The following is a 406,668-nucleotide window of genomic DNA, read 5'->3' on the forward strand; positions in this document are numbered from 1 at the left end:
GTATATGTTTTCTCTGCCTTCATGCTGGAATGGTTGTGTGAATACCAATAGACGTAATCAGACCCATCACTTGGGAGACAGCTAATTAGTCACAGATGGGGGCTAAGCTCAACTCCCTTAAAGGGCCACCCAACACTGGAAAAAAGTCCGCCCACGCAGTTTACAGAACCTAAAAAAGTAGCTTAATTTTAAAATGCACCGAACACCACAACACTTAGTGAAATTGATGCAGCACCAGTGAAAAATGGCTGCCTTTTGGGGTTTTTTAAAATATGTCTGACTTCAGGCACCCAAGTTTGAAAGTGTTGCCTGAAAGCACCGCCACGTACCCTACAAAAGGAAAAATTCAGCAGTGAGAACACTGAATGCTGCTTCTTTCAACTGAAGGCAATCAGTCAGTCTCTCCATTCCATTCACTTTCATGATATTAGAGTTCAAAAAAAGGAGACGTATAAGACTGAGGAAATTTATTTATTTTTTGTCTATGAACAGTATGACATATAATTATAGACAAGGTTTGATACACAGGAAAACCCTTTTGTCAACTTTTTTTTTTTTTTTTTTGCTAAATGAAAGAGCACAATAATCTTTACACATTCATATTGTTGTTTTCTTTACAATACACAGCTTTCTCAGGTTGAAGCAAACTGTAAGGACATATTGGGTACTGGTATATTACAGCTACTTACATCATTTAAGAACAGCAAATGGAGAAAAATAAGTTATTTAAATACTGATTTCATATACAGAAAGTGCAACATTGTTAGTTGTTACATAATTTGCTTGACAGTTTTGTTTCCCCAGAGGGTGTCAATTAAGGATGACAGTATCTTGGACCAAAAGTATTATTTATTCTAAAAATAATACAGTACAACTGTACAGCCGTGACTTGGTGAATTGACCTCTATTGCTGCTCTTAGGGAGAATGACCTGGCTGAATAATATAATACTTAATGCCTTTGATCACATTCCCATGCTCCCAGTCTCATCCAAGAGCACAGGGCCAGGGACATGGAGTATATCCTAGCTACTCAGATGGTAATACATGGGCATTAATAGGCGCTTACAATTGTAATGTTGCTTGTTAATATTTTGGGAATACTTCTTCCCTTACTAAATAGCTTTTCAAGTTAGAATTGCACACAGTGGACACAGAGCAGTACTTGTCTGAGCAGAGCAGATTAGGATTTCATCAGCAGGCTTCTTTTGTGCTTAGCCAATGAGCTAACTTTTGCTTGGAGTGTTGCACTTCAAAAGGAAATGGTAAAGAATAGGATATTGTTGTTACACCAGGCAATCCCCAACCTGTCCACTGGACTGCACTGAAACCAGCAGGAGAAGCTCACACTGAGCAGTGTAAGGCTTTTCTAAGATCAAAATATATGCTAAAAATATAACTCAAAAGAAGGCTGAATGGCAGACTTTAAAAACCAGATCAAAGAGCAATATTAACAACAAAAATCTCAAGGAATCCAAGTCAGAATGGCCTCCTCATGGCAAAGTCGTGATAGGGGTGTTTTGATTTCTCCATGCTATTCAATCATTCAAAAGGCATAGGAATTACAATGAGTGTTTGGGACATGGAGAGCTTCAGAAATCCAGATTGTTTCCTTCTCTGCTGTGACCCTCCCTCTGTTATTAATCAGGTTGGGGAAAAAATGAACGGGAGGGATTTTTAAAATTATATGACTTCCTTTTTCCGTGATGAGTGGAAGTTGCTTTCCTTTTGTATCAGACGATGCTTCATACTCAAATTCTGCATAGTAAGCAGTCCCTTACCCTTCTGAGCTGCTAAAGGGTATTCTGCAGTCTGCTTACTTTTAATCAATGGTGACCCCAGCTATCAGTGGATATCTCAGCACTCCTTCCAGCTACTGCTTTCTATAGGCTTCCCTTTAAGCCTTAGAGCGGGATGACAGACAAATCATTGCTATAACAACCAAGGCCCATACTATAAACACTTTGTTCTTTTGTAAGAGTTTAGCCACCTGCGCAAAACATTCAGTTATGTCACACATTCCCTGATGCTGTCACACTAGAGCTTACTAGTTCTCCAGTTCCCCAGAGAAAAGCACTAATAAGGTTTTAGACAAAATCCAGAGGAGCTCTAGATTCAGAACCATTTCAGATGATATGAGGAAGTGAATTAGTTATGCTATACACATTGGGGTCTTTAATTCTGATGGCAGAATTTAGGGCAGAGGTGATAAAAATAACAGAGGCTGGTGACAACTGCAATTAGGTAAATAAAACTGACACCTAATATTACACTCAGAGCTAGATTATCACCATAGGTAAAATTTACAGCGTACCTGACTTAGGGTAGGCAATAATAATAGTGCATTCTCAGCACTTCATTCATCAATCTGAATGCACTTTATCAGGATAAGTAAGCATCATTATCCTCATTTTATGAGTGGAATACTTGAGTTTCAGAGAGGGGAAGTGACTTGCCTGAATTCACCTGGCAAGCTAGTGGCAGGGCTGGTAATAGAAACAGATTTCTAGGCCTGTGCTCAGATCACTAGACTATGTCTTTCAATTCACCTGCCAAAGGAAAGCCTACCCTGTCTACAATGAAGAGTTTCCACTACTGTAAGTTAAAGAAAAATACATAGGATATAGACACCAAAGAAAAAGTCTAGTTAATGCTATTCATGGTGATCTGTATTTGGTATATAAAATGAGTGCCCATGTACAAAAATAAAATCTGTTAGTATCCACAGCGGAGATTTTACAGTGGGTTAGACAGAAAATAGGATCATTATTTTATGGACAAAAAATGGTTTGTCCAGCATTTCAGAACGACACTTTCTTCTGAAGAGAAGATATTTCAAACACTCGATACTGGGGGACATCAAGTTTTGTAAAATTACAGCATAATTCATAAGACTCTAAGTTTTTCCCCCCCAGGCAGTGAAATTACTGCTCTGATACTTTCTATGGGACACAGTTTACTTCTTCGGTGCATTTTATTTCCCCAGGGCAACCTTTCATTTGAAGAAACCAATGTTTTGAATTGATATGGTCAGGATACCAAGTCAAAGCTGCAGTATAATGATTGACAGTATAACACAGTACATAAACATATGATTAAAATGAAAAGCAGTTACATATATACAAGGCAAGATAACTTTGAACATTTTAATAACAGCAGCAAATGCAGACCGCTGCGAACAGTTAGCCTGACAATGGAAATTCTGCATTTGCAAAAGCACCTCTACAAACAAGATGTTACGAGACAATCTATAGAAGTTACTTTAACTGAAAATCACCCTAAGTGCCATGGAACGATGACAGGATGAAGCAAGGTTGGATACAGATAAGTGAACACTAGATAACTGCTGACAAGCTGATTTTAAGGCAAATAAAAAAGCTGGTTGCGAGAAAGCAGTTACAACAATGACCCCAATTCTATACACAAAAGAAGTTTTGGACTCTGTTAGGTTAGTTGTACTGGAACAACCAAAATGGTCAATATTGTAAACTAATTCCAATCCATTATTCTGGCCTAGCTAAAGGGTCTATGGTCTACAGGAACTATACCAAGCAACAGAGAGGATGACAAAAAAGGGTATGTATTTAGCATTTGATTGCTAAAACAAACAAAACAAGCAAATAAAAAACCCAAGATTTGCTAAACAGCTTTTGCCAGTGAGCTGCACCTTGGCTTGTACGTGGCTTTCAGGGCTGTCTCTAGGTAACTGGGACCCAGCTTTACAGAGGGCCTTCTATTCATAGAGACCTTGCAACAGAAACAGGGCTGACAGCAGGTGTAGCTGTCACAAACTTGTGGAGAGTGTGCAAGGGTCCCTTTAGCTCAATGGTCACATGGGGTGCTGTCTAACCACAGGCTAGCCCTGTGCACTTTCAGAACTAAAAATACGTTGTTGTTGAAGACTAAGGAAGTACCACACTTCTGTTACCTGGCGGTTGCTTCTTTTCTCCTTTAGTTGCCAAAGACAGAAAAAAGGAAGATCCTCTGAGGAGTTTATTTGCCTATCCTGGGATCCACTTGCTTGATCCCATTTGCTGTGTGGAGAAAATAGGGCAAAACTGGTGCGGTAAGAAGCAGCGGGGTCTCAGGAGGTGCCACATTCCAGAGCATGTTAAATCGCCTCTGGATTGAGGGGTTTGAAGAGTCTTGCTGCTGCCAGGAGCTTGCTTATGTGCCTCTCCTCTGTGATGCCAGCTTCTTGAAGGCAAGTTTGTGACAGAGAAGGCACTTTGCTCAGCGTGTTGAATCCTGCTTCTGTGAGTGAGCTAGAATACATAGGCAGGCCAACAGAAACCAGCCAGTCAGTTATAGATTTGATATGTCCTGGGGATACAGGTTTTCGGCAGATTTCAGTGAGCCCTCCGCTCGGAATCTGGATAGAGAAAGAGAAAAAAAATGTAACCTTTTGACTGTTTAGTTTACTCTCAATCTTCCTCTGCACCGCCCAGGCGGTAAGAATTTGATAGTTTTAGAAAAAGGATGTTTCAGATCTTGATAGCTATTTCTCCTGTGTGTGTGTTAGGCGATGAGAAAGTCATTTGCTGACCACCCATTCTGCTCTTTTTAACTGGTTCCCAATATGCTGTTAGTAGCTGGTCGTAGAAATATAGGGTTGGAAGAGACCTTGAGAAGTCTGTCCCCTCAATCTGAGGTAAGACCAAGTATATCTAGACCATTTCTGACATGTTTGTTTAATCTGTTCTTAAGAACCTCCAGTGACAGGGATTCCAGAACCTCCCTTGGAAGCCTGTTCCAGAACTTAACTATGCCTATAGTTAAAAAAGTTTTCCTTTCTAAACTAAATCTCCCTTGCTGCAGATTAAACCCATTACTTCTTGTCCTACCTTCAGCAGGTATGGGGAACATTGATCCCCTGTCTTTTTGTAACTGCCCTTAACATATTTGAAGACTTAACAGGTCCCCGCTTAGTCTTCTTTTCTCAAGACTAAACATGCCCAGTATTTTTTTTTTAACCTTTCCTCTTACGTCAGGTTTTCTAAACCTTTTATTATATTTGTTGCTCTCATCAGAGATGCCCAAGACAGAATGGGCAGGGCGACGCAACTCCATTCTCAATAGTAGAAGTGGTTCCCCTCCAGCACAGAGGGAGGAAGGGGTGAGGGGTGGTATGCCGTGCTGCTACCTGTGCTGTGTCTCTGCGAACATAGACAGGATTTCAGTCTCCCGGGCGATGAATCCAGTACTTTCACCATCATTCAATTAACTATGTATTTATAAGCAAAGAACGTGGTAGACAGAGACACTCACTGCCATGCGGTGCTGCTTCCTCAACTGCTTCACCCGGATTTGGTCCATGTTTGTAGCAACATCCTTTTCAGGCTGCTCTAGGTCTTCAGAGTATCTCTGCACCAAAGCTTCAGGAATCCCACAGCGACCATGCTGCAAATTGCCATCCAGACACGCGGGAGGAAGGAAGAGGGAAAGAAAAAAAACCCAGAAGCAATAAAAATCAACAAAAGGTTTCTCTACAAACATCAAACACAACTTGACAAGGGGAGCTTTAGATTTCTCTGAGAGTTACAAAGAATGGGGTTTCATTTAGCTTTCACAATACCTACAGTGGGGCGTTTGGGACACTGGTCCATAAAGCCTTTACCATTATACATCCTCAAAGGGTGAAATTCTGGCTCTACTGAAGTTAAGAGCAAAAATCCCCTGGACTTCAAACAAGGCCACATTTTATCCAAAGTCTCTCTCTGCCATCAAATAGTTCCACCAGTGAAATCTGCCTCTGACAAGTTGTAGGGCAGCACACATTTTGCCATTCAGAAATTTTACTAGATATTTTGTTATTCTTTGGCTTAGTCAGAAAACGACTGTCATCACGGCTGGAGAAAATTGATCTGATCACTATGGATTTTCTGGTTCTTGACTTGTACAATTTGGAAGATGTCTGACAGCTTTAGGGGTCCTCTGGAGATAATGGTCAGAGTTAGTGTTGCATTAGGAACATAGGAATTGTCAGACCAGTGGTTCATCTAGTCCAGTATCCTGTTTCCAACAATGAGTCAAATAGGCAATTCTGGGGTAGTCTATGCCAAGGAACATTTCTTCCTAACCCCCATTAGAAGTTGGCTTTTGCCCTTATGCAGAATATACTGTATACCTTCCCAAAACCTTTGGTGGTTTTTTGACCTCTTTACAATTATATTTCTATTCTACACATAAACAGATTCATATGCACTTCCCTCCAGTTTGGGGACTGATATTCCAGTCAATAAGAGATCCCTCCTCATCCCTAGCCATTATACCAGAGAAGTAGTAACTTCATACGGGCTTTCAGATGCATCACTGAATCATTTAAACAACAGGGTAGCAATAATACTTTCATAAATTACCTTTAATATCCAGTGCAAATTACAGCAGCTCTGAGAATGGGGGGTGGGGAGGAGAAGATGGAGAGGAGGCAGGAAGTCATCTATGTCCCTCCCCCTGAGTGCATTGGGTAGAAGGTGAGGCATACTTGAGGATATGATCCTGTGTGTGGAATCTAGTTTACACTAAGCTAGATGTGGCTGTTCAATATTAATATTATTTGTATTAAGGTAGCTTCTTGGAGCTGCAATCCTGGGCCAGGCCCCATTGTGTTAGGTGTGATACAAACGTAACAAAAAGATAGTCCCTGCTCCAATGAGTTTAGTCCTCGAGATGTTATCCATATCTCTGGTAGGACTCACATGTCTCATCAACTCTCTTCCCTGCCTGACACACAGTAAGGCAGAGTGCAAACACAGTCTGTGTAGGACAAACTCTGCTCCATTTCAGCCCCGCACTAGGCAAGAGTGGAGTGGGAAACACATCTTCCCTCCCAGCAGCCAGGAACATGTGGAGGGAATGGGAGATGAAACTGTCTTTTCATCATACCCTTTCATTGCATCAATTCATGCAGCTGCTGCACTACGATGACAAAGTGCTGTCACATATCAGTGGAGTATCAAAGCACTATCGCAAGATTAGGGTCTGTCCCTGCAACTGCCACAGTTAGACGCACTTAGGGTGGCACATCGTTGCCTTACATCATTAAAACACAAAGCATTTAATCGGATTGACTTTCACCATTTATTCTCTTTGTATCCTTGTTGCACTTCATCCAGCATGAACAATGAACCTCAACTGATCAGTTTCCCCGCTCAAAATCAGCACTCATTTGAAGTGTGTGTATCCAGGTATTTCTCCCAAACTTTTGTTCCCTTAAAGGGTACTTGCAAGGTTTTTGGTCAGAAAAAAGTGGACATCAAAGCAAGCTGACTAATAGCTAATGCCTGTTGCTGGTTATGTAATTAATGGTAAGTCTGCAACACTGGGTGATTAAGCTGGCTCCACCCACTCCTCAAAGTGAGATGAGGTCCTGATTTTCAAAGGAGCTCAGTTCTCATTTAGGCACCTATTTACAGGTGAGATTTTCCCAAAGTGCTCAGCACCCAGCAGCTCCCACTGCTACGCGTATGGCTCCATTTTCAATAGCTCAGCACATTGGGTGCTGAACCCTTCTACAAATTCCAGTGAGGGTCTCTGAACCCACCTTAGTTCTGAGAAGCATCACTGGTGTGAGAAAGGAAGAACAAAATAAATGGGCAGACCTGTGCTGTCTTTCAAAGGAATGGCTATGGCGTAATCAGGGTCAGCCTGGATCCCAAACTCATGCCCAGATTCCCATTTCCAGGAGTTGCCTCCTCGTTAAACCCTCTTGCTGAAGAGCAGAGAGGTATGTGGTTCTATTCTCTCTCAAACCGTATAGTTGGAGAAGACAAACCCAGGTTGGAAGTAGCAGTGCTTGCAGGAAATGCAGAGTTCAAAGTAGGGTGACCAGACGTCCTGATAAATCGGGACCGTCCCGATATTTAGGTGTTTGTCGGGATGCATCGGTTGGGACGCACTCTGGTGTTTTGGGTTTTTTTTTTGCTCCGCCGGTGACTCCCCTCCCCCATGTGTCCTGATATTTTCTTCCTCTCATCTGGTCACCCTAGTTCAAAGCAGCAAGGCCCCAAACAGCTATTTACTTTACTGGTATTGAAAGGCTGCCTTTGGGTGTGAGGCCTGATATACACAGAACGGACTGTCAGAGTAACAACAGGGCGCCTGAAAGATATTTCCATCTTTTCCAATGATTTATAGAGGACAAATAATGCACCAGACTCAATGAAAAGTGAGCTGTTATAAAGACCAGAGTTAAAATGTTGAGACATTAGCCCCTTCTCACCTTGTCTGAATATGGTTCCTCTGTGAGATCAATCTCTTCAGACTGTAACTTGTTTTCTATCAACATTTCCAGATCCAGTCCTCTAGCACAAGAGACTTTCCTGGCTAAAGCAGGGCCTAGCTTTACCACATGTTGCTGAATGCTAGCAGTCTCAGAAAGCTCAGCTAGCCAAGGGGGCAGTGTGCTTGGTGGGGTACTGGGCTGCTCAGAAGAGGGCCTACAGGCAGGTACTACACGGCAATCAATGGGGCTGGATGGACTGGCCCTTTTTACTGGCAAACATGGTGCATCTGGACTTGAAAGGGCTCCACTTAGGGTCAGAGGGGGATGATATAGTCCATTAGAAAGGCGTTCTCGGCTTTTTTTGGCAGGGACTGGTGGTGGCTGTGAAGGATTTTTTGACTGAATTCTTGCCTCGCTCATGCCCTTTTGCTCAGCTTTCAGACCTTCCTTGAGGACTGGAGAGTTATCAGCCCTTTCAAGGTCATGACTGCTTTTATGATGATTTTCCAGAGGTGTCCTTGTTACGTTGTGTGTAACTGAAGTAGGCTGAGCCTCCCAGCGTTTAAGCAGGTACTGAGTAGGAGTCCCACATGAAGTCTCTGTTACTGAGCAGTCCGATTTCCTAGCTTTTCCCTTCTGAGAATCAGCAGTTCCTTTACTTTGCTTAGGTAGAGTCTCTTCTGCCCTCATGCCACCCACAGGAGCCTTAGGCTTCAGGATGGACCCAGTTGTCTTTTTTGCTACATCCAGTGCATCCTGAGGGAAAGAATCTACTTTCTTACTAGTGTTCGGTAGGTCAGTGCTGGATTCTCCTTGGAGGTCATCCAGTGAATGAGATCTTGGCCACTTGGCCACATTCTGGGTGCCGTCCAGAGTCTCACAGCTCCGGCAGACAGCTGCTGGTAAACTTCTGCGGTTCTTCTTCAAACCTGTGATGCTTGAAGGCTTGATGCAGCTCTTGGGAGCATGATGAAAACAACTCAACCGGATTTCCTTCTTTCCTTGCTGGAGAGCTTCTATCGATTTAGTCAAAGGCAGAGTTGGATAACTTGGCAGTTGGTTTCTGTTAAAGCAGTGCTCACTGGCTGACTTTGTGGGCAACAGACAGGTCCTCCGAGTCTTGCCTAAGAACAAAAGACATTACAAATCATTGGAGGAGAAATGTACAAAAGAAGCACTGCCAGGAACCTGCATCACCACTAAATGCCTTTGAAACGCAAAGATTCTTCATTGGTAACTGAAGACATGTCTATGTCTTGTCCCGTTTTTCTGGTGTCTCTGCCTATGCTGCACTTCAGTACAGTTCTGCCCAGACTCATTTGAGAGCTTCTAGTTTGACTTATAAGAGCTGCTTAATATCCCTAAATAGTGAGATAAATTTAAGATAAATTCTAGTCTTTACCCAAATTTGCAAAGATGACATGGTCCAGCTGGCTTAATACAACTTTTCTTGGTGTAGCTACAGCCTATACATTATGGTAACAGATTTGACCCCTACAGAGAAATAACTTATAAAATCAGACAGTTTTTGCATGTTTGTGGCTACATTAGGTCAATAATTATTTGGTTTCTAATTATGCTTGAGAACTCACTCTTGAAGAATGGATTTTTATCCCTTAATGTTGTATTTCTTTTGAGATAATGTTTATTAACTAGAATTATGACAGACCTGCCATCCTATTATTTCACGGTTTAAATGTGCAGTGACCTATTTACAAAGGGAAACCGTGAGGCAGTTTGAATTGTTCTGGGAGTGCTATTGGACTAGCCTCTTTCCAGGGCTGTGTTTAGCAGTTGAAGAATTTTATCAGAGAAATGTGTCTTATATTATGAAAGGGAGAAGTGTTTCAAATGGACTAACCTTAGCATTAGTCTTAAATCGGAATGTCCTACTTGAGTGGAAAGACCAGGTGGTATCCTAGTATTTTATGTTTACTGTTTGAGACCTGATCATTTTATAAGAGCATGTTTTGCATTTTCCATAACAGACATGGCTCATGGATTGGTTGATGGAGATGACAAGAAGCTCTGTAGATCTTACTAAGAGATGCAGCCTCTTTTTTTAAAGTTGTTTTTTTAAAAATAAGGCTAGGAGCACAGTAAAATGTAGGGCAGTTAATGAATGATTGTTTGGATCATTTTAGATATCCTGAACTGGTGATTTTTACTACTTAGAAAAACAGAAAAGCCCACGTACATAATAGACTGTGTATATCTATCACCCTATAAACATACATTCAATCTTTTGGGTGCTGTACAGACTTTCCAGAGACTGGATCCAGAAGGCCATTAAAAACCTCCCATTATGAAAGCAAAATGTTCCACATTCAGCTCCAGTCCAGAACCCAAAACCTTCCCACAAATTATGTTTCCAGCAGGTCCCCCATATCTGGGCTAGATGAGATTGGGTGGTCTTTCAAAAGGTTGAAGACCCAGTCATTGTGAACTCTAAGTCTCCTGTTTAAACAAGGTGTCTGAAGTGTATCAGCTGGTTGCCTCTATGGTAAAAATCATACAAAGGGGGAAATCGAGTCTCTAAGGTATTCAAGACCCATATCTATTTAAGTCTTTTCAGAATCAACATCTTGAGATCCAGGGCAAATCAAGACACACAATAGTAATGGGAAATACTGCTTGGTTAGGAGGCTGCTGCATTCTGCACTTTCCAAATGGGTTTAAGGTGTATCTTTATCTAGAGTTACCCTAGTCCAATTGGAAATGATCAAAGCATGCATAACAGTCTTTTTTCCTGTTAAATGGTAAAAAAACTTTGAACTAAATCCTACAGTCCTTACAGCAAAACTGCCAATGGTGTCTGTGTGAGTTTTGTCCAAGACAGGGTGACATTATCAGCCATTGGGTGAGCAAACGGGAAAACGCACACTACAAAAGAAACAAATATCAAAGCCACGATGAGCAAGACACCCAACTGGTATAAATTGGCATAGCAACATGGACTTAGTGGAGTGCTGCAAATTTACACCAACCAAGCCTCTGGCCCTATATCTTCAGCCCTCATGGGTATTTTTTTAATCTTTGTGCTAAATTAGTACAAAATACATAATATGTGTTTCTTTTTTTCTCCAGATGGAACTTGGCAAATCAGCAACTTGGGGTCTTTTTTACTCTGCCCATTCACTATTTGTTATGGGGCAGCTCCCTTTTATGGGGAGTTAGGGCTGTCTGCCCATAACTGCCTTGGAAAGGCTCCCCCTGGGGAGCAACTGACTCCCCCAAGTGGTTGATTAGTAAACAAGCACCTGGATCTAATAAAGGACACCCAACCTCAGTTAGAGGGGAGTTGCAAAAGGAGACAGGAAGCTCCCAGGAGACACCTGAGCGGGGAGCCTAGAGGGCTTGCTCTTTGGGGAACCCACCAGAATGGGGAGCCCATCAGAGGTGATCCAAGAGAGGGGAGCCTCCTAGACAGAGAGCTGCAGTCAGCAGGCATCTCCTGGTCTCAATCAGACACTGTCTAGAAGCCCAGCCTGGCCAGGATCACCTGCTGTCCCAAGAGAAGAGTTGCAATGGACAGACGTCTCTGGACCCCTAACTCCAAAGAAGGATCTTACTCGGTAGGGGCAAAGAGCCTAACAGCAGGGGCAGAGCCTGGAACTGAGAGAACCCTGGGGGAGGAGCCAGAGTGGAAGTGAGCACTGGAGTCAGGTGGGGGAACACATGGACAAAGAATGACAGTCACCCAGCTGAGAGGTTGAGGTGAAAGTTTTGTTCATGGTCTGCATTAGCTTTTCTGTTAATAAGAGAGACCCTGCACTGGGGTGGGTGGGGGCAGGCTCTTTGGCATCTAACAGTCTCTATGGACTTGTTGCAACCCTGTGTGAAGGGGAAAAAAATCAAATAAGATCCCACCTTCAACACCATGCCCACTTGTGAGGTGGTGCACCAGCTCAGCCTGGAATGAGGACACTATTAAAAAAAAACAAAACTATTTAATCGACTAACCCAAATATCAAATAAGGAGAGTAGAGACTAGTTGTTCCCATCCTTGCTGTGTTTGATCAGCTGTCCAGTCTCAAGAATAGCTACCTCATCATGTCCCAAGGATTGCTTGCTGGTTTAAAGTGTTTCTACTCCAAAAAATAATTCTGTGAGAATGACATTGTGGGCGTCCTGGTTTATTGTTCCTCAGTGGCTTCCATATGAAAATTGCTCAGTTTACAGTTAAAAGTTGGATTTTTCAAACCTCCAGTCCTGCAGGCTCAGTCTTAGATCTGACTGTCAGGCTGGGTTCTTTCTCTCTCATACTTCATGGTCAGTAATATAAATTCCGCAGACCAAACTGTGCCCTCCAGTTACATTTGTGCAATACCATTCATTAGCCTTCACTGGGTGCCTGCATTAGCACAGGACAGACTGAGGGCTCAATCCTGCAAAGTGCTGAGCATGCGGGCCCCAATCTGCAAAACACTTATGCAAATCCTTAATGTTAATTTCCCTGGATCTACTCACTTTCAGGATCGAGCCTTTGCACAGTGGAGTTGCACTGCTGGTGTGTGATTAGCAAAGAACCAAGCCTGACTTTCAGATCCCAGGAAGCAATATCAAGGATGACAGATTAACTTGCTATATTTGTGCAAGACACAAATTTGATTTGGGGTCACTGCCTTTATGCCCTTAATGCCTTTTTAGAGTGAATCTTCACACTGAACACCCACTTTCAACCTTACCTATCTTTCAGTTATTTGCAAGGAGTCTTTTTAGGCCTGGATGTTGCTTTGTCAAGGGGCATAATGAAAGGCAACTAGACTGGTCATCGCATCTTGATTAGGCCAAACTCAATTGAAATAATATAAGCCAGAGGTTTTATGCAAAGTTTTTGTATATTTTTGTCAGAGTTGCACTGCACAACTAACAAGGGCAAAAATCAATCAAATTTTCTTGACTGAAAAGTGCAGGGACAGATCTTGATTTATTTTTCATGGATGAGAGATGCAAGGTCATTCTCAAATGATGCTTAGGCTTTTGATCAGAATGGTGAAGTCCCCTCAAAGCAGGTAGCAACCCAGAGTGACAGCACATACTGTATAGTTCCTTTCTGAGTGAGCAGGACACCTTAATATTTTTAAAAGCAGAACTGAATTTTCTAATGTCAGTGCAGGTGCAAAACCTGATGTTTGAAAGCTGTTTCACAATCTAGAGAAAAACCAATTTCATCTAAATGGCACCAGAGTCAGTGGTATTAGCCAACTAATTGCTACCTAAAAGGAGGCTACATTCAGAGATTTTAGAATTGAGTTTCATTCAGATTTAAAGTGTACTACTTTTAAGCGATGGATGATTCCTTTCAATACAACTTGCATTCTGAGCATTCTGGAAGATACTAAGACTTCTGAATAATGCATAGCGATTGCTTTGGATCTGAATCCTAATACATTTCATGTGCCTGCTTAATGGCAGGACACCATGTCTCCAAAAATCCACAAGCGCAAAGAAACAATTCATTTAATCTAAGAGGAAAATTTGCTTCTTACACTCTCTCGCCTGCGCCTCATCAGGCAACTTACAAAACATGGCATCGTTTCAGGAAGTTGCAACATTTCAGTAGAAATGCAGGAAACCTCCCTCCAAAACGGGACTTATTTCAATGTTACCTCACAAGGGCTGCTCCATCTGTTTCTGAAAGTGTGTCAGAAAATGATGTACTCCTCATTCAGTGCCTGTACCTCCGTGTCAGCATGTTGGAATCTAGCCTTTCATCCAGGGGTGGGGAAAGGAATGTGCTTTTCTCTTTAGTTTTTTATCTGCCTGTATGTTTACAGCTCCGATTGTAATTCATTTTACTGTCTAGGCTTGCTGTGAAGTTTACACATCAAAACCCATACAACTTCTTTTGGTTCTGAAGTATTGTCTAGCCAGTGACTTGTTTTTACTACTACAACACAACCTGGTCCCTGCACCCTTGTTCCTTCCTTCAAAGAAAAATGGTACACGATTACTGCAGAAGTTAGTCCTTGCAGGTGCAGATGCGTTAAAGGGTATTTATTAACTTCACTTTGTTAGCAGTTAGGAAGAATACACTGGTGAGCATGACTGAGCAAAGAGAATGGAGAAGGGAAAGCAAGGGGCAGAATGGCAAGGAAAACAGAAGAGAAAGAACAAAAGTTTCAAATGTATGTAGCATCAGATTCTTAAGCTGTTCTGCACGGGCAGACCCTAGCATTCCTACGGAACAACTTGCAGGAGACGGACCCAGTTGCTAACAGGAATAAAACCTGGTCTAGAGGGAGTTTGCCCATGAAGAAAATAACCCAACACAAAACTATTCAATGTATTAATTAATAAAATGGCACTTAGCTTCAAAATTGTTTTAAGAAATATCCCCAAATGGTGCACTTCTCTGAGAAGAGTAGCATCAGAGTCATTACTTGGATGGAAGACCATGGGCTAGACTGTGATCTGTTACAATCGGGTAAATCAGGAGGAACTCCTATGGAGCTATTATATTCCTCCTAATTTACACCAGCTTTTCAGAATCTAGCCCAACATTTGCCAGTATTGTCGCATTTTTAAAGTTCAAAGTGAGTGTGTAGCCAGTGATTTCTAAATTGACCATTTTTAGGGTCAATATTGTTAGTATTAATTCATTCTTATGAGCCTTGTTGTTATTAAGCAGCCTGACACCTTTCATAACCCTTTTCAGTGCTATCGATTGGCAGCATCATCTCTGTACTGTTGGGCTAAATGTGTTCAGAAAGATTTAGGTATCTGGGAAAACTGCAGTGAGTGATACAGGTAGTCTTTAGATGTTGCCCTTGCTCCTACTGTATGGTAGAGTCTGGAAGCTTTATGTATGTTTCCATTTTAGGGGACTAATCTGAGGCTGTAAACTCAGGCTATAGGACTACTTTACACAGGCCAATTCCCCTTCTAGATTGCGGTTCAGTATTTCCTGTTTGGGACAGCAGTGCCCAGGCTCCCTGTGCTACTTCCTGGAATTAGAACATAAATGAGTCTTTGACTCTATATCTTCTTCCTCAAAAAGAAGTACCCAGAAAGCTGTATGTACCAGGAAGAATGTCAGAGGGTAGACGTGCAATGGTATCTGGGGGGAAATTTTTTTTTTGGGGGGGGGAGGGGGGAGGCTACAGCAGCAGATTTTCAATCCTTCTCTAATCTTTATTTTGAGGAAAATCACCCTGCAGAGGCGAATACTCAAAACCACACAGAACAGGGTGAGTTAAGGATGGCCTGTCTGCCCTAACTCCAGATTTCATTAATTTTACTTTGGCTTTGTTTTCTGTGGTTACATTTCCTTGGGTTTTTACATTTTTACTGACACAACAAAGATGTGATGGTTGGCACAACAAACAGTCATGGCTTCTTCTCTCGTCAATGACCGTGTCAACCGGTATAAATACAGAATTAAACAAAGTGACATGGCTACCTGCCCATGTCATTTCTTCTTGTGTTTACTTAGAGAGGAAGGATGATCCAGTGGTTAGGGTTCCAGCCTGGGATTTAGGAGATCTGAGTTTAAGTCCCTGCTCCACCACATTCTTTCTGTGTGACCACAGGCAAGACACTTAATATCTCTGTGGCTCAGATCCCCATTTTATAGATGGGGGAAACAGTATTTCTCCACTTCATAGAGGTGCTATAAAGATAAATACATTAAAAAGTGTGAGGTGCTCAGATGCTTCTGTCATGGGGGTCTGCTGTACAAGTACCTAAAACAGACAAACAATTCTGCACCTACTGATATAGTATGTAGCAAACAGGGGTTTGTGTTCAAATTGTAATAGATTCTCTGAAAAGTTGGAATTGATGTCAGGAGGATTGATATCCGCCCATAACAGGCGTCTGTTCTTGTCATTAGAAAAAATAACTATCCCCCATCTGAGAACCTGTTTCCTTCTCAGAATGCATTTCCCCTCGCTGTGAGAAAAGCAGATGATGGTCTGGTTGTTCATTATGTGCTTGTACTGGGCTGCTGGTTATCCTCACTTTAACGGAAAAGAGCCAAGTGAAGAATGTATTTTGGAAACAAGAAGCATATAAACAATGATGGTCTGTGGACTTTGCAAAGAACACGGGACACTCTTCAGACCAACCAACTTTGACAGAAAACTTTCACCACAAGGAGAATGAATCCAGTACAAATGTTACACACGGAACAGTTTCTCAAAGCAAGCACTGAATGCACTAGTATGTAGAAATGGTATAAAAGTGCAGCAAGTCAAAGTTGAACAGCAATACAAAGCATTAGTGATCTCAGTTCTGGAAAGCTTAAATAGAAATATTAGTTTAAACATAAAAGCAAGCATTCGGAAAGCAGGCAGGCAATGACAATTGTTTTGCAAAGATTTTATTAAACTAAAGAAAACGTACAGGCAGCAATTTAACCCTAATGCTAAAGCCTTCATTAGGAGACCTCTTATGAATATAAGGGAAAGAAAATCAAATATAGGCTATGTAATTTTTACGTTTTTTTAGAAACATATGTAAAGTAATATTCATTTTTCTTTCTTTAGCACAATATACAGATTTCAGTCACATTTGAAATACAGTCATCAAAAGCACCCACCTCTGCAAGGGAATTAAATCAGAGAGGTCGAGCTGCTTTGGTCAAGTGACAATAACGATGTAGTGCAGGAGGCTCAAGTTCAGGAGATAATTCTGATCTCTTGCTCTCTGAGGCCTGTGGAGTTTAGTGCATTAGGGAGTTGATGCACTTGGGTTCCTAGCATATGGTGATTTGTGTTCCCTACATGAGTATCTTCAACTGGCACATTAACAGAGGAGACACTGACTCAGGGAAAGACCTTCTACTCTCCACCCCCTCAACAGCTGGAAGAAGGAGCTGCAGCCACAGCTACCTAAAAGGGGGAATAGGGTCTTTTGAACCGCATTCTTGGTTTCCCATTTGCACCGGCCATTGGTGATAAAGCCCGGCAGATGGAGGCAGAACCAGAACTCGGATGTCTGGAGTGACATCACCAAACTCAATTGATCAAAAGCAATTTAACAGATAACAATTTTACATCTTTTTATACAACAACCCTCATTCATACAACTGTTTGTCTTCTTCTAAACATGGGACTGTAGCTTCCACTGAGCTCTGCCTTGCCATTCAGACACCATCTCCCAGCGTCACAAGCCAGGATAACTGGGAGTCTACATAGTAGGTGGTTCTTGCTCTCCCATCTTGCCCACATTTGGATTCAATTGACTTGCTGAGGTTCATGCAAAAGCTTTAACATCTCAACAGGCCCCTTTGATGGCAGGAGGATGCAACATGCATCTAGAGCAAACACACAAAACCACTGCCCAAAATAGAGAACATTCATTTCCAAAGGTTGTTTTTTTTGTTAAGGCTGTGAATAAGTCCTCCAAAGCCCCAGTGAGAAATGAAGGGAGTTCCCCATTGCCAATACTCCCTTAACAAGAACTATGAATATGAGAACCAGTCTCAAGACTACAACAGGAGATGGAGCAGGAGGAAGACGGGGTGAGGAGGGGGAAGGAGGCGGCCTGGTTTTCTCAGAACACAAACTCCAGATCATCTGCTTTTCTTTTGTAATCCTACGTCCTCTGTCAGTGCTAGAAAGCAGCAACACCAACAATAACAAAAATCAATGGCTCAGGAAAAGAGAGAGAGCGAGGATGAGGGAGTGAGAAAGCCAAGTATGAAGCAGCTCCGCTTTTAGCTGGAGCATGGAAGCAGAAAGGATGCAAAAGTCATCTGCACACACAGGCTGGGCATGTCAGTGATTCTTTTTGTTCTCATTACCATTCTCCAGGTTTTCACTGCTTTCATAGCAGCCAGAATCCCGGGGGGAGCATCTGCTCAGTCCCTGGCCTTCTATGAGAAGTTTCTCCTGAGACCCCGACTGGTCGCTGTTACCTGGAGGAGGTGAGAGCGCACAATGAAAAAAAGGCCATTACACACGGAATCTGGTGCAAGTTCTTGGGCTAACCACTTCCTCTCCTCCCCAAACACTTACTAGCACCCACTGCATCAGCCCAGATATCTGAGCATTCGGAGGGGATAAGGCTCTGTGGAAAGTAATCACAATGGGGAATAATCACCCGAGAATGACAGGCTGGATCTGGACCCAGTATCACAGCTGCCCAGAGCTGTGAGTACTGGGGTTTATGGGGCTGTGAGAACTAGGGTTTATGACTCTGCACTGGGAACAAGGAGGGAGGCTGCTAGCTAGTTAAGTGGGGAGGTGGTCGCTCTATGTGGTTTGCAGAGAGCGGCAGAAGAGGGCACCGGAAGGGTTTGTTGGGGGAAAGTTCACTGGCGCCGAAGGTGACCAGGAGCACCCAAGACTCACCACTGGATGGGAACTTTGCTCAGGACTCCTGAACTCTATGTGTAGACACATTGCTCGGTGTCTGCCCTTTCAGCCTGTGCTACCACTGGGCCTGTGGGGCCTTGGTTTGGATGCAACCCTGTTCTACTGCTCCCCCTATATTTCCCCTTGTTGTTTTTCTCCTCTCATCCCTCTGTAAATAAATATTTCCCTTTCTTATATCCATTGTACTTTTCCTGTGGGTGGATATTCACTCTGGGGGGTTTGGAACAGATGCCCCTGGGGTAGAAGGGGTTTTTCCTGCTGCATTCCTGTGCGTGCCTTCTCTTGGCCAGAGCTGCCTGCAGAGCAGACTCCATCTTGGCCACGAGGACGCTAAAATTACAAGTGTGAGAAGTGACATGAATAAAAGGAAGTGCAGCAGGGACTTGTTTAATGGGATAGTGTCAAAAGCCTTTGATCAAATAGCTGACCTATCCTGCAGAGGGAAGCCAGGGGAAGGATCAGATGGAATTACTAGTAATTCTTCCCCATGATGGGGCAGAGAGCAAGTGGGAAACTAGTGGTAAGAATTCCTTCCTCCCTGGCTCTGTGACTATGCCCAGCACTCCCAGCAGGGGGAATCAGGCTGTGTGCTGGAATCGAGGAATTAGTCCTTAGAGTTTGGTCAAACTGTTTTGTACAGAAACTAAATTCAGGACTGCAGAAATCAAACCACCAATTGCCTGATGCACAGCTGCCGTTTATGTTGTGTTGTGTTATGTTCTTCAACAAAAGCCAGAAACTGCTAGTCTGATGCCTATTCTCAGAGCATGAAAAAAATGTAATTATGGAGCAGACACAGAAGCTGCTGCTCACACAGGCTCCAGCTGTCTCTTTCCCACTCCACTTCTTGTCCACCCCCATCACACGCAAGAGGAATTCATTCCCTCCAACCCCCCCTCCAAATAATGCCATACATTTTTAAGCCAAACTGGAAGGTCACTATAAAAAACTATTACTGCAAAAAAAAGTGAACATACTAAATCAATCTTGTAAACAATGTGGTACAAATCATATTAGGTGACAAAAATACCCCAAACCAGAAAGGAAAAGAGCCTAAAGTTTGTAATTTGAATTTATTCCTGGGGAATGACAGAAAAGTTAAGGATGGCTCTGTGAAGAACGTATAATGTAGACTAATTGCAAACGGTACAAGGAGAGGTCAGAGGAGAAGGGAGAAATTGCATCGTTTGTGAAAGTGTAAACCTACAGCACAAATCTCTTAGCAACAGTATTGGACCCACTGGCTGTGTTAGCAACACTTGATTTCCAGATGAATGAGCCACATATTGTACTATGACTAGAACCCTGACTATTCAAGCTTAGCTGATGTATTTTTTCTCTTAAAAGTCACACACACACACACACACACACACACACACACAGGACAGAAGATTTTACAGGAAAATAAATAACGGTGGTGGAGTGCAATGCAAATGTAAAACCATCTGCAATTCCTTAGAAGCCTAGTTATTTAACATACGTACCACAGAAATGCCTAGATTACATTAGACAATATCTACAGACTCCCTCAACTAGTTTCCTCTCCCAGAAGTGGTCAAAAGAGCCCTCAGCAGGGCACTGGTAAAAGCCAAAACCCACTTACTATCATATTCCTGTAAAAGCTCCACAGCTGTGAGGAGAACAGCTCTGTGCTCTGGGTCTCGGATATTCAGCTCATCCAAATCTTCCTCCTCCAGCAGTTTGAAAGTGTCCAGATCTTCATAACCATTGAATAGAAAAGTGGGCATGTGCTCCTGTGTGTGGAAAACAGGAAACTAGTGAGTTGTACAACAAGGCAAAAGATCTACCACCGGAAAACAAAGGAAAGTTCAACCAATCCATGCCTATCTAGGCCGTTTCTTCTTTAGCTTTATCTTCCTAACAGATTATTATTTATTACTAGGAAACAACTGTAATACAAAGAAAAGACCCCCCATCCACCCTATTTACTGTAAACGCAGGGCCTTTGTTACTCAGGGCATAGGAGGGGCATAACAATGTACATCCACAGACTATACCAGTTCCTCTTTCTTACAGTGGGATAGGTCGTTTAGAAGGCTTAGTTTGTACTAACAGGCTCTGTTTTGATATACCAGTTTTCTTGAACTGCTGTAAATTCACAGTGTCAATTACAATGCCCTCAATATGCCATGGCATGCACCTATTCATAGAATATTAGGGTTGGAGGAGATCATCTAGTCCAATCCTCTGCTCAAAGCAGGACCAATCCCCAGACAGATTTTTACCCCAGTTCCCTAAATGGCCCCCTCATGAATTGAACTCACAACCCTGGGTTTAGCAGGCTAATGCTCAAACCTCTATTATGGCAGATTCTTTCTGCAACAATATTCTCAATGGGTAATATTTTCAAAAGTGCTTAAGTCCCATTTTCAAAAGTGAATTAGGCACTTGGGTTTCTTTCCAAGAGACACAGGCTGCTAAGGATATGTCTACACTGAGATTAAAAACCTGTGGCTGGTCCGTGCCAGCTGGCGCAGCTGTTTGATTGTGGTGCTGACATTCAGGGTTGGGCAGGAGCCTGAGCTCTAAGACCCTGTAAGGTGGGAGGGTCCAAGAGCTTGGCCTGAATGTCTGCACCACAAATAAACAGACCCTTAGCCTGAGCCCCGTGAGCCCAAGTCAGGTGGCACGGACCAGCCACAGGTTTTTAACTGCAGTGGAGAAGTACCCAAAGTGCCTCAGTCATGATCCTCGTGTTTCTTTTTCTTGAACCTCTAAGATTTTGAGACCAGAATTTTTAAATTGGGCTTAAATTATTGAGCTAAGAGAAAATATAATGGACACACTTGTTGCGTAAGGAAAGAAGAGATTACACCGCACTTTTGCATTTTGCACAGCAATACATCACTGTCACGGTGCTTTCAATGGCTTTCAGCGGGCAGTTCCATAGCTTCATACATTCATTGAAGAGAAACGGTTGCGTAGGCATAAGCCTTGGAAGGAATTTACACATGGGCTTTTTTTTTTTTTTAAACTGCTTTAAATTCAGGCTTTTAAAAGAATTAAAAGTTCATTTTTTTAAAGAGTGCTTTTGTAACCCCCACACTGCGTGGCATCTAGTGGCACCGAGACCATTTAGAGAGAGTTAAATGAGTCTGCTCTACAGCCTTAGCTAAGGGCCCGTTGGCTTTTAGCTCACGCGGTAGAGGCTCATGCAGCGCCAGAGGCCCCAGGTTTGATCCCGCCTGCCGACGACCGAGGTCTGTTGGGGTTACACTTTAAACAAAGCATTCCAATAATAGGAGAAATCACTGAAGCTGTAGGCATCTGTGTTTGAATTTTATTCCCTCTACTCTGCAGTTCCCTTAACTATGAATTAACAGAACAACCTATTTTGACACTGCAAGAAAAAAAATAAAACAGAGGGAATTTTTCACTACTGCTAAAAAAGAATCAGTAGTTTAGCAAATGCAAACAACCATATAATAAAGAAATTATAGGACTGCAGAGTATATAAATACTGTCCTAACCATTGGCACAACCACCTTCCTAAACCTTCAGTGCCACACCTGCTGTTGGATTTAGAATCCAATCTCCTAAAACAGCATGCTACGTAGATGCACAACATATCACATCTTTTCAGTAACAGAGTAATAGGAAGAATAAACTACAGGCATAGCAGTTTATCTCCAACGTGTCTGACCTTGAGCTTCCTGGAACAGGGCCTATCAACTTCCTTATTAAAAGAAACAGTAACCTAATGTCCTTGGATATATGCTAGGTTTTTTGTTGTTGTACTCGATCTCACTGCCAATCTCTGGAATGAATTAGGATCCTGGCATGTATGTAACTGAACCCTTCAGCAGTCCATTACACTGGATGTTACTTGTTCTATACATCAGCTACATCCCCTCCGTAAATTAAGAGCCAATTCTGCTTCTGTTACATAAATGGTGAAAGTTCCAGTGGGTGCAGGATTAGGACCTTACTGTGTAGCCCTTAAAAACTTAATTAACTCAACAGCACGCCCCCTTCCCATAGCAAAATTGTATCAAGAGAGAGAATGGGAACTAACCTTTAAATTGATACGATCAAGGAGATCCTCGACAGACTTGGGCTGAGGTGGTCTTCCTTTCCGTCGTCTCCTTGTGGGCCGCTTTGGCTTCTCTTCCTCCTCATTTAACACGTCCACATAGATAAATTTGAAAGTGCCCACTTTATTGTTCAACAGGCCCATCCAAGTGCCCATGGGAGGTTTGCTGATTATATCAATGATATCACCTTTCTGAAGGCCCAACAAGAAAGAATGGGACAGTTATGCACATAATTCCTATCAATATTCAGGCAAACTCACTATCCTCACTCTGTTTTTTCCATTTACACAGAATCTGAAGACCTCAGGGGGATTTGCAAACATGAATCAATCACATACACTTGTGAGGTGTGTATTATTACACCCATTTTAAGAGGGGGAAAGAGGCAAACAGAGACTAAGGCTATGTCTACATTAAAAAAGCTGCAGTGGCACAGCTGTAGTTGCGCTGCTGTAGTGCTTCAGTGCAGACACTTACTATAGCAACGGAAAGGGTTCTTCCATCACCGTAGTTAATCCACTTCCCCGAGATGCAGTAGCTAGGTCAACAGAATCATTTTTCCATCAACCTATTGTTGTCTACACCAGGGGTTAGGTCAGTATAGCTACATCTCTCAGGTGTGTGGATTTTCACACCCCAACTTGTAGCTATGCTGATGTAAGTTTTCAGTGTAGACCAGCCCTAAGTGACTTGTCCAAGATCATACAGCAAGTTAGTCACAGATCCTGGAATAGTTCCCAGGAGTTCACACTTACACCAGCAGTTCTCAGTTATCTATGGATCGTTGCTGGTGCTCTCCACTGTCTTGCTTTTTAACATGGTCAGCAGCTGAGAGCATCTTCCTTGTGAATGTACTGCAGTCTGTGTGTTTCAGGAACCAGAGTCAAGCCAGTGATATGAAGTTTAAACCACAATTCTCTTTATTAGTTACATGACAAGATGGCTCCTACAGACTCTGAGCACACAGATCCTGAGTGTGACTGCATTATGTGAGTGACCGCTTATAATGGGAGGCATTCTGGTGATTATTCATGACTAACTCTAAAGAGACAGTACCACAAGATACTACTACTCTGTGTCTATCTGCAGTTGCTGTTTCAGCTCTGTGGGACTGTTCGTAGCTAGTGCAAATTAGAATAGACTCTGTTCTAGTTCGGTGCAGGTGGACTAGCTCTGGCAGTGTAGGTGGCCACCTAGACATAGGGCACCCAGTGTTGGAAGTGTGCAAAAGTGAACTTTATACTATCTTTGCAGCCCTTTCCCCACAAGGCTTGTCCTTGCTAGCAGCCACAGATCTGGCTCAGAATATTTACTTTATCAGGAATTAACAACCCTGGCCTGATTCTGCTGAGTTCTTCTGCTTGCCCGTTGCTAGAAAAAAATCTCTCTGAAAATAGATTTTTCAAATCCGTGTAGAGTGAGAGTGAATATACCACATATATTTTCAGTTCCACAGTAGTTAACTCCCCCACTCCCTTCACACATACCTCTGCACTCCCTTCTTTGCCTGCCTCTCTGGTATTTTAAAGCATGTTTGCTTGGATTTTGGAAAATACTAAGAACTACTCACCTATATTTTATCACCCAAACAACTCCTAAGAGCACATTGCAATACCAGAGACAGGTAATGGGAATGCAGGGAGCACAACCTCAGCTAAATAAGGGACTAAGTATTATTAACCTTCCTCAGGCTAAGCTCTTACTGATTTTTCAGTGGGAGTTTTGCCTGAGTAGCATACGTCATTTGATCCAAGAAGAAAACTGGTACCTTAAGTTTCAGGGAGTCAGTATCATAAGGGCTGGGTGTAAAATCAGTGTGAACCCTGGCTCGTCCACAAAAAGGTCCCCTATAGGGAGGCTCTTCATCATCACCATCTTCAGACTTGACACTCTCCCGGTTGCTGGCTGAGGAATCTGTCGTGCTCACTGTCTGACCACCTGTGCGTGGGAACCAGAGTAACAGCTTACAAAAAATATGTTTGTGAGAAGGGCTCAGCAACACCAATTCATTTCTGCCACTGTCAGAGATGAGAGGCAAACATGAAAATGCTAGTAAGAACTTCATTTTATTTACTGTGGAAATCTCTGTGCCCTGCAACAACAACAACAACAAAATTATGTAATTATAATTGAACTTACTCATTGAGCTCTGACCACTTAAGGAGCTCCTCAGGCTTTCTACTGAACCACCAGCTTTCAGTTTGGGCTTATCCAGAGAATCAGTCTCTGGCTGTGGTGACTGCGGAGAACCTGGCATTACATCAGGGCTGGAGTCCTGAAAGAGATTTAAACCCATTTCAGATTGGCAGATTCCCATGGAAGATGGCAGGTACTGCTTGCATGTATCTTAAGGGGAAAACTTAGTACATATTCTACTACATGTTACCAGCAAGGTCAGAAGTCATTATGATTTATTTATTGTTTGCATTATGGTAAGGTCTAGGGGATGCAACGGAAATCGGGGCCCCACTGTGCTAGGCTCTGTATAAACACATAATAGGAGACAGTCCCTACCCCAGGCAACTTACAATCTGAACAGACAAGACAAAAAAAAAAGGTGAAAGAAAGGGGGCATTATCCCCATTTTATAGATGGGGAAACAGACATTAAATAACTTGCCCAAGGTCACACAAAGTCTGTGGCAGAGCTGGGAATGGAAACTCCTGAATCTCGGTCCAGTGCCTTAATCACAAAACCATCCTTCCAAGTTCATTTGTTTGCGTGCTCTCTCTCTCTCTCTCTCTCTGTTGTATTACAATTTAGGCAACCATTTTGGATAGTACTTTTAAAATCCCAAACTAAACTTTTACTTTATGCATTGTTAGGTGTTTAAAAACCCAGCAGAGAAAGTTTATCCTTCACACAAAACTCCCAGTTTAGAGATGAAAAATTAAGACACTAAATATTTTTAGTGAGAACGTTTGACAAGCAGTTAAAAGCCCATAGCAACTTTCCCAATCAGGCATTTGCATAATATAAGCAAAAATAAGTAGCACCATGTAAATCAAACAGAAATGACAAGATGGGTGAGGTAATATGAAGAAGAGCTCTATGGAGCTTGATAGCTTGTCTCTTTCACCAATAGAGTTGGTCCAGTAAAAGATATTATCTCACCCATCTCGTCTTGCTAATATTCTGGGACCAATAGAGATACAACAAGACTGCAGACAGACACAAAAATGGAAATTTTAAACTTCTTGCAACAAATTACTGCCATTTTTTTTTGTGTACATGAAGGAGAAAACAATTAACTAGAAAATGCAACCTAGGCACAAAGAAATTATAAACAAAAGCAAAGATGCTTAGACACACATTTCTGTGTTCATTCCTTCATGCATTATAGACAATCCAAAAACATCTTATCCATTTTGAAAAATTGTGACAGCCTATCGGAAGAATGGCTAAAGCAATCATTTCCATTTCTGGTAGCTATTTGCAGGCAGAGCAGCATTTGTGTGTTTTTGAACACATGCTGGCAGCACAGAGGCACTTAACTTGAGAAACGATGCCACAAAGATAGATGGTACAACATTTAAAAAAAACAAACAAAAACAAAAACCAACCCTGCTGATATATAGAATAGTTTGCATTTTCACAGACGTGTGGTCACGAAACCATCTGAATGAAACCTATTATTTACATGCTGCAGAATCATCAGGAAATATCTCCCCAGCATATGACTCTACTGGTCAAGCGAATCTCCAGAGAAAGCAAAAGAGCAGAAGCAGATTACTAACCCAATGTGCACACAGTTTTTCAGATTTATCTCATTCCTAAGTAGAATATCCAAAGGGTTGTTTGGCCCAAACATCTTATCTTTAAAGTTCCATAATACAGGAGGAAATGTGATGTTCGTTGCAGCTTATTATTTCTTAATTGAATTGCCCATTTGAAATGAACAATTAAAAAAAAAGTATCATCAGCATAGATCCGATTTATGAACCAACGTGGCTGTGTACATACTTAGGAAGGGGATTCCACCTGTGAGCCACACCGCACATGATTGAGGATGACACCACATGAAAACCACATTCTGTGTTTTTAAAAATTTAGTGATAGAACAACTCAGTTTGTCATTATTTTGAATATGATTTCGTTATTTTAAAAAATATATTAATTATTATTATTACCATTTATATGATGGTAGTGCCTCAAGGCCTCATCCGGGTTGGGCCCCATTGTGCTGGGCACTGTTCTAATGTAACTCACTGGTGAGTGTGCATTACAAGGCCCCCTTTCCCCTCCGCGATTCGCAAAGAGTATGAGTTGGTACAGTCCCAGCTAACCCGCTGTGTCTCTTTAGCTCAGGCTTTTAGCTCTGGAGGTTACCTTGTGTGTCAGCCAAGACTTCGGCTGCCACACAAACAGAACAAACAACAGTCCATGCCCCAAAGAGTTTACAATCGAAAATGAAAGTTCTGGGCTAGCAGCATGGGCTTGAGCAAGGCAGCCATGTCTGTGCGTGAAGTGATGGACGATATCCATTACAGGGATGACCAATGAAATAACTCTGTTCAGCAGTATTGGTTCTGCAGCTCCACCTGTCACCTTAAACCTTACCATTGCTTTCTTCTGGGGCATGTGCGGCCTAACACTCATCCCTTCTCTTTAACAGCATCAGGTAGCCCATTCTCAGGGAGTTCAAAAGGCACTAGGTGGGAAGACTGCCAGGCAGAGCTACTTCCTCCTAAAGTAAACCCATGCTATAGTTTATTGGGATGAGACACACAGCAACGTGCTCTTCTCCAGCCTATAAAGCACAAGGGAGAAAGAGGGCAAAAAACCTACCCCAAATCTCCCTTTCTTGATGTTTCTTTCTAATAAGTTTTCAAGAAAAATTATTACAAAATTGTATTGGCTAGCTGTTAAATTCCTCTCCAGAGTCTGCAAGAATTAAATGAGTGTGATAGTTGGTCACTCTATTCTGGTGCTGCAGGTCCAAATTTACCAGGGCAGTTAAAATTATGACTTGATAGATATCACTTGCATTAGCCTGGGATCAGTCTGCTTTAGGGAAGAGAAATATGGATCACTTCATTTGGGGGCAAAAATCCACAATTATCATTATTAATTTGAACTGTAATTGCACCTAAAAGTCCCAGCCCCACTGTACTAGGCACTGCACAAACATATACCAAAGAGACGGTTCCTGCCCTGAAGAGATATACCTATCTCATATTTAGAACCGGACCCTCAACAGCAATGCTGAGAACTGTTCGGTGAATGACAAGAGGAAAATAACAGCTGGAAGTATGTAGCCAAACTGTCCCAAGAGGTCTCACCAGAGGATTCCTGATAAATGGATACTATGATGGTATATTTGTTCCTGTCCACCAGATAGCATGCTCCAGCTTTCCGACACTGCAAGGATATGCTAATTTGCTGCTGATTATTAAATGGCCACTAGAGGGTAATATTTATTAGAGAAAATTTTGCTTTCCCAGCTGTTTTGTAGGCAATTACTTACACATTTCAGGTAGAAAGACTGATTTATTTTCTTTTAGTTCATTAGATGCTTTGACAATCCACCAAACCAAAGAACATGAAGTCTGCCAAAAGAGATTTTCTCGGAGAGAGATTTACTTTGGCCAGAGTAAATTCAAAGCACTGCTTTACAACTGCATGCACTTATGGTTGCTTTTAAGAATGAACTGTACAAATCTGTGATGAAGCAATGATAGAAATAGATATATGAGGTGTATCTATTTTCATAGGCTGCTGCAGAGGGACCGCGAATAATAATAAAATAATAATATTAAATAATATATGGAGATATATCTATCTCATAGAACTGGAAGGGACCCCGAAAAGTCATTGAGTCCAGCCCCCTGCCTTCACTAGCATAACCAAATACTGATTTTACCCCAGATCCCTAAGTGGCCCCCCTCAAGGACTGAACTCACAACCCTGGGTTTAGCAGGCTAATGCTCAAACCACTGAGCTATCCCTCACCCCAAAGGACAGAGGTTAGATCTGCATAGGGAAGGGGAGATGTATATGTTGCATTCTATAGGGAGTTCAGTTTAGAGTGTCAGATGCATTTTAATTTTAGTTTTTTGAACTTGTATAAGGAGCCAGTGCTCTTTTTATCACTGTAGAAATCCAAAGAAATAATAAATAAAATGATAGAGGTGGAATACGACACAGGGTGTGTAAAATTGTCAGCCATCTCCCTCTGTTGAACAGTCACCTAGAAGGAGATCTGAGATTGCATTGTCATGATTAGGTTTCTATAAAAGACATTTCAAAGTGAGGGGTTTTAGAAGAACACAGGAATTGCTGTATCACACAGTCATACAGAAAAATGTCTTCCTGACCTCGATGGGCCTTTGGGAGATACCTTGAAGCATGAGGATCAATATCCCCTATAGTTTTTATCCTAGCAAGTATAGTCCATTCTGAGCATTACATACCTGCTCTGACAGAGAGCTGCTATATTTTTTAGACATCCTTTTCTTCATGGTTTCTTTTACAGACTTCACCTTTTTGCCAAGAGATATACGGGAGGCAGAAGGCGACTTGATCACTTCTTTATAAATGAAATCTCCTTCTTTGCCCTGCAAAATAAACTAATGCAATTAGAGACTTGATCTGCATGCATTAGTCTCGTATACCGTATCTTTCTCACTGCTGGTGAAAAGGGAAAGCATAACATCTAGATTTCAGTTTCCCAGATCAAAAGGTAATGTGAACAAAACATTGCAAACTAGTTTAAAGATACTAGCTAAAAGATATACATCATGTGCTTATCAACTAAGTGTAAGGAAGAAAATCACGGTGTACCGATTTCTCTAGTCCCAAGGAAACTAATTCCTCCTCATTATCAGATATGCTGGCAATAAGTTGTTTTATTACTTAGATTTGATCTAAGCTACTTGATATAAAAGAATTGGCAGACACCAAGGCTAAAATAGTAAAAGTTGTTCTTGAGGGTGAAAAATAGTACAGTGAGCTGATCAATATTCATAATATACCGTATATACTCGTTCATAAGCTGAATTTTTTTAGTAAAAAAGGGAAGCACCAGAGAAGGGGGTCGGCTTATGAACGGGTATAGAGAGGGAGAGGTGGGAACAGCCCCTCCCCCCAACAGAGGGAGCAAGGAGAGGCAGCAGAGCCAAAAGGGAAGAGGCAGGACCAGACTCTCTCCGCTTCTAGACACGCTGCTCTCCCCCCAGCCTCCGAAGCAGCTGCAGCCTGTAAATGGCAGTGGGTGACAGGCTGGGTGAGAGTTCTTGGGGGGCTGTGGGGTGGGGGCTGTGGAAAAGTTGGGAATGTTGGAGGGGTTGTGAGGTTGGGGGCGGAGATGTTGGGGACTGCTGTAGATGGGGCTGAGGGGTTGGGGCCGCAGTGAGTGGGATGTGTGTGGGGGCTGTCATGAAAAGTGGGGCTGGTAGAGCATTGTTGGGGTATATGTGGAGTAGGAGGGGCATTCAGGGGTCTGAGTGGGGTAGGGAGGAGGGGCATTCAGGGGGTCTATGTGAGGTGGGGAGCCCAATTGTCATAGTCACAGGGCCCCCAAATTCTTTAATCTGGGTCCAGTGCTTCATCTATAAAATGCACACAAAAATGTTTTAGGCCTTCACTCATTGGTGTCTGTGAAAGGCTTTGAGATATCTGGATGGAAGTCACTATAGAAGTGCCTGTTGTTACTGAAGTTGACAGTCCTCCCCCCAGCCTCTTGATGCTATTTTTGGTATAAAAAAAATAAACTGTCAAATGTATTACTTTGATCCAAAAGTTGCTGTTTTGAAGTCTGCAACCAAAAGGAATACCGTATATACTCCATCATAAGATGGTTTGTTTATAAGCCAATCCTCCCCCCTCCCCGCCCCAAGATGGATAAGTAAAAATGGAAAAATTTTATGATTCGTTCATAAGCTGACCCTATAATTCAGGGGTCAGCAAACTTTGGCTTCCGGGCCATCAGGATAAGCTGCTGCAGGCTGAGATGGTTTGTTTACCTCGAGCAGCCACAGGCATGGCGGTAAACCTAAGTAAACAAAGTGTCCCGGCGCGCCAGCTGCTTACCCTGACAGGCCGGGACAGCAACTGGTGGGGAAATTTTTTTGCGGGTGGGGAGAAGCTGGGAACAGGGGAGTAACCTGTGACCACCCCACACATGACCCCAGCCTTAGCCCGGGACCCCCACACTCTCCCCATCCCATCCCTTCCCACCTTATCTAGATAGGGCCAGGGGAGGATGTCTCTGGCCTGGCCGCAGCCTGCTCCGGCGGGCCAGACCGGGCAGCGTGGCCGCAGCCTGCTCCGGCGGGCTGGGTCGGGCGGTGCAGCCACAGCCTGCTCTGAGGGGTGGGACCGAGCGGCACGGCTGCAGCCTGGTTATTTCCAGATGCCCCTCCAGCTCAGTGCTCTGCTCCCATTTCAGGCTAGGGTGGCTCCTCCCAACTCCAGCCACCCTGCAATGCTCAGGTTTGGTCCAGCCATCCCTCACAGAAGGTGGCTGGGCAAAACTGGAGGAAGTGGCATTGTGAACTGCCTCGCTGGGTTGCCGCACAACTCAGTTTTGTTTTGTTTTGTTTTCCTGTGGTTGGGGCTCCCCCCTAAGATGGGGCCGTGTGCAAATGCACTGAAGGCACATTGGTTAATCCAGAGTGGTCATCGTTGTTTTCTTCTTGTGTCCTGGTCACAAACTAGATGTTTTTCCATCTGTGGTGAAGCACAGATATCACTCAACTTGCTTGAGGTGATGCAGTAAGTTAATGACTTAGCTAGGAATAGAACAGAGATCTGACCCCTAGTCCTGTGCTGCAACCACTTAATCACACTACGTCTCACGTACAGCATATAAATAAACACACACAGTATATGACTGTCACAAAGCTGAGAAACCAATGCAATTGGTGGTTAAAAAAATTGTGCTCTCTGGGCTGCTTACTTGGATCCCAAAACTGCTATTATAGAACTAGACTACATTTAACTCTACCAAGGAGCATTTCATAGTACCATACATGAGGAGCCTCCTGCTATTTCAGATCCAGCCCTTCCTATCTCGTACTCACCGTTTGGTCAGAGTTGTTGTTGTTTCCAACGTGCAGTGAACGATTTGTCAAGTCAAATCCTCCAAAGCTACAGGTTCTCTGTGGAAAGGACAGTATAATACAGAAACAATCACATTACAAACAATTAACTCACTCAAGCATCTTCCCCCATTTGGAGAACATCACTGAAAACACAAATGTGTTGAAAAGATGGAAATGGAAAAAAGGATGAGAAATTGAGAAAACTGTCCACTCATTTTATGCAGTAAGCCTTCCAACTTTCTGACAACCTCATTCCAGCCTCCTCTCCTATACTAGTCCAAAGTAGTATCCGTATAGTCAGGGGCCTCAATCCTGTGAGGTGATGAGTGAGCACCTCCTGGGAGTAGCTGAACACCCTCAACTTCCACTGAAATCAACGGATGAGCTAATCACTTTGCATAATCAAGCCCTGGGGGTGGAAGGGAACATAACCCCAGTCCACCTGTCCAAAAGGGATATGCCACCAGAGGTTTTATTCTTCAAAAGCAATGACTCCAGTTTAGGCATCTTTCACTACCTCCTTGGTGGTACAAAGCAGCTTTATCACCCACTGGGAGAGAAAGTAGGTCATATTTATAATGGCACGATTAGTCCAGTGGAGTGACTCATTCACTGCTCCTCAGACCTGGCCAAAAACTCTGATACTGTTGATGATAATCTCCCTGCCTAAAAACATCAGCACTATGACACCAGTTCCCACCCAAGAGCACAAAGCCACAGAGCGACCAGTCATACTAAGTAAAGCCACACTTCCACAGCAAGAAACAAAGTGTTCAGCTCTGGCTGACGGGCCTGTTCTAAAGCTCTTGTATCAGTTGGAAGAGGACTAGCTTCTTTGAACTCAGTGGGAATACAACTACTGCCTTTCAATACGAGAAGGTCAAACTGTTAACACAGTTTCCCCGCCTCAAAAATTGGGGCACAGTACTGTAGTGACCTTGCTCTGTTCCAATGACTGTGTTTTTAGATTCTTTTCACTGACAATAACCACATGAGACATCCCAGGGAAACAAAGATGCAGCAATCAGTATTTATTTGTATCAATGGTGGGGTTCGGTAGTTGATTTACAGACAGGTAGTTCTCTGTTTTAAGTGACCTCTTTATAGAAGACATAAAGGGATGGGGAAATACCTGAAGAAAATTTCTGTGCATTTTTACGGCTTGATCCAACACATAATGAAATCAATTGAGAGATTTCTAGTGACATCAGTGGCATTAGATCAGGTTCTTAATTCTTCAGATTTGCCTAACTAACATCCACAAGTGGTTGATAGGCCTGAAGATAGGTAACACCTATCAGCTGAGAGCTACTCAATGAAAAGTCTGGAGACTGTGATTTGTGGGAACAAGACCCACAAATTACAGCGCCCAATGAACAATAACATTAATTGGTCCTTTCAGAACAAACCTTTGTTCTACCGCATTCCTTTCTAATCAGGTGGGGTGGGACAAAGCAGAACAACAAACATGGGGATGAAGAAAGTTGCATGACCTTGAACCTGTCAAAGTTGGCTATGGGTAAAGCAGCAGGTGTCTCTTGAAAGCTATCAGCTTTCTCTCCCTGCACATTCAGTGGCACTTAAAGAAGCTGGCCACAAGAGCAGGGCTACAGGCTCAGACATAAGCCCAGAGGGCCAAGCCTTTGCTCCTCTGCTCGCATGGCACTCAGATGCAAGAACATGTGAGATCCCACTTCATGGAACCTCCTTTAACAAACACTCCTACTCCAAGCAGCCCACAGCCTTCTGCAGAGTTGGGAGGAGGAAGAGGGAACTGCAAACAAGAGAGCAACATCTACAACACACAAGAAAAACAAAGAGAAGAGAAAAGAGACAAGCAGAAAAAAAAGAGCAAAGAAAAAAGGGAGAGTGAGCAGAAAGAATATGGACAGGAAAAGAGGTGACAGCAACTGTACTGAGGCATTGTGAGAGGCCACCTAGGGAGAGGTGTGTGAAAAAGGTTGAGAACAAATGACTTAGTCATACTGGTCAAGATGAACTCACAACCTAGCCTCGAGAACGGTTTTCAAGCACTGTTTATAAAAAGTGATACGCTAGCCACACCAGCAAACACCACCATTAAGATCTATGTTTTATACAAAGCACTTTTTAACCCGGGGTGGGAAAACTATGGCCCGAGGGCTGGATCTGGTCCGCGAGCCTTTTTAAGCCGGCCCATGAGCTCCTGCTGGGGAGTGGGGTCTGGGGCTTGCCCTGCTCCAGCGTTTCAGCCAGGGTGCTGGGTCGGGGGTGCTCCACGCATAGGAGCCAGAGAAGGGACATGTCACTGTTTCTAGGAGCTGCTTGAGGTAAGCATCGGTCAGAGCCTGCACCCCTGAGCCTGCATCCCCACAGCCCAACCCTCTTCCCCAGCCCTGATCCCCCTCCCGCTCTCCAAACCCTTCAATCCGAGCCCGGAGCACCCTCCCGCACCCCAAACTCCTCATCCCCAGCCCCATCGCAGAGCCTGCACCCCTTCTTACACCTCTCCTCCAGCCCTGATCCCCCTCCCACCCTCCGAACCCCTTGGTCCCAGCCCAGATCACCCTCCTACACCCCAAACGCCTCATCCCCAGCCCCACCCTAGAGCCCTCGCCCCCTCCCGCAACCCAACCCCAATTTTGTGAGCATTCATGGCCCGCCATACAATTTCTATTCCTCAATGTGGCCCTCAGGCTTTAAACTTTGCCCATTCCTGTTTTAACCACATAACTAGGACCTTCCGTGCCAGGCACATTCTAACTAATACCACCTTGCACAGATAACCTAACGCTGAAGAGAGGACAGTGGAACAAAACTTAAGGAATTGTTCTCAACCAATGTCTTTTAAGCTAGCCAGAGTAGTTCTTGTAGCAATCTTCTCAGAGAAGAAAGTCCTTGTAAATCTGTAACCTTTACTGTGCCCTTTCATAGCACTTTGATCATTTCTGGTAAAACTGTACCAAACAAAAAGTCTGTGGATGAAAAGAGGGATATTCAATGGAATGGTCATGCAATCAAAACTCCGCAACATATTAGGATATTGGGAGGAATGAAAAACTGATGTGATTCAAAAGTTTCAAGCATGCCCAGGTCACTGAAACAAATATAAATGACAAAAACAAATGGCAAGACAAGACTGTGACCACTTCCACTGAATACAAGGGCATTACAATTTCCCTGAGGTTGCAGCAAGCATTACAATTTTAGGAAGAAGGATTGGAGGTGCTTGAAGGTCATGAGAATCTTATCAGGTTTCTGCTGTTTTAAAAAGAAGTTTCTTTAAAGCTAATTGATTAGAAAGTCCACTCCAAAAATAAAAAAGAAAAGAAAAAGAAAGAAGTGCTCTCCTTTTCTTCTCTAATTTTATCTATGTGAACAAGCTAATGAGTTCCATAATGAGACTTCCAAACTGAGACAACTCACATGTTTTTAAATGATTAAACAGCTTCCCTTTGGAGATGGCATCTGTATTTACAAGAAGAGAACATCAAAGGGCATTTCTAATGCATAATTGTGGTACTTAGTTAGAAGATATGAGGAACTAGTGGATCTTGTCAGTCTGCATATGCCCTACAAGTATTCAACCTGCAGAGGGGTGTTTCAGGTATCTGGTACAATCAACTGAAATGTCATTACATAAAATAATATTATTCGAGAACACTATTTCTGGAAGTAGCATGACAGTATCAGTGATGGGTCAGCTAGTCTACACAGAAGCACTAATGGAATAGTCAGGAGAAACTGTTAATTGTACTGGGTCAAAATAAAGTATTACCACAGTGGCCATCAACCAAATGCAAGTGTAACACATGCCTGCTGGGTGTGGTGCTTTGTTCCCCTCTGGTGGCACCTCGACCATCTAGAGATTAATGACACTGCTACAATCTTAGCTAAAAGCCATGTCAGGTTAGGAAGAGTGGGGCACTTGGGGCTGCTAGTAGGGTCTTAGACTGGGGTTCAGAAGGTCTAGTAGGAGGATAGACTGGTGTGTGGGCTCAGGAGCTAGTAGGGTGACAGCATTGAGCTGGGGGCTGCAGAGCCACGTGGGGATGGGGGATGCAGGGCCACATGGGGACAGGGGTAGATGTGTCCTCAAAAAACCTGTTCCATGCTTCTCCCTCCCACGCCCAACAGCCCTCCAGGTTCACTCCCAGACTCCTTCCCTCTCTCTCAGCTCCTCCATTATCCCTGACTCCCCCAAGCCTTTGCACTGCTTCTGAGGGCTGCAGGAAATAAGCTGCTGTATTGTAGTTTAAATCAGTGGTTCTCAACCTTTCCACACTATTGTATCTCTTTCAGGAGTCTGATTTGTCTTGTGTGCCCCCAAGTTTCACCACTCAAAAACTACTTGCTTACAAGATCAGACACAAAAATACAAAAGTGTCACAGCACACTATTACTGAAATATTGCTTACTTTCTTATTTTTACCATATAATTATAAATCAATTGGAATAGAAATATTGTACTTACATTTTCACGTATAGTATATAGAGCAGTAAAAAGTCATTTCTGTATAAAATTTTAGTTTGTACTGACTTCATTAGTGCTTTTTATGTAGCCTATTGTAAAACTAGGCAAATATCTAGATGAGTTGATGTACCCCCTGGAAGACCTCTGAGTACCGCCAGGGGTACATGTACCCCTGGTTGAGAACCACCGGTTTAAATAAATTATTACTCAAAGTTCTGTGTTAATAAACCTGGTAAGGAATCTATTTATCAAAAAAATTACCCAAATCTTTTTTTCGTCTGTACTGTTACAAACATACTTGTTGACAGGTATTTTGAAATAAATTACCAAGATAATTGAAACTGGCATGATTATATTGTGTTATTCTGACAAATAAAATACGCAGTATTTTAAAATATCATGCACAGAATTTTTAATTTTTTGGCACAGTATTTCTCCAGGAGTAATACAGTAAGCTTCAGAGATCCCAGGTTCCATCCTGCCCGCCAACGACACGGGTCTGTCGGTGTTACAAGTGGGAGCTCGTCTGGGATATCAACTGGGAAGTCTCTGAAGCTTGGTATGCACTTCCTCAGCTAGGGGACGTATGTAACCCAGGCCTGCTTGGTGTGGTGCTCTGCCCCCTCTAGTGGCACCTAGCCCAGCTAGAGATTGATGAGTCTGCTACACCCTTAGCTATGAGCTATATGCCTTTTAGCTCATGCAGTAGAGGCTCATCACTAAGCTTCAGAGGTCCCAGGTTCGATCCCACCCACCAGTGACCAGGGCCCGTTGGTGTTACACAAGTCTGAACACCAACCAAGGGTCAAGCTACTACTGGTGATTGACAATTAGTTGGAGAGATCAAGGATGTGACTATGTAGCTCTCACATCGAGAGCAAACCACATCCTAAAAAATTAAGCTTATGTGGAGGCCTCCTAAAGATATTCTAAAATCTAAAATTTGTGAGAAACAGTATTTTCTCTGTAATGTCTTGTTAAATATCTCGTTAAATTTTCTGGGTATAGACATTATCAATCACCCTTCCCTTCAATCTAAGTAGGGGAAAAATCTGCATTGTCAGGACAGCAGACTAGATGGCATAACACTTGGGACTCTGGCCAGTCCTGATGCCAAGTTTCCAGTGGATTCAAACGGCTGGTAGTGGGAACTGTGGCAAATACAGGCTTTTGTGACCAGGAAGAAGAGGGACTAGGTTGGAATCCTGAGTAGAGCTTAACCTACCAGATCTCCTACTATACAGGAACATCGACTCCTCTGCTGGCTACCCTTCTCTCTTCCCTGTATCCCAACTTCCCAGGTCTCACCTCCATCGCATGCTAGGGAGCAGGAGCAGCAGCCAGGGGCAGTGCAGAAGTGACCCAGAGAGGTTCTATGCTGGAGAGAGAAGCTGGGAAGGAAAGCAGGCATGTAGATAACAAAGCCCTCTACCTCTCTGAGTGCTGTGTATGTGGGGAGGAAGGCTACAGAGCTGGAGTGCACTATGTTAGCAATTGAGAGGAAAACTGAGGGGGATGAGAGCAGGACGGATGACAGAAGGAAACAAGCAGATTTTACTCTGTCTTCCATCCATCTGAAAGATTTCCTACAATATTTCCTTTTAAAGAATGCTGAACTGGTTTCTGAAACAGCAGAATTTTTTTTCACATTGCTTCTCTTTTCACCAAAATCTCAATTTCTGAATTAGAACAGGTTAAAAGAAGCTTTTTGTGGTAAAATTTGCTCTTTCCCATTGAGTCACTCCATGCATATGGGAACCACAAACTTGGCAATGCTCTTCTTTCTATACTGAAAGGGATTATACCAATTTCTTCACTGGGGACTAGAACGGCCCCTGTCCCCACAGCTCAGTTTTGCATTTAACAACTTCTATTGGCAAATGAGAGGGGGAAAAACACTGTACTAAAGTTTACAGGTTGGGATAGAAAGCAGAAACAATGCTGACTGCAACCTCACAGGAACTGGAAGGCCACCTTCATGATAGCTCTTTGACTCACAGACTTTTGGTGGATTCTCAAGAGAACCCTTTTAGTACAACGGTCCACTGTGGCGGCCCACTTCCGTTTGGCCTCCTCATCCTCATCCAGCAGGCATCTCCGCAGGTCCTGCTTGTCTGCCTTGCTCAGGGTCCTGTCAGTGACGGGACGCACCAGCTGCGATAGGTTGAGGTGACTGTACAGGCTTCTCTCCACCACGTAGGTGATATTGAACTCACTGACAGAGGTGCGCCCTCGAAGCCTTCTGTTTGGGAAACCACAACCTCCTCCCCCTTTGGCTTTGTGCCGGAGCAATTGTAGGTCACAAGTTGCAGGGGATGCTCCTTTCCTGGCAGGACGCTGGCAGAGAAAAGCTCTGGAACAGGAATAGTTAGTATCCATTTTCTTCAATCGGATCTGCTTCCTGACACTCTGAACCTCCTCCAAGGACACCAGGAGATGGTGCTTGTGCCTGTTGCTGTCATAAAAGCAAATACTTTCAGTACTTACCCCATGGCTCAGGGAGCCAAGGCCCTTCTTCATCTCCCCCTCTGTCAAAGAGCGGCAAACCTTCTGGGTCTTCTCCTCTTCTGGGTAAGAAAAAAATGTCCCCAGCTTCTTCGGGGGCTTAATAAGGCCACGGCTATCAGTTTTGCTGAAGGTCTTAACCAGCTTCCTATTAGCACCCCAAGTATCTAGGCTGCTGGATGAAGGAGAAGTGGTGAATGAGTCCGAGTCATCCTCAGGCTGCTTTTCAGAAGAGCCATCTAAGTAGAATTGCTTCTTGTGAACTCCAGAGTAAAGTGCCGATCTGTCATCCAGTACAGGAGAGCTGTCGAGTGAGTGCTCGTCCACACCTACAGGGGACAAAAGCAGCAAAACATAAGTCATCTTTCACACTTCTTGTCTAATTTACTTATACACTAATGAGTCTTCCCCTGGAGGTTGTGCTCTGGCCAATCATTTCATTAAATTAAGACAACAACAAAATACAGATACTTTTTAAAACAGAGAAAATATTCCTGACTACTGTGATTCACAGTAGCCGATAACATTTTTGTTGGACAGACTTGCAGCAAATTTTCCCACTTCCATAAGCAAAGCAAGAATTCTTGGGTAACTTAAATAAGAAGCAGCCTTAAAGAATATTTTAAAAGGACATTATCAAGACCTTTTCAGTATTTTAAACATCATTCTTTACTTCCAAGTGGTGTCAGTAATGAACCTTTAAAAAGCTGAAATCAAGATGCTTCTTCCCAGAAGATATTTTTTCGTCAATGAGCGCACACACTGTTTTATGATATTAATTAGAAATAATAATAGTAATAAAACTACTCTGCATGTATACAGTGTTTTTTCATTCACTGTATACAAACCTCACAGAGCTATAATGAAGGCGCAGATTGTATTTTCTTTCATTTACAGATGAGATAGATGAAGAACAGAGAAGTTAAGTGGCTTGCCCAAGCAAGCCAGTGGCAGAGGTGAGACCAGAACCCAGGTGTCCTAATACATCACTTATATGCAGACTATGCTCCTCCTGTTGTTTTTTTTTATTGTCACTCTGGGTGCTGAGATGTTGGCAATGGGCCAAATTCTGCTGTTCTTAAATGAGCAACATTCCCATTGAATTCTAAAAGAAGTTTGCTCAGTTGAGGACTGCAGATTTTGATGCATTGATATTTACATATTTATTTAAAGAAAATAAGGGCACAGAAGCACTGAGTGTGGAGGGAATCTTATCAGAAGTTGCATGTATTTTGCAAACACAGTAAAATCACAGGAGTCTTCCCCACGTCTTTCTTACAAAGCACATTGCAGGAAAGTCTTGAAAGAAATGTGTACACCCACAGGGCCTTCCATACCATTCTGTTGGGTCCTAGAGCTCAGCTACCAGCAATGCAATGAGATCATTATGGGCAAGAAATGCATTCAAGATACTCAAGAGCAAATAATACAGCAAACATTCCCACTTGGTTTCAGATTTCCAATAGCCAGTACTGCTACAAGCCAACGGTATTTCTCTCTAAGGTATGGAGCTGAGCCCAAGGATCATACTGAAAGGCTAGAGCTTCCTGGGGGTGGCCCCAAGTTCTATTTAACATTATGTTCACTTAACGCATTTGTGACAGAAAGGGAGTGGGTCAAATTGTGGGTGTACCAACCTCAGCATCCCTTTAAAAAATATGCTTTCAGCAGCTCTCCATATTTTAGGTGGAAAAAATGATTTTTCAAACTGAAATATTATTTTAAAATGACGGCTAGAACAAAGATACAGGAATGGGACCTGGGCTGCTTTTGGGATTAGTGGAGGCAAATAATACACTTAAAACATAATTCCTTTTCACGTGTAAGGGTTTTAGAGAACATTTTCTTCAGATTTTTCTACTGAGCATCTTTTAAGCCAGATGCTGAGTTAGGGACAAATGCCAAAAAATAGTACACATATGTGACAGTTCTGCCCCATATATTAGCTAGTGCATGTATGTAGGTGATTCACACAGCTGTATGTGTTCCCAAGTGCTCACAGAACTGTCTTATACAGATTGAATTAATTTTTAGTGAGTTGTAAAACTCTTTTTTAAAAGTAAACCGGAGTTTTATCCATCCCCATTATAACTCAAGGGGTTTTCACAGTGTTACAGCAGGGATGAATTTGGACCACTGATTTCAATTATGGGGTTGGTAAACTATCCTAATAATAGTGAATACATTCCAACGTGCACACAACACTGCAGGTCTAGCCTCAGCCTATACGAGGTTGTAAATTCAGAGTTGAGGCTTCCTGTTTCATCTTCTGTACATTCTGTTGGCAAGAGACATCTGCTGCACATATATTAATTGAAACCTCAGCCTCTCTTCTGTGAAGGTACAGCCAAATAAATTAAGGAATGGTTATGTGCCAGATTTGACACCCTTTAACTCTGCATTTTCTGGATCTGATTAAGAGTCTTAACATCACTTGCACTGAACTGTTCAGTGGTTCAATTACTTTTTTTTCTTTTCCCAGTGTAAAAGAATAATAGTTCTCATGGGAGTGAATAAGTGTTGACAAATTACACTGGCTTATTGAGTAAATATGTATTTAAACAGCTTGCAAAATATGCATTGTGTGTCACAGGCCACAACAGATGTTGTATGGAGTCAGTCCATAGTATAGAGCAGCGGTGACCAAACTTATGGACACGCTGAGCAACATATGACAATCTTCAGAAGTTCGAGAGCTGGCGTTCACCTGCTGGGGGTTGGGGCTTCAGACCTGCTCCTGCTGAAGCCCCAAGCCCTGGAAGGCATGCCACGCGGGGCTGAAGCCCTGAGACCGCCCTCCCTGCTGGGCAAAAGCTCCTACCCCACCACCCCTGCTGTAAGGCAGAGGACCCGAGCTCCCACCCACTTCAATCTGGTAGGTGGAGAATGGGGAAGGAAGGGGGGTTGTGGGGAGCTCTGCCAGCCCCACTTTAACTATAAAAGAGCTGCATGTAGCTCACAAGCCACGGTTTGGCCATGCTTGGTATAATGACACTAACATATATGATTTTTTAAAATGCTATGGAGAAAAAGATAGCAGAGAATTAGCAAGCATCAGTGACTCAGCGACTAAAAAATTAAGATAAAATACCGATAGATTCAGTAAGCATCAAATTCTATTGCCCAGTCAAATCTACATTTAACAGGATGAAGGAGTCTGTGTGAAAAGCATGGGAAGCTGCATCTGGAAATGCAGTGAACACCGCTCTTTTCTTCAGAAACAACAGAAACAGGTGGGAAATTTTGGCAAAATTACCTGTGGGGAGCTCCCTGACGTGGGCATAGGGAATTTCTATGGGAAATTTTACTTAAGAACGTAAGATTGGCCATACTGGGTCAGACCAGTGGTCCAACTAGCCCAGTATCCTGTCTTCTGACAGCAGCCAGTGCCAAATGCTTCAGAGGGAATGAACAGAACAGGGTAATTTTGAGTGATCCATCCCGTCCATCCAGTCACACAGCTTCTGGCAGTTGGAGGTTTAGCAGTTGCGTTCTTGACCATCTTGTTTAACAGACATTGATGGACCTATCCTCCATGAAGATATTGATTTTTTGGGGGGCCCAGTTATGCTTTTGGCCTTTGCAATATCCCATGGCAATGAGTTCCAAAGGTTGATTTTGCATTATGTGAAGAAGTACTTCCTTTTGTTTGTTTTAAACCATCTGTCTATTCATTTTGTTAGGTGACCCCTAGCTCTTGTGTTACGTGCAGGAGTAAGTAACACTTCCTTATTCACTTTCTCCACATCAGTTAAGATTTTATAGACCTCTCTCATATCTCCCCCTTAGTCGTCTCTTTTCTAAAATCTGAACAATCCTAGTCTTCTTAAATCTCTTCGTATGAAAACTGTTCCATACCCCTAATCCTTTTTGTTGCCTCTCTCTGCACCTTTTCCAGTTCAAATATATCTTTTCTGAGATGGGGCAAACACAACTACATGCAGTATTCAAAGTGTGGGTGTGCCATGGATTTATATAGTGGCATGATATTTTTTGTTTTATTATCTATCCCTTTCCTAAAGATTCCTAATGTTCTCTTAGCTTTTTTTATTGCTTCCGCACATTGAGTGGATGTTTTCAGAGAACTATCCACAATGACACCAAGATCTCTTTCTTGAGTGGTAACAGCTAATTTAGACCCCACCATTTTGTATGTACAGCTGAGATTATTTTTTCCAGTGTGCATTACTTTACACGTATCGACACTGAATTTAATCTGCCATTTTGTCACCCAGTTTAGTGAGACTCCTTTGAAACTCTTCACAGTCAGCTTTGGATTTATGAATAATTCTGTAGAGTCTGTAAATTTAGCCACCTCACTGTTCACCCCCTTTTCCAGATCACTTATTAATATGTTGAGCAGTACAGGTTCCCAGTACAGATCCTATGGTAACTGAGTCTACTCATACACTTTAATGAGTAGTGGCACATGAGCCAGCAAACAGAGCTGTAAACAGGGGCATTTGAGTGGGAGTTCTGTTGGAGGAGAAAGCAGGAGGCAAGACCCTGTTCTTTAGTGGCAGTCAGTGACATTGTTGTGGGTGATGTGTGTTTTTTCTGATTTCTGTTCAGTTTGCAGAGGCTGTTAGGGGGCAGTATGATCTGAGAGGAGCAAAGTCCTGATTAGGGAATGGGGCTTCTCTGATTAGGGGGCCTATAAAGACAATCAAGCAACCAGCTAGTGGCACAGGAGACTGCAAACTGAGCTGTAAACAGGGGCGTATGAGTGGGAGTTTGTGGGAGCGGTGTGTCTGGTGTTCTGGTATTGTTTGGGTTTTTGTATTTGTATGTTTGTTTGTTTGTTGTTTTTCTTTTTCCTTGACAGGACTTGAGGTGGGAAGTCTATGCCAGACAGAGGCAGAAGTGGGAGTGAACCAAGCAATGAAAGACAATGAAGATGACCAGATTCAGAAGCTGCAGGATTTACGTGATCCTAGAGTGGGTACCTGGAAAGAGTTTCGTTTGTATGAAGTGCTGCTTGATAGAGTAGTTGGAAGAGAAGATCCGAGGGTTGGAGATGAAGGTGGAAAATACAGTTGATTTCAAAGGGGATTCGAGCAGATGAGGGAGGGAAGGTAAGAGGAGGCTGAAGGGAAAAGTCAAGACTCAGATGTGAACTGGCCTGAAGAGCTCTGAGGGGAGACTGCTGGGTGAGGAAAGTGGCCAATGGAAGCATGAGACTACAAGAACTAGGCAAAGGAAAAATAATGGGCTAGTGAGGGATAAACAGAGCCCAGGAACAGGTTTGCTGAGTTGGACAATGTTAAAGGCGAACAGCAGGCCGTAACTGAAGGAGGGAGGGCAAGGAAGAAGAGAAGAGCGGACAGTCTTATGGGAAGAGTCAGTGGAGCTACCCGGAGTTCAGAGCCCCAAGAGAATACAGGATGACTTCCAGAAGATTGCAAGGGAGAATAAAAGACAAGAGGACTTGCAGACAGAAAGAACTAGAGGAAGGCTGGAGAATGACACCATCACAAGGAAAGACAGGTCTATGTGATTGGTAACTCCCTACTAAGAAGAGCAGACAGGGCTGTCACCAGAGCTGATCCAGAAAACATAAAGGGTGTGCTGTCTGCCGGAAACTAAGATACGGGATGTGGACCTGAGGCTGAAGAGGATCCTGATGGGAATAGGAAAGAATCCACTGATTGTCCTTCATGTGGGAACAAATAACACCGCTAGATTCTCACTGGAACGTATCAAGGGAGACTATGCCAGGCTGGGGAAGATGCTTAAGGAAATGGAGGCTCAGGTGATCTTCAGTGGGATTCTAGCAGACAGACAAGATTATGGTGATCAATAGATAGCTCAGGCAGTGGTGTTTTGGGATGTTTGACCACTGGGAGGCATTCATGGGCAGAGGACAGTTCGCATGGGATGGACTCCACCAAAATAGGGAGGGAAATAGACTTCTGGGATGGAGATTGATACAAATAAAATACAGATAAAGAGCTTTAAATAAGGAAATAGGGGGAGATGGTTGGGAGATGCTCATGAAGTCTCCACATTTGATTCTAACATTGAGCGGGAGGAAAATCAAATAAGAAAGGGTACAGCAATGGAGACAGGAACAGCAGTGGGTAGGAGAATGGACATTAAGAGGAAAGATAGTGCTGATACCAACAAAGCTAGAAGTCAGGTAGGTGATACTGGCAGTAGAAAGACTGTACCCAATCAATTGAGGAATGTGGGCAAAGCTAACCAGCAACAATTAAGATGTTTGTACACCAATGCAAGGAGCCCGAGTAACAGAATGGAGGAACTAGAACTACTTGTACAGGAAGTGAAACCAGATATTATAGGGATAATAGAAACATGATGGAATAATAGTCATGATTGGAGTGCAGGTATTGAAGGGCATGTGCTGTTCAGAAAAGACAAAAATAAAGGTAAAGGTGGTGAAGTAGCATTGTATATTAATGATGAGTTAGACTGTAAAGTAATTAGAAGTGATGGAATGGATAAGACAATCTGTTTTGCACCAAAATCACTTTTTGGGGAAAAAGCTACTACAGGTTCCCCTGACATAGTGCTTGGGGTATGCTACAGATCTCCAGGATCTGATAAGGATATGGATAGAGACCTATTTAATGAAATAATTACTATTAGGAATTGTATGATTATGGGAGACTAACTTCCCTGATATAGACTGGAGGACACGTGCTACTAATAATAGTAGGGCCCAGATTTTCCTGGATGTGAAAGCTGACAGATTTCTTCACCAAATAGTCACTGAACCAACAAGAGGTGATGCCATTTTAGATTTGGTATTGGTGAGGAGTGATGACCTCATGTAAAAACTGATTGTAGGGGACAATCTTGGTTGGAGTGATCATGAGCTAATTCAGTGTAAACTAAATGAAAGGATAAACAAAAATAGATCTGCAACTAGGGCCCTTGATTTCAAAAGGGCAAAAACTTTACAAAATTAAGGGAATTAGTTAGGAAAGTGGACCAGACTGGAGAACTCAAGAATCTGAACATGGAGGACGTTTGGAAGTACTTTAAATCAAAGTTGCAGAAACAATCTGAAGCATGCATCCCAAGAAAGCGGAAAAAATTCATAGGGAAAGGTTGCAGAGCAAGTATTTCAAACAGGTGATTAACTGAAAGCCTACCAGGAATGGAAGATGGGTTGGATCAGCAAGGAAAGCCACCTCTTGGAGGTCAGAAAAATGTAGAGATAAAGTGAGAACTGCCAAAATCCAAGCAGAGCTGGACCTTCAGGAAATTAAAACCAATATTAAAAGGTTCTATAGCCAAATAAATAAAAAGAAAACAAGGAAAGAAGAAATGGGACCTCTAAAGAGGATATTTGAGAATGGGGTAGAGATTAAAGATAATCTAGGCATGGCCCAACACCTAAACAAATACTTTGCCTCCATTTTTAATTAGGCTAATGAAGAGCTTAGGGAGAGTGGCAGGCTGGCTAATGGGAGCAAGGATATTGAAAACAGAAATTACCACATCCAAGGTGGAAGTCAAACTCAAACAGTTTAATGGGACTAAATTGGGGGGGACACGGATAATCTCCATCCAAGAATATTAAAGGAACTGGCACATGAAATTGCAATCCAATAGCAAGGATTTTTAATGACTCTGTAAACTTGGCAGTCATACGCTATGACTGGAGAATTGTTAATACAGTAAAAGCTGATTTATTGGGCATGTTGGGGGGTGCCAATAAGTGAAAAATGCCGGTTAACTAAGAGGGAGGGAGTTTGGGTGTGGGAGGGAGTGCAAGGATGGGGGTTGGGGTGCAGGGTCTGGGAGGGAGTTTGGGTGCTGGAGGGGTGCTGGATCTAGGGACCGCTCACCTCGGGTGGCTCCCTGCAAGCGGCGATCTGTCCTGGCTGCTCCTAGGCGGAGGCGTGGCAGGCAACTCTGTGCGCTGCCCCCGCCCTACCCTGCCCTCAGCTCTGGCTCCACAGCTCCCATTGGCTGGGAACCGCAGACTGTGGGTGTAGGCAGCATGCAGAGCTGTCTACCACACCTCTGCCTTGGAGCAGCCAGGATAGATCGCCACTTGCGGGGAGCTGCCCGAGGTGAGCCGCCCCTGGATCTGGCACCCCACACCCCAAGCCCCTTCCCGCACCCAAATTCCATCTCAGAGCCCTCGCTCTGCACCCCCTCACATGCCCCAACCCCCTGCCAGCCCCACACCAACCAAACTATAAACTGGACTTTCCAGGAAGATCAGAAATGCTGGTTTATAAAGTTTTCCGGTTGGTGAAGTGCTAGTTGGTAAAACAGCTTTTACTGTATATTTTTAAATAAGGAGAAAAAAATGATCTGGGAAACTAAAGGCCTGTTAGTTTGACCTCAATTGTATGAAAGGTCTTGGAACAAATTTTGAAAGAGAAATTAGTTAAGGACAGAGAGGTAAATGATAACTGGGATAAAATACTACATGGTTTTACAAAAGGTAGATCATGCCAGATTAACTTGATCTCCTTTGAGGAGATAACTGATTTTTAGACAATCTACCTGGATTTCAGTAAGGCATTTGATACAGTTCCAGATGGGAAATTATTAGTTAAATTGGAGAAGATGGGGATTAATATGAGAATTGAAAAGTGAATAAGGAATTGGTTAAAAAGGAGACTACAATGGGTCATACTGAAAGATGAACTGTCAAGCTGGAAGGCGGTTACTAGTGGAGTTCCTCATGAACTGATCTTGGGACCAATCTTAATTAACATTTTTATTAATGGGAGTGTGCTAATAAACTTTGCAGATGGAGGAGGACTGGAATATCATACAAGAAGATCTGGATGACTGAGAATTTGAGGAATAAATGGGATGAAATTTAATAGTGTTAAGTGCATGACTTGCACTTAGGTACTATCAGCAAGAATTTTTGCTATAAGTTGAAGACTTATCAGTTGGAAGTGACAGAAGAAGAGGAAGACCTGGGTGTATTGGTTGATTCCAATATGACTATGCGCTGCCAATGTGATGTGGCCATGAAAAAGGCTAATGCAGTCCTAGAATGCATCAAGTGAGGCATTACCAGTAGAGATAAGGAGGTGCTAGTACCATTATTATGGTGAGACCTCATCTGGAATACTTTGTGCAGTTCTGGTCTCCCATGTTTAAGAAAGTTTAATTTAAACTGGAACAGTGCTGAGGAATGGAAAACCTTCCTAATGAGAGGAGATTCAAAGAGCTTGGCTTGTTTAGTCTAACCAAAAGAAGGCTGAGGGGAGCTATGACTGCTCTCTATTAATATATCATAGGGATAAATACCAGGGAGGAAGAGGAATTATTTAAATTAAGTGCCATTGTGGGCGTAAGAACAAATGGATGACAAGTTTAGTCTTGAAATTAGATGAAGGTTTCTAACCATCAGAGGAGTGAAGTTTTAGAACAGCCTTCCAAAGGGAGCAGTGGGGGCAAAAAATCTGACTGGCTTTAAGACTGAGCTTGATAGGTTTATGGAGGGGATGGTATGAGGAAACTGCCTACAGTGGCATCTCCAATAACCAGTGATGGGATGCTAGATGGGGTGGGCTCTGAGTTACTACAGAGAATTCTTTCCCAGGTGTCTGGCTGGTAGGTCTTGTTCATGTGCTCAGGGTCTAACTGATCATCATATTTGGGGTCAGGAAGGAATTTTCCCTTGGGTCAGGACTGACAGAGACCCTGGTTTGTTTGTCTTTTTACTTTCCTCTGCAGCATGGGGCACGGGTGACTTGCAGGGTTAAACTAGTGTAAATGGTGGTTTCTCTGTAACCTGATTTGAGGACTTCAGTAACTCAGCCAGAGGTTACGGGTCTATTGCAGTGTGGGTAAGGTTCTGTGGCCTGCGATGTGTGGGAGGTCAGACTAGATGAACATGATGGTCCCTTTCTGGCCTTAAAGTCTAGGAGTCATTAAATACTGATTAGCTTGTTAAGATCAATAGCTTTTGCTGGACCAAACTGATAGTAAACCAAAAAAAAAAAAGTTTTAGTAGCCTGGTCAGCCGTGCTAACCAGAGCCGCCAGGGTCCCTTTTTGACTGGGCATTCCAGTTGAAAACTGGATGCCTGGCAACCCTATTCTTTCTGCAGTTTCCCCTCAAAGGCCACATGGTGGGGGGATGGCAGAGAGGCAACACCTGGGTCATAGTTTACCCAGAACGTGTGGAGGTCACCCCTGCATAATTTTGGGTCTCTGGAGTACTTGGGGGAAGGAGTAGCCATAGATGGGCCTCCTTCCTCCCAGTGCAGCAGTCCTGGGAGAAATCCACCACCTTGGGGCATTCACTCAGGGGTTGTGCCTTCACTGCAGAATAAACTTGGGCTGTTACTCTGGTGTTGCCCCAACCCCCTCCCATTCACACACAAAACCATCTCACCCCAAGGTTAGTGGTGCTTTCAACCCAGGCTAGCTGGCTTGTATGGGGCTAGAGGCTAAAACCTAAATGAGGCCTTCACTCAGGCTGGTAACCCGCCTACTTTGCAGTGAGGATATAGGCTAAATTATTCAAGTGCTGACAGTTCTCCAGCGCCTTCATACTTCCATCTATGTCCAGGAGGACAGACAAGTTCTATAATTCACTAAGAAAGAACCATAGAGCAGCTCAGTTTACTGCAGCACAAAGAATAATGGGAATGACCCTACAAGTCCTAGCGACACACATAGGTGAGCACAGCACCAGTAACTTGGGTATGGCATTGCAGTGTTGCTGCTCACATACAGGCTAGGCTAACTCCAGTGCTCAGACCCAGGTACTGATCACCCAAGTTAACTGCAGTGTAGACATATCGACAGGGTGAGCACTTCTGCACCTCTCCCTAGGCTCTCTCTACACCAGCAGCATGGCTTTTGCATGCTGTAACTGTTTGCCTACATGTTTTCCACCAGGATCATAGAAGGCACAGAGATGGAGTTAGTGCAGCAAGAATGTGTGATAGAAATTCTCTGGCCTTGCCAAAGAATGATACCATGTAGAACAGTTCCACCTTCACCAACCAGGCACTCCCCTTCCAAATCCTTAGAGCTGCAATTGGGGAATGTTCTTGCAAAGGTGTCTCCAAAGGCTTGGAGAAAGAGAACCAAGTCAGGGTGGCTCTGCTCCGCTGCTTGTGACATAATAGGGGCACAAATGTCATGGAATTTCTGCTACCTTTCATTCTTTCCACAAAATACAACAGAGGGGATGAAAATAAAGCCAAGTTCTAACCTCCAGATAAAAGGACTCTCCAATATTGCAATTGGAGTGCTAACAGACCTTCAGCTGTAGCAGTTACTACCTCCCAAACAGCCACATTGCTCTTCTTAAAGTCTTAAAACAGCTGGGATAACTCAATCTTTATAGAAAACACCACCCAATTTCACAGAGCTACAAGTTTATGGCAACGAGTACAATCATTCTTATTACCCCTCACCCAGAAGGCTCCCCGCCCCCAACCTTCTCTATTCAACACAGAAACACCCGTTCAGTTTAATTGAGAATAACTGTATGCACTTTGCTTTTACCTTCTGTGCTGGGTTTTTTCATTTCTTCCACCCTAATTAGTTTCTTTCTGACTCTGCGAGTAGAGTTAACCAGCTTGTGCAACCTCTTAAACTTCACCGACTCCTCTGTTTCATCATCCGATTGTTCTCTTGACTGGCAAAGAAACAAAGGGAATGTTAATAAAGTAATTGTTCCATAGCTTGCTCCTTGAAGTCAAGTTAACCCAACCCAGCTGCTGCTCTGTGTCAAAGCAGCTCTGTAACTGGCATTATATTCTCCACCCAGGTCAGAGAGAAGCATTGAAATTATTGACAGATTTCAAAGTGCATAACATACCATTTTGACTTCTAATTCTGTGCAACGTGAGGTCCTAAAAGCACTGAAATACATTGCTACCCTTGTCTTCCTTTCCATGCATTGTGTAATAACTACTTTCACGTCCTCTTTCAATGCATTGCAGGCAGGGCTCTTCTTACCATACCAGTTACGCTCCTGTGGTTTGGGTCAGGCACTGGTTTGTCTGGCCTGTCGGAACTTGCCATTTAAAGCTGGTAATAAACAGCCTCTCCAAACTGAAACTCTATCATTGACTTTTTCCAGTCTTCCCAGAAAATCAAAACCAGCAGTACAAGAAGGGGACGGGAAGGAAGATACTTCATCCTCTGTCTCGTTCATTAGTTACACGCCGCCACAGCTACAAAATCCTCTTTCTCCTCCTCCCCCTATCCCACACTCTTTTTGAAGGCTCTCAAGGCTAGGCTTAGGATGGACACAGCATTCCTCCAACAAAGACCAAGGGAAAACTCTGACCTTTTCAGATATACAGTATAGTCCATATTCCCCAGCATCCCGTTTCATTTTGCGTCTGATCCATTATGCTCAGTTCCAGCTGTTTTCCCTCAAGTATCAAACATTACAGAGGCAAATAAAAATTCACTCGCTCCAGCAGCAGACACACAACAAGCTGAAACAATTTATTCCTTGTGGACGAAATGAGGGTTCCAATTTTTGAGACAGATCCAACGTTCAATATGCTACTTCCTCTGTTTTAATCTATTTAGAATGTAAAAAGGGGAAGAGGGGGGAGGAAGGCACTCCAGCTCTTACAGTACAGGACTAGCACTGTATGCAGTGCATTCCAGCAAACACTGCCCATTCCAGCTGGAGTGCAGCACAAATTGTATACCTTTGTCTTTGTGTACACCCCAGCCAATTCATCACATTCTAAGGTCCAGCTCAAAAATCTTAATGCATCTTCCTCTCAATGAACTTTAGGTCATCTGAGCTTCTATGTCAGACTGCATTATTTTCTTCTCATGAAAAAAAAAACCACCCTGTTTTTACCTCTAACTGTGAGCCTATTTAAAGGCTGGCAAAATAGGAGAGCTTATAGGCTTTAAAAATATACATAAAGGTCAGAATGGAATAACAATATAAACCACAGGACAGGATGTCAAACGGCAAACACACTGGGGTATATTTTCAAAGTCCAAAATGGCACTGAGATGCCGCTTATTGAAAGTCAATGGGAATTAGGTACAGCTTTGAAAATATATCCCTCACAGGGCCAAATTTTCTGCTGGTGCAATTCCTTTGAAGCCAGTGGAGTTGTGCCAGCAGAGCATTTGACCCACATTCCTCAATTTACTTGATTAAAACAAAATTCACATTATTCTAAAATAAAAAGGACTAAATGGTCTGCTGGACGGATGCAGTATGGCAATTCCAATGTTGCTAAACACAAAGAATCTGAAAGACCCAGTGAGTGCATTTATCATAGGGACCAACATAGTATGTAATTAGTTACCCAGAGTGAAAGATTATTATTTTAACATAACGAAGTAGGATAGCAGCAGACTGATTTAAAGAAAGATACATCATAGAATCATAGAAGATTAGGGTTGGAAGAGACCTCAGGAGGTCATCTAGTCCAATCCCCTGCTCAAAGCAAGACCAACACCAACTAAATCATCCCAGCCAGGGTTTTGCCAAACCAGGACTTAAAAACCTCTAAGGATGGAGAGTCCACCACCTCCTTAGGTAACCCATTCGAGTGCTTCACCACCCTCTTAGTGAAATAGTGTTTCCTAATATCCAACCTAGACCTCCCCCACTGCAACTTGAGACCATTGCTCCTTGTTCTGTTATCTGCCACCACTGAGAACAGCCGAGCTCCATCCTCTTTGGAACCCTTCAGGTAGTTGAAGGCTGCTATCAAATTCCCCCTCACTCTTCTCTTCTGCAGACTAAATAAGCCCTGTTCCCTCAGTCTCTTCTCATAAGTCATATGCCCCAGCCCCCAAATCATTTTCGTTGCCTTCCGCTGGACTCCCTCCAATTTGTCCACATCCCTTCTGTAGTGGGGGGACCAAAAATGGACACAGTACTCTAGGTGTGCCCTCACCAGTGCCGAATAGAGGGGAATAACTACAGACTGGTCAGACTCACTTCAGTCCCCGGCAAACTTGTGGAGCAGGTCCTTAAGGAATCCATTTTGAAGCACTTGGAGGAGAGGAAGGTTATCAGGAACAGTCAACATGGATTCACCAAGGGCAAATCATGCCTGACCAACCTGATTGCCTTCTATGACGAGATAACTGGCTCTGTGGATATGGGGAAAGCGGTGGATGTGATATATCTTGACTTTAGCAAAGCTTTTGATACGGTCTCCCACAGTATTCTTGCCAGCAAGCAGGGCCGGCTCCAGGCACCAGCAAAGGAAGCAGGTGCCTGGGGTGGCCAATAGAAAGCGGCGTCACTCCGTCCGTTATTGGGGTGGCATGTCTGTGGTCTGTGGCGGCAATTCAGCGGCAGCTCAATCACTCCGCCTCAGAATTCGGCGGTGGGCCCTTCACTCTCTCTCCTCCTCTTCGGCGGCACTTCGGTGGCAGCTCAATTGGGTTTTTCTTTTTTTTCTTTTCTTTCGCTGCTTGGGGCGGCAAAAAAGCTGGAGCCAGCCCTGCCAGCAAGTTAAAGAAGTATGGATTGGATGAATGGACTATAATATGGATAGAAAGCTGGCTAGATTGTCGGGCTCAACGGGTAGTGATCAACGGCTCAATGTCTAGTTGGCAGCCGGTATCAAGCGGAGAGCCCCAGGAGTCGGTCCTGGGGCCGGTTTTGTTCAACATTTTTATTAATGATCTGGATGATGGGATGAATTGCACCATCAGCAAGTTTGCAGATGACCCTAAGCTGCGGGGAGAGGTAGATAGCTGGAGGGTAGGGATAGGGTCCAGAGTGATCTAGACAAATTGGAGGATTGGGCCATAAGAAATCTGATGAGGTTCAACAAGGACAAGTGCAGAGTCCTGCACTTAGGAAGGAAGAATCCCGTGCACCACTACAGGCTGGGGACCAACTGCCTAAGCAGCATTTCTGCAGAAAAGGACCTGGGGATTACAAGAAGCTGGATATGAGTCAGCAGTGTGCCCTTGTTGTCAAGAAGGCCAGCAGCATATTGGGCTGTATTAGTAGGAGCATTGCCAGCAGATTGAGGGATATTTGTTTGATTAAAAGCAACAGCAGAGTCTGACCAGCAGAACTTTCCTACCAAGCAGGAGAGTGTGTGGCACAGAATATATATCTATATTTTTTTTTGTAGGGGAGAAAGACTTAATATCTTATAGATTAGGCCTTACGCATCTGTCATTACAAGTGGTAGTCACAAGAGCTGGTCTGGATTTTTTTCAGTTAACTTTTTTGTTGGAAAATGCTGATTCTTTGAAACAAATTGTTTATGGAAAAGGATTGGGTTTGACAGATTTTCCATTTTGAAAGCAATTTTGAAAAAAGTTTTGAAATTATTGAAACAGGACATTTTGGTGTTTTCTGAACAAAAAGTTCCATTTTTTGGTTTGAAATGGCTTTTCATTTTGAAATGTAAATTCATTTATAATTTAAAAATGTGAAAAAAATAAAAAAGGTCAAAATTGGAACCAAATGTGTCAAAATGATCAAAACAAAATGTTTTGATTGATCTTATCCTCTTATTTTTTCTTTTTTTTTGGTTCACAAAATTTTTCAACATTTCAACTTTTCATCCCAATTTAGGATGGGAAAAAATGTTCCAAGTCTCAAAATTTCTCACAGGCTGGGAAAACCATTTCCCACCCAGCTCTAGCAACCGTTCTCCTGTAGGCTTTTTCAATGCTGCTTGCTATCAAAGTTGCTATCAAAATCTTCTTAAGTCTTTCAACGTATTGTAACAATACAAAAGTACAGGCATAATCTCTGGCTATTCAGGGGAGACCTTTGCTAGGGCTGGCTCCAGGCACCAGCGTAGCAAGCAGGTGCCTGGGGTGGCCGATGCAGAGGGGGGCGGCACGTCCGGCCATTCGGCGGCAATTCGGCGGCGGGGCCGTCACTCCCTCTCGGAGCGAAGGACCTGCCGCCGTAGAATGAAGCAGCAGTAGAACTGCTGCCGCTTGCGATTGCGGCTTTTTTTTTTTTTGCTGCTTGGGGCGGCAAAAACGCTAGAGCCGGCCCTGACCTTTGCAAAGTGTTGCCCTGAGGTGGAACAATTTTATAGGTGACGAAGGAAATCTACGTTACAATCAATGGCTTCCTGCAGGGGAAAGGTCCCACAGCAATCAAGGCTAGCAATCAGAAAGGGCACTTTATAGCAGTCAACATGGTAGGTGTCCCACTCAGAGGTCAGAGAGCGCTTACAGTGCAGTGAGTCTATAAACGTTTTATTGCTACACATATAAGGCTATCCTATTACACTAAATTTCACCACAGTTAACCCTTTCTGTACAGCAAATAGAAGCATCTAATATGCATAATACCCTGACTCTTAAGTAGCCTTATTAAGAGACCTTCCTGAATATTTGAAAGGGAAACCAAATGGATTTACAGTACTGTAAATAGGAACAACCTAATTTCCATCCTTGCTGCTTCAAATTTTTTCCATCCAAAAGCCCATATGGCTCAACTTTTAATTATTTTGGCTAATGCTGTATGTAGTAATTCTGTGGTGAATGCTTAAGTGTTTCATTTCTAGTTTCCATGGCAACATTACATCAGATTGCAGACAGCTGGCTCCACAGTTTTAAACCATAACAAATTGACCAAGCCAATACAAAAAATGATACATGCTTTAAAGAGACAGTGCGCCATTCTGCTGCCAGTGGAACAGAGCAAAGCCTATGGGGCCTATTTGGCACTTATGCTTGGGCGGAGTCTCCTTTCCCAGCTTCTTTTGGAACAAGTGCATCTTTGACACATCTGCAATGTTCTAATAGTGAAGAAATTGGGCCAGTTGGAGAACTCTATTGGAGAACACAACCACACGAAGGGCTACAGGGAAACTGGAATTAAATTAACAGCATCTGTAAATACCAAGGACTGCATACAGAGAACTGCAACAATCATGTATTGAATGACTGGAAAAGTATAACTCCAAGCTGTAGCTGCAGCCTCAGCTCTCTCTCTGAGAGCAAGTGTGACCATAAGACTGAAAATGTTCTTGAAACCCTAACTGTGCCACCACCTTTGCCGTGCTCTATGCCCAGAATGTCCTCCTTGATTCTGTACCTCACACAACCTCCCCTTCGTCCTTCAATAGCTATTCTCAAAAACCATATTTTCCCACAATCCCTTAAACCAAAATTAGAACAATTTTAAAAGTAATTGTTTAAAAAAAAGTAATCCAGGGACTAAAATAAGCACTGCAGCCCCATAACTTACTGTCCTCCATCCCACTTGCCTCCTCCCCATTTGACTTTTTTATGCTGTCAACATAAGTTCTTTGGGGCAAAGATATGTACCTTGTTCTAGATCTATGAAACACTATCCAGTCCATTTTAGGTGGAATATAAATAATAATAGTGAACAATCCTAACTTCCCTGCTTGAATTAGAGCTTTATAAAGCGTGTTCACATTTATGAGGGTATATGGAATTATTGGACTAATATAAAACAGAAATAGCTAACACTCTGCAGGGAAATTTTTGGGATCACTTCAGGGTTTCAGAGGCATTCTTTGTAAAACACATAATGTATGATTGCTTGCTAGCCCACTCCTAATAAAATAGAAGTATTTAAGAAATATCAGGGCCATGTCCAGATAAATCCAGCTTACTTGATTTATCTGCTTCAGCTCTGTAAACAAAAACATACATGATGTTTTACTCAAGCTGTATGAAGCCATTTGGAAAGATATCAAACTTCTGAAATTAATTTCATGCCCTAGTAATAGTTTATTCCTGCACTGAACCAGAAAATCTCCCAACAAATCTCCAAATTTGAGTCCAAATTGCAATTGTGTTGGGACAGTCAGACAATTCTTGAGGGGCAGAATGGGGCAAATACACAAGTTCTATGTACGATGTGCCCCATAATTAACCACTTATTAATCATTCCAGAACTCCGAGCCTATGTCAAATCAAACAGATTTGCTTCTTGCGTTGGGAGACGTGGTTACATGTGTCCCTTTTCCCTTTCTCTCTGAAACAAGCTTTACGCCCGCCAAAAATATAATCATTTTACTATCGGGGCAGGGAAAAACAGCCTCCCCCCCCCCCCCCCAAGAAGCCTGACTCTAGTCGGGGACTGGAAAATAGAACAGAAGAGAGTACAGAGTCCCAGGGAAAGAAAAAGAGGAGACAAGAAAAGCTCAGCATGTTATGCGGTGCCTAAGAATAACCACAAAAGCCTTTTCTCTCTCTGAGACAGGAGGCACATCCTCTCCGTATCATCCACACACTTAATGACTTACCGGCTTCGGCATTTATAGGCCTACAGCTCAGTTCCAAATAATTCCCCCAAGTGCTCAACTCCTGCTCTGTCAGCTTTGTAACCCTAAAATTTAGGATTAGGCACTTCTTCTTAAGTACTATATTCGATTAGTATCCTGTGCACAAGACACCTCTTCACCAGAGTTACATTATCAGTCATCACACTGGCTCCGACTCCACTGGTTAATATGTAAAGACGAAAAAAAGCATGTTGCTGGACTCAATTAGCTGCTTTCTGCTCACTGACTGATTCCCCCAGTTACTTGCTAGCTGCCTAGCTTGCAAGAAAGGCATAAGTCATCAGCTCTAAGCAAATCTTCTATTCACCACAAGGAAAAAAGGGAGTGTTGTACATGGCAAACAATCCCTGTTTTCACTGACGAAGGCTTGCTGACCTCTTGCTGGCCTCCAGTTCCTTAATTACTGTCTATGGAATTTCAGTGAAAGAAAAAAAACATACAGAGAATCTGTGCAAAGCCAGGATGAGAACTGACCCTCAAACACTACTGCTAGAGTGGAGACTGTCTCTCTCGGAAATACATCTAAAACCTTTTACCAGGTTGGGGTTTGGGTTTTTTTATTCTTTTGACAAAAAGCCCCCAGAGAGATCCCCACTGAAAAATAACCCTTGCCTGAACGTTATTCTTGAAATTATAGAATCTAATGTTTTAATAATCATTAAGTGGGAATTCAAATGTTCTTCCCTCACCCGAGTGCCATTTAAGTTCTCTCCCAAATCTTACTGACCAAAATCTCAGTTTAGCTCAGGTTATCATGATGCTGCTTCGCCAGGCACTAGAACGTGCACATGAAAAGTGAGCTCTCTCCCTGTTTCTCCCAAGGCTGGGCTCAAATCTCTTGCCTCATGCCTGATCTCCACCTTTACTGGGAGATAATCTGAGGGCTTGTCCACACGGAGACATAGTGTACAGCAAACTGGGTGTAAATCTACAGCGCACCAGCCTGCACATACTACCACGCCACATGGACCCCATTACTGCCCACTAAAAGTTCCGTAGGGCACTTTGACTTATTGCTGTTTCAAGCAGCAGAGCAGTACCGAGAATCTGGCCCTTTTGGTGTGTGCAACATGTTGTTCTTTCATGACCCATCTAGCCATCTGGATACTTTTTTACTTTCTCCATCTTAGTACCAATGTCTATAAAGCCAAACCTGTGCAAAGCAGGGCCCTTTCAGATCCATAGAAATCATGTGAACCTTTTTCTGGTTTCGATTTGATGAGTTTCATACCCTCTGAGTTTTGCTTTTCACTTGAACCCCAAAAATCCAAGTAAAACTCAGCTGAAACTTCTGAGCTTTGGGAGAAACTGCTGAGTTTTCTCAGATTTCCATGAGACACTGGCCAGATTCACTTGAAATTTGTCTAGGGTTACCATACGTCCGGATTTCCCCGGACATGTCCGGCTTTTTGGTGCTCAAATCCCCGTCCAGGGGGGAATTGCCAAAAAAACGGTCATGTCCGGGGAAACAGAGAGGCAGCATAAGTCAGGGTCCGCCCGGCCCTAGCAGGACCCGCCAGGTCCGCAGCGCAGTCCAGCCGCTCGGCTACATTGTAGCGAGCTCGGGAGGGGGAAGGAGAAGGGTGCAGCCACAGAAGGCGGCGGAGGAGCCGCTGCTGCCCCCGGAGGCCGGGCGGACTGTGCGCTCCAGCAGAGCCTGCAGGACCACGGGGAGGCCGGGCCCAGCCAGCGGCTTGGGCTTCCCTCACGGGCCGGGACTCCCCGGCCACTGGGGGACCCTTTCTGCGGCCCGTCGCCCTGCGTGGCAGGAAGAAGGCTGCGGCGTGGGGCAGGAGTGCGGCGTGTGCCGGGGCTGCAGAGACCCGTGCTGCCCCGGTCGCCGCTGAGCATCCGAAGCCCCCACCAGGCAGAGGCTGCTGGGTGAGCGGGGGAGCAGGGCAGGCGGGGGGGGGTGCAGAGGCTGCAGGGTGAGGAGGAGCAGGGGAGGCAGGGGCATAGAGGCTGCAGGGGTAGGGGGGCGCAGCGGCAGGGCAGGCGGGGAGCGCAGAGGCTGCAGGGATGGGGGGTGCAGGGGCTCCAGGGCCAGTGGGGAGCAGGGGGCACAGAGGCTGCAGGAGCCGGGGGGAGGGCTGCAAGGGCTGCAGGGCGAGTAGGGAGCAGGGAAGCACTTAGCAACCCCCAACCAAGATCAAAGCGGGAGGGAGGAGGGGGAATGTGGGGTCCTCAGCGGAGGGGGCAGAGTTGGGGCAGAGACTTTGGGGAAGGGGTTGGAATGGGGGTGGGGTTGGGGTGGGGGTCGGGGGCAGGGAAGGGGCAGAGTTGGGGCGGGGCCGGGGGGGCCAGGGCCCCATGGAGTGTCCTCTTTTTTAAATGTTTGAATATGGTAACCCTAAATTTGTCCCATATTCAAGCATGGGCAAAGCTGGCCCAAGTTTTGGGCTTGCAACTTCAGTTTTGCCTGGTTTCAGGTTTCATTAAGAACATTTCACAAAGCTAATCACAGCACAGGCTATGTATATAACATTGTGTAGAGTTTGGATGTGCTAATATGGACCATACTGTAAGGTTAGAAGAAAATTACTCCCGTCTTTACAAAAATTATAAGGGGTCAAAAATGTGTTTGCCACTTAGCAAAAGAAACCGTATAAATTAAACATATTGTGCAAATTATCCCTAGCATTAAAATTCAGTAACACCAGAACTGAATTTGGACCAGTATTACTTCTGAAGAAATCAAAGGAGTTCACCAATGGCTCGTCAGATGAGAGACACATTACACATTAGCTGGCGATGACATTGCCTGCTGAAATTAGTGGGAAATGTGTGTCATATTTCTGTAGAAATAAAAAAAAAAATGTAATTCTCCTAGGAGGTCTGTCTATTCTGGAACAGTTGCTGAGGCAAGTTTCAAAATGTTAACTATTTGCAGGTTTTCAGTTAAAATAACTTTTTAGGACACATCTTTGACTGCTCCATTCGTGAGCCAGATACTGCGACAATTCCCCCTGTTGAATAATACCTTAGACTAGGTAATTAGTCTAATTAATTTTAATGGGATGACATGCATAGTAATGTACCACTCAGAATGAGTAAGAGTGGCAGAATCAACATCTATTTAATGTCTGTTGCAGTAAAATTCCTCCCTCATTCTCCCTCAAGGTCTAGTACATTTTTCATCAGCCCAAATAATACTGTATGTGAAACAGTGTTTCTAGCAATGGTACGGTCTTAGCAGCCTTTTGCGTGACATGTTTTGGCAGGGCTGAGGTGGTCTGGGGAGACCGCCATTCTTTGGAATATACTGTACTAAAAATCAGGGCTTTGGAGCTGAGCTCGGAGCTGGAGCGCGGAGCAGCTCCATAGCAGTGGAGCTCCAGGTTTTTGCCTGGAGCTGGAGCAGAGTCGGAGCACAGCTCCAAAGCCCTACTAAAAATGAATGGAGCTTAACATCACCATCCATGAGTACCAGTTTCTTGGACTAGAATAAAAACCTTGAGTGAAAACAGTGAAGTGATTAAATGTAGTTAAATTCATGTCAAAGATGGGTCAGAATAACAGAGGCCCCTTTAAGGCCTTGTCTACATAGGCAGTGGTATGTAGGGTACAGGCACTACACATGTGGCTACATGTCACAGTGGAAAGCAGGTGGTGTCCACACTGTGGCGTGAAGCTATACATGGCAATGAAAGGCTCTGGCACGGGGCGGAAAGGAGGGGAGAAGCAGCAGGTAAAGAGTCTGATAGCTCCCCTCTGCTGGGGCCTTTCCCCATTGCAGGGAGTTGTCAGAACCTTTCCCTGCTGCCTTTCCCCTACCAGAGCCTTCCCCCATGGTGGGAAAAGGCTCCATCAGCAGGACATTACACTGCTAAAAATAGCAGTGTAGATGGGGGAGGCACTACTTGGGTGCATAGAGAGCCATGTAGGGTACATACCCTAAGATTCTGGCATGTCTTTATTTGCCTAAGTAGTGCCTCACCTCTACACTGCTACTTATACCCATGCTGGGGGGAATCAGGGCTGACTCCAGGCACCAGCCGAGCAAGCTCGTGCTTGGGGCGGCAGATTCTATGGGGCAGCATTCCGCCCAATCCTAGGGCGGCACAGCCGCTTTTTGGGGTTTTTGTTTGTTTGTTTGTTTGCTGATCTGGCTGCCCTGTAGGGGGCGACGGCGCAGAGGAGGGGAGCGCCCTGCTGGGAGTGGGCTGTGCACTCCGTCTGCCCCAGTCGGTGCCAGATCTATAGCAAGCCTGGCAGGGCAGCCCGCGTCCTTCCCTCCCTGCCGACCGGAGCGGAGCCCTTCCGGCAGGCGGCGTGGCAGTTGGGACCGTGTGGCGAGCGCCCCGCTGAAGTCCTGGCCGCCCCCCTTCTCTCTCTTCCCCTGCTGCCTCCCCCTCCGCTAACCGGGACACATCTGCAGCGCAGGGAGTCCCCCTACACCCTGGCTCCAGTTGTGCCGCAGGTTTTTTTTTTTTTTGCTTGGGGAGGCAAAAAAGCCAGAGCCGGCCCTGGGGGGAATGCTGTATATCAACTCTACAAGCTGCTGTAAGATTTGTGCAGAACACACATACCCCTAATGAGGGGTGAAATAATTTAAATTCTGTTATTACAATATTTTTACAACAGTAAAATGATTAAAGGCACCATCATAAGCAAAATGAAGGAAACGCCAATCCCAGGGGAGGCAAGTGGCAATCAACTTGAGCTCAATTAAGATTCTCTGTTGTACCATAGGTAAAGATTATTCAGCACGGGCCTGCCAAGTGGGGGAATGAAACACATGGATTTTGAAACTCTTGATTCCTGAGCTGAGCAAGACTTTGTTCCAGAAGTAACATGCTTAGTCTTCAAAGGGACAGCGTGGGGAGAGGGAAACCACATTACATTTACAGCATCTCCTGCTGGCTGATTCATACATGGAGGATGGCATATTCCATAGAAAGAACTGTTAACCAGCTGAATAGAAAGTAGGGGAATTAGGCAGCTGCCAGATGGGGAAAAGTATAGAAAGAACAAGGTAACATGTTAGCCCGGAGGAGGAAATATTAATGAAGCCTCCCCCTCCATATAACAGCCTAATATCTTGTAGTAAATTAAGACAGCATGCCCTTGTCCACATGATCAGAACTGTGCTGGCTACCACTATGTTTAAATACAGTTGTTGCCTGAAGGCTTCTAAGCCTTTTTATTTTTAGCAATATTAACAGGGATGTTTTTCTTAGACTTCTTACAAATTAATTATATAGGGCCAAATTCAGCACTAGCGTAAGCATGTACAATTCCTGTTGAAAGTCAATGGGAGTTTTGCTGGGCTACCCATCAGCTGAGATCCCTCATAGTCAATAGTTTAGCATAAGCTGGTTGTTAGAAAATAAGAATTCCTTGTAACAATCGTCAGGGAAACACTAGAGCCCTACAAGCCACAATGGTGATTAAACCTACAAACAGCGAGACAGTTTCTGATCACAGCATGGAGATGGCCCCCATGGTGATCTGTAATGGCAAAAAAACTGATTAAGTTTTATTTTTAACCCTACACCCAAATAGGCATCTCTTGTACGTTTTAGAAATGCTCTGGAAAATTTCAGACTGAAAGGGAAAAAATAACAGTTTTTAAAAGCCAAGTATTAACAAATCTTTGACTAACTCCTGCTATATCATCACCACCACACAGTACTCATACAACTTTTAAACACTGAATTGCTCACTGGAACCTAAAATGCTGATTTGTGTTTCTCTTGTTAATGTTCCCGTAGGTTACTACACCCGTGGGGCAATAAAGTTGGCCATATGTTTGGGGAAAGGTCAGGTCTTTTGTTATGCTGTAGTTCTTTAGCCAACCTCACTAGGACCTAATTGTGAGCTGCTGAGCCTGTGATGTCAGTGGGAGATGAGGGCATTCAGCACCTTATAGGATGAGGTCCTATGTTCTACATGTAACCTGGGAATTCAGTGCTATGACTATAAAGCTAGTCTTGACAATTACGGATTCTTTCTTTGTTATAACTATTTCTAAGCATTGCCAATATTATAAGGAGGTGCAGAGACATTAAATCACATCAGTGCATGCTGGAACTGATAAACCTGTGTTGAAACAGGACTAAATACAGTACAGTGTAAAAACAAAAAGCTCTTCATTCATCCAAAAGCATGCTCAGCAACCAGCTTCCTTCCACTACTTCAAAGATCATGCAAGCCCTTGAGGGACCATAAGCGCCTCAAGAAACAGTACAACACACACATCCACTTCCACCCTCCAGCTTTTCATGGAGAAAAACTTCTTGCATAAACTTAGAAGTCTCCATTTGTTAGAGACAAAGATATGCTAGTTCTAATGCCTGAAAGTTCATACTCTCTAGGACGAAATAATTTTTCAAAAATGTTAAAGCTATCAATCTATATATAGTCAGTATCACCTTGTACACTGTAGTGACTGAAATAATCACAAATGATAAATATTCCTCATATTCTCTCCTTGGCTAATGATAAATACAGATTGTGAAATTCACTGGCTTTTAATTTACTTCCAATTAGTTCAACTGACTATATTACAACATAAAGAGCTGGGCTTTTTTCCTGGTTACTATAATATAGAGTCTCAGATTATTAGCAATAACAACTTGAACAACTGGTTGAAGGTTTCAGGAATCCATCTGTAACAAGACTAAAATCAGTAGAGATTTTTAAAGAATTGCTACATTTGGAAAGTATCAGCAGCCTTAATCATTACAATTCTGTTACATAGTGCAGCATTACAGATTTACTGTAATTTTTCTTAGATTTTGGGACAGAATTGGTTTTAAAGAAATTATACTGGAATGTTTCAACTTCTTTATATTTTATCAACCAATATAATAGTAACTGTAATGCTAAGAACCAATTCTAACAGTAGACTTTTATTTAACCATGTTTTATTCCCAACAGTTTTATAAAAGGGGGGCAGGTGCATGCATAATTCCTGATTTAACATTTTAGAACCTCTTTAAATAGTTATTTAATTATAAATTGGACAAAGGTACATAGGAATTGCCATAGTGGATCAGCCCTGTGGTTCAACTAGTTCAGTATCCTGTCTCTGGCTGTGGCCAGATGCAAAAATCAATGCTTCACATTCTTTTAAATCTTAGGCCCATTAAGCTATGTAGTAAAATGAAACCCGTCCTTTGTGAAAAATTATAAAGAATGAAAACAGTAAAAGCACCTTTGGTACTCACTGGAACTATTTTCTGTGGGGACTCTATTTCCTCTTATTAAGAAATGTATTAGCATAAGATGGATAACAGCAGAAATCAAGTAGGAAGCTTTTCTAAGCAATGGCCTTACAGTAGATGGTGATTTGCATTATATACCTCAGGAGTTAGTCCCGATCTGCTGACATGTTTTACAAAGAAAATAAGTGGGTGGGTTAATTTAGTGCTGGTGAAAGGTGCTGAGTTGACAGCCCTGGAGAGTGAAGTCCTCTGTTTATTCAAAGGGCAGGTACAACCGGGATAGCGGTAGTGCTTGTTTCCCCACCGATAACGTGGCTTCACTCCTGGCAGGAATGAAGGAGCAGTTCATTTTCTAGGCCTGTTCATTCCTTGCTCTCTTTGCTGAGACTGACGAGGGCACCAAGCAGTATGGGAAGCTACAGGAGCACGGCATGGTTAAAAGAGGAACTCTCTTCAAACGAAACCATATAATACCATTTTGAGTCTGTGCTAGCAAATCAGATTTCTGGATAGCAGCCAGCTCTTTCTTGATCAAAGTTGAAACAAAGTACAAACAATTCAGCCAATGATAATTATGACTTAATTTAACTTATACCTAAAGAAAATGTCAGTGATGTTTATTAGTGGTCTCTGGCCTAGTGGGTATATTGTGGTGGGCACACTTTCTGTCATAATACTCTCTCCCTAAAACCCACACAAAACAAACAAAAAAAGAACAGATCATGACAACTGGTACCAGTTAGCAGTCTCAGTAGAGGTGCATGGAGAGGGAATTATGCCATCTCATCTTACTGATGATGGTTCTTTCAAGTAAGGGTTGAGGTACATTTGTAGAGCAGGGTAGGGAGCTATGCACGGCTATCTCCATGCTGTACTCCCACTTTGGATGAGCAGAAGATTTCAGTCTCCAGATTTATGAAATAGGCCAGTATCTTTGCAGAGCACAGAAGTCACATCAGTTAGCATAAAAAAGAAAGCAATGTGGTCGTGAAACCTTCCCTTTTCTTCCCCAGACTTTCCAACTCCTAGGAGAGGACAAATAAGCACTTATATAAAATCCAGAGAGGGTCTTGTTTGTAATCTGCACCTGCTTTATGTCTTAACACTTGGCAAGAGGCAGTGAGAGCATGTCTAGAGAGTTAATGAGACCAGCCTTTATTCCAGAAGAGACATGAAATCAAAATATTAAGATATATTTAAGTAAAATAATTAGAAATTCTACACTCTAGGTGCCCTATCTAACCAAAAAGACAGCAACTATTCCCATAGAGCAGGGATATTGGCTTCCTATACAAGTGAGTAATAGATATACTTCCTGAAAAACAAACTGGTCATGGAGTAATGAGATTAAAAGGTAAACTGCACAAACCTGGCAGAGAACCAAGTCAGCTACTGGCTTAGCAAATTTTAAAAAACAAACAACCTTACTATTAACAACGTGGAAACAACAGAAGGCAGCCTCTCTTCAGACACAAGAGAGATGACACTCCTGCCCTTTGCTGATTGATGATACCCTATTTGGGAAAGCAAACAAGACAGAAGGTCCTCTCATGGATCAGGAACTGGTTAAAAGACCGGAAACAAAGGGTATGAATAAATGGTCAGTTTTCACAATGGAGAGAGGCAAATAGCAGTGTTCTCCAGGGGTCTGTACTGTTCAACATATTCATACATGATCTGGAAAAAGAGAGAAACAGTGAGGTGGCAAAATTTGTAGATGATAACTATCTTGAGTAATTTTCTAAGTCCAAAGCAGACTGAGAAGAGTTACAAAGGGATCTCACAAAACTCGGTGACTGGGCAACAAAATGGAAGATGGAATGCAATGTTGATAAATGCAAAGTAATGCACAATGGAAAACATAATTCCAAGTATCCAAACAAAATGATGGGGTCTAAATTTGCTGTTACCACCCAAGAAAAATCTTGGAGTCATTGTGGGTAGTTCTTTGAAAACATCCACTCAATGTGCAGCAGCAGTCAAAAATGCTAACAGAATGTTAGGACCATTAAGAAAAGGTTAGATAATAAGACAGAAAATATCATAATGCCACTATACAAATCCATAGTATGCCATCTCAGTTCTAGTCACCCCATCTCAGAAAAGCTTTATTAGAATTGGAAAAAGTACAGAGAAGGGCAACAAAAATGATTAAGGGTATGGAACAGCTTCCATATGAGGAGAGACTAAAAAGACTGGAACTGTTCATCTTGGAAAAGAGACGACTAAGATGTCTTTTTTGAACAGAGTTTAAAAAAAGAATTAGATAAGTTCCTGGAGGATAGGCTCATCAATGGCTATCAGCCAAGATGGTCACGGATGCAATCCCATGCTCTGGGTGTCCCTAGCCTCTGATTGCCAGAATCTGGGAGTGGATGACAGGGGATGGATTACTCAATGATTGTCAGTTCTGTTCATTTCCTCTGAAGAACCTGGCACTGGCTACTGTTGAAGACAGGATACTGGGCTAGATGGACCATTGGTCTGACCCAGTATGGCTGTTCTTCTGTTCAATTACAACCTATATTCATGGGGACCACACCCCGAAAGAAATATTTCCCAAAGCCCCTCTTCTGACCTTTGAACAAACCCCCAACCTCACCAACCTCGTTGTCAGAAGGAAGCTCCCCCCACAGGCCAGGACATACCAGCTCAAAGTGGCACCACACCCTGCGAGAACAATAGATGCACAACCTGAAGACATCTCTCCACTGATGATCAATACCCCCCCAACACATCTTTCAAGATTCCTGGGTCCTAAACATGACTAACACAACATGTGGTGTACCCCATTCAGTGCATCAAATGCCCCAACAACAACTTTGTGGGTGAAATCAGACAATCTGTATGCTCTCGAATGAACTCACAAAGAACAATGACAAAAACCAAAACCGTTCTATTACCTGCAGGTGAACACTTTTCACAAAGTGATTACTCCATATTTGACCTCTCAATCCTCATCCTCAAAGGAAATCTGCACAACACTTTCAAAAGCCTGGGAACTTAAATTCAAAACTTTGCTAGACACTAAAAACCATAGACTCAACAGAAACACTGGTTTTATGGTTCATTACAACAAGTTGTAACATACACTAGTTTCTACTAACCCTTAATTGCCCATTTTGTTTTCAGTGGTCTCCTGTAGCATGTGGGAACCCCTTATGTTTAACCATCTGTCCCAACTTATATTTAGTTCAGACACTCTGGTTACCTTCCCCAGACCTGTAGAAGAGCTATGTGAAGCTTGAAAGCTTGTACCTTCCACAAATGGAAGTTGGTCCAGTAACATCTATTATCTCGCCTACCTTGTCTCTCTCAGTTTGTTGTTAGGCAATTGCAAATGATATGGGCTGGGAGGAAAAAGAAAATCAATAATCAACCAACCAATTTTTGTTTAAGCCTTCAAATCTCTCTCTGTAGCACTGCTCCTCTAGTTCTGTGTTGCAAGGCAAAACTAACTTCAAAGTCTGTAGTGCTGTAACTCAGAGCTTCCATCCCTCTAGGTCTCCCTCCAACATCCTCCCTCCACTCAGGATCTCCCATCTTAGTTTCCTGGAACTCTCTCCTAATTCTACCTTTATCTCAAGATGCTTGGATGCCTTCCGTGGGGAGCACTCCTACCCAGACATACCAACAATGGAATACTCTTCAGGAGATTGCCCACCACTCTGCCCCAGGCAGCTACCAGTGGATCATCATCTTCCCTAGAGGGTAAGGAGGGTGAGGGGACCCAAGAACAGGCAACAGGGTCTCTTCAGGCCCCATTAAAAATGTAGTAAAATGAAAAAAATCCCTCATTACTCAGCTCAGTAAACCATTAACGTGGGGGGTTGTGGGGCAGGGCACTTTCCTAATGCAGCTACATGGGCAGACAACTGACTCCCTGCCTGAGCACACACTGCCCGTTTGTTCTTATTTTTCCACGCTTTGCATGATATGAGGGGTGGCCAACCTGAGCCTGAGAAGGAGCCAGAATTTACCAATGTACATTGCCAAAGAGCCACAGTAATACGTCAGCAGCCCCCACCATCAATCCCTCCTCCCCCGCTCCCAGCACCTCCCACCCACCAGCAGCCCCACCAATCAGCACCTCCCCCTCCATGCCTGCACCTCCCTATCAGCTGTTTCGTGGCACGCAGGAAGCTCTGGGGGAGAAGGGGAAGGAGCGAGGGCATGGCAGGCTCAGGGGAAGGGGCGGGAAGGTGTGGAGCGGGGCCAGGTCCTGTGGCAAAGCCAGGGGTTGAGCAGTGAGCACTCCCTGGCACATTGGAAAGATGGCGCCTGTAGCTCCAGCCCAGGATTGGTGTCTATACAAGGAGCCACATACTAACTTCTGAAGACCCACATGTGGCTCCGGAGCTACAGGTTGGCCACCCCTGCTTGTGCAGCATAGGGGCCTTAGTGAAGCCACTTAAGAGCATCCCCAACAGGGGATTTAAGGAGCAGGTACATTTTTCCTCAAACATTTGGGAAAGAGTAGGAGGGACTAGGGAAACAACATTGCGATCTGCTTCTCTCTCACACCTCTTGCCACATATGCCAAGTCTCTCCCACTGCCATATGATGACAAATAGCACTGGGGAGGATGTTCTCCGCCAGGCAAGTTGATTGGCAATTGGACCCACACTAGCACGATGCATGCATGAATTGTCAGTGAAAAACCATATGTGTTCTTCTCAGCTATTAATATCTGCAGAAGCTTCTGTGTGTAGCTGCATGTTAGAGCAAGAAGGTGCTTTTTGGCACAGAGTCACTTTTCTGATCATAACCACACTTGAAAGAAACATGCTTCCCTGCAAGAAAGAGCACTTGCCTGGCTCAGAGTCCCTTGGAATTCAAGGGAAACAACAGACTTTTGAAGATACAAATACACACACGCTATCCTTCATATCCATAGTTTCCCTGGTTCATTTAATGAAACAGCAAAGCTGAAAGAACCATGCTCTTTCATCTCCTTTTTTCTACTATCCACATTAAATGGTGACTTAAAGGGACAACTTGAAACGTCTCACTTTTACCCAACTGAAGTAAATTCCTTAACTGCATGGGGCATCTACCTGCAAAATTTCTGAATAGATTGTCCTGTTTCCTGCCTTTTGGTGTGTCAAAGACGTACACCAAAACCAGAGAAATCACATACACACACAGCAGGGGTCTCTAAATTCTAATGCACAAGCCCCTGATACCCTCCTACCAGACTCCAAGTGCTCTCCAGACCAGTGTTAAAATGTGGGGAGCAGGCGATGCTCTCTTGGCCCCATATTCAGAACAGCAGCAGCTCTATGTCTGTGTTATTATTAACCATCCTAATGCAGGATGTGGTGAAAGAGCATAAATGTGAATTTCTCCAGAGCAGTACATGGGAGAGATGAAACTGATCATCAGCAAAGCAGAGACCTGTCCATACACAAAGGGCTGTCAAATACAGTGAAAAACTAAAAATATTGGAGGAAACTCTTATTTTCTCTACTTTCTTTCACTTTTAGGATCCCATGGCTCAGTCACAGTGCTAGTGGGTACAAAATGTTCAGATGGAAATTTGATCATCTAAGTTCACAGAGTCCCATTAAAAACTGCTCAGTAACACTTTGGCTCAGAGATTTAATAGAAAAAGGCCAACTAAATCTGCAGATCCATGGAGTTTTAATAAAAACCAGAAATTCCAATTTCAGTGACTCACTAAGAATCATATCCTGAGGTTTCATCCCTGTTGTGAAAAGTTAGGGCTTTTTAAAGAAGGATTCTAATATATTAAAAATTCCTCTGCTTGATGGTCTATGTTAAATGAGTTTGGTGGAATCAGTTTAGTCCCTAGTAGATCAGAGTCCAAATCAAAAAAACATCACCACAAAAGCAATCAGTTGTCATCCTAATAGGCATTGAATGAGCATGGAAACTGAACTGAAGGTGCTCCTTCTAGATCAGAACAGAGGCCCATTGGCAAAGCAGTCTGGAGAAGCATGCATCACTGCTGTCTACTCTACTTCTGCATAGAAAACTTGTCTCCAGACCTATCAATCTGACATTTTTCACTCTGGTGTTCTTTACTTGATTTTCCCAACTTGCAATCTCTTTCACATTTGACGCTGATCACAACCCCATGCCTTTGACCTCATTTTACCCTAGTTTCTTTTTGGCCGATGAAAGGGGTGGCCTCATTGAAATGTAGGGCTGGAAGAGATCTCAAGAGGTCATCTAGTTCAGCCCCCTGCACTGAGGCAGGACCAAGTAAACCACCTCCAGTGACAGGAATTTCACAACCTCCCTTGGTAGCCTATCCAGTATTTAACTAAAACTCATTAAAGAGCCTGATTGGTGCCTTTCACTAGCACTGCATTCACTTGGGGGAGGGGGGGAATTAAAGAATGGGCAAAAATCTTCAGAGGCGTTTTGAAATGGGCTACATGGGCCCACACAGAACTTAGCAGGAAGATGGTTAAAACCTACCAATGACACACAGAGCTGTAGCAGATGTCTCTGCTCTCAACGTAGAGAAAGACAATGAATCCAGTTTTGGGGGAAAGTTGCTAGGTCACTCCATTAGGGAGAAAACATTGGGACTATCATAGTCAAGTTGTACCTTCAAAGGAATGTCCGACCCCAGTGACTTCTCCGAAGGAACACCCAGTGTTGAAGGATCTAAGAAGGGAGAGCTTTTGGAATTGAGACCCCTGCTGAGTTTGGATCAAAGGAAAAGGGAGTTTCTGAGACAGCTATGTTATGGACGATGTATGTGACTGCCACAAACCTCAATAAAAACCAATTCAGACTTTGTTATATGAGCGCTGTAAGTATAGTCTGCCAGCCACAGAGCCTGGAAGGGACAGTTTTACTTTTGTTCAGAATTTATGTTATCTTATAGGAAGCTTATATTTTGGGGTCTGGGAATAAGAGACCCAAAAGAGACATTTAAACCCATGGCCTTGCTTAATTTGACTCGTTGTCCAGGGACACAGAGCCAGCTAATCTAACTCATATTTCCTACTATAAATGGTAACATTTCAGCCTCTTTCACCCTCTTGAGATGCCACAAGGCAAGAATGACTGTTAATAACCCTTCTATTGGAGCTATGCCTGGGGAATAAAAAGGAAGGGAGAGGTGGAAATATACCTCCATCTGATATACTGACTTACTTGCTCTGTAAATACAAAGCAAAGAAATATCAAGATAGACTTCCTCAGCTGGACACAAAACCGGCTTGGAAGATGATCTACCAGAAACATAGAGCAATTTGCCCCACAGTTTTCAGATAAATTTGCCATACCAGGGAGAGAACAAGGATTATCATTCCCCTGATCCCATCTAGTTGAAGATGAGAATCTTTCAGTTTTTAGAATACTTAAAAGCAAATATTGCTCTAGTAAAAATATTTTTACGTAAGAACATCATGGTCATATTGGGTCAGACCCATGGTCCATCTAGCCAAAGATCCTGTCTTGTGACAGTGACTAATGCCAGATGCTTCAGAGGGAACGAACAGAACAGGCAATCAAGCTATTCATCCACTCCGAGGGTCTGGCAAACAGAGGCTAGTGACCATCTTGGCTAATCCTCCATGAATTTGCCTAGTTCTTTTTCGAACCTTGTTATAGTTTTGGCAACAAGTTTCACAGGTTGACTGTGCATTCTGTGAAGGAGTACTTCCTTTTGTTTGTTTTAAACCTGCTGCCTATTAATTTAATTGCGTCACCCCTGGTTCTTGTGTTATGTGAAGGAATAAACAACGCTTCCTTATTCTTCACTTTCTCCACACCAGTTAAGATTTTTATAAACCTCTATCATATTCTCTTCTGGTCATCTCTTTTCCAAAATGAAAAGTCCCAGTCTTAGAATCATAGAATATCAGGGTTGGAAGGGACCTCAGGAGGTCATCTAGTCCAACCCCCTGCTCAAAGCAGGACCAATCCCCAACTAAATCATCCCAGCCAGGGCTTTGTCAAGCCTAACCTTAAAAACCTCTAAGAAAGGAGATTCCACCACTTCCCTAGGTAACCCATTCCAGTGCTTCACCACCCTCCTAGTGAAAAAGTTCTTCCTAATATCCAACCTAAACCTCCCCCACTGCAACTTAAGACCATTACTCCTTGTTCTGTCATCTGCTACCACTGAGAACAATCTAGATCCATCCTCTTTGGAACCCCCTTTTAGGTAGTTGAAAGCAGCTATCAAATCCCTCTCATTCTTCTCTTCTGCAGACTAAATAATCCCAGTTCCCTCAGCATAAGTCATGTGCTCCAGCCCTGGAATCATTTTTGTTGCCATCCGCTGGACTCTTTCCAATTTTTCTACACCCTTCTTGTAGTGTGGGGCCCAAAACTGGACACACTACTCCAGATGAGGCCTCACCAATGCCGAATAGAGGGGAATGATCATGTCCCTCCATCTGCTGGCAATGCTCCTACTTATACAGCCCAAAATGCCATTAGCCTTCTTGGCAACAAGGGCACATTGTTGACTCATATCCAGTTTCTCATCCACTGTAACCCCTAGGACCTTTTCGGCAGGTCCTTCTTTATCTCTTTTAATATAGAAGCTGTTCCATACCACTAATCTTTTTTGTTGCCCTTCTCTCTACCTTTTCCAATTCTAACTTTTTTTTTTTTGAGATGAGGTGACAAGAACTGTACACAGTATTCAAGGTGTGGGCATACCATGGATTTATACAAAGGCATTATGATATTTTATGTCTTCTTATCTTTCCCTTTCCTAATGGTTCCTAATATTCTGTTAGCTTTTTTGACTGTTGCTACACAATAGTTCAAAACTATTCACAATGACTCCAAGATCTTTTTCTTGAGTGGTAACAGCTAATTTAGACCCCATCATTTTGTTTGGATACTTGGAATTATGTTTTCCAATGTGCATTACTTTGCATTTATCAACATTGAATCTCATCTGCCATTTTGTTACCCAGTCACCCAGTTTAGTGAGATCAGTTTGAACTCTTCACAGTCTGCTTTAGACTTAACTATCTTGAGTAATTTTGTATCATCTGCAAAGGGTTTACCCCTTTTCCCATATCATTTATGAATATGTTGAACGGCACTGATTCCACAGACTCCTGTCGGACACCACTATTTTCTTCTCTCCATTCTGAAAACTGACCATTTATTCCTACCTTTGATTTGTCTTTTAACCAGTTATTGATCCATGAAAGGACATTCCTTGTTATCCCATGGCTGCTTACTTTGCTTAAGAGCCTTTTGTGAGGGACCTAGACTTTCAGAAAGCCTTTGACAAAGTACACTGTATAAACCAAAACATCCTTGTCCACAAATATGTTGACACCCTGTAGCAGGGTGATCACCCCGATCATGCCTTGAAGGGCTTAAAACAGCTCTGGAGAGGGCTACAGCTGGGAAAAGAAAGGCTGATTGGGGGAAGCAGCCACAGGTAGGGCCTCGCCCCAGTCAGGCCACAGCTGGCCCTATAAGAGGGCTGAGGGCGGTGAAGACCAAGGCCTCAGAAGGGAGAGGGTCTGGGGCAGACAGGCCCCAGAGCAGAAGGGGAATCTACGCGAGGGTGAGAAGGCCATGATGGAGACCCAGACAGGGAGGGAGACCCACATGGGAGCCGAGCAGGCTACAGTGCACCCAAACCCTTCAAGAGGGAAGTAGGTTGTTCCAGACAGTGGAGAGCCTGCGGCAGCAGCAGGATTCCCTGTGAGCCCAGCTGCGAGGGAAGCTGGGGCAATAGGGAGCCCCCCCCCGCCGTCAGCTTTCTTAAAGAGGGAGGGTGTGTAGCGGGGTGGTCACCTAAAAAGAATGGCTCAGGTGTGGGAATCTCCCTCACATTCTTTTCAGTGAAGACAAGCAAAGAATTCATTTAGTTTGCCTGCAATGGCCTTGTCTTCCTTGAGTGCTCCTTTAACATCTCAATTGTCCAATGGCCTCACTGATTGTTTAGCAGGCTTCCTGCTTCTTGATGTTTGTTTTTGAGTCTTTGGCTAGTTGCTCTTCAAATTCTTTTTCACCAGCCTAATTATACTTTTGCACTCTACTTGCCAGAGTTTACGCTCCTTTCTATTTTTATCAGTAGGATTTAACTTCCAATGTTTAAAGGATGCTTTTTTGCCTCTAACCACTCCTTTTACTTTGTTTTTCAGCCATGATGGCATTTTTTTGGCCCTCTTACTATTTTTTTTTATTTGGGGTATACATTTCATTTTAACCTGTGTTACAGTGTTTTTAAACAGTTTCCATGCTACTTACAGGCATTTCACTTTTGGACTATATCTTTTAATTTCTGTTTAACTAGCTTCCCCATTTTTGTGTTCCCCTTTTTTAAATCTCCAAATAAGAAGACACAGCATTTCTCTGAGCAACTAACAATGAGAAGCCAACCTCCCACTGTGTTTACTAAAAGATTCCATTCATGGTTTTAAAAAAGTCTCAAGGGTCTATGATTTAATTATGTGGGATACAAAGAGTTTGAATAGGACTGCCAAATGTGTTTGGGCATACGATTTATCTATGAACTTTCAATTAGATAAACAGATGGGAGTAGACAACTCTACAAAAATGATGATTTCTTCCTTCCAAATATTAATTTACTCAATATTGTGTGACACAGGCTATCTGATGTCCATACAAACAAGGAAAGTCATTATCTACATAACTCAGATGTAAAAAAAAAAAAAAAAAAAAAAGGCAGGAAAACTCTTTTAGTGTTTATGGGTCTGGCATAAATTGCAAACATTCTGGGCTGGAAGTTAGCAAATGGATGGTTGGAGCTGTTTGAATGGAAAACAGTGGGGACTCAGGTCATAGCCAGATCCTCAGCTAGTGTAAATCAGCGAGCTCTATGGAAGTCTATGGAACTAGACTGATTCACATCAGTTGAGGAGGTTGACTTTGTTTGATAAAGAGGTCCTATTGCCTAAGAAGGTTCTAAACAATTTTTCTCTATAGCAGGTGGGTATTTTGCCTATGTAGTGTTTGTTTTGAATGGTAAGTGATGAAGAGCTGGATGCAAAAAAAGAAGATATTTAGAGAGTTATTTTCAATCCTTGCTTAAGACTTTGGACATTGAGGATTTTCAATCAATACTGAAGACCTCCTGATGGTGAGATGACAGAAGCATTGTATCCCATGACACAAAAAGACGATGTTGAATAAATCATTCTGGTGAGTTGGGCTATTTTTGGATATCAATAAAAGGTTTTGTAGCGTTAGGGTAGTGATATAATAGAGACAGGTACTCACATTACAATTGGATGACCCGTCAAATGTTGGGTACGAGCCATCAGGCCAATCTGTAGAGTCTATGATGCCTGACTGCCTGTGCTGGGCCTCATATTCCTTCAGCTGAAATGAAAGAACAAAGAAATGTTATATTTCTGATGGATACTGAACTATGAGATCTGCATAAACCCAATGTTCAGCAACAAAAATAGTCACTTTTAGTTTCTGTTCATACTGTTGTAAAGATGGGAAAAACAGAACTTCTGCAGTGCATTTCTCGTTTTTAATCCTCTAATTACATTAGAATGGAAAAAAAGTTTTGAGGTAATGACACTAATCAAAACGAGGAAGTGATCTGGAAACACTGTATATTTTAACTAATGAATTGTGGCTCCCAAGATGCAAATTACACATTCCTTGTTAAAGAAACACTTTGCACTGCATAGGTTAACTCAAGGTAGTCTTTGTACCTCCCTTACAAAGAAAGTGATCTAGGGATGGAAGTCTGAGATTCAGCTCTTTTAAATTTAAAACTAATGATTATCTTTATGGTTTTATAATAAAAAGTATAATACACAGAAAAGAACCAACTCCTAATGGGTCAAATTGTCAAGGAGGACACTGAAGTTGGACACAAGCATTTTGCTTGCATCTATTGTGCTTGCAACATGAGAATGGTCCCCTAGCACATTTGGAAGTTGCATATTTCAGTAACTATTTGTGTGCACAAGTGTGGCATTTGCAGACACAATGGATGCATATAAGCATGTAGCCATCAAAATTCAGGTTTGAAAATTAGGTCCCAAACATTCTCAGTTCCTGGTTTACATTTCTGATTAAAGCCCATTGACATCAGTGGAAAGACTGTCATTGACTTGAAGGGGTTTTGGATCAAGACCTAAATTTGTTAAGGGAAACAAGATAAAATCACTGATGTACATTTTATTGATAGTAATTCAGGCCACTAGAGGGAAGAAGTGCAACTACAAGCATAATGCATATTACACTTTATTATTACACACAAAAAACAATGCAAAGGTAAAGAATTAATTGCAGAGAAAATGAGAAATTTCTTAGTGTTAAGGTTACACTAGGAATCGTAATGTTTTTTATTATATGATTTCATACATGTTAGCGAATGGGGCATACTATTCACCAAACAACATACAATATAAAAGAGAAGGTAGCGGAGGTAATATCTTTTACTGGACCAACTTCTGCTGGTGAAAAAGTGACAAGCGTTGGAGCTTCACAGAGCTCTTTTTAAGGTCTGGGGAAGGTAACCAGAGTGTCGAGGCTATGTCTACTCTACAAAGTTATGTCGACCTATGTTACGTCAACATACAGCTGCTGCCGTTAGTATATCACCGGTGGGTGTGAATACTTGGCTCATTGTGTTGGTGGTGCGTGTACTCCCCAGGAGTGCTTGTATTGATGCAGAGTGCAGTGCACCATGGGTAGGTATCCCACTGTGCAACTCACCACCATCCAGCCTTTTGGGAAGTTTTTGCAATGCCTGATGGGAGCAATCAGTGCACTGGATGAGGTACACCACATGCTGTGATAGGCATGTGTAAGACCCATTGTGTTGCAGGGGATATTGATCATCATAGCAGTGGAGAGATGTCTGTAGCTTTTGCATCAGTGGTTATGGCAGGTTCCAGTGCACCCTTGTATTTATCTGTGACACTCTGGGTACCATTCCCAGACCTGAAGAAGAGCTCTATGTAAGCTCAAAACCTTGTGTCTCTCTCACTAACAGAAGTTGATCCAATAACAGATATTACCTCACCTACCTTGTCTCTCTAATGTCCTGGGATTAACATGGCTACAACACTGCATACATACAATATAAAATAAAGGATCTTCATCTTTTTTGCCACTCTAACTCAAGGAAGTATGTGTAAATAAACAGAATGTAAATGAGCACCATTTTATGCTTAAACTCCACCTTTTTCCATAACCTAAGCTGCACATACATAATACTTGGTGTTACAGTATGTATGTTGTGTGATCACGTATTTGCACAAAGGGACAATGTTATTGCTGTGGCTATCTGAACACTGAATTTCTTGGCTCTTATGCAAATGTCAACCTTAGTACATACTAACTAACATATATATTATATTTATTGGGATTTTACATCTTAAAAAAATAAATCGCAAAGGAAAGTTCATGTGAGCCAGTGCGTTTTGTGAAAAAAAGCATCTGTCTTAATTTTAACGGCAAGTCCCCCAAAATGGCTGAACAGATTTTCATGAAACTTGAACAAAACAAATCATCTTTTGTCTAAGAACAAAAATGGAAAATTCCTGCTCTAGGAGACATACCCATGCTAGCTCTGATTGAGCTGGCACACTAAAAATAGAGCAGAGCCCAGTGGCTAGCCCCTCTCGCTGTCATGCTGCCCTGGCTATACTCTATTTTTATGGGCTATCTGGATCAGAGCTGGTGCAGGTATGTCTTCCTGAGCTGGGAATTACACTCCCAGATCAAAGTGTATGCGTAGCCCTGAGCAGCATGACAACAGCTAATGAATAAGCACATTCTAGCAAGAACAGATAAAAACTGCAAAGCCTGACATGGACAATGTGCAATACAGAAAGGTACGGTGGTGAGGGAACATCAGATGAAATCTTATGCTTAGTTGTGAGGAATCAATTGAAGCAAGATGTAAGATGGCTATTTACAGTGCTAGCCTGAATGTGGTATTAAAAACTAACCAACACTGGGCTTGGTCAGTACGCAGATGGGGGAACTTCAACAGGAAAAGGGCTTGCAGAAATGTGCGCTGAACAGGTGCAGGCTGTCCTCTGACATAGATAACAAGCTCCCTTAGCTCAGACAGCCTGAATGCTTTTGAAATATTCTGACTTCATGTGAGTGATACTTGGAATATATTTATTTAAAGATGCACTGATACATCTACTCTGTCTCCATTTAGCATATGATAAAACTATTTGTTTTATTATTTTATAAAACACTGCAGAGTCTATATTATTATTTATACATTGCTATGAATGCACAGAGTCCCTCACAGGCAAATAAAATTCAAGATATCCCTGGCACAAGGGAATCACAATTTGCTGGTGTATCTACACTACAAGCGCTACAGTGGCACAGCTGCAGCTATGCTGTAGTGTAGACACTTGTCAGTGATGGAAGATGTTTTTTCTTTCACCGTAGTAAATCCACCCCCTCAACAGGCAGAGCTAGATCTATGGAAGTTTTAGGTGTAGGTCAGACCTGAATTTGACACTACACAATGAGAAAGGATAGTGAATGATGTGGCTGTGATGGAAGTTAGGATAAGGAAAACAATGATGACTCAATTACTTGCAGTCACGTGATTAGCTTTCATCACATGCATCAAGGGTCTACCCTCTTTAGGGGTTACACAGAATTGTTTTATGATGTTCAGTAAGACTTCAGAGTCCAAACTATTCATCATATTTTCCTTCTCTTAATGGGCACAGTCATAAACCCAAACCTTTGAATGTCTCAGACTGGTGCATTTTACAGCCTGGGGTATTTTTCTGAAGTTAGTGAAATTGACTGTGCTATGCATGCTTGGCATTTAGTATTGTAACTGATATCTCTGCCTAATTCTTTTCCAAACATGACTAAGGCACTGGTCCTCATTCAGAACTACATATATGTTGGGCTTGAAAGCATAAGAAATTTTGTATCAAAAAGGATACTTGTTTCTTGAACAAAGTTAGAAGTGTTTGAAAATAAGCGTTTAGTTTGAAAGTGCAACCTCAGCCTTTACTGTGGAGTCAGCCTCGTGACCTTATGATAAAGTGCCAGCACTATCAGACTCCTCAGAGATACTATGGACCACCACTTTGTTCTTTGCACAACACTCCACTATTCAGAAAAACACCCTGCTAGGGCCAACAGATAACAGGATACAGGGCATCCTCCCCAGAGGAAACTGGGATAGAACGAATCATGGGTAACTATATGCATCTCATACCCTAGCAAGTGCTTCCTCAATGGTGATCATCTTCTCTTTCACCATCATCATCAGCTGGATCCGTTCCTCATCGCTCATTGTGATCTCACTTGCCACATAACCAACATCCTCTCCTGAAGAAGAAAGGAAGAGATGCAACACACATATAAAACGACTCAGCACCGAAAGGCAAGTGTTTGGAAACAAGCATTGGCGATACTGCTTCAGTTCTAGAACCCAGTTCCCAACTGGGTCAGGCTAGACTGGATGAACCCTCCCCATACGCCACAATTTGATCTGTGTAGGGGAAAACTGCGGTTGTCACAACTTTGTGACTGATACTGTATCAGGCAGAGGGACGCAGCATAACAACACAGCGATGTACATGCAGGTTGCCAGTTTTGTTCCACTGGAAAATACAGGAAAGAGGGCAGCCTTATTCCTCCACAGTGATGGAGATCGGTGCCCCTCGCCTACAATAAACGTCCTACTGTGTGTGCTGAAATCAGCAGAGTTTGGTAAGAAGAAAGCAGATGCAGCCAAAATCATAATGTGTATAGGTGTATACATACCACTGATTGGGATCACATTTGAAAGTGGCCAGAGCAGTAAAGGGAGCAACCTGCCTTGATAAGTCACTTCTAAAGACATTTTTTTACATCCTAATCAGAGTCCTGTCATCTTTAACAAACTTTCACCACATTCACTGTGCCTGTTCAGCGGTTTGGGGAGGCATCTACCTGCAACAGAGTGATCCAACCAGGAGAGAGTGCGTTTGCAAGCACCTTCCCGCTCTCCACGTTTGCGCTACAGCATCACTGCACCTGTGTGACTCTACGACAGTACAGAGCTACGCTCAGTGTCCACTTGGAGCAGAACTGGGGAAGGAGCCCCGATAACCTAACTGGTGGATTCATCTTATGTGTTTTCATTTGCAGGCAAATACTTTCATCCCTTTTTCTGCTTGCAAACGGGCACTATGCAGACCCATGCTGAGCTCAGCCTTAAAGCAAATTGGAGAAGATACTGCAGAGCCAAAGCAGGGTGGAGTCTCTTGCTAACTATTCCTTAAACAAACATGTCTGCCATAAGAATAAATCATAGCAAGTGTAGCCAATAAATACAAAGTATCTTTAGCCCTCCTAGTTACGTGCCAGATGCAACCTAGCTTAAACGTACAGCTTTTTTCAACCCAGCTTCAATTGAAAATCTCTCTCTCTATTTGCAATGGTAGAAACATTCTGAGCCTCCAAATTGTGACTTGCCACAACCTCCCTCAAATCAGCTGGGTTAGGCCAAAGTGAGCAAATAAGAGATCAAGAAGCATCAAAGCACAGCCTTTTGGCAAAAAAAAGGGGATCAGATGTTATATTTGAAGACATGCCTTTCCCATTCCCCAGGATTTCACACTGATATTTTCATATTATTCTAGGGCATCTAGACATACATCTTCCACTAACAGAGCACTCTTATCTCCCATTGACTTTAACAGGCCACCCAGAACCTTGCAGGATTGAGGCCTAACAGAATACAGCGGATAACTCATCCTTTGAATGCAGCTAAAGCAGGGGTGGGCAAACTACGGCCCATGAGCCATTTTAAGCCGGCCCACGAGCCGGGTCTGGGGCTTGCACTGCTCCAGCTGGGGCGCAGGGTTGGGGGCTGCACTATGCGGCTCCCGGAAGCTGCGGCATGGCCCCGCTCCAGCTCCTATGCACTCCAATGGCCACCTCTGGTGTTCCAAGGGGAGCTGCAGGGGTGGGGCCTGTGGACGGGGCAGGGTGCAGAGCCACCTGGCTGCACCTCTGCATAGGAGCCGGACGGGGGGGACATGCTGCTGTTTCCGGGAGCCGTTTGAGTAAGTGCCACTTGGAGCCTAAGCCTCTCCCCATGCCCCAACCCCCTGTCCCAGCCCTGATCCCTCTCCTGCCCTCTGAACCCCTCAATCCCAGACTACAGCACCCTCCTGCACCCCAAACCTCTCATTCCCCAGCCCCACCCCAGAGCCCGCACCCCCAGCCGGAGCCTGCACTCCTCATTTCTGGCCCCATCCCGGAGCTCCCACCCCCAACCAGAGCCCTTACCTCCTCCCGCAGCCCAACCTCCAATTTTGTGAGCATTCATGGCCCACCATACAATTTCCATATCCAGATGTGGCCCTCAGGCCAAAAAGTTTGCCCACCCCTGAGCTAAAGTCACAATGGACCACATCTGATCATATTTATCTAGCATATTAGACCTACATAGATCCCTATTTGCCAAGTTACTATAATGTTTTAGTTTCTGTTTTGTGATTCTTGTTTCTTAGACTTTAAGGAGCTACAGAGACTCATTTTTAGTGCAGTGCGTCACTGTGTCTGTAAAGGTTTTACCTTTCGAAGTCTGTCTCATTATTCCTTTCTGATTCTTTCGGAAATTCTGCCAAAAATACTTATTCTTCTTTTTCCAGTCCGCTTTCCCTTAAGAAAAATGTACAGGACAGGAACGTTAATACGAAAATTAGATTTTCCTCTTTGAAAACTTCAGCATGTAACTTTACCAAGAAAGAAAAATTTCCCAATTTTTCTCATTTTCTGAATTTGATCTGTACAAGAATTGTGCTAATCTAGCTATCTAAAACAAACGTACGTTCTTTGGCATCAAAGATGGTTGTGGAGGATTGAGATAAGTTACCAAGAGGCATTTTTTGAATTATAAAACACAGACCCTTTTGTGTTCTTGTTGACATTTTAACTGTTCATGTTAAGCCTTGCTGTATTTTTGCAGCATTTTGTTTCTTATTCTCTTTAGTTAAGGCACAATTATTTTAGACTAAACCCCAACTCAGATAAGGAATGTTATTTTATTATATATTCCCTTTGCTGATCTGCATGAGAAATGCTATGAGACCATTAACTACATCTGTGACTCCTGCCATTTATTTGTGTTCTAGTTTTCTCAGTTTAAATCAGGTGCAGGTAGCCTTAGAAGGAATAAAAACCAAATACCCTCAGCAAAAACCTCAGGATTTTATAACTCTAGCTAATGAGTACCAGAGCTAGTTCCAGGAGCTAAGTACGAGAGGGCAGTCTGAAAAATAAACTTTGAAATACAAATACACCATTTAAAAACAACACAAAGTATCTCAAAAATTAAGGGAGAGAGGCTGGCAAATTATGCCTAATGATTTGAAAGTTAGTGTGGGAGGTGGCTTGAACAAGGCAAATAGACAAACCAACAATGATCTAACATTCTAGGATTTGCAACTCATGAGTTGCATATTTACAAAATGACAATATTAGCTGGACTGGATCTGTCTGCCACTTGTAGATGCTGCACCTCATTTTCAAAGGTGTACCCTCCGCGCCCGCCCCCCCCCCCCCCTTCCACAAACTTCAGTTAGGATTGTCGGTATTCAGCTCTTCAGATAATCTCACCCAACATACACAAAACTTAAAGAGATGTAAGAATTAAACAGAGGGAAACATGAAATGAAACATACTGACCTACAGAGCTTTCTTCAGAACTTGATTTATGAAGGGAAAGCCTAGAACACAAAAGAGAAATGGACTAATTATTGCAGAGTTCTCACATCTCCTGGGAGCTATCTGATTACAGTAAATTGTGGTTTCAAGCAAATGCATCAGCAAATGTTTTCCCTTCTTTTTCTTCTAAATGTAGCTATTTACAAACAGCCTCTCAGCTCTAATCGCAGTATTTTGACCACATGAACTCAGTTCCTCTCTGAAAACCTTGAAACAAGTTTTTTGACCAAGACAGACAAATATAGATTCAGACTCATAGACTCTAAGGTCAGAAGGGACCATTATGATCATCTAGTCTGACCTCCTGCATGATGCGGGCCACAAAAGCTGACCCACCCACTCCAGGAATAATTCTCTCCCTTGACTCAGCTGTTGAAGTCCCCAAATCATGATTTAAAGACTTCAAATCGCTGAGAATCCTCCAGCAAGCGACCCCTGCCCCATGCTGCGGAGGAAGGCGAAAAACCTCCAGGGCCTCTGCCAATCTACCCTGGAGGAAAATTCCTTCCCGACACCAAATATGGCGATCAGCTGAACCCGAGCATGCGGGCAAGATTCTCTAGCCAGATCCTCTGGAAAAAGTTCTCTGTAGTAACTTTTAATATCCCATCATTGACCATTGTTACTAATTACCAGCGATGGCACATTATTGAACTATTGACTAAAATCACTTTATCCCATCAAACCATCCCCTCCATAAACTTATCAAGCTTAATCTTAAAGCCAGAGAGGTCTTTCACCCCCACTGTTTCCCTCGTAAGGCTGTTCCAAAATTTCAGCCCTCTGATGGTTAGAAACCTTCGTCTAATTTCAAGCTTAAACTTCCCGACGGCCAGTTTATATCCATTTGTTCTCGTGTCCACATTAGTACTGAGCTGAAATAATTCCTCTCCCTCCCTGGTATTTATCCCTCTGATATATTTAAAGAGAGCAATCATATCCCCCCTCAGCCTTCTTTTGGTTAAGGTAAACAAACCGAGCTCCTCGAGTCTCCTTTCATACGACAGATTTTCCATTCCTCGGATCATCCTAGTGGCCCTTCTTTGTACCCGTTCCAGTTTGATTTCATCCTTTTTAAACATGGGAGACCAGAACTGCACATAGTACTCCAAATGAGGTCTCACCAGTGCCTTGTATAACGGAACCAGCACCTCCTTATCCCTACTATAAATGCCTTGCCTAATGCATCCCAAGACCGCATTAGCTTTTTTCACGGCCACGTCACATTGCCGACTCAGTCATCCTGCGATCAACCAGGACTCCGAGGTCCTTCTCCTCTTCCGTTACTTCCAACTGATGCGTCCCCAGCTTATAACTAAAATTCTTGTTAGTCATCCCTAAATGCATAACCTTACACTTCTCACTATTAAATTTCATCCTATTACTATTACTCCAGTTTACAAGGTCATCCAAATCTCCCGGCAGGATATCCCGATCCTTCTCCGAATTGGCAATACCTCCCAACTTTGTGTCATCCGCAAACTTTATCAGCCCACTCCTACATTTGGTTCCGAGGTCAGTAATGAATAGATTAAATAAAATAAAATCAGACCCAAAATTGAACCTTGAGGAACTCCACTGGTAACCTCCCTCCAACCTGACAGTTCACCTTTCAGTACGACCCGCTGCAGTCTCCCCTTTAACCAGTTCTTTATCCACCCTCTGGATTTTCATATTGATCCCCATCTTTTCCAATTTAACCAATAATTCCTCAAACGCTTTACTGAAATCGAGGTATATTAGATCCACTGCATTTCCTTTATCTAAAAAATCTGTTACTTTCTCAAAGAAGGAGATCAGGTTGGTTTGGCACAATCTACCTTTCGTTAAACCCCAGAATTACATCTAAGGGATCATAAGGATCCCTGATTCACATATTTTTCTTCTTCTATATAATAAAGGTGGAGGAACGGCCATGGAGGCTCTGCACGCTGCTCCCGCCCCACCCCGAGCACTGGCTCTGCAGCTCCCATTGGCCGGGAATGACCGCCAATGGGAGCTGCAGGCAGGGCTGGCTTTAGGACTTGTGAGGCCCAATTCAAATACCCAGCGGTCCGCTCTGGGTCTTCTGCGGCACTGAAGGACCCCCCCCCCACCGAAGTGCCGCTGAAGACCTGGAGCAGACCCCCCGCCGCCGGGTGAGTAAAAAAATTTTAAAATTTTAAAAGGCGCCTACGGCGCGGGGCCCTCTTAGGTGCAGGCACGGAGCCCTCTTAGCGCGGGGCCCGATTCCGGGGAATCGGTGGAATCGGCCGAAAGCCGGCCCTGGCTGCAGGGGCAGCGCCTGGGTGGAGGCAGCGCACAGAGCCGCCTGCTGCACCTCAGCCTAGGAGCAGCCAGGACAGGTTGCCGCTTGCGGGGAGCCATGCGGAGCCAGGTAGGGAGCCTGTCGGCCCTGCACCAACCGGACTATACACTGGCCTTTCTATGAAGATTAGAAATGCTGGTTTAGAGAGCTTTCCAGTTGGTACAGAGCCGAATAACACAGCTTTTACTGTACTCATTAATTAAACCCTCATCATACCATTGTGAGAGAGGGAACTGTCATTTCCCTAACTTTACAGACGGAAAAGCTAAGTGCCTTGCCTCAGATCAGACAGGATGTCTGCGGCAGAGCTGATTATCAGTCACTCTCCTGACTCCCATCATGTGCTTTACTATTATTTCCTCACTCAAAATCCAGCTAAAAGGACTTATTTTTAGCCCATATTATGTAAGAATATCAGCCAAAGTGATAAGTAACTCATTTGCTCCGTTTTTAAGTCCATGAATAATAGTTACTGAACTTTGCAAAGTTCTTTGAAATCTTCAGATGAAAATCTGTCTAGGAGTCTGAAGCAAAGCCCATTTAGATCAATGAAAATATTTCTGTTGGCTTCAATGGCCTTTGGATCACACACTCAGTGCAGGCCATTATTAGTGTGATTATGTGTGCATAGTGCTCTATTACATTATACTAGACAATAATGCCTCATAATACAATGCCTATGTTGTACCTATGCAAATAAAAACACGCATATTTCCATCTATGAAAAAAAACACAAAACCAATCCCCTCCACACCATTTTTACAAACCAAGTCTTGTATACAGTACATGGTATACTCTACTTACAGCATTCAGAGTGGTAGCCGTGTTAGTCTGTATCAGCAAAAACAACAAGGAGTCCTTGTGGCACCTTAGAGACTAAAATTTATTTGGGCATAAGCTTTCATGGGTTTGCAACCCCCCATCTTTTCATGTACTATGCATATACATCTTCCTACTCAATTTTCCACTCCGTGCATCTGATGAAGTGGGTTTTAGCCCACAAAAGCTTATGCCCAAATAAATGTGTTAGTCTCTAAGGTGCCACAAGTACTCCTCGTTGTTTCTGCTTACAGTAGAGCCTCAGAATTACAAACACCTTGGGAATGGAGGTTGTTCGTAACTCTGAACAAAATGTTATGGTTGTTCTTTCAAAAGTTTACAACTGAACATTGACGTAATACAGCTTTGAAACTTCACTATGCAGAAGAAAAAATGCTGCTTTTACCCATCTTAATTTATATGAAACAAGCACAGACAGTTTCCTTACTTTGTCTTTTTCTTTAAACTCCTCCCCCCCTTTTTAAGCGGTTCACATTTAACACGGGACTGTACAGTATTTGCATGTGCGTGTGTGTGCATGCGTGTCGGCTGCTGCTTGATTGCGTCCTTTCCAAATGAGGTGTGTGGTTGACTGGCCAGTTCGTAACTCTAGTGTTTGCAATTCTGAGGTTCTTCTGTATTTCATTTTTGTCTGAATTCCCCATGCTCTTCTGCATTTTCTTGGGTTCCCAGCAGAGGGCACCACAGAGTTTTTGATCAATTCAGAAAACCTCCAAAGGGAAAACTTTTTTGTTTCATACCAATTCACAATGTAAACAATCCAAGCAATTACAGGCCAGCATTTTGTAAGCATGAAAATCATGCTCATCAATTTGAAAAGACATCATTAAAGGGAAAATGAGATAGCATGAAGTTTAGTTTTGATTCAGTAATTCATCTGAGCAAAGAGAAGCTGGCACAGCAGAGCTGTGAAATGCCATCTCCTTTCTACTTCAGTCTGATTAGAAATGTAATCCGGCACAAACGGCAAACCAGCTGATGCAATCACATTCCAGATTTGGACTGCACCAGGTGGAAGGGGGCATTTGTTGATATCCTTGCTGATGAAGTTTACTTTTGGATGGGATAACTTCTAGGGCAGTGGGTCTCGAACTTTTTTACTGGTGACCCCTTTCACATACCAAGCCTCTAAGTGTGACCCCTCTTATAAATTAAAAACTTTTTATATGTTTAACACCATTATAAATGCTAGAGGCAAAAGCGGGATTTGGGGTGGAGGCTGACAGCTCATGACCCATGTAATAACCTTGTGACCCCCTGAGGGGTCCCGACCCCCAGTTTGAGAACCCCTGTTCTAAGGAGAAAATTAATAACCTAGGCGGTTCACAGCACTTGCAGTCAAATATCTGGTTTTCAGGAAAGAGCTTGAATAACAGGCACAGGAGGAAAGTTTTCAGTCCCTTTAGAACAGATTTTGAATGAAATACTAGCCTCACTGAAGTCAGTGACAAAACTCCCATTGACTTCAATTTCTAATGGATTTCTAATGTAATGATGGCAGTGGCATTTCCTAAACAGCATCACTCCCTCATTCCTTGATCCCAAACATAAAGCACACGGACCTTTCTATGAGCGCAACATCAGAACTTGGCTTTCAGCCTCTATGATGAAAGAACTAACCCTGTTACCTTTTTGCGCCTTTGCATGGACTTCAGCATCCAGCAAATACTTTTTTAGTGAATTCACTGCTCATGGAAGGTGCCAAACATCCCTGGAAAACGAAGTCCTATTTATTATCAGAACAGGAACACCGTAGGCCGAGCCATGAAAGCTTCTCCATGCTGCTCCACCATGGCAGCTCTGCATTGAGCCAGAGAGACCATTTCTTGTGGCAAGAGGGTTGTTCAGCCTCCAAATCCATATTACTCCTCTTCTTCACTGCCAAAGCTGCCAACCGGGATGCAAGTATGTACCAGGTGTGGTGCTGGTGTTTTGGCATCTGTTCACTAGGGAGTGGCCCACCAACTCATTTCACATCAACTACCAAAGCCTTGCAGCAGCAGCAATCTTTGGATGTTCCTGGGCTAGATATAGTGACGGAGGGGAGATGTCCACAGCAAGCAGGCCAACATCTAATTTGTAACTCTGACTTGGGGGGGAGTGGGGGAGGGGGGAGGAAAGATACTGAGTATTGTCCTAGGACGCAAATTCCTGGCACCAGACAAAGCAAAGAAATAATACTTGGGTAGAAGGACAAACATGTCCAATCGTCATTTAATGCATTCTCTAATTCCGAAGTCTTCCATCTCTGGGCTGACCTTGAAAATACTAACAGCTTGTCTTACAAGATGGAAAAGTAGAGTGTTCAATAAGACAAGGCACTTGCCTGTAAGTTCTCCCAGACAACTTTGATTTTTATTTATTTATTTTTTACCAAGGATATAAAAACATCAATCGTTTCACTTCTTACATGTATGGTGAAAGATTCCATAGGCCCTCAGAGTTGGTTTCTGTTTGATTTGCCAATTACACTTCCTTACTGCGTTAAATCTGCAGCTCTGTGAACATGCGCTGAAAGTGATTTGTGTTCTTCCATTCATAGACTGATAACTTGTACTGAAAGTTAATGATGCAGTGACACTTGGCAGAAGTTTCAGCACTGCATGTCTGAAAGGCAGCCAAATGCCATTACTCTACTGGAGAGGCCTTCAGTTTTGTTGTGCTCTGATGTACAACTTCATTAGTAGGCTTCCATACGAAATGTATTCTGTCACAGCATATACCTGAGAAATCTATGGATCTAGCTTCAGACAAGGATATATTGCCAAGTATATTCCACAAAGAGGAGAGACAAGGTGGGTGAGGTAATATCTTTTATTGGACCAGCTTCTGTTGGAGAGAGAAACAAGCTTTTGAGCTTACACAGAGCTCTTCTTATAGAAATATTTTCCAATCCTATGTAGGATAGAAGTTTAGAAACTTCCAGAACTTTATCTGTGAATCTCACAATTTCAAAACTATTCCTAGGCCTATTTTTAAGACCTTGTGGGCCTGAGATGTGGAAACAAGAAATAAAAAACTGCCTCAGAATAGGGTTAAAAATGAAGGCTATTCATTGGATCCAAAGAACATGTTTGCTACATACCTGTTTTGCAGAAACGATATACTCCAATGGAGCTGTGTCTTGGGTACATAGAGTTTTAGACACACCATGGCAACACCAGCTGTACCAAAGGTAACACCAGGACTTATCTTGTTATTAAACTGCAGCAGATGGTAATGCTATTTCTATACCTACCTGTTTGCACATTCCATACACTCCTTTTCAAGCCCTAGAGCAGTGGTGGGCAACCTGTGGCCCACGGGCCACTCGCAACCTGTCAGGGTAATCTGTTGGTGCGCCGCCAGACAGTTTGTTTACATTTGCATGGCCGTCTGCAGCTCCCAGTGGCCGTGGTTTGCCATTCCCGGCCAATGGGAGTTGCGGGAAGTGGCAGCCAGCATGTCCCTACGGTCTGCGCTGCTTCCCACAGCTCCCATTGGCTGGAAACGGCGAACCGTGGCTACTTGGAGCTGCATGCGAGTGGCTGATTTTACAAGACACAGTCCATACGTGCCCTGAGATGTGAAATAGCCCTGAGCTGGACTATTACAGAATTGGAAAGGGAAACAAATGACACCATGTGCTGCTTTTATGAATGTGCTGTTGGCTTTCAAAAGCCCATCATTCTCAAAACAAACCATAACAGAGGAGCAGAGAATGAAGTGATTCTGACTGGCTTTTATTTTACCTTAAACGTTATAAATGCAAGTATGCTTTAAAACATGGACACATCTTATTTATGGGACATAAAATCCACAGGTGTCCATTTTGCAGTCCAAAAAAATGAAACTAACACCATTATGATCTTCAATAAATTGATACTGGCCCTCTTAACTCTTATCAATAACTATTTACAACCCTTTTGGACTGGATGGTTCAAGATGTGATTTTGGATCTAAAAATATTATTGACATTTGGGTTGCTGAATAAACCAACACAAAAGCCTTTGCATGTTCCTTTGGAAGGCCATTTGGTTATCTGTATATATTATATAGGGCCCAGTCACATAATCAGTGTGAAAACCGACATCTTTATAACTGTTACTGACTGAACACAAGATAATTTATCTAACAGGGCTGGCATACAAGAGGAAAATGGGCCTTTAGTTTCTTATCAAATTTGCATGGACCTGAAGGGAAAGCAAGGCTGCAAGGTTCTGACCTTCCTGGCATCAGTGTAAAGAGATGGAAGGCAAAGAGCTTCCATTCAATTATCTTCTCATTACGTTTCCATAGCAATGGCTCTTTAAGCAGGTCAAAACTTTCTCAGTGGAAACAAACACTGAGCTGTTATTTTTGTTGTTCCCCCCCACCCCTACAGCCAACATGGAACCAGCCATGTTGGTTCTACTAGTGCAGTATGAACACTGCCATCGGCAGGGGATGTGATGTTTAGCAAGTTGCAAGAGCATGCACAGAAGGATCCATGCAAAGAGGCAGATAATCATCAGTTCTAAAATACTTCCACAGCAGTGAGCTAGGCCCAGGCTAACAAATGTGATGTTTCTCTATATACAAAGCATGTTGGTCATTACATGCTGCATTGACCGGCTGTGAAAAACGTCCTTTTACAAAATTACCAGGATTGAAATCTTCCTCCAGCTGCTCAGAGACACACTGATCGCACTTGTCACGTGTCACTGGCTGCGTTTGGCTGGCCTTTCACTCCTATTGTGAGTGTTATTGTGGGAGTTTCCTGCTCTGTTTCTCTTTGGGAGGCTATTTGCAGGCAGCACAAATAGTTTGGCTTCCACTGAATCTGGCCTCAAACAAGTTAATATGGGGTTGTACACACATTCACTGACTCCTTTTGATTCTTGCAAGCACTGCATATATAAGCTTCTCTTTCTCTCATCTTTCCCTTGTAATTTCTAACCTACACAGTGAGAATTTATTCCATCCTTAATTACGTGCAGCTATGGTGTCCTGGGTTTGTTTGGGTTTTTTTATTGTTGTTCTCCGTTTTATTGTTGTTCTCCCATCCCCATCAGCGTAGCTCTTCTGTTTCATCACAGATGAGTTCACAGTCATCTGCCACAGTTAATCTGGACACGGTGACAAGCTGCCAGAATTGAGTCTGACCAAATTTAAGCCAGCACAATGGGAATGTGACCTAGAGTGCTGATTTAATGACCCTTTTGCTTTTGGGGCTTGGCCTGGAGTCTGGATGCTACAGTGGAAGAGGATTAGGAGGCTTAGTGCTAAATATTACTGCCGAAGACCACTGGATTAGAGTACCACAGGGACCAGAGTTTGGGTCTTGTGTGTTATTTTGTATAAAGAAAGCATGTTTTAAAAGACTGCTATTACCACTAGGAAATGCTATGGAACAAGACAGCACTGAACTCCAAGTGCTCTCCCAGCACTGCACTGATCTGGAGGTTTAATACCCAAGATGAATTTGAGTTTATACCACATAATGGCATCTGGGCTGAAAACTCTGCATACCCAGGGAAGCAAATCTTCAGCCTTTAAGAATTAATTAAACTAATAGTGTCCCCCAAAGGGAAGACATGGCCTGCAGATGGGTGCTTTTGTCATTGCTGCTCTGGTTTCTTTGATAACTTCACTGCATGCCTCAAGAATCAAGTAGCTTTCACAAAAAACAGTCCCAACATTCACAACACCATAAACCTCCTTCCACTGGCCAGAGAGCTGGCCACAGTGCATGGACTCCAAATGCGAGAAGGTCAGTTTAAGAGGGACGTACTAGACACACACAGCACAAGTTTTACATTTGTGAACAGCTGAAGCACAGTTAAGGACACAGCTGCTGAATGCACAGGGACTCCTATAAGCTGGAATGCCAAGCCCCTCAGAAATGTTACATCATGCAGCATGCACATGATCCACGCATTCCTGAATCCTCTGCTGGACAGATCAACCTCTACCTGACTCCTGCACTGTGACGTAGGTCTAGAGCCTGAGGCTCAACTGGCAGAGAATATTTAAAATGCATTTTGCTGTAACCTGACAGATATGGGAACGTGAATCACAACATTAACATGACATATCTTCATTTTCTTGGTTAGAAGTTGTGCTGTACTGATGAATAATATCGCTCAAGAAGCAGTGAGTGATTTGTTGCATGATAGGACACTTCAGGACATCCACTGCACGCAAAGATTTAGAACACGATGAGAATGTCAAAGAGGTGAGAGTTTCACTCAGAGTTATTGACCCCCATTTTTATCCATCGGTAGTTTTTTTTTTTTTCTTCCCCACCCCTCTAACTGGAAGAATAAACTTACACACAGGGGACTGTGCCTTGTCCTGCCTGTATGTGGTGCTCTTGCCCTTGGCATCTAGCTCCTATCCTTTCCAGAAGGCTCTTGGATACATTTAAAATACGTAACAAGGCCAGTGCAGTGAATAGTGACAGCAAACAGATCTATTCCCCAAGGGGGAAAACAAATAACTTCCCCCTACAACATCCCTGGATCTGCTAAAAACAGGATGAGAGACAGGATGCAGAAGCATGAGTTCAAGGGGAGTAGGGTTGGCCTGGATTTCCTGTCAAACACACAGAGCTCATCAGTCCATCATGCAGAGTCTTGACCGCTCAAATATGGGGACTGGGAGCTAATCAGAATGTTGGTTTCCATTGTTTAAAACACCATGTTTACAACGAGGCGAACAACCTCTCCTCTCCTCCCCTCCCTCCCCCATTCCCCTGGCTTGAGTAAACTTCCTTGGGGAGTTGTCATCTTAGAGAAATAATAGCATTATTAGTACATATGATGTACCCGTGGCTTGACACATTACTAGCACCAAGAAGCAACAATAGCCACCAAGAACGTGTTTTCTGGATATTTGGTCTTATATCGGTCATACTTTTAGTCAAAACCAAAATTCAGTTGTGTCTGAATGTGTCAGGATTGCTGTTCAAAATGAAAAATATCAGTGTTGTATACAGAGGCATGCCACTATGCTGGAGGCAAGCTCAGACTTTACAATATTACACCAACATTCAATCTGACAATAATGCTGCAATTTGAAGGATGTATGTGTGGAAATTAAACCTGACAGGAGAAAAATGCTACTATTAATGGAAGAAAAAGCACAAACATTTCATGAGTATCATTTTCCATTGAGTTATTTGCAGAGTATTACAACCCTACAAAAACTGCATAACTGATTCAATTTATAAAAGCAACTTATCTGAAAAACTCAACTGGTCATGAAGTTTAGAACTAGACTTGAACAAATGTGACTCTGCTTTCTATTTTTAATTGATCATATTTCAGGCAGTTTTTAAACATCTTGGGTATTACCAGCTATACAGGCAACAAAACCCCACAAATCTCAGACACCTCTCTGCTTTGTTTGGTACCATAAGGATTTTTCTGATTATGCTTTCCCTGCAGTTTTCCTCCCCCTCGCCTCCTGGTTTCCTTGTTACAGCCAGTTTAATGGAATGAGCATTTTTAGTGCCATGGCAAACACATTTTACTACTCTCTCTCTCTCCATTGAGCTAGAACAGTATGGACAGCAGCAACAGAAGCTTATACTTCCCCACCCCCTTTCTGGAGGGACCATCACTAGAGATGAGAAGTAATTCAGTCTCCAGGCCCACAGAGCCCTCTTGCCTCTCTACTGAAAAGGAAGTTTCTATTAGTTTCATGCCAATCATTAGGGTGGATTTTGTGACTGGCAGACCCTTGTCCAATAGAAGCTAGACTGAGATTACCAACTTATTTCTACACAGGAATGAAAACAAGATATTTTGAAAATTGTAACAAACATCACAAGAGAGACCCTTCCCCCCGCAATTGTCTGGTAGTTAGGTTACTGAATAAGGCAGAGCAGGGTTTTGAACCTGAGTCCCCCACATCCCACACAGGTGCCCTCACCACTAGGTGAGAGTCAGTTTCTCTTTTCTCCCTTCCCTCTCCTCTGTTGGAACTGTTCCACTCTGTGTAAATAAAAATGTCTTGGGTCAGAGAGAGAGCGAGAGACTTGCTATATAGTTCAGTGGCTAGGGTAAACATTTGAAAGAAACAGATTCAAGTTTCTGTTCTGAATCAAGCCTGAACTAGGTCTCCCACATCCCAGGTGAGTGCCCTAAACACCAAGCTGTTGGGTCTCTGACCAGAAATTCCATCCTGGACCTGAGAAACCTTTAATTGAAATTGATACATTTCCACAAAAAAATTAAGTTTCAACAAATTGGCATTATCTGATGAAAAACATTTCACTGAAAAATTCCTGACTGGCTGCAGTTTGCATTGGTGTGTAGATGAGCCATCAGAAGTGGTACAGCAGGATATGTCTACACTGCAATTAAAAACCTGTGGCTGTCCTGGGCCAGCTGACTTGGGCTTGTGGAGCTCGGGCTATGGAGCTGTTTAATTACAGTATTGATGTTTGGGCTTAGGTTGGAGCCTGGGCTCTAGGACCCTGCGAGAATCCCAGAACTTGGGCTGCAGGTCAAACCCAAACATCTACACCACAATTAAACAGCCTTTTAGCCCAAGTTTTGTGACCCCAAGTCAGCAGGCACAGGCCAGCCACAGGTGTCTAATTGCAGCATAGACATACCCTTACGAACTCCCTGCATTCTCCAGAGTACTGCATCCTAGCAGGCAGGACAAAAGAAAGCACATAACTCAGATACACGAGGCCTAAGTAGAAAATTATGAAGAAGAATCTAATTCAGTTTGTTGGCAGTAAGAAAAAAAATCATTTGATGGACTAAACAGCTGGAAGAGCGTAATTTTCTTGCCAATGAATTCTGTAGTCTGCTTTCTACCTGCATGTAACAGTGCTGAACTGATGAGACAATGCCACTCAACTAGGAGAATGAAACTAGCATTGATCAATTAAGCTGTCACCCTAACAATGTAGGCTTAAATCACTTCTACCATGACTATTTTCCACTAGTGTTTCTAGTCTGGCATCAAATGATTGTTACCCCTTTTACTCCTGGGGGAATTCTGTGCCACTGTGCATGCTCAGCATTCATGTCCCACGGAGAATTTTTTTTTCTCCGCAGAAGATACATTCTGCTGGAGAGGTGCTGCAGTTACACCTTTCGCCTACTAGGGGCTGCTGTGGTGCCAGAACAGAGATAAGCCCTACGTGCAGATGGGGAAGAGAAGAGGCTGTATTTCTCACGGCACCCTGCCCGTGTGGCCAGTTCAGGAGACATGGGATATGGGGGGGGGCGGTGGACAGCATGGGGCACATTGGGCTGCTGGAGGATCACACACTAGGGTTCAGATGAGCTAGTGGGGGGACAGACTGGGGTGGGGCTAAATGGGAGTGTAGTGCAAGAACACCTGGGAACAGGGAGTTGCTGAGTGGGGGTGTAGGCCTACATTGTAACAGGGAGGTGCAGAACCACAAGGGAATGGGGAAGGAGAGTGCAGGGACACTTGGGGACAGGGGCACGTGCCAGACTGAATGAGAGAGGGTAGGAGTCAGCCAGGGTTTGCATGGGGGAGATTACCTAACTCTCTAACAATCCCCCCCCCCCCAAAAAAAAAAAAAAAACAAACAAACAAAAAAAAAAAAACCTGTTCCATACTTCTCCCATTCACACCCAACAACCCTCCAAGTTCACTCCCAGGCTCCTTCCCAGCAATTACTTGACTCTCCCTCAGCTCCTCCGTTACCCCCGACTCCCCTAAGCCTTTGCACTGCTTCTGAGGGGTGCGGGAAATACGTTTCTGTACTGTAGTTCAAATGGTTTATTACTCGAAGTTCTGTATTAATATTCCCAGTAAGGACTCTATTTGTTGAAAAACATTTCCTGAACTTTTTGGTCATCTGTATTGTTACAGACATACTGGTTGACAGATATTTTGAAATAAATTACCAAAATAATTGAAACTGTCATGATTATATTGTGTTATTTTGGCAAATAAACTATGCAGAATTTTAAAATATTGTGCACAGAATTTTTTATTTTTTTGGCACAGAATTCCCCTAGGAGTACTCTTTGCAATTTTCAGTCTCACATCAAACAGAAGGACCACATGCTTCAGGTTAAGTGTTTTATGACTGTGCAAATTCCCTGATGCAAAACTTCCTCTGTGACAATCTTACACACATTTGGATAGATTAAATCAGTTCTGTGCTTCAGTTCACACACTCTCTCAACACGTGCGATTTCATTCATGCAATACTTTACTTTCCAAAGAATTCATCTGCATTTTCCATTTAAACTGAGAAGTGAAGTTATTATTTTTTCAGTTAAACAAAACAAGCACTTTTCAGAATAAAACCACTCCAAGTATATTTATGTATGTCTTGCTTTCTTTTTATTCAAGGTATCTGTAGTTTAGCAGCTACTGCAAGGGAGTACATCCCAGTGATTAGAACATTAGACATCAGAAGATCTGTGTTTTATTCTCAGTCTTGCTAGTGGCCTGCTGGGTGACCTTGGACAAGTCACTCCACCGCTCTGTGCCTCCATTTTCCCATCTATAAAATGGGAATAATACCACCTCCTCTGTAAAGTGTTTGAGATCTATGGCTGGACTAATTAATTAATTAATTAATTATTATTTATTATTATTATTATTATTATAGGAAATCTTAGCTTGTCCCCCACGCTGCACTTATTCAAAGTTTCATAAATGTGGCATTTTGGTTTAATTATAATAGAATAAAATGGAAGATAGGCAGGGAGATATCCTCATAGTGGATACCGAGGCCGTCTCTACAATAATTGATAGCACCAGTGTTTGCACAATTGGAAGCCCTACTGCACATGGGCCACTGGCTGCCACCACTTTAAATAATGTCTATTCTGAGCATGACTAATGGAAACAGCACTTAAAATGGTGACAACAGCTGGTACAAGGGCTCCCAACACTGCTCATGCTGATGCAGCTGAACAAGTATGAGCAACGGTGGCAAATTTTTTAAAAATATCCTTAATGGAGACAAGGCCATAGTGTCCAATTCTGACTTACAAGTATCTCACTCGACATTCAAATATGGGGCTGAAGCGTCCTATTAAAGCACCATACATTGGAAACTGGGCTCCCTGGGCATTTTCTTAACTAGCCAAGTTGGTATCTCACTAAGAAGCTGGAAGTCCCTGGAAATACAGGGCTAGATGTTTTCACGCACTACTGCACATTACCCTTAGCAGTTGGAATTCCAGTTCTTGGGATAAAAGCAGGGAGGCACAGAAAACAAACAGATACAGACACATTGCAGCAGGAAGGGTGGGGAGGGAAGAGACAGCAAACCAAAATCCATACAGCTCATACAAAGAGGTTTTTATTAGGACTGCTAAAATTCAAGTTGCTTTTAAATGCCCAATTTGCTTGGCACCTTCTTCAAAAGCACAGTAGCAAAACCGTGAACTCACAAGAGGAGGAAAGTGGTTTCAGTGTTTAACTCCTATTTCTGTTTTTGGAACTTTTACGTCTAGTCACACTCAAAAAGCTATTTTTAAAAAAGGTAGATTTTAGTTTGCAGGGAAATCGATGACACTTCTCACAACTGTCAGCCAACTTTATTTACATTGCATGCATGTGCACAGAGATACCAAGAGAAAAAAAAAGAGAGAAAAAGAAGAGGTGTCCGTTTTGTTTTCAATGGGGCATTCATCTGGAATTATGTGAAATTAAGTCAGTTTAACATGAATTGGCTGGTTCATGTAAAAAAAATTTCACTTAACACCCCTCTGCTCCCCAACAGCCCAAACTTACTTTCTTTCAGTCTCTGGTGTTGACACAGTACTACTGAGGCCAAGTGATTCCTGTAAGGGAAGATACATTGCCATGAGTGCAGACAGAACAACAAGCTTTACCCAACTGGTGCAAAATATCAAATTAAAAAAAAAATCCAAAACAAAAATAGATGATTAAAGTCATTGTGCTTACTTCAATCTGGGACCGCAGCTGTAGCGATGTGGGGCTGGCATCGGGTTTCTCCTAAAACAGAACAGATGTCAGGTTAATGCAACACCCAAATCAGGCAGCATTCTACAGAAAAACAAATATGGAGTTAGATGAGAAAAGAAAAAGGGGACATGAACAGAACATTGAAAAATCCCACAACCTTTCATATAGGAAGCATTAAGCTTTCCAGTGGAATTGCTCTCTGAAGAAGCACTGAAATACTCAAGTAGAAGCCAATTACATACTTATTACAGATATATGTAGCACAATATAAGGCTTATACATAGATATGGGTTAAAATAATAATAAAGGAAACACAGGTGAGTAGTCTTCAAGGGATAATCAACATTTGCCACATACTCCTACATGTGGACTGCCAATCTCCTGAGCTTTCTTTCCTCTTTCAGAGCCACCTGACCCTTGTGATAATGTATGTTTACTTGCAATATATCATTCAGCCACTAGATGTCTTCATATACAGATTTCCAGATAGAGTGTGATCCTTGGTAAACAAGGGAGAAAAAGCTGGAACTCAAGCTGGATGGAAGTCTGTCTGTGTTGACAGAATGCTGTAGTTTTCTTTAATAAATGCCTCCTGTTTAACATAGCCTGTGCTGCAACTTATTGTGACATCCCCCACTTCTTCCAACCCTGAACTGCAACACACAGGATTAAGTATGGGCTTTAAAGGGGTTATGTTCTCATCAGAACCCTAAAATGAAATTAATTTGCTGCAACTATTGAAGAAAATTATTTGTGGATACAATACTGATGTTGAGTTTCAAGATTTTTTTTTTTAACCAATTACAAAGGGAGATATATGATCAGTGGATCAGGCCCATATTGTCCAATTTAAGATTTTATATCAATAATTTAAAGTGTACCTGTTGTACACTTTAAGTGTAACAGGGGGCTTAATCCTGCTCCCATTGAAATCAAGGGTAAAACTCCAGGTGGGATTGGGAAAAAGTTTGCAGTCATATGTCACTGGAGGTAAATCTAACTGTTGGCGCCTCATTCATCTGAATGCAAAACAGTGGGGGAAAGCACTTTGCATGGCATGACTATGAATCTTGGACCCAATTCTGGTCCTATTGAAGCCAGTGAGAGTTCTGCCACTGATTTCAAATAGTTGTTACTGTACTCCAGGAAATCACAAAGGTCTAACAAGCAAATTACATGACATACACTCAAATCAAAGAGTGAAAAGACCTAGCATGTCAACTTGTTCATTCCTGAATATAGCAGGGTTATCTTTTTATGGCATATTATCCAATGCAATAGTTAATCTAGTTTTAACTCTCTTTTCTATCTCAAAATTAACTAGTTTCTATGTCCTTAGCCTAAAGATAAAGAAGGGAAATGTATCTACAGAAGAGAGTAATAAGAAAATAAGATTCAATTAAAAAAAAAAAAAAAGGTATTCGTGTAAATTGACCTGAAATACTTTAGGGTTAATGCTTCCAGAAAATCCACAAAATCCAGAACAAAACTCAATGCCACTCTAATAGAACTCATTCAAATGGAGACCAGCGTCTACTATTGGAGACTGTAGTATAACAGGATAGTCCCCAACCATATCATGGCACAATGAGATAACAGTATTATGTTAGACGATAGTCATGATCTACACAGGGTGTAACACGATATAGTAACTTTGTTATAACATGGTTTGGTCTGTTCTATGCTGGTTGCCTTGGCTTTGTTATTTTAATATTGTAGACAGGGTGTAAGTGTCAGCATATAAAGGGGGCCAGACTCCAATGGAAAAGTCCTTCCATCTACTTTAATAGTTGTTGGGGGCTCAGGATACTCTGCAGGTCAAGAAGCCAAAACCAATTATTGAGAATCAAAAGGTACTGGGGAAAAAAAATCATTTCCCCGCAGGGCTGCCCTGGGAGGGAGGGGGAGGGCAAGAGGGTTAATTTGCCCCAGGCCCCGCAATCCCTGGCCCGGTGGTGGTCCGGGTCTTCGGTGGCATGTCCTTCAGTGCTGCCGAAGACGCAGAGTGACTGAAGGGCCCCCCCCGATGCCGAAATGCCGCAGAAGACCCGGACCACTGCTGGGTGAGTACAAGCGCCGCAGCTCCCCTGCTTTGCCCCAGGCCCCCTGAATCCTCTGGGCGGCCCTGTTTCCCCATACCACTACCTAGTGACTCTGATTTTCTCATTAAAGTAGAGGTATGGTAGTCCCCATTCCCCCATTACTTCTATCAAAAGAGAAATCAAACAAGTTTTTGAGCCAGCAAGGCAACAGGAACATTACTGCAAGTCTTTCTCCTTCACTCTCCCACTGACCTGAAGGCCAAAAAGGAAGGAAGGAAGGACGGACGGACGCAAGCAGCAGTAAACCTACTCGCAACACAGCTCATTCAAGCCAGTTTTTCCTCCTCCACCCACTGTCACAAAGACAACACAGAACATTTGACCAGTATGGACATCTTAAAGCTGCATACAGCCAGTCAAAGGAATCTACTATGTGCCTGAAGTGCATTTGTACCCCTGCCTCTCAGCAATAAATATTTGGTTTTTCATTTATTACGTGTATGAAGAAGCAGCTGCTGCAAATCCTTTTTAACAGATTTTTTTTAGAGTATAATTTAGAAGGCCACATCCCTTTTTTCTGCCACTCAAAGGGATCCTTTTACTTGCCCAAGTTCACTGTAAATTGTAAATGGAGGGTGGAAAGGTTTTTTTGTATTTTTTTAAATCTCCTGGAGAAATAACCAGCTGCATCCTGCGTTTCAAAATCTTGACTCTCTTCTCCCTCTCTTCTCTCATTTATGCCATTAGCCTCCTCTGCCACCTTGGTCTCTAAAGCTGCACTCAAAGACAAATAACTTAAGAAATTTCTCTATCATCATTATTCAAGAGTCTTCAGTCCTAATTAGAATGAAATGGTATTTTTTCTGTGCAGACAAACAAACAATGATGTTGGGAAGAAGAAGGGTTTAAAAGTTAAACCAGCCATTAACAGTTTTATTTATTTAGGCTCTGGTCTGGCTACTGGAGAGTAGGCCCTGTGCTTATATGAATCCAACTGAAGGTCAGAGTCTAATTTTGCAAAGTGGGGTGAATTCTGGAAGGCTGGTTTTAGTTTAAAAAAACAAACTGATGACATTTTGCAAAATATTTTACAATATTAGTTTATTAAAAGTTAATTCTCTGTAGCTCTCAAACTTGAAACAAACCATTAAACATTCTACAAAGCTTTGTATATGATGTTCTAAAAGGTTCTGAATTATGGGCTTTACACAGATTCATGGGGTGAGATCCATACCAGGTTAAAGTGCTAGAGTAGTGTAGTAAAGAGGTCCTAAAAATCCCAGTTCCAATTGGGGGTGGATTTTCACAGTGTAGGCACTGCAAAAGGTATTCATAAAGCTGCCTTCCAAAGACCTCTTCACTAGTTCTGGCACAGGAGACATGCTGGGGTGTGGAGGGTATTGGGGGCAGAGTTGGATCACGCTATGGAGATTTCAGGCAGTGCATCCCTGAGAAACTGCTGTTCCAGTCCCAGAGCAGCCCAGGATCAGGAGGGGACAAAAATGGCTTAACACAAGGGGAGCAGGGGCTTTGTGAATTTGGCTGTAGAACAGGGGTGGGCAAACTTTTTGGCCCGAGGGCCACATCGGGGTTGCACAACTGTATGGAGGTCTGGGCAGGGAAGGCTGTGCCTCCCCAAACAGTCTGGCTCCCACCCCCTATCCACCCCCTCCCACTGCCTCCCTTAGAACCTCCAAGCCATCCAACCCCCTTGCTCCTTGTCCCCTGACCACCCCCTCCCGGGACCCCTGCCCCCTATCCAACCCCCCTGCTCCCTGTCCCGACTGCCCAACTCCTATCCACACCCCCACCCCCGACAACCCCCCTGGGACTTCCACCCCTTATACAACTGCCCTCTGCTCCTCGTCCCCTGATCAACCCCTCCCGGGACCCCCCTGCCCCTAACTGCCCCCCAGGATCCCGCCCCCTTATCCAACCTCCCCGGCTCCCTGTCCTCCCAACCCCATCCACATCCCCGCCCCCTGACAGGCCCCCCGAGACTCCCACTCCTAACCCTCCCTGTTCCCCATCCCCTGACCACCCCCCAGAACCTCCGCCCCATCCAACTGCCCCCTCCTCCCTGTCTATCCCCTAGGGACCACCCCCTTACCAGCAGCAGGAGCTCGCAGCCGTGACACCCGGCCAGAGCCAGCTGCACTCTCCACACTGCCCAGCAGGAGCGGCGAGCCACAGGGTGGCCCATGCGGCGGCGTGGCTGTGGGGAAGTGGGGGAGGGAGAGTGGGCCGTAGTTTGCCCACGTCTGCTGTAGAACATACATAGAATTTACGGTCAAAAAGGGACCATTTATGATAATCTAGTCCGACCTCTGCATAACACAGACTACAGAATTTCACCCAGTAATTCCTGCATCAAGATCATTACTTATGGTTGGACTAGATCATCTCTTTTAGAAAGAATTCATTCTCCCACCTGAAAGGCCTCTTCCACAGCACTGAAGTCAGGGGACACTTTGCTATTGACTTCAACAGCCGCAGGATCAGGCCCAAAAAGCATTGGTGAAAGTGAGTGTCAGTATGGACAGACGCTATCCAGGCAGCCCACAAAAAGTTCTGTCAGCATGCCTCAGGCATGTCCTGCATTACCTACTTTTTCACAATCTGTTTATTGACAAACAATGCATTACCCGGCAGGAAGTAACCAATATTGAATTATGAAAAGCATCTTGCAGAGTAGGAATTGACACAACACAGAATCAGTGAGTACCAATAAGTTCATGAGTTTACATGAGTTCCACTATAACAGAGACGATGATTTGTAAACATAACAAGTGAGACTTGTGGCTCACGCTTCAAGGTTTCAGCTGTTCTCCCTGGCTCAGGAAAGAGTCTTTCCTCACTGTGAAGTGGCCAGGTGCTCTAGGTGTTTTCACATCTTTCTCATTAACCACAATGCCACTGATGGACACACAACATCAGACCTGATGGTCCATCAATCCTGTTACAGCAAATCCTATGTCTCTAGTTCAAGTCCTACAAACATGATGCCTCTGATGCATATCTGTTACTTATTACTCAAAGACACATTTGGTAAGTGGTTTATTAGCTGGATAACCCAATTAACAACCACCAGATTTCTAAGCAACATGACTTTTCTCTTAAGGTGTCATCCATCTGAGAATCTCGAAGAGCTTTACAACCATTAATCAACTAAGTCTCAAAAACACATGTGAGGTAGGAAAGTATCTGCATTCTATAGATGTGAAACTGAGGCACAGAGAGGGCTAGGCCAAAGGTGGGGTTTTCAAAGGCACTCAGTATTGGCCTAACTACTCCCACTGAAGTTGTAGTAAAACTCTTGACTTCAAGTTAAGTAGACAGAGTTAGCATTTTTGGGAACCCAACCTCAAATTTTCAAACATGGCTACTAATTCTGGGTGTCCAACTGCTGAGAACCTGCATCTCTCGTTGACTTCAGTTGGAGTTGAGAATGCTCAGTACATCTGAAAAGGCCCAAGGTATTTGAAATCTGACCCCAAAAACTGAGGTGCCCAAATTTTGAAAATTTGTATCTAGGAGACTTGCTCGTTATCATGAGCAAGTGTTTATGGCAGAGTCGGGAATAGAAACCAGATCTAACTGTCTATACATGTACTTGCATGGCCCCCATTACCATAAGTCTTGAGTGTCTTGCAGTCTTCAATGTATTTATCACTATAACACTCCGGTAAGACAGGGAAATACTGTTATCCCATTTTGCAGATCGGAAACTAAGCCACAGAGACACAAAACCACTTGCCCAAACTCACATAGCGAGTCTGTGATGGAGCAGGGAATTGAACCCAGCTCTCCAAAGTCCCGGACTCACATCAGACCATCCTCCTCCTGACACTCACTCCTTTGGTTTAACCACCACTTTTCCTCTCGCTGTATTATGTGTGTGTCTTTTTTTGCTGGATTAAACTCTACACATCACACATTTTTAGCGTAGAAAGAAGGCTAATAGCACGTTACTGAATGCTAATAACCACCTATCTCGCCACTATTAGATGTGACAATATTAGGGTGCTATCAGGTTTCAGAATTTGTGCGCATTGCCAGGGCATCCAGGATCAATGCAAGACATGATATCCCCTAGTTAGTTTACTTGCATAACCCACCCAGTTGAAGGCCTCCTTTCAACAGAGTCTGGCCATTGTGCACAACTAGTTTAACATGTTTGTAAGGTAAACTAATGGGAGCTAGGATGAAACCAACACATTTTTTCCACTTGAGAATAAACAGAGCTCAAACCCAGACACCATAAAATCAAGGTTCACACCTTCACACACACCCTGTTGTGGGGATATGGCTATAAAAGTCTAATTCTCTTTGAAAGTGTCTCACAGCAGAAATGTAATGAAGAAATGCTCGGTGGTGAACTATTTCTGTTCTAACTGAATCGATCCATACTAGAACAAGTGAAAAGAACACCAATGTAAACCGCTTTCTATACCCCATCTCCACTCCCTCACAACTTACAATGCATCTGATGTTTATGGAAAGCTTTTCACTTGAGGTTTAATTATTTTGCCTTTCAAGGTGTTATTGGTAGCTCTGGGGGCAGAGTCTCAGCTGGTGTAAATCAGCATAGCTGTATTGACTTCAATTGACCTCTGTAGAACTCAACATCTCAGGAAAGTAGCAGTTAAAAGTGCCCATTATTCATTAAGGGGAATACACAAAACAGGAAAAATATACCTACATTTCTGCCAAAGAGTGCATTGTTAGGCAGCTGTATCACAATTAGAAACACTGCTCCAGATCAGAGAAACAGGGTTTAAATCAATCTGGGACTTCCCTTCCGGTGGTGGGTTCTGTTCTGTATATTATGTGGCGGGAAATACTCTGTCTTTATTATTTTGGTAAAAAAAATATAAGGAAAAAAGTTATTCATAGAAAAATCCCTGTGAAGAATGATAGCCTGTGGCTCCAGTCCAGAACCTCCCCGGCATATAAAGAGGCTTCCTGGAAGTGCACTTTGAGTCACTGAAGAGGCAGTAATCTAGAAGAGCTTCTACACTTAGATTACAGGCCTGTAATTCAGACCATTAGCATACATAAAGTTCATACATTTTTGATCACCATATCCTCGAACCCTGGGGATAGAAGAACTTGTGTCCCTTCTGAGCCTTGTCTACACCGCAGCTTCCACAAGTGGAACTGCACTAACTGGGAATTACAGGTCCAAAAATGCTAATGTAGACAAGGCCTAAGAACTGTAGGCAGCAAACAGAGAGAATCCTAGGAGTGGTTAAGATCACTGAGACGGGAAGCAGCTATTGTGCAGAGGGAAACATGTGGAGATAGGACTAAAGATGCTGATGTTGCCAATTTCATGATTTGAGATTATAAATTCCATTGACAACCCTCACCCCAATGGCTAGCAATAAGGCAGATGAGAAGGGAACTATAGATTCCACCTCTATGAGATAGGATAGGTGTATAACTGACTCACAACAGGTTAACGATGATGCTACTCTTGTGGTTTAAAAAGGGGGGGAGGGATAGCTCAGTGGTTTGAGCATTGGCCTGCTAAACCCAGGGTTGTGAGTTCAATCCTTGAGGGGGCCACTTAAGGATCTGGGCCAAAATCAGTTCTTGGTCCTGCTAGTGAAGGCAGGGGGCTGGACTTGATGACCTTTCAAGGTCCCTTCCAGTTCTAGGAAATGGGATATCTCCATTAGAAAATCCAAAACATTCTCTCTCCAACAGACTTCACCTTCTTAGTCTGAATACATGTTACAATTTCTAGTATATCTTCTCAATGATGATAGAAAGTCATTTTCAAAAGATCGTTAGGAACTCATAACATCAAAGTCCTCCAGCGGCGTGATTTAGTTGGACACCAATTATTCTGTCTAGACTCCTTTGTCACAAGTCATGTCCCAACCCACACAGAAACTCCCGAAAAGATTATGACAAACAAAACATTTTTGCAGTGACAGCACAGAAACACACAGGTGTTTAATGGGAACTGCCAACCAGTTGCTAGTCCTGGGTCACTGATCAAAATAAATAAATAAATAAATAAATAAATAAATGATTCCAGTGGCTACCACTTCAGCAAGTGTTTGTTTGGGGGAATTAACCAGCTCACTGAGTTTCCAATGGTTCAGATTAGCAAAGGATCCATTTTGAGTTTCAAATTGCATCCCATGGTCCATCATTTTAGCCATTACAGTAGAACAGTGGAGACTTTCTGCTCCATTACTCTTGCATGACTGACACATAGTAAATGATGACATTCTGTAGCAACAATAAAATTCAGGAGAGAGGAAATGAAGTGTGGGGGAGGAATGGTTAAAAAAATGTGATTTCAAACAAGTGAATACTTTTTCTTTTCAAGAAACTACAGTCCAAATATTCTCATAATGGCTCATGCATCAACACAGACACAAGTGAACACTTTGCGATGCTACTAACCAAGTGTGGTTTTACAAGAAGGCAGAAACAAACATTCAATTATAGTAGCTCTCAAGTGCTTACTTATGTATTAAAACAATTTCTGTCTCAGCTCAATGTAAACCTTTGCTGAATGCTGGAATCTATAAATATAATGTTTCAGATAAAAAGAAAATTAAAACATTTTTCTATTTCCAAACAACAATTATGGCATCATTTTCTCTAATGTGTTGTTCCACATATATAGATTTCTTTTATATTATTAATACCCACCAACACTTTTTAATTGACAAAAACATTATAACAGCTTGGTGAAATTCCATAATATTGCATGGTGCTTTACTGGGATTGAAACAGACATAGGTTCCTGTCCTGCCGCCACTTAAGCCCATGTGTAACAAATAAGGCTTTAACTCAAAAAAGCATAGAACTTGAAAACTGACAAAGAAAGGTTTCAGGGAAAGGAGGGATCAGGGTCAAAAATAAAACCATGATTCATGTTCTACAATGCAAAAATCAAATAAATTCTGATCCATGTTATGGAGACATTAAGGCAGGGCAAAAGGGAGAAGGCGACCACTCTGCTGAGGAAAGGCAATGATGGAAAATAAGGTGCAAGAAATGGATTTTTGAGGATGGACTTAAAGAAGGCAGGGAGAATGTTTAAGGCACAGGTGGAACATTCTGTTTCAGTGGTAGGAAATGGTGTTAAAAGAAGATCTAAAAGCAAGAACAGGAGGGAGCAAGGTAGGAAATGTAAGCAGAGAGGTGGACATGAAGAGCAAGGAGACAGGCGGGGCAGAGCTGTGTGCAGTACCGTAACGGCAAGGAGGAGTTTGTACTTTATTCTGAAACCTGTCCTGGAGAGGTTACTTCAAGTTTCTGTGCTCAGTCAATGCATGGCCTCTCAGCAGAGACTGCCAACAGTGGTGCTAACTAGAGGGGGTGTTTGGTGTAACGTGGACCGCAGCCAACCTGGCGCTAGTCTGAGTACACCATTATACAGTAGGCCATCCAGAAGTTGGATGCAAGTTGGAAACTGATTTCCTCAAAGAACTAAGAACTCAACATGTCAGTCTAAACTTCAAATCCCACCTAAGATTCCACTTTACCTACAAAGGCAACAATTTGGAGTAATTAGAAGGGGAAAATTATCTCCCCATCACTGGATTTTTACTGGTGAAATACTAATAGTAGTTTTATTGGCTTTCATTCATTCTTAAATGTTAATTAGCCATAATATTTTTTTGAATTTCTTTCAAACTTCCTTTTCAAGTAGATAATTAAAAATAATTTTTTTTTTGCTGTTTGCACAGCAAAACACCAGCAAAATATCAATGACACTAGACAGTATTATAGTTCTATAATAAGTTATTATAAGTTTTCATTTTTTAAACAAATTAAATATTCACCTTACAGAACATAAAAAAGTCTTAAACAACTATACAAATTTGTAAAGAATAATGAAATTATTTTATTTTCAAAAACTGGGAAAGAGACAGAAAATGAATACTAGGCCAAGTCCAGTGCTAAATGTTACCCTTAAGCAATCTTCTAAAGCTGTACTATAAATCTTCCCCCCAAAAGCTATCATGGAAACCACAGGTAGACCCAGCTTCACTGTAACTTATTTTCATAGAAATGATGTGTTTATACTCTTACACTCTAACTTCTATCCCTCCTGAGCAGTAAGTTATAGATGACTGCTCTATAAAGGGCTCAAATGAATTTGCTAACTAAATGTAATCTATAACACCCATTTAATAAACATGTTGAAATTACAGGCATTTACAAGCAGCTGTTTAACATTGTAAGGCTGATGGATTATTCGAAGTGATTTCTCTCTTGCACCATCATTTACTCTGGTCTTTAATTAACACTAAACAAGCCAACCAACCCCTCTTCCAGAACACTTGTCTTCATATTGTGCAAAAAAGTAAATCACCAGAGGTTAATTTGGAGGAGAAGCTGAAGTTCTCTCTGTGTTGACAAAGAAGATGGTGCACCAGTAAATCCAGTGTGTGATTACAGTACACTGAGGGCTTGTCTACACTGCCCTACAGTTCAGACTACATGGGTGTTCACAAAGTGCTGTGCTGTAACTCCCCTGTGTGGGCACCACGGGCATGAACTAAAAGCTTCCTAGTTGGCATTAATATAGCCCTCTTTATACAGGACTACATTAATGTGAACTAGGAACTTTTTAGTTCACATCTGCAATGTACACCTGGGTGAGATACAGTGCAACACTTTGGAGCACATTACTATTCACACTGCTGTAGTCTGACCTGTGGAACAACGCAGATATAGCCTGAGTAGTGCTGTTCTCCTCAGAAAAGCAATACCACGTGGTAATGTTTTGAGTGAGGGAAATTCATAACAAGTTACATTAATTACATAATGCAAAAAGAAAAATATTTTAATACAAAGCTAATTTTGTACAAGTTATTTCTATTTTCTATAACCTATTATTGAATACGAGTTTCTTACTCTCTCACCTCAAGATCAGGAAAACAAACGAAAAGGAACCTTTCCATCACCATAATTACTCTAATACATGTAACTTTGCTGTAGTAGTGAAATTAAATTGTTTTCTTTATAGAAATATAAGAAATTCATTGAGTACCCCACATTAGGGAGACTGACAACTCCAAATAAATCCAAACCATAACCCCAGATTTGAATCCTTCTGAAGTCTGAAGAAGTTTGGTTGCTCTTTAGCTCTAGTAGGACAACCCAAAATATAGAATTCCAAAAACTCAGTTTATTTGGGGAAAAACTGGATCCAAACATCCATCTATAAACATTGCAGCTTGGGCCTTCTCTAATAAATGTATATTAGAAAATGGAAAATCAGGCCTTTCTTTACTTACCTGTCAGGACCTGAGTTTAAGGATTTGCATTATTTCAGGTACAATTGATATCACAGGTAACACTCAAGTAGGGTAAAACTGAAACTCCTTGCTCTGCTTCAGGTATTATAAACAACATCAAATGCACCAAAATAAATACAGAAACCCTGAACTTGGGCTTTACTGATAAAAAAGTCTTTTAGATCAAGTTTAAATCTATTTCTTTGAAATGTTTTAGATTATGTATGTATTTTCTGTTTGTGTTCTGGAATATCAGTTTAATTTTTTGAATCCATTTTAGTTCCTCCTGGTGTTCAGGGGTCCATGGTTATGTACTAATAAGAAGGCCAAGTGAGGGATTACAAGCTATTTGCCTATTTTATCATTCACAGGTTTATAGTGTCAATTAAAATTTCACTGAGCCTGATTCTTATTTCTTCTGCTCTGGTAAAAGAAGCCACACTGTACATGAGAATCAGGACCTCTTGCATTTTCAAAATTTCATAATCACACAATCTTGTATCAGCAACAGTGGTTGCTGGTTGGTTGGTTGGTTTTGTGTATCAACCCCTAACATTGTATTTCTCAATAAATTCGAAGAAAAGTATTTGTTCCCTCTGAACAGACCAGAGGAAAAGGAACTCATTCCAATTGATTTCACTGGCCAGTTTTAACCAAATTTTAGGTGTATTTAATTATTTTAAAAGAGAATAAATGAAGTTTTCTTTTAAATGAAGCTGGTATTTTTTATTTTATAGGCAAATGAAATCAGACACTTGTAAGGTCAGATGGATAAAATAAACTCTTTCCCCAGAGTGTGATACTGAACTGCTTCCACTGTACATGCATAAACCTCCTCCAAGGATTGGAGATGGGAGAAAAAGAGGTTTTACTGCTGGGGCACTAATTTCAAAATCTCACAGATGATAAGGGCAGTTTCTCCAGGAGGGGTACTGAAAACAAATTAACAAGAGTAATGCAAAAGAGGATTAGAACACATGGTTGGCTTGCATTCATTATAATCTCCATGATAGAGAAACTGCCTTTAGTATTTACAAAGAGACTCCCAAATTACGCCCCTCTCTTTACTTTTTAATCTGAAGTTTATACTAGCGGATGCTTGGGCAGAACCTTAGCTGGTGTAAATCAGTATAGCTCCACTAAATAGCTGATGATGATCTGGCCATTGTTATACAGTTCTGAATTAGCTTTGAGGTACTCATATTGTTGCATCTTGGTTAGCCTATATTTGAGGGCCTTGCAAAGGTTTTTCTGTTAGGAGGAGAAATTGATTATGAGAGTCAGGTATATTCTTTCATGAGAACCTGTTCATTTACAAAGAATGTACACAAAGTCCCATTTCCCGGAACACAGTAGGAATAAGCAACAGGCGGCAATTTCCTTGTCCAAAAATCCAAGTCTGCCTTTCCAGGATGTACTGTTCCCAAAAGAAGTTCCGACTCTTGGCTTCCTCCCATGGCCATTCTCACCACTGCCTCTCTTGCCTTCTGCTCATTTTTTTCTGCCTCTACCTCAGACAGACACACACAGCTGCAACTATTCTATGCCTGAGTCCCTCTATTTGAAATCAGGGAAACCACTCGGTCCACATGCCTTAGCCTCTGCTCAAACATTGCCATGCTGCCTGGAGCCTTGGGAGGTGGCTTCCATTGTTTCAGCTATTACCACTCAAAGGGAATTTAACTGCTCCTTCATTTAGCGTGAATAATAAGGGCTTAGTTCACTCATTGACTTTAACCAGGTCTGTCACTGATGGCAGCCACTAACACCTTCCTGCATAATGGTATATTAACTTTGGACTTGATAAAAATTATTTGGCAGGGAAAAATTTCACCTCTCCACCTTGTCTGGAGGGAGGAGGGGACTGGACAATAATGAGAAATGATTGTTGGAGAGAAAGCCCCTGATGAAAAGAACGCTACCCTGTGGGAAACGCGAGGAGATGGATGTTTGTCTTTTTTACACTGTTACATCTGCATAGTTGTTGTGCCAACAATGGCACTGTCATCCCCAAGCTTTCAGAAATCATGAGATTGTCAAATAATTTTTGGATTATTATTATTTGTCTTCTGGAGATTGAGCATTTGGTGATTTTTCACCTTTTCTCCACAATCAATGGGTCTAGAAACTAGTTTTTCCTTTTAAATGAAGGAAAAAACACTAGGCATTGTGAGCTTTATGATAAAATCTCAAGTTGGCAATACTGGGAGAAAGCACCATTGAATTGTGAAAACTTAGGATATGCCTACACCAGAGCTTAAAGTGTAATTTGCAGCGTGGGTAGACACACCAAGGCTAGTTCTGACTGAGCTAGCACACTAAAATTAGAAATGTTGATGCAGTTGCATGGGCAGCAGAACAGGCTAGGTGCCCTGAGGGCCTATCTAGAATCTCAGATGGGATTGTACTTGTGCGGGGCAGAGGGGGTTATCATGGCTTTGCCTCCCCAAACTGCAAATTACACCTCCAGCTCCACTGTAGACATACCCACCGAGCAGACGAAGGCAGCTACAGGAAAAGTTCAGTGGTATACTCTGAGGGGAACACAATTTACACATCTTAATATACAGCTCCAATGTGCTTATACAGTGAACTAAACCAATTTAGTTAATTTAAAAGAGAACCTTATTTACAACCCAAAACTACATGGATGTTTACCCATTAAAACTGGCTGCCCTCCAAATCAACTGGAAAGAGTACTGCCCCATCACAGATTGCCTGTTCACAGGAAAGACAGCAACCTCCATGATGAAAGCTCAGAGCCATCCATTGCCCATAGGTATTCAAAAAGGTATTCATAATATAAACATAGATAATTGTTATGGCCTTTTAGAAACAATAGGGCCAATAGAATGATGATTGGGCACCACCCCTTATTAAGAACATCGACTGAGGAATAATAAACTACATACGTTACATGCCTCTTATAAAGGTGGTTAAACTGCAGAAAAAAACAGTTTTCAATAATCATTTAATCTAATGCCTAAGGAATCCACAAAGAAGCCCCTCTCTGCTGCTCCAGCAAAGCCATCTATGATTGCCATCCACCACACACTAGAGTGTTATGGTTGTATGATTAAACCTTTCAAACTGCTTTCATACCTGCTCTGGCTCTTCGCATGTTCTTAAAATGCACAGGGGTAGTTCCATTTTTTAAGAGAGCATTTTATTCCTGAAGTGACAGTTACAATGCATCTTCCAATTTCCGTTTGCCACTTCAGCTGTCCCCTCCACAAGCATGTATGCCGTGTTTGGCCTTGTGCAGTCTGAGCCGCTGGGAATGACATGCAGAAAAATGGCAATGTGGATGCAGTGACTCAGAGTTATGACACAGATTTGTAATCCCAAGAAGATCAAATTGAGCACCTGTGTTTTTGAAATATGCAGGGATTCTGTGTGTACAAGTAGCGTGAAAGGCTCACTACAGCCAAGATTGTACAAGCCTTGTATTTGGCTGACTCACCCTGCTGCTTACCCAAATCCACTCAGGTGGTGTATTGTGGAATTAATGGAGATGAAATCTTGTTTCCTTAAAGAGACTGTCTCAGACTGGATGTACTGAAAGCAGGGGGCAATCACATTTTCACATTATGAGGGCTCATGATAACACTAAGAAAATTATATACATTCAGGGCCCAGGACTGTCAGCCTAGAACAGGGGTGGACAAACTTTTTGGCCCGAGGGCCATATCTTGATATGGAAATTGTATGGCGGGCCATGAATGCTCACGAAATTGGGGTTGGCGTGTGGGAGGGTGCTCTGGGCTGGGACCGAGGGGTTTGAAGGACGGGAGGGGGATCAGGTCTTGGGCAGGCGGTTGGGGCACAGGAGGGGGTCAGGGTTGCAGGCTCCTGGTGGCGCTTACCTCAAGCAGCTCCCAGAAGCAGCGGCATGTCCCCCCCATCCCACTCCTATGCAGAGGTGTGGCCAGGCAGCGCTGCGTGCTACTCCATCCTCAGGTGCCACCTCTGCAGCTCCTATTGGCCGTGTTTCCCGGCCAATGGGAGCTGCAGGGACGGCTCTTGGGGTGGAGGCAGCATGCAGAGCCCCATGGTTGCCCCTACTTATAGAAGCCGGAGGGGGAAAATGCCGTTGATTCCAGGAGCCAAGTGGAGCAGGGCAAGCCCCCAACCCTGCTCTCCGGCTAGAGCGCCAGAGCAGGGCAAACCATGGACACCACTTCCTGGCGGGACCTCGAGGGCCGCGTTAAAACATCTGGAGGGCTGGATGTGGCCCCCAGGCCGTAGTTTGCCCACCTCTGGCAACTGTGGCTTCTCCATTGAAACTGCTAACAAGAGTGCTAGTTAGTGGGGATTGTGGGGATGTTTCTTGTGTGTTTGCCTACTGGGAACTGGACAGAGTATGAATTAATCTCATACAGACCAACGGCCTCCAGCTGGTAATGACTTAGGCTGGATTTAAACCACTGATCTTGAGTGAAAAGCTCTTTACCCTATTATCAAATCTCTGATCACCCAGGCTCATGTGAGCAGGGCCAGTGAGGTCAATGGAGCGTCTCACGGGAGTCCACAGAGCAGGATTTGGCCTTTAATAACAACATTTCAATATTATGAGTAACAACTTAATTACAGCATGACACAAATGTTCAAGCTTTAAAAGTGAAAATCTACTTGAGTGAAAACACCCCAATGAACAATTTGCTGCCATAACATTTTAATTGCTGCTTTGCCATTGCTGACAATAAATACTGAGGGTGCACACTGTACACAGCACTTACTATAACAAAAGGGAATGTGATGAAAAGTACATTTGTTCTATCTTGTTTCGTCCTCCTTCCTAAGAAAATAGAGATTCATATGCAAAACCCAGAGAACAAATTACTGAACACCTTGTCTTTGCAAGTGTCTTTTCCAGGTGTTAAGAATCAACTTGCTTATAGGCCCTACAAGTAAATTAATTTACCAGGAAGGTGGAAATCTGAGATGAGTAAAGTTTAAGCGTGTATGAACACCTCCAAGTGTTTTTAAATGCCAAGCTCTTGCAACTGAGAACTGCTTGCGTAGACAGGCACTATGAGAGCACACCCAACATGAATTCTTGGGCAAAGTGTGGAGACTCTTCCACTGCTCAACTGTATGTATCTATAAAGAAAAGCTTTCCAGGCTTCTGGAAAATAAGCTCAGATGATGATGGCAGAGCTGTGATCATTCTTGACAGAAAAAGTCTTCCTTTTGCTAAACAGGACCCTAACAGAGCCTGATCTTACCTTTCCCTTTTGGGTAAAGTTCTTGACAGAGTTTGTTAAAGTAGCTGAGATCCCACCACTGCTCTTTACCCTATTATCAAATCGCTGATCACTACACAAACCATCTTTTGGATCTGATTACAGCACTGCACTGATATCACGCAGGAATGTTATTTTTTTGTTTATATCCAAGGCCTTGTAAACTCCCTGTTTCCATGACTCTGGAATTTGCCACAGAATCCACCCATTACTACAGAATTGTGTTCCAGAACCCAAGATGTCTTCAAAAAATAAAATAAACAAAAGGTATAGTTCTTATGGTCAGGAAGAAAACCTTCTAGCTGTGAACCAAGTATAATCAGTGAGAAACTGGCTCTTTGACAGAATGGCTTAGAAAGGTGTGATCTACCCCCATTAATTTCAAGAAGGTGCTAACTCTGATACCTGATACTGCCAAGTTTAGTAGCAACAGTTAACTATTTCGCTGCTGATTATTTTAATATCCAGATAGTGAGTTTATCCGTCAAGCCCAGTCTCCTACAACTTCTCATTGTCAGAAAACTCAGTTGTCTTCTACATAGCTTTCTAACCAGACACTTCCCTCCGTCAACTTTGACAACAGTAATATCTTCTGAACAAAATTTTCCTGTGTGTTGAAAATTAAAAGCTATGATGTAGCATAGTAAATACTGTAACTTAAAATTAAATTGAATATGACAAAATCACTATTATTCATTTTCCTATTTAATTCAATGAAAAATTACATTTGTAAAAGATTCTGCCGATGCTTCAGATACACTCATCCGCTGCCAAAGAGTTTCACAGACACCAGAGAGTCTTGCTGAGGAATTTAGGTCAAACTTGCTGTGAAATACACAGGCTGTTATTTATATCTAGCAACTTCACTTAGTTTCGGTAGGTCTTCCATTGGCTTTTAATCTGGCACTGCTGGCCATATGGTCCACTTGGCCTGCTTTGAATATCTACTGCATCTTTCTAACACACTTGGTTTGGTTTCAATCATATTTATTCAAATACAGCTTTATTTTATGTGCCATCTTTCAAGGAAACTGGCACCCTGATTCAGCAAAGCACTTAAGCACATGCTTATCTTTAATCTCATACTTAAACCCAATTCAGGTCAATGGTAGTCATATGCTTAAAGTTAACAATGTGTGTAAGGGCTTCTGAATCCACAAATGATCTACAATATTAAAAAGTACAGGACAGTGAATGATATATGACCACTTCAAATAATTTATATAAATGATCAGATTCTATTTCAGCTAAACACAGAGGTTTTATGTTATGGAGCCTCTACATGACTAACCAATTCTCTTGAGTATGGCCAGGCCCTTTTAAATGTTTGGAAAGGATAAACCATTCATCATTTTAGCACATCCAGTGAGTGCGTGCTTGTTAGCCAATTCTTAAGAACATATAGAGGCAGCTGTGCATATGGGTTGCAATCTTTCAGGCCTAGAAGGCAGCAACAGCAGCATATACATGAAGATTGTTTGGAGCCAGTTTCATCACACATTTCCCCAGAATCCATGCAAATCCTGAGACTTGCATAGCAATGGAAGCGCTCTGTGTGCCCCAAGCATCTTGTGCCTGGCTAAATAGCAAATATAAATGATATAACAGAATTTCACAAAAGCCGAGAGCCTGCAGATGCTCAGCACCTCTGAAAATCAGGCCTCAAATACTGATGAAATGTTAAAAATTGTCTCACACCCCTGACTTAAAATGATACTATTAGACAAAGAACAGCTTTTTTAAAAAACCCAAATATTAATAGTACATCTGAAAGAATTTTAAAAATGTAAACCAGTTTTCACCATCTTTGTTATTTGTTTATCCTTTGCACGCCACTCAGCTTGGACAATGACAACGTCAATAGACGAGATTAATCAGTGACGCTTTTGTTGACAGACTGTTTCATTTTTAGGTTCTAGCACAATGGTCTGCTGGCAAACACTGCAAGGCAATGTATACTTCCAAACAGAGGGCTATGGATAAACATTAGTTGGTCTAAAAGTTTAAAAAACAAAACAAAAAAACCACCCCAACCCGATCCCCCCCCCCCCTCAAAAAAATGTTTAGTCTTTAATAATCTGACTGGGTCAGTTTAATAAAAACATACCCTTGATCTTAACATTTGTTTAACAATAATTAAATTGTCTCTTCAAATATCAGTTAGAATTAGGGGTTGTTAATGATAAAACTCTAAACAAATTGAGGTGATATGTTAACAATCCTAATCTCTCATTCTCTCAGCATCCTTCAGATATTGCTGGATTGGAAAACATCTTGAACACAACATGATAGTGCATGTTTTATAACTCTGTGGACAGATTCCTGCAATTCTTTCACTACTGGCCTCTCTGACAAGGTCCTGAAGTGCCTACAAAGGGTTCAAAATGCCGCTACTGTTGTCTGGATACTAAAACATGTGAGGTTATCTCAGTAGATCACTCCCACTCTACAGACCTTTCACTGTTATGCAAGATAGCCACTATAAAACTGCTCTCCTACCATTGCATGGCCTTGCTTGTTTGTTAGTAAATGGATTTGCTTTCTTTGCACGTCCTTGGTTCCTCGAACACTGGCTTTTTACCGTCTCTTTCTATCATCTCAAGTCCTATAGTTAGAGAGCTGTAAGTCATTTTTCAATTTTTGAAAGGAGGAATGTGTTGGCTGGTGGGACTTTTAAAAGCATGAATTATTTGCTTACTCTAGTATTTTGGAAATCATTCTTGCATGAATGTTGGATGCTTTACTGTTTAGTTTTTACAAATTTAGTAGACTTGTCCAGCCACACACATATGATGATAACTACAGAAACAAGATCATTAAAGTATTTGGGTCTGGGGTGCAAAATTTCTTTTGAGGGTGTCTCACTTTCATACCATCTCTCCTCCCCCCACATTCTCTCGTGCCTCCAATTTGCAGGGGGGGGGACGACGACGGACAAATTAAACAGATTTTAGGTATTGGTAACATGCACTCTCTGCATCTGAAATTTATACAAGGGGGATCCCGGGAGATTCTCTCCTGAAGATTTTTCTCTCTCTACTGCCTGCCATTTTGAACTATCTGGTGCATCCCACAGGCAAACATTTGTTTTTCAGAAGTATTTGTAGTCTACATACATTGTACTGGCTTCTGGGGACGTATTCCCTAAGGATTTTTCCACAGGAATTGAATGGGAGAAAATCTCAACTTCAGTCCCAGAGATGCCCAGTCAGAGTCTCAATCCAAAGGCTGGGCAGCAACAGGGGAAAAACTACACTGACCCTCTCAGCCCTGAGGACAGACTCCTACTCCCCACTGATATGAGGCAGAAGTTCAGGTCTATCATTTTATGTCCTCTCCTCTCCTGTCTGTTTAACCCGCTGAAGCCTGGAAGAGCAGTAGAGCAGAGAAAAGTGCAGGGTTGGGAGGAGAACACAGGGAAGCATGAAGGTGGAACATGCCAGTTTAGCACACAGGCCACTGGGGATTAACTGCAGGTGGCAGACAAGTTCAGCAAGATGGTGGTCCTACGCTATGGTGATTACATTTACTTATTTATTATAACAGAGGGTCCATGTCTTCAGAAGGGAAATGAGGTCAATTACACCCACTGCCTTCTCCCCTTCAAGCTGGTCCTACACAGAACTGTACCACTGAGCAGCATTGTCCAGCGATGCCTAAGGAAATCTCCTCTTCCCTCCACTACTCCCCCACCCCCTGCAACGCACTTTTTCATTACTTTAATGTGCTCTGGCAGCAGATACTCTGATCTGGCCTCTCTAACAGTGAGGAACCTAAATAAAAGTGACTCAAGCTATCACATAAAAAGAAAAGCAGCTACAGTCTGCATCTGTTCTCTCTCATTACACAGCCAAATGCTCACAGCATGTCCAGAATGAAATGGAGAATCATCTGTTGCGGTGCCAGTGACAAAGTATTTTCTTTAAAAATATATACATAATGAGAGCTAAAGTGCTTTCTCTCTCACCCTTTGTGATACAGTGTGGTTCAGCAGTTAGGACAAGAACCTAGGAGGAATTCAAGGCTCCTGAGTTCTTACGGACTTCTTGTCAGCAAGTCACATAAGCTCTTTGTGTCTCAGGTAACCCATTTGGATATAACAGTCCTTCCCTACTATGTCTCATAGGCTTAGTTGGACTTAAAGTACTTTGTGACCCTCTGGCAAGAGGTACCATACAAGTATTAAAAACCCTCTTATAATATTCCTTCTTTTTCACTCCCTCTTTCTTGTTGCTGGTAGTCATTCAAAGCCCCAAATTTCAGGCCAGACCAAGTTACAAAGCCAATGCCTCTGCTGACAGTTGACTCCAATACTATTATGCAGACAAGATGGGTGAGGTAATGTCTTTTTATTGGACTAGCTTCTGTTGGTGAGAGAGACAAACTTTCGAGCTTATACAGAGCTTTTCATCAGGTCCCAATGCTATTAGTCAGTCAGCAAGAAAAACTCTAGAAGAACATCACTGGGATCTTCTTGAGAGAGTAAGCAAAAATCCCCTCACTACAGATCTTAAATTGAGTGGTGGCAGACAGATGTATATAATCTCCCGTCAGCTATGGCAAGCCATGATGAGGTCCTTCGGGTCCAGAAGGTCTCTCGGTTTGCTTTATGAGGTACGATATACATATACCTGTTCTGTGAGTTAAAATACAGTTTGTCCCAAAGAGTACAGGAGACTACTAAACAAAAAATATTTCATCTCCTGACCATAAATGTTAGTTAACTGGCTGACATCTCTTAAAAAAAACAAACAAAAAAAAACAAAAAACAAAATCACTCCTCTCGATCCCCTCCATGTGAGCAAAAGATATTGATGCTAGTAAAATGCAGAAGAACAACATACAGAAAGGTCTCATGAATTACCGTAGCTTATTTCAAGAAGGTTTGACAGTCTCCATGAATTGTAATGTCCACAGTCACTTACACTGAAGTTTAGATCAATTCACAACTTCCTAACCACAAAAATGTGCCCACCTGTAATTTTTAAAGGGTGGGGGAAAAAAAAACTGACCTTGCCCATAAAGCAGAGACACAAGTTCTAGCAAGTAGTGCACATACAGACACCTTTTAGTTAGACTAGTTTGCTGAGAAGTAATGATAGGTGTCGGTATACATCAAAAAGCAGTAAATGAGAAGGCTGAAGCAGACAGGAGAGCTCGATGGTTTTCATGCAGCCACTGTGAAAATAACAGTCAGCAGACAGATATAATCTAGCTGCCTCTTGCTGAGTAGATTATACAGTTCATCGGAGTTATGTGACTTCATGGTTATTGTCAGCTCTTTACATTTCAGAGTAGATAAAAGTTTTTCAAATTAAAATACAGAAAAAATCCCAAACAATGACCGCATCTTTTTGACTTCCCAGCTCAGTGCAAACCTTTGGCAGTCCCATTTCCGTTAACAGATGTTTCCTCACTAAAGATTATGTGTTAAACTCAGATTTTGACTGATAATCTTCATTCAGATTCACCAAGTTACCCATGATTTAACCTCTGGCAATTTTCATACAATTTCAGGCCCCAATCCTGGAAACACACATGCAGTCCCATGAATTTCAAGCATTGTGACCTTATTTATTCCACACTCAGTAGCAAAAATCAATTAAAATATCAAATTTGAATTCTCCTCACTTAGCTGTCTCTGCGTTTTGGGAACACATTCACTAATTCTGTTACTGAAAGTGCACTTTGGGAAGAAGGAAAAGTTGGTATGTAGCACTGGGCCCCTAATTAAACCAAGATGTTTATGAATGTCATAAATCTGATACATAGAGTTAATGTAATTGTTTCTATACCCTCAATTCCCACGGTACAGAATCATGTTTCTGACTGCAGAAAGTAGTGTCCCCATCAAAATAGGTAGATTAGACAAAAGGAACCATGCATAGGGTTAGTCTAGAAATCTCTCTCATGAGTGTACAAGACTATGACCATTTCTGGATTCTTTAAAAAGCCAGCATCAACTATATTCATATATACATATATAGTCATATATATGCACTCACATTTAAATCCATTTGTAGATATAGCATCCACTGAACAGTCTTCTCTATTCTTTTTTTAAAATCCTTTAAACATTATTTTACATTGGTTCCTGTGTAAGTTTATGCTTCCTGTGGATGGATGGCCAATCATGCATCTCTGGCACGTTTCCTGAGGTTTGCAACAAACTCACCCAGGACAAATATTGCTGCACTCACACTTAGTGAGTTTGGTTTACTTTACTGTACTTTTGAGGAAGTTTATCTTGGCAAGTAAAAATCCAGAAATGGCCCATAGCCAACTTCAAGAATGTTCAGGAGCCAGCAGCAGCGGATCGCATTGGATACCATGAGTGGCAGCACCAGGAACACAAGTTGTTTGTTTGAACCACTTCTATTATTCAGCAATGCAATTAAAGAGGCACCATTTTCTAGTACTTGGAGCAGAGTATTGTCTCACTATGGTGCTGATCCAATGCTCATTGAAGACAATGGGAGTCTTTCCTTCAAAGGCCACTGAATCAGGAACTAAGGTACCTGGTGTAAATTATTTAACTTTATGTATCTCAATTTTATGACTTGTGAAATGGGTATTATAATATCCATCATTGTAAAGTGCTTGGATGTAAGTTGCTATATTAATGGTGCTGTATGAATGCAAAGTACCATCACAGATATTAATGGAAGCAGTCCTTATGAATTATAGAGTTGACTAGACTCTTGTAGCAGAAACATATATTCTGCTCTAGGACATTCTATTTCTCTATATTCTTTGCTACACGAAGGAGAAGAGCAAATCTCTGTGTACTCATTTGTTTTATAGTCTTCAAAATACCACTTGAAAACAGATAAGGGGCAGATCCCTTCTTTGCTGCATGGAACAAACGCTTTTTTGATGAAGAACGGCACTTTCAGGGAAAAAAGAGAGAAGGCAGATTTCAGTGGCACACATCATGGAGTAAGGTACTACTCAATATGAGCAAAGTGATAGAATCAGAACTTAAAGTATTGACTAAAAAATGACAAATATGTTTTCAAGGAGAAAAAAAATGGGGTTTTCACCCGCCAAATTCAAGATTCTGTTTCCGAAGCAATAACCGTGTAGAAGAACGCAGCTCCTTGATCTGTTTTGAGTTATCTTAAATTATGGCAGATTTGATTTCTTAAAGTTTTCTACTTTTCAGCATTTATAATTTCAGTGGGAGTGAAGAATGTAGGATTAGAGGAAATGAAAATTGACTGGTCACATTTTTTTTCCGAACCCGTTTCATTTCAAGTTCATCATGCATTAGCAACATGCAGAAATATTTGCACTATAAACATTATAGGGAAATAAGCAAAAGCTTTACATGGAAATTAAAAAAAATACAGAAAACATTCATGTTAAGAGGTTTTGTAAAATTTAGACAAAAATCTATTTTAAGTCCTCTACTACATTCAAAATAAGATGACTGGCAGTAATGTTGCAAGTTAGGTTGACCTCCTGTTTCCTTACAACACCATAGGCAAGCAATAATGTTCAAGATGACATACGGTAACTCATCTGACTAAACTCATGGAAGGGACTGCAGCAGAAATCGATAAGCAGTGACTACAAATGGCATTATGAATAAAACAAAGCCTTTATTTTAAGAATGGTAACCATATTTAATAAAGAAGATGGAAAAGGTTTTCAAGTGGTAAGTCTTCACTGAATCAATCCATGGTTTATAATTTATTTTGAATAAATCATTTAAACTAGGTGCAACCTCAGTGCTGAGGTGAGTAAATTCTGCCTCATCTCTCCACAAGGGCATATGTAAATGTCAGGGATTCTCTGCACATGTGTTTGTGGTCAATATTACAAAGACTGGTCTCATACCATAACATCATAATAGAATGTGATATTTAAAAAGCCTTTTAGAGAATTATTTATCTGCAACTATTTTAAAGACTAAGGAAGCATGTAATATAACTGCTCAGTTTTCAATGTTATATGTATATGTATCTTGCCTTATTTCTGCCAACTGTGCTATTTATGTACTTGATCTCTGTTGCTACATCAAAAAAGGAAAAAGTAGAAGGAGACACTGTTTAGTTCCATTATCAAGGAAGAAAGGCCCGGAAGCCAGTGTCATTATTCATTATGTGTGCAGAGGCTAAGTTTCAGATGAGACGATCTAGAAAAATAAACATGTCACTTCACCTACACTACTAGGGAAATATAAATAAAGAAAAATAAGATCAATGTCCAATGTCTTTTGTAAATCTGAGGTGGGGAGGGGAAAAGGAGGGACCTGTGATTATAACATATAGTTAAGGAAGGAACACCCCACCCCCAATTCCTGATGGGCTTCTAACCATATCGTATTGCAATAGTACTGAAAAATGGAGTAAGACAGCAAAGAACAAGAAAGCAGCTACGGAAACAATCTCAACCTCTCACAAATAGTTAGTGTGGGGCTTGAGATACAAAGGCAAGCACATAAGTAGTGCTGCCCAGATGTATGGCTGAGTGGGGCTATGGTGTCTCCTGGGACGTGATATCACATGTCCGTGTAAGCGAAAGGCTGCAGAATCTGCTATGGGAGAACTTAATGCAGCAGCAGGTATGCTCTGCATCATATGAAGGAACTCTATTGAGACCAGGTTATGGCTGGGAACAAGGCAAGACCTGGTACCTCAGACCCAGGGGTATAAAGTCAATCCAAAGTTCTCTTTCTACTTAGATGATCAAGTAATCTATCAGTGAAAACTGCTGACACACTTATACGGACCATGTTGTTCCTTGCACCTTCTTTTTAGCTCCCAACTTCAATAAACCCAATTAGAATCACAATCAATATAACTAATCCTGTTTAAGGCATTCAAAACCCTTGGATCCCAAAGAAGGGGTGTAGAAAATACTGAACTGTGTATATTTGAAGAAACATCTACTCTGTGAGAAACATTGTTCAGAAGGATTCTCCATCCTTATCCAAACAGCTTTAGAATCCCAGATAACATGTTGGCAGGGTGATTAACCAGTCTAGAGGCCCTGACCTTGCAACCATTACTTATATGAGCTATCCTTATGCAAATAGTACCGTCAAAACTAATTGGGCTAATCACTTAGGAAGTGTTGCAGTATGGCTATTATATTTGTAGTTGTATCAATAGGCACAGTTAGGGCTCCATGTCTGTCACGGAAGTTGCGGAAGTCACAGATCCCATGACTTTCCAGCTGCTCAGGTGGCCCTGGGGACAGCCACACCAGCCACTGCTTGGGTGGCCCCCGGCAGTGGTCCAGAGCAGCCGTAGTCCCCTGGCCCCCGGCAGCTGGTGCCACTGGCCCCGGGCAACACCTTTCCCCCCTACACCCCTCCCAGCACGGCCTCCCCACACCACCTCCCAAGAATTAGTCACAGGTATTTTTAGTAACAGGTCACAGGCCGTGTTTATTGCCTGTGACCTGTCCATGACTTTTACTAAAAATACCTGTGACTAGATCATGGCCTTAGGCATAGTCACTGGAGTGATGGGGTGTTAATCCTGACCCATGGTGAGTAACTGAAGCCAGAAAATTAGATTAATGCTCTCAACAAGACTGGTAATGTGTCTAGTGCCACACATTTGTTACAGATGTCAGACTCCACTGAAAACTCAACAGGCTTTGGTAGTCAATATATTCTTTGCTTCTAGCAGATCAGTTTTATTAAAGGTGCATTCTTTTATTGCCTGGCACACAGAGCAGCGTTATTGTCCTTCAGAGCCCCCTCCTCCTCCAAACACACACCAATTCCATTTTCCATAACAATGTTCAGAGGACTGCAACTCCAGGTGGCTGAAAGACTGTCTGCTTTCCCTGCTTCCTCTGGTATTGCTGCTAGCTGTTAAGTTAAAGGTGCCATTTCCCTCAGGTTAAAAAGGTGAGAAGTTGGGACTTGTCCTATGTCATTCCATTAAGTGGCTTTTGTGTGTGTGAATAATACAAGTTTGTGTGCGCTGTTGGGTTTGCATTTTCATGGTTAAAATGCTACAGGCTTCCAATATCGCCTAAAGCATGGCCGCTATAGAATACATGTTCATTTGGAAAATTAATGACATGGACTATACCATCAAGCTTTTAAGTTTTAGTTGCTGGATTGCCCTTCCCTCCAACCCCCCAGAAAATGAAGCTGATAACTTTCATGGCATCCCTCAGGTGACAAAGATCGTATCATTAGTGAGGGAAAACAAAGAAGTCCTGCTGTTGTATGTATAAAGATTTAAGTCCGATTTCTTAAGTAAATTAATTACTAGGCTTCAGGTCTTTGCAAACTGCTGTGATCTCAGAGAAAATACTATATTCTTATCCTGAAGTCCACTAGAGGGTGAAAAAGGACTGTGATATTACAATGAAAAAAGTAAAGTGGGTGTAAAAATATCTATAGATGAAGGATCTTCCATGGACAAATGCTAGCCGGTTAAACGCAGCTTTTTGTATCCATACACATATGCAGTTATGTGTATAGAGTTTAAAAAATTGTAACAATCTTTCATACAGTTTATATCTTAAAAACAGGGCTCTCCAACAGCTGACACTAACTAAAAGGATCGCTCTTTGAAACATCCAGAAAGAGTTTAGAGGTATATATAAGAGCAAAGATAATCATAAACTACACTTCAGTGTCAGCAATATGACACCAAATTTCAGCAAATCTGCCTTAAATGAGCCATTTATCTGGGGAGCTAGAGAGAAACAGACAATCCATCGTGAACTAACTTATCCGGAGAGCGGATTGAAATGTCCTCCCCTAGCCATGTTGCTTTTACTGTCAATAAAGGTAGAGAATAGGTCAATATTTAACAATTTTGCCTTCAGGCTTTCCTGAAGGATCAAAGATGGCAGAAGTAGAAGAATTTAGACCATGTCTATACTAGTCAGGAAAGGCAAACTTCATTCTCACCATTTGGTAAGAATTGTACGAGGTGCTACCATGTTCTTCCTACTCCATGTAGGAGGGACATAAATGTGAAAGTTGTTTCCTATTGAACTTGTATGTGCCTTACTCCTCCCCCACACACAAACTATTGGCACAATGCATATCTCCTGGGAGTTTACCATCAATCCTAAATTTTAGGTACCTTACACTCAAATACAATGTTTTTGCTTCCCAGCCATACTTCAGGTAGCCAAAAAAAAATAAAAATAAATAAAAAATAAAAAGGAAGATATTTTAGTTTTATAAATACTTAAAAGATAACCAATCTTAGGGGTCTGGGTAACCTGCTACTGACTAAAATAATGTGGGCCATATTATAAAAATAATACTACTACTAATAGCTCTTTATATTCAGGAAGCTTTTTACAGTTTCACAGAATTCTTCCTAGCTTTTAAATCAATAGTTACATACATAGTCAAGAAACAAAAGGCTAAATTTAAACATTTGCCATTCTAAGAAGCTAGTCTCAAGATCTGGATGCTTTAAGTATCTTGTTTCTGAACTTCAGGTCCTCACAGGTTACTAAAACTGTCTTTGGTGAAATAGGAGTTGACCTTTCATTTACAAGCTGCCTGATAGCAAAATCTTGGATTAAAATTGCCTCTAACAGAGGCAGTTAATTCATACCTAGTCACCTAAAAGGCTGTGTTTCAGTGAACAGGACAGAGAGCAGGTTCCATTACTGGCTCTGCCACTAATCTTTTTGTTACCTTGGGCAAGTCCCTTCACTTCTCCATTCCCGTATTTCCTTTCTCACCCTTTGTTTTGTCTATTCAAGCATGCCAGATCTTTGGGGGGCAAAGATTGTCCCTTCCTATATATTTGTTCAGTGCTGTAATGAGGCCTTTGCTTGCCCTCACAACAAATCAGCCAGAGACCCCTTCTGAGTGCAATCACCAGTGCCTTTTATTTTTAGTGTCAGCTCCCACCACCTTCTATTTATAGTCTGCTCCAAACCAGCAACCTGGGGGACAGCTAGCTTCTCCAGCCAGCAGGGATGCACAGCCTCTGGCTCTTCCCTTTCCTTTCTCTTCCCTTCCTTCCTGCCAGCCTTATATAGCCTCCTGGCTAATGAGGCCCGCAGGTGCTTCTCTTCTAGCAATTTGATGTGGCCTACTCCGCCAGCCCCAATTAATGCTTCTTCATTGGAGTTGGACTAACAGGGGCCTGGCTCAGGACCTCCTGGCCAGTGCCCTGTTGTTACAAGTGCCTACTAGAAAGAGGCCCTGATCTCTGACTATGGCCTCTGGGCACTACAGTAATACAAATAATAAATAAGTAGCTATACTAAAAAGACTTCCCCCCTGAGTCCTCTCAGGTGCTCAGATAGTAGATGGTGGGTGTGGTGAATACTTGGAACAAGAGAGTATTGTTGGGTGATGGTGCTTTTGACAGGTCCAAATATCCATCTTGGCTAATCCCATTTCCCCTTTAAAAAAAGAACATATGAAGAAAGTAAAATAAATCAAAGTGATGCCACATTAATTGGCTTTATATCATTGCTTTCCTGTTTGATTATTCTTTAATTTTATGGTATTTTAAGTTCCTGGGCAGCACCCTGAGCAACTTGGCTCAGGGTGTTTATAACAATAAAAAGAATGATTATTATGCAGCAAACGTTGCCAAGTCTCCAGATTCCAGTCTTTCCATGGCCACCAGAACAGATTAAAAAAACATAATGTGACTTTACTGTTCTGTTGCACTGTAGCGGGGACCACAAAACTATCTGTCACGGGACAAGAGAAATCCTCCTCTTTTCTATCGTCTGTATCGAAGGATTCTGTGAATCCACTCCAGGTGCCTTTGGATTCCTCATTCTGCTCCCACACTTCCAGGAGATGAGGCCTTTCCCTTCAACATTCCTCAGCTCCTGTTGTGCTGGAACACTCAAAACAGCTGAAGAATTCTGGCAAACCCTCCAACAGCAGCCTATAAAAGACAGACTAGCAAAATGGGAGCATGAAGCTCCCAAGAACACACACACGCCTCACAGCTCAAAACACGCGTCCTTCTCCCCATCCCCTCTTTTTCCTTCCCCTTTGAACAGACTAGAGCTCAGTGAGGATGGTAGTGAGCTCATAGAAACCCAAAGAGTCTGTAGTGATACTTTGTCTTAAGCAACAAATGAATAACATTCTGATAAGCAAACGTATTTAATTCAAGTCACTTGCACAATATTTCTCGTCTTCAAAACCACTGAAGTGTGATTCATATTCTATTACTACACCATGTCATTCTAAAACAATAGTGGCTTCCCAGGATTCCTTTGATATTGGTCCAATATAAAGGGAAGATGCAGATAGTGGTATTTCTTCTCTTTATTCATTTAAAATTATTTTAAAGAATGTACACAGCAAGCTTTGGTATTAAACTGGGGTAACCACAAACAAGCCATCTATAGTGGCTTGTATGTCAAGAATGACTAGAGAATTAAATGTACACACTACCACCTGCCACTCAAAAGTCATAACCAAACCGATCCACTGACAAACACCGAATGTAGCTCAGCTGTCCTTTCTCTCCAACTCTGGCAGACAACTGTCATCGCAGAACCATAGTAACTTCACAGAGTAAATTTCTAAGTCCACCTCCATCGTCAATGCAGGTAATTCCCTATAGTTATTCTGAAACGCTAATGTGGTCATACTCCAAATTCTATTCCTAGCTCTGATTCACTGGCCTTGGATAAGATAATTAACTCTTGTAGCCAAATTCTATTCTTTGTTACACTGGTTTAAATCCAGACTAACTCCGTTGTTTGTAACCTAGTTGCTCTGAATTTAAAATTGTGTAACTATTGTGTTACAGTGTTGAAAACTGTGGCTACACTAGGGAGATTTCCACGGACACAGCTTCACCAGTACTTGAAATTCAAGAGCAGATGAGGCCTTAAATTTACCCATCTGTTAAAACACACATCAGGGACAACAGCACTTAAGTTACCAGCCCTAAAGGGTGTGATGAAAGTTAATTAATGTTTGTAAAGTGCTTTGAAGATAGAAAATGCTGTACAAAGATTAAATAAAAATATTTTGATAGATTTCTTGTAGCAACTGAATGCTCTAATTACTTGGCCTTCAGTCATTTTGGTATGGTTGATAATATGAAACATATGAACTTAGTAAGGTGGACTTCCAATACTCAAATTCTTTTCTGCCCCTCACTTACATGACTTTGCAGTGGCTCTCACATGCCCTACAGCTTTAAGCTAGCTTTTCTCTCAAGGGCTGCTGTGAAGCAGGACTGTATCAGCTCAGATACTATGGTGAGGGGGGAGACACATGAGCACATACACAAGCAGAGACAGACAGACAGCTGACAAAGTTTTATCACTCAGAAAAAAGTTCTTCCACTTATTGTTTTCTTATCACCTTAGTTTGTCTTGGACAAAGGTTCTCTAATTTGATTATTCTTCTCTTTGATTTCTTGTTCCTGCTTTATCGAATTCTTTGGTTTAACTCCCCATATAGACCTAAACCAACTGATTACAGTTGCTATCTCTTCGAGGAATTCTGCCACAACAGGTAGCAGACAGGTTTAAAGTGATTATTATTAAGCGTTTTTAATGGGGGTCTCTCACATTCCAAGTGTTGCTGCTGCGAGATTTACCATTAGGAAAGAATTTATTCTAAATTAGTTTCTAATCCCCATCCATTTTGTCTGTCATGACCAGCAATACCGGAAGTTCTATCAATTAATCCTTTTGCTAAAATAATGAAATTCAATCCTTTTGCAAAGTATTGCCAGTTCATATTGACATATATGTATATAATATATAATGTCATTACTTCCATAACCCAATTTACTTTAATAACCAGAAATTAAGAGGTAGGTAACTACCGGCCATAGTAATCTCACATTCCTTATGTAAGATGCAAAACCTATTATAGTATAAATAATAGGGGAGCAGGGGTCTTAGCTGATATTCATTCATTTTATTATCTTGGGGAACTCAGTGATTGCATGACGACTCTGGTTACTGATCAATCTCTCCAAACTAACTTCTATCTCCCTCAAATCACAAACTACCTTGTTTGATATGGAACTTTCTGTGTGCACTTCAGGCGACTTTGCCAAAAATAGAGGATTTAGACAATGCTGATAAAAGATCAAAGATCAAGAGATCAAAGAAGTGTAACTGTGCAACATCAGAACCTATATCTCAAAGAAGAGAAGGGACAGAGGCAAAAAAGAAACCAATCCCCTTGAGTTCACAGATGGAAGTCTTTCTCCCTCTGTGCAGCTTTATTGGGGGGACAAATCTCCTGGAGGAGGGAGGGGGAGAACACTCCAGAACATATCCAGATGTTCACAACTATTCACAATGTGGTTCTAATTTGCTTCAGAACACACTCTCGATTAGGATCCATACGTTTCTTGGGTGACCCACAAGGCTGATACTGGTGCTACAGATACAGATTTTGAATACCGGATTGAGTCCTGGACATTTATCTCAAACATCATCTTTATTATTCCTCAAGGATCAGAGGCTCTGCTCATTTATTCAAAAGCTTAGGAAAAACAGAAGCAAGTGCAGGGCTGGGCTGACTTTTTGAATCTCTATTGTAGGTCAGATTCAGCATATGTGGATACACTGACTGAAGTGTTTGAGCAACAATTCCTGGGATGAAACATGGAGTCTGCTTGCAGAGTTGTAGTTAACTTAAAAAAAACAAACAAACAAACAAACAAAAAAACCCACATTGTTACAAAGGAAGGGAACAGCATGGATGTGCTGGTGAGGGATTACATTTTCCTAGGAGATTCCATTCTTTGTTTTAGCACCTCCTTCATAGACCAGATTCTGATACTCTTCCTCTAGTCTAGCAGCACTCTATTCAACTAGGATATCAGACTTTGGCCCAAACTGAATAAAAACCACTAAGAAATTTCAGACACTGAACCATTAAATGTAAATTTTAAGTAAATACTGGCTGCCATTTTATTAGACCCTACTCCTCCATGTAGCCACTTTATAAATACAACCACTGTATCTAGCAAGTCATCAGTACTAACCCATCTTTTCCTGCAGCTGGGACCACCTACTCACAAGTGGTAGTTGTCTGAAAAACATTGGTACATTGCACAGTGTTCCGAGATGCTGATGAATAACTCCACAGCATTCTGGAAGCTCTCTCTCTCCCTCTCTCTGTGGCGCCTGCTTACACTTGCTATCTTTCTCAGATTAGTGTCAATCGGATTGGCATTTTGGAATTCTTCTAATCATATGCAAATGAGAAATAAACACAGCTGCATATCACAAAAAGTGTGTTTGTTTTAGGTTTGGATGGTTATTTTAAAGAGCTCTTCCCGTCTGCTTGTTTATTTTGTATTTATTTTGCTGTTGTTTTTTGTTTTTACAAAAGTGGCTTTATCCCGTAATAAAATTTACCTACCATTTTCACATTGGGTAACATGATTGCTTCCTTTTGGGGGGAGGGGGTGGGGGAGTTATCTTCTACATTGAGAGAGGAAAAAACCACAGAAGGAATTGAAGTCACTCAACCAAAGTTTTTTTTCCTATCAAGTCCTCAGGTTCTGATTAGATTAGATCACAGAGTTAATAAAAATCCAGTTTGCCAGTGCCAGCAGATACGCAGCTTTTCTAGGACCAAATAGCACAGTGAGAACAAATTCAATTCATTTTGGTGCAAAGTAAAAGTCCTCCTGAATTAAAAAAAAAACAAGAAAATCACTACAGATGGTGCTATAAGACTGAAACTAGAAGACAAACAGGCCTACATATCTGGAGGGATTCTATTACCATAATTACTAAATAATATCTGATAAATGTGAGCTACCTATTTTATACCACATATTAAACAAAACCAGGGGGTGAAGAGACTTGAGTAAAGTGGAGTTAAGACTGTAAGTATCTACCAGTCACTAAAGAAAACCATCCCTTTTGAAAATGTGGGGTTGTCAAAAAAAATGCAAACACTAGAAAGCCTGCAAATGCCAAACTGAGATTACACTTAAAAACACACACGCGCGCACACACACACACACACACACACAAATATAAATGTATGGAAATGTGCAGTTAGGGTCCCCAAAATAACCATTACTCCACATCTGCCAACTTTCCAGCCTGTACAGCCATCTCATTTTGCCTGTAAAATAGACATGTTTTGCTTAAGGGGGTTTAATAGGATTCTGAGGTAGAATTTATCAGGTTTCCCCACCCCACATTAGCTGAGCTCCAGCAGAGGTAGAAATGGAGAAAGTGCAGGTGTTTTTACCACCCTTTTATCTTAGGTTCTGATTCAGCATGGTACTTAAATACAAGGCTTGCTTTATTCCCATGCTTAAAGACAGGCAAATGCTTAATGTTGAATCAGGGCCCAGCAGCAGTCAGATGACAATGCTAAAAATGCTTGGCTCCCTGTCTCTACTACAGCTTCCATTGTTCCTCCTACTGGTGAAGAAAAATGCTCATGAATTTACTAGTGTAGATAAAGCCTAAGAAGTTGTGTGCCCGAGGTTGCCAATATATTAAATCCACATTATATCCATCATATACAGGCACAAACCATTTTTAACTACTACAGAGAAGAGAAAGTCTTTAGAAGTTCAGGTGTTCCACTACTTCTGCTTCGCGTGTGTGTGTGTATGTGTGTGTGTGTGTGTGTGTGTCTCTGTCTGTCTGACTAATGAGGCTTGTAAACTCTCCACAATTATGAAGGTTTTAAATGTGTGTTCTGTACAGAGTTAGTCTTCTGTTCTCTACATTTTTTTAAACAAATCCAAATGTTGTTTATATTTTGTGGAGCCCAGTGCAGGCAACAAGACAAAACAAAACAGTGAATCCTGTTCCAGTGAGACAGAGGCATCCCAACAGTACTAACCAAAGCAAAAGACAAAAACCACATGAAGATAATACTGAATTTGTAGAGCAGAGATGACCAGTTTTGTGGTAGGAAACAACCATCAACTTTAGGAGACACTGAATTTAATACACCTCTTCCTCGATATAAAGCTGTCTGTGGGAGCCAAAAAAAAAAAATCTTACCGCGTTATAGGTGAAACTGCGTTATATCGAACTTGCTTTCATCCGCCGGAGTGCGCAGCCCCCCCCCCCCCGAGCACTGCTTTACCGCGTTATATCCGAATTCGTGTTATATCAGGTCGCGTTATATCGGGGTAGCAGTGTATAAGTGAACAGCAGAAAGAAACAGAACTGGGAATAATGCAGGTAGGCACTTTAACACACACAGTTCCCTCAACAAACGTCTATTGTGATCTACAACATACATGGCTATTATAATCTGGGTCTCTCTTGTGCAAAGACTAGCTCAATTAACCTCATCAACAACCGGTATGGTAGTTCTGTGATATGGCCAAACATCTGAAGAAGTGAGGTTCTTACCCACGAAAGCTTATGCTCACAATACTTCTGTTAGTCTTAAAGTGCCACAGGACCCTCTGTTGCTTTTTACAGATTCACTAGAGAGTTGATGATCTCATTTCCCATGTGACCTAAATCCATCTCTCCAGAGGTGAAAGGCTAATGAATTGTCCTATTTGTGCCATCTTCCCCCACTTTTCCTTGCTGCACACAGAATTTGTGAACAAATAATTGGTTGCCCAGCACCTTTCAGAACTATGCACATAGTTACAGTGGCATACAAAGATTACATACCCTAAAAAGTGTGCTGGTGGTGAGAAAAGGTTTTGGTTTTGTTTGGTGTTCATTTGTATTTTCTAACATTATACATACCGGTACACGTGTGTGTGTGTGTGTTGTGTATGTATGTATAAATACTCACACTTTAAGAACATATGGGATTAGGAGGGTGGATTTACAATGTATATATTAAAAGATACTGGATGGTCTCTTCTTTCCATATGAAAACATTTATAAGATATTATTAAAAAGGAACAACGAAAGTGGCATATCTGTGTTCCTTATTTATTGCTTCTCAGTGACATCCATCTTTAATTTGAGCAGTTTACAAGTCCAAACATTTTTATCATTTGCCAGTGATATAAGCACAAACTCAATCTATCTGAATCTCAAGCTGTATTTTCTTTGCCTTACAGATCATCAGCCACAATAGAGATCCTAGAATCAGAACTTAGCTGGTGATTGTCAGTGATGGATGAGACAACACAATGCAGTATGCTCTTTCCCAGCTATATCATTTCTGCAGTGCCCTGTTAACAGCCCTACAAACTTGTTTATGTCAGGAAACTGAGCGGATACATCTCCAAAAGACTCACAGGAAGCAGATATGAGCAGTAAAAAGGTGCCACTTTCACAGAGTCACTTTTCTGGCCATAACTTCATTTTAACAGATGTCCAGTTGCATATTAACAGTGATCCATCCCTTTTAGGCTTGAAAAGCCACTATGTATTCTGACTGCAGTTTTCCCCAGCCAAGAAAACACATGGTGTGCAGGAACAGGCCAAATGTTTGCAAATGTGGGTAACTCCCTTGCTGTTCACGAACACTAATGCCCCCAAACCCAGCATATTCACCATTATAAAAACAAAGGCAAAAATCCAAATGAAAAATACAGTTATTGTGTTTAGGGACCAACTAAAATGCCTTAATAACATTACAGTTTGGAACCATAATCCTTGTTTATAGAACACTGCTTTCCATCCATCTGCAGCCCCTGCTCCATTGATGCAAGATATCCTGTTCTCCAGAACAATTTTGCTGAGTGCTTTTTGTTTCAACCTGGAGCAGGACATCCAGACCAAAATGGACATGGTCTGATAGGCATGGTTGTAGAGCTGATTACAGAGCAAAATTTAGAACTAAGATATCAAAACTTTCTCCCCAGAAAATTAAAACTCTCAGTATATAGGGTAGCACCAGTAAAGAGTCCATCCTTTTGGATTTCTTCCCTTCACTGACTGGACTTCAAAGGACAATGACTTTCATCATTGGGAGGAGGTATAGCTCAGTGGTTTGAGCATTGGCCTTCTAAACTCAGGGTTGTGAGTTCAATCCTTGAGGGGGGCACTTAGGGATAAGGGGCAAAATCAGTACTTGGTCCTTGCTAGTGAAGGCAGGGGGCTGGACTTGATGACCTTTCAGGGTCCCTTCTAGTTCTATGAGATAGGTATATCTCCATATATCTGAACAAGTCACTAAGATCTATATATAACTAACAAAACTGTGCCAATCACTGCCATTTTCATTTACCTGTATGTTAGATCTCCATCCTCACCCTTTGTCTTTTAGATGCAAGATCACTGCGACAGATTATCTGCATTTACAAAACACCCAGCACAGTGAGGTCCCAGTCCTGATAGGAGCCTTTGGGTGCTTCTGGAACATACATTAACAACAACTTACATTAAGCTTGGCCTACACAGGTTATGACATGTGCAACCCCCTACTTAATAATAATACCTTTTGTAGTACAGAGGCAGGCTAAAACAGCCCTAAAAGAAAATTCAACAGCAAGCTAAGGTTAAAATCTCAGACAAAAATGAATGGGACAATATTCATCCTATTGAGGGTGCTCCTCAAGCCACTATCATCTGCTCTTCAATTTAAATCAACTCCCAGTTAAAGCAGAGTTGTAGATAGTAATATTAATCTATTAAATCAACAATGTATTACTGACGACAGGTCCACTACCTGCTCCTCATGTACCTTCCAAGTAAAGTTTGCAATAACAAAATTTTTGCTGCTGTCAGCACTGCTGGGATATAGCTGTGGAAGAGTGCATTATCAACAGAATGGCTAGCTGATGTCCCAAAAACTTTATCATTGTACTGAGAATGGATGTAACAACATTAATTTGATTTTCAACCACAAGGCTCTCTCTACCTAGCTCGTAGAGCTGGCAGTTCAAAAAAAATTATCTTTTTGATTTATAAACTGAGCACATTTGATGCAGAAGCCACTGAAAAATATACCCCAAGATGCCATTTTCACACAGCCACTTTTCAGACTAACTTCCCTTTGAAAGCAGTAGCCGGTGAAATCACTCACAGATCTGACTTGCATTAGTTCATATCTTTTTAACCCACCACGAAGTTCTGCATCTTTGATGTGAGCTAATTAAGCTCGTATGGCTTTCCCCAGACTGCTTTCTGGAGCTCTGGTACGAAGAGAGCCAAATTAGGCCCATCTGTCTAAATGGAAGGGAGTTCTCTCCAGTTGTAACACATGCTTCGTTACCCAGCACAGAAGCTGTCTTCCAAAATTCCTGAGCGCCAGGAAGGAGATTTTATAACTGCCAAAGCTTATCTGGAATAGTCACTGTATGCAGTTTGGAAGACAGCACGGTATCTCGGGATTAGATTGAACCACTAAACTGTTCCAGTCACTTATTCATGCAGAAGGCTCAGCTGTCCGCACACTGTGGAATGTTCCATACGGAGCCCCCTGCAATAGAGTTGCATGCAAATCTTAAACATTCAAAACTATAGCATGAAAGCTTTTTCTTCACAGTGTTTAATTTGTTACACCATGGTAATCCTGCTAAAAATGAAATATTGTTTCCATTTAAAAAAATAAATCAAGAAGGATTAACTAACTTCAATTGAGCACAGGAGATTATTTTCTTACGGCCTGATTCTGAAGCTCTTCCATTTGCACAACTCCCACTGAAGTCAATGAGAGTTTTTTATGTGGCAGGGCTGCTGGACTCAAAGAAAGAAAGCAGCCATGTGGTCCATCTCATAAACCACAACTGCTGCAGCAATAGAAAGTCTCTAATTGCTCCCAGAGTCACTTGGCTGTCTATGCTATGGATCAGGTGTGTGTGGGGGGGGGGGGGGGCGAGTAAGGGAAAGATGGGAGTATTCTGCTTCTCTGTGATATTAAGACAGTAAATACATGAATCCAAAAGTCTACAAACCAAATTCAGGAGGCTCACAAGCTCCTCTGCATGTTAGACCTTTCACAATATTGGACGTATCTGAAGGGGTGAATGAAGGAGGAGGAGTGCTTGCAGTGAAAGTACAGGAGTGAGAGTCAAGTGACCCGAGTCTATTCTTGGCTTTGCCACAGGCTTGTGAATCAATAGGAAAGTCATCTGTGCCTCAGTTTACCTGTATAAACTAGGGATGCTCCACCTCATAGTTGTTTTGTCTGAAAGGCCCTTTGAGATCTCTGGGTAGATGGCACTAGAGAGGTGTAAAGTATTAATGTGACAGCATATACTCCTATGTCTTTGATATGTACTAAAACATGTCACAGCTCTTATGAACCAACAGTGATTGACTTCACTGTTCATGGTATGTAAGCTCTGTGTCTTTGCTAACTACTTTGGTTTATTGGTTCCTACATTTAGTACTCAAACATTATCATCATGACAAAATTAAAAAAGCCAAGGTCCAAGTTTAAGAAATATTACTGAAGTAATCCCAATATTCTGTGAAATTTTAAGACCTGAACATGTTTCTATATATTACAAGGATTCTTACTGATACTCTGAAAACCAATAAAAAAAAATTATAATGAAAAAAGTATTGTAAGTAATAATATTTAGTGTACATTCTACATAGATATTTGTTCAGCAATCAGGCTAAATAGTGTAAACAAAAGAAAAGAGGAAACAATTAGCAATTGCCAAACAATGAAAGAATCTCACTTAAGATTTTAGAACGGGCTCTTTTGAGAAAAAGATTTTCTTTACCAAAAAGAAAAAAAAAAAAAAAAATAACTGACAACTATGGTCCATGCCTACATCCGTTTCAGCTACTGTGGAACTATATGCTTCGGAGGAGGCAGACTAACTTCTCTGGGACGCTAGTGTATCCTAATGCACGATCAGTATCTGTGTACAGACTGCTTTAGTTTGGGAGACCTGAATAAAAGACAACATTTTACAGTTGTGAGGAGCTACGTTTTAAAATTATATAATATGAGGTTTAGGAACAAAGGTGTATTTCCTAATAACCATATTGGAAACATCCTTGAGCAAAGAATTAACTAATTTCTCTCATATTAAAGCAGCATTTTCTTCCATCTCAGTCAACTTCTGTAAGGAACTTTGTGTAAGCAAAAAGATACAATAAGCTAATGCAATCTGCAACCTAATGAATCATATCAATAGACCAACCTCAGTATTTCCCACAAAAATAATTAGGACCATCAGCTTGGAAGTGTTATTCTGTGGGCACACATGTGCGTTCTCAGCCCTATTTCCCTGAGCTGGAATGCTGAGTATTCCATCCGTAGTGTATGCAAGAAAGGCCTGAGATGGAAAGATGTAGCTACTCCACTTACCATATCAAGGTCTTGAGAAACCCTCCGTTTGCGCAGCTCCTCCATCCTCTCACACACATCAGTAAAACAGGTGTTATAGTAATCTGCGTACTGCTGTGCCAGGTCATCAATGTTACCCAGTGACCCGTCCTAGGGAGAAGAGGATTAAAACAAAAGCTTAATCAAAGTTAAAAAACCTCAGATTTTAAAAGTAACCATGGTGATTACACATGAAATGGAATTATCAGGCCATCTTATTAATGTAAAATTTACTGAAATTGTCATTGCCCAGGGCTGTGGCTTGCTTCTTTAGAGTCAGGGCCGGCGCAACCCATTAGGTGACCTAGGCAGTCGCCTAGGGCACTACAATTTGGGGGGCGGCGACCGCGGCGGTATTTTGGCGGCGGGACCTTCCGCCGCCTCTGTGGGGAGGCGGCATTTCAGGGCGGGACCTTCTGCTGCCTAGGGCGGCAGAAAAGCTGGTGGCGCTCCTGTTTAGAGTGAGTGTTTTCTATTATATTACTGATGTAGAACTGACGAAAGCTGACATCATGGCAGCTAAGGGGCATACCTCTGGCATCACATTCATGCCTGAAGCCCCCTTTCATGGAATATCCTATATCCAGCAGGGATTTCCTTACAGTTCCTCTTCTCTGAAGGCCACTCCTGCTCCCCCTGCAGGGTGGCAACCAGAAGAGCAGCTGATGAGCACAGGGAGCAGGTGCTCACGTACTGTGAGGAGGGGGCCATGCAAGTGTCTAGGTACATACAGAAGACAGCAACATATGGCAGGGAAATAATGAGGCCCAAGAAACTACCCCCAGTCTATTCCTTGCTGCACCAGGCACTCCAACACACATCCAAGCTCACCGGGTGTCCTAGGCACCCAGCCACTCATCCCACCACCAGCCTTCTGCCCAACCCAGCTGTCCCAATTGAGAACATTTCCTTCACTGCATATACCATTATTTGTGGGGAGTGGCTCTGTTGTCTCTGACAACAGTAAACACTTCTTCTAACATCATACTCTTCACTTACGAGCACAATGAGCAGGACTGCAAATTGTCCCAGTAGAACCATCAAGTTTCTGCCACCCATGAGGACACTATTAGTTGACCACTGTATCAGAATTTATGTATGAGAAAGGGACAAAGAGCACAGCCAACACGACCCATTCTCCTTAAAACATTTTTTAACTTCTGCTATGAAAATCAATAAAACTGGAAATACCAATCTAGTGTTAATCCACAAGAGATTTCAGAGAGGAGTCCTGCTGCCTCGCTTTGACACAATTTCATCAATACTGCATCTCTAGGGTGAGATGAAATTAAAATTCTAAATTATCAGAGATTGGAGTTTTTCATAGCCACAAAGCATCAGTTTATTATAAAAATGATAATTGCTTTTCTTTATGGTATGAAAAACATATTTGGAAAATATGAAAGACTGGAAAAAAACAGCAAAGTTCCTCTCATGGGAAAAAACAGAAGGAAGAACTATGTTTTATGTGATACTAAAATACAGGGTCTAATATTGTGTGGGAGGTGAATTTGTTAAGAGTACAGAGAATTTTCTGGTGTCTTAATTGATGAGCATAAGAATTCAGGTTGAAAATCTAGAGTCAATAATATTAATACATACACCTAACATTAATATAAATTGTTTTACAGAAAGTGGATCTAAAATTTCTTTACCAAAGTAAGAGTATTATTCCAAGTTGTGAAGGGCAAAATTTGCAATTAAATCAGGTGCCCTAATCGATATTTAAGCAACTAATACCAGCCCAATATTCAGAGATGCTGATCTGGGTGCCTAACTTTGCTCAAAGTCACAAAGAGAAGCCAGTATCAGAAGTAGAAACAGAATATAGGTCTCTTGATTCCTAAATGCCCTATCCACTGGCCAAGATTGCTATGCCAATGACAACTGTCATTCCAACGGGACGGGTTAGCAAGGTTCCAATAGGTTAGTTATTTGCCCATTAAAGCCAATATAGAATATTAATATATGCCTTTAAAAACACACAATGTAGAGGTTTGGAACTAGACTGCATTGTTGAAATGAAATATAGAACCCATTTCAAACATGTTTGTATCATGAATGTAAATGGGAGGGAAACCAAGCAGTTGTTTTGTAGCAATGAACATAAAACTGACATAGAACAAATACAGTATGCTACATGCATTGGTTTATAAGCTAGGATAGGTGTAATTTTATTTCTGTTTTTGTACTATAGTAACGTGTATTATTGCACAGATCCTTACAAATGGAACATATGATTTTGTATTTTGTGCATGTTCTTTGTGCATGTAGGAGGAGCAGAAGAGAATACTTTTCATGTTCTGAACTGATTGACTGTAAATCTGTTTTTATTATCTCAATGTAATTTTGCTGTCTCAGTTCTATTAAAGTGTCTCCATTGCACTTTCCATACTTCTTCTAAAATGTTTATTATTTAGGTAAAAATGTCTACATAGTTCTTAAATATTTGTACTGTGACTTTTATATATTTTAAAAACTTTTGTTTCTTGAATGTTTGGATAAAAAAACGAATCAAGAAACAATCTTAAAATAATTATATATAAAAAAGTAGCAATGCGGATATTTAAATAACAGAGAAAGCAAGAAGGCCTACATTCATGAGCCACATCTTGCTATAACCACAGAAATTTGAAGACCTATTTAGCTGTCCAGTCCATCTTCTTGCCCAGGAAGAAAAGGCAGGACCTTATATTTTGAGATCAGATTATCCAGGTGGTCAATGAACACAGTCTAACTTCACTCCAAGTAAAAAAAATATCATACCTAGGATTCTAAAACACAGGATCTACTTACACTAGTACTTTTCCACATGCTAAACTCCGAACAGTTTCCCTGAAAGTTTTGTAATCCAACAAAATCTCCTTTATGCCACTTGTTGAAGCAGTCATATCAGCACTTGGAATAACTCTGTATAACTCCCATCCACCATACTCCTCAACCTGCCAAGGCCCAAAAATGGGACTTTCTGTGATAAAAAGATAAAAATTATTCATGCAGAAAAACTTAAATGCTGAGAGATTCATTCCCTTAGCATCAGTAACTTTCTATAACCTTAGTTTCATGATGCTTTATTTCTGGTGAATAATTTTCAACAACAGAAGTAAGGGGACACCACATTTGTATGGAATATAGGTAACTTTGTGATTAAAATGAGGTAGGCATGAGAGGATGCCAGCCATACCCATCCTCTTCTGGAGCAGCAGCCATGCTGACTGGCTAGCAGTTAGACTGCACAGGCAAGCATTGGAAGGTTTTTCTTCCATTTGTTTCATACAGTCAATCACTTTGGAACAAGTTGTATGAGAAAACTCTAGCCTCCACCTGTGCTGTAAGCTCAATACACGTGCTTGTGTAACCAGATATTCCTTTCAGCATCGTCAGATCCCTGATTGATTCTACTAGTGTGATCCCGGGCACACAAACACAAAGAGCCACCCTTTGTAGGTTCAGGCATGCAATTATGGTTGCTAGTTCCACACTGCAGGGGAGTAAATGAAAACCTAACAAAACCACAGGCAAAACAGATTTGCCTGTTTAATTGTCACATGCATGTTGCATTCTTGCTGATAGTTTGCGCTAGTTTCAAATGGGGAAAGGGCAATTTGAAAGCTGATTTTTTCTGTGGAAGGATTAACACATTTATCAGCTCCGAGTGTTACAGGTAAACTCTAGCCTGGAGTTTCTTGCCTTGTACAACTGGTTTCTATTCATTTCCTGGTGTGCTTGGAGTACCTAAGAGTTGAGGGGCAAGTTGAAAACAATTATCGCAGATGAGCAAGGAGGGAGAATTACTTTGTAAAACTAAAATTTACACTATCATGTTTTTCTCTAATCTGAATCTTAGATCTATCCAAAATGTGTATTTAACAGACACAAAGTAGAGAAGTGATTTTTTTTAAATCAGCGAATCTGAAATTGTCAAATGTATTCTAAATCCAAATTTAATACTTGAAATTTTGCTTAGCTATAAAAAGGAATATGGCTTTAACGCAAACTAAATTACAATTAGACAAGCAATATGGAACAGACTTACTCTAGAACTCCACCTATACAACTTCCCAGGAGAAGTTCATGCAGTATTACCAGCACAAGATTTTTATTTAGATAGCATCAATATACACTAGTGGTCCTGTACAACAGGCGTAGCATGTCAAACAAAGAATCACAAGTGTTCATTATACACTTCCTGGAACAGAAGGACAGTAGAAGCTTTTTTAAAGGAAGCAGGGCAGGTTGTCTTATATTAATAAAGTTGGTTTCAAGCTTGGAGGTCTGTGGCTATGTCTTCACTGAAGAGTTAACTCACCTATCCTTGAGTTAACTCCTCCCAAGTTAGCCTACCAAGGGTGAGAGCAGCCATTCTGAGAAATGACACTCAAGCTGCACAGAGTGACTGGATTACTATACAGAGTGACTGCATTAGCAATGGATGAGTTAGGCCAAAGCTCTGATTTAGCACATACTCCAGATGTGCCAGCTAATTTGAGTTAAAAGCAACACTGCGTTCGAATTCAGGTTTGTGTGTGTGGACAGAACTTGGGTTTGAACAACATAGGAGGTATAATGCGAGTTAACTCTGCAATGAAGAAGACAAGCCCTGTATGAAAGACAGTATGAAGTTGGAAGTGGATGGAGGAAACAAAGCAGGCTCTTAGAAGAGAAGCACTGGTAGATTACAGAGCCTGGGAAAGGTGTTAGAACATTATAGCATTAGAACAACTCCCATTGACTTAACAGATCTGGAGGTTGCGGACTTTTTCAGTAGCATAGGACACCATGGCCAGACATGGGGCTAGAGCTCTGCTCATGTAATCTCAAATTCAGATAGATTATACCCTCCAAATTCATGCACTTAAATTCTAGAGTTTCCAGGAACTTGGGAAGGAAGATGTTCATCAAATCATTTTTATCCAACACTGGAGTATTTATTTTATGATTTTTGGGTGAGGGCAGCTGGAGAGTTTCTCTATTGTATAAGAAGAAACACAGCTGTATAAATCAATACAGGCCAAAGACAGCAAACATTTCACACTCAGCAGCTTCCACTCATGTTACAGGTTACACAAATATTGTCAAAATTCTGCAAAGGATTATACATTTGTTTTATGTTGGTTCAAGTTTTCTTCCATGGATGTAAGTTAAATACATACTATTAGCTCTACTGCACACCTTGATCTTTTAAGTGCTATTAAAAATCATGATGAAAATGGAGAGAGAAAATGCCTTTTTCAAAATCATTGTTACTATTGATAGTATCCATTTTAGGCATCACTAAATCATAAGTAGTACTAACCAGAAGATAACCTGTTTGAGCTCCTCTACGTTGCTTGGCTACTCACTACATTATACCCACTAACTTTTCCAACTTAACTATTCCATATAATAATAATTATATTCTTTGCATTTGTATTGTCTTCCTTCCAAAGTGCTTTATAAATATTAAAATAAAGACTCACCACTCAGCCTGTGAGATAGGTGACTTCTAGTCACCATTTTCCAGATGAAAAAGCCAAGGAAATTGTCCAAGCCAAGATTTTTTAAAACTCCTACTGTTAACAGCATGATTATAAATCACTACATTTAAAGGATATTTAAAACCAAAATGAATTTTTTGTTAAAGCAAGCATGCTGTTTATCCTTTTTATTTTATTCAGCTAGGATAGTGAATCTACTCTGGTCAGTTTTATCTTTGATCACAGTTGTTTTCATTTTCTGACTTTCACTACTTGCACTAGGCTGTCGGTTTCAGTTTCCAACATCTCAGTGGAATGCTTAAAATTTAAAAAAAAGTCATAGAAATAAACAAATCTTGAAAGCATTTTTCATATTAATTTGTGTAGCCCTCTTTTCCTTCTACACAAACTTATATTTTGGACCTGATCTACAGGACTACTAACTGCCTAACTCATTTCTGAAAAGCCACTTTCATTTATTTAGTGGGTACCAAATAGCATGGAGATAGGTAATATTGAAAAAAAAAGCACATATACTTTACATTTACTATATATTGCAAACGACCTTCATCTTATTACAAATACATTCTATACTTGAAATATGTAGGTCCTACATTTAAAATACTACAGGTGATTACAACAAAGAGATAGAGCTTTCAAAACAACATTGTTTAAAATATATAAATTCTCCAGTAGCCCACTGAAATGTACTTCCTTAAATCTCTTGAGCTAAATTACCACTACTAGCATTTTAATAACAAAACAGAACCATGCACCCAATAAACTCCAGCTTTTATGTTCCAAACTTGATAGATAACCAAATCTCTACCACAAAAAATGATTAGCACCAATTTTGCTATTGTCATGCAAACTGCCGTGTTCCAGCTATATAATCCTACTGCCACATATTCTTCCCAAGGGATGAAATTCATAAGAAGCATGACAACAGATTGATTGATATTTTTCCCCAAAATACTTTGCTCAATTCTCAGGTAAAAAGGTTATAAAATATACTTCATAAACAAATTCTACCTGAGACCATCACTGGTTGTTATGCAAAAGAGTAAATAATCCAATAGTCTTAAGGGGCAGAAACTAAAATGAACATTCAATTAATAAAAATATTTCTTGAAAACAGCAGTTGTCCAATATTTCCATTCTATGGTTATCCAGTGTGTACCAATATTTCCATCCTTTGATGCACATGCATAACAGTTTTTGGCAACACACAACTTCAGTGATACACTTCCATGGAATTCCCAGTGAATTTGCTGATATGCATGTGAATACCAAACAGTATCTGCCAGGTTTCATGCTGATGGAGTGACTACAATGGGATATTGTAATGATTTGACACTTATTATAAAATTAAGATTAATCAGTCACTGAACATCAGTTGGTTTAATATGCTTGCAGCTTCCTTTGTACTTGATTTTTAGCAGCATAAAGAGCAATGTTTTGTGAGATACCTCAGATGATGGGGGAGAAGCAACAGTCACAGAAAGAATATAATGAATACATGTTACACAACTAGGACCAATAAAGTTATAGCCCAGAGGTCGGCAACGTTCGGCACGCGGCTCACCGGGGTAAGCACCCTAGCGGGCCGGGCCAGTTTATTTACCTGCTGACGCGGCAGGTTCGGCCGATCGCGGCCCCCACTCACCGCGGTTCGCCGTCCCGGTCCAATGGGGGTGGCGGGAAGCAGCGCGGGCCGAGGGATGTGCTGGCTGCGGCTTCCCGCTGCCCCCATTGGCCCGGGACGGCGAACCACGGCCAGTGGGGGCCGCAATCGGCCGAACCTGCCGCGTCAGCAGGTAAATAAACTGGCCCGGCCCACTAGGGTGCTTACCCTGGCGAGCCACGTGCCAAACGTTGCCGACCCCTGTTATAGCCCAATCCTGAAGAGGGATCTAAGCAGAAGGACCCTTGAATTCAATGGAACCCTAGTAGGGGATAAATTCCACCTGCATAATGATCTTGCAGAATCAGGGTCAGAGGGGAAAAGTGGTAATTTAAGTCTACATTCTGCTATTGTTGTGCTTAGTATGAGGGATTTTTATAGATGTGTCTCTACTTACACACACATACGCAGGTTGCCACCGGTCCAGCTTTTACCTGGACAGTCTGGTTTTTGGCTTCTGTGTCCAGCACATAGGGTTGCCAGGTGCCCTGTTTTTAATGGGAAAGTCTGGTTGAAAAGGGGACCTGGCAGTGTCCAGTACTGACTGGACACCAGAAGCCAAGGGCCATGGCCCCCCTACTTTTAAACCACTTTTACCAACTGTAAGGGCAAGCAATGGGGCGGAGGGGGAAGGGTATTGGGAGGGAAGAGGTGGCCTGTTAGCAGAGCCTAGGGAGGAAGGAGTGGAAAAATTGGAAAGAGTCCAGCGGAGGGCAACAAAAATGATTAGGGGTCTGGAGCACATGACTTATGAGGAGAGGCTGAGGGAACTGGGATTGTTTAGTCTCCAGAAGAGAAGAATGAGGGGGGATTTGATAGCAGCCTTCAACTACCTGAAGGGGGGTTCCAAAGAGGATGGAGCTCGGCTGTTCTCAGTGGTGGCAGATGACAGAACAAGGAGCAATGGTCTCAAGTTGCAGTGGGGGAGGTCCAGGTTGGATATCAGGAAAAACTATTTCACTAGGAAGACGGTGAAACACTGGAATGCGTTACCTAGGGAGGTGGTGGAGTCTCCTTCCTTGGAGGTTTTTAAGGCCCGGCTTGACAAAGCCCTGGCTGGGATGATTTAGCTGGGAATTGGTCCTGCTTTGAGCAGGGGGTTGGACTAGATGACCTCTTGAGGTCCCTTCCAACTCTGATATTCTATGATTCTATGAGGGCCACAGTTCAGGCACTGGCAGCCCCCCTTCCACTCCACACACACTTTTAGGGACCTTCCACCGCTCCTGCCAAAAAGCCTGCTTACTGTGGGGTGGGGAGTCATTAACTTATGCCAGCCCCTGCTCAATGGGGCCGCCTCTTACCTGCAGGCAGCATCCTTTTCAGACTGCAGCAGCCCCCGTGCCAGCCCCAGAGCAGAGGGAGCCCAGCTAGTTGGGGAGGGAGGTGGAGACAGTCCAGCAAGGGACAGGGTGGGTGAGAGGAGTGAGCAACCGGGGCGGAGACTTGGGGGAAGAGGCGGAGAAGGGAGGGGCCTAGGGAGACCAGTTACCAGCAATTAGAAAGGTGGCAACCTTAACACACACCTGCCCACTTCAGGTAATCTTCTGCATGTCAGGACGGATGTATTGGTTACCATGTGTATGTGTACTTGTCACTTGCTTCTGTGTGAGGTTCATTCCAGTGTATATTTAAGCACGGATTTCAAACAGCCATGCAAGAGTTCTCCCTAGTCTAATAAAGGTGAGAATTATGCTAGTCTTAATGCTAAGTGAGCACTTTGCAGTGCTTAGCAAGACACGTGTGCATTCTGCATCAAGCCCACAGTAGAGTAGGACAGAAAAATCTGCTGAACACTGCTGCTCGTTCTTTTGCTCAAAAAGCGGTCATCTTCATAACCACTCCTGGTGGGGCCACAGCCCATGCCTGAGCCAAGAGACAAGGAATAGGACAGTAACTGGAAAGAGAGACATACCAGCCCTCCTGTTAAAATAAGAGTATGTGGAAATAGTAGAAAGAAAAGGGAGTTCCTCTTCTGAAATGCTTCACATTCAAGCCCGGGCTAAGGGCCTACTTTGGACCTTCACAGCCTGAGGCAAAATATATCCATTTCAGTGCCTGAAACACAGAACTACTGTGTGGAAAGCATGGTAAACATTAGCAGCTTATTTTTGGCATTTAGTTCTCAACAGGGAAGGCTACCAAAAATGCATGGCATATTAGCCTGCATTTCCCCAATACCTTTGGTTTTGGATACTGTAAGAAGTGTATACATGAAGAGTTGGATTTGGGCCATAGTAAATAGGGCTGTTCCAGAAAATATAGTGGTGGAATAAAAACATCTGCATGATTGAAGCTGAAGGGAAAACATATTTGTTCCTGATAGAGTACACTGCAGAAATTATTCAACAGCACTCCTCCTTGTGAAAAATATAACCACAGAGCTCCTTCCTAGGTCAGGGACAACTGAGCTTACCCACTGCATAATAAAACTCAGGGATGTTCAGCCTTTTCTGGGACAACTTTAAACAGCTCACCAATCGCTTTTAAACATTTCCCTTATGAATTCATACACACTTGTTAAACTTGCTTGCTCAGGTCATTCTCTCCCCTTTCTTTTGTCCTTTTTCCTGCCCCATTTCAGCTTGTGCAAGCCTCCCCATGCAACTGGCCAAATATTCTACCGCATTGCAAAAGAGATCAGTAGATGAATACAGACTCTGTGCATTCATCGGAGAGAGAGCCAGTATGCTCCACTTTCCTGTATAATTTTTTTTTAAATCATCAGATTTAAAATAGACAACTTTTCTCAAAATGGAACCATTAATCTGTGTGTATCTCTGTACCCATGACTTTGTATTTGCTTTTGCTATGGTATGTCACATACCTAGTCGTGATATGTATCTGAAAATATTGTAGGGCTGTGTGATAACACTGTTGATCCGCTCACCTGCACTCTGCCCAGCAATCCATTTTCACTGGGACTACGATGGACATCCCAAGCCCGAGAGCAGCTTCAAAACAACTGCCATTTAAAAACAAATCCAACAACCGGCTAGAGAAGTGTTTCCTTCTTTCCCCAAGGCTCAGGATGGGCAATATTCCATCCTATCCCAGAGACATTTTCTCTTATACCTAACAATCTCACCGTTTCAAAGTCTGATTTTCTGAAACTTCACATTTACTAAGGTGGACAACACAGAAAGAAGAAGAGCTCTGTGTAGCTCAAAAGCATGTCTCTCTCACCAATGGAAGTTGGTCCAATAAAAGATAGTCCCTCATTCACCTTGTCTCTCCAAGACGGAAAGGTGCAGCCAGTGAGGACCTAGCACTTACCCCTCTAGTCCTGGAATGGCCTACAATATCGGACTTTAAAGTCATAACATTTTTGTATCGTGAAAATCTATTTTATGTTATGTTTCGATATTGTCATGACTTCCCCTTGGCTCCTGTACAGTTGGAGTCAGGTAACAAAGGACATGACATAACCCCCCATTGAGTCACAGGGAGATTTTTCATTAATTTTACTGGCGTTGGAATTGGGCCCTTAGACATCTCTCTTTACAGATAGAGATACAAAGAGTCTCAACAATTTTCCTAAAATAGTTTTTCTGTAACATGTGCCACATATGGAATATGTGATAGTTTAGTTATAAAACAATTCATTTGAGAGGACCTATTTATTTCATTAGAGGCTTTGACACTAGAGTAATGCAGCCATTCTGAACTCATCCTGTTAAAAACTTTATACTAAACCACATTACCATATATTCTCTCTCCTCGTAGTTTATGATGCCTCATTATATAAATATATTACATATATTATATAAATATATTAAAAAGAATACTTCATGGAGAACGTTGACCATGGGAAGCAAAGTTCCTTATCATCATCATCTTTCCCCCTCAGTTTTCATTGTAAAGAACATATATCTTCTTTGCCAAGAACATATAACAAGGCATCTTTGTAGATCCACCCTGAACATATTGTTTGTTTGTTACTTGTAGATTAAAAACATCTTGAAGTGACATTGCTAGGATCTTTCACTCTGCATGTAGCACAATGTAGTGCAGTAATGGAAACCTGATGTTCATCTAGGCCAAAATTGAGTCAGCTGAAAAGTCCTGTCTAAACACACGTGTTCATCCCTATCCTTTGCTATCAGAATTACCAGAATCATTCATTTTTTCTAACATCCTTAAAAAGTGGGTATTTATCCCAATTATAACCAGCTCTTTCATGTGCCCATGTATCTTAAAAATCATCATCATATGAGAACACTTAAAAGTCAGTCAAATCATCCCACAAAGTCAATCTTGCACCAATGTTTTGCATGTTTATTTGGAAGGCCACTACCCCAGCCTCTTTCAAATCCCAACTCAAGACTGTTGTAGGCATTACAGCAGACAAGACGTCAGCCCATCAATAATAGCTAGTCAAGAACTGCTCATTATATCTAGGGTGGTTTTTTTTGTTTGTTTTTGTTTTTTTTTAAGCTAAGATGGTTTGGAACCCATCAAGCCAAGTATTGCACTCCTCTTCACGCTCCTCCTTTTGCTGAAGGCAGTCACCTGAGTCATGCCTCAAAATTAAATTGTAAACTCTTGGGGCAGGAATTGTACCTATGTGTTTGCATAGCGTGTAACATAATGTTACACGCTCCTGTCTTGAACGGAGCCTTTAGACATGCTTCCAATAGAAACAAACAATAACAATACTAATGAAGGATGTACACGCACATAATCTAAAAGTATCCTTGGGACGTCATCTCACTAAATCTTGAAGATGAAAAAGGTTGCTCAAGCCATTTTCTATGGTGGGTCAGGATCATGAAGCATAATAGGAGCTATGGTGTGGGCTCATTTCTTGAGCCAACGTCTAATGAAGGAGACTTGAGTGAATGCCAAAAGTCTCAAGTAGAGGAAGGAACCAGTACCAATCTCACTGCGTAGACAACATTTACAACAAAGACAAGGTTCACTAAAAACTCACTCTCTTTGTATCAGTTTTTTCACTAGTTACACAGCACTGCAGAATATGATATTCTTATGTGGCGCTAAAGACTCCAACATGCACATGCACCTTCAGGAGTGAACTAGCAACTACAGCAGAAGAGATTGAAGGAAACAAGAGTAAAGACATGTAAGATTAAATTTATTCTTAGAATTTTTAGAAATTGATGAATTGAAGAAAAACTAAGAAATTTAAGAATAAAACAATAATGAGCGGGCCACTGTATCCCAAAAAACTGACTGGACTTGGAAGCACCCAGCATATGGGATCTAACGGCATATTAAAGCAAAAGCCCAAATTAAAAACACAGCAAAATTTTTGCCATCTTTATAGCCGTGAGTTATTACAAAAGGGTGTAGTCTATCCCCTGGTTTGTCTTTAATATTAAAATCTGCAAGGGACATTTCCCTAGTCCAGAATATGGTCACAAAATATAGTAAAACAATGAATCAAGTCAATGAATCAAGCGCCACTGGGTGAGTAATAAATAGGATTCCTGCTGTAAAATCTAGGGGAGAGTTTCTATTTCAACAAAAACTGGCAGAAAATAGCTGCAAAATAAGGATTCAATTACAAACAGTATTTGGGAGGTATCTCCAAGATATATAGGGTTTGTCTTATTTTGAGAATATGGAGTAATTTTTATTTTTTCCACTAGTTTTATAGTTCAGTTGTCTAACAAATGCCAGGAACCATGGGGCTAAGTTCCCTCAGCAGAATCTGGAGCTAGTCGGTTCAGCTTTCATGCAGCTTAATGATCCTAGCTGCGCAGCGGCAGAAATTGTTTGAGCCACCAGCCAGCCTGATTGGCTCAAAGGAGCCAACAGAAATGTATTTAAGCTCAGCTGAAGGTCACTGTCTGCCTAATGCCTACACCTGCAGCTTCAATAATTGCTCCTGTGCCTGCCTTGTTCCTAGCCATGCTTCTGTCTTCTTCCACTCTGCTCTTTCCCTGGTCCCGCTCCAGTTCACACCAGCCCTACTCCCTTGCCCAGCTTGTCCCCGGCTGTAACAGCTGGCTCCGGTTATTTACTCCTGACTCTGGCTCTGACCCTTGGGCTTGATTCCTGACTCCAGCTTTGGCCTACGGCTCTCAGCTCTGGGAGCTAATCAATAGGCAAGATTCCTGCTCTAACCACTAGACCAGACTGCCCACGTGCCAGTCTTGACAACAAATAATATGGCCTTCATAGGCATGCAGTGTCCTGTATGCCGCCGAGTCAATCTACTGGCATTTTAGCGTTCTACTGCTATCGGGGATTTTGCTCTAATCTTGCCATTACTGTATTTTAATGATGAATTACCATATCAAAATCATGAACAGTAATGTAATTGGCTAAGTGAGATTTGTATTAGTAAATCAGATAATCTTTATTTACAGCATCTAATGTCTTGTGGCATCATCCTAAACTCCTGGCAATAAAACCATTTTAGCACCCTACACCATCACACATTTTATCAATCAGGCTCATAGTTTAAGTGAGAAAATTTTATATGCACAAAAACAATTATGTATATACATATATCATAAGCATAGTTTTACACACACACACACACACACACACACACACACACACACACACACACACACACGATTGAAACAGTAACTGAGGGTCTAGAAAACTAATTCTCTACCCACTTTGGGGTCCCCAGTTCTCTCAGATCTGGGAAAAAATTACTTCAAAATCTTCAAAGGTTTATGAGATCCTAAGAATCCAATACATTGTAAGCTCTTTGGGGCAGAGACCATCTTTGTTCTGTGTTTGTAAAACACCCAGCACAATGGGGTCCTGGTCTGTGGCTAGGGCTCCCAGGCACAACGGTAATACAAGTAAGTAATGAATAACTACTGCTTGTTACGGTGTTGGAGGACGCAGTGGCAGGCTCAGCTACTCTTTCCACAGCATTATATCCATGACCCTGATTGTCAACAGATGTGCGGGCGCATGTGGTTGGGTAAAGACCCTGCATGTAAATAGCTTTCTGGTCTACATAAAAGTGATACTGGAATGTCTGTCATCACTCTAAAATCTTGTTCACAGAGCATGTCTACTAGCACTTTGCATTCAAAAATGTGATTTGCTTTCCCAAAATTCTGGTGGCTAGTTATGGAAATTTGTTGTTCTCGTTATAGTGCCCAGTGGCACAGTGTAGTGTGCGCTCAGGAGACATTTCTGTTGATGTATGCACATAAACACACACAGGGAAATATATGCGGTGGTGGACTGGGGAAAACAAGCAGGCATACATTTTAATTGTTTCCTCTGAAGCTTTGCCATAGCTTTAACCATTGCTGCTAGAGTTCAGTAGTTTGGGTATATGGAAGACACATCCAAAGCATTACGCACCTTGAATTCCTGCCTTCACTCTTATGGTTCCTGAGAGTTATTATTTCCTTTTCTAGAAAGTAACTGAATATGGCAGAAATCAATTATTTCCCCCCATCTAATCTTAGCAGCAGGAGAAATGGTTTCCTGTAACCTAAACCAAGCTATACTCCTTTTTAGTGCAGTAACTGAGGGGACAGACATGAACGGTGTATCAGAGCCCTGGTGGGTACAGCCCACTGGCTTGCACAACGGGTTCCTGTGGAAATCTCTCTCCCTCCCCCCCCCCCCGCTACAAAAATGGGGTGTCACTGCCCAAAGGGTGTAAACAATAGTGTTCTATTTTGTCTTTCAGCTCAGCAGGCTGGACCTCGGCTGGAAAATTTCTGGCAGCAATGAAGCAAAAAGGCAATGTTTAAGTGTGGCAGGCAGAACAAAATGTACTCTTAAGAAAACTGAAAACAATTTCAAGGGTGAATATAATGGAGCCAAATGCAAATAGTACTTTATACAGTACAGTACTTTTGCTATAGAGGTGCTCTACAAACTTCAAGCAAGACTGTCCTATGGTTTTGCACTCAGATACTATGGTGATGGTACTAGTGTCTCCCACGCAATGGGAAAAGCAAGGTCTTGAGTGGACGTTATGGTGCCCTCAGTCTTCTCCTTTCCCTCGGTAAGGGGCCTTTGCTTGGAATAAGTTTTTCAAGGAGCAAGGAGGGAGGTGAGAGGTAATGTATTCCAGTTGTGGTAGAAAGACACTCTCTCTCTCTCTCAATGAGGTAAGTATTCTGACAATATTTATGCATGAGGAAACAACAGCAATTAGGGGTTAATTTAAGTGGCTTGTCTCAGAAACCACAATGAATGAGTGGCAGAGACAAGAACAAAACCTGGGCATTCTGATCCCAGTCACTCCAAACCTTCCTTGTCTCATCAACACAGAGCTAGGAATGCAGCTGTACGGAAATGGTTAGATCCTCAATGGAAGCTTTTAGGTGCTGAGCACTTTTGAAGATCTTAACACTGCACTTAGGTGCCTAAATGGGAGGTGCTGGATGCAGATCTCTTCAGAAAATCTGACCCAAAGCATTTTTGTTTGGTAGTGGCATGGAATAACTTTTAGTACTGTTATTTGTATATTGCTTATGCCATTCTGCTCTGCACTCCATTCATTGAATAAAATATTAAAAACCAGAAAAAGACTGGCTATATACTGACGTACTTTATCACTGCTTCAATATTAGACTTATTTTAGCACTGCAGCAGTGGTAGCAATTATTATGACCCATCTTTTGTAGCTAGACAAATTAGCTAAATAAAAAACTATGCACAAACTTCATGGTACTGGACTAGGGATTTTTATTGTCTTAACTAAGCACTGTAAAGCCGGTGTTTGAAAAGCATTTTATTTAGGAGCAGTAATGTACTGTTATCAGGGGTTTCAGTTCATTTAATTAAGCTGACTACAATTATACCCCAGTGTGTCTTAAAACTGCAAGAATTCATTTAATTATTATTTAGATGCAGATCTCTTAAGTACCAGAGACTCTGCAGGGTTTCATCTTTATATCAATTAGGGATATCGACTCAGTAATAAAAGCTCTTTTGCATGTCACCTTATAATCTTTTCGACTCTGGGATCTGGTACTTATATTCACTTGTTCCCCTTTATCGGTGTATAGCAAAGATGGACATGTAGGAACCTAAAACCACATATCTCATTGTCATTGCCAAAGTGCTTGGTGATTAGGCTAAATGGGCTTCGAACTAAGAAAAGCGTCTCTGTTCACCAGCAGAAGTGAATCCTACATAGTCTGCTCTTGAGTAACTGCAGGCTTACCATATCTCAGAGGCTACATACAGGTGATTCTCTGAGGAGTGAGCATGCACGAGATTCCTATTGGTGCTTCTCCAGTAATGTACAACAGCCTTGTTTCACAGAACCTAAGCATGTTTCCATCCCCTAGACTTTCCCCAGCTATACCACACTGACAGCCACAAACTGCCTATCCTAAGCATGTGCCAGGTCATACACTAAGAGCATTCTTGTTTTAATCTTATTCTTACAGCTTACATCCATATTAGTCAACAATTTTCAACCAATACTCAGTATTTGGCTTTAAATGCACATAAAATAAGACACCAGCAGGTGTTATTTCCTCTCCTAGTATCTCTGCTTGGTATTCCATGCCTGCAATGGTGCTTTTTCTGCCCTTAACTTCGCTCCCAAGTTCAATAGTCTTGGAGTCACCCTTGACTCCCAACTATTTTCCTCCCACATATTCCTTGTCCGTACATGTCTATCAGCCATCATCTCTGGAACTTTGCCAAAATTTGTCTTCCAGTTGGCGTCGCCTCTTCCAAAATCCTTAGTCATCCCTTAGGCCTGGTCTACACTAGGCGTTTATGTCGAAGTTAGCGCCGTTACATCGAATTAACCCTGCACCCGTCCACACCGCAAAGGTATTTAGTTCGACATAGAGGTCTCTTTAATTCGACTTCTGTACTCCTCCCCGACGAGGGGAGTAGCGCTAAATTCGACATGGCCATGTCGAATTACGCTAGGTGTGGATGGAAATCGACGCTAATAGCTCCGGGAGCTATCCCACAGTGCACCACTCTGTTGACGCTCTGGACAGCAGTACGAGCTCGGATGCTCTGAACTGCCACACAGGAAAAGCCCCGGGAAAATTTGAATTTGAATTCCTTTTCCTGTCTGGCCAGTTTGAATCTCATTTCCTGTCTGGACATCGTGGCGAGCTCAGCAGCACTGGCAACGATGCAGAGCTCTCCAGCAGTGATGGCCGTGCAATCTCAGAATAGAAAGAGGGCCCCAGCATGGACTGATCGGGAAGTCTTGGATCTCATCGCTGTGTGGGGCGATGAGTCCGTGCTTTCCGAGCTGCGATCCAAAAGACGGAGTGCAAAGATCTACGAGAAGATCTCTAAAGACATGGCAGAGAGAGGATACAGCCGGGATGTAACGCTGTGCCGCGTGAAAATCAAGGAGCTGAGACAAGGCTACCAGAAGACCAAAGAGGCAAACGGACGCTCCGGATCCCATCCCCAGACATCCCGTTTCTACGAGGCACTGCATTCCATCCTCGGTGCGGCCGCCACCACTACCCCACCAGTGACCGTGGACTCTGAGGATGGGATAGTGTCCACGGCTGGATCCTCGGACATGTTAGCGGACGGGGAAGATGAGGAAGGAGATGAGGAGGACGAGGCAGTCGACAGCGCTCACAACGCTGATTTCCCCGACAGCCAGGATCTCTTCATCACCCTTACAGAGATCCCCTACCAACCCTCCCCAGCCGTTACCCCGGACACAGAATCTGGGGAAGGATCAGCCAGTAAGTGTTGTAAAAATCTAAACATTTATTTGTAACAGAACAGGAATATTAACAATTTAAAAAATGGGTTTCTCATGATTAGTTTGATTAGCTTAACGGTTCAGTCATGGGCAGTGCAACTATTGAAAAAAAATCTAGCAATGTCCGGTTTTGCATGATTGTCCTGCCCAAGCCGCTCTACTGGTTAGTCACTGCTACAGCAGCTACAGTAAAATGCGGTCTATATGTCCGGGGATGGAGCAGAAATCCTCCTGTGACATCTCGAGGAAGCTCTCCTGGAGGTAATTGGAAATCCGCTGCATTAGGTTCTTGGGGAGAGCGGCCTTATTGGGTCCTCCGTAGTAGGACACGTTGCCACGCCACGAGACTATCAAGTACTCTGGAATCATTGCTCTGCACAGCATGGCGGCATACGGCCCTGGTCTTTGCAGGCTTTCCCGGAGCATTCTCTCTTTCTCGCTGTCAGAGATCCTCATGAGGGTGATGTCGCTCATGATGACCTGCTTTGAATGAGGTAGGGGAATGTTAGTGTTGGGACTGCTTTGCCGTTCCTTTACAGAACTGTAACCGCTGGTTTGCAGCCACGCGGTGGAGGCGGGAGAGGGGCAGCCGAAAGGGATCGTTCCCGGGGACAGCCGCGAGGGTGTGGGACAGGAGCAGACTTCCTGCTTGCCGAATTGCTGGCAGCAGGGACTGACATTGATTTCAATGTGAAATGAGGCCATTGCTAATATTAAAGTTTTAAGCTGCCACAAGTCTACGGCTTACCATGTCTGCCTGCAACAGAAATTCCGTTGTCCTGACACGGTTCTCAAATGTGCTGTGCAAGACCCCAGGCACTGAATGCGAAGGCCGAGAATTCGACCTTGTGCTGAGTGCGCATGTGAGAGGTGCTGTGCATGGTCTTGTTAACAGAGAAAGACTATGTTCTTTGTTCACAACTACATTTATCTTTCTGAGGAATTCACTCCCTTTTTCCCATTCCCACAGCCCCATCTGCGACTGTCTCACAACCTAGCCTGTCATCACACTCCCAGAGGCTAGCGCGGATTAGGCATAAGAAGAAGAGGACACGGGAGGACATGTTCTCGGAGCTTATAGCCTGCTCCAGAGCCCAGGCAGCACAGCAGACCCAGTGGCGGGAGAACTTGACCCGAATGCACCAAGCCAACATGGATCGGGAGGAGAGGTGGCGTCAGGAAGACCAGCAGGCGACTCAAACCCTGCTTGGACTAATGAGGGAGCAAACGGACACGCTCCGGCGCCTTGTGGATGTTCTGCAGGAACGGAGGCAGGAGGACAGAGCCCCGCTGCAGTCCATCTCTAACCGCCCTCCCCCGCCACCAAGTCCCATACTCCCCTCACCCAAAGTGCACAGAAGGAGAGGCGGCAGAGTCCCTGCTAACTCTCACTCCACCCCTGCAGAGAGCTCGAGCAGCAGAAGGCTCTCATTCCCCAAAATTTGACAAGTTCTTTCCTTCCCGCCTGACACAAGCCCCCGTCCAAGTTTCACTTTCCCAGTTCCATGTTTGGTTGATAATAAAAAATACGTTTCTGTTAACTACTGTTTCCATCATGTTCTTTTGCAGGAGGGGGGGATAGGGGGTTGGTAATTCGACAGGACAGTCACCTTTGGCAGGGTATATAGTCGGGGGCAGGCACAGCAGCAGGGCACATACATAGTGCAGTGATGCAGTGACTAGTTACCCTGGTTAGTCTGGGAGGTTGTTTTCATGTTATGTGGTGGGGGGTGGGTTGCTCTGTGACTTTGTGGCAGGGGAGGGCAGTTACAGATCTTAAGCGGCGGTCCTTAGGCAGGATCACAGAGCCACACAGCAGGGGATCTGTAACCGTCCTCCCCCTGCCACAAAGTCACATAGACCCCCCCATACACACAGTCCCTATCAGGAGGGGTGACAGGCTCCGTTGAAACAACCATCCCACCGCAGCGGAGCCTGTCAATCCTTGAGTTTAGAAGCTGCATTCGCGCCACTACAGTACACCCGCTCCGCACCACAGTCTGCGTCCCAGTTTTAAAAAATTCCCGCGAATACAGTATTAAAGAAAACGGTGTGCTTTAACAAAGTAGAACTATTTTTATTTTGAAATGTGTGTTGGAAGTGGGGTGAAGGGGGTATGTAACTGGATAGGACAGTCAACATTAACTGGGCAAAGAAATGGGGGCAGGTTTAGCTTCTCAATACACAAACTTTAAAGTCACAGGTTACCCTGCTCACTCAGGAACTTTGCTTTCAAAGCCTCCCGGATGCACAGCGCTTCCCGCTGGTCTCTTCTAATCGCCCGGCTGTCTGGCTGTGAGTAATCAGCAGCCAGGCTATTTTCCTCAACCTCCCACCCCGCCATAAAGGTCTCCCCCTTGCTCTCACAGAGATTGTGGAGCACACAGCAAGCTGCAATAACAATGGGGATATTGGTTTCGCTGAGATCACAGCGAGTCAGTAAGCTTCTCCATCTCCCCTTGAGACGGCCAAAAGCACACTCCACCACCATTCTGCACTTGCTCAGCCGGTAGTTGAAGAGTTCTTTTTCAGTGTCCAGGGCGCCAGTATAGGGCTTCATGAGCCAGGGCATTAGCGGGTAGGCTGGGTCCCCGAGGATGACTATAGGCATCTCCACATCCCCAAGAGTTATTTTGTGGTCCGGGAAGTAAATACCTTGCTGCAGCCGTCTAAACAGACCAGAGTTCCTGAAAACACGAGCGTCATGAACCTTGCCCGGCCATCCCACGTAGATGTTGGTAAAACGTCCCCTGTGGTCCACCAGTGCTTGCAGCACCATGGAAAAGTAGCCCTTTCTGTTAATGTACTGGCTGGCCTGGTGTTCCGGTGCCAGGATAGGGATGTGAGTTCCATCTATGGCCCCACCGCAGTTTGGGAATCCCATCGCTGCGAAGCCATCTATGATCGCCTCCACGTTTCCCAGGGTCACTACCTTTGGCAGCAGTACATCAACGATTGCCTTGGCTACTTGCATCACAACAACCCCCACGGTAGATTTGCCCACCCCAAACTGGTTCGCGACTGACCGGTAGCTGTCTGGCGTTGCAAGCTTCCACAGGGCTATGGCCACTCGCTTCTGGACAGTCAGGGCTGCTCGCATCCGGGTGTCATTGCGCTTCAGGGCAGGGGACAGCAACTCACAAAGTTCCAGGAAAGTTCCCTTCCGCATGCGAAAGTTTCGCAGCCACTGGGATTCATCCCAGACCTGCAGCACTATGCGGTCCCACCACTCAGTGCTTGTTTCCCGTGCCCAGAATCTCCTTTCCACGGCATCAACATGACCCATTGCCACCGTGATGTTCTCGGCGCTGGGTCCCCTGCTTTCTGAGAGGTCTGTGCTACTCTCAGACTTCAGGCCATCACCGCGTTGACGTAGCCTCCTCGCCTGACTTTTCTGCATCTGCCTCAGGGAAAGGTGTATGATAAGTTGCGAGGCGTTGAGAGCGGCCACAACTGCAGTGATGGTTGCAGCAGGCTCCATGCTCGCAGTGCTGTGGCGTCCGCGCTGTCACTGACTAGAAAAGTGCGCGAACTGATTTCCCGCCGGCGCTTTCAGGGAGGGAGGGCGGGAGTGATGGACGGATGACGACAGTTACCCAAAAGCACCCTGGACACCTTTTTTTTACCCAGAAGGCATTTGCGGCTCCACCCAGAATTCCAATGGGCAGCGGGGACTCCGGGAACTGTGGGATAGCTGACCACAGTGCACCACTTCCAATGTCGACGCTTTCCCCGTTAGTGTGGACTCACAAAGTCGAATTACTGTCCTTAGTGTGGACACACACGTTCGACTTTGCAATATCGATTCCAAAAATTCGATTTAAGTAAAATCGAACTACTCTCGTAGTGTAGACAAGGCCTTAGTTATCTCCTGTCACGAGCATTGCAATTTTCGCTCCTCCTATCTTCCTGCTCCCTAAAGTTTAGAGGCTACACTTCAAAGTTGGGATTCTATTTTTCCACTTTCCTCACCATGGAAATCCTTCATCCTCTAGACAATAAGTCCCTCTCTACAACATCCCTTAAGCCTTCCCATTCTCTCGTTACATGAAGGTAGCGAGACACGAGTCTGTGGAATATATCCCAAAAAGCCCCATCCCCAAGTCAGTTAAAACTGGGCAAAGCAATGGAAACCACAAAGCAGTGAACAGTTCTAAATATGTAGAAGGACACATCCTTTTTTCACTCTCATTTCTATAACACTTTAACATACAAGTAACTATCTATACAACATTTTGTAATATTTTTTACAGAAGGCTAGCCGATAAAATTAAAATACCCGTGTGTGTTCTGAATACATTTAAAATGAGGATTAAAAACCACAAGTAAACTGTCAAAGATTACTTGAAAAGATTACTAGATTATTAGTACAAGTACAAAATCCTACCAGGATGAAAACATGACATTCAAATCCTGACCATTGTCCGTTTTCTTCAGCCCTGCTAATAAGGGACCTCTCAGACTAATCCTCCCAACCCCTGCACCAACCAAATCCAACAATAACCCAGAGTTAGTGAACACATGTTCAGAGCACTCAACATCAAGACATGTGGAAGCACCCCTTTCCCTTCTCCACTATGCAATGAATACACAGATGCACATGGTAGGAGTCCAGTGCTTCCTTGTATGAATCAATATTTTGATTAGGTATTTGACCTAATTTTCTTAGTTTAGCTCTTTGAATCCAGATGAAATCATGCAGTACTTAGGTGTGGAGAACACTTGAAGAGCAATTTCTGGACTACTGGCAGACTTATGTGTGCAAGCGCACCCCCTCCTCCCACCCCACCCTATACACAGGTAGAAAAAAAAATCAATACACTGTTGGATCTGTGCTGAGCAAGCAGTAATAAACTTCCTTGAGGTGCCCTGTTTTGATTCCTCCAAACCCACTACAAATCACAATTTGCCACTTTAACGTATTAAGTACCACGGCGTGGGGCGTGCCAAGAAGATTCATCATCACAGAGGTCAGATATGAAGGTAGTAAGTGAGCAGGGTGGAGAACAGAGGAAGTTATAAAAAGACAGATCTCCTTTTTGCAGAAGGAGATGCATCTGTACATTCCCTGGGTGAAAAAATGAATGTCTTCCCAGAATACCTGAAAGCAGTGAATAAATACAGGATACTATACTAAAAAGTACCATGAAAAATGCAGGATAATCCACCTATTTTCACCCATCAATTTTATTTTAATGATACATAGCAATGGAAATACTTCTACACAAACACACAATTCTGGACTGCGTAACTGAGAAGAATTCCTGGGAGTTGCTGTTTTCTTCCAATGGGGAGAATATGACCTCTGAGAAACTTTAGGGAAGTGCAATATGCAGAAACATGCAGAAGCCGTCCAAAGAATTTGACAGCTATGGGGATTCTGAGTTTGCCCAGCTAACGCTCTCCCTGGTACCGAGTTATTGGGAAGGAGGGGGGGGGGGAGGAAATAGGGAACCACTATTACTGAAACTAAACTTTGAGGTTAAAATCTAGCAGTGAGGTCTGTGCGCATCGGGGCCTAAGTTGCAATCTCTGCCACCAGAAAAGCAACATTTGTCAGGGGATTTAATAGCTTACTAATGGCCTGCTCCTGCTCCCATTAAAGTCAATGGCAAAACTCCAATGGATTTCAATGAAAGCAGGATTAACCACTTTAACGGCTGTAGTGAGGACTGTGAGATGCCCCTAAGAAAACAAGACCTGACGTACAGCCCAAAGAAGAAATGTGGCCCAAGGAATCAGGAAATGCAGCCCTATTGCGGGACAATGTCTCTCCGTAACCAGTAGGCGAGGATAAAACTGATAACTGTAGATTTTCACTCTTGTGGATGAACTCAAAACTCATGCAGCTCCTATCTTTATGCAAATAAGAGCAAATATTATGGTTGTCTGTATTTATTTTTTCATTTTAACAATTATATAAGGGTATACGCAAATCAGCTGGAGTGCTAATTTGCAATTTGCCAACATGGCTCTTAGGGCACAGCTAGGCATACCCATACTAGCATTAATCTAGCTAGACAGGTAACAACAGGAGTGAAGACATGGAGGAATGCACTTCAGCGCAGGCTAACAACCTGAATACATACCCTGACAGGCTTGTATTGGGAGCTAGCCCGTGCTGCCATGTCTACTCTGCTATTGTTACCTGTGATAACTAGATTAAAGCTAGCACAGGTATGCCTACCCACACACTACAATCACACGATCACTTGCAGTGTAGACATACTCTCAGTGTCAGACACTGAAATCCTTGCTCCACTGCTCACCAATTACGATGTTTTTCATTATTCCCAGTGTGCTAGCTGATCCACTGGAATTTGACTGCTTGCTTTGTCAAGTACTTCTTGAAACACCATCAGTCTAGTACAGGTAGTGCACAGCTGCTTCTATTTTTTGGTTCTGAAATAGAGGATGGCCTCTTCTGTGTCATCGCTCTGATGAAACGTTGTCGGACATGAAAGTGGGAAGGTTCACCCCGGCACCCTTCCTTCTGTATTGTTTTCTACAATGATAGTGACTGAACAGCAGCCTTTTCACCTGATGAATCTATGTTGTAACTCATTTGCATTAATACATAACTAAGGCTACAATTATGTCATGGAGGTCACGGAATCCGTGACATTTTCTGACCAAGGCTGGAGCTCCCAGCAGCCCCCCACCCCACTCCTCCCCTGCAGCTCCCAGCCCCCACCCTGGTAGGGGAACCCTGCAGCTGCCTAGCTGCAGCGGGGAACCCCTCTGAAGCTGTCCAGCCATGGTGGGGGGAACCCCTTGAGCTCCCAGCCACCCTGGGGGCATGGGGACCCCACAGCAACCCAGCCCCTGCAGGCAGGGGGACCCCGGAGCTCCCACTCTGCGCAGCAACAGTGGGTGCTGAACCCGCCTCTCCATTTTGTCAGGGATATTTTTAGTGAAAGTCAGGGACAGGTCATGGGCTTCCATGAAGTTTTGTTTCTTGCCCGTGACCTGTCCCTGACTTTTACTAAAAATACCTGTGACAACAAAAAACAAACAACCCTCCCCCGCCAAAATACATAATTATACATAAGCCATCCTCACTACTTTAAGAAATTCAGAAATCAAGCCATGATGTTTCTCTCGTCCTAGCACAATGAACTCATTTGTAATTGCCAACCCAGCCTTGCTGCCCTTGATTTCTACCTTACGTGTAAGAATATGTAATCTAGTATCCCTAAATATATTTATTATAAATGTCTGATTTCCCTAATATATAATCCCCCCATAAATAATTCTTAAAATAGATAAAATCATAGAGCTTTTGATATGTAAACATATGGTCATATTACTATCAGTATAAAAGATGACTGATACTAATAGCAACACAATATAGCAACAAAAGCAACATGCTAAAATCCACTTTCCGTTTCTGCTTTCAGTTCCTAGGATTTAACTTTATATTACTGGTGGTACAGCAGCCCCAGCTGAGATTTCCTATCTGTGAAATTTGCATCCTTTCTCAATCATCCAGAGCTGAGAATTAGTAGCCCTCAGAGCACAACTTAAGGGCTATCTATTCAGTTATATTGTCAGATACTTCTCAGCATTGAATAAAAGTAAGAGGAAGACTGCAGGCACTAAATCTAGAGGGGAGCAGTGTCTCTGAGAACTCAAAGGGAAATTCTTACAAATTGTACATATTCATTTTAGGGATGTGACTCATGCAGGTTCCATGGCGGTGGGTGCCATAAAGGAACGTGTGTGTGGCTTATGGAATGCAATCATAACTTTCAAATAAAGACAAAAATGTGAAATGCGCTGAAATATCACCGGGCCTGCTTCACAGTTACCGGATGCAACTTTACACATCTCTAACCGCGTACTTACACACACTAACGACTCGTAACACTGCCAGGGTGGTATGAAGGGGGCCATAGTATAAATCAAGCCAAAATTTCTCTCAGTGATATCAATGGAATTAAACCAGATTTATATTGCTGTAAATGAAAGCAGAATTTCCTCACTGTTTTGAGAGCAAGTTCCTCTTGAAGTCATTGGAATGCTAAGGACCACAAAGCTTAACGCCCATGGATTTCAGATCACCATACAACAAAACCCTGGCAATATTATACGATTAGGGAAGCACATGAACTTATGAAGAGATGACAAAGGATATGTCTTTTTGTTTAAAGTCTATGGGCCAAATGCTCTGCTCATGTAAATGAGCTCAGTTCCACCGACTAATGGAAATTCACCCATTTATGCCAGTAGAAATTGGCCCTATATCTATTGTTTCCTCCACCCTCTGTTTCTATGGCACCCATTCCACTGCCCAAAGCATCTTCAGCTGCAAAAAAAGAGGGTTAGGAATGTTCTGCCGATCAAAAGATCTTATTAGTGGAACATTCTTTCATACTATTTAATATTTAAACAACAAATACAGGACTGTCCTCTTGGGATTCTGGTGATAAACCACTAAGAGCCCTCCTGTGGTACTGAAACAGAACCCTTAAATATATTACTTTTATTATGTATTACATTGTTATGTATGCATTCTTTTTTCCCCCTCTCTTCTCACCCTCCCCCCTGCTCATATGTGGCTTTATAACTATCTTGGGTCCTGCTCCTGTAAAGTGATGCTCACAAGCAGATCCTTATGCTGACAAGGAGCTCCAGAGAAGTCAAAAGCATGTAACAAACAGCAAAATCTAATGTGTCTGTAGCAGAAGCAGGCCTGAAACAGATTTTTTTATCCAGATTCCAAACCCTTTCTAAATGCCATGGCTGTTAGGATCCAGAGTTTTGATTCTTGTCTGATTTTTAGGTATGATGGGTATTTAAAAAAATCAAAACACACTTATGTATAATAAATGATTGTTTTATATCTTTAAGCTTTTGATTTAGCTTCAAAACACAACACACAGATCCAATATTCTTATCATCTACATCTAAAAATGTGTTTTTCAGGAGGTTAAACAATATTAAGGCTTGGTTTTTACCTCTCAGATAGCTCAAACACCTTATCCAGCAGATATTAAAACTATTTATTATCAAAACACCAGTTATTTTATATCAATTTGAATTAAAATACAAAATTTTAGCATGTGGTTTGAAACATCAAGTTAACAGCTGAGAAAGGCTTTAACTTTTATTGTAAATGAAACCAAGGAAAATATTCCACTCAAACCCCAAGAATATTCAACTAAACACAATATGCACTCATCAAGGCCAACATCACACACTTTACAATCACAGCATGTGCCTTCTTTCTATTTTGAGTGGTTGGCTGAAATTTCAATAGTTTACATTTTTATTTAAAACTGGTTTATTAAAATAAACTCTGTTGTAAAATGGTACTACCAGTAGAACAGGCACTGCCACATCTTAGTTTTTTAGCTCCCAAAGACAAAACACACTCCTAGATATTTCCCCAGTGGAGACCATGCTTTTATCACAGAAGTATTGTCCTTAGAGAGATCTGTGCATAGTAAAACCAAACCGAGCAATTCTCTTGTGTGTGTTCCATCATGAGAAATGTGAGACTAGGATCCAAATATCCCTGACGCTGCACTTCAATAAATTAACTCCTGCTGCCTCCTCCTCCTCTCACCTCACCACCTCTGACACATTTAATAAAATGGAAACTGACCAAACAGGTTGTTCAATAAGAGTCTAGCTCATTCATCTGTGAGAAAGAAAAAATCTGCTTAATTTTATGTGAAAATGGATATTATGACAAACAACTCTACATAATAAATGTCATTACTCATCTGCTACTTAAGCCTGTCAAACTGTAATTAATATATAGCAGTCCTGAGACCAAATTTACTCACAAATCATTAACATAATGACAACGGCAAGGATGGGGAGGGAGAGATATCGTACAGCTACATTGGGAGTGTTGGAAAGGGTTAAATGTGGCACCTATCCAGGGCCAACCTTTCCCCCCACCCAGCACTTATGGGCCTAAAACTGTGTAGAGGAGACCCTTCCACTGTGGGGAAAAAGGACTCACACAGTGGTTCCCCTCCCCCACAGCCATGGGGCCTTTGGGAAAGAATTTGCAGGGAGGAGCCAGACAGAGACTGAAGCTGGCACAGCAGCAGCAGCTTAAGCAGTGACCAACAGACACTGAAATATTCTCTACAGTTTGACTGGACTGTCTCTGCCTTGTGCTGATTGGCTGTTGATGCCAACCCCCAATCTCAGTCTCTTCACCTTAGCCTTACACCACATCTGCCCCTTGTACCTTCCTACCACCTCTCTTCTCACCTGCTTCACCCCCCTTTCTCTGCTCTCCCATCCTCTGTCTTTCCATTTAGCTGAGCCTCTAAACATCCCCCCAAACAAATAAATAAATAATTGAACTGATGTGACATTACTCTGCTTGCATGTTAAAACCCTCTGCCCCATCCTTTGTCTATCCTGTCTCTTTAGATTGTAAGCTCTTTGGGGCAGGGATTGTCTATTACACTGTATTTGTACAGTGCCTACCACTCGGCTAATCCCTAGGCATTACTGTAATAAATATGATTAATCATAATTTAGCCATCACAGAAAGTTCCTTGCTCTGAGAGCAAGCAGAATTTTCCAAGGCTGTGTTATTTAACCAAGAGGCCCTGACCTCTTGATACCTAAATACCTTTTTTGTATTACAACAAAATTCCTTTAAAAATAGTTATTTTCAAAAACATGTAAAGCTATTTTAAACCCAACGCACCAATTACCAGATCATTTTTTCATATTCACAAATGCAAAAGCAGCATCCAGAATGGGCAAATTCTGCCAGTCTGCTTTTTCATTGCATTTGGTATAATTTAGAGACAGCTGAATTGGTTGGTGTTAAATATGGTGAAAAAATTAAGTGAGATGAAATCATGTGTGCAAATTCTCATAATGGTGCATTTTCACAGCCAAGTGACAGGAACTTGAAAATGGGAATTTATAACCTTAACTGGGTGGCTAACCTCTTGAAAACAGCTCTTTCAGCTGTGCAATTCAACACACAGCTATATAATTTCCCTTCTTTTATTTCTCTGCAATTCTGAAAAGCCAGTTCTTTGGCAGGAGCCAGGCCTGACCCCTCTTATCAAGCTTTAGTCTCCAGGATCTCACAGATAACACAGATGTCTCCATCAAACTACAGTGTATGGGACCTGACATGCAAGAAAAAGTCTTTATCAGAAGTTCTCTCTCTGAGCTGTCTCTCTTCAGAGAAGGATTAGTGTTGGTGGAGGTAAACTTTTATGAAACAAGCCTAGAGATTACAGCACCTCATTTTCAAAAGTGTTCTCTACTTTTGGGTTCATCCATTTTTGAGTGCTGAACTTGAGACATCCTGGGGTCTTATTTTCAGCAGTGCTGGGCACCTGCAATTCCAGCTGAAGTCATAGCCTTGGTGTCTCAAGTTGGGCACCCAAAAATTGAGGCACTCCAAATAGTAGACTTTTTAGAAATGTTAGCCTAAATTTGCATGCCTTGTTTAAAGTCATGGCAAGCCAGTGACAGTCAGGAATAGAATCCAGAGAGCAGATCTTCAGCTGGAATAAATTGCCATTGATGGACCTATGATAAAATAACACTAGCTAAGGATTTGCACCCAGGCCTTCTGACTCCCAGGACCTTTGGTTTAACAACACTGGACTCCTTTATTTATAATACACTGGATAATACTAATGTAATTAGAAATAATAGTAGCCAAAGAATTATCTGACGGGCTTCTCTCTTTTATGTTTAAAGATCTTTATTACTACTTTGATAAGAAATTAAACCTAACTGTTGAAAACTGCATGGAGCATTGTACTAAGAGCCTAGATTATGCATGCAAATGGCAGAGTTCCAGATGCAAATATAAGCTGATTTTATTCCCCTCAATACAGATAAACTGTTCTCTTTAGTTGGCAACTGTTCACTAACTATAAAATGCTCTGGATAGAAATTAAGTTTCTTTGCTCAACACTTATCATTGATTCGCCAGCCTTGAAACCAGGAACTTGCTAACACTTTGAAACAATGAACTGAAAGGTCATCTAGTTTCACTGTAGCTCATACAAGTACCTCTGTATCCTTTGCTAAGATCTTGTCCTTTCAACAGGAAGAGTCCTAAGTGAGCCATAGCCATTGTCTTTGAATAAAATCCTTGCTCCATTGAAATTGATGGAAGTTTCAGCATCGAAATCAGTTGGTCCAGGATTTTACCCCACATATCCACTACAGCAGCAGTACCCTAAGAGAAGAAGCCTACTTGTAACAAAGAACCATGCTACTCTAGGATACTATCTTCTTCACTATATTAATGCCATTAGGCCCTGCCCTAAAAGTACAGCTGTAAAATGATCAAATCTATACACTTACCTGTGCAATATCACTAACTTTGACATAGATCAAAGGCCTGACTGACAAACACATTCAGGATCTGACCAACAAGGTAGATTTTCACTACCAAGTCAGTCTTTCATTCAGTTTGCTCTCACCACATAGTATGTTTGATTCAAATACTATACACCTTGGAACAGTTCCCTAGAATGGTGCTGCATACAGCGACACAGAGCATTTCCATGGTATAGACACATCACTCATTGCAATCTCTCTGAAAATCCCACATGAATTTCACACCATCAATTGCTGATTTGAGACTTTGAACTATTAATTAGCCAGTGCTCTCCAACATGAGTATGTCTAAAATTAAGCATGAAGCTTTCAACTATAATTATGTTACCTAGTGCATTGCATTAATATCATAAACTGCTCCAAAGTGCTAATGCTACAAAAGCTACTATCATTATAGTAACTGCAATAAGGAAGAGGGAGGGACTGTCACTTTCACTTCCCCGTCTCACTACTTGAGACCTTTCTCTCTCGCTCGCTTTTCCCACATTATATTTTCGATCTCCCCCAAAATCTGTATCAATTCCATACTCTCCTTTCTAACTGAACCCCAGTTGTAACTAGCGGCATTAGTTACACTAATGCACATCCACTCAGTCAGCTTGGACATTTTAAATGGCAATCTAATTGCCAGGGGACTATACCTACAGTCAAAGACCAGTTCAAGAGATGAGGGCTCTATCTCCTAGGTAATGCCCAGGTGAGATGCCAACCCCCATCAGCTGCTGAAAAAGGGACACTTCTGACTACAGCATTGCCCTAGACCCTGTTTGCGGCTCTGGCTCTCCTACTGACTTCATCAAGTAAATGTCTGATAAATTTAAAACCCTCCCAACTGCTTGTGGCTGCTGGAAAGAAGGAGGAGCACCTTCTCTCTGTTCCCTTCCTGTCCTAATGCCTTCTGGCTGCTGCATGGGCGTGTGGGTCACTGACATTTTAACTTCTCCCTAGTCTTGGGGCTGCTGTGATGGGGATGTCTCCACTACTCTGCTCCTTTCTTAGCTTTCAGGCCGTTGCAAGGGCAGTTGCTTAGCTATTCTACTACTACACCAATTTCTATTTTGGAGTCCTCCTCTCCAGTGAATTGGTCTAGTGCCTACGTCTGCTATAGCTCATAGCTTTCCCCTAGCAGCAGAAAGCAATTGACAAAACTCCAGTAAGTATTCACTCTGTTCCACTTGTTAAGGTATGAGCAATAACAGAAGCACTGGAGTCTGTAGACTCAGGAGGACAGCAGTGAATCAGTTTATGCTCAGATCATATTTAGAATGTTTACTTTGCAACAATAGGGGCTAGAAACGTACTGTTTAAAATAAAATCTTACGTTCTGCAGAAAATTGAAAGTCTTCATTCAGGAAAGACACCCCCCCCCCCCCCCAGGTAAGTACATTTTCAAGACCCAATGCAAGGACTTATTTTAAAGTATTTGCAAACCTGTTTGTAATATTCAGAGCTACAGCAGGAAGAGAGTTATGCTGGGTAACTATTGTGGCTAATGCAAACACCAGCTACTTAGTTACCAAATATCTCTTTCCTGCCATGTGGATTTATAATATGGACATTTTGTTTTAGATTAGTTTTCCTAGGAAAAAATAGGAGGGCTCTATTTACCATAGAGGAAAATAGGATGTGCAGCCAGAACAAACTTGTCCACAACTTGACATCACCCCAAATGATTCAATCTGAGAAAATCATAACTTTCCCCCTATTAAACTTCACCATGCTGTACGGTAGGTTTGGCCATCTTCTACTCCCTTCTCTAAGACATCCAATAACCCTTTGCTTTCAGTAAATGCAGAACTAAAACCTGCCAGAAAGAAAGAGAAAGAAGCTGTTCATAAAGTACCAACTGCGTCCTCCCTACACAAACTGGCAAAATTGACTCTGCTTTCATTCATACACTAAAGTCATTAACAGAGAAATAGTGAATTGAGCCAGGTGCTACTAAACTGATTTGTCATTTGAATGAGGATTTCTTTGGGGAAAGGAAATAAGGAGGTATTTTTTAAACATCACCTTTAGAATTAAAGTATTTCATATGGAAAAGTCCTGTAGCATAGCAAATAGCCTTTTTCTTAAACGTTAAAAAGCTTTAGACTAGAACCCTATGGGTTTTATCCCTATTAAGTTCTATAGAACTTTTCATAAGGAATTTGTCATGATATTCCTAGATGCTTATGATGAATGATAAAAAAAACCAACATTCTTTGTTATTTGCTTTCAACATTCAGTACAGAGGGTTCTACTGTTAATTACCAGATTCCTATATTTACAGAAATTTGCCAGCTATGAACATGTACATAATATTATAGTATTTACTACGTGGCAATTGTCTATGGTAATTATCACCTGTCAGCTAAAATAAATATTATTCTAGCAGTGTAAGTAACAATAATAAAAAGTGACAAAGTGTCCTGTGGCACCTTCTAGACTAACAGACTTATTGGAGCATAAACCCACTTCCAGACTAAAAAGAAAATTACAGAACAAATGACATACTCTGTTAGCCCACCTCTCTCTAGAAGTAGTACAGAAATAGTGGTTAAAGTAATTAAATTCAGAGCATGTACAGTGTAGCTATAGAATTTTGATCTACTGTAGCTGTTGAATAATTGAACCTTAGGGGAAGGAGGAGAGGACACCAATGTAAGAAGAATGGTAGAAAAATATTTAACTCACTGCATACTTCATAAACAATTGTCTTATTTTAATAATTAAAAATTAACATTTCAAGAATCAAAACATGGCATCCAGGATTACTCCTTGGCACAATCTAAGCAGCAATTTTTAAAACACAACTTTGTTCCAACCACACACTGCAAATTTCTATCTATTTAACAAAACAAAACAAAAAATCTAGCTCCCCAGAGTTAAACCAAGTTTGGCATGGTGAGAACTGAAACTCATGCACAGAGTTTTAAAAAGTTTCAATAGTTGAACCTAGTCCCAGTTACTTATATTTGTCAAATATGATACAGACCAATATAAAACAGTAAGTTCATCAACCAAACTGAAAAGGCATTTTTCTAGACATGGGACACTTAAAATCTGTGTTAAATAATTGCAAATCGCAAAGCAACTCTTAAAATGGTGCTCAGTATTATGTTCTTGGGGATAATATATTCACAAAATGCCAACTGCTAAAGATGAAAAGAGACATATTATTGCTAACTATATTCCAAAATTGTGATAATGGTCATCCAAGAAACAGTTTCTCTCAGCATGAAAATTTTCCAGGGATAGAAAAAAGAAAAGCTAATCCACAAAATTTCTTAAGGCAAAAATCAAACAGGATGGTGAAGCCGGATATTATAACAACAACATCAACAACAACTGATAACACTGTTCAACTTACCAGATAAAATTTGCAGCAGGTACTGTACAAAGTGCAATGTATCTGTAAGGGTTTACCACTTGGGCACAACCCTGAAAAAATCTCACTTATCTCTGATGATTCAACAAGAAAATGGTTACTTTACAAGAAAAATCGAACTAAAATTTTATTCCACATTTTTCAAGCAATCCCACAAATTTCCCTTCTTAGTTTTGCAGCACACATTATTTTAAAATATACAGCGCAACAGAATAGCTGTTCTGAGTACAATGCACAGTGATTCAGATCTCTCATCTTCTTACTTATTTCCCTTTCCTTCCCTTCGCCTAGTAGCCCCCGCAACTCACCAGTATTCCCATTACATCCGTCCACAGTTTGGAGAACGCATCAGACATCATGCTGTCTGGCTGGGGTTCGGGGCAGGCTGCTTGATCCTCCTCCATGATTAGATGGATTCCCTGCCTCAGTGGAGTTTGATACTGGTTCCCAACAACTTTCTGTCAAAAGGGATGACTCTTCAACACACCACACATCAACAATAAACACTTCCCCAGTCCTTCTGAACAGCTTCACGATGCCTTCTCATCTGATCTCTGCTACCAGCCAAATCACTGCTTCCCAAAATAAATCTTCAAGGGCAAGGGGGGGAAAATCTTCTCCAGGTCAGATGCCAGATCCCGCTCAGTCATTAGAGCTTTCCCCTAGGGTCTGTCCTCTCTTAGCTGATGGATCCAGGAGCTGTACACAGCTGACATTCCTTCCAAAACTTTTCTGGTAGAGCTGCAGCAACAGGGTAGCAGAAGGTAAGTCTCCGCCACAGTTTCACCGCGGGGGCTCTCGTAAGCTTAAATGCAAAGGATTCATTGTAAAATCTTCCTTCTAACAAACAGACAAACATCCATCTAAAAGCGAGCCCCTTAGAGAGTCAGCTTGTCAGGCACCTCTAGCAGAATAGGTGCCTATGGTTTCTTTTCAGCGCTTAGATAACTTTCTAGTACCCCTTTCTTCCAAATGAGCTCTCCCAGCTTCACATGACTGCTCACTCCCCCAGCGAAAGCAAGCTTTTAGCAACAAAAGGTACTCTGATGGCAGGCTCTTTGCATGGAAATGAGCCACAGGCAAGAGAACAAATCGCCTGTTGAAAGAGCAGCCTCTGGCGTGCACAAGTTTCGAGTCACCAAAGCAATGCACTTAAAACATTCTCCGTCACATACAGGAAGGAACCTAAAGCAGTCTTCACACTAGCCCAGCCTTCACAGGACTTCGCGTCCCAGGGATCCCCACCTTTTCCAGGGACGGCAGCCTAACTCCGCCTTTATTGTTTCAGAAAAAACAAGCGCTGGAAACTTGGTCCGCCCTGAGGCTGAGCGCGAGGGTTGTTTTATTCGGTGCGGGTGTGTTGGTTGTGTGTGTCGGGTTTGCTATTGCGCTCTTCTCTCACGCAGGCACATACACAGCTTGGGAACCATTCGGCATCTGACTAGGCAAACTGATGACTTGAGAGGAACAGTGACTTTTATTTTAAAGTGTAAAAAACTTGTAAAAATTGCAACCTTTAGCTGACATAGGGACACTACCATGTGGATTATGTTATTGCTAAACATTTCCAGCAACAGATATTTTTAGTTAACTATTAGACCCCCACTATTTTTCTTTTTCAAAAGGGGCGATCTGTCATTGATTAGGTTTTATAAGGCGAGCTTCCCTGAGGGCCAGGTTATGGAAATATTTCCTTGCCTGATGTTTCTTATTTAGTTTTGTTTTTTCCCATAGGACGATGAACTGCAATAACCAACAATTACATATGGTGCTCCCTCTTTTGGGGAAGTGGTTGATTGTACATGCACTTAAATACATTTGTTTGTGAAAGTGTAGTCAATAAAATCATGACAAATTAATTTGACTTTGATAGTACTTCTAGAGAAATAGCTGTCTGTGTGATGGAAGACTCTACACAGGTTATGTGGGGGAGAATTTATAGTATTTTGCTCAGGGTAGAGCAAATCGCAACCCTACAATTCCAAACCCCACCCACAAATTTAGAAGAGCTGGATATTTCTGCTAAAATGATCAGCAGTAATATAGTTTAAATTTAATATGATTGGTCACCGTTAGCAGGGCCACCCAGAGGATTCAGGGGGCCTGGGACAAAGCAATTTCGGGGGGCTCTTACATAAAAAAAGTTGCAATACTATATTCTCTGTGGGGCCCCGGGGCCTAGGGCAAATTGCTCCACTTGCCCCCCACCTCTGGGCAGCCCTGACCCTTAGGCTTTAAAATTAATAACCACCACCTCAAAAAGCTATTGTTTCAAACTGCCATTAATCTAAAGCCCTGTGCGCAGGGGGTGAAATTGTAATCATATTTAGTAGCTGTAATGGCATTTTCAGCATTTTAAGCTCTAGTGTAGATGGGGCACAAGCATCTTCAGTACTATGTCAGCCTGGTTCCCAAGTAGAATGTTGTCCTCCCATTGGCTCAGAGATAGCACCAGAGCTTGGCTGCTGCTTATGCTTTTTTCCCTAGCTACCACCACGAAAATGTACCAGTCTTGTCAGTTTTCACAGTGGTTAGATGGAACCCTTTGGGCAGCCATGAAACTGACAAGAATTAGGTCAATTTCATGCTGCTGCTGCTGCTTGGGAAAACTAGGAGCAAAGATTGACCCTAGAATAATTCAGGGGAGAGCAGGACTCAAACTGACACTGGGAGAGGGATAAAATAGCAGAAGCATGACACATCCACGTACACAAGCAGAGAATGCTCCTTCTCCCTGCCACAAAGCCATTGGATTCCATTTATAACGTTTTTGAGGGGCAGGGACGTCAAATCTACTAAGCACAGGCTGGTTTCAGGAACAGATCCCTGGTAGAAATCCCACAACTCTCCCCTTTTCCCGGATGTGAGGGAAGAAGATATTGGCTTCTCTGGCCACTGTGGTCTCTTGACAATATTGGTCTTTTAACTAGTTAGTCCTTGAGCTATTAAATGCCTGAAAAAAATCCCAAGACCAAGGGTGGCAGACGAGTGAGTGCACAGCTGAGCAGGACAGAAAAAGGGAGAGAGAGATTCACAAAAAAGTAACAAAAGAGAAGCAAGCTACTAAAATAGAGAGAGACAATATTGATGATGAGGTGAAGTTTTTACTGGCACACATTTAGGATGTCCTAAATATCGCATACATGACTTTTCCCACTCATGAGCAATACAGCAAGGCCAAAACACATGGGGACAGATTTGAAAGGTAGAGGCGCCTAAAGATGCAGACAAGTGGGATTTCAATGGGAGCTAGGTGTGTAGGCCCTTTTGTAAATCTCACTAGATGTCCATCTGTGTGTTTAGGCACCTAAAGATATTTCATAGTCTGGCCCTTGAAGGTAAAATCTTTACATTTGATATTTTAAATTATATGTAAATATGGACCCTATATACCTGCACACACACACATCTAAAATATGTATGTGAAGTACTGAAAGGTTTTATTGGCACTTGTTTGAGAGGACTTGCACAGCACACAAGTAGTTCTGTTAGTCAGGAGTAATAAGGCCACCAGGGCCATCCAAAATGCATGTATGTTAAACCTTCATACCACAGTCATGCAACCTCAAGCATGCAAAAAATCATGTAGTCAGGCACCCAAACATTTCATGTAAAAATATAATGCATTTGGAATTTTTTTATACAGCTTTAAAAAAGACGTTTAGAGTACACTCATTTCGTTACTACCAAGAGGCCTAGAAAATTTTTTTTTTTTTAAAACAAGACTGAGCTTCTCAATTCATCACTTGACTCCAGGAGCTGGAGCTTTAGGCACATACCAAATATTGTGAGAGTTGGCAATGCCATCCAGTATAAGCTTGTCATTAATTTATGGTTTCATCTCAAGACATTCTTACTAAAAGATGCCATGTTCCAAGAGCTGCAATGATAAAGGCATGACAGACTGTCACTCCCCACTCTCAGAGAGCATCTTTCCCCCACACTCAGTCACCCCAGTGGTAATTCTCCTCATTGTCCTTGAGCAGTGAGACCCAGTGGAATTTTGCACCACTTTACAGGGATCAGTTGTATCAAGAGTAGGGAGTTCTAGGGCAAGCTGAAGCACAGATCTACAGCAGCGAGTCTAGCTGCCTACAATTTGGGTTCTTGATTACAGTTTTTCTGTCATATTGTATCTTGGGGTAATTGATTTCCAGTTATCTAACATGTAAATGCTAAATAGTTAACCAGCATTGGAACAAAAAGAAAACTGTAGTCTAGACCCCCACCCCCATCATCTGCATAATCAACCAATAGCTGCAAGATCCCAGAACTCAATTATCTCATCAGCTTCCTGTGTGCCTGCAACGCCCACTGATGTCAGTGGGAGTTGCGCACACACAACTGACAGGACTGTTCAACTTCAGGAGCACTGACTTTTCACAAATCAACAAGAATCCCCCACCACTCCCAATGCAGACCTGACTAGAAGTCAGCCTTGATAACATGCCAGGTGTAAGGAAAAAACTCACATGTATGCTCAAACACACATATATACACCTGGGTGCTCAGCAACCGCATATTCACAAACCCTTCTGTCATAAGGCTAAGGGTCAAATTCCTTTTGCACCAGAGAAGTATCTGTCCTCTCTCTGTGATCTCACACCCATTTACTCAATCGTAGTAACAGGCACAAAATTAAACATTCAAAGTTTAATTATATGCAAAAATATTTCAAAACAATGTTCTTTATTTTTTAAAATTTTAATTTAAACAATATTGAGTATACTTTTGGCTTCAGGATCATTTAGCAGTTTCTCCGTACTAACTGCTTTAGTTACAGGATCCTCATACTACCCGCCAGTGCAAAGTATACTCTGCTGAGCATCCTAAAATGCCTATATCTGAAGGCAGGATTGAATCCTAGATGCACAGAATGGATGGTGTAAATTAATGCAAGGCAGTATATTGGGACCAATTTGTGTCTCACTAATTTTCCACAGGCACAACTCCATTGATTTCAAAGGAGTAACTCCAGATTTATGCAGATACAAGTGGCAGGAGAGAGTCAGGCCCATTATGATAAGCTATTTTCACATCACACAATTATATATATATATATTTAAAGCATATGATTCAAAAGCACCATTCAACAATTAGATGATTCCATCAGGTCTTGCCCATTTATAAATCAGACCATCCAACAATACTGGTTTTCTTTCAAAATATATTTAATTCAGGCCACATACTCTGCTAAACTGATGCACTGCTGTAGAGATCAGAATTCACTAACTGTTTCAGAGGTTTAGCTGCCAGCTTCAACTATTGTTGCTAATTTTATGATTATCGCTAGAGCAGCAGACTAATGCCCTCAACACAAACCAAAAGGGGTTCGAGTTGTATAATTCAATTAGTGGAAAGCAGTTATGGAGATTGTTTTATTTTATTAAAGGCTGAAAGCTCCACATTAAACAATATCCATTATTTTCTCAGTTATCTGAATCCCCCCAGAGTAAAGAATAAAAACAAGTGACAGAGAAATGCCCCTGAAAATTACTCTAGTAATCTTTCAACAGTTATGATTAGTGCTATATAACGCCCATCAATTTAAAACACTGCCAAGGCTGGGGGTCTAAGGCTTTGGAGGAGAGGCAAAAATACGGTGACCCTCACTTTGTAGGACTCATCGTAGAAGGAAAAGAAATCTAAACATGGCTGTAATAGTCACTGTGAGCTTTTCTGGAAAGATACTTGTTGAGTCATAAGGAGAAAGGAAATGATCATATCCTCTTTTCCTGCACGCAGATGTATTCAGAAAATTGTTTCATGTCCTGTCCAGTCCCCCCACCCCACCCCACCATTAGGGCTGTAAAGTTTCTTTCAGTGCAGATACTGACTTGGTGATCTCCAGCATGAGGGGCGCAAGTCAGTCTTTTTGTTTTCTCACATCATTGAATTTCTTGTCCAGCATCACACTTTTCCAGTCTTATGGGACAACTAACCTTGTTTGTGTTTATTTCCTCTCTCACACAGCACCTGGATATTTAAGTTTGAACTTCCATTACACAGCATTTAAACAATTAAATTCAATAAAGAACAAATAATATTTTGCTCTTCTATTTCTCCTTTTTCAAAACAGTAATTAACTCTCAGAGCGCAGCTCTCTGTGGGTTAGCTAAGAATCCCAATTAACTTTACAGATGGGTAACTAAGGAAAAGTGAGTTGCCCAACCTTACTCGCAAGTGAGTGGCCACACTGTGAATAGCACTCAGGTCTCTCACTTCCCAATCCTGTGTCCCAAGGAGTAAGGTACACTCCCTCCCTTATTATTATGGTTGCTAGGTGGTGGCTTGGGTTACTGCAGAAGCCATTCACATTCTAATTCCTCTGTTCAACTTCTGAGTAGGTCACAAGTGAAAATGAGCTTTGATGATCTCATCCCAATTCTGATCATAAAACTGCCCAATGGTTTGGAACAATTCAGCACAACTGGCTATCCTTATATTTCAGAGAGGCCCAGCGCTGGAGCAAATGGTACTGCAATAGCAGGTGGGGGAATGTAGGAGGAGATGCTTGAGGCAAGTTTGCACAATGGTTGCCCACACTATGCCTGAAACAAGCCTGTGGTACACACCCTTCTTTTGCATGACCGAGTCACACATTTTTAAACAAACATCACCACTCCTCTAAAAAATGTTTATTGCACCTCCCTTTAGAGAATAAAAAACTGCTTCTTCCTAAAAATTCTAGGCTCTTCTCAGGATTAAAATTTGTATTAAATAAATCTTTGCACAAGTGTCATTGAAAATCAGATACTTTATTACACCAAAAATGATCTAATTCCCACCCGTTACAAGAGAAACATCTCTGAGCTGCCTGTGACAAAATAGCTGGATAAAGTCCGCTGGTAAAAGTGTCACTCTGCTCTTCTAATGGGTGAACTTGTAAGTAATGTCAACTTATTTTAAATGGATGGGTTGAACAATTTCTCTTAAAAAAAAATAGAGCACTTCCTGTGTCCTTAAGGGATACATAATCCTCTCCTGAACAACATACAAAGCAATTCAGTACAGCTCAGAGCCTGACAAGATAAAATGCAATGAATGATCTTCAATTGTCTATCGAAACAATGAATACGTTGTCATTCTAAAGGTACACGGATAGACGCTGCTGACAACTTGACTTTTAGTCAAAAATGGATTCAGGGAAGATTCATGGACCTGCACCTCCAGACCCTGTGCTCCACAAGGGATTTGCGGAATGCTGCAGTGGCAGCACCAGTGGGATCAGGTGAATCCACAGAAAATGAATCTAGACATTAGTATGGTTCAAAAACAGATGTCTGGTGTTAGAATTAGGGGAACAAATTAAAATTCAGTGTACGCAAACCAGTAACCTTTCCAGTACATAACAAACTGATAGCTCAGTGTCTGGCTGCAGACCAGACTTTTGCCTACAGTAACTTTCTCCACCAATGGGACCTTTTTTCCATTGTCACTTCCTGCTAGGGTAATTCTCTGCCAATTGCTTTGCCAACTGGGTAAGTTGAAGAAGTGAGGAAAGAGTTCCAAACACCCAGGCTACCAGTCCCTCAGAGAACAGAAGCCCGTTCCTCCCACTCTCACCTTTAAAAAAAGGCTGTATACTGTCTTAGGCCAACTATCCCTTTAATAGCTTTCTGGCTGCCTGGTCAGACCAAACCAGGAGCATCTTTAGCTGTTTCAGGATATGCCCCTGGCCAGCTGACCCCAGCACCACCTAGCAGGCTTGGACAAGTAAATTAAGATGGAATTTATGGAGGATAGCAGCAGCTATGCCACAGGAGACCAGAGTGTATTGTAACTGCATTCCCAACCCCAAGCATTCAAAAATCAGTCAGGCACCAAAAAATCATGGAATTGGTTTAACTATGAGATTTTTAAAATAATATGTGTTGGATTCTCTCTGTTTGGCTTCTGAGCCTTTAGGATGCATTTGGGACTCATTTTCAAGCTTTTCTTTGGAACAATAACTTTTTTTTTTTTTTTTTTTTTTTTAAATGAAAGATGAGATTCTCACATCACTACTGGCCTCCAGGAGTTGTGGCTTTAAGTAAAACATCAAAACTTGTGATAAGATCATGAGCATTTGCAACACACTGACAAATATCATGAAGATCCATCTCTGGCTATAATAAAAATATTGGGCCCGACTCTCCATTGCCTTGGATCCTGTGTAGTCATTTCCACTTGTGTTATAAATTGGTGTAAAATGCTACCAAATCCTAATCTTCCACTCGTAATGGTGGTAGTATTAGCACTTTAAAACCCACTTTACACTCTCTGGCAACACAACGTGAAAGGCAGTGGAGAACCAAGTCCAATATGTAACGTTTATTTTTAACTATACCCTACTTATACCATCAAAGAGCTACCAGAAATGTATCCTCTTTAAAAATTTAAGTGGGCAACCCAGACAGAGTCTTGCCCTCTCCACACTCAAACCTGGAACACTGAAGAAAGGGCTATTTTGGTAGCCTAAATCTAGTGAGGCTGTAGCAGACACACATCATTTCTGTAACATATTTGAAGTAGAGAATTGGAGGGGGGGAGTAATTTAGAAGAGCAGCTGCTTTGAGTTAGGGCAACTCAGCTGAAAGGTAAAGGTGCCTGTCAAACTGTAATTAAAGTGACGAGAAGCCTTCTCTCATAAACTGCAACTTTTAAACACCAGCCAATCCACTTTCAAGATCTGAGAGAGAAACAGACAGACAAAGTGACAACAGGCATAAGCAGACACTCAGAATGTGTCTCCCAGCTATTCTCTCAATTCATATTTTGGGAAGTCTGTGAACTGAAGGATTATTGTGATCACAGTGGTGTGAGTGGGAGGGATTTATTCTACACAACCTGACCAACTGCATCAATGATGATACAGCAGCCCTTGAGGACAGTGAGCTAGCTAAGTTGGGCTCAATTCTCTTAAGTTTTGCAAGGAAATCATTGTGCCTGAACATTAGGTGTATTGTGCTGCTGTCTCTGTCTCTCCCTGAGGAAACAATGCAAAAGTTGTAATAATCAGGCAAGTCCGTTTGAAGATGGTCATACAGGTTTCTGCATAGTTGTCTGTGCGTTCTGTAGCAAACATATGGTTATTGAAAAGTAATTTGATCCTGTGATTTTTAAATATTATTAGTACACACAGTGTTTAGTGACGGTTTGACATAAGTGGGGAGAAGTGATTTATGAGGATGAAATAAAGGAAATAAGTAAGTATTGCTTGACTAAATGAAAAGTAGGGGGTTTGGAAAGGATGCAATAATCATCTACCAGTAAGGTGAACACCAAGTGGGAAATAAAATATAATAATAATAATAAATACTTTGCTCATATACAGCATTTTTCAGCAGATCTCAAAGCACTCTACAAAGCAGAATTGTTTAGGATAGTTCAAGGAGGTACAACTCAGAACACAGCAATAAAATATATGGTCTCAAAGCTTTGGATATTGAAATTAAAACATTATTGTGTATGCAAAAGCTATTTTTGGTCATTTTTAATGGTTTCAAAAATCTGTTATAATCTGTCCCTCACCCAGGATCTGTGAAGCTAGACTAATGATAATTAAGGAAAGGAATATAGAAAACACTACCAATGACTGATCATACCATGGATCCTGGTTGCAAGCCGGATTTCCACCTGAAGCTATGAGAAGGAAGAAAAACCAGTATTTAAAGGATCTAGAATAGCCTCTGTTCAAAGGTGGCATATAAAGGCACATGATGGTGTGATGTTCTGTAAATGTTTTATTGGCTCTCATTTAGGTGACCTATATTACTCATGAGTGGCAAAGCCTGGATTTGTTACATAGCAAGTCTAAACTCATGGAAAATAAAATCTTTATTGTGCATTATATACAGTATTTATATGTTATGTTTGTGCATACAAAGAACAGTGAAGCTTTCATTAAGATATCTCAACTAGGCTATGTCCTACCTTAATTAACCTCTTAAAAGCACCCTCCAAATTTTGTTCCATGACACTTCCTAGGTAATAATTTTACTTAAAGATATAGGCCTCCTCTATTAGGAAACTACCTTTGCTGGTTCCTTGGGTAGTTACTTGAAACAGCTTTCAATATATCAAAAGTAATTTAAGCTGATACTTTCATTTGTCTGTACTTGCCCAGCTGTTTTTTCATGTTTGCCTGTAACTAGAAGGGAATGCAATCAAGGATTTCAAGGAGACCTAACCGTCCAATGCTCCCTACTGCATACACTATTATTTAATAATGTCAAATGTATCTGGCAGTTTGGAAAAAGTGGTATTTAAAATATTTTAGTGTCTGTTTCCAAAGACAATTATAATGGGCTATAAGGGGGCATTATTTTAATAACTGGAGCTAATTTGTTTTGAGTGGATGCATGAGAGAGCGCTAACACAAAGAATCCAAATAGGATTTTCATGTTTGACTGTTCTGTGTCATGTGTTAGAGGCAGACTGCAAACCTCTTACTTACAGTGATGAATAGATATTCACACAAGCAGTAGTCCATTGGTGTCAATGGGACTGTTCACAGTGCCTAAAGTTAAACACATGCGTGAGTCTTTGCAGAATCAGGGTCTGTAAGTATAGAATATAATGAGTTGTAAAGAACCCAAGGGAGTTTAAATGCATTACATACCTGTGCCTCTATTTACAGAATTAGAATATTTTATGCAGATCTTTTTTAATACCGTGATTCTGCTAGATACAAGCCAGCATCAGCTCTGGTTTTTATAATGACAATATTTGTACAAGACATTTGAGCCCCTGTGGTAGTGTGTAATTGATATGATTGTGGATGACGGTTGCCTGAGGGGCAGCCTGATGCACAAGGAAGCCAAGAATCTCTCACTCAATACGCTTCGTAAGGGGAAGATCCCAGAAAATGCAGCTGCAAAGGGGAAAGGGTTTGCTGTTAGTTCACTTATACCTCAATTAAAATATATTAAATATTTATTTGGGGCTCTCTCACCCCTTTCAGTTTGATCCCCAATCCATCTGGGGGGAAGTACAACCTCTCCTCTCACAACAAATATCTTTGCATGGGCTGCTCATAAAAATCTCCTGATAAATCACAGATTTAGTGTAATTTAAATCTTGGAAGCACATTTCATTTCTCATTTAAATCATTCAAACCAGAACATGCACAGCACATGCTGCATAGCAGGAGACAATCTTTAGGAGAAATTCACAAGGGTTCAATGTACTATGTTGAAACCTATTTAAAAAAAGGATTTTCCTTACTCTTTCCCTGAGTTACACATACACCCGTGTTAGTGGGTGTGCATGTAGCTATGCCAAGGTTTGCAAAAATGATTAGTCAGGGCGGGTGCATCAGTGTTTGAGCACTCAATCTGGGGGCCTGATTTTCAAAAAATGCTTAGCACCTGCACTCTATCAGTATGTCTACACAGCAAAAAACAAAAACAAAAAACCCACGTCAGCAAGTCTCAGAGCCCAGGTTACCCGACTCAGGCTCATAGGGCTTGTGTTGTGGGGCTAAAAACAACAGCATAGATGTTCACGCTTGGGTTGGAGCCCGGCCTCTGACACCCAGTGAGGGGGGATGGATCTTGGAACCCAGGCTCCAGCATGAGCCCGAATATCTACATTTAAAGCTCCAAGTGCCCGAGTCAGCTCACCTGGGCTCCAAGACTCACTGCCACAGGATGGTGTGTAGGTTTTCTGTCCCCCCCGTGTAAACATATCCGAGAAGTCGGACACCAAGATGCCTCTAGTTGGGAATCCAAAATTTGAGACACTCAAAATCACTATTTTGGGGGCAAACACACACACAAACACACTTCTTGCATTAATTTATTGGTCTGTGTTTATGTAACACACACACACACATACACACAGAGTCATATGTATAAATAAACCCACAGTCATATGTACGTATGTATAAATAAACTCACATACATAAATTAATGCATGAAAGAGTAGCCTACAACAGATTGCCAAGAAGTCAAAAAAATTAAAAAGTAGCAAACTATGTCCACTCAAGCCAGTTACAAAGTTATCACTCATTTTTTCATGCAGTGGTAAGCAAGTTAAAAAAATGTTTCTGAAGAGGCAATACAAGTGATCCAAGATTCCTTTGCCCACTCTTTCCTAGGCAGGATACATGGAGAACATTATGTTAAGGCCTTGTCAATTAGATGCAACATTAAAATAACATCCCATCTGCTCTGCAAATGTCAAAGAGACTGTGGCACCTGTTAGGGGAAAACAAGAGCAAGAGTTTTGCCACAGGTTTGAATATTTCTACAAAACAAAGCATCACTTGTATCAGTGCTTCCCACAGCAGAAGCCCTTTGGAAAATTTTGGAATATTTCTACAATGGGGTTATGTCAGGGATTAAAAAATACTTCAAATACCCTCTCCAGTGACTGCTGCCATATTAAAGATCTGGGTCTACACGGCAAAAATCAGTGAGTTTTGCCACTGACTTCAAGAATGCTGGATCTGGCCCCAAATAAGAAACTTCCCAGCACCAGATAAAATTTATGTTAAATACAGATCTGTAAAGAGCACTGAAATTGGCCAGTCAAACTTCAAGTACCTCACTTCACTGCTTAGCACTCTGTGGGCTGAAACCAGCTTGAAAAATAATTGCAATGGGAAATCTCCCACTGACTTAATCTGGAAAAGGATCAGGCTCAAAGATCAACACTAGCGGTATCAGAAAGGGACCAAGTTTAACTTCTGACTTTCAGAAGCAGTAGAAGCAACAGAACTATATATCAGAGGTAAGTCGATCTAAGATACGTCGACTTCAGCTATGCTATTTTCGTAGCTGAAGTTGCGTATCTTAGATCGATCCCCCTCCCCCCACCCCAGTGTAGACCAGGCCTCCCAGTTTCGTTAACAAAGATAGAGCTCACTTTAAAGAGACAATTCCACTCTCCAGAAAACTTCACAGGGTATTTTGTTTAAAATGTCATGTGTATCTAACTGGTCTTATGTGCACCAAAATGGAAAATAATAGTTGGTCTGGTTATAAAACAATCCTCCCAGCTTTTGGGGGAAAAAATTAAAATTAGTTTCCCCATATCCCACACAATGACCAACTTTTAATTTTTCATAAAATTGACTTGTCTTAAAAAGAAAATCACTACCCTGTCATTGTTGACAATTACCCTTCCTATACAATTATGGGTAAATGCAAGTTCTCTCCCTACTGTGCAATTTGCTTCTCCTGCCTGACTTATCTGTCATGCCAATGATCATTCAATATTTAAGACATTTTAATCCTTTCAGTTACACTGAATGGTGGTTTCACAAATACTGAATGAATTCTGACTTCGGTGAACGATGCAAGTCAGAGCAACGTGCTGAGTGAAAAGGGGAATTTCTGTTTACTCACAATTTTCTTGGAAATCTAGAAATGACGGGAAAGGAAATGCAAGGAAAATCATGGAGCAGTTTGCTGAAATCGCTCGATAAAAGTTTTCCCAAATATATTTGTTTTGGATGGTGTTCCATCTTCTAAACACTTTTTGTCACCATTTATTATTTGTATCACAGCAGCACCAAGAGGCCACATTTGAGATCAGGGCCCCATTTTGCTAGGCACTGTACAAACACATTATAAGAGCTTTCACTCTAAACAGACAAGAGACAAAACTGGGAAGGGAGGCTGAGCCGTAGAGGCGAAGTGACTTGCCTAAGGTAACAAATAAGCCAGTGGCAGAGCTAGGGTAGAACACAGGGCATATTTAGGGTTTGCCAGGTGTCCAGTTTTCAATCAGAACAGTCAAAAAGAGACCCTGGCGACTCTGGTCAGCACTGCCGACTAGTCCGTTAGAAGTCCGGTCAGCATCGCAGCAGGGGCCCGGTGCTAAGGCAGGCTCCCTGCATGCCCTAGCACCGCACGGCTCCCAGAAGCAGCTGCCAGGTCCCTGTGGCCCCTAGTGCATAGGCTCCATGCACTGCCCCCACCCAACTGCCGGCTCTGCAGCTCCCATTGGCCAGGAACCGCGACCAATGGGATCTGCGTGGGCGGCAGATGCGGGTGTGAGGGCAGCGCGCAGAACTGCCTGGCCACGCCTCCGCCCAGGGAGCTGGCAGCCACTTCCTGGGAGCTGTGGTAAGCACCGCTAGGACCCTGCACCTCCTTCCATTCCCCCAGCCTGAAGTCCTCCTCCACACACACATGCAGGATCCTGCCCCAGCCCTGAGTCCCCTCCTGCACCTCAAAGCTCTCATCCTTGTCCCCACCCCAGCCCCCTGCCGCCCCTGCCCCAGCCCAGAGCCCGCTCCTGCACCCAGACCCCTCATCCTTGTCCCCACCCCAGAGCCCCAGCTGGAGCCATCACCCCCCCCCCCCCGCACCCTAACCCCCTGCCTGGAGCCCCCTCCTGCACCAGCCAGATGAAAGTGAGTGAGGGTGAGGGAGAGTGAGCAATGGGGGGGTGGGGATGGAGCAAGCAGGGCCTCGGAGAAGGGGTGGGGCAGGGATGTTCGGTTTTGTGTGGTTAGAAAGTTAGCAACTCCAGTCATATTCCAGTGGACCATGTTTCACCATGCCACAAAAATAATGCACCAATCAATGCCATGTGTTATTTGGTCCACATTTCTAGTAATCATACACCACTATTTTCTAGCACTTTTTTTTTTTTTTTTTGCTGAAACAGCAACATTTGATAAAATTGTCCAGAATTAAAATAAGCCTTTTCAAAACATTGCAGTAACCACCACAACAATGTGCAGCCGAGAATTGGCACCCACTCTTGTGATCTGGGGAGGGGAAATCTATTTACAGAGGCCAACGGTATTTGGTAAGGTTGGAGTGTGTGCTGGGAAATGAGACTTCAGCAACGAAGTTCAAACAATATGGATAATTTTACAAAATGTTGAACTAGAAAACTAACTACATCGGAGGTTAAATACAATCTCTTCTATACAAAACTTGAAACTAGTAAATGAATAATGAAACTAAATACTGTAATTTAAGTCAGTAAATATCTTTCACTGATCACTTTTAGATGAGAAATACTGTAGCAAGCAATCTTATTTAAAAAATATGAATGCACTATCTTAATATCTGTAGAATAATCTGAAATGACTATGTGGTTGCCAATGAAAGCCAACAGCAGGCACAATTCTAATAAAGAACAACCAAGGAATCTCTCACCTCCCCAAGGAGCTAAACTAGACTTGTCAGATTCACAGTTTTTAGATTTCATGCCAGGTTATCGTCTCATCTCTGAGTCTATCCTAACTCTTCTGCACTCCCTATATACCATATGCCAGGATCGAGGGTGCAGAGGATGCAGGATTTTCAGAAGCACTCAGTATTGACTTACCTGCTCTATTTAAGGTAACGGAGGGAGCAGAGTTAGGACAATGTTGAGTACTTTTGAAAATTCTACCCCTAGCTTTCACTTTCTAACATAGTACCATTCCATGGTCTGAACACTATGAACTCACCATCACTAGACCAAAGAGAATCTTCCGACTGGGTTCATACACCTGTTGGGTTATGTTGACAAACCAGTGCTCCAACAAGCAAAAGATAAAGAACTTATTCATGGGCTGCCTAGGCCACCGATGTGTGGGTCTGACCTTTCTCCTATTGAAGTCTTGACATTAAGTTCAGCGGCAGCAGAATTAAATCCCAGGTGAGCAGCACCCCTGACGTCTGTGAGAATTGCCTGTGTGCAACAGTAGGATAATAGAACTCCCAGATGTTACTTTTACAAGTGTGTGGCAAAGTTAGTTAGCCTGGTGCATCTCCACAGTCAGTACTGAGATGAAAATACCTAGCTTTTACATATTGCTTATTATAGTAGCATTGTCATAATATGTTAAACAACCAAAGTTTTAGAGTCTTCTGCTTCTTTGATTTTAAGGAATTTAGTCTGGATCAATGGAACATATATTCTCCAAGGAATGAGAAAGAAGCAATAGAATGAAGAAAAGTTGCAAGAGTAGTTTCAATAAAATGAGACTTTCTGGGAGCCTCTGGACCCAGGATCTTACATTTCCAGGATTTACTCAAAGCTGAGTAAAAACCTACTCCTTAGCTAAGCCTTATTTTCCCCAATAGTTTTGTTTATTTAAGTTACAGTCTTGCAGCCCCTTCCTTTATCCCGTGCCATCTCTGACATTCAGGAGGAAATGGCACTTATCTTTAACAGGACAGTTCCTTGACGATCAAGGGATCAAAATCCTCTAAATGATTTCACAATTCTAGCCTCTCACTCAGCAGACTGTACTAACTATTGAGACCCATTGAGATCCATTTGCAATTGCTTCCCATCCTCCCTCCTTAACAAAGTCAGGTCAGCTCTTTCATGGGCCAGATGTTTTGCCTTTGTGGCAGGGCCTACGCACTAATCCACTATTACCCTAGATTTCTGACACTCACTTGCTCAGTCACACTGGGATCTGATAGATTTTAATGGAGATCCAGTTGGTTTATTGATTCCTGTGTAACTATTTCTGAATGTTGAAGGAGCAGAACCAGCACTGCCTGTTTCACTTTAACAAGAAACAATACATTATAAATGGCTGTTTGTATGGCAGTATAATGGGATTTAAATTAAATGGAAAAATATTACCTCATGCTCCTCATAAAACAAACATACACACACTTTAATCTCTAATACTAATATTTGTCATGTGTAATCAGCAAGATTGGCTTTGAACTTTTACATGACAAATCTTCCAGAATGTGCATTTGTTTTGAAATGTACAGTGGGTACAGAGGCCAAAATGTCAGGCAGCAATTTATTTTTAAAAGCAGAGATTAAAGTAGTCTTGTGAATCGATTAGGTGGAGCTGATTTTGTAACACCTTTTGAAAATCCACACCAGCTTTGCTTGCCAAAGTCACAAAAAAAAAAAAAAGCCCCACCCTTTCTTGGCTTCTCAACATGCTGCACTTTGGCTGGCTGACTGGCCCGTCTCCAGGTACTTTTTCTAAGTTAGTCAAAGGAAGAGAAAGGTCACAAAAAAAGACATGCGCACTTCGTACATGCTCTTTTCCCCCGCCCCTAAAAAAAACAAACCATCTTATCAGGAAGTTCCCTCTCCCCTCCGCCGCCCAAAGAGAAGCATGTGTGCAGGCTGCTGAGGAAATCCAATTCCTACTTCTGTCACCTGTCCCCACTGGGCACACTGTCAAAGTTTAGAAGCCTTGGGGAACTGTGACATAAGCAGAGGAGGCTAAAAGCCATGTAGTGTCAGATTCAATATCATACTATGTTTCAGGACAGAGAACGATGAACAGTGAGACCTCTTTTGCTCCCTTCTATGATGGGCTCTTTTGCCAATATTCAGAGGAGACATGAATGCCTGTCTCTCCACAGCAATCTTCTCCACTATCTTTCATTCAAAGGGATGAACTGGTATCTTACTTTTATTGCCATTTCTCCATTTCACCTCAGAGCTAATCTGCCCCCCTGTCAGAAGAGTCCTGGAGTAGCCTCCTTTCTCTGTGATTTCCTTCCATTGCACTGCCACAGTCACTAGCCTTTCCATTGAATTGGGACTCCTGTTTTGGTCCATCAGTGCCACTCCTTAGTCAGAGAGGTATTTGCTGAGTATAGATAAACTCCTCCACCTAAGGGCTGAATGTGTTGCCTCAAAAGGAGGACATGGTCCCTGAGAGCCCTAGGGACTGAGAGTAAAAATCTCGTGTGTGTGTGTTCCCCCCATAATAGCAACCGTCATCACTAAGTTAGCCCTGTTACTCTAATGGGACCAACTTTTCAGATTTTATTATGACTCTTACAATAACTGTCGCTCTTCTTAAAGTCCTAGCTCCTGGAGTCATATGAATATACGAGGACCTCAGTTTTCATAAAAAAAAAAAAAAATTCTAGCCTTTACACTTGTTGAGAAAAGCTTGAAAATGTGACCCAAGCATACCCTAAAGACTCACTGATTTTTGAGCATGTGCAGTTGGCAATGCTATCCATTTATAGTAGAAAATATGAATGATAAAAGTGAAGGAATGGCATAAAGAACCTTTCACACTTTATAAAGAAGCAGAAGAGTACAAACCCAGTTTCTCTTAACCATTACTGTTCTCCTTTAACGTAGACAGTTGTGACTGAGAGCTTGTACACATTAACACTTATTTCGCTATAACTTAAGTCACTCAGGGGTGTGGAAAAGTCACCCCTCTGAGTTACATAAGTTATGCTGATCTAAGCGTTGGTGTGGACCGCTGCTCGGGGAGGTGGAGTAATTATGCCAACGGGAGAGCTCTCTCCCATTGGCAAGAGACTCTGCAGTAGCAATGACAGTATAGCTGCACCATTGTAGCGATTCTAGCCCTGAGGTATATAGCCCTTCCTTCATGTTAAGGATGGCTCTCTTAGTGGAACGTACAGGAGACACATTTCCGTTACATTAAAACAAAAGAGACAAATACCATGTCGTGGCTCTTAAGTGGTTTTTAGACGTTTTGTTATCTCTACTGAAAAGTCTTCAATGACAGTATCATGGGCCACTTTTTACCTTGAATAATTTTTGCCTGTTTGTTTTTTTAGGTTTTCTTTGGAATTCAATCTTGGACAGTCCAAGTGAATTTACAGAGTAAACTGCAGTGGGGCGATGTTCCCTGGATTTAAGAATCCACTGTCCTGTTTAACTAAAGTCATGAGTCAGATTCAGCTCCTGAGTCCCACTAGCTGAAACCTGGCGCAGGGCCCCCCAGCACAAAATACACCACTGCCTGATGGGGTCCAAATAGTGCAAAGCACTCAATACCCATTCTGCTGGGGAGCCCTGGAAACAGCTAGCACTGCCTCAAAAGGTAGGTGGCGCTGGGTTACAAATACTTGTAGTGGCCTGTTTAATTGCCTCAAACAACTGACTGTACTGGAATTTTTATAACAAAACAAACATTTCTATGATCTTAAACTTCCTTTTACAAATTCTAAACTTGGAGGCAAATTTGACCCAGTAGCGTCCTGCAGACTCACCGACTGTTTTTCAAACCAGACATATAACTAAACAGTGTGTGCATTAAAGTTATAGCTCATTTCTACAGAGGCAGTGATGGAGACAGAAAATGTAATGACAGTTGCCTACAATAAAAATCAAATGGGGAAACATTTCTCCTCATAGTTGGATCCAATGCATGAGTCTGGGGGATGTGTGTTTGCACACATGTACATGTAAGGTTAACTGAATATATAAACAGGTTTCAGAGTGGTAGCCGTGTTAGTCTGTATCAGCAAAAAGAACGAGGAATACTTGTGGCACCTTCGAGACTAACAAATTTATTTGAGCATAAGCTTTCATGGGCTAAAACCCACTTCATCGGATGCATGCAGTGGAAAATGCATCTGATGAAGTGGGTTTTAGCCCACGAAAGCTTATGCTCAAATAAATTTGTTAGTCTCCAAGGTGCCACAAGTACTCCTTGTTCTTTTTGAATATATAAAATATTCCACTCCTTCTGCATCTTTTTCAATTTTCTTTTCCTAAAAAGACTTTCTTTGACACCTCCCTTCATGCCCATGTCTCACTCTCCTCTGGGATATTAAAGCTCAGTGTGTAACTAACATCCATGCATCACTGGAAACAGGCCTTGTATGCCCCAAGCAATTTTTCCCCTTACATCTTGACTGAGTTCTCTGAGCTGAGCTACACATACACCCTCATCCATTTGGCAGATCATAGGCTCAGACTCAAAGGCTTTGTGATTTTCTGTTATAAAATAATCTTAACTGAGATTTTATTTCTTGTGCCATCCCCACACAGTATTAATATTTTCAATCATTGCATTGAATCTTCTCCCGTTTATTTCTTCTGTAGTGGATATTCTGAAAAACAACTTTTGAAATTAGATCTAATCAAGCTAGATAGATAGAATGAATCACTCTCTCTCTCTTTCTCTCACACACGCACACCCACTCACCCCTCCCTTATACCTATTATGCAGTGTTTTTTAGCCAACAAACTGTTCACGCTGTGGAATGTTGCCTTATATATTTATATAGAGCGACATTCCACATCTTGGACAGTTTCTTTTGGATAAAAACACACACTGAGAAATAGATATTTTAACATAATTTGAAACTACAGCAAGTTAGAACTACTGTGAACTTAAATGGCACTATGCAAGAGTGAAAGCCTCTAACATATTTAAAGTAGAGCTGAAAAAAGCCACTAACCTTTCCCCACATCCTGCTGCTTTGAAGTTTTTCTTTTTTGTTTGTTTGTTTGTTTTTGGCTTAGTACAACTCATCATTATATTTATAAAACCTTTTCCCAAAAATAAAGTAATTTAAAACAAAATGATCTAACATTAACATCTTATAAGTACCCATGTTATTTGAAAAAAAGAAACCGAACAAACATGAGGGAATTTTTTTTAAGAAACGAGACAGTGTGTAGTAAACCACGCACAAGCATTTACCCAGGAAATTATGCCTATACATTTTAAGGAAAAATTACAGTTTAACACAAACATGCTGTAATTATTTAACTATTAAATTCAGCTGCAATTAATCCTATGCATGTCATGAAATGCATCAATGACATCCAAATTTGGTTATTTTAATGTACTGAAATACAGAACAATAAAAAGAATGGAGTGAGCTGACTTACCATGTGACTACAATGCAATAACAGCTCTCTCAGCCAGGACAGTATAAAGAAGTCATTTCTTCTTTACAGTCCGAGGCTATCCTCCAAAGCACAGGTACCACTCCGTTCTGTATCAACTTCAAGGACCAGCAGTTCTTAGTAAAATGAACCCCACTTCACATTCCAAATGAAGGGAGTCAGCTCCTAGTCAAGTACTGTCCCACTCCAAAGAGAGCCCCGTACCCAAGAAATGCTGGGATAGTCACTTCATACAATACAAAAAAGGTTTATATTAACAATATATAAAGGAATACAAAAACAATTCAGAGGCTTTGCTGGCCTCCCCCGCATTAATTTCAAAGAAAGATAGAGCTTCCCAGCTGCAGTTGCCCGGCTTCTGGCCTTTCCTTTCACAAACATCTCTTTCCTTTTGTGCTAGACATGTGTCATTTCCACTGCCGCTTGCTAACTATCAAATTAACACCAAAAACCTCACACTGAAGGGCAGCATCCAGAATGCAATGGTTAACTGACTTCCAAACAGTGCCCATCCCCCATCCCGGTACCTAACCCTCCTTCCCTTGCCACCCCCAAATTAAATCTCACAGTTGGATAGCCCAGCCCAGCCTCTTCCCATTTGCCCTCCAACTTGGATGAACCCAAGTCCTGCTGATTATGAACACAGCTGATAAGGCAGAATTTTACAGCTAAATTCTTGTCCTTTTTAAGTCTTATCTAGAGCCTAATCCTGCAGAAATTTAGTCATTTTACAAACATGAGCACTTCCACTGACTTCCCTGTGAAGTTATGTATGTGTACTATGTCAATGTTTGACGGATTGGGGCGTAAGGTACATACCTACATAGAGTCTTAAGGAAAATCTTTCAAATCGTTTCAGTTTGGAAGCAGCTTAAAAAATAAAATAGTCTATCAAAGAAAACCACTATACAGCTCAGTAGATAAAATGACTGTGATGGAAAAAGATGCATGCCCAATCTGTATGTCGCTTTGAGTCATTCATGTATTGCTGAAACTTCCACTTTTGGGGCTACAATTTTCTAGGGTGGTTTTTTTTTGTTTATTTTTTTAAAGTTTGAGCAAAAATGGGTCACTTATAATTGAATACAAGAAGAGAAGGAAAGAAATAATTTTCCAAAAGTGCCAACTCTAGCAACGTTTTCATGATTTCTGCAATATTGCAACATTTTTCCAGGGGAACCAGGGACAGGTCCTAGCAGAGTAAGCATTAAGGAGCACAGGCAGTGGTGGCATCAGCCAAACCACCACTTGCACTACTACGTTAGATGAATAAAGTATATGAGAAATGGGAAGAGTAGGAGTGAGTGTGTCCTTTTCCTCAGGCCGAATGGCTCTCAAATACCCTCTACTCCAGGGGTTCTCAACCTTTTTCTTTCTGAGCCCCGCCATCCCCACATTCTATTAAAAACTCCATGGCCCAGCTGTGCCACAACAACTGATTTTCTGCATATAAAAGCCAGATCCGAAATTAGGTGGCTTCGGCTTTAGCCCTGGGTGGTGGGGTGTGAGGCCCCGGGCTGCAGTCCAGTGCGGCGAGGCTTTGGATTTCTGCCCTGGCTCCTAGCGAATCTAACACCACCCATGCTTGGCAGACCTTCTGAAATCTGTTTGCAGCCCCACAGGGAGACCCAGACCACCCGAGAACCACTGCTTAACTCCCCCACAAGGGTGGACTCTGCTATGTAGTATTAGATAATAGAGCTCAAGGTCACAGGGCCAAGGAGCAGGCACACAGATACAGGGCACGAGACCCAGGTCCAGAGATCCTAGCCAGAAGACAAAAGACAGAAGGCAATGTTCAGGGGACAGGAGATGTTACCAGGGGACAAATGGGAAAGGCAGGGGACTGTACTCAGAGGTAAGAGAGGATACTAATTGTCAGGAAAAATATGGCAACAGTGTATTTTCCCACTTCCTTCCCAACTTTCATGATTTCATCATGAGTCTAGCAATATTTGATGTTTTTCTTAAAGCCCCAGCTCCTAAAATCGTGGGATTACATAAAAATCTCAGATTTCAAGAAAAAAAGGTATGATTTTAATCCTGTGATAGCAAAGAAAAGCTTGAAAATGTGACCCCAAATACCAGAAAGCAAATAAAAAGAAACCCATAGATCTATTTTTTTTTAAATCTCATGATTCTTAGGGGTCTGACTCATGATTTTTGAATGCTTGGGGAATGATGTGGCCTCCTATCAATGATGTGGCAGTGAGGAAGAGGCCCTCTCACACTCCAAATTGATGCATGTTGATTTTATGTACATTTAGGGTTGAATTTTCAATCTGAAACATGCACACCACTAGGGTGACCAGACAGCAAGTGTGAAAAATCAGGACAGAGATGGGGGGAGGGGGTAATAGGAGCCTATATTAGAAAAAGACCCCAAAATCAGGACTGTCCCTATAAAATCAGGACATCAGCTCACCTTAACACACACAGAAGTAGGAATGTCACTCCTTGCTAATACTGCAGAGAGCAGAAAACAGAACACAATTTAAACTGCATAATTTTGCAGGCGGTGCATATATGCACACATAATTTTTGACTCTGCAGGCTGGCAATACTGATTTCCTTAATTAAAAAAAATAAAAAATCTTGCAGCCTTTGTTGAACAGCTGTATGGCCATAAAGGCTTGGGGTCAATAGTTGAAATTTTGACTGGAAATGGCACTCACTGAGAAATGTCTTTTAACGTTCCAGTGAAAATTGGTTTGGATTCCACCAAGCTACGGACCCTTTGAAAAAAAATCAGACGCTTTGTATGCACAGTACATTTTCCATGGAGTTTTTCCCGCTAAGCTTGCTTTACATACAGTATTGAAGTTACACACAACAGATTCACTTTATGGATTTCCCCTAAAAAGGCTCAAATGAAATGACGAAACAAAAAGATTGCATGAAGTAGTCCAACAAATTGTCTCCGATTGAAATATAGGTAATTTGTTAAAATATTAAAATTACAATTGTAAAAGACTGCAACATAAAGCATTTAATTTGCTAATTACACTCTTCTTCAGAGGCGGGGTGGGGAAGAGGACAACTAATTAGATTGGAAAAACAACATCCTATGTTTCAATGACAAAGGCTTCCTTGTTTGTCCCTCTTGTCCTAATGTCTCAGATCAGATAAGGCAAACATAGTGAGGTCATGAGGATTCCAACAGACCCTCTAAGGAGCGTTACCATCCTACCCACAAACCTGACCCCAGCACAGCCATAGGCCCCAGATGGGGGAAACTCTCCTCCGAACTCAGACCTCATTCAGCCAGCCAGCTGATGTGGTTACCAGACTGAAAGCTGGCTCACTATCATTTGGCAGGGATATAGCTCTTGTGAGTGCATATACACACATTCCCTGCAATGTAGGAAAGCCAAACTGGATTCTGGGAAACCTTTTATTCCTCCACACTGTAGCAAGGTCAAGGGCCATCTCTGCCCGAAGGCTAGTGCCTGCTGGAGAGAGCAGAAAGAGACCATTTCCCAGAGTCCAGTTTGACTCTCTTATTATGCAAGAAGGTAGTAGGCCTCCTGTCCAACCACAGCGAAAGGGTTCATAATAGTGAGGCCATTCGTCCAGTTTGAAGCTGGACAGTCCTAGTTTTGTTGAGCACTGTCCCCATCCGGTATGGACCTAGCACCTGATGTGAGTTTGTTTGCTGAAAATGAGAGAAGGGGACTGGGCACAGGACACTGGTGGCGTGAGTGGGGATAGTGCTTCTGTGCAGAGTGACACAGGTGAAGAGTGGGCCCAAGCCAGCAGGGATGGGGATGTCCTGTATTCTGGGATGCACTAGTGGCCACCTTAGTTCATCCCCATTAGAACACACCAGCCAATTAATAGCAGTACAAGAGAATGACCCCTTTGCTGATGGTGCTCTCTGGATTTTTTTTTTTTTTTTTTTTTAATTTTTAGTTCTGTGGCAGAATAACATAAAAATATCCCATCCACATGTCACTTGCTGTTGGCTTGCTAGCCACCAGTATATTCCTCTGCAGAGCACCTACCTGCCTAAATCAAATAGAACTGATGTGTAAAAAAGTAAATATATATGCACACATTTACACATACATATTTGTACATACATTGACTCAAACCCCATTAGCAGGCTAAGAAGAATCATCTGCCTGCCCAGGATAATCAAATAGCTGGTTTGGACAAATGACTGCTTACTGTAGGTCAGTTATACTTCTGACTTGCACCTCAGAGTCCTAATAGAACTGATGGCATGAGCACATCACATTTGGGGGCTCAACTCCACTAAAAAGATAAACTGAGTTAAGGGATCTAGTTACAGAATGGTCTCAATTTGTAATGCAGACAGGATCTTACTAGTATTCCAATATGCAAACTAAAGCTCTGGACTGTTTAATTTGTACCATCCCTTGTTCTGCTTCTTTCTTTCTGTTTCTTTTTAAATAAGGAACAATACTAAAAACTAGAGCTCAAAATCCAAGTCATGCTGTCAGAAAGAATAATGGCTCCATTCTATACAAAAATGCCTTTGTTGTTGGTTTGTTTACTTCAGCTGGTGCATAGCCATGCTAGTGTCAGAGCTCTGGAACCAAAGCAGCAGCTCTGGGGGGTTCTTCTGGGTGCCATGCACGGAGTCCCTTTCTCTGTGCTTCTTCTGCTTCTACACTGCACTTGCATAGGGGACTAAAGCTAAAGATATCATCTGTGAAAAGATCAGAGACATCCAGGGTTCACAATAAGTACACTCACTATGGAGTTCAAGCCTTCCACTGGTACTTCGCAATTTATGGGCAAAATGTCCATTGAGTATTAATGGGAACGAGACATGCACAATACAGTCCTGCTCATCAATCGGAGCATAAGCCTCTTACACCACTAAGGAGGGGCCAAAAGATTGTAGTCTGTCTCGTATCATTGGCTAAGACAATTACTCAGATTTCAAGATTGGTTCATTGTCTGCACACCTTCAGGAGTCTGATGACCAACAGTAGGCTTTAATTAGTCCCCACTAAAATAAAAGACCCAACAATAAAAAATATTAATTTACATATATTCAGATTGGCAGAGCACCCAGAATCTGCTTGGCACTTTCTAGACACAAATGGAGACACAGTCCTACCTTGGAGAGATCAGAAAAAACAGATAAAAGGGAGAGGCAGAGGATGCAACATACAAATCAGAGTGGTGCTAAGCAGAGATATTAATAGCTTCTTTGTTCTTTGTTGCTTCCTCATCCCCTATTAATGTATTGTTTTTACATTTCCTTCTAAGTTTCCAGAGTTGGTAAAATAAATCATTCTACACATTTTCCAGTGCTACAACTTTGGTGCCTGCTATTAGGAATAATGGAGTCATCTCACAACTAATGCATAAAAAACTAAATGGAGAAAGCAGATTTAAAATCTCAAAATACAGTGCAGAATAATTAAGCCTACCAGTTTATTTATAATTGACTATTTTTTATCTAGACACAGTAATAATTAAGAAATCAGATTCTAAAAATACTGTCATAACAAGGCCTCAACTAAAACCCAAATTACTGTATTTTCACCCTTAATTCCTTTTCTCTTTTTGCCAAGGAAAAGTCTACCATCCCCCCACAAAGACAGACACATTAGTTGTACTGCTGCCATATTTGTGAAACAATGGGTCAATAGAGTTCGGATGCTCTGTGTAACAGTGTGGATTTTCATCGTCAAAACAAAGGCACTGAATTTTTCTATGGCAAATATGACTTGGATAAGCCAGCTTCATGTGATGATGTTGTAATACAATGTTTTACAAATTACCCTTCATATGAATTATTCTGAAATATCAATGACTAAGCTAGTGTGAAAATGTCTTGAACTCATCCAGCATTCTTAGACTACAGTTCCTGCCAGCTACATTTGCTGTCTGGTAAATAGCAGCTGCAAAGGAAGGATAGCGATGCCAGGGTACACTGTGGTATACACCCCTTCTCAGTAGCATAGTGTATCCTGGGCCAAGCAAGCTGAATATACATTCATGCCTTGTTTTGAAGTTGTAATACAGAAAAGAACTTTGCTTCCATACTTAGTACACAAAACGAGAACAGGAAACCATAGAACAAAGCAAACCCCTGTTGCTATAAGAAATGTTACCGACTGGTCATTTGCTATAATGAATTGTAACGGGTGAAACCTAGAAAAAACTCAGGTTTACAATCCATCTTGAAGAAAAATGTTAACAGTGTCAGCAACATCAATGTTCATCCTGTCATCCCAAAACTTTTTGTATACTATGGATCAATCCTGAAACCCTTACTCATGTGACTAATTCTCACTCATGTGATTACTCATGTCAGGATTGGGCCCCAATTTATACACCCACTCATTATTCCTGCTTTGCTGGGGTTGTCTGCGGTTTTAAAACTATGAAAGTTCCAGTGGCTTGGCTCTTACTGGTGGGCAAGCTGTCACTTGAGTTTTGTTTTTTCCCAGTGTTCCGTGCTACAAGAAAGTTGGTTGTCTGTTCTCTCTCTCTCTCTCTGCCTCAGCTGCTTCCTGCTCTGATTCATGCTGTACAAAAACAGAGAAAAGAACAGCAGAGGCAGTGTGGATGGCCAGGGAGCAACAGACACTGGTTTTCAATCCACCAGCGGCAGCATCAAATCCCCCTTTAATGCTGCAGTGATGGGAAGGAGGTGGGACTAGAACAAAAGTTGATCAAAATATGGGAGGAGTATCAGGTGCCAATCTCTCTAGTACAGAGAAAGAGAGAGAGATGGGTAGAGAAACCTCTGAGAGAAGAGACAGAAAAGGGGAAATAAAAATGGGTACTCACAGGAGGAAGCTGTGTGAGACCTCAGGGAGATAGAAAGTAAGGAGTTTAGGAACAAGGAAAGAGATAGGAGTATCTAAGGAAGGCAAAAGTCCATTGTTGCAGAGAAGGAGGGAAACACTTCCTCATCCCCTCTGAGGAAGACGCACACAGGATCCCTTGTGAAGATGAGGAGTAGGAGGGAAACCAAAAGTGCTGTCCTCAGCTGAATGACTCCCAACAAAGTAAACTGCACAACACTCAAAGAATGGCCAGTCACTTTTTGGGGATTTAAGTCTTTGGTTCTAGGGAATCCAGGTACATTAAACCTCATGTTTAGACAATTAAGCCATCCCCACACTTCAGTTGTACCACACAGTTTTACCACACTGACAGCCTAAACTGACTCCTTGTACAACATGAGGGACATGAACTAGAGGTATCAAAAATTAGCCCGGGAATTATGATGTTGGCCATCTTACAATTCACTTGTACAAATGTGGAGCCCTGAAATCTGGACTCCACTATATGTTTTCTGAAATGCCTTTATAACCCTATTAGCTAAACAATATAAATGTAAACATGAAAGAAACCCAAGCATTCCTCCCCCTCACCACAGTATATGTCACAGTCTCTCAATGTCTAAATAATCATCACCATCACCACTTTTATCGGAGGATCTCAAAATGCTTTCCAAAAATTAGTTAAATCTTGCAAAATCTCTGTGGAGAAAAGAAGTTTGCCTGCATATTTCATAGCAATAAACAGTGATACTGATAAATACGGAAGTGTGATCGCACCACATAAAATGAAAATTGCCTCTAGGATCAGATAAAAGCCTAATGTCATATTTTACATCTTGTCACTAAGAGCTTGTCTACACTTAAAACAGTTATGCTTCACTGAATACCCTACCTCCCATTGATGTAGGTAATCCTCCTCCCCGAGAGATAGTAGCTAGGTCAATAGGAGAATTCTCCCATCCATCTAGCGCTGTCTACACCAAGGGTTAAGTATCAGTGGGGTAGCTGTGTTAGTCAGTATCCACAAAAACAATGAGGAGTCCGGTGGAACCTTAAACAAGGGGTTAGTTCAGTTTAACTGCATCATTCCGGGGTGTGGATTTTTCACACCACTGAGCAACGTAGTTATACTGACCTAATTTCCAAGTGTAGACCAGGCTTAGACAGAATTCACAAAGGACTTTAAGTCTAACACTTTCATCTTGTCCAATGGTTTACGGGCATTTGTGACCTAAAAGTAAAGGTTCCAACTTCTTCAAAACAAAGAGGACACACAGGTCACGGCATCTTAACAAACCAAGACAGCGGGAGATAAATAGTTCTATAACAATATTTCTAAAGCACTATATAAATAGGGGTTCACTCTCTCAGTATGCACCCACTTATTTATGTGAATGGGAACCACGCACATGCAGAGGGGAGCACAACCCTTACAGATCATGAGAATGGTGGCACTGAAGACAGCAAAAAACAGACTATATGTGCAATGAATGTGAAAACTATTTCAAACAAGACCTATGTGATTTTTCACTTGTGCTTTTTTTTTGGAACTGGATGGACCTTGCTGTCCTTGAATTTTCTCCAATTCTTCAAACTGCTTTTTGCAATATGCAGGATGGTATTGTGTAAAAACATAGCCTACGCCTTCCTGCCATGCTTCCAAGTGTTCAAACAGACCTGTTTAATAACTCTTCCAGAAGGATCCTGCAAAACTCTGGCCTAACAGGATACAGACATACCACTAGTTTTATCTACAGGAATGCGTCCAGGTGGATTGTAGCAACCAACCTACTTTGCATTTTGTAGTGGGTTTGTTAATTATTTTCTTTTTAAAACAAAGGAGATTGCAAAACAGGCTAACACTGCAAAGTCTGACTGAATGGAGAGATTTTATCCCTCAATTGCAATGAAACCTTTGGCTTAATCTGACGTCCCCAACTAAAAGCCTCATTTGACCCATTAAGGTTTGGAGACAGGGATTAAAACACTGCTGTTCGAGTTATAACATCAGTACGGTATTAAGGCCAGGTCTACACTAATGGATGGTTTTTTTCCGTCAATGTGGTTAATCCACCTCCCCGAGCAGCAGTAGCTAGGTTGACAGAAGAATTCTTTCATCAGTCTAGTAGTGTCTACAATAGGGGTTAGATCATCCTAACCTCGGCACTCAGTGAATCTGAATGCAGTTCTGTAAACTCAATGGTAACAGCAAGTGGATCAGCATTCACGTCTCACTCCCCATCAGTACCTGGCCCAAGCCAGTGAAGCTAATGAGCCAACCAGCAGACCAAATTCAGTGATGAATCCTGGTCACGTGCCACATGTTGAGCAAGCATACCCTTAAGAATTGGAAACAGATCATATAACAACTGCGTTCGCTTGTAATTGTGTTTTTAAAGGGTTTCAAGCCCCAGGAGAGAGAAAGTCTTGGACGCTGATATTTTAAAGGGATTTCAAATTAGAAAAATTATTTTCAAGTTGGACGAGTCATTGTTCTTTAAATACCTGCCTTTAATAAGAGAAGACAAGGAAAGCTCTTGATGTGAAAATTCCTGGAAATCACTGAAACTGGAGAGGCATGCTCTACGATACTTCACAGTAACAGTTATTCTAGTTTTAAAAATATACCTAAAATATGGACTTGACTTGCTAAATTCACAACTTTGCAGTATTGTAGAAATGTATATTATGACTTCAATTACATACATTAAATTAAGCTCTGATTATGCTGAAGAGCCAATCCTTACCCCATCCCCAAATTCAACTTTAAAATCACTTTTCTGAGAGTAGCTGTGTTGCACAGAGCCTTGTCATTAACAATTTTCCTATGTCTCCAGTGGTTAATCAAGCTTTAAGAAACCTTAACATAAAAACCTTCAGTTCCAAGACTGTTCTCCTGCTGGGGAGACTCCCACTGACTAAAAGACTTCCCACTGAGTCTGCTAGAAACTAGACCTATTTGAAGGACAGTATCTAATAAAGTGGTGACGCTCTCTCTGTCCCATTTTAGAGCAAACATCCCAAATTCAACATGAAGACCAAAGAGGAAGGGTTGAGTTTCAATAGATAGGAAATACACTTTAATCCAGAGGGGCAGGAAGCGACTGACAAATCAAACTTTTCACACGTCAACTGAACCAACTGCTCTCATTGTCATACAGTTAGACATCCTTTAGCAACTCGTTAATCTGGAGAGATTGAATCACTGACACCTTTGCAGATGGCAACTTTAATATGATTAGTAGAAAACAGTGAGACAGGCGCACACACACACACACACACACACACACACACACACAGAGAGAGAGAGAGAGAGAAATGAGGACTTTCCTGAGGGTTTCCTTATCACTACTTTGAAATTAAAAAAGCATCAAGGCCTTGTTCAAATACGGGTCAAATAAATGGTTTCTCTTCTATTTCCCCAAAGACAAGCCAAAAACAGTTCACACCACTGTAGGCCATTTTTAACTTTAAATTTTTAGACCAAGCAGCAGCAACCACAAAAACATGAAAAAACAAAACCCCTTTTCTTACTAAGAAATAAAATACCAACTCTCTGCCTTATAAAACAACAACAACACTGACAATACAATCTGTGTAGCTCCTTTCATTCCAAAGGATCCCAAAGCACTTTAGCCACTTAAACTGATATTAGATATTACAAAGAGGGATCACCTCACCCACCACTGAAATGCAGACATCTCTGGAGTGGAATGCAGTAGACATTCAACAGTGCACAGAAGCACTACACAATAGGTTAGGTAAGAATGTAAAAATATATATGACAGATTATTACATTCTATCTACAGTATATTCCTTCTGAAATAATCTGTCATTATTTAATTCATAGATTCATAGATTCTAGGATTGGAAGGGACCTTGAGAGGTCATCGAGTCCAGTCCCCTGCCCTCATGGCAGGACCAAATACTGTCTAGACCATCCCTGATAGACATTTATCTAACCTACTCTTAAATATCTCCAGAGATGGAGATTCCACAATCTCCTTAGGCTATTTATTCCAGTGTTTAACCACCCTGACAGGAACTTTTTCCTAATGTCCAACCTAAACCTCCCTTACTGCAGTTTAAGCCCATTGCTTCTTGTTCTATCCTTAGAGACTAAGGTGAACAAGTTTTCTCCCTCCTCATGACACCCTTTTAGATACCTGAAAACTGCTATCATGTCCCCTCTCAGTCTTCTCTTTTCCAAACTAAACAAACCCAATTCTTTCAGCCTTCCTTCATAAGTCATGTTCTCAAGACCTTTAATCATTCTTGTTGCTCTTCTCTGGACCCGCTCCAATTTCTCCACATCTTTCTTGAAATGAGGTGCCCAGAACTGGACACAATACTCCAGTTGAGGCCTAACCAGCGCAGAGTAGAGCGGAAGAATGATTTCTCGTGTTTTGCTCACAACACACCTGTTGATACATCCCAGAATCACGTTTGCTTTTTTTGCAACAGCATCACACTGTTGATTCATATTTAGCTTGTGGTCCACTATAACCCCTAGATCCCTTTCTGCCGTACTCCTTCCTAGACAGTCTCTTCCCATTTTGTATGTGTGAAACTGATTTTTCCTTCCTAAGTGGAGCACTTTGCATTTGCCTTTGTTAAACTTCATCCTGTTTACCTCAGACCATTTCTCCAATTTGTCCAGATCATTTTGAATTATGACCCTGTCCTCCAAAGCAGTTGCAATCCCTCCCAGTTTGGTATCATCTGCAAACTTAATAAGCGTACTTTCTATGCCAATATCTAAGTCGTTAATGAAGATATTGAACAGAGTCGGTCCCAAAACAGAGCCCTGCGGAACCCCACTCGTTATGCCTTTCCAGCAGGATTGGGAACCATTAATAACAACTCTCTGAGTACGGTTATCCAGCCAGTTATGCACCCACCTTATAGTAGTCCCATCTAAGTTGTATTTGTCTAGTTTATCGATAAGAATATCATGCGAGACCGTACCAAATGCCTTACTAAAGTCTAGGCATACCACATCCACCACTTCTCCCTTATCCACAAGACTCGTTATCCTATCAAAGAAAGCTATCAGATTGGTTTGACACGATTTGTTCTTTACAAATCCATGCTGGCTATTCCCTATCACCTTACCATCTTCCAAGTGTTGGCAGATGATTTCCTTAATTACTTGCTCCATTATCTTCCCTGGCACAGAAGTTAAACTAACTGGTCTGTAGTTTCCTGGGTTGTTTTTATTTCCCTTTTTAAAGATGGGCACTATATTTGCCCTTTTCCAGTTTTCTGGAATCTCTCCCGTCTCCCATGATTTTCCAAAGATAATAGCTAGAGGCTCAGATACCTCCTCTATTAGCTCCTTGAGTATTCTAGGATGCATTTCATCAGGCCCTGGTGACTTGCAGGCATCTAATTTTTCTAAGTGATTTTTAACTTGTTCTTTTTTTATTTTATCTGCTAAACCTTCCCCCTTCCCATTAGCATTCACTAGGTTAGGCATTCCTTCAGACTTCTCGGTGAAGACCGAAACAAAAGTCATTAAGCATCCCTGCCATTTCCAAGTTTCCGGTTACTGGAATTTAATTTAATACATGTAGCTTTAATCTTTTCTGGAAGACAGCTCTTCCAGCAGCACAATGTCCTCTACCAGCACATTTACTCTTCAGGGGGTTCAGCAGTGAGCCAGGAGGATTAACACCAATTTCTGCAGCACAGAACCTCCTGGAGTACTGGTTCTGCAAGAATAATGCCATTTACAGAGGGACTTATTTTGTTGCTGCATGCAACTCACATTGATTACAATGATAATTCTACATGAGGATGCCAGCCTCCACACCAGCAACACCATCACAGGACCTAACCAGATCAGCTACAACATCACCGGCTCATTCACCTGCACATCCACCAATGTTATATATGCCATCATATGCCAGCAATGCCCCTCTGCTATGTACATTGGCCAAACTGGACAGTCACTACGCAAGAGGATAAATGGACACAAGTCAGATATCAGGAATGGCAATATACAAAAACCTGTAGGAGAACACTTCAACCTCCCTGGCCACACAATAGCAGATGTAAAGGTAGCCATCTTACAGCAAAAAAACTTCAGGACCAGACTCCAAAGAGAAACTGCTGAGCTCCAGTTCATTTGCAAATTTGACACCATCAGATCAGGATTAAACAAAGACTGTGAATGGCTACCCAACTACAGAAGCAGTTTCTCCTCCCTTGGTGTTCACACCTCAACTGCTAGCACAGCACCTCACCCTCCCTGATTGAACTAACCTCGTTATCTCCATACTGATTTATACCTGCCTCTGGAGATTTCCATTTCTTGCATCTGAAGAAGTGAGGTTCTTACCCACGAAAGCTTATGCTCCCAATACTTCTGTTAGTCTTTAAGGTGCCACAGGACCCTCTGCTGCTTTTAAAATGCAGCATGTGAAACCAGATGCTGGACTGGTCACTTCCACCAAGTCTCAGTGGCTGTGTCTAGACTAGCCACTTTTCTATGTCTAGACTATTTCTGTAAAGTGTTCACCTGTTGCTGACACTGGTACAGCCCCCTTGGATGTAGCAATAGTGAGAGAATTTGTGTAGATACAGAGCACCTAGTGGTTGCTAGCATTTTAATCATCATCATCTATATGATGTGCACCTGGCATAGGCGTTGACTCTGTGGGTGCTCTAGGGCTGGAGCACCCAGGGAAAGAAATAGTGGATGCTCAGCACCCACCGGCAGCCCCCAAATCAGATCCTCCCCCTCCCGCCCACCAGCAGGCCCCACTGATCAGCTCTGCCCCCTCCCTCCCAGTGCCTCCCGCATGCCGCTGTCAGCTGTTCAGCAGTGTGCAGGAGGTGCTGGGGGTTGGGGCATGCTCAGGGACCAGAGCAGAGTGGGGACAGGAAGAGGCAGGGCTTGGGGGAAGGGGTGGGGTGGAGTGGGGGCAGGGTCTGCAGTGGAGTGGGGGTCAAGCACCCCCTGGGAACACAGAAAGATGGCACCCGGTGTTGCTAACCTCAGATGTTCAGAACCCTTGAATCAGACCCCAAGTAAATCACAAGATTGACATCATGTTTTTTAAGCCATTTAAAAAAAAATAAATTTTAGGTTCTTTTATTTTATATCTGGTTTGTGTGTCTTCAAAGTGCACTCATGTCATATTTTCAGTTTTTTCTCCAGAACAAGGAGGGCTAATTTTGTTTTTTTAAATGAAAGCTGAAATTCTCACATAATCATTTGTCTGCAGGAACTGGGATTTAAGAATATTAGCTATAACCAAACCCATGATAAAAAATCACAAGAGCTGGCAATACTGCACCTTCTCTACACTACCACCGCCACCATTGCTCCCACTGGAGGATATGAACCAGTGGCTTAAACAGTGGGAATTTTTTTTTCCTTCAAAAAAGCACTTTCTGACATAGGATCTTAGTAATGCTCTCTTGACAGCACAGGGAACTGCCATTTTACCAGATAGTTCAATCTTATTGGACACAATGGTAGGCAGTAGCCATTTTGAAATAGGGCATTTTTAAGGATAGCTGTGACTTCAGCCCCATTAAGAATAAAGAGTGACAACAGCCACTTTCAAAGAGCAGTTCTCTGTGCAATTTTGTAGAAGAACAATATTCTTCACCATCTGCTGAAAAACAAACTTCCACTTGTGAAGAACACAAGAAATGGCACTCTTGGGGGAAAAAGTGAAAACCCTAATGTTTATTTGAAAATAAGTTTAATGTGAACTAGAAACATCACTAAGCTCTAATCAACTGTATATTTAATTGGATGTTATCACTAAAGGGCAGAGTTAAAGTTAGTTGTTTGAGTGTCTTTAACTACATTTCTTACCTTAACATGTTTGGATTTCTTTTAAGTGCAATGTTCACTCTGAATTTCCTGGGTTTGTAATGCTTGTTTTGGGGATAATCACAATAGCCCTGCAATGTGTTTACCCTTGCATTACTGATATATACTCTCATCTTAACTCCAGTTTAACCCAGGTTTTATCTGGGAACATAAGTAACTATCAGAACCAGAGAAGGGGATTGAGTACAGGAATGCAAAGGAGCATGACCACTTTCCATTATGTAAGTGCAATCTCTCATCTTAGGGTAATAACTATATTTCTTATATAGTTAAAGGGACTCAGTCTTCAAGGTTTTGCCCACTGAATCACACAAGTAACAAGAATACTGTTATATTATTCATTGGTACTGTCTCATCCCAAATTAATTCTCAAGTAAATAAAAAATTTAGCATTCAAAAAATTCCTTAACTACTTCTTGAACTACCACAGGATAAAAGGAATAAGCTTCCTTTCTAAATGTACATTAAGCAGATCTACATCATCTTCACTTGTAGGTAGATAGTTTAATTCTGGATTCATTTTAAAGGTAGTTTTTAAAGTATTTCCTTAGACAGAGGATTTTGTAATGTGTGTTTCAATGAGATATATAAATTCAATAATTCTTTTAAAAAGCTCTCAAATTTAGATGATTCTTTGGTTTGAGAGCTCTGAAAATGATGAAATTATTTGCGTACTAGAAAATAAATGTTGGCAAACCAATGTTTGTAATTATGCATGTAATGGGCAGCAACCTAGAAGAGAATACATCTGATTTACTGTCCTCCTGGGCTGTGCACATCTGAAGTCACATCTGGACAGAGCTGCTCTTTAATAACAACAACAAAAATGTATTTTAAAAGTCAGGTGTGTAGCTCAGAAAGCAGAGTTCCAAAGCATGTGATTTTAAGGTTCTACAACATTCAATGGGGTGCACAACTTACACCTCTTTGATACTGGACATTCAGATGCCCTATGCAAATATCAAGTTATAACTTAGTAAGCAGAAATCACTTTGGCACCTGTAGCCAGCAGGTTCTACGTTGGTAATAGTGAATTTATAAATCAACTGGTATGGCTGTTGGTTGAGCGGGTATATGCACCATCAGTGCCCTTCCCCCATTTCCCTTCCTTGTAAGAGAACTCTGAAATGTTGATTTGGGGGAAATCTGTCTAATGTTTGTAAATAAAATATATTGTGCTAAACTTAAAAGCATGAAAAAAGTATGCACCTAGACAATCTGTCCCTATCTAAAATTCTTAGTTAAAATAAATATCTTCTGCTGAAAATTTGGACACTACTTTTTCAAAAGAAACTCAGATAAAATTAGGTGGCTCTCACATCAGTAGAGGGCAAAGGGTTAAAGGCTAATCAACATACTGCAGGTCCTGGTGTTATACCAACTTTCATTAACATCTTCATTACATTACCACTCAAATCCCCAGTGAAGATTGGGGCCCTACTGTTTGCTGAGTGCTACACTTGTAAAGATGATGGAAACTACGCTATTACTTAATTCACAGAGGATTCCAAACTAGGAGATGTTGCAGAGAGAAATAATAGACAACAGTTACAACCATGTCAAGGAACCAAATTACAACACTGTTGCCCCCTTGCTCCAGTGAGAGCTTAACTGTATTGTTGAACTTAAAGAATTGTCTGAAGTTCATCCTCAGATGTATCTGCACACAATACAAACATGGACTTGATTTTGCCAGATGCTGAGCACTCTGGCCCAATCCAGCAAAACAGATAAGCATGCGAGTGGTCTCACTGAAGATGTCCATTGAACTACTCACGTGATTAAAGTTAAAGTCATGCCCTAGCTATATTACTTAATTGACCACCTCACTTATTGTGGTGGCAGTGTAGTACACCCCTATCACAACTTTTGAGAAAACCATTTTGTAGCAATCATACAAAGCATGGTTTGTAACTACCAAATTTGCAGCCATGAAAAATGCATCATGGACCGTAAAATCTGGTGTTTTGCATACTTTTACCTTATAGTATAGTGCATAGCATATCTCAAACAGGGGGTCGCAAGCCTATTGTAGGTGGGTCACAGTACTGCCACTCTTCCTTCTGTGCTGCCTTCAGAGCTGGACGGCTAGAGTGGTGGCTGCTGGCCAAGCACCCAGCTCTGCAGGCAGCACCACTGTCAGCAGCTATGTAGAAGTAAGGGTGGCATGATATGAACGCATCTGTGAAATTTGCTATTTATGCTGTGAGCAACCCATGAAAAAGTGTCATTTCTCCACAATTTAAGTAGACCCCTATTTATAACAGTGGATTCACCATTGTATCCTGGGACTCCAAAAGGAGATACTCTTTGCATGGACTACAGCAGGGATTGGCAACCTTTGGCATGCAGCCCGCCAGACACATAAGCCCCCTGGCGGGCCAGACCGGTTTGTTTACCTGCCACGTCCGCAGGTTCAGCCGATCGCAGCTCCCACTTGCCACAGTTCACCACTCCAAGCCAATGGGGGCTGCGGGAAGCAACGGCTAGCACATCCCTCGGCCTGCGCTGTTTCCCACAGCCTCCATTGGCCTGGAGTGGCGAACCACAGCCAGTGGGAGCCACGATCTGTCTAACCTGCAGACGCGGCAGGTAAACAAAGCGATCTGGCCCGCCAGGGGGCTTACCCTGGCGGGCTGCATGCCAAAGGTTGCCAATCCCTGGACTAGAGCTAGCTGAATACTATTTAAGCAAAAAAATTTATAAAACTTTGAAATGTTTTCTTCACAAAAAATTAATGAATTGGTTTCATTAGAGACATTAATATATTTGATGTTCATAAGCATTCCCTGAATAATTTAGTAAAATCTTTGGATTATGGACTGTTTGGTCATATTATTGGATGACTGGAGGATAATGAATGGCAAATGGTTAATGGTCATTAATGAATAATTCACTTCCAGGATAAATTTGTGAAACTTTCAGGATTTATTAAATATTTTCATTGAAACTCAGAGGTTAAACTCAGGATTCAGAAGCAACAGTATAATCTCATTGCAAAAGAAGCAAATTTAAAGTTGTTTGTGAATTTTTTCTTTCATTATTTGGCCAATTACAGTATAGACACAATCTGTAAATTTGGAATAACTCACTCCCGAGTTTAGAAGATACATATTTTGTTAAAAAGTTAATTTTCACACTTGTGAAGCAGCAGAAGGCACCAGATTGACAGTAGAGATTAGAGTAATAATTTTCTTCTTATTTATACAAGATGTACAGAAAGAAGGCCCACAGTACAAACCACAATGCCCTACCACTGCCCTGGCCATAGCTCTATCATGGTGTCTTCAGTCCTCATCTTCCAAAAGGAGACTGCCATCAAAGATGCCAATGGGTCAAATGTGATGTTAATGCTCATTGCTAGGACCTGTACTAACAATAGCCAGCCACTTCAAGTGGAAAAACATCTAGCAAAAGATAACTTCCAGCTCCTAGTGATCTGGATCCACCTTTTTGGTAATTAAAGGATTGTGTTTGTGCATTGATCTCCTTCCCTACAAAATTCTCAAAAATCCACGGTTCATGTAACAAGAGTGGTTGTTAACCCTTAGACTATTTTGATGAGTCTGTGCAAGTCAATTTAAGAGGTAACTGACAGTCAGATTTTGCCTCCAACACTTGGAAGTTCTGTTTGTTTGTTTGTTTGTTTTTAAGTTTCTCAGTGACTTTTTCTGGTAACAGTCTTGCTATCGACCAAAGTTTTTTCAAAGTCTTCTTAGGTTCCATCTGCCCGTTAAAATGAAAGGACTAAAAATGCTTTCTACACCTGAAATGTTTCTTTCTACTTCTATCAGAAGTTTGGCTCCATATCTTTCATGTGTTTTAAGTCACTGGAAGAAACTGTCACTTCCTGTAAGGAGTCAATCTTGGATTCAGTGCCTCGTTTCCTTGAAAACTGGGTCCAAACATAGAACTGTCCAAAAAGTGAGCAATGGAGAAACAGTCAACAAAGCTGATGCTCCATCTCTTTGAAGTGGCCATATATTTTGATGGTCCAACTTTAATTTGTCACTGTTTATTCCAGTTATCAAGAAGACACTTCATTCCATGTACTAATGACAAACATAATTTAGTGAAAATACAAAATAATGCTGTTGTATTAAAACCAATAAAGCAGATAAAGCAGCACAGAACATCTAGAGCTAATTCCTTATACCACATGTCTCTGACTAATGGCTAAACTGAAGTATACATCGCTTGTGAGTTTCTCTCTTATGCTGTAAGACCATGCAATAATAAGCTATTCCATCACTCTATAAAAATTGTACTAGAGATGTTAAAAAAAATCTAAGGCATTGGAAATAAGTTGAAAAGTAAAATGTCCCTCTGTTCCAATTAAAATATGGTTTATTGACTTCAGACAAAAGATTTTAAAAATCCCCGGGAGGAACATTTTGCATTTCAATAAAAAGATGCTTGTTTTCGTTAAATATTTTGAAGTCAATTAAATATATAACACAAAGCAAAGGAAAACTATGAACAAGCTATCCAGATATTTCAGGGTTTTGTTGACAATCACTTAAGCTTGGCTAAGTCTCAGTCTACTCTACCAGTGCCAGTGCTTGGTTATCTAGCACAGTTTAGGGATGTTCATTGCCTAACACTTTGGGGTGGTTTTTTTTTTTTTTTTTTTTGAACTGCACATGAGACAACATGGGTACAGAACCACGTTACATGAACTGCAATTATCTGACAGTTTCACAGTTGCGTCGTCCCATTCACACTATAAACCAAAAAAACGTTTATTAGAACACTGCTCTCTCTAATTCTTCCAGGCCAACTAGGAACTGACAAGATTAGAAAAGTAGAGCCAGATGCTCAGCAGAGGAGCATTGAGCTATGGTGGGTTAGAGCAGCTGAAGATTTAGGTCAGAGTTTGGACATGCCCTAGAAATAAACCTAAGACACCCCTTAATTTTAGGCAGCCCTACAGCGCACTGTTACCTGTGCAGTACACATTATTCTGGTCTTGGACAGCTTGAGATATTTTAAGAAATGAAAGGTGCAACCTGTATAATCTTGTCCCTCCAAGGAAGCCCCACATAGCAATTCATTTCTATCACGTCATATGTGGACATTTACTTTAAACTGCCATCTGACTCGGTTCTAATGAATTTGCAATACTGATGTAATACTTTTTAATGTGTATTAGTTTTTAATTCACTACAGATTCAGGGCACAGTTGCAGCCCTAGGGATTATTAACGTTACAATAAATCACTGTTTCGATGATAAGTAGGGATGCAGTAACTGCTTCTTGGAGGCCTGCTTGGGGCCTGCCAAATGGTTAGCATACAATATCCACACACACAAAAAGTATTTTTAGGTTAATCTAACAAAGAAATCTTCTAGTATTATTTTGCCAAATAGGCATTTCAGATCGTCTGACACCACAAAGGTTTTAAATCCACAGTTAGATATTAGCCACACTACACATTTATAGATGTAGTGTAGAGGACAGACAACATTCTCAAAAACCACTGAAAGTCATCGAGACTTAGGCTAGGTCTACACTACGGGGGGGGGGGGGTCGACCTAAGATACGCCACTTCAGCTACGTGAATAGCCTAGCTGAAGTGGCGTATTTTAGGTCGACTTACCTGGCTGTGAGGACGGCGGCGAGTCAACCGCTGCTGCACCGCTGTCGACTCCGCTACCGCCTCTTGCCGCGGTGGATTTCCGGAGTCGACGGAAGAGCCATCGGGGATCGATTTTATTGCATCTTCACTAGACACGATAAGTCGATCCCCAATAGATCGATTGCTACCCGCCGATTCGGCACGTAGTGAAGACGTGCCCTTAGGCTCTTAAGTGCTGAAGCTACTTTTGAAAGTGAGACTCAGTCAAATTTTCAAAAGCACCTAAAGTGACTTTCTCGCTTGAATAAAAACAGAAGGGTGCAAAAATGGTCCCTTTCTATTTTCACAGGTTTGAAGTGCGACAGGTGGAAGCAGGACATCCCAAAAGAAGTATCGGTAGTTGTCGCCTCTGGTATCTTCTGCCAAACATTTTTCCTACCTAACACTGAGGTACACTACTGCACACCAGCTCACTTTTGCCCCCTGCTTCAGTGCTGCCTGCATTTTAATAGTAATTCTTGTAAAGTCCATCAATAATAAAAGCAGGATTTCTTTAGGATGAAAGGAGTTGCATGAATGTAAGAACTTAGAATATTGCTTGCTTGTCACATTAATCCATGGTAACATTTGTTCCAAAGGACTGTGTGTTGGCCTTGATGAATCTTTTCTTCAAATACATACACAGTCTACATCAGAGAAGGCCATGCAGATATAAATATTGCCAACCAAAAAATTTGTTTATACACTGTGGCAAGAAAAAAATAAAACACTACTTGAGGAAAGAAAAGAAAAAAAATATTACATTGGAGATGATCATCATATTAGTTATTCATTTGAGACTAAACAATACAGCTCAGGACAGCATTGTGCCTGTTGACTCAAGCATTTAGCATCAAATGTTAAACTTGGACTGTGTCTGTATTGGAATTTGCAGCTGGAGGGGAGGGACCACAAACTAATCCATAAGGCTAAGTTTGGCATAAAACTAAGGCAATAACATCTGTTGCCATCGTGAACAGCTTGTTGGCCAAGTTCAGCCACAGGGGAGTCAGCAGCTGATCGGCTTCCTAACTTCCCCAGTAGGCACTATTCAGCTGGTAGGCCCCCTGCATATTAATTTAATAAAACTCAGTATTTTGAAAACACTCCACCTATTCTCACAAGGCTGCACTGAGCATCTTAGTCATTATTTAGTCAGATCAAATTCCTATAAAATGTGAAGATTTAGGAGACAGTCTCTCTACTTTGGAGGCCATAATCTTAGGAGCACATTTATCCTCCCTAAAGACTTTTTTTTTTTTTTTTTTTAAGGTTACTGTTTATTTCACTTTCAAGTTTTTAAAGCACAGCTGTTCTAACACTGTGGGCCAAATCCTGTTCTCATTGAAGCCAATGGAACACTCCCATTGATTTCTACTTGAGCAGGATCTGGCCCTGAACACATATGTCATTGAATTAAAGTTTTTTCCAGACAAAAGAGTGATAGAGTTTTGGTTTACTCATGACAAACAAAATACCCAAACTGCAATAGTCATTACAAGCATCTTCAGTAAGGTTATTTTTCATTAAATAGATAAATTAAAATATATTTAAAGTGTGCATACTGTGCATCATAGTATGTGATTTAGAAAGCAACTCACTCAGGACATCCAGAGTTCTAATCCTGGCTTTGCCACTGACTCATTGGGAAGTTCACTTCACCTTTCTGTCTCAGTTTCCAGCTCTAAAATGGGGATAACACTTATTCACCTACTTCACAGAGGTATTTTGGGGAATTTGTTCATTAGTTTATGTCTGGGCAGCGCTTTGGATACAAAATGCTAAGTAGTATTATTCAATATAGCTTTTACATATAGTACATATTATGAAGCACTGTACACAGTGTCATATTAAAATATTTATAAAATGAGTCACATGCACAGGCTTTGGCTTCCTCCTTTCCCTGGGGGTGCTCAACCCCCGCTCAGCCCTCAGCCCCACTTCACCCCTTTCCCCAAGGCCCGATCCCGCCTCTTCCCACCCAGTTCTGCCCCCTCCCCCACATGCGCCCCATTTCCACCCCTGCGCCTCCTGCATGCCACAGAACAGCTGATTGTGGCAGGCGGGAGGCACTGGGAGGGAGCACTTGATGGGCAGGTTGAAGACACTGGGAGGAGGGGACCTGGCTGCCAGTGGGTGCTATGCAACCACTATTTTTTTGGTGACTGTTCCAGCCCTGGAGCACCCATGACGTTGGCACCTATGGTCTCATGTGTTGGAATAGTATAAGGTATTATAATCCACACAGGCTACTTAAAGATACAATAATTATCTTCTTTTATTGGGGTTCTATTTTTCCAGTCTGTAGGTAACACCTCTATATTTTCATATAATTAATGTCTCAGGGAAATCTTTGAAAATGTTGGAGTTTGCTTTTGTTGAGTTCAACATGAGACTCCAGTGCAGATTCCAAAATAATGAAAAATATCATGTTAATGGAGATCAACAGAAACAAAAAACATACTCAAAGTAAACGTAGATAAAAGGTGGTAAATTTGAAGGCACACAAGATCACACTGACCGTGGTGAGATGTGTTTAAAAAAAGTTCATAACTTTTCGATTGAGATCATTAACATATAATCATCACTCTAGGAATGAGAGAGACCCCACCATAAAACAGATTATTCAGAGCAACAGAAGACACACACAAACAACTAATCCTGCTAGGACTGAAATATGTGAATAACTATATTCCCATGAATAAGTAGTTCCATTGGCTTCAATGGGACTTTCCCCCCAAGTCTTTTTCCCAGGATCAGGCCTATATCATCTTTAGCTTTGCCTGCACTGCCCTGCACTTTGGACTAGGAGGGTGTGAACGGCAAAAGTGCTACTCTGTATCTCCCTCGTGTGGACACTGCAGGCACAAACTAAAAAGTTCCTAGTTCACATGAATGTGATCCTCTACAAACAGGATTACATTCATGTGAACTAGGAACCTTTTAGTTTGAGCCCACAGAGTCCTCATGAGGAAGTTACAGAGAAGCATTTCAGTGCACACTGCTATTCACACCCCCTAGTCTGAACTGTGAGGCACACAGTTGACAAGACCTATGTTTCACAAAACAGCATAATTGCCTGGGACCTACATTAGTTTTTACGATCATGAGACTGTTCAGCATCTTTCAGCTCCCACTGATTAAAGTGAGAGTTAAAGGCACTCAGCTTCTCGCAGCACTGGTTTCAATTGCAGCAACATTGTTCTCCTGAGTTTCAGGGTGGGATTCCAGATTGAGGGAAGGGAAAGGGAACTTTAAGATCCTTTGTTTTCTTAGTTTTCTCAGTCATGAATGGCAGCTAAGTCTCCATTAATATTCCTCCATATTTTCCCCGTCTCTCCAGGAAAGCATTGACCAACCAGTATAGACACAGTTGTCTGACACTATCATCAGAATACATGTTGATAACTTACGTGGACAAGTCTGAGCCTTTGGGCCCAGCAAAGATGCAGATACCAAAATACAAATTTCTAAAAGTCAACTGATTTTCTAGTTGTGAGAATTTTTTTTGTCGTGATTTCATTTTATCTACATTTTTCTTTGATAATGCACGTTTGCAGTCCTACGGTCAACGTAGACATCAAATTCCTACTGATTTCAATAACACTATGTCTATAGGTACTTCATTATTAGATGATGTGTTTTCAATCCTTCAAACACTTATACAGTATGTGTAATGTTAATATTGTGGGTAGCTCCAACTCAAGTGTGCAAAGTTAAGCATGTGCATGTTGTGGGTCAGGCCTGTATTTGCACTTCAGTCCCCTTGTGCTCAAATTTAGCATTAGCAGCACCTCTTGGATGACAGTTGACCACTGCAAAGCCTATTTGTAAAACTCAAACAAAAATGCCAAACTGCAATTAGAAATAGAACAAGAAAAAATGTAAACCACCCAATTATGTCCCAGGAGAGATTTTGTTGTGTAATATATAATCTTAAGAGATTGAAAGGAGTTTCATCAGATCTTTAAAGTCAATGGAAAGATTCCCATTGACTTCAGCAGAAGCTGGATCACTTGCTAAATGCTGCAAAGGTGTTCAGCTACCAAGGTCTGAGCAATCTCACACTGGGGGCACAGTGGTGTTGACAGCTCTTATTCTCTTTTGGAACTTTTCTGGCGTCTCCATTCCTCTCCCTCTCCTTCCCCCCGCCACATTTCTAGTCTTGGAAGATGAGCATGAATTCTTCACATCTGTTATCACTGCCTAGCTAAAGTCATTGCACAGCTGAGTGCAAGAAAGCATCGAAATGAGTAAAAAAGAAAATTACTTTTAATAGTTGTGCAACTTTAAAGAAATCCCAGTCTAATACTGTGTATTCCAGTTTTAGCTCAGAGCTGAGCAAACTTTTATGGCTGGGTTATTAACTCCTGAAAATAGAAGTTTATAATAGAAATGCTGACAGACGCTTCACTACAGCAGTGCTATCGGGCACTGCTATAGTCATCAGTTTTAATGAGAGCTGTTAATATCACCTCAATCAAAATGGTTGCCCTGGGCTGACTTCTTGGCCTGTGCACAGGTGCTCTCAGCCAAAAATGTAATGAAGGTTATTACGTTATCAATGAGGCACAGATGTGCATCCTGTCTGAACTCAAGGTGGTGTTATTTCCAAGTGCACAGCACTTTCAGCAGGTCCCTGGTCTGTTTGTATCAATATGCTGTTCCAGCTCAATGAACCCGAGCACAGCCTTCTGCTTCCCCACGACACAGCCAGTTAGGAGAGTAACATGTTGAAAAATTGCAAGGAGGTAGGACTGTCAATATGCAGGTAAGTCAAAACAAAACAACCCTGCATTGGTTCTTTATATTCATTTAAAAAAAAACAAAAAACCAAACCTTGAATTGATGCACTTTAGATTTGAACTGCTTCAGAATGTTAAAGGCGTCACCTTCTCTTCTGCAGGTGAGCAAACAATATTTGCTTGACGGAAAAATCTCCCTCTCTCTCTCTGTGGTAGTGTCCTTTCTTCATCTGGAATCCTGGCAATTTTTTCCATAGAGTTTTTTCCCCGGTGACTTCACCCCTTGCTCATTAGCGCTCACCTTCACCTTCCTCCTCCTCCTCATCCAAGACACATACACAAGTCATTATTTTTTACCATCTCTGAAGTGTTTACGGCACAGCTAATAAGTATATCAAGAGTTCATTGAACTGCTTTCTACTCAAATACAATATAAGAAATGAAATAGGCTTGTGCTGAACACACCACCAGGGCATTCAGAAGTTGATTTGAAATGAGCCACACAATGTCCATCTTTCTTCCTCCTTTGTTTAGCTATGGCCACAGATTGGGCAATGAAATGCTGCAGGAGCTCTGAGGTAAATGAGAAATGGCATCTCATCAGAATGAAGCAATGTGAGCAAAAGGGAGGAGAAAAACTCACTGACCTCAGCTATTGGAACGAAGTTACTCTGCTCTCCAGAAACACACTCGCATTATACGCTGGACTGATGCATAAGGAAAGGAGCCTAGTTTGACTAGCAACACTCTAAATTCTAGTGCATCAAAGGTTATCACTCACGGAACAAGGAAGTGAGCAGTATGTGTGAGAAGGGAACTATGATGTCATAGTTACATAGGAATTTGACTTGTAATGCTGAATAAATTCTGATTGGAGAATGATGTATGTGCTGCCTCCCCTCCAGTCCTCCCACATATCACTGACCACTTCGATTTTTACTAACCATTGCAATTCAGATGCTTGCATAAGTGAAGCTATTTGTACTTTCCCACCAACCTCCCCACTGCTTAGAGAGGTGGAGTTTTCCACCAGGTGCTTGGGCAGCAGATGGCACCTGGTCCAACATAAATAAAGGAGTTTGATACAGAAATCACTGGGTGAAATTCTGTGGCCTGTATTATGAGGAGGTCATAAGTTTCACCGACTAAAGTGTTGTGGACAGTGCTATGTCAGCAGGAAAGGTTCCCTTGCCAACATAGCGAACGCCACTCATTGGGGGTAGTTTAATTATGCTGGCAATACAGCTCTCCTCTGCCGGCAAAGAGTGGCTAACCCGTGAGACTTTATGCGGCACAGCTGCAGCGGTACAGCTGTGCTGCTGTAAGGTCCGTAGTGTAGATAAAGACTTAGAATTGTGTTGTTTCAGATGGGGGGGGGGTCTTGTAAAAGATTCACTGTTTCTAATGACTAGAGCTATGGCTGAACGACCAGCAGTGCTGAAACTAGATTGACAAGATAGTGAGTTCTCACTGCTGCAACCAAGGAGGAGAGGGAGCTGTGGGGGAACACTGTTCACTCAAGCCAGGGAAAAGAGAGGGGCTGTTCTACTTTTAGCAGAGGAGGAGGTGAGCTTTACTTCTTAACTTACTGTAGCCCCTGGGAAACAACTACTGGATATGCGATCAAGAACAATATCTTCATTTTGCAATTCTCCACACTAAATACAGAACAATCCTGTTTCAGTTGATTTTAGCTTCTTAGCATACTCCCTTACATATTCCTGTTACTCACCATCCTAATGAATAGAAATCAGTCTATTATTTCCTTACATAAGATCGTCACTGTGCAAAGAACACTCCCCCTCCGTGGGCAATGTGTGCGCATTGGGTCCTGAGTTTGTGAACCAGGTCCTGCGTGTGCAAATGCCACACTAACAATGGTTCCTACAGGACATTTTATCATTCTTAGTCTATTTGTGCACTGCCAGCAAGAGTTTCCAGTGATAACTTAAGAACAACTGTAAGTGACCCAATTATGTCCTAAAGGATATTTTTAATATCTAGTTTTGAGCCTAATTGCTGCAAACAAAGATGCTCAGCTATCAAAAACTAAGCAGTCTTGAGTGGTGTTGTTGGCAGCTCATTTTCACATTTGGAGCTTTTCTGTTGTCGCCATTTTTCTTGCACTCTGATCTTGGAAGACCAGCCTGAATTCTTCACAGCCATTGTCACAAAAGATTGCCAGTGAGGGGTGCCAAAGCATAATTGCCTGATTTCCCTCAAACTGACACAGCCCCTTCTAGCAATCCAGCACATCTTCAAAACATTCTGAATGAATTGACAAACTGCCTTTTCCTTCTCTTCTACTGGGTTTTTCCAAATAAAGTTTACAGTAATGTATGTATGAAACAGGAACTTCAAAACTTTATATATGCCGATAACAGCCTGATGTCCTTAAAAAACAAAAACAAAACTAGAAGCCAAGAAACTCTAAATGCAAATACATGTCTTAGAAGGCAATGAAACTGAGTGATGAAATCAGCATCGTGCCTAATAATATCGGGTTAAAATAATGGTCACTATATTTACTTTTCTGCTGCATTTTCTTGAACAGACGTGTATGGAGATCATTACTATTTAATCATGTAGTGGGTACTGGAAGAGAAGAAAGAATGGTTACATGTCAGTGTAACACCAAGTAAGGAAGCATTTGCTTGTGCAGTTTAGATTCTTTGGTTGAATTTTCTAAAATTTTTGCACTGCTATTTCTTTTCTTTCCCACACGGATGACTTCCTTTAACAGTTTCAACTAAAGGAGGCAATCTGTATGCCAGTCAGATTGCATGAATAATTCTCACTTATCACAAACCAGCCACAACTGTCCTTGGGTGGCTGACAAGACGTTACAGGAACTGTTCCAATTCCCAGTTGGGAAAAGCATTCATTTTACAACTTTGCTGCAGTGCAACTTCAATCACAGCAAGACACTGAAAAGCAGCAGCAACAGGACATTGTTTAATACACACACTAGCAAGCAAGCTTTTAGCAAGACGTGTTAATCATCAGTAAGATCAAGAACAATAGTTCAATATTTATCCTTCTGTCCAAATAAGTCAAGGGATGTTGAGTGTTTTAAAAATTATCCTGAAGCATTTCGTAGTATTAGCTTGTACTGCCATGTGGTAGACACTGATTCTGCCCATGCTCCAGATCTTGCATAGCCTGCAAGTATTGCACGGGCAGCACAAAGACCTGAGGGAGTATAGGATGCTTCCTTTAAACTATATCTATCTATATATCCACACACACACGCATTCTACAATAACATCCCCAAAACCTACATTGTACAAAAAGGAATGTTTTTCACTACACAACGTGACGTTTAACCTGTGGAACTTGCTGCCAAAGAGTATAAGCAGAATTCAGAGAAAGGATTAGACATTTAGGGATTCGGTCCTAGAAGGTGCTGAGCACTTGGGCACTGACTCAGCAAAGCACTTAATCGGATGCTTACTTTAAACACGTAAGTAGTCCTATTGATGAAAACAGGTTAAATTATGCACTGGCTTAAAAAGCTTTGCTGGAACACGGCCAGTGCGCTCAGCACCTTGCAAGGTTGATCCCTACATGAATAATAGGAGCATCCACAGTTATATTAATTAGGATAGAAAGCTTAAGGGATATTGACCTTCATGTTTCAAGAGCTCAGATCCATAAAAGAACCAAATCTAGACACCTAAGCCCCAGTTTTATGCACCACTGTGATCCACAAAATTCCATCTGGGTGCTGCCTAGCACGATTGGTGCCAAACCCATTTGGCACTTGTATTTTTTTCCTGTACAAGTTCCTCCCATCAGAGTTTCTGTCACTGCTGACAATACCAGCATCCTTTCTATCACTCAGACCTCCAAGCTGGGGGTTATTTTTGACACCTTTCCCTTGGCCACACATCCAGACAGTTTCTAAATGCTGACTCTTTTCTCCTCCTGTCCTTTATCATCTAGCCTCATGGACAACCCCCCATTCAGGCTCTGATTATATTCTGTCTTGAATAATGCACCACCCTGTTCCCTGGCCTCTCAAACGCAACAAATCCCAATGCTGCCACTAAACTCATCTATCTCCCCTCCCCTTCTGACCCTCTCCATTGGCTTCCCATCCAATATCTTACCAAATTTAAAGTTCTTGTTACCACCTTCAAAGCTCTACATAACTCTGCCCATCCCTATTTATCCTCCCCTCACTAAGCTCCATTTGATCCTATTACCTGCTCATCTCCTATGCTCCCAGCCTCATCTACCCATCTGCCAGGTTTTCACCCTCGTTTCCATGCCTTCCGTCATGCTTTCCCTTATGCATAGTGAAGCCTTCTTGAGCCCCTTCACAAGGGCCCTACTCTGTCTGTAGGTAAGTGCCCCTTAAGATCCACCTCTACCATGCAACCTATGCCTATCTTGTTGATTTGTATATAACATCCCTGTTGTTAATCCTCTTTCTCTGAGCAACATCCTTAAACTGTGAGCTTCTTGGAGCAGGGATTGTAGTTTAGTCTTTGGCACTACTACAAATAATGACCCCCTACACACACATGCAAATAAAACCACTAAAAACTAATTAAATGACTGATTATGGGGGCTGGGGGGAATGCAGTCAAATGTATAAAGTAAGCAAAACTTTTTCAGTTAAGGGAAAATATACATTTAAACTTCTAATTATGGAAACTTTAGAAGTTTAGACTATTTTTAGTCATAGGTATGAGTTTTAAAGTGGACAATGTGCCTGTAAAATCATTCATCCGCAAAACTTTCAGTATTGGAAACAGCACAGAACCTCTCCCCCAATCTTTTCTAAACAGACAAGGCCAAATTCCTCTCTCATTCACACCAGTATAAAATCAAGAGTAACAGCACTGTCTTAAAGGAGCTACTCTGGATTTACATGGATTCAAATGGGAACAGAATTTGGACCATAAGTTATAGTAGCAAGATGATATTTCACTCTATGTTGCCCATTCAGTCTTCAGCTTTTCTGTCAGAGTCCTATAAAGCAACACATTAGCAATGGTGTTTTTAGTGTGATGTGGGCAGTGTCTTTCCAGGAGCTGGACCTACGCCAAACTGATTTACATTGGCCCAAAAGCAATAAGCAATAAGAACTTTTGGTCATTCAGCTGTACTCAAAACCGCAGTGTAGAGGTGAAAGGGTATATGGTCCAGATGTTCAAAAGTGTTTAGTGGCATTTTCAAAGTGCCAAGGGGCTTATCCACATTTTTAGGCACCTAATCACCTTTGAAAAATCAGACTCTGTATGCCAATATCATACCACTGCCAGGAAACATGCCATCTCTTTCCAGACAGATCTTTTGAAACGTATCAGAATAAGTAACATGAACATGCAAAGGATGTTAGTTCAGTATTAAAAATCTGCAACTTAATTATAGGACATAGTAGATGATAAATCACACTCTCACAAGCAAGTAAATTATTTTTTAAAGTTCCTTAGTGGCTGCCTTTGGGAAGAGAAGAGGTAATGCTGTTTGTTTTGCCAAAGGAGAGAAAGTGTCTCAACCCTACAGATTCTAAACCCCAAGAGTTGTCAATATTTCCTCTTTTATGCATTAGGCAGCTGTTTCTCTAGGGAAGGTTCCTGGAAGACATCTGAGATGAGCGTAGGATGATGGAACATGGGCTTGATGAAAGAATGCCAGGGCAAAACTTGCACATACAGACAATACCCCCAGGACCCCATTTAATAGCTTTCAAAACCATGCTAGCTGCTGAATTTAGCCACTCCTCCACCCCCACTAAGGCAGAGTGGGAATAGAGCTAATCCTTCTGTCAAGTGGAAGATCCCTTCAACATGCAGCCCCCTCCAGAGGCCTGTGCACAAAACAGAGGGTGGAAAGAGGCCAGTCTTGGCAGAATCACAGCTGTGACACATCCTCACATGGTTGAGGACTGCAAAACAAGCCACCCACCATTTACTCTGGGAATGGAAGAGGGTTTTTATTTTAAATGGATTAAAGATACTGAATTCAGAAGTTATGTGTACCTACTTGCATACACAAAAAAATCACATACACAGCACACACAGACCCAGTTAAAACTACTGTAATGAATCTGCAAAGGGATTTTTATTAGTTTTTTTTTTTAATTGATGTGACTGGAATGATTAAGAAGGCTAAATGCCAATTACATTCACTGCGATCAGAATTAAAATCCAGTGTTTTACTGTAGCAGCATGCCCTGCATTCTGAACAGGTTACTAGCGAAAGAGAGGCATATAAAAGGGAAACATGTTATGTGGTGGTCATATGTGCTACAAGTCATTTATCATCCCCCCAAAAATGCGGCAGAAAGCAGAATTCTTCTGTACGTTGTGTATCACATTTTACACACTACAGTTACCAATGACACAATTGCTATATAAATTTCATACACAAAACTTGGAAGTGGAACTAGAACACTGGTCCTTCAGGTCCCAAATTATAAGCCTTTACAACCTGCACTAAAACAGCAGCATGCTAGTGGATGGCAGTGGTAGCAGCACTCCTTTATCCTGTCTGAGCCAGCCACCACATGGTAACATCACAGACACACACACAGCCAGAACATGACAACAGACCTCACTGTAGCATTTAAGAGAAATACTGTGGCTGGATCTTTTTTAAAAGGAAAGACTAGACAATGTCCCTTCATAGCTTTTGTAGCTATGCAAATTGGCAATGAATTTGATTTAGGATGCAGATTGACAATCTATAGGCATCATCCCTTCTCTACAACACTGAAATTAGCTAGGTGCATTGGGAGGAGAGATTCCTTCCACAGATTCCTTCGTCAGATGTCTTGGATGGTAGATAAGTGCTAGAACAGGTGGATCCAGGTCTGATCTTGTTTGGTAAAGCTTGTGTTGCTGGACGTTAAGTTTTGCATTTCTTTCCCATCATGTTGCAGAACATTCTTCCACATCTGAAGTGATGGATTGAGCTGGGAGAGCAACATGAGGAAAGATCCGTTGGGTGCACAGAGACAGGAATTTGCACATACAGATGACTTCACATGCAGTGGCCTCATTCTCTCATTTAATCTATGAGAGAAATTCCTCCTGCAGCTTTAATGATGGAATGGGAAGCTGAATTCCATACGATTTTCTCTCCATTTACCAGAGTGGCAAGAAGGGCTTCAAGTGATTAAGTGGTTCATTAATATTAGTGCTAGAGGAAATAAAATGACTTAATTGTAAACCAACCTCCTCATTCTAATAACCAAATTCTAAACCGTTCAAAAGGAAAGCAACTTTCTGCCATGCTGCCAAGTCATAAATTAGCCAAATTACATTGGATATAATTATACTAATTAGTAATTATGCCATGAAAACACTATTTATGCATTTGCGCTCAGCCCATCTCTAACCCTAAAGCCCAAATCTGAAACGCTAGCTCAGTTGGTGCACAGACTGGAAATGCACTGTTATCACTTATGCCACTATGGCTCTAATTTAATTAATACTGTATTCATCAAACCTGAGCTCTGTTAAAGATGTTCCTTTCACAAGCACTACAAGAGAACTCCTAGCAAAGATCTGTTAGATATTTCTTCTTAAGTTATTGTAATGGGCTTAGCTATGCATCACTAATACAAATAATACATGAGTTAGCTATCAGGCTCTATATATCACTATAAAATGACTGCCATACATGTTTATGGTCATAAGAGGTCAGATTGATAAAAGCTGGGGATCTGAGCTACCATCAGACACTTATTGGTACAGTTCCATCAGTGAACAGATCAGGAGTGTTGAATAATTTGCTGAAAGACAACAGGAGGTAAACTTAGAAGTTTGGCATTGGTTTTGTTCTGAATTCTTCAATGCCAGATGCTGGGAATGGAGATCTCTTCATTTCCCATTGCCATTACAGAATTCTGAGAATACCTCTCCTTGCCCTGAACGTAACCCCCATCTTTTTCAGTACTCTAGTCAGAGTGGAATGGCTGGGACTCTCAAGAGAACAAGACTGTTGATCAATCCTAGGTATTCTCTTCCCCACAAGAGGTCAGAATGTTCTTTGTAATGCCCCCAGACTTTGGCCTGGGGAGTAAAAGAATAGGACACATAAGAGGACTCTGCCCCATTTAGCCCCCCCCCCCCCACACACACACACCTGAAGTGTGAAGCACTAGCCATTAGGCCATAGGACTGTCCCCTTACTTCTAAATTTAAACAGACATGCAGACAATGTTGCCGTGTCTACTGCCCATCTTAGTCAGTTTGTATGCGTACAATGTACGCAGGCTTGTTTGGTTTACACTTGAAGCAATAACATCCAGCAGAGCTTTGTATGTATATTTTCATTATGGGTCCAGGGATACTGTGAAAGCTTCCACAGACCAGTTTATCTGTTCAGTTAGATGCAGACCCTCTGTAACTCCACTGACTTCTCTGGAATTATGAAGGGGGAACAATAGCGTCTGGGATTACCATTTAAACCAGTTTTAACAGTCAAAGGCCAATTTTGACTGAGCACCAGGAGAAAGTAGTAGAAATACTCACTGATGTAAATTCTTGACTGTCGATTTTTCTGCCTACCATTCCTATTTGGTATTCTTCACTGATTGTAATTGCTGGAAAATGGCAGGGTTTTGCGTGTCCCTTTGGACTAGTGGGCTGAAATTAGTGGTTGCGCAGATCTGCAGTTGAATCATTACAATATAAAACAGCCAGCCAGGGGTGGGTGGAGGGGGATGGATTGGACCTGTTATTATAGGATGGAAATTGTTGAGTCAGTGCATAGTCTGACTATATAAATCATCCAACAGCAAATACATACTTTTAAAATTACACAGTACCTAATCAATTTAACATGTGATGTTTGGAGGAAAATAACTTTACTGGGGAAAAATAATAAAAGCTTGGTATGTTAAAGGTTGCTAAGGACAAAATCATGAGCTGGTATTTATAATGACATATGTTCCTGGCTGAACAACTAGCTCTTTCTTAATCACCCTGTTCTTCCAACAGTAGCATTTAATAATATCAGTGCAGCTAGCAGGAAAAGGCTGTTTAAAGTGTATTTTCCCCCCTCTCCTCCGCCCCAATCAGTGCATAAATAGTGACACTTACATAGTGACAATAGCAGACTAGGCCCACCGAGATGTGTGTGCATCCCCCCCCCCCCCCCCCGTGCAGACTGGGAAGAGTGGGAATTCCCAGACCCATCTGCAGTACCATCCTCAATTCCTCTTGCCCTTTGAAGGCCTCTTCTTGAGCATGTGGGGGGAAGAAGAGGTGGCCTGGAAGGAAATGTGCATTGTCCTCCTTTCCCTCAGCACTGCAGGCAATCCCTAGAAAATATAATATAGTCTGAGGATGCATTATTCTGTCTCCACGGTGGGTGTAGGCATGATTTGAGGGAGCTCCCCTAGCACAACTCCACTGGCTCTGTTCTGCCATGGAGCCAGGAAACAGAACTGCTGAGAGCAAGAGCATGCATGAAGACACAGATAGTCCTGGACAGCGGCGCCTTCAGGCACCAACGCCCCAAGCACGTGCCTGGTGCGGCAATCCATGGGGGGTGCCCTGCTGGTCCCTGCGAGGGCGGCAGTCAGGCAGCCTTTGGCAGCTTGCCTGCGGGAGACCCGCCACCAAATCCATGGGACTGGCGGATACACCGAAGTCGCGGGACCGGAGGACTTCCCGTAGGCATGCCGCCGAATCCGTGGGACCGGGGACTTCCTGCAGGCATGCCGCCGAAGGTAGTCTGACTGCCATGCTTGGGGCGGCAAAAAAAGCTAGAGCAGCCCCTGGCCCTGAAGGTCGGTCCTGTATGGGGGTCAGCCTTGCAACCTTTCCTGTTGGGGGAAAAGGAAGTGGGATCTCTTCAAGGGCACGCTCATAGAAACTCTCCCCTGTAGGTTCTATTTGGGACAGAATGATCTGGGCCAACACTACTGTACAGGGATACAACACTTTTCATTTATGTATCTCAAAGCACTTTACAAAAGCTGAACAATTATCCCCATTTTACAGAAGGAGAAATGGAGGCACACAAAGGTTAAGGGCACCTTTGAATAGCTGCTTGTGGACCAATGGTACAGAAAAGGACTTCTGTGAATTTTCTACCTTGCCATCTAGTGGTCTTGGTGCAAATAAAGGAGTAGGCTAAATTGTTAATAAAGCTACACTACACAAAAACAGCAACAACAAAAAACAAAGAAATTAGGCTTTTAATAGAGCTTGAAATAAAAAGAAAAATCATCTGATCCATCGTGATTGAGAGTTTTGCCACAGAAAATTACGGTAGTTTTAGATATATAAAAATAAATAAGATCATTTTCCAAAAATGATTGAAATTCACAAACAAACAATCACAGAATGTGCCAAAGGGAATTGTAAAAAGTTAACACGTGGGGAACTACTTTTTACTGCCAATATTTTTGAAAATAGCAGGCACAGTTCAATTAACAAATACAGATGTCTAGCTGTCTGTTTTTATTAATCATGCATAATGGGAAACATAGGGCCTTATAGGAGACATCAGAGCCAGTTTCTCCAGATGTAACCATGGGCCAAAGGATCATGGCCAGTCTATCAGAAGAGGGCCTGCAGTGGCACTAGGCACTCCCAAATTCCACCAGAGATCTGTAGTCGCACAGCCCACAAAGCGGCACTAACTACATGCCAAATAGTTCCTTGAATGTAGGTGTTTACAAGATAAATGTCTAGATCTTCTACAGGATTGCTGTGTACGCATTTTCTGATATATTGTAAAAGATTTGAAGAAAAAAGGTCAGGGTCTGATTTCAGGGTGGGAAATGGTTAGGTGTGAATGAATTAAAGAAATATCACTAACAATACACTACAGTTCTACCTTTTCAAAAAGTATATTGGAAATTAAAAGGTTCCTCCCACCCCCATTTGTTTCTAAAGTTGATTTCAACTCAAGCAGGGGAGAATTCAAATACATGCAGGCCAGTCATCACTCTGCTGGAAAAATAAGATGAGGCACTAAAGAAAGAAGCTATTTTGCTTTGAGCAAGTTCTTTTAGCTTGTCTGCTCTAAAAATCCATTTTTCAAATCACTTTCATTTTATCATTTGAGCAAATGAAAGATGATCCTGAGAATCAATTGCCCATTTGTTCCCCCAGAGATCTCGCCATACGACATAAATTATGTGCTTTCAGGACCTGAGAAGAGAAAGAGGTTCCGTTCTAAAATGTAATTTCCACCCTGGGCACTCACTTGTAGTCTGACAAATGAATATCAAGTAACTTAAATGTTTAGAAAATAACTTCCAGTTTGAGACAAAGCATTTATGAAATATTTTCTATTTCTTTTAATAATGCCACTCCATCAACTAAAGGAAAAACATTTTAGCTTTATCTATATAATATATGCAATCATATGTTAAAACCAAATTAAATCCAAGCTTTTAAGGATAAATTTTCAAATGTTGGGAGTTCAACTCTCACCGATTTAATAGGCAACATGTGGCTAAAAGCCTGTGCAACAATTTGAAGATTTAACCCCACTTAGGATTCTACTTGTGTGTGTATTACCGATGTCTAGTGAACAAATGTGCCTAGGTAAAAATTCTATAATTCCACAAGAAACATTCATTTGTCTATTTTTTTTCTGTTGCACTTAGCACTTCAAATTTTAAAAGCCCAATCCTCTTTCTGCTTCATTTGTCATTATTAACAATAGTCATTTTGCAGTGTTCATTGCTACTGATGACACATTAGGAAAAAATATATCTCAGACTGGTAAAGAATAAATCGTATGATCTTGAGGATGACAACATATCCCGCTGTTTTGACTGGTTTGAACACAACTATTTTAATAAAAATTTTAGAAAGACCAAGGAACACCTGTTGATTGGCATTTGCTGACAGTACAAAGTGCAACAGAAATTCCTGTGCATCTGTCATGAACCTGACAACCCAGTTATAAGATTTTTAATTAAATTGGTTATTGAAATTCCACTTGCTCAATGCATCATTTCAGTTTGTATCTCTCTCTGCAGGACTAAACGTGTGTGCATGTGCAAGAGAGCAGCTGGCTCTTGATCACATGGGTGGAGAACATATTTTTCCTCTAAGTTCAAATAACAAATTTAGACAAACCACACCTGTTGCACCTGCAATTTGACTATCTCACAACAATGGTGGTTTTTAGGGAGCAACTGCACCAACTGGAGGTAGAATTGTTATTCAAGATGACAACACCTTAACATAAAAAACTGTCTACATCGTAAACCTGCAGGGTTTAACTTACAGGTGTTTTGGATTTAGTAAACCTGGTTCTATGTTCACTTTTAATTTATAATTATGACAAAACAGTTTGTGTATATAAACATGTCCCCTCCACACCCAGCTGTACATCACAATGCGCCCCGTGGGGAACATTAGTGCGCATCAGCGGGGTTCACACAGTCAGTGCACAGCCCATTGGAGCGCTGTAGATTTACACCCCAGCTTGCCAAGCGGTATGTGCTTGTGTAGACATGCCTCCAGCGTTTGCAGGACTGAGGCTTCATCGTTGGAAGTAAGATCAGAAATCTCAGAGAATAAATCTTCAAATTAAGGAACTGCAACATCCACCGAAAGGAGAAAAATGTAATCAAACTGGATATCAACATTAGTTTGGTAGAACTATAAGACAAGTGGCCACCCTATTTTCCACACTGTTGGTTTTAGATCTGGAAGAAATAAAAACCTAAGTACAGAGGGGAAAGAAGTCTGGAATTAACCTTCTATGTACCTAGGAGTGTGTGTATTATTTATTCCATTCAGGAATTACAAAGTGATGATCTATCCTACAACAAAAAAAGATTGACAGCAGTTGCATTATGAGCTTCTATTTTCAGTGGTTTGCAGTATCAGCAAAATAAAATAAAAATAAGTCCAACAGAGAAGTCCAAATCCCTTTAGGCTGAATCGTTCAAGTTCTCAGCCCAAGAGTGATTCCCTCTCTTCCCTTGCACCTTTTTATTCAGCTAAGAAAAAGGACCCAGATTTTTATTTTGACTTGAATGGAAAGAAAAGATTTTTCATTATTTACAACCATAGTTTCTGCTTGCAGTGCTCTTTGAAATTCAGCAGCACAATGATCTGGAATGGTGCCTTTGATATACCAAGTGAAAACAGTGGAAGCACACTGAAAGAGTTAAGCAACAAAGAACAGCAGAAATCAGGAGGCACAGGTCAAGGAGAAAAGCTGTGTTTTTCAGCTGTGATTTTAAATTAGAGCAGATGCTCCAGAGGAGAAGACATTCTTTTGAGGGCCCAAAAAGAGACTGGTGTTGGATGAGTGCAAAGACAAGGCAGAAAGATCAGATCTGTGCAAAATGCTGGTGCAAAACCTTTCTAAGTCAGTATCATGTGACAAAACCTTCCCAAGGCAAAACCACGATAAGAGACACATTCTCATCCACACCTATGCAGAGTGCCCCACAATTTTTTTTAATATAATATTTTGGTCTGTCAATTAATTGTGGTTAATATATGCAATTAACAACAAATTAACTAGATTAAAATAGTCACGATTAATCACAATTTTAAATCGCACTGCTAAACAATAATAGAATACCAGTTTAAAATTATAAATGTTTTTGGATGTTTTTCCTACATTTCCAAATATATTGATTTCAATTACAACACAATACAAAGTGTACAGTGCTCACTTCATATTATTGTTTATTATAAATATTTGCACTGTAAAAAAAACTAGAAATAGTATTTTTCGATTCATCTTATTCAAGTCCACTCAGTCCTACTTCTTGTTCAGCCAATCGCTAAGACAAACAAGTTTGTTTACATTTAATGGAGATAAGAAGTGGGTAGCATTATTTACAATGTCACCTGAAAGGGAGAACAGGCGTTTGCATGGCACTGTTGTAACTGGCGTTGCAAGGTATTTGCCAGATATGCTAAACATTAGTATGCCCCTTCATGCTTTGACTTGTCTGCTCTGAAGTTTTACAGTGTTTTTAAGTGCAGTTACGTAAAAATAAAAATTCTAAATTTGTAACTTGCACTTTTATGATAAAGGGATTGTACTACAGTACTTGTCGGAGGTGAACTGAAAAATACTATTTCTTTTATCATATACACAAATGGAAGAAAAGGAAAAATGATAATGAATATAGATCAGAAACTAGGAATTGTAGAAGATTGATAAGTGAAGCAAAAGGGCACAAGCAGAAATCTATGGCCAGCAAAGTTAAAGACAGTAAGGAGGAGGGAGTTTTATATTATAAATTATATTAGGGAATTAAGAATCCTAACAATGGTATTAGTCCATTACTAGATGGAAATGGTAGAATTATCAGAAAAGGCAGAACTGTTCAATAAATGTTTCTGTTCTGTATTTGGGGGACGGGGGGAACAACAGAATGTAGTCATATCATGAAAAACTTTCCATTTCACTAGTAACTCAGGATGATTTTAAAACAGCAGTTACTAAAGCTAGACATTTTTAAGTCAGCAGATCTGGATAACTTGCATCCATGAATTTTAGAAGAGCTAACCATGGAGCTCTCTAGACTATTAATGTGGATTTTCAGTAACTGTTGGAACACTAGGGAAGTTCCAGAAGACAAGAAGAAAACTAATGTGCCAATATTTAAAAAAAAAAAAGAATAAATAGGATGTGCGAGGTAATTATAGGACTGTCAGCCTGGCATTGATCAAGAACAAAGTAGTGTAGTAGCTGATACAGGACTTTTATTAATAAAGAACTAAAGGAGGGCAGTACAATTAATGCCAAACATGGATTTTTGGAAACTAGATCCTGTCAAACTAACTTGATTTTTTGGGGATGAAATTACAGATTTGGTTGATAAAGGAATAAGTTGATGTAATATACTTAGACTTCTGTAAGGCATGTGTCTTGGGGTACGTCTACACTTACCGGAGGGTCCGGCGGCAGGCAATCGATGTTCTGGGATCGATTTATTGCGTCTGGTTAAGACGCGATAAATCGATCCCGGAAGTGCTCGCCGTTGACGCCGGTACTCCAGCTTGGCGAGAGGAGTACACGGCATCGACGGGGGAGCCTCCCTGCCGTGTCTGGACCCGCGGTAAGTTCGGACTAAGGTACTTCAAATTCAGCTACGTTATTAACCTAGCTGAATTTGCGTACCTTAGTCCGAAGTGGGGGCTTAGTGGGGACCAGGCCTTTGTATCATACAACATGGGGAGTAAAAAATTCAAATACAAAATTAACATGGAACACATTATATGGATTAAAACTGATAAGTCTCAAATATAACTGTAAATGCCAAATCATCAATCTGGTGTGTGTGCTTAGAGGGAGTAAGGCAGGGATTGGTTCATGGACCTATGTTATTTAACTTTTTATCAATGATCTGGAAGAAAACAAAATCACGGCAGAAAGATTGCAGATGACCAAAGATTGGGGGAATGGTAAATAATGGAGGACAGGTCACTGATTCAGAGTGATCTCGATTGCTTGGTGATCTGGATGCAAGCAAACAATACGCATTTTAATATGGCTAAATGTAAAGTTATGCGTTTAGGACCAAAGACTGTAGGCAATACTTAGAAGATGAGGGACTATCCTAGGAAGTAGTGACACTGAAAAAAAACAAAACAAAAACACCTTCGGGGTCATGATGGATAATCAGCTGAACATGACCCCCTAGTGAGACACTCTGGCCAAAAGGGTTAATGTGATCCATGGCTGTATGAATGGGGGAATATCAAGTAGGACTAGGGAGATTAAATTACCTCTGTATTTGGCATTGCTACAACCGCTGCTGGAATATTGTTTAGTCCTGGTGTCCACAGTTGAAGAATGTTGCAAAGCTGGTGAGGGTTCAGAGAAGAGCCATGAGAATGACTAAGTAAATCAATTTTTAAAAGTGTAACAAGATGCAATGGCTGGAAGTTGCTGTTAGACAAAAATTCAGAATGGAAATAAAGATGCACATTTAACAGCGAGGGTAATTAACTGCTGGAACAATTTATCCAGGGTGGTGGTGGATTTTCCCATTTTTTGCATCAAGATTGGAACTTGGTCTAAAAGACGTTGGTCTGCCCCGGTTCAAACAGAACTATTTGGGGGAAGTTCTATGGCCTGTGCTATTCAGGATGTCAGACTAGATGATCACCGTGGTCTTTTCTCCCCTTATAATCTCTGAATTTTATAGACTGAGCACCAGCCAAGTGGACTTGAACATTGGTGAACATCTGCTTGACATTAATGTATACTATAGCTATGCTCTTGCTTTGTGAATGTTCCAAATGTGAATGTTCACACAAATTTAAGGAAGGGGAAAAAAATAAAATAAACTGGTGACAAATCTCCCCCCCCACACTGTTTATTCAGCTGCTGAAAACAGTGTGTTTAGTACATCACTAAAGGGAACAAAAAATGCAAAGGAAATCTGAAAATGAGCAAGTTAAGCCTATTCAGCTGTTTGCAACATGTGGGTTTAGTGAATAGTTCAGAACAAGAAATCTTTTTTATTACCATATTAACTGGCTGAATTATATTCAGCTCTTCCATTTTCTTCTGTAATACATTATTCCTTTTTATCATTAATCTGATTATAAAACCATGAGATTGAATGCGCTAAAAATAAATGTCAGCTAACTTAAGCAATTTGAACAACTTTGGTACTCACAAGAGTGATAAATTAAGAGTCTTTTTTACTTCTCTGTATGGCACCTACCTGTCTTTCAGGTGTTCACCATGTACACAAGTGATATTGACCACTGCTGAATATAGCATAGCCTCGTCAATTAACAAATGCTAACAATGCTGAGTCACTATGGATGCAGTTCTGTTCTGACCCTCAAAAAATAAAAATCACAGCCCAAGGGAACTGAAGTGACTATGCCACCCTTTGCATTCATCAGATTCTGGGTTGCTTCTGGGTCCAGAGTGGTCCCTGAGGGTCTGCATAAATTATAGCAGACTTTCCCTGCTGGTCTATGCACAAATGCTGTAGGTATTGCACTCCCTCCTCCCTAGAACACTCCTACACCAGGGCTTTTTGAGGGGGGTCTTCAGAGGCCACCCCTACAGCTGTCTGCCTCAGTTCCTGTGCTGGACGTATTTTCCCCTGGCTGAACCTAAGGTTTGAGAGATTCTTAATGCTGCTTCAGCCCTTTTATCCATCTTATTAGCAGAGGGGCGGTAAGAATTTCATCCTAGGTCTCTTTTGGATGAAAACAGACAGCTTCATCTAAGGGTGCCTGGATGCGTGATGGTCAGATGTAGCTGAGCAATTAGAGACTAGATTGAGACCTTCAAACTTAATTTGACTTGCGACCTAATACAACAGTTCTAAATCCCAGCAGTTGAAATGCCAGTGTATGTACCACTGTCTACGAAGTCTGATTTTGGCTTCCTAATAGAACTATTTTGATAAGATACCACCTGAATTCCATTGGGCAGTGTGTTTTTAATCAGGCACTGTTAGCGTAACAAATTCTTTTCTCTGGTATTTTCAAACTGGGCATGAGCATAATTAAATTGAATTCTCCAATTTCTTTCTTATACAGGGGCCATAAATGTACACTTACTTCCAAATATAGTGTGTAGGGGCAGAAGGGAAAGAAAATGTTGGTCTATTTTTTGCTTTCTTGTGGTGGTGGTAGAAGGGTACCAGAGGTACTAATAGGATGGAAATATTTGCAAGTATGCATGCCTCTAAGTCCTGATCCTATAAAGATTTACACAGGTGCTGAATTTACTTCACTGGGATAACTGTGTGTATAATTCAGCCCCTGTGTATATTTGCAGGGACATAGCCCTATTTTGTACAGTGGTTACAATTAAACAGTTAATAAATATAATAATCCACAGTAACCACACAATGGTACTGGAGATGTCACAGGTTTCTCAATATGCTGTATCTATAAGTTACTGCATTATCCTAGATATTACTTTTCGGTAACAGTGATGAAGTGTTAACTTTTTAATAGCATGTCATATAGAAATTAAAAACAACATTTTACAGTAATCGCTAAAATATATAAATAATTTTCCTACTGCATGGGCATTATACCATGAACACTCTTGTCAAAGACAAAACATACTATGTAATTGTTTGAGCAGGCAAACAGCGATAGATGTGTCATGAAGGTAATCATCTTTAAAAAATAATCCATTTCCCGAATATCTGAAAGGAGAATCGTTTTCTGCCTGGGGTAATAATGAACATGTTTCTTGTATTCATCCTCCTCCTCAGTCAAATCACTCTCAGGAGAGAAAGTATCACTAACTACAGAACTCAAGAAATAAAAAATAGGCAACATTTTGTTTTGATATAATGGCTTAGACTATTAAATCAAGAAGAAAAAAAATGATTTTTTAGGTTATGTTGGAGAACCGTCACAACAATTGTAGATTTTCCAAATCTCTGCAGAGCCAATCTAGCAAAAGGTATTAGTGAAAGTAATTTCACTCTGTGACAGCACAAAGTGGTGCATACCAAAATTGTTTTCTTTTCTCAGAAAAATCTCACCATAAAAGGAGTGAATTCATAGAAGTTATGAAATCAGTGGCACTATGATATGTAATTCATGAATTCTCCTGAGAAGATGTTTGAACAGATTTTAAAACTACAGCCAATGTTTGCAAATGATACGTACCATGTATAAATATATTAATGTGTGAGGCCCCAAATCTGCAAATCCTTAACCATAAGTCTCCTAGGACCATTACTCAGGAACAGTAATTGATGGTTGTCACTTCGTAGCTCAGGAGTGTGGAACATTCTTTGTGCTCCCAAGTGCTTGCCTCACCAGCACACCTCACAATGGAGCTCCCGGATGAGAGAGGTCACTCAGAGGGCCATTCTTTGCCCCTTGAATTCTCACTGAACATGTGAAAGCCAGTAGCAGGGTAACCACTTTCTCAAGGAGGGGCGGGCTCTCCCTGCTGTCTCTCCTTGCCCACTAGAAAGGAGGGGACAACAGATATTCATATAGGAGACTGGAGCTAGATAGGGAACCCCCAACTTAGACAATTCTTCTCCCATCAGGTGCTGATGTTGTGCCACCTGCTGGTAGGAAGACAAGAGTTCTATACACTCCCCAGCCAGACACGAGTACCTCCTCCGACTCTCATTTCAGATTCTCCCACCTGATGAGCCTCCGTTTAATCAGCCAGTGAAAAGGCAGGAAAGGGCACTCTAAGCCCAGAAAGAGGAAGGAGTACAAACTTGCCTTTGCATTTATCAGTGGAGGGAGAGAAGCACTCTTCCTTTATGCCTTGCTCAGCACCTCTAGCTTGCTGGGAAGATGTCAAGTCACAGGCCAATGTGAGTTTACGAGTCGAGCACTAGCACCTTCTATGCGCTGGTCTAATGTTAATGCAAATACTCTTGCAAGGTTTCCCCTTCACTGCCTCCAATTTGCTCATCAGATGTCATGGCAAAGGCCTTGGGAGTTCAATGGTTCAACATTGCTAGCTTAAGAGGTCTCTGGCTCAGCAGCTCTAGTTTGCTGGGCTTGATGTAAAGGCACAGGCTTTTGTGATGTTAATGGCTTAGTATCTGTTTTGCTGGGAGGCTGTCCAGGTACATGGTTCTGCGCAGGCTTTTGCTCTATCTTCCTGGGCTGAAGCAAATGCATAGACTTTGTGAAATTATTTACTGTCTCAGCATTTCCAGTTTGTTGGGCTGCTGTGAGGTCACAAGCTCAGCAGTTTGAGCATGCTGGGCTGCTATCAAGGCATGGGCATCTGTGAAGGTTACTGGCTCAGCACCGCTCATTTGCTGAGTTAATGTGAAAACAAGTCTCTGAGCTGATTGTTACAGTACCTCTAGGTAGGTGGGCAGACGCAACACCAGCAGTAGAAAGCCCAGTTGAGAGGGTAGCTGGCCGGCCAAAGGAGTAGAATATTTTGAACTCTAGTCTTGAAGTTTGTATTGGGGAATAAATTGTTCGACAGTTAAGAGTGTTCTGTTGTTGCTTGCTTTATTTTGTTTTAAAGATATCAATAAGGACTGTGTTTTTTGGTGATCCCCTTAGGTATCTTGCCAGAGGGCCTTTCCCCGTGTATGGAGTTCCCTGGCTCATTGCCTTATAAGCAAAGACTGTTTCCAAGAGCAAATTCCCTTCTCAGATATATTTCGAGCTGAGAGTGGACTCCCAGGAAGAATGGGCTTTGAAGTCTGATGTTAATGCCATCAGATCACATCAGGCCTATACAGTAATTTTGCTCACTAAGTATTTTAATGGCCATGATTGGTATGTTGTGCTGCTACAGAGACAGTGCTGCTACAGAGCCAGGTTTTCCCTCAGCAATACCCTGATTTTTTTTTTTTTTTTTTTTTTTTGAAAACAGATCTGCTCATAGGATTATGCTTAGATGGGTAAGGACATGGATTCTCAGCCTGAAATAGCAGACAACTAGAAAGGACAAAGTGACAAACCAGGATCTGTGAATTCCTCACACTTGGCTTGCATGACCCATTCCTGCTGCTGCTGGAGTAGACTTGGCAGGCACAAGCAGCAAGAAATCTTAGGGTTAGTTTACACAGAGCAAGTTTTTCCTGCCATTTTTGTTGTCAGTTTTCTATATTGATTTCTTTCCTATGCAGTTCCAAGTTTAAGTCAGGGAGAGCTGTATTGATCCAAGAAAGCTGATCTAGTTTCTCTCCCAGTGAATGTGAGGTGGGTAGGGTAGAGAATGGTACCTGCCACTGCTCTTTTTGTTAGGAGCGTGTTAGAAATTCACTTACAGCAATGATATAGATTAAGCCTTCACATATGGCTCTCTCTGCAAATATTTCCAGTAATCCGATTTGGCAAGAATGATAAGATGCACACTGAGGAATCTATTCCCAAGTAGCTCCCATTCATACAGCAAAGAGCTGGCCACTACACTGGATTTAGTATGCAGGCACTGGATGGCATTGGTGGCCTGCGATATTTAGGGGGGCAGACTAGATGATCTGGTCCCTTCTGCCCTTAAACTCTATGACCGTATGTACTTCAGATGAGTTGTTCTGATTCCATCCTGTCTCTCATAGGGCTACATTGCTAATAGTGATTCTTCATACCTCTAAGTAGAAGGAGCTGTGCTTTTATAATAGGAGGCTCTGAAGTCTGCCCTTACAGCTGCCCTGAGCCTCAATTCAGTGCATGCATAAAAGTTATCTGCTGAATCTGGGTCATGGTGTGTAACACAGTGACAAGTTGCTACACGTTTGTTACTCTATTAATGGGAATTGTGTACCTCAGTGGGGCATATCCCCCAGAGGCACTCTGTTTTTAGGGTTAGAATGTCTGGAAAATCTACTGCATTGGGTAGTCTGGACATATGTAAAAATCCCATTGACAGAGGAAAATATGTAGAATAAATATAAATGACAGAAGAGGAGTATACAGTACCAATGCAGTACATATGCAACCCTCAGTTTAATTCTAAGGCATTCCAATGATTAGGTAATATTGGAAACGTGTTCCACAGTAATACAGAACAGTTTTAGAGAGGGTGATCTTTTCTATAGTAACAGACACCTTCCAAAACACTGCAAATAGGAAGAAATCCATTGGGTCTTATTTGCCATTGAAGCTTCCTGAGAGATAAGTGTTGAGTGCACTAAGCCTACAATTCTTTTTGCTAATGAGCATCATTAGATTTGTGTCTGACAGGAAGAATATGCACAGGGAATATCACCCCAAAACATTTCAACCTCTCTGGAATATGCTTTTGAGAGATAAGTCCTAATGAATACAATGCTCCAATTGTCTAAACTACTGTGAAAGGGCAGGTGCACGAACACCTCAGTGCAAATATGAGCGAACAATGGCTCCAGAGACCCCCGTGACAGGTGCTGAAGTGACAGAGGTTTAAATGCCACTTCCAATCAGAGCACTGTAGTTAAAGGCCAGGTATGCAGACCAATTCTGTAAGATCTTGAAGTTGTTCTCTTACTGCTGACAGGAGTGAGAGACATTGATAAATCACCCTATTATAATGAGCGATACAAAAATTCAGGTACTTAGAGAAATGATCAACAGAGGACTGAAAGAAACAAAAAGACCCAAGAAGACAGCTGATATGGAGTTGGAAATTAGTGATACCAGCAGTTGGAAGATAAGGACAAAATATACCAGCATCTTTGAACTCAAATGCTGAAACTCCAAACTATGGGCATGCCATTGACTGATCACAAAGCAACCTACATTTTAAAGGTCCAAAGGCCACATATTTTAATGTATTTAAAGTTTAAGAGTGTCCTGATTACTTCTTAAATGAAACTAAAAGTGAATATGGATTCATTGTTTCATTTCTCTGTGCATGGGACTGCCAGGTCACCCTCCTCCTTTCTGTAAAATTCAGACAGTGAACTGTTCATTTTCCTCATGGGATTCTCAGTATATATATATATCAGTACAAAAGAAAAGAAACTCCCCATCACCCAAGCACACGAGAAAGAGCCCAAATAAACTTATAGAAGAGAATGGGGGACAGTATGTCAACTGAGAATTAGGATATTTGGGATACATCTGTGGACATCAACTGTCATTCACTAGTCAGTACATCTCCAGCTTAAGGAAACTCATTCTCACACATTGCAGCAGCTGCTACTGTTTGAATTGTGAATAGTAATAAGCCATATGGTGTGGCAAAGCAAAAAATAAAAAATAAATAAATCACACATTCTTACATGAACAAATATTGTTATTGCAAAAAGCACAAACACATCAATGTGTGTGTCTTTTCTCTGGGGAAGTATATAGCCTTCAACCTAACTCTAACAAAATTGCCTCTTCCAGATGAGCAAATTACCTGCAAGTGCTGGGTTTGGGTGTTCAGAATTTAAATGAGTTACTGGAAAACGGCACACCCCCTTGCATTTATGTATAGTGCCTTAAAAAACAAACCAACAACTTTCAGCCCCACTGAGGTAGGAAAAAACACACAAAAATACACCATGAAAAAGGGGTAAAATGGCAGTGAGAAAAGTATTTTCTCACAATTGTAATATGTGGATTCCCTTCAATAGTCTTTGCTTCCTTTCCCAATTCATCCTAAAGAGAGGAACATGAACATAGCGTGCCCTGTAAATGGATCAGCAGTGGCATGCTAGAGTATGCAGCTGTGCTTTCCAGCTAGTCAGCAGCAGTCTAAATATATTTGACGTTGATGGGTGGTTTTGGCTGGGGGTGAGTTAGGAGCTTTCAGAGTTGCACACAGAAGTCTCGAGTCTGCAAGGTGCTATGTGCCCTCCACACCTACTGAAGGCAAAAGGATGTGAGAGTCATCAGCACTTCTAGACCTTGCGCAATACTTTGCAGGATTAAGTCCAGAGACAGAGAGGGTAGAAGTAGCTCACTGTTTCTCCTCCCCTGGCTCTGTGCACACAAATCTTGAATCTCCCCTTAAACTCTGGGACACCATAAGATTCTCTTCCTCCCATGGGAAAATTGTTTTGGCTTTGGTCCATGAGTTTTGTAATGCTCTGTGTGACTGTATTTAACACCTATTAGCTTTAGAATTTTCATACTCATCTCTACAGAAAATCTTTATACTTTACCACTTTAACTAAAGGAAGGTGCGATCCCTTTGTATTGTTCACTATTTGTTTGAAGATGGCAACACACACTGGGGAACTTGCAGTTTTTCAGTGAGTGTTTCCTTGAAGCATATCCCAATGGCAGGGGCGGCTCCAGGCACCAGCGTAGCAAGCGCGTGCCTGGGGCGGCAAGCCGCGGGGGGTGGCCTGCTGGTTGCTGTGAGGGCGGCCGTCAGGCTGCCTTTGGTGGCATGCCTGCGGGAGGTCCGCCGGTCCTGCGGCTTCGGCGGTAGGGATGCTGAAGGCACGGCACCAGCAGACCTCCTGCAGGCGTGCCATAGAGCCGCCCCTGCCCAATGGCCTTACTACAGTGAAAAGATATCAGTAACAGCAGGCCCAACTACATGCTATGATTTGGCTGGTAGCATAGATCCTGCAGAGCTTGACAGATGAGGACCAACCAGGGAATCTCTTATTTCAATATATTTAAGACACTGCCTTGATCCTGCCTCACAGTCCAATAGAGTTCTCACCTTACAAAAATTACATTAGTAGATTGTGATTGTGTTGCTAGCTTGTTTTACACTGAATGAAATACTTGAGCAGACAACAGAGACTCTAGGGCACTTTTCTGAGCCCAAGAGACAGAAAGTAATGAAGTCAGAAAGCCATCAACCACTGCCTGAACACAGCAACATTCCAGACCAATCAATGCTTCTTACACAGTCATAGTTAGAGGCTATCGGTAGTTCTAAAAAGAGGAAGTATACTAGTATTAATATTACTTTCGATTAATAACCTAACACTGAAGATTGCTGTAACAATGTAGCTGCCTCCCAAGAGCCCCCTCATGCCCGGGGTGGCTCTGCAGTGCCCTGCCTCACTGCCCTCTGTCAGGGCTCCTTAATAAACTCTACACACAGTCATGCTGGAGATGTGGATTGTCCCTCCGGCCAAGTCAAAAACAAATGTAACCCCTTCCAGGGTTAACAAAAGTACATCTAAAAAGTCCCAGCAAACAAAAGGTTCTTCTGCCCTCTTCAGCCCACCGCCTGGACTCTGTTCTCAGTCCCTTTCTGGGCTTTGAGTCCTTTCCTCTGCTCCAGTACAGAGCACTCAGCTCCTAAGCTGGCTCCCCTAGAGTACGCAGCCTCCCGCAGACCCTGGCTCAGGGCCTTCCACACGAGCCTGTCCGCCCTCTCCTCCCTCACACTGATTTCTCTCTGTTCTTCTAAAACGTGCAGTTGCCCATTAAAGCATCAGCTCACCCCTTAGCCCTGCCCCCTCAGGCTGGGAAGCAGCTAATCAATCATGGCATAGGTGGGGCTGACCCCCATCTCACCTTAAAGGAGGCAGTCACCCTGTGACAATGTTTTTTATCATTCAGGTAGTTTTGCACACACGTGTAGATATACCTTGCTCAGCTTGTACTTGCAAAGATGAACCAACTCCTAAGTAGAATTCCTAACTTGGTTGTAGAATGCCAAGCAATTAGATTCAAATAAGTCAATCCAAAACAAACCCAGGAACTGTTGAACTCAGTAAGAAAACATGCAGGAGGAAGGGGAGCACTGAAAATGCATTTATTTTGGTCTCTTCTTATGCAGTGCAAAGATTGTACCTAGCCTTAACATGGCCTTAGATCTCCATATGGCCATGCTAGGCTTAACCTCTGTGTCCTGTGAAGACCGCATGGACTGCACAGCTGCTGACTCCTCACAAGTGAGTAGATGAAGAGGGGCAAAAAGTTACCAGAAATCATGGCTCCCCCTTGCACTGGCTAGCACAGCAATGTGGAAAGTCAGCCACACCATTTCAAAACAATAAATAGCCTCCTCCATCCCCCAATGCAAAAGGGGTACCCAGAGAGGAACTGAGAGAGTCAGAGTTTAAGGCCAAAAGGGAACACTAAGTCATCTTGTCTGAAGTCCTGCATAACACGGGCCAAAGAATTTAACCCAGTTTCCTTTATACAGAGCCCAATAACTTGTGTGTGGCTAAAGAATATCTTCCTGAAAGGCATCTAGTCTTGATTTGAAGACATCAGGAGATGGAGAATTCACCACTCCCTTTGGTAGTTTATTCCAATAGCTAATCACCCACAGTATTAAAAAATTGTGCCTAATTTCTAATTTGAATTTGGCTGCTTTCAGCTTCCAGCCAGTAGTTCTTGTTATGCCTTTCTCTGCTAGATTAAAGAGCTCTTTAGTATCTGGTATTTTCTCTCTAGTACCTATACACCCGGCCTAATCAAATCATTTTTGTTTGAGAAACTAAGCAGATCTTTAGACTTAAAGAGATCATTAAGGCTAAATAGCTATTTAAATCTCACTGTAAGGCATTCTTTCCACCCTTCAAATTGCACCTTATCCAATTTTTCAACATCCTTTTTAAAATCTGGATTCAGTATTTTAGTATCAGTGTCTATGCATTCTAGTATTCAGTCATCTAGTGTCTCTCCATACTCCGGGCAGTGGCACAGCCTCTCAATATATATTGAAATAATTAGTTTTTAAGCTCTCACTGTTTAAGCCTAATTTAAATAGGTTAGGCCTTCATTACAACTTCAGTTTCTATACGGCAACTGACCCTATCCATAATGCTGAGTAATCACTGCCTTGTTCTCAAAAGGTGGTCTCTACTGCAAGAAGAAATGTAGCACCAGGAAGATGCCATGTTCTCAGCATGCCTTTTTGATGGGGCAAAACTTAACATTGCAAATCACCACTGGGAAACTAGCACTGATTAAGAAATTGTTCTTGGTGTATAGAAGCATGGATAAGCCCAAATAAATGCCCTTGTTAAAAGGTGTCTCATAAGTAACTGAAAATAAGCAAGACTTTTCCTCTAATAGAGCCTATAAGGGGGTGGGGTGGGGTGGGGAGGAGTACTTACCCATGTATACACTATTTGAAGTGTGAAAACACGTGCACTGCCAAACAACAAATCCTGAAGGCTGGCATAAATCTTTTGCCCAGTTTTATTACTATCTATCAAACAGACTGTGGGGTGAACATGCAGAGAATAAGACCACAAAATAAATCAATTTTGGAAGTTAACTTAGGTGCAAAAGACTGATGGACAGGCATTTGCCAACATCACTGGCAAATCAAAGAATTTTAGTTAGTGTGGTGATCTCTTCTTGCTAGAACTCTCCCACCCTTCCCGCCTCCAAATACATAGTTTAAAATAAAAGGTCTCTTGTTTTATCTTGTTTTAGAATTTTCAATACTTTGGATGGTTTTGAAAGTGATGTCCTCCGTTTATCTGCACAATAGGTGTAGTAGAAGTAGCAGCAGTGCAAGCTGCCTTGCGGATCTCTGCAAGGGTACCTCAACTCTGGCAAACAGGGACCCCCTCAGGGGATGAGAGGCGTGTTCAGGCTCCATTCCCATGCAGTGCTTGGCCTGTCGGACAAGATTGCCAATGGCTTTGTCAACTGTGATGTGACATGTTCAGTAAGAAATCTAGTCAACCAAGCATCAAACAGCAATGACATTAATTCACAACTTGTTCTTGGCCAGGTTCCAATGGGTGGCCTAAAGGCAAAAGACTTTATATGTAATTATAGCAGATACAAACACCCTGAAAAATCTCTGCTATTTGTACATATATATTGAATAATTCAAAATATGATTAGAAAACTTATGAAAAAAATAATTAGTTTGGAAACTGTATATCTAGTTAAAAAGAAAAAACAAAAAACAAACAAACAAAAAAACCAACACAAACCAAACCCCTAAACATCAGGGCAAAAATATATATATCAGGAAATATTTAAATAAAGTTAAAAAACAACCTTAACTTTGCCTTCTTCTCCCCGGTCACCATTCCCCCTCAGCTGGGATTGTAGAAGGTTAGAGATTCAGTAAGCACAATGAGACAGTCCATGTCACCACATGCTTCTAACACTGTTGCCCTTGTCCTCCCTGCATTTGTTTGTTACAACCACTTTGGGTGTCTGCTTTTAATTAATGCCCAAATCTTGTAATTGAAGTCAACAGGAGCAAATCTGTCTGGAGTCAGTTGCCAGATTGGAGCATTGTAAGCGTTGAGGCAGGGACTACCTCTTACTAGATGTCTGGATACCAGACGTACTATATGCCTGCACACCAACCAGCATTCTGGGGTTCCCATATAACTGGGTCTCTAGGATCTACTGTAATGGAAATGATAGATAGTAATATTATAAAAGCTTTCCATTCATACTTTGAGCTGGGTACTTTTAATTCTTCCCATAAACAGAGGTTGGAGAAGAGGTCCTACACCATCTTTCAGGAATAGGACAGAAATCACAACATCTCACACTACTTTCTGCACATTTGAAACATGACCTGCCCCTGTCCATCACCTTAATATGGACTGGATAGCCAGAGTCACCTTCCCAATATTGACCAGAGACTTCAAACTTGCCAAAGATCAACTTTTCTATGGCCAGCCTGATCACATGGGCTGGACCCCAACAACTTATTTACCCTCTATACTGACCTAAGAGTCCACTGTACCTAACGGATGCTTGACATCATTGTTCAACCAAAAATTCTATTTCTTTCATGTGGCATGTAGGTGGGTTCTTCACTATGAGTAGTTAGGGATGATGTTAGAGAATGTGAACATGCTCAAAGTTCCAAAGTACAGAGTTTGTTTTTTTTAAACTATGGTACATCTACTTTTCCTGGCCTTCCCCTCCCAACTAAATTACTATGTTCTAAAAGTGTGCCACCTTCATGCTATTTTTAACATGAATATAATGCAATGCAATGGCTGGAAGTTGAAGCTAGACAAATACATTTTTAACAGTGAGAGTAATTAACCATTGGAAGAATCCATGCAGGGTTGCAGTGGATTCTCCATAACGGGCCATTTTAAAATCAGGGTGTGACGTTGCACCCCATAATGCTTCATAGAAATAGGCTTATGAGTGTAAATATGACATAACTGGAATATGTTTTATGCTAGATATGCCATGTAACATATCTTTGCAAAGGTTATGTTCTACTGAATGTATTCATCCTATTCGTATGCATGTAACATTTTTATATTTGAAGTTATGAGCATTGGCTCTATGCTTGTATTTAAAGTGTTTGCTGTAGGAAGCACATAAAGCAGATTTGGTCAATGTAGTGTGAAGGGGTTATTCAAGTAATTGGGAGTACTTAGCTAACAATGGACATTGATAGATGCCAATCCACATCTGAGCTTTCCTGGGAATGTTTGGGCTAACATGTGGCAGTGGCGTCGGCCTGTAGAGAACTGAGTCATGCATGGACATCTGACATGCCCAGGTACTCCAAAACTCCATCTTGTAGCTGTGATTCTACACAGGAGGATAGAGGGGTTTCTACCCACAAGAGAAAGCCTATATAAGCCCCTGGAAACCCCTTCATTTTGTCTTCAGCTGACTCAAGAGGCAGCCTCTCCACCCCAAAGAGATGCCTGAAAGAAACTGGAACAAAGGACAATAACTACGGGGGTGTGAGTGACTGCTGGACCCAGACTAGGAGGAAGCCTAGTCTGTAAAAGAAGCTTATTGGAACATCTGAGAGTGAGATTTACCTGCATTTAGTTTCCTACTGGATTAGGCTTAGATTTGCAAGTTTTATTTTATTTTGTTTGGTAATTTACTTTGTTCTGTCTGTTATTACTTGGAACCACTTAAATCCTACTTTTTATATTTAATAAAATCACTTTTTACTTATTAATTAACCTAGAGCAAGTAATTAATTCCTGGAGGACCAAACAGCTGTGCATCTCTCTCTGTCAGTGTCATAGAGGGCAAACAATTCATGAGTTTACTCTGTTTAAGCTTTATACAGAGTAAAATGGATTTATTTGGGGTTTGGATCCCATTGGGAACGGGGTATCTGGGTGTTGGAGACAGGAGCACTTCTTAAGCGGTTTTCAGTTAAGCCTGCAGCTTTTTGGGGATGTGGTTCAGACCGGAGTCTGTGTTTGTAGAAGGCTAGCATGTCTGGCACAACCAGGCAAAGTCCTAAACTGCCAGGGAAAACGGGCTCAGAGTTAGTCTCAACACATCAGGTGGCAGTTCCCAAGGTGGTTTCTGTGACCCAACCCATCACACAAGGTTGGACGTTTTTCTAAAAAATCTGCTTTCAGAATTATTTTGGGAAAGTTCTATGGCCTGTGTTGTACAGGAAGTCAGACTAGAGGACCACAATGGTCCTTCTGGCCTTAGAATCTGCGAGAAGAATGATGAAAAGGCACATTGCCCTATAAAGTGACATTCTATGGACCTGTGAAGATAAAACTTCTTCTGTGTCTGCCCCAGAAAAGTATCAGAATCTTAACTTCAAACTAGGTAGAAACCCATTAGGCTGCACGAAGATCATCTGCCTTTCTCCTGTGGCATTTATAAGCCCAAGTTCTGGGCCTACCGGCTCTCTGCTCCTGGCAGAGCTTGCAAACTCCATAGGAAACTGTCAAGTTTATAAAATCCATTGGTGTTTGCAGGGTTTATAATACTGGTAGAAAAGGAATACAAAAAATAGAGAGAAAAAAAGTAAAACTGGGCATCTGTCCACTAGTTTTTATTAGAAATAACTGCATAAAACAATTTTGGTATATTTAGGGCAAGTCATCTGAGGCCTTGCCTACACAGAAGCATGCACTGAAATAACTAAAACCATTTCAGTTCACTCAGTTTGATGTTATTTTGGTGCAAGTGGGCAGACTCCTGTGCACAAGTGGAGCCCCATTGACTAAGTCCGGCTCTGCACGGGCACAGAAGCTCAGCTGCAAGAATCTCATTGCAGGATCAGGGCCTAAGTGTGCACTAGGTAATTCATTTCACCTGTGACCTTCTGTCATGAGTTAATATTGTCTGAACAATTGATGGAAGACAACAAAATGAAATCTCACACTTTGTAGACTTGCTAGAATTTTATTTATAATGAAAAACTCAACTTAGTAAAAGTCATTCATTTCTAACATTTATCTTGTTTATGTACACCTGGACTTTCAAGATTTGGATAGCCCAAAGCAGTTAGTTACTGTTTTATTTTAAAAAGAAATTAAAGCTATTAATTCCTTTCAAACTCAGTTTTTGTTTGTGTGTGGTTTAAGTTTAATCCTCTTTTCCCAATAGTAACGTCATGCTATCCACATGCATAAGGAAACGGATATGAGGTCATTACAGAGTAAATATGTGATCTCTAATAACCCTTTGCAATTTTATCCAAGGATCCAAACAGAGGTGACGCATAACTGCTGATTGGAGGGGGGAAGGGAGTGGGAGGTGAGGTGTGTGAAAGGGGACGTGGACATATTTTCAACCAACTCCCCACAAAAAACAAACAAACCCATAAATCCTGGCAGAAATCTGGGTAAGCACATGATCCCATGTGCTTATCTCTGCCCCCGCCCGCCTCCATGTCATGTCTGGATCCAAAAGCATTTTACAAACATTGATGAATAAAGACTCACAGCTGCCTTGTGGGGTAGATAAAAATTACCCCCCTCCCCGCCATTTTACAGATGAGAAAGCTAATGGATAGATGCTGCCATGGTATCTTTCTCAATGAATAATATACTAATTAAATGTGGTAGAATCTGGTCCCATGTGGCTTGCCCAAGCTCATATAGCAAGTCTGTGGCAGAACAAGGAGTCGGATTCCAGGACTCACTTTAACCATTAGGTATTGCTGTCTCTACAACAAAAGAACTTCTTTAATTACTTTGGTCAATATTTTTTTTTGACCTGTTCAAGTGAGCAAATGCCCAAATTACCATCAGTAATCAGAGAACTGATAAGTAAAGTTTACCTGCCCTAACCTGCAGGCACAGCATATCATTACCTCTCTATTCATAAGTGCCGGTTACTATTTCTAGACTTTTCAATCCATCTACCATATACAGAGGCAAGAAAATCAGATTGAATTTTTTTTTTAAAGAAACGTTGCGTCTCTCAGTGGCTGAAACTGATAGCTCACTAACTGAGGTAACAAATTGTATCTCAGTGGGGAAAAAAAAAAGGAAATGGCAAATCCAGCTGTTTACGAAACACACAGAATGCTGTGGAAGCAGTTTTCAGAAAGAGAGCGATCGTATTCTTAATCATTTAATAAGATTTTCCTCCATCTGCAACAAAATTAGTTTTTCCTTGCCGACTGGAATAGACCAACAATAAAAATTCCTTATAATTAAAAACAACAAACACAAAGGTTTTTGAGACTATTTAAAAATGTAAAGGTTTATATTGTGTAGATATATCTACTGTATAGATTAAAAAGAAAAATCTATTTGACCAGGTCACGTTCTGTTTTCAGAAGTCACAATAGATCTGATTAGTATTTCCTGCCATCCAAAGAATTTACATTCAGTTTTTTCATGGCACAAGAGTGGTTATCATTGATAGTGTCTTGTAAATTGCATAGCCAGCACATCCTGTTTTCTCCTTTAAGATAACATATAAGCCTGCAATCTTAATGCCAAAAAAAAAAAAAAATCTTTCATCTTAATTTTCAAATATTGTTGGATAAAGAGCACAGTAACATAATCTTTCACTCACCACTTCTTACTTCAACTCACCAGGACTTGATTCCAAAACTCAGCTTCATTTGCAAAATGCTCCATAGCAAAGAGAGAAATTATTTCTTCCTTGTCAAAAATATCACTCCAACTACTCAATCGAGTGTAGGAAAGAAGACATTGTATTGCTACAAGAGCATTCTAAAACACAGTGTTGTATTCTGCTGATGCAAGGAAGTTTTGTAGAAAGCGAGGTCACAAGTAAGCAGGGGAGTGGCATGTTACTTATGATTCAAAAGCTAAGTATGTCTCACATATTGTGCAGGCATTCAATTGAGTTATACTCAGACTCAAGAAATAATACATATCCCCTAACTGCCATTCATAAATCTTCAACTCATGTTACCATGTGTAACTTTGCCACACCTCAAAAATGATGTTCCAAGTACAACCTTCTAGTGGGTTCTGTGTTCAGCCAAAAGAAAGCAAAGCAAGCTTGAGCCAGAGGCTTCTAATTATACGTCTCTGATGTGCAAGTTTAAGGTGTATGAAGTTACAGAATACACATATAGAACTAAGTGTGGGTGTTACTTATAACTAAGAAAGTAACTTCAAGCCCATAATCTGCATGTAAAATTAAGTGAACTCTGCTACTATAGACTCTCAGATGTGTGTAGCAACTATTCTAACAGGAAGAAATTATACAAACTTAAGTCTGCTTGCATGATTATCAGTTATTATAATTATTTAAAATGAGCTGTCTATTAAAGAAAAAAGGAAAGACAAATGTGCAGAGTATTATGGAGAAATGGAGATATTCAGTCTCAGGTGCAACCTACAGGAAACATTTACCTCCTGACATGTATTTACAACTCCCATCAACTCTAGTGAGAGTAACATCTGTGCACCGAGAGGAGAATGTACTCTGAAGAGTTTAGCAAAAACTTATTGATGCAGGATGAAAAGGGAGACATTACAACCTAATGATCAGCTGTCACGAGGGAGAAACCAGTGGAATATTAGTAATTTTTAGTGTTTGTACATGATCTTTAAAGCTTTCACTCAGCTGCCCTTACACGTAATCCAAAGAAGGTGGAAAGATTTACAAGTCAGCAGACTAGAAATACCACTCAAAGGCAATAAATACTTGTCAGACCTTTATGTACCCATGAAACCTTCTCTAAGGGGATCAGACAAGCTTTCCCCCCTGCAAGCTCCCATTTGACATATTTAACTGTTGCACAGTATGCAAACTGTGTCTCTTGATAGCTCATGACAAGCCAGCACCATCTGACATTTTGCCTGTGCAAAGTTTACAGCATGTAAAGTGAGAAATCAAAGCAGTTCAGTCAATCCAGACTCATTTTCTTTACAGCTTCAACCTTTATTGTTCAAAGATTGTTGTAATTTGCAAGCAGAAAAAACAGTTTACTTAGCACCCCTTCTTAAAGCCCTCTTCTGACTACCTCATTGTGCTTGCAAGTTCTTTTTGTCGCTAGCAGGCGTAAAAAAGAAAAATGCATGGGCCAAGCAACAATGTAGAATGGAAAGATCCCTTAAAAGAGAAAATGGAGCAAGTTGCGGGGAACATCAGCTGCTCAAAATAAATAATCAGAAACACCATTGCTACAGTTTTCTCCAAATTCTGTAGTACCCTAGTGGAGTCCTAGTATCTCTGTTTACATAGAGAGAGGTCTTTCAAAATATCATGTTGTAGTCATTATGAGAAAGCTGTGCTGACAGATTAGTAGAGCAAGTGGCAGGGATGTTTCCTGGCTCCCACTGCCTTACATAGTGGAGAGTGCAGGCACACAATACCCGCTAATTGCACTGCAAGGACTGGGAGAAAGTGACCCTACTAAGGTTGCCAATTTTGGTTGGCCATATTCCTGGAGGTTTCATCACATGATATAATCTTTAAAGATGAATCTTTAATTCCTGGAGACTCCAGGACAACCCTGCAAGGTTAGCAACCCTAGACCCCATACCAAAACACTGATTAGCAGCTTCATCAGTGCCTCCTCAGCACCTGGGAGAAGGTAATTTGGACCCGAGTGAGTGCCAGAGCCATGCCCCACCAGAAAGTGTTTAAAATAAGTTTTTTTGGAGGGTGTGGGGGTAATTCTAGGGTATGGGGGGGAGGGTGTAGAAGCCAAAACCTCAAAGTGAGCCTACCGTGTTCATTCTGGTGCCTGCCAACAGATTAACACTCACCAGACCACACAAGTTTCACACAGCCCAAACAAGCCACTGTGTCTTGTTGACTATTGATGAAATTAATAGGCAGCAGATTTAAAAACAAACGTAAGGCAGTTCTTTTTCACACAACGTATGGTCAACTTGTGGAACTTGTTGCTGAGGATGCTGTGAAGGACAAAAATATAACCGGGTTCAAAAAAGAATTAGATGAGTTTATGGAGGGTAGATCCATCAATGGCTATTAACCAAGATGGTCAGGGATGCAACCCCATGCTCTGGGTGCCTCTAAATCTCCAACTGCCAGGAACTGTAGGGTTACCATCCGTCCGGGTTTTCCCGGACATGTCCGGCTTTTTCAGCGTTAAATGGCCATCCGGGGGGGATTTCTAATCAAGTAGAAATGTCTGGGATTTCCCCCTTCCCCTCCTGCGGAGTGCGGCGCGGCTGATTGGATGCCTGGCCTGACTGAAAGCTGCTTGCAGCCACTAGGGCCTGTAGCAGCCAGAGTCCCTCCCCCTCCCCCGCTCCCTCCTCCTCCACAGAGCAGCACGGTTGTGTTTGATTCCACGTGGAGCCTGCATTTCTCCCTCTGCCGGGTGAGCGGGGGGAGCAGGGCAGGCGGCGGGATGTGTTTGTGTGTGTAGAGGTTGCAGGGGCAGGGCAGGCAGGGGGCGCAGAGGCTGCAGGGTGAGTGGGGAGCAGGGGGCACAGAGGCTGCAGGGGCGGGGCGGGTGCAGAGGCTGCAGGGCGAGTGGGGAGCAAGGGGCACAGAGGCTGCAGGGGCGTGGGGGTGCAGAGGCTGCAGGGTGAGGAGGAGCAGGGCAGGCAAGGGCATAGGGGCTGCGGAGCGAGTGGGGAGCAGGGAAGCACTTAGCAACCCCCAACCAAGATCAGAGCGGGAGGGAGGAGGGGGAATGCGGGGTGCTCAGAGGAGGGGGCAGAGTTGGGGCAGGGACTTTGGGGAAGGGGTTGGAATGGGGGCAGAGAAGGGGCAGGGTTGGGGCGGGGGCGGAGCGGAGTTGGGGCAGGGCCGGGGCCCCGTGGAGTGTCCTCTTTTTTAAATGTTTGAATATGGTAACCCTAAGAAACTGGGACTAGATAACAGGGGATGGATCACTCACTAATTGCCCTATTCTGTTCATTCCCTCTGAAGCATCTGGCATGGGCCACTGTCAGAAGACAGGATAACAGGCCATTGGTCTGACACAGTGTGGACATTATGTTCCCGTTTTTGTTACTTCCTTACAATCAGTGATGTCATCACAGTTCTGGGAATAAAAGTTTGTAAGTAATCCTGAGCATCCTCTACTGGTTGCCTGTGCCGCAGTGTCAGGAAACAAATACAGTGGTTATATGACCATCCCCATCAACATGCAGCTGCGATTTGGAAAAATAATTTACATTAATAATGCAAAGGGCGCTCCCCACTAGATTCGAGGGCTGAGCAACTAGACTGCATGCCTTTAAACATTCATACCACTCCACTTTCAAGCAGAAAACAAAGGACACCATCAAATCTGCATAAGTATTAAAAAACCTAATGAACAGAAATTTGGGGGCTAAGAGATTCTACTAAGGAATGTCATAATCTGATGTTTGAATGAACTATTTATCCAAATGTAGATAACCTTTAATTGCATCCAGCTATTGATCTAAACAGTAACAATTCCACATTTTCATAAATCCTTGTATCTGACACTAGCAAGATCTCCACAGCAGATTCTAATTCAGAAACCTAGGCTAGGTCTACACTACCCGCCTGAATCGGCGAGTAGAAATCGACCTCTCGGGGATCGATTTATCGCGTCCCAACAATCGATCCCCGAATCGGCGCTCTTACTCCACCAGCGGAGGTGGGAGTAAGCGCCGCCGACAGAAAGCCGCAGAAGTCGATTTTGCCGCCGTCCTCACAGCGGGGTAAGTCGGCTGCGATACGTCGAATTCAGCTACGCTATTCACGTAGCTGAATTTGCGTATCTTAAATCGACTCCCCCCTGTAGTGTAGATGTACCCCTAGTCATATACTTATGCCCATTAACACCAATCAGCAATTACACATTAGGAAAATTTAACAATCTGATTTAAGAACTCTTAAATGCATTTGATATCCCATAGACTGATGAACTAAGCATATCTACTTTTTCCACTTAAGTATGATGAGCGATAAACTTAGATGCACCTTTAATCGGTGCCTTAAATTGTTTTAGCCACTTCAATGTTCTCCTCAAATAAACAAAATTAAAAAAAAAACAGGATGCTGCTTACAGAAATAGGCAGAAAAGAAGGATGTTGTTAAGCAACAAATCTAAAATTAGTAAGGCTTCCTTAATTTTCAGGAACTACCACACTGCGCCTATCAGCAAATATGCCTTTCCTGTTTTATTCTGTGAATTCTGCAACTGACTACAAATCTCCTCACATTTTGTAAGACACACTTTTGTCCCTTTGCAAGGGAGTCTTAGCCCTCTGATCTTTCCAGTTACAGCCAGGGCATCTCCAGTACTCGATTTACTGTTTAGAATTGTGTAAACTTAGTCCAAAAGTTTAAAATATATCCTTCAATTAAGCTCCATAGCCAGATCCCAGATTTCCTGTAATCCCACTACTGTATCTAGCCAAAGAGAGTTTTTTGACCTTATCTTGTCTACATTCTTGAAATCAAGATGTCCAATCAAATTAAAGATTAGCCTTACACGGTTGCCAAAAAGTTAACTTCCACATAAAAATGCCTGGGCTGTGTGTACACTAGTGATTCCACCATTGCTAGACTAACCATGAAGAAATAGACAAGGCCAAATATGCGAGAGCTCAGCAGCAACTCTCCAGTCAGCAGACTCATATGGTGAGTCTCATGTACTAGGATATGGCAGGTGGTGGCATCAGTAGGGTTTACAAGCCCAGCATCTTGTCAATTATTAGACATTGCAAAGATTAACCAAGAGAGTAGGTTGCAGGGAATGAGGCACAGGTGCACAAATGAAGCTATCTTTAAAAAGTCTCTTACTGTCCAATTTCTCTTGCAAACTCAGTTTTGCACAGAGGTGCCAGGCTCTATCCGGATCGTAATAAACATCCAACAAAGATCTTTCTCTTCTTCCTTAGCAGGAGGTCAAAAAAACAAAACAAAACCAGAGAACAGTCTGAAGTTCAATTACTGCAAAAAAACTGTAAGCTCAAAAAGGTGAATAGTAAATCTTTATGCACCATTCTGAAGTATTCATATATCGATCCCTCCCAGAAAACGATGGATATGTGAAAATGTTCCAAACATCTATAGGGTTGCTTTCTGACTGCAGAAAACTGAACACCCTTCCTGCTCCCTCTTCCCTGAGGCCCTGCTGCTGCCTGGGGCAGAGCCTGTGCCTCAGACAGGGGCAGTATGTGGAGCCTCTCTGGGCGCACCTGCGCCTAGGATCCGGAGGGACATGCCAGTCACTTCCGGGAGCTGCGTTGAGCCAGCTGCTGTGACCATCTGGACTTTTAGAGGCCTGGTCAGCTGTGCTGACCGGAGACGCCAGGGTCCCTTTTCGCAAACTGGACGCCTGGCAACTCTAATTATCTAACAATGCTTTTGCTTGCACCCAGCTCAGGCAGGCTGACTTATTTAAATGACAGTCAATGGGATTTAGACTACTAAGATGCCTAAATCCCTTTTGAAAATTACATTTAGGCTCCTAAATCAGTTAGGTATTGCAAAGGTAAGTGCCACAATACATTTACAAATCTGGACCTTTGCCAATGACTTCAGTGGGGCCAGGAATTCACCCCAAATCTGTAGCCATCTATGCTGAGGCTGTCAACCTTATCCTTAAATAGAACTCAAAGAAATGTATCTAGGGTTTGGCATAAGTAGTCTGGTTTGATTTGTTTCAATGGCCTTCAGCCATTTGCAAGCTAAGCATCATAGTTTATCTGAGTGTAACTATCTGAATTAGCTGCATCAGTAATCTGCATACTCTTTCCCCCACATTATGCGTAGAATAAATGTCAGGTCAAAGCATTTTCTGTGGAACATCAACAGAGCAGAATGTTGTCTCACTGTGTGATGCAGGCAAGATTGTGATATGAATTGATGTTTACCTCAGAGTGTTACAACACTAGTTTATAAGAAATGCAACATCACAGAAGAAAGGAAAAACAGACTTTAAAGTTATATGAAATAGCTGAAACTATGCGCTCATATTTTATATGGTCAGTGCTGTGATATAAATAGAGGATATCTGACATTAGAAGGGGAATTGCGTGACTGAATAGGATTCATAACCTGCAATAACAATAATTTAGCACTTAGAAAATTCCAACTTCACCTATCTACCACAGTGCACCTCCAGTACATCCTGAATCAGTGCTCTATAATGAATCTAGAAGAATTTGCCCTGACTTCATTATGCTAACACGGTCGATACAGAACATAATTCAAGCCTACTGAAGTCAACGAGAGTTTTCCCATTGACTTCAGTGGGCTTTGGATCAGGGCTAACAAGTTCAAGTAATGCAGAGGTTACAAACATATGTTGAGTAGTATCTTACTGAGTAAGGGTAGCAGAATTTGGCCATTCGGTATTAGACAGTCATTCATTCTTGTGAGCAGTATTCTGTGCTCAATACAAACAATTTTTAAATATCTTAGACTGAACCTTCAGCCTTGCCAGAAACACACACACTCCACTATACATCTATGTCAACAGCCTCTTTCTGATGTTTCAAAATACCTTTTTGGATTCTTATTACAAACTGAGTTTTGATAGTAAAAAAACACAACTCAAATACCCCCAGCTGTGTAACACCGGATTCGGTTTTAGAACTGAGAATCATTACATGAATAGTAACAATTCTGGCTATAAAAATCTGAAACATGAAGGGAATTCTCTTCCTGTTTATTATAGAGGCATATAAAAAAAATCCCAAGAATTTAAAGCAAGAGAAAGAATTCTTGCAATTTATTTTATTACTAATAAAATAAAGAGTTCAGGAAGTAGGAAAGCCTCCAATAGCCTTGAAGTGTGCCCCAGAAGTGGGAGAAACATGAAGGTTACACTAAAGCTGGACAGATGTACACCAAGGAAACCTTAACAGCTTGTTAGCTCCCTACTCATGACCCACAGGAGTCATGTCAGGGGGCAAACCCACCCCACCCCATGAGAATGAGTAAGATTATCAATCCCTCATGAGTATTTTCTTTATATTTGGAGGCTGGCATGCATGTTTGGCTCATTTAGGATTCAGGAACATACTACTGGTATGGGAAGAACACCAGAGTATTAAGGCTGATGTAGGACTTAACAACCCTGACTAGCATCCAAAGACTCATGGTGGGTGGAGGTCAGTGGAAACAGAGGCCAGAGACTTCACTCTCCGAGAACCCTTACAAGGGTCCCAACAAGCAACAGCTGGGGTTGGAAGGAGAGGTTCATCCCTTCCCCGAATGCATTAAGAGGCTGAGAGGCAGCAGGAGGTGGAAGATTTCTCCTGGTTCTGCTTCTCCCTCTTCCCCCTCCCCAGCTTCTTGTCAATTCTAGCTCCTTCTCTATTCCTTACAAGGAGGATTCTAGTCCTTCTGAAATTACGAAGCTGACAGGAGGAGTCCTGTGCCTATCCACTTGGTATCTTCTGTAGCAGAGGAGACCCAGTCCTGAGGAGCTACAAAGATTTTCTATAGCAAGTCTTCTTTTGTTGATCTGAGGAGGTTGCAGCATCAGGACTCAGTTCTACAAGATAGTGAGTGAAGACTTTCAGAGGAGAAGTCATGGCCCGCAGACCTAAGGAGGCATACCATTGGATCAGGTCTACTCTGTTAGTCTTAGGGTATGTCTATACAGCCCGCAGAAGCAAATCTCCCACCCTGAGTTGATAGCATAGTGGGGCTCATGCTAGCACTCTAAAACTAATGGTGTAGCTGAAGCTTGAGCTCTAAGCCTAGGAAAGGGTGTGGGCTTCAGAGCCCCACCTGAGTGTATCTCCAGATACAGGTGTCCTATGCCAAGGTCACGAAATGAGAGCACTGACATGAAGAAAGTGATGGTTACTATGGAGGCAAATCACACATCATATCTGAGACAAATGTCTGAATCATTATAAAACAACTGTTTTGAGATGCAAAGAAGGGAGAAGGGTGCAATGGCATCTCTGCCGTGGCAGAATTCAGTAGTTTGGGTGCCATGTTTGAGAAGTGTAACCTTATCCTTAAATTTCAATCCATTCAAAAACCAAACCCTAATGTTCCTGAAAGGTAACAGACACTCAAACAACATGCCTGCCAGCACCCTTAACTTCACCTGTCCTGAGTTTGTGAGAGCAGAACCACAATGCTTGCCTGTAGCATGCATACTAAAGCTGGCCTCCCATTCTGTAGGGGAGAGGAGACCCATTATGCAGTTTGCCACATTGTGTGGGGGAACTAGATTCTAGGTGTCCATGGAAGCAGTCTGCAAACAAGGAGATGTGCTTACGTGGGCTTTTTACACACCAGCACACACTGTTTTCTGGGATTTGTCTGACAAGGTCCCCCTGAGAAAGGCGAGAAAAGGAGTCTGACCATCCATGGTCTGGGGCATAGGGAGATATAAAAATTAATTTAGGTTAGCTCCAATGGCTAAGGCTAACATTACATTAAAAAAAAAATACAGAGCTTTCATTTATCTTACCCAAAGAGACAAGGAAGGTGGCAAAGCTCATCTTATTGTAACAATGTTCCGACAGTTCTATAAACTGCCTTGGCCATGTTGTTTGTTTCCCACACAACTTGTTCCTTTCCCTGACATTAACAGTAGACTTACCAATTATTGTAATTACTATCCCTAGGCTATGCCCTTTATTGATCCAAGAAGTTACAGCAGTTTACAGTCAACAAGAGAGGCACTTTGACAGGAAGCATAAATAGGTTCCTCTACCCTTGTATGAAATTCTCTAATAAATCAGAGCTTTTGCCTTTTTAGTTTAAACATTCCAGCAGAGATTTTAAAATATTGTTTTCTCAGGCTGCTATGGCAGAAACTCATTGTGATCACTTTAACATAGCAATCGAGCACCAGGGGAAAACATTTACAGTTCAAGCTTGTAACAGGAGATACTGGTGTGATTGACCTGTCAAAATAAGCCAGAATCATGTAAATAACCAGCATGCTATTTATTGAACTCCTTGACAGCACAGTACGAAGAGTTATTCCAGGGTTTGGTAGTTCGTAGGAAAGAGTGACTTTTAAAACCATGAGTTGACAACACTTTTATCAAGAGACTAAGGAAAAGAAAAATCAAAATATCATGAAAGCTTCAGCTCCTGGAATCATGTTATTAAATTATTCCATTTTTATTAAAAAAATAAAAAAAAGTTTAGTCTTCATGGTTAAAGAGGAAAACAAACACTAACAGCTCAAATACCAGAAGGTATATAAAATAATCTAACTTTTTATTATTAATCTCATATTTGGGCCTGACTCATGAGTTTTTGAATACTTGGGTTTGGAAAAGATCCAGTATTGGTCTCAAAGGACATAACCTCTCTAGCACATGTACATAGTCACTCAGCATGCTGTGAAGGCCCAGAAGGGTCTACATTTGCTCAAAGCAAGACAAAACCAGAGATTTGTTTCAGGAGGGCACAAGGATCTAGGATGGCCAAGCTCACTCTACACAAACACAGCTGTAACCATCCATCATTGCTGTCATACCAAAAAAACCCCAAACCTCCCCTATATCCTGTGCAATCTTACTGATTTCAGTGAGGTAGGGTGGGATGTGAGAGCAGAAAGTGAACTGTCAGGTGTGTAACAACAGTGTAACATAGAATCATAGAAATGTGGGACTGGAAGAGACCTCAAGAAGTCATCTAGTCCATCTTGCCACACTGAAACAGGATTATGTATATCTAGACGGAACAGATCTGACTAACCTGTTCTTAAACTCCAGCGATGGAGATTCCACCACCTCCCAGTTAACCTGTTCCAGTGCTTAACTATCCTTTTAGTTAGAAAGTTTTTCCTAATGTCTAATCTAAATCTCTCCTGAGGCAGGTTAAGCCCATTACTTCTTGTCCTACCTTCAGTGGACATGGAGTAAACAATTGAGTCCTCTTTGTAACAGCCCTTAGCATATTTGAAGACTCTTATCATTGCCCCTCCCCCAGCCTTCTCACCTCTAGACTCAACATGTCCAATTCTTTCAGCTGTTTCTTATAGGTCAGGTTTTCTAAGCCTTTTATTATTTTTGTTGCTCTCATCTGGATACTCTCCAACTTGTTCACATCGTCCTTAAAATGTGGCACCCAGAACTGGGCACAATACTCCAGTGCCATGCAGAGCAGAACAGTTACCTCCCATGTCTCACATATGGCACTCCTGGTAATATATCTGTAGGCTAGTGGACCTGATCACCAGCCTGGGACAAACTATTAGTCATGCCCAGTTCAGTTTGCAGCCCTTTCCTCAGGGGGTAGGGGGAGTATTTCTCAACACTCACACAAAAAGAAATGTGGAATAACAATGTGACAGTTCTCAACTGAAAATGTGGGGCCCACTGGTAGTTAGAGGGTCTGGTCCTTCCTCAGCCTCAGGTGTCCACTTACTTGCTTACCCTCTTGCAGCCTTCTGCTGCAGCCACAGGAGTAGCCTTCTCCTGGTCCCTGGTTCCCTCAAGGAGGGAGAGCATTTATTTATACCCTCTAGCTGGGAATCAGACCCAGTCACTAGACGCTATCCAGCTGGTTGGCTGATTCGCAGCACCCATCTGCTGGACTTGTCTCCAGAAAAGGGCTGGCTGCTCCCTGGTCCTCCTTGCCCTTAAACTGCCCTGTCACAACATCCCAGAATGACATTTGCTTTTTTTGCCACAGCATCACACTGTTGACATATTCAATTTGTTTCACTATAACCCAGAGATTCTTTTCTGCTGTATTACTGTTTAGCCAATTTTCACCATTTTGTTTTTGTGCATTTAACTTTTTTCTTCCAAAGTGTAGTATTATGCACTTCTCATTATTGCATTTCATCTTGTTCATTTCAGACCAATTCTCCAATTTACCAAGGGCCTTTGAATTCTAATCCTGTCCTCCAAAGTGCTTGCAACCCCTCCCAACTTGGTGTCACCTGAAAATTTTAAAAGCATACTCTCCACTCCAACATAACACTTATGAAGAGACAACTGAACTTAATTTCACATAACATTGGTCAGGGTTAAAGGTTAATCACATTTCAAGCACTAATAAACTTTGGTTATTAATATCAACATAAAGTAGTGCTAATGAAGAATTTTCAAGGGCTCTGGGTAGACAGTAGGGGTATTTCCAAATGTAAGTCTTGATCTTTCAAAGGCTTATTCACATGAGTAAGTTTAAGCACATACATAAATCTTTGCAGGATTGAAGCCCTAGTTTCTATATTTGTGCATCCAAGCTTTAAAAAAATACAATAAAAGCATGAAGTGCTATTCGAAGGAAGAAACTATTTTGAGTGTCTGAACCACACAGAGACAGCATATGCTTTAAAGCCAAACTGGGAAGGAATTTCATTTCATTTGGTAGCCGTCAGATTATTAAAAGCATTACTTTTGTTTGCACTGTGCTTTCTTCTTGCATCACTGAATCTGTATCAACTGAATTTTTCTACCTTTTTCCTTCATTATTACCATGTTGAATATTTTAGGCATAAGAATTTAATCCTTCTACAGGACTAGAGCTTTCCTTCTTTCATAATGCAAATCTAAATGGTGATGCATTTCTTGGGAGTTGCTTATTGTTTCTGGGATAGATAATGATTTCTTCTTTATTATTTATGTTGTAGAAGCACCCAAAGGCCCCAAATCAGGATTGGGGCCCCATTGTACTAGGCACAGTACAATATACAGAAAGACTATAGATTAGAAAAAATATAACATTTTAGATTAGATAAACAACTAGCAGCTACAATTCCAATAAAACCACCAAATTTTAAATACCTCAGCAGAAGGCAGTTCCTTTCAAAACACCAAGGCAAGTTTGGGGTTTGTTTGTTTTTTTATTTCTAACATTAGGTATCTGCACTGATAACATGATTTATATGCAAATCATTAACAACCGCTTTAGAGTTTTCTAATGATAAAGCACAATTAAAACAGCTACAATTGACTCAGACTGACCACTTTGACTAGCATATACCCTCAGTAATGAGCTATTTCATTTTCCTAATCACAGAGAATGAAGAGAGCATACTCAGGAGGCCAATCCTGCAAACAGGTGCTCAACATTCTATTTGCAGATCTAATACCCGTAGCTAACTCTATTCTGTCCGCTAGATGGCAGTAAAAGTTTGATAAGTTTTTTTTAAATAAAAAGTAGTAATAGCAAAAAGTCTACTTGCTACATTTTATTATGTAATTTTTAAGTGTTAAGATTATAACTTGTTTTTCTGACAATAATTTCAAAGTTTTTCCCCCCAAATCATTCATATTTAGTAGGCTGATCATGTAAATAGAAAATACAGCAACTTCGATTTACTTAACTGTTTCCATATCTAATATATGCACACAAAGTTTAGATAAAAAACTAACAAAATAATTGCTCTCAAAGAGAACAAAGGTCCTTAGGTCAGATAATAGAAATACATTACTTTTTAAAATTTAGCTGAGACTATTTTGAAAATATATCTTTCAACATCGTTTCTATTATTTTGACAAAGGAAGAGCTTGAACAGATAACATGATTTATTTTCTTTTTAAAAAAGATTGAAAAAGTGACATTTGAACAGAAAATATAGCAAACAGGGCTATAGGTAGCAATACAAAACATTAGTATATCACTTCATTTTATGTTGTCTAATTGAAGGCATACGATCGATATAAGTAAGCAGAGAGTATACAGGTTATAGTCAAGTTAAATGACAATAGATTTTACATCAACATATATTTGGTTACACCTTAATTTCTCTCTCTTTATCCATAGTGCATGGGGCATAACAAGATTTATTTGAGCTTAATTGTTTTGATCCAGTGATATGGCTGCAAGATTACATTATGGAAATATTATTCCATCTAGCTTTCAACACTGTTTGGGTGACTTTTTTGCTGTTCTTGATGACAAAATTGAGGCTATATACAATGTAATCCAACATCTTTATATCTGCTAACCTCATAAAATGAATTGTTCTGTTTCAATTTAAATACAGAAAAGGTTGACTGTTAGGATAATGTTTTCGCCCCTCAGCTCAGAGAGAGCCAAGAAGCTGCTTTTAACAACTGTGTAATAGTGTTTCTGCATCCGCCATACACTCCAGAAATAGGTTGTTTTGATTTGTTTTGTTTAAAAAGAAACCAACCAGATTAGTTTAAAAAAATAAATAAAAGCAGATCACAAAAGTTGGTAAACAACATTAGATATTCAGCAGCTCAGGAACACAATGTGAAAGCTATTTACCAAATAAATAAAGATAATCCAGTCAGAGGCCAAACATACAAAGCTTTTTGTTTGAATGACTGGGGAATGATGAGTGGCCTAGCTTTAGTTCAGACACAGGAAACCATCATTATCATTTGATGTCATCAATTTTTCTAAACCTTATTGTTGGCAAACAATGACAGTAATGGCAGAGACTGCTCCATAATGAACTGTGAAATCCCATATACTGGAAAGTAAGCTGTTTTAGAACATCTCAGTCTACTTCAACAAACTCTTGATAAAGAAATAATTGGAGAAAACCATAAACTTTTTGGTTTAAAAAAAATCCATTCTGGTTGTAAAACGTATGAATTAAACAGGTCATAATGTTTTTATTCTAAAACTGAACTAAAAGCTATTCTTAAAAAATTTAAACTGTTTTGGATGGGTTGAGGGAGTTTCTGTGTGGGGGAGGGGCAAAGAGGTAATTAATCAACACAGGGGGCCAGAATGGGAGTTGAATTGTCCCATCTCCTGAGAAATATGATCCAGTCTCTACATTAAGGAACTACCTATAGTAGGTATCTGTAGAGCTGAGCAAAATATTTTGGACAAATACTCTCTAAATATTTATTTCACCAGTAGCAAAAGAACCCGAACTGCTGGAGTTGGGACACTAGATGGGGAGGACTCTGAGTTACCTAGGAAATAATTCTTTGTAGTATCTGCCTGGTGGGTCTTGTCCACATGCTCAGGGTCTAACTGATCGCCGTATTTGGGGTCAGGATGGAATTTTCCCCCAGGTCACATTGGCAGAGAGCCTGTTTTTTTCCCCACCTTCCTTTGCAGCATGGGTCACTTGCAGGTGTGAACGAGTGTAAATGGTGGATTCTCTATAACAAAGTGCTTAAACCATGATTAGAGGATTTTAATAACTCAGCCAGAGGTTAGGGGTCTATTTCAGGAGTGGGTGGGTGAGGTTCTGTGGCTTGCAATATGCAGGAGGTCAGACTAGATGTTCTCAAGGGTCCCATCTGACCTTAATAAATAAAATAAAATAAAAAAATGCAGTATTGATTGACCTGAAACTAGTCATGAATGTGACTTGAGTATAGTTTTGGTTGAGAAAAAAGCTTTTCAGAGCCAGTTGCAGGAAGGGGGGAGGGGAAAAAGAGAGTGTATCTAACCTTTAGCCCAGCTTTTAGGGCACTCGCATGGCAGGTTTGAATCCCTACTCTGGAGCAGGGAGTTCAGCTCAGCTCTACCCTTCCCCAATGAGAATCCTAGCCCCTGGACTAGGAACAATTGTGGGGTGAGTAGTTCTCACTCTTTCCAGTTAAAATTGTTCCACTTTGTTGTATACATACTTATTCATTGGGGAGAAAGACTTGAACTCACATCTCACCCCTCCCTGGTAGTTACCTTAACCACCATGTTACAGGTGGTTCTACTATCAAGCCTGGCCTACACTAGGAAATTAAGTCAGTATAACAACATTACTCAGGGTGTGAAAAATCCACACTTCTGAACAATGCAGTTAAACTGATCTAACCTCTGGTGTACACAGTGCTGGAATTCTCTGTAGACCTAGCTACCACTCCTCAGGGATGGGAGGGAGGGGATGTGGATTACCTATGCCAAAGGGAGGATTTCTCCCATTTGTGGAGGTACTGTCTTTACTGAAGCACTACAGCTGCACTGTTTTTAAATGTAAACAAGCCCTAACTTTTTTTTGTTGAGAGTGTTCTGTTTTGTATAACTACACAAATAATCATTGGGCCAGAGAGATCACAGGAATATAAGAACACTTTAACTGCCACAGAAAGCTAAGAATTTTATTGCAACACCCACAAGTCAGGAAATTTTCAGGAGCATGAAAGAGACTGAGAGCTTGTCTACATGGGGAAAACATACAGGCATATTTATCCTAATATACATCCTCCATTACAGAATAAGCATGCCTTTTTCCAGGTTAAACCACTCTGTCAGTTGGGCAAAAGTCCCAGTTTAGACAGCCTGGGTCACTCTTTGACCTGAACAATGATTCAAATCAAATCAGCAAGAACAAGGCAGAGTCTATAAACATAATAGGAAAAAAAGAATCAAAAGGCCCTTGAGCCTCAGGGCTTTCATTTCTGTTTACCTCCCTTGCTCTTCCAAGGGGCTTATTTGTCTCTTAGAGGCACTCTGATAAGCCAGTGTAGAACTGTTGCTCCTTAGCAGTCCCAAGCTCTTCTATCCCTTTGTTGCCTGATCCTTGTTCTTTATAGTTAATCTTGCCATTGTAGTCATCACAGCTGTGGGTGTGTCCCTCCACAATTGGCATTTCTCACAGCTGAGTTCAGTTGTGGCTAGTTTGGCTCTCTCCACACTTGGAGTGTTCTTAAACCTTTCCTGCCTGGGTTTTGGGATGGGAGGTTGTAGACTCTATTGCATCCTACCAAAGTGACAGAAGGTAAACTGGAAAAAAGGTGTCTACACAGAGGAGTTATACTGGTATAAATATAGCTGCTTAATAAATAATATTTATCTTTTATATAGTGCTATTTGTCAGCAGATTATACTGGTATAATTGTGCTGTTAAATTTCCCCCTGTAGCCAAGCCCTAAAACAACTAACTCCTGTTGACTTTCACTTGGAGCTGAGCTCCTAACTGCCCTTTGTGTCTTTGAAAATCTCCTCAGTGGGTATTTATGATACTATCACTTATTGCAGGGGAAATATGAAATCCTGAACTTTAATTTCATACTATCTAGATTGAGAGTCCCTAAAGGAAGGAGCGGAGTTTTCTGTCTTTTACAGTGTCGAGTGTAGTTTCAGGACTTAACAACAGTAAAATGTACATCTTAAATTTACATATTATTTTGTTACTTGGGTTATCTTTCAAAAGGTTTTATTTTGTTTATAAAAGCTTTTCAGTTCACCTTTAATCTTGTTTTGGAGCCCATTAGAAATGGATAAAACTGGCAAAAAACTGTCAGGCTGCAGAGAATCAAGCTTCCCAAAACAGATCTAGCAAAATGCACCCCAGTCCTGCCTTCTGCTATTACAGACACAACTGTAACAGTATGTGCTGCTGCTTTGGAAGCAAGAGACTCCATACAGTATTCAAACCTAGGCCTCGTGCATGGTAATGTTCCACGTTTACCTCTAGATCACAGAGCCAGGCCAAGCTATACTTCCAGAATCTTAACTCTGGGTGACATATATTCTAAACCTTCATTTCTCCTTCAGTCCTGTAGCTGTACTGAAATTAACCTTTATCATAAGGACCAGCAGATTTTGACATTTTTTCAAGTCCACAGCTCCCATAGTTCCTTTCAGTGGTGTTGTGCCTGTTCAAGAAATTGTACATTTCCAGCACAATCTGAATATGTCACTGCATCTCAAAAAAGTAAATCTTTTAATTCCATCAAATCTACTGTTCTGTGGATAATTTCTCCTACTGCCAGGTTCATGCTTTATTAAGGGCTGATTACAATGGATAACACTAGGTGAGGGAGGGGAAAGTTACATACAACTCACTAAATTTAAATGTAAAAATCTTACTTTCTAGGGAAACATACTAACAGTAGAGACTTAAATAGAGAGGGGAGGAAGTGATATTATTCCAACAAGCAGGATAGATAGTGCTTTTCTTTCCTGGAGGAAATAAGTTCAGATTTCAATAGTCTGGTAGTACTGAGTCAGCAAATTGCTTATCCAAAGACCAGAGTTTGCTAGCTTTACCTCTGTCTCAAGGTGATATTTGGTACTTATTCATATCACAAAAACTTACTGGTGAGTACATTCTCTCTCTCTCTGGAGAATAATTAGGATTTGTTGATAGTCACTGGTAGGGTTTAAGGAAGTCCATTGGGACATTGTTTCCTGTTGCCATGTATTTATTCACAGATGAAGAGAGAACCTGTGTGCCTGAATGCACTCCTGTATTCACACCCAACACCTCATTGTAATAATCTTTGTACAAAATATGCCTTGTCAGGTATCATTTGCAAACTAACAACTCACTGGTCAATAATATCATGATGAAATGTGCGTAGCAGTATTCTATGTACAGTTATGAATTCACCCTTAATGTACATATTCAAATCCATGTAGCTCTGCTTGATCAGGGCTACATCTTAAACAAAGGAATGTGTGTTTACCTCAATTTACATATAAATAGTAAACAAGGTCCTTGAGATAGCAAAAGGGAGACAAGCAAATCTGTATTTTAGCAAATAACAGCATGAAACCTCTTTCACAAGAGTCCCCATGCCTCCATCCTCACAGCTGGAAGGAACTTTATCTAGGGGTAACCCTCAAGAAAATGCCTTTCAAAGGAACTACAGGACTATCAAAGTGTGTGGCAAAAACAGCCCAAGTTATCTCTCCCTATCCATCTCTCTCTGGAGGAGGGTTCTCAGTAGGTTACAGATTGTTGTAATAATCTGTAAATCCAGTGTCTCAATTCAGTCCATGATTTTAACCCCCCAACTGCTTCCTCCTCCCCTTCCTTTCCTCCCTATGACTGGAGGGGTGTTAGGCCATTTCACCTTGCATGGTCCTTTGAAATGTGCTAACTACTTATGCTAAATAATCTTTTCAAACCTTGTATTTAGCAGTGATACTTTGAGTTTCCTAAAGAAGCTGTGTAAGCTTAAAAGCTTGTCTCTCTCACCAATAGAATTTGGTCCAATAAGAGACATTAACTCACCCACATGTCTCTCTAGTAACCTGGGTCTAACATGGCTACTACTACACTGCATACAGAAGAGGGCTGGACAGAGCAGAACACATGTTCTGTGGGAAAATCTGGGACTGGGAGTGTGTGGGGTCACCCTGCAAGTGGTTACCCAGGCTGTTGGAAGCCAGAGTGTGACTGATGTGTGGCTGGCAGGCTGTAGCTATACACAGACATTCAGTGTGTTACCTGCATGCTGTTTCTGAGTGGCCCAGATAAGAGTTACAGTAGCAAAGCATTATGAGGCACCCTAGTTGTCAGGCCAGGGATGACACAGCCTTCACTAGTCTGGATTGTTCCCCAGAATGTCATAACTAGGGCCCCACCAAATTCACCGTCCATTCTGGTCAATTTCACAGTCATAGGATTTAAAAAATAGTAAATTTCATGATTTCAGATATTTAAGTCTGAGATTTCATGGTGTTGTAACGGTCGGTGTCCTAACCCAAAAGAGGGTTGTGGAGAGGTGTGGGGGTGGGGGGGAATCGCAAAGTTATTGTAGGAGGGTTGCGGGATTGCAGCCCTTACTTCTGTGCTGCTGCTGGCAGTGGCACTGCCTTCAGAGCTGGGCGGCTAGAGGATGCTGGCTGCTGGCCGGGAGCCCAGCTTTGAAGGCAGCAGCGCAGAAGTAAGCATGGCATGGTATGGTATTGCCACCCTTACTTCTGCACTGCTGCCTTCAGAGCTGGGCCCTCAGTCAGCAGCCACTACTCTCTGTCCCCCCCTCCCCCCACAACTCCCTTTGGGTTGGAACCCCGAGTTTGAGAAATGCTGGTCTTCCTCATGAAATCTGTTTAGTATAGGGTAAAAGTACACAAAAGACCAGATTTCACAGGAGAGACCAGATTTCACAGTCCGTGACGTGTTTTTCACAGCCATGAATTTGGTAGGGCCCCAACATAACCTGCCAATGCTCAATGACCCCTTGTCCTTAAAAGGTATATTTAAAAAATATCAGAGACCAGTATGAGTAGGATTAAATTTAGGGAAGTGGCAGTGCTGTTTACCCAGAATGTATGTTACAAAAATAGATGTCTTTAAAGTAACCATCAAAAATTGCAGCACTATTTTTCTGGGCTGAACTGTGATCTCACACTAGTGTAACGCCATTCATTTTGCTGGGGTTATTCCTGTTCTATATAAGTGTGACTCGTCATGTGCTTCAGGGTTTTATACTGCTGCCCATCATCATTGTATCTGAATGCCTTCCATGTAAAAAGTGATAGCAATAGCAAAGTCCCTAGTGTATTTCATGGAATCGCTGGAATGTCTCCCTTTTTGGGGAAAAACTCTTCTTTGGGGGGGTGGGTATGAGAGTGGTTAGGTTTTGGAATAGAAGGGGGTGTCAATGTTATGACTATCACCTTCTTATGATGGACAGTCCTTTTCTAAAAGGATTGCTTTGCTGTTTCCTAAAGATGTTCAGACTTGATCAGAATTAATCTTCTCTGGCAGTTTGTTACAGAGCTGGATCCCCTTGATCAAGAATGTGCAGCGGTTGCAGTGGTTCATAGGTTGAAATTTGGTCTTTGATGTCGCTTGGGTGTGATCATTAACTGCTTTAAAAAACAGGACTAAGGGCTTAAACTGGCTGTGGAAGCTGACTGGGAGCCATTGGAGGGACTTGCTGATGATGTGCTTCCAGTGGCCTAAGCCACAGAGAAAGCAGGCAGATGCATTCTGTAACAGCTGGAACTTGAGCATCATCTTTACATTCATCTTCAGACACTGTGAATTAGGCCTCGTCTACACTGGGGGAGCGGGGGAGCGGTCTAAGTTATGCAACTTCAGCTATGTGAATAATGTAGCTGAAGTCAACGCACTTAGATCTACTTACCGCAGTGAAGATACTGCGATAAGTAGATCTAAGTCGACTGCTGCTGCTCCCCCGTCGACTCCGCCTGCGCCTCTTGCTCCAGTGGAGTACCGGAGTCGACAGGAGAGCGCTCGGCGTTCAATTTATCGCATCTTCACTAGATGCAATAAATCGACCCCTGCTGGATCGATCACTCTGGAGGTAAGTGTAGACATGCCCTTACAGGAATCCAGCCTGGAGGTGACACATGCATGGATCACCAGGTCCTTGTCCAGTAGGAAGAGACCAAGTTTCCTATCGAGTTGGAGCAGAAAGATGGCATTTTTAGATACGGACACGACTTGGTCATCCAAGTTTAGGGGGGAGTCACACAGAACCCTGGTGCTTTGCACCACTTTCATGAGTGGGGACTGTAGGCCTCCAACAGAAGGTGGAGACAACATTTCAGCCAATTCCTCAAAGCATTTCCCCCTTTTTGACCAGCATCAGTTTAGTCTGGGCTGAGTTCAGCTAGAGCCAGCTGCTCTGATTTCTTGTAGGCATTCTCACATTTTAGTATTGGGGGTGAGTGCGTCAGCTGAGAACGATATTCATAGTGAGTGTCATCAGCATATTGTCGGCAGCTGAGCCTCTGGCCTCTCACTCTCTCCTCATGTAGTCTCAGGTAGATATTGAAAATTAGGATTAGGGTTGGTTACATAGCCCGAGTCACACATTGAACTGGACCCCACAAACCACAAAGCTGGTCCATTCCTTTATTGGTTGGCCAACTATTACTGGAGGTTTGTAATGGGGTTTAGTGACACTGTGATCCCCATAACAGACTTTACAAAAAAGGGGAAACCAGACCGGGTGGTATGGACAAACACCTGTGAAAAAGGCTTTCAGAACAAAAAAGAGGCTTTGTTTAAAGAGCCTGTTTTGGTCAGCCCTGATTTCAGCAAACCATTTGTGCTGTGTACCGAGGCTTCTAACATTGGGTTAGGTGGAGTAGGGAAAAAAAGCGCAACCCATTGCCTTCTTGAGTAAAAAACTGACCCTCCCACCATTGAACAGAACTATGCTATCATTGAGCGGGAATGCCATGCCATTGTCTGGACTGTTAAGCAACTTAAACCTTATCTGTGTAATAAAAAGTGTAAGGTTTTAATAGATCACAATCCTTGAAAATTGTTACACTGAGCTAAGGGGACCAATTCTAGATTATGATGTTGGAGCCTAGTTATACAGGACCTGGGCATGCAAATAGTCCTTATCAATGGGAAAGAAAATGTAATGGCAGATGCCTTATCAAGAATGGGGGGATTCTGAGACATATTCAGGAGTAAAAACAACGAGGAGTTCTTGTGGCATCTTAGAGACTAACAAATTTATTTGGGCATAAGCTTTTGTGGGCTAGAACCCACTTCATCAGATGCATGGAGTGGAAAATACAGGAGCAGGTGAATGAGTCCCTGATGGTGTGGCTGATGTGGTTAGGTCCTATGATGGTGTCCCTTGAACAGATATGTGGCCAGTCCTCGCTTACAGACAGCTCTCCAACCTGAAGCAAATACTCACCAGCAACTACACACCACACAACAAAAACACCAACCCAGGAACCAAACCCTGCAACAAACCCCGGTGCAAACTCTGTCCACATATCTATTCAAGGGATACCATCATAGGACCTAACCACATCAGCCACACATCAGGGGCTCATTCACCTGCACATCTACCAATGCGATATATGCCATCATGTGCCAGCAATGTCCCTCTGCCATGTACATTGGCCAAACTGGACAGTTTCTATGCAAAAGAATAAATGGACACAAATCTGACATCAAGAATCATAACATTCAAAAACCAGTAGGAGAACACTTCAGTCTCTCTGATCACTCAACAACAGACCTCAAAGTGGCAATTCTTCTACAAATTTTTTTCAAAAACAGACTCCAACGTGAAACTGCAGAACTGGAATTAATTTGCAAACTGGACACCATCTGATTAGGCCTAAATAAAGACTGGGAGTGGTTGAGTCATTAAAAAACCTAAACCTAATTTCCCCAATACTAATTTCCCCCTACTGTTACTCACACCTTCTTGTCAACTGTCTGAAATGGGCCACTCTCATTACCACTTCAAAAGTTATTTTTCCTCCCTGCTGTTAATTAATTGTCTCATTAGACTGACCTCACACATGGTAAGTCAACTCCCATCCTTTCATGTATTTATACCTGCTCCTGTATTTTCCACTCCATGCATTTGATGAAGTGTGTTCTAGCCCACGAAAGCTTATGCCTAAATACATTTGTTAGTCTCTAAGGTGCCACAAAGACTCCTCATTGTTTTTGCTGATACAGACTAACACGGCTACCACTCTGAAATCATATTCAGGAGTGTCAGTGACGCCCCTTCCTACACCAATTTTGCGTTGGGGTAATTTACACGCTGTCTGGAGTGGTTCACAACTGCAAGTGCCACCTTCAGGGCAGACTGTCTAAAAACAGGGCAGACACCTCAAACTGGTGGTATGTTCTATAATTAGATTTCACCAAGCCAGTAACAAATGTGAACTCCTGTATCACTGTAACAGTCTTACCATTGTCACAGATTGTCCCCTGGGGCTCTCCATTCTATCTTGTCACCCAAACAAGCCAGACTTAGTAATAAATGGTCACTTACATCAAAATTACAAAATATTCAGCTTGCTCCCAGTTCCAAGAGACCAGTCACTTGTCCCAGATCAATTTGTACCTTAGGCCTGGTCTACACTAACCCCCCAATTCGAACTAAGGTACGCAACTTCAGCTGAAGTCGACGTACCTTAGTTCGAACTTACCGCGGTCCAGACGCGGCAGGCAGGCTCCCCCGTCGACTCCGTGTACTCCTCGTGCCGAGCAGGATTATCGGAGTCGACGGGGAGCACTTCTGGGTTTGATTTATCGCATCCAGACAAGATGCGATAAATCGAACCCAGAAGTTCGATTGCCTGCCGCCGAATGAGTGTGTAAGTATAGACAAGCCCTTAGATCTCACACCACAGACAATGCTTGTAGCCAATCCTAGAGTAAACTAACTAAGGATTTATTAACTAGGTAAAAGAAATGAGAGAGTTATTCGCAGGTTAAAGCAAGCAAATATATAGATACAATTAGTTTCATCCTATGATTCCAAAGGTGACAGAGTTGTAGTAATCTCTCAATTCAAAACGTCTTTCAGGGCTAATCCATGCCAAGCAGCCTGGCGATCTCTTTGCTTATGTTTAGGAATCTTTTCCCCTCCAAGTCCAGACAGCAAAAAAAAAAAAAAAAATATTTTCAGTTTCTCTTTGTCAGGGATTTTTATCCCTTCCACTCCAGAGTCAAAACTGATGGGATGAGTTCATGCATAGGTTTCCCCTTCCTGGAGGGAGTTAGGAATGCAATCAACAGGGCCTCTCTCCTTTGATGCTACACAATGTCTCATTTGCCGTTCATTGGCCATCTTGTATGCAGGGCAAGCCCTTTACCTTAATCAATACTTCTTTTCCTGTTTGATGAGTTATATAATTACAGAGATTTACAAAGTGAACACTCAATATAACTCTATAGCCCATGTTGTGAAGTGCGATAAGTACATGTGGCATCCTACAAGCATTTTATAAAATCTGAACACTAAACACATTCTTATCAACTTAGCCTCTAATATCTATTTTGATAATGCTAACATGAAGGTAAGCAAGAGTGGTCTCCAGCTGTGCATTTGTAAGTGTTCAGTGAGGCCTGGTATGAAATGGCACCTGGTCTGCCAGCAGCACATGGGGGACCCTGCTCCTCTTGGGGTGTCTGAGTTCCTTTCCTCAAACATGAGGGGTGAAAATCTGAACCCACTGAAGTCAAAGGGAGTTCTACCATTGACTCCAGTGGGGTCAGAATTTCACCCAAAGAACCGATTACATCCCAGAGCTGCCATTCAACTGTTTTTGTGCCCTTACATAACCAATTTCAGTCACTTGATAGTACAGCTGATCCATGAAGGCAATATATTAGAATGAGCTTAAACTGGAAGGGTCATTTAATGTTTCACTGACATTTTGCAATCATTTTTCACTTTGACTTTCTCCTTACTATTCTCCCATTATATTGGCACATTTGTCTTTAATGCCTTTTAAACACAAGTATCAATTTAATGCCAGTACAAAAGCTTTGAATACTGGACTCTTGGAGCTGATACCAATACATTAAATTATGCATTGCTGTGAGGCTGTTCTACTCTAAAAGCACCTGACCTTCTCCAACATATCCATCAACCATCCGTCAGTATAACAGATATCACTCATTGAAGGTGCACAGTTCTCTCAGATCTGCTTCCATAGTCAAACACAAACCTCCAATACAGGAACAGCTCCATTGTAGGAGGAGGGAAATCTACAAGCTTTTGTTTCAATATACATAGTTGGAAAATTCAGCTCTTTTTATACCAGGATTTAAAAAAAAAAAAAACTTTTCTTTGTTAACTTTTTCTCTGGTTTATTGGGAAGCAGGGATAGAGATTATGCATGCAAAATTGAGGCCCCAATAGCCAAACACAGAAGAGAGTTTTCCCATACAGTTGTACCAACTCACCTTTATGTCCATACAAATCCCAATACAGTTTTACTAACGAACCTCGGTTCGAGACTCCTTTACACATTTCTTTGCACAACTGCCAATTGCTTAATAGATTTGCAATACAGAAAAAATATGGACTGAAGCCACAAACTCCCAGCTTGTTTTCATGACTAAATTCTCCTTTCTCAAACTTTTTTAGAGGAGCCAGCCTGAGTGTACTAAATAGCATGTGCCTCTGCCTTCCCATCCAATGCCATCACTTTCGTTGCTCTAGCAAAAGATAAACTATGTCTCACTCAATCTGTGAAAAGAGACTTTCAATAGCAAGTTTGGTAAGTTTTTCAACTTCACGCAGTGTAAAGAGGAATTAGTTTACTATTAATCAAGTAAACTTAAACTTTAAACTTTTACATCTGTTTTTCTGGGAGAAAATTTGATGCCATACAGTAACAATTTGAGATCATTTTGCTTTTCTGTGCTCTTAAGAACAGAACTGTCACGCTTCTGTGCACAACACAGACATTAATGCAGCCTTTGCCAACTTCTGACTTAACCTACCTCTTTAAAAAAGGTTTCTCCACACATTCTCATTTCTCTTACGATTTATTCCTTATCCCACAATGAGCACTTCAAAGCGTTTTGCCATTGTTCATATGTTTAGTAGGCTGTATAGCATCTGCAGTATGTAAATTAAAGTTACAGTCAGAATGTAAAGATTTCTGGTGCATGGTCTAGGACTTACACTGTCTGAGCGCATACAAATATATCTATATTCCAGACTGTAATAAGCCTATCACTGTAATATCTAGTTGCCATACACTCCAGCTTAATCCCAGTCAGCTGCTGTGTTCCCCATATTCTATAAAGCATCACTCTGAGTAATGAGTAAAGGAGAAAAGAAATGGTGCTTTTTTTCTGCTAATGATGGGTCACAAAGCCATTCTCAAATACAGGAATGAGAGCAGAACTATCAGTGACAGACTAGACGAGACTGAAATGATTAAACTTTACATAGTATTGATGGAACAGATAACCTTTTTTGTATAACAGGATTTGGATCCATCTGAAGACAAATAACGCCTAACATGGATAACCAAAATGGACATATTGCCTCTCTTTCTCCCAGACTAAATTATTCATCTTCTGGAAACTAATGGGGATTGGTTTACTGTATCTCATTTCTGATTAAGCAGTATCAGTGGAAGAAGTAAAGAAACGCTAAAATCAAACCTTCCAACGTACAGAACTTTGGAAGTTCAGATAAAATGGAACCTGGATCCAGTCTTTCCCTTATTTTAAATCGATGAAAAGGCTTTACAAAAGCAAAAGCTACCTTGGGCCATCACTGCATGCTCCGATTTATCACAGCTTTGTGGCCAATAATTGCTTTCACAGGTGAAAAGAAAAGATAGTTCCAGTTAGTAAAACATTGCTTGACACGGTAGCAGGGTAGTGATAGCTGATGTGACACTATGAGGCATTTTACTGCCAAGTAAGGATCTGTAAAGTAGAGGAACACGTTTAATACCAAGCAAAGCCCCTACTACAGGGAGTCACTGGACAGCTCATAGTAGTGAATGCTTCATTCAGTGCCAGGTGTTTGCATAGCTGTGAGTGCTTCATAGTATAGCAAAATGTGGTACAAAACACATGGACGCTAAAGGGATCAGTTTATCTAATTCCTAATATTTCCTCTTTCAAGCAAAGAGAAAATAGTACACATTGAACAAAGAGTTAATCTGTATTCAGGACATTTTGTCCAATAAAACCTTGTCAAATGTGACAACGACACCTGCTAGTCAGCATCAAGATGGCAAATCTATTTAAATATAGTCCAAGGGAACACTGCTTTGTTATCAACACTCTGTCATGGATAGAGCTGGGTTAACAACTCAAGGCAATTTATTCAATGCATTTTGCCTCTTTTCCAGTACGTGAATTATTTATGAACAGATTTCTTTTATTAATTTGTCCTTTTTTAAATACTAGTTAATCGAATGTATTAGGCAAATAAATTTCATCTGGCGTCTGTATTTTTTATTAATTATTACCATAAAGGTAGGGAGGTAGGTGTGTGTGTGTGCATATGGGTGTGTGTGAGAGAGAGAGAGAGAAAGGGGTGTGTGTGTGTGTGTGTGTGTGAGAGAGAGAGAGAGAAAGAGAGAGAGAGAGAGAGAGAGAGAGAGAGAGAGAGAAGGGTGTGTGTGTGAGAGAGAAAGAGAGTAGGGAGGTGGTGTGTGTGTGACAGAGAGAAGGGAGGTAGATGTGTGTGTGTGTCTGTGTGTGTGAGAAAGATAGCATAGGGAGGTGGGTGTGTGTCTCTATGTGTGTGTGAGTGAGGAGGGGTAGGGGTGTGTGAGAGAGAGAGAATAGGGAGGTGGGGTGTGTGTGTGAGAGAGAAAGAAAGAGTAGGGAGTTGGTTGTGTGTGTGTGTGTGAGAGAGTGTGTGAGTGTGTGTGTGAGAGAGAGAGTAGGGAGGTGGTGTGTGTGTGTGTGAGAGAGAGAGAGAGTAGGGAGGTGGTGTGTGTATGAGTGAGAGAGTAGAGAGGTGGGGTGTGTTTGTGAGAGAGAATGATATACTAATTATTAATTTTGTAGGTTTAGGTATCTTGGGGGCTGGCTAGCAGCAAATGGAGAAACTGACAGAGAAGTACAAGTAAGACTGCAGAGCGTGGGGAAAGTCTGGAACAAGATAAGCAGAGTGATTTATGATAAACAGATGTCCAGGCTACTGAAGGGATAATACAAATCATGGTAAGCCCAGCTCTTCGGTACAGATCAGAGAGATGGGTGAGTAAAGAAAGGCACTTGAGAAGACTAGAAGCCATTGTTTGAGGACAGTGAGAAGGTGACACTGCTGGACCACATGAGGAATGATGTCATCAGCTGTGAGACCAAGTTCTGTGGTATCAGAGAGAAGCTGCGAGAGAGGAGGCTGAGATGCTATGGGCATGTAGGAAGGATGGATGAAGGTAATCCTGTTAGGGAGGCACCTGAGACTAGAGTTTGTAGGAGGAGAACAAGAAGAGGATGACTGAGAAAATAGTGGATAGACTGCGTAAAGAGGTGGAATGGATATGGCGGTAAGCATTGAACTGGCAAGCCTGGAAAAGACGGATCCAGCAACCCGACCCATCTAGCTTGGAAAAGGGGAAGAAGGAGGAGAATTATTAACAATAATTCATACACATACAGGGGGCACTTCCCAGTCTAGCTTGGACCCAGCACTAGTGCCAGGAGTATACTTTCAGCCCTTACCTGTTTTGTTTTCTTATTTTGGTAAACTTGTATTTGTATCACTCACCCATGTCTCTCACCACCCCTCTTCTGGATTATAGCATCTCTCTTACTCCTTCCCTCCTCCTTTCTTCGCCCCACTGACACTATTTCCACTTCCTCATTACTCTCAACCTCCCACAGTTCTCACCAGCTCTTCCTACTCATCCTTCCCACCTCCATCCCAATCTCCTGCTCCTACAGCCAGCACAAATTTAGGTGCCACATCTGTTTCCTCTTCCTCCTTCATCTCTGGTGATATTTGCTCCCCCCCCCCGCACCTTTCCCCTGCTGCCATCTCCACCTCCTTTCTCCATCATTGTGGACAACATTACCATCCTACCTGACTCTAAGACCCATAACTTGGACTTCATTTTTGACTCGAACCACTCTCTAGGGCCTCACATCCAGGCTATTGCTAAATCTTCTGCATAGCATCTCTGAGATAGAGCGTTTCCAATTCACTCACACAACTAAAACTCAGGTCCAAACTCTCATCATCTTGCATCTCGATTGTGCAACACCTTTCTTTCTGGCCTTGACAAATACAATCTTATCTTGCTCATATCCATTCGGACTGTTGCTGCAAAGATCATTTTCCTAGCCCGTCACTTTGATCATGTCACCCCTCTCTCTGAATCACTCCACTGGCTCTCCCTGCTCTACCACATTAAACATAAGCTACTTGTCTTCATTTAAAGTCCCTTCACAGCCTATTCCCACCCTACCTATCATCTCTCATTCACTATTGAGATGTTGACTCCCACCTCCGAACAGCCCATGATAACAAGCTCTATCACCCACTTGTTACATTTTCAAACAAGCACCTTTGCACTTTCTTCTGTGTTCCCTCAAATGCTTGGGAGGAGCTCCATGTAAACATCTGGAAAGCTACCACATTATCCTCATTCAAATCCCCACTTAAAACTCTCCTTTGCTATGATGCCTACAAAAAAACTTGAGAACGTTTAGGCTACTGGTGTGCTGAAACCACTGTTTATCATGCTGACTGATACTGTCTCACTGTCTCCTTGGACTAGGGTAACCTGACAGCAAGTGTGAAAAATCAGGACAGGGATGGGGGGGGGGAGGGAAATAGGCACCTATATAAGACAAAGCCCTGAATATCAGGACTGTCCCTATAACAATCAGGATATTGGTCACCCTACCTTGGACTTCCCCATTTGTCTGTCAGTATCCAGCCATTGTTTTCTACTTACATTGTCAATTCTTTTTGTTCTGTTTGCACAGTGCCTAGCTCAATGGGATCCTGGTCCAGGACTAAAGCTCCTATTTGCTACAATAATACAAATAATAAAATAAAATATCAATACGTGACAGTTATGATGATTATATATTTAATATACAGACACATGCATATATATATATTTTTTTCAACTGGAAGGTTATATATATATATATATATATATATATGCATGTGTCTGTATATTAAATATATAATCATCATAACTGTCACGTACTGATATTTTTATATATATATATATATATATATATATATATATATATATATATATATATATATATATATATAGTCCTTCTTAGTTATGGTTCTCCTTTTTTCTTGTCACTGTTTTTTTAAGTTTTGCTGAGCCTATAACAACTAAATGCAATGATTTTTAAAATCTGGTATGTAGTCTATCCAGAAGCACCTGTGGTGGCTAACAAATGGATTTATGGAAAAGAAAATGCAAGAATATACACACGCCTGACAGAAGCAGTCTTCCATTTAGTTGTGTCACACCTAAATAGTTTCAAATGGCAGGAACTAACACTAATACCATTTAGATTTTTTTTTCAACTGGAAGGTTATTTATATTCTTGATTTACTGTTTTTAGAAAATCATAACATTTTATTTCTATCTGAGAAGACTTTAAAGAGATTATGGAGCTTTATGTTTTTTATTATAGCTGTTAAGATAACCTATGCACTACCCAGTTGAATGTTATCACAAATTATGTTCCCACTCAGGAATCCATAGACTGCACGTATGTTGCAACTTTACTAAGTTGGGACAGGAATTTCATTTAATGCAGCAATTTTCAATACTTAATTTAAGAAAATGTGATAATGTTTATTTATTACTACTAAAAGAAATATTTCCCTCTACCATTGGGGAGAGCAATATCTTTTCTGCAGGCATGTTAGCACGTAAAATGGCACAAATACATGATTTATATTGTGCCATACAGATGTTATGGTGCTGACCAGGCATATAGATACACTAAGTCCATGCCTCAAGAAACTTACAGTTATTATTAGTTTTTAAATATAGGTTAAATGGCAAACATTACAAAAGAAACAACAGCCCAAGGCAGGCAAGGAATGGAAGACAGTGGGTATGTCTATACTTGGAGCTGTGGGTGTGAATGTAGCTGTGGCAGCGCGAGTGGTAGGAGGGGTTAGTCACCACGAGAACGTACCAGTCCAAGGTCCTAGGCACATACTCTGGACAGCTAGCCCCTCCTGCCACTCATGCTGCTGCAGCTACATTCTATTTTTAGTCCCCTAGCTTGATAAGAACTAGCGTGGGTATGTCTCCTCAAGCTGGGAATCTCACACCCCAATTCCAACTGTAGACAAACTCAGTGGTGGACATAGATTTCTCATGGAGAGCAGATCACACATTTATTTTATGCATTTCTTGCCGGTTAGGACTATTTTTGAAACTTTATATATATTTGTATTTTTAGGATATACTGTAATATACTTGAAGAAAATCTCTAACACTTTTTCATGGGGTTAAGTCATTGTAGGATCTGGTCATAAAGGAATTACCTTCATCCAATCGGGGACAGAAACAATATTATGTAATTTATATCCCAATGACACCCACCCAACACAGATTACATTTTGAAAATCAAGGGCTTCTCTACATGGGGACAGTGAATTCTGAGCCAGAGTCTACACCGGGGTTTAGTGACATTTAACTAGCCACTTTTAATTCAAACCTTTAATTAATTTGGATTAATTTTCCCGAGTGTCCCTGTGTAGACAAGTCCCAAGTATCAAATACTCACAAACTGTTTGCAATCTAGAGAGTAAAAAATAAAACAACAAATAAAATTATTATGTGATTTAGAATAACAAGTGTATTTTCAGGGATTACAATCTGTTTGTGGACATTTGGTGAGTTGATAAACAGGCTAAATTCATCAAGTAAATTATTCACTGAGGACTAATATTACAGCTTGGTTTTGCCTCCCCCCCAAGACTTTTGCCTTCTAGGCTTTATTGACAAAAGTGTTGATTAAGCATATAAGAAATATTTTATACATCCTATTTTTTCCTCTGACCTCTGCACTAATGTATAATAACAAGCATGGCAACTCTTTGGGGAAACTTGTCTTTAAGAGAAGAATTCTTCATTTACATCTAGAGTCTTTCAAAAACAACATCTACAGTGAAACTGATCTACATTTTTCCAACTATATAAATGCACCGTGTTTTACAAGAATGATGCTCTCATTTTAGCAAACAGCTGTGGTCTGTCAGTTGTGTTCACCACTGATCATTCGGCAGACATTACTGTCTCAACCCACTGGCATTTCAATTTTAATCTGAGAGCCTTGTGCTGGGTGACAGACATTTGCATAAAGGTGACAGTAAGTTTATCCCCTGTACCCTTGACTTATATCGTAGTGTCTTGGAAAACATTTTTTTTTTAAATCAGCAAGACTTGAATTGATTAGGAATTATATTTCTTGGAAAAAATGTTTTGAACCTAAAAATCACTAAAATACAATTTAGCTGAAATATATTATTTGCATACAGCTAGTGCCAAAAACTGTATTAAAATGCCAATGTTAATTAAGTTGCATCCTTGTAGCTTGACAATGCTGAATATTAAAGGAGAAAAAAGTGCAATAAACACACATACACACACACACACTTCAAGCCATACTCCAAACACACACATGTTGCTTTGCAAATATTTGTTGAATATTTTTCTGACATGAATCGGTTGTAATAGTAATTTTCCTATTCACACATACAAAAGGGCAAGACAACAAAAGCAGCTGTCAGATTAAGGACACTACTGTCCTGAATCAATTATATCTCTATAGTAGACCGCTCATTTATGCACCTGTTTTTAAATAGAAAGCTTTTGTAGCTCCCCTTATAATGAAGAAAAAACAGGAGCGAGAGAAACAATAATTCGTCTGAAGGTCAGCCAGCGCATCCGGCTAGTATTCCTTGTTCTTCCCCCTCACTGATTGTCTCTGAATAGGAAATCAGCCCAAATCTATTGTTATGATCAGGGAGGAGGAAAAAATCATGTCAGTGTTGAACATGTGTCACTTTCACTTCTTGAAGGAATATAATTATTGCATTTAACTGACTCACTTCAGAACAAATACCCAGAGCTTTCCCAGAGCTCATCAAGCTGAAGGATGGCAGCGATGGAGAACATGAGAGCTGGCTGCTTATCTTGATTGCAGTATGCTTCACAGGTATCCATTACTCTGTCATTAATATCCTCCCATTTTCTCTTGCCATCCTAGGCAGAGCTGCTCTCTTCAAACTCTGCTTATAACAGGAATGCATAGGTGCATGTCTGTCTGTCTGTCTGTCTAGCACTCTGACAGCAGAAGTCACTGTTTAGCCTCCAGTCCGTGTGTGCCATGCATAATGATTTCAGTTGCAGATTAAATTGCTTTGAGTGTAGTTGTTTACAGGAGCTCGAATCATGAATTTGTCACTTTCTCTAGTTTTAATCTGGCCAGTCAGCATCTGGTGAAATCTTCCCACAGGACTCCAAATCCACTATCACTCACTGATTTGAGCTGGAGAAAGATGGTTTATGCAGCATTCTTCTAGACATGCAGAGAATTCAGTGAAATAGCAATTCCTCTCTGAGGGTTTCCAACTACCACATCTGACTAGCCTAGGGATAGAGGAAGAATGAGCAAAAAGTGGTAGCACTTTCTGAATTTAGACTCCTTGGAAAAATGAATGAAGTCCTACCCTCCATTTACGTCCTTTGTTTCATACAACTCTTCATGGCACAGTAACCACATTGAACTATATGCCATTCTGTATGAATGTATGAAGAAAATAAGAGTATAGTTGGCCTGGTGAGGTAGTATGGTCCAGTGGCTGGGACAATGGACTGGGAAGGAGATTATTCTATGCTCTACTGTGTGACCATGGTCAATCATGTCCCCTCTCTGTGCCTCAGTTTCCTCATCGTATAAGAAGGGATAACTATATTTACTTTCCCATTGACAAGTGCTCTAAGAGCTATTGATGAAAAGTACAATATAAAAGCTATCTATTATTAGGGAAATACAACCTAGATGGAGCTACTACAAGATCGGTGCATAACTGATTGGAAACCGGTTCCCAGAGAGTAGTTATCAGTGCTTCACAGTCAAGCTGGAAGGGCATATCGAGTGGGGTCCCACAGGGACCAGTTCTAGGTCTAGTTCTGTTCAATATCTTCATCAATATCTGTTCAATATCTTCATCAATGATTTATATAATGGCATAGAGAGTACACTCATTCTGGAATGTATTAGCAAGAGTGTTGTAAGCAAGACACGAGCAGTAATTCTTCCGCGCTACTCCACACTGATTAGGCCTCAACTGGAGTATTGTGTCCAGTTCTGGGCGCCACATTTCAGGAAAAATGTGGACAAATTGGAGAAAATCCAGAGAAGAGCAGCAAAAATGATTTAAGGTCTAGAAAACGTGACCTATGAGGGAAGATTTAAAAATTGGATTTGTTTCGTTTGGAGAAGAGAAGACTGAGAGGGGACATGATAAGGGTGGTTTAGGCTGGATATCAGGAAAAGCTTCCATTGTCAGGATAGTGAAACACTGGAATAAATTGCCTTGGGAGGTTGTGGAATCTCCATCATCGGAGATTTTTAAGAGCAGGTTAGACAAACACCTGTCAGGGATAGTCTAGATAATACTCAGTCCTGCTTGAGTGCAGGGGATTGGATTAGAAGACCTCGAGACCCCTTCCAGTCCTACGATTCTATGATTAACACTGTTAGAAATTTGCTGTTACATCATTTCAGACTGCAAAATGCTCTTTATAAACTCTTTTCCTTGCATACATTTGTAATATGTACAACAAAGTCTTCCAGATTTAAGGACAGACCTCATGGCATTTGTGATATATAGGGACAATAAAATTATTGTTAAAAATTCCATAAATACTTATTTCTAAGAAATGCTTTCAAAAAGTGATTTTTAGGCAGTAGATAGTAAATTATTAACTAGATGCAGTTATGTTATTTAGACCCAAATATAAATGATATTATTTTTACATTTATCACTACAGCACTGAATAATTTAAAATAAAACTAAACGAGATCCTAAATGGTTCAGGAGATTGATAAAAGGATATTTATTCTCTCATATGTTAGCCATTATCCCAAGTAGATAGTGACTGAATCCACTGCAATCCAATGGCTAAGTGAACTGAGTTAGTATTTACTCTCTTGTTCCTTGAAGTCAGGAGCCTGATTTTTAAATGTATTTAGGCACCAAAAGATGCTGACAGGTGGTTAGTGAAGTTTTCAAAAGAGTGTAGGTGAGGAGACGTTTTATCTATTAAAATATTTTAAATAAATAAAAAATGCTACTCAACTAAAAAAAAAATCCAAACCGCTCTTCATTATTTATTGAGTAAACTATGAAATTCTAGTGTTCCTTCTACACCCCTTCACAAGAGGATCAATATCACTTATTCTGATGTTTGTTCAATAAAAAAAAAAATCAGCTCTACCGGCACAAGTGCAAGGGCACTAATTTAAAAAGAGATTCTAGTGCAGCCACTAGATTAACAGATACCACTTTGAAACTCTCGCAGGAATAGGAAGAAACAAATGTGAAAGAAGAAATATGTTTATACCAAACCAGTGGTAAATGAAAGTTAATATTTTCCCTAAATGTTTGAGTTGCAAAACACCCACTAATAACAATGATTCCATAATTTGATATGCAAAACTCTGATTGCAGCCTTCTGCTATTTACTAACAGTCTCTGAGAAGTTGGGCACTTTCCCAACATCACACTAATTGTCACCTGTGGAATGGAAATCTCACACTTTATTTTCAGCCTGCACAGCCTGGTGCCAGAAAGCCTGACAAATATAATACAAAAGAATGAAAACGTGGATGGACTCTTATAAATAGACTTTTCCAAGGCAAGGATAGTGAAAATACCTTTTCATTCAACTTACTGGACCTAGTAGAGGTCATTCAGGATCTAGTCTTTGGCATGTGTAAATTAGTTAAAAAAAACAAGCAGGGTATATAAAGCTTATTGGGTTATGGTACATAGACATGTCAGCAACTAAACAAAGCTCTTCTAAATAACAATTACATTTTAGGCTAAGTAAAATAGGCAACGTGAGTCAGTGACTATATTTTTATTATTGGAAAGTGATAAGCAAAGTATAAAAATCTGTACTAATAACTTCTTCTAAATCCTTCCATACTCCCACATCTTTTGCTCTCCCAAGAAATTTTTGAAATCCTTCACCTTTCCCCTTCTATACTGAGGTTTTCATTCACTGTGTGATTTACTAACCCACCCTTGATTCTTCTTGAACATTGTTGGTTTGGGATGACCTGGTGGCATACAGTCAATAGCTCAATGCACTACTATGCATGGATCAGAGTTCAAGAGTTTTACTGCTCACTCCAAAGCCCTCCAAAGTGCTTAAGAGGCATTTTGTTCTGCCATTTTTGGGGGTGGTTGTGGTGGGTGGTATCACAATTTTTGGACACTGTAAGTACAATATTGCAAGATCCTCTCCAAAATCACTTCAGGTCTAGACTTCAAGAACCAATATATTTGTAGCATTTTAGTAAGTGGAAAATAGTATCACTGCCCTCTATGTTAACAAAGATTTCCAGTTGCTTGTTTGGGAAATTTAAGCATCACGCTCCTGGATGATATTCAGATCTCATAACTAATATATGGTATCAACTTCAGCAGCCTGATCCAGATAGCAGTCTTTCTCCAATTGTCAGTCAGTCAGATCGCACCACCAGAGAGCTCTAGTTTATAATTTCTAACTATATTTAGCTATATACACGGTATAATCCATATTACCCCGCAACAGCAAGTCTATTGATTAACAATTTATTGCTGAAAAAAGTTTTAGAGACTTAACTGTTAAACAAATAAGTAACACACAGATATTCTAGCCACATAAGTCTGCTTGGTAGCAGGCTCCCCCATAACCAATAACCCTTATGACCCCTGACCTTCAAATTGGGAGGCATAACTCACAACATGCTACATTTACACAGGAAACAGGGTGTTAAAGTGGACGAAGATAGAAGGGTTGGAAGACCCAAAAATAGATGGATGGCTGTCATACAAAAGGATTTGAATAGCTGAGGAGTTTTTGAGGAACTGCCTCAAGACAGTCTGGAATGGAGAAGGAGGACTCAAAAAGCCAACCCCTCACTGATAGAAAAAATATAGATTACCATTTATCACTCTTTCACAAAAGGAAGCTCTCTTTCCAAGTGGTACCAGTAAGATTGCTAAAAAAGGTTAAAAGAAATAGACTCAGTTTTTAGTAATGTATTGGTATCCATAACAATAACTTATGAAACGTCTCAAAATGAGTCCCCATTTAACAATGATCTACAGATTGTAGGTGAACAACCTGCTGTCAACACATTTTCTTTGTTTCCATAAGCAGAGGGAGGCGGGGAAAGGATCAATGGTGTCTTTTTGAATCCGTTCGCTGTGGCTCTATTATCTCTGGAAGTTGCTTTAACACCTTTCTCATATGCCAGTTCAAAGCACCACCATCTGTTGCACAGCCTGTAAGGTCTAGGAATCAGAGTTTTCTGCATTGCCTAAAATATAATGAATACATTCCCACAATAATAGAACAAGCACAGTAGATATTTTGGCCTCTGCTGGTAGCCTGTTATGCCTCTCTAACTCCTTTTGCTTCTGCTTATGTACTGGGTTAAACTGAATACCCAGTTTATCACATTATTCTACATAAGACAACTTAAAACAAGCTCTCCCACAAAATGACTTGTGCAGAGGGGCCAAATTCATTTTTGGAGAAGGCAGAGTTGTATTTTTAATTATGTTATGTGGACCAGAGAATACATATAGAACTACACATACTAATCTTGCCCCACAGCAGATCTCCTACAGATGTCAGGCCATGTCTACACTACAAAATTATGTCGACCTACCTTATATCAGCATACAGCCTCTGCATTTATTAAATTGCTGTGTGTGTGTGCACACTTGGCTCCTTATGTTAGTGGTGTGTGTCCTCACAAGTAGCGCCTTGTCGATTGTATTGTCAGTGGGAGTGTTAGCATTGTAGGATGGCTTGTGGAGTGTCTACACTGATACTGTGTCGACCTAATTACATCGACCGTGACTCTACACTGCTTGAGGAGGTGGTGATACTAAATTGGCATAGAGACGCACTTATGTTCGCGGGAGCCATATTTAAGTGAAGATAGGTCAACGTAAGCTGTGGAACTAACTGCGTAGTGTAGACCAGGCCTAAGGTTTGAAAATGTACTTAAAAATCTTAGATTCTGCAGAATCTGAATATGCCATGCAGACCACACAAATATGTCAATAGGGCCTGTTGGCTAGTTGTTTGACACCTTTGTGCTAGCATGCATAGGCGCCAACTTTCCCTGGCGCCGGTGGGTGCTCATGCCCCCCCAGCCCTGCCCCGCCCCCATACCAACCCTGTCCCCAAAGTCCCCGCCCCAACTCCGCCCCCTCCCTGCCCCTATTGGACCCCTTCCCCAAATCCCCGCCCCGGCGTCTTCCCCGAGTGTGCAGCGTACCCCCCTTCCTTCTCAGCCGTGAGAAACAGCTGTTTCGCGGCGCAAGCGCTGGGAGCTAGGGGGAAAAAGCAGGCATGCAGCGCGCTCAGGGGAGGAGATGGAGCGGTGGCGGAGGTAAGCTGGGCACCCACCGATTTTTCCCCGTGGGTGCTCCGGCCCAAGCGCACCCACAGAGTCAGCGCCTATGCTAGCATGTCTTCTGGGACCATTTGTTCTCTCTTATCTTTACTTCCTTTCCACCTCATATTACTTAAGGGAGGAGAGACCTTATGACGTCAGACGTCAAAGTCTATGAAGACACACTATTTTCATTTTAATAATGATCCACTATAAATATACAAGCTTGAGAAAATATCACGCAATCTACATCATGCAGTCTTACTATGCAATATAATTAAAGTTACAGGAAAGATGTTATAATTTATTATTTGATAAAAAAGTTTGGGATGAGATAAATAAAGACTATTGCTACAGGTAATACAAATAATGAATAAGTAATAATACTAATGATGAGGCAGATGCACAAGGGGGCAGAGTTAAGGATGCATGATCAATGACACTTTTGGCCCATGCTCATTACTGAGTGCATAGTTGTGCACTCTTAACATTGCATTAATTATATTTCCCATTTATAATTGCAAAGAACTGTTATTTTATAAATATAAATTGCCAACACAAAATGTGCATTTCTGAAGAGAAAATATAATAAAATTATAAAAAATAGAATTTAAATAAAGATTTTAACAATGTCTACTATCACACTCACATGAAGAATGCAAATAGTTCATATGTTATATAACATAACGAGGGGAGGGTAACCCATTAGTTGTTGCTGGTTTAAATAAAAATGATACAGAGATTTTTGTTCTGTTAAATGAACGCTGGTTTCTGTAAATTATTATCCAGTCAGGTGACATTCATAATGTAATTAACTGCCCAAATCCTTGTGGTCCTGAACAGGTGATGCCTTAGCAAACTGAAAGCCACAAGACATTAACAATTTTTTATTAGTAAGGGCGTATCCCAACCTACAAATTAGCCATGTCAGGAGCTTGAGATATAACACTGTAGTACTCTTACAAGGTTATTACACAACTTGAGTTTGCCAGCAGAGAAAGGACCAAACAGCCACTTACCCGTGCTACTGAATCGTTTTACAGCTCTTTCAAAGATGAATATTTGATCACAAAAAAACAAAACAAACTCAACACAAAGCTCTTTTGAAAGAAAGAAATAATGCATGTATGTTCATATTAATGACACATACTGTCTGATTCTTGTTTTAAATTTGGTTGCCTATCCGGATCCAAAATTGACAAATTTTATCTGAATACAAATTAGTTACCCTAAATTCAGCTCGGCTCTACTTTTAAAATAGTTGGAATTACTATTGTGAGCATGATCCCTCACTTGGTAGATTTGTCTTTGCAGGCAGGTGAAACCACACAAAAGAGCAAGATTGTCAGAAATTAACAATATTTTCAGGGAGGTTAGAGCCAAAATAATGGGATGAAAATGAATAACCACAAAAACATTCCACCTAATAAAAAGTCTTTTCATTTGCATCCTTGGCTGCCACACGTTTCTTGTCTGAAGGTGCAGGATTACAGAAATGTGTAAGACTTTTCTCTGTCACATTGAACCCAGCTTTCAGATACAAGCTTAAGAAGATAATCCTCACCCCATCTAATTATAGTATTAGTATAGTGTAGGTATTGCTGCTGTCACTGACTTTTTTTTTCCTAGTTGTAATTTTTAATCTTCATGTAAAATAGCTTTAAAAAAAGGTCCCAATCTTCCAAACATTTATACACTAAGACAGAAGAATTGCTCACATCAGTCAAAGTAACTCATGTACTTGTGGGATCAGGACTCTAGTCTGGATGTATTTTTAATTTAGGAAAGCTGCTGAACTGCTATAATTTGGGGGAGCATCTTTGAAGGTTTGCATTTCTCATTAGGAAAAAGTTAACTTTTGTTTAGGGTTTTTTTTTTATTTTATTTTATTTTTAATTAAGAAAACTATGTGTGAATTCTACTTTAAGTCTAGCCCTGATCCTGAATGAGCTTCACACAGGTGGTTTGCAGGACTGAGATCTTTGTTTGTAGGTATCTTTTTTGCCTCAACTCTACATCTGCATTGTCTGTAATTAGTAAACAACAATCATTTTTTAAAGTTCTTTGGGAGATGCTTTGGCTACATTCAAGCCTTTTATGTATCCTCATCAGGATCTTTTCTGTAATTAAGTTTGAGATCATTAACAATTTCGTTAAAATCTGTATCTCGATATCTTTCTAGCCTTGTTCCAGAACATTAAATTACATTTAGTAATACCTTCATTGTGTCCCAGGAAGCAACTGAGGGTATGTCTACACTACGAAATTAGGTCATTTATAGAAGCCGGTTTTATACAGTTGATTGTGTGTGTCCCCACATAAAATGCTCTAAGTGCATTAAGTCGGCGGACCGTGTCCACAGTACTGAGACTAGAGTCGACTTCCGGAGCATTGCACTGTGGGTAGCTATCCCACAGTTCCCGCAGTCTCCACTGCCCATTGGAATTCTGGGTTGAGATCCCAATGCCTGATGATGCAAAAACAGTGTTGCGGGGGGGTCTGGGTACATGTTGTCAGGCCCCTCCCCCTCCGTCAGAGCAATGGCAGACAATCGATTTGCGCCTTTTTACCTGGGTTACCTGTGCAGACAACATACACGCCAAGCATGGAGCCCGCTCAGCTCAGCTCACCATCACCATATGTCATCTGGGTGCTGGCAGACGTGGGGCTGCATTTGGCTTTTTTAACCTTCATAACATGTGGGAATGGTTTCAAACAGCAGCGCCCTCATTTCCCATATCAAGCACCCGTTGGGTTGGCCATTTAAAATGGGTTTGCAATGTAAAAGGAGGGGCTGCGGTTTCCGGGTTAACATGCAGCACAAACCCAATTACCCCCCGCACACACACCCAATTCTCTGGGATGATCACTTCACCCCTCCCCGCACCGCGTGGCTAACAGTGGGGAACATTTCTGTTCAGCCGAGCAGAAACGGACACCTCTGAATGTCCCCTTAATAAAATCACTCCATTTCAACCAGGTGACCGTGAATGATATCACTCTCCTGAGGATAACAAAGAGAGATAAGGAATGGATGTTGTCTGCATGCCAGCAAACACTGGGACCATACGCTGCCATGCTTTGTTATGCAATGATTCCAGACTACGTGCTACTGGCCTGGCGTGGTAAAGTGACCTACCATGGCGGACGGGATAAGGCAGCCCTCCCCAGAAACCTTTTGCAAAGGCTTTGGGAGTACATGAAGGAGAGCTTTCTGGAGATGTCCCTGGAGGATTTCCGCTCCATCCCCATACACGTTAACAGACTTTTCCAGTAGCTGTACTGGCCACGATTGCCAGGGCAAATTAATCATTAATCATTAAACACGCTTGCTTTTAAACCATGTGTAATAATTTACAAAGGTACACTCACCAGAGGTCCCTTGTGTGCCCTCAGGGTCTAGGAGCACGCCTTGGGTGATTTCGGGGGTTACTGGTTCCAGGTCCAGCGTGATGAACATATCTTGGCTGTTGGGGAAACCGATTTCTCCGCTTCCTTGCTGTGAGCTATCTTCATTGTCTTCATCATCATCTTCCTTGTACCCCGAACCTGCTTCCCTGTTGCATGATTCTCCACTGATGGAGTAGTGGTGGCTGCACCCCCTAGCTTGGCATACAGCTCCACGTAGAAGCGGCATGTTTGTGGCTCTGCCCCAGACCTTCCATTTGCCTCCTGGCTTTGTGATAGGCTTGCCTTAGCTCCTTAATTTTCACGTGGCACTGCTATGCGTCCCTATTATGGCCTCTGTCCTTCATGGCCTTTGAGACTTTTTCTAATATTTTGCCATTTCATTTATTGCTACGGAGTTCAGCTAGCACTGATTTGTCTCCCCATATGGCGAGCAGATCCCGTACCTCCCGTTCGGTCCACGCTGGAGCTCTTTTGTGATCCTGGGACTCCATCATGGTTACCTGTGCTGATGAGCTCTGCGTGGTCACCTGTGCTCTCCATGTTGGGCAAACAGTAAATGAAATTCAAAAGTTTGCGGGGCTTTTCCTGTCTACCTGGTCAGTGTATCTGAGTTGAGAGTGCTGTCCAGAGCGGTCACAATGAAGTACTGTGGGATAGCTCCCGGAGGCCAATAATGTCAAATTCCGTCCACACTACCCCAAATCCGACCTGCAAAGGCTGATTTCAGCACTAATCCCCTTGTCGGAGGTGGAGTAAAGAAACTGGTTTAAAGGGCCTTTTAAGTCGAAAAAAAGGGCTTCGTCATGTGGACGTGTCCAGGCTTAATTCGATTTAACGCTGCTAAATTCGACCTAAACTTGTAGTGTGGACCAGGCCTGACTTACTGAAGATCAAAGTCTTCTTTTTCTTCTATGTAAATAATAATAAGAGCTCGCAGTAATTCAGCATTTATTTGGACATTCTCAAACAGCATTTCAATGGGTATTGGTTTTAAATAGCTATTCACTTCCTTTAATACTAATGCCAAATACAAATACAAATGGCCAACAGTGCAGCCATTGTGTGCTTAAGAACACCACTGGACATTTAATAAGCTGGAATGTTACCAGAGAAAGGCAGAGAGGAGCCCAGTTTCATCAAATGGTGGGCACCCCACAAAGGAAAACATGTAAAAATGGTTTTAAGAGCATAATTTTAGGTACCAATGATGTTGGACTCAAGATTTTGGAATAAGTCTTTAATCCTGGATACTTTTTAAAATGTCAATTTAGTTTTTAAGGAAAGGTTAAATGACTCTGGCATTTGTCAAAAACACTGAATGATTTTGTTTTGTTTATTTTTTTTTAAACATCTCCTGAGGATTATCATTGTCTTCATCAAGTATAAACTCAATTCCTAAAGTGGGATCTGAACCCATACATTTTAAACACAGAGGCTGGAGACTTCAAAACTAGGTCCTCAATTCAGCAGTCTACCCCTATTCAGCAAAACATTTGAGCACAGGCTTGATTTAGAGCATGTGCTTAATTCCCATTGAAGTCAACAGGATTTAAGCATATGCTTAGCTGCTTTGCTAAATGGGAGCATACAGAAATAACACTGTATTAGAAATTTTGAGGCTATGAATGCATACGTTATACAAAAACATGAAATTTAGTTTAAAATTGTTATAATGAATTTCATAATCAATATTGTTATTTACATGCAAGCAAAATCCTTGTATCAACAGCTGTTTTGTGAACCAGTCAGAGCATTGTACATTACTGTTGTCTGGAGAACTTGCTTTCCTTTTATCAGGGGGTAGCCGTGTTAGTCTGTATCTACAAAAACAACAAGGAGTCTGGTGGCACCTTAAAGACTAACAGATTTATTTGGGCATAAGCTTTCGTGAGTAAAAACCTCACTTCTTCGGATGCATCCAAAGAAGTGAGGTTTTTACTCACGAAAGCTTATGCCCAAATAAATCTGTTAGTCTTTAAGGTGCCACCAGACTCCTTGTTGTTTTTGCTTTCTTTTTAAAATTAAACAAACTTTCAGAACCACGTGAGTCTTGATAGACTTAAATCAAGTTGAGGCTGGCCTACACACAAATACCAAAAGCTAGAAAACGCAAAAGAAAGTTTATAAAATCATTTCTTGTCTAACTGGTCTTAGTCACCATCACAATTACATATGTTGGAAAGAGGCAGGACTTCAATAACAAACACTGACATTACTAAACAAATAAAAGCCATTAAAAAGAAGATATAATCTTTGTTAGTATTCCCTAAATTACTGCCAAAATTACTTATGATTAAGGATAAGATTTTGTTATGGAGGTCACAGATTCAGTGGCTTTTAGAGACCCCAGTGTCATTTTCCACTTCAGCTCAGCCCCGTGTCCAAGGGCAGCAGGGCTGGAGCTATCAGCCAACAGGAGCCCCAGAGCGCCGAGCCATCACGGGCAGTGGAAGCCCTGGAGCTCTGAGCTGCCAGGCCCATGGCAAGGCCCCCAGAGCAATCAGCCATGGTGGCAGCAGGTGCAGGTATAGAAAAAAAGTTTGTCGGGGAAGTTTCTTCCTAACCCCTGTTAGTTAGAAGCTGGCTTATGCCATGAAACATGACGGTTTATATATTCCTTCCTTTTTTTATCTTTACTATTGTATCTTTGGACATTCTCATTATCCATCTGAACATCATATTCTTTTAAAAAAGAACAGGAGTACTTGTGGCACCTTAGAGACTAACAAATTCTTTTTATTCTTTTTAGAAACTTTTAAAATTATAGCGCGTAAGAGGGAGAGAGCACGGTATACTTTTCACCTTGATGTGTTCACACAACTCCCTTGAAGGCTGTACAATGAGATATAATTCTGGGTACCTAATAGTGCAAGCCAACAGACTGGGCTGCTAAGAGAATGGGAAAGGATTGTCCAGCCTTCACAATCCAACCTTCACAAAGTACAGTAACTTTGATCCTGGTCTCTGTAAAGCTCTTTTAACTTTCTCCTGGGTAATGAAAGAAACACAGCTGCAATATCATAACAGATTTGAGGCAACACTTTTATAACAATCTGTGACTAACTATTGCTTCCTAACATTCCCTGATTTAATATTTATATTGATGTTTTCGTTTTGTACTCAGTGGGATGCAACATTTAATGTTGCTGTAATTCATCATGGATTAATGTCGACCTGTTTCAAAGCATCTTAAAAATAGAAATATTTCTGATGTTTTTTCCCACCTGGTCTCTCTCTGAACCCAGAAGTGTTAATTATTATTATTATTCTATATTTGTACTACACTGTGTCATAGACAGGTTTGGGCTCCCCCGGATGGCTCCCGACCAGAGTGGTGTGACGGAAATCCAATTCTCTGTGTCCCCAGGTGTTTTGTGTTTCCCTGGATCTCAGCAGGCTGCAGCATTGGTTCCTCCCTTGGCCTCCCTGGCACATTTCCTGGGGCACGACCTCTCAGTCTGCTACCCCTTCATGGAAATAGAGCCCTTCAGCTCACCTGCTTTAGGCTCCCAGGACGAATGTTGTTCCCAAGATATTCCAGTAGTTTAAATACATCCTCTGCGAGACTCCCACCAGAGATGGGATCACCAGTTTAATTTCAGTACTCGGAAAGATAATGGAGTAAATAATTAAGCAATCAATTTGCCAACACCTAGAAGATAATAAGGTGATAAGTAACAGTCAGCATGGATTTGTCAAAAATAAATCATGTCAAACCAACCTAATAGCTTTCTTTGACAGGGTAACAAGCCTTGTGGATGGCGGAAAGTGGTAGATGTGGTATATCTTGACTTTAGTACGGCTTTTGATACTATCCTGCATGACCTTCTCATAAACAAACCAGGGAAACCCAACCTAGATGGAGCTACTATAAAGTGGGTGTATAACTGGTTGGAAAGACATTCCCAGACAGTAGTTATCAGTGGTTCACAGTCAAGCTGAAAGGGCATATCAAGTGGGGTCCTGCAGGGATCAGTTCTGGGTCCGGTTCTGTTCAATATCTTCGTTAGTGATTTATATAATGGTAGAGAGTACACTTACAAAGTTTGTGGACAATACCAAGCTAGGAGGGGTTGCAAGTGCTTTGGAGGACAGAATTAAAATTTAAAATGATCTGGACAAACTGGAGAAACAGTCTGAAGTAAATAGAACGAAATTCAATAAAGACAAATGCAATAAGGACAATCAATTGAATACATCCAAGATGGGAAATGACTGCCCAGGAAGGAACACTCTGGAAAGGAATCTGGAGGTCATAGTGGATCACAAACTAAATATGAGTGAACCGTGTAACGCTGTTGCAAAAAAAGCAAACATCATTCTGGGATGTATTAGCAGGAGTGTTGTCAGCAAGACACGAGAAGTAATTCTTCTGCTCTACTCTTCACTGATTAGGCCTCAACTGGAGTATTGTGTCCAGTTCTGGGTGCCACATTTCAGGAAAGATGTGGACAACTTGGAGAAAGTCTAGAGAAGAGCAACAAAAATGATTTAAGGTCTAGAAAACATGACCTATGAGGGAAGATTGAAAAAAATGGGTTTGTTTAGTCTGGAAAAGAGAAGACAGAGGGGGCACGATAACAGTTTTCAAGTACATAAAAGGTTGTTACAAGGGGGAGGGAGAAAAATTGTTCTCTTTAACCTCTGAGGATAGGACAAGAAGCAATGGGCTTAAATTGCAGCAAGGGCAGTTTAGGTTGGATATTAGGAAAAACTTCCTAACTACCAGGGTAGTTAAGAACTGGAATAAATTGACTAGGAGGTTATGGAATCTCCGTCATTGGAGATTTTTAAGAGCAGGTTAGATAAACGCCTGTCTAGATAATACTCAGTCCTGCCTTGAGTGCAGGGGACTGGATTAGAAGACCTCTTGATGTCCCTTGCAGTCCTAGGATTCTATGAGTCTATGGGAAACTTCTAGGTTACAGTTTAACTCTCTCAGGAGCACGCAATAGTTGTGAAGGATGTAATACACATAGACACTTTGCACAGATTCTAACGCCATTGCTCTTTTATACGTAACAGATAAACCACAAGAGAATACAGATCATATAGAACACAACAAACAATCTAAACATAATGGCCCTCACTAGCTCACCCTTGTTTTGGAAGTCCTTCAATGACTATTTCTGTTCAGGAAGATAGGCAGTGTCTCCTGCCTCATGAAGCTTATACATGCTGGTTTGCTTTTCCCTTCTAAAGTCTTTCCCCCAGCTTGCCTTCCTTTGCCCTTGACCATTCTGACCCCTTCCTTCCTCCTGCCCAGATTTCCTGGGTGTGGTATCCAATTTCGGCATTGTGACTCTGTGAGTGTATTTATATATCCCTGTACCTGGCTTTCAATTTTCTGTGTTTTGGTAACTTTCCACTGCTCCAAAAACCATTACCCTCAGAGATGATGGGTAAAATTGTTTTTCCCAGGAAACTAATATGTGGTCAAAGCAATCATTAAATGTATATGCCTATAGATAGTACCTATATGCCAAGCATGCCATGATCCCATTATGCGAGGGTGCTGTAAACATATGTAATCAATAGAACTGGTTGAAATTTTTTGACTCAGAATTTTCCCATCTCAATTGCTCAAAATTGAATTTTTTGGTGGATGTCACTAATATTTGTCAATGGGAACGTTCTAAACAAAATGTTTTGTTTCAATCAAAAATGTCAACATTTTTCATTTCTGCATTTCCAAATACATTTTTTTGAACTTTTTGTTCTGTGAAAAACTTTTGATATTTTGATCTTTCATCTTATTTTAGGATGAAAACAATTGTTGAAATATTGTAATAGCTTGTGCAATGGAAATTCTGTTTCCTGAACAGTTCTACTTATCAGTAATACAGACAAACTTTAAGACTAGCTGTGTGTGCAATTAGAAGATATAGAGTATTTTTGCTTATTTGTTTTTTTGTTAATGGAAACAATCAGATCAGCAGTAGTCTCAGCTACCCACCTCCCTAGACATCATCAGTTGGCAGTGTTCTGTAAACATCATGGCAGAAGTCCTCTCTTTCCAACTGTGTAGGAAAGAGCTCTCCCCTAAGCTCCCTTACCTGGTTAAAGCTCTCACTATTTTTCAGTCTTTGACATAATAGAGAATATTTTCTCCATCCAGCTTCATTTAAACCATTTTTTCTGAGTAAATCCAATAAACTAAGTGGCCATTTAGTTAAAAACCTCACAGGGTCAGAGCCCTCAATTCCTGCAGGAACTTTTACAGTTCTTAACATCATTGCTTCAGCTCTAGTTTTCTAGATCATTGATTTTCTTCAAGGCAGTTTGAAACTGCTCCTCTGGTGCCATTTGTGTTATAATCTATTGTGTGGAGAGTATCTTTTAGGTCTGATACACATTATTCCACACCAGAATGTGTCTCTGATAGTTCATTAGAGATGGCTTCTATTGCAGAGAGAACTGCATCAATTTTGATTTTGTTTTATTTAATTTATTTTTTCTCCCAGTGAGACAGAGCCTAATGCTGTAATTCCCTGAAGTCTGTTGAAAGGCCTGGAGAAAAAAAGTGGCATTATCTGCTATCTTTGTAGTCCTACAGCCAACTGTAGTCTCTCAGTCACATCGGTACAAAACTGGGCATTTCAGTAAGAGATTCACACAAATACTTCTGTCATTTCAGGATATGTGTGGGTCTGAATCAATTAACCCAAAATCTCAAAACAAAAAACCAAAGCTACAGTTTCACCTGGTTTTTGTGTGCAAAACCATTAATTTTCATGATTTAAATGCAATATCATAATTCAGTCCAGGTTCACTGTAAAATGCGTTAAAAATCTTGGTCTGCATATAGATTTTGTAATAAAGTCCTAAAACAGGAAGCTGATTTGAGTTGATGTGTTGTTGAAAACATTTAAAATATATCTAATCTAGTGCTGGGCTCCAAGCACCCCAATCTCTAGGGAAATTTAGATCCAAATCCTGTTTGTAGATGATCTTTAGAGGATGCATCTACTCAGCAAAAATAGGACCTATTATTCACCACCTTGCCAACCAATATAGGCAGCAACAATGGAAGCTGTAGTGTTGTCCAGAATCTACTATGTTTACACCCAAGTCGTGTCTATACATCAGTTACAACCAGTGATGCACTAAGTGATGAGTTACAGGCCCTATTATCGTCAGTGTAGATGAGACTACGGCAGAAAGCTTGAAAAGGAGTCAGTAGAGTGTTAGTATTATATTTTTTATTTTCCTAAATTACAGAAAAAAAGACAATAGACTAAGTCTAAAGATTTGCTTTTAAGCCTATGACAGAGCAACTGGTCTTATTCATTTCTTAATTTTGAATATTTATAGAGTTTATTAATTCCTTCATAGACTCACTAGAAGAGGAGAATGCTGGAAAGCACTACCTCCAAAGCAGACATGCTATCTGCACATCTGTGTGGCCATGTGTAGATTTACTCTGCAGCACTAAGTTACAAACATCCCTGAAACACACATGGCAAGCAGTAGCATCAAATTAGAAGGCAAAAAATATCAAGAAAGCAGAACAATTAATCTACCTGGGCAACACCATATTAGCCAATGGAGACCTCAAAAAGGAAGTGACATAAAGAGTAGGAAATGCATCCCAGCATTTACTAAACTCAACAATGTATAGAAATAAAAAAATGTTAAACAGCATCAGAACAAAACTCAGAATTTTCAATTCAAATGTAATCTCAGTGCTAGCACGTGGCTGTGAGAGCTGGAGAGCTACTAAAACATTAGACAGAAAACTAGAGGCGTTCAAAAATACATGCTTACAAAAGATTCGGGGCCTAGCTTGGAAAGACTTCATCACTGAAGAAGAGATCTGAGAAATCAGCAATGAGCAGCTTGCTTCCCTCAGACTCAAAAGGAAGTATTGGACATATTTGGGGCATGTACTCCAGATATCAATACACACGCTACTGCATGAAGCTGGCAAGTGGAAACCGACTGGTGTGAGGAAACAAGAGCACCCAAGAGAGACGTTAAGAAGAACACTTAACCAGGAGGGTAGAATAGTCGATCTCAATGCCCTAGAGCAAACGGAAGCAGCAGCAAATTACAAAGAGGAATGGAAGAGACTGGTTTCCACCCTGTGCACCAGCTTTGCCATGGGAAAGACATAGAATTAGGTTACTGAAATTTACTGCCCATTATTTCTTCCATATATTGAGTATATTGCATTTAAATGAGACAATGAGTTAACATCTGTATGTTACACAAAGGGAGAAGGCTGATAAATATTAATGACATTTGCTTCTTCATGTATCTTATGAATTTTTATGTATTCTCTCATCTAGGGGCATCATCATGCAATTTTCAAATAAATTATCACACAGATGCCATTTCAACCTTGAATTCCCATTTCACACATGGGCCCCTACTGAGGGAAAGCCAACAAAACACATTCACTTGGCTGGGAAGTACAATCATGACTATTCAGAGGCCTCTCTTCGACTCAGATAAGAGATTTTCTTGCATGCTTAGGGAACACTTGCAAACTGAATTATTTCTCCAAGCAAATAACCTTTCACCTAGCAGTGGAGTGATTCCTCAGTAAATTGCCTTTAGACTTCACACTAACTTCTTCATGTTGGGTGAGAGTCACCTCCAGCCAGAAGTCCAGCACAAGGTCTAGCCAAATAAAACTTATGTTTTATTTCAGAGGCTTAAGCGGGACTTTAGTGGTGAATCAATCTTGTGCTGGGCTCTGCTCAGAGGTAAAATTCACCCACACTTCTTGTGACATTACACTCCATATTCTTTATGAAAATATGCTTATGATATGGATACGACACAAATGAGATGTACTTTCTGCAAGATGGCTCATGTAAGATATCATTGGAAAGATTACGATTTACTGAATGTGATTATCCAATTTGTATGCATGTATCATTTCTGTATCTAAAGTTAGGAATAGGGACTATGTAACAATTACAACTGGGTATGTATTGGGAAGACACCCACCAGACGAAAGGCCATCAGATTTGAGGGGCCATATGAAAGGAACAACAAGACTGTGAAGATACTAATCTCTCTTCCTCCTGGGAGGCATCGTGGGATGTAACTGTGACACTACTAGATCAGGTGGTCTGATCACCTGATGCTAAATATTATCTTGGAGTATTTGTAACTTTCCACTAAAAGGGAAGGGGGGGGGGTGTCACATTTGGAAAACAAAGGATTCCCACCTTATGTAAATCTTATTTAAGGGTGGGGAGGAAGGCAAAGGGGACTCTCATCCATGCCTACCCAAGAAGAAAGACTGCTGAAAGTACCTGAAGGGACAAAGAAACCAACCTGAAGGGAAAGGCAGGGGTGAGTCCAGACTGAGACAGGGTCCAGTCTGTAAGAAAAACAACTGGAACTCTGAGCTACAGAAACTCTGCATTCCTGCCTAAATTCAACATTTAGGGTGAGAAATTACATTTCGTAACCTGTTTCTTTAGTGAATCAAGTTTAGTTTGCATGTTTTGTTTTATTTGCTTAGTAATCTGATTTGTTTTGTTTGCTATCTCTTTAACCACTTAAAATTCACCTTTTGTAGTTAATAAACTTATTTCTTATTTATAATATAATCCTAAGAACATAAGAATGGCCACACTGGGTCAGTCCAAAGGTCCATCCAGCCCAGTATCCTGTCTACGGACAGTGACCAATGCCAGATGTCCCAGAGGGAGTGAACCTAACAGGCAATGATCAAGTGATCTCTCTCCTGCCATTCATCTCCATTCTCTGACAAACAGAGGCTAGGGACACCATTACTTACCCATCCTGGCTAATAGCTATTAATGGAGTTAACCTCCATGAATTTATCTAGTTCTCTTTTAAACCCTGTTAGAGTCCTAGCCTTCACAACCTCCTGTGGCAAGGAGTTCCACAGGTTGACTGTGTGCTGTGTGAAGAAGAACTTCCTTTTATTTGTTTTAAACCTGCTGCCCATGAATTTCATTTGGTGGCCACTAGTTCTTATATTATGGGAACAAGTAAATAACTTTTCCTTATTCACTTTCTCCACACCATTCATGTTTTTATATACCTCTATCATATAAAACCTGTTTGTGCAATTCATAATGGGGGGGGAGGGGTAAGAGGCTGTGCATACCTTCTTCCACATTGAGGGAGGAGGATTTCATAATATACCTTTGGGTCTGCACTCCAAGGGAGGTGGACACCTGAGTGCTGGGGCAAGTCCCTTAAGCTGAGTCTTCCCAGAGCTGATCTCAGTGTCTGTGTTGTTTTTGCAGTTGGATGTGGCCATACCTGTGTGTGTGCTGGAGGAGGCTTAATAGCCTGGCTCAGCAAGACAGGTAAAAAGAGTGCCCAGGCTGGCAGAACAGGCGGGCTCAGTGGTATCTCAGCACATCATGTGGCATCTTAAAAGGGGAAACCCTTCACACTTCTAAAATATAAAATTATTCTTTTCCATCTCTCTCTTCTCTATTGCATTCCACTCAGTCGTAGAAGATGGGTAGAATAGCCTTATCTTTCCGAAACACAGCTAGAGTGCCCCTTTGTCATTCAGGTTCCTGACCAACCTAGTCTATTGTCAATCTATTATTTTTATGGGGGAGAGTGAAGATAGGATGAACCTCATCTGACTCCAGCTTGTGTTGAAAGGGACGTGTATAGTGTAAGATATGTGCACAGCCCAGGACCAGAGTCACACCCAAGTACATTTCAGGCCCTGGCAGCAGCTGAGGTTGAAGAAGCCTCAAATCTAGGTTTTTGTCGTGCTTACATGGCTGTTCGTAAGAGCCTTGGTGAAAAAAAGAGCTGAGGGGGAGGTCTAGACTTGTAAACCTGCTGATGGTGCTTTCTCTTCAGAACCAGGGTGTAAAAGCCCAGGGATTTTAGGGTTGTCCTAGTGCCCTTAAGTGAGTGTAGCGACTCATCTGTCTTTTCATTGAAGCGATTAGGCTTATCAAAGGGCAAGTCCTTGAGGATATTCTGCATTTCCTAGGGTACCCTGAAGCGTGAATCTAGGACTCTCACCTCATGACTATAGCTCGCTTGGCAAGAAGACTTAGCTACCAATTTGCCTTAATCAGGGAACACTTAGAATTGAGCCATGTCTTCCTTGTCCTTGAATTCCAGTTTGTCCTTGAATTCCAGAAACTTGGAATAATTTGTGAAATTTTGTTTTGCTCACAGGGCCTGGTAATTAGCAATTCTGAATTGAAGGCTGGTCAATGAAAATACCTTCCTTTCCAGAAGGTCAAGGCATTTAAGTGCCCTTGTCTGATGGAGTTGCTTTGGGGTGATGCAATGTGGTGCTTTCAGTGGCTGCCTGCACTATGAAGGAATTGGGCAGTGGGTGGGTAAATAACAACTCTGCCCCATTAACCAGAATAAAATAATATTTTCCAGCCCTTTTCGCTGTGGGGGCACAGCAGCCTGGAATATACAATGCTGCCTTGCCAGGTAACATAATGGCCTCATTTACTGGCAGAGCCATCTGGCTAGACGGTTGTAGAACATCCAGGAGTCTATGTTGCATGTCACTGATCTCATCAAGAGAGATCTCGAGCTCAGTTGCCACCCTCTACAACAGCTCCTAGTATTGCCTGTAGTCATCAGGCAGAGATGGAGATGATGGAGCAACTGTCTTATCTGCTGAGGAGGATGACACAGCTGTTTGAACCATTGTTAACATTGGATCCAACTCAATTTCCTCCTCCTTGTACTGTGGCAGGGCTGGGCAGTACTGCCCAGGGGAAGAGGGCAGGGCATCTACTGTACAGACTATGGGTTCCAGTAGGGACCGTGTGAAGGGTCTACTGGTTGGGGAAGTTCCCAGTGCACTGGGTTCCAATGTCTGGGAAGAGAGCAGCTCCAAGACCTTGAAGAGATTTTGTTCAGACTGGTCTCTCTTGGCGGGGGTGAAGGTTTGTCCGGAATATCCGACTCATCTGACAAAAAGGTAGGTTCAAGTTTCCCCAGTGGTGTTGTTGGAACCAGGGGAAGCATGCTCTAGCTCGTGGATGGGATGGGGAGAGATCCTTTACCATCGAGCTGGTTTCTTCTTGTGTCAAAATTTCCCAGAAGAGGACTGGACGCAAGAGAAAAATAAATTGCAGATAGAGCAAGGCAAAAATGTCCTCCGGTGAGATAAAGGTCTGTCCCAGAGTTTGAGGAGTCCTGGAGGTTGGGACCAATGAATCTGGTGCATCTAAGAAGACAGTGTTTGGTTGATTATTCCTGGAGTATGTCAGTACCATCTAATATGAGTCCAACATAAAACTTGCAGCTGGAGCTGGCAGATGCAAACTTTTGGCCTGTGAGTTGGTGTTGGAGCCGGACCCATTACCAACAGATCCTTTCTCCTTTGCACCTTCCCTTATCAATCAAAAGATTTGTGCAAACCTAATTCTTTGGGGGCATACACAAGAGAGCTCACCCGACTTGGATCAAAACAGGGAGAGATCTTTTTTTAAGAGACAAATCTTGATGGGATCCGTCCTTATTGCTGTGTCCCCTACTCTCATGAGAAGGTTTCTTGCCTTAATGGTTATGGTCCCTATACAGAGCTCATGCTTGAAGCAGTGCTGCTCCCCATCTGAAGCCACTGTACAGGGAGGTCTGCCTGGCCTCCATGAGATGTTTATGCAGATGGAGCTGTTCTCCCTGGGAGGAAGGAGTGATAAATTTCACACTTGGTGGTGAAATGAGCCTCCCCAGTGCAGTAAAGAGAGGGCTGATGTTCATCACTGATGGAGAAGGAGTGGGGGCAGGTGATACAGTTCTTGAATTTTGAGACTCTGGGCACAGTCTTTCTATGCAGGGAGTACTACAGTAATTGGTAAATGGACAGGAAATAAAGGATAGGAATAAGTGGTCAGTTTTCACAATAGAGAGAGGTAAATAGTGGTGTCCCCAAGGATCTGTACTGTGATCTGTGCTGGTCAACGTAGTCACAAATAATTTGGAAAAGAGATTAAATAGTGAAGTGGCAAAATTTGCAGACAATACAAAGTTACTCAAGATAGTTAAGTCCAAAGCTGACTGCGAAGAGTTATAAAAGGATCTCACTTATCTGGGTGTCTGGGCAACTAAATTGCAGATGAAATTCAATGTTGATAAATGCAAAATCATGCACACTGGAAAACATAATCCTAACTATACATATAAAATGATGGGGTCTAAATTAGCTGTTACCACTCAAAAAAGAGATCTTGGAGTCATGGATAGTTCTCTGAAAACATCTGTTCAATGTGCAGCGGCAGCCAAAAAAGCTAACAGAATGTATGGAACCCTTAGGAAAAAGATAGATAAGAAGTGTGACAAAGTTCCTCCTCTGCCTTGGTGGGTTCTGCGCTTTCTGGAGGATTTGCTCACCTCAGAGGTTTTCGGCAGTCCTCAGTTTGGCTCCTTTTGTTAGTGGCACAAACCTCTGCCGTTCATTCGGCTAACCTCATCGCTGGCCAGCATGGGGAAAAGGAGGAGAACAATCCCCCGCAGTCTCTGTTGGGCCACCTAATGGGTCAGGGGACAGACCAGAGACCTTCCCCTCTGGTGAGACCCACAGTCCAGATCAACTCCTCTTATATCAAATAGGGAGTTGGGAGAATGGGGGGAACCCAGGCCCGCCCTCTACTCTGGGTTCCAGCCCAGAGCCCTGTGGATTGCAGCTGTCTTTAATGTTTCCTGTAACAGCTGCATGACAGCTACAACTCCCTGGGCTACTTCCCCATGGCCTCCTCCCAACACGTTCTTTGTCCTCACCACTGGACCTTCCTCCTGATGTCTGATAACGCTTGTACTTCTCAGTCCTCCAGCAGTATGCCTACTCACTCTCAGCTTCTTGCGCCTCTTACTCCCAGCTCCTCACACGCCCCTCACTGACTGCAGTGAGGTCCTTTTTAAACCAGGTGCTCTGATTAGCCTGCCTGTCTTAATGGATTCTAGCAGCTTCTTAATTGGCTCCAGGTGTCCTAATTAGCCTGCCTGCCTTAATTGGTTCCAGCAAGTTCCTGATTGTTCTGGAACCACCCCTGTTACCTTACTCAGGGAAAAGGGACCTGCTTAATCTGAGGCTAATATATCTGCCTTCTATCTCCTGTAGCCATCTGGCCCGACCCTGTCACAGAAGACACAAAATATCATAATGCTATTATATAAATCCAATATATGCCCTCCTCTTCAATACTGCTTGCAGTTCTGGTTGCCCATCTCAAAAAAGATATATTAGAATTGGAAAAGAGAAGATAAATGAAAAGAATTAGGGATCTGGAGCAGCTTCCATATGAGGAGAGGTTAAAAAGATTGGGACTGTTCATCTTAAAAAAAGAGATGACTAAGGGGGGATATGATAGAGGTCTAAAATCACGAATAGTATGGAGAACGTGAATAAGGAAGTGTTATTTACCCCTCAAATTACACAAGAACTTGGAGTCACCTAATGAAATTAATAGGCAACAGGTTTAAAACAAACATAAGAAAGTACCTCGTCACACAACACCTGGTCAACCCATGGAACTCGTTGCCAAGGGATGTTGTGAAGGCCAAAAATGTAACTGAGTCCAAAAAAGATTTAGATGAGTTTACATAGGATAGGTCCATCAATGGCTATTTGGCAAGATGGTAAGGGACACAACCCCATGCTCTGGGTGTTCCTAAACCTGCCAAAAACTGGGACTGGACAACAGGGGAAGGATCACTTGAAATTGCCCTGTTTTGTTCATACCCTCTGAAGCATCTGGTACAGTCCACTGTCAGAAGCTAGGACACTGGGCTAGATGGACCACTGGTCTGACCCAGTATGGTCTTTCTTATGGTCTTGTGACTATAAACACCAAAAATCTAAAAGCACTAATAATACTAAATACTAAAAATATGTACAATATATATATTTACAGATTAGGAGACATATGAGGATCATTTGAACACAGAGGATTCCAACTCTGGCCATGTGGCAGTAAGAAGGAACTGGAAAGGCATGGTTCAGAGCATGAGGAGAACCACCACACATGTGCAGATCAATGGACACTATTTGCTGGAAAATTCTGATCCCAGGTGCGTGGTGCACATGTGTAAACCACATATAAAATACACATAGGGACCAAGCCTTGAAGAACCACGAGAAGTACCAGGTTCAATTCCCACAGATGACCCAAGCCTGGAGTGTTATTACTTAAGGAAACAAGTTTCTAAGGAGTCATAAGAAGTGGTGAGAAGAAGTGATGGGGATATATTTTAACAGTTTGACACTGTCCTTTAAACTATCCTGTTAACCTTTTGGTTCTCAGGCATTACAATAAACAATCTTTAAACAATGATCTCAGGAAAATGTATTCTCAGCCTTCAACAGTCATTTAATAGAATATTATTAGCTCTTTCTGCTCTGATCCTGGCAGATGATGAACACCTGCTGCAAGATGCTGAGTGCCACCAACACACATCATGTCACATTGGATGCTCAGTGTGTCTCGGGAGTAGGCCTTTAATAAATCGATAACCACTGTGCATAATCATGAGGGAAGTCAGGTCTCTGCTTCTTTGTTTCATTCCTTAAAGCTACATCCTATCTTCTCTATCTCATACAATTTTGTTTTGTGCTTAAAGAAATAACTCTTTAATCTGAAATAATCACTTAACACAGATTCCTGAATAAACTGTAGGGAGGTGCACGGCCCTACACCATGTCAGCAGAATTATAATCACAAGACCTGAAAAACACTACATATCACCACATGCCAGCAAGCAGGATTATACCAGGCCTGTATCCAAATTAATCATTCAGTTTTAGTTTTTAATCAATGAGAAACGTGCAGAGCAGGCAACAGAGAACCTGCATTTAAAGGGCTGATCTCTCTCTAATATCTGTAATCGCCCTCTAAATACATGAACTTGTACAGAAGACATTGAATCAGACTGCTGTATTTGTACCATGATGCTTTCAAATGCACAATGGGACTAAAGGAGAGGAGTGGAAGCTGAATAACTAAGAAACTGTGCTAACAGCCATAGTACATTAAATGTAATCATGACCTTCCAGCCAATTAAATAATGACCATCTATGGCCAGATCCAATACTTAATCTGATGGGTAATTATTTTTGTGACACAGAACTTTCTGTATCCTCTGAAATGTAATGTAATGTACATGTTCAAGTAGCCCAGGATCTGAGCTCAACAGTACATTTCTTGCAATGCAGAAATATTAGAAAATAAACATGTCTAGCCAAATGCCTTTTCCTTCATTAATTAACAGTAAGTTAATAAATCATTCACCTGTAACAAGTGATACACATTGAAATATAAGATCAAACTGACAAATTTCATTGAAGACGTGGTAACTGCTAAGATTGCACATATCTGCAATCTCATTTTTCTTGTGCAACAAAACAGATTACAGAGAAAAAGGGTAATAACTCAATCTTTCTATTAACTTCACCCTTCTAAAATGAATTTCTCTGTACCCCAAATTCTACTGAGTGGAAATTCTAATAAATGCTTAACAAACCAACTTTTGAAATTAGTTAATACATTCAAGCTTCTCTTCAAACTCATAGGCACTGGAATATAAATTATGTACACTGATATAAATGTTGAATCTTTAATATTTCAAACCAAAAAGAATGCCTTAAGATATCTTTTAGCATATTGCTGTAACGTTGGGCAATGAATTAATCATAATAGTCCTTAATGCAGAGTGTAGAGGTGGAATTCATTGTGAATATTACATACCCATTTAGCAAGCACCTTTTTTGCCTGTTAAACCGGATTCACAGCTATGTGTTGGAGGTTAATAAAGTTTACTTTCCTGACTCGTCTTCATAGTCTAATGTTTGACATTGGAAGGTGCTTACACACACACACGCACACACATACACACACAAAACTGAAAACTATTCTCAGGGAACAGTTTGGATAAATAAAACAGATGGATTTTGCCAATTTAAAAACAAAACAGGAAACCTACGATACTGACTAGGAGCTCAGTAGTAAGTAGTGAGGCACCATATTAATTCCCCAATGTAGAGCTAATTACAGCTCTTTGCACTGCGGTCTGAATGCTAAATAATCAATATGAAATTACAATAGTGGTCCAAAATGAGCTTGTCTTAACCAAACACTGACAGTTTTTTTTTTTTTTTTAAAGTTTCTCAGTGTTAGAGTCCAAAATCCACCCAGGCCAGCTCTCACAACACAAAGAACAGTATGCCAGTTGGAAATTGTAAAAACCTTGCAGATACTTTTTAAACAATGGCAGCATATTACTTCAGAAAAGCCAAAGGTCTGAGACATTCCTATCCACAATGTACACGATAAAACAAATAGAGACTGGCATTTTGCCAGTTACCTCTGTTAGAGAAAGGGGGGGATTTCTTTGTCCTCCTCCATTAACTTGCACACCAGGATGACTTAGAATTGAGAGGTTACCATTGGGGAGCTATTGTCTTTTTTCCCATTTATCACCAGTGTGTGCAGCTGAAGTGATCTTCTGAACAGTTTTGAGTTGCCATGGAAGCTGTGGAAGAGCAATATTACCTAAATCTACTTAAAGGATCTGATAAAGAAAGGCCATAGGACTAGAATATTTCTCTATTTAGAGTGACTGAGACAGAGAGAAAACAAGGAACTACCTAAACAATGTCTACGTTTTTTTTCACAATAGTAACTCCCTAGTTAAAGCTGTATCTAACCTTCCACTGTAAGCATGATCTTGACCAACTTCCTCAACAAAAAAGCCACCCAGCTCTACGCTAATTTCTCATGCATGTTATGTAACCACAGGAGATTTTTAATTGTTAAATTGAAGATTAGTTGTACAAGGCATGTGAGAGAGATGAGTTTGAAAAATAAGAAATTTTCCATTTTTGGAAAAGTAACTTTCATTGCAACATTATATTTAAAAAACAGCTTAGTCAAGGAATTCTAAATTATTATTACTTAGATTACATGGCTTATATTAAAAGCAAAACCATTTCAAAGTTTTAGGGAACAAGTGCCCCCGAACTTCCTAAAGCAAAGCAACTTTAAGGACAGAGTTGAGGGAGCCTTGCCACAGACTAAATGCTATTGGTAATGGAGCTGACAATTAGCAAGAAGACTGGACTTCTGTTTAATTTTAGACAGCGTTCAAATATCATTGTGATGGCCCATTGAAAAATACTTATGTTAGCAAATGGATTTCTGCTGGGAGCATATTCCAGTTTTATAAGTGGAGAGTGGATAGGTCTCTTTATAAATAGAAATATTTGGCCTGAATCTTCTCTTATTGTTGTAAATCATAAGTAAATCCACTGACATCAACGGCGTTACAGCAATGTAAAACTGGTATCAGATAAGGATCAGGCCCATAGTACTTATCTCTTAAACTGAAGCATCAATGTTGCACTAGACTCTTAAATGCTATATAAAAAATGGGTGCAAATGTGTTTTCACTACATGATAACATGAGATTGAGCAGTGGTAAGAACAGTAAAGGTAGAAAAATATCACTGGAAAAATAAAGCCACTATTTTATTCTTAAACAAAAAATGTCTATGATATCATTACCCAACTTAAATTATCTTCGTTATACGAACTTACATTGAAATTCTATGTTGATTTAAGAGACTTGGAAACTGTGCATAATTTCTGTCTTTTTAGAACTGGAGGGTAGGGAGGCAAAAATTAATATTCCCATGGTATGACACTACATTGTCTAATCCAGCATGACTATTAAATTAGAAATCCTAGTGAATTAAATAATGTCAGCATTATAATACATGTAATTTATATCCATTTGGACTTATGATACCCTTTTGATTAATAATTCCTGATGTATTGTGCATCAATAATTAAATATCTTCCAGAAATGTCAGTGCTTATCAGAAAATTACCTAGTTAGGAACACATTACCCTTATAATTTACCTAATATTTATCTTTAATGTCTGAATTTATGATCCTATTCCTTTTAAAGATTAGTAGTGAATTAGATGTTTAAAGCCGGGATCATGCACCTGATTGAGTTCTGTGTAGCAGATGTCAGGGAAGAACTTGCAGTACACTATGAAGACCTCCTTATGGAGTGTTTAAAGGACTATGCAGTCAATAGCTTATGAATGAAGGACACTGCTAACTAAAAGCAACATTACAAAACAAATAATATTCAAGCAGGAATAATAATTTGACAAAAATAATTCTAGTTCTGAAACCCACATGGGAGCAAATATGTTTATAAATTAGCAAGAAAGTCTACATAGGCTTCTTTTCCCTCCTTTGGGAAAGAAGGAAGCATCACTATATGTATTTTAAGATAATAGTTGTTTTAAGCAACTAACCCAAAGAGCTGACTTTTAAAAAGAACTAATTTCACAAAAGGATTCATATGTGGATTACATATTTACAGTATATGAATAATATGAACATCTACAGTTTCATTAGCTAGAACAAAATAGTTCAATGAATCCTGGGGTTAGCATGGAACTTTCCCTCCGAGCAGATTATTCTATAATTGTCCACTGTGGGGATTCTAGCACTTCTCTCTGAAGAACTGATACTGGCCCCTGTTGGAGACAGAACACCGGACGCGATGGATAATTGTTCAGGTGAAGATTGGAATTCCCTACTGTTTAAGTGTTTTAACTGTTTAAATCCTGGCCTATCTAGTGAAATTTTGTAAAAATTTCCCACTCTTGCTAATGTTGGCTAAGTTCAAAAACGTTTTAAAAAAATGTTAGTAGTGCTAATGTAGCTGGTCACTGCCAACATTGTAAGCACTGTGTCACCTAACCCTGCTCAAGTGACTCTACTCAACATGGTGTATTCAACTGTAGAAAGGTGCTGGTGCAGAAGCAACTAATTAGCCCCTGCCCAGTCAGCTCCAATCAAGGAAAGCAGATTGGGGCTGATGGAAAAGGCCTGATGCAGGCCTGAGGATTGGCAACACCTGCTGGTCTGAGAAAGGGAGGAGTCAGTCAGGAAGGGAGGAAGCTAGAGGCCTCCTAGCTGAAGGCTGACTCTGCCTGTAAAGCTTGTATATAGATGGACACTGGTGATGGTACAATGTTAGGTAAATAAAGACATGGGTGTTGCACAACCCTGAGGCCTCTCTGAGCCTTATTGGGGAGGGCAAATGAGCCAGGAAGAGGGGCAGGTTGTGGAACCCTGTTACATCTACCACTTAGAAACAGTAGGCCTGAGAGAGAAGGGGTGGATGGAAGGTACTATTGCTAAGTATTCTTCCACTACATTTTGCTTTCCAAGACAGAGGTTTTATAGATTCACAGATTTCAAAGCTAGAAGGGACCACTGTGATCATCTAGTCCAGTGGTTCTCAACCTATTTACCATTGTGAGCCACATATGCAGCTCTCTAAGTGTTATCTGGGCTGCAACCACACAATATACATACTACCTGTGAAATCCTCAGGGCCATACAATCAATAGCAGAGAAAAGTATAACATGGCCCAATATCTGGAAGTTGAAGCTAGATAAATTCAAACGGGAAATAAGGCACAATTTTTTTTTTAACACTGAGTAATTAACCTTTGGAACAATTTACTAAGAGTTGTGGTGGATTCTCCACCACTGGCTGCAGCTGTGTGCTGATTGGGCTACAAGCGGCCCGTGGGCTGTGCATTGAGAACCACTGACCTAGTCTGACCTCCTGCATAACAGTCTATAGAATTTCCTAAAATAATTCCTAATGAATATCTTTTAGAAAAACATCCAATCTGATTTAAAAATGGCCAGTGATGGAGAATCCACCACAACTCTTAGTAAATTGTTCCAAAGGTTAATTATTCAGTGTTAAAAAAATTGTGCCTTATTTCCCGTTTGAATTTGTCTAGCTTCAACTTCCAGATATTGGGTCATGTTTTACTTTTCCTTGCTATTGATTTGAAGAGCCCATTATTAAATATTTGTTCCACATGTAGGTACTTATAGACTGGAATCAAGTCACCTTTTAATTTTCTCTTTGTTAAGCTAAATAGATTGTTTATCGCTATATGGCATGTTTTCTAATCCTTTAATCATTCTCATGGGTTATCTCTGAATCCTCTCCAGTTTTTCAATATCCTTCTTGAACTGCAGACACCAGAACTGGATACAGTATTCCAACAGACATCACACCATTGCCAAATACAGAGGTAAAATAACATCTCTACTTCTACTCAAGACTCCTCTGTTTATCCCTCCAAGGATCTCATTTGCCCTGTTGGCCAAAGCATCGTTCTGGAAGCTTGTGGTCAGTTGATTATTCACTATTCACTATGACCCCGAAGTCTTTTCAAGAGTCACTCCTTCCCAGGATAGAGTCCCCCATCCTATAAGTATGGTCTTTATTTCTAGATCTATAACTTTACATTTGGCAATATTAAAACTCTCAGTTTACCAAGCAATCCAGATCTCTCTGTAGCAGTTTGCCTTGATCCATCCCTGTAGACCCAGAAGATTTCCTGAGCAGAAACTGTTTCTGAATGGAGATTCACCACAGGTATCACTGTAATGACACTACATTCTACTGCAAGGGTCAGCAACCTGCAGCACGTGTGCCAAAGGCGGCACACGAGCTGATATTTAGTGGCACTGTGCTGCCAGCCGGGGTCCCGGCTGCCGGCCCCGCTCAGCCCGCTGCCTGCCTGGATGAACGGAACCCCAGGCCGGCAGCGGGCTGAGTGGGGCCAGCGGCTGGAACCCCGGCTGGCAGGAGCTGGCTGGCCTGGGATACCGGTCGCCGGCCCCGCTCAGCCTGCAGCTGGTCTGGAGTTCCAGCCACCAGCCCCCTGCCAGTCGGGGTCTTGGCCACCGACCCCGCTCAGCCCGCTGCTGGCCTGGGATACCAGCCACTGGCCCCGCTCACCCTTGCTGAACTATTATTTACTTTATATACAACAATAGTTTAGTTATATAATGTAGACTTATAGAAAGAGACCTTCTAAAATGCATAAAATGTATTACTGGCACGCAAAACCTTCAATTACAGTGAATAAATTAAGACTCGGCACACCACTTCTGAAAGGTTGCCGACCCCTGCTCTACTAGGGAGGGAAACTTTTCCAGGAGGAGTGCTACTGGTGGATGCTACCAGTGCTACCAATACTCCTGACACCTAGCATTCAAAAAGCATGAGAAAGGACCATCAAAATTATGAGATTGTCCTAAAATTAATACCACAAATTGCCAACATCACATGTCAAAATATACAAAGTAAACAGCCTTAAATCAAACTCCCATAAATTTTCAAGCAACATTTTTCTTACTTTGCCTATATGTAAATTTCAGTTATCATCAAAGGAAATATTTTTCTTCAATTTGCATATGTATGGTGACTGACATATTTGATAAAAACCTAATCCTTCCAAGCCTACCTGAAGTACACTGAGTAGACCGTGTGTGTGTGTGTGAAATATCTACATACTATAAGGTTTTTTTGGTTTGGTTTTGTTTCCAACTTGTCTAGTAGCAAGGAGAGTGCAGTCAATATACAATGAAAAGGAATGTTGTCATATTCTCCTCCCCAACACCTGCAGCTGAACGATTAGCCGCTCATCATCTTGTACAATATATATTATATTTCATTTACCTTTGTACTACTCCTGTACAAAGTACACATGAATCACTCCCCCCCCCCAAAAAAAGAACACAGTTCCTATTTAGGCACCTAATAAAGGCCAGATTTCCCAAAGTGCTCAGCACCCAGCAGCCCCCACTCTAACATTTATGGCCAGATTTTCAAAAGAACAAAGCATCCAACACAGGGAGCTCTCTCACACATCTGACCCTAAACAAACATATAGCAAAACCCAGGCTGAGGGACTGTTTCGAGAGAATATGATCAGACTTCAGTCACTGATTTTAACTGGTATTAAACACTTAAAAGGAGGTGTTAATCTGAGGCTCACATGATCTCCTCTTATCAATCCTCCTATAGATAGGTACCAAAGGCTTGAGGAAAGTACAAAGCCCTAAGAGGCTGGGTTAAGTTGTTTGAAATTAACTAGCAATGTTTTGAAGTGAGGAAATAAAATGAAATATTACGTGAGCATTGTACAGTTAATTATGTTAGCATATCTGGAAGACTTCAGAATGAAGGGCTACATGACTGCTGACATCAGCTATAGAGGGGATGAAGATATTAAATTCTTTCAAAGATGTACACTCCCGCAAAGATTCATGTACAATGCATCACAAAGTCCCAAGGCTGCCCCTCCTTTCTTCTCTTTAAAAAGAGAAAGACACTAACATTTTGGATGTATCTGACTTAAAGTCTGGCATTTCCCATTGAAGTTTCTAAGGGAAGGATGGGCCTGGATTTTTTTTTTTTTAAGTCATGCTAGTTGGCTGCTTCACATTTTAAATGAGAAAACTAAGCCATTTGGTGGCATATATTGCAACTTTTTTGTGAAACTTCTTATTTGTCTAAAAGGTCAGAGTGTTCCAGATGAGGTCCAATTTGTACGGAGGGCAGCCCTCACTGCATGTGCAGGCATCCAGAGGTTCCAGCCACATCATTGCACTCTGACTCTCTCTTTACACTTTTTTCCTCATAGCAATGATTTTGTATTTATTAGCAAAAGGATTTTATAATGATCTTCCCCTGGAAAAGAAACAGGTTCACTTCCAGTACTATTCCCTAGCTCCTCTCTCTCTTTTGCTCGCTTTTTAATTAACTATCGCTCACTACCTTCAGGGTTGTCATTAATTAAAAGATTTTTTTTTAATCCTTCAGGAATATCTAGAGCGAGAACATTTCTCATTTTAAGCACTCATGTATTTTTTTTAACTCTGATTAAATCTACGTATCAGGTGTCCTGTAGCTGCTTTTATGCAGATGTGAGACATTCTTATGGCAAGGCCTTCTCTTGATGTTTTATTAACACATCCTTCCTCCCCTTGCAGACCCCGAGTGTAGTGAAATCACATTCTCTATCTGGAAGCAAGGCTAAAACATATAAAAAGATATAAAAATAATTCTATCCCATGTCTGGATGACACAGGGAAAGGGAAGTTTCAAACCTTTCAAAGACTAAAGCAGTGTGGAAAGAGTTTGGAAAGAGTTTTAGTAGGGTTACCATATTTCTACAAGCAAAAAAGAGGACACTGGGGGGGGGAGGAGCCCCGCTCTAGCCCCGCCCCAGCTCCACCCCCATCCACTCCCTCCCACTTCCCACCCCCTGATTGCCCCCCTCAGAACCCCCAACCCCCCGCTCCTTGTCCCCTGACTGCCCCCTCCTGGGACCCCTGCCACTAACTGCCCCCTAGGATCCCACCGCTTATCTAAGCCCCCCTGCTTCTTGTCCCCTGACTGCCCCCTCCTGAAAATGCCCTACTACCCTACCTGTCCCCTGACTGCCCCGACCCTTATCCACACTCCCACCCCATATTCAAACCCCTGCCCCCAGACAGACCCCTGGTGACTCCCATGCCCTATCCAACTGCTCCCTGCCCCCGACAGGACCCCCAGAACTCCTGACCCATCCAACCCCCTCTGCTACCTGCCTGCCTCGACCACTCTCCACACCCCTGCCCCCTGATAGCCCTCCCAGAACCCCAGACCCATCTAACCCCCCCTGCTCCCTGTCCCTGACTGTCCCAAACCCTCTCCACACCCCTGGCCCCCTGACAGCCCCTCCAGACCCATCTAACCCCCCCACTCCCTGTCCATGACTGTCGCAACCCCTCTCCACACCCTTGCCCCCCTGGTAGCCCCCCCCCCAAACTCCCGACCCATCCAACCCCCCCTCCCTGTCCCCTGACCAGGGCCAGCTTTAAAGAGTCCAGGAATCGGGCTGCGCTCCGGCCGGGGTTGCAGGGCTTGGGGTCGGGCCGGAGGTGCTCAGCCGGCGCTGCTGGGGCCCGAGCCGGGCCGGGGGTGCTGGGGTGCTGGGGCCCGGGCCGGGCGTGCTGGGGGCCGGGCCGGGGGTGCTGGGGCCGGCGCTGCTGGGGCCCGGGCCAGGCTGGCGCTGCTGGGGCCTGGGCCGGGCAGGGTCCGGGGGTGCTGGGGCCGGCGCTGCTGGGGCCCGGCCCGGGCCGGCGGTGCTGGGGCCGGCGGTGCTGGGGCCCGGCCCGGGCCGGCGGTGCTGGGGCCTGGGCCGGGCCGGGTCCGGGGGTGCTGGGGCGCGGGCCGGGTCCTGGCCGGTGCTGCTGGAGCCGCCGGGCGCCGCTTGGCCAGGGCCGCGCCTCCCCGGAGCTCTCCTCCTCCTCCCCCCCAGCTTACCTGCTGCTGCCGCCGGCCTGCCCCTGCTTCATTTCGAGCTTCGCGGGAATCAGGGGAGCAGGGGGCGGAGCGTTCAGGGGAGGGGAGGAGGGGGAAGATAGCTGCGGGGCCAGCGGAGTGGTAAGGCTGCAGGGGTGGGGGGAGCCGGGAAGGGGCTTTGGCTGCCCAGCGGCACTTAGCCGCTGCTTTTCGATCTATAAATAGCCGACTGGGGAAATCCCGGACATTTTTAGATTTTTAAAAATCCCCCCCGGACGGCTATTTATAGAACGAAAAGCCGGACATGTCCGGGGAAATCCGGACATATGGTAGCCCTAGTTTTAGTTAATACATGTTTTCAAGCCATCAGACTGTAACTTAGTAGATGTAATTGCTACTTTGACCACTAATGGATTCCCCCCCCCCCAGTCTAAGACAAAATAGCTTGAATAAGAGACTATAAAAGGGACTAAAATGATTCAAATAGGGGCCTAATGAAAAAAAAAGGATAAAATGTTCTGCGGCTTTATAGAAAGCTATTAAGCTTGATGAAGTGAATGATTTTCTGCCTATAAAACTGTCTCAGAATCATGGTCCAGGCCTGTTGTTGACACAAAGAATCTTCCTATTACTTTCACCACCAAGGTCACCACTATACACTGGTCCAAACTTTATCTGCAATTTATTGATTCTTGGTTTTGAGCATTCTATCAGCCAATTTGAGGAAAATGTCACTACACCTCTATCGATATAACGCTGTCCTCGGGAGCCAAAAAATCTTACCGCATTATAGGTGAAACCGCGTTATATCGAACTTGCTTTGATCCATTGGAGTGCGCAGCCCCGCCCCCCGGAGCACTGCTTTACCGCGTTATATCCGAATTCGTGTTATATCGGGTTGTGTTATATCGGGGGAGAGGTGTATTGTGAACTATCTAAAATGTTCTGAATTCAAGTGACATGAAAGTGTAGTGGTTATTACAGTAAGAGTCTAAGTTCTCCAGAGAGGGAATTATTGTCCACCTCACACGAACTTCTAGCAGTGGTTAAATCTACAGAATATTTTCATCACTATTTGTATGGGAGGAACTGTAAAGTCAAGATAGACCATGCTTCCCTGCAATGGCTCTTTTGATTTATGAATCCTGAGGACAACTTTTCCAGGTGGTGAGAAAAAATTGCAGTGCTATGATTTTCACTGTCAAACACAGGTCTGGGCACAGGCATGGTACTGTGCAGTCCTCTGTTCAGAGGGCAGGCCGGCTCTAGGCACCAGCAAAACAAGCTGGTGCTTGGGGCGGCACATTTTTAGGGGTGGCATGGCCGGCGCCAGAATGCCGCCCCTGCCGCCCCTAAAAATGTGCCCCGGCAGCCCTAGCTCACCTCTGCTGCTGCCGCTTGCACGTCGCTGCTCGCCCTCCCTCCCAGGCTCTCAAACCTGGGAGGGAGGGGGAGCAGCGGCGCGCGAATCAGCTGTTTCGCGTGCCGCTGCTCCTCCTCCCTCCCAGGTTTGAGAGCCTGGGAGGGAAGGGGAGACTCCGAGTGGCCGCGGCGCGTGCACCGCTTCTCCCCCTCCCTCCTAGGCTTGAGAGCCTGCGGGGAGGAGGCAGGGCTGGGGATTTGGGGAAGGGGCGGAGCTGAGGCGGGGCCGGGGGGTGGGGTAAGAAAAAAAAAGGGGGGGGGGAATGGCCAAAATTGTTTCTGCTTGGGGCGGCAGAAATCCTAGAGCCGGCCCTGGCAGAGGGCAAGGTTTGGTTGCTCAAGGGAATGAGCATGCTCAGGAAGAGCTGGCTGTCTCCTCTCTCCCCATAATTTGCAGAAAGAAGATCCTGATAACAGAATAGTGTGTGGTTGGAAAATCAGTTGGCAAACACAGTCACCTTGGAATGCAGTATCTCCTCACCAGACCACAGTAAAAGCTTTCTGGTCACAATTGGAAAGCTTGAAGTTGAAAGATGAACTATTGTATATGAAATGGGAAAAACTAGTGGGTGATGGATACAGGTACCAGCTGGCTGTCCCTGATAACCTAAGAACTTCCTTTTTCAATGTATGTCAGATTTTAATCCTGCTTGGACATTTTGGGCTTCCTAAACCTTCGTCAGGCTAAGAGAGGATTTCTATTGGGTAAAATGCAGGCCGAGTATAGAAAATTGGTGCAGAAAATCTGATGCTTGCATTGCAAAGAAAAAGCCTCTAAGTCTGGGAGAGCCCCCTTGCAGCTGAATCTTGTGGGGATTACCAATGGAGCACATTGCTATTGATGTTCTTTGGCCCTTGCCTGAGACAGGTAAGCAATATTTTCTGGTAGCTATGGAATAGTTCACAAAATGGCCTGAGGCTTATCCAATAAGAAACCAAGAATATGGCCACACTGCAATGTAAGACCAGGATCTGTGGGACTTGAGTCCATAGGCTAGGTATTTGTAAGCCTGGGCGAGACTGTCCACACTAAATATTGATCCTAGCTAGACTTTCTGGACCCAGGTCTCACACCAACTCTCACGTGTCTACACTGCATTACACAAACCTGAGTCAAACCTGCCTCTCTCAGGTTGCCCAGCATGCTTCCTAGCTGTACCCGCTCTAGCCCTTTGTTTGTGGTGCACTGGCCATTCTGCAGCACTTCAGAGGAAGTTGTCACAGTCTACCAACACATCCATGTGAGCCATCTTTTGGGTCTGCACACTCCAACAACTGAAGCCAGCAACATGGAGGAGTCACCATTTGAAGAACTTGTCTTGCTTGAGCTTTCCTGTCTCATGAAACGAGCAGAGCATCCATGAGATGTTGGTGAACATTTTGGCAGCATTTTCTGACCCACCACAGGCACCTGACAGAGAAGGAGGGCAACGACGGTACAGACATGACAGACTCAAACTGGCTGATTCTACTCACAATGCTGCTGCTGATGATGCCCCCTATGTAGGCAGGAGCTTCTGGAGCAGGGCTACAAGCACAGACTGGTGGGATCACATCGTCACGTGGACCTCGGATGACCAGCAGTGGGTCCAGAATTTTCTCATGAAGAAAACTACATTTCTGGAGCTTCGTGAGCAGCTTGCGCCGACCCTCCAGCGTCACAACACTTCCATGAGGGTGGCCATGCCAGTGCACAAATGGGTGGCTATAACCACCTGGAAACTGGCTACCCTAGATGGCTACAAATCTGTTACTAACCAATTAGGCATTGGAAAGTCAACTGTGAGTAAAGTGATGGTGGAGTTTTCTGAAGTAATCAGGTGTGTGATTTACTCAAAGGTGGTGGATATCCCTGAAGCAACTGTTGTTTTTGAGAGAACGGGGTTTCCAAACTGTGCTGGGACTACTGATGGGATGCATGTACCCATAGTTTGAACTCCATAAGGAGCACATAAGTGCGTAAACTACAAACAGTACTACTCCATTGTTATGCAGGTCCTAGGGGACCAGAAAGGCCAATTTATGGACGCCACCATGGGCTACACTGGAAAAGTTAATGATGCCAGAGTTTCCTGCCACTCAGGAGTCTACTTTCATGAACAGGCCGGGACACTATTCCTTCCAAATGACATTATCATAAAGGAAATAACTGTCTCTACTGATATTCTAGGGAACCCTACATACCCCCTTTTGCCTTGGCTTATGAAACCATATCCTGATCGCAGAGGCCCTGGCAAAAGAAGGTTTAATCACACTCTCACTAAGTATAGAATGGTGGTTGAATGTGTGTTTGGCAGATGGAAATTCCACTGGCGCTGTTTACAGAATGGTTTGGATTCCAGTGTAATCAATGCTATCCACATTATTGTGGCTTGCTGTGCTCTTCTCAAGCTTTGTGAACCCAAAAGTGAGTCATTTGCCCCTGCATGGACCTATGACAGTAATGGGTTGCTGAACCCATACCCTCAGACAGAAAGCACACTTGTCACAGCTGGAGCACCTGGGCCACTGATATCAGGGATGCTTTGTGTGCCAACATTATGGCGCATCAATGGAAGAGGGAGAATAGTATGTTTACTGATGTATTTGCACAGCAATTTTTAATAGTAAATGAAGTATTGTCAGTGTACGCCATGTGACAAATTATTAACTGTGGATAATGTGACTGCTTATACAATGGGAAAGGACAATGGTTTGTGTGACAAAACGTGGATTTTCCTTATGGATTGATCTCAATGGATGTACTGAGAAATTGTGTTTGAATACAACTTCCCAGTTGTGCCTTATCATGCCTTTATCTTTATTTTTGAAAATACACATTATGATGTAATGCACTGATGGTAATACACTTTTGTAATACAATAAAAGCCTTTATTTGTGAACATGGTTGTATTAAAAAATAACAATATGAAAGCATTGTCAGGCAGGCCAACAGCAATTGCCACCCCAAAAATGCCAGTAATAAACCAACACCAAAACCAGCAATAAACTAAAGTGTATAAATTGAGCAGTACAAAACGGTGAAACCCATGCAAATTAATAAATTCCCTACTTTTGCCATGTCTCCTGGTCCCCCATTCTCCTTTCTTTTTCTAGCACATTTAGCATGTGATTGGCACCGCTGCACGGGGTGGAGGCCTGCATTTGCTCTGTCCAGCTACTGTTCAGTCCTGGCTGCATGGCCTACCCAACCATGGTCCAGTGCATTCCTGGTCTGCAGGTTATGGCACTGTGGCGTGGACTAAGGATGTGGTGCAGGTGGAGCAAGAGGCTGAACAGTTGCCACAATTTGCACAAGCTGCCTCTCAAACAGGTCTTTTTGCTGCACTCTCTTCCTCCCTTAAGTGATGGTCTCTGCTCCAGAAACTGCACAACAAGTCTCGCCTCATGTACTGCAATTCTCTTCATGCTCTGCTGCCTGTCTGGGCCTTTCCACTTGTGAATCCTTTTCCCTTTGGTATTGCACCTGCTGGTTGGCACTGCACAGGATGTGCACCATCAGTTCATCACGGAAATGCTTCCTCTTTGTCCAGTCTGTGACAGTTCAAAATCCCAGGCTCCTGCTGGTCTAGGACTGGGCTGCAGAGATGGAAGGGGCCTGAAAGCAGACATCAAATAGTCTCAATACTTAAAAAAAAAAAAAAAAAAAAAAATCAGTGCATCTTCAGAGAAAAGTGCCTGTGGAATCTCAAGGCCAAAAAATGATACTTTGTAAAACTCAGTTTCAATATATTCTCAGATGAAGGCTTCAGTTCCCAGAAGCTCCATGGACACAATTGAGTGAAGCAAAAAAGTGTGCTCACAATGGTAAAGTGAAATTAACAAATACTATCTGTTTAAAATTTGCAGACTATTGTACCTTGCGGGTGGGGGTTGGGGGAGGCATAGTTTACTACCTAAGGTTTCTTAGTCCTTTCAGGTATTCCACAGTCTGGAGCACATAACCAATTTTGAGTTCCTGAATGGCAAAGACACATTCTGTTCCAAGCTACTGGTGGTACGGTACGCCACAGAAGTTTTCAAGCTTATGGTGACTGAGCAACACATCTACGAGTGGAGTGGGTCGGTGCCCTATACAGTAGGGCCTGGAAAATGTACCCTTTCTTAAAATGTTACTAGCTATCAACAGGATGCAGTGTTAGCATCCACATGGATTACTGTCTTGCTACAGCTTACAGTACATCCTGCTCTGGCTACATCTACCAATGGACTACATGCAAATACAGTAATATGGACTCTCCAAATACTGCACTGTCATCCCCCTTCCCCCACCTGGCACATTTCTGGACTGCATACAACACCCCTTCTGTATTTCCGACACTGATTTTGTCACCCATGCACTACATTTCCCTCTCCCATCCAGACAATTTACTGTTCACAGGCAGCTCGTAACACTGTGGTGTGGCCGATTTGTGGTGGTGTGACCTATTGAAAGGGAAAGTAGTATGAGGTTGTTACTTCCAACACCCCAGCAGTTCTCTGTAAGAATGTGCAAATGTCTAGTAAAAACTGAATGTTAAACGCTTGTTTCACTGTCGTTTGCACTTCCTGGGCTCCATTCCAAATTCCACATTGTGGGGTGGTGATGCCAAGACACTGGTGTGCACTATGCCATTAGTTGCTACCAGTCACATGCTACGTGCTGCTACTAGTCGCATGTAATAAAAATTGCACTGGGACATAAACCAGAAATCCCTCTCATTTAAATATTAACAACAAAAACCATGGAGCCAAATACTTACCAGGTTCTGGGACTGCTTCTGCCTCTTCTGTTTCTGCTGCTGATTGTGCAGCGAGCTGGTCCTTTGGGCAGGGGTCATTAAACAGCTCCTCCAAGTATGGGCCCAAGGTGTGCTGCAGCTGCTCTGCCGGCAAAGCCTCCTCAGGGATTGGTGTGAGCACCACAGTCACTTCACTAGCCTGATCCGACACCTCTTGGCTCCCCTCCAGTCCTGTCCTAAATTTGGGAGTCAGAAGATTGCTATCCTGGCTGACCAAACTATCATGAACTGCTGAGGGCTTAGAGCTTGGCGCAGTATGCAGCATGTGGTCAAAGTCCTGGTAAAAGAGACAGCATGGCAGGGAGTTCTCAGAGGTGCAGTTCTCATCCCTGGCTTTCCAGTAGTTGCCCTTGAGCCTCTTAATCCACTCCCTGCACTGGTCACTGATCCAGTGAATCCCTAATGTTGCCAGCTTGTTTGCTATTTCTTGGTACACATGGTCATTTCTGGTATTCTTACTGAAGTTGAATGTCCAGCTTGTCTTGCACCACAGATTTACTAGAATCTGACTATGGTTCCGTGACCAGACAACAGCGCAGTTGGCAGAAGATTTCTTCCTCTCAGTGACCATAGCTAATGCAGGAGATGGTTCACTCTGTTTGCAGCTCAGCGATCAGAATAAAAATCAGAAGGGTTAAATGCCTAGAAGCTGTACTTGAACCAAAGGGTTGCTTCCATTTCCTGGATGTCAATTGGCCACTTTTGTGACAGAAAGGATAGAAACACTGGCCCATGGGAATGTGGGATAGTGTTGGTGGACTTTCAGGAACCAGGCCTGAACTGCATCCACACTGTAAAAATGATGCATTGAGGACCCAAGTCTCAGTGGGACTTGGGTTTGGACCCAACTCCCCTTGCCAGGTCCTAGGACTTGGGTCCAGAGGGGTTATTGGCATGAGGCAGACACATTTGTGTGTAGATGGAAGAGGAGTTTGAGCTCAAGCCTGAGCCTGGGCTTGCATTCCATTACTGACATACTCCCCAAAGCTGTGTCAATAGCAGAAGTTCCAGTGAATGAATTTGTCACCAGATTTGAGGTCCCGGGTGACTTACACCCAGAACAAGGGAGAATATTTAAATCCAAAGTGTTTTGGCAGTTTTTTGAAATATCAGAGATATACAAAATATGCAACACTCTAGCACATCCATAATCTGATGGGATGGTGGAAAGATTCAATAGGACTCTAGGGGTTCAGCTGGCTACCTTTGTAGAACAGCACCAAATGGACTGAGACCACAAATCCCTTTCCCTTTTAATGACTTGCAGAACAGCAATCAAAGAGAGTATGACATGTGCGTAAGACTCCTCATGTCTGGGCATGAGCTAAGGATGCCAAGGGATTTGGATCATTTGGACTATGCAGAGACCTCCAAAATTCAAAAGCTCACGTTTGCTAGAGAAAATTTGAGGATCACTTCTGATAAGATGAAAAGGCTGTATGAGATACGGTCAATTGAGGAAACTTTTAAAAGAGGGGACCTGGTCTGGATCCACAGCCCTATGAGAAAAAGGTAGGAGCTCTGAGCTGCATAAACCTTGGCAGGGACCCTATACAGTACTGACCCCAAGAAATGAAGTGATGTATAGGAGACAATTTGATCCAATTATCCATAAGGACTGTCATAACTATAAAGGGAAGGGTAATAGCTGTCCTGTGTACAGTACTATAAATCCCTCCTGGCCAGAGACTCCAAAATCCTTTTCCCTGTAAAGGGTTAAGAAGCTCAGGTAACCTGGCTGGCATCTGACCTAAAGGACCAATAAGGGGACAAGATACTTTCAAATCTGGGGGGGGGGAAGGCTGTTGTTTGTGTTCTTTGTTTGGGAGTGTGTTCGTTCTCGGGACTGAGAGGGACCAGACATCAATCCAGGTTCTCCACATCTTTCTAAACAAGTCTCTCCTATTTCAAACTTGTAAGTAAATAGCCAGGCAAGGCGTGTTAGTTTTCCTTTGTTTTCTCAACTTGTAAATGTACCTTTTACCAGAGTGTTTATCTTTGTTTGCTGTACTTTGAACCTGAGACTAGAGGGGAGTCCTCTGAGCTCTTTAAGTTTGATTACCCTGTAAGGTTAATTTCCATACTGATTTTACAGAGATGATTTTTACCTTTTTCTTTAAGTAAAAACCTTCTTTTTAAGAACCTGATTGATTTTTCCTTGTTCAAGATCCAAGGGGTTTGGATCTTGATTCACCAGGAGTTGGTGGGAGGAAGGAGGGGAATGGTTAATTTCTCCTTATTTTAAGATCCAAGGGGTTTGGATCTTGATTCACCAGGAGTTGGTGAGAGGAAGGAGGGGAATGGTTAATTTCTCCTTGTTTTAAGATCCAAGGGGTTTGGATCTTGATTCACCAGGAGTTGGTGGGAGGAAGGAGGGGAATGGTTAATTTCCCCTTGTTTTAAGATCCAAGGGGTTTGGATCTGTTTTCACCAGGGATTTGGTGAAGGTTTTTCAAGGTTTCCCAGGAATGGAATCCATTGAAATGGTGGCAGCCGAACCAGAGCTAAGCTGGTAGTTAAGCTTAGAAGTTTTCATGCAGGCCCCTACATTTGTACCCTAAAGTTCAAAGTGGGGATCCAGCCTTGACAAGGACTATCTGAGAAGATACCAAGAGGACAGGTTTTCAGCATGGCTGCATTCCAAAATGGAGATTACAGCTGTGGAAACTGAGGCTGGACAAGTTGTCCCAGAGGTGAATTCCGTATTCGAGCAGAATGAATGAGGTCTGTCTCAATCAGCAGATTCCACAGAAACAACAGGCATTCCTCAGGGTCTCACAGAAAGAAGTCCCACCCAGTGGGTTGAAATAAAGCAAGGAAAGAAAAACTCCAGGGAGATTTGGATAGCAATAAAATTATGGTGATGTGAAAATATCTCATCAGAAAGACACGTTGTAAATATGTAAATGTGAACATGTTAGTGTGCTTTAGAAATCACAACCCCATAGAGCACATTACCCCACTGTGTAGACAAACCCTTAGCCTCATTTGTGTTTTAATATTTCTGATGGTTTAGAATATGCCGTAGATAGTGAAGAAAATGGTGGAAAATATTGAAGGCTAGATTATCAGGGAGTGTAAACTGTTGTAGCAGCTCCATTGAAGTCAATGGAGCTATGCCAATTTACATCAGATGAGGGTCTGATCCTTAATGTTCACTTGCCACTTAAGTTTGGAAAGTTCTATTTTGTCACAAAGCGCACACACGCACACACACACACACACACCATACAGAACTATACCAGCTTAAGACCTTAATCCAAATAATCTGTTTCAGTTTAATTATTATTCAAGTACTGTTCACCAACATTACCTTGGATGAAATGCAACGCAAATAAGAAACGCATTTTAAGTTAAAAAAAAAAAAAAGAACTTGCAAGCTGAAAGAAAATGAAATCCGTCCTCAGCCTTTCAACTTCTCTAAAGCGACAGGCAATAACAGAGCTGCATAATCAGAGTAAACCTGAAAAGAAACATTTTGTGGCCCATGACTGAAAGTGAACATAAAAGGATGTCAGGTAGATGGATGCTTTATGGCTATAGGAAGCCAAGCCGGGATGTGGCTGAAAATGAAATTGCAAGTCTTCCATCTACTTCAGGAGACTTGGCAGATGCAGCTAACCTTGTCTTCTGATTATGATCACACCCCCTCTTCCATTCTGCACAGTGATCAACTGTTTCACATGATGAAACCTTGTCATGAACCACTCTGGAGATTTATATTCATATGCACATTTTTCTCCCCATTATATTTTTATTGCAAGCAACCTATGAGTACAAGGTGTGTTAGCAAATATAGTTGAACAACAGGACTAAGCTGATAACAGATTCTTATCTTCAGAACGAAAACCTTAGCCTTAAGCTTTCTTTCCAAAGTTGGAGCCATCTTTCAGCCCCTGCAGCTTTTGCCAATTCTCTGGTAGCCTATGGCATGCTTCTCTAACTTTTTAGCATTTCTTTCATGCTCATAGACATTCCATTCAGCTTGCATCTATGCTCTCTAATTTGGCTTCCTCCAACCATTTAACATGCTTTCCCTTACTGAAAAAAACTCTGCTTTTATGCTTTTAATGTTTATAATAAATGTTATTATTTTTCTGTATGATGTGAATATAATTGAAAAAAAAAAACCACATAACAAATGTGAAAAGGACATCCATGTACTCTGCCTACAGTTCTTACCAGGAGACAAAGGGGACATACAGGCATTTTTAAAAAAAATAGTGCACCATGTAATCTACCAGGAAAGAAATCTACAAAAATGTATAATAAATTCCCATATAATATCACAGTAATTTGCTTTTAATAGACTAGCGCAACTGGTACTCTCCCAGGTCAATTCCACACTGTGGGATCAACAGCTAGATGTACCAGATCATCACATCCAATGAGAGGCAAACAGCATTTCTCAACATGTTGCAGTTCAGTAGAAACAAGGTGTGAATAGTTTAGTATGGGCACATGAATGCATGCATGTTTGTGTAACGGGTGCTGGTGGGGAATGCATAGTTTGGTAGCAATGTGAAGTCTAAAATGCACTAGATGAATAAATGCAGCATCAGGATTTTCCTAGATATAAGAGACCCAGGAGAAAACCCTGGCATGAACAGCTATTCTCTTGGATGACAGAAGCCCTTCTGTAGCTTTAGTTGCAGGAGCAGGATCACTGAGAATAGAATAGGGTGACCAGACAGCAAGTGTGAAAAATTGGGACAGGGTTGGGGGGGGGGGGGGAGGGGAATAGGAGCCTATATAAGAAAAAGACCCAAAAATTGGGACTGTCCCTATAAAATTGAGATATCTGGTCACCCTAGGATAGAAGATCCAATCTGAATTTTTTTGTCTCCACAACTTCAGGTGGAGTGTCTCGGAAGGTGTCACCTGCTGTTGCCCCTTAAGTCAATCCTCATGATCTTTGTGTGAAGGAAATACTCCATGAAGACTCTAAGTCCATCTCTCTTTCTTCCTTAGAGAGGGAAGCCTCTGCTGAGGTGAAGCACACTGGACTCATAACAACCTTGGTACAGATATTGAAATGACTAATTGTGTCCTTTTGCATTACAGGAGAAAAACACTGCACAGAATCACAAACTACCTCAGGAACTTCTGTACCCTCACTTCCTTCAAAGATACAGGACTAGAGCGGGTTATAAAATGATAAATCTGTGTCACTAAATATTCCAACTTTTTCTGATTTTTCAATTAATTTAAAAAAAAAAATTCTTTTCTCTCTCTCTTTTCCACACCCACTTTTCACTGGCAAAATGGAAAAAAGGAAATAAGGGTAAAATGGGGGAAAGAGAAAAAAGGAGCTGAGGAAAAAAGGGGAAGAAACCACCAAAATGTAATTTTTGGTTTCAAAACTAAAACTATTTTGTGGAGAGGTTTTTTTGTTGTTGAAAAACTGGAAACTAGACTTTACTGTAAAAATGTTCATTTTCAGAATAGGGCCATTTTTGTTAGAAATGAACTTGGAACAAAACAATTCAACCAGCTCTACCCCAGGCCTGATCCAAACCCATTTTAGTCAACGGGGGCCTTTCTATTCTTTTTAGTGGTTTTTGGGTCAGGTTCACATATAATACACTGGGAAGGAAGAAACAAAGCCTGGTTGGAGATTGTTACATCTTCTCTCCCGCTTCTGTAAAGAGAGTACGAGTTAGCCAGCAAACCACCCACATTAGAAATGAGATTCAGACTGGATTCATAACTCTAAATTGATAGGTGTTCAGATACCAGGGTGATGAGTGTGGTATAAATATACAGAAGTAGATAGCTAAAATAGTCAACTTAGAGAAATATCTTGGATAACTATCTATCTATCTATCCAAGCTAGCTTTCTAAGCTAGCCACCTGTCTCTATCTATTTTAGCTAAATAGATAGCTACTTTAGCTGTAGCTTAGCCAACATAGATAGCTCAATTCAATATACAGTGTAAGAGGTAAGGTTCTAAGGATCAAAAAGCAGAAAAAATAAGTGGAGACATGCATCACCGAGTGACTGGTGAGAAGCTGCACCTAGACAACTTTAGATAACTAAATTTTCTTTCAGTTTTCTTATCAGAGAAAAGGCATCTTGAAAATCCATCTTCAAAACCATCCTAATCCATTTCTCTCTCCAGTAAGAGCACCGCAGATATTTGTTCTTTGCCAGGAATTCAGATTAGGCCACAGCCTTGGTTAGACTGCCCATCTGCACCAATGATTTAATTATACAAGGGAGGAAAAGCCATGGACATGTCTTCCCTACATTATTCTTTGGCTCTAACAGTCAATAAATTTCCCAACCAGGCAATGTATTTTTCTCTTCTCTATATATTTTTCTGTGGTTTGCACTTTCATTTGCTAAATGCATTATTACCAGCTATTTGATTTGTTTTGCGGCTTCAATACTGGTAGTGCGGCTCCCCACCCTAGTATAAATTCACTAGTGTAACAAGTGATATGCACACATTTTATGGGCCCTCACAACTCTGAAAACTGGCTTCCCAGAGAATCAAAGCCTCTTTACATTCTTCGTTAAAACTTCACAGGCAGAGACTCAGCAAGCCCCAACATTTTCACATCTAGAATTTTGCAAACTATAAAATCTACTTCCAGTTTTAACTAGTTAATAGGAGTCTGGGGCATTGAATAATTTTGCACGATAAGTCGCTATGTGCTGAAGTGAATCACATCATATCATAGCTAGACATCATGAAAGATGTTGAAAAGTTTTCATATAACAGGTTGCTGGCTGTTTTTCTCATCTGTATGGCAAATCTGGCATGGAAAGACTACTGCCTCGAAGGCATGAGCTGACAATGATTTGAATCTACTAGTCATCTCCACAGATCAAATGCCACTACCAACAGTGGAATCACAAGCTCTTATTGGTCCCTCACGGAAAGTGTTTGGCAAGAAATAATATGGAAAATATAAGATGTTATACTATCTGGTAATGCATGTCCCAACCGAAATGTTATATCACATACAGTATTGTTTTTTGATGGACAACAGAATATTTATATTTTTAGAATTTTTATCTTTCACCTAGATTGTATGATTTTGGGAACAGAGACTACCTTTGTATTTCACATCTGTACACTGCCTTTCACAATGGGATCCTGAGCCTTGATTGAGGCCTTTTAGGTGCGAGTGTAATAAAAATAATAAACAACAATTTTGATACAACTCAAATGCTTGTGTTCTTAAATGACTATTACAGTCCTTTAAAAATCAGTTCTTCTTGCACAAGAATATTACTGGGTTTGCCCACTGAGGAACAGGGCTTTTCCTTCGGAGCAACTGCAAGGGACTTTACTCATTGATATATATGTGTGTGTATATATATATATACACAGAGAGAGAGAGAGACAGACAGACAGACAGACACACAGAAAAAAATAAAGAACACACAGATTTTTACACACACACACTCTCTCTCTCTCTCTAAAGAACACACAGAGTTAGAACTGCCAGTTTAGCATGAAACCGTTCTGGGCTGCAAAGAAGCAAACAAAACTAAGTATTTAAAAGTTTCATACAATAGATGCCACTTCAAATAACTAAGCGAGACTGCAGGATTCTGGGTGCAGAATGTTCTTCCCATTAATCAATGCCATCTCCTTCAAAATGGCAACCTGCATTTTCTATATGATCTCTGCCACCAAAATGCTCACACCAGTAACCCAAAAAAGGACTTTATATATTACCCCAACAACTGAGATCTGCTGGATGTCCAAACTAACACTCTCCATATAGAAACATCTAGCTGCTATTGACAGGAATATCTGAGACTTTGGAGCTAACTCTCCTCACAAATTAGAAAGATCCAAAGCCTGCTCACTTTCCAGGCAGGGTGCAAAGGTCCATTTATTTGTACAGGCCATTACAGGAAGTTTGACATCCTTCAGAGTAGGAATTTTATTGATTCATTGATTAGGTTCTTAGCCAAGCCCTTTAATTGACATTGGACTGATCTTTGATAAGTTATTTAACTTACACTGTATATTTTTGTAAATATACTTGGAGATGAACGATAAGCACATTTTACAAATGTAAATAATTTACAAATCTTTTCCAGGGAAGCAGGTATGAAAAATAGGTAGCATTTTGGATTTAGGGACTGAACAATAAAAATGCAAATTAGTTTTGCTAAAAATAAATTTAAAGGCCACCAAACAGGGCAACTAGCCTCTTAGTAACTACAGGTCATTAGAGGCTGTTAAGGTCCTTATAACAGATTAGCCACCCTTTGGCCCTTTTGAATGCAATCAATCATTCTCTTTCCCCCTTTTTTCTTTTTTAGCTTTTGTTTTTAAAGCCAGCAAGACTGCAGGATAATAAATTTTGGCTTCATAACTTAAAATATAAGATCAGGTCCATTATTATGCAAGCAGCGTTGCTCCACAAATGACTGCTAGGAGATGAAATTATATCAAGTCTGGGGGAAAACGCATGCCATTTTCATTTTCTGCAGCCTATAGTTTAATCTGAAATAACAACTGTGAAATAACATGTGACACTTGAATCCCATACAGTGCATAGGATCAAGAAAGTGATTAATGAAATATAGTGTACTCAAGGCACAAAAGCCAAAAATCAGCCACAACTTCAAACTGAGAATGTCTCAAGATGCACAGTTAGGCAATACAGATTTTATTTTGAAAAGAAAAGTGTTTAGAATTTATAGGCTCTTCTAATTCTCTCTGCCCACACAACCACAACTTTTTTCCACCATTCCTCATTTTAGCCTCTTTAGGCCATTCAAAATACAGCTATTTACATCAACTTCCTTGCCTAATGTCCTGACCCTAGTCAAGCTTCTTGTCCTTATTCAAGGCCCTTCAGAACTCTGCCCCCTCCCAACTTGTCTGCTCTTCTTTCTTACCGCACCCTCCGTCTCCTCTTCTCTTCCAATGACACCAGTTTTTCTGCTTTTTTTGTGAACTTCTCACACAAATATCATCTGTGCCTTCCTTGACATAGCCTCTTATGCAGGAAATATCTCCTCTGAACTGATCACTTTACCGCCTTCAAGAATCCTTCCTCAAGACCGCCTCTGCTCTGCCATGTCAATGTAAAACATGCTAGTTAATGATGGCTTTAGGAGAATATGGGGACGGCTGACACTTTGGGACAGATTCTCGTTGCTGTAATTATTTAGTAACACTTTATCTCTTCTCCCCCAACCACGTACTGGAGATAATGATTGAACAAAGTGCAGAGCAATGGGAAATCTGATCTTGATCTTCTTATAATACAGTACATGTATTTGGAGCCATGAGGGAGGCTGGGATGCTTTCTGGGGATACCCAGGGTTATGAGGTACCTCGATACAACCTGACCTTAGAGTGAGGAAGTTTTGTCTGTGCCTACTATGGGTCAGATCCCCAACTCCACCGGCAACACAAGCACTGCCCTCTAGGCCTCACAGGCTCCACTCTTACTCCACAGGTTAGCAATACGCACACTGCAACCCCGAGCACCTCCCTGGAGCGTCCAACCCTTGGTCCACTGGATGCTTGCAGTATTCATAGATTCGCTGCTTCCAAAGAAACAGTATACCCCAGCTTACCAGCTTTCACCTCAGATCCACACACTGCACTCAGATGTGTATATACTGAAATCAAGTTTATTTATAAAAGCAGAGAGAGTAAAGTAATAGCAGGTAGAAGTAGTGGAAACAAATGGTTACATTATACACATTCTAGAGCCCAGACTTAACTAACTAGATCCTCTCCTGTCTTGTACAATAATGCTCAACCAAAATCCTGGCAACGCTTTACAACCAGGTTTCACTGTGATACTCCTTTCAGGAGACAGACACACTGTCCGCTTGCCTGCTAGGTGAAGGATTCAGTGTGTTGCTTGGCACTTCAGGATATACCAGAACAAATCCTTTTATTCAGAAACAGGACACCTCTTGTTGTTTATTTCTTCCTGTAGATTTTCTCTCTTATAGCTTTCACAATCTCTTATTTAGCCCGTGGCTCACTAGGCAAATAGGCATGAGTGGGGCAGACAATACACTAATGGCCAGATAGGGAGATAGGTGTCAGTTTCCTCCTGCCTGAAAGGAACACGTCTGAGGTACATCATCTCCTGGTGACCTGCCTTAACTCAAAGACATTAAGAACATAATTTTTAGTAAGGATATACAATTCCTTAAATATTATCTGTACAAACATTTCACAATGATTATAATGACCAGTGAGCTACTGGCTCTTGGTAAAGAATTCACATGCCACCTTTTGGTGAATTATTATGCAGATATCAGGAGATCCCTGTAAAATCCTATGCACCCACTGTGCCCTCTGCTAGTTGGCACCAAGGGATATCTGGTTCACAGAGACGCGTCCTGGAATAGTGCAGCATGTGACCTTCAACAAATTGAAGGGGGAGGGAGAAGAAAAAGGGGAGATGCAGAATTAGGAATCCTAGGAACAGAAGAGATCTGAAGAAGAACTTCAGGGTGAGACAAAGGACAGCCCAGTGGTTAGGGCATTGGCTCCAGATTTAGGAAACCTTAATTCCCTGCTCTGACATGCATTTCCTGTGTGACCTTGGGCAAGTCACTGAAGTCCTTTGTGAATCTTGCCTAGGTGCCTAACTGCTTCTTCAGACACCTAATCTCAGAATCATTGGTGAATGAATGAAAACCACTGGTATTAAACCCCACTCAGTTGCCACAAGCCCTGTAGGTGCCTAAAAATCACTCAGTGCCCACATTTTTGCAGTTAACATGCGGTAGGTGCCTACGTTTCTCCTTTCAAGTGTGCACACTGCAGCCCCATACTAGGCCTCCAGAAGCCTAAGCTCCAGAGTGATGCTTGAACCAGGGAAAGATAGGCATTCCACCACGCAATTCATATGTGGGGCCCGATCTGGTAAGTGTGCTCAGAGCTCACCTACTGGATCAGTCCCCTAGAGGTGAGCTTATACAAAAAGACTGGGGCAAGGGAGTAGCTCCCTCAGAACTTTTAGCCCACTGGTTAGAGCACTCACCTGGGATATGGGAGACTCCCCAGTTCAAGCCCCCCTCCACCTGAGGCGAAGGGATTTAAACTGGAATCATCTATCTCAGCAACTTCAGCAGGAGAGATTGAGAGAGCCTCCACATCAGAATATCCCATAGCCCAGTGGTTAGGGAACCCACCTGAGGTGAGTGGCATAGCCCAGTACAAATGCCTTCTCCCTCTCAGGTGGATGGGGGACTTGAACAGAGTCTCCCACATCCTAGGTTAGTTCCCAAACCACTGGGCTAAAAGTTACGAGGGACATCCTCCTTCTCCCTGCCCCTACCGCAAACACACATACCTGCTAGCTTCTTGCTAAAATGGAAAAGGCATCTAAAGGCCAAAAGACGGTTTATAGCTGAGACTCCCAGACAGAGGTGCCTCCTTGCAGCAGGGATTAGGTGCCTATCCCCAAGAGAAGGGGGGGGGGGATTTAGCACACACCCCTTGGTTTGCCATCTCTTTGGCTAGCTTAGGGGCTGTCTAGCATGCTAGCTTCTGTCAATCCCTTTCTGAGGCACCTATCTATCCCCATTCAAAGTACAGGGAGCCTACATGCTGAACTCAGGCTGTAAAACAGGGATAACTGTATGGAGGATGAGGAATTGCTCTGTATTAATTTATAATTATATATACACATCTATGTATGGTGGTTTGATTGCTCTAAGGGATGTTTTCTTTCTGATGCTATGGACCTAAGGGTATGTGTACACTTAAACCATTGCAGTGACACAACTGCACCACTGCAGCGGTGCCACTGTAATGCTTCAGTGTAGTCACCACCTATGCCGACAGGAGGGATACTCCCGGTGGCGTAGGTAATCCACTTTCCCAAGATCCATTAGCTAGCACTGTCTACAGCAGGGGTTAGGTCAATACAGCTACATCTCTCAGGGGTGTGGATTTTTCACATCCCTGAGAGACACAGCTATACTAGGGAGCCTGCCTTTACAGGTAGAGCAGTACAAAAACGTCCCAATTAAAAAAATGTTTACAAATATTTTTTCTGTTAAAAACATATTAAAAAAATGTTTACTGGGAAATCTCAAGCTAGGGCACTCCAATCAGTCAGTCGGATGGAGGAGATCTATTAAGTCATTTTATCTTTCCTGAAGCCATTGCCAGATTATTCCCAATTATAATATATTATCGAGTGCTATCTCCAGTGTAAATTTAAATGACACAAGTGCTTGGACTTCTATCACTTCCCTTGGGAGATTTGGCTATTCTACATTCTAATAGATCTCACTGTCAGGAAATGGCCTACATTTTCCTTTGCTCAATTTTATCCCATTACTCCTAGTTATGGTAGTTCCTTCCTGTTGTGCTCTGAAGCTTCCCTATAATGATTTTCACCCCTGGATCAGAGTGGAAAACAGTCTTAAATGGAAACCTCTCTCTTCCCTCTAACCTCCCAAGCCTGGCAAAACACACTGAGCTGGAAGAGGGGCAGCATGCAGCAACTGGACTACTGCTACCTGAAATCAGCCTGCTGCACAAAGCTCAGCCATAATTATGGAACAATGGAGTAGGGAGGGAGTAATGAGGGATAAAAGGAGTGCCAGCAGCAGGGACATTTCCTTTTAACTCAGACAACCTTTAAGTTACATGGTCAATTTTATAAATAGTCCAATTTTGTAAATGGGCATTAATCACCTAAGTGTAACAGCTCTTCAGCACTCCTGTGCTTACATTTGTCCCCTTTCCTCATTATTTATTTTCACAACATAGGAGAAGCTGATGGTGGCACTGTGAATTGAACGACCAAGGGCCACATCACTGGACTTCCACTATATATTTAGGGGCTCTTGAAGGATTGGATCCAAATTCCAATACCATTCATTTCTCAGCTTGCCAAAGGTTTACAGTTAATGTAGCTTCTCAATTTCAGATGGCAAAAATGTATGGCTCATGTTAGTTAACAATCATACTTTGATTTAAATGCACGAGCAGTTTGCTTTGGTCCCTCAATAGTAGAGCAGAGACAATGACAGATGCACAGATATTAAGCTATTTCCATTAGCACATAGAAAGCTTCCTAAAACCACAGAGAAAAGCTCAGGAAGTTCACAAACCGAAGTAGGTAATGGTGAGCTTCAAGAGATCTAGGCTTTTCATCACCAGGTGTGATGGAATTTTAATGTCACCAAGATGATAGAGCTAAAAATAACCTACAGAGGTTACAGCATCAGCCTACTCAGAATTTAACAACCTATTAGGGTTTTTTCCTAGACAGATTGCAGGAAGCGAACTCAGATGTAAGTCATTTTATTTATTACGCTGAAAACCTATCAAGGAAACCTCACCCCGGCACCTTCCAGAAATTCAAATTCTCTATTTCTTTGGGCTTTTTTGATTCAAGCCAGCTTCAGCCACTTCTGTAGCAGTCATTTCTTTCTTTCAGTTCTTTTTAAGTTGTCTGCTGATGTGAGGTTACACAGCAGCTCACTTATTTTTAGTTTTTCTGGTTTTGATTAATACTGACCATAGTCCAGTTTGGATTTTCCAAGCCCCCCTGTGGTGCCTCTGGCAACTACTTGAACTGTCTATCATAATTGGGGGACAGACAGGGTAAAAGAGAACACTCAAATATTGGTATTGAGTTGCCTAATGTATTCTGTCCTTTTCAGAGATTCAAGTCTTTAATCAGCATATCAGGCTCTACACTTTGCTGTTATATAGGGAAAATGAAGCAGTTGGGGGAGAGAACTACTGAAAAACATTTCTGAAAGTTATATATTAGTCTTGAATAAACACTACTGTGATAGTCAAACAAGTACACACACACACAAAATGCAAGCTCTTTCTAACTAATCTGTTTCCCAACCACTGGAAGGCATGCAACATCTTTCAATTCCAGGACAGGTGCCAAGTGATTAATTAGAAAAAAAGACCTTAGAGTCTTTAGAGAAAAAATGTCTAACAAAAGCACTTAAAATGTGTAAAGAAATACAACCAGGGATGGCTGATGCCAACGTGTCTTGCACTTCAAATGCTGTGCAGCCAGTGGAAAGGAATGTTCACATACCATTAAGCACCCGAGCGTTCTGATGTATATTAAGAAAAAAAAAAACCAATCTGAAGATAAGTCCAAACATTTCTTTTTCTGCTCTATCTGGTTAAATTTGGGAAGGGGAAGTTGTGGCTTTGGACAGCTGCCAGTTTTCAACAAACACAAGTATTAGTGTTCACATGGAAATGTTAACAAAGAGCTGTTAAAAGAATAATCTAATGATGTGAAAATAAACAGTACCACAAACAGCACTAAGTTATTCAATATTAGTCTCTCCTTACTTTTTAAGACAGAATGGTGAACAGTGGAGGGACTTAAGATATGGTGCACATGGCAGTTCATAATTTAAAGGTATGAAACATCATACTATCTAAAAAGGAATACAGTAGTGAAATCACTTAATGCTTTAGTAGTTCCGCAGCTAAGGACAGAATGTGGGCTGATCCTGCTCCTACTTATGTCAATGGCAAAATTCCCATTGATTTCAATGAGTGCAGGTCAGGCTCAGTGTTTTATAAGTAAACATTTTGTTTTGATTCTACAGGTTAGAACTGTGGTTTCACAACTGCTCTCCAGTCATTTTCATTCATTTCATTTTCACTGGTTAGAAATAGTGACATTATTGTTTATGTACCTTTTCCTGTCTTCTATTTCACTGAAATAGATAAGGAAATGAACTAATACAGTGGTTTTCAAGCTGTGGGTCATGACCCAGTACTGGGTCGCAGGATGTAAGGCACTGGGTCGTGGCAGCTCTGGTCAACACTGCCGACCGGGCCGTTAAAAGTCCTATTAGCGGTGCTTCCCGGCTAAGGCAGGCTAGTCTCTACGTGTTCTGACAACGTGCTGTGCCCTGGAAGCGGCGAGCAGCAGGTCCAGCTCCTACGCCGGGGGGGGGGGACACACACGGGGGGGATGCACAGGGCTCCGTGCGCTGCTCCCGCCCCGAGCACCGGCTCCGCACTCTCATTGACTGGTCCCCAGCCAATGGGAGCTGGGGGGGGCAGTGTCTGCAGGCGAGAGCCGCATGGAGCCATTGCGCGCCTCCACCTAGGAGCCAAACCAGTGCAGTCTGCGGTGCCAGCCGAAGCCTGCCTTAGCACCCCTGCTGCGCCGCTGACCAGGAGTCATCCAAGGTAAGCCCATGCCCCAATCTCCTGCTGCAGCCCTGAGCCCCCCCCCCAAACTCAAAGCCCCCTCCTGCACCCCAAACTCCTCATCCCCAGCCCAGAGCCTGCACCCCCAGCCCAGAGCCCTGACCCCCGTCCTGCACCTCAATCCCCTGCCCCAGACCAGAGCCCCTCCCACACTCTGAACCACTCATTACCAGCCCCACCCCACAGCCCTCACCCCCACACCCCAACCCTCTGCCTCAGCCCTGAGCCCCTCCCACACCCAAAACCCCTCAACCCCAGCTCTGTTGGGTCGCAGGCATCAACAATTTTCTTCAACTGGGTCGCCAGAAAAAAAGTTTGAAAGCCACTGAACTAATATGATCCTTGCCATCAGTGTGTACATGTACATTCAGTGTAAACTTTCAAAGTGCTCTATCTACACAAAATGCACTTGCTTGGCTTTTCCCCAGTAATTAACACATGGAAATGTGTTCTTTCCTCCTGCCATACTCCAGACCTGCTTCTGCAATCAGAACTACAGCGCATAGGAGAATCTATAGTTACACAGAGGGTATAACACTCTAAAAGGTGAAGTGATTACATTAGCTGCTAACCATCCCTCTGAGGATTTGATGACTTGACGTGTGAATTGTCTGTCATACCATTTACCTAGCCCTTGCAAATTGGCTGCCTATTTTTGACAAGATGGATTAGGAGAGCTGTCCATACTGATGTGAAAAACAGGGTCTTTTTCACAAAAGCTTATTTAAAAAAATATTGAGAGAGAAAAATGCTGTGGAATTTATGATGAGCTTTGTTGAAAGATGCTGTTTTGCAAATGTGAATTTTTTTTTGGATTGGCCTGTGAAAAAAAATCAAAATACCACTTTTCTCTTCAGTTTAGATAGTATATACTTTATCACCCAGTGGCTTGTGTAATAAATGCCATTGAAAGGACTAATTTAGGATCTGAATTTATTTTAATTAGTCTTTGTAATACTGCAGCAGATGTTAGTCTGTTTAAAAGCAAACCTGCACTTGCTAAGAATCTCAATGAGAAGGCCCAAACATTTTAGATTGCTGGACATGCCATTTTAGAATAGAACTGAGAAAGGAGGGGAGAGAAAGAGAAGAAAAAAAGAATGGGCGGTGAGGGGGATAGCAGAGCATTATTTTGTTATACACATGTCCTGTTATCAGTCACCGTACTGTAAAGGTGAAGTTGCAGTGCAGCATTAATAACTGACAGTTGCTGTTAACTACTATGGAACACTAGATAACCTTACCGAGAATCTATACACAGATCTTAGGCAGCAAAGTAATGAGTCCCAGTGGAATGAAAGCACTGGCCGTCTTTGTTATAGCTATTGATCTACTGCAGAATCCTGATGTGATTTAGATAAGGATGGAGGAGATAATGGCATCGATTATTCTATTTAGGAGCCAGACTGAGACTAAACTCAGGTACAATACATGAAATAAAATAAATAAATAAATAAACAATACCCCTTCACTCTATCATTCCATGTCTTTTCTTTGCAGTTCAAGGCAATACAAGGTGGTCTTGGCAACAGGGATGTACATCTTAATAAACATGTGGGTTTGGGTTTCAGGGACACTTTGATCTAAGCAAACCTCTGACATTTCTTTTTCTGGTTTATAATGAGTATGAATTATGTCCATAAAACAAAAAGCATTGGATGGATAAGCTATTTTTTGCCAGTGAGGTTGGCATCAGTCTGTGATGGAGATCTCACCCTGACCCCCGAATACACAAAGCTAATTTCACTTTACATTCCCTTCCTTCCAGCTAGCCAGCTGAGGTAGTTTATAGGGCTGGTCTTAAAATGAACTAAAAAAAAAGCATGCGTCTACCCCATCCCGATGTAATTACCCAGAAAAGTCTTAACCTCAGGTCACCCTGGAAAGAAAAGCCAGTTAAAACCGCACACCATGCTTCAGAGGAAAGGGCCCTTGTTATATTTTAGGAATAGGCATTGAGCAAATGCCAGTGAACTTAGAAGTAGCTTTATAATGAAAGAAGACCCTTTCCATCATGTTCAAAGCTATTTGGACTGAACTGGTTCTGAAACCCTAGCAGACCACAGCAGCAGCATTTCTATTAATGGAATGCAGTAAGCACGACGGATTGAAGGTGATATTCTGCTCCTTTTGGATACTGTCTAAACCTGCACAACAGTGTGCAGTTATGATGCCCCCTTCACCCCAAACAGTATCTTCCAGTACTAGAGACTGAGGCTCTCCTGCCAGAGTGTATGTTCAGACAAGGTACGGGTATGATCATGCTAATATTACTCATATTGGCTCCTGTGATAGGAGGTTTGTGTAAGCACCAAGGAAAATAATCTGTTAGCTAAAGCATAGGACTGAGCGCCAAAACAAATCTGTGTTCGCTTCTATGATACATGACAGAATTGCTGTATGTGACTCTGAGTAAGTCACTTATCTTTGTGGTTCAGTTTCTCCCTCTATAATACAGGGATAATACTACTTCCTCAGAGGGATGTTGTAATTCATTAATGTAAAGTTGAGATCCTGGGGTGGAAGGTGCTGCAGAAGTGCAAAATATAATTACACAAAATCATGGGCCATTCACCTATCTCTCCATCTTGTGTTACCATTTTTTCAGTATAAATTCCCTCCATCTCCCTGATGCTCAAGCTCTGCAAAGCTTGCAGATTGAAGAACTGATTGTTTCCTTTGAAAAGCAATGTGCCCTGATGTACTGACCCCCAGCAAGTTACATGTGAGTGACGCAAAACATGTACACAGAGACTCCTTGGAGGGATGGGAATCACCCCAAAATGATCCCAGTTCCTGTTGATTGCCTCAGTGTGTGATAGCTGGAGTAGACACTCAAACCCAGGTGTCCCCATAGCAGAGTACTGCACCACCCAACATACTATCTGACAGGTCCTTGACTCACAGGGACTAAAGGCGCATCTATACTGCATGCTTCTTTCGATGGCGTGCAGTGTACGTACCTCCGTAGCACCCCCAACCACGGTGTAGCCAGTGAGGTATTACTTAATCAAGTAGAGTGAAGATATGGCTGAAGGTTATGGGTATGTATGTGAGTACCTACCTTTCATGACTCTCTACTGCCCAAGCCGTGCTATTTTTAGCAGTGTAGCATCCCACTGCCTCCCCACTGCTGGAGCCTTTCTCTGGGGGCTGTGGAGGGAAGGAGGGAGGGTTTGGCAAGTGGGAGGCGGTGGGGAAAGGCCTTGGGCAGCTCTCCGCTGCAGAGCCTTTGCCTGCCACAGAGAGACTCCAGCAGTGGGGCAGCAGCAGGAGAGGTTGCCAGCTCCCCTCTCTGGGGAAAGGCTCTGGCATGGGGAGCTGTGGATGCTTCTCCCTGCTGTCTCCCCCCTGCTAGAGCCTTTCACTGACACGTGTAGCTATACGGTGTAGTGTGGACTCAGCAGGCTTTTCACTGCGGTGTGTAGTTATACATGGCGTAGACATAGCCTAAGAGAGCATGAGGCAGAAAGAACAATGAACCTTGTGTTAGTGACATTTAAAGATGTTTTTTAAAAAACAGCTGTTGAAGGAATGCTTGAACAATAAGAACCTCCAACCACAAAACATGATTTTCATTTCAGGGAGTGTGTGGGCATGCTTGTTCTATGTGAAAACCTTAAACCACAAGCCACAAACCGGTAACCACACACCATGTTGGTAATACAGGCATTGATTAGTAGCCAAGAAAAGCACGGCATTTTCCTTTTCAGTAAGAAAATGGATTGAGCTAGCTGGGAGGGATGAGTACACCTGCTTATTTTGTACTTAGCTGTACTGGCCCCTTTTTCTGTGTTAACATTTAAAATAAGAGTCTCATATGAAACCCCACTGTCCATTGCTCTTGACTTCCAGACTTTAGGGGGTTTCAGTGATGAATAGGGAAGATTCAGAGTAAGAATGCAAAGTGAATTCTAGGCATTCCCAAGAAAAAAACCTATTTGAAATGCCCATAAAGAAGCAGCAGCTGATGGCAATCCTAGGGGCAAATGCTCAGCTGGTGTAAACTGTCATAGCTCCAATTTACACCAGCTGAGGATCTGAAACCTTTTAAAAGAGAAAAGCTTTTACAAGAATAGTGCATACAGTATTTAAATATAGTTCTAGATGGGGTATATTTAAATGCTGCAGGCCCCGTTGATGTAAAAGATTTTATTAGAAATGGGCTTGAACCAAAACCCCAGATAACAAACAAACCAACCAACCCACCTCATTTTGGGGATATTTGGGTCCAGGTCTGACTCCAAATGTAAATTTAACAGCCTTGATTCTGAAGGTTTTTGAACCTTAGTTTCAAAGTGGTTCCAAACTTCGTGGCTTTGACCATCTTAAGATATTATAACTATAGTATCTGCCTGAACAGCAGCAACTCATCATGAGTTTTTATTTAGTTTTACTTTCTGCTGACATATTACTATATTTCCAGTGGAGGTTATTTTTTTAATGATTATTTTAGTGCTTCTGGGGATTTTGGCTATGAATTTTGAAAGTCTTGAAATAAAGCTGAGGCACAGAATTGGTCTCTTCAAGTCCAGAGAGCCACATAGAAAAGCAAATCATTAGATGAAACTGAAATCCTTACAGCTGAGACTGCTGATAAATATCTTTAATTCCATTCAAATGTGTTCTCGCTCTGAGGCTATTTATAATAGAATGTTGCAGCTCCATCATCAGTTTTCTTTTTCTTATTTCGTTTGTTGCTTGCCAGAGCTTCCAGGATTACAATTTTTTTTATCTCCTTAATTTATATGAGCTTCCAAAATTAACACAGGAAGACTGAATTTGACTATCTGTTCTTTTAAAGTGGGAGCTGTCTGTTTAGAAACATGCTTATACTATGGCAATGGGCAGTATAATTGGACCGGTAAACATTGCCACTCTCATCAGTGGCACTTCTAGGACTTAGTTTTTGGGATGGCAAAGAGATTGCCTGTAGGGAAACCTACCACTCTTGCTCTCTCCACCTAGCACTGCAGTAATTTTTACTTTAAAAATTCTCTAATTTGCAGCATAGAATTAATTTATGAACCTTGGTATCACTTAATAACCTTAAATTATTTCTAAAAACATTTAATATTCTAGCTTACTGTTTCTTATCTTCTGGCACTAGATCTGTGTTCCTTTCCCTGTCTCAGCTTCAAGATGGTATGATGCCCTTTTATCCTGCACTTAAGACAGTTGCTTCACATTTTGTTTCCTTATTGTCCAGGGAGAACACAATATAGTCCCACACTGGATATTTTAACTATGTTAACAGTTGAGTTATCAAGTTTTTGCAGGGCTGGAACTGCGTATTCTTTTGTTTGTGTAGTACCATATCTTGCACAATGGGGCTCCAATCCAGATCACAGCATCAGGATGCTAGCACAACATAAAACTGACAGTGTATCGTTTAGTCCAAGTGATTCACTGTGAATATTAACTCTAGGCAAATGTTTGCGTGCATTTTTGAAAAGACAAGTGTTTCTAACAAAATCAAATCTTATATCTCTCTCATCAGACATTTACATCAATAGTCACACTCCTTAAAACAGTCCTCAAGCATCTTGCAGTCAGAACTGCTCAGTTTTCATTGGACAAATCCCAATTACAAGTTACACATTCTGTCAAAATGCACAAAGTCTAACTGATAGCGATTATGTTTCTACCGTCTACTATCTTTTCCTTTTCAGAAACATCTTCCAATGGCTTTCTTGCTCTATATGGAAAAAGAAATAGTTTGCGATACATTTTTCTTCTATTTTGGCAGGCATTCTCAGAAATATGGTATGCACAAATAGGTTATCAACCAAATATTAGTCAAGGGCACGATGACTAAAGCTTCATCTCCTATTTCCCGTCCTTCCTTTGGCAATTAGGCACACTGTCATTTCTTCTATTGCTTCACGCTCACAATACTACTGAAATTGTATTGAGAGATGTTGTCTGTCTATCATAAATTAGGCCAAGGCTAATTTGGTTATATTTGGTGTACAAGTGGTGGTTATTCAGTTGGATTACTGGGCACCAGACTTCAGCTCATCTTCTAGTTAACTGGCCTACTTGACCAATTGTTACCTCTAGCTGACAAATGCCCCTAAGATCAATGACTTTTGTTTAATGTTCCAACCCTTTCCAGTCACTAGACATTCTGAATAAACATACCAGAAAAATCTAAAGAATCCAACAATATTACTGTGCTTTCCTTCAGCTCCCTTGGGCCTGATCCCAAAACAGCTGAAGCCCATGGAAAGACTAAGCTTGACTTCAATGGCCTTTGGATTAGGCCCTTGTTCATTTGAGAAAAGGCTCAGGTCAAATTCTTATGAAGCTGAATATGAGCTATGGTACTCAGCTGTCATTTATGGTTCATTTTCAGGAAAGACATTTATATGAAGCACACTAAAGCTGTTCTAATTAGACAATAGTGCAAGTTAAACCTATGTTTTGTGAAATGGACAAAAAAGTCAGGAATTTAAGAGACCAGAAGTTATATTTAAGAAAAAAGCATGCTTTGCAAAAACAAAATTCCACTTCCTTTCTGTTTTTTTTTTTTTTTTTTGACTGTGCAAAAAATTAATATTCACTTTCCAACACAGGTTTGTATTTTGTGCATTATGTGTATGAACGCCTATGGGATGGAGATAACCAGACAAAAGGAGTTTGCATCCCTGAGGGACCATAGTTTTAGTTTATCATAAAACGACAATTGAATAATTGCAATGCTAACATTTCTGGAAATCTAAAGGCCATACAAATGACCACTTCCAAGGGGAATATGCCACGCAGATTATGTATGAAAGCAAGAAGGGGAGCTGCAGGGAAAGATCACAAGACACCATTTCTTAAGTTTAATAACCCATTTAATATTGTCTTTCAATTCCATTTCATGCTCAGTAAAGCAAGAATAACTGAACCTTTCACTGATGTTGGCCTTAGATAAAAAGCTTTGTTTTGAAAGCATCAGTTATACCACCTTATCATACATAGTTGACAATTAAGGTCTACTACTGGAGACCAAGCAATGTTTTTCAGTGATAAACTGCAAGCTTTGATAGAGAGAACAATTCCTGTCCCCAACTAAATACGCTCATTTTATTTCTTCTTTTCAAACAAGAGGTTACATTTAGCTGCCTGCATTGCTAATTGAAAGGTGTAACATGCACAGCTTCCCCCGTGCTCCGCCCCAACCTTCCTTCACCCTTCTAGTAATGAAATATAAGAGCTGCAAATGGGGAAGGGGTGAAAATGACTGTGAAGTCACTGACATGCTGAAGCAAGCAAAACACAGTGCACTGTCCCATCAGAAAGGTTAACGGCAAGAAGAAGCAAGATATCTAAACTCATGACATGTTAAAATGCTGCTTTAAAAAGGTTAATGGTTATAGCTCCCAATGCTTGCTTAAAGAACAAACTGTGCTGGGGCTCAGCCAACCAAGTGGGAAGGATATAAAAAGGAAGAGCACTGTCTTGAATCAAGGATTGCAAATTCAATCCCTAGCACAACAGATAGCAAAGGTTTATAGCTCAGTTATGCACACAACACTATATACCATTATTTTATATTGCTTGCACACAAAATGATTTGATCAGTAGATTAGGGAAATTGTAAAAAAAATTATTTCAGGGCCATTTGTGTGGTTTACGCAAAATGACAAAGACACTAATTCTTAAAGGAATTTTATAGCGTCCGATTTAGTATTTGCAGTATAATCTGGCTCCAGCCCTGTTACCTTGAAGTCTTTAAAGAATGGAAGCCATTGTATCTGCTTTCTGCCTTAGCATTCCCTAATGACGAACTTCATCATTCATCTTGAAATGGTCACTGATAACATTTTTATTTAAGTACAACATATGTAACTTTACGCCAACAACTCCTTAGAATGCCATACAAAATAATATTACTGTAACCATCATTATTAGGAAATTAACAAACAAGATATAGTGAAAACTGCTGTAAGTGGCTACTAAAAATCATTTACCTAATAGAAATGGTGTCCAACTACAGCCCAAACAAATTTTACTGAAGATGTTTGGAGTATGTTAAAGTGGTCTCAAGACAGACGGGTTGTCTATTGAAAGTACATAAGCTTATCTGTATAAAGAATCTGAAGCTCTTACACTTCTGGTTCTGTGCATGTCTCATACATTCATTCAGTGAAACCACAGTTCAGCATTTGTGACACTTGAGTTGCTTCCATAATAATGAAGTTAAATGGAACAAGCACTGGAATGGTCTTGGGGGGGGAGAGGACCCAGTACCAAAATAGAAAGATAAATGATTGTCCAGAATGGTGTGGATTCCATGAGTTTCCTGATTGTTTTAATGCTCACAAGTATTGCACAAGGGTGTGGGTGAGTGAGCATTTTACCAAGAGTATAAAACAACCATCATATCATATCAGTGAAGGCTGATAGAGAGAAGGGGAATGTGACAACCCTGCAAAGACACAAAGAACTAGACTGGTGGAGTTGCAGATGGGGTCCCAAGCAAAGGACTGGCAAGCCACTAGATGAGAAGATGTAAAAAAATGTGGTAGCAAGGTATCACCTTTAAACTTTACAACCACATTTGGAGGAGAGGCATAGAATGGGGAATAAAACCAAGTTTAAGACATATAAATGGTTGTGGCAAAGAGAAGGACCAGTAGCTAAATACCCAACATGCTCTGGGCTTTTCCCCAAAACATTTTTTAAACTCTTAAGTTTAGAGACCTGGCCTCTGATCTGCAAAGGTAATTAGGTTATGATACTCAACATTTTAGTGTCTTTTCATAATGTTTATCATGATTTCCACTGCCCCTGATTTTGTTAATATGACTGCAAAAAATTAAGCATGACAAACACCTAACAGCTTAATAATATGCAATTAAGAGGCAAAAATTATAAAAAAGTACATTCAGGACATTATCTTTGACATGTTAACTAGATGAAATAGTCTTTCAAAAAGGTCAAACCTAGAACACTGTGATATTAACTCTATGATTCTGATGTGTCTTGAGTAGGGTTACCATATTTTGTGCCTCCCAAAGGAGGACACGCCACAGGGCCCCGGCCCCGCCCCCAGCCCCGCCCCCTCCCCAAAGTCTCCGCCCCCTCCCCTGCTTCCCGCGAACATTTGAGTCGCGGGAAGCCTGAAGCAGGTAAGGGGGAGTGTGGGGGGAGGAGGCGCGGCCCAGGCCCCACCGGAGCCCCCGGCCTGGCCGACCCGGCCCAGCCCTGCCGGAGCCCCCGGCCCTGCCAACCCGACCCCACCCGGCCCCGCCGGAGCCCCCGGCCCGGCCGACCCGGCCCCGCCGGAGCCCCCGGCCCGGCCGACCCGACCCGGCCCCGCCGGAGCCCCCGGCCCTACCGACCCGACCCGGCCCCGCCGGAGCCCCCGGCCCTGCCCCCGGTCAGGCACCGCACCGCGGGCCCGGCCCGAGCCCCCGGCCCGACCCCCGAGCACCCGCACCGCCGACCGGCATGTCCCGATTATCCCGGACATGTCCGGCTTTTTGGGTTTTCCCCCCGGACGGGGATTTGGAGCCCAAAAAGCCGGACATGTCCGGGAAAATCCGGACGTATGGTAACCCTAGTCTTGAGCTATTACTTTTTGCCTCTCCCCATTTCCTAGCCATGAAGTACATAACTATACTTGACATTATATTTTGTTCCAAGGGGTAGTATATCAATTGATAATATCAATATATATATCCATAAAGTTACATGTTAATTACTATACACTTAGAAAATAATGTGAAGAGTGTTTTCTTCTGTGTACAGTAATACAAGTGTTCTTTTTCTCCTGAAATGCTGACATTGTTATCATTAATGAAAGTATTTAATATTTCTAGGCCTTTTTAAAGCTTATTATTTTGAAAGGACAGAGAAGATTAAAAAAAAAATCTGTTGTATTCCGTAAAGAGCTTTGTAAACATTTTTCTCTTTTGGTCTTTTCTTGTTCTTTTGATTTATGCTGCTGCCTCAATCTCTAAAAGTTGACTATAAACTGTGATTATCACGTTACCCCTTATCAGATTGTGATTTGGTATATGTACATCAAGATCATGTGTACAAAAAATAAAAATCCCAGCTGAAATGTTTCTGTAAAAAGAGAAAATCTTCCTGATCTCTAATCTGTGCTTCTGAGACAGCGAAGTGCTTAGAGAATGACTATTTACTCAGAAGTAAAGTAAGCTTCAAACTAGTGGCAAAAGGAAGATTATTAGAAGGGATTTCACTGAGTGAGCTTATAGAACCATTAATACTTTACACCCGTTTCTCCCCTCCTCTCCCCCCCCCAAGTAATATGGAAACTATTTTGCAAACTTAACTATACCAGTTTGACCAAGTGCCCACTATACTACTGTGCTTATGCTTTGATATATGGTTTAGAGACTCTACAGAAATAAGATGACCTTCCTATATCCTGTCCACACCCCTCTCACCTGAGACTGATGATAAAACCCCAAGCAAAGGATTTGAGAGAGAAGAGGAGAGTGTACAAAATGCATCCACCACTATCTCTATCTTGCTAAATCACTTTTTCAGTAACTATTTTATCACAATGTTGCATTTAACCTCTATGCAGAGCTATTATTTCCATTCCTTTGTTATCACAGTTCCTCATGTCATTTTTTACTATCTGCTTTGAAATGTATTATATATAATTTACTAAACATACAGCTACTTTTGGGGAATCTCCTTATTTTGCCTCAAAAATTTAATAGATTAAAAGTTTGGCACTTATTTATTTTCAGGGGTGAACGGGTTAGGACACATCAATTTAGACTGCAGTCCCTTACTTGATAGGTCAATAAGGAAAACTGGCAACAAAGGCCTGATGAGGACTACTTGGGGAGGAGGTTAGGGGGAGGACAGAATAGAAATCAGAAAGGCTATTGGCTCACAGAATAATCCCAAATCACAGTATAACTTGGGAAATCAATGGGCAGTACATTGTATACAGTATGTAGTGACAGCAGTTTATTTAAGAGTTGTACAATTAGAATAGACTTCAATAGAAAGAAAAAACCAAGACCACGTTAATTCAGAGTGATTTCCATGATGTTCCCTGCCTTCCCACTATGGGATATAACTCAGTTCTCCATGCAGAATATGGTATATCACTTGAGGGAATGAATTATCCCCCCACAGGATGCAGAATAGTCATTACACAGCCACAACTGCAGCTTCAGATCTGTGTAATTTCTGCATCTGATGTAATGGATATGCACAGACATGGAACCACCAGCCTCTCCCTAAATGATAAGTGTGACATTAGCCAGGGTACAATCTGTACCATTGAACAGTGTATCCCCTTAATTCTCTGGGTGTCTTTTATATTGCTTTGCTGTCAGAACAGCCACTCCTGTCCTGCTCATACAGGAAAATTCCTTCCCAGCTAAATACATGAGCACTCTGACCAGTCACTCATGAATTACATACAGGGTGACACACGCAAATTCTTAGTTCCAGACTTCTCATACAATATCAATATACACATTTTACCAGGACAACAATATTCAGCAGATTATGAGTTTTCAAATGATACCTTACAGGGCATACTTTGTACAAAATGTCTTGTAGTCTTGTAAAAGTGGTGACCATAATATTTTGATTGTCACACTAAGTTACAATGAATCTACATGGAAATGTTTCCTGTGGCCTGCAGGAGGTGTAGCCCCTTTCAGTGGGCTCCAGGAATGCTCCCTTCTGTCACCACATGCACTGAGCAGAAAGGCACTGAATCTGCTGCATCCAGGGCTCTCCCTGCCCCCTACTTTAGGTAATAAAATTAGAAAATTAAACTCACTAAAAATTAGCTGTATGGATGGTCTATGGCAGTGCTGCTTTCAATAGGAAGGTTTTTTGGTTTGTTTTTTAATTTTTTGGCTGCACAACAGCAAGAGCACTCAGAATAACCAGTGAAATCGTAGGTGAACCTTTTTTTAAAAAATGAAATGGTTATCTACTGAAGCATTGCAAAATTGTTTTCCTTACAAAATTAATAAAATATACTGCATCTAAAAGACAACATTCTAACAGAGCCTGTGGAATTGCAATGTCTTATTCCAAAGTCTATTTCCAAACAAAGCTCCTGTCCATATATTCAAAAAAGTCTAGAGGGAGAAGTAAGATATTACATGACAATGTATGTGCCATCTAATTCTAGAACATAAGAAATCAGTTACATCAAAACTTAGTCTTTTTGCTTGGGACAATTCAATTTAATCTACAGAAAATGGCTGACAAAACCATTTTAAATAGGTGAAATAGATAACTGTGCTTGTTTCTGTACTTTTTTAAAGACCTAGGAATTACAGGACACCTGACACTGAATGTGATTGCTCACAGTGACTTTTCACTTAGTTGTTTCTTTAATTTTTTCAGTATTTCTCTAAAATAAAAACATGATGCTGGGATCTTATGGACAAAATGTGTGTATAATTAAAGCACAATAATATTGACTTTTGTGTTTGGCCAACATCAAGATGTATTAATCCTTGAGGTCCAATAATGTCTTCAATTGTCCTTGATCAATACTTCTTGTGCCAATAAATCTTGATATTGGCAACAGAAGTCAATATCTACTTAGGATTTTTTTTTCGAAGTGTTGGAAAAATATGCTGATGATATCAGATATGTGAATGTACAACAGCAATTCTCTGATGTTTCATATAGACACCCAAACTGTTTTATTCAAAAATCAGATTTCGGCCTGAGTCCCAAGACTTGGCAGATAAAGCTTGGTTAATATCCAGCTTTCACACATTCAGCCAAAAGGAAATGAACACACAAGTGTTGCTCTTAGCCTCTAGGATATGGGGAAGGGGAAGAAAATGTTGCACACTGCATTATTCTTGAGCACTCCCTGCAAGGCTAGTTTAGAGAGGCATTATTTGGAAAGGCTGCCAAGCCCTCTGGAATTAAAAATGTGATGCAACACAAACATCTTCATAAAGAATAAGAACAGTAAACTCAGTGACTGCCCAGTATGAATGAATGATTGAAAGCTTCTTTTTGTTAGACTAGGAAAAGTGCTTCCAATTGTGTGTAAAATGTAGATAAATTGAGCAAGGGAAGGCAAATGTCTGTATCTGGCCATTGTGAACTCCAGTGCTACAAAGAAATACAAAGTTCACAAACAATATTATGCCTAATCACATAATGAACTACAGTCCAACCTCCATTATCCATACCTCACTTACCCAAAATGGCTTTGATGCGGGCACAGCAGCAAAATGAGAACAAAAACATGCATGGAATTAAGAGGCAGGATCCAACATTAGCACAGGGAAGAGGCACTACCTGCCCATCACCCATACTCTCCTATAGCGGGCATTTATTTGGTTTCAGGGGGGTTACAGGGCTCTTTACCATATCACCCATAACTAGCAGAAGGATTACAGGGCTCCTCACCATACAAGCTGTAATGCAAGGTACACTCTCCTCAAGCTAATCCCCCAGAACTCAGCTCTCTGAGGCCTAGCACTCTCTCCTGCCCCTGAAGGGGATAGAGGGTGCAGAAGGGTGGGTACCTTGGTCCGCAAGGGCGATGAAATCTCACCCATGAGCCTAAGGACCATCACAAAAATCCCACACCTTTTACCTCTTGGAATTGTTCATTTTATCCTTTTAACCATACTGGAAACTGATCATAAGTTGCGATGAATAAACAACTAAACCCAAGTACCTCAGTTAGATTCCTACTTAACCCACTGTGACTAGAAGCTGTTGTGAGGAAGGCAAAAAACTCCCTGGTCCCTTGCCAAATGGCCCATGGGAGAAAAAAATATTTCCTGACCTCAAAATGGGCAACCAGTTAGACCTGCAGCAACTGTCAAGATAGGTTCACATTCCTAGTTCTCCATGGGGAACGGAGCTGAAAAAGACTCCACGTGGCCTCTGCTCTAGGTTAAACCCTGGGAGCTGGGCAACAGTGGCCAATCAGCATCCCCCCCCCATCTGGCCAAAGAGTGCAAGAGACTCCTCTGGGGAGGAGCTATCTAGTGCCCATTAGTGAGAATCTCCCTCCCCTGCTGCTGGGACTGTCTCCCTTTCACCATCGACCCCAGCAAGTTCCCAAACCTGTTGAAGCAGGTGGGTGGCTTTATCTTCTTTATCTGAAACAAGTTCATACCCCAAATGTTTATTATTGCAAGTACATTCAGATAATCAAAGCTGTACTGTACTTCCCAGTAGCAACTTAAATGCAGGTAAAGACATGCATGGTTAATATTTTTTAACAACTCCTTTTGGGATAGCTTATTGCTCTTACGGTTTCTCTCTCCCACCCCATAATCTGTCCTTGAGTCCACACCTTATTTTGTTGTTCAAAACTGCATATGTACAAGTCACTTAATTTAAGTGGTCGCATTTTACAATAAATAGTTTTCCTTTAGTGTCCAACTCATGGTACCTCTCCCTGCCAACAGACATTTTCCCATAGGAAGCACATTCACTTTTTATAAAATCATACCAATTTTATTAAACACTGCAAAGTATCAATGTTGTCAACCAAATATTTAAAATATTTCAACATAGGTAATAATTTAATTCTGTGCTTGTTATTCTGTACAACAATATACAGTGAAAGTCAATGTCTTGATGGATCACTCATGGAAAACTGAAGTAATTACCATCATCCTAATATTCCTATTTAAATGCATGAAAAACTGATTAGCTGAAAGAGGCCCTATAAATAGCAGAAATGGCATCTGCTTAATATTTATGCTAATATGAAATTCCTTTTCCCCTAAAGGTTAGAGGTAATGCATGAGTGTGAAATGCAGCCAACTTTAAAAAAAAAATCCAGAATGCCACGTGAACTAACTATTTGAGTTTATGACCATTCTGGGGTCTATACACAATGGGATACACTCTTCTCTTGGTGTAACTCCACCGGTTTCTTTGGAGACAATTCTATGAAGGAAGTGGAGCTACACTAGGAGACAATTTGGCTCACGGTGTAACTCTGTGTTTATTACGTGAATATCTTGCATATGTATCAATATCCATCTAGATATAGATTATCTTATACACACTCTTGCAGCACTGCCATATAGATGTTACAGTTATGGCTAAAAAGGACTTTTCTTCATAAGCCCCTATATTTAGGCACCTATAACTTTTCAAAAAGTTGACCTATTGGCTGTGATTTCTTTTGCTTTTTTATGACCAAAAGATAAATACGGTGTGTAAATTTTGCCACTGTGAGAACTGGATTGGGTCTTGCTCTGAAAGAGGTGCTTAATACCTCCTTCAGGACAAACTGTGGCCCATCCTGAATAGCTGTGCAAGTAGGGAAATGGACATTTGGCACTCCTTACTCCCTTGAGCCAATGCACTGCACCACCAATTTCTGTGCTCGGCAGAACTGCTATGCTCTCCCCTCACCCAGGTTGGCAGGAGGGGGTGGAACCTTGACTGCCCAGTGACATAACTACACCGGCACATCAAGAAACCTGCTCTGCAACAGGTATCAACTCGTCTCAATTTACTTCCTTTCTCTTATAAACGTCAACAGAGGAATAGAATTTTAACTTTTCTTTTGAAAAGGAAGGGTTTTAAATTTCAGGATTTACAATTTGAAGGGTGCGCTGTCAGAAACTGATTAGTTTTTTGTAATTGACTAATTGAAAGCCAAATTGAAAATGCCCCTTAAATTTTCAGATCTCAGCTGGGAGTATGCATGGGTGCCAGTTAAACTTATATCTTGTATTTTAAACAAAATCTATTTGAGAGCAAGTCAATAAGTCTTACAAAGTCACTTTCCTGAGACTATCTGTCCTTTAAAGTACTATAGTTATCACACATAGTAATATATGGTTTGGCATAAGCAACAAGGCTGGTTACTTTGAGTCTTTTCACAAGACTTATTCACTTAAAATTTTAATTATAACATGAAGGGGACAGACTCCAGTCAAGACATTCGGGTCAAGCTCCAAACTTTCCAGTTGTTTGATTTCGGGTGTTAGTATGAGCTCATTTTTTAAATGATATATATTTCAGGAATATAGAAATTTTAAGTAACCATTAAACACATCAAAGAGCTGAATAAAATAAAACTAAAAAAAAGCTTTCTGAAGGATATATGTTTAAGGACAGAACTACAGTTTCCTTAAACTAGCTCATGTAAACAACTAAGTGTAAAACCTTCCAAGCCTGCTCCTTATTGTATATAATATATTGAACTGCTTACAGGAGCCATGCAGGTGTGGTTTTATTATTCCCAAGTTGCTGGCATCTTTTTCTCAAGAAAAACAATATCCGTTTTTCCCCTTGCATCTTCATAATTTGAAAGCAGATTTTAAAAAAACAACAACCCCGGATTTAATTTATGTACATAGGAGGCAGAGAAGCAAGGTAAGAACAACTAGAAATAATTTTACAGATCTCGGTTTTTCCCCTAACATGGCATCCATTTGCTAAAATTGTTGCGTCAAATATATATTTTAAAATAGCCCATGCTCTTCCGTAAGTCAATTTACTCTAACTGCCAGACAAGTTGGCCTAATAGGCAAGTGAAAAATTCTCTTTGTTAGTCTCAATTTGTTGCTGTGCTGTTTATGTCCCATATTGTTTGTTAAGCTTCCCTTGTATGTAACATAAATATATAAAGGCCTGACCAAAAAGAGAGGGAGAGGAAATACAATAAATCACACTCAGCTACTGGCAGCCATGGAAGGATGAATTAATACATTTATCAGCTGTTTTTATTGCACTAGGACATAACAAGCCAATCACAGTGCCTTCAAGTGAAACTGCTGCATTTACTATGTGGCAGCTCTTACAGGACTTAATATACACAACTACAGAATACAAGGGGAATGGATTAATATTTTATTTCCTCACGGAGCAAAGAATTCATTCAATAATGGGCATCTCTAGAATTGATTCCACTCAATGAGAAAGACTTTCACAGCTCATGTGGGAGGTTCAGTGTTCCTGAGGTGTGAAAACTTATTTCACTTCCAAATCCCACGTGTGCCCTTTAGGTAACCTCTGTATAATCCTTTCAGTTTGGATGTTAGCAGGTGATAATCTTGCAGCTTTAACACTGACATTATAGTGGTAGGCCATGTCAATCATTATGCCTGTTGCACTGAAAATTTTAAGGACCCTGACACTTGCCAATCCAGGGCTACTCTCCTTGGAGCTAATCCAGTCTAATAAATTATATTCTCATAAAACATGTCCATCAGCTGCTAAGGGGGGCATGCCCTCTCATCAGATGTATTCTGCAAGTCGTAGGTGTACGTTATTCAGGGGTTAACAAATGATAGCATGGAGGTGAGGCAGTAGGATGTTGCTATATGAACTGTAAAATCAGTCTTGAAAGAAACTTGGCAAAGGGTCTTAGGCTCTGGCTTAATTAAAATGGAGCTTGTTGTGCAAGTAAACGGAACACAGTTGGGATTTACTCTCTGCATAATTTACACGTCCCTTGCTGGCTTGCTCTCAAAGAAGCAGCACAGAATTTAATTCTGGGGCAAGCCCTGCCTGATTTTAGTCCAGGATACTATAACTGGAATTTAAAAAAAAAGAGAGACATCATGAAATTGGACTGACTTAGCTCAAAGTTTTAAAAACCTTTACATCATTAATCATGCTACATATAAATAGGACATCATTTTTAATATGTATGTAGTGGAATATCTCAAGCATTTAAAGGTGCACCTCAAAAAGAGCTAATTATTTATAAGGTTCCCCAATTTAAGGAATAGGGTACTCAATGTAAGCAAGACAGAGGGAAGAAAAAAAGCTAGCACTGTAACTATTTATTTTCAATTTTCAATGCAAGCAGGAGACAACAAACAGGGGAGTTTGAGAGGGAGGTCTCCTGCTGAAGAAAGAGCAGCACTAATTCTTGGGGTGCGTAGACAAGCTTGTTTGCCTGCTTTGTTTTCCCTTTGGCTTGCTTAAAGTTTACAGTATGGTCTGCTGGGGATTGTGTGTTTGGGGAATGTGTGGGAGTAGGGGCTAGAGGCCTACTAGCTGCTAGCCAAGCAAGGCTCTATTCTCCTGTCTTTTGATCAATGTCTCTTAATGTACCTTAGAAAATACATTCCAGGTGGCAAAACCAACGCATTCCTTTGTCTGAGATGGGGTAACTTTAGCAAACATGGGGGAAGGGATGGCTCAGTGGTTTGAGCATTGACCTGCTAAACCCAGAGTTGTGAGCTCAATCCTTGAGGGGGCCATTTAGAGATCTGGGGCAAAAATCTGTCTGGGGATTGGTCCTGGTCTGAGCAGGGGGTTGGACTAGATGACCTCCTGAGGTCCCTTCCAACCCTGACATTCTATGACCTATCAAAGTCCCTCCCAACCCTACATTTCTATGAGTACACCTCTATCTCAATATAACGCTGTCCTTGGGAGCCAAAAAATCTTACCGTGTTATAGGTGAAACCGCATTATATTGAACTTGCTTTGATCGACCAGAGGGCACAGTCCCACCCCCCCAGAGCACTGCTTTACCGCGTTATATCCAAATTCGTGTTATATCGGGTCACGTTATATCGAGGTAAAGGTGTATATGATTTTTAAGTCACTATGGCTAGAGGTGCATGTGGGGTTACACATATATAATAATATAAATAATGAAAATATATGTGCATACATGTATACATCATTGTATACATCTAATTCTGCAGGTTATTTGTCATCTTAAATTGTAAACTCTCTGAGACAAGGATTGTGTCTAGGGCCTAGTCCACACTTAAAAGTTAGACAGACCCAGCTACAACACTCAGGGTTGTGAAAAAATGTGCAAGCCGTGTACCGTATTTAGGTCGACCTAATCCCCAGTATCGATGCAGCTAGGTTGACAGAAGAATTCTCCCATCAAGCTAGCTATCACCTCTCAGAGATATGGATTGGATATTTCCACGGATGGAAAAAAACGTTGTGTGAACGTAGGAAGTATCTACACTATGGTGCTACAGCTGCATAGACATACAATTTGTATGTGATCCTGAGGCCAAATAGATGGGTTTTAGCATTTTGTGTTCTTTGGCTTTCTACCCAGGTAGTTAGTAAAGTTATTATGTTCTCCATCTGCTGTTTTCCATCCCACAAATGGCTGAGCTTTGGTAACTGCCAACCTCATTAATTACTAGGGGATAATATCAGCAAAGAGACTCCATATACTGTATCTCCACTTGCTCGCAAGGGAAGTTTCTGGACTGGCACAGAAAAATCAAAAGAAGAGTATTATTGCAGAGGTGGCAGGTAGGAAAAGAAGCCTTTTTTTTCTTCTTCCCCAAAATGAGCAAATTTTATAAAGGAAAACATGAAAGCTCAACAGATCATTTCACAGAATCTCTTCTCACACTAGAATCCTACTTTAAATGCATAGAGTCAGCTGAAAGGAGGTATTCAAGAGGTGTGAACCTATCTATACCCTTTTGATCATAAGGGGCTAGATTCTGCCTTTACCACAAGCCCTGAGTAAGAGACAAAGCACAATTGCACTGGGCCAAAAATAAAACCAGATTGTGACTCAGAGAATGGGGAAGTCATCAGTCCCAGCCTTATTGCTGGTGCAGATTACATCCCTCTCTGTGCCTGCTCTGCTGCATTGACCAGCACATGGCGGTGGGAGGAGGGGATCAAGACTCTGCTCATTCCTCATCCATGCTTAATATTTCCTGCCCACCTGTGGAGGCCATGAAGACTGCTCTCCCCACCTTGCATCCTATGATATTTGATGTATGTAGCCCATGTAGGGGAGCCTTACATCCCCTTAACTCTTGTCTGTAGATGAGTACTTTGCGCCACAGTCTGGCCAACACTGAGCATAGGTAACTCTGTCATGTTTCAATGTTTCTAGCCACTTGTGGCCCGAAAGACAAAACACAAGAGGAGGGTCTCAAACCTGGATCAGCCATGCAGCAGGATATCCTATTATTTGAGCCATTGGGATGACCTAATCTATGTAGTTTGTTTTAATATGAGAGGGGCATCAGGCCTGCAGGATAATGACAACCTGGATTCTAATCTAAGGCCCTATAAAACTAATACAATGCAAGATTGATGGTTCTTTTCTGAAAAGACCCCCCACTTTAAAAAAAAAAAAAAAAACCTTTTGGTGCTATAAAAAAAGATTATGTGAAAATATGCAAGCAAAGAAGTAAGCTCAGATAAAGAACAAAGCAGTAAAATAACCTAACTGTAAAAAGGAAGGCAATAAAAGGAATACATCATTGAAAAAGATGAATTTTCTGTACTGCTTGCTGATCACTATCACATAATGAATCATGATTTACAACACAATTTTCGCAAATAGACTTTGAGCATTGGATTGTTCTAACAGGTCATTTTTTTATACAACATCTGAATCTTTCTTTAGCAATGAAAAAAAGTTAATGTGTGGACCTTGAGATTACTGCTTTGTCATAAAACAAGGTGATTCCGCTTGCTTAAAATGAATTATTCTCAGAAAGTCATTGGCAAGACATGAAAAGTGCCATTGGCATTGATCCTATTCCTTATATACTTTTTGCCCCCTTCTCTGTAAGTCACTGCTCAGATGGAATTTTTGCTCGCATATAAGCTGACTGATGCTGCGGGTACATTCAGAAGCAATTTTCATAAAACACTTGTCTATATTTTTTACCTGTGACAAGGGACCAGTTGGTAAAGGCAGGTTGTTTTAGAAGCATATTGGAAAGGGAAAAGCATTAGAAAACTCCACATGAATGTTAACAGCTTTCTAGCAAGGTGACCCAGTGATACGCTTTGCGGGGTTTTCTCTCACTGTAAACATCTTCCAGCACTAGGACCATGTTTGTTGGTACTGGATAGGTGGAGAGGTGCTCGCTCCACAACCATAAGGGCCTTTGGGGCCAAAACCTATTTTGTTACACGTTCTAATTTTGGAAATACCTTTTCTTATCTGATTAAATGAGCCACCACTGCCTATTAGTTAAGTGCATATAATTGAAAATGTTTTAAAAATAGCATTTTTCACCACAAACGATTCATATGCTATACACACCTTTTGTGTTTCTTGGTTGTACTGCTCAGCCTTAAACCCCGAGACAGTCCAAAGTATTAAGAGATAACTTGATCAAGAGAAACTCTGATGGCCCTATTAAGTGGAGTAACTTCAGACACAAGTTTTTTTTTTTCATAAGCCCAACCACTTAACTGACCCATAGTTGTTCTTGAAAATAGAAAGATGTATAATTTGCCAGCAGCAGCATGGGACTCAACCCGCTTCTCAAACGTTGCTGGGAAAGGGAATTACAATGGAGGTACAAGTTAAGTTTCTTAATTTTGTTACACCATTCAGAAGTTTTACATTCTTAATATTCAGCAAAGAATACCAATTTTTTTATTTTTTTGCCAATTATGCTTTAAGGTCTGGTATTTTGATTACCATCTCACCTCTCTCTTCAATCTTTCAATTCCAGCATTTCTAAAGCAATTGTTCTTACTAAGCCCAACATTGACGTTAAGGATATATGCCATTTAAAAGCTGGGCTTCCATCCTCATGTGCAGTGCACACATTGATTCAGCTCTAATACTTCTCAGGACAGCAGTCACCAATATCAGGTCACAATCAAATTAGCGTGAGAAGAATAACAACACTGGTCTACATTTTTTGAGAAGTCTTCTGCTTCAGAGATAAAATGTGCTACTTATTATGTATTTTGATGTGGTGAATTCAAATATGACAATTAAAACAACTGATTGGCTACTGTTTCTAAGATATTTAAGTTTTTACATTTTATGTCTATGTATATTGTGTAGATAGTAGAGTTTTAATCAAAAATTGTAAACCTAGGTCTTTTCATGTGTTTATGGTTGCTTTACATGATAATATTTCACCGGTCCTGTTTATGTAACACTTTAAAAATCAGCAAAAGGGTTATATAAATAAAATTTATTATGAAACAAAAGGCAAAAAACTATTATGTACATAGTTTAGTCCTCTTTAGTGTCTACTCAGCGCTTCTTGGCTTGTCTCTTGTATTCATTAAATGGAGCACCTCTTGTCACTGTCCAGCAATAGTCTGCAAGCATTGATGGGCTCCATTTGCCCTGATAGCATTTCTTCATTGTCGCAATGTCCTGGTGAAATCGCTCGCCGTGCTCGTCGCTCACTGCTCTGCAGTTCGGTGGAAAAAAATCTAGATGAGAGTGTAAAAAATGTATCTTTAGTGACATGTTGCAACCAAGGCTTTTGTATGCCTTGAGGAGGTTTTCCACCAACAACCTGTAGTTGTCTGCCTTGTTGTTTCCGAGAAAATTTATTGCCACTAACTGGAAGGCTTTCCATGCCATCTTTTCCTTGCCACGCAGTGCATGGTCAAATGCATTATCTCAAAGAAGTTCACGAATCTGAGGACCAACAAAAACACCTTCCTTTATCTTAGCTTCACTTAACCTTGGAAATTTTCCACGGAGGTACTTGAAAGCTGCTTGTGTTTTGTCAATGGCCTTGACAAAGTTCTTCATCAGACCCAGCTTGATGTGTAAGGGTGGTAACAAAATCTTCCTTGATTCAACAAGTGGTGGATGCTGAACACTTTTCCTCCCAGGCTCCAATGACTGTCGGAGTGGCCAGTCTTTCTTGATGTAATGGGAATCTCTTGCACGACTATCCCATTCGCAGAGAAAACAGCAGTACTTTGTGTATCCAGTCTGCAGACCAAGCAAGACAGCAACAACCTTCAAATCACCACAAAGCTGCCACTGATGTTGGTCATAGTTTATGCACCTCAAAATTTGTTTCATGTTGTCATAGGTTTCCTTCATATGGACTGATGACCAACTGGAATTGATGGCAAAACATTGCCATTATGCAGTAAAACAGCTTTAAGACTCGTCTTCGATGAATCAATGAACAGTCTCCACTCATCTGGATCGTGAACGATGTTGAGGGCTGCCATCACACCATCGATGTTGTTGCAGGCTACAAGATCACCTTTCATGAAGAAGAATGGGACAAGATCCTTTTAACGGTCACGGAACATGGAAACCCTAACATCACCTGCCAGGAGATTCCACTGCTGTAGTCTGGAGCCCAACAGCTCTGCCTTACTCTTGGGTAGTTCCAAATCCCTGACAAGGTCATTCAGTTCACCTTGTGTTATGAGGTGTGGTTCAGAGGAGGAGGATGGGAGAAAATGTGGGTCCTGTGACGTTGATGGTTCAGGACCAGAAGTTTCATCCTCTTCCTCTTCCTCGTCTGACTCAAGTGAGAATGATTCTGGTGCATCAGGAACCGGCAGTCCTTCCCCGTGGGATACTGGGCGTATAGCTGATGGAATGTTTGGATAATGCACAGTCCACTTTTTCTTCTTTGACACACCTTTCTCAACTGGAGGCACCATGCAGAAGTAACAATTGTTGATATGATCTGTTGGCTCTCTCCAAATCATTGGCACTGAAAAAGGCATAGATTTCCTTTTCCTGTTCAATCACTGGCGAAGATTTGTTGCACAAGTGTTGCAGCATATGTGTGGGGCCCACCTCTTGTCCTGATCTCCAATTTTGCAGCCAAAATAAAGGTGATAGGCTTTCTTAACCATAGTGGTTATACTGCGCTTTTGTGATGCAAAAGTCACTTCACCACAAACATAGCAGAAGTTATCTGCACTGTTCACACAAGTACGAGGCAGCTCTGCTCACTTTGGCTAAACAGAAATGTGTCCCTTTGCAAAATCAAACACTGACAAATAAGAGAGCACAACACTGTATGATTTCTAGAGCTGATATAGGGCAATTTGTTCAGCAGAGTGATGTAAGCTTCGTTATGATTGCATCATCCACGACTTCTAGGAATAACATGATGCAATTCATATCATGTCTGATACAATACCAGCTACAGATTGCATCATTCATTGTTTTGCCTAAAAAGCAAGTACTGTCCAAACCCAGTCATAGATTTATTCATAGATCCAGTCAAAGATGTATATTAGTCATTTCTGGTTTAAATTGAGATCCCTTCCCTTTATAACTCACTTATCCTCCGCCATTCCCAAGTCAAGGGTCGTATATACTGACCTAATAGCATATCTTGAAAACTAGAGCCAATCAACAATTTTAAGCATCATTTTCGTTCTCAGTGACCCAGAATTAGTAAAGTTTGACTACATTTATTTCAGAAGCATTTTGGCTGTAGAGCAGTGTAATCAGAATGATGGGATTTTAAAGTCTGTTTGAAGCAATAAAATAGTTACCAGTTTCCAAAGGTGTGTAGCATTCATTTCTAATCTTAATGGTGTGGAAGATGTTGATATTAAAAAGGCTATTGGTCATAGATTCTAGGACTGGAAGGGACCTTGAGAGGTCATCAAGTCCAGCCCCCTTCCTTCACTAGCTGGACCAAGTACTGATTTTTGCCCCAGATCCCTAAGTGGACCCCTCAAGGATTGAGCTCATAACCCTGGGTTTAGCAGGCCAATGCTCAAACCACTGAGCTATCCCTCCTCCCTCAAACCAGAAGCATTATTTTTAGCACTGGTCCAGGACATAAAATAGCCAACTACAGACCTCAAGCAACTGTACTTTTCAATCCTTCATTTAGTTTATTTTTAATCTTACTTCACAGGTCAGCACCTGGGTACTGTTATAGGCACTATGCAAGTACAATAAATAAAGAAGGAAGTCAGTTTGTCGAGCACCTTAATTGTTTGTGTTACTCTCCAATTGCTTTTATTAAAAGCTTTATTCCTTTCTCATTCATTTGGTTTGTTGTTTAATGAACCCCAAGATCATTGCAATTCCTTTCTAAACAAAAATGGCATTAGCTTTTTTCTCATGCCACATCACATCACAATCTCATAGATTACACCCAATTTTACATCTTTTATGACATCACATCTCTACAAATACCTCTAATCTCCTTGCTGGCCAGATTCTAATACTTTATTCATGCTGAGAAGTGCCTTACTCCCTAAGAATCCCCACTAAAATTAACATCACTACTCATGGAGAAAACTACTTCTTAATCTGAGTAAGGATGACAGAATCTGGACCTAAATACTTGTGTTTCACAATATTTCTGTCTCCTGCAAGACATATTGGCTTGATGCCCTCCTTGAACAATCTAATTTTGTTGTTTTCCTACCTATTTCTATGTATTCTGTGTGTCCCATTTATTACTGTCTGTCCTTGTTGGTGTACGAAACAGCTTCAAAATTTAATATAATGTACAAATGTAATTAATATACTACATGTTGCTTTTTCCAAATTAGTAAAGATGTTTGCATAATATATATAATAGGACCCAGCACTGATCCTTGCAGCAAGCACGAAATGGAGATCTCTTCGCAAGCTCAATATGTTGCCACTGTTCATTCATTGTTTTTGGGTTACTGATTCTCTGCCAGTTTTCCATCCACGAGGCTGTACTAATATCCAAGTCAATTTGAAATATATTTTCAAGTCACATTTCATATGATCCGGTAATCAAATGACTTAAGTCTAGAAATACTACATCTGCTGCAATAACCTTGTCCCATAACTCTGATTAGCTGAAAAAAAGTGATCCAATGTGTCTGACCTGATTTGCTTTCACAAGACTATGCTCTCATTGCTCATGGTTACATTATCCTTTCAGTGATTTTACAGATTTATTCCCTTACAATTTATTTCATTATTTTACTAGGGACTAAATGTAAACTTACTGAAAGAGCATTCCAGGAAATTTCATAAAAACCCCTATTAGGTAATTGCTGTTTCCCAATCCTCTGGTTCCTGCTTCCTGCCCCCTTCTCCAAATGTAAGCGATCATTACTATTATATATTATTGTAACAGGATGGTTTTGTGCCTTAAAAAGGCTGAAGGCAACCAACCCTAGTTACTCAGGTGGCACCTGAGCAGGGATCAGCTAATTCCCCTATAAAGGGCAGTGGGAAGCTGCAGAGAGGGAATCCCTAGGGAGACTAGAGCAGAGAGATGACAGAGGCAGTGGTAAGAATAAGAAGGTTCCAGAAGAGATGATACATAAGGGATGCACTGAAAAATTTGCAGAGGAGCTGATGAGATAAATGTAGAGCAAGTAGCTCCACCAGGGAAACCTGGCACTTGGAGCGTAAGACTACAGGAAGAAAAGGCCTGGGGGTGACCTGATAAGAAGGTCTAGATGGATGGACTTAAGAACTTTAATTTGAATGTTTGTTAATTTAGTATACCAGAACCTGAGAAGGGCTGTAAATGGAAAAAAGGGTTTGTGAGTTATTGAAGAAGCCTCATGAAGGGGTAAACTGAGGCAGCAGCTGCTTGTAGGGCTGCTCTGAGGCCATGAAGATCCCCATGCACAGGAGGCAGCCACACTCTGACACCGGCATAGTCAGCAGGATCTGAGACCCTTCCCATCAAGGAGAGAGTTTTGACAATCAAGAGGGAGAAAATTAATTAGGCAGTGCCAAACTTAAGGTTCCTCGTGCAACCTTAATTTGGCCTCCTTGTGCATATGCACTATAATGCAATCTTTAATTACATAGTTGTTCTATTTTTCCCTGCCCAATTCAGTGCACAGATTCCAAGTTTCAGCTCCAAAGTTTGGAGGCGCCAGAGCTTCTCAAAGACATGGTTGGTTATAAGAACTATAAAAATGGCAAAACAACATAGTTTTCCTAAGCTCGTTGAATAACTGAATGCTTTTTGCTGAAACATTGAAAAAAAAATTAAAATCAGGCTGAGACAGAGACCTAGCACGGAAAATTTCTGCCCAAATTATTCAAGTCTAGCAATGCTATTAACTACTAAAAACAGAGTCTCATGCTGGAAAGTGTTAGGCAATCTTAATTAGGTAACTCCCAGGTTTGTTTATAATTGATAAATCAGAAACAATTTGCCCACTTTGCTCTAAGTACAGATACCGGCTTTTTAACAGCAGCTTTTTAACACTATGCAGCAACTCAGAATAGTTTAGGAGAAGAAATGAATAAACTGTCTCACTAAAATTGCAAGTTAGACAGAGTGTAATTATGCAAAATGGAATTAGTTTGGAAGCCAAGATGAAACCTCTACCTTTGTGAAAAAGGAGAGGGGATCTTTAAGGCTCTTTACCCAAAAGAATGCACCTTCATCAGCAAAGTGCTCCTCAAACACCATCAGTCACCACTGCCTCTTCCTACCATACTGTACGTTCTTCCCCTCTAGGTTTACTATTAGGGTTGCCAGGCACACCTGGTTGAAAAGGGACTCTGGCGGCTCCATTCAGCACTTCCGATCAGATCATTAAAAGTCCGGTCTGCAGCACCTGCAGGCTGCCTGCCCAGCTCTGTGCGGCTCCCGGAAGTGGCCAGCATATTCATCTCCTAGGTGCAGGGGCGGCCAGGGAGGCCCTGCGTGCTGCCCCTGAGTGCCGGCTCCACAGCTCCCACTGGCCGGGAACTGCAGCCAATGGGAGCTGCATGGATGGCGCCTGTAGATGGGGGCAGCATGCACACCCACCTAGCTGTTCCTGCACCTAGGACCTGGAGGAACATGTGGCCACTTCCTAGGAGCCACCTGAGGTGAGCGCCGCCCGAGATGAGCACCGCCCAGAGCTTGCACCCCTCACCCCCTCCTGCACCCCAACACTCTGCCCCAGCCCTGAGTCCCCTCCTGCACTCTGAATACCTCAGCCAAAGTCCCCTCCTGCCCCTCAAACTCCTCATCCCTGGCCCCATCCCAGAGCCTGCACTGCCAGCCAGAGCTTTCAACCCTCCTGCACCCCAATACTCTGCCCCAGCTTGAAGCCCCCTCGTGCACCCTGAACCCCTCATTTCTGGCCCCACCCTGGAGCCCACACACCCAGCCGGAACCCTCACCCCCCTGCACCTCAACCCCCAGCCCAGAGCCTCTTCCCACACTGCAAACGCCTTGGCCCTAGCCCGGAGACCCCTCCTGCACCCTGAACCCCTAATTTCTGGCCCCACCCCAGAGCCTGCACACCCAGCCCAGAGCCTGTTTCCTCTTCCACACCCCAAACCCCTCCCCCAGGCCTGTGAAAATGAGTGAGGTTAAGGGATAGCTGTGTTCTTGACAGCATCAACCATATTTATTCTTTATATAATCGCCAAATTTGAGCAAATGTTAAATTCAATGAGCAAAGGGGGACGTGGGCACGGTGGACAGTCAAAGAGATCGTTTTATTTAGTTCTGCCTCCATGATACCCACTACTCCTGTCTTCTCATACATCATCTCCAGGGGGTAATAAAAAGCAAACCTTCATCTTTATAGACCATAGGTAACATGGTAGTAGGGAGGGAAATTACCAGTCATACCTCTTTTCTATGACTGGGTGCAAGAATAATTGAAAGAATTTTTGTTGAGGTTTATACATTTGTACCATTAACTCAACAAATAATTCCACTTTTAACCTCGTATAGTTTGTGGGGCCAAAGCAATTAAAAAAAAATCATAAGTTTGCACTGCGACAGGCAAATCTGCAGTTTACTCTCTTAAATATTAATTCTATATATTCTACATTTTTTAATTAAAACCTAAAGATGCTTTCAGCTCTGTTAGTTTACGATATATGAAGAACTGCAATATTTAGAATATCTAGCCAATTTAAAGCTTGCTGTTTAATAATCACCCTGTGATCCACCCCAATTACATCAGTTCCTCTATCTAAAATGCTGGCCCTCAGAAATAAGGTCTAGCTAGGAAATATTTAAACCCTGACAAAAATGTCTGATAAAACCAGGAGCTCTGAGTTTCATGGTACTTTAATGATGCCTTTGAAGTAATGAAAATGCCATTTTCCAGCACTTGCTTCAAGGACTCCACTAATACCATTTTTCACAAAGGTCCCATCTTTTCTTAAACAAGATATTGTGAAGTTATTCTAAAGCATTTAAAATTATATTGGAATTTCTCAGTCTCTCTTTCTTATTCTATTCAGTGAAATGTTTTTTTAAACGTTACTTAATGCTGGCTTTATTGACACTTCAAATGCAGCATATTTCTAGTCCAGTCCAATTTCAAGAACAGCATTAACACGATGGAAAAGTTTCAGACTCACAATGGAAAAGCTAATGCACTAACTTATGGGATCACTTGTGACTGTGCAATGTAGGTTAGCTCACCAGCTTTTAACTTCTATATGTTGGTTTGAAATCATCTTCAACCACAACTGAAAATGCATTTGGTGGTCTCATACTAGTCCCTGCTGAACATCTGTCCACATCACAAAATCACATACAACTTCGATGTGATTGGCAGTTGCAGTGAAAGGGTGGCAGCCACTGCAATGAAATAACCTGGGTGGGTTGTACATCAGGAGTAAGATGCATTGGCAGAGTTGTGCACAGAAACTTGGACAACACAGAGTGATTGCCTGGAATATGTTAGTTAAAAATGAACTGAAGGCAAAATAAATCCCACTAAAAAGTGCAACGCCTCATTTACAGGGATGTCTTGGTAGCTGCTGATGAAGGATATGCATATATGATAACCACTGACAGACTCACTTTGGAACTATGCCAGACTGTAAAGGATGATAATGATTGCTTGCTTTCATTGCAAGAAATCTGATCTCAGATTTTAACATATCAAAGTTTTCAAAAAGCCTGAAACCTAAACTAGTCGCTGTGGGTTTTTTTCAGTGATGAATTTAAGAAATCACGCACCATGACAGCAGTCAGATCCTTAGTAGTATTACATTTGCTCAGGTAAAAGTAATCCTTTGGCAAATACTGAATTTCATTTAAAAAAAAAAACTAGCAATTTATATTATCTTTCACACTTGCTACAGTAATTGGTTGGCCTGGTAGCACAGAACCTCCATACCTGCATTGCTCACAGGAGTAAGCCACCTGAGTCTTCAATCTAATGAAGATTTAATACCTTTGGAATTGGGCAGAGGGTATTCTAGTTTAGTAACCTCTCCAGTCATTTCATAGAAAATTATTAATAGACATAGGGTTGCAACGCAATCAAATTTTACAGCTATACTGGGCCAGATTCTGTTCTGCACCTCTCAGGAGCTTTACAGTGGAGCTTTGTGCCTCTTTAATTTTGCCTACTTCAAGAGCATGGTCCCTGGCATAAATTAGAGCAGCCCTGGGCACTCATGCCTTTGGGCTGGTCTGCAGCACATAACAGGCTGAGCACATAGCCCTCCAGCAATACCCTCTCTCCTCAGCCATGCCTCTATGCCAGTGGCTGTGCAGGGGAGCACCGCATGGCCATGTATGTCAGCTTCATGCTGCTCCTGTACTTGGGGAATTCTCCCCCAGGACACATGTGTGGGTGTGCACAGACGTTTTCGTTCCTCCTGGCCTGAAAAAACAGCAAAGTTAGCTATCTGTGCACTATCAGGAAAGAAATGCTGTCGGAGGAGGCTTTTCCTTTTAGGTTTCTACTCTGCTTGCTTGTGTGTACTGCTGCTGCTCCTATGTCCCTCAAGAACAAAGGGAAGTCTCCTGAATCAAGTGGCCCATCTCCAAAAGCTGGCTGAAAAGCTTCATGCAGACCTGGACAAATTAAAGCCCAATAGCACCAGAAATTTAACTTTTAGGTTTTAGTTTAGAAAAGTTTTAGACCCAAAGAGGCTGATGCTCTGCAGTAGGGAGTTCTGTCCTTCTTACCAGTATCTAGAGAGTCAGAACAAAACAGGCTCTTAGACAGGAATGGTGTCTCCTTGAGCAAGTGGCTGACAGGACTGAGTCCTGCCTCCAAAGATGCAAACAGGCTGAAGATTTATTTAGAATCATCGAACCTTACTCTGCTGGAGAAATCCCCGCTCCCCCCCCCAATTCTTCAGCTATAAAAACAATATGGGTTACTTCAATAATAGTGGATGCAGCATTTTCAGGTGGCTATTTGAGTCTCAAGTTGAAAATGTAACTTAAGAGAGAGTCCTCAAATGTTTCTGAGCTTAATATGGCATTGTCATGTATGAGTGGCAAGGCTCCAGGCTGGAGGTGTGATAACTATGGATAGCACATTGTGGAGAAACAGAAAACAAGAACATAATTTTTAAAAGGAACAAAACATCTCATATAAGAGCTTAATGCTTGCGTGAGATACCAGACTGACATCCCTGGAAAGCAAATTCCAATCTCCATCGAAACCGCATGGGCGATGGTAGAACACGCTGCCCTGCTGAAGTGCCTCATCCCAATCTAAGGGGAAAAAAAACCCACTCATTGTGAAAAGGTAGTTCAATTCTCAATCTCAAACAATATGTGGTCTCTGTTAAAACTGCCAATAAGGGCGCTACCTGTGATACAGCCACCTAACCATTAGAAACTGAAATAAGAAAACCAACTTCTCTTGGCTACTCAACAGCTATCAGACCTCAATGATTTTCAACAACCACCAAACTGGAGCAGAATCAAACTAGTCACCAGGGCCAGCTCTGGCTTTTTTGCTGCCCCAGGCAAAGAAGTTTAAACTACAGAAATAATTTCTCATCTCATTTATAAAAATTAAAGTGTCAATTCTTCAGGACAGGGACCACATCTTCTTTCACGTTTGTACAGCTCCTAGGACAACATGAGCGCTACCAGAAACAAACAATCTCCTCAAAAGTCTCAGGAAGTATAAACCCTGAAATGAGACCCACACTCTATTAGCTTCACTCATTAATAGAAAACTATAGTTATGGCTATGATCTTTCCCCTCTACCAATTACCACATCAATTTGAAAGAAAATTTACAAAGCATACCGAGGTAGTATGAAGACTAAATTTTTTCTTACTTATGCAGCCGTTGGCAATGTTCTGTCTCAAGTACATATAATTTCTCTAGCCTGAAAAATAATATGCAAATTCCACATAGCATATTGGGCTGAAGAGTTTCAGCCACCTCTGGGATCATTGAGGCCTGTATCTAAGATGTGTATTTGTTCTACCCAAATCAACCAAATTTGCATGGCATTATTCTCCAAAATTTCACCCAAGATCCTGATTTATCAGAGACTCAAACTTCCAGTAGTACATCCAGGAACAGACTACTAAGCTTTGTATGCTTGTAGGCAGATGTAGTGTTAAGGCATTAGAACCATTGATCTGATTCATGTCTGTCCATGTTGGACACAGTCCACCAGGCATGCACGCCCCCACACACTCTGAACAGCATAAGAAACAAGGATACAAAATTGTAGACATTCTCTATTAGGCGCCGCATGTATGGAATTTCCTTTCTCCTTTGAGTATGAATAGCCAACTTTGTTAAATGTTCAGGGTGTGCTGCAAGACCCACCCTTTCTCACATGCCCATAAGGAGATGGATGGGGCTGGGCAGTAACATGTAGAGGACTCTGGCAGGGATCCAGATGGATGTTAAATTGCAGTTTGCTATGTGGTGGTGTTATTGCTGGGGTATGAGACATTTATTCATTACTGTTCAAGGATGCCCCGAGCTTTAAGTGGCTGTGCACTTTTATTGCAGAACAGAACAAAAAAATCAAAACATATAAAAAAGCAAGGGGATATTTTTCCTTTCATTTGCAAGGTGGTGACTCTAGATTAGAGTTTTCTGTTTCCTCAACATATTCTTTCTGACAAGTAGAAATTTCTACCTAAGGCCTTAACTGACTCCTGCTTGGCCCCACTAATAGCCAGGTGTCAATTTCATAAGGTGACCTTTTCAAATCCAGCAGAGTAACTGCTCTACAGTTGTTAGATTTGCTGCAGACAATTAGTGTTAAATACAGCTTTGTGGGCTGATGTAGCTGGTGTTAACTGCTCCAATAATTAGCATTCTTTTATGTTTGCTTCCTTTCAAGAAACTGTATGAAACTAGTGCCATACTCAAGAATCTGGGAATATTCACTATACTTGTTTTGACTCAACATACTTATTGGTAAAAAATAAACTGCATTGGAATTGGAAATGCAGTCCTTTGACTCTAGTTACAATATTAGTAAAAGGACAAGTTTTGCAAACTTTGTCCTTGAACTGAAATAAGTTGAATAGATGGACACAGTCTGCATAAAGATAAAATTGCACTAGCCTGGAGAGTGGAATGTGGAAAATATAAAAAGGCCTACAACACTGTAATTTATACAACACATGACAGAGCTGAAGGTGGTGTGTTTAATTTTCCTGAAGAAGAGGCAATGAGGGAGGGGGACAGTGTCAGCTTTCAAAAGTTTGGGAAATGATGGAATAAGCCTATATCTTTTCCAGATCCAAGGAATACATTAATCTCAAATATAAACTGAGCTTGTAAGTGTATGCAGGTCTGAATGAACTCTCCCGACAGCTAGTTGGGGAAGGGGAGAGACTTCAGGATCAAACTGTATATATATGTATATGTATATACTTACCTCTGTGTAGGTATCCAGCAGATAGGAGCTGTGTAGCTCCAAGTGATCAACTTTGGCTGGTGTTGGGTTACAAATCATTTTAATACTGAATGCAGGCGTAGCGAAATGTTGTTATCAATACTGTCATCTTTATTTATGAGTAAAGGGGAGCAGAACTATGCTTAACCTGTCCCAAATGAGGAGGTCACCATCAGCTGAAAGGACCTTGTTAAGCCAGGGGCTGGAATGCCAGACTCCTGTGAAAGAAAGGCCTGGTCTACACTGGGCGGGGGGTGGGGGGAGTCAATGTAAGATACGCAACTTCAGCTACGGAAATAGCGTAGCTGAAGTCGACGTATCTTATTTTGATTTACCTCCCATCCTCACGGCGCGGGATCGACGGCCGCGGCTCCCCCGTTGACTCTGCTACCGCCGCTTGCCTTGGTGGAGTTCCGGAGTCAAGATGAGACGTGATATCTTGATCCCCGATAGATCGATCACTACCCGCCGATCCGGTGGGTAGTCTGGACGTACCCTAAGAGGTGTCCCTGCCAGGAGGTGTGGACTCTACCTAAGAGTTTAACCTGTTCCTTCCCACAGTTCAAAGACAGCTAAATAGGCTCCATGAGGAGTCTTGTTATTTTAAGTGCTCAATAAGAGCTGAAATCATTTGTGGTGGGACAGTGTTTCTGCCCATCCTAAGAGCTGACAATCACTAAGAGACTGACCTGCAGAGGACACCGCAGTGAGGCAGGTGGCAGCAGAAGGTGACTGACAGGCAGCCAGCGGGAGCGGCTGGTGGAAGCAGCAAGCAGACGGCCGGTGGGAGCAGCCAGCGGGACAGGTGAGCAGATGGCCAGCAGGCCGGAGCAAGTGCCTGGTTGGTGGAGTAAGCAAATTGGCTTTTATTTCCCCCCACCCTGGACACACACCATGGTAGGAGGAGAATTTATGCAGATGCACCTCTGAACTCAGGGTCTTCACTGACCAGGGATAACAACTGTGACTGGAGTGTTAAGAGGGGGGCACACTACAGGAACTTTGATGTTGGATTCAAGAACCTGAAGCAAAAGACACTGCCTAGCGCACTCTGGGGTGGGTATCTTGTTCATGCTTTTATATTTATGAATCCTGCTTGTGCTGTTTTCCCAGATTAATGCTAGGTTACTTTTATTAAAGAAAAACTCTTTCTACCTCAGACTCTGAGCTTGTGAGAGGGGAAGTATTGCCTCTTAGAGGTGCCCAGAGGATAGCATGTAATTTTCTAAGGTTACTGGGTTGGGGCTCGAGCTGATTCTGTGTTGTATTGTTGAAAAGGAACCCCTAGATATTGAACACGGCCCTTCTTGCTGCCCACTCCAACTGGCAGAAGGGTTACACAAGCATTGTCACTGTAATATTTTTTTATCTCTGTGTACGATGGAAAGAGAGAAACCAGTTGGAAGGCAGGCCAATAGATAAGGGGCTGTGACTGATAGGGTTAGAGTTACCATACATCCATATTTTCCCAGACATGTCTGGCTTTTTAGTTCTTAAATCACCGTCAAGGAGGAATTTTTAAATATCTAGAAACGTCCGGGAAAATACGGATGTATGGTAACCTTAGATGGGAGCTGCTGGAGCTGCGGAGCGGGGTTTGCAGGCGCCAGCAGCGCTCAGAGAGCCCTCCGCCCCCGCAACCCGACCCACCCTGACGAGCCAGAGGGAACTGTCAGGGGGCAAGGTGGGGAGTCCTGGCAATGCTTACCTGGGGTAGCTCCCGGGAAGCATCCGGCAGGTCCCTCTGGCTCCTAGGGTCGGAGAGTGGGGAGCGGAGGGCTCTCTGCCCACTGCTGATGTCTGCAAGTCCCACCCCCGCAGCTCTGATTGGGCAGGAGGGAGCCGGTCCAGCACGCAGAGACCCCCTCCGCCTCTGTGCAGGCGGGGGTGAGGAGGCAAGTGGCGAGCCAGTGGCAGGCGGGGGTTCTCAGGGCAGGGATGGGGGTTTCTGGCAGGGGAATGAGGAGGTGAGTGGCAGGTGGGAGGAGGTGAGCGGTGGGTGGGGGACTGAGGAGGGACGCAGCAAGCCAGCGGCGGGCCACGGGGTGAGGAGGGGTGCGGTGGCGGGACTGAGCGGGGACTGGACGGGACCTGGGGAAGAGTAGGGGCGGAGCATGGGAGGAGCGGGGGTGGACTGGGGCCTCCCTCCTCTGTGGAGTGTTCTCTTTTTTGAATGTTCAAATATGGTAACTCTAGATAGGGTGGCATGTAGGCAGGGCTGGATTTACACCTTGGGTGCCCCTAGGCACAGGGGCACAGGCCTACCACTGCCGCCCACTTACTTCCCACAAAACACACATACTTCCCCCCAACACACACACAGAGTCTCACACCAAACTAAAATCTGAAAAGGCGCCCCGGTGAGTCAAGAGTGGCCAGAGGGCTGTGGAATGGCCTTGGGCTCTGGCAAGATGCAGCCCCTTGCAACAGCAGAGCATGCCTTGAGCCGCAGGCCGAGTGCCAGGCACCATGAGCCACAGCATCAGCACAGGAGTAAGTAACAAACATCAAAAAATATTTAAATAAATGGTATTCTATTATTTAAGAGTGCAATTAAAATTGCTATTAATCATGATTGATTTTTTTAATCATTTGGCATCCCTGATTACACACACACACACACACACACACACCTCTTCTGAAGCTTCAGCTACCATTTGGTGACCTTCTAATTTGCCTGGCCACCAGGCAACTGGCATTCCCATGACTAGCTATTAGCTGAAATAGTGAGGGCGAAAAACTAGGCAAAGATAAAGGTCAAGAAGTCAAACCTCATGACTAGAAATACATTTTACTCATTGTTAGAATACTGGAAATAGTTTATTTGTCTAATGGGGAAAAAGACAGTCTGGCATTCCACTCCAGTTCAATTAGCCAACAGTGTTCTGAATGCTTGAGATGTATGATGAAACCTTTAATACCTTAATAGCATGAAGCAACGAAAGGGGAAAACACACCCAAATGGAACAGAGCCAAACCCAAAGTGGAGAATTCAGGACATTTTAGCATACACTGGCATTTTGAGCATTAGTAATTTGTGGCAGCTTTGAGACAGTTTTTCACTGCCAAACTGGTATTCACTGCTTTCCACTATGATCACACTGATGTATACAGAGCTGGTTTAGGATTTTGGGGAAGGTTAGTGATTCCTAGGTTTTGTAAAATAAATAAATGATAACGTTATAAATTTTAACATTTCTACATCACTGAAAAGCAGTATATGTTGCTCACCTCCATAAGTTTTATTATTTTACTGCTTCCACAGCCTAAGACTCACATTTCTCAGTCTCCCAGTGACAGGAAAGGTTCCTTTTGGAATAATTATGGCTGTTCAGGAATCTCATACTATCAATTGCTAACGAAGAAAATCATCTTTGTCAATATATGTGGTTGTTTGTTTAAAACATTTGCTCAAAGCTGTTTGTTTATGCAACAATATCTCCTCAGTCAATGAAAATTCCAGGTGCTATTCATTATTAATGTGAAAAGAATAAGTGACATGAATTAATCTGACGGTGAGAGAGGCAAGCTTTTGAGCTTCTTCAGGTCTTGTGTGTAAGAATTCTGTGTAAGTTTGAAAGCTTGTCTCTCTCACTGACAGAAGAAAAAGATATTACCTCACCCATGTTGTCTTTCTTATATTCTTGGGACCAACATTACTACAACACTGTATACATCAATTTTTCTGCTGATTTAAGATTTTATTAACATAACATAAATGCATTTAAGTGGAGCTGAGTTTTATTTAAAAACCCACAAAAACTATATTTGAAATATCCTTTCAATATACCACACTTTCTGGAACATAAAATATATCCTCTTTCTACTTCCTAAAGAGAAGACTTTGCCTCTTAATTTCTTTCTCTTGTCTTAGAATCTTTCTCCAATGTTTGTCAACCTCAAGAGTTCAAAAATCATGTGTCCGGCCTCAGAAAATCATGAGGCTGGCTTAAAAATCATAAAGAGTGGTGGATTTTTTTTAGAACCTTTAGGTTACACTTGGGTCATGTTTTCAAGCTTTATACTGCAATCATGAGGGATGGAAATCTGATTTCTTTTTTAAATGAAAGCTGAGAGTCTCAGGTAAGCACATGAAACCGGAAGCTGAGGCTTTTAGAAAAACACCAAATATTGTGAGACTCACAATAGTCACAAGAGTTGACAATACTAGAAAACTTTTCTTCTGTCCCTTTAATATCTACACTTTTAAATTTCTCTTTTCTTGTATTCTAATAGATTTCACATTTCTAAATTCCTCCTTTTAGATGTCTGAGGCTGCTGCCCTTCACTGTATCTGAAGAAGCATTTTGAGTTTACAGGCTAGAGTTCAAACATAAAGCAGGCATTTTTACAGATATTCTGGTAAATGTCCTCACTAAAATTATGCAGAATCAGAGATCCACAAATCCGACTCATCAGCTTTTTCCATACGCTTATCTTCAACTTTGTGACGCCTGGGACATGATTTTTCAGAGAACTTAGCATTATATAACACTTCATATGTTCAAAGCACAGCTCCAACTGACTTCAGTTGACAACCAGGAGTGCTGAGCAATTCTGCAGATCATACCTTAGGGTCTCAAGTTGAGCACCCAGAAAATGAGGAGGATACAATTAGTGACCACCGGTTAAAAGTCTGGCGTGAATCCCAAGCATCACATAGGAACGCTGTGGCAGAGATAGGCATAGAACCCAGTTCTCTATGGCAGCATTCAACAACCTAACCATGAGACCATCCTTTCTCTTCCTGCAAGCCCCTGCCTCATTTGCTACACACCTTCCAACTTCAGCAACAAATGAAGCAGGGTTTCTACAGACAACAGCCTCCTTCAGTAGACAACCCTGATTTACCCCCAGAGCAGGGGGGGGAAATAGTATGTGATCATTTAATTAAAGACTGTATCATAATGCATACACCCAAGAAGGCCAAATTAAAGGTACATGGGCAACATTCATTCTGTCATTTCCTAACAGAGTTTGTGTGTGTAATATATTATTTATAACTGACATTTATGAATGGATTTATGGTATGATATATAGACATTACATTCTTATTTTTTGTTTATATCTGGCATATTTTGTTTTATTTACCTACTAGATACAGGACTAGAGGAAGCAGTGTGGTCCACTGGACAGAGACTAGGACTCAGGTGGCCTAGGTTCTAGGCCAGGGATCGGCAACCTTTGGCACAAGGGGAAGCAGCGCAGGCTGAAGGATGTGCTGGCCACCGCTTCTCGCAGCCCCCATTGGCCTGGAGCGGCGAACCTCTGCTAGTGGGAACCAAAATCGGCCGAACCTGCGGATGTGGCAGGTAAACAAACCGGCTCGCCCGCCAGGGTGCTTACCCTGGTGGGCCGCGTGCCAAAGGTTGCCGATCCCTGCTCTAGGCTCTTCCTGAGATCAATCAGCAGGCCTGTGTAAGTCACTGCAACTCTGGTTCTACTCCCACCATTTGTCTTCTTAATTTAGACTGTAAACTCTTTGGAGCAGAGACTCTCTCACCATATGTATGAACATTTCCTACCATGATCAAACTCAGGTATTAGATGAACCCTCTTGCTGCTACAGTGATATCAATAACAACAACAACCATTTTATCTGTATTTCTTGCTAGCGATAGGTCACGGCTGTTGATGTTTCTATGACAAGCCTTGGAGAAGTTAATGTGAATAGCAAATCAATCCCCCTTTTATTATTATTACTGAAGAGAGGCTTTTTATGCTTTCGCCTTTATGAATAACATCAAAGAACTCAGGGAAACAAATTTTGCATTAGGAAGGCTGTGTCACAAAGCACTGCACTTCAAACACGGCAGCAAGACAGCTGACAAGATGAGAGATTTAAATCAAAATTAGCATCAATTCTGTAGTTATGTGAACCTCTCATTTAAATACCTTTTCCCTCCCACACATAGGTTTGCTCCATTGCTGAAATGGCTGTTTGATTTCAGAGGTCCATTTTGGTAGGGTAGCTAAATCTGTATAATTTTACTTTTCCTTCTGCCCCACACCCTAATCTGACTGTCATTCACAATTCTGTTCACAAGTACACACAAAATGTCAGAACTCTAATCTAGTTTGTGAGCCATTGTAGGTTACCCCATATTTCATATTTCTACAGAAGGAACAACTAATCTTCATGTACTGAACAGTAGAAAATGCTTGGTCTTTACCTCTCATACCAGTATTCCTCTATTAAAATGACAACAGTAATAAATTTAGACAATGTAAACTTGTTAATGTCTGGAAATATTTGTTATCCTCACAGTTACCTTTCTAGTTTGATCAGCAAAGTTGTAGACTGAAATTCAGCTATGCAATTGTAGCACATTAGTCTGGGAAACAAAAATATACTAGAGCAAAAGTGTATTCTCCAGTTCTGAATCTTTGATGTTGTATTTTAATGCCTCTGCCATAAATCAATTACAATTTAGCTTGAACAAGCACTTTCAAACCCACATATATGTTGCACACACACACTCACTGTTCCACAATAACTTTCAATATACATACATCCTGTTTTCATGTAGAAACACTGTCCCCACTTACAATCTTCAACAATTTTCAGTAAAGAATTGCAATATAATCCAGTAAAGAAGATGTATGTTTTAATGGATCTTCATGTATAAATAATAAAATGAATATTAAAGGTTAGTAGTGAATCACTGTTTAATCCTTCCTATCCAAATGTGTTAACAGATGTAGAATATTTGTTTCTGAAATCTTTTTCATAAAACTTTGTGTCTAAAATAGACACTAACATCTGGATTCAGATCTTCATTATACCAGTGTATATCCAGAGGCAACTCCACTGAAGTCAGTAGTGTTTTTCCAGATTTACCCTGCTGTAACTGGTATGAAATTCTTACACTATATGATACTTTTAACATACAAAAGCTATGTGTGTCTTTTAGATTTATCAGTCTGACAAAATAACTTGGACACTAATCAGTGAATCATGCTAACGGCTTGAAGCACATAGCAGTTCTATGCACAGCAAAGGCCCAAGAGATTAAATATTATTTCCAATATAAACACTCACTACCTGGGTTAACAATATCGGTGGGTTTTTCCTCTGATTTATATCAGTATTGTTATATGTGTTAAGATCTGGCAAGCCTGAGTAGTTCCCTCATGAAAGATAACATGATAAAATGCAAGATAAATGTAAGGGGCACTAGAAAATCTCTTCTGTGGGCACATGTCACGACTGCAACTAATTTCTAGGTCTACAATTATTTTGTTGAGCAATCTCATGATTTTACTTTCCTTTCCATTAGAAGGAGGGGAAAAGGAGAGAAAAGAAAATTCTTTGAATAATTTCAAGCACATAAGAGCAGATCAATAAACTTCAACTGGCATAAAGCCATGATTGTTTCAGAAGGACTTGTCCTTCTGAAATAATCATAAATGTCTAGACTTGTAGCTGTGACTTCTATTACAATGACAAAATACATCAAGAACATGCACAGCCTTCCTCCACACAAAATATTTGCTGGCTGGTAGCCTAAAGTGGCAGCTGAAAATCAGAAAAAGGACTACTGTAGCAGATTTGGCCTGATGTTCAAATGTAACATGTTTGTTGAAGTCTAGTGAGAGTGTTAACATTAATTCAGGGTCCTACCCTGCTGCTTCAGCAAGGGAAAGCTCTAGCTTTTCCAGCTGTGCCTTATGTAGGATGATTTTATTTCTGTGGATTGCAGAGACAAATAAATGGTTAGATCCAGACATTTATCCTATTACATGTTAAACAACTTAGTCTAGCCATCAGTGATCTCTGCTATGCTCTTGCAGGATCAGATTCAAAGCCTAACGTTGGCTGATTCATATTAGTGGTGCTACCATTCCTTTCTGAAAAAGCAACTACAGAAATGCTCCAAATCACTAGGTCTGACAATAGCAATACTGCAGAGTTTGGGGAATGTAAATCTTCTCTGGTGCTTTTATGGCCCTTTACGCTGCAAAGATTCTGGCAGATTCTGGCCCTAAACATCCAAATGAAATTTTCCCTGGCAAGAGGAATTCTCAGTTGGCACAAAGCAGGCCCCTTAATCATCTTCCTCCACATAGTGGCATGGGGGTGGGAGGGATGTCCTGAGCAGGTAGGGACATGTAATAGGCAAGAACAGTCATATTGTCAGTGGGGCAGACAGCAAGTATACTCTGCCGATTCCCAATTGGAAATCTATTCCTTTGGAAAACCATAAGGGCAGCTGGCATAAGTTAGAGCCACCCTAGAGCTAGTGTAACATACATTGCAGCACCTATGGGCTGGAGCAGCTTGAGAATCAAGGAGGCTCAATCAGCAATCTGACTGATTCCCCTCCCTCTTGGCCCAGGAAGATCTCAGCACAAAAAAATCTGGGCCAACTTTTATTATTATTTTAGAATAAGATTAATCAATGAAGTAGGATCATGGGGAAAAATTCTGTTTTCTATTGTCTCTTATCCTCCTTCTCCTACTCTCCCTCTTAGTATAGAAATGTACACGTGAGTATATTAGGACAACTGTTACACCTTCCTCTGAAGCATCTGGCACTGGCCATGATTGGAGACAGGACACCAAACTAGACAGGTCATTGATTTACTCCAGTATGGCCATTCTTGTGTTTCTATATTCTGGCTCCATATTAAAAGGAGAAGAGTGGGTTCTTTCACATCTATTACCTTAGTTGTACATAAAAAGGACAGATTCCGGTCTCACTTACACCAATGTAAAAATCAGGAGCAGCTCTTATGCTGTCCAAGAATACCTCCCACAGCACAGTTTGGCACTATAGATATTATGGGTAGCCTGAAGGGGGAGAGAGACAAACTCAGGAGCTTTCTTACTAAGAAGAGTCAATCATACAACAAAACTGAATTGCCAATTTCTAACTGCGAGGGATTAGCAAAAGACCTAGACTCATGGGCAGATTATCCCACATCTCCTTTATAAAAGGTTGCATGTACTTTCCTATGAAGCGTCTGGTACTAGACACTATCAGAGACAGGGTACTGGAATAGATGGACCACAGGTCTCATCCAGTAGTGAAATCACTATATTCCTATAATTACTGGTACTACAGATAAAAGATTAACCTGATAGTTTCTCACTTTCTGTTCATTTGAGACTCCTGTTTAATGCCACATACTTGTAAAATTAAACAGAACATAAAAAGGTTAAAAATGTTGATTCCATGGAATAAAAAGTAACATATCTACTTAGTTAAGCTACATAAAGTTTTTTAAAAAGACATCAAACAAGGAGCCTGAATCAGACCTTTCAAAACACTTGTCATTAAAAGATGGTTTGTTGAAATTTCAGACAGGTTAAATGTATGCCACATTTTGAGTGAAAGAATTACCTTTCCAGGGTTGCAATTACAACTCTACTTAGTTGTCATGACAACCTGGCAACATATAGATGTTGTCAGATGAAGACATCAAGGGGCAGACAGCTGATTTTCAAATCAGCACATGCCAAGTGTCAACTCTCATGCATGTCTGTGATCAATTAAAAAAAAAATCCATGAGTTAAAAGAGAGGAAATTAGCATTTAAAACTAATGTTTCAATAGCATTAAGGCTGTGACACCAATATCCAATTTCACCTGGTTGTTTTAAGACTCTTAGATTAGTGGGCTTTTTTTTAAGTTAAAGTGTTCCACCAATAAGATATAATGTGAGAAGTTAAAGGCAAAAATGTCAGCCTTAACTATGGAGTTACCGTGCTTTTGTTACCACTTCAATCCGACATTTTTTTCTTTTTACAAATTGTCCTGGGCTTTGATATTTTCAGTCAGATGGCCTTGTTGACCTGTTCTCTAACTTCTTTCAAGCCTGTAAAAGGTATCGTAGGTCTCATAAGCTATCTATTATAAGAACAAGAACCAGTGTTCAGGTTGGTTTGGAGACTGCAAATGCTCCAACTGTGATCCATTTGTAAAGGAAAAGCAAAAAATTGATTAAACATCCAGTAGAAATACAACTTTCAACTCTTCAGTGAGAGATACATTGTGGCCCATTTGGATATATCTCTTCTTTTTTGCACTACATAGAGATCAGGAATTTGTAATATCTAGAATCACTTTTGCTACCAGAAGTGCTGAGTTAAACAAAAACAAATGAATTATATATATGTGGGCTTTTAACATAGACCTCCCCACACTTTCATTTCCCACCACTCACCACAGTCACACTCCAAAAATATAAGGTGAAAATTATAGGTGAAAAGCTGGCATGTGTGAGTAATGTTCTGTTTGACAATTTACCTTTACAAGGTATCTGGACAATGAGGTCTGTAATTTCAATGTGAAATCTAATCAATATTGTTTTTATTAAAAGAGGTAACAACAGTCACAAGCATAATATCTGTTCTTGAATCTAGCTGCAAATTTAGGTTGTTTATCTCTCTTTTTTATTTATTTATTTTTTTTAAAGAAGAAGTCTCTCTGCAGGTAAAATCAACACATACATCAGGGAACAAACTGCAAAAGTGTTGTCAAATATCCAAAGTAAACAAACTAGACAAATGAGAAGTATATCTTTCTTTCATTCATAGTAACTTTATTTAATACTCGTAACAATAATATATTAGGTCAAATTGTTTCCAACTTTGAAAAAGTCCCTTTAAGATAAAAATGATGGTTTAAACACTGAAGCTGCTGGCTTTGTGCCTCCAAACTCACTTTTCACACTACTGAAAAATAATGCCACATGAATAAACTTACATGTGTGCTTAACTGTTTAGGATCAGGTCCTAACATTTGCCTTCACTTCACTGCCTTAGCAAACACCCTAAGAAGGACAAGAAAGTACGGGACAGCCTCACTGCTTAATTATATTATTTTGAGATCTGCATTTGGGGTGGTGGGTGGAGAGGCTAAGTCTGTTTTGGGGCATTTCTTCTATATTTGTTTTGTGAAATTTGAAATATCCCTTTAAAATTAAATTAATGTGTTAGCTAGTTCCACACAGCAATGTTTATAGAGGAAAAAGCAATCACCCCCATAATACCTGCAGGATTTCCCCCTCCCGCCAGCTCAAGAAATCAAATGCAAAAACCTGCAACAGTTTTGGATTCCAAAGAGAATCATTCTGGCTCAAACACACACTGATAATAGAATCATACATCTTAATGTATTCCCTGAACTGTTATAAAACTCATAGCAGTTCTCTTCTCCTTTTAAGACACAACCAGAGATGTTGCCTTCCTTAATCCAGAAAGGAAAGCAGTGCCTTAAGCCTCTACCAGTATAGGCAGTGACAGTTTCCCCATACTGTCCTGTCAATACACCTTAATCTTATTCTGGAGGGTCCATCTCTTAATGGATGAGAGGATAGTTTACTCTACAGGTCCACTCACTCCTTGCCCTTCGTGCTGCAAACAATGGTGTCTATTATGATAGGGACATCTGTCAACTTAGTACTGGGCTGAGACAACCAGCTCATTTTACACAAGCCTCCAAGCTACCTTTCAGTCACTACCAACTGGCAGCCCGTACACAGACAACCACAGGACTAGCGCCTTACACAGCATCATATATTTCTATTGTCAGTCAAATCTCATTGTTAATCGAGCATACACAACACTCTCATTTATGAGAGCTGGGATAGTGGCTATTAAAATTCATTTTCAGTTTTCAGGTAACATTCAAGAGTCAGTGCACTTCACTATTTTATTTCTTTTGATTTATAGAAAAAGTGCCTATTCATAGTTGTAAGCACTTGACAGATTTTTAAAAACACAATCCTAAAACATAATCCTGTTTAAAAACTGGATTATTTTCTCCCTGAATAAAACAAAACAACCCTCCCCCCACATACTGTTGTACTACAGGCACGTTTGGCAGCATGTGTGTGTTAAACTACAATTCTGATATTTAACTCTGAAATATGCGAATCTCTTGTTGCTACAACCGAACTGTTTTTGGAACCAGGAATGATGATGAATACTAGCTAAAAAAGCCCTCATTCTGCAACAAAGTCCAGTATTATAGTTGTATAGGCTCTAGTAAGTTTAGCTAGGATCTAGATCTGAAGCGATGAACTATTCTGTATTCCTCCATATTTACAAGTTGTAGTAACTTGATTTTTTGCCTGTCCTAATTAACATTTTAGGGTTACAGAAAGTATTTTGCAAAATGGGAATACTGATATATTTACCGAGCACAAGAAAGAAACTTTATTTTGATTCTCTCCCTATTGCTCTTCTCCTTTTAAGACACAAGCAGAGATGTTGCCTTCCTTAATCCAGAAAGGAGCTACCAATTACTATGGTTTTGAAGATTCCTCTGACAGGTAGAGTTAACAGCAATACCAGTTTCTGTGAAGTGCAGCAGGAGCTATAAGCCTCCAAAAGCTTGTTAAAGCCACTCACTGCACAGCTCCATGCTTTGTATTTTAATGACACCAGGATTGGAAGGAAAAGATTTTTAAATGATGCACACAAAAACCTCACAAAACTCTGAGGAATAACGGAGACAAAAAATTTCCAAGTCCCGTTCCTCTGCCCCAGCCCTACTACTGCAGCAACCAAGGCTCTGCCAGAACAAATTGGCTCCTTGTCTAAAAGGATTAAGTATCCGAGTTTGGACTTATGCTCAGGGCTTTCATGTTAGAGAACCAGGGCTTCTGGATTTCATTTCAGTTACAACTAGTTTTACCAGATAACAGACTGCCAATAGAAGCAGACAACTTGCCAAATATTAGTGAACAATATTTAATAAGTATAATTTCTATCGCTTCCTTACAAAACACCGAAGTACTCTTCAAACATTAAATGAGCCTTACTGCAGCTTTGTGAGGTAGGGAAAAAAAATCAAAAGTCTCAAACATTACAAATCAGTCATTGTGTATGTCAGCAGAAATGTTCTACATCTCACCCACATTCTTCTTTTTTTCAGGCTACAAAAGAACCAAAGGAGCAAACCACTAATTAGCCAGAAGAGGCCTGCTCAAGCCCTTTGTTAATGGGGCTGGCCTTTAGGTTCTGTGAAGGAGATTCCTCAGACTTCTCTTGCTCTATATATGTCTAGCCTTTTTCCTTGTCAAAGTAGCCTTGAAAAAACACTGATATAAATGGATCACTAGCATTAGAAAGAACAAGTAGTTGGTCCCCACTTCCACACACACTTAATATAAATCATGATTGCAGAATCATTTCAGTATCCCTTAGCCTGGCTTTAGGGTGCTCAGTGGTGTGGTGATGATTGACAGGAACGTGTTGCATCAGAATGGGAGAAGCTAAAAATCTATTGTGCCAACAGGCGAGCAGCAGCTGTGAGCAGAACTGAAAAACTCGCTAAATACAACAAAAAGACACAATTTTGTTCTCCCAAATGGATGATGATGATGATAATAGAAGATCTTGAGTTCAGCTTTTCAGGGTTACACAAGAATAGGGAAAACTAAGGGACAGCTGGAGTTCTGACATCTTCAAGTCAGAGCTAGGCAGCGACGGAAAACAAGCAGAACAAGCTTTTCCTTCTGAAACGTCAGCAAAAGAGAAAAAGGCCACAAAAGCTCTTCTCAAAAAGTTATGATTTTGGTCCTGCATGCTTAGGGTTACCATACGTCCGGATTTTCCCGGACATGTCCGGCTTTTTGGGCTTCAAATTCCCGTCTGGGGAGAAATCCCCAAAAGCCAGACATGTCCGGGAAAATCGGGACATGCGGGGCCGGTGGTGCTGGGCCGGGGACCGGGCCGGCAGTGCTGAGCCTGAGGCCGGGAGCCGGGGCCTGCGGTGCTGAGCCGGGGGCCGGGGGCTGGGCCGGCAGTGCTGAGCCGGGGGCCGGGGGCTTGGCTGGCGGTGCTGAGCTGGGGGCCGGGGGCTGGGCCGGCAGTGCTGAGCCAGGGGCTGGGGCCTGGCCGGCGGTGCTGAGCCGGGGGCCGGGGGCTGGGCCGAGGGTGCAGAGCCGGGGTCTGGGGGCCGGGGCCGGGCCGGCGGTGCTGGGCCAGGGGCCGGGGGTGCTCGGCCGGGGGCTGGCACCCCAGGGCCCGAGCTGACCCAGGCTGGAGACGCCGGGGGGGCCAGACTGGGCCCGCCTCCTCCCCCCCCCTTACCTGCTTCAGGCTTCCCGCGAATCAAATGTTCGTGGGAAGCAGGGGAGGGGACGGAGTTGGGGCGGGGACTTTGGGGAAGGGGTGGAGTTGGGGTGGGGGCGGGGGCGGGGCTGGGGGCGGGGCCAGGGCCTCGTGGAGTGTCCTCTTTTTGGACACTCAAAATATGGTAACCCTATGCATGCTCATCAAAAATCTGTCTCCTCAGAGAAAGCAGAGTCCATTTCTGGGAAGCTGTCAGCCTTTGATTCAAGGGTTTCCAGGAAAGGGCACAGATTACACGATGTGGAGTCCGAGCTTGAAGAAACAAAGGAAATTGCAAGAGATGTTCAAAACTGGCAAGTCTCTTACTAAAACCACTCTCTGATGTCAAGCACATTCGAAGCATTTGGGACCGAGTCAGGGTTCAGAATATCCTTGGAATACTGGGTGATATTGATTCAGGCCACAATATAACTCATACACCTGTGACTGGACCCTACAAATCACGCCATATATCTGCAGAAGAGTGATAGGACTCTATCTTCTTTCTTGTTTTTGCATATAAGAGACATAGCATTATTATTTCTAGCTTGCCTGATACACGTAACAGGGACTAAATCCTGAAAGCAGCTAATGCAATACAGCCGATCACTTCATCAATTCCATAAGATACTGTTGCCCCTTTGCCCAAGAGGTTAGTCAGTACTCAGGGCCTTATCAGGATGTTTCCATTAGAAGGAGAAATTCATGATATGAGTCAGGTATTTTTCTTTGGTGCAATCCTGTTTATTTGCTACAAATGTACAAAAAATCCTGTTTCCCTGAGCACACTAAGAAAAAATCAACAGGCAGCAGTTTCCTTGCTCACAGTTTCCAAGTCTTCCTTTTCAGCCAGTCTTGTGCCACAAGGAGCTCTGTCTCTGCTTCCTCTCGGGACCACGCTCACCACTGTTTTTCTTGGTGTCTGGTGGCATTCTCTTGGCTTTCCGGTTGCTTTCAGCTTCTCAGATATATAGACACATAACTTCAACCAATAAATGCCCCAGTGTTTGTAATCAGATGCCAGTAAAACTATTCATTCTATGTAGCTCTGCTTCTGATTGGCCTTACATGCGGCTTAATATTTTGGGCAGTGGTTTCCCTTGTATCCAACTATCTTTCTCCATAATGGAGCTTAATTGCTTCTTCCCTTTAAGCTAAATGAAGGTTAGTTAGCACACCAATCATCTTTAAAAAGGTCTGTGATTCACTAAAGAGCAGAGACAAGCTTGATGGCAGCCACTAATAGCTTCTTCCCTACTTGGAGCCCTATCACACAGGCACATCAGTTTATACCTCTTAAACAGGCACATGAAGAGGTATGTATAGAAACAGTTATATTAATACCAGAAAAATACTGATTATCTTGTAAAAACAAACAAACTATCTTCTGGGACAAATGTTCAACTAAAGCCTTGTTTGTAAAGATCCTTAGAGCCAATCTATCTCACACCTCTGAATTCTCAGAAGAGCAGAACTAACATGTTTATGTTTTATTTGTTGTCCCACTTAGGAGACATTTTTGGATCTAAATTTCTCTATTTGCCTGGCTTATAACCACCAATGAACTGAGGATAGAATTACTGTCTATCCCCACAACACTCAAGTGGTATATTTGCTTTTCAGCAATATCGGGGCCCAGTGCAATACTCCTCAGGGTGCACCCATACCTGACCCAGGCAATGGCACTAATGCTCCCCCAGAAAGAACTTTCCTCCCTCAGCTAGGGAAAGTAGAACACACAAACACATGATCCTCCAGACATCCATCATCATTAGTACAAGCGCTATGAGTATTTGGCCTGATTATCCTTAAACTTAGAGAACAAGGAGTAAGGAGTGAGTGAAAATTTATCATCCCCAGCTACAAAGTTGGTGTTAATGAGTTAGAAGAACATATGGTCTCTCCTGATACTTAGCTCTCTTGATGACATATTTCTGCAGGGACCACCTGTGTAATTCTATGACCCATAATGGATGTACTCATCTCTGCTTAGTTGCTCAGAATGTAAAGAAGATGACTATTCTTGCTGTCAGTTTGGAGCTGATTTGTACAGATGACCTTCTTATATCTTTGTCATCTTCCAATTCTTTTCTATCCCTAAACAATGACAAGTAATCACCATACCTGGATGAAGATTTAAGTAACTAGCAGACAAAGTTAATAAATTCACTTTTTTTAAAACCGTGACTATTGTGCAAAATGCATTCATAAAAGAAATATCACACTACTGCAATACGTATACTGCAGTAAAGCTAAGAATATATTCACGTGGAAAAATACAGAGAAAACAGAGTAACCCCTTCCCAACCCCCTTCTTAATGTATCTGTTTTTCAGACTTGTGGTCATACATTTACACAGAATGACCACACTGCACTTTAAGGGGGAGGCGCGTTCTCCAGCCCGGAGGGGGAAGGGTATAACACTTTACGGAGGGGAACGGGTAGTGAGAGACACAGATAGAAGCTGCTGTAAATGTAGAGTAGGTCAGCATGGTGATTCTGACTCATCCCCCAGGGACTGTAAGGGCTATGGTGTTGATAAAGGGCAAGCCCAGAGCAGCAGGTGGGACAGTCAGCAGGAAATGGATTCAAGTGATCAGGACAGTTGCTTCTGAGATTGGAAACTCTTCAGTGCTGTGGAAACAAAGTATACTGGATCACCCAGTACTCAGGGTAGACCCAGATATCATCTAATAATAAAGCTGCGGCCTGATTAAGCTGTATCCAGTGTCTCCCGTCCTTTCGGTATTGCTAGACAAGATTCTGTACCCAAAAAAGCTATCCACTAACACAGACATCTGTCACCTTATTATATTTTCAGAGACAAATCTTATATCTTGCACAAATCAAATTCCTGTTCCCATTCCTTAATACCAGTTTCACTGCTTTCTCCTTGTAATATTTCACATTTCAGTTTTCAAGAATATTACAACAAAACAAAAAAGTTAGAGAAAAATCACATAAAAATAAGAATTAAGCAGAAATGAAAATAGCTGTAAAGTTATACCTACCAGAAGGGATCATTAGATCACCTCGTAGGACATCCTGTATAATACAGGCCATTACATTATACAGTTTCCCCTGTAATTGAGTATGTAGCGGGGTGATCCCCCCGCTCCGGCCCTGAGGGGGTTAAAACAGTCCCGGGAGAGGGCTGCCCTGGGGAGCCAATAGTAAAAGCAGCCCTGGAGAGGGCTGTGGCTGGGAAAAGGAGTGAAAGCACCTGAGTAGCTGACCACAGGTGTGGCCAGCTCAATTAGGGCTCAGCTGGCCCTGATAAGAGAGATATGGGACAGGAGCTGGACAGTCTCTCTTTAGCTGTGGAGAGAGAAGGACCTGGCTGCCAGGGAGATCAGGATACCAGGAGTAGAGGAGGGCTAGGGAAAGGCAAGAGGAGCTGGGGAGCTCCACCCTGGTAAATCCCCAGACTATGGGCCTTGCTAAAAGGCCAAAACAGGTACTGGGGTTGCAGAGGCTGCAGCTTAGGCAGAGGCAGCTGGTCCGAACCCCTTGCCAATGATGAGTGGCCATTATAGACTGCAGTCTGCCCCAGTGAGCGGGGGCTAGATGATGACTGGCAGTAGCCACTGAGGCAAGGTGGGTTTAGAGGGTTGGGGGTTCCCCTGGGAGGGGAGACCCAGAGAGTGGGGGTACTGCTGGGGCAGAACCCTGAGGAAAAGGGGCACCGGGGTGTGGGAGGGACATGGGGGGCCTGAGGCAAGTGAGCCATCGGCCTGCAGAGGGTGCTTCAGGCTGGAGCTGAGCTAATTTCCAGGACAACCAGCAGGAGGTGCCATGCCGGTGAGTCTCACTTCGCTACAGAGTCCAATAACTTATGTTTGGCTAAAGCATATCTTCTGGAAAGACATAGAAGCTGAGGAGATTTCTCACTTGAAGTTATGCACCCTAGAGCTTTCACTTATCAAGGCTAATTGGCCTACATCAATTTATACTACCTTACTGAAGATTAAAAATTGATTTTTAAAAGGGGCCATCTAATGGTCTGTGTGTAGGATTGAGAGCTAGGGACTGTGTGGACCTCCATTCCCAACTCTGATAGCGATACTTCTATGGCCCTGGACATGTTATTTAACCTCTGTGCCTCATTTTTCCCAACACTACAAAAGAGATAATACGTACCCACCTCACAGCAATGCTGAGGATTAACTAAATGCTTGTAAACATATTCAGGAAGAGAAATGGAACTGAAGTCCTGCTATTCTGCATTTTTAACTAATCCCTGTCATTTGCTTTTTAATTTATTTTAGATAAGCCCACCTCCCTGGTCCACCACCCACACAACATGAATTGTTTTCTCCCTGAATATCTTGGAGTGAAAGGTCAGAGACACTGATTTTACCCTGACTACTCTACAGGACCAGGACCACACACAATGAGATGAACAGTTTTACTTCCAAACTGATGTCTGAACTTAATTTTCTGGATGGAGGAAATGTTCTAGGAGTCTTTGAAGATGGGAGTGCATTGAGATGAGCATCTGCTTTCTGTGAGCCAAGAGGAAAGGCGTAGTTGAGGGTGAGGGAAATTAGGACAGAGTGGGACTGACCTGGCTTCTATTCCCAGCTTTGCCATGGCCTGTTGACTGTCTCTGAGCAAGTCATTTGCCCCCTCTCACATGCCTCAGTCCCCATCTGTAACATGGGGATAATGACACTTGCCTCCCTTGTAAAGCACTTGGAGAGCTACTGATTGTAAGAGCTGTGTGTTATTATTTGGAGCTCCTAAATAAAAACAGAATTTAGGAGGTAGGTTCAGGTCAAGGTCCTGGTGTTTGGCAACAGGGGAGAAATGGGCTTGAACCCTGGATTTTGGGGACAAGGTGTGAACAGTTGCTCAAGTGTGCATGGGAGACAGAGTAAGAAGAAAGTTTTTCTTCATATGGTATAAATGAGGTACAGCTGGCAAGAAATGTCAGACAAAAGGAAGGGGTTCTATAAATATGTCAGACAAAAAAGAAAGATCAGAGATGGTGTGTATCAGTGCTCAATGGAGAAGGTGAGCTGGTAAAGGAAGATGACAGGAAGTAGGGTGACCAGATGCTAAGTGGAAAATATTGGGACTGCAGCAGAGGAGGGCACCTTTTTAATTGTTACACTCACCCATCTGGGTCTTCGGTGGCAATTCAGCGGAGGGTCCTTCAGTCACTGATGGTCTTCTGTGGCATTTCGGTGGCGGGTAATAAACCTTGCCACCAAAAACACAAGCACCCTCCGCCGAATTGCCACTGAAGACCCGGACAGGTGAGTGTAAAAAAAAAAAAAAAAAAAAAAAAAAAACAACAACGCCCGAAACAAAATATCGGGACAAATGGCATCCCGACCGTACTTCGGTCGGGATGTGGGACAAACTCCTCAAAATCGGGACAATCCCAATTTTATCAGGATGTCTGGTCACCCTAATAGGAAGGCAGGGCTGCTCAATGCCTGCTTTGCGTCAGTCTTCTCACAAAAAAATAACATGTGACCAGATGACTAGCAAAGTTACCATATACAATAATGGGGAAGGGATGCAGATCAGGATAAGTAAAGAACAAATCAGTGGGGCCAGATACTATTCACATAAGGGTACTGAAGGAATTAGCTAAATAAATCTTGGAGTCACTGGTAATAATATTTGTCAACTCATGGATGACAGGAGAGGTCCTGGAAGACTGGCGAAGGGCTAACGTAGTGCCCATCTTTCAAAAGGGGGAAAAGGAGGTGTTCGGGAACTATAGACCAGTCAGCCTGACTTAGATACCTGTGAAGCTACTCAAGCAATGTATAAAACATTCAATCTGAGAATACCTGGAGGATGAAGAGGTAAATCACTAGCAGCCAGCATGGATTTACCAAGAACAAATTGTGCCAAACCAGCTTGATTTCCTTCTTTGATAGCGTAACTGCTTTGGTGGATAGAGGGAATGCATTGGACATAATATTCCTGGACTTCAGTAAGGCTTTTGACACAATCCTACATGACATTCTGATACATAAACTGGAGAAATGTAGGCTCAACAGAACTACCATTAAGTGAATACATAATTGGTTAAACAGTTGCAAACAAAGAGTAACTATTAATAGAAAGGGAGGTCTCAAATGGGGTTCCACAGGGATCTGTTCTGGGTCCAGTGTTGTTTAACTTTTTTATCAATCACCTAGATGTTGGAACAGAGAGCATACTTATCAATTCTGTAGATGACACAAAGCCGGGGGGAGTGGGGTTTGCCCATACTTTGGAGGAGAGAGCTAAAATTTAAAGGGATCTTGATAAATTGGAAAACTGGGCTATAGACAACAAAATGAAATTTGACAAAGACAAATGTAAGGTACTATAGTTAGGGAAGAAAAACCTAATGTACAAACCAGAATGGGGGAAAACTGGCTTGGCAGCAGCACTGCTGAGAAGGATCTGTGAGTTGTGGTGGATCAGGGTTACCATATTTTGAGCCTCCAAAAGGAGGACACTCCTCGGGGCCCTGGCCCCACCCCCAGCCCCGCCCACGCCACCCACCCCAACTCCACCCCCTCCCCTGAACATTTGATTCGCTGGAAGCCTGAAGCAGGTAAGGGAGGTGTGGGGGAGGAGGCGCGGCCCAGTCTGGTCCCCCCGGCATCTCCAGTCTGGGTCGGCTCGGGCCCTGGGGGGTCGGCTCGGGCGGGGGCCCAGCCCCCAGCTGAGTACCCCCAGCCCGCCCAGCACTGCCGGTCCCCGGCCCGGCCCCCGGGCCAAGCACCCCCAGCCCGCCCAGCACTGCCGGTCCCCGGCCCGGCCCCCGGGCTGAGCACCCCCGGCCCGCCCAGCACTGCCGGTCCCCGGCCCCTGGGCCAAGCACCCCTGGCCCGCCCAGTACTGCCGGCCCCCGGCACCGCACTGCCGGCTCGGCACCGCCGACCGCCGGCCCGGCCCCCGGCCCAGCACCGCTGGCCCCGCATGTCCCGATTTTCCCGGACATGTCCGGCTTTTTGGGATTTCCCCCCAGACGGGGATTTGAAGCCCAAAAAGCCGGACATGTCCGGGAAAATCTGGACGTATGGTAACCCTATGGTGGATCACAACCGCAACGTGAGTCGGCAATGAGATGTTTAAAAAAAAAAAAGGCAAATGCAATTTTAAGTTGCATTACCAGAAGCACAGCATGCAAGTCGTGGGCAGTGATAGTACCGCTCTACTTGGCACTTACTAGGTTGCAGCTGGAGTACTCTGTCCAAATTTGGTCCCCAATATATAGAAAGGATGTAGAGAAACTGGAAAGGATCCAGAGGTGAGCGACAGGGGCGAGGATGAGTAAGGCTACATTTATGTCCCAGAGATCATGGAAGTAATGGAATCTGTGATTTCCAGAGATCTCCATGACATTCTCTGCTTCAGCCCCAGGGGCTTCTGGACTCTGGAGCCAACAGCCAGTAGCAACAGACGACAGCAGTGACAAGCAACGGGGGCCACCTGCAACATTCTGACGATAGGCAACAGCCTTACGTGTGGGGAGGGGGACAAGCAGCTGGGGTGTCCCATTTTGTCTTTGGGAAATATGGTCACCTTGCAGCTCCCAGCCACTGTGGGTGGAGGGGGAACCCCACATCTCCCAGCCACTACGGCGTTGGGGGAAACCATGTAGCCGCAGCAGCAAAAGTCACAGACAGATCACAGCTTCCGTGAATTTTTGTTTATTGTCCATGACTTTTACTAAAAATAACCATTACAAAATCTTTGGCTTAAAGATCATCAAAGGGATGGAATGCAAGCTATATGAGCAAAGGGCGGAAGAAACTGGATATGTTTAGTCTGGAAAAAAGGAGATTGGGTATGGGGGGGGGGGGGACACATGATAGTGGTCTTCAGACACTTGAAAGGGCTGTCATTAAAGATGGATAGAAGTTGTTTTCTCTTGCCATAGAGGTCAGGACAAGAGGCAACAACTTCAAACTACAGCATAGCAGATTTAGATTAATTCCTAACTGCAAGAATAGTAGGACAATGAAACAGACTGCCTCAGCAGGTTCTAGAAGCTGCTTCAGTGGAGGTTTTCAAAAGGAGGCTGGGTAGCCATCTGGCTTGGATGGCTTGGACCCTAATCCTCCATCTTGGCAGGGGCTTATAGATGACCCTTGCAGTCCCATCTAACCCTACAATTCTATGTATAAAATTAAAGTGTAATACCAAGTTTGTTTTAATAATACCTTTTCTATCATTCAGCTTCTCTCTCATGCTGTCGTTGCAGGAAGCACAGGGATATTTGTTGTCTTTTAGAAAGACATCCTGACATAGGAAATTACAAATCTCCCATGGAGGATACTGAGGTACTTAGAAGTATCAGAGGTACCTCGTAGGCAATCTTTCAGTCCACTCATCAAAGCACCTGCAGTATCCATTTGAAGACAGGTGAATTAATAATAGCTATTGAGCAAAGTTATCAAGAGAGCATTTTATTTTAATTAAAAGAATTCCCTTTCTCCCCACCCCCTTAAATACAGACCCATTTTAATTTACTGGCTTTTATAAGTTGTGCATCCCCTACAATACTCCTGGAAGCAGCGGCATTTCCCCCCTCCGGCTCCTATGCATAGGGGCAGCCAGCGGGCTCCGTATGCTGCCCCCTCCCCAAGCTCTGAATCTGCAGCTCTCATTGGCTAGGAACTGTACCCAATGGGAGCTGCATTGGTGGTGCCTGCGGACGGGGCAGCATACAGAGCCGCCTGGCCGAACCTCTGCATAGAAGCCAGAGTGGGGACATGCCACTGCTTCCAGGGGCTACTTGAGGTAAGAGCCACCCGGAGCCTGCACCCCCGACCCCCTCCTGCACCCCAACCCCCTGTCCTAGCCCTGATCCCCCTCCTGCTCTCTGAGCCCCTCAGTCCCAGCCCAGAATACCCTCCTGCACCCCCAACCCTTCATCCCCAGCCCCACCCCAAAGCCCACACCCCCAGCTGGAGCCCTCAAAACCCCCAACACCCCAACCCCCTGTCCGGAGCCCCCTTGCACACCCTGAACACCTCATTTCTGGCCCCACCTCAGAGCCCTCATCCCCTCCCACACCCCAGCCCCCAATTTTGTGAGCATTCATGGCCACAATTTACATACCCAGATGTGCCCTCAGGCCAAAATGTTTGCCCACCCCTGTCCTAAGCCCTATGTACATACCATAGTTTATAGCATTGCTGCCATCAGTGGATAATTACAGTTCAAAATTTTCTATTTAGGAATACCCTGTTTTTAGTGACCCTGTTTCTTGAAATCTCCATTTCTTGCACCACAAATGATGTAACACAGCTCTACCCATTTAGCAACAGTGGTATAGACTGACTGCTGATATTTTAACCACCATATCATCTAGCTCTACTCCGAGCAGTGCCTGAGCCTTTTCTACACTATCTCTTTCATCATTGCTATTGGTGCAGCTCCACCTATGGCAACAATGAGACAGAGAAAAATCCCAGTGTAATTAAGGGGTTAGTGGGTACAAATTACAGTACATAAAGCCCAGGATTTTCCTACTCACTTTATCCCATCCAGTCACCTAATATATAATGGCTCAGTGAAGGGTTAGACTACACAATGGTAAAAACATCTCAGTACTGTCTAAACTACAGATACCATTGTTGCTATCAAGAGTGGCACTGCACCAGCAAAGACTTATGGATTCGAATCTTCCCTGAGTACACATACCCATAGGCTCCGATTCTGCACTCCCCATTCACACAAAAATCCTATTGAGTTCAATGGGACATTTGCCTGAGCAAAGCAGGATCAGGTCCATCAAAAATGCATGACCACTTTTCTCACTTTTTATAAAAGTGTTCTACTGAGACTAGTTTTTACATGACCGAGCTGTGTGGTTTCAATAGAAAACTGTGATACAGTTTCACATCTTTTATGTGTAAGATTTTGTCAACAAAGGGACAAGCCATTTTGCTTCATATAAAACTATGTAGTCTTTAATAAACAAAATGGCATCTATGCTTCTGCTTATGTTGGATGCTGTTCACTGAACTGGTGCTGAACTCGATTTTTTCACACTAATAAACAGAGGTGCTTTCTCCAACTTTGAAAGGAATGGCCCTGGTTTAAAATACAATTTCCATGAAACCATATAAAGAGAAGATTGTGAACATCTTTCAATAAAGCATTGACATTTAACAATTCAAACAAATAAATATACACTATCTACATAAAACAATATTCATACTTATGGTAAGCAAATTAAAAACCCAACAAACATACCTAAGCAATATTACATTGAAAGAATAAACTTCCAATGCACCAAAAAGATAAGTATAATAGAAGAATATATTTGTAGCTACATCTTTTTGTACCAAGCCACAATGTATTTCCTGAAAAAGCATGATTTATCTCTTCAATACTGCTGAATATATCAAATAAATACAATAAAATGTATCCCAACACTGCATCCATATGACATCTTCTTTTAAGGACTGACCTTGGGACTTTAAAATACAGACAAAGCTGTCATATTCTACCGTCACGTAACAAAGTTCTTGATTAACACCTATTAATTGAACATGTTGGTGCCATAGCTTAAATAGATTTCTAATACATGTTGTGTCTGGGTATGGGTTGTAAATCAATGCCAATGTCAATAAAGTTACTGATTGCTAAACCATTGCGTCCTGCCTGAGTGTAATAGAGCGTAGTCAGGTTCTCTACCAAAAGTTATCCACTGCAAAAGCAAAAGTCGTAACTGAACCCTTAATCACAGAGGACAAGCATATTCAGCCTTGTTGCTCTGCCCTAAGCTATTGAAGACAAGTATACTCATTCTCATTATCTTCTCCTTGCAAAATGGAGTCCCCTCCTTTCTTTTGCCAAACAAAACCCTTTCCATCTTGTTAGTCCTCCTCTCCAGATCTCTCCCAAGAAGAACGAAGACATCCCTGTATCACAATTGATTCTCATTCCCCATCTTCCTTCCACTCTGGCCGTATGCTCACTCTTCTCTAAAACTATTCAGATTTCCTGATGTGACCCAATTATAAGTAACAATATTTGCTACACATGAAAATTACAGGGCAGTAATAATGCAATTTAAGTTTCCTATCACTCAGCCCATGTATAGTGCACAGGTACCTCCACGTTACTGTCTCAGCACCATTAGTTTTATGTTTTAAACTCTAAGAGCATGAGCTAAATCAGTCTCCAGTTCCAGATAACCCTTAGCAGTCATGCCAAATGTTGCTGGCTAAATCTTTTTGGTGATTTTGTGATGCAGATGATTGAACATCATAATGACTGGACTGAGAATGTGGCATGTATATATAAACCTGTCAAGTATCGGGGGGTAGCCGTGTTAGTCTGTATCTACAAAAACAACAAGGAGTCTGGTGGCACCTTAAAGACTAACAGATGTATTTGGGCATAAGCTTTCGTGGGTAAAAACCTCACATCTGAAGATGTGCCACCAGACTCCTTGTTGTTTTTATATAAACCTGGTGAACATGATAATAGGAGGAAAAAATACAGACAAAAACAAAGGTATTCAAAGTAAAAGGGCTCATTTGAATTGGTGACAGAAGAGAGTAAGTAACCTACTGGAAAACAGGGCATGAAACACGTACTGTATATAACTTCTGAAGAATTCTCAGAGAGCAGATACTGCATAGAGGGGGGGAAATGTCAGACAAAGAACAGAATTAAAACAGTGTATGGCACATAAATTAAGTTCACAACTGTAGCTGCAAGGCATATAGTAAAAGGTCAGTTGTCACAGCCTGACATCAAGGTAAGAAAACAAAACCAGCAACAAATGCATTTAGAAATGCCACCACAATAATCTACATATCAACTATTACAGGAGAACTTAAGACATGCCACAGCACTAAGAAACGGACCTATATTCAGTTGGACAACCTGTTAAGAGAAATGTAGCAGTGAACTAAGTTCATTGTAGCAGTTAAGTAAAACCACAACTTGGGGACAAACAAACGCTGTTGTCCTTAAATGTCAGGGCCAGATTCTGCATGGTCCTTATGCAGGCCTTCGCCCCCACCCCTCACTTGCATGGCCCACATAAAGTTCAAGCAGAAGGGCAGTCTCTGTGCTCTGGGAAGTGTAGGGGACTGCTTTTGCCCTACACCCTTGAGAATACTTAGCACATTTCCAGTTCCCACTGTGCAGTGCTGAACCGGTGCGGTGGGATGAGAGCGATAAATTGCTCCTCATGTAGGGGTGTAGCACTCCCTCTGTACACTAGGCACACCCTCTTACTGTGGGCTGTCCTGTAAAGTCACCGTCAAACCCTTAATCATAGAAGACTTCTGCTCTTCTGAAAAACTCTGTTCACTTTATTACTACTAACACAATCTCCCAACCCACATCCAATATGTTTGTCTATTTTGTCCCCGACACATCCTGTATGATACATAGATTGAGAACTCTCTAGGGCAGGGACAATCTTCTTTGATACTTGTCTGTACAGCACCTGGCACAATGGGACCCTGACCCTTGACTGTGGTTTTTAGTCACTGCCATAATATAAAAAAGAAGAAGCTGTAATAGTAGTGACCAAATACCAATAAATATGGGCTAAATCCTGTAGTCTCTATTCAAGCACAACTTGCAGTGAGGTCAAAGTGAGTAGTGCCTGAGTAAGTACTGCAGGATTAGGCCCTGTATGGTAAATCAGTTCCTGCAAAAGCCCTGGAGTGTTGCTAATTCTCATGTTTTTATCTGGAGTACCCAGATATTTAGTGTTTTTTCTTAAAAACTTTGCTTCCTAGAGTCATTGGGATGTTGTGAGAATTTCAACTTTTATAAGAAAAAAAAAGTTTCTATCCCTCAAGATTATGGAGGAAATGTGAAACCTAACAAGAACAACACACTCTATACAGTGATTTTTAAATCAAACACATGATTTTTGAACGCTAGAGCTTGGCAATACTAAAAAATCTGCAGAGTGGGTTAAACAGCTGGCAATGTGGAAATGCTGAAGCCTCAGCTTGTTGGAGGCTTGAGAGCTGCCCTCAGGCCTGTTGTAAGCCACAGAAAAAGGCATGATTGCTGTCTGCTGATTTACTCCCAGTAAGATAAAGAAACAGAATCTCATGCATAATGATATCAATGTGCAGTGTAATCAAATTTAGAAGCAGCCCAAGGCTGAAGAGAAAAGTGTAAGCAAAGTGTGGTAAAGATGTGGTTCAATCGGCAACTGCTGTCAGCTGCAGATGATACTGCTCTGCATATTGAAGAGAGCTGTGGAAGGAAATCAAACCTGCACTTGGGGGCAAGCTCTGCCCTCTCTTCTCCAGGTGTGAAGGGACCTCACGCAGTGGTTCAACTCTGTGTGAGAAGCAGACTGGGCAGGAGTTGGAGAGGTCATGTGCACACACCAGGCGGCAGAACCCAGCTTCAGGGTGCTCCTTATTTGGTGTTGTGGAAGTATAGGCAGGGGGCGGGGAAAGCCATAAGATTTGCAGGGCCTGACCCAGTGCATTCTCCTTTCCTCCTCAACACCCTAAGGGAGGTGTGTGCAAGAACCATGACAACTACAGCAGTCTCTGCAGAGTGAAGAGCTGCTGAAGGGGATATTTCTTTTACCCTTCCAATAGGCATTCCCTATGCTTTAACTGGATGCTGGGGAGTGGAATCCAGTACACAAAATGCTAACTGGAGCAGAAGAATATCCTTGATATCATCTTTAAACTATTAAGGAGAATTTTTTTCTGCACAGTAACGGAAGGACTATGTTATTCAGTAATGGATGCACCAGCTCACAAAGTCCTATGTTGTGGATAAAAACATTAATACTTTAATATTTAACATCTCCATCATTTAAGTGGCCTGGCTTGCACTATTACTATGTTGTGCATGCCAATATCAGCTGTTATCACAACACTATTTAATTCATTTCTTATAAATTCTATGTTGGGGTTTTTATTAAAAAAATGTAAACATTCTCCTGAATTATTTGCAAACCAAAATATTGCACCACTGAACTAGTGCATGAAAACTGAAATGTAAAACTGACTACAAGTGAAATTTATTCATCAGTTTTGTGTGGAATGTAAGATGGATTTTAATAGGGCTGTCAAGCGATTAACAGTACGATTAATCATGATTAATTTTTTTAAACAATAATAGAATACCATTTATTTAAATATTTTTGGATGTTTTCTACATTTTCAAATATATTGATTTCAATTACAACGCAGAATACAAAGTGTACCATGCTCACTTTCTATTTATTTTTTAATACAAATATTTGCATTGTAAAAAACAAAAGAAATAGTATATTTCAATTCAACTAATACAAATACTGTAGTGGAATCTCTTTATCATGAAAGCTGAATTTACAAATGTGAAATTATGTACAAAAAGTAACTGCATTCAAAAACAAAACAATGTAAAACTTTAGATCCTACAAGTCCACTCAGTCCTACTTCTTGTTCACCCGATTGCTCAGACAAACAAGTTTGGTTACATTTGCAGGAGATAATGGTGCCCACTTCTTGTTTACAATGTCACCTGAAAGCGAACAGGCATTCGCATGGCACTGTTGTAACCGGCGTCGCAAGATATTTATGTGCCAGATGCGCTAAAGATTCATATGTCCCTTCATGCTTCAACCACCATTCCAGAGGAAACACATGTATGCTGATGACAGGTTCTGCTCAATGACAACCCAAAGTAGAGCAGATCAATGAACGTTCATTTTTATCATTTGAGTCAGATGCCACCAGCAGAAGGTTAATTTTTTTTGGTGGTTCAGGTTCTGTAGTTTCCATATCGGAGTGTTGCTCTTTTAAGACTTCTGAAAGCATGCTCCAGGCCTCGTCCTTCTCAGATTTTGGAAGGCACTTCAGATTCTTAAACCTTAGTTTATGTGCTGTAGCTATTTTTAGAAATCTCACATTGGTACCTTCTTTGAGTTTTGTCAGATGTGTAGTGACAGTGTTCGTAAATCCAACTACATGTGCTGGATCATCATCCGCGACTGCTATAACATGAAAGTACTCCTGTTCTTTATATGGCAGAATGTGGGTAAAACAGAGCAGGGGACATACGATTCTCCCCCCAATGATTTCAGTCACAAATTTAATTAATGCACACTTTTTTTAATAAACATCGTTAGCATGGAAGCATGTCCTTCGGAATAGTGGCTGAAGCATGACGTGGCATATGCGTGTTTAGCATCTGGCATGTAAATACCTTGCAACACCGGCTACAAAAGTGCCATGCCAACTCCTGTTCTCACTTTCAGGTGACACTGTAAACCAGACGCGGGCAGCATTATCTCCTGTAAATGTAAACAAACTTGTTTGTCTTAGCGATTGGCTGAACAAGAAGTAGGACTGAGTGGACTTGGAGACGCTAAAGTTTTACATTGTTTTGTTTTTGAGTGCAGTGATGTAACAAAACAAATCTACATTTGTAAGTTACACTTTCATGATAGAGATTACACTACAGTACTTGTATGAGGTGAACTGAAAAATACTATTTCTTTTATTTATCATTTTTACAGTGCAAATGTTTGTAATAAAAATAATATAAAGTGAGCACGGTATACTTTGTATTCTGTTTTGTAATAAAATCAATATATTTGAAAATGTTGAAAAACATCCAAATATATTTAATAAATTTCAATTGGTATTTTATTGTTTAACAGTGCGATTAACCGTGATTAATTATTTTTAATCACAGTTAATTTTTTGAGTTAATCGTGTGAGTTAACTGTGATTAATCGACAGCCCTAATTTTTAAAATTAAAATGTAATTAATTTAAGTTACAGGTAAATACAATTCTTTGTGAAAAAATATAACAAATCTCAGTGTGTCCTTTAAATAACACTGGGGGGTCCTCTATTGCTGAGATCATAACAGTTGTTCTGTTTGATTACAGACTCTCTGCACTAATAGTAGCTAATTTCAATACATTGAATATAAAAGTTGTTACATGAAACAAAATTCTATTCTGTGTTATCTGTCACAAGAGATAAAGCCAGAGGGCTTCAGAAATGTACAATTTGTTGCATTTTTTTTAAATTAGAAATACGTAGGTATACAGAAAAAGAAGAGATTTTATATAGACTGTAAAATTTACTCTCTCTCCATGATTTTGTTTGAACCTGTACAAATGTTTCTGTCACTGTTTTTCTGATCAAATTGTAAATCTGGGTATGTTTAAAGACATCTTGCAGGGGTGCAGTAAATTCTTTACACATTTACAATTACATTCCATTTCATATTTCCACAATTTCTGATATATTCCATAATGATATCTTGTCTTAGAGATTACAGTATGACATACTTTATATTGAATCAAACATGTAAGTTAGTGATGCAAGTTACATGAATTCCCAATATTGCGTTTTGAAATGACAGGCAGCACTGTCTTGTACCTTGAAGTTTAATGACAAGTTTCAGAGTAACAGCCGTGTTAGTCTGTATCCGCAAAAAGAAGAACAGGAGTACTTGTGGCACCTTAGAGACTAACAAATTTATTAGAGCATAAGCTTTCGTGGACTACAGCCCACTTCTTCGGATGCATATAGAATGGAACATATAATGAGGAGATATATATACACACATACAGAGAGAGCATAAACAGGTGGGAGTTGTCTTACCAACTCTGAGAGGCCAATTAATTAAGAAAAAAAAAAAAAAAAAAAAAAAAAAACTTTAGAAGTGATAATCAAGCTAGCCGAGTACAGACAGTGTGATAAGAAGTGTGAGAGTACTTACAAGGGGAGATAGTCAACGTTTGTAATGGCTCAGCCATTCCCAGTCCTTATTCAAACCGGAGTTGATTGTGTCTAGTTTGCATATCAATTCTAGCTCTGTAGTCTCTCTTTGGAGTCTGTTTTTGAAGTTTTTCTGTTGTAATATAGCCACCCGCAGGTCTGTCACTGAATGACCAGACAGGTTAAAGTGTTCTCCCACTGGTTTTTGAGTATTTTGATTCCTGATGTCAGATTTGTGTCCATTAATTCTTTTGCGTAGAGACTGTCCGGTTTGGCCAATGTACATGGCAGAGGGGCATTGCTGGCACATGATGGCATAGATCACATTGGTAGATGTGCAGGTGAACAAGCCCCTGATGGTATGGCTGATGTGATTAGGTCCTATGATGATGTCACTTGAATAGATATGTGGACAGAGTTGGCATCGGGGTTTGTTACAAGGATAGGTTCCTGGGTTAGTGGTTTTGTTCAGTGATGTGTGGTTGCTGGTGAGTATTTGCTTTAGGTTGGGGGGTTGTCTGTAAGCGAGGACAGGTCTGTCTCCCAAGATCTGTGAGAGTAAAGGATCATCTTTCAGGATAGGTTGTAGATCTCTGATGATGCGCTGGAGAGGTTTTAGTTGGGGGCTGAAGGTGACAGCTAGTGGTGTTCTGTTATTTTCTTTGTTGGGCCTGTCTTGTAGGAGGTGACTTCTGGGTACTCGTCTGGCTCTGTCAATCTGTTTTTTCACTTCAGCAGGTGGGTATTGTAGTTTTAAGAATGCTTGATAGAGATCTTGTAGGTGCTTGTCTCTATCCGAGGGATTGGAGCAAATGCGGTTATGTCTTAGAGCTTGGCTGTAGACAATGGATCGTGTGGTGTGTCCTGGATGGAAGCTGGAGGCATGTAGGTAAGTGTAGCGGTCAGTAGGTTTCCGGTATAGGGTGGTATTGATGTGACCATCGCTTATTAGCACAGTAGTGTCCAGGAAATGGACCGCTTGTGTGGATTGATCTAGGCTGAGGTTGATGGTGGGATGGAAATTATTGAAATCATGGTGAAATTCCTCAAGGGCTTCTTTTCCATGGGTCCAGATGATGAAGATGTCATCAATGTAGCGCAAGTAGAGTAGGGGCGTTAGGGGACGAGAGCTAAGGAAGCGTTGTTCTAAGTCAGCCATAAAAATGTTGGCATATTGTGGGGCCATGCGGGTACCCATAGCAGTGCCGCTGACTTGAAGGTATATATTGTCCCCAAATGTGAAATAGTTGTGGGTGAGGACAAAATCACAAAGTTCAGCCACCAGGTTAGCTGTGACATTATCAGGGATACTGTTCCTGATAGCTTGTAGTCCATCTTTGTGTGGAATATTGGTGTAGAGGGCTTCTACGTCCATAGTGGCCAGGATGGTGTTTTCTGGAAGATCACCGATGGATTGAGAACACTTTAACCTGTCTGGTCATTCAGTGACAGACCTGCGGGTGGCTATATTACAACAGAAAAACTTCAAAAACAGACTCCAAAGAGAGACTACAGAGCTAGAATTGATATGCAAACTAGACACAATCAACTCCGGTTTGAATAAGGACTGGGAATGGCTGAGCCATTACAAACGTTGACTATCTCCCCTTGTAAGTACTCTCACACTTCTTATCACACTGTCTGTACTCGGCTAGCTTGATCATCACTTCTAAAGTTTTTTTTTTTTTCTTAATTAATTGGCCTCTCAGAGTTGGTAAGACAACTCCCACCTGTTTATGCTCTCTCTGTATGTGTGTATATATATCTCCTCATTATATGTTCCATTCTATATGCATCCGAAGAAGTGGGCTGTAGTCCACGAAAGCTTATGCTCTAATAAATTTGTTAGTCTCTAAGGTGCCACAAGTACTCCTGTTCTTCTTCTTGAAGTTTAAGGCATTCTTGCTCTCCGATGCTCTCTTGCTCAACTGTTCTTATACTGATCATGAACAAAATAAAAGCTTTTTAATCTATATTTTGATCTTTATATTTTAAATGAATTATGGCTTTTTGTTTATAAATGTACAAATATTTATTTTCTTATGTTTGCAGTGTTGTAGTCACGCTGGTCCCACAGTATGAGACAGACAAGGTGGATGAGGTAATATCTTTATTGGACCAACTTTTATTGATGAAAGAGACAAGCTTTCTAGGTTAGTCTCTTGTAACACGTGTTAACTCTTTATGCTTAACAATCTGTTCCATCTTATATTTAGCTGTGACTCTCTGATTAACTTTTCCCAGACCTGAAGGGCAGCTCTGGGCATCTCAGAAGCTTGTCTCTTTCACCAAGAGAAGATGGTCTAATGAAATATATTACCTAACCCATCTTGTCTATTTTCTCATAGTTAAACTTGACGTTAGGGATAATCATAGGCTTTTTTAGAGTATGCCGTTTTAACAGATATGAACTTCAGTAAATAAAACAAATTACAGCAAAGCTTCCAAAATGGAGGCTGGTTATCTAAAATGGGCACAGAGTGGGAAGCATCAGTCAAGTGCATTAGAGTATTTAATTTAAAGTATTAGTGGCATACACCAATTTTTTTTTGTTCATTTATAATATACTCTAACTCCTCAGAACTGGATCAGTGGGTGTTGCTGGGAGGAGAATACAGTAATATTGGAGCCTAAAGGGAATATCTTCCCACATTTCTCTCTTCTTTTTGTGTTAAATAAGTCAAGAGGCATAGCCATCATTAAAACACAGATTTGCAATGGCAAACATGACCTCCTGATACTTCTATTTGATATGTGAGATTTTCCTTAATTTCAAATCCTTTACAAACTTGAATTAAATCTTGTGAACTTTTCTAACCCCCCAAAATAGAGAGATTCACAAAACATCAGAGCTCAATTATTTTTCCTGATCCCTAATTCCAGTATTTTCACATTTCTTCACACAGAGTTTATTCTTATCCTTCTTAAATAGCTTGTAACACAGATGATGGATGAGATGAAGGAAGTTTTAATATGCTATTGAATGAAGGCAACTACTAAGGGACTGCCATTAAAACACTTGAGTTTTGATTCAGCACTAAATTACTCCAATTTTATGCCGGCGTAACTAGGGTGACCAGATGTACCGATAAAATCCGGACCATCCCGATATTTAGGTGTTTATCCCGATATTTCGCTCTGCCAGAAGCACTCCGCTTTTTTGTTGTTGTTGTTCCGCCGGACACTCCTCCCCCCATGTGTCCCGATATTTTCTTCCTCTCTTACCCTAGGCATAACTCAATTGGAATCAACAGAGTTACACCGATGTAAAACTAAAGTAATGCATTGGGTGAATGAGGATCTTGATATTTAAGTCAATAATATGGGTGTGATGCTGGCAAACCAGGTGCTAGCTCATGCCAAGGCCCTTGGGTCTCAACTGAACACTGACAAATATATAACTGGAATTAGTCTAGCTCACCGGTGTTAGTATTGTTAACATAGGTATTGGAGTTATAAAAATGTGCTTAGAGTTTAGAATTTATTGAATACTTGTAAGTTGTTGCATGCATTAATCTCATTTACAACATCTGTATCCTATTTTGTAAGGTAATAGCTGAGCATTTGTATTGTAAGCTTTTGTAACTGTAAATCACCAGAGAGGAAAGAGACATTAAATAGTGTGTAATGATGACATCCTGCCAGTGGTGGATTAGCCACTGGGCCGATGGGTCCCGTGTCCAGGGGCCCAGGAAAAACTCCGCCACCAGGTGGCAGAAACCTGGAGCCCCAGCAGAACCATTGGGTGGGCAGGCAGAGTGGGCCCCACAAAATCTTAATCCGCTTCTGCATCCTGCACAACAGAGATGGTCCATCAACACCAGATCAGCTATTGTGGAACATCAAAGAGGACAAGACTTTGCTGATTGCTCTCTCTACCCGTCCCTCAATGAAGTGGAGATATGCAAGCGAATTCCTCTCATCAGCTCAGCTGGCAGTTCAGAGAAGGAGGGAAAGGGAATAAAAATCCCTGACAAGGGGAAACTGGATCTCTATGCTGCTTGGCTCTCAAGGGAAAGGTTTTCTAGGCATAAGCAAGAGATCCCCAGTATTTACCCTGGTATTAGCCCTGAGGGACATATAGAGCTTGCTTATTACAGAAGCTTCTAATACCTTTTGAAACTTAAGCCGAACTCATTTGTGTGTGTGTACGTTTACCTGCTTTAGTCTTGTCAATAACTTATTTCCTTTTCCTAGTTAATAAGATAGGATTTAGATAGTTTATTAGAGAATTGGCTAAAAGCATTCTTTGGTGTCAGATCTAAACTGCAATTGACTTGGGGTAAGTGACTGATCTTTGAGACTGAGAGTAACCTGAATATTGTTGTGATTTTTGTTGCTGTAAGGGACCAGCTATCACAAAGGCAAGCTAGCTTAGATGACCAGATAGATCGGAGTACCCAAGTACATGGTCTGTGATTCTATGGTTAGGATTGTTCTAGTGCCTGAGGAGTTTACACTTGATTGGTGAAATCTAAGTATAGAATTCACAGCCAATTTGGGGTTAATGCCCTGCCTCTTAACAGTCTTCCCTGAGGTTGTTACTCAGACTCTTAAGCCACTCAGACAGCTTGACAATATGCATATTTTGAGTATTCAGAGAAAAAGAACTGAAGACTTCTGACAGTAAAAATTTGGAAGGAATCCTTCAAGAAAAGGGTTGGATAGATAGGTGCTTTCAAATCCTTTCTTTCCAATATTCATAGTGCCATTCACAAAAGGTGAAATGTACAAGCTCTGTACAAAGAAATACTTTTCTTTTTAACCACACAGTTAACATATTTAGCTTTATAACTTCACCAGTGTCCTTTTGGGTGCTTGTCACATGTCATGTAAGCAGTACTCATGTGGCTAAGGATATATTATTACATAATGTAGCAAGTGAAGCCCTGCAATTCCTGAGTTATTGAAGGGGGCAGGCAAACACTAACACTCTGTGGTATTCTAATGCATGCTTTGATGTGGTAAACATAAACACGTATTCCTGTTTCCAGGTTCACTCTGCTCAGGAGTATTCACTAAAGGGAGCCCCATACTATCTGCAAACATCTATGTCAAACAGCATTACTGCTGCCACATGATTTATAAAAACATTTATTCATCACACTTAAACCAGATGTCACCCTTGTGGATGATGGATGAGTCATTTGCCACTGACAACTTTTATTTCCTGCAATACATGCAGACAGTGGCTCCCTAAATTTGCAACATGTTTTCCGTATTTCAAGAAATGCAAATAGATGTCTGACTAATCAAGGAAGATTCAATCATGCATCATTTCAGAATGGTGGGGTGAAGAGTGCCAAGAGTTTATTTTTTCCTCTCATGGTTTTTCTCCTTCACTGTGTTTCCGATTTGGAGTGCGAGCATGACTTGGCTTTCAGTGTTATGTCTCTCATGAGGCAACACTACTAATGGAGCTAAATTTTGCTATTGGTTTTCTGTGTCAGCACCTATTAGTACTGACGTAGCCAAAGTGAGTCCAAGATCTATGAACCAGAAGAGCAAATATGGCATTTCAGTGCATTATTTAGAGTGTATATTATTCCCCCAAAGCTGCATTGTTTGTATGTTTGGCCTCCAAGGCAAAATTAACTGGAGACCTGCAGTAAAAACTGCAGTCAATTTTGCTATATTTAAAACACAATAGACACAGCACACAAGTGCATTTCTTTCCTACACAGCTAGGCTGCCGACTAGCTGATGGTATTCATGACTTCTGCACAATTTAAGTGGCTGAATATCAGTGTTGGAGTTGTTATTTTGGATTCATTTTTAACTCTTTAATTCTGCAGGTCAGAGCAACTTCACTGAAAGTAGCATGTATCTTCCCCTGTTTGGGGTGGAATTCACCCATACCACAGGGTCTATGAACCAACTGAGGACTTAAGAGGTGCACGGGTTTTGTGCCAGCCTTCTGCACTGGAGTGAATATTGCTGTTTCCCAACATCACCCACTTCCTTGTTCACACTCAGTATAGGAAGTCAGTCGCAGAGTCCTTTTACAGCCAACCACCAACTACCATATCTGGGCTACTAAGTACGTAGTTTATATTTGTTAGAACACAGAATTTGGTCTCTTTTAGATGCAATGTTTTCCACAGACTATAAGGTGTATTTACTTTTAATTTAACTTGCAACTTTTAAATAGTCTTCAGACTATTTTTAAGAGCATTCTTGCTCAGTAACCTCTAAAGATCTACTACTGTATTTCATTTAAAATCACCTTTCTGTCTCATTCTCAGCAAATCTGAAACCATCTAGGACACTATTCAAAAGCTAAAGAGGATCTTTATCTACAGAACTGATTACTAAAATTTATTGAAAAAATTAAATTGCAACCTTGTAACTATTGAAAGAAACAGATCTGATGAAGGGGAAGGTATTATTCCAAGAGATATTGAACATATGGGACTGACTGAATTGTGACCAGCACTTCAGTAAATCAGATCTCAGTCATTCCACAAATCCCTTCACAGAAGTCTTTTTTGGACAGACGAATTGGAA

The 406,668-nt window shown here is 41.8% G+C and overlaps 1 protein-coding gene across 7 annotated transcripts; it reads right to left on the reverse strand.

The window, feature by feature from the left end:
• Positions 1-452: 452 nt before the first annotated feature.
• SASH1 (SAM and SH3 domain containing 1) lies at positions 453-248,565 on the reverse strand. 7 transcript variants are annotated; one of them, XM_054021817.1, is made up of 20 exons: positions 248,466-248,565; positions 137,388-137,516; positions 97,679-97,729; positions 97,505-97,554; positions 82,606-82,646; positions 81,493-81,579; positions 79,142-79,254; positions 75,184-75,285; positions 50,070-50,202; positions 38,587-38,933; positions 31,626-31,703; positions 29,016-29,159; positions 24,742-24,877; positions 24,371-24,540; positions 22,584-22,793; positions 20,151-20,301; positions 17,974-18,087; positions 8,220-9,346; positions 5,267-5,398; positions 453-4,370 (listed from the first exon to the last, which is right to left on the reverse strand). In XM_054021817.1, exons 1-20 carry the CDS (start codon positions 248,508-248,510, stop codon positions 4,110-4,112), a joined length of 3,621 nt encoding a protein of 1,206 aa, XP_053877792.1. In that variant the 5' UTR covers positions 248,511-248,565; the 3' UTR covers positions 453-4,109. The 7 variants fall into 7 exon arrangements, with proteins under 7 accessions (XP_053877792.1, XP_053877793.1, XP_053877791.1 ...); XM_054021818.1 differs by having other exon boundaries at positions 248,446-248,517; XM_054021816.1 differs by lacking the exon at positions 248,466-248,565 and adding an exon at positions 171,235-172,126.
• Between the last annotated feature and the right edge of the window lie 158,103 nt (positions 248,566-406,668).

The sequence above is a fragment of the Malaclemys terrapin genome, chromosome 3 (assembly GCF_027887155.1).
Source record: "Malaclemys terrapin pileata isolate rMalTer1 chromosome 3, rMalTer1.hap1, whole genome shotgun sequence".
Lineage (NCBI taxonomy): Eukaryota > Metazoa > Chordata > Testudines > Emydidae > Malaclemys > Malaclemys terrapin.

What these genes read in the sequence shown, in the direction of transcription:
- SASH1 (XM_054021816.1), bottom strand. Translation starts at nt 171,330, where the DNA reads ATGGAGGAGGATCAAGCAGCCTGCCCCGAACCCCAGCCAGACAGCATG. An exon ending in ACACCAGAGACTGAAAGAAA is followed by an intron (nt 82,647 to 97,504) that starts GTAAGTTTGGGC and finishes TTTGTGTTCTAG; the next exon opens with GCTTTCCCTTCATAAATCAA. An exon ending in TTGATCGTATCAATTTAAAG is followed by an intron (nt 20,302 to 22,583) that starts GTTAGTTCCCAT and finishes TTCCACACACAG; the next exon opens with GAGCACATGCCCACTTTTCT.